The sequence below is a fragment of the Podarcis cretensis genome (assembly GCF_951804945.1).
Source record: "Podarcis cretensis genome assembly, chromosome: 13".
Taxonomy (NCBI): domain Eukaryota; kingdom Metazoa; phylum Chordata; class Lepidosauria; order Squamata; family Lacertidae; genus Podarcis; species Podarcis cretensis.
This window is the reverse complement of record NC_137182.1, coordinates 36,552,665-37,098,627: the sequence shown is the minus strand read 5'-3', so window position 1 is coordinate 37,098,627 and position 545,963 is coordinate 36,552,665. Positions and strand designations below refer to the sequence as shown.

At 47.0% G+C, this 545,963-nt stretch overlaps 23 protein-coding genes and 3 long non-coding RNA genes across 66 annotated transcripts; 12 read left to right on the top strand and 14 right to left on the bottom strand.

Moving 5' to 3' along the window:
• Positions 1–11,254: 11,254 nt before the first annotated feature.
• Positions 11,255–67,306, bottom strand: SLC17A7 (solute carrier family 17 member 7). The gene is made up of 12 exons (XM_079950530.1): positions 66,723–67,306; positions 29,919–30,171; positions 28,711–28,829; positions 27,486–27,600; positions 27,129–27,216; positions 25,766–25,852; positions 25,091–25,233; positions 23,219–23,368; positions 20,990–21,122; positions 19,079–19,189; positions 16,599–16,726; positions 11,255–13,104 (listed from the first exon to the last, which is right to left on the bottom strand). Exons 1-12 carry the CDS (start codon positions 66,782–66,784, stop codon positions 12,745–12,747), a joined length of 1,749 nt encoding a protein of 582 aa, XP_079806656.1. The 5' UTR covers positions 66,785–67,306; the 3' UTR covers positions 11,255–12,744.
• Positions 67,307–81,858: 14,552 nt separating this feature from the next.
• On the bottom strand, positions 81,859–92,693 carry PIH1D1 (PIH1 domain containing 1). The gene is made up of 11 exons (XM_079950565.1): positions 92,607–92,693; positions 92,120–92,224; positions 91,284–91,350; positions 89,016–89,201; positions 87,909–87,970; positions 87,161–87,245; positions 86,843–86,939; positions 86,024–86,074; positions 85,074–85,164; positions 84,812–84,955; positions 81,859–83,703 (listed from the first exon to the last, which is right to left on the bottom strand). The coding sequence occupies exons 1-11, from the start codon at positions 92,676–92,678 to the stop codon at positions 83,656–83,658; spliced, it is 1,008 nt and encodes a 335-aa protein (XP_079806691.1). The 5' UTR covers positions 92,679–92,693; the 3' UTR covers positions 81,859–83,655.
• A 1,992-nt stretch (positions 92,694–94,685) lies between these two features.
• Positions 94,686–138,026, top strand: ALDH16A1 (aldehyde dehydrogenase 16 family member A1). 2 transcript variants are annotated; one of them, XM_079950504.1, is made up of 18 exons: positions 95,422–96,719; positions 99,728–100,113; positions 103,205–103,307; positions 105,020–105,146; positions 105,946–106,124; positions 106,311–106,388; positions 107,300–107,484; positions 108,110–108,262; positions 109,440–109,637; positions 110,375–110,473; positions 113,343–113,479; positions 114,236–114,341; positions 114,473–114,642; positions 116,004–116,171; positions 124,910–125,114; positions 125,607–125,792; positions 133,431–133,556; positions 137,751–138,026. In XM_079950504.1, the coding sequence occupies exons 1-18, from the start codon at positions 95,900–95,902 to the stop codon at positions 137,925–137,927; spliced, it is 3,603 nt and encodes a 1,200-aa protein (XP_079806630.1). In that variant the 5' UTR covers positions 95,422–95,899; the 3' UTR covers positions 137,928–138,026. The 2 variants fall into 2 exon arrangements, with proteins under 2 accessions (XP_079806631.1, XP_079806630.1); XM_079950505.1 differs by lacking the exons at positions 124,910–125,114; positions 137,751–138,026 and having other exon boundaries at positions 94,686–96,719.
• Positions 133,475–182,523, bottom strand: LOC307201409. Its single transcript, XR_013832707.1, has 5 exons — positions 182,420–182,523; positions 181,352–181,449; positions 150,388–150,451; positions 147,254–147,452; positions 133,475–133,600 (listed from the first exon to the last, which is right to left on the bottom strand). It is a non-coding gene; the product is annotated as an uncharacterized lncRNA (long non-coding RNA).
• FLT3LG (fms related receptor tyrosine kinase 3 ligand) lies at positions 156,314–186,828 on the top strand. 2 transcript variants are annotated; one of them, XM_079950574.1, is made up of 9 exons: positions 156,319–156,639; positions 179,027–179,126; positions 180,307–180,429; positions 181,240–181,293; positions 182,010–182,156; positions 183,182–183,335; positions 185,030–185,184; positions 185,887–185,947; positions 186,478–186,828. In XM_079950574.1, the coding sequence occupies exons 2-8, from the start codon at positions 179,091–179,093 to the stop codon at positions 185,917–185,919; spliced, it is 702 nt and encodes a 233-aa protein (XP_079806700.1). In that variant the 5' UTR covers positions 156,319–156,639; positions 179,027–179,090; the 3' UTR covers positions 185,920–185,947; positions 186,478–186,828. The 2 variants fall into 2 exon arrangements, with proteins under 2 accessions (XP_079806701.1, XP_079806700.1); XM_079950575.1 differs by lacking the exon at positions 185,030–185,184 and having other exon boundaries at positions 156,314–156,639.
• A 357-nt stretch (positions 186,829–187,185) lies between these two features.
• LOC307201374 (excitatory amino acid transporter 2-like) lies at positions 187,186–218,637 on the top strand. 4 transcript variants are annotated; one of them, XM_079950528.1, is made up of 13 exons: positions 187,188–187,424; positions 187,769–187,843; positions 189,345–189,610; positions 195,625–195,787; positions 203,412–203,564; positions 205,887–206,137; positions 206,266–206,443; positions 207,478–207,604; positions 209,469–209,702; positions 210,668–210,862; positions 211,451–211,585; positions 213,390–213,603; positions 217,807–218,637. In XM_079950528.1, exons 4-13 carry the CDS (start codon positions 195,658–195,660, stop codon positions 217,900–217,902), a joined length of 1,713 nt encoding a protein of 570 aa, XP_079806654.1. In that variant the 5' UTR covers positions 187,188–187,424; positions 187,769–187,843; positions 189,345–189,610; positions 195,625–195,657; the 3' UTR covers positions 217,903–218,637. The 4 variants fall into 4 exon arrangements, with proteins under 4 accessions (XP_079806652.1, XP_079806654.1, XP_079806653.1 ...); XM_079950527.1 differs by lacking the exon at positions 189,345–189,610 and adding an exon at positions 188,986–189,119; XM_079950526.1 differs by lacking the exon at positions 189,345–189,610 and having other exon boundaries at positions 187,186–187,424; positions 187,769–187,960.
• Positions 194,641–199,579, bottom strand: LOC307201407. Its single transcript, XR_013832705.1, has 3 exons — positions 199,487–199,579; positions 195,995–196,313; positions 194,641–195,303 (listed from the first exon to the last, which is right to left on the bottom strand). It is a non-coding gene; the product is annotated as an uncharacterized lncRNA (long non-coding RNA).
• Positions 218,638–221,329: 2,692 nt separating the features above from the next.
• On the bottom strand, positions 221,330–230,524 carry GFY (golgi associated olfactory signaling regulator). Its single transcript, XM_079950572.1, has 4 exons — positions 230,427–230,524; positions 225,974–226,399; positions 223,232–223,408; positions 221,330–222,333 (listed from the first exon to the last, which is right to left on the bottom strand). The coding sequence occupies exons 2-4, from the start codon at positions 226,371–226,373 to the stop codon at positions 222,068–222,070; spliced, it is 843 nt and encodes a 280-aa protein (XP_079806698.1). The 5' UTR covers positions 226,374–226,399; positions 230,427–230,524; the 3' UTR covers positions 221,330–222,067.
• Positions 230,525–232,732: 2,208 nt separating this feature from the next.
• On the bottom strand, positions 232,733–245,476 carry LOC307201944 (uncharacterized protein). 3 transcript variants are annotated; one of them, XM_079951499.1, is made up of 5 exons: positions 245,416–245,476; positions 235,332–235,490; positions 234,595–234,760; positions 233,693–233,769; positions 232,733–233,015 (listed from the first exon to the last, which is right to left on the bottom strand). In XM_079951499.1, the coding sequence occupies exons 1-5, from the start codon at positions 245,420–245,422 to the stop codon at positions 232,873–232,875; spliced, it is 552 nt and encodes a 183-aa protein (XP_079807625.1). In that variant the 5' UTR covers positions 245,423–245,476; the 3' UTR covers positions 232,733–232,872. The 3 variants fall into 3 exon arrangements, with proteins under 3 accessions (XP_079807625.1, XP_079807624.1, XP_079807623.1); XM_079951498.1 differs by lacking the exon at positions 245,416–245,476 and adding an exon at positions 240,332–240,397; XM_079951497.1 differs by lacking the exon at positions 245,416–245,476 and adding an exon at positions 236,048–236,247.
• On the top strand, positions 241,774–245,968 carry PTH2 (parathyroid hormone 2). The gene is made up of 3 exons (XM_079951505.1): positions 241,774–241,808; positions 241,887–242,001; positions 245,314–245,968. The coding sequence occupies exons 2-3, from the start codon at positions 241,898–241,900 to the stop codon at positions 245,723–245,725; spliced, it is 516 nt and encodes a 171-aa protein (XP_079807631.1). The 5' UTR covers positions 241,774–241,808; positions 241,887–241,897; the 3' UTR covers positions 245,726–245,968.
• Positions 245,969–250,041: 4,073 nt separating this feature from the next.
• On the bottom strand, positions 250,042–263,970 carry LOC307201400 (galanin peptides-like). Of its 7 annotated transcripts, none has more exons than XM_079950583.1 (8): positions 263,916–263,970; positions 263,174–263,201; positions 258,605–258,773; positions 256,856–256,939; positions 255,643–255,697; positions 253,006–253,131; positions 251,856–251,930; positions 250,042–251,685 (listed from the first exon to the last, which is right to left on the bottom strand). In XM_079950583.1, the coding sequence occupies exons 4-8, from the start codon at positions 256,937–256,939 to the stop codon at positions 251,624–251,626; spliced, it is 402 nt and encodes a 133-aa protein (XP_079806709.1). In that variant the 5' UTR covers positions 258,605–258,773; positions 263,174–263,201; positions 263,916–263,970; the 3' UTR covers positions 250,042–251,623. The 7 variants fall into 7 exon arrangements, with proteins under 7 accessions (XP_079806709.1, XP_079806711.1, XP_079806708.1 ...); XM_079950585.1 differs by having other exon boundaries at positions 263,882–263,926; XM_079950582.1 differs by lacking the exon at positions 263,916–263,970 and adding an exon at positions 263,586–263,847.
• A 105-nt stretch (positions 263,971–264,075) lies between these two features.
• On the top strand, positions 264,076–271,195 carry LOC307201397 (GTPase KRas). Its single transcript, XM_079950578.1, has 5 exons — positions 264,076–264,237; positions 266,077–266,209; positions 266,590–266,768; positions 268,890–269,049; positions 269,780–271,195. The coding sequence occupies exons 2-5, from the start codon at positions 266,099–266,101 to the stop codon at positions 269,888–269,890; spliced, it is 561 nt and encodes a 186-aa protein (XP_079806704.1). The 5' UTR covers positions 264,076–264,237; positions 266,077–266,098; the 3' UTR covers positions 269,891–271,195.
• Positions 270,646–296,700, bottom strand: KASH5 (KASH domain containing 5). Of its 9 annotated transcripts, none has more exons than XM_079950532.1 (16): positions 296,238–296,695; positions 294,115–294,284; positions 293,457–293,573; positions 292,436–292,616; positions 291,211–291,372; positions 290,670–290,787; positions 290,213–290,263; positions 289,733–289,810; positions 289,563–289,619; positions 288,324–288,383; positions 285,959–286,023; positions 283,021–283,108; positions 282,516–282,623; positions 276,013–276,062; positions 275,332–275,442; positions 270,646–273,163 (listed from the first exon to the last, which is right to left on the bottom strand). In XM_079950532.1, exons 2-16 carry the CDS (start codon positions 294,188–294,190, stop codon positions 272,968–272,970), a joined length of 1,518 nt encoding a protein of 505 aa, XP_079806658.1. In that variant the 5' UTR covers positions 294,191–294,284; positions 296,238–296,695; the 3' UTR covers positions 270,646–272,967. The 9 variants fall into 9 exon arrangements, with proteins under 9 accessions (XP_079806658.1, XP_079806662.1, XP_079806661.1 ...); XM_079950536.1 differs by having other exon boundaries at positions 282,516–282,620; XM_079950535.1 differs by having other exon boundaries at positions 296,297–296,695.
• Positions 296,701–298,050: 1,350 nt separating this feature from the next.
• On the bottom strand, positions 298,051–316,825 carry DKKL1 (dickkopf like acrosomal protein 1). 6 transcript variants are annotated; one of them, XM_079950548.1, is made up of 8 exons: positions 316,742–316,825; positions 309,276–309,453; positions 307,103–307,237; positions 305,855–305,953; positions 300,729–300,824; positions 300,055–300,202; positions 299,333–299,495; positions 298,051–298,563 (listed from the first exon to the last, which is right to left on the bottom strand). In XM_079950548.1, exons 2-8 carry the CDS (start codon positions 309,411–309,413, stop codon positions 298,221–298,223), a joined length of 1,122 nt encoding a protein of 373 aa, XP_079806674.1. In that variant the 5' UTR covers positions 309,414–309,453; positions 316,742–316,825; the 3' UTR covers positions 298,051–298,220. The 6 variants fall into 6 exon arrangements, with proteins under 6 accessions (XP_079806674.1, XP_079806675.1, XP_079806673.1 ...); XM_079950549.1 differs by lacking the exon at positions 316,742–316,825 and adding an exon at positions 311,562–311,585; XM_079950547.1 differs by lacking the exon at positions 316,742–316,825 and adding an exon at positions 311,239–311,396.
• On the top strand, positions 316,728–340,407 carry TEAD2 (TEA domain transcription factor 2). Of its 6 annotated transcripts, none has more exons than XM_079950555.1 (12): positions 316,728–316,864; positions 326,379–326,588; positions 327,544–327,608; positions 327,751–327,813; positions 330,750–330,875; positions 331,604–331,662; positions 331,822–331,883; positions 331,986–332,119; positions 334,177–334,347; positions 335,555–335,710; positions 337,438–337,593; positions 338,292–340,407. In XM_079950555.1, exons 2-12 carry the CDS (start codon positions 326,441–326,443, stop codon positions 338,403–338,405), a joined length of 1,254 nt encoding a protein of 417 aa, XP_079806681.1. In that variant the 5' UTR covers positions 316,728–316,864; positions 326,379–326,440; the 3' UTR covers positions 338,406–340,407. The 6 variants fall into 6 exon arrangements, with proteins under 6 accessions (XP_079806681.1, XP_079806683.1, XP_079806684.1 ...); XM_079950557.1 differs by lacking the exon at positions 316,728–316,864 and adding an exon at positions 316,887–317,014 and having other exon boundaries at positions 330,756–330,875; XM_079950558.1 differs by lacking the exon at positions 316,728–316,864 and adding an exon at positions 316,887–317,014 and having other exon boundaries at positions 335,555–335,617.
• Positions 340,408–341,319: 912 nt separating this feature from the next.
• Positions 341,320–362,380, bottom strand: CD37 (CD37 molecule). Its single transcript, XM_079950573.1, has 9 exons — positions 362,223–362,380; positions 359,410–359,484; positions 359,147–359,219; positions 358,207–358,331; positions 357,225–357,299; positions 355,445–355,549; positions 353,846–354,055; positions 352,150–352,233; positions 341,320–343,786 (listed from the first exon to the last, which is right to left on the bottom strand). The coding sequence occupies exons 2-9, from the start codon at positions 359,473–359,475 to the stop codon at positions 343,709–343,711; spliced, it is 816 nt and encodes a 271-aa protein (XP_079806699.1). The 5' UTR covers positions 359,476–359,484; positions 362,223–362,380; the 3' UTR covers positions 341,320–343,708.
• An 8,498-nt stretch (positions 362,381–370,878) lies between these two features.
• Positions 370,879–374,226, bottom strand: LOC307201408. The gene is made up of 2 exons (XR_013832706.1): positions 374,113–374,226; positions 370,879–371,118 (listed from the first exon to the last, which is right to left on the bottom strand). It is a non-coding gene; the product is annotated as an uncharacterized lncRNA (long non-coding RNA).
• A 205-nt stretch (positions 374,227–374,431) lies between these two features.
• Positions 374,432–402,057, top strand: SLC6A16 (solute carrier family 6 member 16). 4 transcript variants are annotated; one of them, XM_079950520.1, is made up of 15 exons: positions 374,432–374,550; positions 379,971–380,037; positions 382,799–382,930; positions 383,428–383,621; positions 385,817–386,617; positions 387,764–387,921; positions 389,592–389,718; positions 390,578–390,753; positions 391,316–391,426; positions 392,597–392,838; positions 394,248–394,437; positions 395,913–396,114; positions 397,477–397,636; positions 397,802–397,964; positions 399,879–402,057. In XM_079950520.1, the coding sequence occupies exons 5-15, from the start codon at positions 386,422–386,424 to the stop codon at positions 400,143–400,145; spliced, it is 1,992 nt and encodes a 663-aa protein (XP_079806646.1). In that variant the 5' UTR covers positions 374,432–374,550; positions 379,971–380,037; positions 382,799–382,930; positions 383,428–383,621; positions 385,817–386,421; the 3' UTR covers positions 400,146–402,057. The 4 variants fall into 4 exon arrangements, with proteins under 4 accessions (XP_079806646.1, XP_079806645.1, XP_079806647.1 ...); XM_079950519.1 differs by lacking the exon at positions 383,428–383,621; XM_079950521.1 differs by lacking the exons at positions 374,432–374,550; positions 383,428–383,621 and adding an exon at positions 376,968–377,159.
• Positions 402,058–404,249: 2,192 nt separating this feature from the next.
• BAX (BCL2 associated X, apoptosis regulator) lies at positions 404,250–417,055 on the top strand. Of its 2 annotated transcripts, XR_013832694.1 has the most exons (7): positions 404,250–404,404; positions 407,246–407,294; positions 407,621–407,788; positions 410,066–410,201; positions 410,311–410,415; positions 412,563–416,374; positions 416,412–417,055. XR_013832694.1 is itself a non-coding variant. In XM_079950576.1 (6 exons), exons 1-6 carry the CDS (start codon positions 404,326–404,328, stop codon positions 412,662–412,664), a joined length of 639 nt encoding a protein of 212 aa, XP_079806702.1. In that variant the 5' UTR covers positions 404,250–404,325; the 3' UTR covers positions 412,665–417,055. The 2 variants fall into 2 exon arrangements, 1 of the variants encoding a protein (XP_079806702.1); XM_079950576.1 differs by having other exon boundaries at positions 412,563–417,055.
• A 10,036-nt stretch (positions 417,056–427,091) lies between these two features.
• Positions 427,092–447,317, top strand: LOC307201618 (uncharacterized protein; the record flags this gene model as incomplete). The annotated part of the gene is made up of 9 exons (XM_079950897.1): positions 427,092–427,515; positions 430,241–430,387; positions 430,655–430,780; positions 431,479–431,629; positions 434,439–434,467; positions 442,632–442,991; positions 445,198–445,344; positions 446,493–446,618; positions 447,159–447,317. The coding sequence occupies exons 1-9, from the start codon at positions 427,414–427,416 to the stop codon at positions 447,315–447,317; spliced, it is 1,347 nt and encodes a 448-aa protein (XP_079807023.1). The 5' UTR covers positions 427,092–427,413.
• Positions 447,318–448,590: 1,273 nt separating this feature from the next.
• GYS1 (glycogen synthase 1) lies at positions 448,591–475,906 on the bottom strand. 2 transcript variants are annotated; one of them, XR_013832690.1, is made up of 17 exons: positions 474,464–474,638; positions 468,429–468,610; positions 463,136–463,327; positions 462,725–462,910; positions 461,983–462,127; positions 461,321–461,438; positions 459,933–460,053; positions 458,440–458,546; positions 457,501–457,560; positions 457,181–457,259; positions 456,720–456,833; positions 456,164–456,290; positions 454,598–454,693; positions 453,496–453,659; positions 452,194–452,274; positions 449,370–451,291; positions 448,591–449,339 (listed from the first exon to the last, which is right to left on the bottom strand). XR_013832690.1 is itself a non-coding variant. In XM_079950512.1 (17 exons), exons 2-17 carry the CDS (start codon positions 474,579–474,581, stop codon positions 450,986–450,988), a joined length of 2,196 nt encoding a protein of 731 aa, XP_079806638.1. In that variant the 5' UTR covers positions 474,582–474,638; positions 475,753–475,906; the 3' UTR covers positions 448,591–450,985. The 2 variants fall into 2 exon arrangements, 1 of the variants encoding a protein (XP_079806638.1); XM_079950512.1 differs by adding an exon at positions 475,753–475,906 and having other exon boundaries at positions 448,591–451,291.
• A 2,679-nt stretch (positions 475,907–478,585) lies between these two features.
• On the top strand, positions 478,586–496,683 carry PRMT1 (protein arginine methyltransferase 1). 2 transcript variants are annotated; one of them, XM_079950561.1, is made up of 11 exons: positions 478,656–478,740; positions 482,170–482,223; positions 487,221–487,322; positions 487,469–487,624; positions 488,190–488,253; positions 488,719–488,861; positions 489,893–489,980; positions 490,634–490,749; positions 492,328–492,478; positions 493,016–493,137; positions 495,732–496,683. In XM_079950561.1, the coding sequence occupies exons 1-11, from the start codon at positions 478,711–478,713 to the stop codon at positions 495,813–495,815; spliced, it is 1,110 nt and encodes a 369-aa protein (XP_079806687.1). In that variant the 5' UTR covers positions 478,656–478,710; the 3' UTR covers positions 495,816–496,683. The 2 variants fall into 2 exon arrangements, with proteins under 2 accessions (XP_079806688.1, XP_079806687.1); XM_079950562.1 differs by lacking the exon at positions 482,170–482,223 and having other exon boundaries at positions 478,586–478,740.
• Positions 496,684–500,103: 3,420 nt separating this feature from the next.
• On the bottom strand, positions 500,104–502,375 carry LOC307201933 (DNA-directed RNA polymerases I, II, and III subunit RPABC5-like). Its single transcript, XM_079951481.1, has 3 exons — positions 502,226–502,375; positions 501,272–501,377; positions 500,104–500,468 (listed from the first exon to the last, which is right to left on the bottom strand). Exons 2-3 carry the CDS (start codon positions 501,364–501,366, stop codon positions 500,360–500,362), a joined length of 204 nt encoding a protein of 67 aa, XP_079807607.1. The 5' UTR covers positions 501,367–501,377; positions 502,226–502,375; the 3' UTR covers positions 500,104–500,359.
• A 1,522-nt stretch (positions 502,376–503,897) lies between these two features.
• Positions 503,898–513,102, top strand: LOC307201932 (tetraspanin-4-like). The gene is made up of 8 exons (XM_079951480.1): positions 503,898–504,056; positions 506,583–506,662; positions 507,392–507,583; positions 508,294–508,368; positions 509,288–509,389; positions 509,755–509,883; positions 511,725–511,808; positions 512,598–513,102. Exons 2-8 carry the CDS (start codon positions 506,594–506,596, stop codon positions 512,664–512,666), a joined length of 720 nt encoding a protein of 239 aa, XP_079807606.1. The 5' UTR covers positions 503,898–504,056; positions 506,583–506,593; the 3' UTR covers positions 512,667–513,102.
• A 352-nt stretch (positions 513,103–513,454) lies between these two features.
• AKT1S1 (AKT1 substrate 1) lies at positions 513,455–523,621 on the bottom strand. The gene is given in 6 exon segments (XM_079951479.1): positions 513,455–514,590; positions 515,781–515,929; positions 517,839–517,916; positions 521,807–522,273; positions 522,977–523,089; positions 523,091–523,621. Coding segments are annotated over 6 exon segments (1,032 nt in total). The 5' UTR covers positions 523,172–523,621; the 3' UTR covers positions 513,455–514,446.
• Positions 523,622–524,072: 451 nt separating this feature from the next.
• On the top strand, positions 524,073–540,766 carry TBC1D17 (TBC1 domain family member 17). 4 transcript variants are annotated; one of them, XM_079951477.1, is made up of 17 exons: positions 524,073–524,193; positions 524,693–524,791; positions 525,354–525,428; positions 526,659–526,770; positions 526,967–527,183; positions 527,705–527,816; positions 529,066–529,230; positions 530,360–530,491; positions 530,696–530,799; positions 530,926–531,020; positions 532,567–532,683; positions 533,558–533,658; positions 533,762–533,861; positions 534,347–534,444; positions 537,078–537,194; positions 538,052–538,138; positions 539,512–540,766. In XM_079951477.1, the coding sequence occupies exons 1-17, from the start codon at positions 524,176–524,178 to the stop codon at positions 539,722–539,724; spliced, it is 1,962 nt and encodes a 653-aa protein (XP_079807603.1). In that variant the 5' UTR covers positions 524,073–524,175; the 3' UTR covers positions 539,725–540,766. The 4 variants fall into 4 exon arrangements, with proteins under 4 accessions (XP_079807603.1, XP_079807601.1, XP_079807604.1 ...); XM_079951475.1 differs by having other exon boundaries at positions 524,112–524,246; XM_079951478.1 differs by lacking the exon at positions 524,073–524,193 and adding an exon at positions 524,197–524,246 and having other exon boundaries at positions 526,970–527,183.
• Positions 540,767–545,963: the final 5,197 nt, after the last annotated feature.

Sequence of the window (545,963 nt, the reverse complement as noted above, 5' to 3'; positions counted from 1 at the left end):
ACTGCTAAACTAAGAAACGCAGAGAACCTGAAATTGACTCTTTTATCCTCCCCGCAGCCTCAAGGCCTACTCAATGAGATTCGTTCTGGGACAAGACTGTCTCCCACTATCCCAGAGATCCCTGGTGAATCGACTCTGTGTACTCTCCCCTCTGTGCTCCCAGGAGTACACACTGCAGGGTTTTGCAGCTGTGAATACCTGAGCCAGCACAGCAGGAACCTGAGTGACCCTGAAACGATGCAGTTTCCCAGCAGCCAACCTGAAGCTGGGCTGAAAGGACACGACACTGGCTAGTTTATCTCCCCTCCACTTCCTTTTGCATCTCTGATCTGCCCTGCCTGAACCTCTCCCTTGGCTCCCACCCTGCCCCTCTCCTCCACCTAATAATCCCTGAGCCAACTGTCTATTCCTGGTTTAATCCGACTGCAGCTGGCCAGACACGTGCCAACCTAGCTGTCCCCTCCCGCCTACAGATAAAGTTGCCAGCAGGCAGGGCGGGCCGGGAAGCAACCTGGCTTGCTCCTACCCCTTTAACAGAGGGGTGGATGATATGTAAAAAATAAATAAATCCGTAAGCAAAGCAAAGCACAGCTTCATATCAAATGGCTTGTAAAGGAACAGTTGCTGGGCCTGCTGGTTCTGGAATCGACAACCTTACCTTGAGGAGCCTGAATACTGGCCCATCTCTTGCTTCTCTAGATTACTAGGATGGGAACCTGTGACCCTGAAGAAGAAGAAGAGTTTGGATTTGATATCCCACTTTATCACTACCCGAAGGAGTCTCAAAGTGGCTACATTCTCCTTTCCCTTCCTCCCCACAACAAACACTCTGTGAGGTGAGTGAGGCTGAGAGACTTCAGAGAAGTGTGACTGGCCCAAGGTCACCCAGAAGCTGCATGTGGAAGAGCGGGGAATTGAACCCGGTTCACCAGATTACGAGACTACTGCTCTTAACCACTACACCAAGCTGGCTCTATCATCCCTGCAGATGGTATTGGACTCCATCCCTGACCGTAGGCCATGCTGGCTGGGGCTGATGGGTACTTGGCGTCCAACTGGCTACCCCAGCTCTGTGTTGTCTACAGCTGTGCCCTCTTGTTCTACAAGTGGGGGCAGCAAAAAGAAGCAGCAGAGCGGACTGCCCCTGTCCCGGATACTCCATTCCATTGCCGCTCTGCCTCCCCAACAGCCAGAATTCCATAGCCACAGAGCATGCTCAGCTCTAGTTAGGGTGTTTCAAGAGTTCTCCCCTCTCCTGCTTAAAAGCTGCTTCCTTAGAAAAAGCTCGGCACTTCTGCAAACTTTGTGGGGTTTCCCCACCCCCACCCTACAAGCCTTCCTGTCGTGGATGGATGGCAATGGCATCTTCAGCCTGACCCTGAGAAACAGAGGGAATTCATGGTGTTCAGACTCTGTTTCTGTGTCCCTAGCTCAGGGATTCCAGTCCTGGGGACAGCCTGTGTACATTCAGTAGGATTGTCCTTTAGGGATGAGCTCCTTGTGTGTAAATAGACTAGAATGTATGTATGCTGAGCTATGAAATGATAGGATCCCTTCCGTGATAGGGATGTGGGGAGTGGGGAGCTGATTCAGTTTGGAACTAAAGGGGCACTTACCTAATCACTTTTCGAAACAACATGCGAACTGAAATGCACCCATCCTATAAAATGTGCGTTTCTCTGAATTTTGCAAAGCAGTTCTCAAGCCAAGTAACGTGTACTAATGTGTACATATACTAGGGGAAAGAATGCATAAAAAATGTATAAATCTGTGAAAATACCACACAGAAGGCTTTAGAAAAGAGAACGTTGCATTGCAAAAATGTGTATATTAGGCAAAAGTGCATATAAAAATGTGTGTGCCGGCACAAACCTGACATTAAAAATAAAAAAGTCTAACGTATGGGGAAGCATAGAGAAGTGAACCTGAGACTGGAAAAATGAGAAACTTGAGAGAAACTGACAGATTTACCCATCTGCATTTCCTGTTATGTCACTGCCCATGTCAAAATGCTGCCCAAAAGGTAGAACAAGCATTTTATAAACAGGGGTCCTCAAATTTTCTGCTTTGGGGCCCACTTGAGACGGCTGAAAATTACTGAGGCCACCAGTCACAAAATAGCAGTGTTGGGGCAAAGCCAGTAACAAAATGGTGGCTGAGGGAAGGCAGTTTTTCCTAATCAGGTGGCAATTACTGGCAATCATTTTCTATTAGTATCTAATGCATTTTTTGAATAGGCCACATTCTTAGCCACAGTGACTTTCTTGTGGTAAGGAGATGCGACTTCTATAGTTAAACTTTCTTAGAGCTATGTACAGACGTTGGCTTGGAAAGTATAATGACTCAACCTCCCCATTTGCTCAAAGGTTCTAACTGGAGGAGGTGGGATATATATATATATATATATATATATATATATATATATATATTCTCTCCCCTCTGTTATACACACAACTCTGAAATAATTTTTACTCAACTCCTGCCATTTCTTTTCCCCTTCTCCTTTCATGCTTGACTTATATTCCCCTCAAAAGTCGCATCCACTTTCAAAGCATTGTGATACTACTTTAAATCCCTGAAAGAACTCTGGGAGCTGTAGTTTAAGGGTGCTGAGAATTGTTAGAAGGCCCCTACTCCCCCGCACAGAGCTACAGTTCCCAGAGGGATTGTCCAACCACTCTATAAATTGTAGCTCTCTGAGGGGAATAGGGGCATAGCTGTCAACTTTTCCTGGGAGGAATCCTATTTGGAATAAGGGAATTTCCCTTAAAAAAGGGAAAACGTTGACAGCTATTGTCAGGGGTTCAGGGAGAGAGGCGCAGAGGAGGGAGGAGACCGAGAGTGAGGGAGAAGGATTCCAGCCTGACGAGGAAGAGGACGACAATGACCCGAGATGGTCCATGAGTCCGTCCAGTGAATCGGAGGATTCCCAAAAGGGAGCCCCCCTGGTCAAGCCAAGGGGAGCCCAAGGGGGAAGCAGTCAGGAGCAGGGGAACGTAGGGGGAACCGCCAGTGGGAGTTGGAGATCGAGACCTGCTTCTCCATCGGAACGGAGTGAAGAGGGTGGAGTTACCAGTGTGTCGGGAGGAACAGAACAAGGAGCAGAGGGGGGAAGGAGATCGGGGCAAGACGTCCTGCCGGAAGGGGCGGAAAGCAGTACCGGGAGCAGTGTGGCTGTTGAAAGGAAGGTCAGGAGCAACGTACGCGCGCCAAGTTCAAATGTGGAGGCGCGCGGAAGTGGGGAGAGCTCTGGGGAGGAGCCTGGTGCTAAAGCACGAAGGAGGGGGCAGCAGGCAGGAGAAGACTCAGCCTCTGGGGAGTCCCGGAAAGAGGGAACACAGGGGGGCAGGAAGACCCTGCGGAAAAGGAAGGAGAGGAAAAGGTGGAGCAGCACAAGCCTCTTAAATTGGTGCAGGGGAGGGACGGACTCAGAGGGGACTTCTAACATCTAAGGGTAACAGATGTGGAGCCACGGAGTTTGGATGTAATCACGACAATGATCTTCAATAAAACCTTTTGTATATAACTTGGACTGGACTTTGGTCTCTTGTGAGCTGGGACCCAGGGTGGCTCTGACAGTAAGTCCCCTCACAAGAACGCAAAAATTTTTTTTTGCAAAGCTCACGAACGGTGACAGCCATGAGTGCGGAGGAGCAGTTGACAGCTCTACGAACTACAGTTTCCGAACTCACTGCTGCAGTCCTTGCGTCTCAGAAGAAGCATGACGAAATGGAGAAGCGCTGCCAGGACCTGCAAACCAGGTGGGAACGTGCAAGCAGGGAAGGGTTCCCAGGGTCCAGATCAGAAGGGATTGGACTTGGACGGAGGGGGGGCAGCCTAGTCACCCACTTCGATGGGAACCTGAAGCACTACCCCAGTTTCAGAGCAGACGTTTTGTATGCATTGCACTTGCTTCGTCATGACTTTAAAGATGAGGAGGAGAAAGTGGGGTTTATTGTTTCTCACTTGCATGGGCCGGCCAGAGACTGGTTGCGCAATTTGTGGCGTGAAGATGGCCCTGCCCGCCGCGATGCAGATGAATTCATTAAAGCAATGGATGCCTGCTTCCAGTCAACTGTAGATGTGGATCTTGCACGCAGGGAAATTTTTGGATTGCGGCAAGGCAAAGCCACTGTGCGTCAGTACCATTCCAGATTTTTTGCTTTACTGACTGCGCTAAGCTGGGAGAAGGATTGTGCACCTGTGAGGGATTTGTTCTGGGAGGGGCTCAGCGGTCCCATTAAGGATGAACTTGCCAGGGGAGACAGACCCCAGACCCTGGAGGAGCTTGTGCAGAGGGCTTTGGCGATTGGGATAAGGCACGAGGGACGTCCTTGGCACACTGAGGAAGAACGTCAGGTGCGTCCACCAGCGAGGACGTCTTCTTTCATCCCCAGGGAGTTCAGTCAGTCACATCCTTCGCCACTGGGAAGGCAGGGGGAGGAGCCCATGGAACTTGGTGGTGCTAAGGCTCAAGCAACAGCCAGAGCCCCAGCTTCCGGTGCAGTAAAGGCACAGCCTCCTAGAGGGACCAGGAAGTGTTACATTTGCGACAGTGCACAGCACATGGCGAAAGAGTGTCCCCAGAGGCTGCAGAAACACACTGCAGCTTTAGCAACTGTTGCAGCAGAAATGATGCAAGCAGAGCAACCTCAGGGAAACGACAGTGCCTGGCTGGAAGCAGAGCTGCTGGGGCTCAGCCAGGCGAATCTGTAGAGCAGTCCCCAGCGCTTTTGCAACGCACAGACCCTTTACCACCCAAGCCAGCGGTGCAGCTCACTGCAACACTTCAGTTGCCGAATGGAACCACCCTGGAAGTCCCCATCACGATTGATTCTGGGAGCAACGCAGATTTTGTGGGGACGCACTTTGTCAAGCAGCATCGCATAGCGCTTCTGCCAGCGACAACACCTCTGAACGTAGTCACGGTGGATGGCAGGAAATTGCTAGGAGGACAAGTTGTGCAACAGACGCCTCCCATGGTGATGAGGATTGGAAATCATCGAGAAGTCATCAGCTTCAATGTCACCCGCCTTTCAGACACGCCTATAGTATTAGGCATGAGTTGGCTGGAGAGACACAGTCCTGCTGTAGCGTGGTACCAACGGCAGATCACCTTTTGCTCATCGTACTGTGCTCAACATTGCATCCAGTCCAGCCGGGAGGAGGGAGCGGAGCAGCAGTTGCAACTTGGCATGGTGCAGGCAGTACCCCGCAAGTACGAGGGGTTCCTGGAGGTTTTCTGCGAGAAGGAAGCTGACCAGTTGCCGCCCCACAGGCCTTATGATTGTGCCATCGACCTGGTGCCAGGGGCGCAGTTGCCGACTGCAAAGCTGTATTCCATGTCTGAGGACGAGATGCAAGAACTCAGGGAGTTCATAGAGCACAATTTGAAGCGCGGATTCATCCGAGAATCGAAAGCGGTGGGGGGCAGTCCTGTTTTCTTTGTAAAGAAAAAGGACACGCCCCAAAAAAGACTCATTGTGGACTATCGATTCATAAACAGTAAGACCAAACCCAAGGCCTTCCCCATGCCCAAGATAGATGATCTCCTGGCAACCGTAAGGAAGGGGAAGATCTTCACCAAATTGGATCTGCGTGGAGCGTATAACCTCATACGCATCCGGGAGGGCGATGAGTGGAAGACGGCCATGTTCACGCCTCTGGGCACGTACGAATACAGAGTGATGCCATTTGGTCTCCAAAATGGATCTCACGTCTTTCAAGCATTTATGCATCACGTGCTAGCGGGACTTCTCTACAAGAAATGCGTGTGTTTCCTCGACGACATCCTGATCTTTTCGGAAACGGAGGAGGCCCATGAGAAGGACGTAAAGGAAGTCCTGCAGAGACTACAGGAGAACAAGCTCTACGCCAAGTTAGAGAAGTGCCAGTTTGATGTGACGGACGTGGATTTCCTAGGCTACAAGCTGTCCGACAAGGGGCTGGCCATGGACAGCGCCAAGGTCCGCGCGGTGTTGGACTGGAAGAGCCCTCGCAATCGGAAGGAAGTCCAAAGATTCATCGGCTTCGCCAACTTCTACCGCAAATTCATCAGAGGTTTTGCAAAGGAGACGGCAGCGATCACGGACACTCTCAGTTCCAAGAAAAAGAGGTTCGTGTGGACGGAACAGGCGGAGCGCTCTTTTCAGAAGCTTAAAAGCCTTTTCGCCTCCGAGGAGCAGCTGCTGCACGTGAATCCAGGCAAGCCCATACGAGTAGAGACCGACGCGTCAGACAGAGCGGTTGGAGCCGTACTCCTGCAAGAAGATCCACATGGAAACTGGAGACCCGGTGCCTTTTACTCCAGAAAGCTCAGCAAAGCGGAGCAAAACTACACCATATGGGACAGGGAGCTGTTAGCCATTCACGCAGCGTTCAAAGCGTGGCGACATTTCCTCATTGGAGCCAAGCACACAGTGCAGGTCCGCACGGATCACAAGAATTTAGAGTATTGGCGCACGGCGAAACTCCAGAGCCAAAGACACATGCGCTGGGCAGAGTTCTTCGCGGATTTCGACTTCAGGATAGAGTACGTCCCAGGGGACTCCAACGTTATAGCCGATGCGCTCTCCAGGAAACCGCAATATCTTGAGGAAGCGGCGCCAATAGCAGCCAGGCACATTTTTGCACCGCAGGCGTGGGCGTGCGCTGCCATCGCTGTCGACCTGGACGCAGTGCGACGCGCGTTGCAGGTAGATCAGTTTGCACAATCCAAAATAGAGGAGCTGCGTCGGGGTTCGCTGAGAGACGATGAGTTCCAGTTACGCGACGGACTGTTAACTCACAAGGGTGCCCTCTACGTGCCGAGCGACGAGCTCCGAGCAAAGGTTCTGCAGCAGTTGCACGACGCTCCCAGTGCGGGCCATTTCGGCAGGGAGAAGACAATAGAACTGGTGGCCAGGGACTTTTGGTGGCCCCAGATGCGAGGAGAAGTAGCGGAGTACGTCGCCAGATGTGACACTTGTCAGAGGTCCAAGCCAGTACACCAGAAGCCGGCGGGCTTGCTGGAACCACTGGAAACACCACAGCAACCGTGGGAGAGGGTGGCGCTGGACTTCGTCACTGACCTGCCCAGTTCCAGAGGCAAGACGGCGGTACTGGTGGTGGTGGACTTGTTCACCAAGATGGCGCACTTCATTCCCTGCGCGAAGGTGGCGACGGCGGAACAGACCGCCAAGCTCTTCATCGACCACGTGTTCCGGGCGCATGGGCTGCCGCGGGCCATCCTGTCCGACAGGGGGCGCCAGTTTATTTCCAATTTTTGGCAGAAGCTCCTAGGTATCCTGCGCGTCAAGATCAACCTAGCGTCGGCAAGACATCCACAAACCAACGGCCAGGCCGAGAGGGTCAACGCGATCATGCAGCAGTACCTGAGATGTTATGCAAATCAGCGACCCACAGCTTGGGTGGACTACCTACCGATGGCGGAGTTTGCCTACAACAACACGAAGCATGCGTCGACGGGGGTGACGCCGTTCTTCGCGAACAATGGACGTCATCCCAGGACCTTCCCGGGGTTCGTAGCACCAAGAGAGGGGGAGCCGCAAGAGGCCGACCAGTTCGCTGCAGAACTACAAGAGGTGCACGAGGAGCTGCGGAGACATTTGGAGCTAGCCAAACAAGCATATAAGGTGCAGGCAGACAAAGGCAGAAGAGTGGGAGAGGACATCCAGGTGGGGGACTGGGTGTGGTTAGCGGCCCAGGCGATGCCAACCAAGTCGTTGGCCAAGAAGAAGCTAGGGCACAGGCAGCTAGGACCATACCAGGTGGAGGCTAAGATCAACCCCGTGGCTTTTCGACTGGCCCTCCCCGAAGGTTCCAGAGTCCACCCGGTTTTTCATAGGTCGGTGCTCACTCCCTACAAGGCCCCGCACAGGTTTCAGGAGTCTGAAACAATACCGCAGCCACGCACAGAGTCACCTAGGAGGGAGGGATCGCCTAGGGTCGAACCACTCAACGAGGTCACAGAGATCCTGGACTCGAGATGGGGGGAAGAGGGAATAGAATACTTTCTAGTCAGAGAGGGTGCACCAGTCAGTGCCAGTGGGTGGGTGCCGGACTACGCTTTAGACGAACCTCTTTTAAAGGACGAGTTCCATGCCCTTTTCCCACATAGACCCATGCCAGCCGAGTACTTCGATGACTGGCTCTTTACCCCCACATGTTCAGGCAGCACTTTCCACGGCTTTTCTTCAGCCGAGGAAAGAACGCCGAACTCAAACTCGCCCAGGGGATCGTGTTCGGGGGTGGACACAGAGCCCTCTTATTGGTGGGATGAGCAACCAGAGGAAGCCTGGCGCAAGAAATGGCTGAAGGGGCCTTGGCCGGCAGCACCAGACGAAGTAGCAATGGAAGAGGGAACTGCGAACATTTTGGGTGAAGAACCCGAATTCGAACACACGTACACCGAGCTGCCAGCAGAGGTCATGGACGTAGCCGAACTGTATCCTGCATCTACCTCCGAGGAGCTGCAGTTCCCACAACCCGCACCCGATGGGGGGGAGGGGGGAAGGGGGGGCTTCGAGGGGGGGATGGATGTCAGGGGTTCAGGGAGAGAGGCGCAGAGGAGGGAGGAGACCGAGAGTGAGGGAGAAGGATTCCAGCCTGACGAGGAAGAGGACGACAATGACCCGAGATGGTCCATGAGTCCGTCCAGTGAATCGGAGGATTCCCAAAAGGGAGCCCCCCTGGTCAAGCCAAGGGGAGCCCAAGGGGGAAGCAGTCAGGAGCAGGGGAACGTAGGGGGAACCGCCAGTGGGAGTTGGAGATCGAGACCTGCTTCTCCATCGGAACGGAGTGAAGAGGGTGGAGTTACCAGTGTGTCGGGAGGAACAGAACAAGGAGCAGAGGGGGGAAGGAGATCGGGGCAAGACGTCCTGCCGGAAGGGGCGGAAAGCAGTACCGGGAGCAGTGTGGCTGTTGAAAGGAAGGTCAGGAGCAACGTACGCGCGCCAAGTTCAAATGTGGAGGCGCGCGGAAGTGGGGAGAGCTCTGGGGAGGAGCCTGGTGCTAAAGCACGAAGGAGGGGGCAGCAGGCAGGAGAAGACTCAGCCTCTGGGGAGTCCCGGAAAGAGGGAACACAGGGGGGCAGGAAGACCCTGCGGAAAAGGAAGGAGAGGAAAAGGTGGAGCAGCACAAGCCTCTTAAATTGGTGCAGGGGAGGGACGGACTCAGAGGGGACTTCTAACATCTAAGGGTAACAGATGTGGAGCCACGGAGTTTGGATGTAATCACGACAATGATCTTCAATAAAACCTTTTGTATATAACTTGGACTGGACTTTGGTCTCTTGTGAGCTGGGACCCAGGGTGGCTCTGACAGCTATGAATAGGGGTCTCTTCGTGACTCTCAGCACCCTTAACAAACCTCATTAAATTTATGGTGCATGTGCAGAAACTGCAACTGACGTTATATGAATGAGGCCCAAACTGATCATAATTGAACAGAGAATGGATATATGGATAAATTTCTGGGTGAAGGATAGTCAGGCAGCGACAGTTCAGTCCCACAGCGCCACGCACACAAGCACGCTCCTTTCCAAACCCATGTTTGGTTTCGTATATAATATTTATATTTATATATTTACACAAGAACAGGGTATTTATTCCAACTGTTTGGGGGTTATCCAGGGAGGGAGGTTACACAAACAGAGCAAACGCCAGACAGACCAACCAACCCACAGAGGGAACTTTGGGGCGGAGGGGGCTGAGGGGGGAAGAACTTATGGGGTAGGGGGGGGGAAGAGAGCCTTTCCCTAGCATGGGGCCTGGATGCTGCCAGCCCCTTGCTATTCTGGGAACCGGCTTTTGTGAGACTGGATCAACTGCCGCAAGGAGCTGTGGGATTATCGGAAGTACCTCTGGAACATGGCAAACGACTTGCACTCCAATGAACTCAAGCAAGTCAGTTTCCGATGCAAAAGCTGCAGGTGTGTTTTGGGGTGACCAGAAACCAACAGCTCCGCCAACCCCAGAATTTGCTGACACCGTTAGGAATCATTTCCTAACAGAGTGCTTTACAATCTTCTTTGGCCCATCCTTCCAACAATCCTCTGAGGTAGGATGCTGTCCTTTTGTACGCGTCTGAATTGCTGAGGGCCATTTTAAGTTGAAACTCTCAAAACCTCTCAGACCCTAAAGCAGTATTTCCCCCAACCTGGTGCCCTGTATGATATTTCGGACTACAACTCCCATCGGCTCCAGCCAGGGAGCCGTGCTAGCTGGGGCTGATGGGAGTTGTAGTCCGAAACATCTTACAGGGCACCAGGTTGGGGGTGGTCATCCTAACGGAACATTCTAGTGTCCACTGGGTAATGCTGGCTCCTGTCATGGTGCAAAAACCCTACGTTGTGTTCACACTAAGGCAGTTAAAGCACCTTGCAGCTGCAATGGGAGTATGTCCCATTGAACTCAGCGATGCTTGCTTCCGAGTAAACATGCATACAATTGCACTGTAAATAGCTTGTGATGCTTACAACACGGATAACTAATTTGCGCTTACACAGTATGTCTGTACTACACATTTAAACCAGTCCCTGTGCCCTCTAAGCAAAGATCTCTGGGAATTGCTGATTTGATAATGGTTCAGTGTGGTATAGTGGCTGGAATTTTGAAATTTGCCCAGGGAGACCTGGGTTCAAATTCTTCATTCAACTACCGGTTGAACTTGTGCTAGTCATTCTCTAGAAGTTTAGCCTAGCTCACGGGGTGGATGTGAGGACAAAAGGATGCAATCACCTTCTGGGAGTAAAAAAGGGGTGAAAAGACAAATCATAATAATAATCAGCTTTGTAAGGAGAGTATGGTAAAAAGCAGGATAGAGATCTATGAACTAGCTAAGTAAAATAATCAGATCAGCACCCTCGGGTTCCAACAACCCCCAGGGTTCTTTGATAGAAACCAAAAGAGGTAAAACACAATACCACTAAGCTGCTTTAAATTTGTAATGTGGATGCGGCGAGTTTCATAATGTTTCACAGCCACTCAAAACTGCACTTGAAACACTTTTAATATATACTGTTTTAAGCATAGTGTGAACCTTTATCATGTTCTAATTAAGAATCTAGAGCGGGGGGGCGGGACCTGTGGCCCTCCCATTGTTACTGGACTACAACTTCCATTGACCCTGACCATTGGCCCTGCTGGCTGGGGCTGATGGGAGTTGGAGTCCAACAACATTTGAAGGGAGCATAGCCACCCTTTGCCCCCCACTGAGGTCTTTAGTGACAAAGCTTGGATTATAATCTTTTAAGGTGTTTTTTTTAATTTAGGTTTCAAATAATTTTGAAGCACTGTAAGCCTGAAAGCGCTATAACAACACTGTGTGAACACATGCCTAGAGTTATTTCTGGAGCGAGTAAAGGGGGGGGGGCTCTTGAAACCACCATCCATAAGTATTTGGGGGCGGGGAGGCGGTGTCACTCGAAACCACTATGCAGATTTTCACTTGTCCATTGAGAAAACGTCAAACCATTGTAGCACTGAAAGCATTTTGTGGCTTGGGGGTGGGAAAAACACACATTTACAGCGACAAACAAGTGCAATATTTAGAAATGATGGCCTGTGGGCATTTTTAACGGAGAGGCTGGATTTGTGCCACAGAAGAAGCATGGCTTGACTGGTTCTCAGCGTAGGAGCAAGGGGTCTGCCTTAGGGTCAAGGTGAGCTGCTTCCCGCCCCCTCCTCAGTGCAGGGTCATTTTTGGCGCATGAATGCTGAAGGCATAAGATGCTCTGCCCCTCGTAAATTAAAGCTCCCCAGATACATTCACAGGAAGGGGAAAATATTTGATTTGTTCCTAAGAAAGAGAGAGGGGCCTGAGGCATAGTCTAAGGCAGGCTTCGTCAACCTGGTGCCTTCCAGGCGTCGTGCGCTACAACTCCCATCAACCCCGGCCACAATGGCCAGGCTAGCTGCAGGCTGATGGGAAATGTAGTCCAAAACACCTGGTTGGCACCAGGTTGGCGACAGGCTGGTCTAAGGTGCTGAAGCAGTGAGTGGCAGAGTGGGGGCGAGGCGACCAAACACAGCTCCATCCCGGGGGTGGGGGATGCTGAATAGAGGCGCCTGCTTCACATGGAGCCAGACCATTGGCCCATCTAGGCCAGTACTGTCTACTCTAGCTGGCAGAGGCCTTCCAAGGCTCAGCCAGCCATCTTTCCCAGAGCCGCTCCTTGACATCCTTTGATTAGAAGAGACTGGGAATCAAACCTAGAACTTGATGTATGTGAAGCACATTTTCTGCCACAGACCTATGGCTCCCTCCACCTGGGTAACCCAGAGGCCATAGGTCATAAATCAGTGCTATTGTGCTGTGTCCAAAGGTCTTTAGTAGGGCTCAAGGGGTGTGTGGGTGTAACTTAACTCCACCCACCCTTTGCCCCCATATCCTGAGGGTAGGGGGAGGTACCACAACTGGAGGGGTCAGAGTAGGTGGCGTTGGGTCTGTGTGAGGCATGGCGGCTGTCATGACAACACACGGGAGCCTGTGGAAAAGGAAGGAGGGAGGTTTGGGGTGTGTGGGTGCCCTTGGTTTTTTTTTTACCAAGGCGTATGAGGCTGAAGAGGGAGGCAGTTTTCAGTGGATCTGGACGGTTGTACCAGAACGGAGGGGTGGGAGGGAAAGGACGGTAAAGTGAAAGGGGAGGGGGAGAAGCAACCTAAACACAGGCCTTTCCCCCCTCACTCCAGAGGACTGAACCAAGGCCCCAGCACCCCACGCAGAAGGAGGGATGGGGCATCTCTACGACAAGTCCCGCTCTCCTGGCGTGCCGTACATATACGAATCTTTGCCAGGCTCCTGGACGTATTCTTCCTTCTTGTCCCAGTCAGCCGTCCAGCCTCCATTGGCAAAACTGGTGCTCTTGGTAGCGCCGTAGCCCCCACCTCCTCCTCCCCCGCCCCCTCCTGCGGCCATGCGGGCCGCTTCGTCCTCCTCATCGGCCAGTTCGTCCTCGTTGATGAAGCCACACTTCTCCTCGTTGATCTCTTCTGGCTCGGCCCAGGGCTGCTTCTCGCCAGAGGCGAAAATCCCATAGAAGATGACACCCCCATAATGCACTAGAGAGGCGATGAGGAAGACGTATTGCCACTCCTCCCGTGTCTGTGGGGAATGAAAGAGGGAAGAGGTCAGGGTGGATAACCAAAGAAAGTACTTCATTCGTTTATTCCAGTGGTTCTTAATGGTTGGACCTCGGACCCCAGGGAGTCCACGTAGGCCACTCAGAGGATCCATGGCAGGTATCCATCAACTGTCCGGGACATCTTGTTTTGTGGGATGTGAGAGTAAGGTAAAGGTACCCCTGCCCGTACGGGCCAGTCTTGACAGACTCTAGGGTTGTGCGCTCATCTCACTCTAGAGGCCGGGAGCCAGCGCTGTCCGCAGACACTTCCGGGTCACGTGGCCAGCGTGATGAAGCTGCTCCGGCGAACCGGCACCAGAGCAGCACACGGAAACGCTGTTTACCTTCCCGCTATAAAGCGGTACCTATTTATCTACTTGGGACGCAGGTGGCGCTGTGGGTAAAAGCCTCAGCGCCTAGGGCTTGCCGATCGAAAGGTCGGCGGTTCGAATCCCCGCGGCAGGGTGCGCTCCCGCTGCTCGGTCCCAGCGCCTGCCAACCTAGCAGTTCGAAAGCACCCCCGGGTGCAAGTAGATAAATAGGGACCACTTACTGGTGGGAAGGTAAACGGCATTTCCGTGTGCTGCGCTGGCTCGCCAGATGCAGCTTTGTCACACTGGCCACGTGACCCGGAAGTGTCTCCGGACAGCGCTGGCCCCCGGCCTCTTGAGTGAGATGGGCGCACAACCCCAGAGTCTGTCAAGACTGGCCCGTACGGGCAGGGGTACCTTTACCTTTACCTTTTATTTATCTACTTGCACTTAAGGGTGCTTTCGAACTGCTAGGTGGGCAGGAGCTGGGACCGAACGACGCAAGCTCACCCCGCCGCGGGTATTCGAACCGCTGACCGTGCGATCGGCAAGTCCTAGGCACTGAGGTTTTACCCACAGTGCCACCCGCGTCCCGATGTGAAAGTACAGCGCACCAAAACTCGCAAGATTGCAGTGGCCCAAAACGCACGTTTTTAGATGCTGTGCTCTCATGTTGATCATGTGACTCACACAGGAGTGCAGTTCAGAAAGCATGTGTCCCGGTTTTGCACCATTGACCATAGTGCCTCATTTGCCTTAATGGACTAGGCAGAGAGATGTGATAGGGCCTTCTCTCATAATTAAATTTTCTGTTTTACAATTTAAAGAACTCATTTTTACATCCTTAAGATATCCCTTCTTCTCTTTCCATGGTTCATTTTACATATCATAAATCCCTGCGTATTTTACATTCAGTATTCCATTATGACACCCATCAAAACTTATTTACACTGTTGAATTTATCAGTGTTGCCATCGTTTTCAGCTGTACACAGTTATTTCCCATATATTCAATAAACGTTTTCCATTCTTTTCTAAACGTATGTTCTCCTTGTTCTCTTATTCTATAGGTTAAGTCTGCAAGCTGTGCATATTCTGTCAACTTAAATTGCCATTCCTCTTTGGTTGGGACCTCACTCGTTTTCAATTTTTGGGCTAACAAAACATGGGCCGCAGTAGTGGCCCCAGGAACTTGGAATTTCAGTCTGAATTATCCCCCAACTGAAAGGACTCTGGGTGTGGTTGTTTTTTTTTTGGGGGGGGGGTTCTTTTAACCTTTTTTTCCTCAATTCATTGTGGATCATTTCCATGACCCACAGTGATTCGACCTTCTCTTCATTGTTGCTTGACCAGGCAATCCTTTTGTTGCCCACCTTGCTGGCTAAAGTGGTTTTTGTTTTTTTGTTTCTTCTTTGGTCCTGGGCCCAGAAGATGCCCAAATTCTGAGTTTTGCACTCTTTGCCTTTTTTCTCTTTGCTTATTCTCTCTTACAATTTAATTGGTGTGATCTGCTGGTGCTTCCACCCCGCTTCATCTTTCTCCCTCCCCCCCCCCCCTGCAACCCCTGTTTATATATTCCATTGATTTTCTTAAGTGCCTCATATTGCGTGTGGCAGAAAGGCAGGGTAAAAATGTTCTCGATACACTTTTGTTTATTAAAAAAAACAACAACCAAAGTGTGAGTTTAGAGTGTCTGCTATTAGAAAAGAACACAGATACTGTGGGAATATCAGAAATCTGGTAGGGCAGGGATAATCAATGGGATACAATTATCCCCAGATATAAAATATACAGGGAGGACCGAGGGGTTTGCACTGGTAATGGTGCTGCTCTATAGGTCAAAGAGGACATTGACCGCAATAAATGAGAAACCTGAGGAAGGACAAACCCAGTCATGAACCGCTGCATATGGAAATAACAGTCTAAAAATGTAACACAGTACTGGGGCGAATGCTAACAAAGCTTTTGAGAAGGAGAAAGAGCCATGATAGCTAAGTGAAACATTCATGTTCAGAAGCAACGTTAACATACCTAACATGTCAATGGTACATCCATGGTATTCATGTAATATTTTAACTGCTTGTAATTCTAAATGTTAACATTGCACCCTGTCCTGGGACCTGCTGGCGAAGCGTTAGTAATACAGTGGACGCTCGGGTTGCGAACGTGATCCGTGCGGGATGCACGTTTGCAACCCGCAGCATCCACAACCTGCAGCCATGTGTCTGTGCACACGCGGGTTGCGATTTGGTGCTTCTGCACATGCGCAAAGCGCGATTTGGTGCTTATGTGCATGCGTGACCACCGAAACCCAAAAAAATGCAACTTGAAGCATTTGTAACCCAAGGTATGACTGTACAGGAAACTCCCCACTTGAGTGAGACCAACTCGCATGCCACCATGTACATATGTGGCGCTGCAAAATAAATAATTCAATTCGAACCCAGAAGTGGTGCAAAAAAAATGGAAAACAGCGGCTCGAGAAGAGCACAGAAATGGCAAAAGAGCAGCTAGCAATCCCAGGAGCCCTTGCACTGATCTTTGAAACCTGTGGAGAATTGGAGTTTGAGAAAGGAGGCTTGGAGGAAGCAGTGCTCTACACCCCCCAAAAAATGTTTAGGGGTACTCTCATTTTCCTACACATATTGAAATACTGCCCCTCAATGAGGCCAAACTTAGATTCACAAAATGTTTAGGGGTATGCGTACCCCTGAATCTCCCCCCCAGAAAAAAAAGCACTGGGGAGAAGTCTGGTAAGCAGTTTTTTAAAGGGGTTTTCAAGAATTTCCAGAGGTTTAGAGAGCGTTTGCAGGCTTTCTAGTTGGTGTTACCGCTATACGGGACTTCACATACACGCAGCTCCCAGAAACTTAACCCCCACGTGAGTGAAACGAAACAACAACAACGTATTTCTTCCTCTGTCCTCCTTTTCTAGCTGCTCCGTTCCATTGCCCCCCATCCATTTTTCAGCCTCCCCACCCAACTGCTCTCAACCGTCAGGAAGAGAGCAAATTGTTAGGCAGCATGCTCAGACCTCCTGATGGCTGTTGCCATTTTGGCTACATAAATGGCACTTGGAGAACCAAATCAGAAGGTTAGAAATTATGGGGACAGAAAGTTCTCAGGACAAGCAACCCCCCTGCTTTCAGGAGCTTTGATTCCTACCTTGTGTTTGGTCATAGCTCCAACGATGAGTGGACACACCATCCCTGACAGAGTTCCCACACCATTGGAGATCCCCATGAGGATGCTGGCATATCGGGGGGCAATGTCCAAGTGATTCACGTTAAATCCTGGAAGTGAGGAGGCGGGTTATAGAAAGGAATTCACATCAGTTTCTCCTCTAATTTTGGAGCTAATGTATGCCACAGATTGCCTCTAACTGTGAGGCTGTTTCCAGATTATCACTATTTTCAAGTGGTATGCAATTACATACTGGCCAATCCAGGTAGCGCAATGATTGGGAAGTCCTGAGCAAACCCGCTTCCCTAAAATGATCAGACTTTTTGCAATAAAGGAAATGACAGAAAAGACGCACTGGAAAAAGTGGGATGACACTTGTTTTGAGGACTATCGTCTAACCTCCCCACAAACAAATCAGAATGAATGCTGATTAAATAACCAATGTCATCTACTGTCTCCGTAAACATATCAGGTTGTCTGGAAGCATCCAAATGTGTTAAAATGTTACAGTTTAGTGCTAGAGCTTCTAAAGATTATTCCCCACCCCTGTAAGTTCATGCAAGATCACAGTCGTTTGGTATTAGATTGCAGTTAGAGAGTCCGCATGTAGTTCCCTGTTGCTTCTATGAGATACTTGAAAGATCTCTTACTTCTGCAGTCATAAACAGAAACAAAGTTCAAAGGAATAAGCACGTGGGCCCCTTGCCTTGATTTTCCGCCCTCCTTTTGCGTTTTCCCTAATCATGATCTCCCTTATTGCCTCTTACGGAGCAATCCTGTGCTCTGGTTAAAAAAGATTTTTCAAAACCCATTAAATGCAGTACAAAACAATCATCAAAATGATTGAAAAACCTGGCTACTCATCCAAAAATGTAAACAGCCACATAGCCCTGTCGGCATTAAAAAAAAAAGAGTTTCCCCAAAAATCAAAAGTAGGGATGCCTGCCAAATCTCTGCTGGAAGAGTGTTCCTTCCACAGCTTGGGAGCAGTGGCAGAAAATGCCCAACTTCTGGTTGAGGCAGTCAGAAACATGGAGGACATCACAGCTCAATGCATATGCCGGCCAGGCAAAAGCACTCAGAGGGCACAGGGCAAGGGGGTTAGGGGGTGTGGTCAAAGGAGAGGGGGCACGGACTAGACTTCGAGGGCCATGCAAAAAAAGGTGCACCTAATGAGGATGAACCCTTCACAGGGTTGGACTATATGAGTATCAGAAAGCCTCCATGTCAGGCGTCCTACTGTGTGGGAGTTGTGGGCAAGGATGGGCGAACCTTACAATTTCAGGTTCTCAGGTTATTTTTCCAATTTTAAATACCAATCTTAGATTTGGTTCTTTAGTCGGCTGAAAAAACAAAACAGTCCTCATGAAAGTTCATCAGCATTTTATTGTGAATTTCTTCTAAGTAGTACTATTTTTCTAGAAAAAGAGGTGCCAAAGCTCACCATGAACTTCTCCCTTATTCTCTTAGAATGGCAGTGGCGCCTACCTGAGGGGTGCTAGAGCTGAACTCTGGCTGGAAAAAAGCCCTGCTTCTAACATATATGTTTGCATACAATTTCGCCTAATACAGTTGTACCATAGAAGTCAAACGGAATTCCAAAATGTTTGAAAACCAAAGTGCAGCTTCTGATTGGCTGCAGGAGCTTCGTGCAGCCAATCAAAAGCTACAGAAGCCCTGCCGGATGTTCGGCTTCCAAAAATAGTTTGCAAACCAGAACAGTCATTTCCAGGTCTGCGAAGTTCGAGAGCCAAAACATTCAGGAATTAAGCCGATCAACTTCCAAGGTACAACTGTATACATATTTCTGCAGGACAATTTCCCCTGATATAATGCACTATATATATACATAACATATGTTATTTTCACAAATATATGCATTTGATGCACACTTTACCTCAGTATGTGTTCTTCTATACACATTGCTTGGCTAGAGAAGTGCATTGCAAACTTCAGAGAATTTCGCATTTCAGAGCACGGCTGTGGGGTTTGTGTGTTGTTTCAGAAAGTGCAACTTAGGTAGGAGCACAAACTCTCTGATCCCTACTTGTTGGGGGGAAGCAGAGGACCTTTAATTTGGAATGCCACAATGCAGGTGTGGGAAATCTTTCATGGCTAGACTACAGTTCCCATCAGTCCCAGCAAGTGGCCAAGGACATAGGAAGTTGTAGTTCAGCAACAACTGGAGGGTCTCACCTTCCTCAGAAGGTCAACCCAGCTCCCTAAGAGCAGTGGCAGAGCTTCATGCTCCGGCACCAGGGGGCGGAGAGCAGGCAGGGGCAGGGCTGGCACACATCTTGGGGACGTGGTGCATCGCCTGCAGGGGCGTGGTGTGCGTTCTGGGGGCGTGGCGCCCAGTGCAGGCGGGGGGCAGCCACGATGGCACCCCACCAGGATCGCACTGCTGGGGGCAGTGTGCTCCCTCCGCACTCCTCTTCCTCCACCAGTGGCTAAGAGCTTACCTGAAATAGCAAAACCGCTGAAACCCACGGCCAGAACAAGGAAAGAAATTGCTACGCCTTTGCTGTGGGAATAGCCAACCACTAAGAGGAGTGTGGCTTCCATGCCAAAACCTGACGAAGAAGGAAGAACAGAGAAAGTGAGTGTGGACACACAGCTCCTGCACACAAGCACAGCTGTGTCTATTTTCAACTTCTGACTGTGATCGCGCTGCATAAGAAACTAGAGCAGGGTGTACATAAAACTTACATGTGGCTGTGCATGCTGCTAATTTTTCTTTGCTAATGGAAGGGGAAGGGTGTCATAACTTAGCGGGGCTGCAAATGAGCCGAAGAGCATATGCTCTGCATATAGAAGGCCTCAGTTTTTGGCAATTGCAGGTGGAAAAAATTGCTGTTGCACCCAGATCCCACTTGCTGGCTGGCCTCTGGTATCTGGCTGGCCACTGTGAGAACAGAGTGCTGGACTAGAAGGGCCTTTGACCTGGTCCAGAAGGGATCGTGTGATGTTCTTAAGTTCAATCCCCCAACATCTGCAACACATGGTATGCATGTGTCATTTCAACACCAATTCATTCTCCCAGGCGTTAAAAATCCTTTTAAGCCACTCTGGAAGCTTGTGTTTTATTTATCCACTGTGTGGTTGCTTTTTAAAAAATCTATTGTGTTATAGCTGATGTTTTACTCTGTTTGATCTTATGGTTGATTGTGTAACTTTATTTTATTTTCGTCTTAAGCTGTTCTGAGAGCTGAGATGCACGGATGGTGCAGGATGAAAATGTAACAAATGAGCTAACGAATAAAAAGCCAGCCTTGAGCGGAAAAGATCAAAGGCAGTGATGAGAAAGACCTTTCTCTGTGTAAAGCAGGATTCTCCAACCTGGGCTGGACTACACTTCCCATCATCCTTGACCATGGCCTGATGGGATTTGTAGTCCAACCATGCCCGGAATGTGCCATATTGGGGAAGGCCAGCATTAAGGTATTTGTCAGCAGTATGGTCCTGGATTACATGGACTTGGTATAAGACTGATTCATGAATAAGTGAGGGTCAGGGGAGGTTGCAACTTTGTGAGAAGTGAACTGGCAAGAGGAGAGCTTGCTAAAAGCAAGAGTGCAGGGTCCACTGCAATCCGCAGGACAGGGATATGCGATGATTTCTCATGCCCTCCTACTGGAAACTAGGGCTGGGAGATATCAGCTTTTCAACACTGCAATGTACCACCAGCTAAACATTGTGATAGAATGATACATTGCAATGTTGAAAAGCAGAGGGAGGAACAAGCTGCATTGTCCTCAGCCCCGCAAGGTGCTGGGGTGAAACTGCCTCCGCTCCCAATGTAGCTTTTTCCTTCCTCTGCGCACCAGGCGCTGGTGGCCGAGGGACTCAGGAGCGACAGCAGTTTCACCCACGATATACTACTGGATGAAGGCGCCATCGCCCAGGCCTACTAGAAACCCCAGAAAAGCATTCTAAGCGGGAGATGAAAACCTCTAAGTGATTTTGCATCCGCAAGTGCTAAAAAACTGAGGTGTGCCCGTCCCTGCGAAAGAAAGAAAGACATCTAAATGAAAACAGAGATTCTCAGAAACCTGTGCGAGTTCCTGGATTCTGTCTCTAATGCATTTGCTTCAAATATTGTGGCACTCTCAGTACTGCCTAGATGCTGCTGGGCTCCAACTTCCATCATCCCTGGATATTTGCCATACTAGCTGTGGGCAGATGGGAGCTGGAGTTCAGCAGCAGGTTCTGGAGGGCAACAGGTCCCCTACTCCTGGCCTGGGCACTTTGCTCTAGAAACCTTTCCCACTGACAAGCCAGCCACCTGCCCCTTACTGGAGTCCAGGTATCTCTCAACCAAGCCTTAACCCTCCTCCCCGAGTCTTTTCTCCAACAATGCCTTTCTCTCTCACCCCCACAGTTCATCATCTTGCGGACGTTTGTGGTAGACATGATCCTCCGCGTCCGCAGGTAGTCGGCGATTTGGCCCCCAATGGGCACGATGATCGTCATGACCAGGTGAGGCAAAGCAGAAAGCATGCCCACCTGCGCAGGAAGGGACAAAAAGGAAGAGGCAGCCCATAAGTTCCAGGCACATGAGGGTGTTTAAAAACAGTTAAGAAAATCCAGCTGTCGTGTGGGGTCTTTTTTCTTTTGAACATTACGTTTATGACCAAGGGCACCCGCAGGATATTTTGCAAGTGGGGAGAAGGGCAGTGTGTGTGTGTGTGTGTGTGTGTGTGTGTGTGTGTGTGTGTCCAAGTAGAACACTGGAAGGGTGGGATAAGTCTTATTTCTCACACACAAAATGAGAATAGTGCCTATACGTTTTGTCTCATGTAGCAGGTTCTGCAAACTTAAGAGTTTTATCCAACTGAAGTCTTACACAGAGTAGACCCACTAAAAGTAATACTGCCATGACCATGAATTTCAGTGGGTTGACTAATACGTAGGGCTCAGTTGAAAACAACTCTTAAGTTGTGTAAAACTGATGTACGAGACAAAATGTGCAGGTACCTTTCTTCTCACTTTTTTGGTGAGAAATTAGCCTGATAATATTGGGTGGTGTTTAAATATGTTTTACTCAAAGCAGACCCACTGAAATGAATGAACAAGGCTAAGTCAGGCCCGTTAATTCCAATGGTCTAGTCAGAGTGAAATTTAGTTGCCAGCCACCCATTGGATATAACCTGTGCTCTCTTTAAAAACAAAAATGAAAGCCAGGAATCTTGGGATTATAGTTCCTGGTTGGGGGGGGGGGAAACTGCCCCTCCACGGACACCCATGTTGAAAACATTACAGTGGTACCTCTGGTTGCGAACGGGATCCGTTCCGGAGGCCTGTTCACAACATGAAAAGAGCACAACCACAGTGGCGCATCTGCATCTGCACATGTGCGGGCTGCGGTTCACCGCTTCTGCGCATGTGCGTGATGTCATTTTGCGCTTCTGTGCATGCACAAGCGGCAAAACCTGGAAGTACCCTGTTCTTGTACTTCCAGGCCGCTGCGGGACGTAACCTGAAAGAATGTAACATGAAGCAGATGCAACATGAGGTATGACTGTATATAATTCTCTCAAAGGACTTCAAACCCAATTCCAATAGCCATCACCGTCTGCTTCCTAGCAGTAGTTGGGGCAGGAGCAGCGGTGGCAGGTGAGGGTGCAGAGTGACGGAACTGAACTTGCCAAGAGAGGGAGGAGACAAGGCGAGGTGTGATGAGGTCAGAGGAGCTCTGGGCTGGTAGTGGCCACTCAAGTGCACCTGCAGGGCCGCCAATGTCGATTCAAGGAGCCCTTGGTCTTGCTGAAGCCTCACATTACCCCAATCCTCTCCTTACAAGTGCCATTGGGAGGGTGCCATTGTCATTGCCACTCCAACCACACACACAAACCCTGCCCATGCACTGCGGCTGTGTAGATGTATGTTTTGGAATCCTGAAATTTGATCCTGCTAATTTCTGAAGTTTTATATTTTTCTTCTTTTTTTAAAAAAATTAAAAGTCTATACTGCACAAAGAGCCATAGAATAAAAAAAAGAACATCTTGGTTCCTTCTCTCTTTGTGTGTGTCTTTGTTTTGGATATTTGAACCTGTTTTCTCTCAGAGTGCATTCCTGCTCAGCCTTGCCCCAGCATATGATGGAAGAACAATTGGCACGTGGCTAGGGGCATCTTTTCTTTCTCTTATCAGCACAGAATGAAACACCCTCTGCTAATTAATTAATTAACGACGACAGCAATATCCGCCACTCTTCACCAGTAGGTCCCAAGACCGGGTTAGAACAATTTCAAATTCAGTATTAAAAACAGCTTATAGACAGGCTCATCACAGCTATCTGCCAATCACCCATTCCCACCACCCTTCTGAGTAATACCCCTCCCCACCTTCTCACTATATAGAAGGGTCTGGAAACTTCTGTTTCAGTGTATCTGAAGAAGTGTGCATGCACACGAAAGCTCATACCAAGAACTAACTTAGTTGGTCTTTAAGGTGCTACTGGAAGGATTTTTTTTGTTTTGACTATGGCAGACCAACACGGCTACCTATCTGTAGCTTATAGACAAGTCTCCAATTTCTTGCCCTGACACGTGCAAGAGCGCGTGCACACACACACCTCAAACCAAGGGCAATTTTTCTCACCTTGCTGATTTCAAAGCCAAAGACTTCTTCAAAATAGGCCGGCTGGCTAATTAAGAGCAAATAGAAGGTCCAGCTCCGGCAAAAGTTGGCCACAATAATGGCGTAGACAGGCATGGAAGTGAAGAACTTGCGCCAGGGAGCTTTGAATTTCTGCCAAGAGGTAGGGAGGAGAGAGAGAGAGAGAGAGAGGCACAGAGAGAAAAATATGAAAATATTAATGGAGTTGCCTCACATCCTCGCATATCCCCACCGCAGTGCTGTCGCAGGACTTCAGAGGCCACTTGCCTCCTCAAAAATGGTGCCCCATGAAGCTGGTGAGAGCTTCTCTACTGCAGAGAGATCTTCAGCACCTGCCGCCTCACCACCATACACTTAGAGCATATGCTTCCCTGCTCCCCAAATCCTGGGAGCTGTAGTTTCCCGCTCACAGAGCTCTAACTCTCAGCACCCTTAAACTACAGTTCCCAGGATTCTTTGGGGGAAGTCGTGCTTTAAATATATGGTGTGTGCGCAGTTTCTTTCTCTCTGCTCTCTCACATCCTTGCCCATGGCCTTTGCTCTTCCACCTTCACCACCCTCACCTGTCCAAATGTCTCTTTTCCCTCCTCATATGAACCTGCCCTGCAGCCCAGTATGCTTGGAGCTGCCTGATGCCACCACTAGGCCCCATATGCACTTGGCATTTGAAGCAGTATTCTACCACTTTGAACAATTAGGCTTCCCCCAAAGAATCCTGGGAACTGTAGTTTGTTAAGGGTGCCGAGTGTTTCTAGGAGACCCCTATTCCCCTCACACAGGTGCCATTCTCAGAGTGGTTTAGCAGTCAACCGCTCTTCCCAGGAAACTCTGTAGCTTGGGACCTGTCTTTTTGACCACCTGCCTTCTTTCTTATTTTCATTTTTCAACGCTTCATACTATGAGCTCAAGGTAGCGTATGTGCTTCTCCCCCCCCTTCCCCATTTTATCCTCACAAGAACCCTGTGAGGTAGGTTAACCCGAGAGGCAGTAACCAGGCTTCGCAGCCAAGGGGGAATTCAAACCCTGGTTTCCTAGTGTCGTAGTCCGGCACTCTAGCCACTACGCCACACTCTGTTAAGGCTCCGTGCACCTTGATGGTGTTAACGGAAAAATCCGAGGGCTCCCTTGGACAAAAACAAAGACACCAACCAGGATAACTTGGAGCAAGACAGCAGCCTGTAGGCTTCGCCTTTATTGATCTGTTGCAACAGGGTGCTCCCCTCACTTGCAGGAGAGAGGAAGGACCCAGAAAAATGGTGTGCAAGGTCTTATAAAGACTTTTGAAATTGCCACCCTGTAGATCAAGACCACCCCCAGAAACATCATACGTACATCACAGAAAGGAGGGGTTGTGGTGGTAACCTGAGTGTCCTGTCATCTGGCTGGTTCCCCCTTTCCCCCTCCCCATGAGTAATTTCCAGAGGACAAAGGGGGGTTGGCAGTTTCCTGCCCCCAGAGGGAAGAGCTGATTATTGTCCCTTGTTCCAGTCCGTGCTGAATCCACTCCCATATGCAAGTTCTTTGTGATCTTGATGGTCTTCTGTCTAGGACCATCAGGGTTGGCATAGCAATTGTGCAGGGCTCCTGTGTATGTACTGGTATGCTCAAGGATTATGGCTGCCCTGTATCAAACCTTCCCCATTTTGTAGTCCTTCCTTCATGGAGTAAAATAAAAGTGGAACAGTGCAAATCCGATGTATGGTTGATTTTCTATGAATTTATAACAGAAGTGTAGCGTATGTAGTGTGTGAGTGTGAGTGTGTGTGAAGTTTGTACAAACTGAATGATGGGGGGGTGGGGTACCTGCTACAATGGCGCCATATGAATGGCAAGAGAGCAATGCAAGGCACTGACCAGAAGGGGATTCATAAGACTGGCGCTTTCTCCAATGCTTTCCTCTATGTATTTCCTCTCCTCCTCGGTGATGGTTGGGTGCTGCGCAGGACTCTCGTAGGAAACCATCAGCCAGAACATATACCAGAAGATACCAAAGCTGCCTGCCAAGGAACAGAATTGCAGAAGCGGTTGGAGGGAAGGGACCTACGATCTGATCCAACGAGGTTTAGGCAACCGAGAAGGCATGGTAGCCAAAGAGTTGGCCTCTCTTTTTCCCCCAAATTTTAAAATCACTTTTCCAAATTTATAACAAATAAGACACACAAATAAAGAAAAAAAATTACAATACTAAAACAAAAAGCAACAAAAGCAAACATATAAATACGTAATTCTTTAAGGCCTAATTTAGTTTTCATTGTTAACTGACATCCTCGAACCCCTCCTTACTGAATTACTTTGAATCACTTTTTAACAGCTTTCCAATACCCTCTTTCTAATCAAATTAACACCTTTAGTTTACAATCTTCTTCTCTTTTCATAATTATCCAAATCCATAATATTTTACAATTCACTCTAGTCCTAGGCCCATTTGGTCCTTTCTAGTAACTTCTACTTATCGTATGTTACAATATCTAGCTAAATAGTCTTTAAATTTCTTTCACTCTTCTTGGCATGGCCTCTTGGCTGGCTTACCGTAGACGTAGAATACTGAGCTCCACCCGGAATACTGCACTAGGATCCCCGCAAGAGGCATGGCCACCACAGCCCCTGCGTAAGAGCCTGTAAAGGCAGAGGGAAAAGGTTAGCCAGGGATACAAGCCAAGATTCCTAACTCCAGTGGGGACTGGTGCCCACTGGGACTGGCAGGGCAGAAGTCAGGGTGACCAGCTGGCTGTAAGTAAGAAGGCAGCCAGGCGTGGGGTCTGGCTGAGGGCAGGCTGAGCTTAGTGGGGCAGTGCCCCCATTTGACTGACTGCACCAGCCTTTACTGCCTGACTCCCAGCAGCCCTCGCTACCCCTCTGAGGTTGCTCCCACACTCGCCGTTCCATGACTAGCTGCCATCCTTTGTTATAGCTATGAAAAAGGAAGAAAAACGGGGGGGGGGGGGGCAAGAGGAAAGAAGTGTTCAACACCCTCTCCCTGCTGAACAGGAACTGTCAAATAACAGGGCAATTCGGGGGCAATTCATCAGTTACCCACCAGCCGTGCTGTTTCCTGTTCAGCAAGAACAGTAAGAGGGACAGAATTTGCAAGGGGGGAAACTGCGAAAGTCGAGAGGGACCTTTGCTATCTGGAAATTTACCGTATTTTTCGCTCCATATGACAAACTTTTTTCCTCTTAAAATCTAAGGGGAAATGTCTGTGCGTCTTATGGAGCGAATGTGTGGTCCCTGGGGCTGGGGGGGACGGGGACCCAGGCTTCCCTCACCAGCCCCGACAAGCTGTGGGAGCAGTGGGAAGACTGCACACAGCCTTTCCGCTGCTCCCTGACCTGCTCTTTGGGGCTGGCAGTGGCTTTCCTGGGGCTGGTGGTAAGGGAAGCTCGGCTTTCCCCACCGCCAGCCCCACAAGCTGCGGGGAGCAGCGGAAAGGCTGCGTGCCTTCCCACTGCTCCCTGGGGCTGGCGGTGAGGGAAGCTCGGCCAGCCCCACAAGCGAAAGGAACCTGAGGCTATCTGGAGAGCGAGAAGGATCCTGGCTGTGGAGTTAGGAATTGCTAGACAACGTGGCATTATGTTAAACTCTGTATGGAACCACTGTTTCAATTCCTCAGAAGCAAAGCAGTCCTCGTGTGAAAGCAACTTAACAGGGGGCGTCCAGTGAGTTTTCCTAAAGTGAGTCACTCACCAAGAGCTGTTCCAACATGTAAAACCAAACCAGGATGTGCTGCGTTTTGATCTAGACTTTGGGACAGGTCTTCTAGGCTTCTGCTTAAGAAGTTTCAACAAGTCAGAAGCCAAAGGACATCAGGTTCAAGGGGGCAACCATGGTTTTGTTGCATGGGAGGCCCTCCCCGCCCATTTAACTTCGATGGTCGGTGAACATGTTACCTTACCACAGAAGGCTGTTGTCGCCAGGCGGCTGCGTTCCAGGGGGGGTGCCCATTTGCTCCAGATACCGTGGCATGCTGGGTAGGTGACCCCCTGGAGGTGGAGGGCACAGAGAGTTACATAGAGATCAGAGCTACCTTTCCACTGGAGAGAGAGAGAAAAGAGGCAGGCCCAAGGAACAAGCTCTGCTTCCGACCCATAACTCTGTCCCACCTTGACTCCGTTCTTTACAAGGGGGCTAAGCGCCCCAAAAACAGAGACGGTGCTCTGAGGGAAGGGAGCTGAGGCTTCAGAGAGGAAGGTGGAGAGGTTGATATTACGGGGCGGTGGGAAAGCATGGAGATTAGGGGTGCGGACCTTACCTCCACAAGGCCTTGCAGGATCCGCACGAAGATCACGCAGCCAAAGTGGACCCTTGCGGCCGATGGAATGAGCATGTTCAGGGTTGATGTCGCCACAATGGCAAAGCCAAAAACCCTGTGGACCGAAACGCAGGTGTTAAGAAAAGCTGTAAGAAAGAGAAAGAAAACCCAGCCTGTTTGCTTTCCCTCTCATCATTATTCTTTTGATATTTACAGAGGTTTTTTTGTTCCACATGAGCCTGTGAAGTGATAAGGGAGTCAATGGCTCTAATCACCAGTGACTTTCATGGCTGAAGGAGGATTTGAACCCATGTCCCACATCCACATTCTGATGGTCAGCCAATTGCTCTGAACAGCTCCCTGCCTCTTCCCGCAGGATAATATATACACAAGTGCTGTAGAGACTAGAGACCTGCACGGTGAGAGGACAGGCCTAGGAAACACCACAAGGAACCTCCGCTTTCTCTAGCGAGGGTCTATGTACGCATGTGTGTTTCGAGATAGGTGTTTATTCTGGGATTAGTGCTGCTCCTCATGCTTGCAAATTTCTTGCATGCTAAACTTCTTAAATTATCAACTAAAGTTTACTTGAAAAGAACTACAAACTTAAAAAAAGACACAAAATACCAAAAATTTTGCTGTTGTGATAATCTGGTTTATACAAAGGTAAAAGGTAAAGGTACCCCTGCCCGTACGGGCCAGTCTTGACAGACTCTGGGGTTGTGCGCCCATCTCACTTAAGAGGCCAGGGGCCAGCGCTGTCCGGAGACACTTCCGGGTCACGTGGCCAGCGTGACATCGCTGCTCTGGCGAGCCAGAGCCGCACACGGAAACGCCGTTTACCTTCCCGCTGGTAAGCGGTCCCTATTTATCTACTTGCACCCGGGGGTACTTTCGAACTGCTAGGTTGGCAGGCGCTGGGACCGAACGATGGGAGCGCACCCCGCCGCAGGGATTCGAACCGCCGACCTTTCGATCGGCAAGTCCTAGGCGCTTGAGGCTTTAACCCACAGCGCCACCTGCGTCCCGGTTTATACAAAGGTACAGTCAATTTTCATGATCTTTATCTTTCACCAGATACTGAGCTAGCCCAAATGGACCAAGGTATCTTTCTGTTCCTGTTCTAGAGAATGAGATCACCAGGGGTGAGCCAAAATCTGCATGTTCCCCCTCTTTGATTTACACATACACACACACACAAAAAAATACCCTACCTGCATCTTACCTGTTAGCAGCAAATTTCTGTGCTATGAACCCTCCGGGGATCTGGGTGACAATGTAACCCCAGAAGAAGGATCCATGAATCATGCCTACTGTCTCAGGATCCCAGTTGAACTCCGCTTTCTAAAGTGGTGAGAAGAACAGAGGAAAGATTTGGTTCCTGATTACAGCCAACAGCAGGACTTCGGTCACAGTCGCACCATCCATTCAACGCTCATGGCTCCCCCTCCAGCCAAGAATCCTGGGAACTGTAGTTTATGTTAATGGTACTCTGCATTGTAGCTCTGTCAGGAGTGAACTACATTTCCCATAATTCTTTGGGAGGAAGCTTGTGCTTCAAGTGTATGTTGTGTATCCAACCATAGAATCATAGAGTTGGAAGGTCATCCTAGTCCAGGTGTGGGGAACCAGTGGCCCTCTAGATGCTGCTGAACTACAACTCCCAGCATCCCTAGCCATCGACCACGCTTGCTGGGGCTGATGGGAGTTGTAGTTCAGCAACATCTGGAGGGCCAAAAGGTCCCCACATCTGTTATAGAAAACTGACCCTGGGAAACAGTCAGGGCTCTGGAATGTGTGAAGCAATAGTAAAAAAAAATCCAGAGGTGCTTATCTCTGAGTAGACCTGCGCAGGATTGGGGGTGCTGATCTGACTAGGCATGGTGAAAAACTGGAAAACTTCATTCTGGCTTAGTTATTCCAGAACACTTTTGTCTCTGGCTCTGCCCATAATCGGTTCTGGCTCCACCCAGCACTGCCCTGTGGCCTCCAACAGATTAAAGGTAAAGGACCCCTGGACGGTTAAGTCCAGTTAAAGGCGACTCTGGGGTTGCGGCTCTCATTTTGCTTTCAGGCCGAGGGAACTGGTGTTTGTCCACAGACTGCTTTCCAGGTCATGTGGCCAGCATGACTAAACCGCTTCTGGCGCAACGGGACACCGTGACGGAAACCAGAGCGCACGGAAACGCCATTTATCTTCCTGCTGCAGCAGTACCTATTTATCTAATTGCACTGATGTGCTTTCAGACTGCTAGGTTAGCAGAAGTTGGGACAGAGCGACGGGAGCTCACCCCATTGCGGGGATTTGAACTGCCGACCTTCTGATCGGCAAGCCCAAGAGGTTCAGTGGTTTAGACCACAGCGCCACCCGTGTCCCTTGTCCCTCAACAGAAAAAAAAGCCCACCCCTGCACCAGAGGGAGGACAGTCTCACCTTCACAACAAGTTTGTCCCCTTCGTAGACAGTGTTGTTGTTGACCATGCTGACGATGGCCACGCCCAGGTTGCAGCGGATGCCGAAGCTGATGCAGAAGCCCAGGCCGCAGAGGATGGCGATGATGTAGCGGCGAGGGAGGCCAAAGCAGGTGCAGTCAACGATGGGCGGGTGCTTCTCGGTCACCTCAACAGGCCGGCCCTCTTCAGTTAGCTCGATGGTCTCCCCACCTGCCTGTTTCTTATCAAGGATCCTAGAAGTCAGAGATAAGAGGAAGCCTTGAAGGGATGGGTAGACCGAAAGCTGACGACCCAGAAAAAGCAATGGTTCAAATCTGTTCCCATGAGGTGAGCAGATTCTGCCTCACTGCCTTCTTTCCACTCCTTTATTGATATCAGGGACGTCTCTATCATTGGGGAAAGGAAGGCAGCTGCCTCAGGCAGTCATGAAAGGGCAGCAAGTTGTCAGTTAAGTGGTTATTGTTGTATTTTTTCTGCCAGGGAGGGGAAGGAGGTACTTGTGGGAAAGAATGGGTGAATTGGGAAGTTTTGGTTTCTCGTTTTTTTCCAATCTTAAATTCAGTTTTCCACATTTCTCCATTGGCTTGTGGCCTCTTTGTTTTATGTTTTAAAAGTTCTCCCCAAAACCCACCAGCATTTTGGTGTGGATTTCTCCTAATACCCCCATTTCTGTATGCAGTTTTGCAAAGCAATAATGTATTTCCCCACTATATTTTCACAAGTATGTGTACACTTTACCCCAAGTTATGAATTTTTGTATACATCAATTGGCTAGAAAACCAAATAGAACAACCTGGAGAAGTCCAAATTTCGAAAGATCGCTCTTACTGTTGGTGTATTCTTTTGGAAAGCAAGAATTCGGTAGGTATGCCTTTCAGCGCGAACTGAATCAAATTTCTCCTCCATCCCTACTTGTGGGATTTTCTGCCTCAGATGCCAAAATTACCTGGCTGGCTTTGGCCACTCTGCACCTTGCCTTCAGGTGAGAAAGGGGGCATCAGCATCCGCATCCTTTTATTTGTATGCCACCTTTCCACAGTCAAAACAATGCTCAAGGCGGCTTACAATATGAAAAGATTTACCATATTTTTTGCTCTATAAGACTCACTTTTTCCCTCCTAAAAAGTAAGGGGAAATGTGTGTGCATCTTATGGAGCGAATGCAGGCTGCACAGCTATCCCAGAAGCCAGAACAGCAAGAGGGATTGCTGCTTTCTCTGCGCAGCAATCCCTCTTGCTGTTCTGGCTTCTGAGATTAGGAATTTTTTTTCTTTCTTGTTTTCCTCCTCCAAAAAACTAGGTGCGTCTTATGGTCTGGTGCGTCTTATAGAGCGAAAAATACGATACATAATTACAAACATAGCAAAATAAAAATAAATAAAACACATTAAAAACTACATAACCAAACTGAACAACTGCCACATAAGAATAAAGATACAAAAAGTTAATATCAGTAATATGAGTTAATATCAGTAACAGCAAAACCTCCCAACAAAACTTTCCCCCAAATACCCCAGTTCTTGCTGGGCAACAGGTGCAGCAGCAGTCCTTATGAAGCCTGTTGGGCCCTGGGCCCGGTGGAGAGAGGCAGGAAAGGGGCCCTCAGGCTCTCAGCAGAGGAATCCTCCTGTTTGATGCCCTGCTTCAGGGAGCACATTATTTGGGGATGGCCCTGGGGACGCACTCTTCGCCCTGCCCTCCAGAAGGAGGGTTCAACTGGGATAATTCTGAAGCTGGAAGATGCACTCTTTGCCACAGCTCTCAGTTCCTCCATTTTCATTAATGTCTCCCCCTCTCCTCCTCCTCTCACTTCTCTGTTTACGAAGCACCTGAAGTATCACAGAGTGAGCCAGTCTGTAAACCACACTGTGCAATTATGCAGAATTGGACAGAAAGACAAGAAGGATCCGGAATTGACGAGATCAAAGGTTTGCAGAAGACTGGGAAAAGTTTATCCAATATAGGCAAAAACTGAGTGATAATAAAATTACGTTTGTAAGCTTTAAGGAAGCTCTGTGAGGGGAAAGGGTTAAAAGGGCAGAAATGTGTAAAAAGTAACAATAGGAAGGAATGGCAGACAAATTGAGGGAAGTCAAAAAAGAGAAGTAAGATGTAATTAAGATGTATGGAATGTATAAATTTGTTTTTGTATTTGAAAACTAATAAAAATATAATATATATATATATATAAAAGTAAATCACACTGTGCAAAGTTGGAGTTTTTATTAGCGAAAACACAATCTCCACGGACTTGGCTGGGTGTCTGGCCTTATGAGCACCGCATCTCATTCTTGGTGGTTTTACTCCATGGAATCAGTTGCCAAGACTAAAGGTCCCCACCTCCTCACAGCCGTCTATGTCTCCTCCTCTCCAGGGCTTTCTCCAAGCAATCAGAGACTGTGCCTGCACGCAGCCAATCTCTGCTCTGCTCTTTTCATGTATCTCCTGGTTCTGGGAGACAGGGTGGAAGGAGCCAGACTCACCTCTGCCTCTTGGCCACCTTCCTCCCACTCACAAACTTTAGCTTCTGCCTCTGATTCTGGACTGCTCTCTGCCACTGCCTCTTCCTGCTCACTAAACCATGTTACCCCTTCAGCTTCTGACACCTCCTCCTCCCAGTCTTCTCTCTCTTCTACCGCTGACCACCCATTGTTGTCCCACCACCACCACTCCCTGGGCTCTGAGCCTTCTTCCTTGGGGATTCCCCAGCTGGTTCCTCCCATCATCCCTCTGTGTCCAACCTGTCTATGACATAAAACGCTGCCAAAGAAAAGTGGGGGGAAGGGGAGGCAGAGTCAATGTGATGGGGCTACATCTGCGGTTGTGGCAAGATCTTTTTCGGGCAGCGCTTTGCATACAGGCTCTAGAACATGGACAACACGTCATGCATACCCTGGTCTGTGTTGACTGTTGACTGTTAACTTGGGGTTGGTGGATCTGACCATTTTGGTTTTTCTCAGTTTCCCATATTTCCATTCTTAAATCATTCATCCATCCATCCATTGCATTCATATCCCACCTTTTCCTCTAACAAACTCAAGGTGGTGTACAGTGGTACCTTGGGTTACAGACGCTTCAGGTTACAGATGCTTCAGGTTACAGACTTTGCTAACCAGAAATAGTACCTCAGGTTAAGAACTTTACCTCAGGATGAGAACAGAAATCGCGTGGTGGCAGCAGCGGGGGGCCCCATTAGCTAAAGTGATACCTCAGGTTAAGAACAGTTTCAGGTCAAGAACGGACCTCCGGAATGAATTAAGTTCTTAACCCGAGGTACCACTGTACATGGTTCTTCCCCCCTTCTCAATTAATTCACACAACAACCCTGTGAGGTAGGTGAGGCAGAGAAAGGCAGTGACTGACCCAAAGTCACCCAGTTAGCCTCATGGCCTACTAGGGATTTGAACCCTGGTCTGCCAGGTCCTAATCCAACACTCTAAATACTACACCATAGTGGTTCTCCAGTTCTTCACATTTCCACATCAGTTTTGTGATATATATATTTTTAAGTCCTTATGAAAATTCACCAGCATTTTAGTGTGAATGTCTCTTAAAGCACACATTTTAATGCAGCTTTGCCTCAAACGCACCCTGTTGCAAAGAGATTTCCCTTAAGATAATGCATTTTTGCACACTTTGATCACTGTATTTTTTTACTTTTATGCACACATTTTACACATATGCATTTTTGCACACATTTGCTTGGCAGGAGTACTGCCTTGCAAAATTCAGAGAAGTGCAAATTTCACAGGACGATATTGTTCCATTCTGTGTACAGTGGTACCTCAGGTTAAGTACTTAATTCGTTCTGGAGGTCTGTTCTTAACCTGAAACTGTTCTTAACCTGAAGCACCACTTTAGCTAATGGGGCCTCCCACTGCTGCGCACCGCCGGAGCACGATTTCTGTTCTCATCCTGAAGCAAAGTTCTTAACCCAAGGTAATATTTCTGGGTTAGCGGAGTCTGTAACCTGAAGCGTATGTAACCCGAGGTACCACTGTATTGCTTCAGAAAGTGTGAGTGAGGAACGTTCACCTTTAAATGTGATCTGAATCTGAATTCTCCCCAATCCTTCACGCTAACCAGTGGCGAAGCTGCATGCTCCGCTACCGGGGGCGGAGAGCAGGCGTGGCATGGCTGGCACCCCGGGGGTCGTGGCACACGTTCTGGGGTCGTGGCGCACCGCCTATGGGGGCTTGGTGCCTGGTGCGCGGGGTGTGTGTGCAGCGCATGTCCAGGGGGGCTGCTGCGATGGCACCCCACTGGAATAGTGGTGCTGGGGGCAGTCTACTCCCTCCACACTCCTGTTCTTCTGCCAGTGACGCTAATATGCCTTCTGTGGGGCTGCCTCTGAAAATGAGCTTGGAAACTTCATTCGGTGGCCCCGCTGGCGTCCGGAGTCCACTCTTGCCAATCATATCTCACTCACTTTAGAGTTTCACAGAACTTTTCAATGTTCAGTGTTAAATGAAGAAAACTGGGTGGAGGAAGGGGGAAAGAGGGTGAGGAAGGCCTCCTGCCATGGGGAAAGGCCCATTGGCAATAGATTACAAGTTTTGAGATGGCGACTTAAGAAGTCTTGCAGACTAATGAGGTTAGTTTGGGTCCAGTGCAGAATCAGGCCCAGACAGAGGGGGGGGGAGCCATATGGGCCACTTGGCCCGGGCCTCCGATTCCAAAGGGGGCCTCTGTCAGCATATTCACAATTGCAGGGGATGCGCTGGGGCGAAATATGCAGGTTCAGTTCAAGCCTTGAAATAAAATTATTTGTCAGCATAACTTTTGTGAAAATTATTTATATACTTACTTATTTATAAGACTTCAGTTACCCCCAGGGTAAAAAAAGGGGGGGCACATTATCTACCTGGCCCAGGCCTCTGCCTGGCTCTGCAAGGTCCTGTGCAGAATCTGTTGGTTGACTTCCCTCAAAGCAGTGTTGCCACTCCATTTTTAAAATACAAAAGCCAGCAGAAAAAGGCTCCTTACCCCCCTTGTGAATTATAGAAGTGGGGAATCTCAGGTCTGGGGGAAAGCGTGGCCCTCCAAGCCCCTCTACGTGGCCCTCAGAAATCTCCCCAGACCACACCCTTCTCTGGCCTTCCTTCACTCCCACAAATGTTTCTGATTGGAATGTGTCTCTGAGCTCTGACGGTGCCTCTGGCCTGCCCACATGTAGGATACAGAAGTGTGAGCATGTGTACAAACTGGCCTCCTGTGCAAAGGTAAAATTTACATGCATGGCTCCACCCACATTTGCCTCTGGCCCCGCCCACCACAGACATGCGGTCCTCAGAAGGCTGCCCTGAAGGGAATGCAGTCCTCTGGCTGGTCCTCTGACCCCTGGCTTCTTGGAGCTCAACACGCCAAAGCTGTAAGGCAGAGAGCAGAAAACGAAGAAAAGTGTGGCTGTCCTTATTCTAGGAAAGCAGGAGAACTGTTTTGGATGACAGGGAGCTGCATATGGACTTGACAGGAGCAGCAAAAATGGGATAGCTATAGCATTAGCTAAGCCCACCATTGCATCCTTGTAAGGAACTGTGTCAGGTGACTCTGCGTAGATGCAGGCAGTCGGGCCAGACTGACCTGAGAGCAGAGAGAGTGGGCTCAGACACGGGGAAGGTCCCTCCTTGCCAAAGATTTCAGAGGGGCTTGGAGCACCCCCAAGTCCTCGTCCATCACCGCCCCCTTCCCGCTCTTACACACTGTCTCATCAGCCTGGTGGGGAGGCGGCGGATGCCCACGCAGAAGCTGTTCCCATCAGAGCTGGTGCAGATGGGCTCTGAGCTCAATCTCGGCACTGGGCCCGAGAACAACTCCTTTCCCTTAGCAACGGAGGTGACAGAAAGGCCTTCTTTCTGAGCCCCTTCGTATTGTCCCTTCCCCTCAGTCCCTCGTTCCTCCCTGCCCTCTCCTGCACACGCAGCCTCCGCCAGGTCCATAAGCCAACAAGTGTTAGTGAGTACAAATATGCGCCTGACATTGCGCACCCATCCTATACGTTTAAAGCATATCCCGCCCGCCTCCGGATAGTCCTGGAAGACGTCGTTTGCCCCTCACAGAGCTACAATTCCCAGCAGCGCATTTAACAAAATACAGCTCCCAGCGTCCTTTGAGGCGGCAGTGGCGGAATGTGCTTTAAATGTATGGTGTACATGCAGAGTCCATATCTTAGCAAGGAGGGATTCTTAAAACAATTGGGTGACACTCTTCCCAAACCCCCTAGTTACAGGAGACTATGGATCATAATTTGGCTAAAATTGCAAATAGGTGGCATTGTGAGGTTGTGGCCCAGGGGTCCTGAGCTTCAGGTCCTTTGTGTCAGGCCCCAGATCTCTGGTTTGTCCCCCATCCAATTTTTATTTTTTATTTTTTAAACCCTCTGCTGGCATGCTGCAAAGTGGCTGCGTGCACACCTTACATTTGAAAGCACATGACTTCCCCTAAGGAATCCTGGGAATTGTAGTTTGTTAAAGGGTGCTCAGAATTGCAGTTCTGTGAGCAGCAAACTACAGTTCCCAGGGTTATTTGGCAGATGCCAATTGGTTTAAATGTATGGTGTGCGCACAAGCCCTAGTTGTGCTAGTACGACTCCAGGCACACACCATCTTATTTTGCCCCCAAATTTGTGTTGTGGGCCTGTGTGCTGAATTCTTTAAGAGCCCAGAGTAGTGGCGGTGGTTAGAGGGAAGAGGGTTCTGGATTTCCCCCTACCTTTCTCCCCACATCACTGGAGCACTGAACACCCCACTTTTCCATGAAAACTTGTTTAAAACTGTTCAACCTAATCCAGCCAGGAACTACAAGTGACTGTCATTTGTCATGTAGCGGTGAGAGCATTTGAGCGAAAATCCTTGGCACAGAGCTTGCCGAGTGACCTTGGGCCAGATATTAAGCCTGGCCTCCCTCACAGGACTGTTGTAACAATACTGAGCTCATTGGATGAAAAAACGATATAGAAATCTGATAGGCTATGCCAGAGTTCCGACGCTGGTGGCCGCTGTTGCTAGGATAGGTTTGTTTCCTCTTAGCCCGCCCCCTAATCTGATCCCACAAGCAAGATGACCATTTGGATTACACCTTTAACAGGATCTCAGCGTACAGAAACAATTTGGCTAGTGACTAGTTTCCCGCCAACTTGTCAGGAAAATCTTTGCCTGCTAGATTTCTACACATTCCGGAGCCCTTCCCGAGGGCAGCATTTCAGACTGCCTCCTTAGGGTCACTATTTTTTAAATACAAAAAGCCCTTTTCGCTGTCTCTTTAACAGACAACTCATTCTGCCTCAGGAAAAAAAAATCTGAAAGACTGCCATTTCTTCAAACAGTGACTAAAGCACATCATGCATCAACACCCAAAATGCTCAGGAAGATGTGCTATTATCACATACCAAAAAAGACTCCTGAAATCACATGTGCGCACAAACACACATCGCTGGAAACACCCCTAAGCAATTGGGTGCAATTCGTCTGACATTAAACCATATATATTGCTTGAATTACAACAGCAGTCCTCGCCGGTGGGGGGGATGGTGTTTAGGTGACAAGTTTTGGGTGGCGACATGCTGCTTTCAACCCTCTCTCTCTAAAAAAAGAGCATATTGTTTTCTTGTTAGCTGGCAATGCCATCCTTCCTTACTCTCTGAGAAATACTTTGGGGGACCCAGCACCCCTCCATCACACGCCTCTTGATCTGATTTTATAGGGCACTCCTGTGCTACATGATTTCATTTCAATAACTGCTGCTTATGTACGTATATTAATTTAGCCTAGCCTTCCTGCCAACCTAGCAGTTCAAAAGCATGCAGTGCAAGTAGATAAATAGGTACTGCTCCAGCGGGAAGGTAAACAGCATTTCCGTGCGCTGCTCTGGTTCACCAGAAGTGGCTTAGTCATGCTGGCCACAAGACCTGGAAGCTGTACACCGGCTCCCTCGGCCAATAAAGTCTGCGACTGGACCTAATGGTCAGCGGTCCCTTTACTTTTACCATTACCTCGCAGTGCTGTTTCTGATATAAAAGGGGGGAGGGGAGAAAAGCATACCCAGCCCTGAGCTCCTGGGTTTGCCACACAGGAGCACATGAGACCAATTGGCTACCAGTCAGTTTCCAGGCCCAAATCAAAGTGCTGATCTGGGCATTTTGGAGGGAGATTCTCTGCCTTTGTCCTCTTGCTGCTGCCTGGGGAGATAATGCGACTATAGCATGGAAGGGGAAAAGGAGTTGTGGATCCAGGTTGCTCCAAGGGTTGGTTGTTGTCGTTTTTTGTTGTTGTCGACACCTTTGTTTTTTTCAAAAAGCGCACGCACGGAAAAATGGCTTCCTTGCTTTGCTGGAATCATACTCCACTCTTCCCCTCCTCAAAGGAGTTGCTCAAAGCAGCTTTCAGCTATCAAAGCACACATAACTGCAAGGATGATACAGCCATTACGAAAAAAAGAAATTAGCAAAATATAAAAGCAGCAGCAACAACGAAAATAAAAATAAATGAAAACGCAGCAAAGCCACCTCCAGACTGCCAGGGGAAGATTCAAGGGCATACTGGAAATTTAGCTTTTGCACGACTGAAGCGGATGAAAGCTCCATAACGCACAAGATCCTTCCGGTTAGGAAGCTGATGGGGAAATGCACTGAAAAGTGTAGGATGAACAAATCATTAGCAAGCAGACTTTATCAGCACGGTGCCAGCAAATCACTGCTGTATAATGTTCACTGCTGTATAACCTCCCTGGGAACTAGGCAGAAGGCATGCTCAGTAAAGACCAGACATAGACAACCCCTCTACGTATGCTTTGTGCAAGCAAATCTTTTTTTTTTTTTTAAATAATATTTATTAACATTTCCAATAAAAACATACAAATACAAACAGCAACAATAAAAACAAAAAAAACAAAAAAAACAACAAGTATAATTTCAAACCTTAATTTTCTCAACCTATTTTCCCCGACTTCCTCATACCTCCCCGTTTTGTATTCTAATTTCATTATCCAATCAGCAAATCCATTCCCTTGTTTCCCAAAAGTTTTTTACTAATTCCATTCCTTTTCTTACTCAAGGTCTCTGAAAACCACATTATTTTTAAACCCCTGTCAATCTAACATTCACTAATCTTATAGTATTTATTAAGGTAGTCTTTAAATTTCTTCCAATCTTCTTCCACTGTCTCCTTCTCCTGGTCCCGGATTCTGCCCGTCATCTCTGCCAGTCCCATATAGTCTGTCATTTTCATCTGCCAGCTTTGTGCAAGCAAATCAGGCTCAATAAACAGGCCTTATGGAAGAACTCCAAGAGCAACACCAACAATAAGTATTTTCTTCCTTTCTTTTGAAAGAGTTGAATCGGTCACACCCAATCAAATAGCTTCCTTGCTTGAAAAATGGAAGAAGATACACCCAAGTCCTTCCAAAGAGGAAGAGCGCCCTCTACTGGTTGGGCTACACACCCTTCTCTCTGTAATACAGCAACACACACACATGCACACACAGACACACACACACACACACAGTCCTGCGCTGGATCTTGCCCGACTTTGGATATGATCCTTTTCACTGACGTCAGCTCAAGACGGCCGTGTTGGCAGCTTAGTAGGCGAGGTTTTAAATATCCCTGGCTAAGCTGCCCACCGCCAGCAGGTTTGCAGTGACCTTGGGTGGTGCCATAAGCTTATCAGCCTCCGGTTTCTTGCCTGGCTTCACGTTCACACCACCAGATCCCGGCACCAACCCATTGAAAGCGCAAAGAGAGTCCCAAAGACATGAGTGCTATAATGATCATGCGCAATGGTGACCCAAAATCAGGCATGAACTGCTGAATCCTGGGCTTGCTTGATCCCAGAGAACCTGACCTTACTCTCGGTTGTGTTCTTCGAATTTCACCCAAACAACTTTATCCTGTGCAAAATAAGGGACCCCTAGGCCTATTATAAACAATGGGCTTATGCACACCTAGCATTGCATATGATTGGACTGCAAGTGACCTAACCTTTCTGTCATGTGTCCACCTGACGGATCGTTGCATGTGCCAATCATACGGACAGATTTCCCCCAGTTAACTGAAGACACCATCTCCTAAATAGTCAGTGCGGGTGTTGTTGTTTTTTTACCCACCCGCAAAATCAGGGCCTGTCCCTCACGTTGGACAGGTTGGACATTTATCCTGGATACTGGCTTGGAAGGCAGTGTTCCTAGACTGTGTGATACTGATTACCTCCCAAAAGCACCAATTTACCTAGTAAGCCGGTCTAGATTTAGAGGCAGGCATCTGCCTTAGGAACTGGGCATGGGGGAGGGCCATTGGGTTTGGGGAGGGGCACCTGTCACAGGCATTCAGCTCAAATGTCTGCCCGATAGCTAAAACAAACAGTTCACTTGTAAGGCTGACAAGTGTTGCATTAATGGACCAATAAAATGTTTGTTTTTGTGCATTTTGAATCATATAACTTTAACTTTAACTTATATTAACCTATGGTCTGTGTGTGTGGTTTGGGAGCTGCACGGTCAGGGGAAAAACAATGCTGTCCAAGGTTGCAAAGACTGTGGAGAGAATAATTGGGTGCACTCTTCCACCTTGGATCAAATCTATGCTTCCAGGTGCCATAAGAAAGCTGCAGAGATAGTGTAGGATAGTGCGCACCCCGGAAATGATCTCTTTCAGCTTCTGCCTTCTGGAAGAAGGTACAGGGTTATAAAGACTAGGACTAGCCACCTGAGAAACAGTTTCTATCCAAATGCGATTTTGGTTTTAAATGCAGTGTAAGGTAGTCTTTATGTGAGTATATTGTATTCAATTATGGGGTATCAGAGTTTTTAGGGGCTAACCAGGCTGGGATAGCTGGGATAGCAGGCTTGTGGATTTTTGAATGTCTGATGTAAATTTTTTCAATTTCATTGTTCTGTATGGGACAATGACAATAAAGATTATTGTATCGTATAATTTGTAGAGTTGGAAGAAACCCTGAGGAACATCCAGTCCTGCAATGCAGGAATATTCAGCTGTCCCATACGGGGACTGAACCTGCAGCCTTGGTGCTATCAGCATCATGCTCTAACCAACTGAGCTATCTCCTGCCTGCCTACCCACCCTTATTATTGGGGTCTTCCCTCCTCTGGTTTCCCAAAGGGCAGTTTAACATGCATTCCCCTTCCCACTTTATTCATGGGGAAAGTGATATCCCCAGTGCTCATTCAACAGTGTCTATGTAAAACCGTTGTGAGCAACTGTGTAAATCTATCATTTTTATATAACAGGGATAAATCATGCATCCAAGCTGGGAAACAGAATACAAATGCAATTCAAAAACCTAAAGGCTTTCAAAAATCAAAGCAAATTGAGGAGATGCTAAAGATGCTCCTTGTCTGGGGTGCTGTATGGCCTTTTTGAACACCCTTGGCTATACACTATGGCTTCTGATTTGTCCTACAGCTTCTGGTTCCTGTCTCCCCTCAAGGTGCTACCCATAGCCCAGCCTGCAGAAATGCAGCAATGCAACCTATTCTTGAAGGAGGCTGCCTACTGCATCTCTGCATGAGTCTGTACTCTGGGAGTGCCTCCCTCCCCTAACAAATAAAGTGAATTCAGTGTCTGGGAAGATGCAAACAGATTAAACTGGCAGCAGAGTTAGTCTAAGAAAAGGTCAAAACTCTGGGGGTTCTTTGGAGTAAGAAACACACACACCCCGAAACCTGGTGGGAGAATAGTATCTGTTGGAGCAGGTTTAAGCTGCGAAACCTTCACCTAAGCTCAACCTGTATATTTGCAATTAAATGCATATGCCGTATTTTTCCGTCTATAAGACTATTTTGGGGGACTCAGATTTAAGAAAATGGGGGGAGATCTATCCATGTATAAGATGCCCCCTAATTTTTGACATTATTTTTAAGGGGGAAATTATATACGGAAAAATACGGTAGTTACAAAACACACACTCTTATTCAAAGGAAACCAACCTAAAAGTACTCACTGGACCCCCTGAAACCACACCATTAGAGTGTGCATAACAATTCTGTTGTATTACATTTTAACACCATCATTCAACCCAATGGTTCCCAGGGCAGTATACAAACATATTCCAATAAAGTATAACATTATCCATGTAGATTTTCTTTAAAAATCATCATAACACCAATAAGCATCAATAAGCAATTTGCGGCAAAACATACATTCCTGCAGCAGACAGACCAGCTCTTTAATCCATCCATTGCCAAAAGCCTAAAGGAAAAAGCTTCACTTGCTGTTGGAACTGTCAACATGGAGGAGACTCCACAACAGAGGCGACATGACGGAAAACCAGAGAAGGCCCTGCATCCCATTGCCACACAATGAGCCACCTATAAACACACATGGTGTATGTGTGTGCATAATTATATATTACACCTGCCTACTGATCTATATCTGATCAGGTTGACTTTGGTCCTTGGTCCAATAAACCTGTTTTAAGGGTGTCATAAGCCTCTTTGTGGGTTCCTTAGGAAATTGCAGGACAGAAATTGCAGGAACTAGAATTAGGAATCTCCTGATCTGTGTGCTGCTGCCCTGGGCAATGAGCCACCAGGTCCATTGGGAGGAGTTACTTTCTGGACTGCATACCTAGTTTCTAGGGTGCATCTGATGCCTGAGGTGGCTGTCTCACCATGACTGATGCCTGGAGAGAACTCGCCCACCCAGGCTGGCCATTGGGTCCTCCAGAGCTGGAAGGACCATAAAAGGTTTCCAGTTCTGGCAAAGGCTTTAGCTGTGTGTGAATTGGAAGCTGTCAAAGAAAGACCAGCATTGAGAGCCTGGCAGGCGGCTCAGCCTGGAAGGGGCTCCCTGATAGTTGAAAGCAGCGCTAAGCCCAGAATTCTCAGGGTGCTACCTGGTTGTGGCTCTTTTGGGGTAACATCCAATCACATACCGGCATAACTCAAGATTTGAGGGCCCAAACCTGAGATCTACAGGTGGGCCCATGGCATGTCACAGAGTGGGCCTCCTCCTTTAAACCAGTCCTCAAAATGTATTATTTCAATGAATGCTGCCTCCGCCATCCTTATTTCACCATTTTTATCCCGCTTTTCTGCAACAAGGCAGCTCAGGGGATAAGACTAAGAGCAGTCAAAACAAAAGGAGATAAAGCTGTGAAACAGAGAACAACAACACCACCAAGGAGATACCAACAGTTAAAAACATTCCTGAGCTAAAAAAGACGAAGAAGTTAGTCAAAAACGTGCTGGAATGGAGCTGTCTTTAAATTTATAGTGCGGATGGGGCATTGTGGGTGGGTGGGTGCAAAGTGGTGGCCAGTCTGGGCATAAGGAGAGGCCTACTAAAGTCCCATCACAGTCCAGCATTCTGTTCTCACAGGGGTGAACCAGATGCCTATAGGATACCCCAAAGCAGGCCCTGAGCACAATAGGAATTCTCCCCACCTGTGCTCCCAGGCAGTTGGTATTCAGCTTGGGGTGGCGTGTGATATAAATGCTTCCAAAATTCTGATATGTTTTTTCCCTACAAAAGGTGGCAATCACATACCATCAGCACTTGAAGTGTCTAAAGCTAAACCCCTAGCACAGTTATTATATGGGGCTCAGATTTGGACAGGCACTCACCTTGGATGTACAAAACATTTAATTATTGGCTTCGGCTAAATTTAAACCCCACTGGTCTAACTACCCTTAGTACCACAAGATTGTCATGAGAGCACTTGGACTAAAATTGTCCACCAAAAGCTTTACTTTTCTGGTTTATCACCACAACAGTTATTAACACTGGGCTTCAGTAAAGCCAATAATTTAACTAGACAGCGCCTATATGATATCGAGCGACAGAATAATTTGGCCACGATAAGGAAATTTTGTCCATGGTATGATTATTTTCCACCTAGTCATTTTGACACGTTGACACCCTACTTGCAAAAGTTAACAAAATACAGATGCACTTTCACTTACACAAGAATGAATATACTGCCTTTGGCTGTACTTGAGGGTCAATTTTGAAAAATTCCGCTGGAAAAATGGTTTTGTCCATGTGGAGATGGCAGTATTGAGTCAGCGGCTCATGTGCTTCTGGCTTGCACTCTTTATAAAGATTTGAGGAGTGCGGTTATTACCCCTCTACTATTCTCCATGCCAGATGCCAGGTCGCTCAACCATTGCTACTGTGTCCTTTCTTCTAGCAGATCAAGATAATCAGGTGACAGCAAAAACTGCAACATTTTTAGCAGGGGCAATTGGAATAAGATTGATTGTTTGGTTATTGATGTAAACCTCCAAAATGTATTCTGCATAGTTAAGTTCTATCTTCAGTACATTTTATTTTATTGCTATGGCTAGTGGCTGATGCAAATAAAGATTCTTCTGATCTGATCTGTGTAAGTGCTTATAAACTGATAGGCACTTGCCCAGCTGAGTTTGTTATTGTTTAGTTACAAATGCACAAGCTGAATAGTGCAAAGCAAGCAGGCTCCCAGTGTGCCCACGGCTCCTGCTTGCCAACCACCTGCGACAAACCAAACTTCTTTCTCTAACTGTTTTCAAAACTGTTTTCTTTAGTTTTGCTATCCAGGTGGGAGGGATGTACAGTGGTACCTCGGGTTAAGAACTTAATTCATTCCGGAGGTCCGTTCTTAACCTGAAACTATTCTTAACCTGAGATACCACTTTAGCTAATGGGACCTCCCGCTGCCACCGCACAATTTTTGTTCTCCTCCTGAAGCAAAGTTCTTAACCCGAGGTACTATTTCTGGGTTAGCGGAGTCTGTAACCTGAAGCGTCTGTAACTTGAAGCGTCTGTAACCCAAGGTACCACTGTACTATAAATCCCAGTGTCTTGGGGAAGCCACCAGACCAGTGCCTTTTGCTTTAGGCCGCATCAGTTCTCAACATGTGGGTCCCCAGATGTTGTTGGACTACAACTCCCATCATCCCTGAGCTCTGGCCTTGCTAGCTAGGGGTGATGGGAGTTGAAGTTCAACAACATCTGGGGACCCACAGGCTGAGAAAGGCTGCTTTAGGGGAAGGACTGTAGCTCACTGGTAGAGCATCTGCTTTGCATGAAAAAAAAGTCCTGGGTTCAGTCCCTGGCACCTCCAGATTAGGCTGGGAGAGACTCTCTGTCTGAAGCCTTGGAGAGCTGCTGCTAGTCAGAGCCAATAAGGAGCTAGATGGACCAAATGTTCCATCAGTCATTGTCTGGCCTAGAGCCAGATCTCCCATTGCCCTTGACGGTTGCTCATGCTGGTTGGGGCCAATGGGAGCTGGGGTCCAGCAACATCTGGAAAGAAACCCAGGTGTGTAATTCCTGTCCTTGTGGATTTGCCCAAGAACTCTGGGAACTGTAGTTTCCTGCAAACGGAACTACGACATGCGGCAACCTTAACAAACTACAGCTCCCAGGATTCTGTTGGGGAAGTAATGCACTTTAATTGGGCCTTAGATGCTTGGTGTGTGCACCACCATTCAGCTAACCCCTGTGGATTTGCATCAACAGGAGCAACAGGGACGTGCACGGCCTCCCTGTGTGGCTGTCTTATCTCGCTGGTATTTTTGTCTTCCCTCTCCTCCTTTCGCAGTGTTAATGGAACAGGTGTCAAAAATGGCACCTTGTCAGTTTTTTTGTGTTCCAAAATAGAATGTGGAGACGAGGAGGTTGCAGAACAAGGGAGGCACGTCTCTCTTCCTCCACTTCCCTGCCCTGCCCTGAGCCTTTTCCCTTTGCAACACAGCACCCCCTACAGAACGCTTTGTGTCCTGCTCCTTGAGGAACAAGGACCAGAAGACAAAACCTGGTGCGATTCTGAGCACATCGCTGCATGCGTGAGAGAGAGAGAGAGAGAGAGAGAGAGAGAGAGAGAGAGAGAGAGATTGTTGGCATTGGATAAGAAGGCAGCGGGGAACATATGGAGGTAGCTTTAAAGCTCAGCACTTCTGTACAGCAGCCAAAGCCTCTTCTCCCAGCCTCCCCCTCCTCCTCCATCACCTTGCTCATGAAATATGCAGCAAGGAAGCCGAGAATAACACATGCGCAAACACACACGGGCATCCGGGCACACGCAGTTCCCCCCTTCCTAGAAGCATCCTGTTCACAAGCTGTCGCTGGCAGGCGTTTTACACACGCACGCACGCATGCATGCGCGCACACAGAGGACTCGGAAATTTGGGCAACATCTATGATCTATATTTGTTGGGCGGGGTGGGGGGAGAAAGTCAAAGAGTAGGTGATGTGCCAGCAAAAGGAGATGGAGAATCAGCCACGACCCTGAATAGTAACATCAGTGCTGAGCAATGTGTGCCTGACCGCAAGAGCATGGTGCTTATGTTTTTTTTGGGGAAGGAGGCCATAGCCCAGTGAGCAGAGCATCTTGTTATGCATGCAGAAGACCTCAGGTTCAATCTCTGGGGTCTCTGCCGACAGGGCTGGGAAACTGGGAGTGATGCTTCAGAACTCTCCAGCACGGACTGGCAATGGTGCGCCAGGATTTCAGGCGAAAGGCTACCTATGAAACCCTGAAAGAGACACTGCCAATTAGTACAGATGATACTCAGATAGATGGACCAATAGTCTGAGTGGGTATAAGGCACCTGGGACATGGAGAGAGGGCCTTTAGACTCTGGACTTAATCATCTTAAAGGGGACCCCTCCCCCTCTTTAGAGGGCATCGTGTATTACTTCAAAATGTGGTAAGTTGGCCCTGCTAAACTCAGGGCCACCATAGCTAGCTAGCAGGGACAGTCAGTGGAGCATGAGACTCTTAATCTTAGGGTTGTGGGTTTGAGCCCCACACTGATTCCTGCGTTGCAGGGGGTGGACTAGGCAACCCTCGTGGTCATTTCCAACCCTACAATTCTATTATTCTATGTTTCTATTATCATTCTGCTGCATGGAGTCCTGGGCATCTGCCACAAAGTCCCACCCTGGTGGTGCCACTGACCATAGACTTAGAAAATGACCAACCACCCGTTAGTTATCCGTTTCAGGCTGTGTGTGACTTGCCTTTTCCACTCCTCTGGGAGATAAGGGGACAGGGATTTGTAGTCTGCAGCAGCAACCTGAACCTGTGTTGGGGGGGATTAACTCCTGTGTTTAATTCCCTACCAGGAAGGTCACTGCACAGCGGGGAGGTTCAAAGGGTGGGGGGTCTGAAAGCCACAAGGATCCCCTTCCAAGAAGCAGTCAAACCTTAGATTTGACACCTGGCAATGAGGGCGGAGAAAGGCAGCAAAAAGAAGGGGTGGTGGTGGGCATATATATGGGTTCTGATAGTAGCTCAGTGACAGAGTAACTGCCTTGCATGCAGAAGGTCCCTAGTTCTATCCCCGCCATCTCCAGGTAGGGCTGGAAAAGATTTCTGAAACCCTGGAGAGATGCTGTCAGCCAGTGTAGAAAATACTGGGCTAGATGGACTTGCGATCTCACTCTGAATACGACAACTTCCTTAGGCTGTGATTACAGGACTGTCCATTTTTTCCATATTATATTTTTTTAGAGAGAGAGGGCTGCCATGTAGAAGTTTAAGCTTTGCCCAGCATGGTGTCTCCATGCTGGGGAGGAAGCCACGCCTCGTGAATTTCTGTCAGCCACATGTTTCTTAACTATCCCAGTGTGCTGGAGTGGTTGAGAGTGCTGGGCTAGGACCAGGGAGGCCCAGGTTTGAAGCCACGCTCAGCCATGGAGACCACAGGGTGAGCTTAGGCAAGGCACTCACAGGGTTGTTGTGAAGCTACTGGTGTGGGATGTGAAACACAAGAGCAGTCAAGTACAACATTCCTAGAGTGAACATGTTTACACATGGGGAGGAATGTTTGTCCAGCCAGCAGGTAAACTTCCTGTTTCCTTCTGGGCTGGGACAGACTTCTTCTGCATGTGACTAGAGGTGGGCGTGGCCTCACCTGTGCAGGTAACGACAAAAGCACAGGGCAGGGCAACTCTCTCTCTCTCTCTTTGTCTACATGCATCGAAGAAGCAACATCTGCTTAGCCAAAGATGCCCTCTTGGCTTCCAGCCAAGAGAGGACAAAGGGGCTGTCTTCTTATGGGATAGTTTCCAAGTGTATGTTACTTTTCTAAGCTAAGTCTGCCTTCTGGGATCCGATTGTGAACAGAATGTGAGTAAACTCTTTTTATACTTTTATAGAAGATTATGTTGTGTCTTATCTTTTATGAGGGAATAAGGGGGACGCAGGTGGCGCTGTGGGTTAAAGCCTCAGCGCCTAGGACTTGCCGATCGAAAGGTCGGCGGTTCGAATCCCTGCGGCGGGGTGCGCTCCCGCTGCTCGGTCCCAGCGCCTGCCAACCTAGCAGTTCGAAAGCACCTCCGGGTGCAAGTAGATAAATAGGGACCGCTTACCAGCGGGAAGGTAAACGGCGTTTCCGTGTGCAGCTCTGGCTCGCCAGAGCAGCGATGTCACGCTGGCCACGTGACCCGGAAGTGTCTCCGGACAGCGCTGGCCCCTGGCCTCTTAAGTGAGATGGGCGCACAACCCCAGAGTCTGTCAAGACTGGCCCGTACGGGCAGGGGTACCTTTACCGTTACCTTAAGGGGGAAACACCAGAACAGTTATTATAGAGGCTTTAGCGAGCCTGAGCAAACGTATCCACTGAGTTTAAAAAGGGGAATGTTACTCTGCTAAATTGTGAACCTGTTAACACAAGTTGGAAAGGCTATAGTCAGACAATATATCCTCTCCTGCATCCCTGAACATTCCCACAAGTGGCAGGTGACACAAAGGAGCGCAGAGCCTCCCCCAACACATCAATGCGACTGCATGCCCCCACCTTGCTGCTCCCCTGCCCCATCCCTGTCCAGGTAAGCAGCAGTTCCTGCCCTGCCACACACACGGCTACTGGACCAGATGCAGCCCTGCTTAGCTCCAGCAAGAGGGGTGCAGCATGGGCCCTATGGCCACAAGAAGAACCCTGATGGATAGAGGCAATGGTTTATTCCTGTCAAGTTCTTGCAGCTGGCCAACCAGGTGTCTAGGGAAAGCCTGCAAGCAGGGCCTGAGGGCAGCAGCAACTCTCCTCACTTGTGACACCCAGTGACTGGCATTCAGAAAAATACTGGCTTTGACAGTGGGGGCGGAACAGAGTCACAGTGGCCAGCAGCCTTATGTCCAGCTAGCAGACCTGCCTCTATTCCCTCCCGACGACCCTTTCACTTGGGACCCCTGGAGTCCTGCTTGCCTCAATGTAGAATGGGGAGATATATAGGTGGGATGTCTCGATTGTGATGACAGTGGCTCAGCTCTGTCCGCAGAGCATGAGACTCTTAATATCGGGGTTGTGGGTTTGAGCCCCACGTTGGGCAAAAGATTCATGCATCTGCAGGGGGTTGGCCTAGAGGTGACCCTCATGGTCCCTTCCAACTCTATGATTCTGTGAGTGGAAATCAGCACACCTCTGACACACAACAGGGGAGAGTTTTCGCCTCCTGCCTCACTTATGAGCTTCCCAGGAGCATCTCGTTGGCCGCTGTGTAAAGTCGGGTGCTGGAGGAAATGCACCTTTGGTCTGAGCAGGTAGGGCTCTGGATATATTCTGCAACTCTCTTGAAAGAGGTGTACATTCGCAAGTTCAACATGAGTTTACAGTAGGCTACAAGGCATTTTTTCAATGCATTAACTTTTTTTTTTACCCTGTTCTGCTAGGGGAAGCCAGTGCAAGGACTCCTGCTAGAGCAACAGGCCTTTCTCCCCTTTCTCTCCCCCCCCATGCCTCCCCCAAATTCGCTATGAGTGGGACAGGAGACCCCCCAAAAAAAAACAAAACAAAAAAAAAACAGTGTGGGGTGGGAGAGGAGAAGGGAGATCTTACTGCCAGGCAAGCAGAAATGGTTGCAATCTCCTTAGCACTACTTTGAATTCCCACCCAGAGTTTTTGCTTCTTTAAATGGCCACCTTGTCGGCTTGCTCTGAATTTGACTTTTGGACATTTCAAATCATCTTGCTGCAGAAGCGCGGCTTTAGGAACACTGCTCAAGAAACTGAAAACCTTCGGTCTAGTTTAACTAACCAGGCAAATCGGGTCAAGAATCAGTGGGCTTCATTCATACTTGATGGAATAAGATTTTATTCTGTGAGCCACCCTGAGATCTTATGTTGAAGGGCAGTATATAAATGAAATAAATAAACTTGGCATGCAGAAAGTCCCAGGTTTAAGCCTTGGGATCTCCAGCTAAAGGGGCAAGGGGGGTGTCAAAGACCCTTAGTGGAGCTCCTGGAAAGCCACTGCTAGTACGAACAGGGCAGGGATGGGGAACCTCCAGCTCATGGTCAACGGTGGCCTAGGAGAATTTTCAGTCTGGTCTTTGCACTCCCCCCTCAGGTGATCTCATCTCCCCAGCCAATGCCCCTTTACCAACCTCAGGGGCTTTTGCCTGGTTGGAATTAGTTTTTGAATGCAGAACATGCATGCTTCTTGCATGCTTGGATGGAGGACAGAGAGGGGTGCCGGTGCACGTGTGTTGAGACAAGCCTCCTTTGCCAATCCACATTCGTTGCCCTGTCCACTTCTACCTTTGGCGCTGCCCACGCCTGGCATGTGGCCTCTGGAAGGTCCTCAGGCTGAGTGAGTTTTCCCACACCTGGAGCAGACGACAGATAGTCTGCCCTGGTGTGTGAGGCAGCTCCCTGTGTTCCTTAGCTAGGTGGCAATTCTTCTCTGGGCTTCCTGTCATAGGACCATGTGAAGCAGCCATCGGTGCTGTTCAGTAACTGCACCTGCTCTTGAGATCTTCAGGGGGAAGGCATTTCCTGAGCTCTGCTCCCTGACATGTCCTGCTGGCATCTCTGAAACCAGGACCTTCTGCATAGACAGGACAGAACTACGACCCCACGCAATGGTTTCTTAAATCTCTTAGCTTCCCTGAGGTCCATCTCTCCACCATGCTTCCCAGCTCTCATCCTTCCTACCACCTTCCTGCAAATCACACTCAAACTCCCATGATCCCACAGGAAGCCTTAGCTGCCAAGCTAACCTTTCCTCCCAGGAACAGTGTACCTGGTCAACATGCAGTCACGGAAAGCTTTTCCCCAGAGCAGTTGGAATGTGCCCAAGGGTTCCGTGTGTTGTCTCAGTGGACCGGCCAATAGCTGAGCTTCTGGGAGATTCCAGGTGTTCAGGTCACATACATTAACCCTTTGGCCGGAGCATCCGTTGCTCCAAAGGCAACCATTGTTTTCAGTTCAGAGTGAGTCCGAGGCATCGCGACGTAATGGCTTCTAGCGAAGGTGCGCTGGCTGGGAGACGCAAGTGCCTTGTCTCACAACCTTTCCTGTCATGCTGAGCAACAAAGGTGGCCAGGGACCGCAGGAATGCGCACGCGGGATGCCTTTTAAACCTGCTCCAGGCCATCTTGAATAATTCATGCCCCTCTAGCACTCAGTGCTTCCTCCTCCATCTATATTTCATGTAATTAAAACTTTGCTTGCGCTTTCTCTGCCCGCCCCTCTTGCTGCTTCTTAAAAAAAATTATTTTTAACATTGCCTTGCATTTGGGTCTCCTGGGTTCTTCTGGCATGGGGATGAGTGTCTTGGGGCCAGTGGTGACAGAAGAAACATATCCACCGGGCCCTACTTATAAACATCCCAAGGGCATCTCTTGGCCACTGTTGGACAGAGAATCATGAACAAGCTGGAGCTTTGGTCTGATCCAGCATGGGGTATGTAGATGAGGAGAAGCTTGCAAACACTGAGTGACGACCCCAAAGGAGCAGTGGTGACATTGGCCACATCTCCTTGTAAGAATTCAAGCTTAGAATTGAAGATCAAGCTTGCCAAGGAGTCAGCTGCCAGTCAACTGAGACTAGCTCTGGAAAGTAGATAAAGTCCCTACCAGAGTAGAATGGCAGACCAAGTTGATGGATTATGCCGAAATGGCTAAAATAACCGGAAGAATCAGAAATCAAGAAGACCAAAATTTTAATAAGGAACGGGGAAATTTTATAACTTAAAGACCATTGTAGACAGTTAAAAGACCGTTGTAGACAGTTAAACTCATTAGTAGGATTGGAGTATCACTTGTAGTTTAATGGTGAATTTTGGGTACAATGGAGAAGTAAAAGATTTTGATTATAATAAAAGATGCAGGAGGAAATGATTAACAACAGGACCCACAAAGGGGAGGAGGGAAGTCCAAGAGATTCCTTTGAATCTTGTTTTTATGTTGTATGTTGGATATGCGACTGTAAAGTTTTAATCTGAAAAACCAAATAAATAAATTTAACCAAAGAAAAGAGAGACTAGCTCTGCCCAACAGGTCAGAAAGAGAAATGCTTCACCACAGACTTATTTATCATTAAAAATGACGTTATGTATAGGTTTCTGTTTTTATTCTACTACATAGACCTGGCCAAAGCCAGAAGGAAGAACAGCCTATGAGCATGCCTAAAGTGCAATATACCTCTGAAGGAAGTATGGCTCTCAATGTCAGTTGATGGGAATCACAGGCGGGGAGACTAATCTTGCATTGAGGTCCTGCTTGTGGTCTTCCAAAGAGAGATCTGGGTTGGCTACTGTGAAGACAGGATGCTGGACTAGATGGGCCTTTGGCCTGACCCAGCAGGGGTCTTCTGACCTTCTGCTGTGCTTCAAATAGGCCACTCAGATGCTGTGAATTTAGCAACCACATCATTGTTGTTTTGAACTTAGTGTGCTTTCCAACTTCAGTGGGAGGGAAAATACAGGTTGGCATTTTGAGGCCAACAATGTCACACAGACCTGCATATACGAATAGCACCAATCCCACAACATACATTAACTGGCTAACGTTGGCATCTGTGTCTCTAAATAACAGGTCAGTGCTTTCAATGGATGGATTGACAAAGTGATGAGGAGTCATGTGCTGAAACAAATGTCAGAAAGACTCTGGGGCCTGTGAATTTGGCACAATACTGAGGTTTCATTGCTTTGCAACTTAACAGCAAGAGGAAAGATTCTTGCCTTTTTCTGTCTCCTGCAAATTTGGATATCCAAAACAAAATATGATGTGTTTTGAATCGGTGACAGATTAATTTGAACTCTGTTAATCGCATCAAATTCTAGATAATTTGCAAAATTTGATTTGAACCCTGATTTGAACAGTCACACAGAGAGAGACGCAAACACACACAGGGGATTCAGAAGACCAGGAACCTTCTATAATCACACTGCAGTGAACCTCTGGACATTTGATTGACTACAACTCCCATCATCCCTGACCATTGGCCCTGCTGCCTAAAGCTGATGGGAATTGTAGTCCAAGAACACCCAGAGGACCATGGGTTCCCCATCCATGGTATAGTGAAAGTGGATAAAGCTTTTTCTCCCTTCCTTCCCATCACAGGATCACTCTGTGAAACTGGCAAACATACTAAATATACTTCTCACACAACACATGGCTGATTTGCAGCTGCGTGATATGGCTGTGGGAATTAGCTTAGATGGCTTTAAAAGCAAAGAGGGATAGGCTACAAGAATTTATAGAAGGCCCGGCCAATCCAGAGGCTTCTTCTTATCACCTTCCAATCACAGTATCTGTTATTCTACATTCCTATTCCCTTCTGTTCCTAAACAGGACTCTGAAGCCTGGGCATTCATAGCCTCAGAATGCATAGTTCCCTCCAGATGTTGTTGGAGTACAGCTTCCACCATCCCTGACTATTGGCCATTCTCGCAGGGGATTCTGGGAGTTGTAGTCCCGCATGATCAGGAAGGGAACCCTGTGGACTACCCCTGAATTACGTTATAGCCCAGAGTCCCTGACAGTTGTGTTACTTGCTAAGGTGGAATTCTGACAGTTATATCTGGCCTGTACCGCTTCACCCAGGTGGAGAGAGGGAGACGAGCTTTTTGATATCTATGCATGCAATACAATTAATGTTTGATTCAATCAATCTCCTCACAGTTTCGCCACCTTACAGTCTACTTCCTACCTTGCTTTCATTGCAACATACTTATCTAGGCAGTCTCTTTCATTCTTGAAGCATCTTAGCTGATGTTATTGGCAGTTTATTTATTAATTAAATTTATAGGTAAAGGTAAAGGTAAAGGTACCCCTGCCCGTACGGGCCAGTCTTGACAGACTCTGGGGTTGTGCGCCCATCTCACTTAAGAGGCCAGGGGCCAGCGCTGTCTGGAGACACTTCCGGGTCACGTGGCCAGCGTGACATCGCTGCTCTGGCCAGAGCCAGAGCCAGAGCCAGAGCCAGAGCCGCACACGGAAACGCCATTTACCTTCCCGCTGGTAAGCCGTCCCTATTTATCTACTTGCACCCGGAGGTGCTTTCGAACTGCTAGGTTGGCAGGCGCTGGGACCGAGCAGCGGGAGCGCACCCCGCCGCAGGGATTCGAACCGCCGACCTTTCGATCGGCAAGCCCTAGGCACTGAGGCTTTAACCCACAGCGCCACCTGCGTCCCAATTAAATTTATATACCACCCTTTATCAAGATGAACTTTGCAAAAGCTGAGGTGCTATAGCAAACCAAAGCTCCTTGAAAATTCTCCTCTGTGAGGCTACCAGGATAACTGCAATAATAATGGCCAGAGTGGAGCTACTGGATCCTAACACCAAACTTTGAAAAGCGCTCCTTTACAAATTTAGATAAGCTTTGACTGGAACTGAGCTGCTAGGCCATATTAGAGCACCTCCGATTAGGGTGGACAAGACTAGCGAGAGCTGAGCTGCTACCGCACAAATCCACTGTTCTTTCAAGAGATTCTCTGCAAGTTAATTGAAATAAGCGAGATAAGCTTGGCAAGCAGCCAGCTGCATGTCAATTAAGATGAGAACTCACGAACAGCGAGAAACAAAAGAAGCCTTAAAATCTACTGTTAGGCATCAACAGATGGCAATAGGATAACAATTTTGCTTTATCTTGCGCATGTGTATCTTTAGGAATGTGGTGTGCTAATAATATTAAAATGCCCACACTAGTGCTATGAACTTGGCTCTCTGGTTGGGCGAAAGGGTGGAGATAAGAGCCTTAAGAGGCGCACTGGGAAGCAGCCACGACACACCCACCCACGTATGAAAGACGTATGGTGGGACATTGGCGGGGAGGGCTGCATCTCAGTAGCTGAGCGTCTGCTTTGCATGCAGAAGGTCCCAGGTTTGATCCCTGGCATCTCCAGCTAGGGCTGGGACATATCTCCTGGCCAAAAACCTGGAGAGCCACTGCCAGGCAGCGTAGAGACCACAGAGCAAGTACAAGGCAGATTCCTAAAAGGCAGTGGGATAAGACAAGAGTCGGGCTCTGCACAGATGGTAAACTTTTGAGGCTCTGCAGATATAGCAAAACTAAGGCAGTTTGGGAGTGCTTCCCCCTAGCAATCTTGAGAGTGCTTCCCTCAGTACATCTTGAGAGCCATACTATAGATAATGGGGGGGGGGAATATATGGGGAGACTGTCTTCTTCCTGGAGGTGTGGCCTGGCAGAAGCCTGTTGATTCTCATCTTGATCTCCATTCTCCACTACTTCCCCCACCCCCAAAACAATTCCATGGAAGGACTTGTGGAATGGATTGGATGGATCATCATAAGTTTCGCCCTCTGCCTGGCCTAGTCAATTTCACTCCCTGAGAAGCAGGAAGTGGGCATGATGACGAGAGCAAGAGGCATGAGGATGCCTTTTTTCCTCTACCCTTTGCTATGTAAGGCTATTGTTATGGTCTTGGTAACAGGGAAAATGCTCTGCAGAAATTTTCATCAGCGTACACAGCTCCAGAGGCGGAGCTAGCTGCTCTGGCACCCGAAGTGGGGGCAGGGCGAGTGTCCCAGGGTGACGGGGGGGGGCGATGTCACCCCCCTCAGGGATGACACCCAGGGCAGGCCGCACCTACTGCACCCCCTTCCTCCACCAGTGCCCAGCTCCTGACTTACTTTAATCTCTGTAGTGGCGCCTTCCCTGTGGGATGCCCTCCCTTCAGGTGTCAAGGAGATAAAAACTACATAACTTTTAGAAGACATCTGAAGGCAGCCCTGTATTGGGAAGTTTTTAATATTTGATGTTTTATTATGTTTCAATATATGCTGTAAGCCACCCAGAGTGGCTGGGGAAACCCAGCCAGATGTGCCGAGTATAAATAATAAAATTATTATTAAATCACTGGGTGGTTGAAATCACTGAGTGGTGGGAACCCAGTGGGGGGAAATGCTTTGAATATTGATCTGGTGCCTCAAAAGTCCTCCCTCCTTAGGATTTCTACTTTGCTTTTCTACCTAAAATATAATCTGAGCAGCTAGCTGGGAACACTTGATGTCTGCAATGTCTCCTCAATCCCACCCAGCCGATCGAGTAAATTTCAGGACTAATTTGTCACAATCCAGGCATGAGTGTATTCCACAAGCTGAAATTAAGCACCCTTGCTTTTTAAAGCTAGGGTGGGTTTCTAGCCAATTAAGGGTGTGTAAAGAGGGGCTCGAAAGTGTGTGACCATAAGAACATAATAGGTAAAAGGCAAAGGACCCCTGGATGGTTAAGTCCAGTCAAAGGCGACTATGGGGTTGCGGCGCTTATCTCACTTTCAGGCTGAGGGAGTCGGTGTTTGTCCACAGACAGCCTTCTGGGTTATGTGGTCGGCACGACTAAACTGCTTCTGGTGCAACAGAACACCGTGACGGAAGCCAGAGCGCACAGAAATGCCGTTTTCCTTCCCACCACAGCAGTACCTATTTATCTACTTGCACTGGCGTGCTTTCGAACTGCTAGGTTGGCAGGAGCTGGGACAGAGCAACGGGAGCTCACCCCATTGTGGGGATTCAAACTGTCAACCTTCTGATCGGCAAGCCCAAGAAGCTCAGTGGTTTAGACCACAGCGCCACCAGCGTCCTAAGAACATAATAAAAGCCCATGGGTCTAGCCATTCCAGCATTGTGCTTTCCTCACAGTGGCTCATCAGATGCCCCACTGAAGCCATAAGCAGGAGACAAGAGCCCTAGCACTCTTCCAATGCTGCTCTCTAGTAACTGGTCTTTGGTCAGGCAGACAGGAGGGCGAGCAGAGGCAGGGGGTGGCATTGAAGAGAAATTAGGAAGTTCAGGTAAGGAGGCAGAAGGTAAGGCAGATCGGGACAAGGGTGGCGCCTCAAGTTTCCTTCAGCAGGGTGAGGAGGGCAGATTGGCAGTCAGTCTAATGAATATAACAATATCTATTTGATATCATAAGATTAAAAAGTGTGAATGCTCAAGCGATGAATGAATAAACAGTTTTAACAACAAGTATACACAACCTTCATTACCCATTTCGAACCACTGCAGGTCACTTGGCAGCAGGTGTATTTGTTGAATGAATGAATGATGCAACCTAAGTTTTGCTTGTTGGTGGTGCAATGGCCATGTGACCTACTTTACAAAGGACAGCCCACCTGATCCCTTATATCCGTGTCCAGTCGCTGAGGTCTTGGGGAGAGTCACTGTTAGTGGTCCCCCATGGCTTGGATGCAAAGCTCGCATCCACCAGGAGTCATGTGTTCAGTATTGTGGACCCAGTTTTATGGAACTTCTTCCTAGTTGAGGTCAGGCAAGCCCCCTTTCCTGCTGAACTTCTGACACCGACTGAAAGCACCATTTTATTTCAGCAGGCATTTTAACTGAAGTTTGATTTTGTAGTTTGTATAGAATATGATATCTAAGAAGTATATAAATTGCATAAGTAAATAAACATGTGCAAATTCTATGCAAATATCTGTCCTCTTTTCTCACCTCTTTTTTGGTGAAGCATTCCCACCCCACTTTCTCTCTTCCTTACATACACATGGTGTGTGTCCTGGGAGGGGGGCATCCAGGTAGCAAGAGTGGGCCCACAGCATCTGAAGGGCCACATGTAAAGGAGTGGAGGGCCACGCACAGCCCCTAAGCTGCGGTTTCCCCAAATTCCCAGGCTCCTTTGGCAGCTGCATGACAAGTAATACGGTCACAAAACAGGCTCAGCGGTGCAATATTTTGTATGTCTACTCAGAAGGAAGTCCTAGGCAGGGTACTTACTCCCTTGTAAGCACATTTATAATTGCAGCACATGTTTATCAATAGGGAAGCCTTTGGCTCACTTATTATTAAACAAGGAAACAGCATTCTTTCATTCTTTTTTCCCTTCTTAGATAAGTGATTATCACAATAAGATGCCCTGAGAACAAGAACTGCTGATTTAGGCCCCACTTAACTTAAATCATGTAACAGGTCCATCTGCCAAAGGCTAATTGTGTGGGCTTATACATCTGAGAATGTGCAGCCTTTTCCCACATGCTAAAATGTCTCAGTCATAGCTGAGAACCTGACAGTGTGAATTTCCCCACATTTCCCCACTATGTGTGTGTGTGTGTTTTAATTCTGTTTTGTTTTTCAGGTACAGCACTGGCAACTGAACTTCTTCTACCCACTGAATGCACAAACCCTCTCTCTCTCTCTTTCTCTCTCTCTCACACACACATCCAGAGACAGTCACATTATATAAGGGTTAGAGTATTGGGGGCGGGAAAGCCAAACAGCATCTATGAAAAGATTTTATGCCGGATGCTAGGCGGCGGATTAGCTCTGGGGCCAGCTGTCTTATTCTCTGCAAACGCACACAAAATGTTACAGCCATCAGCCGGCTCCAGAGAAAAAGGGAGCCGGCAAATGAGTGATACAGCTTCGATTCTCCCTCTGTTACAGGCGTTGAAGGTGCCGAGATATATTTGGCTGAAGTCAACTTGGAAACTCCAGAACTCTGGGCTGAATAGGTGGAAGGCGAGATTGGGTGGTAGTATGGGCAGGTGGGTGAACTAGACGGACAGATGACTGGGGAAATGTCAGGATCAACGCAAAACTGCAGTTCCCAGAGTTCTTTGGCCGCTGGTACTGATTGATGTAGGGTTGATATCACCCTTTTGCACTAGATTGGGAAAGGTGTTGGTCTGGGGAGCGCTAAGAGTGGAAGAAGGAGCTTTGGAAAAAGTCTGGCCTAAACGACCCACAACACCAGGATGAAAGGCATATAAGACAAGAATGAATGTCAGGAAAAGGGGAAGAGAAAAGGAAAAGTTTTAACACCTTGGCTTCAGTGGAGAGAGAGATAGACACACACTGCAGTGCTGCTGAAATCAACAGCAGAATTAGGTCCTGATTTCATAGCCCGTTTTGTTGGGAGCCATCAAAACCACACTTTCCTCATTCAGGTGTCATGGGAAACTGTGGTTTAACAAAACAGGATGTAAGCACTGGACCTGGCTGCATGAAAGGAGGAGGGAGCATATGGGTACACTGCTTAATCTTTGCCCAATAAGCCATGGTTTACTGGACCAAGATTTTTTACATTTGAGCTGAGCCTCTGCATTGCTTATTTTCTCCAGTTTGGGGGCTTTATAGATATATGTGTCTGTGTATGTATCATAGTCTGCTGTGAATTTCAGAACTAGGTGGTAGCAGCAAAAGTTAGAAGGAGAGAACAGGAAGGAAAAGGAGACAGTGGGCAGAAAGAGGATAGCCACAGATGGATGGGTGGTTAGTTGTCATGGGAGTTATAAAGAGACAAAGTGGGTGGATAGTGTATGTATGCGCATGGATAACAAACTGACAGATAGTGATGTATTAGGACCAGGTTCTTAAATGCAAGGACATCAGTTGATTTATCTGCATTTTATGACTGGCAGGTGAATGTGTGAACTAATTCCTATGTGTGTGTGGTGATGTGTCACTTCTGTTGCTGCGGCTAGATCTGTGATTGCCTATTCACACATGCAAGTCATCTGTGATGACAGCAGTCATCTTATTATATATATAAAGGTAAAGGGACCCCTGACCGTTAGGTCCAGTCGTGGACGACTCTGGGGCTGCATGCTCATCTCGCTCTATAGGCTGGGGGAGCTGGCGTTTGTCTGCAGACAGCTTCCAGGTCATGTGGCCAGCATGACTAAGCCACTTCTGGTGAACCAGAGCAGCACATGGAAACACTGTTTACCTTCCCGCCAGAGCGGTACCTATTTATCTACTTGCACTTGACATGCTTTCGAACTGCTAGGTGGGCAGGAGATGGGACTGAACAACGGGAGCTCACCCCGTCGCGGGGATTCAGACTGCCGACCTTCTGATCGGCAAGCCCTAGGCTCTGTGGTTTAACCCACAGCACCACCCGCGTCCCTTATTATATATATATGCATGTCTTAATCAGGCCTTGATGTGTAGCAATGATGGTGCACAAATAAACAATGGGACAGATATCTAGAAAGTGCTGAAGACTTGAGTGGGGGTGGTGGGAGACAGGCTTCAGTTTCTTCCTGCACTTATTGGGTCATGGGAACCACAGTTTACTGGGACATCCAAATCTGGCAAACCATGGTTACCACTCACCATTTTTGCCTCCAAAACCAGCAATGGCTTCTAACTCTGCTTTCAAATCAAGCTATGATTAGGGAAGATATGTGAAGAGAGAGTAAAGGGAGCCGCAGGAGAACAGATTTATTATTTTTAATTTCATTTATTTCCTACCTTTCCTCCAAGGAGATCTGAGTAGCATACAAAGACCCCACTAAGCATTTTATCCTCGCCACAGCCCTGGGCGACAGGATGGGCTGAGAGAAAGACTAGGCCGAGCGTTAACCCATTAAGAATCAGCGCTAAGTGAGGATTTGAACTTGGACCTCTCCGCCGCAGGCCAACATTCTTGCCTCATGAACAAATGGGTAAGGAAATGGAAAGGCTTAGGTGATGTTATAGGTGATGGAGACTCAGGAGTTTGAGTTTATACGGACAAAGTTCATGGGAAGAGTGTGGGGAGCTCATCCTTTTGTATGGAAGAAATTAGAATTAAACATCAAACTCTGCATTGCCTCGTCATTCCAGATCGGTGACAAAAATACGCCCCCAGTTAATGAAAAAGTCCCCCTTTCCCCCTCTGCCACTTTGTGCACTGAGGATCAGGTTAGCAGAAAATGCACTCGAAAACTGTTGTAAACCTTCAGGCTTTTGAATCCGTCCCTTTCTCCACCTCACCCCCCAGCCTTGTCTTTCAAAGACAGGGCGGCTTTGACTGTCTAGGGGCACCCATTTCACACGCAAAATTTGCCTTGCTGCCTTGTTAGCTTTGGGAAATGATTTGCTGTTAGTCAGGATGACGTAGCTGGTGCAGGATGAGGGTGTCTTGAACCTTAACACAGGAATTGTACCTGTCTGGGTCACTCACACCAAAGTCCATCTGCCCAGCAGGGATTTCTTTGAGTCTGCATTTTTTAAAGATAACAACACCTGAACTGCACTGCCCAGACTAGTGACTTTGATAAGAATTAGGGATGGGCAAATCGGTTTCTCTCTTTTTCTCCCCAGTCCTAAGTCCAGTTCTGCACATTTCTGGAACAGTTTGTGTGTGTGTGTTTAATCAGTCCTTATAAAAATTAATGATAATTTTTGGCTTAATTTTTCCTAATATGCACATTTTTGTAAGATTGTCCTCCCCCCACCCCAATAAACACATTTTTGCAAAGTATAATAAAAGTTATCTTCACTAATATGTGCATTTTTATACACACTTTCCCCTAGTATATGCATTTTTGAAAAACATAATACTTGGCTGGAGAACTGCATAGTGTTTTTACTTTATTTTTTAAGAGCAAATTTTGAAGGCAGGCTGCATTTCTGTTTTGGTATTGTTTTGGAAAGCGCAGAACCATTAAGTCCACCTTTAAATGCAAACTCTACCACCCCAATCAGAATGCATTTATCTCCTCCCTCTTGAATTCTTCTGATTCTTGACTCAAAGATGCCCATCAGTACCCAAAAATGCATGTTTTAGAAGAGAATCCATCTATTTCCCCTACAGCAGGCAGGCTCACACTGTCTGCTTCAGAGCTGTGTAGTGGGCTTGGGCTCCCCGCTTTCCTAAATGATCCCACCTCCTTGCCACCATCAGCTCTCCCTGTTTGATTTATTCTCCCGTAAGCCCAATTGGCGTCATTGTCCACAAGGAGCAGGGAAGGCAAGCAAAGGCAGACTGCTACGCTTTCGCCTCGCTTGTGCCCCTGCTTGCAAGTGAGTAGACAGCTACAGCAGGCAAAAGGATCAGGGCCATGGAGAGGAGCTGGGGAGAACCTGCTGGGGTGTGGGCCTCCGGAGACGGCCTCCACATCCCAATCCCAGGCTTCGGGGGACAGGGGAGAAGGTCCTTGAGGCACCAGCACATAGAGGACACATATTCCTGGTTATTATGAGGTCATCATTAATGAAAGGAACAGTGCTGGAGAATGAATGCGCTTCCTGAAAGTTCCCTTTAAGAGGCCACGAGAGAGCAATGCAATAAAACTTGCATGAAATACACAGACAGCCTCATTGCATCTCCCTGATGAAATGCAGATCACCCGACGTCACACCTAGATTAAAATTTAGTACGGCTACTGGGGCAGTGTGTGTGTGTGTGTGTGTGTGAGAGAGAGAGAGAGAGAGAGAGAGAGAGAGAGAGAGAGAGAGAGAAATAAAGTTGTTTTGGGGGCACATGTGGTTCATTGGCCACCCCTTGGCCACCTCTGATCCAACGCCTCCTCCTGATTTATGAATCAAACCCATCTAAAGTAATCCGGCTGAAATATTAGCCTGGCCGTTTCTCAAAGACTCCCAGGGTTGACAATGTCATGTGTTCCTAAGCCATCCCTTCCAGTGGGCTGCCACCACCCTTGTAGTATGGATGCTCATCTTGGAATGTCCTACCTGAACCTCATCCTTTTGGACTTACTTCCCACTCAAGTGAGCATTCATAGGCTTGGTCCTCAAAAGACCTGCCTCCCAAGTTGCAGGCTGCAAAGTGAAGAGGGCTTAGGACGATTTGGCGGGATGAGGCGGAAGTCACAGCCAAAGCCAGAGGTTCTCCAAGCAGCTGCTGGCCGTTGGCAGATGTCACTTCCTAAACACCCACCCAAAGTCCCCAGAATGATGTTCTGTAATGACACTGATGGGAGCTTCCAGGAACGAATGATGGTCACCAGTGGAAGGTGCCATTCCGCCCCTCAAATAAGGAGCTCCCCTTAAGCTGACCATACGCCCTCAAGTAACGTAGAAATTTTGGAAGGGGAACCACAAGGCCACGGTGACGAATTTCCTCCCAACTTTGGGACCAGTTTACTTGCAGGATCACCTCACCCCATACCAGGCCCACTAAACCACATTGATCTGCAGAACTGGCACTGCTATAAGTGCTACTTAATACTTGCTTCATGCCTGTAAGAAACTGAACATTTTGTGTGGCCCCACTACACTTTGGAACTCGCTGTTGACATTGGGCTGGTGACTTCACTGTGCTCTTTTCAGCAGCTGCTTAAAAACAATTTTGTTTGGGCAAGTCTGTAGAATGCTGAACTGTTTTCATCTTCTTCGTTTTTAAGCTTTTAAAATATTTTAATACCTGTTTTAACAACAGCTTTCAATGTTTTATTTTCTATTGCTGAAAACCTTGTGGAGGGTTGTTTCTTTTTTACAACCAAGTAGTATATAATTTTCTTAAACAAATAAAATAAAAACCCACCTAACCCCACCCTTAAATTGATGGAGGGAGGGCTAATTGCCCTCCTCCCCTTCCATCAGTCCAAATTTGAGTTGAAAGTTATGATAATGTTTGGCTTAATTCTGCACTGGGCTCAATCCAGCCTAATTCTGTGGGTAGCTGTTTCTGACTAAGGGCACTTCTACACCAGGGATTTAAATGCAGAATTCCCACTCTTTGCCCTGCAAAAAAGTGAGGGGAAATTGGCATGGTGGAAGATGGCAGTACTTGATGAGGCATGGAAAGTGGTTTTAGCTGTCAGTAGGAGAACAAGGAATGGGCAGGTCTAAAAACCCTCAGCCTGGATGCACCATTGCAGTGAGATCTTGTGACCCCCATCCTAGACCCTGCCTTTGTAACAGACATTTTATAAAAGGATTATATACAGTGTGGCTGGAGAACCTCGAAGCCAGGGGCCAAATGTGGCCCTCCTGGCTTTTCTATCTGGCTCTCTGGATTCTCTCAAGTCCTCACTGTCTCGCTGGCCAAGCATCACACCCCAAGAGTTTTTGCCTGGTCGGAATGTGCCCCTGAACTCTGATCATGCCTCTTGCTTGTCTAGACGGAGGGTAGACGGGGTCACTTGAGTGTGTGTAGAAACTGGCCTACTGTGCAAAGGCAATATTTGCATGTGTTGCTCCACCCACACCTGTCTCTGGCCCCGCCCACCATATGGCCCTTGGAAGGTTGCCCAGAAGGGAATGTGGCCCTCAAGCAGAAAAGAGTTTCACATCCCTGATGTGCAGGGACCTACCCAGCCCTTAAAAACATCCAAATGCAATCTGCAGGATGAAAAGCCAGATTTTGCCACCCAAATGGATTGTGAAAAATAAACCCTTTAGAATATATTTTGCATAATTAAGACTGATTCCAAATTCATCTCTGCTGCCATAAGGTCTAGAAACCTTTGGATCTTAGGCAAGTCAATTGAACAACTTGGGGGTTTTCCTAAAAAATATGGCAGCCCTAGTTATAGAAATTCCCTATTAGAAACATGCTTTATAAATGCTTCTGATGTCCCCAGGCATCCACATTTGGGGGAAGGACGTTCCATTGCATCTGCACAGTTATCCATCTCAGCCAAACACGTCAAGAGCCACAGAATATATGTGAGTAAATATATTTATATATAGGGAGAGAGAGGCAAGAGAGATCTCCGCGTAGCCACTTATAACTCTGGTGAATATTTTATGAAGTTCTGCTATGACGGTGCATATTTCGAACTGGAACTCATGCCAGTTATGTAAAGCAATTTTGCTATGGCCGCCAACCTTCCCTCCCCTCTCCAAGGTGGGCTGGGAATTTTAATTTATTATTATTTCCCCTGCTTGGCTTAACTTTTTTTTTTAAGAAAGCAACCATCCTCTAGCTGCATCAATCAGGACCTTGCGTGACCTCTCTGAGCCCTGGGAGGAGGAGGAGGAAGAGGAGGAGGAGGAGGAGGAGGAGGAGGAGGAGGAGGAGGAGGATTGGTGAAATGGCAAGCCCCATTGCCCCTTCCTTGTTGAAAAGTTTGCTTCTTCAGTTGGGCCTATGCCAGGTATCTAGACCCTACTGATCCCTAAATTAGGGTTGTGTTGAGCCATGGTGGGTCTGGTTGCCCCGAGCCTTGAGGATCCACAGCTCATCTTGCTCAACTCCTGAAGGATTCATCGCTTGCTCTCCTTTCCACCAGCTCCATTTCCCCACTCTAGAGAAACTGGCAACCTCTCCGAACTCAACCCCCGGTAGGCTTAAGGAGATAATATGGGTCTGATACATTCATAATCGCCACTGCTCTCTCCCGCCCACCTCCTATCTGACTGTTTTTAAGCCCATTCAGGGGCTCCTCTCCTCTCTGTTATTTCCCCTGTACTGATGGAGGAGAGATCAAATTTAATCAAGGGGAAAAAGAACACGGAGCATTCAGCCCGGCAAAATAAATAAATAAACCTAGATACATTGGGGAGTTGTGTGCGTTGTGGGGTTGGCGGGGGAGATTACCGCACGGGGGGAGTGGGGTGGGCAGATGAATGGATGAAGGTTAAAAATAGAAAATTGTTTCCCTCCTCTTGTTTTTATTGCATTCACCTCTTTCTCCACCCCCCCCACCACTCCCTGCTTTCCTGATGACCCAACACGCAATGGTTAGTAAGAGTTAAGTGTTAAGTGGTGACATGGTAAAGCCAAAAGTGCCAGAGAGGGAGGAGAGAGGGTGGTTTTTTTAATGCAATTGGTAAGGCCAAAGCAATAACAACAAAAATTTGTTTTGCACATGTGGTTCAAGCAAACAAGCAGAACAGGATGATGCAAAAGACACCCAAATGCCCAGGTTTGCAGCAGAGAGAGAGAGAGAGAGAGAGAGAGAGAGAGAGACTCCATCTGGCTAAAAGCAAGGGAAGAGAGTTTTAAAAATAAACTGGATGGAAGGTGGATTGGTGGAGAGGGAGGGGTGACTAGGGCTGCGGTGGAGATGATGTACGTGCAGGACAAAAGTTGCGAGGAAAAGGAAGAGGTATGTTGAGGGAGAGAGCTTGTGGAAGAGTGTCAGAAAAGATAATAAGGCTGAGCACACACCATACATTCAAAGCACACTTAAAACACACTTGCCCCACCCAAAGAATCCTGAAGTTTACTCCTTGTGGAGCTACAATTCCTAGGACCCTTAACATGCTACAGTTCCCAGGATTTATGGGGAGGGGGAGAGAGAGAACTGCACTTTAAACATATGGTGTGTCTGCAGCTGGAAAGTGGGCCTGTGACAATAGGGTGTGACCCTCAAGACTGTATGTGACATATTCTCTTCACCCCCCATGTTATCCTCACAACAGTCCTGCAAAGTAGGTTTGACCTGAGAGGTGGCCATTGGCCTGAGATTACCCAGCAAGCCTCCTGGCTGAGTGTGGGTTTGAAGCCTAAGCCTCTCCACGGACTTTAGCCATTATGCCGCACTTCCTATCCTGACCGTGAACAAGAGAATTTGCACTAGATCATATTGCTGGGATGAGGGAGCCGTGGTGACAGAGAGGGAGCACAAGGGGTTGTTGCAATAGGCTGCGTTAGTGCAAATGCAAGGGCACACTTGTGAGCGTACGTGCGCACGGGGATGTGAGCCCACAGCATCTGGGTCTGCATATGGGGCTATGAGTGTACAAGGAGTGAGCATTCCCACTTCAGATCTGAACCATTGGCACTCCACACACACACCCCAAGGACATTTATTAATAAGCTCATGAAGTAGACATACACAGAATATTGTTTGTGGTTAAAACTAAACTGGAGCTTTCGTCTTCCCAACATTGCATTAAACTTCCTTCCTACGCTGAAAATCTTGTTCACAGACACACACACACTGCAAACCTTACCTGTTTAACTGCCCTAAGGTCCTCCCAGCGAACTTCCTTAATTCTTCTGTCCGAATCTCCATGGCTTCTGGCTTCTTCTGCTAAGAGAAAGAGGCAGGGTCCCCCCGGGCTATGTCCCAGTATCACCTTTGGCGACACGGAGGTTAAAAATAAATTAAAGACTCCACCAAAACATCGCGGAGACTTCTTTGGGGAGGGCGCGAGGTCACTGCTGGTGCGGTCGATGGATAGATAATAGGATCTCTCTATTTGTCCGTTTCCCCTTTCTTCTTTCCTTCTCTCCTTCTCTGTCCTCTCTTCTCCTTCCTTCTCTCTCTCTTTCTTCTTTCCCCCTCTTCCTCTTCCTCCCTCTTCCTGCAGCGCAAATCCTTTTCTTTTACCCCCCCCCTCTCTTATGGCACCACGATCTCAACTTGAGGAACGGTGCGTGGGGATGCAACCATCACCGGCTCTGCCTGCGTGGCCCCGTGCCCGTTCCGCCACCGACACGGGCTTGAAGCGTCATTGGGGCAGCGTTTGCCCACATGCACTAATGCCCGTGCCCTGCGTGGGACGCTGCAGAGGCATCCGATCTCTCTCTCTCTCTCTCTCTCTCTCTCTCTCTCTCTCTCTCTCTCTCTTTCACACGCACACCTAGACAACTCCTCCCTCTCCGCAGGCAAGATTTCCACCAGCCTGGCTCGGGTCCGCCTCTCGCTCCCGGCCCCGAGAGGGTCTGCCAGGGGAGGCGCGGCGCTGCTCCGGGCCGGCGGAGAACTTTGAGCGTCCCAGAGAACTGGGCGGCGCCCGGAGAGGGGATTTCAGCACCGCGGACAGCGACGCGCGCGGAGAGCGCAGGACTCCGGCGCGGGATTAAGGGACTCAATCTACGCGTGTGTGAGTGTGAGCGAGCGAGCGAGTGTGTGTGAGAGAGGGGGGGATCTAGATAAGAGATTAGAGAGATGTGGGGGATGGATAGGCGGACAGATAAAGAGTGCGCGGACAGAGAGCTTTATTGGGAGGAAAGCAGAGGTCGAGAGGAGGAAGGTCTGGGCAGAAGAGAGGGAGAGAAAGAATGCACGAAAGAAAAAGAATAAAAGAAAGAACGGAAAATAGGAAAAGAGAGAGGAGGAGGAGGAGGAGGAGGACAAATGTATCGACCCGTTCTTATTTTTAGGGCTGGGAAGAGAAATACACTCTAATGAGGACGGACGGACGTCTGCAGGAAAAAAAAGATAATGACACAATAAATACGAACGAGGGCTTTGCGTCTCTCTCTGGAGAAAGCGGACCGAGCAACGGGAGAGCGTGTGCGAGCGAGCGAGTTCCCTGCAAGTCCCGGGCGCGTCCCAAGAGGAAGGCAGGCAAACAGCTCTGTCATTAATCTTTCAAAAGTACTTAACTAAGCAGAGGCAGGAGGAAGCTGGGAAGGGCTTAGGGAGCGGAGCAACTGCAGACCCAGCAGGTCAAACAGACAGCGGCGCGGAGGTGCCTCTTTGCTGGCGGAGGCAAAGGGATGCTGCTGCTCCTCCCGAGACCTCAGACGCGCCCGGGGCTGGGAGATCAGTTGGGGGCGGGAGGGAGAGAGAGAGGTCTCCTGAGAAACTGCTCAGTCGAACACCTGCAGACCTGGGAATGGATTCCGCTCGTTCCCACGATACAGCCCAGCAGCACCCGATTACTCGGGCACTCCAGGGTGTGTTGCGTAACAAGAGGGGCGGGGAGGTGCTGCTGATCCATAGCTTTTCTGCTTTTCTGCAAGGCGACCGTTCCTCTATCTCCGCGCGGGGCCTCTCCCAACATTTTAAGCTGGTACTCGGGGTTTCTAAGGAATTGTGTTGGACTCTGGAGACGATGGAATTGGCTCCCGCAAAGAGGCAGTGACGGCCACCAAGCTGGGTGGCTTTGAAAGAGGATCAGACAAATTCGTGGAGATTAAGGATATCAGTGGCTACTAGCTCTGATGCTTCTAAGTATCGTTTGCTTAGGGTTGCACTATTTCAAAAAGTAAAAAACAGGACACCCCGAAAGTTGTTGAGCTAAGACAAAACACAAAGTTGCTGAGCTTTTTTAAAAAAGCAAAACCCAAGAAACCATGATTTTTCGGTTCACTTCTCTAAGATCCAGGACAAAGCACTTTTTGGAAATTCCTGGACATCAATTCCGCCTTTGAACTTCCAGTAATGTCCGGGAAATGTAAGACGTATGGTAGCCCTACGTTTGCTAGAAACGGCTGGATGGGAGAGGCCTCCTGTGCTCAGGGGTCCTGCTTGTGGGTTTCTCACAGGTATCAGGCTGGCTGCTGTAAGAGCAGGATGCTGGACTAGGTGGGTCTTTATCCTGATTCAGCAGGGATATTCTCAGTGTTCTCCTGTTGTGAGCACATGATGATTTCATGAGTAGTAAGGGCACGAAGCAACCCATTCACAGGATCTTTCTGGGGGAAAATGGCATGGCCAACCCTTTGTGACATGGGCTTCCAGTTGGCATGCACTTATGGGGTTGCTTCTGAGAGAGAGAGAGAGAGAGAGAGAGAGAACAACCCAACACTCCCTGGTTTGTGTGTTCACAATACATTATACACTGTGTGGCCACTGTGTAAAAAACACAGTGGCCAACTGCAAAACAGAAAAGGGCTCCTGGACTTTAATTGAGAGTATATTAGTAGGTGGAGCTTGCATGACAAACAGCATCTGCTGAACATTGTCTCTGCAGCAGAATCCTGTATTAAAGGTTCCTCCACATTCTGGGCATTGCAATATGGGACTGATGTGTTTCACTTGAGTAATACTTTCCTTTTGTGCCATAGAGAGAAGTGTGCTTGTGTGGCTTCCTTTTGTCCTCACTGACATCAGCAGAAGCTGATGAGGGCTTTATTTTTTGTTTGTTTTTTGGGTTAGGCAGATGCATATTTTATTGATTGATTGGTTGAATGAGTGATGGGTCACATGTTTAGCCTTCTCTTCCACCAAGGAGCTCAGCATGGGATGCATTGGAGTTTAATTCCCAAAGTAGCCCACCAAGAGAACCTATGGCTAACCTGTGGTCCTTCCAATTCCCATCACCCCTGATGTGGCCATGCTGGCTAGGGCTGATGGGAGTTGTAGTCCAACCCCTGGAGAGCTACAGTTACATCACCCCACATAGGCTGAGAGATAACAAGTGGTATAAGGCCCCCTCAGCCAGCTTCTTGGCAGGGGGTTAGAACTAAGTTGACTAGTTCAATGATGATTTGGGGGGCATTCTTCTTAATGAAATAAAAGAGTTCAGTGAAAAATGACTTTTTAAATACGTATGTGCATATTTTCAAGGGAATTATAAAAAAGAACTTCATATACCATTATGAAAAAACCTAAGAATTGCCTTTTTGAATCACACACACTTTTACACAAATTATACATACTGCATATTATAACATTAGTGTAATAATGCACCTATGCACACACAACACCCCCCCCCCAGCCACACTGTATAGAATTCAGGTTTTGGAGTTTATATAGAGCCTATAGTATAGTAAATATAATAGTAGCACAAAATAGGAGTTCAGAAAGTCTGCTCCCTGGTTAATTGGGTATTGAATTAGAAATTTATTATGTGGATAAATATCCGAGGAGAACCCACACATTTTAGTGCTTATTTCTAAACCTTCTCCCTTAAACGCATCACGAAAGCCAACCTTACAAGGGGGATTTTCCTTTGCCTGCATCCCTGTGGTCCACAGGTTTTGTAAAATCAAAACACACACACACCCTTTGCAATTGTCCCATCACACCAGCAAAGCAAGCAGGAACTAGAGTTTTAGAGCAAAGGCGCTGACAATCTGGGCATTGAGACATGTCAGGCTAGGTAGGAAAAAAGACACTACAGGGGGAGACGTCTTTTCTGAGTTCTTCATGAGCCGGGAGGGGGGGGGGTTAAGGGGCGGGGGGGGGGGTTGCTGGGAAGCAGGAGTCCTCAAACACACACACCCCACCCCGAAGGTCCTCCCCATCCCACCTTGCCATGCACAAAGCAGCTAAAAAGTGCGTGCTCTCAAGGACTTCCTAATGAGGTTTGTTCATAATTCTGATTGCGGGAGGCGGTGGAGGGTGGACTTAGGCCAAGCACAGGAAGCAGCAGGGGGAGGAAAGGAGGACTTGACGCAGCAAAATGTCAAGAATTCGACCTGCAAAGGTTCTTGTTTCCCTCTGGTTTGTCGGCTCAGGAACTTCTCTCTCAGAAAACATGCTTGCCAGACCAGCTGCTGCTAATCAAATACACCTGCAGGGATGGCATCCAGCATTGGCATCCCTGGGCACCTGCTGAGGCTCCTCACCCCAGCAGGTGGCCCACAGATGCTGACCTACTGCCCAGGGACCCTGGCTCCTCTTCTGCTGCTTCCAAGGTTTTAGTAGGGCTGCAGTGACAAGAGCAAGAAGGAGCAGGAGCAGCTTTGAGAGAAGGATCCTAGCACAGGTGTAGAGCATCTGCTTTGCATGCAGAAGGTCCCAGGTTCAATCCTTAGCATCTCCAGGTAAGGCTGGGAACATTCCCCATTTGAAACCCTGGAGAGCCTCTGCCAGTCAGTGTAAGCGGAACTGAGCTAGATGGAGCAATGGTTTGACTCTGCATAAAGCTATATTGACAGTTTAGTCCATTTTCTTTCATTAAATTCATACACCACTTGGTTGTAACAACAACAATAACAACAAATGCTTCAAAGCATTTTACAAAAAAAATATATAAAACGGTACAGGCATACCTCAGAGATATTGTGGGTTTGGTTCCAGACCACCTGAGTGAATATTGCAATAAAGCGAGTCGCACAGAGCCTAGGACTTGCCGATCAGAAGGTTGGCGGTTCGAATCTCGGTGACAGGGTGAGTTCCCGTTGCTCGGTCCCTGCTCCTGCCAACCTAGCAGTTCGAAAGCACACCAGTGCAAGTAGATAAATAGATACCGCTCCGATGGGAAGGTAAACGACATTTCCATGCGCTGCTCTGGTTCACCAGAAGCGGCTTAGTCATGCTGGCCACATGACCCGGAAGCTGTACGCCGGCTCCCTCGGCCTATAAAGCAAGATGAGCGCCGCAACCCCAGAGTCGGTCACAACTGGACCTAATGGTCAGGGGTCCCTTTACCTTTTAGTGCATATAAAAGTTATGTTTGCACTATACTGTAAAGCCAGGCCCTCCTGGCTGCAGGGGCAGGAAGCGAAAAACTTGGCTCCAGCCCTAGCCAGCTCCACTCCTGTGGCTAGAAGAGGGGCTTCCTTTCCCTGGAAGTGCCTGGGCTGCCTGAGGCCTGTATCCACGTCCTCGGAAGGAGCAAGACAACCATCCTTCAGAATTCACACTGTCATAGTTCTCCAGCCAAGTGATGTGTACAGAAATTCATATGCTCTTGCAAAGTGTGCATATAAATGCGTATACGAATGAAAGTAACATTAAAATGCACCACATCAGGGGAAGTTGCTTGCAAATATGTGCACGTTATTCAAAACTGTATACAAAAAAAAAAGTGTTTATTAGGAGAAATTCGCACTAAAATACTGGTGACTTTTCATGAGTATTAGTTTAACTAAAATCTGCAAATTGCAGAAATGTGGAGAACTGACTTTGAGATTGGGAATAATGAGAAGCAGAGAGAATCGAAACGGACAGCTTTGTCCATCCCTAGTGAGGACTCAGCCAATGAGTGGGGAGCTTTCCTTTGCTGAATATGCAAGTTCTCAAGTATCTCCAGCAGGTGCCAAGCCCCCTCCACACACACACACACACACACACACACACAGAGAGAGAGAGAGAGAGAGAGAGAGAGAGAGAGAGAACGCTGTTTTGATGAAATCGTTGGAAACATGGCAGAATATACAAAGGTATACACTGTCAGAAACAGCTGGACACACCAACGATTTAAAAATAACTCTTTAATCAGTTGACAAATGTAGTCCTGAGGCTAGCACTCTGATCCTCTGCATGTGCACATGCCATACATTCAAAGCACATTCCCCCAAAGAACTACAATTCCTAGCATCCTTAAAAACTGCAGTTCCCAGGATTCTTTTTTGGGGGAGCCATGTGCTTTAAATCTACTTTAAATCGTGTCTGCGCAAGTCCCACTGTGGCACTGGGTTCTCCCTTTCACCTAAGGATTGCAGCTTACACTTTTGCAAACCAAGGCTTCAAGGAAGCCCAGCCGATCATCCTTCAACCCTCCCTCATGAGAGACGGGGGCTTCTGTTTCGGACTTGGAGGGCCCCGCCAGGGCCGGATTTAGGCTTGACAAGGCCCTAAGATACTGAAGGTAATGGGGCCCTTTATATGTCCAGCTGTCCTTTGTCAACAACAAAACAGTGACTTTTTTGTGTTGAATATATGCTATATGGTAATTTATGGACCTAATAGGCATCTAAAGCCATTTGCACATGTTGTCACGCAACCAGTCCATGCAGATTGTAGGCACCCTATACATAGAAATGAGCAAACCAGTGATATTTTAGGTAGCAGGCTAGCAGGCGGGGCCCATTACTTACATCATAGGAGCCTACACAACACAAAACACTGTTGCTGTATGTAGATTTTATTTTATTTGTTTTTTTATCTTATATTTTGGAAATGTACATCCATTGTGTGTTTTTTCCTTTAATTTTTTGTGGGGCCCCCAAGAGAGTGGGGCCCTAAGCTGTAGCTTGTTTAGCTTATATGTAAATCCGGCACTGGGCCCCGCAAACAGGCAGAGGCAAGAAGATGCCAGGATTGTCTGAGGCTGGCTCATCTCTCAGCCTCCACTAGGCTCTGGGGGTAGGCCAGCTGTCAGCTGAGTCACAGACGGCTGGGGAGTTGGCTGCTCTGGATGAGGAGTGTGACTCTGGAAGGGAAGGAGGGAGGGAGGGGGGACCCAGCGGGACCCAGATGGTGCTGTGTGTTGGGATGAAGAAAGGGCTGATGTACGGGAAGGAGCCAGTAGCACTGAGGGCAAAGGGGAGATGAGTTGAAGACAGGAAGCTTCCTTACAGCAAGTCATGGCAACACAGGGAACTGCTTTATACTGACTCAGGCATCTGGTCCATCTAGCTCAGTACAGTCTGGCCAGCAGTGAATTCCCAGGGTGTCTCTCAGACTTACCTGGAGATGCTGGGGTTTGAACCTGGGACCTTCTGAATGCAAAGCAGATGCTCTACCACTGAGCTATGGCTCTTCCCATCCACTCTGGCTGGCTGCTGCTCCCCCATCACCTCTCCCCACTTGCAATACCGCAAGGCTTGCTGTGTGCTGGGAGAGAATAAAACCGCAACGCAAACCCAGCCAGGTTTGTGGTCTGGCCAGGTTGTTCCTTTCAGTCTCTGCAATGAAGGTCCATAACCACATTCAAGACCAAAGAGCCTGATAGCAGGGGTGGGAAGCCTTTTTTCGGCCAGAGGGTCACATTCCCTTCCGGGCAACTTTTGAGGTCACATGATACTGGTGGGTGGATCCAAACATGGGCGGAGCAAGGAATGTAAATTTTTATCTTTGTACGGTAGGCTAGTTTTGACACATGCTCCTCCAGGCAACCTAAGAGGCATTATCATGAGTTCCAACCAGGAAAACAGAATTGGGTTGTGCAGCTGGGCCATAACAAGGTGTGGCCTGGGGAATGGAATGTTCTGAGGGCCATATAGAAAGGTCTGGAGAGCCACATCCAGCCTTCCAGGCCTGAGGTTCGCCACTCCTGCTTTCTGGGTGCTAAGGAAGCTATCTTACACCACATCAGGATACTATTATTATTATTATTATTATTATTATTATTATTACTACTACTACTACTACTATTATTACAATTGATTCATTAATCTTCAAAACTAGCGCCTAAGACAATTTACACATGAGATAATTAAAAACAGCTAAAACTCAAAGGCAGTTCATCCAACTTGCCCAGTGTTTTCTAGTTCATCCAGAGTCTCAAGCCAAGCCTCAGTGGTGGACCTTGGCATCTCAAATTTCAGTGGCACCCTTTGCAACGCCAAAATTCAGCATGTGCCCCCGCCTCTCACCTTCTGTTGGGCATCAGAGTTGCAGCCCTGCAGAAGCTCCACATGCGGTGTGACAGAACCAGACACACTCTTCTAGATCAGCTGTTGTCTTTCCCATCACCTGGATCCTTGACCCTTTCTACTGGTAGACATGTGACCGAACCTCGGATTTCCTAAGTTCTTATGGTCCCTCCCCTTGAAGATGTCTGGGTGGGAATCTAGGGACTCCTGGATTCTCTGGAAGAAGAATAAATGATGCCTAAGTTAGTCTTTCGTCCTCCATACACTGCTGTCAGGGGTGGACTTTGGTCTTTCCAATTTCAGGGGCCAAAATCCCCCTCCCAGCATCCCACCTTCCGTTCGGCTCAATTCGCGAGGTCAGAGTTGAGCCACCCTGTGGTGCCCCCAGGGCTTGGCACCCAGTGCGATGGAACAAGTTGCCCTGCCCTGAATCCACCTCTGCTACTGTGAGATAATTCCCACCATCCCTGGCCCTTGGCCATGCTCACCGAGGCTGATGGGAGTTGTAGTTCACCCACATCTGGAGGGCCAAAGATCCTACAACCCTTGCACTAACTGCGCAATCCTATGCATGTTGACTTTGGGGTAAACCCCACCAGCTTCAACAGGGCTTGGTCCCAGGGAAGTGGGTATATAGGACTGCAGCCTCAAACCTCTGTCTCTTTGAAATTAAAGAAAGTGTCCAGGGTACAAGAAGACGGCTGTTTCAACCATGCAGCAACATTTGGGAGCTCCCCAGAGCCTATGGGAGACAGAAGGCTCCACCAATCTGTGCCCTGAGCCCAGCACGGTCCTTAAAGCAGCTTCCCTGCTGCTCCCCAAGCAGGACAGGAGGATGGTGGAAAGTGGTGCAAGCAGCGTGAACTCTATGGGAGAGGAAATGCCAGAGATGAACCACTGGCTGCATGAAGTACAGGCAGAGATGTACTTGAGCAAATTGACAGTACCCTGCTGTCTTTTGGGGGCGGGGGCGGGGGGAGGCAGGGGTGTCGATGAGCGGAGAATATTTAAGCAGCCTGTTTTTTGCAATGCTAGAATTCCTTCCACAAGAACTACCGTATTTTTCACTCTATAAGACGCACCAGACCACAAGACGCACCTAGTTTTTGGAGGAGGAAAACAAGGAAAAAAATATTCTGAATCTCAGAAGCCAGAACAGCAAGAGGGATCACCGTGCAGTGAAAGCAGCAATCCCTCTTGCTGTTCTGGCTTCTGGGATAGCTGCGCAGCCTGCATTCGCTCCATAAGACGCACACACATTTCCCCTTACTTTTTAGGAGGGGAAAAGTGAGTCTTATAGAGCGAAAAATACGGTAATTCCCCCAGATACTTTCCCAGCAGTGTAACAACCTGCTGGACACTGAAATGGATATCTCAGGGTTTTAGTCCCACCCCCACCCTATCCCCCCACCCCGCTCCTGCAAAAGGCCTTGGGGATTTTCTGAAAGTGCTCAATTGTTTAAAATACTTTCACTTGCCCTCACGCTCTCTCTCTCAATTGCCTTCATTTGCTCAAAGTTGGTTAATCATGTGGACCCACATTACGCTGAACAGTGGCATCCCATCCAACATATGACACCAGCCTGTTCACTTCAGCTGGATGTTGCTTGACTCCAACTTGTCTCTGCTCCAGCCAGCATGGCCAGTGGGTCGAGGATGATGGGAGTTGCGTCCCACTGATATCTGGAAAGTCAGTGGGGTTTGTGTCCCTGCTGCTACATCATACCTGATTGGGTGGGATCACCCATGTGACTAATTCAAGGAGGGGATATAAGTAGTCGCCAAGTGAAACCAGGAAGTCAAAGAGTTTTTAGAAGTGAATATTTGCACAATGTATATTTGCTTCCTCCAGCTTAGGCAAGGATAGGGAGGCAATGCCTTTGCAACTGATAAATAGCCAGAGGGATAAAGCACACAACCTCCAGTGTGGTTCTTTCCTCTTTAACATGCTTGGAAAAAGCCCTTATGAGAAGAGGCAGTGTCGTTTAGTGGTTAGAGTGTCAGACTAAAGCCCTGGGAAGCTGGGGTTCAAATCCCCACTCAGCTATGAGGCTCACTGAGTGATCTTGGGCCAGTCACTCACTCTTCAGCCTAATCTACTTTATGTTAAGGTTACCAGATGTCCCCGGTTCCCAGGGACAGTTCCCAGATTTGGAAATCTGTCCCCGGACAAATTCCGTCCCCGGAATGTCCCCAGATTTGCAAATCTGTCCCCGGGAAATGTGGCAGCGGCAGTCTCAGCAGTGGGATGCTGGGAGGGGGAGCCAGCCTGGTAGCGCAGTTGGCTCTGGCTGGCTTCAGGAGCTGCTCGCTGCCATGGCACCCGCCATTTTTCCTTACCAGAAGTCCCCATATGATCATAAATTTATAAATTTAAAGCAATATCATAGCTTAGAATCCTGGGAATTGTAGTTTGTTGTGGGTGCTGAGAGTTGCTAAGAGGTCCCTAGTCACCTCCCAGACCTACAATTGCCACAGTGCTTTAACTACCAGGCCCTCTTCACATGGGAGGAGGACTATGGGAGGGGAATGGGGAGGGCTGGTCTCCTAACAATTCTCAGAACTCACAACAAACTACAGCTCCCAGAATCCTTTGAGGGAAGCCATGGCTGTTTAAAGTGGCATCATAGTGCTTTAAATGTATGGCGATAATAGGGCCATAGTTGGCCAAAGGGAGGGAGGGAGGGAGGAGGGCAAACAATATGCCCCAATGGGCTGGATTGGGCCCAGGAACCTGCAGCCGCCAACCCTGTAAGGCAGAGGAGAGGAACCAGCACCGCCGCGGCTTAATTACACGCAGGTTGGGGGCAGGGGGGAGAGAGGAGCAGGGGAAATAGATGGGTGGCGTATCAGGAGGAGGAGCCGCAAGCCCTCAAGGGGGCAAGAGTGATTTGTTCTTCTTCCAGCAACTCATGCTGGGCAAGGTGTGAATGTGGCGTTAGTCTCCTGTCTCCATTAAAGCACAAACTGGGGAGGAGGGGGGGCCAGTGGGGAGCCTGCTTCCCCCCCCCCCGCTGCCTTCCCCAACTTAGAGCACAAATGCAACAGATGGTGCCTCTTTTCCTTTGCTCTTTCCCACGAAATCGCTTCTCGGGAGAGGGGGAGAAAGAGGCAAGCGGCCTGAGCAGATCAATGCTATTTCCCTTAAGTAGAAAGCGGCAGCCCCTTGACCCAAGCCCGTTTTTGCTCTTTGCAAAGATCCCACGACACGCTCTCTGCCAAGCGGCAATTAACAGATATCGCAGCGGGGGGGGGCGGGGGAGAAAATCCCCCACAGTGAGAGCTGTGTTCTCTCTCTCTCTCTCTCTCTCTGTGTGTGTGTTTCAGTGCTAATAAGATGCAAATATATTCACAGTGGAAGCAGTGTCAGCAGAGGACAGTATGGAGGGGGGCAGGTTCTCAGATATTTCTCCGGTGCTAGATCATCATCCCTTTCCCTCTCCCCCCTTTTCCCTATTTGGCAAAGGCTGCTGTGCGGCAGCAGGGTGGGGAAGAGAATAAACAGTGAAGGGAAGACACACAGACACACAGACACAACACACACACACACACACACACAGAGGTGCCCTTGCCATGTTAATTCTGACAGGGCAAGAATTCTTCCTGCGATGGATGGCTTTATGGTGGTGACCTCGGGTCACTCACTGTCGGCCTAACCTACCTTGCAAGGTTGTAAGGAGTGGGATGCGGGTGGCGCTGTGGTCTAAACCACTGAGCCTCTTGGGCTTGCCAATCAGAAGGTCAGTGGTTCGAATCCCCGCCACGGGGTTAGGATAGAATGGAGAGAAAAACTATGTCCGTTTTTTTTGCTCTATAAGACTCACTTTTTCCCTCCTAAAAAGTAAGGGGAAATGTGTGTGCATCTTATGGAGCGAATGCAGGCTGCGCAGCTATCACAGAAGCCAGAACAGCAAGAGGGATTGCTGCTTTCACTGCACAGCAATCCCTCTTGCTGTTCTGGCTTCTGAGATTCAGAAAAAAATTTTTCTTGTTTTCCTCCTCCAAAAACTAGGTGCGTCTTGTGGTCTTATAGAGCGAAAAATACATTACCTCGAGCTCCTTGGAGTTGGGATAGAAATTTATTAAACTAACAAATAAACAAATCCAAAATTAAACGTAAGGGGACCGCTGACTATTAGGTCCAGTCATGACATACTCTGGGGTTGCAGCACTCATGTCGCTTTATTGGCCCTAGGGAGCCGGTGTACAGCTTCCAGGTCATGTGGCCAGCATGACTAAGAGCAGCGCACGGAAACGCTGTTTACCTTCCCGCTGGAGCGGTACCTATTTATCTACTTGCACTTTGACGTGCTTTCGAACTGCTAGGTTGGCAGGAGCAGGGGCTGAACAATGGGAGCTCACTCTATTGCGGGTCTTCAAACCGCCGACCTTCTCTTCGGCAAGTCCTAGCTCTGTGGTTTAACCCACAGCGCCACCCGCGTCCCTAAATCCAACATTAAAGGAAGACAAAAGAGCCCTTGGGGAATATAAGTTGGCACCTAACATGAATCAAAAGCCCTGTCTACACGGTACGTTAAAAGCTGTATCTATTTTCTGCAGAGCACACGTCTGCCATACAGGCCTAGCAATGTAGCTCAGTGTGGAAATTCCCATGCAGTTCACAGGGACACAAAGACGCTCTGCAAAGCAGGCTTGGCCACAGTGCCCACTAAAGCAAGGGTGGCCCACTAGGCGTTGTTGGATGTCATGGACTGGTTGGAATGGTGGAAGGAACCAGCTGGGGAACCACCAAGGAAAGAAGGCTCAGAGCCTGGGGATTGGTGGGGGGATGATAATGAGCAGCCAAAGAGAGAAGGGGAAGAGGAGGTGGTGGAAGCTAAAGGGGTAACAGGGCCTAGTGAGCTGGGAAAGTCTGTGGGAGAGAGGGAACCAGAATCAGAGGCAGAAGCGGAAGCAGGGGAGAAGGGAGGCCAAGAGTTGTCACAGATGTCCCCCACCCACTGCAACCCACCCGCTTCTGCTTCCCCCGCCCCCATGTCTCCCAAAACCCAGAGAGGCATGAAGTGGGAGGAGCAGAGACAGACATGCAGGCAAAGTCTCAGATTTCTTGGGGAAAGCCCTGGAGAGGAGGGGGCAATCAGACTCCACAACTGCTTCATAGCGGGCAAGAGTTACCAAAGAGCAAGAGTTGCTGTGCTCACTAGGCCTGGCACTCCAGTGCAGAGCCTGTTTTTATAACAGTCGACTTCACTCGATGTGATTCGTTGCTTGCTCCCAACACTGGATTCCAGCTGCCATCAGCCCCATGCAGCATCACCAATTGCCATGGATCATGGAAGCTGTAGTCCAACTTCACCTGGGTGTTGTACTGCACCGATGGGGAACCTGTGGCCTGCTTGGTTGTTGTTTGATTCCAACTGCTATTAGCCCTGGCCACTATATCTCATTGTCATGGATCATGGGAACTGTAGTCCAGCTGCATTCATTAGCCTCGCAGCAGGGATAGGGACATTTGACTTTGGCTCCCATGAGCCCCAGTCAACATAATGGCCAATGGACAGGGATGATGGGAATTGTAGTCCAATGACACAGGCTCCCTAGCTCTGTTCTAGGCACTCTGCCACATCAGATGCCCTGCCCTGCCCTGTAGCCTGATACCCTGAAGAAGGGGGGGGGGAAGCATTTTGTAGTAAACATATATCCTACAGTCCCCTTCATCTCTCTCCTCCAGCAAAGTGGATGTGAGGGAAAACAGGTTGTATGAAGGAAAAAAAGGAAGAGACAGAAGGAGCGAGGGGGAGCTGGCGGGGGTGGCAGTGATGGGCATGTGCTTCTGGAACAGGCTGTACAAGCAGGGGGGAGAGGAGAGCAAGCTGAGACAGGAACAGAGGAAGAAGAATTTGCAGCTTCATGTGATGTGTGCGCACCAGAAACTTGCATATTTAAAACTTAACGGAAGGGAAGGTTAGTAGGGCAATCCAATAGCTCAGTCGTAGAGCCCCTGCCTTGCATGCAATAGGTTGCAGGTTCCATCCCCCACTTATCTGGTTGAAAGATCAAAGAGCTGGTGTGGTGTGATGGTTAAGAGTGCTGGACTAGAACACAGTAGGTTGGGGGTTCAAATCCCCACTCAGCCACAAAGCCCACTGGGTGGTCTTGAGCCAGTCATTGCCTCTCAGCCTAACCTACCTCACAGGGTTGTTGTGGAGATTAAATGAGGGGTAGAACCACGTACACCACCTTGAGGCCTTGGGAGAAGGGGGGGGGGGATATAAATGCAATCAACCGATCCACCACAAATGCACCATTGTTCCGTCAATGACATGTTGTTGAATACAGCAGGGGGGAAATCACACCAGTCTGGAAGGGCCTCAATTCTGGTACTGAAAACAAATCCCTTGGGCTGAGGATGTGTGCAGATGGACACTACATTTTATTCCCATTTTAATCACGACGTCTGCCTGCATCTGGGCTAAGAAACTTTGTGTTAACTTTTTCTCTTAATTATTAAGGTCACACAAGAAGTATCCAAACATTTTAAATGCCCCATTAGAGCCACTCTGCAACTTTCCCTTCTGAACTTGTGCAACAATCAAGCAACAACTCTTTGATCTAATGAGCTTCTTCGGTGTATGTTGGCGGCACTGAAAACTTCCTTGGCTCAGAAGTGGAAGGCACGGCAGCAGTTAGCCTACAAATTGTGGTGCAAAGATATGGGGACTCTAGACATTGCTGAGAAAGTAACTCACATATTAGGTGTTTCTAAGGATAAAGAAGACCTGGAACATTTTAAACTCTCTTCTCCCACCAAATCACAGAATTTGGCTTTCATGATGTGTCATGCTTCTTTTATTTTTCTACATGATCAGCTCTCTATTTTATGTTTTCTATTCATGTTTTCTGTTTGTTTGCACTTTTGAAGTACAGTACAGTCATACCTCGGGTTACAGATGCTTCAGGTTGTGCACAGCGCCGAACCCGGAAGTACCGGAACAGGTTACTTCCGGGTTTTGGCGCTTGTGCATGCGCAGAAGCGCCGAATCGCAACCCATGCATGCACAGACTGTGGGTTGCGGACGCTGCGGGTTGTGAACGTACATCCCGCACGGATCACGTTCGCAACCCAAGTTTCCACTGTATATTAATATTACACGCACATACATATACACAAGTCCACACGTAAAATAACCAGAAACGTGAAATGTTTTAATGGATGCCAAACCAAACCAATCCAGGATACAAATAGCTCAGCCCCTGCTCCTCTCCCCCTACAGAAGATGCACCACCCTCCCTTGTCTCCATAAGTATGGGGATGCAGGGGCCTCTCCCCCCCTCAACACCATCCCACCTGCCACTGAAAAGGCAGACAGGTAGCATGCAAAGGAAGCACTGCCAACAGCTGTACCAAAAACCTGTGTTATGTTGGCTCACACTTACTTGCTTCAAAAACCTACGGAGATTTAAGCTTAAAAAAAACACACACCAAAATGTTGGGAGGTTGCAGAAATGGACAAAAATTAAAAACAGCATCATAAGGAATGCTTCAACTTTTTACCAAAGAGAAGATTTAGCTCAAAGTTCTCAGAAGAGACTATGCTGACACACTTCAGCTATATGGCTTATTTCAGACTTCTCTTTTCAACTCAAAGATAGAAATCTTGGCATTTCCCCCCAGGAAACTTGACCATGGTTTGAACAGAAGACGCCTGAGAATGAGTTTTTCACATCTGCATTGGGAGTTGTTGTGACGATGAAGACGATGAAGAGATGCCAAAGAATTTTGGACATAACGTACCAACTCTGGAAAATAAATTTGTGGGTCACCCTTCTCAGGAGGAGAGGGGACATCTCGTTTCTTCTGAGCATTATGCAATACAGGGGATGCGCTAATGGCAGCAGAATTAGATAAAGGGTGCTACTGCAGGATCCATGAAAAAGGCGGAACCATGCATAGAACTATGAGGGCGGCTGGGTTAACTGGGAGGCTATGAACTTTAGAGTATCACTGAACGCACCTTCTCTCCAGAGAAGGCTGCCTTGCTCTCTCCAAGGATGCTTTCAAAAACCCACGCAGCTCAGAACAAGGGGGGGAGTAAAGATGAAACCACTTGCACCCTGGGCTCCTCATTAAAAAGACCCAGAGAAGTCTGCATCTTATAGCAGCCATGAGGAAAAAACAAACTATCGCCAGCTGCAGTCAGGCAAGGACTGGCAAGAATGCAGTGGCAGAGGGCAGGCTGGACTGTACCATATCAGATGGCAGGGGAGGATTCTGTTTCTGAGTGGTCCTTCGGCATTCTCATGTGCAAACGTAACACAACAGGAAGAAAAATACTGACCTACCCACTTTCCTGATGTGGTAGGTGGTTTTTTGTGTTTTGTTTTTTAAAGCTTTAAAAAGTGTCCCCCACCTGCAGCCCGAAGTGTACATATAATCCGTCCCTCTGCCACAGGATTCATTTGTCCTTTCTCACCCCAGCATGTTTTGACTCAGAGCAGGTCCTCCATTTTTTGCTAACGGGGTCAAGGGGGGAGGTTTGGAGGCCCAGAGCCCGTCCCGATTCAAAACACACAGAGAGAACAGAGCTGAACTGACTGCAGGCGTCAACAGAGACAAGCAGGTCGAAAGAACAGACCGAAAAAGAGGAGGTAATAGAAAAGCCAAAAAGAACAGCAGCTGTTGCGGGTAGAAGGGAAGTTTGAGAACACAAATCGTGGGAGGAGAGATGGAGGCAAGTCCTGGGTCCCATCCAACGTGTACAACACACGCTCTCTCTTTCTCTTCCGCTGTGTGCGTGCGTATTTAGGTGCAGAGTCTGCATTGTGGAGGTTGCCACCCCTGACCAAAACCTAGCCCCCTTCCTTTGACAGGAAGTCCAGCCTCTCGCCTAGCACCTCCCTTCTTCACTCTGCTGTTTCCTCCGCCAGCTGGCATCTCAAAGAAGGGCCTCCGCCTCCAGGATGGTTTTTCCTCCTCCGAGCTCAAGGCAACAGTAAGGGGCGCTGGATGGGCATCAGTAAAGTCAGGACCTGGAGAGGGAGGAGAGAGGGAAATGGGTCGTTTCAGAGGCTAGAGCGCCCCCTTGCTGCTGCAGTTAAGCTGCACAGGGGTTTTTACGGTAAATGGTGCAGAAGCTAAATTGAGTCAGACCACACAATGCCAAGCAAAGAGGAAGCTGCCGGCTCATCGGCCATTTGTGGTTTAAGGGCACGCAGCTTGGCATGACTTATGCAGATCACAGAATCTGGAATGACCGAAGGTGAATAATTTTTTAATTATTATTTGAAAATAGTGCAGAATGCACAGCGTCCTGATTATGACCAGGAAAATCTAGGAGAAGCCACTAGCTGGATTATCAGGCCGGCAGACCATAGCTGCAAGTGGCTGAAGAAAGGAAGCCAGATCACATGCTCAAGGCCACAGGGGGCCCCTGAGTCTCATAGGGGGGCTGGAAAGGCCAGCGTTGCAACCCTGTATGTTGTCATACGCCCCCTTCAACTGGGGAAGCCCTAAAGGAAACGTTTGGGCCATGCAAATTTGCCTACCTTAGGAAATCTCCAGACACACATTCCCTGTGTGTGTGTGTGTGTGTGTGTGTGTGTGTTATTATTATTATTGCCTGGCAAGGATTATGGTGTTCTAGTGTCCATCACAAACACCTACACCTGTATCACTTCTACCTTTCCAAAGAGTTGTTCCTCCTTTATTCAAAGTGGTTCTCACGATGGTCAAAAGAACAAACAGCTCCACTTTTGGAATTTTTCCATAGCAAAGGCTGCAATGCACTTGGCCTGGGCTCTTGTGCTCTTCTATCACCACCAGTGTCCTTGGAAAGCAGCCTCAGAGGCTACTGGGTCATGTACTAAGAGAGAACGGGCTAAGCGGCCTGGGATGTAGCCAAAACAAGGCTTCCTTTGAACTAGAGCGACCAACTTTCTTAAGTTATCAGTCTACTGCTGACAAAGGTAATGCCGGTCATCTGATACCGGCCTGTAGCACCTCATCACATTGTCAACTTAGACCTTTCCTTCAAAGGAAGGGGAAGCTTCTTAAGAGCTAAAGACCTCAGGTGTGGTTCGGAAGGAGGGAGAAGATTTCTGCAAGTCTCACTCTCTCTCTCTCATCCTAGTTACTCACCTTTGTTCCTCTGTGGAACTGGGCCCTACTTTCCTCGGGAACAATGATGTAGGGGAGGAAGATGTCCAAATGGTAGAGTTGGGGGTGTCCCTGTAACACAATGCGGTCCTCTCCCAGGTCCAGCTCGAGGGATCTTACGGAGGTCTGATTAGGGTGGGAGAACAAAGAAACACTGAAAAAAATACAATTTTATTGCTATTTCCCCAGCTTGGGGACCAGAGCACCCAAGACACCACCCAAGACAAACCGCATGCCAAATTACCATTTTAGGGAGGCTGATTTTTGCGACCAGATGGTCAGGGTGGCTGATAGATGGCTCAGCAACTATGGTGAATTCAGGAACTGTGGCCGAGCTACGGAATGAAGCACAACAGAATCAGCAAGGGAGAAGGGTGGGGGGGAGTGTCATGATAAAAACACTCAGTTGGAATCAAATACAGTGGTGCCCCGCAAGACGAATGCCTCGCAAGACGAAAAACTCGCTAAACAAAAGAGTTTTCCGCCCTTTTTTTAAAGCCGCTAAGCCGCTAATAGCCGCTAATAGCCGTGCTTCGCAAGACGAAAAAACCGCTAGACGAAGAGACTCGTGGAACGGATTAATTTCGTCTTGCGAGGCACCACTGTATTGCCAACTCATAAAAACAGGGACAGGCAACAGGTTAACAGATTAAGGGGCCAAGTCAGAAATGCAACTGTGGGCTTCTGACACACAATATCCTGCCCGATCTAACTGAACTTTATTTAATTCATTAGACATACAACCTGCACTATGGGCGGCTGATGACAGAGTCCTATTCTGGCCACTATCGGCCAGATTAAATAAACTTGCTTTACTGTACTTCTGGGAGATGCAAAGGCTAGGGCTTTGCCAAGTCTCCAAAGGAAGAAAACTTCAACGCTTAAGGGCAGCTATTCAGAATGCCTGTGTGTGTGTGTTTGCAGACCCAATTTGACACCCAGGTAGCGTACTCAAGACATCACTCCTGGTTGCTTTTAAATGCCTGATACAACCGAGCAGTCTAGATGGGTTTCTTGGGCTTGTACTAGTGGTAGCTTCTGGCCAGTCTTCAGAGGACTGCCCCATGAGCAATGCATTGCACCAGTCCAACCTATCATAGCAGACCATATTTGAGATCACGGGTCATTCCATTCCTCCATTACCCTGACCCCCATCCTCGTTGTACAGTCCCTCCCATCCCAACCACACCGTACCTCTGTGACGCAGATGGCTGCAAAAGGTTCCTGCCTTCCTCCTTGACTTGGCTGCAGAAAGAGACAAACGCCTTGTAAAAATGAAGAAGGAAGTATTGATCTGACTACTACAGTTGTACCAAGTCCCCATTCAAGTCTGGGCCAACAGCTCTCTCTGCTCTGTCCAGAGTCCCAAACACTTTTAACAGGCCCCAGAGATTGGTTTCTGCTTCAGCTGACAAGATGCACTTCTATACCATAGAATGCTAACAACTGAAATGACATAATTCTACCTCTGCCGCCCCTCATGTGTTACAAGCCCCTCCCATGCTAACATTTCCATATAGCAGCCGCCCACTGGAAAGATCTCTCCTAACTTCACTACCCTCAACTTGGACTCCAGCTCCCATCAGTCCCAGCCAACATGGCCAATAGTTAAGGATGATGGGAACTGTAGTCTAACAGAATCTAGAGGGCACCAGATGGGGGAAGACTCTCCTAATTCATCCAGATGGTCCAATGGCAGCAGGTGATTCTCATGCTCAGAGGAGGAGGAGATGAACTTACTCCAATTCTAGTCTGTTGCAGAAAAATGAAGTGTCTTGAAGCCCCTGAAAATTTAACTAATTTTGCAGGGCACTGTTTAGTGCATTAGAGCCCATTTCACCAGATGCATGATGTGTAACATCCCAATTTAGCAGCACCCTCTTGGGTGTTAAGATGAGAAGAGGGAGACCCCTCTTGGTAGTCCCACCACTCTCAGAGGTCCGGGTGGGAGGACTCCCAGTAGAGGACCTTCTGTGCAGCATTCCCCTGAGTTGTGGAATTTCGCTAACGTACCTGCTATCCATCTCTTGGATGAAAGGCTTGGATTTGATGCGGATGGTCTGCTCAGCTATGGAGCCCATAAACTTCCTGTTCTTCAGAATCCGCCATTCTGGAAAGGGGCGCAAGCAGCCTTGTTAGCTTGGCTGCAGGGGCAAAAGGCTCTGGCCCAGCCCCAAAGGGATGGAAGCACCCAGAACGGATGTTAGAAGTCTCCCGAACCAAGGTTGCTTTTCTTTCAAGGGTATGTCCCCCCCCCCAAGGAGGAGAAATGTTACCTCAGGATTGGCCCCAAGAGAGGGGCCTGTTGCCTCCCGGGAGCAACACCCGTACCTTGGTTGTTGACATCCATCTTGTATTTCTCTGACAATCCTTCCATGGCGATTGTGATGAAGAACTCTTTGAGGAAGTCGTTGTTCTTGAGGCAGCGAGAGAAAACAGAGAGATGGGGGTGGGGAGAAGGTTAGGTTCCCTTCTCTCAGCACATGGATTACTCCACAATGAAGTAGCTGCCACCTAACTGCATGCATGTGTAGGAAGTCCCAAGCCCTTCGTGATTATGAAAATAAGAAGTCCAGCTGAATTGGGCCACAAGCCCACCTAGTCCAGCTAACGACAGCTATGGGAAGCCCTCAAGCAAGGGCCAAGTATAACAGCGCTCACCACTTGTGATTCCTGGAAAGTGATATTCAGACACATACCAATTTGGGGAGATGGTGCAGAGGAAGGGATGCATCCATTCATGGCATAAGCAGCCAAAGACACACTAAAGATGCTCACCTGCCTACCTTGAACACATGCTGGAGTAAGGGTACCAGATTTTTTTCAATGAATCCGGGGAACTTCAATGGATTTTGTATGGGGACTGATTTGTAAACCCCCAGGAAGTGGGGACATTTGGTAACCTTATGCCCCTGTCTCCCAACATCATCCCCCCACTCTGGTGCAGCAAACAGCATCTAGGTGGTTTTGGGAAAGAGAGGTTCCTGCCTGCCATGGACACAGAAGGAATTCTGCCCCCTGAGCGGTACAGGAGAAGCAATTTGGGACACAAAGGCTCCCTTTCAAAAAGGCAGCTCACCTCCATCTTGTTGTAAAAGGTGGTGCTGATGGAGACGTCATACACGGTGCAAGCATTGCCACCTGGGAAAGAAGAAAGAAGGGTCAGGCCGCTTCGACAGAAGAGGCGGCTATTCCTAAAACCTACAAGGCAGAAGGAGCCTTGGTTTCACAGTTGCCCTTCAAGGGCTGAGTCCACGCTGCAACACCTCACTTGGGAGACGCTCTTATGCAGAGACATCCCCACAAGGAAAAACAAAGAGATCGGGTGTGTTTCTCTCTCTTCAGCCAGGATGGGTACAAATCAATGCTTTCTTAAAAACATTTGAACTATTCCCCCTCCACAAAGCTGCATTCGTCTGCAGGTTTCCGTTTTTGTGAGCTAAGCAAAAAATGGATCATCTGTATAAAAATAAAAAGTGAGCAAGTGTGTTTTGGATGCCAAGTGATTCCTAGGCAAAAATGTTCCTCTTTAACCAGGCCGTTGGTCAATTGTCATTGGATGCCCTTTTAAAATAGGGGGGAGGGGGGGGTTACTCAGGTTTTTATTGTGATTATGCAGTCTGTGTTTTTATCCTATGAACTGTCCCGAGATCTGTGGGTATAGGGCAGTATATTAATTATAAATAAATAAATAATAGCAGTACAGTCATACCTCGGGTTACAGACACTTCATTCAGGTTGTGCGTTTTCGGGTTGCACACCACACCGAACCCGGAAGTACCAGAACGGGTTATTTTCAGGTTTTGGCGCTTGCGCATGTGCAGAGACACCAAACCGTGCTTTGCACATGCGCAGAAGCGCTGAATCGCAACCTGTGCGTGCGCAGACGCGGCGCTGTGGGTTGCGAACGTGCCTCCCGCACGGCTCACGTTCGCAACTCGAGTGTCCACTGTAGTAGTAGGAGTGTCCTTCAGATGATGAGAGGGATTGAGGCAGGGATTTAGGTGACCAAGTTGCTTACTCCTTGTGCCACTCAGACAGCTCTCTTAGGCAGAGGGACCAAAAGGTCCACCAAGAACTGGCTGGCTCTGTAGAAGCAGGTGCTGCAGCCTTGGTTTTCCTTAAGATTTAGCTACTCATTTCACGGCTAGCCCGTCCTCTCAGCATCAATGAGGCGGATGCTCACTCTTATCCACTTCCACGTGGGGCTCTCCCAAGCTCATGGGGATCCTGAAGGTGGAGACGTTCTCCGACTCAATGAGGCAGGCAAGCTCTTCGTTGGTCAGGTCAGGAGGTGGGGGGATGTGGGGAGACCGGCAGACGTTCACGAAGACCTTCTCGCCAGAACTTGTGCGGGTTTTAAGGCAGAATCCTGGGGAGGATGAGAGAAGCAAGTCATAGATTTGCAGGTTTCTCTAAACAACTACTGTCAGAGCTGCCCCTAGGTCCCAGCTCACAAAGGACCAACGCCCGGCTGTAGTTATGTACAAAAGTCTTTATTGAAGTTCAGTTGCCATTTCAAAGCCGCAGCGTGCAACTCTACGTCTTAGAACCTAGACCGGCGAAGCTCCGTCTGAGTCTCCGCCCCCTAGACACCAGTTTAAGACTCTCGCCTTGCTCCACCTCTTCCTTAGCTCCTTCCTCCTCTGGGCCCTCCTGCCCGCTGGGGTTTCCTCCTTTCTGGACTCTTCTGACGCTGACCCCCCTGATTCTTGCCCCTCCTTCCGGCGGGCTTTAGGACCTGGTTCCCTATCCGGGCTACCTGCTGTGCCGCTCGCCTGTACATTTGAACTTGGCGCGCGCGCCCAGCCGGCAACCTTCCTCTTGACCGTTCCCTCGCTCTCCGATGGAGGCGTGGCCAAGCCTGACTCATATTCTCTCGCTGGTGGTGAATACGCTGGCCCTGATACCTGGGACTCCTCCCCCCCACTACGCTCTGGTGGGGAAGCTGGTCCTGATTTCCAACTGCTGCTCTGGGAGTCCCCGCTGGCCCCTTCCTTCTGGGGTATCCCCCTTGGGACCCCCCTTGCCTTGGCCATCGGCGCCCCCTTCTGTGAATCTTCCGATTCGCTGGAGAGGCTCATGGAATCTCTCGGGCTACTGTCATCTTCTCCTACGCTGCCCTCGGATTGCTCCCCCTCGCTCTCCATCTCCTCCCCTCCCTGCGCTGCCGCTGCATCCCTGACAACTACGAAATTAAAAGCAGCCACGAAATTAAAAGACGCCTGCTTCTTGGGAGAAAAGCAATGACAAACCTAGACAGCATCTTAAAAAGCAGAGACATCACCTTGCCAACAAAGGTCCGTATAGTTAAAGCTATGGTTTTCCCAGTAGTGATGTATGGAAGTGAGAGCTGGACCATAAAGAAGGCTGATCGCCGAAGAATTGATGCTTTTGAATTATGGTGCTGGAGGAGACTCTTGAGAGTCCCATGGACTGCAAGAAGAGCAAACCTCTCCATTCTGAAGGAAATCAGCCCTGAGTGCTCACTGGAAGGACAGATAGTGAAGCTGAGGCTCCAAGACTTTGGCCACCTGATGAGAAGAGAAGGCTCCCTGGAAAAGACCCTGATGTTGGGAAAGATGGAGGACGCAAGGAGAAGGGGACGACAGAGGACGAGATGGTTGAACAGTTTTTCTCGAAGCTACCAGCATGAGTTTGACCAAACTGCGGGAGGCAGTGGAAGACAGGAGTGCCTGGCGTGCTCTGGTCCATGGGGTCGCAAAGAGTCAGACACGACTAAACAACTAAACAACAATAACTAAGGAACTAGGGAATCTGCTTTTGCTGGCCACGGACCACTTTCACCTTGTCTCCCCATTGCACCTCTAATATCCACCCCACTCCCCTGTAATCCCGAGATCTCTGCTTTTCTGGTTATATGAGACAGGGAGAAAGGCTTCTCTACTCTATATATAATTTTATACATCTCTACCATCTCCCTGCTTACTCACCCTTTCTCTCTAAACTAGAAAGCCCCAAATGTTGGACCCTTTCCTTAAAGGGGAGTTGGTCTACCCCTTTGATAATTTTGATGGCCTTTTCTGAACTTTTCCCAAGTCTACAATATCCTTTTTCCGATGAGATGGGTGGATAAATAGCACATATGTACATAGTAGTCCAAGCGTGGTCACACCACAGATTTGTATAACGGCATTATGATATTGACAGTTTTATTTTCAATTCCTTCCCTACTGATCCCCAGTGTCGCATTTGCCTTTTTCACAGATGCTGCGCAATGGATCAGCTTCTCCATCGAGCTACCCAAACATCTCATCCTGATTAGTCACCCCATGAGCTTGTATGTGAAATTTAGATTATTATTTTTTGCCCCAGCGTGCATCAGTTTGCCCTTGTTTGCTGTGAAATGCATTTGCCATTTGACTGCCCAAGCATACACCCAGTTTAGAAAAAAGTTCATTTAGAAACCTTCACAATCCCTTTTGTTCTTTACCTGGGAGTGGCCGGATAGGCTTGGATTCTGCCGGAGAGGGCACAAAGCTCTCGATTTTCTGGGTTGCCTAAGAGGCAGAGATAAATTTATGATACAGATAAACAACTCAGACTTTAGAGATATTTTTAATGTCTGATGTTTTATTGTGCTTTTAATATTCTGTTAGGAGCCACCCAGAGTGGCTGGGGAAACCCAGCCAGATGGGTGGGGTATAAATAATAAATTTATTATTATTATTATTATTATTACTTAAACCGATCCCATTTCTTTCCGAGATGAAAGGCTGCAGCCTCTTACATCTGGAATTAGACATTCCAAGAGCCCCATGTCCTTCCCTGATCCCAACCCTTCATGTCACATTCATCAACATTTAACCCAAAAGGTCTTTTCACTTTGTGTTTCTCAGGTCAGCTTCATTGAACTCCATTATAAATTTGAAGCAGTATTATACCACTTTAAACAGTCACGGCTTCCCCAAAACAATCCTGGGAACTGTAGTTTGTTAAGGGATGCTGAGAGTTGTTTGGTGACACACACACACCCCTTCCCTTAACAAAGCTACAATTCTGAGTTCCCTGGGAATAAGAGCTGGTTATTAAATCATCTGAGAATTGTAGCTCTGTGAGGGGAATAGAGGTCTCCTAACAACTCTCAGTAACCTTAACAGACTATACTTCCCAGGATTGGGAATTAAATAGACCATGGCTATTTAATGTGGTATGAAACAGCTTTAAATGCACAGTGCAGATGGGGCCTAGAGGAGAGTCCAGTAACTACACATGGTCTCCGCTCCCCAATTTTTCCTCCCCATTCCCACCACAGGCCTTCATGCAGACCTGGAGTAGAAGACGTCTGAACTCCTCCTCTTCCTCCTCCTCCTGCAGCTCGGCTGATAACAGGGATGTGTCAGCTACAGATGCCATGGTGGTGCTAGTTAGACCCTGTAGAGGTTAATATTTATATTTTATAAAGGTGATTTCAGTTAAAAGAAATAAAGCGATACAGAAAAAAAGAAGGAAAAGTGAGAGGGGGTAAAACAACAACAAAGATACATATAAAAACGAAAATATACCCCCAAAAAGCAATATATGATATTCTCATACATTCTTGTATAAATTGGTATAGTGTTATTGTCCTAGTCCTTATGTAAATGCTAATAGATTACTATATTTTGTATAGACTCATTCCAAATGTTATCATGTTTATCCATACAGAGTCTGCGCCTGTAAGCAGTTCCGTTCATAAACTGCCAGTAATATCATATCATCCGTCCATTGATTGAAAGGTATCATATATTTTATTCCCGCCCCCCCCCAAAAAAACCTCAATATCAATCTCTTGGCCGCCATTAGGGCACGGAAAAACCATTTCTGTTGTCCTGTTGATAATTTCCATATTGCAGGCATCTAATTCAATAAAATTTTCTCTGCTGAAAGACTTAACTTAAGATTTAACTTTAACACACACCCTAAATCAAAAATCAAGCCTCAAGGGTCCCAACTAACTGCTCCCCCCCCCCCAGACTTGCTGCTACACCCTCCCTCCAAGGAGACCAGCGCAAGGAGATGACCTTTTCTCAGCTCTCCACTTCGTCCTAAAGAAAACAACCCTGTGAAGTAGGGCTACCAAGGCTATTTGGCTGAAGCTGGGTTTGAATACAAGCTGGTGATATCTCAGCTTCACGCTTTGCTGCCTCCAAAAATGAAAAAGGGGGGACCCTTTTAAAAGATCTCCCCTTCCAGGAATCAAGATCCCGCACCTGCCTCTGCCAAATCGAACTTCCTTTCCAATCAGTGGATCAAACTTCCGTTGTTGCTATGGCAGCGACTTCCGACCATAGCTGTACTGACTATCGAGAAAAGGACGGGAGGAAATAGTACCTAATGGTTACAGCAAAGGACTGAAAGTGCGCGGGGGGGGGGGGAGAAATACTTGCCTCTACTCCCTGAACTTTAATGCCACTCCCCTTCCCGCGTCCCATGCACATGATCTATAAATAACGATTTAAAAAATCATGGCTTCCAGGTTCATGTTTACCTTGGTATATAGTTTATATATCTGTCTCTCGTCGGCTCCGCAGCGAAGGAAGCGACGCCACGCGCGGGAGCCAGAAGGTTCGCTTTCCGGAGAAGCGGGACCGGAAGTCGAGTTCTCTTTGCCTCTTTCTCATAGGCTTCCTATCTCGGCGCTCTGTATTGAGGATGCAGGAACTCCATAGAGTTAAGGACGCGAGGTCAGACAAATGTTAGACTAGCATCTCAAACATCCGGTTAGATTCGGGGTTTTCCTTTGGATTAATGCGGGGCTGGGCGCGCTATTAGACAAGAGTGAGCTTTTGGTGTCATGGAAGAGCAGCAATTTGTTGTTGCGTTTAATTTATTTTGTTTTAATGCTAATACTGGGGGGGGGGAGTTTATTTCCTTAAATGCTGTTTAATGTCAAAATAGGCTTCTAAAAGGTTGGGTGAAATAATTGGGGGGTGGGGGTGGCAATGCAAGCATTTTAATACAAAACACCATTTATATAACAAACCAGATTCTTCAAATAGACCAATAGCCAGGCTTTGGTATATGTTCCTAAGTATGTAAGAATATTAGAATACATTGCGGGCTTGTCATAACTCCTCTCTGTCTCTCAGCTCCTCCCCTGTAACCTGCAGTGTTGAGATAATAAAGGTTAAATCCTATACACACTTACCAGGGAGCCTTGGATTGCTCTGTAAGGCTGAGCTCTGATTTTTTCTCTCTTGGGATGGGAGGGTGTGGAAGGGTGAGGCAATAACCTCTGGCCAATCAATCCAATTCACGCCAAAATCCTGGATTTCGCTGTTGATTCCGAAGGGTAGCTGATATTTATAATCCCAACTAGCAAACAAAACAGCTTTCAAAAGTAACCAAGAAGATGCAACCTCAGTGTTGGAGGGTTTTCCTTGTTATGCATTTCATTTTGTTGTAAACAAAATAAAAAGTAACCAGGAAGCCTCGTCTGTAGTCATGAAAGTTTATAAGAACACTTAAAAGGTTATAAAGACTTTTTCTCTTTTTTTTCTAGCCCTGTGACAGCAATATACCTCTTCCCTCTCCATCTCTATGGTGCCAATGCGTCCCTTCTCTCCACCTCCCAGTCTCTATGGAAGCCAGGAGTCCGGAAGGGCCGCCTTAAAGGGGGCGGGTGGCTGAATGTTAAGCCTGGCTGGTGCTTAGTTCAACTATCTAGGGGGAAGCAGCCCAATTAGTGCCCATGGCTGGCTCAGCAACGGCGGCCGGAGGCGGCAGCAGGCGCGGGGCCCCTTCAGTGCCCGATATCTACAGCTCCATGGAGTATGGGCCTGTCCCAGAGGGCACTGGGGCAGCCCAGGTAAGGGAAGCAGGCTGGGAGGCGCCCCCCCGGACGCCTGGGTCCCCGAAGAGGAGAGCGCGGGAGAGGGATCCGGTGGGGGTTAGGAATTCAGGGAGATGTTGGAAGAGGAGAAAAGTGTGGCTCCAAGCGGGATTTCTTTTCTTCAAAAGCAAAGGCTATTTAGTAAGCAGGGCGGGAGCGGGAGCAGATCGCAAACAGGAGGGTCTAGGGGAGGGTCTGCCTTCCCTCCCCAGAGCCCGCCGCCCTTTGCCCTGGTCTTTGCCCCTCTCTTCCCCGCCGCTCTCCAGCCCTGACCTTCGCTCCTCTGCTGAGCCAGCGGTCTCTGCTGGCTGGACTCGCCGCCTCTCACGTGGGTGTCGTTGACTATCCGAGCTCTAAAGGTCTCCCTCTTCACGGAGGCACGTTTCAACTATTACTGTTATTTAAGTCTGCATTTAGGAAAAGGGACGCGGAAGAACTGGCGCGTGCTGCAACGTCAACTCCAACTAAGAGAGCTGGATCCCCTGTAGAACCCAGGAGTCCAGTCGATCCTTGCTGCAGCGCACAAAACACCCTTAGAATGGGAAGCAAAGTCTCGCCCGTGCTCGAATCCTGGCAAAGCTCCCGCTTCGCTCCTTTCTCTCGTCTCGTCTGAATGTCAATGCACCTCTGCATCCCAACGCCGTGTAGGACATCCTCCCCGCCCCTTGAGAGAACACAGGAACTAACGGGGGGGGGGGCGGGTTCTGCTGCGGATTTGCAAGCCCCAAACTATGCTTTTCTTGCTGGGCTGCAGCTAGACTAGCTATCCTTTGGGGGGGGGGGGACTAGTCCGTGCCGTGCAGGGATCTGCTGCGTTGAAGGAGCAGAGCGCCCGAAGGAGGCGAGGTAGACGAAGCTGCGCTCGGACTCCTGGGTTCCCCGGGAGGTTCAGCGCCCCGCTCTCTGCTTCGCGGGGGCAAAGAGAGGTTCTCTTCCAACAGGCGTGGCCGAGCGGCCCGATTTGAATCAGGGTCATATGCATACTGCGCGCCCATTGGCCAGCGCGCCCGTGGTAAGTCCCACCTCGGGTTACGTGCTACCGCGGAGGTACCCGCCCCTCTTACTCCGCCTCGCTCGGTCTTCTGGGTTAGGGAGGGGGCTGTATCCCAGCGTGCACCGGGGTTAGGCTCCTCATTAAACCGAGCTGGGGGTACCCCCTATTCCATTCCATTTTATTATATGATTGCTTTTATTATTATAATTCTTATAATCCCCGGTCCTTTCCCATCGCGGGCATGTCCTCGCCTTCCCCTTCTTCCTTCCTGGGCCCCAAGGGCGCGGATCGCCCCAAAGTGCCCCGCACCCGGGCAGCCACTTGGAGCCACCGGGAGACGCTGGATTTCCTCGCCCTGTGGGGGGAGGAAGGGATCCAGACGCAGCTGAACCGCTGCCACCGGAATGCCGACGTCTACCAGTGGATCTCGGAGCGGATGGCGGAGAAAGGCTATTTCCGCGACGAGGACCAGTGCCGGACCAAAGGCAAAGACCTGAAGAAGAGTTACAAGCAAGCCAAGCTGCAGGACGGCATCGCCCGCCAGAGGTGCCGCTTCTTCCACGAACTCGACGCCATCCTGGGCAGCGGCGGGAGTGGCGGCAACGGAGGGGGCGGAGGCGCGGCGCCCTGGTGCCAGGTGGTGATCAAGGAGGAGAGCGACCCCGAGCTCGACCCCGAGCTCCACGAAGACGAGTACGCGTGGACCCAGGTGTCGGTGACCGACGGCAGCGACGGGGATCCGCAGGGCGAGCCTTCCTCCTCCGCGGTAGCAGCCGCCGCCGCCGCCGCCGCCTCGTCGTCGTCCTCCTCCCAGGCAGGGGTCGGGGGCTTGCTCCACTCCGAGGACCCGGCCCTCCACCACCACGTGGCAGGCGGGATCGTCAAGGAGGAGAAAAGTCCCGGGAGAGAAGAGAGCGGCCTCCGGGGCGGAGGCGGAGCCTACCTCTACGGTCAGGAGGACGCCCACGTGGAGACCCCCGGCGGGGCGGACCAGCCTCTCCTTCGCCGGGAGAGCCGGGCGCACTTGGAGGCTCCTTGGAGACCAGGGCTGAACCGGAGAGGTGAGTGGAGCGAGAGGCGGAGTTTTTGGATGGGAGGAATATATGTGACACATGATTTTATTTATATTTATATCCCGAGGCTCCTCTCCGGAGAACCCAGGAGTCCTGGTCCTCAACTCTTTACTATCCAGCCCTCAGCTAGTGCTGCAGCCCTGATGCCCAGGTTGTCAGAATTGCCTTGCACTCTGTTCCTAATGACACTGAAGCCAGGAATCCTGTCTCATAGCTTCCCCACATTTCCACTCCCAGGTAAAGGTAAAGGTACCCCTGCCCGTACGGGCCAGTCTTGACAGACTCTGGGGTTGTGCGCCCATCTCACTTAAGAGGCCAGGGGCCAGCGCTGTCCGGAGACACTTCCGGGTCACGTGGCCAGCGTGACATCGCTGCTCTGGCCAGAGCCAGAGCCACACACGGAAACGCCGTTTACCTTCCCGCTGGTAAGCGGTCCCTATTTATCTACTTGCACCCGGAGGTGCTTTTGAACTGCTAGGTTGGCAGGCGCTGGGACCGAGCAGCGGGAGCGCACCCCGCCGCAGGGATTCGAACCGCCGACCTTTCGATCGGCAAGTCCTAGGCGCTGAGGCTTTAACGCACAGCGCCACCTGCGTCCACTCCCAAGGTTTCCCCAATAAATGGCTTCTTTCTACCTGGCCCGGGAAACCCTGATGACCTGACCGCGCTCCCTTTCCCTGCACCCACCTTCCCAACGTGGCATCCCTTCTAAACCCACTTCCTACTGGAGAACCCAGGAAATCTTGGCAGCTTTCTTCCTTCCCACCCATCACCCACCCGCCTTCCTGATTATCTGGCTTGACACTATTGACCACCTCTACCTTTCTTGAGGCTCAGGATTCTGGGGTAGCTCTTTCCAAAAGCACTACATCCCTTAGTTTCCTAAGGCTCCTAAGCAGTCCTTCCTTCACCTTCCTGCTGACAACTGCTAGGTATCACCGCCTTCCAGAATGCCCAAGATTCCTGCCTGGCTTTCAAACTCCCTCCTTTCCGTGGGCACTGAGTTGCTTAAGTGGTCATTCATCTCCTCTGCATAGCAGAAGGTCCCAGGTTTGGTCGCCGGCATCTGCAGGTAATGCTGGAAGGACTTCTGCCTGATAACCTGGAGAGCTACTGTCAGTCAGTGTGGACAGTATTGAGCTAGACGCATCCAGTGGATCAGACTCGGTATAAAGAGAAATCTGTGCCCCCAGGAATCTTGGCCCATAACCTTTTCCTTCAAACTGGTCTCTGCCTAGTCTTTTTTCTCATAATAGGAACATAGACATGTGCTGGCTATTGGGCTCTGATGGCCAAAGGGATGCTGAACTTAAAACCCTGAAAGCTTTCCTAAAATATCTATGTGTGTTGGAGCCAATCCAGGCTAAAAACCAGGAAACGTAAAAAATACCAACCTATTAATATCCCAGCCAATATCCTGAAATCACTCTTTTTAAAAAACCCACAATTCTGCATCCTGTTCGTGGTATCAGTTTGTTATTCCATGGTCTGTTTTTGCTACTGTATTATATTTAGATGATCAGAGTAAGTGGAATATCATTGGAATGCAAAATAGAACCTTGAATTTTAAGGCGTTACCCACTCGCCTTGGGCAACGAGGACGGGAAGGCAGGCAAGTGAGTGGGTTGGTGAAGAAGTGATGGGACCTCATCCATCCTCTGTGCCCAGTGCAGGAACAAGACAAGCTTCCAGATGAGGGAAGCCCCTTCATAGAAATGCAGTCTGCTTCCGGAAGAGGAGGGTGGGGTTCTCTGTATCTCCCTCCCTAGCCTCAAGGCTAGTACATTTGTTTTTTTGCAGGCTAATAACCTTGGTGGGCTTATGTACAAAGCTTGTCTCCGAAGCAAAGAGGTGAGGGGCGTCTTAGGTTGAATGAACCAACTGTGTCTTTATGAGGTCATTCTTGCCCCACTATTTTCCATCTTGCATCTTTCTCTTTTTTAAAAAAAATCAATATAATGCCACTTGGGGTGTGATTGGACTGCTTTCCAATTCTTAAATATTTTCTGGGAGAATGTAAGGAATCTACAATTCACAGCTACGCTTCATAAAAGCAGCCTTGCAGGTTACTTAATCCATGTAACCCATGTGGGCAAGCTGTTGTTCTGGAGAATAGAGGAAGAGAAAAAGAACCAACCCTCCTCAACTTTACACAATTATTATTATTTAATTGCCAGAGGTAAACGGGCAAGTCGAAGTGATCAGCAGTTGCCTGTACTGCACTGAGGCTCTTAGCCAGGGGTCAGAAAACTTTTTCAGCAGGGGGCCGGTCCACTGTCCCTCAGACCTTGTGGGGGGCCGGACTATATTTTGGAAGGGGGGGGGAAACCAAAATTCCTATGCCCCACAAATAACCCAGAGATGCATTTTAAATAAACAGACACATTCTACTCATGTAAAAAGACGCTGATTCCCAGACTGTCTGCAGGCCAGATTTGGAAGGCGATTGGGCCGTATCCGGCCCCCAGGCCTTAGTTTGCCTCTTAGAGATGGGTTGGATTTTATCCTGGTTTATGTGTAGTTTTGTCAACTGACCTGATGGTGGTGCTATTTCATATAGAATCTGTGATGCTTTATTCCCCCAATGGTGACATTGGGCTGGGTTGGGTATGTGATATCACATATAGAGATCATAGAGTTGGAAGGGAATCTGAGGACCATTTAGTCCAATCTCCTGGAATGCAGCAATATGCAACTGTCCTTTATGGGGAATCAAACCTACCACCTTGGCATTGTGAGCAATGTGCTCTAACCAACTGAGCTATCCAGCTGTCTGCTTGAGTTTGGGCCCAAGCTCCTTAGGGCTTTCAGCACCACAACCTCAGAGTTGGCCCATTGGCAAATTGGCAACAGCGATCCTCTGCAGATAAGGAACATGTTTCTGGTAGCTTGCTGCTGTGAGCAGTCCTTGCACTAACTGCAGCTTCTAGAGCAGGTACCAGGGCAGCCACACATAAAGCATGTTGCAAAAATTAAATAACTCCTTCCCCCTGCAGTTTTCTCCAGGCCACGGACCCTGCTGAGCACTCGGGAGAAGCTGGCTCAGCTCCGCAACAGGAGGAAGAGGCCCCGGGACGACAAGTTTGATGATCTCGTGCGGGACATCCGGGCACACTTCCGGGAGAGGGAGAAGCTGTTCCAGGGCTTGTGGGAGGAGGAGAAAGCCCAGCGGGAGAAGGACCGGAGGCTGTGGACAGCCGAGATGGACTGGATCCGCCAGATGTGGGCCAAGAGCCAGAAGGAGCGAGAGGCAGCTGGAGACGGCAGGGAGGCAGATGGGCCTCGGCAAGTCAAGGAGGAGAGCTGGAGCAGGGAGCTCTGCAAGGACCCTGAAGGAGGACCTCGGAAAGACACCAGCGTTCAAGAGCCCCTCCTCTTAAAGGTTGCCTGCGCTGTAGCAGCCTGATAGGACCTCTGCTCCTTTTTCGGAGAACCCAGGAGTCCAGATCCCCAGTCCCCACCCTAAGTCAATTTTTTCCAGTTCCTTAGAATCACCAAAGTGCCCTTTCTTAGGGCTTCTCTGATCTTACTGCTATTATTTATTTGAGAGATATCCTGCCCTTCCTCCCGAAGGAGCCCCAGGCAGCAGGCACAGCAGCAATAAAACCTTTCAAAATAAAACCTGAAAACAGCTTTTGGAAAAAATCTGAAAACATTCTAAAAGCCTCTTAACCAGTGATCTCAGGGTTATAAGTCATCAGTGGTTGGTGCCCATTGTGTTGGTAGGGCGGAAGGCAGGGAGTCCGTCAGTAGGTGGCGCCAGAGACAATGGCAGGCCAGCTGATTCTGCTTTTGCCCTCCTCTTCCTGCTGAGTTCTATAAGGGCCAACACTGAGACTAAGGAGGAGGAGGCCATCCTCAGGACTGGTTGTTGTCAGTAAGAAGGCAGGCAGGTGGGGATTGGCAGAGGGCAGAGTGAGGTTGGTGGGGCAGTGCCCCACTGGTCTTAAAGGGCCAGCCTCTGTTGTGATTGGCAGTTCCATGAATGGCTGTAGCCTTAAAACCCTTGATCGTTTAAACAAAATATAAGTAGAGGCTGTGAACAAAAAAGAAAGCAGAGACCCATGTAATCATTGTGGCAGTAGATTATTTCTTTCTTTAGACATGTTCTTTTTGAAGTGACCTTGCCAATGTGGTTGAGTCTCTGTCTCTGGTGTGCAGAGGCAGGTGGATCTGTCAAAATACAGCAAGCACATAATGACCAAACAACAGCCCACAATAGGAAGGGCGAGTGAGTGAGAGAGAGAGCATGCATGCATTCACCCACCTATAGCTGGAACAGACTGTAGACCCTTGAGTAGGTAAATGAAAAGTTGAGCATTCAGGTTAACACCCCTGGACTTATGTCTCTTCCTGTGGTCTCTAAGCAGCGCACATTGCAACTCCCTCCTGCCTCATCAAATCCAGAGGATGGTCTGGGGTACAATCGGCTGGAAGCCTTTGGCCGACCCAGTGATGGCACAAGTCTCAGGGCCCTTGCAGGATGCCTCAATACCAGGCTGTTTATCCACCAGCCCATCTGTCTTCCTTGTTCAGTTTTCCGTGTGCTCAGTCGTCTTCCCGGTTTTTGTGGATCGTTTTTTATAAAAAGAAGCGCACCCAAAACCCACATTTTAAAAACATGCATTTCCAAAAAATACACATTTTTCTGTGTATTCCTTTCCAGAAAATATGCCTCTTTTTTTTTTTTTGCACATTTTCTGAACTAAAACCGCATCACAGATTTAATCCTATCGATAGCTGTGTTTCCATCCAAATAAATGGCTGTATACACACAGCACATTTAAAGCGTACACACCCAATAATCCTGTAGTTTATGGATGCTGGGAATTGTGGCACATTGAGGGATACACTGCAACTCCCAGGATTCTTGCTGTGTGTGTGTGTGTGTCGGTCGGTGCTTTAAATGTATGTTGTGTACCTAGCCTAAGTTCAGGTTTAGCAAATTAGGCTTGAAGTGTAGACTGAACAAATTCATCCTCCCATCCCTACACCTGGCCCAGTATTGTCTGCTCTGTCTGGCAGCCCCTGGGGGGGTGTCAGTGGTCTTTCCCCATCACTGGCTGTCAACCAGGGTTTGAACCAAAGCATGTGGTTGGCTGTCCCTCTCCTGCCAGGTTGTAGCATCATTGTTGGTCACCTTCCACTGATTCAGACCCTTGGCTGATCTAGCTCAGCATTGTCTACTAGCAGTGGTTTCAGGCAGGGCTCTTTTCTGACCAGAGATATCGGGGATCGAACCTGGGGCCTTCTGCATGCAAAGCAGATGCTCTACCACTGAGCTATGGCCTCTTCTTCGCTTGATTAAGGAGTTCCATCACTGCTGTCCTTTGCTCACTCGACCTAAAAATAAGCTCCTTTGATCTGGTTTAGTTCCAAATTAGCTTGCACAGGATTGTGCTGTTGGTTGATTAATCGTTTAAGCTTTAGCTGATTGGATCCATTAATTAATAGCTTGGATCTGTGTAGATTTGCATATGGCAGTACTTTGGGTTGTGGGGTGGGATGGATGAATACTTCCTGTGAATTGCAGCCGGCACATGCTCTCCATCATTTCTCCAATGAAAACAGGGACATCCCACTCCACAATGATAATTTTACCATTTATACCCACACATGTTACTGGGGACCTCCAGCCACTCTGGACAACTTCCGACATATAAAAACATAATTAAACACAGTGGTGCCTCGCAAGACGAAAAGAATCCGTTCCGCGATTCTCTTCGTCTAGCGGTTTTTTTGTCTTGCGAAGCAAGCCCATTGACGGCTTAGCGGATTAGTGCTATTAGCGGCTTATCAGCTTAGCGGATAAGCGGCTTAGAAAAAGGGGGGGGAAAGGGGGGAAAGTCGGAAAAACTCGCAAGACATTTCGTCTTGTGAAGCAAGCCCATAGGGAAATTCGTTTTGCGAAGCGCCTCCAAAACGGAAAACGTCTAGCGGGTTTTTCGTCTTGCGAGGCATTCGTCTTGCGGGGCACCACTGCATTAACAAAACTTGCCTATACAGGATTGCTGGGGATCGGGGATCAGATAGCTCCAGACCCTCCAACATTTCTCCAATGAAAATAGGGACTTCCTGAAGAAAAGTGGTACATTCTGGGATCAAATCAGAAACCAGGATAGCTTCTCTAAATAAGGGACGTCCCTGGAAAATAGGGACACTTGGAGGGTCTGTGGCCATATCTTGAAAGCGGCATTGCTTTGTATGTGAGGAAGAATGTGGGGAAGACATCTTCTATTTGCTTGTTTAAGAAGGGCTTATGCAGCCTTACAGGCCCAGTTAAACTCATTTCTAAAAGACATGCAGAAGCATCCAATTGCAAAATAAATACGGCAGCAGTTTTAAAAGCCCAGCACACTTTTGGTGATACATTCAAGTTCTTAAGGTCTGTTTGAAAAGAAGAAAGATGGTGTTCACAAACCTGGGTGTCCCTTTAATTTTTTGTTTTCTCTCCCCACCCCCTTACTTTTTAGATCTGGCTGGAATCCCACGGCCGTAGTTTCGGGCATTTCATAGGCGGAGAATGGCTGAAGCCAGACGGAAGGGAGACCTGCACCACCAAGAATCCTACCACAGGTAGAGGCAGATGAGATGAGCTCCACAGCTTAGGGGTTGCCACAGAGCATGCCCTCTCCCCAAGCTTCTGCGGACAACCAAAAGAGCTTCCTCCACTGATTTTTACACCCATGGGGTCTCTGTAGGGAAAGAGGCAGTCTGTGTGGGGCCTGATTTTTTAGGGCTTTAAACACTAATGTGAGCATTTTGAATTTGACTCAGAAACAAAGTGGCAGCCAAGGCAGCTGTTTTAAAAGCTAGTAACCTGTCCACTGCATTTCGGACAAATATCTTTTCCTGAGTCGTCTTCAAGAGCAGCCTCATGTAGGCAGAATTCATTGCAATAACACCATAATATCCCAAAGGTCTCTTGCAGATCATCCAGGGGTCTCCCAGTGGATCCCAAACTGCCTTCTGTCCATTCCTGTTTCAGATGCTGTCAAATAGTCAAATTGTCAAATAGATTAATATTCATGGTTTTTTAAGAGACAGAATCTGACACTGCTTTTTTTTTTTTAACATAGAGTTCCAAAAAGCTGCAGGGGTGTCTGGTGGGGCTGTCTGTTATTCTTTGTGTGAATTTTAAAGCTCAGTTCCTGTGATGTTCAGAGATGAAAAAGCTATTTGTGCAAGCAGTGGCTTGGATCTAGATGTTGTCCTCCATCCATACAAGACTTTTGATCTAGCAATGGGAATCTTCCTGGTGGAAAGAGGCGGGGAAGCTCCCCCTTCAGTCCCCAGCACCACCTTCTACCCTGTTCCAGAGGGTCCCTCGCCCCACCCCGACAACCCTCTGGAGCAGGTTTTTGGATGGTGGAAAGTGTTGCGGGGGGGGGGAGGGGAATTGGCAAAGGAACCTCATATACCCCTATATTCCGAAGGTAGTAATGGTTAGATCCAAGCTGTTTTCTAAGTATATTTGCATATCTTGGTTCTGAGCTGCATTGGTGTGGATTGGGCAGGGAAGGTTAGGATGGGCAGGGAACACATTGCAGAGCTACTAACCAAGGTAAGCTGAGGCTGAAAGGCTCTTTCTGAGTATTGATATTACCCAGGTGTAGTCTTTTTCCAGGGGCCTAGTGGCACCTCCATTGCCCTTCTTGTTTCCAGTTTGGAATGGTTGTTACTGCTTTGACCAAAATAGTGAGGACGAGAAATCACTTCTTCTTCTTCTTCTTCTTCTTTGTCTTCATCATCGTCTTCAACTATCAGATTCTTCTTAGCTTAAAACAGGGATGAGCTGTGCCCCTCCAGAAGTTGTTTGGGCTCCAGCTCCCATCAGCCCCAACCAGGCTGACCGGTGGTCAAGGATACAGTGGTACCTCGGGTTACATATGCTTCAGGTTACATACGCTTCAGGTTACAGACTCCGCTAACCCAGAAATAGTGCTTCAGGTTAATAACTTTGCTTCAGGATGAGAACAGAAATCGGGCTCTGGCGGCACAGCAGCAGGAGGAGGCCCCATTAGCTAAAGTGGTGCTTCAGGTTAAGAACAATTTCAGGTTAAGTACGGACCTCCGGAACAAATTAAGTACTTAACCCGAGGTACCACTGTACTGGGAATTGCAAACCAACAACATCTGGTGGGGCTGCAGATTCCCCATCCCTGAAAAGGCTTCTGCATCCTTCCATCCACATTGTGCTGACGCCTTTGCAGAGTTTACGATTTGCTATAAAACCAGCCCTGGGAGTGGTGAGAGAGAGCTCTTCTCCTTTCTTCCACACCCCACAGGGGAGCCACTGGCCACCACCCTTCAGGGCAGCACAGAAGACGTGGACGCAGCGGTTGATGCTGCCACAAAAGCGTTCGGAACTTGGAGCCAGCTCCCTGGCCATGTCCGGGCCCGGCACCTGTACAAGTAAGTGGCCAGCCTTTTCTGACTTGTGAAAACTTTTCCTAGGCTTCTTTTGTTTGTTGCTGTTTCCCTCCTATAAAAACTGCGCAAGACACTCTTTCAAAGTTTGGATAGCAATAACTTTTACTCACGGTGCCCTTTGCACTTGTTAGGTATTACGTTACTAATGTGTTATATAGATTTATCAGCAAGACTAGCATTCTTACAGACACTGACTTAATTCCCAGGCAGGCAGCGGCGGAACAGAGCAGGCCTACTGCTCAGCTGCTCTTAACAACACAAAAAGACTGTTATTAGCAGGTATAACTGTGTCAATTTGCACAACTGCCTCAGGCACAAGGTATCGGACCTCACAAGGTCCTTTCTTGGAATGTTGCAGCCCTTGTGAGTATCAGCCCTTTACGGTGGTACCTCAGGTTACAGACGTTTCAGGTTACAAATGCTTCAGGTTACAGACTCTGCTAACCCAGAAATAGTACCTTGGTTTAAGAACTTTGCTTCAGGATGAGAACAGAAATCGCACAGTGGCGGTGCAGCGGCAGCGGGACTCCCCATTAGCTAAAGTGGTACCTCAGGTTAAGAACGGACCTCTAGAACAAATTAAGTTCTTATCCCGAGGTACCACTGTACTTAGCATTTTGGATGCTCATCTCTCACATAAACAGGCGACCTGCTTCCTCTTCTTCTCTTAAGGTGTCACTGCTCCCCCTTTTTACTATGAAATATACAAAGGCCCTTTACGTAATCTCTGAGGCCTACTTACACTTGACTGGTAGCCATCTCTTCTTCCCCCTCTCCCCAGCGTGGCCAGGACCATCCAGAAACACCAGCGGCTCCTCGGTCTCCTTGAGAGCCTAGACAGTGGGAAGCTGATCCGGGAAGCCCGAGATGCAGACCTGCCTTTGGTCGTCCGCCATTTTTACCATCACGCCGGCTGGGCCCAGCTGATGGAGGTGGAGATGAAGGGCTGGAAGCCTCTCGGTGAGTTGGAGGGGCTGGATAGTGTTCCCAGGGCAGAGAGGGGCCTCCACCTCCCTCCTCCTTGCCCCACCTTTCCCCGCTGAACATGGCAGCACCTCAGCTCACTGCCCTCTTCCTGTTTTTTTAACACTGCGGTTTCTAATTGTGCCCAGAGGTCCGATAAAAACCCAACCTTCCCTCCAATAGGTGTCGTGGCAGCTCTCATTCCCAGGAGTTTCCCGCTGCTGACTCTGACTTGGAAGGTGTGTCCGGCGCTGGCCATGGGTATGTGAAATGGAGGGAGGGCAGTGGGAGCATCTATTGACCCTGAGAAAAGTGACAAGAGTGGCACAGTGGTTGGACTAGAGCTGGTGGGACTCGGGTTCAAATCTCTGCTCTGCTCGCCGGCCGACTTGGAAGAAGGCTCCACGGTTCTGTCAGTTTTCTTGAGCTCTGGTGACAAGTGGGCATGTGGAGGGTGGGAGAATCTCTCCCACTCCCCACCTTTTCCACACCATTTCATACTTTTGCAAACCTTTAGCAGGCGCCCTCCCAAGTCAACTTGGCATAAAAATGGTTTATATTGCATTGACATGCTGGCTTATTTTTCCACTATTAAAAAAAACAGACGTGGAAACTGGAGCTGTAAAATATCAGGGCACGGTGTATCCCATTGAGATAACTCCTGGATTCACCTGGAATATGAGCCAACTCCTAGGGGCCGAGGTCCCTTTGGCTCCCCTCCCCAATAAAATATTTGAGGGGCCCAGCCCCCCACAAAGTTGTTGAGCATTGCCTTTCATGCAGCATGTCTGGTGATCGATTATGCAGGGCTTACTGGGGGCCCCCAATTTTTTATTCAAATTGACACCCCTGTGAGGCACAAGTGGCCTCTGTGGCCTGGAGTGCTTTTCACCAGTTTTGACTGGTCGCCTTCCTGCGTCCCCATATGGATGTGAATCTCCTAGTTCCAGCTGAAGGGGAAACAATGTGCCTTCCTGCATCCCTGGCAGGCGAGGTTGTAAACAGAAAACGAGGGACCAGAATGTGTGATTCTAGTCTTTGCTCTCTTTCCTTGGTTGACCACGCGGAGTGCAGACTACAAAGCTGGATATTTCCTTTGCTTTCTTCTTCACATCTTCTCCTTCTCTCTCTCTCTCTTCCCCTCAACCTGCCCCTCATTTCTTGCCATATAGGAAACACCATAGTCCTGAAACCAGCCAGCACTACCCGGCTGACGGCTCTGCTCCTGGCTGAGGTTTGCGCCCAGGCTGGGCTCCCTCCGGGGGTCCTCAACGTCATCACAGGCGACCAGGGTCTGGGAGAAGCTTTGGCCGCCCACCCAGGCATTGACAAAGTGGCCTTTGCTGGCTCTGCCGAGGTGAGTGCTTCTCTCCCCTCAGAGAAGTGGCTTACAATAGCCCTGGTCTGGGGCCTTACAATTGCGGTATCCATTACCCTTCAGAGAGCTGCAACATTCTGTCCCTGCGGCTTATGCATGAGTGCAGTTAGCATGCTCCTTTGCAGCTGATGGATTTGCAGAAATTTTGCTTTTCCATTTCCTACGTTTTTGATGCAGTAGCAGCCAGCACTGTTCACATGGCTTCTTTCCTGCTGGGTTGCTTCTGCACACCAGGTGGAGGAGGGGCAGCAAGGTTGGCGTGGGGCAAACTCCTTGGGAGAGCCAATCCTCCGGTGCTCCTGCCGGCAGGTATTCACTGTGCTAACCTCTCCTCTCCCCTTTTCCGCCTCGGTATGCCACAGCGACTCTGATGGAGGGAGCCGGGTGAGCAGCACAGCCCTGCCATGCTGCCCGTTACCGATTAAACGTTGATAGAGAGTTATATTGCGGGGCTTGCTATGTCCAACGCCAAACTCTAAATTGTTCAGCCTTGACAAAGTGATGCTCCGAAAGGCAGCTCATGAATATTTTGAAATAAATGTGCCACCTTAAATACACGCAAAGCCATGTACTCATGTGCACTGACCCTTTGCCATTGCTTCAGGTGGGCCGCAGCCTGCGCCGGGCCACCGCTGGGACTGGCAAGAAGCTGTCTCTGCAGCTCGGAGGGAAGTCACCCTTCATCATCTTTGACTCAGCTGACCTGGACAGCGCCGTCGACGGGCTGGTAGATGCCGTCTGGCAGAACTGGGGGCAGGTAGGTTGAACTGAGGATAGGCAGACTGAGGCCTAGAACGAGCGTTTTTAAATTATTCTTATTTATTGAATTAACATACCGCTAGGGCCCCTCCCTTTTTACCACAGAGTTGGCACCTAGTAGCCTGCGGGTCTGGGGCAGCCCCTACATTTTGCCAGGCCTCTGGTAGGTGTTTTGGCTCTTGCTGAAGAAGAAGAAGAAGAAGAATTTGGATTTGATATCCCGCCTTTCACTCCCCTTCAGGAGTCTCAAAGCGGCTCACATTCTCCTTTCCCTTCTTCCCCCACAACAAACACTCTGTGAGGTGAGTGGCGCTGAGAAACTTCAAAGAAGCATGACTGGCCCAAGGTCACCCAGCAGCTGCATGTGGAGGAGCGGAGACGCGAACCCGGTTCCCCAGATTACGAGTCCACCGCTCTTAACCACTACACTACACTGGCTGAGGAGTGGGAGCTGAACGCGGCCTTCCCAAGCCTCTCCGTGTCGCCTTCAGGATTCTTTCCAGGCCACACTCCCTCCTTCAGGCAACATTGACCCTACTTCCCACCCACCCCCTGAGCGTTTTTGCCTGGCTGGAATGAAGTCCTTGAACTCTGGCTAATGCTTCTTCCTTGCCTGGATGGAGGATAGAGAGGGATGTGTGTGGATCTGTGTAGAAAGAACTGTTCGCTACAAAGGTTGCTCCACTCCCTTTTTTCCTCTGGCGTGTGGCCCTGGGAAGGTTGCCCAGAAAGGAATGTGGCCCTTGGGTTTAAAGAGCTTCCTCACCCCTGATGTAGTAGGAATTCTCACCGGTTTTTCAGTCATGTGGAAGAGAAAATGTTTCTCCAAAGCTGGGCAGGTGTTACCACATACAGTGGTACCTCGGGTTAAGTACTTAATTTATTCCGGAGGTCTGTTCTTAACCTGAAACTGTTCTTAACCTGAAGCACCACTTTAGCTAATGGGGCCTCCCGTTGCTACCGCGCCGCCGGAGCACGATTTCTGTTCTCATCCTGAAGCAAAGTTCTTAACCTGAAGCACTGTTTCTGGGTTAGTGGAGTCTGTAACCTGAAGTGTATGTAACCTGAAGCGTATGTAACCCAAGGTACCACTGTAGAGTGCAACGGGGGGGGGGAGTATTAATTCGGTTTAAATCAATTTCCTCAAGATGTTGGCATTTTCCTCCCTTCCTCAGGCCCAGAGTGCCGGGTCTCAGCTTCTCCTGCAGGAATCCATTGCCAAAGACTTTGTTCAACGCCTGAAGCGCCGAATGGGGCAGCTCCGGGTTGGGGACTCTCTGGACAAGGCCGTGGACTTGGGAGCCTTGGTCAGCGAGAAGCAGCGGCATGCCATCGAGGGCCTGGTGGAGGAAGCTCGAGCGGAAGGCGCTGAGGTGAGGGGCTTGGGCCTCTTGGGGCTTCTGGAGAAGGGGGGTGGTCGTTAAGGCCACACACACCATATGTTTAAAGTGTTGTGATGCTACTTCAAACAGACATTGCTCAGAGGACTGGAGAATTGTAGAGCTGGAAGGTACCTGAGGGTCATCTAGACCAACCCTCCTGAAATGCAGGAATCTTTCACCCAACGTGGGGCTCAAACCCGTGTTCCTGAGATTAAGGGTCTCATGCATTACCACCTGAGCTATCTTGACATGGTTTCCCCCAAATAATCGTTGCGGGGGCAGGGTGTAGTTTCTTAAGGGTGCTGAGAGTTGTTAGCTGTCTCCCCTCACAGAGCTACGACTCCCAGAATTCCCTGTGAAGAGGGGCCAGTTGTTAAACCACTCTGGGAATTGTAGCTCTTGCTCAGGCGCATGGCAAAGCATTATTCCGGCAGGCATTTTACAGTAGCGTTTCCGCTTCTGTTTGGTTTTATGACAATTTTATGGTTCTGTATGATTTCTTTTCTGTACACTGCTTAGCAAATAATTAGCAGAAGCTTTACATTTTAAAATGTGCAATTTCAAAATGCTTTTGGTATGGTCTATTCCTGGATTTTTATTTTTAAAAAATCACCTGGTTTGTAAAATATGTCGCCTCCTGATTGTTTTGCCTTTTTAAACTGTGTTATGCTCTTGGGCATCTCAGTGATGCGATATATAGAAATTAATCATTTCCCTCCCCCTTTTAGGTTTTCCAGGCATGGGCCTCCCTCCCTTCAAGTGGGCTGTTCTACCCTCCGACCTTAATCACCGGCGTGTATCCTACCTCTCGTTGCGTCAGGGAAGAGGTAGGCAGATGTGACTGCCAAGACTTTAGTCCCATAGTTTTCTGGTTGGTGTGAGTTCCCCCACCCCCCAAAGAAAGATTAAGCAGGGGACATATTAGTTGTTCATAATTGTCCACTTGTTGAGCCTGTCTAGGAAATACAATTAACCAATAAGAGAAGGGAGAAGCGAGCCCTCTTTTGGCAGAAATCAGTATTACCACATAAAATACTGTTTACCAAAGAAATGGTAAAGTACCTTTAGAAGAAAAGTTTGGATTTGATATCCCGCTTTATCACTACCCGAAGGAGTCTCAAAGCAGCTAACATTCTCCTTTCCCTTCCTCCCCCACAACAAACTGTGAGGTCAGTGGAGCTGAGAGACTTCAGAGAAGTGTGACTAGCCCAAGGTCACCCAGCAGCTGCATGTGGAGGAGCGGGGAAGCGAACCCGGTTCACCAGATTATGAGTCCACCACTCTTAACCACTACACCACACTGGCTCTGCTTTACTTTACTCTTTACTTCAGATGTCCTTTTTATTTTTATTTGTGATAATTTGTGCTCAAGATGGAATCAAGGTGGTTATACACAGTCCCCCTTCAATACTGTTAGTGTCCGCAAATGTTTTGGGGCAGACATGCTAATGCATGAATATGGCGTCAATGATACGTTGCAGAATACACTTGCAGAAAGACACCAGTCTGGAGGGACACCAGGACAGGCTAGAACAACAAAGTGGGCAAATTTTCACCAAGACTCCTTTATCAGACTGGATATTAAGCAAAAAAAGGAGCACATGGGTAGTGGTGGTAAATACGTCACTGTGTGCAGCCGTAAAAGCTCCAGGTGGGTGTAAAAAGGTATCTGACTGAGCTTCTGAGACAGAGAAGCGACAGCTGCCCTCCCTTTTGGTTTCTCTCTCTGCCTCCTAATCAAAAATGCAAAGGGGTCCTTGTAATACAGAGAGGGACAGGAGGTAAAAAAAAAACACACCATGCTACTCCTTACGAAGACTGAGGATTTAATTGCAGGTGATGAGTTAGTCACAGAGCGGTGGTTCTCCAACTTTCTCCCTCTCTTCCCCTGCTTGAAAACTGCTGAGGGTCTTGATGCACCACTTAATAGTTTTTCTGCCAGATGTAGCAATCGCAATTCGCTATGCTGGATGCTGTGTAATCTTTAAGTCTTATTTTTACAAGTATGCCACAAACCACCTGAATGAAGCTTGTGGACCACTGACCACTACTGGGGAAACCCCTGGTATGGAGTGAATAGAAGCTAAACTGGATAGTGTGGCCTAATGGTTAGAGGGCATATTGAATTCCCTTCCTACCCCAGTAGGCAAAGCCCTAACATGGCAGTCCACCCCTGTATGGCATCTCCCTTCAATTAGCAGGGCCTGTTCCCATATTCTGCGCTATAAATACCCCCTTAGAGTTAGCCAAAGCAAGGGGAACTTCTTCTCCTTGATGTTGACGTGGGTGGGTGTCCGCCCCGTTCTACTGACTCTCTACCAGATTGGGATCCTAGGTCCAGGAGAACTGGTGGAATGTCTGTTTACAAAACTTGGTTGATTAAGATAAGAATCTGGCTCTTTTTCCATCCTTTTCTCCAGCAAGTGAAAATACGTCAATAAATTAAGTGATGGCCAATGTGAACGGCTCTCGTTCATAGAATCATAGGATTGTAGATTTGGATGGGACCACTTGGGTCATCTAGTCCAACCCCCTGTAATGCAGGAATCTTTTGTTCAATGTGGGGTTCGAAACCACAACCCTGAGATTAAGAGTCTCGTGCTCTACTGACATTGCTGCCTGAGATGGCCACTCCTCTCTTCCTGACAGCAGAGCAAAACCTTGCTAAGGAATTAAGAGACCCACGCAGGGCAATGGCATAAAGAATTCCTGCCTTGCAACCACAGAAGACTTTTTAATTTTTGAGCTTTCTGCATATGCTGCTCTCGTGCTTCCAGTCCTGTCCCTACCCTCCCAAACCAGGAGGACTGGAATCTTGCATGAGTTTTTCAAGACCTTACTTGGAAAATAAATACAACCCAGGTGGTTAAGAAAGCCCAACAGAAACTCCATCTCTTCAGAATATTGCAAAAGAATGATGTCAATCAACATTTGATGATCTGCTTCTACCGGTCAAAAATAGAAAGTGTCCTTTCATACTGCATCACGGTGTGGTACGCTGGTTTGACATCAGCTGATAGGAAGTGCCTACAGAGGGTGGTGAATACAGCACAAGATATTATGGGCTGTCCCATGAATCCGCTGGATGAAATAGCAGAAGAACGTTGCCTCAGGAGAGTGAGGAAAATTCTCAGGGATGATTCACACCCTGGCCGGCACTTTCTTTATCTCCTGCCCTCAAGCAGAAGATATAGAAGCATGATTAGTCGCACCAACAGGGTAAAGAACAGCTTCTATCCATGGGCTGTTAGGCTGCTGAATGAAAAGATAACAACAGGGCAACTTGACATTTGGGTTTGGTGGGTGTGCGTCAGTAAACAAGGGGAATTAAGACTAAGAGAGCTGAGTGGGGGTGCTTGTGTAATCTCACTGTATACAACTTGTACAAGTGACAATGAAGTATTTCAATAGTTTAGCGAAACAGCTTTCGAGACAGGGTTTTTTTCTTTTCTTCTTGTTACATTCTAGGCAGGCATAGGCAAACTCAGCCCTCCAGATGTTTTGGGACTACAACTCCCATCATCCCTGGCCACTGGTCCTGTTAGCTAGGGATGATGGGAGTTGTAGTCCCAAAACATCTGGAGGGCCGAGTTTGCCTATGCCTGCATTCTAGGATTGGACTACGCTGCATGTCAGATCCTAGAATCCTCTTCCTCCCTCCCCCCTCTTGTTCAAAATTTGTTTTGTGTGTTCCAGATCTTTGGCCCCGTTCTGGTATCATTGACTTTCCGGACAGCCAAGGAGGCGTTGGCGTTGGGAAACAGCACTCCCTATGGGTTGGCTGCCAGTGTGTGGACGGAGACCCTTCCCCTGGCTCTGGAAGTCGCTCACAGGTAGGTTTTGTCACTCCAGCCTAGCTTTCCCACCCCACTAACACAAGTTTGCAAATCACCCAGGAGACTGTCTCTGATCTGGTCTACCCTGCAGTAGAACAAGGCGGTAGAATCATGAGGTGGCAGAGTGAAATGTTTCACTTCAGAATGCAAGTGGGGAATAGCATTTTTTAAATGGTCTTCTGCTTTATTTTATTTTTAAAATCTTCCCTGCAAGTAAAACAGACAAGCAGGGAGAAAGGCTCTAGCCCAGGGGTAGGCAACCTAAGGCCCGGGGGCCAGATGCGGCCCAATCGCCTTCTGAATCCGGCCCGCAGATGGTCCGGGAATCAGCCTGTTTTTACATGAATAGAATGTGTACTTTTATTTCAAATGCATCTCGGGGTTATTTGTGGGGCATAGGAATGCGTTCATTTTTTTTTTTTTTCAAAATATAGTCCAGCCCACCACATGGTTTGAGGGACGGTGGACTGGCCCATGGCTGAAAATGATTGCTGACCCCTGCTCCAGCCTATCCTGTTCCATTTTGTGCCTAGTTTTGCCTTGCAGATAAATGCCCTTCGCCCCTGTGTTCTGGAGTGGTACGGTCCATTCTGCCGCCTCCATCTCATTCTGCTGCCAGGCTTTGCACAGACCACGCGGAGCAATGTGAGGTGTTTTCCAAAATGCCTCAGAACCTGAGTTCCCTCAGAAGATTTAAGGAGCCCTCTGTACAGGGCCAGCCTTCTCTGACCCTCTCCCATTCTACCTCCCCAGTTTGCAGGTGGGGACTGTCTGGATTAACGGCCACAACATGCTAGATGCTGCATCTGCCTTCGGGGGCTACAAGGAAAGCGGTTATGGCCGAGACGGAGGCAAAGAGGTTAGCAGGAGAAGCTGGCGCAGAGGGAGCTCTGGAGTCTGGCTCTGGTTTGTTTTTTTTTGGGGGGGGGAGAGATACAAAATAAAACAATTACAATTTGACTTTTCAATTTTATTATCTTCTTTGCTCAGGGCCTTTTTGAGTACGTGAGACCAAACTGGCAGGCTCGCCCGCATCCCAGCGCTGTGGATCTGGACTTCAAAACCTTTGCTACCTCACAAGGGGCTGAAATCCCCTCAGTTGCTGCAGACAGTAGAGTCCCACGTTCCTCAGCGTCTGACTTGGAAGGAAACATTCCAAAGTAAGGGTGTATCGGGCCAGATCCAAACCTCGCATTCAAAGCATGGACTCCCCCCCCCCCAGAAATAACCCTGGGAACTGTAGTTTGCCATGGGTCCTTGGAATTGCAGCATTGTGAGATGGTAGCTACAGTTCCCAGGATTCTTTGGGGCTTTAAATGTGCTTTAAATGTATGGTGCAGATCTGCCACCTAGAATGTGCCTGCTTTCACTGTGTCCCCACTCCACATCCCCCCTCCAGTATTATGCTTTAAATGTAAGAACTTGGGGGTGGAGAAGAATTTATTTGGTAAAGTTATGCAGCCCAACCAGGGTGGATAAAAATCAATGATTAAAAAAAAATAAAATAAACCCATTTTAAAAAATTAAATCAGATTTATTTTTTTTAATTTAAATTTTTTAAATTTAAAATAAAATTCTTTTTGGGGAAAAATCTTTCTAAAGATAGTTTTCTATTTAGGTTATATTGTAGTCCAAAGGTTATTCATCAGGAAATAAGGATTTATTTTAAGTTTTTCACGTGTGCTAAAACTAAATCTAAGTTGTTGTTTTTAATTGTTTAAACACATCAGTTAACAAACATGGATAAATATGCTATAATGTTATTGTTTTAGTTAAATAAATTGTTCAAATTGTTATTAAGGAAATGATTATTTTTCTCCTTCCAAGAAAGTACAGAATAAAAGTTGTCCAAATATAGACAGTTAACTTATTAAACCTCACAATAATTTCATAATTATCTATGTATTTCTAATACAGCAGTATAACCAAATCAGTAATTTTTGATATAACCGTAAAAACTTGTCTGAAAATTTGTTGTTCCAAAAATGAAACCTTCATCTGGTTGTAAATATCAAGATTATGCTAGCAAGAATCAGTCTTTCTGAAAAAAAATAATGATTTAAATCAAGTCTTACTGACTAGTGATTTAAATCAATTTGATTTAAATCAAATCCACCCTGAGCCCAACCTCAAGAGTTCTTTCCCCTAATCCTTTGCAAGCCCTCACCACCTTCTCTTTTGTGCTTATGCTCAGCACAACCACCAGAATGGGTGGCTTCCTGAAGAGATGAACTGAGGAGAAGGGTGTTGTCTTTTTTTTCCCCCATGGAAGAATTCACATCTAGCTATTTACTGTGAGACTAGGGTTAGACAGGCCTTTTCTTGCGATCTTAATTTGCAAACTAAAAGTCCGGGAATTAGGGGGTTTGTGTAGTAGGGGCTGAGCAAGAAATCTGTGCCATTTTGGACTTCGTGACAAAAGGTGACACGTGTGGCGTTTTCTCTGAAACAAGCAGCCCAGTGAGCTAGCGACACAAAATGCTGGGCCTTTACCCCTTTCCCTTCTCCTCTGTGATGGCAGTGTGGACCGAACCTACAAGCTGTACTACGGGGGTGCGCAAAAGAGGCCAGACTCCATGAGTTCCCGAGCCATACTTGACCACACTGGCAAGATAGCAGCTTACGTGGCAGATGGGGGCATCAAAGACATCCGTAATGCTGTGGAAGCCGCCCACAAGGCTGCTCCGGGGTGAGTCTGAGCAGGGGAAGGAGGTGGGAGGCAGAGGAGAACCACTGTCTCATTGGGAGTCAGGTAAGCAGTGGTGCCTTCAGGGTAGGGCTTGAGGGTTTGGCCCCACTCAGCAGAAAGGGACCCCAAAGAGGACTGTCCACATTAAGTCCATAAAGGCCTCATTCACATTTATTATTATTATTATTATTATTATTATTATTATTATTATTACAGTGGTACCTCTAGTTGCGAACGGGATCCGTTCCAGAGGCCCGTTCACAACATGAAAAGAGCACAATCCGCAGTGGCGCGTCTGCGCACACGCAGGTTGTGATTCGCCGCTTCTGCGCATGCACATGTCATTTTGCGCTTTCCGGTACTTCCGGGTTGCCGCGGGATGTAACCTAAAAGAACGTAACATGAAGCGGATGTAACATGAGGTTACAGATGCTTCAGGTTACAGACGCTTCAGGTTACAGACTCCGCTAACCCAGAAATAGTACCTCGGGTTAAGAACTTTGCTTCAGGATGAGAACAGAAATCGTGCGACAGCAGCACGGTGGCGGCAGGAGGCCCCATTACCTAAAGTGGTGCTTCAGGTTAAGAACAGTTTCAGATTAAGAACAGAGCTCCGGAATGAATTAAGTTCTTAACCCGAGGTACCACTGTATTATTATTTAAATTGATATACTGCCCTATACCCGGAAGTCTCAGGGTGGTTCACAGAACAAGATATAAAACCACAAAATGCATAATCAAAATAAAAACAACAACCCAATAACAGCCCCCCCCTCGCTTTTTTTAAGGGTATAGGATGTCAACCATGATACCTCTTTAAACAGCCATGGCTTTCCCCTAAGAATTCTAGAAACTGTAGTTAAGGGTGCTGAGCATTCTTCGGAGACCCCCTATTCACTTTGCAGAGTTGCAATTCCCAGAGTGGTTGAACAATCAATCCCTTTTCCCAGGGAATTCTGGGAATTGTAGCTCTGTGAGGGGAATAGGGGTCTCCGAAGAGCTCCCAGCACCCTTAACAAACTACACTTCCCAGAATTCTTTGGGGGAAACCCCGGCTATTTCAAGTGGTGTCATAACACTTTAAATGTGTGTGGTGTGGATGTGGCTTATGTCCAGAGTCCAAAAGTACTTCACTGCTGCTGCACTGCAGGTAAGACTATTCAGTCCTAAATAAATAACTTAATGTAACAGAAAATACAAAAAGCTCTGCTATGGAACTGTAAAGGAGGGGGTGCATTTGTTCTCCGAAAAAGTTTCGTGTTTGAGCGGTAGGATGAGGTCTCCAGGGTTCATGAGGCCCCAGATATACCTTTATAGTTTTGCCTCTGTTGTAATACAGTTCAATATATTTTACATGCATTTGGAGTCATTGATAAATGTACAGTATGTCACTTTTTAAAACAAGAAAACCCCACTTTGATTAATTATCTGACAACGAAGCATATCCTACAAGAGTAACAAGTCTTTAAAATGTCTTAATTGACGTGAGAAGATTGATTTGCTATGAACTGCTCTGTTTACAAGAACAGCAATTATGCATTGCGGTGCTTCCAAGGGAGGCCAGGGGCCAGAACTCCCCCTGGCACATGCACACAAACAAAAAGAGGCAGGCGAATCGCTCGTGGCATTGCGGCTCCTTTGTTTGGCCAGGTGTTTCATTTCTTGAGTCAGAGACAAGTTTTTCTTCGCCGTGATCTTGACAAACCAACAGAGGCAACGGTCTTTGCCATAGTCTTGGGGAAAGATTGCCATTCTGCCCCTTGAGTCAGTTGGACTGGCCTCCTCCCCACCTCCAGGCTGACAATGGGTGGCCTGGGTTTTCAGAAGGGCTTCCCTCCCCACCTGCCCCCTAACGTACATAGGCCTGGCTGCCTCCTGCTGAATCAAATAAAGTGGTTCATCTAGAGGTGGGGAACTGGATCCATGCAATGGGTGGGATCGTTCTCTCCTCTGCCAGTGCAGGCCAAAATCCAACCAACTGCCAGTCGCCTGATGCCACGACCAGGTGACCTTTTGGATCTTTCAAAGCCCTCTGTGCTTTGAAGCTGCAGGGGCAGGAGGCTACCGGTCTTCCAAAGCTCTCTGATACCCAAGCTGCCACACACAGAGCTTTGTGCAGGGGCTTTGCTGATTGGCAGTGCCTGCGAAAAGGCAATGGCAGTCGCCTTTCAACTGTTTTCACCTGTCCCACAACTTCAGGTATGTGGCAGGCTCCACCCTGTTCCCCTTCCAAGCATTCTGAGGCATGTCTGCAGGGTGCTGACAGACGTGCAAGTTGAGAGCCTTGCAAAGACCTGTTTCCTGATCACATGCGTTTTTGAAAGGTACTTCCAGGCTTCTTTAAATTGGCCTTGCATATCGGACCTTCTGCATGCAAAGCAAGGGCTCTACCATGGAGGCAAGGCCTCTGAAGGCACCACCCTGCAGCAGTGGAACTGAGCCTGAACAGTGCCTGGGCCTGGGGATTTGCAGGTCCATTGTTCCATAGCACAAGAAAGGTGAGATACAAGCAGGGATGACACGTCCTGTTTTGCCACTTGAGAAGTGCCGCCCTGCCCTGTGACACTTGGTCTGCTGCACTGGCGCAGATTTCTCCTGATGTCGCATGATTTTGGCGACATCTTGCCAGAAATCAGTGCTGATGTCAGCGACTGAGGCATCAGGGTGCCCATGGAGGTGCTGTCCCTACCTGAGGCAATGGCTTTATCCCACCTAATGTCTGGGCCGGACCTGGATACAAGTGTAGGAAAAACCAAAGGGAAATCCAATTCCAAAAACATCTCCTTCCTCCAGAACATTTCTTCCACATAATGTGGACACACAAAGCCCTAAACGCCCAAATAGCCAAAGGAATGGCTTTCCTTATTTAGGCTGGGCTTTCCTTTCTTGGACAGGATGGGAAACTTGTAGGCCTCTGGAAGTTGGTGGGTGAAAACTCAGCCCCAGCCAGTGTGACTAATGGCCAGGGATGCTGGGAGCTTCATGCATGGATGGTTATTCGTTTGGTACACCGCCCTTCCTCCCAAAGGAGCCCAGGGCAACAGATGATAAAACAGTAAAAAATTATGTGTAAGAGAATTCAATACAGCTGCAGGCAAAAGACGATCTCAGTTGAAAAGCCTTGTGGAGAGATGAAGGCTGTAATCCAGCATCATTCTTCTCTATTTACTGGCACGGGTTGGGGAGATATACGCCTGGGAATCCCTATACTAGTAAAGTAACTTGGCTGGCTTTGGGTGCTACGCAGAGCTCCTTATAATAATAATAATAATTTATTATTTATACCCCTCCCATCTGGCTGGGTTTCCCCAGCCACTCTGGGCGGCTCCCAACTGAATATTAAAAATAATACAGTATCGGACATTAAAAACTTCCCTAAACAGGGCCGCCTTCAGATGTCTTTTAAAAGTAAGTTGCTTATTGCCTTGACATCTGCTGGGAGGGCGTTCCACAGGGCAGGCACCACTACCGAGAAGACCCTGTGACCTCTCTTCTTGCAGGGAGGGAACCGCCAGAAGGCCCTTAGCGCTGGATCTCAGTGTCCGGGCTGGACGATGGGGGTGGAGACGCTCCTTCAGATACACATACGGGACCGAGGCTGTTTAGGGCTTTAAAGGTCAGCACCAACACTCTGAATTGTGCTCGGAAACGTATTGGGAGCCTTGGGCAGGGGATGGGCTCTTTCAGCTGCTCTACCTCAGAGCAACTAGGCCTGAGAGTCGGCACCAAGGTAGACAGACGAGCAGTGTGACCTGGTGCAAGGCAGCTTCCCCAGTGCGTAAAGGGAGTTGCAGGCCTTTGTCATTTCCCCCCCCCCCCCCCGAGGGCCTTTTTCTCAAAGATGCTGAGCCCAGGGGACTTTGCTCAGGTGAGAATCTCAAAGTCCAGCAGCGCCAAAGTGGCAGCTGGCCAGGTGGTGATGTAAGCCAGCTGCAGATAAGGCACGAGGGGAAACCGGGGAAAAGGAAAAAGGAGGTTGCATTGTGCTTTGTTTCATGATTAGCATGATAAGGTGTACATTTTCATTGGTTTTTATTTGTCTGAAAACTGCCTAAAGGACTTTGGTCAACGGGGTGGTCTTTTATTCAGAACAGATCTATGGAAATTAATGGACCTAACTTGGTCATGTTCCTTTATTTCAAGTGGGTCTACTCTGAGGAAAAAAACTGTTGAATATTGCCCATAATGATTAGCTCCCTTCTTTCCAAGTTTGAGCCCAACCATGGTTTGCCATTTCTCCATACCCAGCAAACAGTGGTTTGCACGTTTCCTGGCATAGAGCTTGATCCTAGCTTTGGTTCGCCATTTGCAGGATGAAATAGGAGACTGCAATTTGCCTCAGACCAGAAAAAGTGGAGGGAGGAATTTCCATGTGTTGAGGGGGTGGGAGAGAGGGTGGCAGGCTTACACCAGGTTTCTTTCTCTAGCTCCAAACCATTGTTGCTATTATTATTATTATTATTTATTACTATTATTATTTATACCCCACCCATCTGGCTCTCTGAGAGGCTTGCAACACATATAAAAACAGCTGGATGCTGCCTCTGAACAACCTCAAGAGTTGCTGTTTGTATGAGATTTTGGTTACGTTCACCTTGACCCTACTCAGCAAGGCCCTCAACGGAGGAAGAATTAGAACAAGGTGAAGGAAGAAGATTTTGATTTACACCCACTCACTTTGGAAGCTCCAGCAGATCCTCACCAACGGCCATAGAGTGCCTGCCGATCTCAAGACGTCCAAAGTTTTGTTGACAGATGCACAGCTGTGTGGCTCTTTTTCTTTTCCTCCCCAATGGGCCTCGGCCTTTGCATCGACTTCATCCGGTTGGAACTGAATCCGCAGCAATCTTGGAAGGCCCAGAGAAGATTGCTGTTGGAAACATTGCAAAAGAGCTCCGATATTTCCTATAGTTCAGTTTATAATAGCCAACAGGTTCTTTTCATGTGGGCAGCGGCTGCATAATCCCTCCGTCGATTCAAGCCTTTTCTCTCCTGTTGCTCCGTATCGTCTGGTTTGTAGGCACAAAGTGCATTGCTGAAAGCCAGCCTTGTGCAGAGCCAGCCAGATAGAGACGCAATCGCAGATCACCATGAATGCACAGTGAAAAAGATGCCTGGCACAGTGCAGGGAGGCGGGCAGGCCTTAGGGTGTTTCTGCAATATATTTTGTTTGGTTGGTTGGATTAGTTGCTGTGTTGAACTCCGTGGGGCTCAAGCTGGCATGAATGCTTCTTAACAAATATGCAGAGTCTGGGTGTGAGAGGCTGAAGAGGGATCTCCTGCTGCTAAGGATCACTCAGGGCTTCCTGGGCCAAGTTATGCACACAAAAAACCTGAATCAATGGGCTTGCTTAGAATCTAAAGATTGTAATTGCAATAAAAGTCACGCTGAGGCATTTGTCTGCCTGTTACTGTATTCCATTATGAGTCATAACAGCCTGTTAATCTTTATGATCGCTTGCCTGGTAGATGCTTATTCATCTGTTTCTGGGATGGAAGCTTCCTTGGTTGCACCTGGTGGGTGACGATCTCCAAGGAACAGGAACGGAAGGGCTCCTGGGAACTGTAGTTTGCTAAGGATACCTGCATTGGCTCCTGGGACATTTCCAAGCACAATTCAAAGTGTTGGTGCTGACCTTTAAAGCCCTAAACAGCCTCGGCCCAGTATACCTGAAGGAGCGTCTCCACCCCCATCATTGAGCCCGGACACTGAGGTCCAGCGCTGAGGGCCTTCTGACGGTTCCCTTGCTGCGAGAAGTGAGCTTACAGGGAACCAGGCAGAGGGTCTTCTCGGTAGTGGCACCTGCCCTGTGGAGCACCCTCCCATCAGATGTCAAGGAAACAGGCAACTATCTTACTTTTAAAAGACATCTGAAGGCAGCCATGTTTAGGGAAGTTTTTAATTTTTACTGCTGTATTGTGTTTTTAATATTCTGTTGGGAGCCACCCTGAGTGGCTGGGGAAACCCAGCCAGATGGCAATGGCGTAGTGTGGGGGGTGCAGGGGGGGCCGGCTGCACCGGGCGCAACATCTGGGGGTTAGGGTTAGGGGGCCCAAATCCACGGGTTGGGGGTGCAAATCCACGGGTTAGGGGGCGCAAATTACTTGCCTTGCCCCGGGGGCTGACAACCCACGCTACGCCACTGCCAGATGGGTGGGGTATAAATTATTATTATTATTATTATTATTATTATTATTATTATTATTATTATTATTTATTTTATACTTGGAATGGTAGTTCTGTGAGGGGCAGACTAAAGTTCCCATGGTTCCGCAAAGGAAGCCATTTCCTCCTGGCTCCATTCCCCCCTCTGTTGTCCCCTCTGTGAGTCCCTTGAGGGCAGTGTTAGTTGATGGTGCTGAGAGTTGTTAGAAGACCCCTGTTCCCCTCACAGAGTGATGATTTCCAGAGTGACTTAACAGCCCGTCCTTCCCAAGAGACCTGTGGCTGTCATATCCAGTCCGCCTGACAAGCCCTTGACAACAGCCTGATAGGTTGCAGGGACAAAGGGCATCTTCAGATGCAATGAAAAGGCTTGAGGCACAGGATCTAAGAGTGGAATTAGGAAAGGGCTGAGGCTTGTAGTCAATGGGCCTGTGCAGGATGGTGAGGTGAAGGGAAAGGGGATGATAAAGAAATATAGGCAAGCCTGATTTTTGGTTTAAGGCCGCTTCCCATGGCCTGTGTTTCTTGAGATAAGGCAGCTTCCTTTGGCCTGTGTTTGCTGAGCATCGCACCATCCATGCCACACAGCAAACGTCTTTTGAATCCCCAAGGGATTTCTCAAAATCAGAGTAGTTTTTTGGGGGTGGGGGTTGCTGATTTTACAGGGAAGCGTTAAAACTTTCGCCAGGCAATGTTGCAAGTAGATATTAGGATCCTGGCCCTTGATCGCAATATCATTTCCAGTTGGGGGGGAAAAAAGGTGATCCAGTTCTCCTCCCTTTTATAACACTATAGGGATGTACAAGGCCAGGCTTCTGACAAATGGGGTGAGATTTGATGCAAAGTGACAAGATGTAGAGGCAGCTGCTAAGATACAGGCAGCTTCGCTTCCTGACAGTGTTGGAGCGATGACATTAAGCTCAGGGGGTTTCCAATTCCACCTTTGCCAGATGTCCACATCCATCTTTTCTGCTATGTCATCTGTGGGAATGCTCTCTTCCCTCTGCCACCATTTATTTCTGGCGATTCCTCCAGTGTCGTCTGTTGCTCGTTTTCCTGCCTTGTTTCTGTTCTTTTGAATGACTTTTCGGTTCCTGCAGTACTCGTGTTTCCTCCTTTCTCCTCTTTCTTAAATTTTTTTTTTTTTTTGGGTGGAGGTTCCTGGAAATCAGCCCACATCCTTGCCACTGCTCAGCTGTTTTAAGGACAGATCTGCAGCATAAATATAGAATGCATCTGATTCATATTTAAAACACATTATTTGCCCCCCCCCCAATAATCCTCGGAGCTGCAGTCCGTCTGTCCCCCCAGCTGCAGTTCCCAGAACCTTTAACAAACTACTGTACTGTTCCCATGATTCTTTGCAGTGGGGGGAGGGAAGTCATGTGCTTTAAATGTGCCTTGGATGTGTAGATCTGCCCTAAATCTCCCCTGTTTCTGAACAGTCTTCTCTACTCCCCCTCCCTGGTTGCCTGTGTTTGTCTGTTGTCTGTTGTCTATGCAAGTGTGAGGTGTCTGCCCACTGCCAGGCCTAGTCATGGCACTTTGGTCCTGCCCATCTTTGGTTCCAAGTTGTAAATCTTGGGTCCAAACTAAGTCAAATGCACTAATGGAAAAATTAGTGCTGAGTTGTGTTAGGGTGCCGCCCTAAGCACACTTGACTTACAGAACACGACTCGCTGAACACAGTTTCTCCCTGATGAAGGGAGCAGGAAAGACAGCAGGCGGAGATTCACAGCGGAAGGTGCCATAGCTTAGTGGTACAGTGGAACCTTGGGAGTTAGGCGTAATCCGTTCCGGAAGGACGTTCAAATTCCAAAATGTTTGAATTCTGAGGCACGGCTTCCGATAGGCTGACAGCTAGGCTTTTTGTGGATTGGAAGCTGCGTCGGACGTTCAGGTTCTGAGGAACTTTTCAGAAGTGGAACACCTACTTCCAGGTTTTTGACGTTTGGGAGCCGAAACGTTTGGGAACAGAGCGGTTTGAGAACCGAGGTTCCACTGTGGTGTGAGGAGCCGGCCTGGGACTTTAACTCTTTCCCCCCCCCTTTTTTTCAAAGAACCCAAAACAGCACAGGCCTAGCGATCACGGCAACTCTTCCCTGGAGGTCTTGCCCCAGTGAGGCAGTTGCGAGGACTGAAGGTCCCTGCCCTCCCACCACTCTCTAAGGCTTCTCCCTTGGGTCCTACCCCAGCAAGGCTCCTTCGCCTTGTCTCTCTTGGCTCCACCCTCTTCATTCCTCTCTCTGTTCTGGGAGACCAGAGGGGGGGAGCTGGTCACAGCAGGAGGGGGGGAGACTTCTTGGCTTCTTCAGCAGCCTTCACTCACCTCTGCCTTTTTTGCATCTCTCCCTCTGGCATTTGCCTGGCTCTTGTGGGGAATAGCAGAATGTTGGGCTAGGTGGGGATCTTCCATCTGATCCGAGAGGGGCTCTTCAGGCGTTCTTAGGAAGAGCAACGAAGCCTTCTGTGGTCTCCAAAGTGCACATCGCCAGGAGGTGTGAGACCACCAGAACCCACATTTCCTCTGCCTGCCCTTTCCCCCGATCTAACACGGAGTTGGTCTCCCCAGGTGGGCGAAGCAGACGCCCCATGCCCGGGCGCAGATCTTGTACTACCTGGCTGAGAACCTGGAACTCCGCCGAGCAGAGGTTGCATCGCGGCTGGAGGCGTTGGCCGGTGCTGAGAAAGAGGCGGCTCTGCATGAGGTGGACCTCGGCGTGCAGCGGCTCTTCTACTGGGCGGCATACTCCGATAAATACGGAGGAGCTGTGCAGGTGCGAACTGGGCAGACAGGGCCATAGAGCTAAGCACATGCCACAGGACACTCCCCACCCCTGTAGCTTTTGGGGGACTTGGCTCTACAAGCTTGGAAAGGTCTGGGAGAAGGGCCACAACTCAGCAGGGAAGCATGGGCTTTTCAGGCAGATGGTCCCAGCTTCAGTTCCTGGCATGTCCCAGTAAAAGGATCCAGCAGCAAAGGATGGGAAAGGCCTTCAGCTGAGATCCTGGATTAAAGAGACACAAAACCTCCTATATCCCAAGGGATGATGCAGCCCAGACTGTGGGTCAGCTGAAGTTCCTCCCAGATGCCGAACAGTTGGATGGGAAAACTTTCAAACAATAAGTTTCTTCATAAACATTAGACTTCCCTTCCCTTCCATATCCGTTACTTAAACTTGTCTGATTTATTATTAACATAATATTACTGCTTCTATCTATTTTTTCTTCACATATATTATCTACAGAAATTACTCTCTCTGTTGCAGGAAACCTCTTTGTACGGAGCCTCCCTCCTCTTTCGGGAACCTCTCGGTGTCGTCGGCATCGCCTGCCCCAATGAACAGCCTCTCCTTGCTTTCGTCAGCTTGCTGGCTCCTGCTGTTGTCCGCGGCAACTGTGTGGTGATGGTCCCCAGCGAGCAGTTCCCGTTACTCGCCCTGGATTTCTACCAGGTACGATTCTTTCTAGCCTATCTTGTAGATCTGGGTGCAGGGGGTCTGAGTCCCAGGGGCCAAATGCAGCCCCCCAGGCCTCTCTGCCTGGTCCTTGTGACTTTTGCCAGGCCACATCCCTTACTAGCTCTGCTTAGTACCCTCCTTGACTGTTTTTGCACTGGCTGTTCCATCCACTTTTGTCTCTGGCACCACTCACCACTGCCATGCGACCCCTAGACGGGATTGTGGCCCTCAGGGATGCAGGAGGTTCCTTGTCCCATTTGTAGATCAAATAAAGTGTATCTCACTCCATCCATTCAGATGGTCTTTTATGCAGCGGTCATTTGTTCTCATTGGGTTCATTAGCATTTAAGTGTATAGATCTTAGAACCTTTGATGTGTGTGTGTGTATGCCAAGATGATTCAAACCAGAGTATCGCTGGGATCTTTCCAGCTGGGATCTTTCCAAGTTTTTGAGGGACAGTGTAAGCATAGCTTCTACATGCACCCCTTTTCCTTCCCCATCTGTTATTAAAATGATCCCAAATCCCCACTACAGAGGGGAAGGGTTTAGACTGGCCATGTTGCTCAATTTCATATACTTTGACTTGGAATATGAATCTCAGCAACTCACTGCACTTACACCAGTACACCTCAGTTTTTCTCTGACTTGGATTTTAATCTGAGCCAGGGAAGAATTCAACTCCCCTCCTCCTCGTCCCATTAGCTGGCTTCCATCCTCCTCCTCCAGCTTCTCACATTACTGCAGTTCTGGCAGATATTAACCATAGCTTCTGGTGCATGGCTTGCTGCATTTGAAGTACAAGATACCAGGAGTCAAGGGCAGGAAGGGGGAGAAAAGGAGAGACTGGCCTCCCATCCTCTTCAGTCAATAGTAGCAACACCTGAGCAAAGTCAGAGGATGCAGGTGGGAGGAAATCAGACTGCATTGCACTTCCAGGGACGTCATTTTCAGGGCAATGGCATCCACTTTTTCATTCAGCTGGACGATGGAGGTTTCTCTTTGACCCATTTGCCTGGGGATTTCTCACATGGTTCCCTTTTTAAAGAACTTCTGGCATGAACACAGGCAAGTGTGGCTTCTGTGGTCCCCATGAAGGAATGCAGATTCCCTCACTTGGGGAAACTCAAAGTCTGCGCTCCATAAGTTGCATAACTGAAGACAGTAGCAGACATGTACTTGGCTCTGATATGGGGGGGTAATTCAGCTTTTCCAGAGAGGTGCATTTTTTTTTTCTGTTTTGCAAAGAAATGAATAAGAAGGGGGAGATGAAAAAGGTGTTGCTTAGCCACTTCAGTCAAACGTGATTTGCTAACTGGAAGGCAGGAGATGAATATAACACCTCCCCATGAATTTTTCTTTTTCGGAGAAAGAAGAAGTTTTCTCAGTTTCTCTTCCCCACCAGCCTCATTCACAAATGGTGGTGCTTTGGGGATGCAGAATGGAGGAAGTTTTGGGAGGTCATGGCACCCTTCATTTTCCTGCTTGAATAAGCATGATTTTCAAGACTGGAAACGAAAGCTTCCTGTTTTCATCCCTTCTGTTCCTAATGCAGTTCTTTTGTTCTCCCATGTACAAAATGCACCCTAAATGTTTTCTTTCTTTATTTTTTAAAATTGGGAGCGGGCAACTTTTATTTGATAGTTTATTTGATAGTTTAATAATAACTTTTGAAGGTTTCTTCCTCAAAAATATAAAGTGGTGTAGAAATGAAATTATTATTATTAATACAGAACTTGGCTTCGCAAGAGTGCAGCTTGGTGAGGTTAGGCATGTGTCACGTATATTTGTCCAGGGAATGAACTCCTCCAATGAAATAATCCCAGGGGATGGGGGGGGGCAGTGTTAGTTGAGGGAATGTGATGCAAGTTTCTATAAAATGCAGGCACAGTGTGAAGAAAGTGGTTTAGGGAAAACCGCTCTCGGAATGACTCAGACCCGCAAGAGGGCAGCAGCAGCAGCCTCCAGTGAAACAGACAAGGGGACAGTTCAGGGCAGGCAAAAGGAAGCTCTTGTTTACATATTATGGGATTAATTTGTGGAATTCTCTGTCGGAAGGTAAAAGTGATGGCTGCAGGCGTAGGCAGCTGTTGATCTGGGCCCCGATCTGGTGGAACCCTCTGTCACAAGAGACTAGGGCCCTGTGGGACTTGACATCTTTCCGCAGGGCCTGCAAGACAGAGCTGTTCCACCTTCTCTCTCCTTCTGTAATCTTCATAGAACTCTAGCCCAATGGTTGCCATTAATTTGATTCTGAACTAATTTTAAAATGTATTTCAATTAATTGACTGTGATTTTATGTAAACTATGCTATTTTTACTGTTGTTAGCCGCTCTGAGCCCGGCTTTGGCTGGGGAAGGCGGGGTATAAGTTTATTATTATTATTATTATTATTATTATTATTATTATTATTAGTTTCATGGAGGGTGTCAGTGCATCTGTGGTTTTCCAGGGACCGTTCAGGTTGCTGCAGCTAAAGCATCTGGGACAGGTGTCTGCTCAGCCTCTGTTTAAATATTTCCAGTGAAAAGAGAGGGCATTGCCTTCCACAGCAGCCTCTCCTGAAAGTAGGAATAAATATATCCTAACAACATTCATGGAGGTTGTAGGGTTTTTTTGTTTTTGTTTTTTTTACTAAAACTGGGGTGGAGAATATTATTACTGATATCAGTACTACACTGTAAATACGTGAATACAAGTCATTAACGAAAGGAAACAAGCTGTTACCTCCGTATGTTACGTAAAAAGAAACGGCCAACACACAAACACTTTAGTAGCAAGGGCATACAGTGAATTGGCCCGTTATTCATGGATAAATGACAATATAGTAGAATAATAGATTTGTCGAGTTGGAAGGGACCCAAAGTGTCATCTAGTCCAGCCCCTGCAATGCAAACCCCTGCAATATCGTTAGTGATCAATTAATTAATTAATATTGTTATTGGTACTCTGTCTGTTTACCTGTACTTGAGCATGTATTAAATGAACTGGACCAGCAGACATCCCATTACCTGCATTCATTCATTTTACTTGTGTGCCCTTTTTCCACCCAGAAACTCATTCTCAAAGAGGCTTACAACCAAGAAACGGGGAAATTAATTTCAAGCAAATCCTATGAAAACAATTTCACAAGAACGTAGGAAAACATAGCAGCAGTTTCATAACATAGCACAACAGTAGCAATTCCATAATAACATGGCAAAACAATAGCAAATATAATAACATACAGAAACCACATTCCAATACAATATAACAAGATTACTTAAGCAGTGGCCAAGTTGCTTGCGGGGTGAGAGGGAACCGGCAACAATAGCGTTCCACAATGGCGGCCTTTTCCCACTTCTGCTTTTTCCTTTGGGTGTGTTGATCAGGATTCGGTGTGAGGATTCGAATTTTGTTGCCATTTTTTATGTTCTTGATTTCTTCTTCATGGCTCACTTTCGGATTCAGGGGGGGCGGGGGTGGGAGAGAACCTCGTGTGGCGTTTATGAAAGCATCCAAAGCAGAAACCACACTCTCTTTGGCAGATGTTGTATATGCATTTCCAGAATTTGTCTTGCCAAGGATTGCAAAATACAGTGCTGAGCCCAGAGTGTTTTGTCCCAATTTAGTCAAGGAATGTGGAGGATCCTTTCTGTGAGTCTCTCCATCTATGTGACCAGGCAAAGCAGAGAGAGAGAGAGAGAGAAGGTCGTATCCAATGCTAGTCCTGTTCAGACCCATTGAAACGAATCAGCATGATTAACTAAGGTTTATGAACTTCAGTGGGTCTGCTCAAGAACGCAGCCTAGTGGGATCACCAGGCTGGTTCTAGGAGCATGGCAGAGCAGAAGCTAAAATGATGACTCTTCATCTTCATCATGTTGTGAACCCCCCTGCCTTATTACTTCAATCTAGAGGAGAGGATGACACAAGAAACCAGTCAGGTTTAGATTAGGACTCATAAGAGCAAAATAAACTTATATTACTATATTACCATACTTCTCTAAAGTAAACTTGTTAAACTATCTACTGTAATAAAAGACCTGGAAGTCTCAGCACTGAGTCCCTGTCTGTATAATAAGTTCAAAAAGAAAGCAGCATGTGCTACAGCCCTACCTATCCCAAAACTCTCAGCCCACCTCTATAGTAACTCTAGGGTTGCCTGGAATTTCCCAGACATAGCCTGAGTACTGCAGCTGGAAGCAGTGCCTGGGCGAAAATCACCGAAAATCCAGATGTATGGCAACTGAAGTGTTTATTCAGATCCTGCCAAAAAAGCTCAATTTTTTTTTAAAAGTTCAACTTTAGCCAAAACAACAACAACAACAACCCTAAGTAGTTCATCAAATAGGACACCATCTCCATTTGATCTATGTGAGTTGGTGTTCTGCTTTATCACCATTGTTTAGTATAAAGGTGAAGGGACCCCTGACCATTAGGTCCAGTCGTGGCCGACTCTGGGGTTGCGGCGCTCATCTCGCTTTAGTGGCCGAGGGAGCCGGCGTACATCTTCCGGGTCATGTGGCCAGCATGACTAAGCTGCTTCTGGGCGAACCAGAGGAGCGCACAGAAATGCCGTTTACCTTCCCGCCGGAGCGGTACCTATTTATCTACTTGCACTTTGACGTGCTTTCGAACTGCTAGGTTGGCAGGAGCAGGGACCGAGCAACGGGAGCTCACCCCGTCGCGGGGATTTGAACCGCCAACCTTCTGATCGGCAAGTCCTAGGCTCCGTGGTTTAACCCACAGCACCACCCGTGTCCCTATTGTTTAGTATACTTTGATATTAAGAGACACCAGGAATGATAGCTATTAGCAGCTTGAGAAAGAAAAGAGAGTAACTTCCTGAATCAGCACCACAGAATGATGTTCCTTATGCATATAGCCTAGTGTCCATTTGTCAGAGAAACCTAAAACTATTAGCCTTTAAAGTACCACAATCCACATATATAAATCGGGAGGCGAGAGCGGAGCTACACGTCCACCTTCCTACTTTGCCACATGTGTGAATGCGCCCCCTCAGGAAAGTAAGGATACTGCAAAACATTTTGTAGCTGGGGCAACCAATGGCTCTTTAGCATAGAAAGCTGTGTAGCTGAAAACATTGAGGATGACAGCTGCAATGGCAACTGGTTTGAGAACAGACAGAAAGACCAAATAAGTCTTATCCCAAGGAGACACAGGGAGTTTCTCCAGTTCCCTGCACAGACTCTTCAAGAGGTTCCTGCCAGCAGTGCAACCTCCTTTTCATCAATGATGCATGAATGTACCACTATGTAGTTTGAAATTATCTGTTACTGACAGTCTTTAAACCACTAGGATTAATTCAACAATTTAAGGGGGAAATCAGTCTTCTCTTTGTCAGGAACTTGGGGCCTCTTGAGCAGCAGGTGTTCAGAATCATAAACAAGCTGTAACTCCCTTTCAATTTTTATTTTTTAAAAATCTATTTGTACTACAAGCAACTCCCCATTTACGCAGGGGTTATGTTCGGGGACTTCATGTGTGCCAGTGAAATGCACATAAATGGGAAGCACCTAGTGGCTTGCGAGGAGACACCCCCCCCCCCCCCGGAACCCGAAGAGGACATTTTTGGACTCCAGGGAGGGTCTCCTCGTAAGCCACGAGGACTCTCCAAACTTAATCAAGTTTATAATACCGGCAGCTCAACAGGTAATAGTGAAGAATTCAAAGATGGCTGGCTGCTTAATCCCAAATCAGTGGTATTGGGAATTATGGCAAAGAGCAATTATTGGAATACAGCATTCATTCAAACAAGGGCGTGGCAAATAAGTTAGATTTTTACATGTTCTGGCATGGCTTCATAACCTACTAAATGTGAGGAACCTCTCAGATGTTGCTAAACTGCTGCTTCCATCAGCCTTGTCCACTGACCATGCTCGCTGGCGGTGATGGGATTTGTAGTTCAGCATCTAGCAGGACAAATGTTCCCCACACCTGACCTACACAAGGGAGAAAGGGCTATCAAATCCCTTCTAAAACCTTTATTTGATTGCGGAAGTCCCTCTGGAAGAGTAACTGCCTATCTGCACAGTGTGGACACAAATTGTACAGAAAGGATGTCAGACAAAGGCAAGATGGGAAAGAGAAATGAACACAGAACTTAAAACTATTGCTATATATTGCTGCGTAAAAGCCTCTAAACCAGGCATAGGCAAACTTGGCCCTCCAGATGTTTTGAGACTACAGTTCCCATCATCCCTGACCACTGGTCCTGTTAGTTAGGGATGATGGGAGTTGTAGTCCCAAAACATCTGGAGGGCCGAGTTTGCCTATGCCTGCTGTAAGCAACGGCTTGCAGCTTTCTGTTCTCTTTGGTTTGGTGTTCATTTTTATTACTCTAATAAAAAAAATGTGTTTATACAAAAATCTGGAGTTATAATTTTCCCCTTGAGAGAACTAAAGGCTTATAATAACAAGTGATTTCAAAATTACGCAGTGACTAATTCATAAATCACTGTCACAAAAAGCTTGTAAAATTGCTGGCAGGAACCCTTTGGGATTCTCTCCTCTCTCTTATCCCACTTTAACAGCCATGGCTTCCCATCTGTAAAAAAACAACAATAAATCCTGGAACTGTAGTTTTGTGAAGGGTCTTCTAGCAATTCTGAGCACCCTGAACAAACTGCAGTTCCCACGATTCTTCACGGAAAGCCATGATTGTTAAAATGATAGAAGTGTGTGCTTTAAATTTAGCCCAGGTTTCCTTTACTGCTGCCTGGTAAGGAAAATGCTATGATTTTCCAATGAAGGAAAATGTAGCTGTCATTATTCTGAAGCAAGAGCCGTCTGCAATGTTCAGGCACTGAATCCCCAACTACTTTTACATGGAATGAAAAGGAGCACACATATATCTGTGGGACTGCATGTTTCTGGAAGGGATGGTGTTTCCCCAATAGTGCAGTGTCTGGGTTTCTGGTTTTGTATATTTTCTGACAGATGGCTAAGTAGAGGCAGCTGGTGACATGCAGTTGAAAGTCAATGCCCCAGATTTCTTCCTTTTCTACTCTTTTCCCACACACGATCTGAAAAGTTACATTATCCCTCAAATGTCAATGCACATTCTGCACAGTCCATTCTTTCCCGTGGCACACCTGAAGTATTCCAACATGTTGTGGATCTCTCCCAGTAGTCCTCTGGGACCCAAATGGGTCAAAAAAGTATGCAATTTAGAACTTCAAACTCTTACCACCAGCCAGAAGATTTTGGAGCTGTAGCCAACAAAAGAAATTTCAGGCACTTTTGTATAGAACCCAAGGACAATGGGGTTATTGCATTATTTTAAAAAACCAAAAACCAGATATTACATAATCCTTGGTGTGTTACCAATAAACCCATATTTTAAAATGTGTTTCCCGTTTGCCTCATAGCCTATATGGGACCTTTGAAATCTTGCCTCCAATATTTATTTTGGTGCCGGCCAGTACAATGGTGCAGTCAGGAAATAGTTGCAGAGGCAATACAGGGCACAGTTATTAATTAAACAAAGCAACAACTGCATTAGCAGGTCTCATCCAGGCTACAATGAACTAACCTACCAGGCTCTATTCATGTGACCAGAATTCTCTAGGAGTTTGTCTTAAAGTGCCAGTCACCTTTGCAACAAATGGCGTCCATCTCTTCTCTATCAGGTACTAGATACTTCGGACGTCCCTGGTGGAGTGGTGAACATCATCTCTGGCAACCGGGACCATTTGAGCCGGGCCTTAGCCGAACACCAAGATGTGCAAGCCGTGTGGTACTTTGGCTCTAAGGAGGTGAGTATCCCTTGCAAATACTGCGGCAATCTAATGCAGTGGCCCTGAGAGGAAAAATGCAGAATATGCTACCACGACAGAGCTGAGCTTCCTGAGAATCTCTGCTTTCATTCTGTATAAATAAAGCAAGTTCCAGATCCTTACATATGCAATAGTACACCTTCTTCTCTCAGAGAAATGAAGTCATCATCAAGGCTGTACAGTGGTACCTCAGGTTAAGAACTTAATTCGTTCTGGAGGTCCATTCTTAACCTGAAACTGTTCTTAGCCTGAGGTACCACTTTAGCTAGTGGGGCCTCCCGCTGCCGCCGCACAATTTCTGATCTCATCCTGAAGCAAAGTTCTTAACCCGAGGTACTATTTCTGGGTTAGCGGAGTCTGTAACCTGAAGTGTCTGTAACCTGAAGTGTCTGTAACCCGAGGTACCACTGTATGTACTTATTTCTGCACCATGAAGAGGTGAATTCTGTGACCTGTGTAAAAGCACACATGCATGGTTTCTCACGTTGCATGAAGCTCTGCATTTTTAGTATGAAAGAGCAATATCGGAGTGGTATTAGCACATGTTCAATCGCTGGCATCTACTGGGTTAGAAAACACCCCCTACCTTACACAGCTGTTGCCAGTCTGTGTAGACATTGCTGAGCTAGATGGACTTGGTATCCTGTGGCCTCACAATGCAACATGCAAACAAGACTTTGCAAAGTATAAAGGTAGAATACACACAGCAAACACACAGAAAAACTAAGCAGCTGCTCTGTGATGCCCTAGCTGGCCAGTTAGCTCAGTTGGTTAGAGCATGGTGCTGATAAACCCAAGGTTGCAGGTTCGATCCCTGTATAGAACAGTTGCATATTCCTGCATTTCAGGACTAGATGTTCCTCAGGGTCCCCTCCCAACTCTAGGATACTATGGTTACCATCTTCATTAATGGTAGCATTGAAGAAGGTCTCCAGCGCTCACCAACACTGGGGCAAGGTGCAAATCAATAGGAAATTAGTTCCAAAGTTCTGGGGCCACCACCGAGAAGGCCCAGTTTTGTGTATGCAGGTCAACCTAACTGATATTTTGAGGCGGAAACTCAAGGCCCACCAAAGCAGAACTTAGGCTGGTGCAGGACTTTGAGTGAAAATGGTCCTTTAAATAACTTTGCCCCAAGCTCTTTAGGACTCTGAACCTTTAAAGGAAGCTTTGCCCACAGCCGGCACAGCTTCAGAGTTATGCTCCAGACATCTGGCTTCCCAGCATCCAGCAGGCCGAATTTTGTGCCTGCTGCAATTTACAGCCCTTCAGAGCTAAGCCCGTGTGAAAATACTGGTATATACAAAGTAGAAAAGTCAGGGGTTATCTTGGAGTGAATGTTTTGAATAATTTTCTATATATAGCTGACAGACAATGAATTGGAAGTTACCCCTTCCTTTTTCCCATTTGTTTTTGCTTTGTATACTCTATTTCCTTATTTTATTTCCCTTTTCACGTTTTAAACCTTTTCTTCCCCTTTCTTTATCCTTACTTGTTTTTAAGCATTGGAAAAGGATATTTTGTACTAAATTGTGTGTGTGTGGACTTAATAAACGTACAATAATAATAGAGCCAGCCCCAGGTGAAGTCCATTCCAGTAGCCTAGTTTTGGAGCTAACCAGTCTGGTACAGCCACCTTCTGCTCCAGCTGAAATGGTCTGACTGACCCCCAAAGGCTCACTCCTCCATTGTCTTCTGAGACAGACATACGCCAACAAAAACAGGGCATGGATGACTAAGAGCGAGTCCAACTGCTCCAGACAGGGTTATGACTGGTGTACAAGCTTGAGCTCGTAGAAAGTGTTCCTGCCTATAGCTGCTACCTGTGACTCACTAGATGAGGATGAATCCAGAAGTTCCTCCCAAGCTACCAGGCAGATTAATTTTCAGCTTCTCTTCCTACCTATTAGTATACTGGCACATCTCAACCTCTATCAGAAGCTGTGTGCACATCATACATTTAAAGCACATTTCTCCTCCCTCCAGGAACTGCAGTTTGTTCAGGGTGCTGGGAATTGTAGCTCTGTGAGAAGTAAACTATAGTTCCCATGATTTGGGGGGTGGGGGTATATGCTTCAGATGTATGGTTAGTGCGCAGCCAGTGTTTCTCATCTGTAGAAAGTCTGAGAACGGATTGTCTGCTTCCGAGAAATCTGCTGCTTCTGCATTCCTGTCTCAATACACAGAAGTGTGTCAGGGGAAAATTTAGCAGGGCTACAGGACTCTCTGAAATTGGCTTTTTTTGGATTGAAGCCAGAGCCCATTAAGTGGTCTTGGCTCAACCTGAAAAGCAATTTTATTTTGTCCACCAATGGCCCCTATAGGTAAAGGTAAAGGGACCCCTGACCATTAGGTCCAGTCGTGGACGACTCTAGGGTTGCAGCGCTCATCTCGCTTTACTGGCCGAGGCAGCCAGCATACAGCTTCCGGGTCATGTGGCCAGCATGACTAAGCCGCTTCTGGCAAGCCATAGCAGCGCACGGAAACGCCATTTACCTTCCCGCCGGAACAGAACCTATTTATCTACTTGCACTTTGACATGCTTTCGAACTGCTAGGTTGGCAGGAGCAGGGACCGAGCAACAAGAGCTCACCCTGTCGCGGGGATTTGAACCGCCAACCTTCTGATCGGCAAGTCCTAGGCTCTGTGGTTTAACCCACAGCGCCACCCGTGTCCCCCAATGGCCGCTACCTAGGTTTAATTAAGGTGCAGCCAAGAGAGAGAGAGAGAGAGAGAGATTACTGCCTGCAGGCTTCGCATGAAAGGGAAGAAAAAGAAGGCTATGTAACATTGCTTAATGATTTTTTTAGGTTTTTGTGGAGTAATGCCCAAGCCCAGCCCTTGATAATAGTGAGGCCTTTATAGGGAGGTAGTGCATTGCCTTTATTATTCAAGCCTGGCAATCAACTGTGTTTGGGTGAGATAATGGTTCTGGAGAATCCAAATATCTCTAAGAGCAGTAACAACTTTGTATTCTCCAGAACCATCCCTATTCTCTCAGGAGCAGTCTGGAGGCCAAAAGTACATTTTACCTCACCCGAACGCAGTTTTCTTGGTTTCCTCAGGGAGAAAACCAACAGGGACGGACAAACGTCTCTGAAAGACACCATGCCTGCCGCTACGGGTGTTACACTGAGATCCTCTGACGGGGCAGTTGTGGTGGTTCCCCATTCCCCTGAGGTTTGGCTTTAGTGTGGCAGGCCTTGTCCTGTGGAACTCCCAGCCTGTATTGGTTTGGCAGAAACCACCCCCTTCCTCCTTTTATGCGTCTTCTGAAAACTGTACTGTTTAGACAGGCCTTCACAATCTGAATTTTTCTTTTGACCAACCAGTATTTCCTGATGTTTCTATTTTGTTTTATAGATGTTTATGAACTGATTCTTTGGATTTTTTTATGTTCTGTGAACCACCTTGATATATATACAATGAAAGCACAGATTATAAAATTTCACATTAATAAATATTTTTTATCATTTATTAGACATTATTAGTCGCTTGTTACCTTAAAGGTCACCAAGTGATTTACGTTTAATAATACAGTGGTACCTCAGGTTACATATGCTTCAGGTTACATACGCTTCAGGTTACAGACTCTGCTAACCCAGAAATAGTGCTTCAGGTTAAGAACTTTGCTTCAGGATAAGAACAGAAATCGGGCTCCGGCGGCACGGCAGCAGCAGGAGGCCCCATTAGCTAAAGTGGTGCTTCAGGTTAAGAACAGTTTCAGGTTAAGAACAGACCTCCGGAATGAATTAAATACTTAACCTGAGGTACCACTGTACCTGAATAGGCCTAAGGCCGGCAGCACACAGCAGTCTTGACCCCCATGACCGCAATGGGGCACACTGCTGATGCTATGGGCCCCATTTAGGGGTTTGTGACCCTCACCAGGTAGATCACTGTTCAAGGGCATACTCTCAGCTCATAGGGCATTATGCTGAGGCCTGTCAAGACAGCGGGACTGAGCACATACATGAGAATATTTCCCAGAAGCCTCTGCAGTGGGCATGAGTTCCACATGATAGATAAGTCAATTGGGGGCAGAAATGACTCCTGAAGATCAAGAACTTTTTTTAAAAAAACACCTCTGCCCGAGATCAGTGAAAGTACCCCTTAACTTGGAAGAGTTCCAATTCCTCTGCTTTATTTGTTTTTATTTCCCCTTCTGCCTAGGGTTCAGCACTTGTTGAATGGGCCTCGGCTGGGAACCTGAAGAGGACCTGGGTGAATTATGGAGCGGAGGAGCGTTGCTGGGCTGACCCACGAGAGGGGGCCGGGGAAGAGTTTCTCTACCAGGCCACGCAGTGTAAAAGCGTTTGGATGCCCATGGGCGATATATTTGCCAACTGAGCCGCTGGATCAGTGGGGCTGAACTGAAAAGCAATCAGGGTTGGGAAACATTGAGTTTGAGAATAAAGATTGTTTGGTAGTTTTTTATATATAAGAAAACCCCTCTGATGTGGAAATGTTTTTATATTTTTAGCTGGTTGAATCTGTTCCTTATCCAGGAGAATCAATGGTTGCCATCTTCCCTTGTCCCATTCACAAAGCTCCACTCCCTTCCAATGAAACCAGCCCCCTGCCCTGCCATGTAGGGATTAGATCAAGGGTTCAGAACTGGATGTGGGCCAAATCCTTATCTCCCCTCCGCCAAGCCCTGCAGACTAGGCAGGGGTGCTCACCTGTTAGCCATTAATATCACAGAGACATCAGGCAACTCATTTTTGCTCCATGTAATTCTCTGAAGCCCTGACAATCAGGTGACAGGCAGGTTGGTGTGGCTTGGCCAAAAGAGCTTTTTCAGGCCAGAGGTCCCCCCCCCGCACTAGTTAAACCAGGATGGGGAACCTGTGGCACTCCAGATGTTGCTAGACCAGCATGGCTGATGGTCAGCGAGGATGGGAGTTGTAGTACTGCATCTGGAAGGCCACAGGTTCCCCAACCAAGTTAGGCAGATCACTCTTTATTTCCGCTGGGTGTGTGGCGCTGTGGGTTAAACCACAGAGCCTAGGGCTTGCTGATCAGAAGGTCGGCGTTTTGAATCCCCGTGACGGGGTGAGCTCCCTTTGCTCGGTCCCTGCTCCTGCCAACCTAGCAGTTTGAAAGCACGTCAAAGTGCAAGTAGATAAATAGCTACCCCTCCTGTGGGAAGGTAAACGGCGTTTCCGTGCACTGCTCTGGTTCGCCAGAAGCGGCTTAGTCATGCTGGCCACATGACCCGGAAGCTGTACGCCGGCTCCCTCGGCCAGTAAAGCAAGATGAGCGTTACAACCCCAGAGTCGGTCACGACTGGACCTAATGGTCAGGGGTCCCTTTACCTTTACTCCCCTCACAGAGCTTCAGTTCCCAGAGTGGTTTAACGGCCAATCCCTCTCCACAAGGAACCTTGCGGGAGCAGCCCATCTGCCCATCACCTGACATCATTGTGATGTCAAGGGATGCTGCACTTGGAAGCCCCACTTGCTGGGACTTCAAAGCACAGAGAGCAGCGCTGTTGCAAAGCTCACAAACAACTGCACCTTTAACCTTCTGGTTTTTCAAAGGTCGAAAGGAGCAGTAAAGGGTGTTTCAGAGCATTGGATAGAGAACTGTTCTCCCCACCCCATCACTCCTTGAGCAAGGCACTGTCCCACTGCCCATTGTTTTTCATATTTTCAAATTGCCAGCCTAAAAGGAAAACAGAGAACCAAACTTGGGCTGGGAAAATGAAAAAAGGGGTGGGGGCGATTGCCAGATCATTCTTCCCCCGGGCCAAGATTTAAGGGCTCCTTGGTATGGGTGGGAAACCCCCGTCATGCCAGCTGTTGTCCAACTCCATCTCCTCCTTTGGCATGGCACTGCTGACGGCCTGGGGCTCATTCTGTTCATGTTCTCATTTGCAGAGTCCCTGATCAATTTTGGAACCTGACTGGGGAAAAACAACAACACCCCGCTGTTGAGGTTTTCTGTTTCTTTACCATTTGGGGTGGGAGATGGTAGCGATGTGATATTAATCAGAAGCGGCTGTGGTATTTCAAACACTTGCTCTGAAGAGATAAAGGTCAGAAGGATGGTGGGTTGAGCTGGGGGGAAACAGTTCTGAGAGGCGTTCTCTGTTAGTCAGAAATGGAAAGTCACTTGTCCTTTTCTGCAGCCTGTGTTGAGGTCTCCTGCAAAGGTTTGGTGAGGCGGTTGAGAGAGAGAAAGAGAGAGGCGTTGTGCGGTGGTTAGGCCATTGGGCTTAAAGGTGAGAGGCCTGGGTGTATATCTCCCACTCAGCCATGAAACTCATTGGAACATCATACGCAAGTTGTCTGACCTACTGCGGTTGGAGGGAGGCAGTAATTCTGCTGAAGATCAGTTGCTGGAAACCACAGGTGCTTTTGGGTCCCACTTGTGGGTTTCCCCAGGCATCTGGTTGGCCACTGTGGGGATAGGATGTGGGGCTAGATTGGTTACTGGCCTGATCCAGCAGCCCCTTCTTATGTTTGTTATGATGGGGTTCTTGTGGGGATAAGACTGGACACACAATGATACAGTCCATGAGCTCCTAAGAGGGAGGGTGAGATAGAAACTGTCATGTAAGTAATTGAATCTAGCACAGCTGTTAGAAACTTGGATGCCTAAGGTTGGAAAAGCATCTAGTTTGGAAGACCGGAGGGATCCTACACTCAACTGTTGCTACATCTGAACTTAATAGATTGGAGAACTAAGCCAAAACATATCAAATTGAATTTCAACATGGACAAAAGCAAAGTTATACACTTAATCAGGAAGATCCAGATGCATAGATAATAATAATTTATTATTTGTACCCTGCCCATTTGGCTGGGTTTCCCCAGCCACTCTGGGCAGCTTCCAACAAAGATTAAAAATACATTAAAATGTCACACATAAAAAACTTCCCTAAACAGGGCTGCCTTCAGATGTCTTCTAAATGTCAGGTAGTTGTTTATCTCTTTGACATCTGCTGGGAGGGCATTCCACAGGGCAGGCACCACTACCGGGAAGACCCTCTGCCTAGTTCCCTGTAGCTTTGCTTCTCACAGGGAGGGAACCGCCAGAAGGCCCTTGGCGCTGGGCCAACACCCGGTTTGCCAGTAGTACATGTAAAAAGGATCTAGGGGGCCTTAACATGACTCAGGGATGTGATGCAGCGGCAAAAAAAAAGCTAATGTTCTTCTAGGCTGTATCAGCAAAGGTGTCCACATCAAGGAAATAATAGTCCCGCTCTATTCTGCCTTGGTCAGACCACACCTGGAGTGCTGTGTCCAGTTCTGGGTGCCACAATTTAAGAAGGATGTTGACAAGCTGGGACGTGCGCAAAGTTGGGCAACCAAGATGATAAAGGGTCTGGAAACCAAGCCTGTTGAGGAACAGTTGAGAGAATTGGGTATGTTTAGCCTGGGGGAAAAGGAGACTGAGAGGAAATATGATGGGCTCCTTCAAATATCAGAAGAACTGTCACATGGAGGATGGAACACGCTTGTTTTCTCCTGCTCCAGAAGCTAGGACCCAAATCGATGACATCAGTTTACAAGAAGGGAGATTCCAGCTAAACATCAGGAAGAACTTTCTGACAGTAAGAGCTGTTTGACAGTGGAACAGACTCCCACAAGAGGCGGTGGACTCTTTTACCTAGGAGGTTTTAAAGCAGAGCTTGGTTTGGGATTTAGTTTGAGGTTTTAAAGCAGAGCTTGGTTTGGGATTTTCTGACTGTTGGAGCTGGCCCCACATGGTTTTGTGGTTTTTCAGACGTCCACCCTGGGGCAGCAGCTGGGGAGGGGTAACTGAGGGGCCCTGCCCCACTCCCATTTTTTTTCAAGGAGATCCTGCAGCAATGTGAGCCTGCCTCCACCTCGCCCTGTCCTGAAGGGCAGGAGCAGTTTATTCCACTCACCCTGGATGGAATGAGGAACAACATATGAAGCCAGATAGAGCCGGTCACAATTACTGATTTATAGAAATGAGAAATGAACCATAGAGAAGGAATTTGTTGGAACCATCTGCATAGGTGATAACCATCCGGAACAGCTATACCTAGGGGGCTGATCAATATCCATTGTGTTGGGCTTTCTTTAAAGCTGGACTTTCCGAGCACTGCTGGGATTCTGAACAGGGAAAGCATGGGAGGAACATCTTTATGAGCACAGCTTGCATATGTGAGAAGAGAGAGAGACTCAAATGGGGCTATTTCCACAGAGTAGAAGCAGCCTGAGACTTGGCTCTGCAGTGGATGAGACCGAAATTAGTGGGAACCTTGAGAATGAAAGCGACCAGGTGATGCTGGGATTTGTAATGTTATGTAAACCTCAGATTTCAGGACAGGTGGTTTTAATAAGCTCCGATAAATGATTATCAGGATGATACCCATGGCTCGATAATCCCGGTTGGCAACGCAGAGTCCACGACAAGCAGGAGAAACTCAAAAAGGAGTTACCGGTACTAAACAGGGCAGAATTTTTAAAGACAATTCTACCCAATTCCTGCTCTCTAAACAATGCAGAAACGAAGATGCAGCCTGCCTTCGAAATTCACACTTTGAATTTTGCAACACCATTCTCAATTCGTATAATGTGTACAAAAATGCACATACTACATGGATAAAAATGTAGTTTATTTAGAAGTGTTGATAGTTGCTGGGGAAATTTCTATTCACCTGTGTATAAAAATACGATTCCCAGAGTTCCCAGGTCAAAGGGATTGACAGTTAAATCTGGGAAGGATTGTGACCCTAAGGATTGTGACTTCCGCCTGCCAACCTAGCAGTTTGAAAGCACCTCCGGGTGCAAGTAGATAAATAGGGACCGCTTACCAGCGGGAAGGTAAACGGCGTTTCCGTGTGCGGCTCTGGCTCTGGCTCTGGCTCTGGCTCTGGCCAGAGCAGCGATGTCACGCTGGCCACGTGACCCGGAAGTGTCTCCGGACAGCGCTGGCCCCTGGCCTCTTAAGTGAGATGGGCGCACAACCCCAGAGTCTGTCAAGACTGGCCCCTACGGGCAGGGGTACCTTTACCTTTACCTTTATGTGCTGTTAAGAATCTGCTTTTATCACTGCCCTGTGAAACCAAGGAAGTTTCCTGGTTTGGGACTAAGTTTGGGGAAATTTTACCAGAATGGGAAGGCGTGTGAGAGTTCAGCAAGAGAGCACATGAATTATATATACCAGCTGGCGAATTCAATCCCTGACTTAATCCCTTAAATAAACGGAAAGGCTGCATAGCTTGCAAAGATCTGTTCCCGGAAGCTTGCAAGGGCTGTAGCCAATAGATCTATTTATTTATTGGATTTTTGAAAAAATGCTGTTATGGTCACTGATGATCTGACAAGGCACTTTCATAGGCTCAGTAATGGGGTTTTCCCAATTGTTCTACCACTGTGGGAACTTCAGCTAAATCAACGCAATGCCGGGGGATTCCCTGTCTCAGTGAACACATTCAAGCCCCGATTTCACCCACCCCACTCTCTCAGTCCCCCATATCCTACCCTGTTCCCATCCCTGCATTAACAGAAGAACAATACATTATAGTATAAGGAATGCAGACCATGTATCTATCAAATAAATATAACCCTTCATATCAAACAGAATAAGGGGGAAAACAGAAAGGCAAGTGTCATTATTCAAGCAACATATAACAGAAGAAATAAATGCAGAAGTACAACAACTCTTCTTTTAAAAAAACAAAAAACCCAAAGGGTCACCCTCTCCCCCCAAAACTCAGACCAATGCGAGCAGTGAATGCTCAGTGGTTACCGAATGCTGGGTGTAAGAACTGATGGACCTAAAAATTAGTTGAGGGGGGTAATGACACAGCTAGATTTGTAATCTATGAGAACAGTAGCCAGACAGGGTAGGCTTAATCAGGTGAGATTTCACCTTTTTGCACCCAGAAAGGGAAATCTAGCCACAATCTCTGTTAATAATTGGCTTGAATCTGCCAAAGGACCGCTCAGCCCTGTGAGGTAAATTAAGCTGAGAGTGAGTGAATGGCCCACGCTGAGTGGGGATTTGAACCCTGCTTTCTCGGGTCCTAGTCCAGCGCTCTAACCACTGCACCACACTGCCTCTTGCACACAGATACACACAGAGCTGGTGATGATGGGTTTTAACAAAAGCCATTGTCACAAGCCTTCCTCCCCCCACCCCCGGCTTGGGTTTGCCCTTTGGAAATACACCCACCTCCAAGCTTTTCCGCCTCAACACTCGTCCTGTGGTTCGCTTTGTTGCTGCTATTTTGATGTGTGTTTATTTGCTGCCTCTTTTCTTTCGAGCTGTGCACTTCCGGCACTGAAACGCAGAAAACCTTTTACCTCAAAACCACCAAGTTGAATGTTCTGCAAAGTGTCTGGCTGCTGGAGCGCAGTCAGAGGAAGAGAGGCTGAGGTGTTGAAACCTGTGGTTGATTTCTAAGAGGGGATGTGCTGAAGCCTACCAGGAATGGAAAGCACATCCCAACCCATAACCTAAAAGCCATCTCCTTTAACCTTAGGCTTGGAGGGACAGGTTGCTCCCCTGCACATCTTCAGAGGGCCTTTTTGTTTTGGGAATGGGAGCAATTGGCAGACCCCCCAGATGGCTCCAGCCCACTGGCCGGCAGCCGGTCAAACTCCAGTCCTCAGTTCTGCATCAAAACTGTGACTCAGAGCTTCAGAAGCTGAGCACACAAGCCTGCAGAGATGATAAACTCTTCGCTGCGGAAGGGCAGACAAAGGCATATGTAAAGCATATTTACAAGCAGTTTATTCAGGACAAAGAAAACATGTCTGCTCTCCTTCATGTCCAAGCAAGAAGCGGCATAAAGCAAAAGCTATACACAAACGGAAGTTCCCAGCAAGCTGTGCTGGAATGTAAACAGACAACAGCTCCACACAGCTGTTTAGGTGGAACAGAACATCAATATCCTACCACTTTCTTCCTGCCTCGCTTCTTATTTTCCGGGACTGAGCCCCAGGCATCAAGTACAACTGCTTCTATGGCTAAAGGCAGCAGGTTGTGGGGCTGACATTTTCTGGGGATGCTGAGCTTTGGGTAGGGTGGCGACTTATGCATCACCAAAGGAAGGCATGTATTTGCATAAAGTCTGCATGTGCTAGTAATAGGTGCAAATGTAGAAGGAATTGCTAGGATTTCCAAAGAAATACAACCTAGCTCACTGGAGCAGGTAAGATGGTAAACAGGTGACCTGCTGCAGGCCTGATGCATCTGCTGTCTGGATGTACTAACTAGTGATGGGCAGCTTCAAGCCCCTCCTGCTTCCTCCCCGATAAGGTTCTTTAGCTTTAAAGCAGACAGCCCTTCAAAGAGAGGACCACGACCCGTGGAAAGTAAATTGGGTCAAGAGGGTCATAATCTTTTCCCCAGCACCATTTTGTGGGAATGTTCAGGGAGGCAGGAGAGGATATTTTGTTTATTGATCTCTTTCCTAACTTGCGCTAGCAAGTTCTATAACTTAGCAGAGTTTTACATTCCCCTTTTAAATGCACAGCAGATAGCTGGTTGCAGGCTTGTTTAAGCCTCTCAATATTAGGTTCCTGGTAATTTCCCTTATGTCCCTCTTAAAAGAATAAACACGCCACAATCTTGTGTAAAGTATATAAAAGAAGTTTACTCACATCATCTGTTGGATCTCTGAAGGCGGACTTAGTTACAAAGTATATACATGTGGAACTATCCCATGAGTAGGCAAACTAAGGCCTGGGGGGCCAGATGCAGCCCAATCGCCTTCTAAATCCGGCCCATGGGCTGTCTGGGAATCAGCGTGTTTTTACATGAGTGGAATGTGTCCTGTTATTTAAAATGCCTGTCTGGGTTATTTGTGGGGCCTGCCTGGTGTTTCTACATGAGTGGAATGTGTCCTTTTATTTAAAATGCATCTCTGGGTTATTTGTGGGGCATAGGAATTTGTTCATTATTATTTTTTCGAAATATAGTTCGGGCCCCCACAAGATCTGAGGGACAGTGGACCAGCCCCCTGCTGAAAAAGTTTGCTGACCCCTGATCTATACCATATGTAGATAATCCCAGTGTGCTGTGTTGGCTGAGAGCCAACAGAGCAATTCTAGCTAAAAGCTGCTCCAACGACGGAGGAGGTCAAAGAGAGAGGGCATGCTACGTGACTTGCCTTTTTGTTACCTGGACAGGTAAGGTCACACCCACCTCTAGTCACATGCAAAAGGAAGTATGTCCCAGCCAGGAGGAAACCAGAAGTTTTCGAGTGGCTGGACCAAACATTCCCCTGCATGTCCACTCTAGGAAAACACGGAATGTTGTACTTGACTGCTATTTATGTATCACATCCCACACATTTCCCTAATCAAACTCCCCACCCACCGTTTCCATTGTGCAAACTGCAGTTTTGAGGATTGGGACATGTAGATAAGGAAAACAGAGGCACAAAAAAACGCTGAGGGGGCCTGACGCAGTGTCTTGACATCGTGCACGCGACATCACACAATGTCCTGATGTCACATGTGCGACGTGCACGATGTCGCTCTGCACCTGGCCCCACATTCAGCCTTGACAATGGGAGCCCCCGGTTCCCTAAAAAAAAAGTTTGAGGGGGCCCAAAGAGCCTTGCCCCCTCTGGAGCCGGCGCCTATGCAGGAAAACTTTACCACCAACCTCTTTCCTCAGGATCGTGGTACCGATGTGATTCACATTTCCCCCCTTCTCGGCTGTTTCTTTTTTTAAGTGCAAGACAGATGCTATTTGCGGGCACGCACACACACACACATTTACAATGTCTCATGTCCCAGAGGTGTGCTCAGCTTGCAGTAGCAACTGGGCTTTTAGTGTTGCAGCTCCAGCCCTCTAGATTCAATCGCAAGCTAAAACTAGATAGGCACCTGAAGCCATGATGTTTAAGGGCCTATTGAAGACATTTTTATTCCAGGTTTTCGGGGGGGCGGGTGAGGGGAGTGACTCAGCACCTATGGAATATTAACTGCCTATTTGCGGAGCAGAGATTATTTTATTGTTTTCTATAAACTCTGGTTTTTGTGTTCTTTTGAGTTTTCTAAAGATGTTTCTGTGGCTTTTAGGAATTGGCTTCTGGCCATGATGCAGTTTCTAAACCTGTTAAATAATAAATACCAGATGAAGATAATAAAAACAGCACATGCCTCTGGGTTACTGCAAGAATTATTAAGATTACATATACAGTGGTACCTCGGGTTAAGTACTTAATTCATTCCAGAGGTCCGTTCTTAACCTGAAACTGTTCTTAACCTGAAGCACCACTTTAGCTAATGGAGCCTCCTCCTGCTGCCGCGCCACCAGAGCACGCTGTTCTCATCCTGAAGCAAAGTTCTTAACCCAAAGTAATATTTCTGGGTTAGCGGAGTCTGTAACCTGAAGCGTATGTAACCCGAGGTACCACTGTACCACTGTAAGATAAGAACAGAAATCACGCACCGGCGGCGCGGCAGCAGCGGGAGGCCCCATTAGTGAAAGTGCACCTCAGATTAAGAACGGTTTCGGGTTAAGAATGGACCTCCGGAACGAATTAAGTTTGTAAACTGAGGTACCACTGTACTAACAACCCCACCCAATATTTAATACGATTATATCTCATTGCTATCAATAATACTTAACAACATCTTATTCCATCCTTTTATTCTCCCAGCAGCTCAGTTACAGTAAGAGTGGTTAAACAATATTGGTTTACCAAAGGAAGCCCACAAAGAGTCATGACTCACCCAGAATTGTCTCATTTCCATTTTTTCCCCCAAAAGCACCTTGTTTTCCACTTTTCACCCTGGATTGGCCCCATGATTACTTCATTGTAGTGAAAAGTAGGTAAAAGTACAATGTCTTGAACAGGAAGTGCTGGCATCTCGTTGGAATAACTCCATTTTCCCATAAGTATTTTGTTTGTTACACTTCTTTTCTTCCAGGCTTCTTCCAAAGAATTTGGAAATTACTTATTCGTTTCCTGCTTTTTACCTCACACAAAAAAACCCACAACACGGCGAGGTATTTTTTTAAAAAATAATATTTATTACTTTTAAAGCTTACAAAAAAGAAAAAGAGAAAGAAAAAAAACGGAAAAAAAACAATACAATACAATATACAAAACACAACCTTAACACAATAAACTAAACAATACAAAACAAAAACAATTTAAAAACATACATCATACCTTTTCCATATTCTATCTTTCATTCCCTTGTTTCATTGACCTCCTCTCACCTCCCTCTTTGTATTCCACTTCCATTAATTGTTTCAGCAATTCCTTTCCATCTTTCTCTATTTTCTATCATATAAATGTCTTAACATATTTTTAATCTTATTTCCATTAAAATTAATATACTAATTGAAGCTTAACTCCTTATAGCATTTCTACTAAGGCCATAAAATTTCATTCCAACATTTTTCTATCACTCATTAATTTTACAATATTTCTATATATAGACTTTAAGTTTTCCAATCTTCTTCCACCATCTCCTCTCCCCGGTCTCGGACTCTGCCAGTCACTTCCGTCAACTCCATACAGTCCATCAACCTGGAGATCTTATGTCTGAGGATCTTAACTCTTTTCCAAGTCCCTTCTGCAGGTCTTCTTCATATTCTTTGATGCTATAGAGCAGATCTCGGGGAAACTCCGACCTATCCATACTTTTGTTCCATAGTTGAAGCTAACGTCCATGAAGTATTTCAGAGCATGTTTCAAAATTCCTCCAAATCCAAAGGCTCCCAGAACTCCAGTCTCCTCCTGACCCAGATCCATGTCCCAAAAGTCAGTTAATCCCTGCATGAGGGGATCTTTCCAACTTTCCTTCTCCAATCCAGGCCAGGCTTCGATCCTCAAAATCTGACTTTTTCTGGATTCAATCATAAAAGGCTTCAACTTATAGTCCTCAATTTGCCTCTGTAAGGCTACAACAACTTTCTCCTTCTCCTTTTCCACATTTTGCTCTGCTAAAGTAGATTCCTGCAGCAAGTCCTGAATTATTTCTGTATTGATGCTCACTTTTTGTCCCAAATTAATCACTTTTTGTCCCAAATTATCAATTTTAGTAGCCATAACATCCGTCTTTTTGTGAAGCTGTTCCAACGAATAGCTTATCTTGCATAATGCAATCACTAAGGCTTCTCCTGTTGACATTCTTAAATGGTCCAAGGTCAATCCTTGATTCTCCAAGCTCTTATCCTGCAGCTGGAGATTCTCCAGCTCCACTCTTGTAACAGTTTCAAAAGTTCCCTCTAGAGGGAAACAGTTTCCACTTGTGTCAATCCTTTCAAGCATAGTTCCAAAAGTAAAGTTAGTTTCAATTTTCAGTTACTTTTCCTCCTTTTTAAACACAGAAGAGGACAATGGAAACAATATATTTCTCTTATTTAACTAACTGTCAACATACGTTTTATTCACAGTCAATGAACTCTCCCAAAACGTCAATCTACTGGCAGCCCGTTCCAGGTTCAGAGCAGTGGTAATTTAATTTTTATCACTCTCTCCTGCAGGTTTACACGATCCAAAATTTCCCCCCTCTTCTCCTGCTTCCAAGGGGGGTTTAATGATTTTAATTTGATGAAGGTTTAATCCTTTACATAAGGCTTTCCAAGACCTTAGCTTGCAGCTTCTTTGCTTCAATCTATTTACAAAAGGGGAAGGCGGACTTCCTGTTTGAGACCTTCCCGTTTCAGTACCAAATTACCAAATTAAGACGTTTGTAAATCCAATTTTCCGTTCTACTTACGGGTAGCTGTTTAGAGTCAAATTGTCCACAGGAAAAAGTCAGCGCTCTCCGGCAACAGCAATGCAGCTTCCCTCCGTGAAAAAAGCAGTCAATTCGAAGCACCGCGCTGCTCACCCCACGTCGCTCCGGATCCCCGAAACCGGGTGTCCCCGCGAGTAGGGGAGGCGCAAAAGGTGCCAGCCGAATCCCACGTTCACAGGCTTCTCCTGCCTATGATTTTACTGGGTCTCTGCCTTCGCCGTGGCGGTCAGACCCTGATTTCCACGGAGCAAATCCCTCCCGATCGGAGAAACTCCGCCATTGCCGGAGGCGCTAACCCGGAAGTGTAACACGGCGAGGTATTCTGGGTTGAGAGACAGCGATTGCTCACCGTCACTCTGGCAGCTTCAATAATACAGTGGAACCTCGGTTTTTTAGCGTTTGATAACCAAGGTTCCACTGTAGTAATAATAATAATAATAATAATAATAATAATAATTGTATTATTTATACCCCGCCTATCTGGCTGGGTTTCCCCAGCCACTCTGAGTGGCTTACAGCATATCTAAAAACATAATAAAAACATCAAACATTTTTTAAAAACCCAATACAGGGCTGCCTTCAGATGTCTTCTGAAAGTTGTGTAATTCTTTATCTCCTTGACATCTGAAGGGAGGGCGTTCCACAGGGAGGGTGCCACTACCGAGAAGGCCCTCTGCCTGGTTCCCTGTAACTTTGCTTCTCACAAGAAACCAGCAGAAGATCCTCAGATGAGAACGTTGGTGTCCAGGCTGAACGATGGATTTGTGATGGGGATTTGAACCATGGCTTCCTGAGTCTGACCATTGAAGAACCACACATTTCAAGCCCTGTGATGCAACATTCAACCGTCATAGCTTCCCCTAAAGAATCTGGGAGCTGTAGTTTGCTAAGGGTGCTGAGAGTTGCCAGGAGACACTTATTTCCCTCACAGAGCTACAATTCCCAGAGTGCTTGAACTTTCAATCCCTCTTCTCAGAGAACTCTGGTCGTCTGACATTTTGAGCACAATGCCATGTGGACAGAGCAAAAAACTGCTTTGCACAAACAGCTGTAATGTTTTTAAGCGATAATGTTTATCTTGCACATGTTCACATGCTGAAAGGTGAACTTACCTAATTTATAATGATGATTTATTATCTGTCCTTCATTCTAAGGTCCCAGGGTGGGCTGCATGTTCTGAAATGAGATACAAACTTGAAAGACAGCCAAGTAATGCACATAAAAAGCACATATACCAGTGCAAAGCATGCCTGTAACTGAATGCATTACTGAATATATATAAAAATGCATTGCATCCAGGGAAATTGCTTAGCAAAAAAATTGTGCATATTAAGCAAAATTGCATACAAAAATGAGCATATGAAATGTGGAGAACTGGATTTAAGATGAGAAAAATTAGGAACTGAAATTTGCACACCTGCGGTTGCCAAGATATATTTTAGAAACAGGTTGTAAAATCCTGTAGGCAGACTTGTAGGATTATTTTTCCAGCCTATCATTAACCAAATATCCTCCTACCATTAATATCAGTGGAATTTAGGCAGTTGCACAGGAAATGAGCCTAGCAAGCAGATAGACGGCACAATAGAGCCTTCAGCAAATATGTAATTTTGTGGGGAAGGATGTTTGGACAAAACTTTCCTTGGTATTGGGGCGTCCCCATAGTCATCTGCAAAATGTTGCATATGTATTACTAGCTGTTTCTCTAACATAAACTCTTTTGTATGCCTATAAAAGCAAAACCTGCCGTCATTTCTTTGCCACCCTTTAAACAAGCTACAATTATCAAGGCTTAGGCAGTCCCTATTCTTCTGGGTCCTGGTAAATCACTGTTCCAATCTCTTTTTGTCTTTGACAAATGCTCTGTTAAAACATGGTTGGTGCAAGCAGAGAACATTTTTAAGGATCGGGTTCACGCTTCTCATGGCCACAGAATCAGATCTGGAGGGGACATCAGAGGACATCTAGTCCAACCCCCTGCCAATGCACTGGCATTTATATGTATGTTCACTGGAAACAAGAGGCAACTTCCTATGTTCCTATACAGTGGTACATCGGGTTACATACGCTTCAGGTTACAGATGCTTCAAGTTACAGACTCCGCTAATCCAGAAACAGTGCTTCACAATGAGAACAGAAATCGTGCTCCAGTGGCGCAGCGGCAGCAGGAGGCCCCATTAGCTAAAGTGGTGCTTCAGGTTAAGAACAGTTTCGGGTTAAGAACGGACCTCTGGAATGAATTAAGTACTTAACCTGAGGTACCACTGTACTAGAAATATCTCTATGGCCAAGCGACTGTCACTGCAAGAATTCTAATCAAAACAGGTGGGGCAGAGGTTTGGGGGGGCTTACCCAATGCTCTGTTAGTGCTCATTGACCCCAGACAAAGCTTACAGTTCGTTCTGCTCCATTTCAGACTTTTGTGGGATTAAGAAATAAGGCACCAGCTCCAGCCTCGTAAGTCATCCTTGATATGAGAGTAAAGGGCTGGTTGCAAGAATGTGGAGACTTCCGTGCTCTTGCCACCCACAGCTAGTAGCATTAACAACCAACCCAAGGGTTATCAGAAAACACAAACAATTTCGCACCCACACAGAGACTCAAGTCCCACCCATCTGGCTCTAGGGATTTCCCCAGGGAAAGTTCCCTTCTCCTGTCCATACTTTCTCCTTACACCCACACAGAGCAAATATTGATTCCCTGAGATGGTGACAGCCATCTAACCTGAACTCCTACGTGTTCAGCCCCTAAGCTTGGCTGCCAACCCCACTTCCATTATTTCCACCATACACGGCCCTTTTATTGTCTGACAGCCCACATAATATTTCCCTTTAGAGCCCACTCAGAGCACATTCTTTCCTTCAAAGAATCCTGGGTGCTGTGGTTTGTTAAGGGTTGCTGGGAACAAGAACTCTGCGAGGGGCAAACTACCATGCCCAGAATTCTTTGTAGTGGGAAACGTGCTTTGAATGTGCTTTAAAGGTATAGTAAGGGATGCGGGTGGCGCTGTGGGTTAAACCACAGAGCCTAGGACTTGCTGATCAGAAGGTCGGCGGTTCGAATCCCCGTGACAGAGTGAGCTCCCATTGTTTGGTCCCAGCTCCTGCCAACCTAGCAGTTCGAAAGCATGTCAAAGTGCAAGTAGATAAATAGGTACCGCTCCAGCGGGAAGGTAAATGGCGTTTCCGTGCACTGCTCTGGTTCGCCAGAAGTGGCTTAGTCATGTTGGCCACATGACCCGGAAGCTGTACACCGGCTCCCTCAGCCAATAAAGCGAGATGAGCGCTGCAACCCCAGAGTCGGTCATGAATGGACCTAATGGTCAGGGGTCCCTTTACCTTTAAGTATGCACCCTTGTTTTCCTTACAGGGAGGAGAGAATGCACAGAGGTCAGAAGTCTGTCAGAAGTCAAGTCTCTCCTTGTGACATAACCTCCTGACCCCGAAGTCTTGTCCCTTAATCCCCCGTAAGCCCCCAGTGAGAGGCAGCTGCTTGTGGTTATATTAGGTTGAGCATAGGAGCCAATTCCTAGGGGCCGAGGGGTCTTCACCCCCCTCAATAAAATATTTGAGGGGGCTGCTCCCCCCAGTTGATGGTCATTGCCATTCAAATAGCGTGTGTGTGCCACATCATGTGATCGATTATGCAGGGCGGGGCTTACCTGGGTCGCCAACGTGATTTTTCCCAGAATCACGTCCCCTTTCCCCCCTTTTTTTGGCTACACATGCAAAACTGAATGCCCACAAGTTAATTTGGCATAAATTGTATTTCAGTTTAATTTAGGCCATTGGAGCTCTGGTCTGCTCTAAGTAATAGAAAATATTCTATATTATTCAGGAGATTCCAAAATACCTGTCCTGTTGAGCATTTGCCAGAAGGGAGAATAGATGGCAACAGCTATTTCATGAGCATTCATTTGGATTTGTTTGCAGGGAGATTAGATGACATTGCCTCAAAGCAAGTGTCACATCCCACACCTTTCAGTGCATTTCCCCATCCTTTCCCTTATCACAAAAAGTCTGATTTTGGAAAGGGTTGGAGTGCTGTTGTGCAGAACCTCCCCATCAACGATAACTGTGCAACCTGGATTTGCCAGTTTGTGGCTGAATCCCACCCCAAAATAGGGAGTGTGGAAACACACCCTGAGTGTATTAAGAAGAGCATCTTTCCCAGAGATCATGAGAATTCTAGAATTCCACTCTCTTCTGTGCTGGACAGCCCAAAGAACTCTGGCTGGCTTACTTAGTGACTGAGACGAACAAGAGCAATAGGAACATTTGCAAGATTTCCCCTCTTCACCCTGCTGCTAAGACTTGCAAATAAATCCTGTCATGTTTGGCTTGTTTCCTTTCCTATTTTTGCGCCACAAATGTTAATGTGATTTTGATGCTATGTTTTCAACAATTTGCGATTGCATTAAAAAAAAAAAAGCCATCGGCCCTGGATCTGGCAGTGGTCACATTTTGCGAAGGCTCTTGCTGTCCAATGGAAATTAGCAGACGTGTTCAGTCAACAGTTATCTAGGACAGAGCAAGGGAAGGTCCAAAAGATCTTCATATATCATCCTTTCGAACAGCAACAGCAACAAAGAATAAAGAGGTCTTTCACAAGGTAATTCTTGCAAAAGATCACAAGACCTCTGCTTTTTAAATTTTGCATGGCGGTGTAATTGCCCTTGTTGTTGTTCAGTCATTTAGTCGTGTCCGACTCTTCGTGACCCCATGGACCAGAGCATGCCAGGCACTCCTGTCGAGGACACTGTCCAACCATCTCGTCCTCTGTCGTCCCCTTCTTGTGCCCTCAATCTTTCCCAACATCGGGGTCCTTTCCAGGGAGTCTTCTCATGAGGTGGCCAAAGTATTGGAGCCTCAGCTTCAGGATCTGTCCTTCCAGTGAGCACTCAGGGCTGATTTCCTTAAGAATGGACATGTTTTATCTTCTTGCAGTCCATGGGACTCTCAAGAGTCTCCTCCAGCACCATAATTCAAAAGCAAGGCAGTGATCCATGAAGGGGGTAATTGCCCTAGAAAGGACACCCCCCCCCCATCGCCAGCCATTTCCCCATAGAAAGGAAAGTTGGAGTTGGAGACTACCAGGGTCTACGGCTTGGCTGAGTTCCAAGGGCCAGCCGAAAGAACAAACAGGACTGTGGCAAGCAGCCTCTGACTTGCACTTGTCCCATGCCTAGATAGCACGGGGCTGAGCATTTTCCCCGCTTGCCCCATGTTTTTTCTGGCACGGGTATGAGCGGCTATGCCCTTGCCGCCTCCCCCCCCCTCCGATCCCTGACCCTGTCTTGTTTAGATTCAGCTTTTCTGCACCCTCTACACCCTGGGGTCCATCCATGCATGAGGGGGCCAGACCTGTGTTGAACGCTGCGCTCTGCCAGCAACACCAGCCCCCTTCCTCCCCCCCTCCTGCTCCCCCTTTGCCACCATCTCTCCCTCCCAACCCCTTGGCCACAACTTTCTCCCAGATTCCTCAACCTCCCAGATGCTTTTCCTAACCCCAGACCCCCACAGGGACCCTGTGGTGAGGCCAGAAAGTGGGAGGGGGGTCCACAGCTTTGCAACATGGCCCACTGTTGACCTTGAAGGGGGGGGGGACTGTGTCTTGAGTTTGGTCACTTTCTCTCGCTTCTTAGAAAAGGCTCGGATCCAGACATGGGAAGTACCCAGGGTCAGGGAAGGTCTTAGAGAAGGCGATGGGGAACCGTCCCCAGGTGACCCTTAAGTGGGCTGTGTGTGGTATGCCAGTAGCCCACATTTCAAGCCCCTCATGTCAGGATCGGGAATATCTCTTGCCAGAAACCCCGAAGGGCTGCTTCTGCCATGTAAACCAGGTATTTTCAGACCCCTGGGCCCACCTTTAACCCAAAACATGCATTTGGGGACCCATTTCTTAATTTCTCCCTCCCTCCATATATTTTCATGGCGGCAGTGCTTCTGTTTGGACCTGCCTTGGGCCAGGCCACAACCCACCGATTCAAGACCAGTGGAAGCTGGATATGCCAACGGTCTCTGATGCAGAGGAAGACGGAGATTCCTGTGTCCCTAAAGGGCTTGTGTGGGGAATCATAAGGCAGGAGGTAGGGGGATTTTAGTGGTTTCGAAGAAGCAATTTAATTAATGGACTCTAGGAAATAGGAAATGGCAGATCATTGGGTATGGCTAAGAGGGAAGAGCGTGTGTGTTTTTTTGTGACAAGAACAATGGAGTTATAGGACTCCTGAGATTTGGGAGAGCAGAACATTTGGAACCTGTGGGAAGGGGAAATGCCTGAGAGGTGGTGTTGTGTGTTGTCTAGTGTTGTCTAGGTGGTGTCTAGTGTTGTGTGTGTGTGTGTGTTTATGAGTTTGTGGGAAATTCCCTCATTGTGTGTGTTTATGAGTTTGTGGGAAATTCCCTTATTCCGAATAAGATTCCTCACAAGAAAAGGGAAAAGCTGACAGCTATGTAGATGCCAAATCCTAAATCCCTGGATCCGGCAAGTTTTAAAATATAAGCCAGGTTAGCCCAGGTTAGCTTCCTGATGAGGTAATAGCTTGAGTAATGGGCCATCAAGAGAACAAAGGGGACTCTGTGCTAGATACCAAATGGGTCCTCTCTCAACTTGCAGGTAGTGAGAAGAACAAAAGCCAGTTTTCTAGCAGAACTTGGCAGGGATGTGACTTAGAAGCAAAGCTGAAAGCAGACAGCCAGATAGCAAGGCTTGCTTTCTATTTGAATCCAAGGCTGCTTGAAGAATCCAAGGGAGAAACAAGACCCATATATATCTTTAGGGTATATGGTATATAATCCATATACCCTAAAGACATCACAGGCTCCTCTGTGCCTCATTCCCAAAAGGAAACATAAACAATATGTATGCGTGAATAGCTCAGTCGGTAGAGCATAAGATTGTAGATCTCGGGGTTGTGGGTTCGAGCCCCGCGTTGGGCAAAAGATTTCTGTATGCTCAACGCTCGCCCTTTCCGAGATCGCACGAGCCGCTCTCCTTCTGGCCGATTGCTGGGACACGTGGAGAGGCGGAACCGAGCCCCGGAGCGCGGCTTGGGCTCGTGGCTGCGGAGCCCCGGGGGCGGGCGAGTGGGGGCGTCCCGACGTGCGGGAAAATATCTCTTCCCCCCCACACACACCGCGAATATTTGGGGACGGGGGTGCGGGGGAGCGAGGAGGGGCGTCACCCCGGACCAAGCCCTCCCCCTTCGGAAAGACTTTCACTTTCGCCTAAACAAAACCCAGGCAGCCTGGTCCTCAGGCAATTGCTTTTTCGTGGGGTTCGCGAGCATGTGAGAAGCCCGAACGACGCTGGGGAGAAACCCCCCTTCCTCCGCCCTCCCTCTAAACCTCGATCGTTCATAGGTAAGTTAGGGCGTTATGGGAAATACTAGCTCCCCTCTTCGACCGGTTCAGCGAAGGGTCGGCATTGACTGGCAGAGGCTCTCCGGGCGTTTTCCCGATCCCTTGCGCCTTACCTGGGCAAGATGTCAGGATTCGAACCCGGCGCCTCCCGCCTACGTGGCGCCCTGGCTAGCGCGGCAAGGGGATCGGCACAGGGGGGAAATCGAGAGGGGGGGGGACCTGCCGCTTCCAACCTTGGTTTCCACGGTGTCAGAGGGAGCCCCCAAGCGCCAAGATCGTGGAGGCTTCATCATAGAATCACAGAATTCTACAGCGGGAAGGGAACTCTGGGGTCATCTAGTCCAACCCCCTCCAATGCAGTAATATATTGCCCAATGGGGGGCTCGAACCCGCGGCCCTGAGGTGAAGAGCCTTACGCTCTGCCGACTGAGCTGCTCTCTCACTCCTTGTGGTTCTTTCTCAGCTTCACGATGATTTATGGATTTATATCCAGCCCTTGTATCAAGGAGGTGCCTATATAGGTGTTTGCAGGGGGGGGGGGCAGAGAGAAGGGCCTCCGATGGGGCAGGGCTTGAAGGTAAAGGGGTTAGTGGGGAGAGACCCCTGCCTGAAATCCTGGAGGGCTGCTGCCGGTCAGTGTAGGCACCACTATGGTAGATGGGGATAGTGGACCTGGCAGCATGTTCTGAAAGGGATGGTAAAAAGTGATAGGTGAAATTAAGAAGTTGCCTCTGCTCCCCACTTGAAGAGTAGTGGAGAATCCCGGGAACCATGGTTTGCTCAGAGGGCTGGGAATTGTCCGGCCTGTGAGGTCAGCACCCTTAGCAAACTACAGTTCCCAGAATCTTTCCGGAGGCGCCCTGGGTGTGCTCTAAATGCACAGTGTGCATGGGACCTATCTCTGGAAGTGAACGGCTTCTGCGGCTTGTTTCAGACTGATGTGGAACTGACTCACTCAGGAGGTTGTAGACTCTCCTTCCTCCCAGGTTTCTAAGCAGAGGCTGGATGGCCATCCGTCAGGGATGCTGTAGCTGAGATTCCTGCATTGGGGTCCCCCCCAACACTACAATTCTATGATAAAGCCTTTCCCAGCCCTACCTGGAAACGTCAGGGGCTGAACCCAGGACCTCCTGCATGCCAGTCGGGCGCTCTCCCACTGAGCCACAACTCCTCCCCATGTGCTCAAGCCAGGCTACTGCTTTTATTGGCTCTCTCTTGCTTATTCAATAGAGAGGTGCAGAAGCAGCCCGGACAGTTTTGCACACTGCTGCTCTCCCATCCACACACAAAACCATCCTGCCAATTAAAGCAGCGCCTCTGCGCTGTCTCGGGGTCTAGCCTGCGGCATCTTTGCCATGCGGTCCTAGTCCAGTTCAGCAGAGATCAGAGGGTTGGCAGTAGCATGCCAGATTCGCACAGGTGGCCCTGAATCTTGGGAACCGTGTGCATATCAGAACACGCCCTCTGCCGCCAGCTGACTTATCAAAACGTGCTTTCTCTAAACCAAATGCCTGCAAGCAGAGAAAAAGCAAGGAATGATCCATGCCTCTTGAGAAAGTGGCTGGAACTTCCCCTTCTCCTCTTATAAACACTGGAACTTGTAGACATTCAACAGAGATGACAGTGGGGCGGGGTTGGACTAGATGACTCTTGGAATCTCTTCCAACTCTGTGATTCTGTGTGGGAAGATCCAGGACAGATGAAAGGAAGGACGTCTTCATGCAGGAGAGAGGAAAATGTGGGTGGAATGGAATGGAGTATCCTGGAAGTGAGCATGGCTGACTAGAATCTAGAAGAACCCCAGGGCCCCTCCAGATGTGCTGTGGGCTGTGTACTCATGATAGTATCAGCAGTTGGTTATACTCAGTCTCGCTTTCCATGCAGCTTGTACCTGCAATGGTTTTGGGGTGGACATATACTGCTTTGTTTCCTATTAGTGCATGTCCTAGAGTCTAGGACAGGGTCAGCAAACTTTTTCAGCAGGGGGCCGGTCCACTGTCCCTCAGACCTTGTGGGGGGGCCGGACTATATTTTTTGCGGGGGGGGGGGATGAACGAATTCCTATGCCCCACAAATAACCCAGAGATGCATTTTAAATAAAAGGACACATTCTACTCATGTAAAAACATGCTGTTTCCCGGACCATCCACGGGCCGGATTTAGAAGGCGATTGAGCCGGCTCCGGCCCCCGGGCCTTAGTTTGCCTACCCATGGTCTAGGACATGCACTAATTCAGGCATAGGCAACCTCGGCCCTCCAGATGTTTAGGGACTGCAACTCCCATCATCCCTGACCTCTGGTCCTGTTAGCTAGGGATGATGGGAGTTGTAGTTCCAAAACATCTGGAGGGACGAGGTTGCCTATGCCTGTCCTATAGCTTCCTGCTGAAATCCTGCAACTTTTCTGACTTCTCCTTCATTGGAGGTTTTGAAACAGAGGCTGGATGGCTCTTTAGCTGTGATTCCTGCATTGCAAGATGTCCCTTGTGGTCCCTTCCAGCTCTGTAATTCTGCGGTTCTATGAAACGTTCTGGTTTTGTTTTGGTGGCCCCACTTTTGTTGCATTGTGGTGCAAGAGTGCCTCTCCAGATGGCAGTAACAGGGGGGAAGCAATTGCAGAATGATGTGGAATGCACTGTGATTGCATACCTGGGCAATTTATGTGGTGATTGTTTCAGTTTGCTTGTGTGCTTTTTGGTGCCTTTCATTTATTGCTTATTACTTTTGTTATGCTTGCAATTATGTGAATCTTGTTATGTTATAAGCTGCCTTGCGCATGGTTTTAACTATGAAATAAGATGATGGTGATGGTGATGATGATGATGATGATGATGATGATGAAACCCACAGGAAATGCACTGGGGAGGGTGAGATAAAGCTTGTTTTGACACATCCTCTAGCCTCTCCACAAACAAATCAGAATGGATGTTCATTAAATAGCCCATGTTGTCTGATCTCCCTGTGAACAAACCCAGATGAATGTTCAACAAACAGGTTGTCTGGAGACGCCCAATGGCACGTTGCAGAATATACCTTGTTATATACCTCACTCATACTGCAAGATTTGGTTGCAGGTTCCATTTGTTGTATGGTCAAGCTATTGGGTTGGGAGCCTGTTAAGAATAATGCTGGATCCTGACTGTGCAGTCGTATCCTGGAATCCTGGGAACTGGACGTTGCTTAAGCATTCTTGGAATTGTAGCGCTGTGAGGGGTAAACTGCAGTTCCCAAGATTCTTGGGTGGGAGCCTTCTGCTTTACATGTATGGTGTGTTCACAGCAGGGGCGCCGACTTGCCTCCCACAATGAGGGGGCGCGGTCATGTGACGTGTCACGTGATGCTGCTGGCATGCACCAGGCTGGGACAAGCAAAAGCAGACACGCTTGTCCCAGACACCGCCTGGCTCCTGGGCTGGGGCTGGGGCACACTGAGGGCTCCTGGCAGTGGCAGGGGGTGGTGGCTCCCTCCATATCAGGGGGTGTTGGTTTCTATTTCCCTCACTGAGCAGCAACTGCAGTCACGGGACATTGTTTTGCATTCCACAGTCAGAGTTACTGTTGGGTTCCCACGGGAATGGGAGACTGGATGTGACGTTCACTGGTTTTCTGTTTTTCACTGTTCTCTCGGTGTTCTTTGTTTCCGAGAGGAGTTGCTTCTCTGCTCTCACAGAGGCAAGATGCATGTTTGTATTCTCTCAGCATAGAAGTGTAAATAAAGTTGAGAATGTGGCACATACTGCTTATCCTTCTGCTGTGTGACAACGCTCTGCTTGGGCTCAAGATATGATGAGCCTGTATCACCTTCAGCTTCAGATGGGCCGAAGCTGGTCAAAATCTCACAGGGGGCACTGCGCCCTGCCAAAAAATATTGGAGTGCTGAAGCCCCCTTCACCCCATATACCTGGTGTCACTGGTTCACAGACTTGCAGAATGGAGGCCAGAACACTTGCATGCCATGTAAACAGCTAGGACCTGCAATAAAATGTTGTGGTTTGGGGCCATCTCCCCCATTTTCCATTCCCACTCTGACTCCATTTTCAGTTCATCCTTCCCCCAGCAGTCAGTCTGTAGCCACTGAGCATGCTTAATCCTGGGGTGCATTGGGTTTCTTCCCACTCTTTGATTTCCTCAAGTATTTTTTTGTACTATTGCATACCTGGGGATTCCCCTAACACATTCCTCTTGCTTCTTGCAGCTTTGACCACATAAACAATGGCGCTTATGCATGCATGAACATGAGAAACAGAAGAAATTTGATACACCTGTATTGCTTGTGCACTACATCCTTCCCCTAGGGAGCTTAGAGCAGTCTAGATGGGGTGATGGTTGTTATTCCATTTTATCCTCCTAACGACCCTGTGAGGTAGGCTAAAGGTAAAGGTAAAGGTACCCCTGCCTGTACGGGCCAGTCTTGACAGACTCTGGGGTTGTGCGCCCATCTCACTTAAGAGGCCAGGGGCCAGCGCTGTCCGGAGACACTTCCGGGTCACGTGGCCAGCGTGACATCGCTGCTCTGGCCAGAGCCAGAGCCGCACACGGAAACGCCGTTTACCTTCCGGCTGGTAAGCGGTCCCTATTTATCTACTTGCACCCGGAGGTGCTTTCGAACTGCTAGGTTGGCAGGCGCTGGGACCGAGCAGCGGGAGCGCACCCCGCCGCAGGGATTCGAACCGCCGACCTTTCGATCAGCAAGCCCTAGGCGCTGAGGCTTTAACCCACAGCGCCACCTGCGTCCCGTGGGAGCTCCTGTTGGTTTCTGCTCTCTTCACTGTGCAGCGAAAGGCTTGTCACAAGACAATGTTTACATTCCAGTCAGAGTACTGTTGGGAGTTTCTCACGGGAAAGGGAGACTGGATGTGACGTACACTGGTTTCCTGTTTTTCACTGTTCTCACAGTGATTCTCTCCATGCTTCAGAGGAGAGAGGACGCATTCTCTGCTCCGGCAGAGGCAAGATGTTTTTCTATAATCTACCAGCTTTGAAATGTAAATAAAGCAATATAGAGTATGAGCACGTATTCCTCATCATTCCGCTGTGCACGGGACACTGTATCTTCAACATTTTTGGTTATCGGCCCAGAAAGACGCAGTCATCTGAATGCCGGCAAAAGGATCGGAATGCAGAGGGACGGATCGGCCGATATCTCTGCGCGTCAAGATGATTGATGAGGTATGTGCTACTGCTCCGGGCAGCCTGCCAGCTTCTATTTAATGGCTTTATGGCTGGACTTTGAGCTTTTATGTCCGTTTGCCGGGCACAGGCGAAGGCTATGCTGGGGAAATCGAAAGTAACTTTTAAAGGTGCTTTTGGAATAAAGCAGCTGCAGAAAAAAGTGACGCAGCTTGATTTAAGGCAGCAGAGAGAAAGCACTTTTGAACTTGCCTTTGGAATGAGGCTTGAAGCAGCACAGACACAGCTTGTATAAAGCAGCTTGATTTAATGCAGCAGAGATGATGCAGAAGGCTAATGCCAGAGTCATGATGGCCCTTCAGGATGCTTGTGGGATTCCTAAGCTCAATAAGAAAAACTATGCGGACTGGGTTCTCTATGCAGAGGCTATTCTGCGGAAAGAGGGTCTGTTTGAAGTTATTACAGACACACCCCCCCAGCTCCAATTACAGATGCATGGGAAGCTAAAGATTCCAAAGCAAGGGGAACTCTTACATTGATAGTATCCCCAGAAGAGCTCTGTCTATTGCGTGATAAGACCTCAGCCAGAGAAATTTGGGACGCTTTGAGAGAGGCTCACTTGAGGACAGAAGCTGGATCTACTATGGTTTACTTTAACAAGCTGCATAATATGGCTCTTGCTGAAGGTGGAGATGTGCGTACACATTTGATGGAGATGCAGAATCTGAGACATGAGCTGCAACAGAGAGGACTCAACTTTCCAGAGGCTGTGTATTCCTTCATGATACTACAATCTTTGGGTTCAGGTTGGGAGTCTGTTGCGACTCAGATTGCTGTACGGCCTACCGCTCAGCTGACAGTGGATTATGTTACTGCCGTGATTCAGAATGAAGCAGATCGCCGGGGTGCTGGCTGCATGGGAAAGGGGGAGTCTTCACAGACGTCATCCCAGAGTGCAGTGGAACCACCAGATGGCGCCAAAGCTTTGAAGGCAGTGAAATGCTACTCGTGTGGACGTCTAGGCCATATGAAGACGGAATGCAAATATCCCAGGGCCAAGACAGAGCAGTGCAGCGAAAGCTCATCGCGTGGAAAAGGTCAAGGCAAAAGCAGAGGTCCGGTGTCCAGGACAACGCAGCCCAAAGCAATGGTCTCACGCTTTACTCCAAAAGTTGCAAAGGTCCAGAAGACGTCTAGATCTTTCTTCGTTGTTGATTCGGCTGCAACCCATCACATGTGCAACGATAAGCGACTGTTCGTGTCTTTTACACCGCAGGAAGGTGCGATTCACCAGGCGGATGACCACACAATTCCCAGTAAAGGCTACGGAACTGTTGTTCTTCACAGTTTGGACTTATCGATACAGAATGTACTTTATGTGCCAGATGCCAAACATAATCTGCTCAGCGTTGGACAGATGAATGAGCGGAACATTGACGTTTCCTTTAAGAACAAAAGGTGCATCATCACAAAGAAAAATGATTATGTATTGTATGCTGAATATGTTGATCGTTTATATGTTTTGTATTATGATGATGTTGTGCAGGATGACACTTGTTGCATTGCAGGTTCTAACAAAAGTTTGCATGCAGAATGTATTCACAATTTTCATCAAAAATTTGGTCATTTGCATTTTGAGGCAGTATCTAAAATGCCTGCCTTGGTTGAAGGTATGACTATTAAACCCTGCAGGTACCACATGAAGTGCAAGGCATGCGCAGCAAACAAGGTAAAAATGGCTGCGAAAGGTAAGGTGTCTAGTAGGCAAGCTACAGAACCATACCAAATTGTTCATGCTGATTTGGTTGGACCATTAGCGCCCTCTTTGGGTGGAAATAGGTACTTCATGGTTCTCATTGATGCATTTTCCAGGTATATTTATGTGTACAATCTCAAGCAGAAATCAGAGGCTTTTCCTAGGTTCAAGGAATTCTGTGCTTGGTTGGAAACTGTGCATGGTAAGAAGGTAAAGACTCTTTTCAGTGATCGCGGAGGGGAATTCACTTCTCAGCAGTTTGAAGCTTTTCTGTCTGAGAAAGGAATTCAACACGATTTGTCTAGTCCTCGCTCGCCATGGCAGAATGGACTTGCGGAACGAGCAAATCAGACATTGCTTCAAGGGTTAAAAACCTTGCTACATGATGCAAATCTTCCAGAGAGTTATTGGGCTGAAGCTCTCTCATGTTTCACTTACAGTTATAATCGCAGGTTATCTTCAGCGATTGGTTGTACCCCCTATGAGAAGATGTTTGGCAAAAAGCCATACATCAAACACATGAAAATTTTTGGTTCTGACATGTGGGTTCACTCACCACAAAACTCCAAGTTAGACAAACGTGGTTTGCATGGTATCTTTCTAGGTTATGAGAAAGGTTCTTACAGAATAAGGATGACTGACTCTAAGACAATTAAGCTCACAAGAAGTGTTGAGTACAATGCCAAGTGGGGGGAGAATGTGGGAATTTTCCAATGTTATCCTGATGACAGTGATGAGACTGAGGATAGTCAAAAGCGACCACAGCAACCCACACCCACTAATGAAGGTTCTGATTCTGAGTCTGAAACTGAATCAGGTGATTCAGAGGATTTCAAGAGTGCGAAAGCCTCTATGCGACCCTCTGAAGGCTCTGATCAAGAATTGGAAGAACCATTGTTCACAATAGGTCACTTTTCTCCTAAGAAAGAAGAGGAGAGTGTTGAAGACTTAAGGCTAATTCGCAGGTCACAAAGAGCCACAAAAGGTAGACCTCCAAAGAGATTTGCTGATGAGTTTGCCAAGATAGCAGTAACAGCTGTTAAAAGCTCCAAGAAGGTATTTGAACCTTCAAGTTTCCAAGAAATCCAGGATTTGGATTCAAAGGAAGCTGAGCCATGGTTAAATGCCATGAAGGCTGAGCTTGATTCCTTGGAAAGGAACAAAACATGGGAACTTGTTCCAATAGTTCCAGGAATGAAACTGCTTGGAAGCAAATGGGTCTTCAAAGCGAAGACTGATCAAAATGGCAAGATAGTCAGACACAAAGCCAGATTGGTAGCCAGAGGTTTTGCACAGGTACCAGGTGAAGACTATCACGAGACCTACTCACCCACAGTGAGGTATGAGAGCATTAGGCTTATGCTCAAGCTAGCTGCAGAGGAGAATCTACACATTAGTCACCACGATGTGAATACAGCTTTTCTGTACGGATCTCTAGATGAATCACTTTATATGCTTCCACCTGATGGCGTACAGGTAAAACAGGGATTTGTTTGTGCTCTGAAAAAGTCCCTTTATGGTCTCAAACAAAGTGCACGGTGTTGGCACACAAAACTCACTGAAGTATTGTTTTCTCTAGGTTTTAAGCAAGGGAAAGCTGATCCATGTGTATTTGTCAAAGAGGAGTGGCAAAAGAAACTGTATTGTTTGTTTTATGTTGATGATTTATTATTCTTTTGGAAAGATGTCAAAATGTACAATAACGCCCTAGCTCAACTGAAAGAACACTTTGACATGAAAGATCTTGGTGAGGTAAACAACTACCTATCTCTGGAAATAGAGAGAGATCAAGATGGTAACATTCTAGTACACCAGTCACGGAAAATTGCTGATGTGTTAGGCAAACTAAACCTGATGGATGCTAACCCTGTAGACACACCGATGACAACAGGTTATCAGGTAGATGACACTGAAGAAGCATTTTCTGACACTACACTGTACAGAAGTGTGCTAGGCAAGCTAAACTTCATTGCCAGATGTTCAAGACCAGACATTGCTGTTAGCTGTAATTTGCTAAGCAGACAAGTCAACAATCCTACTATTAAGGATTGGAAAGCTCTGAAACGCATAGCGCGGTATTTGAAAGGCACTATGCATTACAGACTGAGATTTAACAATCAGAAGTCTGGTGGTCTTGAGATATTTGCAGATGCAAGTTTTGGAAGTGACACAACAGACAGGAAAAGTACGTCTGGAGTTTGCTATATGTACAATCAGGCTCTATTTGATTGGTCATGCAAAAAGCAAACAGCAGTTAGCTTAAGTACTTGTGAAGCTGAACTGAATGCACTGTCTTATTCACTTAAAGATTGTGAATGGTTGTTACAATTGTGCAAAGACATGAAAATTCCTGTCAAATGTCCAATCCAGGTTTACCAGGACAACAAAGCATGTTTGGCTTTGCTGAATTCTGAAGGTTGTAAGCAAAGCACGAAGCACTTGCAATTGAAGGTGCAACATGCTAGGGAACGTATTCAGAAGGGACTCGTAACGGTGTCCTATATGCCAGGTAATGAAATTCCTGCTGATGTATTGTCCAAGATTGTATCAAGGGAACAACACTGTACCTATGTGCAGAAGTTGGGTTTGTACTGATATTGTACAAACATGCTGCCCAGTGATGTTCACAGAAAGGGGGAGGATGTTGGTTTCTGCTCTCTTCACTGTGCAGCGAAAGGCTTGTCACAAGACAATGTTTACATTCCAGTCAGAGTACTGTTGGGAGTTTCTCACGGGAAAGGGAGACTGGATGTGACGTACACTGGTTTCCTGTTTTTCACTGTTCTCACAGTGATTCTCTCCATGCTTCAGAGGAGAGAGGACGCATTCTCTGCTCCGGCAGAGGCAAGATGTTTTTCTGTAATCTACCAGCTTTGAAATGTAAATAAAGCAATATAGAGTATGAGCACGTATTCCTCATCATTCCGCTGTGCACGGGACACTGTATCTTCAACAGCTCCATGGATGTGTGAGGACTTGGAACCCCAGGAAGTTCAGAACCCTGTTTCCTGCTACACTACACAGGCTTTCTAGCCATCTGGCTACTTAAAATATAGCAGAGTGGTGGATTATCCTTCCCCATTCTTTTCAGTGCATGGATATGGGTGAAATATTCACTGTCATCTTAATATTTCTGACTATTCAGCCGGAATAGTAATCCATTCAGATGGACGGATGGACGGTCATTGTACTCTCAGTGTGAGCTAATGGGATTCCCCCACTTTCCTTCCTCTTCTTTATTTAACGTGTTATAAACAATTCATTTAAAAAGAATAAGCTAGTCTCATGCAGAAAGGTAGAACCTAAATCCGCTGCCCCCAGGGCTTTCAGTGGGCCTTACGTGGAAGATGGGATCAGTACAGTGGTACCTTGGTTCTCAAACAACTTGGAACCCATATACTGTACTGCAAACCCAGAAGTAAGTGTTCCAGTTTGCGAACTTTTTTTGGAAGCCGAATATGCTCCGTTTTGAGTGTTACGCTTCCGATTTGAGTGCCACACTTCCATTTTGAGTGTTACGCTGAGGTTTGTCTATTTATTTTATGCTTTTGTTTTTGCAGCTCTCTCTTTTGTGTGTGTGTGACTGTGTGGAACCCAGTTCAGCTACTGATTGATTGATTGATTGATTGATTGATTGATTTTGTGACCGCAGTACATTGTTTATTGCTTTCATTTTATGGATCAATGGTCTCGTTAGATAGTAATGTTCATGTTAAATTGCTGTTTTAGGGGTTGTTGTTAAAAGTCTGGAACAGATTAATCCATTTTGCATTACTTTCTATGGGAAAGTGCGCCTTGGTTTTAGAATGCTTTGGTTTTGGAACGGACTTCCGGAATGGATTAAGTTTGTGAGAACCAAGGTACTACTGTATAGCTCTGGATACCAACTGGGGTGAGGGGGGCAAACAGCATTTGTGCTTCTTCTGCGCTATTGTTTATTTGTTTATTAATACCCTGCCTTTTCCCCTCGGTTGGACTCAAGGCGGCTTACCGTACATATAAAAATAAGAACTGCTAAAACCTTTTTTAAAAAATTGAATATTTTTTTAAAAAATAATTTTTATTAACTGGCCAATCACATCAAATTAAATCACATCATATAAATTCCGAATTACAAAGCCAAATTTTTAAATTTTGTTGGGGGAACCCATACTTCAAGATCCAAAGGGGAATTCAGATCATCTTCTTATTACTGCGTTAATGTCCAAATCAGTCCCAATCAGTCCAAACAAAGTTCATAATTCTATCCAGTCTTATCTTGGTGTTGCCACATCATATCTTGTTCGTATAATTTCTCTTTTTCCTTTACGATCTCTTCTGTTAGTCTCCTTAAGCCGATAGCAAGTGTAATAATCCTGTGTGGATTTCCCGTTCCTCCACTAAGTCCAGATGGTTTCCATATATCTCCTTCGTAGATAACATCACTTTATCCATCGTAAATTTTGGCATTTGTCGCTCTTAAGTCCCACCGAGGAGTTGATTCACGATATGTAAACAACTCTATTTCTCTCTTTCTCCTCCCAGACCCAAGAGCTCCCACAATGCCTCACAAAATGGCAAACGGCATTTTTTCCTGACTGCGTCACTCCAAAACTCTTAGCTTTCCAGCTTCATCTTGAAACATTGCTTTGGATCGAAAGTTTATCTCCACACAGCCTTAAATCCACAGCTTAAGTCCTTAATTTCTGACTCATTAGGGGAGGGGGATTCTTGTTAAGTCACATAAAAAGGTAGAGGCAGGTTTTTCCCCCCCTCCCCCCTCAGTCATTACCGTATCTTGACGTTCTTCTCGTATTTTATTGTTGTCTTGTTATCAGAGATCTCTTCTGTCAGCAGTATTTACTCCCCTTTTTCCTTGATGTATGTGCAATTAATCATGTCCAAATTATTTCTTTTAAAGATCATTGCAACCAGCGGCGCGAATCGGGGACGGCGTCGAGGAGTGCCGAAAATCCCACAGGAGGGCTTTGTGCCTAGTGCCCCCACCCCCACAAATTCGGGGGTGGTATAGGGCACAGCAGGCAAGGGCCGTCCCCCCCATAAACCTGGGGGGGTTAAGGAGGCTAATTACCCCCATCATAGCCTCCAAATTACCTCGTGTGGGTCGGAGAGATGTTATTGTCAGCCATCTTCCGATGCGCCACCTAGTGGCCCCCCCTAAAAAATTGAATATTGATAGGCATAAGACTAGGGACGCGGGTGGCGCTGTGGGTTAAACCACAGAGCCTACGGCTTGCTGATCAGAAGGTCGGCGGTTTGAATCCCCACAACAAGGTGAGCTCCTGTTGCTTGGTCCCTGCTCCTGCCAACCTAGCAGTTTGAAAGCACATCAAAGTACAAGTAGATAAATAGGTACCGCTCTGGTGGGAAGGTAAATGGCATTTCTGTGTGCTGCTCTGGTTCTCCAGAAGCGGCTTAGTCATGCTGGCTACATGACCCGGAAGCTGTATGCCGGCTCCCTTGGCCAATGAAGCGAGATGAGCGCCGCAACCCCAGAGTTGGTCACGACTGGACCTAATGGTCAGGGATCCATTTAAATTTTACTAGGCATGAGATAATAAAACTCTTCGGGGTTGAAGGAGAATCCCTCTTCTGCTGCTGGCTGTCAGTGTACATTGGAATGGTGATTCCACACTGTCTCCAGTAATATCCAGCGATGTACATCTGCGGGGTTGGTGAGAGTGGAATGGGGCGTGTGTGTGTGTGTGTGTGTGCCGATAAAGCAAACACCCCCTCCCACCACTTCCTTGTTGCGCTAAAGCTTTGCAAAACAGTGGAGATGTCTCGCTGTTACTGTTTGCAGAGCTCTCAGCAGCTCAGCTCAACCAAGAAGGATTCCATACACCCCCTTCTCTTCTTCATAGGAGTTAGGGAGCTGCTGCTTTCGGAGCTGTCCCTATGTGTCATTCAGCGCCAAGCTGCACCTGATCTGGAGTTAGGAATGTGTGTGGGACCGGGGAATTGAAGCTCGTTCACATTTAAAGGCAAACACACCTCCTTTGTGCTTTCCTGCACCCAGCCGCCTTTTGAAATCTGCAGCTCTCCGAAGCTTGCAGTACCGTTATCCAGCTAAGCAACGTGTATGAAAGATGCATGTGCTAAGGTTAGGTGTGCATGAAAATAATGTGCCAAACAAACAAACAAACAAACAAACCCACAACCAAAAGGGCGGAAATCACTTTGAACTTTGGGCAACCTTGCACATAAACGTTTACACATTTGGAGACATTCGCACTAGAATGCTGATGAATTGTCACTGTTTTTAAAAAAGCAAAACTATTGCGGAAACTTGGGGGACTGAACTTAAGACTGGAAAAACAAGAAACTAAAATTGATTCGTTTATTCCTACCGGGAGACACTTTGTATCCATACTTCATACTAACTCATTTATTTGGTTTTGTGTTCACCACTTAATGGATTTTTTTAAATACACAGTTTATAAATTCTTCTAAACAAGCAAATAACATAAAGGGAAGGAGTTTAGAAAATGCATATTGCATTAGCTCATGGGGTGGACGACCAGCCTGTTAATGGGGTTGGGGAAGATGTGAGAAGAAGAGAGTGGTTTAACCCTCTTGCACTGAGCCTTGGAGAGCTTTGCAGAACACCAAGATCTTTTGCAACTAGGTACAACACGTGGACCAAACGTCTCCCCTCTACTTGGCAGCTGAAGAAATGGGTCTTATAAGTATCGATTGCTTATTCTCTGTGCAGCAAGGAAGTGAGAGTGGGGAAACTGTTAGAATAATGGAGGAAGGGACTGGAACTTAAAAGCAGAAGAGCCCTGCTGATATTGCTGATCCTGTAAGACCATAGCCCTGTCAGCATAATAAAATTTGCAAAAAAAAAACCCAAAACCCAGCAATAACCACCACCCAAAACCAGCTAGCTATATTAGCATTAGATGAGTGCAAGGCTGTTTGTCAGTGTAGGAGTTGTGTATGGAGATGTTATGATCCTAAGGATGGAAAATCTCAAGAGGCAGCAATGTCTCTGAAAGAAATTCTCAATCACATTTATTGTTTTGATTGATTGATTGATACTTATTCAATGATATACAAAAAATACATACCCATTAGAAAGTATTTTTTTATGTTATACTGAGATAAAACAGCTACTTAGAGAGCAAAATCAGAAGGAAGAAAAGACAAGGAAAGGAGAAACCTAAAGTATGAGAAAGCAAGAGAAAAGGAAAAAAAGGAAAACAAACTAAAGAAGGATAAAGAAGAAAACAACAAAAGGATTTCTGGTTCTCTGTCCTTGTAGCTACAGTATTTTTTTCAATCTTCAAATCCAGTTACTACAAGTTCATTTTCTCTTTCATGCAAAAAGTCCTTAAGAAATTTCCTTTCCTTAACAAATGTCATTAATGATTTTTCTCTAATTAAACATGTTAACTTTGCCATCTCAGCCAAATCCAATAGCTTTATCACCATTCTTCTATAGTGGGCGGGGCTGTGTCTTTCCATCTTTGTGCATATAGCAGGCACGTCCAACATCCAACAGGTTGCCATCCACCATCCAATATTAAAAAAACTGGCCAGACAGGATATAGCTGAGGTCCAGTGCCGAGGGCCTTCTGGCGGTTCCCTCATTGCGAGAAGCAAAGCTACAGGGAACCAGGCAGAGGGCCTTCTCGGTCGTGGCGCCTGCCCTGTGGAACGCCCTCCCATCAGATGTCAAAGCAATAAATAACTACCTGACATTCAGAAGACATCTTAAGGCAGCCCTGTTCAGGGAAGTTTTTAATCTGTGATATTTTAGTGTATTTTTGGTTTTTATGGAAGCCGCCCAGAGTGGCTGGGGAGACCCAGCCAGATGGGCGGGGTACAAATAATAAATTATTATTATTATTATTATTATTATCATTGGAAAAATGCAGAAGAGCTAAGGGTGAACCAATGGAGGAAAAAATTGAATAATATTATAATTTTAGAATATTTAACTGTGAAGATACACAGGAGGAAAGGGTTTAAGGTCAGTGAGAAAGAGGAGGATTGGTTTGAGAAGATATTGAATTATTTGGGTAGATTTGAACAATTTGGGGCAATTAAAATGTTAAAAGTTAAATAAACCTTGTGGAGCGAGGAGTGTTAATGTATATAGAATTGTACATATGGTTGATTTGAATATGTTATTATTGATTATGTATACTCAATCAGCCGCTTGGGGGGTTTCACTGTTGGGTTTTGGTTGTTGGTAAAAGAAATGGGGCAGAATGTGGCCTTAAGTGGGACTTAGTTCTCAGTAAGCATGCATAGAATTGCACTGTAAGATTTCTTGTTATACTAAAAATAGTAATGTATTAAGTTTTGTATATATAATTCTCTTAATTTCTGTTTACGTTACGCGGATAAATTACCATCTTTGTGATGGAATTTTGTGCACTTCTAATCAGGTGCCTTATTGATCTAAGTCCTGTACAGTGGTACCTCGGGTTACATACGGTTCAGGTTACATACGCTTCAGGTTACAGACTCTGTTAACCCAGAAATAGTGCTTCAGGTTAAGCACTTTGCTTCAGAATGAGAACAGAAATCGTGCTCTGGTAAGGCGGCAGCAGCAGGAGGCCCCATTAGCCAAAGTGATGCTTCAGGTTAAGAACAGTTTCAGGTTAAGTACGGACCTCTGGAACGAATTAAGTACGTAACCTGAGGTACCACTGTATTTGCTACGACAGTAAACTGCAACAGATGGACCCCGCAACAACAAAAAATACAAAAAAACAAAACAAAACTGGCAGTGATCTACCACACTCTCCCATTGTCATTCTTCAACTTAAACATATTATATGTAGCTGGGGAAACCCAGCCAGATGGGCGGGGTATAAATAATAAATGATAAATTATGATTATGATAAAAATAATAATAAATTATTACCCCCCACACCAGCCCCTTCCCAGGGCCATTGGTGCACACGGGAAGCCATCACGCCCAGCAATGTCCAATTCCCCCTTTACTGGATGGGAAAGCTCCGGGGGGGGGGGGGCAGTGGCTTACTTCTGGATTAATGCAGCTGTTCTGGAGCTGGAAAGGTGGGAGTAGTTCAGCATCCGTGCAGAACTAGGAGGGAGAAGGTTTTCTTCCCATGGGAACCAGCAGGAGAGGTGAGAGGGAGGAGAAGAAGAAGAAGAAGAAGAGAAGAGTTTGGATTTGATATCCCGCTTTATCACTACCCAAAGGAGTCTCAAAGCGGCTAACATTCTCCTTTCCCTTCCTCCCCCACAACAAACACTCTGTGACGTGAGTGGAGCTGAGAGACTTCAGAGAAGCGTGACTAGCCCAAGGTCACCCAGCAGCTGCATGTGGAGGAGCGGAGACGCGAACCCGGATCCCCAGATCACGAGACTACCGCTCTTAACCACGACACCACACTGGCTCTCAACATGCGCTCTCTCTCTCTCTCTCTCTCTCTCTCTCTCTCTCTCTCTCTTTCTCTCTCTCTCCTCCCTTTCCCAGCTGGCCAGCTGACTGGGTCCATAGCTGTCAACCTTCGCTTTTTTTGCAGGAAATTCCCTTATTCCAGCGCCGTTTCCCGCTGCTTCCCGCTGCTATCCCGGATTGTTAGATATCCCATAGACTGTCCCTGGGACAGGTGAGGTTGCTGATCCCTTACAGTGGTGCCTCACAAGACGAAATTAATCCATTCCGTGAGGCTCTTCGTATAGCGGTTTTTTCGTCTTGTGAAGCAAGCCCATTGACAGCTTAGCGGATTAGCGCTATTAGCGGTTTAGCGGCTTTTAGCGATCAGCTGTTAAGCGGCTTATCAGCGGATCAGCTGATAAGCTGCTTAGCGGCTTAGGAAAAGGGGGGGAAAGGGGAGGGGGGAAACCTGCAGGAACTTGCAAGACATTTTCAACTTGCGAAGCAAGCCCATAGGGAAATTCATTTTGCGAAGCGCCTCCAAAACGGAAAACCCTTTCGTCTAGCGGGTTTTCCGTCTTGCGAGGCATTCGTCTTGCGGGGCACCACTGTATTTTCGAGGCTGCTGATCCCTTACTTTCAAATCTGAAAGTTGACAGCTATGACTGGGCGTCGGGCAAAGCCTGCGGCCGAGCAGGGTGCTTTATCCCCGAGTTGACCATGGTCGTCGCGTTGGACATACATGGCCTATAGCAATCGCACGGCAGTATACATATACAGTAGTACCTGAGGTTAAGTACTTAATTTGTTCTGGAGGTCCGTTCTTAACCTGAAACTGTTCTTAACCTGAACACCACTTTAGCTAATGGGGCCTCCTGCTGCCGCTGCGCCGCCGGAGCACGATTTCTGTTCTCATCCTGAAGCAAAGTTCTTAACCTGAGGTACTATTTCTGGGTTAGCAGAGTCTGTAACCTGAAGCGTATGTAACCTGAAGCATATTTAACCCAAGGTACCACTGTATTGCAGTCCTCTTCCATAACCCCTTTCTAATTGTGTGTGTAGTGTGGTGTCGTGGTTAAGAGCGGTAGTCTCGTAATCTGGGGATCCGGGTTTGCGTCTCCGCTCCTCCACATGCAGCTGCTGGGTGACCTTGGGCCAGTCACACTTCTCTGAAGTCTCTCAGCCCCACTCACCTCACAGAGTGTTTGTTGTGGGGGAGGAAGGGAAAGGAGAATGTTAGCCGCTTTGAGACTCCTTAAAGGGAGTGAAAGGCGGGATATAAAATCCAAACTCTTCTTCTTCTTCTTCTTCTTCTTCTTCTTCTTCTTCTTCTTCTTAGCCCGAAAAGCAAGAGTTCTGGCTTCAACTGAACAGTAACCTTTAAAATCTGCTGTATCCACGGAGAGCATGAGACTCTTAATCTCAGAATTGTGGGTTTGAAGCCTATTATTATTATTGCATTGGATTGCAGGGGGCTGGACTAGATGACCCCCTGGGTCCCTTCCAACTCCACAGTTCTATGATTTTATGATTCTGTGTATTCGTATCCAGTATATTTTAGCTTTTTTTTTACATCCCCCCCCAGGCATGATAAAATGTCTCTTCATGTTCTTGTCATTTTCCAGCAAACATTTGAAACGTCTTTATACATTCTGAATAGTTTCTCAGGAGTTGAATACCCGTTGAAATCAACAAACCCGAGTTCCTCCAGGCCATGGACTTCAGTGGCTCTAATCTGAGTAGCATTGACTCCCAACCCCTAGTGCAGAAGCAGCCTTGGAGGCACCTGGGTCTTTGCTGTGAGCAACAATAGTCTGGGATGGATGGGCCTTTGGTTTGACCCAGGTCTCTTCAGTCTTACGCCTCTTTCCCGGATAGTAGCAGAATGCACATGGAATCTCGTCCCATTGTGCCAACATTTGGCAGCAACCTGCAGACTAAATTTCATCTGTTATTCTGTTTGGCCGAGTTTGGAGAGAGGTTTACCAGGTGGCCAGGTAAGGAAGAGATCAGGCAGTGCTCCTGTATCATTAATAGTTGTGTTAAAGAAGGAATTTCAGTAGCTGTACCTTGTACCTTTTCTTTTTTACCTCTGGTGGCCCTGTCAGGTAGACACCCATTCCCCTTGCACAGGCATGACTTAACTGAAAGGCACTCTTCTCCTTTCCAAATCCTTATTTACCTTTCACCCTCTTTTCCTGCCCTGCACCCCAAATCATTTGTGGCTTTTTGGTATCCTTCTTAATGTGGTTTTGGAGTTGCCACCCTTGGTTCACCCAATTTTTTTAATGGGGAATTCACATGATGTCATTTCCCACCCATTGTATTCCAGTCATTGCCCCCGCACACGCACACACCTAATTTGTGGCAAGGTAAACAGCTTAAAATCCTGCCATTGTGTACAGTACTGGCAAAGTGCTATTACGGCTTTCCAAGAAGGGCCAGAGATCACTGATAAAAGCTTTGTATGCAGAAAGTCTCAAGTTCACTTCTGGCATCTTCTGTTTAAAAAGGAACAGATGGCAGCGTACAGAAAAGCTCTTTCCTAAGGAAGGGGTGAGGAAGCTTCGTTTATTTTTCCATTAAAGGCCATAGGAAAGTCAACCAGGGGCTGTGGAAAATGGTGGGTGGAGTTAGAGCCAGCGGTGGGTGGAGTCAGAGCCCCAAGTGGGTGGGGTCTGAAACAATGCAGGATTGCATAGCATTGTAATGTATTGTTCTATGTGCCTCCCCATATCTCTCTCTGTGGGCCTAATAATAATAATAATAATAATAATAATAATAATAACAACAACAATCTTTCACATCTACTGATGATTACAGCTGCCTCTGCTATGCTTCCTCAACTGGAATCTAGGTTAGCAAAAGGTTAGCAAAAGCAAATGATTAACATCCATTTATTAACATATAATAAATGAATTAATTGTATGCTCCTCTGTTTGCTGTATGAGTCTTCTCATCGCTTGCTAGTGGAACAATCTATAAAACCCTATGCTCTAGTCTTCTAACCCACTAATAAGTCCCTGTTCCAAATTTACAATGCAATCCAGGAGCCCTGTCTCTGTTTTACTTCCAAAGACACCTGTGATTCTGTTTGGGTGTTGATCTTCTTTATCTCTTTTACTCAGTCTATGATGAGGATAACATGCATGTGCTACACATACAAAAAAAAATCTCAGAGTGAAGGAATACAAAGTCTTATTAAAACAAATGGTGCAAATAAAGTAGGCAACTTATTTAACAACAACAACAACCTGCCCTTCATTCAAAAGCCCCAGAGAGGGTTACAATTTAAAAAAACAGTTAAATAAAGAAAAAGAGTTTTAAACAATTTACAATTACAGAAGTAAGGTGGGCCTTAAAAATATTCATCTCAGTTGTCAAAAGCCAGGGTAAAGCAGTGTAACTTTAGGCTGAGGGCCACTTGTTACTCACAGACCACAACATCCACATTCTAGCATTGTTGTTGTTGTTGTTGTTGTTGTCGTCATCATCATCATCATCATCATCATTATTATTATATTCAATTTATATACTGCCCTTTATCAAAAGATCTCAGGGTGGTTTGCAACATTAAGAACACATTTTACGGTGCATCAGTAATAAAAAGGTCCTTTTCTTTTAGCCGTGGCAGTTTTAATCTGAAATCTTAGGCTCACTTCTGCACCCAGAGCTCAGAAACTGCTTGCGCTAATGGAATTCCCTGTCGTAAAACGCGCCTAGAACAATGGGAGTTTCAAATGCTGCCTCTCCCATTGTCAAACAGCTCTTACTTTCAGAAAGTTTTTTTCTGAACGTTTAGTCGGAATCTCCTTTCTTGTGACTTGAAGCCGTTGCTTCGAGTCCAACCCTCCAGAGCAGGAGAAAAGAACCTCCAGTTTGCTTACTCATATATAGAATTTCTTACTTGGCTGGTAAGTCCCTATTTTCGTCCTGGAAGACGCATGTTGGACAGGATGTTACACTGGCAGGGCTTGGACCTAATGTGAGCAATTAACTGTGGTTACGGAAATTAAGGAGTGCACAAGCTGTTAAACCAACCACAATCAAGAAACAAACCGCAGACACCAGGCTTGGGTACCCAATTGTGGTTTATTTAGGAGAATAAGTAGGAGAATGCTATGATTCAGATTAAATATTAAACCTGCTACTTCTTTGTTCTTTCCATTGGAAGCACGGATGGAAGGCTCTGCCAATTTCAGTCCCCAAGTTCACATTTTTTCCAATCTTAAATTCAGTTTTCCACGTTTTGCAGCAATTTTTGCAAGCAATCATTTCCCCTAACATAATAACCTTTTATATGTTATTTTCCACAAACTTCTTCATTGTTATACACACTTAATATATGTGCTTTTGCAAGCATTGTTTGGTTGGACAATTGCATGGCAAGGTGTGAATTTTGAAGGACAGCAGTTTCCCAGTTTGCAATTTCTCTGTGCAAATTTGCAAAATTGATTCAGCTTTATAAATGCACCCTGTTCTCACAATGGCCAGCCAGATTCCTGTGGGAAACCCTCAGGCAAGACACGACTATCTTGTGGTTCCCAGCATCTGGCATTCAGAAGCATACTGTCTCCATCCATGGAGGCAGCACTCTGATAATGGTCTCGCCTACTTTACGTCAACAGGAGTGCCCACCATGTCAGTCAGAAAATTCCCCAGAGCATTCAGGAATCCAGTGGATTCCATAAGTCTCTGGGGGCAGGCCAACCTAACAGGCCGGGTCTCATAATTCCCAGGGGCTGCCGACTAACCAAACCTCACCAAGAAATGGTCCATCCACAACAATGGGAGTTAGAAAAACCTGTCAGCGCACCAACCAGCCCTCCTGTTGAAAAGACTGTCTTGGGAGTGTGACCTGCCACATCCATCAGGCTGGTTCTGTGCTGAGACTGTGGAATTCAACGTCCGGTACGCTTCCGCTGCAACTCAGTGTTGTCCCGGCATTTAGCAGAGATTGTGCACAGCCGTCTGTGTTCTGTGTGGTTACTGTTGCGTTCTAGTGGAGCTCTATATAAGCAGGCTGGCTGAACCCTTCAGTTCAGTTCTGTTCTGGCCTGTAAATAAACAAGAGCTGTTTGAAGAATTGCTATGTCGTCTGATATGTTCACCCACAACTTAACAGAGATTACTCAAGCATGCAGAAAAGTTTCTGTACGCAGCTTATTTCCTAATCTAAGAAGCGTTTATTTTACAACAGCAATTAATCAGCAGCCGATTAATTCAGTTGCCAATTGTAATTGCTGCTGTAAAACAATAAGACTGTGACCAGAGCAACGTGCTTCAGGACCAATCCTCCCAGTTCTGCCCATTGAGCCTCTCAATGTGTAGGACTCCTGGACTTCCGCCATCTTCTCCCCCGGGGCTTAGCCTACTCATGTTCAGTGGCTCATGGCACCCGGTCCTGAAGAGGTGTCCTTCACCAGCGAGTTTCACTGCCCACAGGCAGGTCCTCCAGCCGGCCTTTCTCACACACAGATACAGGCACACAGCTGACTCCGTAACCTGTGGAATCACACACACAGGAACTTCAACAGAGACAACCCCATGGATGTGATGAAGGCTCTGATGCCGCAGGCTGCTCCATCAAGTTGGCCCCTGCGTGTATGTTGAAATCCCCCACTACAGGTCAAATGGTGGATGACTGAAGAATCATTATGCGTAATGTGGCGTAATGGTTAGAGCGTTGGACTAGGACCCTGGAGAGCAGAGTTTGAATCCCCACTCAGCTGGGTGACCTTGGGCCAGTCACCATCTCATAGCCTAGCCTACCTCACAGGGTTGTTGTGAGGATGAAATGGGGAGGAGGAGACCCATGTTCACCACCTTGAGATCCTTGGAAGATAAATGCAATGAATAAATGAATAAACAGTGTTTCATGTGAACCAGTGCTATTTTTCTAGAAAAAGAGGTACAGAAACTCACCCTGAGTGCCTCCCTTGTTCCCTTATAATGGCGAGTTCCGGAGAGTTCCAGCTCAAAAGAAGCCCTGATGTTAGGTATTTTTTATTATTTTGCATAAGTTGTAGTGCAAAACATCTGGAAGGCCCCACGTTGGCAAATGCTGGTTTTGCTACATCCCAAGCCCGTGTTTCCTTGGCCTCTTAACCCCTAACCATCCTTTCTTTTATCCCCACAGCTCCCCCCCCCCTTTCTAGAGGGGTAATCCTCAGCATGTTGGTCATCCACCAGACCATGTGGAGATGATTTGGCGCCATGCAACCCCAGAGTCTTTTGTGGTAAGTTTTCAAAAACAATTGGCAGGATCAAGGAAGAGGCCTCAGCTTCTCCTGATATACTAGTCCAGGAATGGTGGCCGGAGAGGAAGAGGGAGAGGGAGGTTCTTTGGACCTCTCCTTATAGCATCACCATTATCTCCCCAGAACCAGGTGGCCTTAGTTCAATGCATGCTTTCCAGCACTCAAAATCTGCATTGCTCAAAAAGGCAGTGAATGACAGAAAGCAAATTACTCAGAAAGCAATTTCCTTTCTATCATTCACTGCCTTTTTGAGCAACGCAGATTTCCCTTTTTTAAAAGTTTTTTTTGTCCTCGTGATTGCAGACGGGGGGAATGTTTCTGCAATCAGCCTCTTCCAGACTATTCCATTCTCCTCGCCGCCACCTTTTCAGTCTTCGCTTCTCCAACTGTCTGTCCGCTGAGCTGTAGAGTTTACCTATTAGCAACAAACGACTGGGAAATGTTGCAGTATGACATGCTGCAGAGGGAAATGAGGAGCAGATGGGGCTTGTCAACCTGGGAAGGTAGCTCACCTGGGAGAAGGAAACTCTGATTCTCAACCTCTGCTGCCTTGTGGCTACACTCATTCGTGAGAAAGGTTTTGGGAGTAAACCCTCCATACCCCTGGCCTTGCAAGACATCTTCGGGAGAAGAAGAAGCTATGGAGTAAGCCCTACACAAATTCAGAGTGGTTGAATGGTGTCTTGTACACCTTCCAACAACTGCTGTAGCCAAACTGATGCCAAACGTATTGCTCTGCTTTCCTTTGGGCCACATCAGTGAGGCTGAGAGGGGGGGTCTTGTCATCTGGGCAGCCCAGGAACTCCAATGCCTAGGTTTGCACGCTGAAATAGTCACTTTGGTGGTCTCTGCAGCCACAGCAAGTGCTATGATTCTCCGTTAGTTTGACTTCACCCCCGGAGTCACACTCCATTGTCTCTTGGGAAAGTCCGATGCCAACAATCCCATTCTACTGTAAAGGAAGGAGGGTAAGATTTGGATGCCTTTAAAAGAGGATCAGGCAGGTAACAGATTTGCTCTGTCATGTATGTGACAGGTCTTCAGATATTTGAAGATGGAAGTTTGGGTCTGCATTGCATGCTAGCTGAGAGATGCTTGAGAGTTCTTTTGAGCTTTCACTTACTATATAAGCCAAAGATTTTTTTTCCTGTCCTTCTAGGTCTTTGTTCTGCTGCTGCTGTTTCTCACCCAATGTGAGTCAAGCAAGAATTGCATCTTTCAACATGTTCCGTTTGAGTCAACGAACAACACTCAGCTTTTTATATCTAAAATTAAAGAACTGGTGAGTGTGCCCTCGAGCAGACTATATCAGGGCAGTGCTATTTTTCTAGAAAAATAGGTGCCAAAACTCACCATGAACCTCCTTCAGATAGATGTTGAACAGCATTGGGGATGTGATAAAGTGTTGTAGGGACCATAGTGTTTAATTGCCAAGGGGCTGAGCCAATCATCCCATGCTACCAACTTGAAATTGGCCCTGCAGGTAGAAATGCAACACTGCAGCGCTCATGGGAGTTGTGGTCCAAAACATGGAGAATTGTGCCAGGGTGATGAAGGCTCATCTAGATAAACCTAGATCAGGGGTCGGCAACGTTTTTTGAGGCTGGTCCAGTCCACTCCCTTGCAGGCCTCTCGTTGGGCCAGAGCATGCGCGCCTGTGCATGTGCTCAAGCTATTTCCGGTGCTCTTCTGGGTCAGAAGAGCGCCAGAAATAGCGTGTGCACATACACGTGGGTGCTCCTCTGTCCTGGAAGTGCACCAGAAATAGCACGTACGCACGCGTACAGGCACTCCTCCAGGTGAGGAGCACCCATGCGCATGCGCACACGCCATTTCCGGTGCTTTTCTGGGATGGAAGTTGATCCCTGCAGTGAGGAAAAAAATGGCCATGAAGAAAGGCATGGAATCCCCACGCCGATCCACAGAACGGCTGTGGGCCGGTTCCAGGAAGCTCATGGGCCTTAGGTTGCCAACCTCTGACCTAGAGGCACCTTTAAAGCCTATTTAAAAACATTTCGTGGATAGACTTTTCTTGCTCTTTAATCCATCCTCTCCCCGCATTCAACTCAGGCCTATCTCTTTCTCTCCGCAGAAGCAGTACCTGCTCCTCAATTACCCAGTAGATATGCCATCCAACCTGAAACCGGTAAAGTCTTAAAAAACAACCTGTTAACTAAGGAAACAACTAGACATATGTTACCTACCATGGTGTTGTTATGTTACTTGAAAGGGCTGATCAGTTGCAATTATTTTAATTCAGGAGCGAATTTTTGCGTGGAGATGAAAATGTGTGCTGCCTCTCCTGTTACAGAAAGCAGAAGTTCCACCAGGAGTGGAAGGATTTGAAAGACAATTCCTCTTATGTCAATTGTGCTGCTGCCAGCCTGTGTGGGCAATACTGAGTTAGATAGACCAAAAGTCAGACTCACTATAAATGCTTATCTACACTTACCTTTTCCCTGTGCTTTCCAGGAAATGGTCCATGCTTTAAAACTCTGTATCCAGGTGCCCTTTCCCACCCACCCCTCTCCGGAGCTTTTCTTGGAAAAAGAACCCCCTGCTCTTTATAGCTGAATTGGAGCAAACAGCAATTGGGGGTGGGTGGAACCTGTTTGTTTGTGCTTCTGCTTCAAAGAGCAGGTTTTCACAGGGAAATATCTGGGTCAAAGAAAAGGAGTGCTTGGACACAGAGCTTTAAAGTGTGGACCTGAGCCTGGAAAACGTGGGTCAAAAGGTAAGTTTGGATGAGCCCTATGACAGCTTTGTATGTTCTTAGTGGTTTCGAACAAGAATGCACCCCTGACTTTTTCCTAATCATGCATTCCTTCCTTATATTCCCCCTCCCCCAATAATTTCCCCCAGGATGGATTCTGCCAGGAATTATGGGAAGTTCATCTCATAAACAAAAAGCTGAAGCATCTGGCCAGCGTATCCGGGAGAATTCTGAAGAAAATGTTCTTCAATATAACAGATCACATTGCCTCCTTTATTAAAGAATGTAACATTGAGGTAGGTCAGGGTGCTTTGGAAGTCAGCACAGGTCATTCCCCCCTCTTATTTATTCATCTAATAGCTGTTTTGAACCTGACCAGTCCTAAACGCTAGCAATTATTTGTATTTGTTAAGGATATTTAAAAATAATTAAGTTAAAATTTGGATCAGAATGAAATACCACAAGGTGCTCCTCCCTCCAGATTAAGCCAGGCCCCTGCTCATGCCAGGTAGGAATGGAGAAGAATTTCAATTCAGTTCGCATTGAAAGGCAAACTTACCTAACTTCCAAAGCAAAATACAAGCTGAAACGCAGCCATGGGCCCCTAAGGTCGATGGAGAAATCCAGTCTTGCTTGCATTTTCTTTAAAACCTACCTAATTCAAACTTTATATATATATATATATATATATATATATATATATATATATATATAATATTTATTAAGATTTTGGAAATTACAAAAAGAAAAAAGAAAAATTGAACATACAAAGACAGAAACAAAAACAAAAACACTACATAAAACATTAAATTAACAGAACAAAACAAAAACAATTAAAAACACTTCCAATATTTTCAAATCTTAACTTTCATACACTTGTTTCATTGACTTCCTCAACCCCTCCCTTTTTGTATTCCATTTCAATTAACTATTTCAGCAAGTCCTTTCCATCTTCATCTATTTTCTATCTTAAAGTTAATTTTAACATATTGTAACCTAGTTTTTTCCCTTTTAATGCCCTAATTCAAACTTTTTAAACCTATTTGGCTCCAGAGTTAAGGCCTGCAGTCAGCAGCACCAGTGGGAGTAAAGAACAGCTGAGGAAGAGGGTGATTTTCAGCAGGAAACTGCCACAGGGCCCTGATCCAGAGTAGGGGCCTGCGGCTGTTTTGTCTTCAAAACAGAAGTAGCCCCATTTAAGTGCCGCAACTTCACGTGTAATTTGGCCCCAGTTCCTAAGGTGTGGTGGCATGGCTTGTGGGCTCACTATACATCAGGACGAAACTGCTGGGCTTGACTTTTTTCTCTTGCGCCTTAACAGGATAGTTGTGTCCGTTTTGTGGGGACAAACATCACTCAGTTCTTGAATCCGATTCCTTACCACATCGGAAACCTGGCGGACAAGATGGAGAAACTCATCGAACTGAAAGAGTCTGCTGACTACAGTAATTGCACCATTATTCAGTGCCAACCAGGTAACATTCCAGGTGGTCAGGGTGTGGGGGAGCAAGGCTGTGGGGATACAGAGGGGATACATTTCTGCCATGGGGGGCTGACACAGTGGGACAATGCCATGGAGCTGCCCTCATAAAACTGGCATCGCTGCTGCTTATCAAGGTGGTTCACTGGCATGGCAGGTGGGTGGCAAACTTGGAGCAGAGCCAATCTGTGCCCACACAGCCCTGAGCTCCCCACCACCTCCCTGCACCCCAACCCGGTCAGTGACAGTGATGACAGTGTTAGGAAGGTGGCTTTGCAACCCTGCCCCACTGCCCCAGCCACTCCTGTTTTCCAGTGGGTGAACAAATTGCTATGGTGTGTATGAAACGGTATGTGGTGAGCTGATCAAAGAGGATGGTTTCACCCCAGTGTCGACAATATGGGGAGGCAGAGAAAATGAGCAAAAGTCGCCTCGCTATCTTGGCAGAATACAAATGCTTTGCCTACTGAGTGGTTGCATTTATGCTCTGAAGGTTCGTTTCCACCAGAAATAATACTTAGCATCCATACGGTGCTTTGGAGATTTCAGAATGCTTCACAAACATTATCCCAGTAGCCATGATAACCAGGCCCAACGTCAACACTTCTGCCCCCCCCCAACGCAATTTCTAGGCCCACCTGGTCGCAATAGGTCCTTGACATACTGCGCCACTCTGGGTAAATTTAAATAGCTGCCCTCTGCGGCTGCCACTGTAATTTCCCAGAATTCCCCAGACCAACATGACTTCAGGGGCATTGTGGGAAGTTTAAAATGGCAACTCGCAGCTGTTGGCAAGCAAGCTCAAGGGCGGAGGCCTAACGGAGGGCATTTTGCCAGGGAGCCCCTCAGACCTGAAGCTGCCCCTGTTTACAACATTGGTATTATCATGCCCAGCTTGCAGTAAGGGGAACTGAGGCAGAAAGAAAAGTCAGTTGCCTAAGCCCACTGAGTGAGTATGTGGCTGTGGTCTGATTTGAACTCAGGACTTCCCAACTTACAGCTCACCCCCAGCTGTCAGTGTCACCAACTTCTGCAGCCCCAGGACTGCATGAAACCCTAGTTTCTACCACAGGGATCACTTTATTTATTGAACAAACTTTATACACCTCTGCTTTGTATCAAAACCTCTCAAGTGGTTTACAATTTTATCTCTCTTTCTCCTGTCTCTTCCCCCCACCCTTTCTTTTCTGTCTTTCCCAAGGCATATATCTACACTTGAGGACCCATACTGGTTTATCTCTCCCCTAGGAAATCATGGGAGTTTTAGTTTGGCAGAGGGAGAATTTAGAGGCCCTGAGCAGCGTTCTCAGCACCTGCAATAAACTACAATTCCCATGATTGCTTTGGGTGGGGGAGTCCATGACAATTAAACCAGTGGACCATTGTTTAATAATTTGTGGTGTAGAGATGCTCTCACTCTTTCTCCTTCTTCTCCCCATTGACTTTCTCCTCCTTTTTCTCCCTCTCCCCTTAAAAAACAAAACAAAATATTGTGGTGCCAATCACTTGATGGCAGGCCACCATCCGCTTCTTGTGAAACCAATGCAATATTCTGCATCTGTTGTCATAAAAAAGTGGTTCAGCAACACTCTGTGGGTATCCTCTCAATATTATCCGCTCTCTGCCCCTCCCTTGTTACCGGAAGGCATTCAATCTGCCCCTATAGGTCAGTCTCTCTCTGTACTGCAGACTCTTTTACTACTCCAGTCACCAATGATAGAGTCCACTCGTCTCAGCAAACCCCACTTCAGAGATCTCACTGGGGTCCGTTTCTACTTCTGCTTCTCATTCCCATTTCCTGCTTTCTACTCATCATGACACGTCCATTAAGGAACCTGTTTCAGGTAAGCAAGAAGCCTTTTCAAAAAGCTCTGGGATATGATGTTTTGGGCACTCACTGAGCCATGGCTGACAAGGATCTGGTGGGAATTGCAGTCCCAAGTTTCTAAAGGGCACGAGGTTGGGAAATACTGTCCTAGGTAAGGATTGGGGGTGTTCCAATTCAGTTTGTCTTTAAAGGCAAACCTATTCGATTTGTTGTTTCTGAAGCAATCTGAGAACCCAAACATGGCTGTCCTTTGACATTTGCGCATCCCCAAATTTTGCAATTCTCCAGCCCAGCAAATGTGTACGAAAATCCATACACTGGGGTAAACCATCCCTAAAAATGCATATATTGGTGAAAATAACATACAAAAATGCAGTGTTTCCCAGACTTAACAATAATCGCATGCCCCTTTTGAGAGTTTACCTCTTCTCAGACAAAGATAATTTGGGGGTAGTTTTAATAATGAAATTTTATCTAGGCTAGAGTCGCATGTTTGTGCTTGCAGTATACATGGGGGGGGGGCACACAGCATCCCTGCCTTTGATCAATCATCCCAGGATAGGTAACCACGGAATCCTGTCACTCTCGCATGGGCCCAATCCTCACCTTTCAGCACTATGTGTGACATTGGCTCCACCATCACCAGTAGTACTATTATCTCCTCCACCCACATCTGTCAATTTGAGATGTAATCATAGCTCCATATTTCATCCCCCAGAGGCTCCCAAGGTTTCAGGAAACGCCCGTTTGAGCCTTCAGAGCACCTTTGGGAAATAAAGGTAAGGATAAGACTTTCCTGTATTTACGTATTTCTGTGGCAAAAGGCGCATAGAAATAAATTTCTCAGAAAATAATTTCTGTTGGGGGAAATTGCTTTGCAAAAACATGTGTTCGATAAAATCGCGTGCAAAGATTAAACTTGCACTAAAATGCCGGTGAGTTTTCATGAGGACTTTTAAATTTGTTTTTTTTATGAAACTGTAAACCGATGAGGATATGTGGTGAACTGAACATAAGTTTAGAAAAATGAGAAACTGATAAAAAGCCCCCAAATGGACAGATTTCATCCATTCCTACGGAGGAACAACCAATTACATAAGCTCCACTCTTGAACTCTGAAACGTTACTTGCCTGGCACATGTTTATACCCACCTGAGTGAGAATTAGACTCCAGGGCAAGCTTCAGGGTCTTACCTAGTGGGGAATATTACAAAATGACCAAATGATTTGTGTTTTTTTGCAGCCTCCTCACTCTTCTGCCCAGGCCCCAACCAATTTTTTTTATTGTCATCTTATCTTCCTCCCACAGCATCTTCAGGCATGAATGGCCCCCTCCACAGTGAATGGGACGGCGTTCTTTTGCTCACACACCATCAACAGCAGCACATGCCCCGCTCCCACTGTTTTCTCCCTGGAGGACTAGACTTCCATAGCTATTGGGGGGAGACAGGCAGTGGGGAGAGAGACTCATCTGCAGCATCCCTCTGAGGAGTTGTGTGGGCATCAGTTCCGGATTCTGCCACTGGGTGTTGCTGCACCGCCATTTTTATATTGAGAAGCGTGAGAGGAGAAAGACATGGACAGTTGTTGTTGTTTTTTAATATATATATGTACATATATTATTTTGTATAAATAAAAATAAAATACAAATAAACAAAAATGTTTAGTAGCCATTGAACGTATCATTTAAATTGCATGACACCAAAAGGAATTCTGGCTTTGGTACCTAGCCTGCTCAGGGAAGGGCAGCTGGACCTGACAGCCACCTGCCTTTTTGAATTCCCCACAAAGTACCACAGAGTTCTTAATGCAGCGTCGCTTGGGCACATGGGGGAAATTTAAAATGGTGGCCAGAGGGTCACTGATATAGGTGCGTCCCCTCAAACCTGGAGCAGGAACCTCTGGGCTTACATGGCCTTACTTGAACAATAAAGTCTTCTCGCCCTTCAAAGGTTTATTTTAGCATAAGCTTTTGTGGACCAGCTTCAGGAAATGCATCCCCTGATGAAGTGAGCTCTTGCCCCCATTTAAACCTGGCACCACGATAAATCTGTGAGACTTTGTGGAGGGCCACCAAGGCTATATATTTATATTTTATATCTATATTTATTTTTGCTGTTGGAGATTTGACCTCTGGAATCTGCGAGAGTGAAGGGAGAGTTCTCTCTAAAGAAGAAAAACTGCTTGCTCCCGTTATGGGCAGCAATCACCTCAGCCATGTCGTCTCTGACAGAGAGCAGTAACTTTTTCTCTTTTGTTGTGACGTACAGTGGTGCCCCGCAAGACGAATGCCTCGCAAGACGAAAAACCCGCTAGACGAAAGGGTTTTCCGTTTTGGAGGCGCTTCGCAAAACGAATTTCCCTATGGGCTTGCTTCGCAAGACGAAATGTCTTGCGAGTTTTTCTGACTTCCCCCCTTTCCCCCCCTTTTTCTAAGCCGCTAAGCCACTTATCTGCTTATCCGCTAAGCTGATAAGCCGCTAAAAGCCGCTAAACCGCTAATAGCGCTAATCCGCTAAGCCGTCAATGGGCTTGCTTCGCAAGACGAAAAAACCGCTAGACAAAGAGAATCGTGGAACAGATTCTTTTCGTCTTGCGAGGCACCACTGTAGATGCCCAAACCGCCCCAAAGGCGAGAGGGTTCCCCAGTTAAAGGCCACCGGCGGCTGTTGCGTGTGAGTAGGCCTGCATTGTGCTATACTGGTATTATTTATTTATTCTGAGCTTTTGTACCCAGCTCTTCAGCCAAAAGAAGGCTCCCATAGTGGAGTCCCTGCCCCATGACGCGCAAGGTAAAAAGGATGGGGAGGGAAGAGGGGAAAACCTGAATTGGGCACTCGGGGAGGGGGCACCAGATGGAGCTGCAGAAAAAAGAGCTCTACATGAGCCTGTGGCCCTCCAGAAGTCGCTTCCATCATCCACGACCTTTTGCCATGTTACCAGGGAGGGACTGATGGGAGCTGGGACCATATCTGGGGGCCCACAAATTCCCCGTGCCCAGACTGCAGCTTCCTGTGGGGCAAGCACCCATACAATGGTACCTCGGGTTAAGAACTTAATTCGTTCTGGAGGTCCGTTCTTAACCTGAAACTGTTCTTAACCTGAGGTATCACTTTAGCTAATGGAGCCTCCTGCTGCTGCCACCACCACACGATTTCTGTTCTCCTCCTGAAGCAAAGTTCTTAACCCGAGGTACTATTTCTGGGTTAGCGGAGTCTGTAACCTGAAGTGTCTGTAACCCGAGGTACCACTGTATTGAGCAGGCCCAGAGGGTCAGATGTAGGGCTAGGGTTCAAATCCCACTTGGCCATGAAGCTCACTGAGAGGCCCTGGGCCAGTCACTCTCTCTGTCGCTGTCTCTCAGCCTAGCCTACCTACTTGCCTAGCTGCCTGCCTACCTCACAGGGCTGTTGGGTGAGGCTGGCATATCTTTATTTAAAAGCAAATGCTGAAAGGGGGGAACGCACCACAAATGAGAAGAAACAGTGCCTGCACATTTTGCCTTATATCTCAGGTTTTATAAATGCTCTAAACTATCCCCTTTGAAAAGAAGAAAAAGAAAGGAAGCTGGAAATATGGGGTTATGGATGCCCATACTTCTAGAATGGTTTACAACTTTCCTGTATTCCTTGGAGAAAGTCACTTTTCAGAGCCTTCATAAGCATTAAAAATACGTTCTGCGTTTACCAGTGTAGTACTGTTAGTAAAACAGTTCTGCCATATTCTCTCTGAACACCAGTGACTTTTCCATTCTGCCTGGGGTACTGTGTAACTCCAAAGCTCCCCCCCCCTTTTTTTTTTAAATGCTGATCATCAGTTTAACTTCTATTAACATGTGGGGCCAGCCCAAGATTCTCTGTCCTATTACAAGCAATGATCTGTCTTCAAGGAGGTAACAATACCTATGTTTTAAAAACAAAATCACGTTACTGATGCGGCAAGCAGTTCGAGGTGAGTTAAGACAGCGAAACGTCAGTGGTTTGAATGACACTAAATCTCTCTCTGTGGGACAGATGGCATTTGCTAACAGATCCTCCCCCCCTCAAAAAAAACCCACATTGCCTGCGAAACTGCAGTAGGACCAAGTCTGTATTTCATAAAATAAATTCTTCATCGTGGGTGTCTACCCCAAATTGCCACCTCTGATGACTCTCCCTGCCCCCCCCCTTTTTAAAGGCCACTGATTAAACAGCGCTGTCTGCTCAGCCCCCAGTTAGGGGTATTATCCTCATGTCCATTTTTCCTGTCCTTTGCATAGCTCTGCTCCTTTTTCTGTTCGTAATCTTTCTTTACTCCCCCCCCTTGCCTGACCACACTTGTTCTTTGACGTCGTCGAGTGACGGGGGCACTAAGCCACCAGAGTCTCCCCCTTTGCCGCCCGCCGTCTTCAGATCCCCCTTCGCCTCCCGCCGAGACGCACCGTCCCCCCCTCCCTACGTGGGGTAAGGAGCAAGGCAGCCAGGGGACATGGTGGTGGGGCAGGGGACCAGAAGGGGTGCAGGGAGGCAGAGATTAGAGGGTAGATTTTGCCCAGCCTCTTTAAGGGCTCTTTTGGACAAGGTGGGGGGAAGATTAGACAAAAGGTCATGGGGAGATTTCCCCTCTAGAGGGAGCTGCCCTCTGTTCTGTGATAAACTCATCCCAAAAGAGAGTTGGGAAATGGGTAGTCTTTGGGGGGGGGGTATAATCCAGCATTTCTGAGGTGGCAGTGGAGAATTTATGTGTGTTAAATTCTAAATAACAATGCTTCCAATGTAGAACTGCTGCTTTCCTAAGCAGGTCCTGCCGCTGGGTTGAACACAGGCATAAAGAGAAAGCTTCACTCACTTTCTGGATGTTAAAGGCACAGGAGCAGGGGCAGCTAAAAGAATTTGGCAACCCTTGTACAACTTAGAAATGGAGGTTCTCTGAGAAATGACAGGGTGGGGGCAAAAAAATGTTGGCCTTTTCTTTCTCTCTGGGGAATGCTAATCGAGTACTGGCTACTAAAAGATGAGTAGAATATGGGGTCATTTCTGTATGTACTCTGTATGAACATGGGAAGACATAGAGGTTTTTTCCATTTAAGGGATTAATGCTTCTGTAAGTGTCTTTGGTAGTATGGTGATCCCAAAATATAGGAGCTAGAAAGCAGATGAAATTGTATCTTTTTATTGTATAGTGCTGCCGGATGGTGCAAGCTTTTGAGTTCCATGGGACACTTTGTCTTCATCAGGACTGCCTGAAGAAGAATCCTGTGAAACACAAACTTTTGCATACACTTACATCAATCAAAGATGATAATGGTGATATAATAATAATAATAATAATAATAATAATAATAATAATAATAATAATACCATGCCCATCTCGCTAGGTTTCCCCAGCCACTCTGGGCAGCTTCCAACAAAATATTTGAAAAGCAAAATATTGTCGCATCTGCTTTCTCCTTTCAACCCAAAATTTGCCAAGTTTTGCCTGAAAAGTTGTCTGTGTGTGTGTGTGTTGGGAAATGGCTGGGGCGGGGGGGTTCCACCTCTATGAGATTTTGCCTCTGATACTACATTGGCTTGCTCAGTAGAGTCCTTGTCTTTTCTTGGTTTAATCTAAACCCAATTGCATCCTTAAAAAACCCAAAAAAAAACTTTTAAAATGGTTCCACTGCCCCCTCGTTGGAAAGGAATCTGTTACTTAATTAAGAGGAGAAGGATGAATTTTTGCATGTGTCCCTTTTCTATATTTATTCTCATGACTGAAATCGTTGAACCACCCAGAGGTTCCAAATCCTGCAAGTTAATATGGATTAGGAGATTCGACGTATGGGAGCCAGCTGCTGGTCAATAGAAGAAGGGGAGAGGAGAATTTCGAACAAAATGCAAAAGGGGGAAATGTATGTGTGGACCAGTGATAGGAGATAAATTTGATTCACTTCACATTTATTTAAGCAAACCTCATTCACACTTTCTGAAACAGTGTGCAAACCTAAACTTAGCCAGCCTTTGAAATTTGCACTTCTCTGAATTTTGCAATGCAGTTCTCCAGCCAAGTATATTGTAGGATGCATATAGATACATATACTTGTGAAATTAACACATAAACATGCATGATGTGAGGCCAACTTGTTTGTATATTAGTCAAAATTGCATTAAAAATGAATATATTAGGAGCAATTCGCACTAAAATGCTGGTGGGTGTTCATGAAGAGTTGTTGGGGTTTTTAAAAAATTCAGACTAAAATGTGGAGAACTGAACTTCAGAATGGAAAACATTAGAAATACAGTCATACCTTGGATTGCAAACGTGATCTGTGCGGGAGGCATGTTCGCAACCTGCAGCGTTCGCAGCCTGAAGCGCCGCATCTGCGCACGCACGTGACGCAATTCAGCGCTTCTGCGCATGTGCGTGATGTCATTTTGTGGTTCTGCGCGAGCACCAGAACCCGGAAGTAACCCGTTATGGTACTTCCGGGTTTGGCGTGGTCCGCAACCCAAAAACGCGCAACCCACAACGTTCGTAACCTGAGGTATGACTGTAGAGAGAAACCTTAATTGATAGATTCATCCCTAGAGTTTGGACCCATAATTCTCTGTCTGCACCATCTCCTTGCATTGTGTGATATGCCAATCCTTCCTTTAATAATTTGCATCCATGTCCCAGTGCTCACTCTATCTCCACTGAACTTGCCAGATTCATCTTTAACACTGATAGTAAAGGTAAAGGGACCCCTGACCATTAGATCCAGTCGTGGCCGACTCTGGGGTTGCGGCACTCATCTTGCTTTATTGGCCTATTGGCCGAGGGAGCCGGTGTACAGCTTCCGGGTCATGTGGCCAGCAAGACTAAGCCGCTTCTGGCGAACCAGAGCAGCGCACGGAAACACTGTTTACCTTCCCGCCAGAAGGTTTACCTTACCTATTTATCTACTTGAACTTTTGACGTGTTTTTGAACTGCTAGGTTGGCAGGAGCAGGGACCGAGCAACAGGAGCTCACCCCATCGCGGGGATTCGAACCGCCGACCTTCTGATTGGCAAGCCCTAGGCTCTATGGTTTAACCCACAGCGCCACCCGCGTCCCTTAACACAGATATACGCCCGCAACTCAGAGTCACTCATGTACAGCTGGCGCTAGATTGAGGCCTATGTCTATATCTTTGCACAGATGGCATTGCTTGTCATGCGGGGCAGGGATCTGTTTCTCCTCTGCAAATGACCTTTACACTACTGGGTTTATTGATCTGCTCACCATTACAAATTCATATCTGGTTTCATGCTATGTGAACGGTCACAGCATCCCCCAAAGAATCCTGGAAGTTGTAGGAGAGACAGAAAACCACAGCTTCCTGGGAAACGCATGAGTCAACGAAAGGAATCTCCCTCTGCATAGTGTCATTTTTATTGAATGAAGGGAAGAGGGAATTGTCTTTAGCAAACAGAGAAAACTCGCAGGAGAAAAGAAAACTAGCGCTTGATTTTGTTCGTTTTGACGCTTCCTGTATGTCCAAAATGTGCTTCGAGACACAGCTCCCTCTCACCTGGTCTGACAAACCTCTTCTCACTGGAAAGGTGTCCAGGCAACCTCCAGGAGGAAGGAGGCCCCTATTTTTGATACCTGTCCCTGACCGCTGCCCTATTTCCTGTTGTTTTGCCTTTGTAGGATGCCTTGTTAAACTCCTGTTGATGTGAATTGCTAGCGCTCTCATTTCCGCCCCACCTTCCGGGTCTCTAGAAGTTTCCCTTCTTCCCAAAAGCAGAACTGTTCTGCTTTTGCCTAGAGCACGCAACATGGCCGGGGGGCAGCTGACGGCAGGCGCTTCCGCTTGAGTGTCCTGCCAAGTCCAGGTTAAGAGGACTCCTTGGTGCCATCTCACCGCAGGGAACCACTCCCCTGATATAAAGTGCTTTTCATTTGGAGCCACACTCTGACCTTCTGACAGTCCTGTAGGTCTGTTTGCACAGAACTGGCGGCTGTCATGGAAGAAACCTGCATGTTTCTGAACCCCCAAATATGCCTTAATGATTGACATAGGGATTCATTCATGGGACACATAAAATCATAAGCAGTGCTGCATTGGATTGTTGTTGTTTAGTCGCTTAGTCGTGTCCGACTCTTTGTGACCCCATGGATCAGAGCACGCCAGGCACTCCTGTCTTCCACTGCCTCCCGCAGTTTGGTCAGACTCATGCTGGTAGCTTCGAGAACACTATCCAACCATCTCATCTTCTGTTGTCCCCTTCTCCTTGTGCCCTCCATCTTTCCCAACATCAGGGTCTTTTCCAGGGAGTCTTCTCTTCTCATGAGGTGGCCAAAGTATTGGAGCCTCAGCTTCAGGACCTGTCCTTCCAGTGAGTACTCAGGGCTGATTTCCTTAAGAATGGATACGTTTGATCTTCTTGCAGTCCATGGGACTGCATTGGATTAGACCAACTCTAATTTCCCTGGACCACGAGGACCGTAGCTCAGTTTTACAGCACCAGCTAAAGGTCCCAAGTAGCATCCCTGGCATTTCTAGGTAGGGCTGAGAGAGAACCGTGCCCCGAATCCTGGAGAGCCTCTGCCAGTCAGTGTAGGCCGTACTAAACTTGATGGACCAATGGTCTGACTCAGTATAAGACATCTTATACTCAGAGGCGGAGCAAGTGGGGGTGCTAGCTCCACCCCATCCCTACCCACTATGGGCGCCATGTGGCATGCCCTGTCCCTAGCCCCTATGGGCAGTTCGCCCCACCCCTGGGCACATAGCCCCAGGTACCCGAGAGACTTCCTCCGCCACTGCTTATACTGCTCCTAACCCTTCTAGGCTTGGATCAGCTGGCATTGCATCTGTGCTTAGTTGCTGACCTGTGCTGTTTTGTGCCCGATTTTCCATGGCCGGCACACCAAACCTGTTCCAACACCTTCACCTTACTTGTTGCGCCTGAGATTGTGTTCCAGAAATTATTGTGACTATAACAGGAAATGTGATGGGGGGGGGGCAGCCGAGAGAACTACTTGAGAAGACGGAATGGCCTGGTCCTATGGTTCCTGTATCAGTGACTCACACAGGAACCAATAAAACCGTTAAGCCAGTTTAAATCTGCAGAGCGGATCACACCCACTCGCTTAACGGGGACGGAGTTTCGTGATCTGGTCGGATGCCGTGACCAAAATCCAATACGTCCATTTGATTATCCCCTAGCTGATTAACGGCAGGAAGGCTCATCAGTCGGGGCCCAGATTGTCTGTCCCATTGCCGGCTAGTTCTTCGCTTCCCAGCTAGACGGTGCCAAATATTCTTCTTGACCCCACACTCGAGCAGAAGGATTGTCCCGCAATCAAAGCCAGGGCAGTCTCAAGGAAAACCTTTCTAGCCAACCCACCACCACCCAGTAGTATCTCAGCATTTATTCCATTTGGACAGAGAACGAAAAGAGGGTTCCTTTAAGGGAGGGTGTATTGAGGAAGTACTCCTGCCAAGTAGGCTGCCTGCTGAGCTTTGCTATTGAGTCTGTTGGCTGTGTCATTCCATACAGCTCACAAGCAGGGTTCTTGACACAGGCCTCCGGCTGGGTTTCCCCCAGTCACCCAGGAAGAGAGAGGGGAATCAGGAGGTCATGGTGCCCTTAAGGGGACAGCCAGTGCTATTTTTCTAGGATAAGAGATACCAGAACTTACCCTGAGCACCTACCTCATTCTCATTCCTTAGAAGTCTATTTCTGACAATGGGCAAAGAAAAGAAGTCAAGTTGGCAACTGATGGAGTAGCTGGCACTCTCAAGAGGCCATATTTGGCTCCAGGGCTGCCAGCAGCAAACCCAGTTCATTGCCTGAGCCAATGTTTGTGAAGTGTTTTGAAATCTTGAAATGCACCACATAGGAGAAACTCCATTATTGTTGTTGTTATTGTCATTTCTCTCTCACCTGATTAAATAAATCTCAGTTAATCTTATATTTAATCAGATTAATCCATTAGCCAGTCAATTAAATTCACATGCATTTGTATATGGGAGGAAAAATATTTCTGAAGCAAAAAAACATACTTTGTTTTCAGATAAGAGGTCAGATCTAGATTCCCAACATAGAGTAGTCCCACTGACTTCAATGGGCCTGCTTTCAGTAGGATGGGAATATGGAACCATCCCTACATATGCTCTTCTGTTGTAGAGGCTTTCCGTCTTACCTGTGAGAAAAAGGATGAGGCCTGCTGTTATTGTTAAGTACGGTAATTGTATTTAAAAATAGTGCATTTTTAAAATAAAAAAATGCTACCTGATTAAACAGGGGCACATTTTTAGTAAATTGAAAGTCTTGCTAATTGATTAATCTACCTGGTTCATCTATTCATTTTTGTTGTTATTCTTGTTGTTGTCTGGGTCAAAGGGGGTGCCCTCCAGATTGGCCTGTGCTCCAGCCCCTCTCTGTTCTGAAGTGGAAGAACAAAGTTTTATTTCCATCCAAATTAACTTTTTGTTTTCTCCCCTCTCCCCCCTCTCCTCTTGAGACGAAACAAGGGGCTTTGGGAGTTGCCCCGGAAATGACTAACCATGTGGAGGTCCCCATGGCGGATGGGCCCCACATCAGCTTGGAAGAGTTGCCAAAACCTTGCCTGGATAAATACTGTGGGTGGCTGATGCGAAACCTGCTGCTGACCCTCACCATCGTTGGTAAGATCTATCATCTATCATCTATCATCTATCTATCTATCTATCTATCTATCTATCTATCTATCTCATCTATCTATCATGACTTATGAACCACTTTTTTAAAAAATCAATCAATCTCTAAGCAGTGCACATAAAAGAGGATAGTTATCCATAAAATACAGATAAAAATCAACAAAATTTGAAAGCAACTATAGACAATGGGCTTACGTGTTGGGATGGACTTGCTGGTGCTGAAACTGTAAAACTGCAGGTGCTACACACTTAGAGATTGCTTTATCATAGGTATGAAATGCAGATTATCTGGCACTTGTGAAAGTGCAAGCTCGATCCCTCAAGTAAACTAGTCCCAAGCTGTTAATTGGTAAGATGACGCAGAGCCTCCATCTAAGAACAACCTCCTTAGTCTCTGTTTACCCCTTTCTGTCTCTCTGCAGTTCTTCATGCATGAAGTAACTTCCACCTTCCTTTAAGTCCTTATAGGCAGGGGTGACATCTGTTCTAGGTTCTGTGCAGCATCTAGCACAGTCTGCAAATGACAAATAGTAGTAGTGCGATAGGCAGATCAGCAAAGCAGTGGTCGGGAACTGACGGGCTGTGACTGAAATCTGGCCTAGAAATATCTGCCAGTTGGCCCATTAGATTAAAACAACCTTTCTAACTGTATCCATTCTCTTCAAAACCAGATGTTCCCATAGGAAGGGGCAGTTTCCAAAACAGACGTGTGTGTGTCTCTGTGTGCGCCCCCATGTGCTTAAGTTTTGGCACTCTGCCTTCTCTGTCCCAGATCTGGAATTCTGCCAATATGGCGTTTACAGTGATATGACGGAGGAGAGGATGCCCTCTTGCTAGCCTCTATCCTTATTTGAACCATCAACTGATCTACTTGCCCCACTGCTCTAGGGTGGATCTACACTGCTCATAGGGTGGATCTACACATGGGGGGGGACACTTTAAGTCAAAAATTAAATCGTTATAACAAAAGAAAAAACACTGTGGAAAATTGCTTAGAAATTTGTTTTGCTCTCTGGCACCATCTGGTGTTGCATGTTTATAACGCATTCAAAACGCTGTTTCTTGACGAATGTAGCTGAGTCCATAGATTATTGTAGCTGGAAGGGCCTTTGAAGGTCATTAGCTCAACACCCCCTGGCTGTTGCTAGAAGACCACTACCGCATTTGCTTCAGAGCATGTAAAGAAAGAGAACCCACCATCTTCCAAGGCAGCTAGTCCCTCTGTGAAACAGCTTGTATCATCTTGAAGTTCTTCTTAAGCTTCAGTTAAAATCCTTTCTCTTATAATTAGAAGCTCTTGTTCAAAGCCTCACCCTCACTAGAGCTACAGAAAACAGGTGTGCTGCATCATCGTCCTGTGTGGTAGCCTTTCGAGTACAGTGGATAAGTACTTAATTCGTTCCAGAGGTCCGTTCTTAACCTGAAACTGTTCTTAACCTGAAGCAACACTTTAGCTAATGGGGCCTCCTGCTGCTGCCGCGCCGCTGCTGCGTGATTTCTGTTCTCATCCTGAAGCAAAGTTCTGAGGCACTATTTCTGGGTTAGCAGAGTGTGTAACCTGAAGCGTATGTAACCTGAAGCGTATATAACCCGATGTACCACTGTACTGGAAGATAGCTATCCGATCACTTCTTAATTGTCTCTTTCTTCTCTGCGAACAATAACAACCCCACTCAGAGCTGTCTCCCATCCTGTGTTGCAGGTTGTGAGCTGATCCCTTGTCTTGTTACATATGCAGCACACCTGATCTGCAAGGCACTTGAGCCAGTGCAATTAGTTTAGGGTCCCTCCAGAGATGTCCTTTTTATGATTTGTGCTCAGGAGGATGCTATCGGAGGAGTCACTTGCAATTGCACTTTCAATACCATTCAAAAGGTTTAAAGAGGTCACACCGCTGCATTTCCAGTCCATAACTTCCTGCTGAAATCCTGTAACTTTTTATACCACAAACATCCTGCTTTATTTTTACCCCAGTTTGGTTCCACTACAGCCCCTCCTGATAGCAATAACGAGGTAGCCTTGGAGAAGCATCACGGAATAAATGAAAGCAGAATAAACCCACCGCTGATGCAGTATTCTTGTGTTAAGAACATGTGGCAGGCTATATCCACAATGAAACACCCGTCTGGGTTGAAGCTTAGGTGTGGAGAACAATGTCGTACAACATTCCCAGAAACAAATCAGAAGGGATGCTCAATAAGTAGCTATCATCTGAACTCCCTGAAAACTTTGTGCAAACCAATGAGGATAAACTTTCAGTCAACATTACATTAAGCAAATTATACCTACACTCATTTTCCTTATTGTAAAAAGTCTGATGGGGGGAGGGGATGAATGGTTCCAGAAAGACTTTGTGATTGTTCTAGAATTACCTCTCTGACCCCCCCCCAAGCCATCCATAAATAAAGAAAGAAATAAATGAAGCAAGCAAGCAAGCTGTCTGTCAATGAGGCTACTTTTTCCTTTTAAAAAGACCCATCTGGGTAGTAACTTTCCATAGCCCCTCATCTAATCTCCTATCTCTGGGCAACCTGCCATATCTTGCAGCCGTACACACACCCTTTCGTCGCCCTGCAGCATGGCTGGCTTCTTGGCCCTGGATGACCTCTTCAGGGATAGGCAGAGGGCAGAGGAGCTGAAGAAAAAGGACCCGTTTCTTAGACGTGGAGGAGGAAAAGGGGGTGGAATTGACGTATGAACAGGACCCATAAAACAAGGAGGGAAGCTTTCAAAGTGTGCGCTATCTGAGATACTCTCACTGCGTGTATTGCTATCAAGTTCAAGTTCTGTTGTGTGCAGCAGTACGCAAGCACCCACAGATCTCTTTGTCTGTTCTTCGTTGGCTGCAAACACACAAGCTTGTGTACCTTTGAACAGTAGCTTAATAACTGGTTTATTTCCTCCACTGGATGCATTCCCTGCCCTTCCTCACGAATGAGCACAGGACAGCTAACAATATAAAACAATACAGACAACATCATAGCTCAGCTGGTTAGAGTGTGGTGCTGACGACCCCAAGGTTGCAGGCTCGATCCCTGTATGGGACAGCTGCATATTCCTGCATTGCAAGGGGTTGGACTAGATGATCCTCATTGTCCCCTTCCAACTCTAGGATTCTATGGTTCTATGGAATACAATCAATCAATTCTTTATTCCAGTCCAAATCTATGAAAAACAATGATGGAAAGATGCTTTGAAAAAGGAAGAGAAGATCAACATTATCAGCCCCACAGTTATTCTCTTTCTGGCTCCTTCCTTCCTTCCTTCCTTCCTTCCTTCCTTCCTTGACATCTTCATAATATTTTGGCACTTTCTTGATCTCCTGCCCTCAGGCAGAAGATATAAAAGCATGATTAGTCGCACCAACAGGGTAAAGAACAGCTTCTTTCCTGGGCTGTTAGGCTGCTGAGTGAAAAGATAACAACAGGGCAACTGGCTTTTGGGTTTGGTGGGTGTGCGTCAGTAAATGAGGGGAATTAAGACTAAGAGAGCTGAGTGCTCGTGTAATCTCACTGTATACAAGTTGTACAAGTGACAATAAAATATTTCAAAATTCAAATAAGCACATAAGCACATAAGAGGAGCGGTGCTGGATCAGGCTAATGGCCTGTCATGTGCAGCACACTCTTCTCACAGTGGCTAACCAAATGCCCAAGCTGAACATGAGCACAGCAGCACTCTGCTCACCTGTGATCCTCACCAACTGGTATTCAGAGGCTTCATTGCTACTGACAGTGGAGGGAGACTATAGCCATCACGGCTAGTAGCCATGGCTAGGTTAAAAAGGTAAAGGGACCGCTGACCATTAGGTCCAGTCGTGACCGACTCTGGGGTTGCGGCGCTCATCTCGCTTTATTGGCCGAGGGAGCCGGCGTACAGCTTCCGGGTCATGTGGCCAGCATGACTAAGCCGCTTCTGGCGAACCAGAGCAGCGCACGGAAACGCCGTTTACCTTCCCGCCAGAGTGGTACCTATTTATCTACTTGCACTTTGACGTGCTTTCAAACTGCTACGTGGGCAGGAGCAGGGACCAAACAACGGGAGCTCACCCCATTGCGGGGATTTAAACCACCGACCTTCTGATCAGCAAGTCCTAGGCTCTGTGGTTTAACCCACAGCGCCACACACCCGCGTCCCTTTTACGGCTAGGTTGGTCCTCCACAAATTTGACTAATCCTCTTTCGAAACCACCCCAAAGTTGGTAGCCATTGCTGGCTCTCGTGGAAAGGGATGATTCCACAGTTCAACTATACATCGCATGTGACCAATATCTGTATGGTTAACTTGTCATTCTCTCAAATCGCCGTACAGATTCAAACAGGAAAAAACGCACACACTCCATCTAGCCATCCAGTCTCGTAGCACAGGGTAAAAGGCCAGGATTTCATTAGTCTCTCATTGTTTCTTTTACGTCATTGCCCTGGAGAAAGAAAATTAAACAGGGTCTAATCCCTGTAGCTTCACCCAAGGCCCCCACCCCACCCTCCCTGCGTCCACTGACAGCTCCTAATCAGCTTGAAGGAGAGGGCGAAAGGGTCCAGAGGACACCAGCATCTCATGCGCTGAGAAAAAGGGAACAGGGAGCTTTGTGCCACAGAGCAAAATGCCAGCAGAGCTGGCCGTGTGCGTGTGTGAAAGAGAGGGAGATCTTGTTTTGAGTTACTGTCGCACTTCTCCAAATATTGCAGTGCAGGTAATGTGTGCAAAAATGGATCATATTAGGGGGATTTATTATTATTATTATTATTATTATTATTATTATTCAAAAATGTGTGTATTAGAAGATAAAAATGCTGATATTGTCATCAAGATATTTTTTTTGGGGGGGGGGTAGAAATTAAAAAACTGATGTGGAAATCTGGCGAGCCGAATTTAAGATTGGAAACTGGAGAAACCGAAACACGCAGATTAGGTCATCTGACTGAGGTGGTATTTAGAGGAGTCCAAGGAGAGGGGGGTTTTTCCCCATGAAGGAGGCTCAGGCATGAGTCTTGCCCTCTGAAGCTGTTAAGAGCAGTCTGCAATCTCAATAACCAAAGGAAAGTGCTTGACAGCTATGTTGGGGTTCTTCATTTCCAGCTCTGCTTCTCATGACCAGCCCTGGACTGATAACACAATAAAACATTTGCTGCTCCAAACCTCATAAATGGCTTTACACAGGAGGCTGAAGCCTTATATCACTTGATTCTGGCAATTGTACACACTGGCCTTTATTCATATATTTTTTACAGGATACCTGCATGTGCATAATACCACACCATGTGCGATATATGGTTCAAAATGCAGACCCTTGATAATCTCAGCTTCTGTTGCTGTTGCTATTTGAGCAAGTTCCTAGCTCTCAGCACTGTTGAAAAATGTTTGTGGGAAATGCAAACAATGTCTAGAACAAAATGCTTTTGCATTATGCATTCATAACACCCTTCCCTATTTGGATTCCTCTGTCGCCCCTCACCTCTCCTAATCGTGGCTAAAATAATTTTTCATGCACCCTTGCCAAACCTCTAGACGTAGTTCAAAATAAAACCTACACCTCTGGACCAGTTTCTCTGATTTATACAGTTCGTTTTGAATGTCGTTTCATTGGACAAGAGAACCCATGGGTTTCAATGCAACAATAACAATGAAAAGACCTCCAGTAAGTTTAATAAGGGGGGTCTCTGCAGCACTGGATATAATAAGTAGGATCAGGAGAGGGTTGGTTTATTGCCCTTCCTTCCCTCCCAGCTGTCCTGACTTTGCCCTGGCAGTATCCAGCAATTTTTATCCTGGATCTTTTCCCAGCGAGGATTCGGGGGCGTGAACCCCTGTAGCCTGGCTTTACTCCAAGTAGGACACTGACTCTGTAAACAGATCCCATGAAAAGATCCTGTTTTCACCAAACGGTTTAGAAATCGGTATCATCATGATCCTGCCCCGAATGCTTGAATTTAGCACACCCACACAGCATCTAGAGCAGCAGTTCGGCTTTGCGTGGGGGGCGGTATCTGTGCACTACAGTCGCAAGCCAGTTTCAGATAGTTTTGCAAACTGAACGGACCGCTTTCTGTCCTGTGCATTTAATGGCAGCTGGATGTGCCAATTTTAGCATGTGGCAAGTGGCCATTCAGGAATCCTGGCACTCATTTCCATTAAACCTCCCACACACACACCCAGTTGTCACCCCACACACCCAACACTCAGTCAGCATTCCATGACGACTGAGCACGCTCAGCCCTAATTGTTATTATTATTTATTTCATGACATTCATACACCACTTGATTGTAAACAACAACCTCAAAGTGGTTTACTAAAGATAAAACAGTAAAACCAAGAAACAAATCACAATTATACTTTTAAACATTCAAAAGTTAAAACCCTAAAACAGATGGAAATTACCTTGCTGAATTTGGTGGGACTTGGATAGCTCAGTTGGCTAGAGCGTGGTGCTGACAACGCCAAAGTTGCAGATTCGGTCCCTATATGGGACAGCTGCATATTCCTGGGGTTGGACTAGATGATCCTCAGGGTCCCTTCCAACTCCACAATTCTATGATTCCTCCCAGGTAAGTGTTTAATGGGACAGTGGTCTTAGACTCTGACATAATGCATTTATCAGGGTGTCCATCTTTAGAGATTATTATTATTATTAATGATTAGCTTTCTGAGGGAAAGCCTCCGCGCTCCATTGGCTCCACCCCCTGGCACAGCCCAAGTCCCAGCCTGTATCCACTCTTGCCAAATCAGGATGCAAGCTAGGATCCAGTTCATGATAGATTGGGGGGGGGGGGCGAGGCTTCTGACACACACACACACACACACACCACCTATCAGGAAGGGCATGGCAGTTCCAGTTCCCACATCAGGGCCCCAGTGAAGCCTCTGCCATCCCTCAATGCCGCCGCACCAAGAGGGGTGAGCGGACATGTGGTAAATGGGGTCTGTGGTAAATGAAAGACCTACATTGGCTCCCAGTACGTTTCCGAGCACAATTCAAAGTGTTGGTGTTGACCTTTAAAGCCCTAAACAGCCTCGGTCCAGTATACCTGAAGGAGCGTCTCCACCCCCATCATTCTGCCCAGACACTGAGGTCCAGCGCTGAGGGCCTTCTGGCGCTTCCCTCACTTCAAGAAGCCAAGTTACAGGGAACCAGCCAGAGGGCCTTCTCGGTAGTGGCACCCGCTCAGTGGAACACCTTCCCACCAGATGTACCAGACTTTTAGAAGACATCTGAAGGCAGCCCTGTTTAGGGAAGCTTTTAATGTTTAATAGGTTATTGTATTTTAATATTCTGTTGGAAGCTGCCCAGAGTGGCTGGGGAAACCCAGCCAGATGGGCGGGGTATAAATAAATTATTATTATTATTATTATTATTATTATTATTATTATTATTATTATTATTATTTTATGGTCACAGGAATTACTTTATTTACTTCTCTGTCCTGCTACATTTGGGAGAACCCTCCTTTTCATTAGGCTCCATGGGACCTTGGACATCTGCCCCAAAGCCCAACCCTCGTGCTACCACTGATAAAGGACCCCCTGTTGATAAAGAGCCTAGTCCTGCTCTCAACCTGGTGACAGCTACTTCTGAAATATCCTGGGACCTTCTCTTTTTCCTCTTCGTTTCAGGAGTGATTTTGGGATCTCTGTTTGGAGGTCTCCTGAGGTTGCTCCCACCTCTCGACAGCGACCTGATCATGCTGATTTCTTTTCCTGGGGACATCCTTATGCGCATGTTGAAAATGCTGATCTTGCCTCTTGTGATATCCAGTCTCATTTCAGGTGAGAGGGGGAGGGGGAGAAATGGCTCCAGATCTCAAACCTCAGAAGTGGGGCGCTAGCCTCTGTATAGCTTAGCTGGCCTTCCAAGAGATTGGCTTTTCGCTGAAAGGAACAAGGAACAAATTGTGAAACTGTGGGGGAAATGGCACCCAAGGTGAGTTCATAAGAGCCCCCCGTGCCTTGAAAGAATGTAAGAGAGGGTTGTGGGAAAGGTTGGAAGGATCGGTCAATTTCATTTCTCTCCGTTTCTCCTTTTCCCAGTCTTAAATTCAGTTCTCCACACTTCTGCAATCATGAAAAATCATCAGGAATTTAGAGCAAATTTATCCTAACAAGCACATTTTTATAAGCACTTTTGACTGGCAAACATATTTTTGCAAGCAATTTCCCCTAATTTAATGCATTTTTGTATGTTATATTTGTAGGAGGAAAATATCAGTCCCTGTGATCCCTGTGTGAGTTAAATAACAAAAGAATCAGCTGGGTGCCCAGACTGAAAACACAGGGTCACTCTCCAGCAGGCGGGAGCACCCAGGAGTAGAGTTTAAGCTCACAAAAGTCAAGCAGCAGTATAGCATTAGGAATATAGGTTGTTAGACCTTTTTATCCTGTTTAGTTGCATACAGCACTTCACCCATTTTCTACTCCTCTTGCAATGATCAGAGCACACACTGTTAAGTAAGTTTTAAATGTTTTACTTACAAAATGCTCCAAAGGTCAGATTCATGCATTTATCCTAGTAGCAGCAAGGTGAACACAGGCAGAATACTCTTGGGTAGAAAATACAGAAAGCTTAAAATATGTGTTCTAAGCTTGCAGTTTGCTTAGACACATCATCCTTGGTCAGTTAAATGGCATGGAAAGAGTGAGAGGAAGAGAAGCTGCTTCACTTCCTACCTCATGGAAGTGAGGGGGCATGGCTTAGCTGAGTATAGGAACAGAACTCTCCAGTCTTAATCCTGTTGTGCACTAAATAGCATTCATGCATAGTTATGTCCAACTGCACCATCATCACTAATATGTTCATTTTTATACACACACTCTGCCCTATATATGAATTTTTGTAGACACTGGTTGGAGAACCGCATTGCTAAATCTGAATAAGTGTGAATTTTGTAGGACAGCTGTGTTTTGATTCACATATTATTTCGTAAATATACGTCTTTAAAATGTGAACTGAATTAAACTCCTCCCCCATCCCTAGTTGTGGGAGACCAGCCCCTATCACTATCAACACATGCAGTGAACATGCCACCTGATCTGTGCATTTGACTGGTGTGTGAAGGGGCTCTACATGTCAGCTAGGTTAAGGTGTCAGGCAGTGACTGGCCCAAGGTTTCTCAGTGAGCTTCATGGCCAAGTGGGGATTCAAACTCTGGTCTCCCACGTCCTAATCTGACATTGTAACCACCACGCTGGCTCTCTCCTTGACCAGGTCTTTGTACACCTCTCTTTGCCAATAAGAGATGTGTGTTAGAAACCCCAATTTGTTCTACATCAGATGCAGATTTGTTATTGTATTGTATGCGCATTAGGTAAAGGTAAAGGGACCCCTGACCATTAGGTCCAGTCGTGGCCGACTCTGGGGTTGCGGCGTTCATCTCACTTTATTGGCCGAGGGAGCCGGCGTACAGCTTCCGGGTCATGTGGCCAGCCTGACTAAGCCGCTTCTGGCGAACCAGAGCAGCGTGTGGAAACACCGTTTACCTCCCCGCCAGAGCGGTACCTATTTATCTACTTGCACTTGGCGTGCTTTCGAACTGCTAGGTTGGCAGGAGCTGGGACTGAGCAACGGGAGCTCATCCTGTTGCGGGGATTCGAACCACCGACCTTCTTATCAGCAAGCCCTAGGCTCTGTGATTTAACCCACAGCGCCACCCGCGTCCCCTGTATGCTCATTATCTCAGTGCAAACGGCACTTCCATACGCTCTGGCACTCGTGTTCCGTGTGCCAGAAGCAGTTTAGTCATGCTGGCCACGTGACCTGGAAAGCTGTCTGCGGACAAACACCGGCTCCTTTGGCCTGAAAGCGGGGATGAGCGCCACACCCCATAATCAAATCTGACTGGACTTAATCATCAGGAGTCCTTTACCTTTAGCTATCCCAGTGTATGGCTCATCATGAGCAGCAGAAGGAAGCTGGTCCCACTCCCTGAGACACCATTCTGCAACTGCCTCCTCTCCTTCCAACTATTATTTTCTTTGTGACTCTCTGTTTGGTCTGTCCACCTCTTACGTAGTTCCATGGAGGATGGGCTTAGGCAGGGTGGCCTCTCTCCATCCCTTGACCCCGTAACCTCTTGTGATGTGTTTTGTGGGCAGGTCTGGCCGGCCTCGATGCCAAATCCAGCGGGCGCATGGGCACTCGCGCCATGGTTTATTACATGTCCACCACTGTGGTGGCAGCCATATTGGGCGTCATTCTGGTCTTGTCTATCCACCCCGGCAACCCAAAACTCAAGAAATCCCCCACGGTGATGACTAGGAATGAGGAGGTCTCCAGTCTGGACGCTTTTCTGGACTTGATCAGGAACCTGTTCCCCGAAAACCTGGTCCAAGCCTGTTTCCAGCAGGTAACGCAAGTAGCAAATGTATGGATCAGGGAGGCAAAGGCCGGCAGGGCCTGGGACAGTGGTTTGGCAGTGGTTGGTTGCTTCCAAACCGCCCTCTCCACCTACCATGCCGCCTTTTTCTCACACAGATCCAAACCGTCTCAACGAAGATCCCTGTGCCCCCGGTTGTGGTCCGTAAGGAAAACGTGAGTCAGATAGTCCACGCCAGTGGGTCAGTGCTCAACACCACCATCACGGAGGTCAACGTGGGTCCCAGCACCGTGACCCAGAAGCAGCTGGAGTTCAAGGCTGGAATGAACGTTTTGGGTGAGACTTTGGTCAAGAGCAAAAGTGGAAGAGCTTGGCAGAGACCAGGAGCAAATATGGAGGGTGCTGTGGACAAACAACTCACGCAGTCATAGCCACACCACGTGGAATCATTTTTAAATTTCAAAACTATATATGCATGCTTTTAGAATGTCCTCCGTCATGAATGCTATTCATGCAGCAGAATGAAGTGGTAGAAGCCTGAGATGGTGGGAATTAAGGACCGTACCACTGCAGGCTGCAGGTAGAGGATGGCATTTTATTCCCCAGGGGGGAAACTCCCTGCCAAAACCACACAAACAAGAGGAGCAGGGTGGACCCAGGACATCAGCAGGAAAGGTTTGGTCTCAACCTTCTCTTTGCTGTGAGTGCTTTCTGCTTTAGGTTGTTTCTTTATAATATGGGAGCATTCACAACTGTGATCTCCCCTCTACTGTCTGAAATGGTTCTGCCCATTCTACCACCTAGGAATTTGGACACCATCCTCTACACGTGTAGACAAGGCCTTGGATATTTGTGTTTTAATTGTGTGGTTTTTAAAGTTGTGCCCCCTCCCCCCAAAAAACCCCACTGTTAATTGGGCAGTACATTGATTCAAAAACAAATAAATAAAATAGGGGAGGAGTAGAAAAGCAGAGAAGAAATTGAATTTGGCACATTAATACTTAATCCTTTTTTTGGCCTTCAAAAGGCATTGGTTAAGACTCGTTTTTACATGTTTTACACGTTTTTCAAACTCAATGTTATTTCAACATTTCAGATTTGAAATTTGAAATTTACAAACTCAACATTGTTTTGACATTTCCGTTTTCAATTTTGAAATTTAGCATTTTTAATAATAAACATAAATTAAGCACACCTCTCCTCCTCCTACCTGCATCTGGTGTGCAGGTGAGAGATGAGAGGTAGGTGGGTTTGTGTGTTTTAAACTGTTCATTCAGCGTCCTCTATTGGGGAGACAGAGCACAGGGTTGGCGAGAGATCCCTCCTTCTCTCTGATCCCCCCTTTCTCTCCTCACCCCCCTCCCTTGCAGGTTTGATTGGCTTCTTCATTGCCTTTGGCATTTGCATGGGGAAGATGGGCGAGCAGGCTAAGCCCATGGCCGACTTCTTCAACATCCTCAACGAGATCATCATGAAGCTGGTCTCTATGATCATGTGGTAAGAGAGACTCATATACAGATATGCAACCTAGAGATTCATTTCTTTTTAAAAAAAAAATCAATGCCAGTTTCCTTGTAAGTATGGAAGCAAGAACTACAGCCCTGTTGGTTTATTGCTGTTGTTTTTTGCCATCAGAGACAGCAACAGCAAAATCATTATTTGAATGCTGAGCCTTACATAGCCAAAATAGCATTATTTAAGTGTAAGAGGGAGGTAATGTTGTTGTTGTTTAGTTGTTTAGTCGTGTCCGACTCTTCGTGACCCCATAGACCAGAGCACGCCAGGCACTCCTGTCTTCCACTGCCTCCCACAGTTTGGTCAAACTCATGCTGGTAGCCTCGAGAACACTGTCCGACCATCTCATCCTCTGTCGTCCCCTTCTCCTTGTGCCCTCCATCTTTCCCAGCATCAGGGTCTTTTCCAGGGAGTCAAGTCTTCTCATGAGGTGGCCAAAGTATTGGAGCCTCAGCTTCACGATCTGTCCTTCCAGTGAGCACTCAGGGCTGATCTCCTTCAGAATGGAGAGGTTTGTTCTTCTTGCAGTCCATGGGACTCTCAAGAGTCTCCTCCAGCACCATAATTCAAAAGCATCAATTCTTAGATGATCAGCCTTCTTTGTGGTCCAGCTCTCACTTGGGAAACCCTAGCTTTAGCTATACTATAGTTAAGAGGGAGGTAATAGCAGATTTTAAAAAGCTTGGGTGGAGACTCCTAAAATAAAAAGTGAGTGTGCCCATTGGCCACAGAACACTGAGCAGCATCTGATTGGCTTGAGGGAAACCATCCAGGGTGTGGGAGAGGGATTAGTCTGGAATGGAGTGCCCTGCAAAGGGCATGGCTGGCTGGAACCCTAAAGGAGAAGACCTCCACAAAGAAGTGTTGAGTTGCAGGTCTCACTTGTACCTGGTTATTTCCAAACATAGAAGTCGAGTAGGCTGTGCCAGGCACCCAGAAAGTGCTTGTCTTTAAAGCAGGTGTTGAAAGCTTCTAAAGCAGCGTTTCTCAACCTGTGGGTCCCCAAATGTTGTTGGACTACAACTCCCATCATTCCTAGCCAGCATGACCAGTGGTCAGGGATGATGGGAGTTGCAGTCCAACAACATGGTTGAGAAACACTGTAAAGGCAGTGATCAAATAATGGGGTGGGGGTTAGGGGACCCTTTTTGAAACACACTCAAACTAACCACTAATTCCCTCTCCCCCCGCCCTTCCACTAATGGGGCCATCATGAAAGATAGGGAGGCCCGGGTCCCTCTGACTCCTGCCCCCCTATTAATTCGAGCACCACCCAGATGTAGAAATGAGCTCCTGTATCTCCATGTACAACTCCCCCATGTGGTGAGAGCTGGGATGGGGTGTCGACTAGAGGAACATGTGAAGCAACAAAGGATTCCCAGGGGTTGAAGTGGCCCCACCTGTCCAGCCTAGCCATCAAGGCTTCCTACTCTGGATAGGATTCTACCTGAGCAATGGTGCTTCTCTCACTGCCTCCTCAGCAGCCTGACTCATCTTGGCTTCCCTCCTCTCCTGCTTCTGTCCCTGCTCTGATTCTGGACTGCTCTCTGCCACAGACTCTTCCTGCTCACTAAACCCTGTTGCTTCCTCAGCTTCCAACTCATCCCAGTCTTCTCCCTTTGACCACTCGTCGTCGCCCCACCATTAATCCCCTGGCTCTGAGCCTTTTTCCCTCAGGGGGCTCCCCAGCTGGTGCCTCCCCCCATTCCTCTGTGTCTAGCCAGTCCATGACAATGGCCATACCTGTTTCCTGTGGGAGGGAGTTCCGTAGTCTATCTGTGTGCTGCTCATTCGGCTGCTGCGATAGCATCTGCCAGTCTTCTGAACGTCCCCTTCCTCAATGTAGGTACTCTCCGTTTGGCATCGCTTCCCTCATCTGCGGCAAGATTGCCGGTATCAAAGACCTGGAGATGGTGGCCCGTCAGCTGGGCATGTACATGGTGACGGTCATTGTGGGGCTGGTCATCCACGGTGCCATGGTGCTGCCCCTCATCTTCTTCGTCATCACGCGCCAGAACCCCTTCCTTTTCTACGCTGGCATCTTCCAGGCCTGGATTACGGCTCTTGGCACAGCCTCCAGGTACGGGCAGCTCTCGCATGGCTTCCTTTTTAGCAGACACTGTTTATGTGGTGATGGACATTTCATTTATCTGCTCACTTGGGAAAATTTATAGACCACATAATTATTATTATTTTAAAAAAACAAACCTCTATGTGGTTTACATAAAATAGTATTTATCTTTTTTTAAAAAATACTTACCAGTTAAGCATATTGTTAATTTACGAACTTGGGTGTATGTTGGCACGTGGTTTATGGAACATGTTCAGGGTGCGTGTGTATATATAGTTGTTTGTTATTTATTTATTTACAGCCTTTATAGGGAAGCTTAGGGAAGCTTTTAATGTTTGATGTTTTATTGTATTTTTAATATTCTGTTGGGTGCCGCCCAGAGTGGCTGGGGAAACCCAGTCAGATGGGCGGGGTATACATAATAAAATTATTATTATTATTATTATTATTATTCCTCATGGAGTGTTTTCAGTCCCAGAGCAAGGGGGAAAAGTTAATGCAAATGTACAGAGAAAAATAGTATACAAAAATTTCAAAAAGACATATAAACAGGACCAAGAGACAACTAAGAAATTCTGTCATACGCTAAACGAGCAGAATTACAAGAACGTAAGTTGGCATTTCCAATTTAACGAAATATGGGCCTCAAGGTCAGCAGGCAGTGATGGGCGGGTGGGTTGCTGGCCTCCCCCATTTCTCTTCTTGCCAGGCAGCGTTCAGGGTGGAAATCCTCAGGATCAAATTCCTCTCTTTGGAGAGAGAGGAGCAGCCAACCTCAGCAGCGGCCATGTTACTCAAATTAAGTATGGATTGGGCCTTTAGGATTGTCAGCTACAGGGTGTGTAAACAATGCGTCCAGATACGGGTGAATGAGGAGGTAGGGGAGTTTTGGAGAAATTACATATTGACATGCAGCTTTTAAAATCACTTTTCCCTACGTCCCTGCTACCCCTGCCGCCTCCTTTGCATGCCAGCGCCGGGACGCTGCCTGTCACTTTCCGCTGCCTTGAGGAGAACTTGAAAATCGACAAGCGGGTGACCCGCTTTGTGCTGCCCATTGGGGCCACCATAAACATGGACGGCACCGCTCTCTATGAGGCTGTGGCAGCCATCTTCATTGCACAGATGAACAGCATACACTTAGATGGCGGACAGATCGCAACAGTCAGGTGAGGTGACTTGGTAGGCCTGTGTCCCCCCCCCCCATGAGCTGGCTGGTGCCCAGGTCAAACGTAACTCACCCCAAGGGCAGGAGAGTCGATCTCATTTCACATACAAAATTGCCCGCTTATTAAGCGGTTTGGCAGCCTTCAGAAAAGTAGTAGTGGCAGGGCCTTTTTGGTTGTGGCACCCGATTGTGGAATTCCCTCCAGCAAAGATTTGTATAGCTTCTTTGCTACGGGGTTTTCGTACTTGAGCCATTAAAGCTAGCACTGTACCAAAGTATTTGTCCAAGACTTTTCCCACAGTTTTGGTGGGCAAAAACATCCCCAAATGTTCTTACCATGTCAGACCACTGGTCTATTTAGCCCTCTTTCAGACCGGGGTCTCTCCCAGCCCTACCTGTGGATGCAGAGGATCGAACCTGGGACCTTCTGCATGCCAAGCAGGTGCTCGGCCCCCTGAGCTACAGCTGCCTTCTGCTTATTTTAATAATTGCTTTGTTTACTTGTTTTAAATTTTACAAGCTGCTTTGATGCTCTGCAGCCTATAAATGTGAACGAACACCTCATTTCTCTCCTTTTCTGTTCCCACAGCCTAACAGCCACATTGGCTAGTGTAGGGGCAGCCAGTATACCCAGTGCGGGGCTGGTCACCATGCTTTTAATCCTGACAGCCGTGGGACTCCCGACCCAGGACATCAGCCTCCTCATTGCTGTGGACTGGCTACTGTGAGTGACGTCAAGGGCAGGGGTTTGGTCTGGGAAGGCGGTAGTGGAGTGTGGTCAAACCACGACATCAATGTCCCCCTTCAGGGTCATTAAAAAACACCAACCCACAACACGTCTGAGAGACAGTGCAGTATAGCGGTTAGTGTGTTGGACTAGGACCCTGGGTGACCAGGGTCCATAATCCCCACTCAGCTGTGAAGCTCTCATTTGGCGACCTTGAACCACTCACAGCCTCTTAGCCTAACATACCTTCCAAGGTTGTTGTGCAAATAAAATGGGAAGGGGAAGAACCTCATCCATTGCCTTTTTATCTCCTCAGGCATTAATTTGTTTATTTATTTTTAGAAAAATGTGTGGAATTTGCATATGTTAATTTATACCTATAGAGGCAAATTTAGAGTTCTGAGCAAATTAAGATTGTCTCGGTAGCTGCGTCTCATGGGAACCATGCTCTGAAGCATGCCAGCATTTATAAATTTTAAATTTATTGCTGTACATTGTTTTAAATGTTTGTTTTCTTTCTGGGATTGTACCCCCAAGTGTGTTTTATAAGCTGGTCTCCGACCGTAATAAATTATCTATCTATCTATGCCAGCGGCCCTGTAAGTAAAGGGTCCCTGCAGACAGGTGGGTTTATTCTTTAACAATAAGGGTGCCTTTGTGGTGGATTTATTCTGCAGGACCACCCACCCCACCCGACATCCTTTTTATTACTAATTCATCCGGATTTGCACTCGTGATGCCATTGGGGCAGTCACACACAATCCCACTTTCAGTACCGTTCACACCTGCAAAAGAGAGAAAAAGCAAAGGAAAAAAATGAACTTTGCACTTTCTGAAACAATATGAGAACAAGAACCGCCATCCTTCTCAGTTTTCACTCACCTGAATTCTGCAATGCAGTTTTCCAATCAAACAAAGTTTACAAAAAAGCATATATTAGGGGAAAGAGTGCATGAAAAAGACTATCAGTAAAGATCACATACCCCCCAAAAATGCATTATATTAGGAGAAAATGCCTGCAAAAATGTGTGCATTAGTTAAAACAGTTTACAAACGTGTTTATTAGGGGAAAATTTGCATTAAAACGCCGCTCAAATTTTCATTTCAAATAGCTGGAGAAATGTAGAGAACTGAATTTAAGATTGCAAAAGGGAGAAACCATGAAAACCGAAACTGACAGATCCTTCTAGTCCTATGTACAACTCTCGACATTTAGTGATGTACACATCTGAATGTGGCCCTGAAACCACTGGGAAGCCTAGTTTTCAAGGCAGGCCTGTACAGAACTTGTCTGAGGCCTGGGGTGGGATTCTTGTTCTAGGCATGACAGGCCTGAGAGGCCCCCGGTGGACCCCATGACTGGCTCAGCCCTCCGAGGCCTGGGACAAGGGCAGCTGGCCCAGGCCTGGCCCAAGGAAGTACGAGGCAACATGATGTGGTCTTTTCTGTGAAGCAGCTCCTTCAAGAGAGGTCTTCTCTTCCTGGTAGGCTGTCCAACGGACAGAAAGCTCCAGCGATGGCAAAACATAATGACCACACATGCAAGCAGATAGGTGGGAAGCAAGGACAATGGAAGGGTGGGAAGTGAAGGCAATGGTAGGCCTTGACCAGGTCACTTTAACCCAGGCTTCCTCAACCTCAGTCCTCCAGTTGTTTTGAAACTACAATTCCCATCATCCCTGACCACTGGTCCTGCTAGCTAGGGATCATGGGAGTTGTAGGCCAAAAACATCTGGAGGGCCAAGGTTGAAGACGCCTGCTCTAACCCCCTCCTCCCTTTTTTCCTCCCTCCTCCTTGCAGGGACCGCATGAGGACCTCCATCAATGTGGTAGGCGACTCCTTTGGTGCCGGCATCGTCCATTTCCTCTCCCAGAAAGAGTTGGCGCTCATTGATGGAAGGGGGGAGGAGCTTGAGACAGACCCCACTACCCTTAAGCTGCAGGCTCTGGCCAATCACCAGGAGGGCTCCATCGGGTCTGGCTACACCGTCTTGCCCAGCCAGGACGAGGAAGAGGTGAGGAAGAGAACGTTCCTGGTGAATGTTCAGTGGGCCTGGGAGAAGCCGACAGTCACTGGGGACATAAGAACATCTGGACATGAGACCAGGCACAATGGTAAAGGTAAAGGGTAAAGGGACCCCTGACCATTAGGTCCAGTCGTGGCCAACTCTGGGGTTGCAGCGCTCATCTCGCTTTATTGGCCGAGGGAGCCGGCGTCATGTGGCCGGCATGACTAAGCCGCTTCTGGCAAACCAGAGCAGCGCACAGAAACGCCGTTTACCTTCCTGCCGGAGTGGTACCTATTTATCTACTTGCACTTGGACGTGCTTTCGAACTGCTAGGTTGGCAGGAGCAGGGACCGAGCAACGGGAGCTCACCCTGTCACGGGGATTCGAACCGCCGACCTTCTGATCAGCAAGTCCTAGGCGCTGTGGTTTAACCCACAGCACCACCCGCATCCCTTAGGCACAATGGTCATGGGCACAATGGTATTGGGCTTCTATTCTCATGCCTACTGTGTCTGTATGTAATAGGGAACCATTGTGGCACTGAGGGCCAGATCCAGATTCAGAGCAGGGCCTTTATAGTGCTGGCCTCTTTGGTTTTGAATCCCATCTCTGGGTAAATCCACAGTGCAAAGGGCTTTGCTGGCCCGGCACTCAGCATTTTGAGAAGCCTCAAGCATAAGGCTAGCAATACGATTCTTTCTGCCATTCCCACCAGCTGAGGGGATAAGGAGGAACCTGCATCCACAGGGACCTCTGCGTACGAGAGAAGTCCCTCTCGCAGCAAATGTCTGCTAAAAGCAGCTTCCTCCCCACTCCCTGCATGCCTGGAAAAATAAAACGGGGCTGTTTGCTTTCACTAAAGTGAGGCAGGAAGGTCTCTTTTTAATAGTGACAGCAGCTCCAATGAAAAGCAGAGCCTTCAAAGAGATAGGTTTGTAAAGGGGCACAGAATCATAGAATCATAGAATCATAGAGTTGGAAGAGACCACAAGGGCCATCGAGTCCAACCCCCTGCCAAGCAGGAAACACCATCAGAGCACTCCTGACATATGGTTGTCAAGCCTCTGCTTAAAGACCTCCGAAGAAGGAGACTCCACCACACTCCTTGGCAGCAAATTCTACTGTCGAACAGCTCTTACTGTCAGGAAGTTCTTCCTAATATTTAGGTGGAATCTTCTTTCTTGTAGTTTGGATCCATTGCTCCATGTCCGCTTCTCTGGAGCAGCAGAAAACAACCTTTCTCCCTCCTCTATGTGACATCCTTTTATATATTTGAACATGGCTATCATATCACCCCTTAACCTCCTCTTCTCCAGGCTAAACATGCCCAGCTCCCTTAGCCGTTCCTCATAAGGCATCATTTCCAGGCCTTTGACCATTTTGGTTGCCCTCCTCTGGACACGTTCTAGTTTGTCAGTGTCCTTCTTGAACTGTGGTGCCCAGAACTGGACACAGTACTCCAGGTGAGGTCTGACCAGAGCAGAATACAGTGGCACTATTACTTCCCTTGATTTAGATGCTATACTCCTACTGATGCAGCCCAGAATTGCATTGGCTTTTTTAGCTGCCGCGTCATACTGTTGGCTCATGTCAAGTTTGTGGTCAACCAAGACTCCTAGATCCTTTTCACATGTACTGCTCTCAAGCCAGGTGTCACCCATCTTGTATTTGTGCCTCTCATTTTTTTTGCCCAAGTGCAATACTTTACATTTCTCCCTGTTAAAATTCATCTTGTTTCTTTTGGCCCAGTTCTCTAATCTGTCAAGGTTGTTTTGAAGAGTGATCCTGTCTTCTGGGGTGTTAGCCACCCCTCCCAGTTTGGTGTCATCTGCAGATTTGATCAGGATGCCCTTGAGTCCATCATCCAAGTCGTTGATAAAGATGTTGAATAAGACCGGGCCCAAGACAGAACCCAATGCACCCCACTAGTCACTCTTCTCCAAGATGAAGAGGAACCATTGATGAGCACCCTTTGGGTTTGGTCAGTCAGCCAGTTACAAATCCACTGAGTGGTAGCATAGTCAAGACCGCATTTTACCAGCTTCTTTACAAGAATATCATGGGGCACCTTGTCAAATGCCTTGCTGAAATCAAGGTAGGCTACATCCACTGCGTTCCCTTCATCTACCAGGGTTGTAATTCTGTCAAAAAACGAGATCAGGTTAGTCTGACATGACTTATTTTTCAGAAATCCATGCTGACTATTGGTGATCACAGCATTCCTTTCTAGGTGCTCACAGACTGTTTGCTTAATGATCTGCTCCAGAATCTTCCCTGGTATTGATGTCAGACTGACTGGGCGGTAATTATTTGGGTCCTCTCTTTCCCCCTTTTTGAAAATAGGGACAACATTTGCCCTCCTCCAGTCTGCCGGGACTTCGCCTGTTCTCCAGGAATTCTCAAAGATGACTGCCAGTGGTTCTGAGATCACATCTGCCAGTTCTTTTAATATTCTTGGATGCAGTTCATCTGGCCCTGGAGACTTGAATACATCTAAACTAGCCAAGTATTCTTGTACTATCTCCTTAGTTATTCTGGGCTGTGTTTCCTCTGCTGAATCATTTGCTCCAAATTCTTCAGGTCGGGCATTGTTTTCTTTATCGGAGAAGACTGAGGCAAAGAAGGCATTGAGGAGTTCAGCCCTTTCTGTGTCCCGTTTGCATTTCACCATCTTCTCCTCTGAGTGACCCCACTGTTTCTTTGTTCTTCCTTTTGCTACGAACATACCCATAAAAGCCTTTTTTGTTGCTTTTAACCTCACTAGCAAGCCTGAGTTCATTCTGTGCTTTAGCTTTTCTGACTTTGTGTCTACACGTGCTGGCTATTTGTTTGAATTCCTCTTTGGTGGTTTCCCCCCTTTTCCGTTTTTTGTACACATCTTTTTTTAATCTTAACTCAGTTAAAAGTTCTTTAGATAGCCACCCTGGCTTCTTTAGGCACCTTCCATGTTTCCGTCTCATTGGTATTGCCTGAAGTTGTGCTTTTACTATCTCCCACTTAACAAACTCCCAGCCATCATGAACTCCCTTTCCTTTTAGTATTACTGTCCATGGGATCTCACCCAGCACTTCCCTAAGTTTTATGAAAGCTCTAAGCTTTAATTTTGTTCGATTTTTTCTTAATACATCTTGTTCACACATGCTGTGATCCTCTGGGAGTGAGTGCGCCTGAGTGAACAAACCCAGCGAGTCCTATTGGTGCTCACTTTTGCATCGTGGAAAGAAAAAAAGTCTTTCCCTTTGCTTCAACCTACTGCCTTGATTATAGCGGGTGGCCCCTGAATACCTGCTTTTGAGAAGGGGCAAATCACTTTTTCCTCTTCACTATTTTCATCCCTGTGTATCTCTGTGGCCCTTTCTACGTGGTTGCATTCCAACTCCCATCCTCCCTGGTCATGTTGGTTGTGGCTGATGGGAGTTGGCGCCCAACAACATTCAGAAGTCCACAGGCTCCCCAATCCTGCTGTACATGATCTCCCAAACCTCTTAGTATGCTGCGTTTCCTGCCTTCTCCACCCTCTTTTTCTCTAAACTAAGATGTTTGCTGTAAGCCTTTATTCACAAGGAAGATAATCTTTGAGCCCCGGTGACCTACCTTTCTGTTGTTACCTGTAACTCTGAGCTAAGACTTGATTGAGCCAGGGATCAGGAACGTTGTCTGGATTTAGCCGTGGGGCGTGTGAAGTAAAGTGAACCCCTGGGCATGTGCAAAGTTAATTTCTTTCATCACTTCTGTGTTGCAAGTTAAAGTCACGCAGTGGCATTCCTTTCTGTTCCAAAATGGGCTTTAGCTCCAGCGCCTTTTCAGAAAAAAGTATAATCGTGAAAGTCCTGCTGCATGCAAATCCAGCTAATTAGATAAACTTTTCCTGATTTGCAATATTGAGGGCAGGATCTGAATTTGCTTGCTGCTTGGCAGAGACTCCTGCTTGTTTTAAGAAGTCCAAGCCAGTTCAGGGGAGAGAATTCAACAGGTATTTTGCTCTTCCCCGCATTATTGTGCTTGCATTGCTTTGCTGTGCTCCCTGCCATGCAGATGTTCCTAGCACAGGAGCTTCTGCGAAGGAAAAGCCCCCGGAATCCTTGTTTGCTGATCAAAGGGATTTAGAGAGATTTCAGCACAGAAGTCTAGACACCAAACAAACACACTCACACATGCCCAGATAATAAATAATAATCCAACCCCCCCCCCCGTTTTTTCTGCTTCCAGCTTCCAGAAAAAATGGATGCGGCGTCACAGTATAGTGAGAAGGATGAGGAGGAGCCTGATGAAGAGGAGGAAGAGAAGAAAAAGGAAGAAGAATAAGCACCTTTCCCCCCACTCACTTCACACACAAACATACACACACACTGGTAGATGCTGCCAGCATCAGCAACACAGATGGGGGTGGGAGGAATGGCAGGGGCCCCCAAACTGATTTGATAATTATCTTTATGAATATTGTACCCAATGGAAGGCTGGTCCATTCAGGTGCGTGGGTCAACTGCCCCACCCATCTCATTCTGCCTTCAGCCTGCCCCTACCCCAACACTTGTCTTCCTGCTTAACAACCAGTCCAGGAGGAGCCACTGCCTGTCCGTTTCCTCCTCTTTCTTCTCACTGTTGCCCTTTGTATAACTCAGCAGGAGAAGGATGGGAGACAGGGACAAAACTAGAATTAGTTGGCTCCGCCCGCCATTGGCTCTATGGCGCCACCTACTGTTGGGCTCCCTGCCTTCCGCCCAACCAGTCCCAAGGAGCACTAGTTCCACAGTTCATACCTGAACCCGCTTTCTGCAGCAACCTCAGCTGTGAATGAGAGATACCTGGATAACTTAAACAGCCACACACAGAGAGACACAGCTGCTGTATCTACGCATTGTCTTGTACGTGTGTGTGTACACATATACATAGACTTGTATATTTTTTTGCACATACCTTTTGTAGATTGCTTGGGGGTGGGGAGAGGGGATCAATTTTTCTTACACAGCCACATTCCACCCTTGAGATTCTCATAGGATATAGAAATCTGCCTTATACCAAGTCAGATTGTTTTGCCCATCTAGCCCCATCTAGCCTGCTCTGACTGGCAGCTGCTCTCCAGAGTCTCCAGCCGAGAACAGTCTTTCCTATCACTTCCTACCTGTTCATGTTAACTAGAGAGGTCAGGGACAGAGCTTTCCACCTTCTACACTCAAAGCATGTGCTCTGCCACTGAGGTTTGCACCCCAATTCCCTTCACATGCATCTATCTATTCATTCACCTTCAGAGACCGAGCGTGTGATTTGGAGCTTCTGGGCTCTGCCATGAACCGAGGCAAGCCTTGTTGTTTCCCCTCTCCCATCTGTAAAATGGAAATAATAATTCTGGGCCAATTTTGCAGGATCGTATTGTGAGCTTTATGCAGAGAATGTAAGTGAAGCGCTTTGAGCACTTTGGGGAAAAATACTATATAAATACTAAGTATTATTACTTTTATTATCTTCATGCATATCCACACTCCCTCTCACAGAGCGTCATAGACATTTAGCACCCTAGAGTGGAATAGCCCCATTGGATCAGTTCCACCCTGTCCCACAACAGGGTAAAATTCACATATATACCAAATGCCTGTCTTTCCTCCTCTGGAAAACTTCCAGCAAATAACACTTCATACATGCTTTGGGCAACTTCTGTCATTGCCAAAACTGCCCTCGTAAATGAGGAAATCTTATCCTCTTCTAGTTTCTTCAGGTATTTTTCAGGCCTCCATTGCCTCACAATCATTACCTCCTTCATTGACCGTGAGAGCTCTATATAACCTTCCTGCCTCTGTTAAAAACAACACCCAATGCCAAATGATCTATTGACAATCTGTTGCTTTATTCTCCGCACTGGGTAAATTTTAGTCTAGGAATCTTCTGCTAGTTTGCTGATTTTTTAACTAAAGAGGTTTCCTAATCCCAAACAGCTATGTAACTGAGACCTAAGGTTGGGCAAGCAGCTCTTGCAAGGCCTTGGAGAGATCTGAGCTATTCAGAAGCTCAGATTCGATAAAGTTATACTTATTAACTTGCAGAAGAGCTGAACTCTGTTTCCATGTTCTCAGCTCAGCTCCCAAGGTGTGTATACACCTTAATGAACCCATTATGAAACTGAACAGAACAGAGGCAAGGTTGGGTCGTATCTGAAAGTAGTAGACAGGCTGGTCAATCTGTGGAAAGAGCAGTCTTCTCAGTGGGTTTTGGCCAGGATCTGTCCCACTTTGTTCCCACAAGTGCTTTACCGTTTTGCCCACAGTCTGAAAGGTAAGCAATCCCTCCCCCATCTTAACTGCTCTGCAGACAGCACACTGGGAATCGCCCTGCATGTTTCTCTTAAAAAGAGGGTACAAAAACTGGTGCATATGCAACAATGCCAACTCGACCAAACGTTTCTGGAGTAATTCTGAATTCCTTTCCTGTCCAATAACTGCGGCTTTGCCATTCACTATTTTGCAATGCCTTCTGGCTCTTACAGCAATAACCCCAACTGGGGGTGGTGAAATGTTAAAAAAAAAGTGGGGAATCTTTGACAGGTGTCCCAGTGGTAAAGGAATACATTTGCTCCTTGTTCCCACCTCTACCCTACAGCAACCGGAAGTGCATTTTGGAGAGAGCCTGGCCTAACCTTTGCACATCTGACTACTGCAGGGCAGTCGGGGGGAAGCAAGCACAATGGGAATGCTCAGGCCAGGGGGCAGAAGGAACATCAGCTGCACTGGTTCTGAGCTACAGGAAAGAGAGCTGTACCTATCTCAGGGGAGGTGGAAGAGAGAGACAGAGAGACAGAACAGATTGAAGAGAGATGGGGAGGGAGGGAAAGGAGACGCCGTCTGTCTGTCGGGCTTAAGAAGCCGAAAGCCAGGAATTTAATCAATGTCTGGGGACTGGCCGGAGGAGATGACGCAGAGCAAGGCTTCGTCAGTATGGATTCAGCTAGCTGGCCTAATCCAGCACAATGGCTGAGCCGTGGCTCCCCCCCCCCCCCCACCTAGCAGTCTGGCGAAAAGGGGAGTGAGATTTTGTGTGTACGCACAATGGACCGAAATGTATATTTTGTGCGTGTGCATTTTTTGAAATATCAGATTGAGGTTATGCAAGGTCATGCAATACATTTACTTTCAAATTACTTGGTTAGCCCATGGTTAAAGGTTAAGGAACTTTACACATCGGGCTTCTTGCGGTTTAACTCTCCCACCCCTTGTCAGGAGCAGACCTCAGATTTCCCCACCAGGCAAGGATGGGATATTTGACCCCATGTTGCCATCTGGTGTTTAGCTTGAGAGTTACACCTTTTCCCTGGGTTTATTTTGGCAAGACTATGGTCAGTCACACGCCACAAATGGTTGTTATAGGGTAAGGTTGCCAACTGACTAGAAAAGCAACAGCAGATCTAGACAGGCCTGCTCACGTGCTTTTACCAGCAGACTGGAGGTGCCGCAATCAGCTGGTGAGGCTTCTCACATCATGGATATAAGCCATATCGCCCGATGTCGACAAATCAAGCTTATTTCAGAGAAATTGCCATTGCAGCTGATGGCAGCATAAGCAACAAAGTCTTGGGGCACCTTAAAGAATGCATTAGATCAGGCTACTGTGAAAGACACAGCTGGTTAAAAAGTTGGCAGCCCTATTCCTAAAGATTGGGAAGCTTCCCCCTCAATGCATGAAGTTCAGGAGGCTAGTTCAGAGTACCTTTAAGCATGTGCAGAGTATACTTCCCAAAAGCACTTCCCAAAACCAAGTCTCTATGCTTTCAAGGTTTGGACAGGGATTTGTTTTTATTTATTTATTTAGAAAGTGAAGCTTCCTGTTTGGGTTTCCATGTCTCTCTTTATTTAAAATATTTCCACCTCTCCATACATATTCTCAAATTGACTTACAACACCTTGCATTAAAAATACGTATCACATAATTAAAAAAAAATGCAATGAAATAGAACTGGCAGCATTAAAAACCAGCTATGCAGACGAGGATCCACTACTGTGAGAATGCCTACCTCACTTCCAAAAGTGGGGGCACCTGGAGATAGGCTGTGCTCTATAGCACATGTGGGCAAACGTCAGGATTGCAAGATCTGCTTTGTGTTTGCGCTTACTAGGAAGCTGAGCTCCACCAATCAGAGCAAGGAACAAAGTGGTGACTTGGGATGTGGGGTGGAGATGGAGTCAACTACTTCCTGCACCCATAACCCCTGCAGGGGAAGAATGTATCAAAAATTCCAAACAGCATCTGCATTTCTACAGATCAGGACTTCTAAAAAAAAAAAAATCTATATTTGGGAAAGGGGTGGATTTTTTCTCATTACTTTTTTGAGGAGCCAGTCTACCGCAAATTCTCCAGCAGCAGCCTATCAGTAAATAGGCTGTCCTACCTTCTGCCTAACCCTGGCCTAGAGAATTCAGTCTGCAGGAGTGGGGAGAGGGATTTGCACGTAGCCCATATTTTTTTCTGGAAAGGGTCCAGAGCCTCAGATGAAGTTCCCAGTGCGCAGGTTGGCTGGGGACAGGCACTCCAGCTTCACAGGGCTTGCTTGGGGCTGCTTGGAGTCTTGCCCTGCCTCAGAAGACACCAGTTTCCCTGGCGACCCATCAAGAGCAGAGGGGGGTTGCTTGAGAGCTGGGATCGAGAGGGTCTGGATTGGCTGAGGCTGGGCTTGGGAGGCCGTTGGGTAGACGTAACCATCAGTCTCGTAGAAGAACCAGTCGTAATCCTTTGGGCTGTCCAGGAAGAGGGCTGGGAAGAAAATGGGGGGGGGGGCAGAGTAAGAAATAAACCGACTTGAAGTTGCTTTTCACTGAGTCAATCTGTTTTGCCTGGTATTGGCTGACTGGCAAAAAAAAATCTTTTTTAACACCTGTTAGCTGCAACTGGGGGAAAATGGTCTTTTCAGTGGTGGCCCCTTATTTAGGCAATTCTCTCGCTAGGGAGGCTCACTTGACACCCACATCAACGTGTTTCATTTCTCAAGGCTTCTACTACTCAGGTCGTCACCTTATTCAGTTATTGTCGCTGGTGGTCTATTTGCTGTTTCCTTTTACTTATTTACCTTACAATTGTTTGTAGGTTAAACCACCCTGCTCATCTTTGCCCTGAAGGGTACCATTCAAGTAACCTATTACGTTAAGAAAAAATACATAGGCAGACCACGCAACACTTCCGAATTAAGCGGGAGATCCCGGAATTACAGAAGCCAATCCTGGCTTCTGTTTGGATCTAGGAATGTCCTATTGGTGGCTTGTGCCAGAGAGCTGGACCAGAAGACACTCGTTTTTTGGCCTTGCGAGACAAAAAAATGGATGTATTTTGGTCTCTTGGGACCAAATAAAGGAGCGTCCCAATTTTGGAGGGTTTGCAGGGGTAACCAGTGATGATCTTCCCTAGCTGTGAAGAACCTTTGGCCCTTGAGATGTTCTTGGACTCCAACTCCCATCAGCCCCCACCAGCACAGCCAATAGCCAAGGATGATGGGGACTGCAGTCCAGTCACGGGTTCTCCATCCTGCTCTTTCCCTTTCAACAGTGCAGACAGGCGGCTGGTATCAAAGCATAGTCCAGCCACCTGCACTGTTCTCCTCAATCCTCGCCCACCGGGTCCCACTCACTCTCCTTCCCAAAGACCACCCATCGCTTACCAGGGTCATCAAATCCGTCCTCATACAAGCGATGGTGGGAAAACGGCTCTTTCTTGGATCCTCGGCTGTAGGCACAATAGACCCCGATGAAGAGGCAGAGCAGCAGGCCGCAGCCAGCAAGAAACAGCCCCATGGCGTGGCTAGCTGCGGTGTGGGCTTCCCCAGCTGACCGTTGCCCTGTGTAAGAAGGAAGAATGATATCACGTGGTCCACACTAGGGGTGGAGGAGAGGTCCCATGTGCATTTAAAGCCAAACCTATCATGTCCTCACTTTATGGAACAATACACAAACCAAAATGAAGCTCTCCTCAGAAGTTCACACTTCTCACAGTTTTATAATGCAGTCCTCAAAGTTTGCTGCAGTGTGTGTGTGTAAAGCATCCATGAAAATGAAGGTGTTAGTGGAGCGGGGAAAACACAAAATGCATTATATCTGGGGGAATTGCATTACAAAAACGCTTATGTGAGTCAAAAGGTAAAAAAGGTAAAGGTACCTCTGCCCGTACGGGCCAGTCTCGCCAGACTCTAGGGTTGTGCGCTCATCTCACTCTATAGGCCGGGAGCCAGCGCTGTCCACAGACACTTCCGGGTCACGTGGCCAGCGTGACAAGCTGCACCTGGCGAGCCAGCGCAGCACACGGAATGCCGTTTACCTTCCCACTGGTAAGCGGTCCCTTATTTATCTACTTGCACCAGGAGGTGCTTTCGAACTGCTAGGTTGGCAGGCGCTGGGACCAAACGATGGGAGCGCACCCTGCCACGGGGATTCGAACCGCCGACCATGCGATCGGCAAGTCCTGGGTGCTGAGGTTTTACCCACAGTGCCACCCGCGTCCCTCGATATGTGAGTCAAAGTTGCATATAAAAATGTGTGTCTCAGGAAGAAAAATTGCACTAAAAAGCTGGTGAAATTTCGTAAGGATTTTTCATCAAAAGCACTCACACACACACAAATGCCTGCAAAATGTGGGGGACTGAATTTAAGACTGGGAAAATAAGAAATGGAGAGAAACTGAAATGAAAAGATATTTTTCATCCCTAGCCCACACAGAGAGCTTCGTGGGAAGCATGGGCATGTCTCCTACTTTACAAAACGCAATCCTCCCTTCTAAGACGTCTTCTGTGAAATAGAGGAGCCAGTCATAGCCAGCCTCCCGTCGCAAGGAACAATCAAGAGGGTGTGACATGGAAATGTCCCCATGGGCCAAACTGAGACCCATGCGGAGTCTCGCTGGCTCACAAGCAGAAAGTTCCCCGTCCCTTTCTCTGTTTGAAGGGTTGTCTCATCCAGGTCAAGTTTAAGACTGGAAGACAATAAGTTGCCTTGAAATTGCCAGTTAACAGTTAGCACTCGGTAAGCAAGCTGAGCAGGCAGACACCCAGGTCACCTTCTCTACTATGGTGAGATTCATAGATCCATAAAGGGACCCCCTGGGACATCTAGTCCAACCCCTGCAAGGCAGGATCCCTGCTCACAGCCATCCCTGGGTGGGCTCAAACTGCCAACCTTCTGGTTAACAGCCAGACGCACTGGCCCAGATGTATTGCATTTCTATTTAAATAATATAAATTATTTCTAATACTGCGTCTATCCAGATAAGTTAGCAGGCGTGTGCAGTTTTTATGCAAACCTGTATCCTCGTTTGTCCACTTTCTTGACAATGCACTTCATTTGGACTACATGTGAGCAGCCAAGCTAGGCCTCATCTACATTTAAAGCAGTATCATGCCGCCTTAAACAGTCATGGCTTCCCCCAGAGTATCCTGGGAACTGTAGTTTGTTAAGGCTGCTGAGAGTTGTCAGGAGACCTCTATTCCCCTTACAGTGCAACAGTTCCCAGAGGGTTGAACAGTCAATCCCTCTTCCCAGGGAACTCATACAACTGTAGCTCTCTGAGGGGAATAGGGGTCTCCTCTCAGGGTGCTTAACAAACTGCAGCTCCCAGGATTCACTGAAGAGCCATGACTGTTTAAAGTGGTATGATGCGACTTTAAATGCATAGTGCGGATGGGGCCTGAGTCTGGGTCTAGCCCATTCTAACCCCAATTTTACAGATATAGCAACTGAGGCTGATAGATGCCAGCTTGCTTAGGGTCACCCAATAGCCACAAGTTCTCCCAGGTCCATGGTTTCATACTGATCTGTGAGCTACTCGACCCCAGCGCCCTTCTGGAGAATCCAGGATTGGAATTGCAATCAACTAATCCCTCCACAAACAGGGACACAGGTGGCGCTGTGGGTTAAACTACTGAGCCTCTTGGGCTTGCCGATCAGAAGGTCGGCGGTTCGAATCCCCACGACGGAGTGAGCTCCCGTTGCTCGGTCCCTGCTCCTGCCAACCTAGCAATTTGAAAGCACGTCAAAGTGCAAGTAGATAAATAGGTACTGCTCTGGCAGGAAGGTAAACGGTGTTTCCGTGCGCTGCTCTGGTTCGCCAGAAGCGGCTTAGTCATGCTGGCCACATAACCCGGAAGCTGTCTGCTGGCTCCCTCGGCCAATAAAGCGAGATGAGCGCCGCAACCCCAGAGTCGGCCACGACTGGACCTAATGGTCAGGGGTCCCTTTACCTTTACCTAATCCCTCCACAAAACCCCACACAGGCATAGAAAGATGCCTCATCCTCCAGCCCTACCTGGCAAGGCCAAGGATTTGAACCTGAGGCCTTCTGCATGCAAAGCAGATGCTCTACCCGTGAGCCACAGTCCTTCCCCTGTCTGAAAGCCCAGGAGAAGCACCTTCACCTTTGGGTTTCATCAGCATAATGGCCACTCCCTGAGCTGCAGTCTCCCATTGCTGACTTCCGCCAGACTCCTCGATGTCAACCTCAGGAAACTTGAAAGGAGCAGCCTCCATCTTCTCTTGGGGAAGCCTGGGTTTCTCTGTCTGTGGGCTGGAGACCGAGGGCTCCTTGTGGTCCTGGTCCTGCTGCGTCAAAGAAGGTTTGGGCGAAGATGTCGCGTCAGTGGCGTCTGATGTGGGACCTTGCGTGGATTCGGGGGATGTTTGTGGCGTGGAGGACCAGGTGGTGGGGAGAGGGGAAGGAGAGGAGAAAAGGGGCGTGCTGGGAGCTTCGTCGGTGGTAGCATGGCTTGCACCCAGGAACAGCAGCAGCAGGCAAGCGAGAAGGTGGTTCAGATCCATTTTCAAACTGCCAGACCAGGGAGTCTCTGCAGAGGAAGATAAAACGCTGGCCTGTGGCACAATAAAAACTGAGGAGACCTTCCACACATAATACAGGAGTGCAAGTGGAACGTCCATGGAACAGAAAGCTATGACCACCCCAAAGACCGAGGCCACCTCCAGACCATCCCTGTTCTGTGGAAGGGACTCAATCGCAGACCGGAAATGTAGGTTTGCCTTAGCCAGATTTATTTGTTGAAAACCTTTGGTGGTCAGAAAAATACAAGCAGTACAGGAGTGAACAGAAAAAAAGATGGTCCCCACCAGTGCACAGGACCCCATGATGGAGAGTGAAATTGTGTCTGGTCTGCCGAGCTGCTAAGGGGAACATCGAAACCTTATATGTAGCATAGTACATATAGTACATATGAACCTACCTGGACCCAGAGATCATCTTCTGAGGCGAGGCCCTTCTTCAGGTGCCTCCTCCTCAAGAGGTCCAGAGAGTGGCAACACAAGAACGGGCCTTCTCTGCAGTGGCTCCCCATCTGTGGAATGCTTTCCCCAGGGAAGTTTGCCCGGCGCCTTCATTATGCACCTTAAGGCACAAGGCAAAACCCATCCTTTTTAACCAGGCCTTTGGTTGACCTGATTTACATCTTATGCCCTTTTAAAATGTGTTTTTTTGGGGGGCTATTGGGTTGTTGTTTTTATTTTTATTAGGTATTTTGTGGTTTTATATCTTGATTTTATTCTGTGTATAATAATAATAATAGTGACATATCCCCATCCACCAAGAAATAACAGTTTTTCTCCCTATTGTCCAAAAAGAAAACTCTGTGCAGAGGCAACATGAGGGGAGACTTGGCATGTGCCTGTCATGTAATGTATAGCTTGAGCGCTCATTTATCCCAACAGAAACTCAAAACACGATAGCTTACACATGGTGGGGGACCAGTGGGAGGCAAGGCTGAAAGTTGTAGGTGCAACAGAAGAGGCACACAAAGCCATGCAGAGCTCCAAGGCTCCCACTACTTGCGCTAGGAAGCCTGATCATAGAGATCCTAGCAATTGCAACCTACACAGGTGCAAAACCTCTTCTCGGTTCCATGAAGACTAGAAGCTTGAGCATCTTAGCATGTCATGTACTGGATACGTATGTTACCACCAATGTCACACATATGCAAAATGTGTCTGGTGTTTATCTGAAGCAATGGCAGGGGCAGACCTTCGTAATGTGACATCCTGTGGGAGAGCAAAATTTCACACCCCTCTCCCAGCCCTCATGGTGCCTTCCCAAAGCTGGGTAAGGGAGGTGCCAGGCTTTGGGAAGGAGGTGTGAGGCTCTGGCAGGGTCCTAGAGCCCTTCCAGCTCCTTCCCAAAACTGGGCAAGCATTTCTAGGCTTTAGGAATGAAGCATGAAGGTGATCCCTTGGCGCAGGCGAACCGGTCATGTTGCCCTACATCCACTTCTGGTAAGCGGGGGAGCTGAGACCCCCCCAGTCCTGCCAGATGTTCAGCAATCTCACAAACAGCATGGTATTTTAAAAACAGGAGCTGGGGATTCAGGCCACCTGGATAACCCTGCACTCTAGCAGCAGACCTGCAAGGCCTTGCAAAGTTCCTTGGGGCTTAAGGAAATGCACTCTGCTCATTCTCAGAGGCACTGAGAATGACATGTTTCCTGGCCAAGCATTTGCCATCGAAACAGCTTCCCCAGTCCACGCGCAGGATCAAATTGAGCCCAGCTGCCCACAAGCCCTCAAGGAGAACCCTGAGCAACAAATCTTTCCTTTCACAGCCGCCTCTGACAAAGCTGTGGCACAACCCTAGATACGCAACAGCGGGTCAAACTCTCTTGTGTGTCAACGTGGTCCACAGGGAAGCCCTTGTTTACAGCTCTCTTGACTACTGATCGTTTCCCCATCATCATCAAGCAAACACAGTTTTACTTGTAAGAGCCATTTGACAGAGCAGAGCGACTTCGGAGACCTTGTTGCAAGGTGGATGCTATTCTGACGGGAGCAAAGAGATATCGCATAAAGATGATGGAAGGCACAGCCACCCACCCTCAAATGCTCCTTGGCCATTCCTTCAGTCGAAAAGAATTGCGGGATTGTAGCTCACACCTGCACCACACATTTAAAGCACCTTTATGCCACTTTCACAGTCATGACTTCCTTCACAGTTTATCCTGGGAACTGTAGTTTGTTAAGAGTGCTGATAGTGGTTAAGAGACTCGTCACAGAGCGACAACACCCAGCTCCCTTAACAAACTACAGTTCCTAGAATTCTTTGGGGGAAAGCGCTGTTAAATGTATGCTGTGGACGTTCTGAGGGAGCCTGCCACTGCCTGCGAACTACGCAATGGGGCAAACAGCAAGACCTCTTTATTCTGCCAAGCTTTCGATGCAGATTAAACCGTTGGCCCCAGGGTTTCCAGCTGATCGATTTACCCTGCTCTTGACTAATATAATTTGAAATTTGGACTGTTTTCCTGTTGTTGTTGTTGTTTGCAAGCTGGCTTGAGTTTGCTTTACCAAAAGAAAACTCACAATGTGGATTTCTAAACACATACACACACATAACCTAAATGCAGAGTCTGCATTTAAAACTGGAACGTTACTGTGTGATACAGAAAGCATGAGAAAAGGACCCCATTATAAAGCTGTACAGTGTGTATGTTATCTATCCATGTAGGTTTATTCCATCATAATAATAATAATAATTTATTTATACCTCGCCCATCTGGCTGAGTTTCCTCAGCCACTCCCAATCAAGTGTTAAAAACAATACAGCATTAAATATTAAAAACTTCCCTAAACAGGCTGCCTTCAGATAGGATAGCTGCTTATTTCCTCCACATCTGAAGGGCGGGCGTTCCACAAGGCGGGCGCCACTACCGAGGAGGCCCTCTGTCTGGTTCCCTGTAACCTCACTTCTCGCAATGAGGGAACCGCCAGAAGGCCCTCGGCACTGGATCTCAGTGTCCAGGCTGAACGATGGGGGTGAAGATGCTTCTTCAGATATACAGGACCGAGGCCGTTTAAGCAGAGGTTGGATGGCCACCTGTCATGGATGCTTTACAGCAGAGGTGGCAAACCTGTGGACCTGCTAGAAGCTGTCGGGACTACAACTCCCATTATCCCTGACCATTGGCAATACTGGCTATGGCTGGTAGGCGTTGCAATTCCACCACTTCTGAAGAGTTTAACAAGGATGCATTGGGAGATATTTAATCCAAAAGTTGGCATAGCGTAAGGAAAGGCTGCTGGATCAAGCCAATGGGCCATCTAGTGCAGCATCCTCTTCTCAGCAGCAAACCAGATACCTGTGGGAAACCAGCAAGACCTAAACACAAGAGGCCTTCCCCCTCCGGCCATTTCCAGCAAGTGATATTCAGAATAATGGCTAGTAGCCTTCTCCTCCACAAATCTGCCTAATCCTCTTTTAAAGCCAGCACTGTCCTGCAGGGGTGAGTTCCACAGTTTCACTCTTTGCTGTGTTTTACAAACTTCTATCATGTCACCTAATTTTGCCTTTTCTCTAAACTAAAAAAATCCCCGAAGCTACAACCTTTCTGCATAAAGGAGTTCTGCCCTTCCCTTCATCATCTTGGTTGCCCTTTTCTGAATCTCAGATGCGTAAACATTTAAATACAGTGGTACCTCGGGTTACAAACGCTTCAGGTTACAGACTCCGCTAACCCAGAAATAGTACCTCAGGTTAAGAACTTTGCTTCAGGATGAGAACAGAAATCGTGTGGCGGTGGCAGGAGGCCCCATTAGCTAAAGTGGTACCTCAGGTTAAGAACAATTTCAGGTTAAGAACGGACCTCCAGAACGAATTAAGTTCTTAACCTGAGGTACCACTGTAAATGAATTTCCTAAAAAGTAGGAGACTAACGAATAACATTCAAGAGGTATTTTAATTTTATTTTTTTAAAGTGAAACCTACTGAAAATTACCGAGTTCCTCCTGGTAGAGGATTTGTAGATACCTGAACTCTTTCTGCTAGGTTTGCTTTTCGAAAGGCATAACAAACAAGAAGGAAAGTTTGTAAGATCTACCTACCGTCCAGTGTTGGTTAAGAAGGGGTCTCCTGTTTGGACACTCAGCCAAGGAAGGGGACTAGAGCGCGGTGATGCTCAAAGGAACCGCTTGCCACTAAATGCAACAACATAGGAGCAGAATGAGAGGCCCCACCCAAAACATCTTAACTCCCCACAAGGGATAGAAACAGCTAACAAAACACAAGCCCCAGGAGAGGCCGACTTAGCAACACAGTTGTAGCTAACACTGCATCCCTTTTATGAACGGCTGGAAGTAGCAGCTGTCAGAGTTCAGTCTGGAGGGTCAAATGTTAGCTCTAATGTTGTGCCTCCCTTATTCGGAAATGAAGATTTAGAAACGCACACCCGCGTTTTGAAAGCAAGGGGAAATTGATTCCTTTTTTTAAAAAAAAAGAGGGAAGAAGTCAAAATTTTGTAATACGTTTTTATTGGTTTTACCATTTAATTTTACATTCACACATAAAATAGAATCAAAAAGTGTAGAATTCTCAGAATTCTCAGACTTCCTTCCTCCCTTCCGTAGAGTCCACTAATAGCTATTTTCCACTGCATAGCATATCGTCCTCTATCCTTAAAACTCTATTTAGAAGAAGTCAAAATTTGTGCAGTCTTTCAGGCAAATTGAAAATTGAGAATTGTCTGCAATATACCACATCGGCATATATGTACGTATATAATACATAATTTTGACCAAACTGCGGGAGGCAGTGGAAGACTGGAGTGCCTGGCGTGCTCTGGTCCATGGGGTCACGAAGAGTCAGACACGACTAAACAACAACAATAACAACAACAATAATACATAATCATATGATGTGCTACGTATATCACATATCAAATCAAAAGGTTTTTTAAAAAAGGACTGTGCTTATAATTTATTTTCAGCCTTATACTAGCACTGACTTACCTCTATAAAGTTAGTAACAAAATACATAGGTCAATGTTATCTTGAACTTTGTTGCACCAGGCTCCTCCCCACCCCCCAAATTGTGTTGTCTTCTTTCTTTCTTTTAATGATTTGTTGTGGGGGACAGAGTACTTTTAATACATTTTAATTGTGCAAACCTAAATTTCATGGTATGCACTTCAATCCCTTCCACAAACTAGTGACCACTGGGAGGGAACCTGTGTACCTATGAAAATAAACAAATAGTAGTGTTTTTTGTTTTGTTTTTAAAAAGGCACAGGTTATGTTCCCACTCCTATTTACTGTGCCCTCACACCATTTCCAGTTTTGGGTTTCTAACCCGTGTTCACAAAGTGTTATCCAAAACGCATATGTATCCTGTACTTTGTAATAACATAGTATTGTCTGAGGTGTTGTTTCTCAAACCACCTTCACATCCATGGGAGTCCTTGAGCTGTTTCAATTCCTCTCCAGCCAAGGTGTGAAAACACACCTGCGTAAGAACATCCCAGCCTTGCCAACGCCAAATTGACAGTGCTGATATGAACAGCTGGTGGGAAGTCGCAGGAGGAAGAGCTGTGAGATAGACCACAACTTCACTGTGCTCTAGGGTGGTAATGTGAACACACCCATAAAAATCAGTACTGGTTTCGGGTGGTTCTGCAAGTAGCAGCATCAGGGAACACTGAGCTACTTCACTCTGGAGATTTGATGTGGGTTGGTGGATATGGTTGTCTGTTGGGAGTTGTTAACCACCTAGGGACGCGGGTGGCACTGTGGTCTAAAACACTGAGCCTCTTGGGCTTGCCAATCAGAAGGTCGGCGGTTTGAATCTGAGTAGTGGTGAGCTCCCGTTGCTCTGCCCCAGCTTCTGCCAACCTAGCGGTTCGAAAGCACACCAGTGTAAGTAGGTACCACTGTAGCGGAAAGGTAAACAGCGTTTTTGTGGGCTCTGGCTTTCGTCACGGTGTTCCATTGTGCCAGAAGCAGCTTAGTCATGCTGGCCACATGACCCAGAAAGCTGTATGTGGGCAATTGCCGGCTCCCCCGGCCTGAAAGCGAGATGAGCACCACAACCCCATAGTCGCCTTTGATTGGACTTAACCGCCCAGGGGTCCTTTGCCTTTTACTTTCACCACCTACGTTCAACCTGTATATTTGTAAATATTACAGAACTCCCCGAGCTCCCAGCGACCCCTTGCCAAAGGAAATGAAACCCAGGAACTTCACAGTGATGGGAGAGGTGGGGTAAGTTTAAAAATGTGAAGCTGTTGAATCCTGAGTCTGACCTACTCTAGAATTCAAGAGTCGGGGGTCTCAAGATGATGTTGGTCTCCATCAGCCTCACTCAGCACAGTTGTGCGTTGTCGCCCCCGGCAAAAACACTCAATCCAGAGAAGAGCTAGAAGATCGAAAGGCAAGGCACGTTTATTAGGGCTGCAATAAGAACACTGATGACACTGGAATGTGGGCAGGTCTTGGAATCCTACACTGGGCCAGGATTCCATCATTAAGTGCTTCCGGTTCACAAAGTTGGGGAAGATCACTGCTGCCACCCAGCCACGATTAACCAAGCAGCCCCCAAAAGGAGGAAGACGGTGATGCTTAGCAGGACTATGACAGCCACCAGCCCTCCTGAGAGGCCTCCGAATGCAACATCCATGGAACGGAAACTGATAGGTAGACCTGCCGTGGAAGGAAAGGGAAAAGAGATGGGACACATTTAGTATATGTAGTTAGCCCGTAATATGCACAGGCGTCATGTTCTGTGCTTTGACCATATTTTGGAAACAAGGCATTGCTCAACAGGCACCCAGAGAGACAAGCTGCCTTAAATTGCTTCACACTTTCTCTTCCCCCAAAGAACTCTGGGTTCCCTTCTCCCTGCATTTTATCCTAACAACAAGCCGGCAGCCAAGAGTAGCTAACCCAAGCAGGTCACACAGTAACCTCTATGGCTAACTGGGATTGGAACCCAGGGTTCTTAAGTCCAGCCTTTTGACCGTTACACCACACCGTTTCTCAAACGCCTGTTGGAGGACAAATGTAGGAAGTTGGTCTCACTCTAAAGAAGGGGTGGGGGACCTGTGGACCTTCAGACAATGCAGGACTCCAACTCCCATCATCCCCAGCTAACACAGCCAATGGTCAGGGATGATGGGAAATGCAGTGCAGCAGTATCTCTGGAGGATCACAGGTTTCCCCACCGTTCTTCTAGGAAGGAAGCCTCTCTCCAGTCCTCTATCCGCCCTCCCCCCCCCCCCAAAAAAAACCCTTTATAAATCTTGGACCTGGACTACGAAGACGCCTGAAAGCTGTAGTTCCCCTTGTACCACCCACCCCCCCTCTGCCCCGCATGTCACCTCGTGTGTGGAAAGGCTGGGACCAGTTGGTTGCAGCAAGGAGAGTCTGGATTTGATTGTAGAGAAGGTACCGGGCACTGTCCAAAGTGGGAAAGGCAAGAAAAACAGATTCGGGCATGACGTGGTTAATGCTTTATGGGACACACACATAAAGCCCACTTTCCCCTCAGAGGTTTTTCAGATTATTATCCTTCTCTTGGTGTTGGTGCTGACCTTTAAAGCCCTAAACGGCCTCGGTCCTGTATACCTGATGGAGCATCTCCACCTCCACCGTTCAGCCCAGACACTGAGGTCCAGCGCCGAGGGCCTTCCAGCAGTTCCCTCCCTGCGAGAAGCCAAGTTACAGGGAACCAGGCAGAGGGCCTTCTCGGTAGTGGCACCTGCCCTGTGAAACGCCCTCCCACCAGATGTCAAAGAGAAAGACAACTACCAGACTTTTAGAAGACATCTGAAGGCAGCCCTGTTTAGGGAAGCTTTTAATGTTTAATAGACTATTGTATTTTAATATTTTGTTGGAAGCCGCCCAGAATGGCTGGGGAAACCCAGCCAGATGGGCGGGGTATAAATAATAAATTATTATTACCGGTATTATTATTATTATTATTATTATTATTATTATTATTATTCTCCTGAGGAACTCTGAGCAGGATACATATTGGGTGCTTCCAGATGACCTGTTTAGTAGGCATTCATCCTGATTCGTTGGCACAAAGTTTGTAGGGAGGTTATACAACAGGCATTATTTATTGCGCATTCTTTCCCTCGCTCCCTCAGGAGGTAGTGATGGCTGCCAACTAGGATTAGACAAATTCATGGAGGGCAAGGCATGCAATTGAGACCAAGATGACACCATTCCTCTGCGAACAAGATATTTACCCAATGAGACCAGATAAACTTCTCACCTGTACCCTCGCCCAGGAAGGACTGCTTTCGTGCAGTTGTCACTGAGGCAAACTAAGGTGGGCCCCACCTCATAAGCAAGGTCTTTTGTGATCAAAGGCTCCTCTGTCATTGGGCCGCAATAGGGTATAGGGAACTTCCGACCAATCTTATAAGTGTGGTTGTGTCCTGGAGGGAAAAAGAGCAATCTGATCTATTCTCTCTTAAGAACCCAAGAGAGGCGGGAGATTCAAATTACTTGGTGATAGATGTTGATATACAGTGTAGCATCTGCCAACTGCCCAACAGTAGGGCCAGCCCCAGCAGCAATATGGCAAGCCTCTCAAAATAGGTGGTTTTATTATGTGCATTTGGAAAGAGATAATAATAATAATAATACACCCATTTCCCTCCCCCCTTACAATAACCCTATAAGGTAGATCGGGTTGAGCCAGTGAGCTTCATGGAGTGGGGATCTCAACCCACATCTCCCCAAGTATTAGTGCATGTTCTCAACGTTTACTGACCCAACCTTCCCTCCAGCTTCTTCCTAGAGAAGGTGGAAATGATAGAGAAAGGCAAACAAAGGACTAATTCCTTTCAGGATAATATGGAATGGAGCACCACAGTTTCTGTACAAGTCAGGGATGTTGCGCTTTCCAAAACACCACTGGAAGGAGAATTTTTTGAAGTGCTAACTTATCAACAAAACTCTTGAGCAACTTTTTGCTTTATTCTACCTGCTCACCACTTCCATTACCTTTTGGTTTCACTTCCACCTCTATGGTAGCTGTCTCCCGGGAGGCCTGGCTAGGATCCAAGGCCTCTCTGGTCCACTGTTCATACAGGCAGTAGGCAGGTCGGAGCCAAAGAACAGTTGAGAGGCGGGAGTCCGGGTAGTATAAGGAAACAGGGTAATCTAATGAGTAAAGGAGGAAGGAGGGAAAGGGAACAAAAACATGCAGATGGGAAAGCAGCTGAGGAAAAGAAGAACATGGTGCTTGGAAGTTATAGCTTCTATATTACACTGCTCTCAGCTGACTGTATTGCCTCCTTATGCCCCCCACCCCAAATTCCCACAGGGACAGAATCCCAACATCCTTCGTCCAATGAGCATAAGCTCCTTCTGCTTTCCAGAATTCAGCAATCTCCCATGGTTTCATTTCAAGGTTAAAGCCCTAAATGGCCCAGTATACCTGAAGGTTGCTCCTGCCAAACTAGCAGTTCAAAAGCATCTCAAAGTGCAAGTAGATAAATAGGTACCACTCCAGCGGGAAGGTAAATGGCATTTCCGTGTGTTACTCTGGTTCGCCAGAAGCGGCTTGGTCATGCTGGCCACATGACCCGGAAGCTGTACACCGGCTCTCTCGGCCAATAAAGCGAGATGAGCGCCACAACCCCAGAGTTGTCCACGACTGGACTTAATGGTCAGGGGTCCCTTTACCTTTAAGTATAGTTGCACCCCGAGTCACTCACCTAGTACCAGCAGAGAAGCAGATCCGCCATATAGCAGAAGGTTTATGCCAAACAATAACATTGCCCCCTTCATCTCTGAAACAGGATAAGCAAACCCACCACAAAGGCTATAAAGATTGCTTTCCCAAAACTACAACTGATCTGAACTAGATGGGAAGGAGCAGACAGGGATATTTAAAGGGGAAAAGACTCAGGCCACATGAGCTCCTAAAGAACTTTAAATTTAAAGAACTATGATACCACTTTAAACAGTTATGGCTTCTTCCACAAAGAATTCTGGGAGCAGGAGTTTGTGAAGGGTGCTGAGGGTTGTCAGGAGTCACCCCACATCACACCCCCAGCTACAGTTCACAGATTTCCCTGTGAACAGGGATTCATTGTGAGCCACTTCATAAAAAGTAGCTCTGTGAGAAGAACTGGCGTCTCCTAACTTCTATCAGCACCCTTAACTCAATGCAGTTTTGGAGATTTTTGTTGTCAAAGAGTGCCAAATCAGCTTTCATTGTGCAACCTGAATTGGCTGTGTGTGTAAATGCATCTCACCTAAAAATATTTCTAGGACAATCCCAGACATCTCTACCTGTTAAACTCAAGAAGACTTACTCTCTGGTAATTGAGCACAATATTTCAGTCTGTTCTTTTCTTTTTTTGTTGATAAATGAATACCCTGTGTCCTTCGAGCATATTCCACGTGGCTTACGGGGAGGGGGGTGGAATTATAAATGCCACAAAATCAAATCACATGCACTTAAAAAAACAACAACAACCTGCCAAATCTATAAACAGCAGAGCAGGAAATAAAAACCGCCTGAATAAAAATCAATGTTAGGTTAACAAAAAGTAAGTTCAAACAAATGTGCAAAACAGCAGCAATAAAACACACACATATGCTGAATTAAAATGCCTCGATGAATAAAAATGTTTTTATCTTGCCCTGGAAAGTGGCAACAAATTTAGATGCCAGCAAGGTAAGGACTGTTGTGTCTCCCCAACAGAGCTTGCAGAAAATCCCTACCCTAAAGTTGTTCATGCAGAAGTTTCACTGAATTCAACAGCATTTCCTCCAGCCCCAATAAATATGGTCTTAGTCTTGCTCTCTGTGTTCTGTCCACCTCCTACCCTTATGTAACTTGTGTAAAAACAGTGCAGATAGTCCTCCAGATGAATTGCAGGCGTGGCCAGCCCAACCATTGGACAGAGTGAGGCGGCTGATTCTTTGGTGTTATGAAAGGCTGGCAAATTGTTACTTGTTTAATTTATTCTTACTGGATTGTATCCAGCTAAATTCTAGATGTGTTAAAATGATTGGGTCTAAATTAGCTGTGGCCATTAATTTCAATGGACCTATGCGATGACTGATGTTGAATACAATCCACTGGATTTTTGCTGCCAAGCAGGGATGGGTGACTCTGTCCATTTCTGTTTCCTCACTTTCCCAGTCTTAAATTCAGTTCTGCACATCAAGTTTGCTTTTCGTTTAAGTTCTCTTTAAAACTTATCAGCATTTTAGCGCGAATTTCTCCTAATGTAAATGTGTTTGTGTGAAATTTTGCCTAATATATTGATTTCTAGGCACACCTTACCCTCTCTCTTTTTTGTACATATTACTTGGTTGGAGAACTGAGTTACAAGCACCGTTTTCAAAGGATGGCATTTTGAATCCCGTATCATTTCAGAAAGAGCAGGTTACGTAGGTTTTCCCCTTTCAAATGCTAACCGAATCAAATTTCTCCCCCATCCCTGCTGCCAAGGAAATACAGTACATTTGCAGGGTTGTCTGCCTTGGGCATCGGAAACAACTTAGCCAACCTTAGGTGCTCTACACATCATGAGAACAAAGGAAGGGGCTGCTGGATCAGGCCAATGGCCCATCTAGTCCAGCATCCTGTACTCACAGAGGCCAAACAGATCTCTGGGGGGCGGGACTCTCAGAAAGGACCACAAGAGCCCTCTCGCCTCCCCCCGTGGTTTCCAGTCAGAAACATTACAGTGGTACTTTGGGTTAAGAACTTAATTCGTTCTGGAGGTCCATTCTTAACCTAAAACTGTTCTTAACCTGAGGTACCACTTTAGCTAATGGGGCCTCCCGCTGCCGCCGCACCGCCGGAGCACGATTTCTGCTCTCATCCTGAAGCAAAGTTCTTAACCCAAGGTACCATTTCTGGATTAGCGGAGTCTGTAACCTGAAGCGTCTGTCACCCGAGGTACCACTGTACTGCTTCCAGCTGTGCAGGCAGGACATAACCACCATAGCCTGACTTGTGGGGAGTGGCCATTGGCTCTTTTGCCTCAGGCAGCAAAATAAAAAGCCCACCCCACCCCCGCCTCAGGGCATTGCATGGGCGATCTCCCTGCCCATGACTGAACCCTTCCCAAGTTCAGGCAAACATCTCTTGCGCAAAACACACACCAATCTAGTTGCCAGCATCTGCTTCACATCTGCGAAAGGCCTGTGTTGCTTTTATATTGGAATGTTTAGACCATGGGTAGGCAAACTAAGGCCTGGGGGCCGGATCCAGCCTAATCGCCTTCGAAATCCGGCCCGCGGATGGTCTGGGAATCGGCGTGTTTTTACATGAGTAGAATGTGTGCTTTTATTTAAAATGCACCTCTAGGTTACGTGTGGGGTATAGGAATTCATTCATTTTTTTTCTTCTTCACAATATAGTCCGGCCCCCCACAAGGTCTGAGGGACAGTGGACTGGCCTCCTGCTGAAAAAGTTTGCTGACCCCTGGTTTAGACCCCCTTATCTCTACAGGCTGAGACTTCCATGTCTTTCTGTTTGTTTGTGTGTGCTGGGATAAAAGTCAAGTGCCACCTCTGAGAGCAGTGGCTACGTCTGAGAAGCCCGCACATCCTGAGAGGCTTGTGCACCCGGGGGTGGGGGTGGGTGCCTGGCTCCATTAATTTACGAAAGCAATTGAGCATCTGGCTCTGCATCTCTGATCCCGATGCCCAATTAGCCGCATTGGGGTCGGTGCTGGCAGCTGAGGCGCTATTGATAACTTCAGCGACGACAACGCCTCGCTGTGTTCCCTCCAGGAAAGTCGGCATCTGAATGTCTGATTAAGATATTCACTGACAAACCCCAGAGTCTGCGGCTCCAATCTGGTGGAACGCTCAGTCACAGGAGACCAGGGCCCCGCGGGACTTGACATCTTTCCGCAGGGCCTGCAAGACAGAGCTGTTCCACCAGGCCTTTGGCCAGGGCACAGCCTGACTCCCTCCTTTGGCAATCGTCACAGAACTTTAGCTTAATGGTTGCCATCAATTTGATTTTAATTAATTTTTATAATGAAATGTTTTTAGAATGTTGCACTATTTTATTGTTGTTAGCCACCCTGAGCCCGGCTTTGGCTGGGGAGGGCGGGATATAAATAAAAAAATTTTATTATTATTATTATTCCCCACACCTTCTCCTCTCTTAATCCACCAGGTCCTTTTAAATGTTTGGTCCCATGCTCTCAGCAGCCTGGTCCAGATATACCTGGTCCAGATATATTGAGATATTGAGATATCTGTAGATAGGAAGCAGCCATGAATTAAGCTGCTGTTATTAGACCCTGTATTCCCCCAGAACCAGAAGGTCCTGCCTCTTTCCACAGCAAATGCAAAGGATTGAAATATGGGTTCTGCTTGTGGACCCATGGCATAAATTGAGGAGCATAGCTGGATCTCTTCAGTTTTAGGAATATAGAACTGCTGCTTCCAGTCTGGCAATTCAGCAGGCCTGATAAAAGCGAAGTTCTTCTTGGTGGGAAGAACTTTGCCATTTTAGGCCTTGCTCTTTTACTATACAAAGAATCCTGGGAACTATGGTTTGTTAAGGGTTCTGGGAATTGCAGCTTTGTGAAGGGTAAACTGAGGTACCTAGGATTATTTGGGGGAAGTCAGGTGCTTTAGAAGCATTGTGTGTCCATCTTCCTTCTCCTTTTCTTCTAGTAGCCTGTTATTAACCAATCCCGGTTGGTTGGTTGGTTGGTTGGTTGGTTGGTTGGTTGGTTGGTTGGATGGCTGCTGACGGAAGCTATTTTGGGAGAGGAGAAGCCAAATGGGAGTTGGCTTTAGCTAGGCCCATATGGGGAAGCCAGGTGGAATGCCCTTTGAGAGGACACCTCTGAAGAAGGCTTCATCCAGCCTGACAGATGGAGTAGGTCTTTCCTCTCCCTCAGACACAGCCAGGTAGAATTGATGGTGGTGGAGACAGTCCTGGAAGAGGAACCCCAAACAACAATTGCTTTCAACCAGGTTGGTGGAGCAGACCTCAGTGAATATGTACATACCTTCCAACATCCGAACAGCAAAAACTGGGACACCATCTTCCCATTTTTTGTCACAAGAGGACAGTGACCATGTGATCACTGCACGATTTCACACTGCAAACCGCCCCCAAATGCTTTTTTCAGACACAGCACCCGAAAGCGTGTGTTTTGTGGTGCCACGCAAGATCGCGACCCTGAAAAAAGCATTTTTTTCCAAGGGAAATTACAGCACAAAATCATGTAAGATCACAGCGCCCAAAATGGCTGCCATTCTCTCACAAGAAAAAATGGGATGTCCCAGTTTTTCCGGGACACTTGTGAGGTATGTGTGCATCACAGCAGCACTACTGCCTCTTGCAAACACCATGGAAATGGTGGATCTAATAACGAATACCAAAGGCCATGTTTGGCTCATGCCTGCGCTCCAACTTGAGTTTGATGCACAGTCCCTTCTCAAGAGTTGCTGTGACCCAGGATGCACTTCTTCCACCGCCCAACGGAGTGGCCCGTCTCCTTGCCCTACCCTCAGTCACATCAACTGCAACTTGTTTGTGTGCCTATTAGCGAGCCTTGTCTTAATGAGGCCCGGAGGGAAGTGAGACCACCCAGCCGCCCACCCTCCATCGACAACCAAGCGGTGAGTCACGCCATAGTGTGGGAGCAGGTTTCATTAGCGGTGGTGCTGAATGAGACCTTCCAAGTGGGGTCAAGGGGATCCGATAGCGTTTGCTCTGATAATGAGAAGAACACAAGCAGTCTAATTTCCCTGTCTTGTTAACATTCACATCATCTCCATATACACACACTTCCGTTTGCTCCTTTGACTTCTAGGCACAAGTTCAAAAGGTTTTCAGCGGGACAAAAGAAAACCTCTTGAACTTGTGCATAGAAGTCCCAGACCAAACGGAAGAAATTGCAGGCAAAGGGAAGTGTGGATGAAGGCCCCCCCCCCCTCCACAAAGACACCACAAATGCATATTAAACCTGCAATTTTTTTCCACTAAAAAATTCCACTCTGTCTGTGCCTATGGACATTTAACATCAATGTGTTCTCACCAAAGTCTCCCCACTATCCCCCACAATACTTTTCCATCCTTCTGTTTAGTTCCATCATCTTTAATCACCCATCGTTTATTTTTCTCAGTCACATTTTAACACACACACCCTCTCTCTCACACACACACAATTACTCTCCTATCTCATATTTCCCCCTCCACAGTCCATATTCTGACCCCATTCCTTGCTGTGCCTCATTATTTTCTTTTATTAGAGTGACCCGAGGGCAACCCATTCCAATCCGATCCATTCCTTCTTTTCCTGCCTCAAAGCATCGTCCTGCCTTCCCATTGATCTGGACCCCGACGCCTCCACTTGCCCTCTGTGCTGATGTCACAAGCAGAGGCAGAGGGGTATAAATTCACCAGAGGGAGATTGCTGGAGGCAGGAAACAGAGGACTGGGATACAAGAACCCCTGTGCTGTGTCACCAACATACATAGGTAAGGAGTCCAGGGGTGGGAGCCTGCCGGAGTTGCCCTTTTCACACACCAATCCCTTTCCCTGTCTTTCCCTCCTAGCCTCAGGAGCCATGGAAGCAGCGTTTGGAGCCTGCAAAAGTCCCAGGGCCACCTTAGTCATTCTCAGTTCTTGCTTGCTGCTGTCTTCAGGGGCTGTGGTGCACAACTCAGGCAGGTAAGTTGAAGGGCTTTTTCTTTGTGTGAGGTTTTTTCCCTGACCACCTTTTCCATCAGTCATTCTAGATCTGTTAAAAACCACGCGAGCCATTCTCCATCTGAACCAGATTTACAGTGGGCAAGATTGCGCAGGGTTGGCAGGTGTGTGTGTGTGCCTTTAAAGTTTAGTAACATGACCAAAGTCTTGCAAAAGAGTATGTGGCAGAGAAGGGGATTGGGAAAGGAAAGGAGAAAGTTCTTCACCCACAATAGTTTTTAAGAATGTGTTGGTCGGGGCAGCCAACACAGTGCCATCCAGATGCAGCCAGTGTAGCATCGTCCCATCAGCCCCAGTCAATGTGAGCGATGGTCAGGGATGATGGGAGTTGTAGTTGGACAACATCTTGGTGGAACCAAGTTGACTATCCCAATATAGGCAGTGGAATAAATCGGGAGAATACCTTTTGGGGAACCTCCTCTCTCACTTTTTCAACTGCTGGTTGCTTCTTTCTCTTCCGAAAGAAGCCAGGCTGGGGGGAAAAGACATTAATACTGATTCTTTATCCTTTTCGGGGAGAGAAGAGGCAGCAAGAAGGTGCAAAGGGAGAAGTTTGTAGTTGCAGGAGAGGAAAAAGAGGGGCTGGGCTGGGAAGCGTTAAACAGAACATGGATGGAGCAGGGGCTTTGTTTCAAAGTATAATGAGAGGTTCTAGACTTGGAAAGATTTAGGGCTCTTCCAGACTGTCACTATTTTCAGGTGAGATTCACTCACATACCCGCACCAAACCCCCGTACCCAAAAGATCAGATGTGTTGCAGTAAGGAAAGTGGCAGGAAAATGCACTGGGAAGGGGGGGGGCGCAGCACTTCCTTTTACACAACTGCCATGTGACCAACCCACAAAGAACTCAGAATGTTCATAGTCAAGGTTGTCCAATCTCCCTGCAGACAAACCAGGATGAACAAACAGGTTGTTTGGAAGAAGTGCTCAAATAATCCACAATTCTGTTACTGATTTAAAGACTAGCTCCACCATTTTTGTCCATAATTTGCTCATGGAATTCTTCAACATGGATTCCAATGTAATGGCCAATTGCTTAGTCATGTGGGGCCTGCAACAAAATGTTGCAGTTTTTGTGGAGTGCTTCTGTTCAAGATTCGAGGCCATCTTCTCCACCACCAACACCCCATATTTTCATTTCCCATCCTCAATTGCTTCTCAGTATTTCGTAGCAACTGAGCATGCTCAGTCCTTGGGCTGTTTTTGAGGTTCCCTTCTCCTTAGGTCTGTTCCCCCTTAAAGTAGTTTTCAGACTTGTGCAAACTTTGCAGTTTCCTTGAGTCCACAATAGCTCCCTCTTCTGCAGAGGCGGTGCTTTTTTTTGTCCAAATAAACGATGAAACTCACAGCCTAGACATAAGTAATGGAGGAAATGACAGTTTTGAAGAAGAGAGCTGAAAAAGGCACAGAGAACAGGGGCCTCTTTAGACTGGTGTTTTATTGCAGGTGTATTCTGCAACATGTTCCTGACACAATCATGATGTGTCAGTAGTGGGTTTATTCTTCACGCTTTATTTGTCATTCAGCGACGCTTCCTCAATGCTACAACATTATTGCTTTTCAGAGGGGCATGACAAAAGCAGGACAAAAATAAACCAGAACTTTTGGGTAAAGAAAGTTATGGGATCCCAGCAACTGGTTATGGGATTATTACTGATTGTAGACAAAGCAGTATATGACCACCCCAAAACTTTTGCAGGCATAAACTGAATGGAAAGCAGAATAATAATAATAATAATAATAATAATAATAATAATAATAATAATAATTTATTTGTACCCCGCCCATCTGGCTGGGTTTCCCCAGCCACTCTGGGCGGCTTCCACAAATACCAAAAATACACTAATATGTCATACATTAAAAACTTCCCTGAACAGGGCTGCCTTAAGATGTCTTCTCAAAGTCAGGTAGTTGTTTATCTCTTTGACATCTGATGGGAGGGCGTTCCACAGGGCAGGCGCCACTACCGAGAAGGCCCTCTGCCTGGTTCCCTGTAACCTCACTTCTCGCAAGGAGGGAACCGCCAGAAGGCCCTCGGCGCTGGATCTCAGTGTCCGGGCTGAACGATGGGGGTGGAGATGCTCCTTCAGGTATACTGGGCCGAGGCCGTTTAGGGCTTTAAAGGTCAACACCAACACTTTGAATTGTTGGTGCATAGCCAACCTTATTGCCTTGTGAGTACTTCAGTGAGAATGCACCATGAAACAGATGTCTGGAGAGGCCCAAAGTCTATCAAATGTCTAATTCAGGGGTCAGCAAACTTTTTCAGCAGGGGGCCGGTCCACTGTCCCTCAGACCTTGTAGGGGGCCAGACTATTTTTTTTGGGGGGGGGGAATGAACAAATTCCTATGCCCCACAAATAACCCAGAGATGCATTTTAAGTAAAAGGGCACATTCTACTCAGGTAAAAACACGCTGGTTCCCGGACCGTCCGCGGGCTGAATTTAGAAGGCAATTGGGCCAGATCCGGCCCCCGGGCCTTAGGTTGCCTACCCATGATCTAATTGAACAGTTGAACAAAACAGGGAATTAATAGCAGGGAATGCCTGTCCTCTCCTTGCCTCTCTTGAGAGCACCCCGGAGGCATCTGCCTGGCAGGGACAGAATGCTGAAGGCAGACACTGAGCCAGCAACACACACCCCAGAATCTGAGCTCTCCCCTCAAGGGACCTTACTGGTGGAGATGCCTCTAGTGTCTTCCAGCAGGCTTGAGACTATGGTTTCTTACTCCGCTTCTTGCCTATTAATTAAGTTTCCATTATTTCCCACCAACTAACAGCTGCCAGGTTATATAAAATTCCTAGCGCAGGGTTGGGGGATCCGCAGAGCTCACATTTGAAGCAATGCAGCTCCCTTCAGCACCAGCCAGCAGGGCCAATGGTCAGGGGCAGCAGGAGTTAAAAGCACCCAACTCCCCTCTCGTCAAAGAACTGTAGTTTGTGAAGGGTGCTGGGAATTGTAGCTGTGTGAGGGATGAACTGCAGCTGCCGGGACTCTTTGGGTGGGTGTGCTGTAAATGTATTCTGTATACGCAGCCTAAATCTTTATAAATATATTTAGTCTTTATTAAGGCGCCAAAAGGCTTGTTTTTGCTGCAGCAGGCTAACACGGGTGGCTTTCTGGAGATTGCATATTGTGTGGGCAAGAGCTTAGGGGGATCTGTACTTGTGCTGTGCTTCCTTCAGAAGGCAATATTAGGACTCCTCCTTGGTTCCAATCTACTTGATCTCTCCTCTGGAGAACTCAGGTTTCCTATACTTTCTCTCCCAGCAGGCTCTGGAGAAGTGAAGTGTCCCAGTATCCTCCACCAGGGGGCGGCGTTGACCTCAAAGGAGCCCCTGTTCCCTGGAGCCTCCGCATCCCATCCACTACCTTGCATGACTGGATGCTCAAGTGGATGTCCTCAGATGTCACCGCCCCCTGGGCTGAGGACAATGAAGATGAAGGGCGAAACAGGAAGTCCCGCCTGTGGGGCCCAACAAGACAGGAAGCTCCGTCTCCTAGGGGCCAGAAGGTGGCGCTGTACCAAGCCAGCTGGGTTCCAGGTTGGGGCGGGAAGCGAAGTATTGTGCTAGCAGATGATGCCGCCTTCAGGGAGAAAAGCAAGATGCTGACAGCCATGGAGAGGCAGAAATGGCTCAACTCCTACATGCAAAAGCTTTTGGTGGTGAACTCTGAGTAGGAGGAAGTGGGGGGATTGCAGGAGGTAGAGCGGGCACGGAGATGTGAGGTGCAAGAAGGGTCAACCCAGCTGCATTTCGCCTCTCTCAGAACCAAATCCAGGGCATTGCCTGAGTGACTGAGTTTACTTACGTGCTGCTTTTCCACAAGGAGCGGGACCCAAAGCAAAACGACTACAGGAGAACCTCGGTTTTCGAACTCAATCCATTCCGGAAGACCGTTCGGCTTCTGAAAAGTTCCAAAACCAAGGATCAATGGGCTGGCTGCAAAGTCAACGGGGGGGTTTTGAAAACCGAAGCAGTTACTTCCGGGTTTTCAGCGTTCGGAAGCCAAAACGTTCCAAAACGGAGGCATTCAGGAACCGAGGTTTGTCTAATGGTTCATTTTTGCCATTTTTGAATTTACTGACATGCTCTGTATTCCGTACACGGAAGCCAAAACATTCCAAAACGGAGGCATTCGGGAACCGAGGTTTGCCCATGTATGGAATACAGAGCATGTCAATAAATTCAAAAATGGCAAAAATGAACCATTAGACAAACATAGAATAAATTACACACACACACACACACACACAATGGTACCTCGGGTTACATATGCTTCAGGTTACAGACTCCGCTAACCCAGAAATATTACCTCAGGTTAAGAACTTTGCTTCAGGATGAGATCAGAAATAGTGCGGCGGCAGCACAGCGGCAGCAGGAGGCCCCATTAGCTAAAGTGGTGCTTCAGGTTAAGAACAGTTTCAGGTTAAGAACAGACTGCCAGAACGAATTAAGTTCTTAACCCAAGGTACCACTGTATAACCAATCTAGGTTTAGGTACATAAATAAAAAACAAAACAAAACAAGAGTTAACTGACAATAAGGTTTCTGGTTCTGATCTACCTGCACTCTGAGATGGGCGGTGTATCAACTGACCATTTAGAACAGGAATAGGCAATTGGAAGTCTAGAAGCAGCGTTTTACCACCCCTCCACCCTAAAAGGCTTTTTACCGATTGTGCTCCTGCATAGCTCCTGATGCCAGGGAACTCGGACGCACCCAAAACACATCCACGGTTGAGTTGCTCAGCGATTTATCCCTAGCTGAGAGCCAGGCGAAATTTCTTTCACCCCTGCAGTTGGGATGGCTAGTTGGTGACCCTGTAGGATTCCAACCCCCATAATCACTGCTAGGCTCCTCCAGATGATAGATTTATTCAACATTCATCCTCATTTATTTGTACAAAGCTGGGTAGACTATGACGGTGCACACATAACTGGCTTAAAACACAGTGGGGTTGTGTCATTTCCCCCTCTAAATGCCTCCTCTTTGAGCTGCTATTAGGTCCACAGTGGGTGAAAATGCATGTACCTGCATCTTCCATGGCTGCCCCACATATGCAGGTCTAATAGCTGCAGGTGTGTGTGATTTAGATTGGGGAAAAGGTTCATTGGAAATGATTAAGCCTTGCCTCCATAACACAGCTGATTTAAAGTGAAGCGGGGGGAAACACTTGGGGAGCCAATAATGGATTTTCTCCTTCAGCCCTTAGGTGGTGAAATGTAGAAGGTCTGTTGCAGTAAAAACCCTTGAAGAAAAGAAGAATCAGGTTGAATAAGATAATTTAGAGCTGGATGGGTCCTTAGAGGTCGTCTCGTTCACCCTTGCTCAGGGCATTAAACTTGCAGCTACAGCAGGAAAGGGGAAGTCTGACCTCCAGAGATTTTGTTAGACTCCATCTTCTGTCAGCCGGAGTCAGTGCAACCAAGAGACAGGGATGATGGGAGCGACGGTCAAAAGGTTCCCCATCCCTGAACTACGCCATTCCTGGCTGACAGCCACCCGGCCTCTTCTTAAAACACCTGCAGTGTAGGAGAGCCCGCTAACTCCTAAGGCAGACCACATACAAAACACATTTTACAGTTGAGAAGGGTCTAACTTTCTGCCAAAATCTGCTTCCCTGCAAATTCCACCCACTTTGGTCTCGTCCTGTCCTGTGAGTGACAAATAGCAAATCTGACTTGAGACTACGTAGCAGGTGGATTTATTACTGCATGAGCCTCACTAAAGGCTGTCTGAGACAGCAGTTGTGCTTGGTTTCCTAGAAAAGATGGTCACTTTGCATTGCCAGTTGGCCAGAGTTGTTGGAGAAGGAAAGTCACAGGAAGGGCACCGAGAGGGTTGCCTCTGCCCTTTGCTGAACATCTGTTTCACACTCTCTCCACTCATGTTCACGTCAATATCTGTACTGAAATTGGAAGGATACAGAGAAGTTTAGGAAGGCCTCCGTGCTTGTATCTCGCACTTTCCACTTGGCTGTTTTATTTTTCCTGTTCTAATAAAATATGAGATTTAGTTTGTCTTGTTTTGTATTTCCTCTGTTGGGGGTGGGAATGAACAGCACAAAGAGGTTTCTCCAGGGAAAGGGCAAGTTATTTATTAAAAAAAATAATCCCTCCTAATATTTTTATGTATACCAAAAGTGCAAACAGTTGCATTCAACAGAATTTCCTAAAAGCTAAGTAAAAACAACAAAACTATATGAAACAGAGCAATGTGTAAAATGGCAAACTAAAAATTAAAAAGTCTCAGTCCAGGCGTTTATGGTTTTCTGTGTCCACATGAATTACATAAGGGCAGTGCTTTTTTCTGGGGAGATGCAGGGGGATACATACCCCTAAACATTTTGTGAATCTAAGTTTGGCCTCATTGAGGGGGGTCCGTATTTCAAAATGAATAGGAAAATGAGAATACCCCTAAACATTATTTTTAGAAAAAACCACTGGATAAGGGAGGGAATCTGAAAGTCCCAAGAAGGCCCACTTCTCCATTATCAACAAGTGAAAATCCACAGGTTGTGGACTGTCCAGCAGGATCTCCTCAATATATTAAAAATCGGTGTGTTCTGGTATTAGGTATCCTGTTCCCAAGTTTTTTAGGGCAGCAAAACACTGAGCTTGGTTCAGTGGTGTACAGAGTTTTCAGCGCCGCTGTGCTTTGTGTAAAGCTGGGTGTCCGCCTGAGCACCCTAGTAGCTAAATTTTATACTAGCTGCAGCTGCCAAGCCAGGCAGAAGGGTAGTACTATGTATGGGGCAGTGTGGTGCAATGGTTAGAGCACTGGGCTAAGACCTGGGAGATCAGGGTCCAAATCCTCACTCAGCCACGGTGCTCCAGTCACTCATTCTCAGCCTAACCTACCACATGGAGTAGTTGTGAGGATAAAATGAGGAGGAAGAGGAAGCATGTAGATTGCCTTCAGCTCCAGTTAACTAGCCGGCATTCAGGTACCCGTTTAGGGCGTGCACAGCCTCTCCTGATTCAGATGTTTCAGGGAACATCTGGCAACCGCTTGTGCCAAATCACCTAATGACACCCCCCCCCCATGGTTTCAGCAAACTATGATAGGAAGGGCTGAGAACAAAAGTAGCACGAAGGGCAAAATTGTGCTGTCTGGCACCCTGCAGACCAGCAGCTCCAGCCAGCATCACGAAAGGGCAGGAATGGTTGCAGTGGAGCCCATCTAACAGCTACCTGCATTGTGGGTTGTTAAAGATTAAGAAATGACAGTATCCAGCCCAACACAGATAGACTCAGAAGCAATAAGCTGCTCAGAACCTGTGGAAGAACAGCAGGGTAGGACTATTTCCTCTATTGCTTGTGGGCACCTGGTTTGTTGATGCACACAAGACAGGCTGCCAGACTAGATGAACCTGCGGTCAGATCTATCCGAGCTCTTAGCCTTCTTACGAACCCACAACTGCAGCTGCCTCCTTTGCAGCCATTCGATCTGCGTCACATTAGCAGGGGATCCTGTTTCGCTCCTTGCCACGAAGAGTGCCGCCTCTGTTCTTTTTTTAGGGATAGAGAAAGCTGTGCTATGCGAAGTCAGACTGCTGGTTCATTTAGCTCAGCACTGACTGACTGGCAATGGCTCTCCAGGTTTCAGGTAGGCATCTCTCCCAGCCCTGCCTAGAAGTGCTAGGAATGAGCCCTGGGCCCTTCTGCATGCAGAGCAGATGTCCTGACCGCAGAGCTCATCCCTTTCCCTCTAGTTTAGCATGTCAGGCTGGTGTTAAAGGCCCAGTAACAAAATTCCTGTTCTGGCAGGAGCGAGCCATGGAAATCATTAGGTCTGACACTCCTGTGCAGATCCTGTTTTTTGTGAATAGCTCCTATTTCCCCAAATTGACTTAAGTTGTGACTGGGCTGTGACTGAATCCCCCACCCCCAAAATGGAGACAGCCTGGTAGCACCTCCCTCTGTAGATTCTGAGCCCCGTCTCCCCTGGGCCTGTGCTGATCAAAGACATCAACGCTAGAGAGACCAGCAAATTCAGAAGAGAAATGTTTATTCAATCAGTTCATTTACAGGGCCTCTTCTCTCCTGTTCCCAGGTCTCCTGTCCATAACCACAGCCCCACATTCTGATCTCTCCATTCTCAAAGCAGGGTGAATACACTTGTTCAGAGTGAAAATGTAGCAGCAGGGATGAGGGGGCAGCTAGGGGTAGAAAGTAGGTGTGCACAGTTGTTTCATCTACTGCAGTGCTGTGGGGGGGGGTCTATTTTAAACAAAATAACATTGAAAGACTAAAAATTTGCAGGGGCTCCGTTCCAGGGATAGGAAAGTTGGTTGGGGTGAAAGATAGCAGTACGGTGCTGATGTGAAAAAGAGGACAGGGCTCCTGCCCCTTTAAGTGTTATGTGTAGCAAAGGGGATTTCAGAAGAGGGAGCTTCTACATAAATGTACAGGAGCCCCAGATAGAGATAGAGATAGAGATAGAGATAGAGATAGAGATAGAGATAGAGATAGAGATAGAGATAGAGATAGAGATAGAGATATAGAATTCAACTGACCACAACAGCAAGCAGAGCTCTCTCTTTCTTCCCATCTCTAGTTTTCTCGTCCACTGTATGCTACCCAACAACAATTAGGCTGAGAGATGAAGGTTAAATTTGTGTGTTTGTTCTCCATGCAGAGCGTGTCTTCTACCACTGAGCTATGGCTATTCCTACTAAGGTTCACAAGCATGGCAAGGGTGCGAGACTGGGCCGGTGCCAAAGGAGTGCTCCTTGCACACGTGGACATGTGTTCATCTACACTCCAATGTTTCTTCCTATACAAACTCACACATTACAAATGATGCGTACGGGATTGTGCGTGTATATACGTGTGTGTGTGTGTGTGTGTGTGTGTGTGTGTGTGTCTAGAAAGGAGCATGTAAAGGTGTAATGGTGATGGGGGAGGCTGAGCTAATTTGAGTGTCTAGCTCTGCAAACACCATATATTTAAAGCACATTGGAAGCATGTGACTTCCCCCACCCAAAGAATCCTGGGAACTGTAGTTTGTTGAATATAATAATTGTTGTTGCTGCTGCTGCTGTTGCTGTTGCTGCTGCTGTTGTTGTTATTCCCCACCCATCTGGGCAGCTTCCAGAAAAAAATAAAAAAGAATAAAATGTCAAACATTAAAATCTTCCTGATACAGGGCTGCGTTCGGATGTCTTCTAAAAGTTGTGTAGTTCTTTATCTCCTTGGCATCTGATGGGAGGGCATTCCACAGGGAGGGCGCCACTGCCGAGAAGCAGATGCTGAGAATGGTGACTGTGTGGTGGGTAAACTACAGTTCCCAGAATTCTTTGGGAGAAGTCATGTGCTTTAACTGTATGGCATGTTTATAGCCTATATCTCTGGGGCAGCTTAGTCAAGGGGAGGGGGATTCTCTCAAAAGGGATGGGGTGAGCTCTCAAATGGCTGTGCAACAGGCACAGCTGTTTGGGGCACCAGATTTTATTAAGGTGGCTTTGTGTCAGGAATATAGCAGAATCTTGTATGTGTGGGGGATGGGGAGGGGTCTGAAGGGTGGTGGCAGCAGCAAGCAAATCCGAAGGGCACAGGCTGGAGGCCAGGCCACTACTGCCGCAAGGACTCTTCCTCCGACAGCAAGAGGGGCAGGCGTGAAACAGCTCTTTGATCTGTAAAAGACAACGGAGAAGAGATTTGATTTCCCAGCCCTACCCTGCCCTGCTCCACATAGAGCTCCCAGCATTCCTTGTTCCAAAGCAGAGAAGATTCAGAACTAGGTTTCCCAACTCCCTTAAAAAAATGCCCCTCTTCTCCCAGAGAACCCAGCATCTGTCCATACCTTGGGGGTTCAGGTAGGTTAGAAAATCCATCAGGGTTTGGAAGGCGCCATCATCTAAGGAGCGCAGAGCATGTGCTGAAAGACAGATGAAATGGAGTTGACGGGGAAAGGCAAGTGTTCTAGGAATTCTAAGGTCTTATATAAAAAAAAATGTTCATAAATTTACAAGGCAAACACACACATAAGTATATAAACTAAGGTTACCAGAATTTTTTCAATGAATCCGGGGACACTTTTCAGCTTCAGTGGATTTTGTATGGGGACTGATTTGTAAATCTGAGGACTGTCCCCGGGAAACAGGATGTCTGGTAACCTTAATATAAACCATGTGCCTGAAATAGTACAGGAGAACCATCCTGAAGCCATTTTGGCTCTTCCAGTAACTTCAAATATTCTCCCCATTGTCTCTTTGCTCACAAATCCTGTCTTAAGGACATATTTGTGTTATGAATAGGGTGAGCCTGTGACCTGAATTCAGGAACTAAGTATTTAACATCTCAAAAGGAATGGCCAGGCTGCCCAGGTAAAACAATCAGTGACCATTACAGTGGTACCTCGGGTTACATACGCTTCAGGTTACATACACTTTAGGTTATAGACTCCGCTAACTCAGAAAGAGTACCTCGGGTTAAGAACTTTGCTTCAAGATGAGAACAGAAATTGCGCGGCGGCAGCAGGAGGCCCCATTAGCTAAAGTGGTGCTTCAGGTTAAGAACAGTTTCAGGTTAAGAATGGACCTCCGGAATGAATTAAGTACTTAACCCGAGGTACCACTGTATCAGTATCCTGCCAGACAGGATTTCTGCTGGATTTCCCGCCCCTTTCAGTGAAGTATCTATGATGTTTCAGGGGGGTGGTCTCAAACTACAGGGTGGGCAATTTCAAAAGTCCTATAAGGGCTTGCACACCATTGTTCGGGGTTCCTCTCCTCCCTCCCTGCGTGGCGTGGCGTGAGCGGGGGACTCTGTTGCAACAGTTTAATAAAGATCATGCCTACTAGCTGCTTTACTTCACAATTTTCTCTGGTTGGCCTCTGTTTTTTTCTCCTTCCGATAGGGAACCTACTTAACGACTCTATACAGGCTCTTATAACACAAGCTTAATGGAGCATGCAGGGAGAGGGCAGAGAATTCAGTGAAAGGGTGCTCACCCAAGGAATCCTGCCCTACGGAATACAAGTCCTCCATAGCATCTCGCTTATGCGCCAGGCTCCCTTTGTTGGACAGTGTCTGGTGAGCATCTGCTTTGGGGAGAGGAGAGTGCAAGGGGAGAAGTGCTGCAGGTTACATAGGGGGAAAAATACAGATTACATCAGGTTTGTGAACAGCCTTTTGGCTAGTGGCACATAAGAACCACCCCTTAGCTACCAGACAGGACACCTTCATACACTGGAATATAACTTGTTCTTTCCTCTTATGCCGTCAATGGGCTATAAACGAACTAACATGGATACGGGAGGTTATGTGGACCAGTAGCAATCTCTGAGGACTAGCAATTTGTGCAGATTTAATTTGCACGCCTGTCTGTCTGGATTACACTACGGAAAACTAATTTAAAGAGTGAGGAGACTGAATTTATGATGATAAGGATGACGGATCGGAAGTATTTTCCCTCTCTCCTTGTTTTCCTCCAAAGACTTATTGCAAGGGTGTACACCAATTTTCATCAAAATCCAAGACGGTGGGTGACAAAACCCTTGTTTTTTGCGTTGATTTGATTTGGAATGACCCATTGGGCAGCTGCCTAAGAAGAGGCCTTGCTGGATCAGACCAAGGGCCTTTCTAGTCCAGCATTCTGTTCTCACAGCAGCCAGACAGATGCTGCAGGCAGGAGATGGCTGCAGCAGCACTCTTTCCCCTAAGGAAGTTGCCTTAGAGCTAGTCAATATGAATGGACAAAGCTGTCCATGATTTTGACTTCTCTCAGTTTCTCATTTTTCTCAGTTCTACACATTCATTCATTCATTCATTTTGCCTGTTCTCAATTTCTTTTGAGCCCCATGGAAAGTTGCCAGCGTATTGGTGCAAGTATCGCCTCAAATGCACATTTTTTTATATGCAAATTTGCCCAATATACACCTTTCTGCAAGACATAATGCCTTTTATACATTAGTTTTTACCGACACACACATTTTTAGGCACACTTTCCCACCCCATAATAACAGCAATTTGGAGAAGTGCGTATCTCGAGAAATAGCTGTGTTTCGGTTCAAATATTACCGTATTTTTCGCTCTATAAGATGCACCAGACCATAAGACGCACCTAGTTTTTTGGAGGAGGAAAACAAGAAAAAAAATATTCTGAATCTCAGAAGCCAGAACAGCAAGAGGGATCATTGCGCAGTGAAAGCAGCGATCCCTCTTGCTGTTCTGGCTTCTGGGATAGCTGTGCAGCCTGCATTCACTCCATAAGACGCGCACACATTTCCCCTTACTTTTTAGGAGGGAAAAAGTGAGTCTTATAGAGCGAAAAATACGGTATTTCAGAAAGTGTGAAATAAGCAGCTTTGCATTAAAAACCCAACTTATTCCTCTCCGCACCCCTACAAAACCAGACCATTGGCCCATCTTCCTCAGTGCTGCCTGAAGCAGCTGACAGCAGCTCTCCAGAGTTTCAGTCTCTCCCTGCCTTAGTTGGAGATGCTGGGGATCAAACCCGGGACGTTCTGCATCCCAAGCAGATGCTCTCCCTCTGAGCTACAGCCCTTCCCAGGACAGGCATCTGCGCTGGCATTCCAGCAGCTGCCCATGGGTGCTACACACTCATGCCAGGCCTGGAAGGTGGCATCCCTAACAACAGAAATGTTTCTCTGGTTATGCTAAAGGCATCGTTATGCCATCTCTAGTCTAACAGGATTTGCAGGTTTTCTGAAGCGCCGGGGAAATAAACCAGCAAAGGTTTATTTGAGCAGAGAGGACAGAGGCATGGACGAAAAGGGGGCGCATTCCGCAAGCAATGGTGGCTCTCGCAGGCCTTCTGCTTGGCTTCCACAGTCAGAGGCGGCCTGCATCCTCTGAGCGTCAGGGAATCATAAGTGGGCGGAGCTGCTCTCGCACTCGGGTCCTGCTTACGGGCTTCCCTGGTTGGCCACTGTGAGAACAGGATGCTGGACTAGATGGGCCATTGGCCTGATCCAGCAGGCCTCTTATTCTGTTCTTCATTATTATTAACTATTTATTTATTAAATTTGTATACTCAGGGCAGTTCACAACATAAAATTACTACACACACACACATGACGACGACAACTCCCAGACCTGCTTCCACACACGGTGGCAGATACCTTATAGTGCAGTCTTAGGCACTTCTACTCAGAAGTAGGTACCATGGAGTTCAATGGGATTTAACCCCCAGGGAAGGGTAACTTCAGCTTCCAATATCATTTTATTCTTCTCCTTGCCCTTTGGCCACATACCCTCCAACATTTCTCTGATGAAAATAGGGGCGTCCCATTCCATAATGATAATTTCATACCCCACATATCTTACTGGGTTGCCCCAGCCACTGTGGGCAGCTTCTGACTTATATAAAAACATCAGTAAACATTTTAAAAATTTCCCCTATACAGGATTGCCTTAAGATGGCTTGGGGAGGGTCAGATAACTCCAGACCCTCCAACATTTCTCCAATGAAAATAAGGACATTCTAAGGAAAAGCGGGAAATTCCAGGATCAAATTAGAAACTGGGATGGCTTCTCTAAATCAGGGACGTCCCTGGAAGATAGGGACACTTGGAGGGTCTGTGGCCGTATCTTTCTCATGCCAAGCAAATCCTGACTTGACTTACGATGTCCCAAGAGGTATCCAGCGCTGTTCAGGGTCCAGCCGCGTTTGTCCTTGGGCTGCACATGCAACAAGAGGAAAAGTACCCTGAAACTAAGCCTGCCAACAGTGAGTCAGAGGGTGACATTTGCTATGGAGAAACCTTCTGTGGAGGGAGGGATACATGCCAGTACAGTGGTACCTTGGTTTAAGAACAGCCCTGTTTACGAACTATTCGGTTTATGAACTCCGCAAAACCGGAAGTAGTGTCCTGGTTTGCGAACTTTACCTCATCTAAGAACAGAAGCCAAACAGTGGAAGGCCCCATTAGGGAAAGCACACCTCGGTTTAAGAACGGTTGCAGTTTAAGAATGGACTTCCAGAATGGATTAAGTTCATAAACCGAGGTACCACTGTAGTGGCTTACACCATAGACAAAAGTGGGTAGGGTTAGAGGTGGGCAGGGCCAGAGACAAAGTGGGTGGGATCAGAGACAAGAGTGGGTGGGGCTAGAGGTGGGCAGGGCCATAGACAAAGGTGGGTGGGATTAGAGACCAAACTGGGCGGAGCAAAGGATGTAACTGTCACCCTTGAACGATAGGGCCACATTTGCACCTTACTTTTAAAGCACGATTATGCCATTTTAATGGGCCATTGCCTCTGCTAAAGAATCTTGGGAATGGTCATTTATTCAGGGTGCTGAAAGTGTAAGGAGATCCCTCTTCCCCTCACAGAACTGCAGTTGCCAGAGTGGTTTAACAGTCAATCCCTCTTCCTGAAGAACTCTGGGAACTGTAGCTCTGTGAGGGGGGGGGGAAGGGTCCCCTAAAAACTCTCAGCACTACAGCTCCTAATATTCTTTAGGGGAAGCCAAGACCGTTCACACAATTTAATAGTGCTTTAAATGTATGGTGCAGATGCATGGGCATAGCCAGGATTTTTGTTGGGAGGGCAGAACCTCAGTTTGCTATGTATCTTTATTGATTTTTATTGATTCAGGGGGACAGCTGCCCCTCCCTGGCCCCCCTTGGCTGTGCCCATGTGCAGATGTGACCTAAACTTCAGCCACACAAACGTCAGAGGTTTCTACACAACTTTCTCTCATTCTCTCTCTCTCTCACACACACACACAGAATAGCTGGGAAATAGTTGGGGTAGAATCTTTATCCCTGATGTATTTGCTTTCTATCTGCAAGGATTTTTCGTTTGTTTGTTTTTAAAGTGTTGGAGTAACTCACCACCAGAACGGTTCCACAGCATTCTCCAAGTAGCCCACAGAGGAGCAGAGAAGCACATAGCACAGATTGAGAGCTCCACATCATCTGTGGGGAAGAAAGAAATCAAGGAGGCATTCTGGTTTCCAGCCTGACACTGTTTCCCCCACTAAATCACATTCCCAATCCAGAATAAGTAAAGGATGCCTGGATGGTTAAGTCCAGCCAAAGGTGACTATGGGGTTGTGGTGCTCATCTCGCTTTCAGGCAGAGGGAGCCAGCGTTTTTTCCACAGACAGCTTTCCGGGTCATGTGGCCAGCATGACTAAACCACTTCTGGCGCAACGGGACACCGTGACAGAAACCAAAGTGCATGGAAATGCCATTTACCTTCCTGCAGCAGCAGTACCTATTTATCTACTTGCACTGGTGTGCTTTCAAACTGCTAGGTTGGCAGGAGCTGGGACTGAGCAACAGGAGCTCACCCCATTGTGGAGATTCAAACCGCCGACCTGATCGGCAAGCCCAAGAGGCTCAGTGGTTTAGACCACAGAGCCACCCAGAATACCAGGATCATGATAGACATTATTTCTTGAGAGCTCCCCAAGAGGCACAATAAATATATAACATTGGTTCCCTTGGTGGTGTGTATACAATTTTTGTCTGCCTGTTGCCAGTTTTGCAGGGGGGTTTTTAAGCACTAAGAAGTCTTCAAAACCTGTTTGACCACAGACCATAGTCACTAATCACATAGCAGCTATGGTCTGCGGCGAGATACAAGTGCGCACCAAGGGCACCGTGAGTGTAACTTCAAGCCTTTGAAAAAGAGCGCTGTCTGCTTACACAAACACACACTCCTCATCTTCTTTCCAACTCCACTCACTGGATGATGCTCTCAGCAAAGCCACATAGCAAGTCTGCCAATAGCCATTGCCAGAGGGGATCCTTTGTATGCAATGTTCCCAGATTCAATCCCTCCACAAGCACGGCCATTTGAAGGGTCAGATGCAAGTCAGAGTATTTGCACTAAGCTAGGGGGCCAAAGAGGCTGGTCTCAGAATAAGGCAGCGCCCCATGGTCTGCATGTGCTCTGGCACTGCGCTGGATGGTACCTGCCCAAAAGATAACTGAGCTGCAGGCCTCTTCTCTTCAGCTCAAAGCCCAGCCGCATCATGACCTCTAGCCCCTAATAACCCGCAACCCTCTCAAACAGCGACGACTTCACGATGCTTTTAAGATGCAGGCGCATGAAATGTGGTACATGTGTGCCAAATCTTCCCTGACAGGGCTCCTGTTCCTCTTAACACCTGCATAACAGCCATACATTCAACAGGTGGAGACATTTCTGTCACTGCTTTAGGCCACAAAAAACCAAACCTGTTGAATTTCTGCCTACCCCGTTGGGGCAAAAAAAAGTGACACCCCTGCTGTGCCCCATTTCATGGATCTGGAGAGTTGGGCCATCTAGGAATCTCAGCTAAAACATCCCTGACAGATGGCCATCCAACCTCTGCTTAATAACCTCCAAGGAAGGAGAGTCCACCACCTTCTGAGGGAGATTGTTCCACTATTGAAACGCTCTTACTGTCAGGAAGGTTCAGTCGGAATCTCCTTTCTTGAATCCATCTGTCTGAGTCCCACCCTCTTGAAGCAGCAGAAAACAAGCTTGCTCCATTTAAACTCTCTTAACTGTCAGCTGGTGTCCTACCCCACACCCCCAAACCAGCACCCTTAAATCCCAAACCTCCATCATAGATTTTAAGGAATTCATACCTTGAAACCTGTCAGGAGCCGCTGGATGTCTGATTCCCCACAAAGTAGGGGACCCAGGATTTATAGAGGGGGAAGGCGCAGGTCGGGTTGCGTCATTACTCCATAGACAAAAGACACAGGGCGGCGGGAACGTATGTGTAATTGACCGTAATGGCCCCCAGAAACCCAGCTGAATGGGGAACAGAGAGAGAGAGATGTACTAATCTCTTTTAATGCGCAATTTATTCACATCCTTTGTCAGAAAATTGATGGAACATTGGGGTGGGGGTAATTAGAGCTAATTGACTCCTCAAAGTGAATCGGAGGAGGGTGGTCAACCATGCAAGAAGTAGACACCTGCCAAGAGGCCTTCCTGTTTTTGAGGCCAGAAAACTCTGTGCCCTGCTGCCTCTTCTCTAATCTTGCTGCCCTCCCAGAGAACTCACAGATTTTACAGCCACTTCACCTGTGTACACTATTGCCCCTGCAGTGCTTTTCTAAACAGTCCCATCTTTAAGAGAAATTTGGAGATCTAGCTCCAAGGAGGCCCACTCTGGAGGGTTGGTGTGTGTTCATTATTACTGGATTTTATTTATTTATTTTAAATATATTTATTTACTTTTGCAAAAAAGAAAGAACATAACATCCACAGAACTGAAATAAAAAAGACAAAAACAATACACATAGAAAAAAATAAAAATAAAAATTCCAACTTTTAAAATTATACTTACAAAAACTTCCTTTCTTGACTTCCTCTCGCCTCCCTTTTTTGTGTTCCTCTTTACCCAATCGTATACAGCAAATCCAAAAAATTCTTTCTAAACTCATTTCTGATTATTAAAATCATTCTATTTATGTCTCCAAACTTTCCTCCTTATATTTTAACTCCTTCTAACATATTATTCACTTTTGACATAATATAGCTTTAATCTTTCACCCTTTTTCTATTATACTTTTTACATATCTTTTAAACCTATATCACTAATGCCATATTATTCTTAAGTCCGACATCATTTTAGCATTCATAAATTTTGCAATGTTTCTGCAAATAGTTTTTAAACTTCTTCCAGTCCTCTTCCACCGCCTCTTCTCCCAGGTCTCGGATTCTCATTATTACTGGATTTTATTTAAAACACTTTCACCCCACTTTGTGCTGTAAGGTCGGCTTCCAAAATGAGGCATTAAAATCAGTTGCTATAAAATATCACAATTAAACAGAGATTGCTGGGCGAGCTTAGTCAATCTAACATTAAATCCTGGGGTGGAGGGAAGCAAAGTTTGGAGCTGAGGCCCAAATGTGATTAGCATTGGCACAGGGTGAATTGTTCTGGTGAGGCAATTCAAGAGATGAGGCGCTACCACAGAAAACAGGGTTGCAAACTTGAATATAATATTGTGGGGGCCCAGGTAAGGCCCACCCCACATAATCGATCACATGATACAGTGCACACACACCATTTGAATGGGAATGCTCATCAACTTTGTGGGCCTCAAATATTTTATTGTGGGGGCCAAAGCCCCTAGGAGTTGGCTCCTATGACAGAAAATATTCTACAGCCACTGTCAGGGCTCATCCACACTGCCGCTTGCCACGGGCTTTCTAGGCACGTCTGAGATGTTCTTTGTTTGCTCTGCCCCGTTCCCAGGGGAAACCCGCAGTTTACCACAGAATTGGAACAAACGTCAGTCAGGTTTTTTGCAGACTGGCATTTGTTTCGATTCAGCAGTTCACCGTGGGTTCTCTGGGGGAAAGCAGTGGGACAAATGAAAAGCCTCTCAGAACCGTGTCTAGAACAAGTGGAAAAAACACCACAGGACAAACCAAAGTGTGGACAAGCCCTCAGAGGCAGTGTGACCCTGAACACCACCCCTGCTTACAGCCTTCCCACAGACATGGCATGTCCCAGCAGGCTCTGTTTATGTTCTTAAAAGATCCCAAACTATCCCTTGGCACCTCCACACCCATCTCACTTCTGAATAACGGGCTCAGGCAGGCTCATATGGGAACAGCCCCTCAAGACAGATTCTACTGCACCAGACCAAACTCTCCAGCTCTCCTGGTCAAATTTCACTCCAGAACCCCTAAAGAAATCAGCAGCTGAAACTCCCAGCGAGGGCATCCAACTTCTTCTCCCCCAATAGGCCTATCCACCCTGCCTTCTGCAGCAGTAGGACACATACAAATAAAGTTTTAATTCTCCACTACATTAGCTTCATGCTAAGGGAGATGGTGGACTGATCTTTGAACTTCTACATTCAGGCTGCTTTTAAAGGCCTGGAACACGGCCTATTATAAATATGGGCAACCCTGCTCCCAAATGAGCCTTACTCCATCTTCAGGGAGCTCAGCGATTCTGCTCCTAGCCAGTATTTGTTATAATGCTGTAAAGTAGCCTTCCCTGACCAGGTGGTGCCCTCTGTATAGTTGGGTTTGATGGGATTTGTAGTCTAACGCCTTTGGAGGACACCGGCATGTTGGGGAAGCCTGCTTGAAGCATCGTATATGCTTAACAACAACAACAGTGTCATCAGCATATGTGATGCTTCAATAAGGCTTCCCCAAGCTGCCGGTGTCTTCCGGACTACAAATTCCATCAGTCCAAGCCATACAGAGGGTACCACCTGGCTGGGGATTGGGATGGCTGCTTTACAGATTATTTGAACAAAAATAAGCACTCCTGTGTCCTGTTGCAGTTTCCTATCTGAAAACTGATGCAGGGGAATATGGGAGGCAAATGCCACCCCAGTTACTTAAGATTTCTTTCCAGCACAATTTAATGCATTAAATGACACTCCTACCCAAGTCCTCTTTTTCACAGCATCCTGTAATTTTCCCTCCACAGTTCGCCCTCTGGATCTAATTGGTACCCTGGTGGGCTTTAGGACAAGGACTTTCATCTGCATCTGGCCTGCTTTAAGTGCACATGGGGCCCTTCAGCCTAATGGCCCCATTAGAGATCTTGAAGACCTTTCGGGAAAGAAGAGGCATCTGCAATACGTCAGGATTCCAGGCTGCTCTGGGAGGGGAGTGGTACCCAATATAGAACTGATTTGTCGGAAGCTAATAGGTCATCAAAAGATGCAAAGAGGCACTCGAGGCCTCTTCTTGTAACATGTAAAAAGCGTATTTGCGTACATCCATTTTTCACTGCTTGTTTGTAACGGCTGGTGGTTTGAAAGGAGCACTGAAGTAGATTATCAAGATTCTCAGGGTGGCATCCAGGACTCTTGGGTTCGCAGGGACATTTGTTGATTGCCAACCATGTTTCGGGAAGGGGCTTAGAAATGAGTTTCCTGGCACCCATCCAGAATGTTACCTTTGTGGCCTAATAGAACTGAAAAATGCAAAGCTGGAGGGAAAGATTCAGCCAAGCCGTTCTTGCTGTTAATGCGCACTATCAAAGCGCATCAATGTGCACTAAGGCATCACCATTGCATAGCCAGGATTTTTGTTGGGGGGCAGGCCTTTGTGGGGGGCAGAACTTCAGTTAGCCATGTATTTTACTGATTTTTATTGATTGGGGGCAGCTGCCCCCCTCTGCCTACACCCATGGACATTACACTGGTGTGTGTGTGTGTGTGTGTAGGGACTTTGTGCACACAAAATGTGAAAGCAAACACATTGTGCCACCCTGCTCTTTTAAGATGACTGTGCTCTTAATAACTGGATCACAATGTTGTTCCCCCAGCTGCCGTGCAGCTAGGATAAGCCCTATAGCCCAAAGCCCTGGCCTCCCCCACTCCCGCATGGCTTCATGTATCTCCAAGGCCAGTGCTGGCTCCAGGATTTCAGTTTGGCCCCCTGTAACCTGGAAGAGGTGGGACATGCAAACTGGGAGTTCTCTTAGGGCACTTCAGAACTGTTGCTATTTGCAATGTGGGGTTCCATCTCACAGTGACCAATTCAGGTTGTCCAATCGAAGTGGATTTGGAGGTCTTGAACAACAAACCTGCTTCCCCCAAAAAGGCCGACTTTTTGTGAAAAAATGAAGAGGAAATTCATCAGAAGGTACGGGAAAACAATTGTCTGACATGTCGCATAAATTCCTCACATACAGATCAGAATCGATGCTCAATAAGAGCCAATGTCGCCTAGCCTCTCCATAAACTCTGCAAACAAATCAGGATGAATGCTCAGTAAATAGGTCATCTGGATGCAACTGCAGGCTACATCTAATCGTCTTAGATACTTTGTGCCAAGTCAAAATGATAGCACTGTTGGGGCAACAACGGTCCCTCTGCTGGTTTGGGGGGCCCTGGCTGCCCTCTAGCCCTGGCAGGGCAAGAGGCATGGATTTGGAGAAGGTAGGTCAAGATTTACTGGTAGATCTCAGGATGATCAAGAGGCATTTCTGACTCCCAAGAGTTTAATGACAGCAGCAGCAAAATGTCTCCTCCCACCCCTTCTCTGAAATAAATCGCTGAAATGAAGAAAACTTGGGGATGGGGAACCAGGAACTATTTGCATTTGAAAGGACTGTGTGATCCAGTTCTGGGTCAGAAAACAAATTCCAGGACTGAAATGTGCCCAGGGGCACCCTGGCACTTGGTTCAAAGTGTGCATGAGTCCTCTATGCCATCATTCCTCACCTTGTTCTGGCTGGTGGATCCTGATGTTCTAGTTCAAAACAAAACAAAACATAGTTATGCCGAGTCTGCAGCCTGCGTGCTCCTGGTCGTCTAAGGCAATACATCTTTATTTGTGGACTCAGAGTCACTTCCATCATCTGATGCATAAAATGCAATCCTTTGTTGCAAGGATACAGACATGTAGTTTTTAGGGTGGGTATGTTAAGCCGCGGGCTCAAGGGGAAATGAAATGCAAGAGAAGGGACGACAATTCAGCTGGAGCTGGAGTGTCTTCGAAATAAGCGAAGCGGCCCTTCTGCAGCAGCCCAGATCAGTGATGGGATAAATAACAAGGGTGTTTTAATGAGGATCCGCAGCAGGAAAGGAACCTACGGTCTCCATTCAAGCCCAGATAAGCTCTCCAAAGTCTAACCTGCTTCCCTTTGGATAACTCAGTCGTTAGAGCATGTGGGCAAAAGATTCCTGCATTGCAGGGGTTGGACTAGATGACCCTCGGGGTCCCTTCCGACGCTACAGTTCTATGTTTCTGAAGATGCCCACCGCCCAGCTATCTCGACACAGCGCCGCCTCCGTTAAATCCATGGGGCTACTCCCTAGCCAACCTGCAGCGTCAGCCGTCAAATTTGCCTGAATCCACAGAGCCTCCCCGGGGAGGGAGAGAAACAGAGAGCGCGGGGGGGGGGGAGGCGCTGGCCCTTTAAATCTCACCCGCCCCGCCTCCCGCAAGCCCGTCCATGCCAACCTCCGGCGGACGCTCTTCCCTCCCGTCGCCGCCTTAGTCCTCCAGCCCATCCGGCAGCTTCTCTAGCCGCACCCATCCCCCTCGACTCTATGGCGCCACCCGACTCCGATTGGCCAATCCGGGGCGGCGGCGCGCTCTTATTGGCCGGTCGGCTCAGCCCGGCGGGGCGCGGAGGGGAGCTGTCAGGCTGCGGAGGGAGGGGTTTTCCGCTGCCGGCCCAGGGCCCTGAGAGCGCGCGCCGCCGCCGCCGCTGGCCCCCCTTCCCTCCCGCATGGGGGGTGCCTGAGACCCCGAGCCCGTCTTCCCCCTCCCCGTAGGGCGGGTGAGTGCCAAGAGGCGAGGGGGCGGGTGATTGACAGCAGCCCCCCCAGGGGGATGCAGGGCGTGTGTGGGGGGGGGCGCTTGGAAGGGCAGCGGAGGGCGAGAGGGCAGGGCGCGGCGGCGGCGGGGGGGGTGGTTCCCTTCTGTAAGGGCCGCCGGGCTGGCGCTGGGTCCGCGGCCCCTTGAGGCGCGCAGCCATTGTGGGGTTGCGCCAGGGTGGGGCACCTGCTTAGCAAAAGCGGTGCATAAACATGGCAAGGTGGCTGCTTCTGCGCGCGCAGCCGGGGTAGGGCTCCGGGAGGGCAGATGCCTGCCTGCGGGAGGACGAGGGCAGAAAGAGGGCTGGCAGCTGCGCGAGGCGTGTTGCAATACCGACCGAGGGAGCCCGGGACTGGCTCCACCCATCCCCGCCGCCGCCGCCTCTTTTCTCCCGGGCAGCCCAGCCTTCTGCCTCGTCCCAGGTTTCCCACGTGCGTGGTTTGTGCCCGCATCCCCCCTCTTTCTTGGCCAGCGTCCGCGATCCCTTCCTGCTTCTTCCCCCAGGTGGGCCGCATCTGACGGAGGAATCTTTTGCTTGCATGGAGTGGTTGGGTGGGTTGGGTGTCGTTCCACAGAACTGGGGTTGCTTGGCAGTGAGGCCAGCAAATGCACCCCTATAATACTGCGCGCGGGCGGGCGGGGTGTGTGTGTGTGGAGTTGTAGCAAGGAGTAGAAATCTCAGGATGTAGGCCTCTGGCCGGACGTACCTTCCCTAGTGGACCGCTGAAATGGGAAAGTGGGTCCAAAGGTTTGAACTGAACCTGCTACTTCTCGAACTTCTGTTGAAACGAGCAACAGTCGTTGTGGGGATGGGCAGGGATCCTGCATGGCTGGTGTGGATCAGCTGCCTAAGAACATAGGAAGCTGGCTTCTGTTCTGTCTGCTTTACAGCTATCAGCATTGACTGGCAGCAGCTCTCAAAGGCTTCAGACAGGGTTCTACCTGAAGATGCCAGTGATTGAACCCAGGACCCTTTGCGTGCAAGGCAAATGCTGTATCATTAAGTTGCAGGAAGTACTGGGGCAGGCAGGCAGCAAGCGAAGCTGTGTTCTGTCAAGTGACCAGAGTCTCAGCTCTCAATTCCACCAGACACCACCCATTATCCACGACCCTTGAGGAGCCTTTCCTGCAACCCTTTAGTTCCCACATCCTACTGTAGTAACCAGGTCTGATTACATGTAACTGAAACAAATGCATATGCCTCCCTACTTCCATTTCCTCTCCTTTCTCAGTTTTTATTTTGTAAGCTTTTTGAGACAGAGACACTTTGCTAAAAGTGTTGTGTGCTTAGTTGATGCTGTATAAATAAACAGTAAAAACCTGCAAAGTTGAATCCTCTGATCCACCATATATTTTTTGAGCTGTGTAGCTCCTCTTCCAGTTCCTTTGTGGCCCCATCCAGGTGTCCAGGGTTGTTGTTGTTGATTTTTGGTTGCAGGGTGGTGGTGGTAAAAGCTGGCAGCCATAAGCATGCTGACACTTGAAGTCCTGCTGTCTGCGATTTCTCTAGCAGCTGTATGAGAAGGAGTCAACACCAATCCCAGCTTCATGATAAAGTGACCTGACATTCATCTACCTAGAAAAAGCAAGAATTCTAGTTAGACTGTCCAATTCAGATTGCTGCTTTTGGGGAAAGTGTTGAAAGGATTTCCTGCAAATAGAATGGACGTAGCAATCTGGCTAGGAGCAAATATCTAGGAAGATGTGGCCAAAACTCATGCAAACTCTTGGTAGCACAGAGGGGAACTGACACTGTGTCTTCTGCTAGAAATTGATTCTACTTTCTTTTTTCTTTGTTCAGCTTGCTCTGGAACCCAGCAGAGATGACAGAATACAAACTGGTGGTGGTGGGTGCTGGTGGTGTTGGGAAGAGTGCATTGACTATACAGTTGATTCAGAATCACTTTGTGGACGAGTATGATCCCACTATAGAGGTATGTGAACTTCGTAATGTTGGCAGCAACTTCTGCATGGCCCCATTTGTATGCCTTTTCCAAGTCCTTATATTCTTGACCTTCCTGCCATCTCCAATGCTTTGGACTATAACATCTCATTTCTGGGCTTCTAAAACACTAGTCCTCTTCCCATCGCTTTGTCTCCCTCTGTAGCTCTCCATTCTTTATTGAGGCAGCTACAATCTTTTCCTCATGTCCAAGATTGGGTCCATTTCTTTCCTGAATTTTGGCTTGAATCAGTCATTTCCAACTGCCTCCTTGCTGGCTTTCTCTTGCTGCGCTTTACACTCATGTTTCCCGTGTCACTTGTTAACATCTTTTCTTTCACTCTTGCTCCTCTTGGTGCTTCTGAACCCCAGGATTCATACCGGAAGCAAGTGGTAATCGATGGAGAGACGTGTCTCTTGGATATCTTGGACACAGCTGGGCAAGAGGAGTACAGTGCTATGCGTGACCAGTACATGAGGACAGGAGAAGGCTTCCTCTGTGTCTTTGCAATCAACAACACAAAGTCTTTCGAGGATGTTCACCACTACAGGTGTGTGGGCAGCTGGCTTCTCTCTGTCCTCCATCTGTTTTCCTTCCTGTATAGCAGGGGTGGGGAACCATTTTGACCTAGTCCCCATCTCCCCCTACCTCTGCAAGCCACCTTTGTCATGTGGGTGGGACACCCCATCCATCAGCACCTGACATCTCTCGCACCACATGCCAATTGCCTGAGAACCAGCTGGAGTTTGGGTAGTTCAGAAACTGCAAGCCCTAAGCTTATTGTTTGCGAGGTGCCAAGCACAGGCCTTGCAGAGTGCTGTGATTCCCAAGCACCTGACAACTATCTGGGAAGCACTGCGCAATGGAGCTTTGCAGGCATTGCCAATTGGCTTCTGCTACAAATCTGTAGCAGTGTGAATTGGATGTCAACAAAATTATGTAGCTCTTGCTCTGTATTTTCTTCCACTCCCAGTCCTTTGAGGCCTAGCGAGAGCAGAAACAAAGCCACCAAGTATGCCAACAAGGGGGAAGCCACAAAGACAGTATTGAATCCTTCCTCATGCTCTTGCATTTGAAAGTTGTACTCGGTGTACAACTCAGGGCTTGCTTGTCCTAAGTGTACAGGAACTGTAATGATCTGCTGTAGTCATACATAAAAGTCTCCCTGTTACACAATTTTAGAAATAATTTTGGGGGAGTAAATATATGAACATCTGGGTATTCAATATTCTGTTCCTTAGTCTAAAAGAAAATATTTTGTAATTTTTATTTTTTTAAAGCAAAACAAACTTCAGAAAAAATCAGCAAACACCAATGTTTTCTTTTAATTTTTCTGGGTTTTTGCCAGGCCTTCACATCTCTAGACTTCTCTAAAGTCTCTTTCTAAAAAAAGTATGAATGCATACTTCAGTAGCAAACCACTCCCAAGTATGTGTATGGATGTGCTATATCTAATTTTTAAGTGTAGAATGGCTGTCTCTGAAGGGCAAACTACACTGGCACATGGTTACATATTACTGTGTGTGTGTGTGTGTGTGTGTGTTAAAAAAAAGCCAACCAACCAAAGCAAAACAAGTCAGTGACTTTAGGTCAGGTAATGGCAGGTGCAGCTGAGTCCTTTTTGTTCTATTCTCTTCCTTGGAATAGCATTTGTTGACTGCTTTTCTCCCCCACCAGAGGAAAGCAGCTAGTTGTGACATTTAAAGCAGCAAAAGGGAAAGGGATTAAGCTACCCCACCGCACCATATCTCTACTCAAACTTGGGAACATTCTAAGCCTTTTTTGGGTTAGACCAAAAAAAATGGGAGAGTGTTCTTGTGCTCAGGTCCTGCTTGCGCGCTTCCCACGGGCATCTGGCTGGCCAATGTGAGAACAGGATGCTGGACTAGATAGGCCATTGGCCTGATGTAGTGGCGCTTTTCTTATGTTCTCATGCATACATCTGTATGTCACATCTAATGTGGACCTCAGTTGCTTTGCACACAGATAAAACACAGGACAAACTGAACCTCTGGTGTATACTTCATTAACACCAATAATCTCAAATATATTTTACCATATTTTTCTCTCCGTAGGACGCACTTTTTTCCTCTTAAAATCTAAGGGGAAATGTCTGTGCGTCTTATGGAGCGAATGTGTGGTCCCTGGGGCTGGGGGGGGGGACCCGGGCTTTCCCTGCCAGCCCCGACCTCTTTGGGGCTGGGAGTGGGGGAAAGCCAGGCTTCCCCCACCGCCAGCCCTTGGGAGCAGCAGGAAGGCTGCACGCAGCCTTGCTGCTACTCCCCGACCTGCTCTTTAGGGCTGGCGGTGGGGGAAACCCGTGTTTCCCCTGCCAGCCCCGACAAGCTCCTGAGCAGCTCTGGGGTAGCCCGCGAATCCTCTGCAGGGCAGCGGGTACCCTTCATCCCGCTGCCCTGGGGAGGCTTCGCACGGCTATCCCTGGCTTTTGCGGGAGGTGGGGAAAGGGACAGAGCGAAGCTCTCTCACTTCCCCCACCTCCCGCAAAAGCCCCCAAGAGCCACATATTTTTTTTCTTGAATTCCCCCCCCCCAAAAAAAAGCCTTATGGAGCGAAAAACACGGTACTTTGGAGGGGGCCCAAACCAGAATCAAGTTGCTGCTGATCTAGGCGGTTGTTCCCTGTTTGTGACTCGTTGCCTTTGTAATTCCAGGGAGCAGATCAACCGTGTGAAGGACTCTGATGATGTTCCGATGGTGCTTGTTGGCAATAAATGTGATCTGCCTTCCCGGACGGTGGATACAAAACAAGCCCAGGAGCTTGCTAGAAGCTACGGAATCCCCTTTGTAGAGACCTCTGCCAAAACCAGACAGGTATGGTATTTACTGTGCATGTGGGAGAAAGTGGAAGGTCTTTGATCTTCGTAGCTATAACTCAAGACAGTGTCCCAAACGGGTTTTGTAATAAATTGCAGCTGAATCTTGCCCAAGTGTAACTGCTGCATCCACACGCCCTCTCCCCCAAGTCATGCGTTTCCAGCCTAAATCTTCTGTTCATCAGCATGTAGACAAAAAGCAAATAGTTTTGCTTTATGTTGGCTGCGTGCTCAAAATGCCAAACAACGGGATTCGCACTATAAGCCAGCACAGTTGCTCTTCTCCTATATGACTTGGAGTAGGAATGGCATTGGTACAAGGTAACCATTCTTATTTCTGAACTGCCATGTCATTAATGCCTGCCCTCTTAGTTTGTGCTGTGTCAGCTTAATGATAAGACGGTTATCAGCATGGCATCGTTCTACTGCTGGTGTCCAGTTGCCAAAAAACCTTTCTGACCGTGAAGGCAAATGTGAATGAATGGTTTACTGATATGAAGGAAAGGGCTTATCGGGAGAGAAAGGATCCCGTAGGCAGGAATAGCGTGACGACCTCCCCACCCCCAAGTAATATTATTTCTGCCTACTAGCAATGGGTAGAAAAAAACATCACCGGCATAAAAATCCAATACCCCCGACACCTCTAATATTTAAATGGGAAATCTAACGATGTCTTCCGTTTGTGTCTTTTCTTCCTTTCATTTGGTATACTCGTTCGTCTTTAAAAGGGAGTGGAGGATGCTTTCTACACCCTGGTGCGAGAAATCCGAAAACACAAGGAAAAGATCAGCAATGGGCGCAAGAAGAAATCTTCCAAAAGGAAGTGTATTATCCTCTGAAGGAGAGAGACTCTGTTGCACAGTTGGGAGTGCAAAACCCCCCTTTTTGAGTCTGGGTATTTTCCCAAGCTGCAAGATAAATTCTGATGGCCATGCCCCTCACCCATTTTCAGCTGGAAGGCGAAGGTGGTTTTGAGTTCTTACTGTCAATTATTTTACTATTTTTAAAACTGGGACGTTGCATCCAGTATGAGGATTTGTAACCACATTTGATGTTCTGTTGCTTCTTGCCCCTTCATTATTATTTTTTAAAAAGATCATCTTGTTTCTGGTCCTTAGGATTATAGAGGTCACTCCTAAGTGTGACCTGGTGTAGACTGATCCTGCAGGTTAGATGGAAGGGATAGCACGAAGTCAGTGTCTCAGTCAGAACCTTAGGGGCCTTTCTCATTTTTTGTAGCATTTTACCTCCCTTGGTTCTCCCTGAGACTGAAGAGGAAGCCACATAGACTTGGCACCATTGTCCTTTTGCTAGCAGAGGAATAAAGGTAACCTTGGACAGAAGGTGATCTGCTGAAGGTGGCAATGAGGAATGCCAAAAGATAAAATGTGGAAAGCCAAACCCTCTCCGTAGCTGAATATTTCACCCCACTATTAAAATAGATGGTGCTGTTATTTTTCTTCCGGGTGGTTGAAATTCTGTATTAAGTTGGTTTCTCTCTCTCTGGTTTCCATTTGGGCTGTTATAACTTCTGAGCAACAGCTCCCACTTTAAAATGAATGCGGAAATGTACTTTTGCTCAGCAAGTTTTATGAAAAAATGTGTGGTGGTGGGGAGATATCAACAAGTTATGAGAGGTAGTTTTAAATGGCTGTACAGCTTCCACCATCCAAAGGCAGCGGCACCTGTTGTTTATGAAAAAAACAACTGTTGGAGGTAGCTGAATATTTGCACCATAGAAGTGTCCTAAATTAACCTGCCTCTGTTGCTCTCCTTTACTAATTGGTTCTTGGGAGTATAGCAATGTTGACTCTCTTTATAAACAGAAGGGAGGAATATGATCCAAAGGTCTCTTAATCATCCCTCTTTTTTTAGTCTGGTGGGCATAGTCCCGGGGTTGCTTGGATGGGTTGAGATATAGGTACTTAAATGCTGGCATGGAGAGAAAAGAGTCTGAATTTATTATTCTGTTAGTGTTTATAAGCCATCAGAATTATGTTCTGTCATTATTTGATCTTATTCTCTTCCCCCATCCCACCCCAAAATCCCACCCTTGGAATCCTGTGTTGATTTGGTCTTTTTCCATGGTCCTGAGGATCTGTACAATAAATGCCACCACTTGGAATAAACCTGTGAATAAGCTACCTGATCTACAATACCTGACTTTGTCTAAAGGGTATGTGTGGTAGATTTATGGTAGTTTTCTGGTTATCTTTCCTGGAACAGATTGTTTTGGGAAACTGCAAAACATGTGAAGGCTTTCAAGGAAATTGTAATTATCTGTTCACAATGGTGCTAGAATCAGCGAAGCCTTCTCAGAATATGGTACCTTTCAGCTAGGAGTTGCCTTTGTTCAGCTCAACTCCCTATTTTGTGGATTTTCTCCCCCCCCCCCCCACACCCTCATGTGCTTCTCAAGAAACATGTACCTATTTGGGTTGCATCTATCTAGTTCTGTTCTTATTGTTACCATCCAACTTTTTTGAACATGATTTTTTCAACAGAAATTCTGCAGATGTGGTAACTCTTCAAGAAGTGTGATAGGCATGCTTGTTGAAACAGCCCACCGGGACCTCAGGTTGTGTGTTCATAACCAGCTCCTAATTTATTTTACAAGTTACCTGCTATTCAGTTGTTGTTGTTCTGTTCTCAATGTTTTTTTCCCCTTTTTGACTTAATATGAGTATCACTGGAAACATATGACAAAAGAAAGCCAGACTGTTATCTCTGTAACTGGCCATCTAGGTACTCCAGTACCTATTTCAGGGATAGTTGGGGTAGGGGCACAGCTTTTCAAGCAAAAATATTTTTGTAGTGTAGATGAAAGTGTTCCTTGCTTAATTTTTTTTTGAAGTGTTGGATGCTGCCTCTGAAAGGAATTTATTGAGTTTGGATGGATTCCCCCACCCCCGGTGGTCTTAACCATACTGGAACCCCTTTTATGTTTTGCTACTGTTCTTTCTGTGATGGAAGGGGGTGGAGAGAGGCTTTAGATAAGAAGCCTCCAAGCTCTATAATTTCTGGACTAATTTCTGGTCTTGAAGCTTACTGACTCCTGCCAAAGTAGCGAGGGGTGAAGCTTGGGTGTGTGTATCAATCAAGCACCCCTCCTGCTGATTGTCCCTTCCCTATCTGGCAAATGCAAATTTGGGGAATCATGTGTTTGCTGCATCATTTGTAGTTCAAATCTGCAGCAGCTGCAAAATAATTGCAATGCTAATTCCTGAGGGTAGGCACTCCATAGAAGGCTAACAAGTGGATAGGAATATGACTGGAGGCTGTAGAAGAGGGGGGCCAGGCACCTCATGAATGGGAGACACTGCATAGCTATTCATGCCATCCTTACAACAAGGAGGGCTACATTTTAGAAAGGATTTGAGATTTTCAGAAATTCATACATTCTCAGGATGCACGGTAAAAGCATTCCATGCCTGTGCAGATGCCTTCAAAATTGTTTGTGGGCCTAATACTGTGGTTAAATGGGCCTGTTCTTGAAACCAGCCCCGTTGCCTTTAGCCAAACTCCTGACCTGCACTTTTGTTTATATGAAAGAAGACCTCCTTTTGCTTTTCCTGAACGTGATTTTTATTAGGCTGAAGAGGTTTCTCTTAAAGATGCCTAAAAATGCAACATTTGAAAATGGACAATAGTCTACTTTTTTCACAAGTCACAAAAATACTGGAATGTTAGATCCCGGTCAACAGGGTGTTTATCATCTATTAGGCGGGAGCAATGAGCTGTCTGAATGTCTCACAGACTTGGCAAAAAAAAAAAAATTGCGAATGTTGTGTCCACACAAAGATTAAACTTAAAAGTGGTTCATTCCATTTATTTTTTACAGGTTCTTTTATCTGTCTTGTATCAGGACTTCTTAGCAGCTTCCTTTTCTCTCCACAAACTAGGAAAGGGAATGGTGTTAGGTAGGTGGTGGCTGTAGGTACTGCAGTTGCAACTGAGGCCAAGAGCATCCCTTGGATTCAGCCCAGGCAGGTTGTTGGTTGAACGGTAGCACTAAGAAGGGCACTGCAAGCAGTGCAATGAATGCAGGGAGCCCTAGAAAAACCAGATTCCAAAGGATGTGCAGTAACAGGCAGCTGGATGAGACAAGAAACCTGTGTGGAGAGAGGACAGTGTGCTGTTCTTATGCCTGTGGGATAATTTCATACCACCAACTTCAACAAGCCCGTTCCAAGTTAACAAGTTTTGGAGGGGGTGGTGATAAGGAGACAAAAGCAAAGAGGAGAAACAGCCATTGGGGAGAGTTGGGAAAGTTGATGGAAGCAGTTGTGGTTTTCAGATAAGGCAGCAGAATCTCCAAAGAACAGCAAGGTGTAGCAGGGTGTGCAACACTGAACCACCCTGCCACTTTATATTGTAGACTGCACCTATTTTACTGTGGCCACCTGGGAACAGGGTAGTAAAAAGTGTGAAACACTAATACTGCCAGGAATATAGGAACAATTATGTGCAGCTTTCTCTCTGCGGGAGACCATGCAGTGTTTATGTGAGGGCCACTGGAGGGTGTTCCCCACCTGGACGTGTCTTGTATTACCATCACTGGTGGGGGGGCAAAGACTCCAGAACAAGTTGTGAGGGTCCACCCACTATGACCTCACCCTTGCTTGGACTGTGCATAACAGGAGCAAAAGGGGAGGAACTCCCCCTGCCAAGGGAAGTTGTGGAGACCAAGCAGCAAACTTCAGCACTGGACAGGAGGTGTCAAGTACTGCAGCCCATGTTGGTATAGTTGCCTTCTTGTGTTGTCAGTTACTGAGATTCTAGTCAGGAAGTAGGTAGTGCATTTCATTTCTCCATGTCTTTTTAGAGACAAGTTCAAAAAGCTATGTCACTTAGTGACAGACGTTTGGCAGGCCATTGGCCAACTACCACTGAGCCCCTAAGTCAGAGATTTCCAAACTGTGTGTCGTGACACATTTAGTGTGTCGGCTGCAATGTGCAGGTGTGATGCGTAAACGCTCCCCACACTCCTCCAGGGCTGGAAAGGGGTTAGTTTAACTTCTGGTTTGCTAGTAAAACTGAATGACTGTGTTGTGAAATGATGCATGACTTTAAAAGTGTGTCACCAGCAAGTTTGGAAAGTTCTGCCCTAAGCTGCTGGGGAAGTCTGCCAGTATCAAAAGCGTCCCAGGAGGAAGTCTGCTACCCCAGAGAATAGAACAGTGGCTAAGTCACAGTGTTTGATGGAGCTGGTGTTGAGCAGTTAGTCTATGGCTTGGAGACCACATGTCTCAACACCATCTGCTACTCCAGAGCTTTCCCCCAAAGAGCCCACAGGCATGAGGCTCTAGTACTTCATTCCTAAAGACTGGGGTGGCAGAAGTCAATAAGACGGCCATCTTCTGGACAAACAAGGCATTAACAGTACCTGCCCAGTAGAAGTTTACTCCCACCAGAGGAACACTTTCTACATAATTTGATTTTCTGAATCAAAGGCTAGAAGGGAAGCAAAACGGAGTGGCCAAGATGTGCTTGGGAACCGAGTAGAATAAATGCATACTAAGAAGAATGGGAAAACTTAACAAAAGTTAGAGCAGATAAATACCCCACACCACTTGGATGGATTCAGACTCTGGTTTATAAATTTGTTAAATAAACAAATTAGAATACAGGCTTTTTTTCTACTCCAGCTGTGTGCAGTGAGAAATCTCAAAGTGACACTACTGCAGCGCTCAAGAGAGAAATGAGCAGGAACCTGGATGTGTGCATGGAGCTAGAGGGCACATTAACCTATCTAGCTTTAGATGTGCAGATTTAGAGCGCATATTGGGACTGTCCAGAGAACATGAAGAAGGGTGAATGGGCTAGCTGCACACTTTGTGTCCCTTAATTTCTATACCAACAGGCAACTACAGTATAGCAACCAACTGCCTGGGAACCCTTAGTCCTAAATTCAAATATGTGGGGCTAAGCATGGTTACTCAGTAGTGGAGGAAAGGCATCCTACTTGGGTCTAAAAGTGATTCCCTTTTTAGTATTCACAACACCCACAGTGTATGTGGTCACAATACACTGACAGTGTCTTCTGCAGTTGAATTCTAGCTCTGCATCAATCTAGACAGCAGCTGTAAGAAATCTGCTAAAGGTAAGGGATGGACATGGGAAGGAAGGGAATCTACTTAAAGGTGAAATTCTCTATATGGCCACATAACCCGATATGGCAGGAAAGTTTTTCCACAGCATAAATCTTACAAAGGAGTTCCAACAGTGAGGCACAAATCACATTCTTGTCAAAACTGTGACAACTGCAGTAGTTCCTGACCTTTGAAGCAGGATTTCAAACAAGTTTTCATCTGACTTCTCCCTAACAGTTGGGATTAGCTCGCCACACACTGGGACTAAAGCTTGTTCCTGAGAGGCTGTTGTAGAATCTCTGAAGAGCCAAGCACATTAAAACACCTCATATGTCAAAATACTTAATTTGGAACATTTGTTTCCTGTCGTTTGTTGCGCCACAGAAGCATATGCATAAGTTTAATAATTCAATTCATCCTGAACATGGTGCTTTAATTTGATTTCACCACTATGCATCTGGTATTAACAGCAACTGTACACTGGAGAGGATTACAGTCAGGGATTTGGGCAGCAAGGCATATTCTTTCTATTTTTCCTTACAATTAGGGCTAATCCAGGAACAGGCTTGTGCCTATATCCCAGCTTCAGACAGTCCTTGAAACAGTGCAAGAAACCAACTGTTCCTAGAGCATATGCTATATAAGTCATTTTCAGTTTCATATTACTTTCTAGACTGACCTATTTGAAATTGATTCTTTAAACCTTCTGTGTGGGAGATTATGCTCATGTTTTGCTGATTAGAAACATGATTACAAAGTGTAGTATGATACAGTGCTCTCCTAAAAACAAGCTGTTTGTTGCTCATCCATTATACTTAAAGTAGACCACCTCATCTTGCCTTATGGTAGGGGCCAACATGCACACTTACGATTCTGCTGAGCTGAGCGATGTGGTTTCTGGAAAGGTAGAACACACAGCCTTGGAGAAAACAAAATTGATTGGTGTGATGAAGATGTTTTTTAATGCAAATTAAACAAATTATGTCTACATACTATCCTCCTTATTATTTCTCTCCTGTCTGAGAGTCTGTTACTTTGCAGTGCGTTTGATACACCAAATGACTCCTTGTGACATTTGAAAGTTTTAATTCTCCACAATGCTTTTAAGAAATATGTTCCACAAAGCAATTCAAAAAGGAACAAAATCCTGCCAGAACAACAGGTACAAATGTTGTACCTAGTCTATGTGCAACCATCCCCCCACCAACAATTTTACACAGCCTTGAACGTGCTTTTCACAGTATGCAAAGTTGTCATGCAATTGCAACACATTAAATGCTCTGTAGCTAACTAGGTAAAGGTAAAGGGACCCCTGACCATTAGGCCCAGTCGTGGCCGACTCTGGGGTTGCAGCGCTCATCTTGCATTATTGGCCGAGGCAGCCGGCGTACAGCTTCTGGGTCATGTGGCCAGCATGACTAAGCCGCTTCTAGCGAACCAGAGCAGCACACGGAAACGCCATTTACCTTCCCACCAGAACGGTACCTATTTATCTACTTGCACTTTGACGTGCTTTCAAACTGCTAGGTTGGCAGGAGCAGGGACCAAGCAACAGGAGCTCACCCCGTTGTGGGGATTCGAACCGCCGACCTTCTGATCAGCAAGTCCTAGGGTCTGTGGTTTAACCCACAGCGCCACCCGCGTCCGCCACCCGCAGCTAACCATGTAGATGAAATCAAACTCTTTTTGAGAATGTTAACGAACAGTCATAAGGAAAGTTGTCATGGAAAAGAAAGGCTTCTTTAGCAAACATATCACCTGAGGTGCATTTCCTATCCTTATCCCTAAAACAGACTTCTTCTAAAATGTTGTAAGTAATTTGCATTCACATTCCAGTTATATCCAGGATCACTTCCAGTATCTTACAATTTCTTGCTCTTTATCTTTCAGTAGTGGTGGGGAGCCTGTGGCCCTGTAGTTGTTGGTGGACTTCAGCTCCCATAATCTCTTACTGGCTAGGGCTAATGGGAGTTTGGGGTCCAGCAACTCTAGAGGACCACGAGTTCCCCACTCCTGCCCTGCAGCTTCTTCCTTGGTTCTTTCATCCTGCTTCCCCCTTTGGCCCTCCAGATGTTTTGGGACTACAACTCCCATGATCCCTAGCTAATAGAACCAGTGGTCAGGGGTGATGGGAATTGTAGTCCCCAAACATCTGGAGGGCCGAGTTTGCCTATGCATGTACTAGAGCTTAGTCCCCAAACCCAAATGGTGGGTGCAATCTTGAGAGATTTATTTTGAATCCTTTGGCCATCTTATGCCTGTTTCAGAACTAATATTTTTCTAGGACTGTTGTACTTCCTGTTTCAGGGGAGGTCAATAACCCCCATGAGGACCAGAAGAGGAATGACTGCTGCGAGGAGTGCAAAGAAAAAATGCCATGCTGCACCTGTAGAAGCAAAATCAAATGCCTTCATCTATCTCAGCAGCAGTAAAATACATCTCTCTCTTCTCTACAACCACAGCTGGTGCTGTAACTCTCCAACAGTTTGACTTTACCCCCGAAGGCACACTCTTCCATTGTCTCCCGAGACAGACGGATACCAGCAATAAGGGGGAACCTCTCTGCATGCGTATAGAAAAATAACATTTCTAATGGAAAGTACTGAACACTTTTCACTGGCATGTTAGCATTCCACACACAGGTGTTTTTTAAAATATATATACAATTCCTCCTCCACACATCACACACACCTGCTGCCTAAAGCAGGACAGTCTGGAGCAAGTATTATTATTTATTATTGACTTATTTAAGGTATAAACTGGACATTTTTTCCTTTTTAAGGAGTTGCCTTCACTGCAGAAAAATGATGAAGATAAGTTGGCATCACCAAGAATGTACACCAATGCTTTTCAAAGGTTCCACAAAAATATGGGAGAAAGGAGTGACTGCTTCTGCCTAGTTGTTGTTGGCATCCATCTGTCTCGAGAGACAATGGAGTGTGCATTCAGGGGTGAAGTCAAGCCACTGCATTAGCAGCAACAAAGTGACCTCCCTGGGGCACAAGCCTGGGCTGTGTATAGAGGCCCTGGGCTACTCAAGCAACCAGACCCCCCTCTCAGACTCGCTGATGTAGTCCAAAGGAAAGCAGCGCAATACATTTGGCACCAGCTTGACTGCAGGAGTTGCCAGAAGGAAGCATACAAAGTGCTGTCCAACCATCTTTGGAACCAAAAGGTTAGTAATCCACAAGGCAGTGTAGCTGACACCTATTCTCTTTCATTGGAGGAGTATGGTTTCTTGGCATACGTGTACTTTCAGCTTCCCCATTCCAAGGATGGAACAACCCAATGATGGAGGCTGTTCCCACAAAACGAAGGGAAAATAGAAGGGTTTCTAGTTCCATCAACTATAAACAGAGGAAGGAAAGAGTGATGAGTCTTCTTACTGATGTGAATCTTTGGCCTTCTTCAGCATCATTCAGAAAAGGAAAATCTGCTTCTGAGGGTTTTTTTAACTAAACTTCAGTACAATCAAACAAATGTTGAGATGATGGAGTCAGGTGGTGGCTGTTACGGTAAGCAAGCTCCATTTGCAGTAAATAACCCAACATGGGAAGTAATTGTGATTTTTGTATAAAAGGCACTAGACTCAGATAAAGGTTTTTCTTCTTCTTCTTTGTCTGATCCTTTTCTCATCTAATAGAAAAGCAATTATCTTTCAACAAGGTACAAGCTCCCGTATTTGCACTTGGGTAGATGGAAAAACAACTCTTTGGCCTAGGAAAGGGTAATTTGCAAATACAATGTGGTAGAGACACATTATCTCATTGTAAAGAAGGAATTTTTCATTAGTCTAAATAGAATGAAGAGAGGCTGTCCACTCTTTCTTTTTGTTCATCCTAGCTTTAGGACCATTAGTTATATGCCTTAGAACACCAGACATTAAGGGAGTCCAAACTGGGGGGGGAAACTATATGATTGGACTCTTCACTGATGATTTAATGATTATGACACCTGACCCGCTGAACATGGGAGTAGCAAGACTTCAAGAGCTTAACAACTTCACAATACTATCAGGCCTGCGGGTTAACTTCTCAAAATCTGAAGCTTTATGCTTCAATGTACCACCCAGCAACAAAAACTCATCCACAGAACTCACAGGCATTAGACTCTGTCACACGAAGCTAAGATAGTTAGGAATAAGTATAACAAGAAACCTTAACAGACTCTATTCACAAAACTATCCCCCTGTATGGTGGCCAATTCTTTAAACTTTGAAAAAAATATATGGTATTTTTCGATGTTAGGGGAAGAGGGGAACTTTGGAAGGAACTTAGAATGGCATATTTTAAAGGTCTAACAGCCATGCTTTACCTTGCTGCATATTTTGTGCTTTTAAATCTCTGCTGGGGTTATCTCACCAGAGTACTTGCCCCAAACCTGGATGTTGGCATCCAGGGAATTCTCCTCTTCTATACCTATTTTTTTTCCTTGCCACCAACAAGATCATCTGAGCTTTGATCTCCCTGCTGGGATGCTGATGATAGGCTGGGTAAATAAAGTATGTTATGTGCTTCATTATTATTTGTGATAAGATGGGTGACACAATTGATTCTAACTATTAACTGAAAGGGGAAACCCCAGCAATACTGGACTCCTGCTTTCTGCCACTGATCTGTATATTTTTTCAAAGCCTGTTTCCAACTGTGTGTAGCTGGACATAGATTAGAATATTGGTGCCCTCCCATTCCAGACCTTCTTTATCTCTGATCACGTTCAAAATGATTTCTTTAGCTGAAAGATGTGAAAATTTTACCAAGATGTCTCTCAGTCTGTTGTTGCTGGACTGCAAACTAGCACCAGAATGATAAGCATTGTCAGTGTCAGTAATGGCAGGCAGGCATTATTTGATTAATCAATATAAAATGGATTTAGTATCAGACTTTTTCAGAGTCTCTTCCAAACCTCTTATTTTAACATTTAAATGGTGCAAAGCATTGTCTGACATTTACAAAGCTGGATATCTTTAGCTCAGTCAGACAGCTTTTAAATTCTTTTATAATACTCAATTCCCATTTTAGTTGTTTCATTTGCTATTGCAGCAACATCCAAGATTGTGATTCTGTCTAATCCAATGAAGTTTCTATAGGTTTTAAGGCCGATTTTCACTTTTCCTGCAGATCATGTTTAAAATCTTGCTTCAGTTTGAGTTGAGAAGTTGAGAAGTTAGCTCTATCAGCATAAAACTTTCCATTACCTTGTCCTTTTTTGACAGTTTAGTTGTCTTGGCTACCATCATGGGCTTTTCCTCTTCTCCTGAAAGCTCCACAACTAGGATCAGATCTTTCCATTAAATGTAAGATCATATATATTTTTGCCTTTAAATTCTTTCCTTTTGCTACATCTCCTTTATCAGCATTCACAGTATCACTGATTTTTTTAGTTAAAACAGGAATTAGAGCCTGATTTATGGCAACAATGGTCAGAGATAAAGACTTATGCAACCAATTTTGATTGGTGACATCCAGTGCTATTTTTCTAGGGGGGAAAGGTACCAGAACTCACCATGAATGCCTCTTTTGTTCTCTTATAATGGCAGTGGCACCCGCCTGAGAGGTACCGGAACAGAGTTCCAGCGAGTTCCAGCTGAACTTCCAAGACTTTGGTGATAAGAAATATGACTGAAAATACACTGCAAAGTGCATAACACTTGCTTGACACAATGTTGTCTAATCCCCCTGCAAACTAATTCAGGGAGGCATATGGTTTTCAGGATTTTTGTCACAATCCTAAAAACTGTTCCTTGAAAATGTACCTTTATTGAGATTCCGAACTGCAGCCTCAAGGAAGCTCAGAAAATGCTGTATGTGGTCCTTTACATGTTAAGTAAGCATTTCCAGACATCTTCTGATGTTAGTGTATACCTCAAGAAAGGGTGTGTGTGTGAAACTATCTCCACTAATGCAAACTATCATAACCCCAGAACAGTATTATTCAAAATAGTACCTGCTTTCTTAGATACTGAGCAGCTAATGTCTTTTTGTTAGTATTCATACTAAACTTCCCTACAGCTAATCACGTCCCTGTTAGCTCCACCGGTGCCCGTTTTGTAACTGAACACAGACTGTGTAGTCTGTGCATCCCACAGGAAACCTAATGGGCTTTTCATTTTTCTGGTGCCAATGCCGGAGTCCCGCTTTCCCTTGAAAATGAGGATGATGGGCCATATGTCTCTCCAAACTTTCAGCGTTGGCTTTCCTTCTATGACTTGCCATGGCAAAAACACCCATTTAAACTGTCAGCATCTGGCTCATATATGACTATGGAGGTAGGAGAAAAGGCTCCTCTTCACTACAACATGACAAACAACATCTTCCCTTCAATCAACTGGATAGCAAATGCTCTTTAAATAGGAGGATGAGATTAAGACAGTGTGCTTGCCTTGTGCAGCTTGCCGTCTTCCAGCTCCTACATCTAACATGTCTTTCTTTCCCCTCACATTCATGTCCACTAGTATATGCCCAAGTTAACAGGGGTCATTTTCAAGACGCAAGGACAGGGCACGCTTTATCAACACCCACCCATACAGTCCTCAGTTCCTCCCCTCCAATTGCCAACAAAATGCTACTGCAGCTTGCATAATAAAGAAACAGCTTGATTTCACAAAACCCCTTTAACAAATAGGGCAAGTGAGAGCACAACTGACTCCACCCCAAAGGCATTAACCACAATGTCCAATTCATAAGATTTCTGGTCATGCACTCTTCTTAAACTGAGCAGGGGACTTGTTCATATTTTCAGCACCATAACTCTACACCTACACAAATTCCTATATGCTTACAGCAACAAAAAGGCAACAAGTCCCATCCACACTTTGATGTGACAGCAAATGCATGTCTACCAGCTGGAAGCCACAGTATTCTTGGTGCTTTTGCTTATACTGTATTCCAATTTGTAGACAGAGAGAAACAGAACAGTGGGAGGCTGCTGGGATAATGAGTCACACCGCACATTGGGTCCTTAGTATTAAAGTATATCTTGGCAGGCCTCAAAACTAGAGTTCAGAGAAAGGCTACCAAGGTAATGAAAGATAAGACTATGGATCATGCTCTGTTTTCTAGAAAAAGAAATATATACAGCACCTGTCCCAACAACACAAAATTAGAGCTAGCTCCAGATATCAGTAGGTAAAAAGTTATTTTGAGAAAATCAGAGGTGTGTGCTATGGGATGGGGTGGTCAGGTCAGTTTTTGAGATGACTTTCCATTTTTGAAACAGGGCTCAAAGTTTAAAGTGCTGCTTGGTGTGAAGTCAATTTAGTTTCAATATTACTAACAGCATACTGGTAGCTTTAATTCAGCACACATGTTCTCTGGAATAAAAGGAAGAAAACTTCATTCTTTTTCTTACCACTTGTGAATTCCACACTTACCCTTTCTGCCAGAGATCCAATGTCACCTGAAGCCAATGGATCTGTCACCAAAGATGTCAACATCCCACACAAAGGACTAGGCAAATCAGCCTCCTCGCCAAACTGCTGCTGAAGACAGCAAGGGACTCTCATCATTTTATAGCCCAATAAATCTTAAGTCTTTCTTCAACATACACTTCTATGACACAGGTGCTGCTTTTCTCCAATACACAAAAGTGTAATATCTTGTTACTGGCAAAATGTTATTTTTCTCCCATTTAGCTCAACAACAGCTACTATGAGTGTTGTAATTGTGTGAGTATCACAGGCGGTACTGGATAGTGCCTGCAACATCACTAGTGCTGAGCAACAATTCCCTTCAAACTAGATAAATGTGTAACCCTGTACAGCAAGCATCTACCCAAGACTCTGGGTTTGTCTGAGTTAAGTCTTGAGATCCTTTCCATTTATGGTGAGAGCAATGGTAAGACATTCCAAGAAGCAATACTCATTTGTGTCAACTTACTCTCTGTGATTCTTCAATTTCCATCCAGAGTGGCTGTGCAGGGGCCTGTGAGCAGGTCTTCACATTTTCTAGGAAATCTCCTGGCAGCCTGCATCAAAAAGAATGTTAACAGTTCATTGTGTGAAACAGAACTGCAAACAATTAATATGGAAGTTTACATGAATCTCCTTGGCCACATAACTAAGGATCAACAACTTACCTTGTAATTAACAAAGCAAAATTAACAATAAAAATTAACATAAAAATAACAACATAAAAATTAACAACACTTTTAGTGCTCTTCTACACTAGAATTTCCTCTGGAATTTTCATGCTTTGCTCACTTACAATTTATGGGTCATCTGCGTGATGTTATCAAATCATTGTCCTCCTGGGTTCTCCCTATGGTGAGTCTGTCTTTTGTTCAGACTATACTAGCACAATCTCCACAGGGGTAGATCACCTTAGTACTATTCTTCTGTATTTTTCAAAAGCTGTACAGTGATATACCAGGTGGGTGTACCTATCATCATGTATCTATTCTTTTCACATACCTTCACTATTACCCTTTCCGGTCAGTGCTACTTTAATAGCATGCTTATTTTTAATTACTCTTTTAATTCACACTAAAACACCTTTTCAACTATAGTTTAAAAAATATTATTAAAATATTTCTCCAGGACTGCTTGGTGTGTTTTAGTACAATTTTTTTTAATGAATCTTTAAAAACACACGCAGCCTTTCTGGTTGGAATCATTTCTTAATCGGTTAATTTGTGCCAAAACAGTTTTTTAGCTTAGCCTTCCTTTAAAAAAAAAAAAAAAGTTATTATAAGCCCACAATAGCACTGAAATAAAAACAAAACAAAACACTTTTTCCATTTACTAAAGTATTGCACTTGGGCAAAAAAAAATGAGAGGCACAAATACAAGATGGGTGACACCTGGCTTGAGAGCAGTACATGTGAAAAGGATCTAGGAGTCTTGGTTGACCACAAACTTGACATGAGCCAACAGTGTGACACGGCAGCTAAAAAGCCAATGCAATTCTGGGCTGCATCAATAGGAGTATAGCATCTAGATCAAGGGAAGTAATAGTGCCACTGTATTCTGCTCTGGTCAGACCTCACCTGGAGTACTGTGTCCAGTTCTGGGCACCACAGTTCAAGAAGGACACTGACAAACTGGAACGTGTCCAGAGGAGGGCAACCAAAATGGTCAAAGGCCTGGAAACGATGCCTTATGAGGAACGGCTAAGGGAGCTGGGCATGTTTAGCCTGGAGAAGAGGAGGTTAAGGGGTGATATGATAGCCATGTTCAAATATATAAAAGGATGTCACATAGAGGAGGGAGAAAGGTTGTTTTCTGCTGCTCCAGAGAAACGGACACGGAGCAATGGATCCAAACTACAAGAAAGAAGATTCCACCTAAACATTAGGAAGAACTTCCTGACAGTAAGAGCTGTTCGACAGTGGGATTTGCTGCCAAGGAGTGTGGTGGAGTCTCCTTCTTTGGAGGTCTTTATGCAGAGGCTTGACAACCATATGTCAGGAGTGCTCTGATGGTGTTTCCTGCTTGGCAGGGGTTGGACTCGATGGCCCTTGTGGTCTCTTCCAACTCTATGATTCTATGATTCTATGATTCTATACTATTGCAGCAGGAGATATGAGGTTTTATCAGTCAGTTATGAAAGATGGTAAGCTTGGATGCAACCCAATTTGTTTTTAAAAGACTTTCTGTTTGTATCTGTCAAAGACTGTTTAGGTCTGGATAACATTAGGATAGCGAGATAGATTAGATCACCTTAATATATATTTTTCCAGCTCTGATTTTAAAAATCAAAATGACTCCTTTAGTAGAAGTGCACTAAAGTGCAAAGCAAAATTATCCATGTTTGTAACACACCCAGACCTGACCTCAGTGTCTCCCTAGCAAGTCAGAACAAATTATTTCAGATTCTTAGTGCTAGTCACAAAGAACTGGGTCACAGAACATGATGTGCGTGCGTAAGAGAGAGAGATGGACAGGTCTCGGAGAGGACAAAACTAATTTCTCTTGAGACAGCAAATTAAGCTGCATCTGTTCCGTTTCTTGAGCACTCCCAAGGTACAACTACCTGGGGCTAAAGAAATCATTCCCTAAACATTCCAGCTCCCTACTCAGCTGCTTTGTGGACTTGTTAAGTATTTTTTTTAAAAAAGAAGAAGAACAGAATGAGAGCAATAAGGATGATATGAACAACCTCATTTAGTCTTGAACAGATATGCAGCTATAAACTGTCCCTTCTGAGGAAAAAGCTGTCTGCTTTCACTGTCTGAATATCTGCCTGCAGGGGGCACTCAATTTTAACAGATTTACCAGAGCTTAATATTACACTACTGAAAAAGTATTGAAAAATTACTATTAATGAGATAAATAACAATTTTATTCATGCATTTAGTTAAAATTTGTATCCTGAACCATCACTAAACCTCAGGGTGAAGTACCACAATTTAAAACTAGCACTTCCAAATACAAGGGAATTAAACAATACATGATAAAACCCCATACGCTTCAGAAGCTTAATTTTATGCAGTTAAAATTAAATGAAAAGGTCTTGCTAACAATCCTCAAAAACATAATAGCTTACTTAGGGGTATATTCTGAGAGTATGATTCATACAGATTTCAAGCTAATCATAAACAGAGAGCATTCTGACAACTGCCAGTTAAAAGAATGAAATAATTAAATCATTTTGAAATTGCCCTTGGGATATTTTTTTGGAAAATTCAAAAGCATTTCACTGTCCCGAAAGGATAATTTTTAGTTTAACACAATAATGATTTTACAGGCAACTGTAACGAAAACCATAGGTGTCCATCCCTGGCTGGACACCACACCTTCCTTTATACTAGATACATCTGGGCTTGCTGTATCCTAACCACCCCCCAAAACACCTAGCTTATTCTGGCAACACTTACACATATTGGTCCTGATAGGATTGGGACAGGTGTTCTTGAAGTCTGCTAACCTCCAGTTTCAGTTCCTAATGGAGATCACAAACAGAACCTGGTGCACAAGTATGATAGCTACTATACTAGCACAAAGTAAAGTGGGGAAGTCTGTATGGGTCTACCTTGCAAGGTCTTGTGTACAATTCTATAAACTTTTCAGTGTTTCTTTTTCAGTTTAACATTTCAAAATAAACAATTTACATAATACCATTTAATCAGTTGCTTCCCTCCTTCCCCTTCCATGGTTCATTTTGTTTGCCTATTATACCTGCGTATTTTACTATGACCATTTTAGTCAGTTCTCCAATCGTACAATACTCGAATATTAGTTAACCTGTTGAATTTATCTTAATGCTGCCAGCGTTTTCAGCTGTGTGCAATTATTTTCCATATACTCAACGAAAGGTTTCCACTCCTCTTCTTGCTCTCTTATTCTATATGTTAACCCTGCTAGTTCCACAAATTCTATCATCTTAAGTTACCAGTCTACCTTACCAGGGACCTCCCTCACTTTCCATTTTGGGGCTAATACATTAGCTGCTGTTGCAGCATACATAAATTTTTCTGACACCTGGGAACTTCTGCTTGAACTATTCCTAACAAGAATGCCTTTGATCTTTTGGGGAAAGTTGTTTTAAACATTTTTTTCATCTCATTGTAAATCATTTCCCAATACTCTTTAACCTTTTTACATGCCCACCACACATGAAAAAAGATTCCCTCCATTTCTTTACATTTCCAACACAAATCTGATTCTACTTTATACATCTTAGCCAACCTACTCAGAGTTAGATACCATCTATGGATCATCTTCATGTGATTCTCTTTCAATGTATAGCATGCAGTAAATTTCAAATCATATCTTTTTTCCATTCTTTGAGGCAACTTAAATTATTAACCATCAGGATTGTTTGGAGTAATTTTAGGAAGTACAGTGGTACCTTGGTTCCCGAACGGCTTAGTTGCCGAACAAATCGGCTCCCAAATGCCGCAAACCCAGAAGTGTTCCAGTTTGCGAATGTTTTTCGGAAGCCAAACATCTGACATGGCTTCTGCTTGAGTGCAGGAAGCTCTTGCAGCCATTGGAAGCTGCGCCTTGGTTTTCAAATGGATTCAGGAGTCTGTTTGACGGATTAAGTTTGAAAACCAAGGTACCACTGTATATTAATTTTGATGGCTGAAATTTAACCTAGTAGGGAAAGCGTCATCCTTTACCATATTGCCAACTCTTTTAAAATCTCCTTCCAGAGTTTAATATAATTATCTTGAAATAAGTTGAGATTTCTCACAGTCAGCCAAATCCTCAAATTTCTCGACTGCTCATCCATGTTTTTGACTAACATCTTGGTTTTTTCTGTGCCTATTTTAAAACCCGCCACTTCTCCAAAACATTTAATTTGCTCTAATGCCTTGGGAACATTTATGTTATGTTGTTTGAATGTTAACTCCACATCATGTGAAACTTTTCAGTTTCATTTGTTTAAATATCAGAGAGTTATGTTAGCAGTTTTTGCACTGTATGCATACTGCTCCCCATCCAGTAGTCTATGTGTCCCTTTTCCTAGGGTAGCCTCTGCTATCTGTCATAGACTGAAGATTAGCCTTTGGGATCTACAACTGTGAACCTGTTATTCATCATTTCCCATGCCTTATCATTATTACCAATTCTGACTTGGTTTTTCTGTGGTCATAGAATTTGATGGGGGATACTTCTGCTTAATACACAACTAACTAACTCCAAATACAGCTGCCAGTCTGCTGATGGGGCATCTGGATGAGAACATGTGATTACCACTGTTGTAATATCTGCACTAGCTGTCTATCTACTGCCAAGTTGGGATAAAGATCTTCATATTGTCTTATGAAGCCCTGAAGAACTTAGGTCCAGAGTACCTTGGGGACCATCTGAACTCTTATATCCCTGCTTGGTGACTGAGATGATCTTCAGGAGCATTGTTGGAACATTGTTGGTTGTTTCCCAAGCTGGTGAGGATCATTTGACAACAAGCAACCCAAGACTTTAGTGTCATCAGCCCAGTATCGTGGAGTACTCTGACAATAGAGATTTAGCAGGTGCCTTCTGTTTCAACTTTTAAGCTCCTGCTGAAAACTTTTCTAGTCCATCAGGCTTATGCAGGCAATTAAGAATACATCTTTCCATAGTAGTTGACTATTTTCTGATTTTAACATTTTACATGTTTTTTATTGTACGGTTTTACATATTTTAAAAAATAAATAGCAGTATAGAAATATTTTTATAAATAAATAATTGTTCACTCTAGACTGTAATATATATATGTATCACTCTAGATTCCTCCTAGTCCCACATTACCTGTACTACCATTCTGTATTCATCCAAGGTGACTGTTAGTTCTTCAGCGTGTTTTGTTTTCTGTAAACACAAAACATAATCAAACATAATAAAAACCAAACAAACAAAAAAGTAACTCAACCTCATCTCAAAGCAAACCATAATCTTACAGAGAACCTCTGTCACCAAACTAATTTTTCAAAATATGGATGGTTTCTTTTCAGAACCAAGTTATGTCTAGAGATGAGGTTGCAGTGACACCTAGTGATCCCTGAATACAGAGACAAGCCAAAGCTGTAAAAAATGTCAGAGGAAGGATGCATATAATACTTCAAAGATTATCAAGTCATACAAATAGGACCATAATGTTTAATCAATTACAACTTTAAAACTATTGTTTTTACCCGTGTGGAACAATAATCAATCAAATAAACTAATCACAATTAATCAACTAAGATTTGTTTAATTAGGTGGCAATATAACGTACAAACTGGGACGCAGGTGGCGCTGTGGGTTAAAGCCTCAGCGCCTAGGACTTGCCGATCGAAAGGTCGGCGGTTCGAATCCCTGCGGCGGGGTGCGCTCCCGCTGCTCGGTCCCAGCGCCTGCCAACCTAGCAGTTCGAAAGCACCTCCGGGTGCAAGTAGATAAATAGGGACCGCTTACCAGCGGGAAGGTAAACGGCGTTTCCGTGTGCGGCTCTGGCTCGCCAGAGCAGCGATGTCACGCTGGCCACGTGACCCGGAAGTGTCTCCGGACAGCGCTGGCCCCTGGCCTCTTAAGTGAGATGGGCGCACAACCCCAGAGTCTGTCAAGACTGGCCCGTATGGGCAGGGGTACCTTTACCTTTATAACGTACAAACTAGCAACTTATCATGATGTCATGTACTTTTTCAGATAGCTTCTTTCCCAATGGAAATACAGGGAAATTGTCTTCATGACACAGGTGGATGCTGCAAATGACTCCCTGTTCATACCACTGGAAACTACCACTCAGTCCATGGACTCACCAGTGCACAAAATTGTTCAATGGGTAACCTGTAATTAAACCCAGTGTGTTGACAGGATAGCAAGAACGCTTTTCTTCCATGCAAAGAGGTGTGCAACTTGAAAATTCACCACATTACGAACAATATGTGGTGCTACTATCACCCATAGTGTCACTGAACCCAGGAAAACAGATACTCCCAGATGCTCACCTCCATCATAGCACCTTAATTTCAGACTTCCAATTTGTCATTTTTCCTATATATACCTCACCTCATTTAGGGCAGCATCTTTGCAGGAGATAAGGTTTTCATATTCAGAGATCTGGGACTGCAAGAAGAAAGCAGAATACAAATAGATGCCCTCAAGTTATAGTCACAAATCCATACTACAAAAACAGCAGTCATCTGACAAACTAGTTGAACATGGCTATTTTTAAGTACCTTCATTTTAGCCTTCTTTGTAAACAGGTCTTTAATTTTACACTTTGAGCTTTCTTTCTCCAGAAGCAGTTTCTTGTTCTAGAAGACAAACGCAACAGACTTTTAACATTACTATCTCCCATGTGCTGCATCAGTTTGTTATTACACAGCCTCTGAGGTGTGTTTTTTTTTAGATTAATAAGGAAGATATCCATTCTGAAGGGATATCATGGTGTGTGCATATGTGTGATGATATCCTGGAGGAGGACATGTCATTTCTTGTATGGAATTTCAGTACGCATGCAGTGATTTGTATGTAATGGATGCTTATTCTCCATTGTGCAGTTGACAGCTGAGATTTCACCTGTACTGTAATGCCACAAGTACAAACAGCAGCAACCTGCACTAAACCACATGCCTCATTTTCTTACATTTATGTAATGTAAAACCAGCTGACATGGCTGGTTTTACTTTTTAAAAGTCCCCATTGCCCTTGCTCACCATCTCCTGCACTTTATCCAATTGAACAGAAAGGAACTGCTGCTCTTTTACCTAAAGTTTGGAAGGGAATGTTACAGTTTGATTAGCCTGTATGAGGATCCAGAATTCCAATATAACATTTTTCAGCAAAAGGATAACTTGAAGTGGATTGTGAAAGCTTCTTGTGCAGATATATTATCCAAACAGGCATAAACAGTAGTAGTTTCTAAAAAGCCAGCTGTCACAAGTTCATCTAACAAGCTTTATAGAATTATCCACATGCACAACACATTTGCATGTGTATTCAACTACATGAACTCCTTTTTTCTCTGTTTCAGAAGAACTGACTGACATATAAACCCAAACTCTCCAACCCAAAATCCAAAATGTAATTTGAATAAATCAAACAAATTGAGACAATGGTGTGTAAGCTTTACAAAACAGGAAGGTTTACCAGAAACTAAACTGAAGCACCTACCAGCTGTCGGGCTTGTGTGTGCAGTTTACTATTTTCTTCTTCCAGACTTTTTGAGAAAACCTTCAGATCCTCTAATTCATTTGCCATGACCCTGGCTTGCTCCAAGGCTGGCTGGGTGCTGTAATAAAGAATGGTGGTTGTTTAGTTATAATGATCTGAATTCTAACTCCAAACTTCACTATCATCAAGCTATGTGAGAAAGACCCAAGAACTGGAGACAAAACAGGCGGTTGAAAAGTAAAAGAAGAGAAGCTTAATCCAAACCCAAACATATGTTGAGTAGGTAGCACTGTACTTAGAAGGGAAGGAAATAGGGAATGGTATTGAAGATAAGGAAATACATGCACATCAGAGGGTACAGTGTCAGATTACAATTACTCCTTTCAGCACAACCAATGGCCCCTCAATGTTCCATAGATTCAACGAAGCTCTTGCCCCACTTCCTACAGCCCTGTCTTCATTACTGACTAAATCTTCTACTATTTGCCTTCTTGTATTAGTCATAATTAATGATACCAGGTCAAGCACTTCCAACATTTACCCTCTCAGCTTCCCCTTCAGGTCACATATCTCCTCAGAGAGTCTTGAGTTGAGCTCTTCTGCAGCCTCAATAGTCTTTTGCAGCTTGGTGTTCTGCACTGCTAGCTGCTTGTTGCCATGTTGCAGATCTTGGATGCTGTTTGTTAGGTCTACAGCATCTTCCCTTTCGTTAGGAAAAAAAGCAGGTGGGAAAATAAGCCAGAATTATATTTCCCCTTTGTTTACATCATGAATAAAATTACATCAAATCCTGTTTTTCCTTCCTCTGCAGGTGATCAGAGGAAGGTGGATAGCCTTCACCAAGACTGTTCTTTAAAGAGGAAGAGAGAAAATAATCCAAAGTAAGAAACGTTTTGCATATCTATTTATATTAGGCCTCACAGAACTCTTGGAAGGCAGGAAAGACAAAATTATTATACAGTGGTACCTCAGGTTAAGTACTTAATTCGTTCCAGAGGTCTGTTCTTAACCTGAAACTGTTCTTAACCTGAAGCACCACTTTAGCTAATGGGGCCTCCTGCTGCTGCTGCTGCTGCACCACCGCTGCACGATTTCTGTTCTCATCCTGAAGCAAAGTTCTTAACCTGAGGTAATATTTCTGGGTTAGCAGAGTCTGTAACCTGAAGCATATGTAACCTGAGGTACCACTGTATTAGTGAAGCTGGAGATTAATCTGAAAAGCACAACATGTACAGCAACATTCCCTAAACCTGTGTCCCCCAAAAATACAACTCCAATCAGCTTCAACCAGCATTGCTAGTGGTCAGGGATGATGGGAATTGTAGACAAAAATCTTTGGAAAGTCACCACCAGGGCAAGGCTGATGTAGAGTCTCAATTTTTTTAAATGTTACTATTATGCTTTTTTAAAAGTTGAGAAAGTCACATATTCATATATCTTCTCCATCCTCCATGCATGCATGCAAGCAAGCAGCATTAGAGTTCAAGCACAAATTCTGGCCAGGAAAAATACATTGGGCGGGAGAGGAGCATGGCTCCAGAAGGTGTATGGCCTGGGGAGAATTCTGAGGGCCAGATAAGGAGGCCTGCATTTGGCACCCAGGCCTGAGGTTTACCATCCCTACTCTAACTACTCATCATCTTAAAAGAAAATTCACCATGCCTCAGGTTCCCTTAGAATACTAACAAAACAGACATCTCTCAGGGAATTTAATATTGAAACCAAGGCCATGTGTAAGGCAATATCTGACTACTACAATTACTAACCCCTCTTGTCGACAGTCTGAGATCCAATCTTTCATAACTGCACAGAAGGTAGAAAAATCAACAGCAATCCCTCTCTCTTGAGGGTCCAACCTCTTATATAGAGACCGAAACCTCCAGTCTTCACAGTTCTGCCCTGTCATCTCCTGCAAGTATTCAATGATTCGGAAGACAGACACCTCTCCTATAACCAGAATACAGGTAGACAGAATTACACAGGTAGGTAAAAAACTCAAATATAAAAATTGCATAGAACAATAAATCTGGATTTAGTTGTCTCTGCTATCTACCAATGCAAGCTATTTTGATACATTTTATACATCTTTGTTTCTCCAGTTTAGAAAAAATGAGGCATTTGTAACTGATAAAATCGTCAGTCATAAATATATGAACTGTATATATAAACTAGTCTACATATCTGTATTGTTTTAAAATATCCCATAGCAGTAGCTCACAAAGCAATTTTGCTTGGTCTGAAAAGTAATGTGAATTTATATTTAATTTTTAATCCATTAGCTTCTAGTCTCCATGATTAAAGAAAATGAGAGACGTATCAGCAACCAACCTTCAAGAAAAATAGGATTTTTAAAGGAATAGTAGCTTTGTACCACTGCTTCCCTTTCCCACCCACTTCCTTCTTATTATCACTTATTTTCTTGTCTTTTCTTCTCTTTCTATTATACCTTAAGTAAAATAAATTTATGTAACTCTGAAGTACTGGGAGGAGTCCTGGAGAATTTCTATCAAAGAATTATTATTTTTTTTAAAAAATTGCACATCCTAGTCAATAAAACTTTGTCTAAGAAGAAAGTATTCCTTCTGCTAGGACTTATTGTCATTAAAGCTGACCTGGAATTGTGTGTTTCTTCAATACAGTGATGTTAGGTTCACTGACAAAATGACATATAGCCAAGAGTCTATAATATATAACCTGATGCTAAACTATTCTGAAAGGTGTTTGCACATCTTAACAAAAAACTGATCTCCCAGCAGTTTTGAAGACTGATAGTTCAAAACTTTCTACCTGTTTGTTCTGGATCACAGGCCTTGAATGTGCATTTCAGAACATGTTCTTCGGAGCACTGGCCTGCATTCAGGGTGATATTCTTGCTGCTGACACCAATGCTGTCCTGTGGCATTGCTAAGGAACATGAGGAAGTAATATTTATATAAATGATTTTTTTTTCCTAAGCCTAGATTATCTGCAGACCAAGTCATCCTTCTGGGGCTGTTATGAAATGTATTTACACTCCCATTACTGAGGTGAGGGCATCTCAATCTGCTTGATAAAACCTTGGTAAATCAGCTGGGAGGAAACTATGGTGGAAATCATATGAACTGGGGCGCTTCCAAATGACCTTTTTACTGAGCATGCATCTTGATTTGTCAGTAGGGAGATTTATTATGTTACCTCAAGGCAAGAGTTAATTCAAACTTTCCAGTGCATTTCCCCATCACTTTCCTTTTCATTAAAAGTCTGATCTTTTGGGGAAGCAGGTTTGTTCCTCCTTATTAATTATAACTACGTGACCTGAATTTGCTGATATGTGACTGAATCCCAACCAAAAATGGCAACAGTCTGGAAGTGCCCTGAGGAAGGGGAAATGGTTCTAGGGGCAGATGTTTCTGACGCAGTTACAATACTGTTACATGACTGGCAGCTTAGAATGACCAATGCCTACTTTCTCTCGACAAGAATGCAGTTAACTGTCCAACTGCTTCATTTTCAAGTGACTTGTAATAAATATCCTCCATCATCACACACAGGTAAGTTCCTCGACAACCAGAACTTGGTTCCACAGATGCGTTCTTATCTAGGAAAAATAGATTATAAGGTCACTTCTGTGTGTACCTGCAACAAGCAAAACATAATTCCAGTATCTGTGAAGCAAAAAAGCTACTTGGGTAATTAATTTGCCTGGCTTTGTGAAAGTAGCAAAATGCCTAGGTGAATTACCTCAAATTAAACTCATTTGGACTGCACCAACAACTTCATCTGTTCGAAGCACAAGTCTCATAAGACTTTAAGGCTACGTAACACTATACCCACTTATCTGGGAGTAAAAAGGTAAAGGTAAAGGTACCCCTGCCCGTACGGGCCAGTCTTGACAGACTCTGGGGTTGTGCGCCCATCTCACTTAAGAGGCCAGGGGCCAGCGCTGTCCGGAGACACTTCCGGGTCACGTGGCCAGCGTGACATCGCTGCTCTGGCCAGAGCCAGAGCCAGAGCCAGAGCCGCACACGGAAACGCCGTTTACCTTCCCGCTGGTAAGCGGTCCCTATTTATCTACTTGCACCCGGAGGTGCTTTCGAACTGCTAGGTTGGCAGGCGCTGGGACCGAGCAGCGGGAGCGCACCCCGCCGCAGGGATTCGAACCGCCGACCTTTCGATCGGCAAGTCCTAGGCGCTGAGGCTTTAACCCACAGCGCCACCTAAGCTTCCTCAAACTCAGTAGAACTTACTTCTGAGTAGACATATATAGGACTGCTGTGTGAAAGTTAAACCTGGCTTAAACATTTCATTAAGAAATAGTGATAAAAAGGGAGTTACTTTCATATCTCTTTGTGCGGCAGTAGCATGGATGTAGTTGACTAATTTGGAAGGTTTTATTTGCTAACATCAGAATTACATTAGAAAACAGTATTTTCTCTCCTACAGGGCACTCTGTGCTGTGTGTGCACAACAGGCACAGGTTTTCAGCTGTATCATAGTGTCATGGACCTTGGATTGACTAAATGATTTGCCATTTCACATATGTGGAGTGACCCCCAAATTTAGGTTTATTTAAATCAAAATAATGTATAATTAGGTTGAGATCCCTCCCTATGATGGTGTGGTTTTAGTTCGAACAAATGAATTGGGGAGTCCAACCTACTGTGAATGGCATATTCTATGGAGGTGATGCATGGGGTTGGCACATCTATCTTTTTCTCAGTTCAGAAAAAAGCTGTTTTTGGGGATGAAGGAATGCATAGCATGAGAAACAAGACAGGATAGATAAGGACTGGGTATTCACTGCTTCACAAACCAGCGGTGGGAGGGCATTGGATGCAGAATTAACAAGTGTTTTAATCCAAAGTAACAGTTTATTTGGTAAAAGAGTATGTATTAATAGCTGTGGAAGGCCAGGTTGCATTTGAAAGGGGGGTAATTAGGGTTTTTATTGATTTATTGTGGATGGCGGTAGGGGTCTGAGGCAGGGGAGGAGGAAAGCTGTTTTTGAGCCACAATCCTGAGCCGAAAGTTTGGCTTTGGCTGTTCCGCCTATGAAGGCAGCTCAGTTAACAAGATATAGGGATAAAGGGCTGGTAGCCATAGTAATATTTGTCCGCAGGTCGGTACAAACCCCAAGGTCGTTGGACGGAAGAATCTTTTTAACCGTGACTGCTTTTTTAAAGACATTTTCAATGGCAATGGATTTCAGAACATTTTATGTGGCTTTAAGCTTTCTTTTCGAACTTGTGCCTGCCGCAACTGGTCTCCTCAGGGAGGAAAATAAATTCAATCAATAATTAAAATTTCAATGAATAAATAGCTCGAGCGTGCTTTGTAGCTTGAAGCCTAGCAGCTTAGCCATTATGGGCCGCCAACAGACGGCTTAAGCGAGGCCGGGTTGCTTTTGCTTCTCGAGTTGGCAGCAACGTTAGGAATTGGGAGGCTATAAATCCACGGGAGGGAGATTTCTGGAGACCCTCGGCCACGACACGGGTTAGGTCTAACTGTTCACCTGCGGAGAAAGAGAGAGGCGTTATCGTGGCCTTTTATCAACTGAAACGGGGCAGATTTGAACAGAAAGGAATCTACCGTCAGGGGGAGGGGGGCGTGCAGGAAGGCCGTTTAGCGGGGACTCTTTGTTTTCGCACCGCGCAGCTCTCTCAAGCAGCCTTTATTCGCGAGGCTGAGGAAGAGCAGCCCCTCACACCAGGGAGAGAAGCCAACCGAGAAGCCGAGGGCGAAGCGTCCGAGCGAGGGAAGGAGACGCGGACGGAGAAACCTTGTCTCAGCGAGAACCGAAGCACAGACGGAGATATTCCTCCGCCGCGGCCTCCAGACAGCGGGAGACGCGGAAAGCCGGACTCGCGCGCCGAGGCGTTGCTATGGGAGACGCAGGGGAAAGGGCGGGAAAACGCGGAAGCGGCGACGCTTGCGCCTGTTCCTTGGGCTCGTCGGTGTTTCCTTAGGAAGGTGGAGAGGCAGGAAGTTCCTCTGTCAAGGCTTTCTCCACCATGGAAGGTTGTGCTCGCCTGCTGGCTAGCTCACTCTCCACCAAACTTTTCTAGCCAGCCATAGGCGTAGCTAAGGTGCGGGGGACAGCTGCCTCTCTTTAATCAATACTGTACAAATCTAAGGTTCTGCCCCCACCGCTAACAAAAATTTCTGGCTACGCCCATGTAGCTAGCTAGCCCTCTTGTTTTCTGCACCCTCCTCATTGGTTTAATTATTAATTGCTATACCATCCTTCGTCTGAAGAGAACAGAACAATTTACTGTAAAATAAAAAGCACACCTTTGTTGGCATCACCTTGCCAACAAAGGTCCGTATAGTTAAAGCCATGGTTTTCCCAGTAGTGATGTATGGAAGTGAGAGCTGGACCATAAAGAAGGCTGATCGCCGAAGAATTGATGCTTTTGAATTATGGTGCTGGAGGAGACTCCTGAGAGTCCCATGGACTGTAAGAAGATCAAACCTCTCCATTCTGAAGGAAATCAGCCCTGAGTTCTCACTGGAAGGACAGATTGTGAAGCTGAGGCTCCAGTACTTTGGCCACCTCATGAGAAGAGATGACTCCCTGGAAAAGACCCTGATGTTGGGAAAGATGGAGGGCACAAGGAGAAGGGGACGACAGAGGACAAGATGGTTGGACAGTGTTCTCGAAGCTACAAACATGAGTCTGACCAAACTGCGGGAGGCAGTGGAAGACAGGAGTGCCTGGCGTGCTCTGGTCCATGGGGTCACGAAGAGTCAGACACGACTAAACAACAACAACAAAAAGCACACAAAAATGCTTGCATGCCTTGTGGGATATCTTTGGGAGAAGAAACGTCTCAGGAGTAAACCCTGCACAACATGGACGTAGCCAGGATTTATGTTGGAGGGGGAAGGCTTCATGTCAGGGGGAACAGGAGCTCAAGTATTTGTATTGATTGCGGGGGGGGGGGGGGGGCCTTGGCTACGCCCATGCTACACAAATCCAGAGTGGAGTACTAAAAATAGTTGTGTGGCGCCTTGTATGCCTCCTTCCCACGACTCCTGCAGCCAAGCTGGTGCCAAACGTATTGCTCTGCTTTCCTTTTGAGGGGGACAGCCCATGAACTCCATACACCACCCAGGCTTGCACGCCTTGCAATGTATACTATAAGCAAGTCTCCCAAAACTAACTCGTCAGCTTCCTAGTTCTCTTGCCATTTCCTGCCTAAGCTGAACCATTTCCCTAAAAGTGTACGGAAGATGGGATTTTCAGAATGCAGATGTTCTTTTTAGCTATAAATATTTAACAGTTCCCACCGCTGAATAAATTTCTTCAGTGTAAAGAATAAGAGACTGGTAATTAAGCAGTGTATAAATACCTTAAATAAATAAATCTGCATTGCAAACAAAGCAACATTTGCACAGCTAGTGGTGTGAATGATTTAATTAACAAAAACTTTTTTTTCTTTTTGCTGAATGGAATCTAGAAATAAGTGGATTACGAGGGAAAGTACAGAGATTAAGACGATAAGCATAAAAAGGGTTGTGAGCATTGAAGAGTAACAAGCTATGTAAATCATGGGCCAAAAACAATTGTTATTAGTAAAAGCCAGGCCCAATGTACTGCCCCATTTCATTGGCCAATTGCTTGAGTTCCTGGAAATCTGCCTGTTTGGGATCAGCCATATCTTCCTCCCATGGTAACTGCCTTTTCTCGTCATAGTCTTCACTGAGCCCCTTTGGTTGGCCAATATCTTCCAAGGAATAAGGAGATGTGGGCAGATCGACTAATGCCAGTTGGCCATCTTGCACAGAGTCATCGTAATAAGCATCCTCTTTGTCACGACGCATCAGGATTGGCTGGTAGAAAGAGAGCTGTTGGTCTGGTCTACTAATATCCACACTGTTCTCTGGATTTTCACATGTGGAAACTGTTGTATATCTAGGAGAGAAAGCAACCGACTGACAAGACTGAATGAGTGTCTCTCTCATATATATATGCACACACACAACTAAATGAGTGTCTCTCTCATATATATATATATGCATGCGCGCGCGCACACACACACACACACTATATTTATACACACACTGCTTTTTTTCTTAAAAAAAATGTTTAGGGGTATGTGTACCGCTGCGTCCTCCCATAAAAAAGCACTGAGCACCCCACATACACACTGTACTTTTCTGTGTATAAGACTAGGTTTTTTTACTTTAAAATTATGTGAAAAACTGTGGGTCATATTATACACAGGGCAATCTCCCCCCTATTTTCTTAAATTGGAGTCCCAAAAAATAGGGGGCGTCTTATACATGGGGACATCTTATAAATGAAAAAATACGAGGGGGGGTATCATCCCAGTCCAATCAACATTAATTGCATCTTGCAGAGTATCCTAAAACAATATGTGGAGCAAATGCAATAATATAAGACTTCATTTATTTTATCTTAAATCAGTCTTGCAAAACAGAGTACAGTTTTATTAGCACATAGTTTATTGGGGTATTATTATTGTAATTAATTTATTAACTGCCTTCTGCACAACTGTCTTAATGTGATGTACAATAAAAAGCAAAGCAAAAAAACACACACAAGAAACAGCAGATACACTTAAAACAAAACTAAAACAATGCAAAACAGACAGTCTTGCAGCTACTTTAGTTGCAGCTTTCTCTTGTGAAGAATTCTACAGAGACAGAATCCTCCTTACCTTTTAGCTCTGCACTTCAGCCCTTGAGCACATGGGCAATACTGGCTAGGTTTGGGAAAGGCTGTGAGGCTGCCCCAACCCATCAGTCCAAAGAGGGAACTGGTGGGAATCTGGCATGTTTCCCCTTCCTTTGGATAAGGAGTGCAGACTGGGAACGAGAGAGCTGTGTTGGAGATAGGACAAAGATTATAAAGGATTATGTGAAGAAAATCCATAAAGTAAAATCTGCCTGGAATATCTGCTATACAAGATACACTGGATTGGTTCACACGTAACACTAAGACAAACTATGTTGTGGCATGAATGAGCTACTATACTGGTGCACATTTAGAAAAATTCAGCCGCTTAGCTCCTCTCCTTGTGAGCTAAACCATAGTTAAGTCTCATAGCATTATGTGCAAATCCAGTCTTGTGGTTTGTTTCAGTAGCCCAAACCAAACACGAGCTATAACCAATACCTGCTGTTGGCTTACTGATTGTGAGAATGAGGACAGGGGTTATATCAGGACCATGGTGTGAGAGGCAAAGGTTAACTGCTTCTCCACAGGCACTGTGGTCTCAGTCTGGATTATAGTCCCCAGGAATTGGTACTTTCAGTTTAAAAGCTTTCACGCAACTCCAAGTAAAGCAGTCAACATCACAAAATATGAGCAGACCAAATCCGAGGGTAAGAGGAAGGTGATTATCACGCCATAGGCATGAGTACATAAAAACCATCTTACGATTGCTGGCAGTGCAACACAGCCCCTGAGCACACTTGTCCTGGCGTGGGTCACATCTTGTTCCGCTCTCACCACGGCTCACTCCTTTTGCACACCTGCCCCACACACAGAGGTATCCCAGACAGCATTCCCTGTCCTTCCAGCATATCTAGAAGACAAAGCATTATGACGACACAACATCTAGGAGGTGAAGCATGATGACGACACAACATTTATTCTTTGAAGCTAAAAACTAGAAAATTCATTTAAAATACAAGGCACGACCAGTGAAAATACCCTGCCTTATTTTATTTATTCAGGATATGCTACTCAAAAGGCCAGCTTCTGTGTTTGCATTTCAAAATAGGAGCAGACCAGTACCAAAAGTGCACAGGACCAAGGCCCTTTGCTCTCTTCTTCTGGTACCCTTTTTTTTCTTTCTCACTCTTGCTCTCTTCCTGGCCAGCAGGCTGTCTGTCAGGGGAAGGGCAGATTCCTCTTGCCAGAGGCCTGAACTGATCACATTCAAGAGCTTTTGAAATTAGGCAGAGGGCCACATGCAGACTAGGACTGCAGGTTGCCAGCACTCTTATGGAAAGACTTTTGCTTTGGAGCCTCTTGTTTTAGAATACCCCTTTTCTGCGGTAGAAATATTTTCCAGGGACATTTCTGGCAGCAAAGTTGAGTGTACTCACTGTATTCTTGACCTTACACTGCCGACACCGGGAAGCAAGGAAGGACTTAAAGCAGAACTGGTCCTTTTGGCAGTCACTGTCACTCACACATTCCTGCTGGAGAGGAAGGACATATTTAAAAAGGGCTACAAGCAGTGGCGTAGCGTGGGTTGTCAGCACCCGGGACAAGGCCAGTAATTTGCACCCCGTAACCCGTGGATTTGCACCCCCTAACCCTAACCCCCAGATGTTGCGCCCGGTGCGGCCAGCCCCCCCTGCACCCCCCACGCTACGCCACTGGCTACAAGACCATTGCACTAGCAAGTTCCCTATTTCGTTGCTGGGTAATGGCTGAATTTAAGACTGCAGTTGGCTTCTGTGGAGCATCTTAGCTGGCTACTAGGATGGGACTTCTCCCTACCTCAGTTCAAACCTGTAAGTTTCCCATAGATTGCTCTACATGTAAAGGTAAAGGGACCCCTGACCATTAGGTCCAGTTGTGACCGACTCTGGGGTTACGGCGCTCATCTCACTTTATTGGCCGAGGGAGCCGGCGTACAGCTTCCGGGTCATGTGGCCAACATGACTAAGCCGCTTCTGGCGAACCAGAGCAGCGCACGGAAACACTGTTTACCTTCCCACCGGAGCGGTTCCTATTTATCTACTTGCACTTTGACGTGCTTTCAAACTGCTAGGTTGGCAGGAGCAGGGACCGAGCGACGGGAGCTCACCCTGTCGCGGGGATTCAAACCGCCGACCTTCTGATCAGCAAGTCCTAGGTTCTGTGGTTTAACCCACAGCGCCACCCGTGTCCCTGCTCTACATGTAAGAGAAGATAATAGAGTGTTACTCCTTTTGGAATATTAATGGTTACTGCAAGCTTTATTTCTGAATGCACACCGGAATATAAACAGCTCCATTTCCCATGTATATTCCCAACTAGCATTGTATACAGTCGTAGGGAATTTAACTGTGTGCTTAAGCACAGGCTCCAAGCTCCCCCATTTCTTGCTTCCCTTGAAATAGGACAAGGATGGGGAAACTTTTTCCAGCCCAAGGGCCACATTCCCTTCTGGGCAGCCTTCCAGGGGCCACATGCCAGGGGTGGGGTCAACAGCGGTGACTTGCAAAGGCTAGATTCCTATACAACCTGCATCCAGGGGAGCAGGGACCGTAGTTCAAGGGCACATCTTCTGAGGCTGGCAAAAGCATTCAAGAAGGTTGTGGAGCAGAGCTGGTGAACTCATAGGGAGGGTGTGCAGCCTACAGAAAGTCCTGATGGCTATTTAATGAGGCCTGTGGGGTCACATTTGGTCGCCAGCCTGAGCTTCGCTGCTTCTGGACTAGGAGAAGCTCTGCTGCAGGCCTTCATCAAGAGCCCTGCTAGAGAACTGTAGAGAAACCCATTGATAAAGCTTTTAATGTTACCAACACTTGTGTGGAACTTGGAGCCAGTGTGGTGTAGTGGTTAGAGTGCTGGAATAGGACCCAGGAGACCAGGGTTCGATTCCCACTTGGCTATGAAACTCACACTGAGTGACCGTGGGCCGGTCACAGTCTCTCTACCTCACAGCATCCCAAAGAGGCTATCTCGTCACCTCTCCCACCTCGTGGAAGAATTCAGATCAGACAAAAAGAAAGCACCCACACAAGCAGAGCTTGGAGCACATGAAAGACAGTCGGAAAATTGCAAATAAACCTCTTATCCCTCTCAGGCACACCAGCTGTTTTGCCTTACATGCCACAAATTCTCCTGCAAACTACCTCAGTTTGGAAGCGGCATTTCTAGTACACAGATGTTTGTCTTAAAATGTTTGTGCCATTTATCTCCACAAGAATCCTTCACAAGTGTGGTGAACACAGGATGCTGAGTGTCGCCTTCCAATGTACAGCACCCGTTTCGAGAATTGTTTCAATTCTTACTCTTACATTCAGTACACACACATAAAGCACAGCTGGAAAATACCGTAGTTTTAAGTATGGTCTGGTATGACAGTCAGATGCATAATGATCTCTTGGTGGTTTGATGTTTTCTCTTCAAAAAGAAGACATAATGTGGAAAACCTCTTTTAGTTCAGGTTTCCTTTTTAAATGCAAGTGTGAACCTGTTCGATTTGAAAGGAAGAGTGAAGTGCCAGATAAAACCTCAGAAATTCATTTGGGTGAGTGATTTCCAATGGATCTGCCTCTCCCCATCATTCATGCACAGAAACATACGGCTTATTTTTTGTTTTGTAATTTATTCCAGTCACAGAGTACAGCTTTTCTTGGTATGGAACTATATAGCGAGCCAAGAACAAGGTTGCTGTTGAAGCTGCTAGTCATATACTGAGTTTTCAGATTTTAACAAGAATTTGCTTCCTGTTATCAGATTAACAAGTTGCTCTACTCTGTCTCAAGCAGGGCGGAATTTTGTTCTTGTTTATTTTCTCTCTCGTGTTTTTCTGTAAAAACAATAACAAAAATGATTTAATTTTGATTGTTTTTACAGGGGAAAAAATACAAAGGAGCATGGTGCTGATAGCACCAAGGTCTCACAGGTTTGATCTCCGCATGGGACAGCTGCATATTCCTGCATTGCAGGGGGTTGAACTAGATGATCCTCAGGGTCCCTTCCAACTCTGTGATTCTATTGCATATGGAATATCTTTATTTAATGTTGAGCATCAATCAGTACAAATTTATTCAGTCGATTGCTGTTTCCTGGGCTGGTGACTATCCTATTTAACTCCATGTTTTAATCTAGCTGGTCAGATACCAAATTTTGCTCTGTGTGGAAATGATTATGCATATCTTTATTTTGAAATTTCATATATATTTTGGGATGTAATGTTTTATTCCATGTTGTGAGGCCTTTTGATTATAGACAGTGAGCCTGAAACCAAGACTGTTGGGGGGGAATGAGTTACTTTGGCACAGAACCTTGAATGCCCCAGCACAGACAGATTTAACTTGCAGGCCAGGTTTTAGGTCTAACCAACCATTTCCCAGCCTGCTACAAGAAGAAAGTGCTAGAAAGGGGTGTGTGTGTATGTATATATTTCTCTATTTTTTCCTTCCTCTCTGCACAGAGACAAATTCAGTCTGTTTTCTTAGAGCCAAATGTTGCTATTTCTGAACAGGGCTGGGTGTAATCAGAGGAGAGCAAAATGGAAGTAACCTGACGGGCCGTTGATTTCAGTGGGGGAGTTGGGCTGCTCTCATTGAAACCAACAGAACAGAACAAACTGCTCACAGTTTGAGGATGTAATATCGAACACTGCTGGTAATTACTATAGCTTGTAGGTCAGTGACAATATGACAAGTGTAAGAAGAATTATTGTGGAAATAATAAGAATTATACTCCCTTGCTACCAGCTATACGAGGGGTGGAACTGCTGCCACCTCTCTCTTTCCCTTCAAATTCAACACCTACCTTTTCCACAGTTACATCTGCACCATACATTTAAAGCACATGCCGCTCCCGTTAAGAATCCCGGAAGCTGTAGTTTGTTAACAGTGCTGGGAATTGGACTCTGTGATAAGTAAACTACAGTTCCCCGAGTTCTTTGGGGGAAGCCATGTGCTTTAAATGTATGGTGTGGGTGTGATTGTAGCAATGCTTAAGAACATTTCACAGCAGACACCCATGTTTCTTCCCTCCCTGTGTTGCTTTCCCATTGTTGATTTTAAATTGTAAGTTCCTTGCAAGCAGAGACCTGTGTATGTTGCCCATGTGCACTGTTACATGCAGTGGTAGCACAGGAAGAGTTGTTGTTGTTGTTTTGAATCCCAGCCAGGATTCAGGAGGTTCTATCTGTGCTATTCTGTATCCAAGAACCTGATCCTATAATATTAACTTTAAAGAAGAAAAGAAAAATACAAATTGCTCATTCTCAGGGTTTTGTTTTCAAAAGGAAAGATTTTTATTTCAAGAATTTGAGAGAAACTCTTTTCTCCTTTTGGAGGATTCTCTCCCCAGCCTGCCACCCTGTGGATGTGAAAGAGGAAATAGCTAGGAAACCAGAGAAATTCTCTGCTGCCCAGGCAAATTAGAGGTTTCCCTCCTGCCTTATATTTTCCGCCAGAAGAAAAGGAAATGATGCTTTCGTGGAAGGAGCTTGCGGTTTGGGGTGACAGGCAGGGCCTTCTTCTTGATGGGGTGGGGGGCTGTCAAAAGCCCATTTCGAATGGCCAGCAGCCTGTGCCTCCTGTCAGTGGCCGGCTCTTCCTTTTCCCAGTTGGCTTCGGGGATGGGCTTGCTCTTAAGGTGCTGGGGCAAGCGGAAGATTAGAAAGGTCAGCCTAGGCCTCGGCTGGGGTGGGCCCAGCTTGAGGAATCTGAGCCCAGTGCTCTCTCTGTCTGCCTCAGCGCCATTTTCTTCCTGACTAGCCACTGGCTTTTTCTCCTGGAAAGATACAGATAAAATGCAACCAGGGTGAGGATATTACCTCAGTGGTTTGTGGGAATCAGCCTGAGAAGGACTTTATGCTTAGAATGAGAAGTGGGAGGGTGTCCAAGCTGGGGGTCCACATTCTTTTACCCCCTCCAGGAGAGAAGAGGGGGTCAGAGGAAGAGGAATTTCTGGGATAGGGAAAAGACCAATTTACGGGAATAGGGAGAAAGAGGGGGCAACCTGTGGCCCTCCAGATGTTGCTGGGCTCCACCTCCCATCACCCCCTGACCCCTGGTGAGGGCAACAATATCCAGAGGACCAGAAGTTCACCCATCCCTCCTTTTGGGGAAAGCAGAGGTACACTAGTCTAACGAGGTTTATTGGTCATGATAGTTGAACTGAACTGCCAGTATCAAATGCTGGGGACAGATAGCACAGGGCAACTGCAGCCTTCCATCCCTACTTATAAACTTCCCAGCGTAAATACCCACCTGTGTAGATCAGGCTAGTTTCTACCCCTCCCTATTCTCTATCCAGGGAACTGAAAGGCATGATCAGAGTTTTAAGACATATTCAAGCCTGGCATAGACATGCAAGGGGGATATGAAGTATGCCCACAAAAGGAGAGAGGTCTAAAGACCAGACAGAGAGGTCTGTAGGGACACATCTAGAGTCTAACACGCAGCTTGCCACACACACCAAGTCACATGCAACCAAAAAATTAGCTGAGGAAAGGTGAGTGGGCTTGTTACCCTCCTGAGCTTGCACTGACCTCATCCTCTTCCTCCTCCTCTGGGCGGGCGTCTGCCTGTTCAATAGAAGTCACTGTTTTCTCTGAAAACACCATCTCTCCTGTACGGTTATCAGTCATCTGCATATTTTGAGAGAACAACATTAAGATTGTGTGGGAGAGACAGAACAAGTGAAGAAGCCTCCTTACTTTTAAACATTTGTGAGGAGGCAGCATGGTTGACGGCAGAAACGTCCTCATGGCCAAGGCTCCACAGAGCTATGGGGACAGTTGACTTGGCTTCACAGGGGCAAGGGGGTGTCCTCCAGTGCCTGCACTAGACTTTCAACCCCCTTAGGAAAGAGGTGGAGAGCCTATGCCTGTCCCGTCAGCCCCAGACAACATGGCCAGGGGTCATGGATTATGGGAGCTGTAGTTTAGCAACACCTGGAGAGAGCCCTTATTCCCCTCACAGAGCTGTGGTTCTCCATGTGGCTCAATAGTCAATTCCTCTGCCCAGCGAACTCTGGGAATTGTAGCTCTGTGAGGGCAGCGGAGGTCTCCTAACAACGCTCAGCACCCCTTAACAAACTATACTTCCCAGGAATCTTTGGAGGAAGCTCTAACTGTTTAAATTTAATGTAGGATGCCACTTTAAATGTACAGTGCCAATGGGGCCCTACTCAGATTAGACCCATGGAAACTAATGAATCCAAGTTAGTCATGTCCATTAACTTCAGTTGGTCTGCTAGCATGGGACAGAACCCATAGTCTCCCAACAGCATGCATCAGATTATAATACCAATGGTGGACTGTGGGAGGGAAAGAATACATAGGGAAAGATTATTCCATGGCTTTGTTGGGATGGTTGGTTGCTTGAGTTGCAGTATGTACACGGAGAGCCATTTGTCAGAATGGGTGAAAGCTGACAGGAAACATGAACTTGCTTCAAGAACCATGTCAAGGTTCAGCCTTGCCAGATAAGCAACTGGGAGTCCAGGACCTAAGATCTATTCCAGGCTGGCCAAAGGGGTTCTGCTTACTGTGGCTGAGCATCTAAGCCATCCTCTGCTGCCTTGTATATATTTTATATGTTACTGACAAAATGCCTTTTAGTCTAGAATTTGATGTCCCCAAATGGCTACCCAACAATAGGGACGGCCTGGACACCACCAACTATATTGCTCAGAACTTGCATTCCCAGGTATTGAATTGCCAGCCAGTGAGGTAAGCTGAGCTTAGTTATCCATGGTTCTTCATTTTGGTTTTGGTTTTCAATAGCTCACTCACTTTGCTGATTTCATGGTGGCTGTAGACGGTGGCATTCCCCACTTTCCGCTGGTGCTTCTCCTCATTGTGATAGTTTGAGGGCAGCTTGCTGATATCCACAGAGGGCTCAAGCTGGTCTTTCCCCAGCACGTCCTCCTACACAATAGACAAAAACGGATCATTATACTGTGTAGGGAAAGGAGACAGAGGATCCCTCCGGATGAACGGTTTATTGAGCATCCTGATTCCCTTGGACAAAACTTACACAGAGGTTAGATTATGCGCGGTCTTTATTTAACATTCATTTTTATTTGTTTGCAGGGAGGTTATACAACAATGAGCGTTAGTGCTGCGTTCATCCCAATTCGCTTTCGGAGTGTTTGCATGTCTTCCGGTATTTTATCCTTTCCGCTCATTTCCTCATCACTTTCCTAGCCACAAAAAAGTCCATTTCTTTTTCAAAGTGAATTTCATTTGTACTTCAATTGTGCAAACCTAAACTCTGAGGATGCATTTGGATCCCACCGGCAAAATGCTCACTGTGCAAGATACCCTCTTGCCCACCCTAATTTGAACTTTTTACAAGAAGGAAAGTGATGGGGAAAGTATGAGTCAACAGTTGCTTGACACAACCACCGTATAACCTCTCCAGCAAACAAACAAAAAAATGATTGATAAAGAGCCATCATTGTCGTTCCGCCCCATGAACTTCATGCAAAGAAATCAAGTTGAACGATTAATAAACAGGTCTGGAAACCCAACAGCATCTTCTCCCTCTCTCCAAAAAGTAGCCTTCATCAGAGGAATCAGTTAAAATAATAATAAACATAAGTTTGTTTTCTTACTAGTCTTCTGTTTATTTTTGAAATAAATAAATAACAATGTGGTTTTTTAAAAAAGAAACAAATTTGAGGAACAGCTACCAAGAATGATAGCCTTAACGGTTCCGGTTCCGGTTCCGTAGTTGGTCAATTTCATGAAAGGGTACTTTCAGATGAGAGATCCCTCTCAAGTATGGCTGGCCAGACACCACTTAACTGTTTAACTGCCAAAGCCCAAGATGTCTAGCAGAATCCTCAGTGCCTGCAGGTGAGAACCCTCCCCTTTCTGCAGCTTCTTAGAATTCTCATGGAGGAAAACAATAAACAGGTCAGTGTGATTTCTGCAGCAAGGCAGAAACAATTTAGATTTAAACTTGAAGTCTGGAAATTAATTGAAATTAACCATTACAAGACAAGATGCCACACCCACAAAATGCTCACAAGTTGTTGTGCTGTCAGGGCAGGACTTTGATGCAGACTTCTATAAGACCACAGAGTCTGAAATTGCTCATAAGAGTAGATTTAACGGGTTTATTATGCCAGCACAAAGTATTAATTTCAGCATTCAAATTTCAAGGCAGAAATTAAGGATTGTGCTTTCCAAATATGTAGAATTAGGCATTCTTAACCCCCAAACCCCAGCTTTTGAACCTAAAAATCATGAGAGATTTGCTTGTGAACCTCTGAGAAATCAACATTTTACATTCCCAAAGGCTGGGAATTGATGCTATTCTAAATTCCCATAATGTAATTAGCACTGGAACACTTTCTCATCCACCTCCAGGGGAAAGCACACACCCAAACAAACATTAACTGTGAACACATCATTCATTTAAAGCACGCGACTTGCCCCAGAGAATCCTGGGAACTGCAGTTTACTCCCACAGAGCCACCATTTCCAGCACCACCAATAGTACACTATAGTTCCCAGGACTCCCCCCACCCCACCCCTTTTGGAGAAGGAAAATGTGTTTTAAATGTATTGTGCGTATGCAACCTGAGTGCATCATGAGCAAGAAAAAGAATGAGCAGGTTGTGGGGAATCAGATGATAATGAGAACAAGATGGAGAAAAGTTGTTTGAGATCTTCCTTGGGCTTTAAATGTAAAGGCTGGGCAGATTCCATCCAGAATTCCTAGATGCTGTGCAGTGTTTACTGCAGCCTCCACCAACCTGGGGCTGGTGGGAGTCGCAAACCAAATAAGCCAGAGGATACCAGGATTATTGCAAGAATCCTCCCTTTTAAAAAAACCCCAACTCATTACAGATGCTCATAGAGCATCTGAAGCACCCCTTCTATTATGTGGGATGGGTGTGTGTGGCTCTGATGCTCCCCCTCTCCCTCTCCCTCTCTCATCATCCTCATCCCTTACCCGGCTTTGCTCAAAGATGTTGCGAAACTCCTTGAAGAGCCTCTCCACGCTGGGGGGCAGGAAGGCAGCAGATGCCGTGGTCCTTCCTTGCATCAGAGCTGTCAGGCACCAGAATCCCCACACCAGCGGCAGCAGCATCTTGGGCCGATCCCTGATTCTCTCGCTGCCAGAGCCAGACCTGCGCAAAAGGGGAAATATCTGAGAGAGAGGAGCTAACCCAGCAGGCACCGCCCCTGCCGGCTATTCTCAAGACCCTCCCCTCCTGCACTCAGGCGTCCACCCAACCCCACAACCCTTCGTCCCTTTGCTCTGCCCCAGAACAGCCCACGTGGACCAGTGCTTAGAGGCCCAAAGGGACAGAGGCCTTTCCCCCCAAATCCCAGGCAAACCGAGTCGAAAAAAGCAAGGATGGGGATCCTGTAGCCTTACAGGTGCTTTGGGGCTCCCAAGGGCCATGGGTCGGGCCAGAGCACATGCTGTGCATGCAGAAGTTCCCTGCCTCAATCCCTGGCATCACCAGGTGTCGGAAACCCTGAAGGGTAGCTGCCAGTCAGTGCAGTAAACACTGAGGGTAGATCCACACCATATACAGTGGTACCTCGGGTTAAGAACTTAATTCGTTCTGGAGATTTGTTCTTAACCTGAAACTGTTCTTAACCTGAAGCACCATTTTAGCTAATGGGGCCTCCTGCTGCCGTTGCGCTGCCGCTGCTCGATTTCTCTTCTCATCCTGAAGCAAAGTTCTTAACCCGAAGTAATATTTCTGGGTTAGCGGAGTCTGTAACCTGAAGCATATGTAACCCGAGGTACCACTGTATTTAACACACATTTAAAGAACATGATTTCCCCCAATGACTCCTGGGAGCTGTAGCTACCATGCTCATAGAGCAACAATTCCCAGCACCATTAACAAACTACAATTCCCAAGATGATTAGGGGGGGGGAGTTGTGTGTTTTAAATGTAAGGTGTGGATCTGCCCTGAGGTGGTGGCACCAATAGACAGACTAACCGTGTTCCAGCAGAGGGTGGTCCATGAGGAAAAAGAGGGCTCTCGAATTTCAGCAAGGAAATACGATACTAAAATTTGCCCCCCCCACCTCTCTCCATTTACATCATTATTGTGGTGTCCCCCCTCCCCATGGCACCGGTGACCAGCACAGCCCCTAAAACTACCTCTGATACTGGCCTGCCACCCTCCTCGCACCCACCCCTTCTCGACACCCAAACCCTTCTGGGTCAGCCATCCCTCTGCCCCACACAGGGGCTGCAGCCCACCTCTTCTTAACCCCCTCGATTCACTAGCCAGCCTGTAACTAAGCAGAACTCCCTGTCGGTCAGTTTCTGACAGGCCCATTTGAAAAAAGGTTCCGGTTCCAGAATGTGCCAGCTTTGCCTGGCATCTGTCAGGGCAGAGCAGCAGTTTCTCCACACAGACCCATACAGTGTATGTGTGGGGTATCTTTTTACAGCCTTCCCATAAGCTGCCAGAGGTCCCTTGAATGATTTAGAGGGCCTCACATCCATCACCCTATTTGCAATGTTTAGTTTGAGCTAGGGTTGACTCCAGAACATAATGTGAATCCCGGAGAGTTCAGCACTAGACGGAACATATGAAGTAACAATAAAGGACACTTCTGAGCATGTCAAGAGTGCTTTCCCCTCACCGTTCAGGAAACAGTCAGCCCCTACTGCAGAATATTAAGAAGCAAGGCTATTAGGTAAGAGGGGCTCGCCTTCAAAGCCCAGGAAGGCAGGTGAAGGCTGCAATCCTAACTCCACTTACCTGGAAGTAAGCACCTCTAAATTCAATAGGTCTTACTTCTGAGTAGATATGGTTAGGATTGCACAAATGTCCACCTCAGTGTCTTCTCCCTCTGCCTCCAGTAATCCAAAGGACCAGATCCCCACATCTCTTTATCATCCACATATTTAAACCCAGCTGCTAAACCCAGCACAACTTACAAAAAAGGAAAAGCAGCACACAATAAAGGCCAAGATATTCAACATTAAAAGCACAGGACTGAAAGAAAACATCTTCGAAGGAGGACTTATGGAGATCCCTGCTGGATCAGCCTTAGGTCCATCTAGGCCACACACAGGGCCTGAAGGGCATATTGCTTGTAGACATAGAATTTCTATTAAGTCATAGTGCCCAATGGTGGTCATAGTGTGGTGGTGTGGTGGTTAAAGTGTTGGACTAGGACCTGGGAGACGAGGGTTCAAAACACCCTCCCAGCCCTGCACCTCACTGGGTGATCTTGGGACAGCTTCTCGGCCAAATTTACCTCACAGATTTCCAGTGGGCATCAAATAGAGCAGGAAGAACTCTATGGCTGACTACACACCATACATGTAAAGCATATGCCCCCCCCCCCCTCAATAACTTGGGAACTGTAGTTTCTCCCTCAGAACTACAAGTCCCAGCACCTTTAAATTACAATTCCCAGGGTTCTTTGGGGGAAAGTCATGTTTAGAGTCAATCCCGACATACCCACATTTCCGCTTGTCCCCTTGCTTTTCCCCGGGAGAACAGTGGCAATTTGTGTTTTATTTTGCTCCAATTTAGCACTGAAGTGCAGGTTTTCCCTGGGAAAGGAGCAGGGCAGGGGGGAAATTGCTCAGATTCATGCCTAGAAAGTGTGGGTCAAGCAGAAAACTGTTCAAGCCCCTGCTTTCTAGGTAACAGGACAAACGGAAATGTGGATGAGCCCAAGTAGTGCTATTGAAAACTCAGATAGCAACAGATCTTTGAAGAGCAGCATGCTGTTTATGGAGCTGGTGGAAGTTGTGGTCCAAAAAACATCTGGAGGGCCCCAGATTGGGGGAGGTTGCTTTTAATTACTGTACCACAGTCATTTTCTGTTATGTAGTGAAGTTTCACCCTGGGCCAGCAGGGGGATACTGTATATAGTTTTCACTCAGGTCTGTAGATAGTTTTCACTCAGGTCCACGTCAGTTATTTTAGGCGGGAAACGCTGGGCTGTTGTTGCTACAATGTTGACAGCCGGCTGCCTATAAAAGCAGGCCGGCTGAGCTGTTTGCAGTCAGTTCTACTCCAGCTTACAAAATAAAGAGCTACTTGGAGAAATCGCTGTGTCGTCTGCTATGTCAACCCACAACTTAACATTTTCAATCTGTGTTCCTCGGACACTTGAACTGGGTTGCTAACTAACCAGACAGAAACACTTTTCACAGCAGTGTGGTTTGCAGGTATTATTAGCTGGTGACAGTGTCCACTAAGCAATCCCTTACTTAGCAAGTACAGCGGTACCTCGGGTTACATACGCTTCAGGTTACAGACGCTTCAGGTTACAGACTCCACTAACCCAGAAATAGTACCTCAAGTTAAGAACTTTGCTTCAGGATGAGAACAGAAATTGTGCTTTGGTGGTGCGGCGGCAGCGGGAGGCCCCATTAGCTAAAGTGGTGCTTCAGGTTAAGAACAGTTTCAGGTTAAGAACAGACCTCCGGAATTAATTAAGTACTTAACCCGAGGTACCGCTGTATTATCACTTGCTAACAGCTGCAGAACAAGCTGCCATTAAGAGCACAGGAGCAGGGTCCAGTAACTGTAACCCTAAAGTCTTCTCCTGCAGGACACAGCCACAGCGGGGAGTTGAATGAATTGTTTAGAATCACTCTTGATATTTTGCACAGGGTGACAGCTAGACATCAGAAGAGCGGACCACACCCTGCACAACTGCATGCTAGCATGCATCCCAGAATACTCTGCAGTGTGGAGGTACTGTAGCAGATACACAGAGGTCCCTCCGTAAAAACAAAACAACAAAGTAAATCATGGATTAAAGTGTTTTCTGGGGGCAGAAAGTTTGGAACCCACTGTATAGCAGCCCTGTAATATAAACATTGGATTCCTGTGACTGGTTCTCATGGCCAGGAAGCTACTCGCTTCCATAAGAACAATGGCTGCATTTCTGCCATGTCACCATTAGGTGGTGACTTATGATTCCAGTGAAACTGACATGTACCATATTGTCAAAAGTCCACCATGATTAAAACTCCAGGAAATGACTCTCCCCGTCTGGGAAGTGTGTGCATGTGTGTGAACTGGAGGGGGGGTGGGGGAGAGATTTTGTCATTCCGAACCCTCTCACTAAATTCATATGGGAAATCAGAAGCCTAGCAGTAGATCACAACCTTCTCTCCTCTGAAATAAAAAAATTAAGGTCTTATATATATAATGTTCATGAATGTACCAACCAAGCACGTACATAGATAAGTGGACCACATGTCTGGAGCAGCACAGGAAGACCATCCTGAAACCATTTTGACTCCCAAACTAACCAAATATTCTCTCTGCAAGGAGGGAGGGGGTGAGGGAACCTTCCCATTGTCTCAGGAATTGGGAAATCACCCTCTCAAAGGCATGGCCAGACTACCAGGAAAGGCAATCAGATAAGGCATTATCAGATAACCTGGCAGACAGGAAAAACAACAACATTCAAATTTCTGTTGTAGACCACCTTTTCTGTGATGTACCATAGGTATGATGTTTGTGGGGGGTGGTCTTGGGTTACACCCCTTCTGTGATGTATGCATGATGTATGGAGGGGTGCTCTTGAGCTCCAGGGCAGGGAATTTAAAACGTCTATATAAGGGCAGACACACCTTTGTTCTTGGTCCTCCTCCGTCCTCCTGCGTGTGAGGGGAGCACCCTGTTGCAACAGCTTTAATAAAGATCAGGCTTATTAGCTGCTTTGCTTCTCAATATTCTCTGGTTGGCCTCTGTTATTTTCTCCTACCAATAGGGAACCCACATAAGGACTCTATACGGGCTCTTGGATTCCCCATAAGGGAAGAAGGGCAGATTTTGTTTACAACAGTCACAACTTTTTCAAGTGGTATCATAGAGCTTTAAATGTATTTTGTGAATTGTTTCTATTCATGGTAGAGGAAGGGAAGGCTAAAGAACCATTTCCCTGGTTGGGGAGAAAGGTGCTGAGTACCGGCTAAGGTGTAAACCCTACACAAATCCGGAATTGAGTCCCTAAGATGGTTGGATGGTGCCTTGAACGCCTCCTTCCAGCATCTCCTGCAGCCAACCCAATGCCAAAAATATTGCTCTGCTTTCCTTTGGACAAAATCGGTGAGTCCAAGCAAGGGGGGGGGGTCTTGTCTAGGCAGCGCAGGACCAACATACACACTGCTCAGGCATGCACTGAGGGGATATCACTTCTGCAAGGAGGGAGGAGGTGAGGGAACCTTCCCATTGTCTCAGGAATTGGGAAATCACCATCTCAAAGGAATGGCCAGACTACCAGGAAAGGCAATCAGATAAGGCATTATCAGATAACCTGGCAGACAGGAAAAACAACAACATTCAAATTTCTGTTGTAGACCACCTTTTCTGTGATGTAGGTATGATGTTTGGGGGGGTGGTCTTGAGCTCCAGGGCAGGGAATTTAAAATGTTTATATAAGGGCAGACACACCTTTGTTCTTGGTCCTCCTCTGTGTGAGGGGAGCACCCTGTTGCAACAGCTTTAATAAAGATCAGGCTTATTAGTTGCTTTGCTTCTCAATATTCTTTGGTTGGCCTCTGTTATTTTCTCCTACCAATAGGGAACCCACGTAAGGACTCTATACAGGCTCTTGGATACCCCATAAGGGGGAAAGGTCTGATTTTGTTTACAGCATGGTCTATGTCAGATTCTAGATGGAATCGGGGCTACTCATGCATGCAAGTTCTTTATTCCACATGACATCAAAAACACAAATCTACCCACTCCCCATTTAACCCAAATTTCTGCTTACCACATAAAATATGGTAAGTAAAAAATTACAGCGTCTATTTTACCTCTGCAAAAACTGCTAGCCAGTCATGTGTGTGGTGACTGGAGAGACTGCATATTTCATTGCCACACTCCTTAATTATGCTTGTTCCTCACCTGAGCACAACCTAGCCATTTTGTTTCATGTGGCCTTGAGGTGAAATTGCTGGGACTTCCAACCCTGGGAACATTGGCAACTGTCTTGAATGTTTTCCACTTTCGAATAATCTTCCTCACTGTAGAATGATGGACTTAAAATTGGTTGGAGGTGGCCTTATAACCCATCCCAGTTTCATGAGCAACAACAATTGCTTCTCTAAGAGCATTGCTGATGTGTTTCCTCCTTGGCATTGCACTACAACACACCCGAATGCCCCAGGCCAGCAAATTGAAACTTCAGCTTTTATAGAGATGGGCACATTTGCTCATGATCAATTAAGCAAAGGCATTTGATTAGCTGCTACTTAGCTTCTTAATTTCTATAGAAGCAGTAAGGGTGTATTTAGTTTTTCTCCATTTTGGCTTTATTTCTGTTAAATAAATCATGGCACGGTGCAATATGTCATGTCCTGTTGTCCATCCGAGGTTGTATTTACATTGGTACCTCGGGTTAAGTACTTAATTCGTTCCAGAGGTCCTGAAACTGTTCTTAACCTGAAGCACCACTTTACCTAGTTGGGGCCTCCTGCTGCTGCTGCGCAGCCGGAGCACAATTTCTGTTCTCATCCTGAAGCAAAGTTCTTAACCTGAAGCACTATTTCTGGGTTAGCAGAGTCTGTACAGTGGTGCCTCGCAAGACGAAATTAATCCGTTCCGCGAGTCTCTTCGTCTAGCGGTTTTTTCGTCTTGCAAAGCAAGCCCATTGACGCCTTAGCGGATTAGCGCTATTAGCGGCTTAGGCTTTTAGAGGCTTTTAGCGGCTTAGCGGATCAGCTGATAAGCGGTTTAGCAGCTTAGAAAAAGGGGGGGAGGGAAAAAACCCCGCAGGAACTCGCAAGACATTTTCGTCTTGCGAAGCAAGCCCATAGGGAAATTCGTTTTGCGAAGCGCCTCCAAAACGGAAAACCCTTTCGTCTAGTGGATTTTCCGTCTTGCGAGGCGTTCGTCTTGCAGGGCACCACTGTAACCTGAAGCGTATTTAACCCGAGGTACCACTATACCTAATTTTCAGATCTGCTAAGAAAAGATGATTTCCTCATAGCCAGCTGCTTCTGTCTGGCTTTTGGTACCTGCTAGTCAGATACCTCTGGGAAGCCCACAAGGAGGCCTTGAAAACAAACAAACGCAAGCCCTTTGCTGTGGCTTCCTGCTCTCTGGTCTTCCCACGACTTGCTGCCTCTGAAGCAATTTAGAGCTAATTTATCCTCCACGAATTTGCTTTAGAATGTAAACGAGTGGCGCTGCCCGCATCTTGAGGAAGTTAACTTGTGCGTCGTTCCTTGTTTTGCAACATTATCGACCGATCCCCTAAGAAAGGTATCGCGCGCCCTTTCCTAGTCCCGTTTCCTGCTTGGCGGGGTGTGTGCGTGTGTTTTTGTGTGTGTGTGCGCGTGGCCTGTGTGAACACGAAACTCCGCCCCTTCCAGCCCTCGGCTCCTCCCCTCGTGGAACTGACTCACTGCTGCTAATTTAATTCCTCTGCTCATTCCAAGGATTCCAGAGGAAAACTGTCACCTTTCCAAAATACCACGCAGGCCTGTTGCTCCTCTGCGCGCACCACCACGCTGCTCTTCTTCCCATTTCCAATCCCAAGAAGTGGGCAGGAACCTCCTGGATGAGTCAAAATTAACCCTAGCGGTGAAGAGCTTTTATTCTCTTTTTTTCACGCCCCCTCCCCCCCCCCCTTAAAGCAAAGTTCAGGGAAAGTTTCTCCTTTACGTTCTCTCTCCCCCCGCCCCCAGCCTTCACTAGCGCGCACAAAACCGGCCTCTTGGGTATCTTCTGAAAGTAAGTAATATTTCCTCCCCTCCTCCCAATCGTTCGTTCTGTTTAATTTCCTACTTGGGAGCAAGCCCTGACAGGGAAGATTTCGATTTAAACGTGCATCTGGTGGTGAGCTGTGATTTAGATTTAGATTTTGTTTTGCAGGGAGGAAAAACGTTGCTTGCAACTTTTCTTCTTTTGTGGGAAAAGTCTACCACAACTTTAAAGAGGTGGAAGACTAGAAGCGTGAGGGTTTCTTTATGCGTACATAAATATATTGTGGTTTTAATTTATTTTATGTATAGGTACTGATATATAGGTACTGAAATATATATATTTGTCATTGGATTGCTTGGGACTATGTTTTCAAAAGATCTTTATAATATCCAGTAATTTGTGTGAATTTCACGCTGTATTCTTTAATTTTGCACGTAAGTAGTAGGTTGCCGCCGTTAACCCTGTTAATATATATAAACGTTTTTGAATGTGAAATCTCGAAGCAGAGAAATGGGAGGGAGTACCACACCTTTTTTAATGGCTTGATTGTGTGCCTGTGAGTTTCTCTTTGTCTGAGTAAAGGACAGGGGCTATAACTTTTTGTCTGAAAGCCAAGAGTTCATGAGGTTGCTTGCAGGGGGCAATTGTGTGATTCGGTGTCGTTTTGATAGCGAGTTTCAATGGAGGGCGGAGATGGGTTTGTTCCAAATTTTATTTTGTTAAGCTTGATTCTCCACTTGGAAGGGATGTAGTGTGTGTTTGTGTTTTAACTTTCCCCATCTCCTCTCTCCCTCACAATGTCAGCCATTAAGGGAGGGCAGTCTTTATCTTACCTGATCTATACATTCCCCACTGCCCCAAGGGGTCAACAAACACTTCCTGAAATCCTCTGCCCATTTACTTCTAAGCCACACACAATGGAAATTACTTCTGAGTAAACATGGGGGGGGGTGACTACCCTCCTTCAAAGATATCTGTGAGTGTGTGAGTGATGATTCAGAGACTTCTGAGCAAGGAGAACCCTCTTTTTAAAAATCAAAATGTAGAAATTCTGATTTGTGGGCTGCCTGATTAGTGTTGTTAGGAAATACCTGAGCCCACACAGGCCAAAACAAGGCTCATTTTTGAAATGTTCTGTGAAAGGGAAAAGTTCAAACATATGTCACGCCTACTGTGTTGTGGATGGCCAAGATCTGAAATATAGAAGTGTCATCTGGCAATCCTGGTTCTAGGGCAATGGTGATCCAACTTCAGGCTTGAAGGATCTACTTCATTTTTTACTGCAACCCTGAGATCCCTCAACCAGAGCCAGATGCAAAATGGTGGTTCGGGAAGTGGAGCCAGTTCTCTTCTGCTGCCTGTGAGTGGGAGAACCAGCTTACAATAAGACTCCCTTGTCCAAAACTCTGGAGAGCTGTTGCTGGTCAGTGTGAACAGTACCGCACTAGATGCACCAATGGTCAAAGCTGCTATAAGGCAGCTTCTGAATAAGAGTCCTCAGTGGATTGTAACAATAAGCATTCAAGTTGTCCAGCAAAACTATACAGTACAAAGACCGGGGCTACCACAATACACTCAGGTTAATGTATGATCTACTGTCAATTATACAAATAGCTAATGGTGGTAGAGTTGCAGGGGGTAATTTTAGACCTGGGACTTATTAGTCCTTGTAGATGGAAATGTATGCTACTTTTGTCAAGGTGTCGGCAGCGCCTTTCACATTTGGGGGTTCTCTGCCCATTCATCTGAGCAGGAATACTGGCCTTCTCCCCCCAAAGTCCTGCCCTGGTGGCATTACTGAAAAGTAGAGCTGCCATCTGCCTGCCCTTTATTTTAGGTGCTTCAATTCCCTCTCAGCTCCCACCCCACTTTGTCAAAGGCCCTTCGCTAGAGTTAGGAAAAAGTTTTTGGATGGATAGCCATCATCTCCCTGAGTTCCTAACATTCAAGCCCAAAGCATCTTTGAATATTTTAAAAAAACAGACTTGTGTTGTGTCCAATGCTAGCCCTACGCAGTGTAGTAGTCCCAACTGAAACTAATGGAAATGATTAACTTTGGGCTGGTTTGATCCTGAGTAGAACTGGGTTAAAAATACAACCCTGTGTCTCCAAAGGTTGTCTTATTTCAGGCTGGTTTTCTCAGGAACAGGTAACACTGGGGGAGTTTTGTTAAGCTGTAAGGAAAATTGGCCAGTCTGCCTGCCTTGCATGTATAGGTGGCGTTGCGATTGAATGTTCTGTGTGCCACATCTAGTGAGCAGGTGTGTTGGCGCTGAAACTGTTGTATGCTTCATGTTGTGGCTTTTGCAACTGCAGCGCCTGCAAACAAGGATGGGCCAGTAAATGTGTGTGTATGAGAGGGGTGGGGGGTGGGCAGGTTGGATACAGCAGTTTCCATTTGCACAAGACCTTGATGTGACTTGTTCCAAAAACAAACATGACCTTTCACATGGGTGCATGCGTTTCTCAAATTACAGGATGAGGTTGGGGCCCATTGCTGCTTTGTGGAGGGCAGCTTGCTTTTCTTAACTTCCATGCAACTTTTTTTCCCTTTGTACATGAAAACTTGTGGAAAGCAAATCAAAACACTGCATTTGAGGAATTTGGGAGTTGTGGATTCGTAGCCACCTGCAACTGATCCTTTTGTCTGTGTCTGCTGCAAACTCTGCAGAACTGTTAAGCTTTTGGAATGGGGAGTCTAGATCCCACCTTTGTCTTTTGAAATTTTACTCCATTTTGCAGGCTCCACACAGGATCAAAATTATCTTAGCATTTCCTCAGTTCGTGGCATACAAAGGCATTGAATGAGACCTACCCTCCAGTTTGGCTTGTTCTCAAAATGGAGTCTTCATAAACTCCTTCTTAAAAAAAAAGAAAACTTCAGCCCCAACAATAATTGCTGGAACTCTTTCTCTGTGCATCATATTCCTTTTGTTTATTTAAGGGACCCCTGACCATTAGGTCCAGTCGTGACCAACTCTGGGGTTGCGGCGCTCATCTCGCTTTATTGGCCGAGGGAGCAGGCGTACAGCTTCCAGGTCATGTGGCCAGCATGACTAAGCCACTTCTGGCAAACCAGAGCAGCGCACGGAAACGCCGTTTACCTTCCCACCGGAGCGGTACCTATTTATCTACATGCACTTTGACGTGCTTTTGAACTGCTAGGTTGGCAGGAGCAGGGACCGAGCAACAGGAGCTCACCCGTCGCGGGGATTCGAACCGCCGACCTTCTGATCGGCAAGTCCTAGGCTCTGTGGTTTAATCCACAGCGCCACCCGCGTCCTATTAGAAAGGTACATAGATAGTAAACTGTGTAGCTCAATCGTATGCTTACTCCAAGGTAAGATTTGAACCATGCCATCTAATCCTAAACCAGTAAAAGGTAAAGGACCCCTGGACAGTTAAGTCCAGTCAAAGGCGACTATGGGGTTGCGGCGCTCATCTCGCTTTCAGGTTGAGGGAACTGGTATTTGCCCACAGACAGCTTTCTGGGTCATGTGGCCAGCATGACTAAACCGCTTCAGGCACAACAGGACACTGCGACGAGTGCCAGACCCACAGAAACGCCATTTACCTTCCCGCCGCAGCGGTACCTATTTATCTACTTGCACTGGCATGCTTTCAAACTGCTAGGTTGGCAGGAGCTGGGACAGAGCAATGGAAGCTCACCCTGTCGCAGGGATTCGAACCACCAAGTCCAAGAGGCTCGGTGGTTTAGACCACAGCGCCACCCGCATCCCTAAACCAGTGTGGTGCAGTGGCTTCAGCTGTTTTGCAGGACAACTCTCATCATCTCCAAGCTGGGGAAGACTGGGTTGGACTAGGACCAGGGAGGCCCAGGTTCACATAGCTTTCCTGCCAGGAACTATGCTAGCTGACCTGGGCCAACTACTAACTCTCAGCCTAACCTACCTCACAGGGTTGTTCAGAAGATAAAAGAGAGTCTGGAAAGAACCATGTATGTTAGCTAGCTGAGTACCTTGGAGGAAGAATGGGATATGAAATATATAATTTACTCAGCTGGAGATCATGGGATTTACTCCCATCTGATATAAATTATAGCTGTAGTTTATCAAGCATAGGCTCCATTTTTTAATACCTTTAATTCCAGTAGCGCAGAGTCAAAAGAGCATAATTTTGCTGTGGAACGTGGTGAAAAGAAACAAAGGCTGCTAGAAAATGCTAAGAGAAAAAAAGTACTCGAATACTGAAAATAGACACTCTGTACACTGATTTGTATAGTTACTTTTCACTTAAGAGCTAGAGTTCCCCTTAAACTACAGTTCCTAGGAAGCTGTATGCTTAAAATGTGTTTTGAATGTATGTCTGCCTGCCGCTACCTATGTTTAGCAATTTGTGGCCCCTTGACAGCCCAAAAGGGGAGAGAGAACCAACTCTTTCATAGTATACAAAAGCTCTTCTGTCTGCTTGAATGAAGGCAACTTTTTTTTTTCCTTTTTGCCATAGACAAGTGGCTATTACAAGTCTCTCAGAGCTGTTTATAAACAGAGTTTATATATCAAGCACTTAGTTCTTCTTCAGTAAATAACACTTTCAAGCAGTTTTTCTTTCTTTCGGATTTGTGCAATGCAATATGGATACCCTCTCCTTTCCTTTGTTCCATACTTGTGTGGAGATATGCCGGAGGAAGTGGGGGTATCAACTAAATGTCAGCTCAAAATGTCTGCCTAATGTCTGAGGCGAGATGCTTCAGTTTGGATTGTCCAGATGACGATATTCTTCATTGTATACTCATATTGGTTTATGCGGAGATGGTACTTGTGCGCAACTGTTATAGGCGTCCTTTCTCCCTCTGTCTGAATTATCCGTTCAATGTTTGTCCTTCTTTCGAACCTTTGTTTTGTTGCCAAAGAACATCCAATTGCCTTTCTTTCCGATGATTCTACGGCTCAGCTTTCCCAAAACTAGGCTGCACTCTGAAAATCACTTAAGTAGTACAGTACAAGTGGTTTCGAGATTGCAGCAGTACAGGAAATCCAGTTGGGTGGGACAAGCCAACCCCCCCCCCCCCCGGAAGAGGAGACTTGAAGGAAGCTGTTCCCTCTGGATTTGTTGTAGATTGGAAGTTCGTCAGGCGAGGAGCCTAGTTCCCTCCCCATCTCACCCCGCCCCTTCGCCACTTAAAAATCAGAGGAAAACCTCAGTACAAAAGCAAAAAAAACCAAAATCAGTTGTTCTGACTTCCACAACGCATGTCCTTGGCCTGGTTCTGAGGAAGTTTGTGGTTGTGATTAATCTCACGCCAGGGAAGGGCCTTTCTTCGTAAAAAGTTTTATCCGTCTGGGAAGGTTGCAGCTGTTGGGAGCCTTCTGGCGGCAGCGGTGGTGGTGGTGCAGGGTTAGCAAAGGAAATAAAGGCTCACAATCCTAAAAGGCGGGGTGGGGGGAATCTGATCACAGATTAAAGAGCCAGCCCCCTTCCTGTCTTTTAAAGCAAGACGTAATCCATGCTGGAAGGCCTCTTTGTTTTGCTGCTGATTGTGCTCCCAGGGGTCACTTGTACTGGCGTAACCAGCAAAGAACCGGGTTTCCACTTGACAGGGAACAGTGAGGGGCGGGGGGACAGGAGAGGCCTACACCTTTTCGTTCTTTCTTTCCCCGTTCAATCTGGTTTCTCTGGAGGAGACTTAATTGGCCTATGCTGGACTTTCCACTCAGACAACGACAACAACCCAGTTTTTGCTCTTTACATTTCAACCCTGCTTGCCTCTCCAATCCAGTACAAATTTCTCACTCCCACCAACACCAGCGGTGGCTAAAGGCTTTCAGGGTCTACAGTAGACCTAAGGTCTACTGACTGGCCACGCCTCCCCAAAATGAAGCAAACCTTGCTATTAACAACTGTCAGTTAGATCCCCCCCATGGAGAAACATGCTGTTTTCTTCAGCACCCTTAAGAGGTTTGCCACTTTGGCTCCATTTGTTTTATTTGTCAGTGGTGCTGCTTTCCCCCATGTTGCTCTGTGTCCGTATGACACCCCCCCCACCCCATATAGATATTGATGCCAAAGGCCAATCCACCCACCTCAATACTATCACGTTGTTGGCATCTTGTCAGTCTCAAGGGACAATGGAGTGCGCCTCCAGGGGTAACCTCAAACTGCTGCATTAGCCGCACTGAAGTGATATCCCCTCAGTGCATGCCTGAGCAGTGTGTATGTTGGTCCTGCGCTGCCTAGACAAGACCCCCCCCCCTTGCTTGGACTCGCCTATGTTGTCCAAAGGAAAGCAGAGCAATATTTTTGGCATTGGGTTGGCTGCAGGAGATGGTGGAAGGAGGCGTTCAAGGCACCATCCAACCATCTTAGGGACTCAATTCCGGATTTGTGTAGGGTTTACACCTTAGCCGGTACTCAGCACCTTTCTCCCCAACCAGGGAAATGGTTCTTTAGCCTTCCCTTCCTCTACCATGAATAGAAACAATTCACAAAATACATTTAAAGCTCTATGATACCACTTGAAAAAGTTGTGACTGTTGTAAACAAAATCTGCACTTCTTCCCTTATGGGGTATCCAAGAGCCCGTATAGAGTCCTTATGTGGGTTCCCTATTGGTAGGAGAAAATAACAGAGGCCAACCAGAGAATATTGAGAAGCAAAGCAGCTAGTAAGCCTGATCTTTATTAAAGCTGTTGCAACAGGGTGCTCCCCTCACACACAGGAGGACGGAGGAGGACCAAGAACAAAGGTGTGTCTGCCCTTATATAGACATTTTAAATTCCCTGCCCTGGAGCTCAAGTCCACCCCCCCAAACATCATACCTACATCACAGAAAAGGTGGTCTACAACAGAAATTTGAATCTTGTTTTTCCTGTCTGCCAGGTTATCTGATAAATGCCTTATCTGATTGCCTTTCCTGGTAGTCTGGCCATTCCTTTGAGATGGTGATTTCCCAATTACTGAGACAATGGGAAGGTTCCCTCACCCCCTCCCTCCTTGCAGAGAGAACATTTGGTTAGTTTGGGAGTCAAAATGGTTTCAGGATGGTCTTCCTGTGCTGCTCCAGACATGTGGTCCACATATCTATGTTTGTGCTTGGTTGGCACATTTTGCAGCTTGTTGAGAGTGCGGAGAAGAGACCCCTATTCCCCTCCCAGAGTGGTTTTAACAGTCAATCCCTCTTCCCAAAGAACTCTGGAAGATAGTAGCTCTGCAAGGGAAATAAGAGAATCCCAATAACTCTCTACACCTTAACAAACTATAGTTCCCTAGTAGATCTGGTGGCTGAGCAGTGGTGAGGCCTAGGCAGATCAGGCCTCTTAAGAAACTTCTATCTTAGATCTACTGCTCTGTTAGTTTTCAATAGGTAGGCCTGCTGTTTACCTACGGGTGAAACTGGCACCCAGATAACATCTTTCCACTGCCCACAGAAACCCTGTCCTGTGCCTGGCCTCCCTTCACCTCCTCCAGACCTTAATTAATTGCACTGCTGCTATGATCAGCTTCACAGCCCTCTCCTCACTGCGTTTCACTAAAAACAGCAACTCCCCAAAAACCAGGTTAACAACATGGGACTGCACTTCAGGGTTGCCGTACATTACCTCTTTACTTCCTCCAGGAAAATGGGCATAAGAACAGTACTTGGCAGGGCAGGCGTAACCCACAATCTCGGCCATAGTCCTTTCCCCTGCAATATGGGTCTATTATGCTATACCATGTTCACAAATTGAGAAGAAAATCACTCCCCCCGCCATATGAAATAAGTCCTTAGGGCATGAGTGCCTGACTTACTGCTAATTTTTAATTGACATACTACTGCCTAATCACAGCTACACTAAATCCAACATACTTGAACTTTCTATTGGGCAGCAGTGAAGGAGCAGTCAAGGCGTCACAAACCAATAGTCAATAATGATAATGGGAGTTTCACTCTAGCCTCTGACTCAATGGCTTGAACCGCTTTCCTAAATGTCAGTCATTTAGGTGGGATTTCACCCACAGGCTGCAAACATTAAAAAGTAGGAGAAGGCTTGTTCCCCATGAAACAAATTGAGAATTGGGGGCTGCATATTTTTGCCTCAGATCTTGGGTTCTACAGAAGCTAAAAAAAGAAAAAAAGTTGGAAATCTGTGAGCATCTGCCGGTGTCGAAACCCTTCCTTGTCACAGCTAAAACTTGAGATGATGGTCCTTAGCCTTGCTGTCTAAATACTCTTTAAATACAGGGTAGCTGTATCAGCAGCTATTACTCACTGCTAAATTGAACCTCTGCTATTAGAGGTAATATACCTCTGTTTACAAGAGACAGAGATCAAAGAGCGGGGGATTTTTGTTCCTTTGTGCTCTAGTTATAAGTTTATCGGGGGCATCTGATAGCCACTGCTGCTGAGACAATGCTGGACAACAAATATTATTTGCCTTGCTGCTTCCAATCAGTTCTCTGGTCAGCATAGGAATGGGCAACTTAACGATAGAAGTACAGTGGTACCTCGGGTTACATACACTTCAGGTTACAGACTCCGCTAACCCAGAAATAGTACCTCGGGTTAAGAACTTTGCTTCAGGATGAGAACAGAAATTGCGTGGCGGCAGCGGGAGGCCCCATTAGCTAAAGTGGTGCTTCAGGTTAAGAACAGTTTCAGGTTAAGAACAGACCTCCGGAATGAATTAAGTACTTAACCCGAGGTACCACTGTATATAGGGCATATCCCAGTGTCATTTTAGGACCTGGGAGACAAGGGATCAAATCCCTACTTGGGCATGGAGCTCACTGAGTGATATTGGACCAGTCACTGCCTCTCTCAGACTAACACAGGGTTGCTGTGGGGATTAAATGAGGAGGGGGGAGAACCATGTACGCCACCATGAGCTCCTTGGGATAGGAAGGCAATAAATAAATATGCAGAAGGTGCCAGGTTCAGTCCTCTGCATAGAATTGTAGCACTGGAAGAGGAACCACAGGGTCATCTAGTCCAACCCCCTACAGTCTTTTGCCCAGCGTGGATCTTGAACCCACAATTTAGAGTCTCATGCTGTACCATCTGAGCTATCCCAGGTAGGCTGGGAATGTCCTCTGTCCGAAATCCTAGAGAATATTCTCTACCTAGTGTAAATAATTACGCTAAATGGACCAATAGCCTGACTTGGGAAGGTGGCTTCCAATGCCCTTCAGATATTATTGAAAACCCCCAGCTCCCATCATCCATAACCATTGGGCATGCTGGCTAGGACTGGGGGGAGTTAGGAGTCCAGGAGCCACACGTTCCCCACCCTTGATCTAGGACTAACTGTATGACACCAAGCTTTCCACAGGTAAAAACAACCAAATGGGAAGGAAGGGAAAATGGAGGTGAGCTGTTGCCCATCTTCTGTCAGGAAACTTTCCGCTCCTCCATCCCTCAGATCTGATTGCCACCTGTTCTGCTTTCTTTCAGGTAACCCTCCTGACACCATAGAGCCTGGCAGCTGGGGCGAGGGGGGCAGCCCCTCTGGGGAGATGGGGGACGCTGGGGAGAAGGGTCTGGACAACGATGCAGAAGGGGTCTGGAGCCCTGATATTGAGCAGAGTTTCCAGGAGGCCCTGGCCATCTACCCACCCTGTGGGAGGCGGAAGATCATTCTTTCGGATGAGGGGAAGATGTACGGTAGGTGGGACTTAACTTTGACACATTAGACCGGCTGCTCTTGTCCTTGGTTCTCTTTGGGGATCGTCCTGCAAGCCATAATATATGATGAGTAGCAATGGGCTTAGAATATGTGAGGTAAAAAAAGAAGACGACGTTTTTCTAGCTCCCTGAAGAAATGGAAGGAGCTGGGAAGCTGGCCACTGATGGTGCTGTGTTCCTGCGGTACACCGCTAGCAGTGCCTTTTCCCTTCCAGCTCTCATGGTCCTCACATGCAGCCGCCATGGTACTGTGCCACAGATGCTGTGCAGAAGGCTCTCTTTAGGGACAGAAAAGAAACAAAAGAGCCAGCAGGGCCAGGAAGAGAAATGAGGGAGCTACATGCTCCGTTGTAAACAGAGGCCCTACAATGTGACGCGCTAGACCTATAATGACAGGGCCTCACCTGGAGGCAGTTCTTACTCTCCATAGGCGAGTGGCTAATGACAGTTCAATTTTCAGTTATACAATTTGTACCATCCCTTTCTTTTAAGGAACTTCTGCATCAATATCCTGCATTTGGACAAGTCACTCTCTCTTAGCCTGACCCACCTCACAGGGTTGTTGTGAAGATAAAACCACAGAAAGCACCCTGGGGTCTTTAGAGGCAGTGTGGGGTGTACTTTTGGTGATGGGGGACAACCGTGTGCAAGGTCTGCTGGAGGAGGGGTCAGGTTTGCATCCGCCCACCTTTTTTAAACGTCTGCAGTGGGCGTGACCTGACAGTCCAGATGATTCAGAAGTTAGCAGGGTTGTGTCTCTGAGCACGTGCAGAGTTGGGGAGACTGCAACCTCAGCATGCTTTGACCTGCCCCATGTGGCAACTTACCACTGTTGTCAGCAGCATGGTCAAGAGAGGCGGGGGAATGCCACCTCTGTATATGGTGCTCAAGTTGGATGGGTTGTTTTCCTGATTTCCTGCCTCTTCTCTCTCAGGCCGCAATGAACTCATTGCCCGCTACATTAAACTGAGGACAGGCAAAACACGGACAAGGAAACAGGTAAACGTGATGGGCTTGACATGAAGCCTAAGACTGCAGGAAATAAATCTGAGGTGTGTGGGGAGAATGAGGCCTGGTGAGATTTCCCCCTTTCTCTCCACAGAGTTTCCTGCTAAGTCTCTCCCCCCAACTCCTTCCACAGGTCTCCAGTCACATCCAGGTTTTGGCCCGGCGGAAAACCCGTGAGATTCAGGCCAAGCTCAAGGTGAGTCCCTTCCCTGCATTCCCTGAAATGTTTATGACAAGCTTGCACCTCTGGATTCCCTACCCATCCTGCTGTAGGAAGAGTAGTAAGGGGGTACATATTTTACCCCCCCCAAGTCCCATAATGCTTTGCTGGTACTTGAGACAAGCTCTAGGTTTGAGGGAAGTTATTGGGAAAGTGCCATCATTGGACACCCCCCCCCCGGTCTCTGGGGGAATTGTTTTTTATTATTATGTGTTCCGTTTATTACCCATCATTCACCATCAACATTAAAAACAGCTAAAACAAATCACAGTCACTGGAATAGAGTGGTTCCTGAAAACACATCTCTCAGGTGTCAAAGGTGGCAACTACAATAGTACCTTGGTTTTTAAACAGCTTAGTTCACGAACAACTTGGAATTCGAACGCCGCAAACCCAGAAGTAGATGTTCCGGTTTGCGAACTTTTTTTGGAATCGGAACTGTTCCGTTCTGAGTGTTACACTTCCTTTTTCAGTGCCAAACTTTAGTTTTGAGTGCCCCTGCTCCTGTCAGCTGGGGGCTGAAAAGCCTCCACTTCCCAGCTGAGAGATCCCCGCCCCACTCCTTCTTGCATGGGAGTAGGAGCTGGATCGGGGCTGCGCACCTGGAGAGGTGCAGGCTCCGTCACACTTTTCCATTGAGGGGTACATGGCTGCGTTCACCTCAATAGAGAAGTTTAAAGGAGCATCATGTGCCAATGCAGAGACAGCCCAACAGCTGCCTCAGCAGTGGTTTAGGGGCTCTCAGATGCAACTGCTGGGCTGCCTCCACCTTTGCCACCACAGCAACTATTCCGCCTGGCTGCCTTCAGGTGGTGCAGGGGCTCTTATGCTGAGGTGGAGCTCCTTTAAACCTCTTCCTTGAGGGGGGAGTGAGGCGTGAATCCCTCAATGGAAAGTGTGACAGAGCCTACACTTCCCCAGCTGAGCACGCCCATCCAGCTCCTACTCCCATGCAAGCAGGAGCAGGGGCAGGGATCTCTTTGGAATGCTTTGGTTTTGGAATGGACTTCCGGAACGGATTAAGTTTGAAAACCAAGGTACCACTGTATAATGAAGGCTTCAGGCCTAGGGGCTGCCACAGGGGATGCCTTTTCTTGGGCTGCTACCACCCCACCCCAAATATCTGACAGCCCCCACTGCCGACCTCAACATCTGAGGAAAGAAAGCACACTTTGGGATATTTAGGTCCTAAGCCATTTAGGGCTTCAATGTGAGCGCCTTGAGTTTACCAGGTAACAGAAGTGGGGCAAGCAGCTGTAGTGGCAGGTGAGAAGAGCTCTGCCCAGCTGCAGTGAGGTAGCCACCATTTTAACTTCCCCAAAGCCCTGTCACCTCCAAAGTAGCATTGTGCTGCATCTGCAGGGGGCTGGTTTTCTTTAAGCCGCCTGCACTGGACCAAGCATGTTGTTTTTTTCAAGACTGTCGTCCCGTCCCACCTGTCCTGCTTGGAGCTGGGAGAGGAGCTCTGAGCAGCTGCAGCAAGCAAGGGGAGACATCCGTCTTAATCTTGGCCCTCCTACATCCCTGATGTAGGAGCGTTGCACTGGGCCCTGGGGAGGAATTAACAATGATGGCTCCCTAGCAGCTGCTCTGAGCGCCTCTCGGCACGAAGGAGCAAAGGCAGACAGAAAGGGGCCCCGTACAGGCAGCTGCACTGAGCAGGTGGGCCTGTTTTAAGGAAACCTCGCTGATTGATGCTGAGAGGAGCCCTGAAGGGCTTCAGCAAGTAAAAGGAGCCCACTTGAAACCCGCCCCCCCATAGCCGTGATGCAGCACTGCTGCCATGTCAGGGACACTGAAGGCGCAGTTAAAGGGACTCTTCATTGCTTCAGTCTATCAGCCGCCTTCTCAGTGCCAAACATCATGGTGGTTTTTTTTTCCTGTAGAGGCCAGGCTGGAGGGGATAGGTCAGGGAGTTCTGAGATTTGAACAAAGCTTAGTAATTAGCAGGGGAAGAACAAAGTGTGACTGCAAACCAGGAATCCTGGTTTTCTGAGGAGATTTTTTAATAGGACAATATTGATATTGACCTCCCTAAGGAATCCGTTCCACTATCAAACAGCTCTTCCTGTCAGAAGCTCCTTCGATATTTAGTCGAAATCTCCCTGTAATTTGAAGCCATTGGTCTGATTCCTACCCTCCAGGGCAGGAGAAAAGCTTGCTCCATCCTCCATGTGGCAACCATTTAGGATATTTGAAGGTGGCTATCCTGTCTCTTCTCAGTCTCCCCTTTGGTGGGCTACCAGTTCTCTCAACCTCTCTTCGTAATGGAGTCCAGTGCAGTGATTTCTAAGCACTTCTTCAGGGTGTGGTCTGAACCCCAGCAACTGATGCAGCCCCCTTTCTGGAGCTAAGCAGGTGTGGGTCTGGCCAATGCCAATATATACCACCTTGAATTCCATAATGGAAGGGAAGGCAGCATGTAAATGATGATAATTATACTATTGTTTGTAACTCAATGGCTCACAGGGGGGCTAACCCCTAGACACTACAGGGTGAACACCTTATAACAGGGGTGTTTAACCAGCTCCCATGAGCCCCAGCCAACATGGCCAATGGTCTGGCATGATGAGAGTTGTTCTCCAGTAGTGAGTGATCCCTTCATCATCGGCTTCCTCAATGAGAAGACAGGTGATGACTGATGGCTTGCCTATATGGCACCCTGTCCCCTACAAATGTCTCCTGTGGGGTGATAGCCCCAGAAGAAATTACATTACCCCCACAGTCAAAGTTATGTGTGTCATTATGCACCCCATAACCCTCTGAAACTTCCAGACCCTTCAGGGCTGATTTGCAGGCATTCCTCAGTAGAGAAATCAATGTGGAAAAGGAGACCTTGAAGGTAGGATGTTTCGAGAACTCCTGTGCAAGGGAAACGGGCATTTGCAAACCAGGATTTGTCTCTCTTCAAGGACCAGGTAGCAAAGGACAAAGCGCTTCAGACTATGGCAGCCATGTCTTCTGCTCAACTCGTATCTGCCACAGTCCTCCAGGAAAAACTGGGCTTGTCTGAACCCCACTACCCACCCAGCACCACCGTAAGCATGTGGAAGAGGGGCTGTGAGGTGGGGTTTCTATGGGGCTGTAATGCTACGACAGGAATGGAGAACCTGTGGGCTCGAGGTGTTGTGGGACTACAGTTCCCATAATCCCTGGCAATTAGCCATGCCCACTGGGGCTGTTGAGAGCAATAGTTTAGCAAAACCTGCAAGCTCCCAGGTTCCCGGTTCCTGTTCTCTTTCTGTATTAAAAACTTAGATTAAGGTTTCTGCCAGTTTAGCTCTTGACTCTCCCAAGGAATCTTGGGAATTGTAGTTTGGTGACATTCAAAAGAATTCTCTGTGTTAGATCATTAGCTCTTTCCTGGAGAGAGGAAATTATTATTAAATGGTGTTTAAGTTAAGAGTTGTTGCTGAATAAATGGAACCTCAGCTGACAGATCTTATGTACAAGCATTAGTCCATTATATTTGCATATGGGCAAAAACCATGTTTTGGAAGCAAGAAGCATGCTTCCTAAGTTTTTTAGATCAGATGACTTAGCAGACGTCATCACCACAGAAGAGGCATTCTCCTCTTCCAAAATGCAGTCTTAGTTTTTATAAACACTTGTTTGTTTGTTTTGTTTTTTAATAATCACTCTCCACTGAATTTGGTCAATTAAACGGTTTTAAAATTTGATTTCATCAGTTCAGAGTAAACAGAATAAATGTTGCAGCCCTAACTTAAGTATGTAGTGTAGTTTTTAACTCTTCTGACTTTTCCAGTCCACAGAGTTCTTCCAGTTTTGGACAGGGGATGCAAGCCAGTCCCGAGACACTCTAGAGTAAGTTGTTGTTGTTTTCAGTCATTGACACACACACACTCCTGGGAGCAGCAATTTGTCTAGCATTTCTGCAACACACGTGTGTGTGTGTGTGTGTTGCAATGCCCCCCTGTTGAAAAGCCGTATCTTGACTCTTCTCTTTCTCCCTCCTACCCTTAGCATCAAGCCTATCCTCCAAGCGCCATACCCCATCCCAGTCCCAGCACCCACTGCTGTCCCAGGTAAGCCACTGTCTTCCTAAACCGCTTGCCCTCCTACGAGGCGAGTGGGGTGGGGTGAGAGTGCGCCAGTCGGCCTCAGTGCCTTCTCCCTCGGCTCGGCAGGTTACCACGCGCCCCCAGGGAGAGCCCCCCGCCTCCCCAGCGCTACCTCTTGGCAGGGAAGCCACATTGGTACGGAAACGCTTCGGCTGGTGGAGTTCACTGCGTTTGTGGAGCGGCAGGCAGAACAAGATGCGGTGAGATGTGCACCTATACTTAACCCCATTCGCACACTTGCGCCTCGTGCCAGCTGTCCCCATACATTGTCTTGAAAAGTTTGGGAGTTGGCCTGATGATGTAATCGGCCGTGTGTTGGAGATCTAGTTTCAAGACTCCACTCGGTGATGAGATGCTTAGCAGGTGGCCTTGGGCCAGTCACAGTCTCGCTGCCTAACCTGTCTCACAGGGTTATTTAAGATGATAAAATAGGACAGCTCTGTTTATGTTGCCCAGAGTTCCTTGGAGGAAGGGCAGGGCAGGGCTTGATAAACAGAAGTGGATGGAGGGACGAGTATAAGAAACTACAGTGGTACCTCAGGTTAAGTACTTAATTCGTTCCAGAGGTCCGTTCTTAACCTGAAACTGTTCTTAACCTGAAGCACCACTTTAGCTAATGGGGCCTCCTGCTGCTGCCGTGCCGCTGGAGCCCGATTTCTGTTCTTATCCTGAAGCAAAGTTCTTAACCTGAAGCACTATTTCTGGGTTAGCAGAGTCTGTAACCTGAAGCGTATGTAACCTGAAGCATATGTAACCCGAGGTACCACTGTACATGCAGCAAGTGGAGAAGCTAAGCTTAAGATACCAGTACAGTTGTATCTTGGATCCCAAACGCCTTGCCAGTCGAACGTTTTGGCTCCCGAATGCCGCAAACCCGGAAGTGTTCTGGTTTGCGAACGTTATTTGGAACCCGAACGTCCTCTGCGGCTTCCGATTGGCTGCAGGAGCTTCCTGCAGCCAATCGGAAGCCGCACCTTGGTTTCCAAACATTTTGGAGGTCGAACGGACTTCCGGAATGGATTCCATTCAACTTCCGAGGTACCACTGTAGGCTGATATTCATCTCAAGATTAAATTTGGAGAGACGGAAATGTGGTGAAGTAGCTAAAAGTTTGACCTTTGTAGGGCAGGAAATTTGGGGTTCAGATCCCACCGTTGCCATGAACGTATCCTGTGCGAACAGGCTACTGGACTAGGTGGGGCATTGGCCTGATCCTGAAGGCTCATCTTATTAGGTGACCTGGAGGAAGTTGCTGTCTCTCAGCCTCTGACCACAAGCCAGTGTGGTTTAGTGGTTAGGGTGTTTTATTAGAGTTGGTGCAATCCAGGTTCTAATCCCTAATTAGATGTGAAACTCGCTGGGTAATCTTGGGTTAGTCACTATCTCTCCATCTGACTTACCTCACAGGGTTATTGTGAGGATAAAATGAGGGGAGAGAACATTGTGTACTACCTTTAGCTCACTGGAGGGAAAAGCAGGATAAACATGTCATACTTAAAAACAACAACAACCCAGCAATATCAGAATTGCACATATTGTATTCCTGCTTTACTGAGTTAATTGGGAGGATCACAGCAGTAACATTTGCATCTGATGAAGTAGTCCCTAGTCCACAAAAGCTTACACCATAATAAAATGTGTTAGTCCTTAGCTTAATGTGCAGCAACAGACTAGCATGAGTACCATATTGAAAGCAGTTGTAAAGCACTTTTTAAAAAATGCTATTTGCATTCTAGCTTCTTTTGGCAAGTGATTCAGTAAATAAATAACAACACCCTAGTGGTCCCGGGCCCTAAGGAAGTTAGATTGGCTTCGACCAGAGCCAGGGCCTTTTCAACTCTGGCTCCGGCCTGGTGGAACGCTCTGTCTCATGAGACCAGGGCCTTGCAGGATCTGATTTCTTTCCGCAGGGCCTATAAGACAGAGTTGTTCCGCCTGGCCTTTGGCTTGGAGCCAATTTGATTCCCTCCCTCTCTCTTTTTTTTTTTTTTTTTCTTTTCCTTCTCCTCCTGCGATGAGGCTACATTTTAATATTTTAATGTTCCATTATATTAATGTTGTATTTTATGTTTGTTTTTAAGTTTGTAATCATTCACCTTGTTTTTATTATTGCTTGTAAGCCGCTCTAAGCCCGGCCTTGGCTGGGGAGGGCGGGGTATAAATAAAAAAATATTATTATTATTATAAATCAAAATTCGGGCAGCTGGTGCCAGTCTGCATCATTCTGTCTCTGACTTCCTCCCTTTCCTCCCAGCAGTGTAAGCAGCAACACCGCTTTGTGCATATCGACCCGACACCCGCCTCTGACTCCCCGCTGGAGACGGTGGACGTACGCCAAATCTACGACAAATTCCCTGAGCGGGGAGGTGGGCTGCGAGACCTGTATGACCAGGGGCCTCCTCATGCCTTCTTCTTGGTCAAGTTCTGGGTGAGAATCGCCCTGCTTCCCTCAATCCCCAACAAGCTAGGAAGGCAAAAGCTCCTTTGCTGCATTATGTATAGATATTTACCTGGCTAGTTTGCTGGGGCCAGTGGATTGCCTTGGTGGTTCAAAGCAGATAAAGCAGATTCTGGGTACATTCAGGCCAGATCTCCTAGAAAAGCTTGGCATGGCTCCATCACTGTTTAGGTGGAGGGGGCAAATGAGCCATTTTGAATACTGACCTAATGAGTACATTGTTGTTGCTTCAGCTGTGCACATTAGCCGCCCTCCAGCTTCAGATAGGATCCGGCGGGTCCCAGCCAGAAAAACTGTTTCAAGGGAGCTTTGGTCTCTGCTCCTAGCTAATTGAAAGCTGCTCTAACCATCTTTACAGCTACAGAAAAATGCCATTGAGCCTGTAATAAAATGTTGCAGTATAGGGTGCTCCTATTACCGTACCCGCCAGCCATGACCCCTCCCACATGGTTCCCACCACTCCAAACAACAGCCTGTCAGCATTCTGAAGCTACTGAACATGCTCAGTCCTTGTTGCCATGTTTTTGCTGGATTTCCCCTCCGTGTAGGGTTTTTATTTCCTAAAGATGTTTCCTACTGTTGAAAACCTTGGAGGAGACGCAAGCCTTCCGAAGCCTTCCATTTGTGGCGTGACTGATGTTATTTTGGCAGTGTCAGGATTCGCCCTTGGAGAACTTAGTTTGCTATTTGTGTGTAGAATAATGGCTATGCTGTTATATTGCTATAACGATGCACACAAAAGCCAGGTCCTCAAGCAAATAGAATTGCAATGGTTCACAGAAGTAATAATTGCATACAGGATATGCAAGGTTACTTGCAAACACCCCCCAAGGCCAACCCAAATGAATCATTAATAGTAAACTTTAGAACATTGTCTTATCCACCAAGGCCAGACCTCAGAAGATCACAAAAAGGGCAGGAAGGTGATCCCCACCCTCTATCCTCCTGGCCCCAGCAAGTGATGTTCAATGGCATATTACTTCTCTGCATGTGGGGTTTTTGTTTAGCTGCAAGTGTGGCAAGTAGTTGTGGAATAGACATTCTTGTCCCACCCCCACTTATGAAGTACTACCTGAAATGTATGACATCCTGCTTTCTATATCAGTCGGGGCGGGGGTGGAAAAAAAGAAAAGAAAGAAAACACTGCATTTTCCCCCCATTTCTCCTGTTACCATAGGCTGATCTGAGCTTTCCCCTCCTTGAAGAAGAACCAGGGGGCACAGGAGGGGCCTTCTATGGGGTGAGCAGCCGATACGAGGGCCCACGGGCTCTGACTCTCAGTTGCACCTCCAAGGTCTGCTCCTTTGGCAAACAGGTGGTGGAAAAACTGGAGGTGGGTGCGGGGGGGCAGGGGAGAGTTGACAGGGGGATGACGGGACTTGGGGGGGGGAGTGGATGGGGAGAGAAGAGGGGGTTGCCACACTGGCGGGTGGGGGTGCTAGAGGAACAGGGTTCGTTTATGCCTAAGAAGCTTCTGTGCAGCAGCTTGTGCAAAAGTAGCCACGTCGGCCACAATGAAAGTTGCCTTTTACCCACTGCGTACACACCACACCCATGAGGAATCCTGGGGAATGTAGTTCACCCCTTACAAAGCCACACTGCCCAGCACTCTTGGCAAACCACAGTTCCCAGGATTCTTTGGGGGAAGCCATGTGCTTTAGAGGTGTGGTGTGCATGCAGCCTGTTTCTCTGTTTAGCCCATTGCTGCATGCTCTTATCTCTCCAGGATTTTGGGTGGGGGCAGAAGCATTGTTAGGGTGACCCAGGCAGCTTGAGCCTCAAATCTCCTGCCCTTCCCTCTCCGCCCCAAACTTAAACCCAAACCCTGCTTATAGGGCTGCTGGGACTACATTTGCATCTATGCATCTAAACTGGCATATGCAGATTTGTGTCAAGGGCCTGTGTCCTCATCCCTTCAAATACTGTATTTTTTGCTCTATAAGACTCATTTTTTCCCTCCTAAAAAGTAAGGGGAAATATGTGTGCGTCTTATGGAGCGAATGCAGGCTGCGCAGCTATCCCAGAAGCCAGAACAGCAAGAGGGATTGCTGCTTTCACTGCACAGCAATCCCTCTTGCTGTTCTGGCTTCTGAGATTCAGAATATTTTTTTTCTTGTTTTCCTCCTCCAAAAACTAGGTGCGTCTTATAGAGCGAAAAATACGGTATTTGCAGTGCCCCTGGGCAGGAATCTCTCAGGCCACCTGTTTCCTTATCCTTTTAACAGGCCATTGTGTGTGGGAGGTTGAACCTTCTGGCTTTTTGCGTGCAAAACACGTGTTCCGGCATTGAGCTGTTGTGCTTTCCCTTGCAGCCAATGTGGTGCCCCTCAGACATTGCTGGACATCCGCCCATGCTCATTGGCCTGAGGCTGACTGGTCTTCAGAGTCCAAAAACATATTGAGGGCACCAAGTTGGCTGTTTCTGCTCCGGCAGAGATATGGGGAAGCTCTGGCTCCCCAGTTGTTGGACCCCAACTCCCATTATCCCTGGCCATTGGGCTAGGCTGGCTGGGGTTGATGGGAATTCGGCTCCAGCATCTTGAAGGCTGCAGGTCCTCCATCCCTTCATCAGAAGCTTTCCTTCTGATGTGCTGGATGCAGGGAATCTGGTACCCCACTCACCCGATGGAGACCATTAAAAAAAGGGAGACCTGCAGCCTAATGCTGTGCATGTCTTAAACTATAGAAGGACCTGGAAGCTAGGAAGATCTTCAGGGTCAAGAGCAACTTGGCCTAGAATGTTTAAGAAGTTAAGTGTGTGCGAGTGTGAAAGTGTTAAGCTGTATCAGCTACTGGACATTGAGGAGTTAAGATTTGCATCCCACAAACAGATTTACAGTACTTGGAAGTTGGGGGGGGGGGGGACAGGCTTAATTTCAGTCGAGCACGTTTAAGTTTAGGAGTGTGAGTCTTGCTCCTTTTAGAAGGTTGTCCCTACAGTGGCGGAGGAAGAGAGGTGGTTTTTTGCTCCGGACAAAGGTGGTGTGCCTGTGTTAGGTTCTCTCTGTCTCTCATATGCCCGCTTTGCCATTAACCACTCCCATCTCCCCAACTCTGCAGACAGCAGAGCCTCCCCACTGGGAAGACGGACGCTTTGTTTTCCAGCTGCAGCGCTCACCGCTGTGCGAGTACCTCATCAACTTCATCCGCAAACTGCGAACGCTGCCAGAAAAGCCGATGATGGACAGTGTGCTTGAAAACTTCACCATCCTGCAGGTATTTGGGGAAGGAAACGAGGGGCCATCTTGCACTCTCTCTATCTCTCTGCCTTTCTTTCCTTCCCTGGGGGAGGAGAAGGCAGAATAGGGAGCCAAGCCAAAACTTGAATTCTCCATAAATGGAAACTCCAGTCCTTGACCGACCCAGAGTCAGTACAGTACAAGGGCAACCTTTTAATTTCCCTCAGCTCTCCAGGGTGAAGCATTGTGGGGAATCTAAATGGCACATATAAAATCCTCCAGTGGCAAGTTCTAGCTTAGGAACATTCCTTCATGTAGGATAGCAAGGGCAATGTGGCGTGATGCCTCTTCTAAGATTATGCTGGTTGTGCCTTGTGCATCCATGATGTAATAGTGTGCTGGTTGTAACTATTTTTTCTCATGTGGAAACACAGGCATAACCGAACAGAGTAGAATTCAATTGACAGACTTACGCTTCTTTTAATTGGGAAGCAACCCTTAATAAATGCTTGTGTTTTGCAATTTGTGAGTCAGCTGTAAGGCAGTGGAGACCTGGTACAGCAATAAGGGTGAGGGAAGGGAAGATGGCAGCACCTGTCAAATTTGTCATGGGGGCTGCAGCAAGCTCCCTGTGGGAGAGATTTAGAGAAATCTCATTAAGCTCCTAGATATGGGCAGGATTGTCCCCTTGCACTGCTGTGAAACTTGTCAGAATACACTCCATCCCCTCCACAGGTTTTGCGGGATCAAGAAACTCAGGAGTTACTTTTATGTGTGGCCTTCGTGTTTGAAGTGTCTGCCAGCGAGCACGGGGCACAACACCACATCTACCGGCTGGGCCGGGAGTGATGAACAGCTTTTACCCCACCTCCATGCTCCAAAATGGGTCACTCGCCTCCGCTGCCTCACCCACCAGGAGGTCTATGGCCTGTCTGTGAACTGTGAATGGACTGCTATGACAGCTGCTGAAACTTCTGTGATAATGGCTTTTTTGTCACCTGGCAACCACCGGCAAACCCAGCAACTGATTCTACCAGTGGATATCCTCCTCTCTCCCTGATGGCCACAAAGTTAGACCTGAGGCCCAAGCCCAGAAGCACTGCTGTTATTCAGTGGAGAAGCTCGCAGCCATGGCAACAGCATTGTCGAGCAGCAGTGCTTTCAGGGCAAGCTCCCCCCACCCTGTTTACAGTCAAGCTGTGGGATATCAGGAGTTAACCTCTACCATACATATGTCATGGCAGAGCTTGACCGAGAACATCCCCCTCCGTGCGGCTGGGATTTCACACACTCCATTGTCACATGTGGCATTTTCGAGGACGGTTGCTTTTAATAATCTGGCAGAAGTTTGATGTAACTTAACCTGTCTGTGTGAGAATTAGGAGTAAGGAGATCAACCTGTTTTGGGGGTGGGCCACCACACCACTTCACCTCAGGTAGCGGGGTCCACATGATTGTAGGCTCCTCCCCAGAAAACCTAGTGTTCTGTGTGTGGGGTTTTGGGTATGGCATTCAGTAAGGCGAGCCTCTGCTTGCAGCCTGAGGTGACACAACCCTGAAAGCAGTATACATTTGATCCTGCAGGCTCTCTTTACGTGTACTACACCTAATCTGGTGTTGTTTTTAACCATGCCTACTGGGGGGGGGCGGGGGGAGTCCCATTGTAGAATTTAGTGGGGCTTACTCCCTGTCGCACTGGAGGTGGAGACATTCACCTTTCAGAGGCATATCACCTCACAAGAGATTCAAGGCTTTGTCTATACATGCAGCAGAATGAGGAGGTAGAACGGCTGCAGTGGGGCCAACACTACAGACTACAGGCAGGCGATTCAATTCGTTATTATTCCTAGGTGTAAACTCCCTTGAAGAACACCAGCAAACCCAGGGAGAAAAGTTCACCTGCAGGCCTCTGCCTGCAGTGCTTGCTTTCTGCTAGCAAGAGTTTTATGTAGGCCAGCACCCAAAAAGAAGGTTCAGCGGGCCGGTCTTTGAGCTGAAAAAAACCGTTCCTTTCAACAGGAATGCAGAACCTTTCTTTCCTGTTGGAGGCCAGCACAGGCTCAGCACCCATTGTTTGGGGGCCGCCTTCTAGTGGTGGGGGGGCACCCCATTTCACCCCTTCCTTGCCACTGCCATGAATTTGGCCAAAGGCTCCCCCTCCTTGGGGGAAGGCTATAGCACAGGAGGAGCACCCTTGCTTTGCATGCAGAAGGTCCCAGGTTCAACCCCACTATCTCTAGGTAAGGCAGGGAGAGACCTTTGTGGAACTCAGGTGAGCCACTGCCAGCCCATGCAGATGATAATTAGGGTCAGACTCTGCCTACGGCAGCTTTCTCTGCTACTGCCCTGTAGCTGCAAATGGGGAAGTAACATGTTTATTCCACAGCTTTGTTCTGCTGGCTGTTTAGACCCAGCCTCTGATGGAGCGAAGTGTAAGAACGAGCCAAGCTTTGCTTAAAAGTGTGGGGTGTACGAGACACATTTGGACTTTATGTACAGTGCTACCTCAGTTTACGCAGTTTACGAACTTAATCTGTTCCAGAAGTTCGTACTTAAACCAAAACCGTTCTTAAACCGAGGCGCGCTTTCCCTAGTGAGGCCTCCAGCCGCCGGTGCCCTTCCACCGTTGATTCCGTTCTTAGACTGAGGTAAAGTTATCAAACCAAGACACTATTTCTGGTTTTGTGGAGTTTGTAAACCAAATCGTTCTTAAACCGAGGTACCACTGTACTTTCTTCGTATACAGTCCTTTTCCCTTGCCCCTTTGCCATTCACAAGGTTGCAGCGGTCTCTCGCTTTGGTGGGAAAGGGGGCAAATTATGTGATCTTGCATAAAGTTTATTTTGACATAGTACGGAGGTCTGAGTGATTTTTCGTTTCCCCTTCAGCCCATTCTCACTCGAGAGGCCTGTAGGTTTGCAGCTTTTGCTGTGGGGTTGACTGCTTTGGAGGGCAGGGTGGAAGGGTTCATTAGCAGACGGGTTGGAGCAGGATTAACCCTTTCTTGGGTTTTGTACTTGGGGGTGGTGCTGTGGTCTAAACCACTGAGCCTCTTGGGCTTGCCGATCAGAAGGTCGGCAGTTCAAATCCCCCCGACGGGGGGAGCTCCCATTGCTCTGTCCCAGCTCCTGCCAACCTAGCAGTTCGAAAGCACGCTAGTGCAAGTAGATAAATAGGTACTGCTGCAGCAGTAAGATAAACGGCATTTCCGTGCGCTCTGGTTTCCGTCACGGTGTCTCGCTGCGCCAGAAGCAGTTTAGTCATGCTGGCCACATGACCCAGAAAGCTGTCTGGACAAACGCCAGCTCCCTCAGCCTAAAAGTGAGATGAGCGCCACAACCCCTTAACCATCCAGGGGTCCTTTACTTGGGGAGCACCCCACCAGTCCAGCACGGTAGGGCAAGTCAAAAGAAGCACCAGCACTTACCGCTTGTGGAAAAGCTGCAAGTCAGCAGGATGAAGAAGAACTCCCTTGTCGGGACCAGTTCTGCCACAGACCAGCTTTGGACCAAGGTACGACTTCCCAACAGCCTGTGGCACATACAACCCACTTGGGCTGGGAGGAGCCTTCTGAGAGATGCCATCAAGCTAGAGCAGCCCAATGGGAGGAAGAGGTGTGGCTAAGAATGCCCTTGATAGCTATACCTCTCCTGTTCCTTGATTGTTGTCATTCTCTTAGGGTTGAGGCCTGCTTAGTTGTTCTTTCTAGAGGCCATCTTATCTTGCTCACATCTCCAGAGTGCAAAAGAACCAAAGCAAAACGGCCATTTAGGGATTTTTATTTATTTATTTACAAAACAGGATAATAATAATAAAAAACCCAACCCACAAAATGCACAAAACAACCCCAAATACTGTTAAGAAGCAACAAGCTACGGATAAAGGTGAAATTATATATGCGTACCTCATTCCACCAGCATCCTCCCTTTTAACCTCTGTTCCCTCACAACTCCACTACAGTGGTACCTCTGGGTGCGAACGGGATCCATTCCGGAGCCCCATTTGCACCCTGAAGCGAACGCAACCCACCTCTGCGCAGGTCGCGATTTGCCACATCTGCGCATGCGTGACATCATTTTGAGCGTCTGCGCATGCACGAGCGGCAAACCCGGAACTAACGTGTTCCGTTACTTCCGGGTCGCCGCAGAGCGCAACCCAAAGCTACTTTAACCCGAGGTATGACTGTATGTCAAACATCCAAGTGGTTTCTATGCATAAACAGATACACAACACATGCAGCAAGTTAGAAATGGGCTTTCCCATCAGACAATGTACAGGTATAAACAAGTGGAGCAGAATAACAAAAGTAATGACAAATGATGTGAGTTGAGCGCAACTTTTCCAAATAGTTACCAAGACGTGGGGGGGAGAAGGGGCTTATGTAGCTCCAGCCAAATCTCTGGGAGACCACCAATGTACGCATGCACACACTGACAGGATTGAGAGCAGAACCTGGCCTTGTTGGGCAGTTGCCAAGACCTAGAAGTGTCCAAGCAGGACCCATGACAAATACCTGCCCTCGGTCCCCCTTAAAATACTTGTTTCTGGTCTTATTGTTCAAAACAGGCTAAGATGCTGGATCTAGAGGCCAGTTTAACTTTTGCACCATGCCCCACAGTCATCCCCAAATCTGGAGCTTGCCTGGCAGACACACATGCCCAAGACAAGCAAAGTTTTCCTCCTTCCCTGCGATTTCAAGTGTTCACAATGAAGACGTCTTTACCAGAGCTGGCTACGCTCGCTTGTGTTTCTTTTGTGTGAGAAGAGCCCATCTGAGAAGGATAAGTGCATTAAAACTGTTGGAATGGGGAGGCAACCTGTGGCCTTCCAGATGTTGAATCTGTCTGAGGTGACGAGTTGGGAGCCCAACAACATCTGGAAGGCCACAGGTTCCCCACCTCCTGTGCAGGCAGCTAGCGTTAAGATTATGAGAGACAAAAATTGGACCAAACTTGTCATGGCAGGGAAGCCCACAGTCTCAACATGTGCAATAACAGAATTAACAACCAGAAAATGGGAAGGGGAGAGCAGGGCCGCGGGGTAGAGAAGGGCTTCAGAACAAAGGTTGGAAGTTTTGTAACGACTGGAAGGGGGGAGATTGGAGGGACAATGGTTGTTCTCACCTAGGCATTTCAGCAAATCCAGCCAAGGTGACTCAGAGCAAGGGTGGGCAACCTGTGGCTCACTGTAACTTCCATCATGCCTGTGATGGTTGGGGATGATGGGAGTTGGGAGTCCAGCAGCTGGGAGGGCCACAGGATGCTCATCCCTGGTTAGACATTACAGTACAAGGTGTAAACTGAGTGGGTTAAAAGAATTTCACAGGCACTCCCTTATGTTTTGGAGTACAGTTCCCATCAGCCCCAGCTAGGAGGGCCAGAGATTATGAGAGTTTTAGTCTAGCAATACCAGGAGGGCCACAGGTTTCCCATCCCCAATTTAAAATGTTGCACCTGAGCACCATCGCTCAAAAACATGGCTCGTCCAAGTTCTCAGTACTTTTCTTTCTTTCGCTGCTAAATAAAATTTAAACATTTTAACATCAGCTTTGTTTTTGTACTACGAAAGGCAGGATTAATTCCGAAACGAGCTTATTAAGGAATTTTACGGAATAGTCAATAGAATTGTTAATGGTTGTTGTTATTAGTAGTAGTAAAAAAAACACCTTTAAAAACACACATTTGCTTTCCAAGTTATGTTTTGTAATCCACTCGAGTCTGGCAGTGAACTCTTTATTCTGCCAAACAGTGCTGAAGCAAGGTCTAGCCTTGGATGTCACGAAATGAACACTCAAGAGCCAAAATAATCAGAAAAATGTCGGGACTAAATCTTTTGGCATTATTACATCAAATTTCGGAATGGATAAGCTTATGGTTTGGGGAGATTTAAGGGCTAAATCATCTGTTTTGCTGTATGAAGAGTTTTGCAGGGTATTGTAATGGATTCTCCTGACAGCTGCAACTCCTGAGAGTTTAATTTCTTTCCTCAAGGTTATGGTAGAACCAATCCTAGCTCTGTGCAAGGAAAGGTTAGGTAGGAGAATCTCCATAGGCACGTTGCAGCCCTGAAGTGGAAAGTTTTGAATTTAAAGGGATGGATTCCATTGCCGCCCCCTATAAAATCTGGAACTCTGAGAAGGGGCGATTCGACTCCTAGGAATAGCGAGTCAGCTTGTCATAGTTGGGTCCGATGGTCCTACACAGAAACATCGATAGCGTCATGAGGGAGAGCTGTGGGAAGAGAGAGATCCAGTTAAAAGAGGGCTCACGTTGCTGCTCTGATACAACCACTGGCACCAATGGGGGGCAGCCCCAGCTGCATTTCGTGGGACATTGATCACCCAGAGGGTGGACCTCACAGGAAGCACCAGGGCAGCCTTCGCATTCTGGAGTTGCCTGGGCTTTTTAAAAACAGGTTTACGGAAGAAAGCAGAAGGCCATTATCTCTCCCCCCCCCCCCCGCCCCCATCTAGCTGGATAAGGAGGGAGGAGAATTTAAACTATCTACAGTGTTTGAAATCCCCCAGGTGCCACCTAGTGCGGGTCCAATTGCCACCACATGGAGACCTGATGATGCCAGGTTTGCGACTGACATCTCCATCTGGCTGGCCCTGCCAGCTTTCTTAAACAGGTCGCACAAAACAAATGAAATACCGTGAAAATCCCTGAAATGAGAAGTAACTGACTAGAAATATTATCTTGTGGAAATCAACTAAATAATAAAAATCAAAAAGCTTAAGGGGGAAAATTAGAAAAACCTAAAATAGAACAAAGCCTTAACAGGATGCCGGCTACAAACCTCGTTTCACTGAACTATTCAGTTTCCTCAGAAGGAAATAGAATTTTAAATGACCAAAATTCAAACAAGGGTAGAACCCCCAAAATTCTGACGTATTATAATCCTAGCTCGACCTAGGTAAAGCAAAACAGGTCAGCAGAAAAGCTTGTTTACTGCATTTATATCCCACCTTTTCCTCCAAATAGTACATGGTTCACCCCCTCCCATCTCAGTTAATCCCTACAATGACCCTGTGAGGAAAGCTAAGAGGCTGCGACCAGCCCAAGGTCATGGCTGAGTGGGAATTTGAACCTTGATCTCTCAGGTCTGATACTTTAACCATGACACCACACTGGCTTCCTAGATTCCTGCTACAGGCCAGCTCTATGAATTACCATATTTTTCACCCCATAGGACGCACCGGCCCATAGGACGCACCTAGTTTTTTGGGGGGGAAATAAAGAAAAAAAAAATTATTTCCCCCCCAGGTGCGGGGCTGGGGCGGGGGAAGCCCGAGCTAGCGTAGAGCTGCGCGAAAAGCAGCTGGGTGCAGGCAAGCTCTCCGCTAGCCGTGGGAGAGCCGCGCGACTTCGCGTGGCTCTCCCACGGCTAGCGGAGCGCTGCGCGAAGCCCGAAGCTTGGGGCGTGCTGAGCTCAGCGTGCCCCAAGCTTCTGGGTGCCGGCAAGCCCTCTGCTAGCCGTGGGAGAGCTGCATCTCCCACGGCTAGCGGATAGCTTCCTGAAGCCTGGAGAGCGAGAGGGGTTGGTGCGCACCGACCCCCCTCCCCTCGCTCTCCAGGCTTCAGGGACAGCCTGCATTCGCCCCATAGGATGCACACACATTTCCCCTTCATTTTTGGAGGGGAAAAAGTGCGTCCTATAGGGCGAAAAATACGGTAAGTAGGTAAATAAATATGGGGAAAGCAAAATATCACTTAAGAGAAGGATCTGAAATATTTTCCTTGGTGCCTGAATTTTTATTATTATTATGGGTTGTTTTATTTGATGCTTTGATGTGTTGTAAACCACTTTGAGTTTTTTTATTTAAAATATAAAGCAGTATAGAAATGAAATAAATAATAATAATAATAATAAATCCCACGGGTGGGGGTTGGAGAGGAAAGTCGCCCAAACATTCCATTGTGGCAGCCGTAACCCAAGTTTAAGGTGCCATTTGGCTATTGACTTATATATCTAAAAGCTTTTAACACTGTCTACAGATTATCCGGTGGGACGCAGGTGGCGCTGTGGGTTAAAGCCTCAGCGCCTAGGACTTGCCGATTGAAAGGTCGGCGGTTCGAATCCCTGCGGCGGGGTGCACTCCCGCTGCTTGGTCCCAGCGCCTGCCAACCTAGCAGTTCGAAAGCACCTCCGGGTGCAAGTAGATAAATAGGGACCGCTTACCAGCGGGAAGGTAAACGGCGTTTCCGTGTGCGGCTCTGGCTCTGGCTCTGGCCAGAGCAGCGATGTCACGCTGGCCACGTGACCCGGAAGTGTCTGTGGACAGCGCTGGCCCCTGGCCTCTTAAGTGAGATGGGCGCACAACCCCAGAGTCTGTCAAGACTGGCCCGTATGGGCAGGGGTACCTTTACCTTTACCTTTACAGATTATCCAGCAGAGGGAGGGTTCTTCTTTTTAAAGGTATGCTTTCATTTCTCCTTCCAGTAACCCCCAGGAGGAGGCAGGCAATCACAACACCCATTTTGCACGTGGAGAGGAAGTGCCTCACTCAGTGAGTTATTCGTGAAAGTGGCTGAACATGAGCTCGCATCTCCTGGCAAACAGTTTCTACACAGTTGCACAGTCCATTTCCCCTGCCAGAACTTGCACCTCAACTCAGGCCCATCTCAGCACAGGCTGAGGTAGGAGTTTCAGGATAAGCATCCGAGGCCCAGCAGCCCGCGGTTTATCTGTAGGAGCGTGCACGCACACACACACACACACACACACGCACACACACACACCGCGTGCGCTCCATACCCATGGCAATCCCAAGGCCAACACAATGCGGGGCTTGCCAGAACCGTCTCATTCTTGCAGTTAAAGCGCCATTCCTTAGGTAGAAGGATACAGTCCTTGGCCACCACATTTCCAAATGGTCTAATAGCCGAGGCACCCATGCACACACATCTACAGCACTCAGAAGGACATACAGCATCTGGAGTGGGCCACAGACCAGCATGGAAACATGCAACGCCTGACGTCGTAAGGATCACAAGACAATGCGTACAGAGCACTCTGAACATTCAGAAGCACTACACAAGTACTAATTATTTTGTTACCATCATGAAAAAAACACCCTGCTTTTCTTCTACTCTGGAAGGCAATGATGGTCTTGTGGTAGTGACAATAGGCATTGTTCTGCTACAGACCAAGTCTATTCAAAACATTCAGATTCGGTTTATGAAGCGGAAGCATGCTGGGTTCCGCCTTCATTTCAATCTGTGCACTTCGACCTGTAAAGCCCTAGTTGCCGTTCGTTCCAGATATGAATAGGCAGGCAGGCAATTATTCAGTGGTTCAAGCAGGGAAGCAGAGAGAGCACTTCAGGAACACAGGGCAGCTGCCTTGCACTGTACAGTCAGACGCTTGTCTCAGCATTTTCCACACACCAGCAGTGGGTCCCCAGGATTTAAAGGCCGGGATCTCTTAGTCCTACCTTGAGACCCTCTGCATGCAAAGCAGGTGAATGTGTTATCCTATATTGTTTTATTCTTTTGTTTTGCTTTTTTATTTTATTTGGAGCTTTGTGATATTTGGTGTGTGTTTTTTTACTTGCTCTTGCCTTGGCATTTCAAAGAGCTGCCGTGTCTAAATACTGGCTTCGGAATGGAAGGAACGCTGACAAGATCAGAATGGTGTGTGCATCTTAGAGGGAGCAGGGTGGGTTATCAGTAATAATTCTTCCCTCCCTAGAAATAACCACTCTGAACTCCCTCCTGTTGCGTTTTAGCTATATTTTGAAATTTTCTTTCTAGCCCCTCCACCACTTTCTCGTTCTCCTTCCCCTTCTCTCTTTCTTTCATGGAGGGTAGAGGCTTGGGCACTCTAAACACTTCCTCTTCTTGCTCTGAGGGGGCATCAAGGCTCCCCTTGCGAAGCAGCCTAGAGGGCAGGCACGTGGCAATTGACTGCGAGGAGGAAAAGAGGGAAAGGAGGCACCGATACACACAGATTTGCAGCAGCTAAATCCCTACCAGGCATGATCCTCTTCGCGCTGTGAAGAGGGGCCCTGCAGAAAAGGGTCGTCCGCTACGGCAAAGCGGAGACCCACTAAGAAAAACCACAGGCAGAGTGAGCCTGTGGCCGTGGGACTCGGCGGGCACCAGAAGCCCCCCCAGAAACGAGGAAGGAACCCCGTAAGGGGCTCCGGAGCGTGGAAGGGGGAGCGGTGCTGTGAGTTCATCGCTCTTTCTGCGGGAGTGAAGCCATGCGGCTGCTGCCGATGAGCGCCGACCTTTTTTCCTGGAACATCAGACTTCAAACTACAAACCCGTGAGTAGGGGATCTTAAAAATTTGGGACTAAAGTGACTGAAATTCGGCTAAAAGCGGGAGACGTAACCAGGAAGTCCGTCTCCTGACTGTGCTTAAAAGATCAAAGCAAAGACTTTGACAAGCTGGAAGCATTCAAAAAGGGCTGTAAAAAGCGTGGATTTTCGCGCAATAATTGAACTTTGTTTTTAATAATAATTGAAAAGAGACAATTTTGCTTTAATTTTGCTGGCTTTTGATTGGACCTTTCCTCTCCTTTGTGGATTTATAAACTGAGAAGCCCAAAGTCACGGACTGCCGGGGCAACAAAGAACTGTCAAATTGCTGAAATGTTTTTAACTCTGAAAGTGCTACATTTGAGCGCTACAGTTTAGTTACAAACTGGGGAACTGTATCTTGCACATCTTCAAAGACTTTGTTTTAACACTGAGGAAGCTCTACAAACCAAAAGAAATTTGAAGGCTCTCTTTAAATCTGTTTTTAACTGCTGGGATTTTAATGGTGGAACAGTCCTTTCTTTCTGCTGCAGCACAAATGCACTCCCCCTAGAGGACTTTGGATTTATAATTTTCTGGGAACTGTATTTTGTTTTGACTTTTTGCTGCCTTGTTGTTTACTCTTTGGAACTGTCTTTCCCACGGGACTGTATACAATTTAACCTTGGCACGTAGTCAGGATTGGAATGAGTGGCACAGGGAAAGCAAGATTGGCTAAAACGAAAGCTAAACAACTAGTACAAACAACTTTGACTTCTCAGCCACCCAGATCTTCTGTCCCAGCTGTTCTAGTACAAGAAGAGGTAGTTGCGCAAACTGCATCAAAGGATATGGCATCTGGAGAATCTGAAACAGTTTTAAATCAAATTTTGGAACAACTGGCAATTTTAAATAAAAAGGCGGATGAGCATTCGTCCAAAATTGACCAAGCAACAGCCACTATTAGCAAACTGACTGATCAAGTTGCTCAACATACACAAGCAATTGGGAATATTCAGGAAGCAACTGTGGAAAACCGTAAATTGGCTGAGGAAGCCAATCAGAAAGCAGAGGCAGCCAATCAGAAAGTTGATGCATTAAAAGTGGAGGTAAAGCCCTTGCACAAACAGATCAAGGAACAGCAGGTCTACCTGGCTATGACGGAACTGAAGAATAGGGAAAATAATCTTAGGTTGAGAGCTATCCCAGAACTCGAACAGGAAGATCTGATTGGTTATCTGACATCAGAAATTACAAAGTTCTGGGGTATAGAAGAAGATAAGGACTTTAAAATTGTAACTGCTTTTAGATTGGGAAGAGTGGTGAGGAAGGACAGATCCAGAGACTGTCTGATCATCTTGAGATCTAAGCAAGAGAGAGATAAAATATTAGGCCTTCATTTTGGAAAATCACTTGTTATTCAAGGCATCAAGGCAGAAATCTACAAAGATATCCCGAAACAACTTTTGGACCTTAGAGATACTTATATAGAATTAACAAGACTACTGAGAAGCAACTCAATTCCCTTTAGGTGGGAGTTCCCTCAAGGACTATCCTTCAACTTCAAAGGAAAGAAAGTTAAAATCAAAACAGCAGAGGATCAACAAAAGTTTTTGAACGACCATGAAGAGGACCTACAGAAAGGAACAACAGGATCAAGGACTATTTACAAAAACAATATAAGTTGTATGAATGTTAAGTATCTGCACGATTTAGAAAATCTCAGTTCCAGCAAATAGATTTTGTAAAATAGAAAATTAAGTTATAAGTAAGAAAAGGTCAAAATTTAAGGCAACAATATGTATAAATTTAAGGTATGAGTAAATGATAAAAATTATCTTAAATTTAGAAGTATAATATTTGGAAAGTACAAAATAAGGTATGAAACAAGGTAATAATTTGCTGATATTTTTAATATAAATAATACAGGGTAAAGGAGATGTGAGGAAGTCCAGTTAGTTATATATAAAAAAATTGTATTGAATGGTTGGTTTTTTTTCTTTTCCTTTTTTCTTTTTTATTTCTTTTTTTCTATATGGTTTTTTGGTGTATTTGTTTTGACTTTTTTGTGTACTATTTTTTGGTGAAGGGATCTTGTATGAAAATTTAATAAAATATTAAAAAAAAAAATAAAAAAAAATCCCTACCAGGCAGAGGAAAAGCTCAGCCTTCCCACTTCACCTGGAGTAATTACCTTGCCAGTACTCGAAGTAGATGTCCCTGTGCAGGCAACAGCAAAAGGGTTTAAAATAAGCAAAAAAATAAAAAATAAACAGAGAGGCAAAGGAGGTTTGGGAGAGTGCACTTGGGGAGGGAGCACAAGGAAAACATGCAATTCCTGGTGTGTGTGTGTGTTGCTTTGTGTAGCCAAACAAAACACTGCATTCACAGGCATGACTGGACACATGGCAGGGAGGTGCATGGGTCTCGAGAACCACAAAGCAACCTGCTTTTCCACATAACTGCAGCAGCCAACACACAAAACATGCAAGCAGGCCACAGCTGGCCTCAGCACCCCACTTGTCGGTGCCAGCAGGGCAGTCCACATGCCCTTACTGGGCAGGTGTTGATCACACAGCACACTATATAAAGGCCCAAACAGCTGAGACGGGAGTCTGCCAAGCCGCTGGAGGTGGCAGTGACGAAAGCCAGAAGGATGGCGGAGGCGAGGGTAGAAGGAGCTAAACACCCCATTCATTCATTCATTCATTCACTCACTCACTCACTCCTGGTCATATCCCACCTTTCCTTCAAGGAGCCCAAGGTGGTGCACATGGCTCTTTGGCTCCCCATTTTATCCTCCCAACCACCCTGTGAGGTGGGCTAAGAGTCAGTGACTGGTCTGAGGTCACCCAGTGAGCTTCATGGCTGAATGGGGATTTGAACCCTGGTCTCCCAGGTCGTAGTCCGACACACTAACCGCTACACCACACTGGATCTTGGATCCATGCCATGAAGCAATGCTGCACAGGTCTTCCAGATTCAAGGGCAACTCTGGTTCCCCTGTTGGTAGCGATGTTGTTAGAGGGCAGCTTAGGTAGTCCAAGCCCCTGGTGTTTTGTGGGAGGCCCTAGATCAAGTGCTCTTCTGTTGGCACCCCACCTGGTTTAGTTTTGTTTGTTTGTTAATGCTTATAGGGCAACTGGGGCACATCAACACACAGTTACAGGGAGGCCCCAGACACCCACCATCTTAATTTCCCAGAGACATCTATACAATCTGCATATGCAAGTTTTATGTAAATTACCTAGTAACACACTCGCTTGATAGATCAACCAGGCAAGCTCAGACTCCCCAAATCCCAAAGAGGTAACACTGTGCCCTCTCACTTAACACTGAAGCCTTGGCTGTGTGTGCCACATGTTCAGTGTTTTTCAGACCAGATAGTTGGCTTAGCAGCTATACTAGAAGCTGCAGTTTGCTTTCCCTAAAAATCTATAGAAACAGCAGAGCCAAGTGCAGTCCTCCAAAATGAGTTCTCTATAACCCACCCACCCCAAATTCTGCCTCCCCAACTTAGGAAGCCAGTCAGGAAGAACCCCTTCTCCCCAGAAAGACAAAAAACAAACAAAACCCTGTAATCTGAGAATTATGGGGAAGCACAGGCCAAGAATTCACCAAGGAATTCACAATGATTTCAATATGCTAGCTAGCAGTTTTGATGGCCAACACACACACAAGACCAAAATCATGCACAGGCCATACAAATAAAAGCCCACACAAATCGGATTTGGGCCGGAGGGGAAATGAGAAGCAAACAACAACAACAACACCACAATTCCAAATGTACACAGCTAATATACCAAGGCAGGCCCTTGAGCAAAACCACATCAGTGCATGCATACAAATACACTCTCATCTGCCACCTGCTGGGGAAGTAGAGGATTTCATGGGAGCCACCACTATGCAAGTCCCTGTGCTCTAGTGCGCTGATCATGATCATGCACAGCAGCTGCAGGAACTACAAGAAAGGTTTTAGGCTGAGGAGGGGAAAGGGCAGACCATCTCTCACCCACATAGCATAGTTCCACAGTCAACAGCACTTAGTGGTCCAGACTGGAGCAGCACTTACAGGCACCGCTTGTGGTTTTCCTCCACAGAGCACCAAGGTGGCAACACTGGTATACTTCCCCTTTTTGCTCAGCAACAGAAATACCCTCAGGTCTCTGTAGAAACTGCACCCACAGATAAGACCCTCCCCACCCTCGCTCGACCTGGGAGGCCAGGGAAGAAGCGGAGCTGCACCGCAACCTCCGCTACTATTGGCAATGCCAGCAGTTCTACTCCTTGCAGAGCTGCGGAGAACCGCAGCCACACCAACCTGCAGCAGCTCGCCCAGACCTCTTACCTCCATGAGCGCAATCCCAAGGCTGATCCCCACAATGGTGATGATGTTATTTGTGAGCCAGGTCTGGACGCTGTCCATGCAGCCCTACAATTGGACAAAGGCGTATTTGTTAAAAAAGGCTGCTTGCTTGCATGTGTGCGTGTTCCGAGAAGATAAGAGCTGTCAAGACCACCATTCCGCGTCCCAGACAGCAACCAGATGCATCCAAGAAGTCCAGGAGCATGGCAGCTAGGCAATAGCCTGCCACAAGTTCTGTATTCAACTATGCACTGCTTCTGAACATGGAGGTTCCATTTGGCTACAACGGCCAATTGCCACTCCAAGTCCTATCCTCCATGAACTTGCTTAATTACCCATTTAAGCCATCTAAACCGGTGGCCATTCCCAGCAGTGGTTGCCAACAAGGAAGGACTGGTGGGGGCAGATGTCCAGCCCCCACTCCCAGGAGATTGAAACAGAGGACCACCGGCCCCCACAGCAGAGCTGTCTTACTGCATTTTGAAGTAAGTGAAGTGAAAATGTTGCAATCTAAAAAGCAGCCCCCTTCTCCCACCCCACCACTGCCTGGTAAGACTATTATGTTCAGTCTAGCACGGTCAAAACTGCACCACTGTTACCCCACATTGCATGGGAGTGCATCCCATAAATTAACTACACAGTGTGCAGAAAAGTATTTCCTTTTGTCTGTTCCTGAATTGACTGCCAATTCCCCCCTCCCAGCACACATTTTTACATTGATTTTTAACAACCAATGTGCAGACAGAAAACAAAGAATCAAAAATTTAAACCATAAAGTATCGCAGCCTAGAAGGACAAAAGTACGAAAAGATAACAACACAGCTCCAAAGAGATAATAATAACATGTTAACTCACGCCAAGGTTCCCTTAATAAAGATTTATAAAAGTACTCTCAACTTCCAAGTTCCATCATTATTGTGAACAAAGGCTCTATATAGGCTTAACTGAGCCAGACATTTTGCATGTAGCATTTTAAACATGTGCCTCAATATTTATATAAGAAATAAAATCATATCATCTATTTCTATATGTCCTTCAAACTCTGCCCTTTAGGTCCTTTCAGTTTATGAGATACCTTTCCAAGGAAGGCAATTTGCCAAACCCTCAAATAGCAGAATCCTAATTATTAAGATAGGGGTTGCGAGTGGCGCTGCGGTCTAAACCACTGAGCCTAGGGCTTGCCAATCAGAAGGTTGACAGTTCGAATCCCTGCAACGGGGTGAGCTCCCGTTGCTCGGTCCCTGCTCCTGCCAACCTAGCAGTTCGAAAGCACGTCAAAGTGCAAGTAGATAAATAGGTACCGCTCTGGTGGGAAGGTGAATGCTCTGGTTCTCCAGAAGCGTCTTAGTCATGCTGGCCACATGACCCAGAAGCTGTATGCTGGCTCCCTCGGCCAGTAAAGCAAGATGAGCGCCACAACCCCAGAGTTGTCCGCAACTGGACCTAATGGTCAGGGGTCTCTTTACCTTTAATTATTAAGATTAAAGGTCTTCTAGGATTGCTGCCGATCCATTTCACTGGGTGACTTGGGAGTTCTAGAATTAACGGGGTGGGAAGAAAAAGCCTCTTTCTATCCACTTTCTCCAAGCTATGCAAGCCAAGCTCAGAGCACAACAAGGGTCGGATTCTGACCAGAGAAGGGTTGCAAGCTTCCTCTCCCCTCCCTTCGGCTACTCACCATCTCATAGACGGACCACGGTTGCCCGTAAGAGTTGCAGAAGCCTGCGATCTTTGGCCTGGTGGTGGGGGCAGCGGTGGTGCTGTTCCCTGGCTGGCCAGGCTGAGAGACGTTGCCGCGGCACGAGCAGGGGTAGAGGTGGTAAGAGGAGTTCTTTATTATGCTGTTCTCCATCCAGTCATTGGAGAGGATCCATCCGCAACACTGGAGCTGCAGGGAGGCAAAAGAGAGAGACCATGAGAAGAAGACCTGAGGGCTGGGAGGGAAAGCTACCCCAGGGCAGAGGAAGGGGGGCAATGGGGGCGGTCCACCCTGGGTGTCACCACCGAGCGGGTGACAAAATGGTGGGCGGCACTCACAACGGGGCCTGCAGCGCGCCAGCCTATCCCAAGGGCCATCTAGTCCAACCCCCTGCGATGCAGGAAACTCAGCTAAAGCATCCATTAGCCATCCAACCTCTGCTTAAAAACCTCCAAGGAGGGAAAGTCCACAACCTCCCGAGGGAGACCGTTCCACTTTTTTTTTTTAAAATGATATTTATTAAAGTTTTAAGTAAACACATATAAACACAAACACAAGCAACAATAAAAACATGCATAAACCAAAAACAAAAACAAAAACAAGTATAAATTCAAACCTTATTTTCTAAAACTAATTTCACCGACCTCCTCACACCTCCCCCTTCTGTATCCTAATCTCATTTATTTTATCAGCAAATCCATTCCCATTTTTCCCATAGTTTTTAATAGTTCTTTTTTCCTTAATCAACGCCCCTGCAAACCACTAATTTTTAAACCCATATCTTTTTAGCCTTCATTAATTTTATAATATTTATTAAGGTAGTCTTTAAACTTCTTCCAGTCTTCTTCCACTGTCTCTTTGTCCTGGTCTCGGATTCTGCCGGTCATCTCTGCCAGCCGAGGGAGACCGTTCCACTGTCAAACAGCTCTTAACAGTCAGAAAGTTCATCCTAAATCTTAGAATCTCCTTTCTTGTAACTTGAAGCCATTTGTTCGAGACCTACCCTCCAGAGCAGGAGAAAACAAGCTTGTTCCATCCTCCATGTGACAGCCCTTGAGATATTTGAAGCTGGCTATCCTATCTCCTCTTTTCCAGGCTAAACATACCCAGCTCCTTCAACCGTTCCTCATTAGGCTTGGCATGAGTTTCAATCTGGTTTTTAGCCCATTGCTTTGTTGATTTTTAATCATTTTTGTAATGTTTCAAATAATTTTTAACTCTGATAATCTTGTTTTATTCTTTTAGTAAATTGCTTTGGGTGCTTTTTTTTTTTTTACACAACTGAGCAGTACATTAATTTTGCTAAATTAATTACCGTATTTTTCTGTGTATAAGACTAGGTTTTTCCCCTAAAAAATAATATCAAAAATTAGGGGGACGTCTTATACATGGATATATCTCCCCCCATTTTCTTAAATCTGAGTCCCCAAAGATAGGGGGCAGCTTATACATGGGGGCGTCTTATAGATGGACAAATATGGTAAATAACCAAAGAAAGCCACCCATGAACATGGCAGGAGGAATCAAAAAGGCAGAGAAAACTTGGGTGGGCATTTCTTCTTGAGGAAAGTATCTTACCTCCATCTGCACATAATCCCAGCTCTCCTCCTCATCCGTGGACGGATTATATGTCCCATAGTGCTCAATTATTTCTGTGACATAGTCACCAACCTTTGTGTTGAGCTGCATGGGAACAAAATTAAAGTTAAAAAGTCGGCTCTCCGACAGCAGCAACAGGCATTAGGGTGCTCTTATTCTCTGTGTGCCCTATAGCAAATTTCTTATAGTGTCTTCTTGGGTTGGCATGACCCCCCCCCCAAAGGAATGCTGGCTGTTTCCTTACCAGCTGCCCAGATACAGGCAGGGGGGAAATGAAGCCCCTGTAAACAAGGTTGAAAAATTGTGGTGCCCGGTTCCCCCTGGGTTCTTGAAAACCAAACAGAGGTGACGTACTCTTCTTGAGTGGCACGCCTTCTCTGAATCTACACTTGCCCCACAAACTCCTAAACAGAAGTACATGTGAGAGCATTGGGTTTTCCTGTTTACTACAGTGGTACCTCAGGTTACAGATGCTTCAGGTTAGAAACGCTTCCGCTAACCCAGAAATAGTACCTCGGGTTAAGAACTTTACTTCAGAATGAGAACAGAAATTGTGCGGCGGCGGGGTGGCGGCGGTGGGAGGCCCCATTAGCTAAAGTGGTACCTCAGGTTAAGAACAGTTTCAGGTTAAGAACGGACCTCTGGAACGAATTAAGTTCTTAACCCAAGGTACCACTATATAGGAGCTGGCTCGTTGCACAGAGCTTAATAGCTGGCCCTCGCGTCAATCACACAGCCATTCCTCCTCCTTCCAGGATAATTTAATTTAGAGAAAACTCTGCCAAATAAATGGCCTAGAAATGCTTTTTTAAAAACATAGAGCCTGCCTGAAAGCGTAGAAGGGTGGGTTTAAGAATCTACAATGGAGCCAGAGCCTGAGGCTCAAGGGTGGGGAAAAGCAAGAGTTCACCACCCAGCCAAAAGAGAGAAGAGATCAAAAGCGCACCCACGGCAGGAGGGAGAGCTTTCACCCTGCTCTCCCCTGCGTGTGAGTCACAAGCACTTGGAGAGGGAAAGGGAGATCAAAGGGCATGAGCAGCCCTCTCTCGCGTGCCCCGCTTGTGCTTTCCTCCACTCAGGCAAGGAAACCGAGGCTCAGTCGACAGCACACGCAAAAAGAACGAGGCGGCGGATTTATAAGGGGGTAGAATGAAATTTTCCACTTCAGACAACGGCGGGGGAATCTTTGAAACGTTTTCCCCTGTGTCAAACAAAACTCTCTCTGTGAGTGGAAAAACCAGCACACAGGAAGTGAGTGGAGCTAGAACCCATTCTCTCCAATGTGCTAAGTCATATACTTTCGGGGAAACTATTATGCACAAGGTGCTGCCCACCCCCACCCCCCAGCAAGCTGAGACAGTATGGTTGCTTCTGTCACCTCTGCACTTTATCACCTCGTTCCACTGTGTGTGTAGACCAGACAGGAGGCCCCATACACACCACACGTTTACAGCACACATTTGCTTTCCCCCCCCCCCGCCGTCTGCCCCCCAAAGAATCCTGGGAGATATAGTTTGCTCGGGGTGCTGGGTTTCGTAGCTCTGGGAAGGGTAAGCTACAGTTGTCATAATTCTTGGGTTTGGCCTGTGTGCCTTAAACGTATTACGTGTATCCAGCCTTGCGATAAAAGCGTGGCGAGAGAAATGGAGAGATAGATAATCTGATGTTTTTATTTGGACCACAGTGGGGGAAAGGGCAGCCCCGCACTGACTCTCCCATAAGACACGCAGGTTTCACATTTTATCCAAGTGCCACTCACCGTTTTGCTCTGCGAATATACCAAGATTCCAATGATGATCTGGGCCAGGAAGAGAAGGAGCAGGAAGGCAAAGTACTGGTGGGGCACAGAGAACAAGAGAGGCCAGTGAGACTCAGCCAACGTCCCACCACAGCCAGGTGAGCTACTGCAAGTCTCTCTCTCACAGGAGGAGAAGACTGGATGCCAGCTGAGATGGTGGTTCCTCTCACCTCCCCACAAACACTTTCTATGCCTGCAGCTCCAGGGATTCCTTCCTGACTGCTGCTTTTTACTCTGTGTCTCCCCTTGCTTTCCACAGGTACAGAATCTACCCCACAAGGGAGGCCCAGCCCCTGGATGTTTCTCCATGAGGTGGACAACCTGTTACTTCTAGGCAGGGTCCTGCCCCCTCGGCACGGTCCGTGGGGCTTCAGGGTTCCCAGCATGCTGTGTCTGCTGCCTGGCTGTTTGTTGGGCCGCTATTCACGACGCAGGACCCTTTCCTGCTGTAGTGACTGGCTGGCATTCAAAAGAAAACACGAGCCTTCCCTTCTTGGGATATCTTCCATCTTAGATGCTGATCAATAAAGGCTACAAATTTTCTTTGCTGCTATGGGGTGGCTGGTAGGCAGCCCTTCCCCCTTTTCCAGCAGCGCCACCCACCCAAATAATTTCCCTTGCCTCTTTCTGCACCTCTTCCAGCTCTACACTATTCTTTTTTGAGGTGGTGGGGTCAGAACTGTACACAGTATTCCAAATGCAGCAACACACCACAGATTTATATAACATTGGGAAGCTACTGGCAGCTTTATTTTCAGTCCCTCTTCCAGTCACTCCCAAGAGTGGGATTTGTCTTTTGCCACTGCCACCACATGTGCGTTCTTGACCCACCCGGTCCTGCTTCCAGAAAAGGCCTGCCAACTCCCAGCAGGCCTTGCTTTTAACTCCTTATGCCTGAGTTCCTTTTCTTGGTCCCCCCCCCCCTCTCTCTGCACATACTTACACATCCTAGCATACACTTGATTTCCTTGAGGGAACCCAGGCAACCAAGGAATCCCATCCACATGGTGAGGATGCCGACCCCACAGAAAATATAGGACCAGATCTTGAGGGCATAATACGCCGACCCTGGAGAGGGAGTTAATAGGTAAAACATCAGTACGGCTTGTCTTGACAGGAAACTCAAGAGGCCAGAGATGGCAGAGAATATTTTTAGGAAGAAAAGCTGCCTTATGCGGAGTCAGACCACTGGTCCATTGTCTGCACCAGGGTTTCCCAAACATGGGTCTCCAGCTGTTTTCGGACTACAGTTCCCATCATCCCTGACCACTGGTCCTGCTAGCTAGGGTTGATGGGAGTTGTAGTCCTAAAGCAGCTGGAGACCCAAGTTTGGGAAACCCTGGTCTACAATGACTAGCAGTGGCTGCCCAGGGTTTCAGACAAGAATCTCTCCTACGTGGAGATGCCAGGGGGTTGAATCTGGGACCTTCCGCACTCAAGGCAAATTCTCCACCACTGAACTACAGTCCTTCCCCCAATTTTGTTAAAAGCCTACTTCTCTCCAGCAACCTGACTGGAAATTTCCCCTGGTATAAGGGTTCGGTGAAACAACAGGTGCTTATGGGAGGATGTTCTAAGGGGCTGAAATGCTACACATGAGCTGCCATGAGCTACCCCACAGCCTTTTCTCTGCAAAACCCAAAGCGTAGATGCAGGAGAAAGCAAGACCAATATGATGCCAAGGTGGGGGAAAGCGCTGGTAGACAGCTGTAAGGAAAGGTCTGTTTTTTGTTCTCCTAGAATTTCCCCAGTGGGATTAGTGGGTGGGGTGCAGTGTCAGTTGGGACGGAGGAATATTAGCAACCCAGGAAGGAGAAGGGAAAGACGAGTATGCGAAACAGGACTGAGAGCCCCCCACCCACATCTATGCTGACCAGACTCACCTAGGACAGCCGCAAAACTGTCCCGGTCAAAAAGTAGCCATAAGCCAAAGCTAAACAGAAGTCCTCCGAGGAGCTGAAAGAAACAAGAAGTGGGGGGAAAGTTATAAATCTATGTTCCTACATATTGCTTCCAAGTTTCTTTAAATCTTTCCTCACCCTCCATCAATGGGCTTCTCAAAGGGCAAACGGGAATCATACTGATGGGCCCATCTAGCCTGGCATCAGGCCTGCCCCCCCACCCCACCCCCAAAAAAGGTACTCACAAAGAAGAAGAAATTGAAGAGGAAAAGGAAGTACTTTGTGACAGCGATGCAACCTTTGCGGGACATTGTGTCGTCCTGTGGGGAAGGAGAAGAGTGTCAAGGGGAGAGACAAAATACAAATCCAGTTTGGATTGTTTTTGGCAGGGCCCATTTCCCTCCCAGCCTCCTCATGCTCCCATGTTTGTTATCTCCACACCAATCCTCAAGGAAGGTTATTTCGTTTGGGTTCTTTAATTTTCCTTTTTTGAAAAAGGAGCTCTGAGTTGCGACCTCTCCCGTAACTTAGAATCCTAAGTGATGAAATCATAACAGCGGCTCACTCGGTTGCTGGGGAAACGTTGGCTGTCATCTTGGGGTTGCCTGCTCCATTCCAGGCCTTGCTGGTTGAGGTGGGGGAAAGGAAGGAGTAAACAGAGAGGATGGAGGCCTCTCCTCCACACCCTAACCCTGATCCAGGCCTCACTGATAACACCCATTGCGGCTGACAACTGGTTCCATGTGATAAAACAGTCCCACCCATTCTTCCATTGGGTTACCAGTTGTTTAGCCTGCTATGCCTTTAAAAACAGTTTGAGGGATGGATAATCTTTATTTCCACATTGTAGGAAGCTTTATCGGCACATCGAAAGCTGCTGTTGGAAGGCCCAATTTTTTTTTATTTTCTGGTCAGTTGGAACGCCTATCCACCAGACACACACACACACACACACACACACACTCTCTCTCTCCAAAACCACACTGTTTCCATCTGGCTGCAAGAACTGAGCCTGCACTGTCTCTAAGTGGCCTGCATTGTCTCTGAAGCTATGACCACAGCCTCACAGCAGCTGAGTCCAACATGAGGAACCGTTCTTAGGTTTATCAAATAAGCAGGTAGACAGCAGGAATAGAGAATGCAGAGGGACAACCATCCACTGCGGCAAGTCTATAGGACAGGCACCATTTAACTTCCCAAATTAAGTTGCTTTGCAAGTTTCAAGCTACATTCTCAGAAGCAGAAGTTCTCATTAAAGATAGCTATACAGATCCACAGACAGAGATAGATTAGAATTTACCAGCAGCAAACTCATTCTCTGAGTGTGGATCCTTATATAGCTAAACAGCAACACCCACACCAAGTTTTACAGAAGTACCCCCAAAAAGTGGATTGAGGGGGCGCTACAAAACAGCCCACTGAGGGCTGAACATGCTCAGTGGTTATGGAATGCTGACTGATAGTTCAGGGACTTGGAAAACCAGGTGTAAGGGAGATTGGAATGGAGTGTCGTGGGAAAGGTCAGGGCTGGCTGGTTGGCTGGAACTCGGAACAGTAGCACTCTAGCCTACAACATTTTGCTGTGGGTCCCACCCATATTACTGAATACAAGTTGTCAGGGAGCAGCAGCCAGGGAAGGCTTCGTGCCCTGTGTGTGGCCTTACTGAAGGCATCTTGTTGGCCCCTATAATAAGGCAAGATGTTGAAGGAGATGAACTTTTGCTCAGGGCCAACAAGGATCTGTTCATGTTCAGACATGCGGCTGGGCAACAGGGGTTGCTCAGGTGATGGAAGAAAATGCACTCTACCCATGGCCAGAGGCATTCTCACTGTACGTCACATGTTCCCACTACCCTCAGAAAGATCCTTCAGAACTGAGACTTGCTAGCAGGACAGATGATATCATCTCAGAGCAGACCAGAAGAGGAAGTGGTCATTTCTGAAGGTGCGGTGCATCAGAGATTCTCAGAAAGAGACAGGCTCACTTCCTGGGCTCCTTAGGCAACTGATTCTTATAATCTCTCTCACAAATCTCTGTCTTCTTGCGTGCAAGACCCACAGACTCACTCCTCTGCCTTTCCATTGTCTGAGCTAATAACTCACATCTGCAGCAGTGCCAGTTCACACACACATCTATATGCCACCTTCATTTGTGAAAACACAGGCCTCTGTCACATCTGCTCATTCACACCCTGTTTCAGCAAGACGGTTCAAGCTCCACTCATCATTGTTATGCATACAGAAGTATGCGCAATCCAGATCACTTATGTAAGCTGTCCATGACACATTTACACTCATGGGAACGTCTCGAGTTGCACAAGAGCTTTTCAGATTCCGTGTTCAAGGGAGCTCTCTCATATGTGCAACCAGTGTCTGGCCTCTTGGACCTTAAAGAGCACACCAGCCTTCACCTCCATGGGTGTTTTGCACAAGGGCACTTTTAAATACTTTGCGCACACCAGACAGACATGCGTTTTGACAAGGACAGGCGTTTTTGCCGGGTTTCCTCAATATACAGTCAGTAGCAAAATGACATATTAAACCACAAATCAACAAGTCATGATCCTCTTTGTCAAAGTCCCTTGGGTCCACACATACTGTCCACCTCTGCCTCGTTTTTACACGAACAGTCCTCTCTTCTTCTGCCAAACAGGCTTTTTAGTCTAAACTGGTTTCATCCCTCACAGTGACACTGAGAACGCCCCCCCCATCACTGACTCTGAGGCCTTGAAACATATCACACCCCAAGATTCCCTCTCAACTTCTGCCCCATAAGCAGCCCACTTGCATCTCCAGCCAAGCCCACCCCATCACTTGCCCTATAGTTGACTCACTCAAAAATTAACCCCACGCTCTACAATCAAGGATGTTATTCGAGGACCGAGTTTGGATCTCTGAGCTATGAGCCAACAGTCCCAACCCCAGATGTTTTCTTTAAAAACGCCCTTATTCGCTTTTATTCCCTATCCTCTCCATCTCCTACTGACCTCTTAACCCTACAATGTTCTGCCCTGGGACTTCTCAGCGTTCATTAAAACCCGATCTAGGAATGGCTCACCTTTCTGTATCACTCAGGCAGCCTTTTGCCTCTTCTTTCTGCTTTGCTGCTATCTCAACCTCTCGCTCCGCTCCCCGCAACCACCTAATAATTCGCCTTCTTTTGACGGTCCAAAGTTTCCAAACTTCGCTCATCCACCCAAAGGGGCCCACCTCCCTCATTTGCGCCTCGCGTTTCTGATTGGCTGCCTGGGGAGCAAAGGAGGCGGGGCTTGTATATTAACAATTAATAGATTCCAGCGTTCCACCCACAGCCGCCAGTTTCCAGCCACCCTCCCCCTCCCTCTTTTGTTGCGGGCTGCCTTTTTTTTTTTTTTTAAGGTGGTGCCGCTTCTCAAGGGGTATTTGGTTTCATGACGTTTATCCTCTGCGCCCTCCACATGCCGAAAGTGGCACAAGCACAGCGCAAGTTGTCCTGATCATACGTACGGCTTTTGCAGGGAAGCCACACACAAAAATCCCCAACCCAATTAGGCCAGTAAAAACATCCAAAACCAGGGGTTCAAGGCACCATGCCTCGCATCTCCGCGCGTTAATTTATATTGAGAAATAATACTAGAGTCACAGCTCAAACCAATTTCCGCGCATTGCATGGCGAAAATTATAGATCCAGCATTTTTGGGGGACAGATCCATCGTACAGGGGGAGGGCTCTACTTGGTTTTCACATGGGGACGCCCAAATCTACCAGCAAGTTAATTGCTCCTCAAGTCACTGTCCACGCTGAATAAAGACCCAGGGCTCTGCAGGGTTGCAGCAACTTTCTCCACTTCCCAAAGACGCTTCCTCGTGATCGTAGTTTTCACATGGAGACATTCCAGATCCACTGCGGAGCTACCAGGCTATCAGCTCACAACACCCAAAGTAAATAAACCTTTGCTTTGTGGCACTGCTGTGGTACAGAAACCTGAATCTGAAGCATGGACACACTTTTTTTTCTAAAGAGAGATTTGGGGCTTTTCCCACTCTTCATGAGTTGCAGACAAATAGGGATTCCATCAATGACACCATTGACCATAACATCCTTCTGGACCGTCTAGAGGGGCTGGGAGCTGGGGGCACTGTTATACAGCCCACAGAATGTCTCGCCAGAGTAGTGCATGCTCTAGTTATCTCCCGCAGACTACTCCGGATTACTGCAATGCGCTCTACATGGGGCTACCTTTGAAGGTGACCCAGAAACTGCAATTAATCCAGAATGCGGCAGCTAGACTGGTGACTGGGAGTGGCCACTGGGACCACATAACACCAGTCCTGAGAGATCTGCATTGGCTCCCAGTTACGTTTCCGAGCACAATTCAAAATGTTGGTGCTGACCTTTAAAGCCCTAAACAGCCTCGGTCCTGTATACCTGAAGGATCGTCTCCACCCCCATCGTTCAGCCCGGACACTGAGGTCCAGCACTGAGGGCCTTCTGGTGGTTCCCTCATTGCAAGAAGTGAGGTTACAGGGAACAAGATAGAGGGCCTTCTTGGTAGTGGTGCCCACACTGTGGAACGCCCTCCCATCAGATGTCAAGGAAATAAGCAGCTATCTTATTTTTAAAAGACATCTGAAAGCAGCCCTGTTTAGGGAAGTTTTTAATATTTAATGCTGTATTGTTTTTAACACTCGATTGGGAGCCACCCAGAGTGGCTGGGGTATAAATCATCATCATCATCATCATCATCATCATCACCACCATCTTATTGCTGTTAACCTGTAAGCCTCCATTCAGTTTGATAGTACTAATCACCATTCATTTTGATAGTACTGATAATGACCACCAGCAGCAGCAGCACAGAGCATGGTACAAAAGAAGGGATGTTAGAGAAAATTCAAAATTTAAATTTAAATGCAAAATTTAAACACCCAAGAGATGAGCTGTGGTTTTGAGCTCATTCAGCCTACGTGGTATAATTCACACACATCTTTCTCTCTGTTGGTAAGATACAGGAACTTCCTTCTGCTTTCCATTTCCATAGAAATTAAATATGTTGTACAAAGAATTAATTAAGGCTACACTCCCAAGTAGTTTGCGGGACTCTCTCCTGAGTAAGCACTCACAGGATTAGGCAGCATGTTAAGAATGCATGTCATTTCTTTAATCGTTGCTAAAAACAAGTTTACTGGAAAATTAACTGTGGTCTCTTAACAAGCAGCTTTGCTGAATCATTTCAGGCTTAGAACTGCTTAGACCATGTCTTAAGTGTTGCACAACAAATGACAGAACAATATAGGCTGCATTCACATGGCAGTTTATTACCTTTCCCCAACCTTTTCCTAATTGTTAATTTCCACATTATTGAGATTTCACATGACTGGTACTTGAATGGGGGCAGCAGGCTAACTTAGGAGTCTCAGTTCCAGTTACAGATAGGTAGCCGTGTTGGTCTGCCATAGTCAAAACAAAATAAAAAAATTCCTTAAAGCAGTATCACTTTTCACAACCATGGCTTCGCCCAAGAAATCTTAGGAACTGTCATTTGTTAAGGACACAGGATGTCATTAGGAGACTCCTATTTCCCTCACAGAGTTCCTGAGAAGACAGGTTGACTATTAAACCACTCTGGAAACTGCAGCTCTGTGAAGTCTGCTTTAAATTCTCAGCGCCTGGAAAGTATAGCTTCTAGGATTCTTCGAGGGAAGCCATGACTGTTTAAAGTGGTATGATCTTGTTTTAGAAGTATAGTGCAAATGGGGCCTAGGAGAGAAAGAGAGATCCATTGCTTGTGCTCCAAATGGATCCTCCTCTGAGGAACTGGCAGAGCTCATCTGAGTAGTGTCAGAGATGAGGTGGTTGGGTCTGTGTTCATGTCTGCGTCTTACCTAGTTGCAAGCTATCGATGGATCAGGACGGGCAACGTGGGACATGAGAATGAAGAGATTCCTGATCCCCTCATATATATTTTTTCATGATTATCATCACTGCTATTACTATTTTGAACTTAAAGTCAACACAATCAGAACAAAACTAAAATGGGGAAGCTGGTTTGGTGGGGGAGGGAAGGAGAAAAGGGGGGAAATCCTTTTCAGTTTATCAGAGAGGCCGTTAAAGTTTAACAAGTTCATCGCGGGGTTTACTCTTGGCATTGTATTGAATCACTTTTGCTACTGACCGTGAAGTGTTAGGGGGAAACCACTTCAAAGGTCTTCTATTTCTTCTGCAGATACTGCTGAGCATCAGTGGGTGCAATTAGTTAATTTTAGCTGCATACATACCCTACGTTCAAAGCTGTCCTGAAGCCGTAGCTTACCTGGCAGCAATTCAGTCCCAAGGGTCAATCCACACAAACAAAGTCCAGGAAACGCAGTTCAGAGTCAATCCAAGTAGCCAAGTCTGAAGTCCAGCAGTCAGAATACACAGTCGAGGGTCAAACCCAAAGCACAGTCCAGTAGAGGTCCAGGCATAATCCAATCCAAGGTTCATCAACATGGGCAGTTGAGCAGACACAGCATCTCAGCTCAGCTTTCCCCTTGTACTTTGCATGCTGGTTGAAACATCTGGGTTTGATGAGGCAGGTGACCCTCACCTGTTCTGAGCTGGGCTGTGGACCCTTGCCTGCCTCAGCCTCCTAGAGTGCCACTCCCACTGCTCCCTACACCTCAGAGCCTGCCATGTTTGTGGGGACAGGGGTCCCTCTCGTTCTGGTGATGGGTCCTGCTGATCTGGTTCCTGTGCATTGACCCCCATTCCCTCACCATCCTCCGTCACCCTGTAAGTACTTCCTTCCCCATCCCCTGCTTGCCCTGGTATGTCCTAGTCCCAGCTACATCCCTTGCCAGGATCCTCCTCTTCCTCACAGTCAACCAGCCAGCTCATGACAAAAGCACATTTAAATCACATTTTCCACCTACCCCGAAGAATCCTGGGAACTGTAGTTTGTTAAAGGAATTGTAGCTCTGTTGGGGGGGGGGATAAACTACAGTTTCCAGGGTTCTTTAAGAGTGAACACAACTTTATAAGTGTATTAAGGGGCCAATGAACTCAGGGGTTTGGGAAACCCTGGCTTAAGTACATGTCATTGAAACAGTCACTTTTAGCATTTCTCCCCTCCTATGCTTAAAAGAAATATATATTGTAAACCCCTTGGGGCAGGGAGGGACTTGCCCTCTTGTAAAATGCCACTAATGACTCATGGCACTATGTAAATTATCATCCTCATGGGCACCTCCAAACAATAATTAAAGTGCTCTGTGTCCCCGCAAAAACAAAGTCACTTTGAAAAAGAAACAGTTTTTTTGTGGTTAAGAAATTGATGGGGAAATGCATTGAAAAGTGTGGAATGTCGAAGGGGCCTCCTGTAGGCATCAGGAGGTGAGCAGTTTGCTGACGTATAACCTCCCTGCAAACAAATCAGAACAAATGCTCAGTAAAGACCTGACAGAGTCTGACCTCCGTGACAGCTTTTTGCAAGCAAATCAGGATAAATGCTCAATACACAGCTCATCTGAGGAGCCTCCCATCGCCATGTAATGATCAGCCCACTCTTTATTTTAGTTCACCTCCTCTTTCAGCTCACAGTAGAATCCGCTCCTCTCAGCAGCAAAGATTACTGAGATCCCCTTCACAATAGCATTTCTCTCTATATTTCCTGCAGCTTTTTGAGGTTTTGGGCAGCTTAACCCCACAGCTGTTGTTTTAAGTTCCTTAAACAATCAGGTTTTGTTTCGTTTTGCTCCTTTTGGCTTTCCTGAGGTGGTTACTTTTTTTTCCTGTCCAGCAAGCACTTTGAAGATCAAAACTGTATTTATTTTGGAGAAGGATAAAAGTACCGTCTCATTTGATTACACAATCTTTGGGCAAAAAGTATTATGTAAATCCATCTGTATTCCTGTTCCTTCCAGCTGGAAATGTCGCCCATACAGCAGTGCTGCTGAGCAACAGTTGTTCTAGAAAATGTGACATAAATCATATCAGAAAAATGCCACACAGTCAACTGTACTTTAGACAGATTGTTGTCCCCCACCTCCTGGGACCAATGAGCCCATCTCTACACACTGACAGGTGTATTTTCATTTGAAGTATTACACTAAGACGAGTGGGGAATCTCAGGTTGCCTGTGGCCTTCTAGGCCTCTGTGTCTGGTCCTCAGATCTCTCATGAGCTAGAGCTCATACCCTGAAACCAGGGAGTGTTTACTGAGGAGAGATTTTACCATTGCCTTATTATCTTAATCCTGTGTTATCCCACATGAAGATCAAGTATCCAGAGCTTTGTGATGCAAAGTCAGGCTCCTGCCATCATGGATCCACCTGTTTTTCACCCACCAGCCACAGAAAACAACCATGTTATCACAAACACAGCTGCATTTACCGGCTAAGTTGTAAGATCCTATGCTTTAAGACACTGCTGTGGTCCAAACCCTGGCTCTGAAGCATGGATCCTTGAGGTGGTGGTAAGAATTGAAAGAGTATTTACTCACATGGTCATGAGGAAGGGGATAACACAAAAGGAGACAGCACCAAGCAAAAACAAAGCCACACTCTCACCCACCTGTAAGCAAATAATATTTTTAATTTTAAAGAAGCAGGTGCTTCTGTTGCCGGGTGCTGGAAGTTAACGTGGCAGGTATTGGAAGGCAGAGAATAATGAGGGGAAATCTTTTAAAACCTATACATAGGTAGTGTATCACACGTTCAAAACTGACCCAAATAGCAAATCAGAGCAACGCAGATTGAGTGAGGGGACACTATGCTGCCTTTAAAGCGCATTCTAAACACATCCCCTCCCTCAAAGAATTCTGGGCATGGTAGTTTGTTAATGGTTGCTGGGAATGGTAACTCTATGAGGGGTAAACTACAGTGCCCAAAATTCTTCGAGGGATGTGATTGGAACGTGCTTTTTAAAGGTAAAGTGTGTTTGCAGCCCAAGGAACATAACTTATGTGGTGGTCCCGTAGAAAGGTGTTAAAATTTTGCAGGATGGTGTTTAGTTGAACAGAGCAAGCTACAAAGCAAAACCAATTAATGATGCCTGCTGAGGCACTGTTAAATATTTAGGATGACCAGAACGACAAGCTGCTTTCAAAAGACCATATTAAGTTTTATGAGTGCAGCCAGTTTGACTATTCCACGTTGCAGAACTGATACAGACAGGTAAGGTGATATGAAAGCTTTGGCAAGTAGCCCTCACTGAAAAATTAACTCGTCAACTTTAAGTGGCGAGGTGCGAGAGGACAGGCAAAGGACACAGACTTATTTGCTGTGGGGAAATATTTTATTTTCCATATAGATGTACTGAAGATACCACACCATCTGACAGAAATAAGTCTCCAGATCTCAAATAAACATGAGGAAGCATCACATTTTGAATAGTTATCCTAATCCTAATCCGAGCTGGGCCATCCATGAGGCAAAGTGAGGCGGCCACCTGGGGCAGCAGATCCGGCCTCCAAGAAATGCATCACCTGCTACTGCTGCAATTATAGCTGTGCCATGCTGCGAAGAAGAAGAAGAAGGAGAAGAAGAGGAGGAGGAGTTTGGATTTGATATCCCACATTATCACTACCCGAAGGAGTCTCAAAGCGGCTAACAATCTCCTTTCCCTTCCTCCCCCACAACAAACACTCTGTGAGGTGAGTAGTGAGACTGAGAGGCTTCAGAGAAGTCGCCCAAGGTCACCCAGCAGCTGCATGTGGAGCAGCGGAGACGCGAACCCGGATCCCCAGATTACGAGTCCACAGCTCTTAACCACTACACCACACTGGCTTATGGTCCAGATCTGCTGCCTCCTTGGCATCCATTCCATGCCACCTCTACAGTGGTCTCTTGGCAAACAGGAATCACTGCTGGTCTCCTCCCACCCTTGTTCTCAGTGCAGCTCTTTATTCCCCCCTGTTCCCAATGCAGATCTTCACTCACCCCTTCTTTCCTGCTGGAGGAAGCACCATTTTGTGGTTTGTCTCAGGAGCCAAAATATATTGGGCTGGCCCTAATCCTAATCCACACCACCGGCACCAACTCCAGGGGGCCCTGGGGGCTCGGGCACCCACAAAAAATTGTTGTGGGTGCTTGGCACCCTTACCGCGGGGCCCTGGACACGACTTCTGGGGTTTCCAAGCACTGCTGCAGCGTGCAGTGTAACATGACGTCATGACATCACAGCATGCATGCTGCTGGGCACCCATAAACTGGGGCCCAAGTCGGCACCCCTGATCCACGCACAAAGCAGGGATGGAGGGATACTTACACATGCAAAGGATCCTGGCTAGTGATCCACATAACAAGCAAAAATAGAAACAAGGTGAGGCTTGAGAAAATATATTTTTCCTGCAGTCTTACAAACTGCAATTCTGCAATTGCAATCCTCCTCTGCCATTGCGGCTGCCTTCTCCGAGTTGGCTTCTCTGCAATTGTTCCTTAGGACAGAGCTGCCTTTTAGAAGCACAGTCCTATCCCACAGAATCCAGAAACCCACAGGATTTTGAAAGCAACATTCTTCTTTGCCAAAATCCAGGCTTGCAGTGTATTTGTTCTTCTTCACATGCATGGGAACATTTGTGAATGTAGTTTCAAAGTGGGTAGCAGAGTCCAGGTTGCTTATTTGCTAGACCTAACCTGCTTCTTACCCCCTCTGTAAGGGGAATCCCTCTCGCACAAACAAACACGAATGTTTTGTTCTGGTTGCCAGGCAGCTGCAAAGGACGTATTGGCTTCACATCAAGCTTATTGATAGCGAAACTGTTTTTACCTTATTGGTAGTGAAACCGCACGGCTTTATTATACCAAGTTTTTTAAGAAACGGAAAGAACAGAAGTTTGCTACATGTTTTAAAAGCATTCTATATAAATAACAAATACATTATACATATATCTCCAACCAACATTAGCTTGCCAGAATGCCCAGTCCGTAAATTGGCCCTAGTGCCTACTGCTTATTATGGTTCCCAGCTTACCAACATTGTGTTCAAAGGTACAAGATGCATTTTAATTGTGTCTGTGGTTTGTGTGGCATGGCCTCATGGGCTAAATTTTAATCCCTGCCAAGCGTAAACTAGCCAGCCTAAACTACAGGTTGCAATGTTAGAATCATAGAGTTGGAAGGGACCCCATGGGTCATCTAGTCCAACCCCCTGCAAGGCAGAAACATGCACCCATACCTGGATCATACCTGTGACGGTGGCATTATCAGCACCATGCTCTAACCAACTGAGTTAACCAGCAAGGCATGGGCGCAAGATGTGGGACACAATATCCAGATGGAGGAATGCGAAAAACTATGGAAGAGTGAGATAAAATTTACAGCATGTGTGGCGATTAAAGAAAATTATATGAAAATGATGTATAGGTGGTATCTAACTCCAGTCAAATTAGCAAAAATGTACAAAGCTAAAGAAAGCAAGTGTTGAAAATGTAAAACAACAGAAGGGACATTTTTTCACATGTGGTGGGATTGTAAAAGAATTATTGGGAATGATTTATAATGAAATGAAGATGTTTAAAATAACCTTTGTTTAAAAAAACCCCAGAAGCTTTCCTAGTAGGTATTACAGGAGTGAACCTACCAAGATTACAAAAGAACTTATTTATGTATGCAACTACGGCCGCACAAATACTACTAGCACAACACTGGGAAGAAGAAGGTGTCCCAGCCAAAGAAGATTGGCAAGTTAAATTACTGGAATATGCTGAAATGGCAAAATTGACAATGAAACTAAGAGGAAGAGACGACAATGAATTTAAAGAAGATTGGAAGGACTTTATTGCATATATACAGAAGCAATGTACACAAATTAATACATTAGCAGGGTTCTAGGACTACTTGTAATTTTATTATGAATGGACAATAAGTAATTTTAATGGTTTTTAAATTTACAGTGGACATGTGGAATGCTGATAAATAATGGAACCAAGGAAGGGACTGGGGGAAGTCAATTTCTTCTGTTTGGTTTTGAATTTGTATTGCTGTTTATTTTTGCTATTTTTGGAAAACTAATAAAATATTTCCAAAAAAAAGAGTTAACCAGCAAGTCCAGCCACATTCCCACTACGGATAGCCTTAAATACCTGGCTTGGAATACCTTTGTGTAGAAACCTGTCCAACCTGTACGGAGCTTAATGCCCACAAGGAACTCGCTCATTTCTTATCTGTTTCATTATGCGGGATGTTAATAACTGGATTTGGCATCCACCATCATTTTTCTTTTTAATTTTAAAGAAATGCAATTATTACATTATGTTCACAGAAAAAAGAAACAAACATATATGGCTACCGACTCCCCTACGACACAGGGAGGTAAAATGGGAAGAGAGGAACCATGCATTCCACCTTGAGCTCCTTGGAAGAAAGGTGGAATACAACTGTAATGAAAAAATATACTATATCACCTATGGAGGCTAAGGAGGTGAAGAAACTTAACATGGAATCCAAATGGCCAAAATATTCTGAAATTTTAGAACAAGAAAGCGGTGAATTTAAACTACAGAGTTTTGAGAAATTAAAGCCCAAGGTGCGAGATTGGCTTCATTATTACCAAATAATGGAAACCTTTAAACAAGACAGGAAAATTGGCTTCCAGGTGGAGAAATCGAAATTGGAAACAGAACTGTTAGAACCCAATACTAAGAATGTATCAAGAATGTATAATTTGTTGCTGAAGTGGAATACAATAGATGAGACAGTTAAATCAGCTATGATTAAATGGGCACAGGACATTGGACATGACATTATGTTTGCTGACTGGGAACAGTTATGGACCACCGGTATTAAATTTACGGCATGCAATGCCTTAAGAGAAAATATTATGAAAATGATTTACAGGTGGTACATGACCCCAGTTAAGCTTGCGAAGATTTATCATCTGCTCAATAATAAATGTTGGAAATGTAATGAGACTGAAGGTACCTTCTTTCACCTTTGGTGGACCTGCCCAAAGATTAAAGCCTTTTGGGAAATGATTTATAATGAAATTAAGAAGGTACTTAAATGTACTTTTCACAAGAAACCAGAGGCATTTCTCTTGGGCATGGTCGGCCAATTGGTGTCAAGGAAGGATAGGACTTTTTTTATGTACGCCACTACAGCAGCAAGGATCCTTCTAGCAAAGTATTGGAAGACACAAGAACTCCCCACACTGGAAGAATGGCAGACGAAAGTGATTGACTTTATGGGACTGGCAGAAATGACTGGCAGAATCCGTGACCAGGAGAAAGAGACGGTGGAGGAAGACTGGAAGAAGTTCAAAGCTTATCTTAAGAACTGTTACAATATTGATGAGTGCTAAAATGTCAAGGGGAAGGAAGATGCAGAATTACAGCTGAAAATGTTTGATGACTTAAGGTGAAATTGAGAAAGTTAATAAATTTAAATTTAATTGGCTAAAAGGGTTGCTGAAAAACTGTAAAATAGGGATGCAAAAAGGGTGAGGTATGGGGAAGTCCGAGAAAGGAGGTTTATGAAAATGAGGTTAAGAACCTATATTTGTGTGTTTGTTTGTATTTGTTTGACGTTTTTATGTTGTTGTTGTTTTGTTTTAAAATTGGAAAACTAATAAAAATTATTATAAAAAAAAAGAAAAAATATACTGTGTAATAAATAGATAAAATATGATATAAATAAATATTTTTTGGAAAAAGATGTTTTGTCTGTTTCCTATGCATTTGGACAACTCTTAAGATACAGTAATCCAATTTTGCATGATGGTTCCCGGGATGAAGAAGCAGCTTTCTGGAAATTAATCTCAAGTTTCTGGATATGTTTGGATACAACTCAACGTGATTTTGAATAAAGAAATCCCAGAGCAGTGTAACAGCATTAACATATGTGGGCAACTCTGGAAGGTGGTCTGGAACAGCAAGTATGGATCATTTCACTTGATTCTTAAAGCTCTGCACTACGTATCTGCTAGTGAACTAACAATTCAAGGTTTTGCTGTTAGCATATAAGGTAAAGGGACCCCTGACCATTAGGTCCAGTCGTGACCGACTCTGGGGTTGCGGCGCTCATCTCACTTTACTGGCCGAGGGAGCCGGCGTATAACTTCCAGGTCATGTGGTCAGCATGACTAAGCCGCTTCTGGCGAACCAAAGCAGTGCACGGAAACGCCGTTTACCTTCCCGCCAGAGCGGTACCTATTTATCTACTTGCACTTTGACGTGCTTTCGAACTGCTAGGTTGGCAGGAGCTGGGACCTGCATATAAAGCCCTAAATGACCTGGAACCCAAGGAGCTCTGTTTAGGGTAGAGGAAGTCCTACTTCTTGTCCCATCCAGGAGACAACATCCAACATCTAAGAGGACATTTACACAAAGCAGGTCATTCTTGGTGGTGCCCCCACCACCACACCACCTGTGGAACTCCCTCATTATTTGACTGCCCTCCATAGTAGAAACAGAATACCTACACTTCTATTTACTGCTTTTGGTTCATGCTGAAAATAGTTTTTTTCAGGGCTGGTATTATGGCCATTGCTGCTGCTGAAGCTGATTATGATTTTAAAGTATGTTTTTATTACTGTGTGTTCTGTTGTTTTTTAATACCGCTAGCTGTCACGAGCTCCTAATCGGAGGAAGGGCAGAATGTCAAAACAATGAATCATCAGCTGGACACATCTGTGCAGCAGGAACAAAGTTTTTGTGCAACCGAACTTAGAGTTTTCTGAGGAGCCATGCTGCTCCTTTGAAAGAAACAGATAAGAAAGGATGAAAATAAAGGGGAATCTTTTCCTTTCAATCTTCATAACCGTGTATGCACGTAAAAACTAGCATATATGCGCGTGCACATATCTTCTCTTATTCTGCCATTCTTTGCAGCACATCAATTTACTTCTCTTTTCTTTCATGTTTTCTCCCTTCCTGTCTTCCTCCCCACCCCACCCCCGCGCCTTTTACCCTGATTTCCCCTTCTTTCTTGCCGTTTCCTCTTCCTTTACCGGAGAAAAAGGGCGGCACAGCACGTATACAAATGTTACACGACTCCCATCAGGCCCTACCGGCATGATAAGAATTGTAGTCCACTCCCTGGAGGTCACGGAGTGCTCCTTCCTCCTGCGGGTGTTCTTATGCCCAAACATTACCCAGGATGAACCTCGTACGGCATGTGCTCATTCCTCTGCCGTTGCCGCGTGACACGTGTGTGCGTGCATGTGTGAAAGAGGCGCGGGGTTGCGGAGAGAGATCTTCCATCTTTCGCGGCCTCCATTGCGAAAAGAGCGCGGTTTCGAAAGCGGCAGTACCCGAGAGGCGGCGCCGAGGAGCTAGGCGGGGTCGGAAGGCTTTTTTGCCCGCCTCTGGACGCGGGGGGAGTTTGGCTGATGCAACGTGGCCACGCTTGCAAGGCTCCGAGCTCCCTCGCCTGTTCTCCAGGTGTCACGACGGAACGGACGAGTCCGGATCGCACCCCGAGGTGCTGGTAGGTCTGGGCAGGAGCGGCGAGGAAGGGGACCCTCCCGCTTGCAAGGAGGCGAGATTGGGGGCGGAATGAATTGGGTTAGGGGGAGCAAACCCCAAGGCGAAGCATCGGGGGCTTCCCAGAAGGCAGGACAGGGAAGGGGGCGAAGGAGACATGGGGAGCGGATCGGGAGCTCCCCGGGACAGAGAAGTGGGGGCGAGGCGAAAATCGACCCCCCCCCCTCTTCTCTGGGAGGGGGGTGGAGAAGCGTGGCGGCGGTTTGGAGGGGAGACGGCTTAAGGTGGGTAGGAGAAGGTCCGCCCAGCACCCATGTGGCGGGAATAGCAGCTGAACAACAGACGAAGCATTCCTTCGCTGATGAGCGTCTTCCTCCACCTCCCACCGCTGCGCATCACCTGTTGGGCTGCTGCCTGTCACGCAGCTGTCAGACGTGGCCGCTCGGTGCCATAAATAGAATAAAACAAATAGAGAATTCTGCGCGCGGGGGGCGGGGAGTTTGCAAGGTGGCCGGGGTATAAGGGGGGCAGCTAGCCCCCAATCAATAAAAAATAAATAAAAATACATAGCTAACTGAGGTTCTGCCCTCCCAACAAAAATCCTGGCTACGCCGATGCTGAAAGTGGCATTGAGTAGATGTGGCCAGAAGGAGCTGGCATGGGTGCGGAAAGGGTCCCTAGGCTCCAAAGGTAAACGGAGACAAGGATTAGGGATGTTTATACACATAGTGTGTATGTGATCTCGGGCTCCTGGGACACCTCCTTGATCTTTAGTCCCAAAACTTGTGAATAATTTGGGCTGCAATGCCTGTAATCACTTTTACCAAGTGCAGCAGTAAATTAACAGTTAAGAGTGTCATTCTAAGAGCTGGGAGAGACCAGGGTTCAAATCTTCACATTGGGTGGCCTTGGGCCACTCTCTGTCTCTCAGGCTAACCTACCTCCCAGGGTTGTTGTAAGGATGAAGTGTGGGGGAGGAGAACCATTTACACCACATTGAGCTCCTTAGAAGATAAAGGTGGTATAGAAATATAATTAGTAAATCATAAATATACAGGCAAATGTGTAAAGGGTTTCCACTTCATTATACAGTATATTAATCAGCTTTTTTAAAAAAGCATGCACATCCCTGATTAAATTAGGATTCGGATTTTACAACGAACTGGCTGTTTTTGACACAAGAGTCGCTGTGAATTAGTAGTGAAAATGTCTTACTGGGAATACTGGATTCAAATCCCCAGTTGGCTACAAAGCTCACTGGCCGATCTTGGGCTAGTAGTAGTTGCTCTCTCGCTCTCTCTCTCGGCCTAACCAACTTTGCAGGGCTGTTGTGCAAGGCAAGGATAACATGTGGATGTGCTCTGTGCACTGCTTGAGTGCCTTGGAAGAAAGGCCGGATAGGAATGTAACACACCAGTAAAAAGAAAATAAAAGTACGTATAAAAAAATACAAGTAGCAAGCTAATTACTGGAAGGAACTGCAACAGTTCTCTCACACCCACAAGGTGGGAGTGCCTATTCTTTTGAGATGGTTGTCATGACTCACGCACAAGTTACCGTAACTGGAAAAATCAAAACAATGATACTGTAGTGGGGTTTTCCCTCAATACTGTTGCTTTTACCTATAGGAAAAAATTTAGTCACTTGTTATTATCTAAATTGACTAGAAGTGTATATCATTAACCAGCTCATAGAGTATTAGTCGAGGGGAAATGCTAAGAATATTACCATATGAGTTCTTCTGAGCATGTGCAGAGTGTCTGCCTTTCTGGCCAGTTAGGGTTCAGTGCTCGCTGCCACATAATGCGAGAGAATGGTGTGGGTGGCATAGGGCTTGTGTGAGGCAGGGAAGTCGTGCGTTCGCAGGTGCGTACCCGGGGATTTGGTGAGCATAAGTGCTCAGGAGTTGTGTGAGTCAGGGGTCTTTTTTTGGGTTGCTGGGGGCAAACTAGATGTGGTTAAAAGCTGCTGCATGGGGCACAATTTGGTCTTAGGCACAGGTAGCGTGTGTGTTATTGTATTTCTCCGATGGAAATTCCCCCCATATGGAAAATATGAACCTGACTTACCATGAGTCAGGCCGCTAAGGAGCAGCTCAGTGTTGCCTACATAAAGTGGTTGGGGGTTTCAGGCAGGGGTCTCTCCCAGCCCTATCTGAGGTGCCATGGACAGAACCTGGGGCCTTTTTTGAGGTGAAAGCATGTGCTCTGTCACAGCCCTTAGCCATAGGGGGAGATGGGTACTCTATGGGTCCTTGTCACTCCCTGCTCCCCAAATGGTTTTGAAGAAGGGTGGGTTTAAGTTGTGTCTAAGTTTGGCTCTTGGCTCTTGTTCCGTGTGTTCTTGCGTACGTATGAGAGCAGGGACGGCCTTCCCACAATGCACCACACAGCCGCATGTGTGGTTTGGGGTTAAGGGTGGAGAAGCTGCAATCCCCAGGGAGTGGAAGGTGTGCCCAGGATGGGAATGAGAAGATGGGAAAGAGCTTTCCCTGGCACTGGAGAGAATTTGGCCCAGAGGCCCCTTGGCTGGAGGGTGTGTGTGTTCTGATTTCCCATAGATGTGGGTGCCGCTAGAAGCTGCCCCCGAACAGAAGTCATATGGAGTTCTAAGGTACAGTATAATTGGTTTTCAAGGGGACTCCTATACTTAGCTGAATCAATCACTTCCATTATGTGTGTATGCAGGATTCTTGTTGTTGGCATCCATCTGTCTCGGGAGACAATGAGACCTATGGTGGGGAGGTCAAGCTGCTGGAAGGTTGCAGTGCCTGCCACGGCCGTAGAGACCAATGCAGGAGATACATGTTTTGTTGCAGCTGGGGCAGGAGAAGCCGCCCAGTTGTGCTACTGCAGATGCACCATGGCATTTCTTCTCTGTGCTCCTCCCAGTGGTTGTTTCTCCTATGGCCACTGCTATGGATACACAAACCTGACCATTTGCCTCCAGGCACTGCGGTCATCTGCAACAGATTCCAAACTGAGCCGATGGCCTGGTTCAGACAATTATCTAAGGTTTCGCAAACCATGGTTTCTGAAGCTGAGAGTGTGAGCCAAGTGTTCCTCCCTTCTCTCCTATTTTCTGCCACCTTTGGCTCCAAGATTCTGGTTTACGAAGCCTGGAATGATCATCCAAACTGAGCGACTATGTATCTTCTAATTTGATAACGAGAGGATAAAATGAGGTACGTAGCTACACACAGCAACCCTGTAGAGTTGGGTTAAACTGGTAGTTTCCTTGCACTGGTGCTGCAGAACTGCATTGTAAAGTGCTAGCCTTTGATTCGGCAAGCTTAACTCTTGCACAGCACCCAGCCTGATCCTGTACAGTGGTACCTCGGGTTGCAGACGCTTCAGGTTACAGACGCTTCAGGTTACAGACTCCACTAACCCAGAAATAGTACATCAGGTTAAGAACTTTGCTTCAGGATGAGAACAGAAATCACTCGGCGGCAGCGGGAGGCCCCATTAGCTAAAGTGGTACCTCAGGTTAAGAACAGTTTCAGGTTAAGAACGGACCTCCAGAACGAATTAAGTTTTTAACCCGAGGTACCTCTGTACCTCTTTTTGCAGAGCTGAAATGGGGGAGGGGGGCCTACTTGTGTGAGGCCTTGGGCTGTAGCCTCACTTGCTAGTGACAGAGTTTTAAGAAACTAGACTGAACGAGAAGCGGATCAGCTCAAGGAGTTAAATAAGAACCTGGCTTTTAAAGTGTGGTGGTTCTGGGGAGAGAGATGTCTTGATACCACGTGGCCCCCTAACCTGAGACGGTGGGATGTTTGGTTTGATCGTATATTTTTGTTGCTTGCTTTTTAAGGAGAAGCGTAAGCCGGGCTGCTTCTAAAGTGGGGACTGGGGCTTGTGTGCCTAGGCTTGTAGGTCACTTTGTAACATGATGCTTAACTGGGGAGTGAGGGGGGGCAGAGGGGGTGGGACCTGTCTCTGGGACTTTAAATAGGGCGGCTTCCTGCTGGGACAGGAATAGAGGAAGAAAGATGCAAGTGAGCCATGGTAGGTTTCTTTCAAATTTCAAACCCTCATGTGTGTATGTGTGTGTGCTGGGTCGCCCTCATGTGAACGGAGGCAGCTCCTGCTGTAGTGCAAATTGAATTAGTCCCTTAATTAAAGGCTCCTGCACACCTCTGAGCATGCCTCTTTCAGTCGGCCTCCTGTGAAGGCTGGCAATTCTGAGTGCTAAAATAACTCGCCCTCAGGGCAGGGAGTGAGGAATAGTTTTCAGCCCGAGGGCCACATTCCCTTCTGAGCAGCATCCCAGGGTCCACATGCCAGGGTGGGCGGGGCTAGAGACAAAAGTGGGCAGGGCAATTGATATCAACGTTTGCCCTTGTGCAGTAGGCTTGTTTGGGTGCTTGGGGAGGGGGTGTAGCCTGGGAAGAGTCTGAAGGGCCAGAGAGAGATGTCTGGAGGGCCGCATTTATTTCCCACCTCAGAATATATCCTGTTCTATGTTTCGTTCCTCTGTTTGTGTATCCTTCCTGTCCTTTAAGATATAAGAGTGATGCCCCAAATATTAGATATTTATTTGTTTTTATTTATTACATTCTTATTCCACCCTTCAAGGACCTTGCATATTTATCCTTCCTCAAGGCATCTCAGGGTACTGCATCCAGCAGCATACTTTGGCAGTCTTTTGTAATATGGCGCCCTATGCGAGGCCAAAATTTAGAACCCCCAAATGGATCCCACCACCACCACCCCTTTCTTTCCTCACAACAACCCCGTGAAGTAGCTGAGGCTCAGAAAGAGTGAGAGAGTGAGCCGCTTCGTGGCCCAGTGGGGAATTTGAACCTGGTTCTCCTCAGTCCTAGTCCGCCTTTCCAATCCAACACCATGCTGGCTGTCGCTACTCTAGATCTGTTGCATTACGCTGCAAAATTTACTTATTTTATTTAGGAAAAAAATAAACGATTTGATCGAAAAGAATTCTCAAAGTGGTGTACAAATGAGATTACATGACTAAAACCCACAAAGCAATAATTAAAAAAAAAACCCTTAGTGTTCATTGTTGGGGGCTGGCAACCCCACCTTCCCTTTACACCTGCTGAGAGTTAACCTATTGCCCACATAACTTTGTTTCAATGACCTGAGTTTAGGTCTGTAAAACCTGACTACTAGCTGCTGGGATCACCAATACTTGTTGCAAGGTTGCCTCAGGTAAACAGGTGATGCTATTGATTTTATGACCTGTGGGTCAAAAGATGGTAGTTAGCACATTTGTTTTAAAGACCCATAAAGTAAGGTCTTGTGTAACTTGGAGAGTTTTCTCATGTGATTTTGTGGTGCATACGTCAGTGTTGTGGGGTGAGGCTGGTGGGTGCTATCCTGCTCCCTCCTCATGCCTTCGCTGAGCGTCTTGGGGAGACCAGCTCCTCATGTTTGCCTGTGTTTTTGCTCTTCTGTAAAGGAGCGAACCCAGTGCTGTGGCAGACAGTCCTGAGCCCTAAACTGTGACTTCCAAGGCAACAAACAAGGTAAGGACATTTCTCTCCGGACAGAAAGAAGGAATTAAACATAATGGGAGGAATTAAACGTGATGAGAGCAGGTACTGATTGTACCTTCGCCTTGTAGCTATTTTGGTGGCAACCTGCATTCAGAGATAGTGGGGTCTGATGCTTGTGTCTTGCTCCATCCTCAACTCTCAGTAGATTGTGAAATATTGGCAGGGGGAGGTATCCGCTGAAGTCATTGCACAACGATAGGCTGCCCCTGCAACTGAACTTCCCCTCTTCCTTCTCCTCCCTCTCCTATGCACCCCCAGAGGGTTCGCGGGAACCCCAAAGCAGATTTAAGGAGTTGCAGGGAGAGGAGACGGAAGGAGAAGTTCTGTTGCTTGAGCAGAAGTCTGGTTTCTTGCCCAATGACTTTGCCAAACACAACCCATAAGGAGAAGGACCCTGGGTTGTTTTTTTTACTCAGTAAATTCACGCTTTTCAGTCGTGTTACAGTACAACTGTCTCCTTATTGTAGGATTTTCATAATACATTTAAACCAAAAGATCAGACCTTTTCAGTGGTGACCCCCCAAGTTGTGGACTGCTCTACCCAGGGAGACATGCCTAGCGCCACCCTTATCTGTTTTTGGGCACCAGGTGAATACCTTTTTCTTTACACAAGTTTTTGGCCCTTAATTGTGGCCTCTTTTAGTTGGGTGAGAACAGCAAGTCCTGATCTGTTTTATCTGCTCAGCTGCGCTTTTAGCTTTTAGATTTTTATTGGGAGTTCTTTATTTGGTTTTAATGTAAGTTGCTTTGGGTCACTTTGTGAGAAAAGCAACTAACAAATATAATAATAAATAAATACGGTGTATCTCCGTGAGGTTTTTGTGCACATTTTTGCACAATCAGTGGTAGTGGCCCCTTTCCCTCCCCTCACATGCAGCTGATTCGATTCAAGACCATGCAGCTCAGTCTTCTACAGGGCTGGAACCAGAGGTTGATCCCTTCAGGCCCCTATTCAGGTCCATGATCTGGTCTGAGGCCTACTGGAGACCAGGGGCCTCCTCCTGCTGCTGTTCTTTCTGTTCACTAGAAATGGGGCTTGGAACGACCTGTGGCCTTTGTTGGACTCCAGTTTCCCTCAGCTCCAGCCAGCAGGGCCAATGTTTAGGGATGATGCTGGAAGTTGTAGTCTAACAATACCCTGGAGGTCCATAGGTTCCCTGTTCCTGCTCTTCAACATTCCTGCTTATTTGCCTCTTCCTCTTCCTCTAGCCTAGAGGTGGAGGGAATGCAAATAAGTGAGTGTGATGGGAAGAGGAGTAGCCTCCTCAGCGCTAATAGTGAGGCGTTCCATGCCCTCAGGCTTATAACCAAAGAAGATGTGACACACAAGGAAAAAAGAAAAGGAGGGAGGAGGGAAAAGCAAGCTCAGCCACAAGTTACAGGTCTTATAATGCAGTTAGAAATGGCAGAACCTCAGTTCAGTTAGATTCCTTTAAACCTCCAATGAAGTTAATAGCAAGCTTTTGGTCATGTAAACTGGAAGACCCTTTTTTGCATAAGGAGGCGCTGGCCGATTGAACAAGTTCAGTGCTTGCTTGAAGCTTCTTCGAGTTTTCCTTCTCAGGAGGGCTGTGTTGTTCCACAGCACACATGCTCACAAAGAGCCCAGGGCCATGCCCAATTGTTTAAACATAGATCACCTCACAAAGCAAGAGCCTGGCAAGGTGCGAGGCTTGAGCTACGTGTCGTTCTCAGTCCTGCGTAGCTTATCTCCAGCTTTGGACAAAATGCAGCCGTGGAGGCTGCAAACTAAAGCGGAAACATTATGCTGTGTGCGTGTGTACGTATTTTTCCTTGCGGGGCATCCCCACTCCAAAAAAAGCTTTGTGTGTGTTTGTGTTTTAGTGGGAAAATGACACATGGGAAAAGGATTACGAACTCCCGCACCCCCTTCCCATGTGCTAGTTTTCTGCTTTTGGCTGCGTACTGTAGCTTCAAACAGCTACGGTTCTGAGCACCCTTAGCAAACTACAGTTCCCAGGGCTCTTTAGGGGCTTGGAAAGTGCTTTGAATGTATGGCAAGGACGCAGCACCAGTCTGCAGCCCTTTCTTCACTCCATTTTGTGAAACAATAAACCTTGAGGCAAACCACACACAGTTTGCCAATTGCAAGCATTGCACAATTCAGTACATGCTTAGGCAGCTTTTTAACAGCAGCCCCTTCTGCACAATTGCCTCAGAGAATCTGTTATGCAGCTACATGTGTTTTATTTATGCCACAGAATGAAACGTGTGTTTGTAAGGACTTCGTTGGATTAAATGAGTTCACAGGTGTAGCTATTTCTACATCGCAGTTAAGTGATAATAAAACATCTTGCGTTGTTAGACTTAATTGAGTTTATCTATCATTTGATATTCTTCTCTAGCCTTAAGACAAGACTGAAAAAATAGCAAAATCTTGTTGCTGAAATTGTATATATTTGGGAAACAAAGCTGGAATCTGATAAGCAGCAACACAGAAGCCACACAAGAGTAGAAGTTGGGTATTCCCACATTTAATTAAATGCAGTGTCTCAATTCAGACATCCTGCCAAATTGTAGTTAAGAAATTTTAACTATGGTTTGCTGCATTCAAATTGAAAAACTAGGGTTTACAATTGGATTGACTGGGAAAATAGAACTGGAAACTGCACCTTAAAATGTATTTACAAACCATGTTTTGTGCTTAACTATGATTTGGAGTGATGTCTGAATGGACAACCCAGTTATGGCTGTTCGTCTACCTTCACAGATTGCTACATCAAGGAGATATAATTTGTGAACTTAAGAAGCCAAGGACAGAAAACGAGAGTGGGCATGCTGCTGTAAACTGTTTTTTGCCTGTTGCATGTTTAGACTAGCACATAAGATACCTCCACTGCATGTGAGTATACTTAGCCATCCTTTGTATTTGTTATCATATATGAAGCTTCTCAAGTGGATTCAGACCATTGGGTCCACCTAGCCAAGATCTCAGGCAAAGGAAAAATCTTTCTTCAGCCCTGTCAATATAGAGTGTTTCAACTGGAGATGCTGAGGGTGGAACCTGAGATCTCTGTGCATACACACCATACATGGCTTGCTCCAAAGAACCCTGGGAACTGTAGTTTAACCCTCAAAAAGCTAAACCTCCCCAGCACCCTTAACAAACTACCGTCTCCAGGTTGCTTTGGAAAAAGTCACCGTGCCATAAATGCTCTTTAAATGCAGGTGTGAATGCAGCTCAAGCGTCCACTGGGAGCTTTGTAAATAGGAAGTCATGTGGAAAATCTTTCGCAACGAAGGAACTGCAAACATGCAAAGTCTTGTATGTAAGGCAACTGCCTTCATGACATGCATAGTCTGCAGACCTAGAGATATAAACATTTCCCTTAATTTCAGGCAATTAGCTCTGCCGAACCATGCCTGGGAGCCTTTGCAGGGAGACGGCTGGCGCTGCCCGATAGGCAGGCAGGAGCTGTCCTGTGCCAACGCTGCCCCTTCCCTGAACCCTTTCTCTCCCTGCCCCCACTCCGTGAGCTGGCACACATTCCTTCCTTTCATATCTGACCTTGGCCACCACTACGTCTGTGAAGGTTAGTCCAGCCTCCAGTCCTCATTGTGGGAAATAATGAGCGGTTGGCATTGGCGCTGGAAAAAGGGGGGGGAGCGGACAAAAGTTCACCGCTTACGCAGAGCCAGGCATGATGACCGTTGGCATTGCCTCCTGCTCACCCGCTGAAGTTGGCACACTCGCCTTGCGCAGGGACACGTCACTGGCAAATTTGAGAGGGTATCTGAATACGCACAAAGAAGGGAGGGGCGGAGATTATTTGTTGCAAATTTTGCAGTTGCAACCAGTTTTGCAGAGATTGTGGCCTGAGGCTGTTTGTTCTGAATTCTCTAATCCCAAGATGAGAGACCAGAGACCTGGGCAGCAGCAGGGCAAGAGGGCCCTCCTTGCACGTGTTTCCATGGGTGGAATGTGCCCCTGAATTCTGATAATGTCTCTTATACGTCTGGATGGAGGATAGAGAGGGGTGCATGAGTCTGTGTAGAAGCTAGGCTACTACTATGCGAAATTTATATTTGTTGCACTGCCCACTTTTGCCCCTGCCCAAAACAGGCCGCATCCACACTGTAAATTTAAAGCACTGTGATGCCACTTTAAACAGTCATGGCTTCCCTCGAAAAATCCTGGAAGGTGTGGTTTGCCAAGGGTGCTGTTGTTAGGTAGGAGACCCTGTTTCCCTCACAGAATTACAATTCCAAAACATTTCCTGTGAGGAGAGATTAATAGTTCAACCGCTCTGGGAACTGTAGCTCTGTGAGGGGATTACGGATCTCCTAGCAACTCCCAGCACCCTGAACAAATGACAGCTCCCAGGAATATTTGGGGGAAGTCGTGGCCATGTAAAGTGGTATCATAGCGCTTTAAATGTGTAGTGTGAATTTGACCTTTGTTTAACTAAAAACAGTTAAAGCAATTGTAGGTATCACACCCACACCCCTATATCTATCTACCAATCAAGGACACATTCCAACCAGACAAAAACAATCAGGATAGGATAGGAAGCAGAGCCTGAGGGAAGTTCCAACGGCCAGACAGAAAGGCCTGGACAGGCACATTAGGCCCCAATGCCTGAGGGCTTTCACACCTGCTGTAAAATACCAGATGCTCAGAGGCAAGAAATCCAGACATTAGTATGATTTGTGCTTGAGTAGAGAAAATGTGGCTCTATGGATAATATGAGATCCAGACATTGGGAACTCTATTCTTGTTTTTAGAGTTTCAGGCCTTTCATGGCTACCAAAAACCACTGAAATGATTTTGACAGCAGCTAACTTCTCCTATAATCTGTAGAAAACCAAGAGGATCGGGGTAAAGATAGATTCTAGTGGTCTAGCTAAGGCAGGGGAAGGATGTCTCAGTTCAGCACAGCTGTCCCAGGAGCTCCCCGAAGCTCCCACCCACCCCCACCCTGACTTCTAGAGAACTGTATTTTCTTGTTCACTTCCATCCATATTTCTTGAGAAACATTTTTTCCGCAGCCACAAATACCCATCCTGTTTATTCAGAGGGGAGAAACAAGCAAAGTTTCAGATGGCGCCGAAAAATAAATAAATTGCAAGGAATCTAAATGAAATGCATTTATGCCAATTTGAATAATTCCAGGCCTAGAAAGATACACAGTTTGACGTAACTTTAATCCCCTGACAGGAGTGGTAAGAAGATGTCCAAACAAGTGTTTGAAAGGCACTTTGTGCTGGGATATTCTTGGCTCCAAAGAGCTCTGACTCCTATTTCATGGTAATAAATACTTCTTATTAAAGTTTCTGGGGAGCAGGCCAGAGGAACTGACAGCACAGGAGCAGGCAAAATCTCTGTCCATCTTGCCATTTCAGTTTGTTACATTTCCTACTCATTTTCCAGACACAAAGTAATTAAAAGTCAATACACAATGCAATGCGCTTATATTGACTGAAATTCTGCTCAGAGTAGGCCCATTGAAGTGAATGAACCTGAATCAGTCGTGCCCATTAACTTTGGTGGTTCTGCTTGGCGCAACACTAGCTTTGGATCCCACCCCATGGTTTGGAGTCTCCTTGGAGTCTCTTTTGGACTACAACTCCTACTGTTCCCAGCCAGCGTAACCAATTGACAGGAATGATGGGAGTTGTAGTTCCCAGGTGGAAGAAGGCTGGTTTGGGGAATCCTAACTGACCCTCCAACTGGGCATCTTACCTTTGGCCTTACACTCACTCCTTTCTCTGATTCTTCTCTTTCTAGGCTTGAATCCTTTTTTGCTTTGGAGAGGAGTCGGCAAGCGTGTGTGCCTGTGTGTGCATCTCGTAGCATATGTAATTCATGGAGCCTACAGGACACTGTCTCCGCCCACTTTCACATGTGTGAATCTTTGTATGCATATAGCGTCCAAACTCTTTTAATTGGCTGTGATTGAGGGTAGGCACAGACGACGCAAGGGCAAAGTGAGAAACCCTTTTTGTATGCGTGGGTTGTCCGTATGTGCGTGCATGAACTGATCGAGTGATGTGTGTGAGTTTAGTTCGTGTTTCAGTCCATCAATCCCATAGAGAATTTTGTAGGCATGTGCATCTGCGTCTGCACAACAGTGTGACACACACGAATGGCCACATCTGTGGGAGTGTGAGAGAGATTTGCTAATGTGCAAGGAGTGTATACACTTTTAGCAGTTCACTTTCCGTTTCCCTGGTCCCATGGTACATGTGAGCCTGTGCTAGTTGCAGGAGAAGAGTCTTTTTTAGGGTGTGACATAATTGTGGACAGACAAGTGTGAAGGCGTGTGATTGTGCAAGGGCCCTAGGATTTAGCCGCGTGCACAATTTGTGTGTGTGTATCACATCCCTCCACCAATGGAGAAATCCAAAGCGGACCTCGAATCTGCAGCAAATGCCGAAGGCGAATTCAATCAAGATCTGCTCACTGACGAACCTGATACCCGCCCGGCCTGGGGGTCCAAAGTTCAGTATATCCTGGCCCAGGTTGGCTTTTCAGTTGGGCTTGGCAACGTTTGGCGATTCCCCTACCTCTGCCATAAAAATGGGGGAGGTGAGTGGATACGGGCATTTCTTGCAAGCTTGGGGCTGGCGTAGAGCAAGACTGTCCCCTTTTTCATTCATTTGTAGCAGGGTACCTGTACCGTTTAACTTCTCCTTATATTAAATGCCTGTGTCACCTTTCTGAACCCTTTGGGCTTTCAAGGCATTGAACATCTCAACTTAGAAACCATGCAAAACACCCCAGCACACTAACTGAAAAGCAGTTACAACCTTGACAGTGATGCACAAGAAGAGAAGAGATAAGAAGCAGATCACTATTAAAAGGGTATGGGAGATGGAAACGGCCATGGCAGGGGCCACCACAGAGAAGGCCCTGCCATAAGTGGCAGCCTGCTTAAATTCCAAAGGTGCTGAGGCCCAAGGCATTTGGGGGCCTAAAGTGGACTTGTGTGACAATGAAGTAGCAACCTCCGCACTGCCACTGAACTGCCCCACCATGCCAGCTTCTCCTGCAATACACAAATACAACACCCGGGTCTTGGGTACTTCTTGGCCGCTGTGAGCAGCACCTGGTAAATGGGAAGGGGGATAGTCTTGTGTTGCAGGTAACAGCCAGGCTGTGCTTACAAAACAAACTTGCATAGCTTGAGCCTGCTATGGAAGCGTGTACAGCTGCCTTGGCCATTTTGGATGGAAGAACCAATTTCTGCAGGGAGGGGGTGGCAGAAAATGGATTTTCACAGTGCTGCCCTTGTACCAGTCCCGAAAACACCTTCCTTGTGCCAGTCCCAAAAAAACCACAGTTTTGAACGTGTTTAAGCAATGGTGTTTAAAAAGAAAAACAACCCCCTCCCTCTTTATTTGAAAGAGCCAAATATTTGGTTGCATAATCATGGCATGTGCTTCAGACAGGGAGAGAACTGGAGTTCACTTATGGGTGGGGAGGAGAGAAGGAAGAGGCGGCAATCAGAGTTTGCCACAGACCGTATTTGTGTCTCTCTAAGTGGGGGGGGGGAGTTGAGCTCACCCCACAACCAGTTGACCCCTAATGCTCTTTCACAGGAGCACCTGTTTCCTCCCTTAAATTATTTCTGATTCGGGGGGTAACTGGCTGGTGGAATCAGGGGAGACTGCTGGGGTCTGGGAGCGAAGTGTTGCTTGCTGTAACTGTGTGTCTCTGTTTCATCCTGGCCAGGTGCCTTCCTGCTGCTGTACCTGCTGCTTCTCTTCATCATTGGGATCCCCTTGTTTTTCTTGGAGCTGGCGGCTGGGCAGATTATCCGGCAGGGCAGCATCGGGGTCTGGAAGTACATCAGCCCCCGCCTGGTGGGCATTGGCTTCGCCAGCTGCGTGGTGAGTTGTTCCTCCGGCAGCACTTCTGAAAACCTTTTGCCTTTGAGCTCGCCCACCCCCCAATCTCACCCATCAAGCTCTTCTTATACTATATTAGGGATGTGGAATTGGATGCAGCTGGCAGGCTGGAGCACTGCCTCTCCCTCCCCCACAAGCCAACTTTGACAGGTGAGTGGGCACCCCCACCTGTCAATCACCTGATGTCATTATGGTGTTGGGTAACAACTTCAAAGGGGCTCGTTCTCAGCACAGAACAGCTGATGGGAACAAGCCCTTTCAGAGCAGTGCTGTTGGATTCAGTCAGCTGATTAGCATCCACAGTGCGCCTGCTTTTGAAATTTGTTTGCAGGCGAATTTTTAATCCAGACTGCGCCTGCAAGCAGACTTTGAAGGCCTGCTGTCAGGCAGGGGCTTTGCAAATGCCAGTAATTAAGCTACTTGACGGCACTTGCCAAAGGCACACAGCCTGGAAGACACAGCGACACCTTCATACCTCGACCTGCCCCATCTTTACCTGCCCCACACTTGACTTAAATGAAGACAGGTGTAAGACAGGTGGATGTGGTTTAACAAAATGGCCTCCTGGACCAAATGGGGAGACCTACCTAGGCCAGAGGGTCTCCCACTGCTGGTCTGTGTCATGAATGGGCAACGTGTGGCCTTCCAGGTGTTGCTGGAATACAGCTCCCATCATTCCTGACTGTTGGGCCATGCTCGCTGAGGCTGATGGGAATTGGAGTCCTAACAGCATCTCAAGAGACACCAGTTCCTCAGCCCTGATCTTGTCCCACGGCCTGCTTCCCATAGCAGCCAACTGGATACTCATAAGAGGGGGTGTGAAGGAGACAGCCCTCTGCTGCTAATGCCACCCTCCGCCAGCAACTGGAATTCAGAGGTAGACTTCCTGCAACCATGGAGGCTCCATTGTCCCCTCATGCCAGCTGATAGCCATTGATAGACAAGTCCTCCACAAGTTTGTCTAATCCGATTTTAAAGCCACCTAAGAGTGACCTCTGCCATATCTTGTGGCAGTGAATTCCACAAACTAATTATCCAGATGGCAGCGAGTTATGGAATTGGTGGAGCGAAGGACTTCTCCCCTCAGCCTTCTTCTGCCTTGCCTAGATTAAACCGCCAGTGAGATAATTGCCAATTGTAGTTAACATCCCTCCCTAAATTCCTGGGGATAGACATGTTAAACATCTCCAGTATCTCGCCCCGAAGCAGCTGCATTTTAGTGCTGGGAATATGATCCTAAGGAACGAACGACACTTCTCATTAAAAATATTTTTAACTAACGTGCTTAGACCACATCTGTTTCTTTCGAAAAAATTTCTTGGAAGGGAGGGGCAATAAATTTTCCTGCCAAAAATTGTACTTGAAGGTGCTATATGCTGTAAATAGCATCTTTTGGGTACAAGGGAGTTTCAGGAGGCAAATGTAAGGCGCCCCACCCCCGAACATATGATTAACCCAATTCAGATCAGTGGACCCCCATGCCTGATTTTTCTTAAGGGAGGAGAGGAGACCAGTTTTGAACGCATGACATAAAAATGTGTTTTAACATGTTCTTTGACCCTAAAGAGCTGCCCCTTCCCCTGAGGTAGCTGTGTCAGTGCCCATTGGGGATGGAGTGAGAAGGACTCTGATTTCTTCCTCTTTCTCTTCAGGTTTGTTCATTTGTTGCCCTGTATTATAATGTCATCATTGCATGGAGTCTTTTCTACCTGGCTAACTCCTTCCAGTTACCCCTGCCTTGGACTGATTGCCCAGCAGCAACCAATCAAACTGCTCCAGGTAAGGGATTAGAAGGTTTGAGGAGGGGGGAGGGCTAAAGCTGCCTTGATGTCATTGTACGGAGACAAAATGTACTCCCGATTGTCAGGAAGTGCTGATGAACTTGAGATACAGTGGTACCTTGGTTCTTGAATTTAATCTGTTCTGGGAGTCCGTTCGACTCCCGAAGCTGTTTGAAAACCAAGGCACAGCTTCCAATTGGCTGCAGGAGATTCCTGCACTCAAACGGAAGCCATGTCAGACATTCAGCTTCCAAAAAACGTTCACAAACCAGAACACGTCCGGGTTTGCGGTGTTCGGGAGCTGATTTGTTCGGCAACTAAGCCGTTCGAGAACCAAGGTTCCACTGTATATATATATTTGCCAAACTAATATTTTTTCAGTTCTGTCCTCAAAAAACCCCATAATCTTCAGTTAACCATACCAAAGTATGGATGGGAAAAGGGAGGAGAGGGGCTTGATTATTTCGTCCCGTTACCTTATTTATAAGAATATTTATATACTGCTATTCGTTAAAAATAACAGTGATTTACAAACAATTGTGCATAAAACTACACAATAAAAACCATATAAAATGTTTAAATCAGAAATAAGCTAATTATTGTGGAAAGCTGGATTTTTAATTGCCTGCATAGGCCTGATGGAATAGGAAAGTTTCCAGCAGGCATTTAAAAATTGAAACAGAAGTTGCCTACGAAATCTCTTGATTGGCAGAATATTCCATAGCGTTGGGCTGGTGACACGAAAGTCTCAGCTCCTTGTTGTCAAATAAGCCTCACCAACGACACTCTGCCCCTAACCTTTGCACCTCTCTCTCTGTCTGTGTCTCTCTCTGTGTGTGTCCTTGTCCTCATCTTAGAAACGGAGTGTGGCCACAGTTCTCCCACCGTCTACTTCTGGTACCGCGAGGCCTTGCATGTGACCAACTCCCTTGACGAGAGCGGAGGCCTTGACCCGGCTCTTACTGGCTGCCTCTTTGCCGCTTGGGCTCTTGTGTGCCTGGCAATGATCAAAGGCATCAAGTCCTCTGGCAAGGTCAGTTGCGAGGGCACTTTCCCTCTTATCAAAAGTTGACCTGGGTGGGAGGGAGTGTTTTGCTTCATCAACACCAGCAGGAGAGAACCCTCTGCTCACCAGCTGAGCAGCAGAAAGTCTGATCCTACTGGCCACAGGTTTCTACTTTGTCAGTGCATTCTCCGCATGGGATGCACTTGCAAAGCCGCTCCCGGCTCCCTGCTGAGCACTACTGCCCCACAGCTGATATTACCAAGTGACATCAGCCAATGTACAGGTGCATTGGGTTTGGAAGAAATGGCCAACTTGGATCTTGCTGGCAGGCCAGGATTTGCTTATTGACCAAAGTTTCCCTACTCCTGCTCTAATTAATAGTGTTTTAAATTCATGCTTTGCCTTCAAGTGGATCAGGATCCATAAACATGGTTCTAAGATTGTCCACTACTGGTCCCAATGTCAGAGTACCTGGGATGGAGAACTTGGAAATGAAATGCCAGCATCTTGTACCAATGGTTGTTTCACCACAAACAGGCTGTCAGTCCCTGGTTTTGATTTTCTCTCTTCACCCCCGTCTCCTTTGCAGGTTCTGTATTTCAGCTCTCTTTTCCCCTACGTGGTCCTCTTGTGCTTCCTCGTACGGGCACTGCTGCTAGAAGGAGCGGTTGATGGGATCAGAATCATGTTCACGCCCAATGTAAGAGCTCTGTGCAAAGGAATAACACTCTTGTACACGTGTGCCCATTTCCCCCACTGCATGCAAATTCCCTTTATTTCCCCCCCAGCGCTTAACCGCAGGGCTAGCATTATTTCACTTGTTTACTTACAAAACTTCCATACTACTGGAGAAAAGTGGTGCAGACGTGTTTAACAGTGAAATGAATCCAAACCAAACAATTAAAAACTGGCTTAAAATAATCCAGTGGAACAATGCAACAAAACTGTTGGCAAAAGAAAAGGCAATATTACTGCAAGTAATAGATTAATGAATGCATATAGAAAACGCTGGAACCTATGGACACTGGTGGCGCTGTAGTCTAAACCACTGAGCCTCTTGGGCTTGCTGATCAGAAGGTCGGCAGTTTGAATCTCCACAACGGAGTGAGCTCCCGTTGCTCTGTCCCGGCTCCTGCCAACCTAGCAGTTTGAAAGCACACCAGTGCAAGTAGAGAAATAGGTACCGCTGTGGCGGTAAACAGCATTTCCATGCACTCTGGTTTCTGTCACAGTGTTCTGTTGTGCCAGAAGTGGTTTAGCCATGCTGGCCACATGACCTGGAAAGCTGACTGCGGACAAACACCAGCTCCTCGACTTGAAAGCGAGATGAACGCCACAACCCCATAGTCGCCTTTAACTGGACTTAACTGTCTAGGGGTCCTTTACTTTTTACCTTTTCACCTAATTTATACTGAATCAGATCATTGATCCATTTGGCTCAGCAAACTCCTGCCAGATAGTGACCACTTCATCAATGCATGAAGTACTAGCCTTGCATTGGCAAGTAGGTGCATATATGGGCATAGAAAGTGAAAAAAATGTGAACAGTGGAGGTAAATCACTGAAAAGTGGAATTCCTATGTAAAAATTAATTGCTTGCAAAATAAAGAGTGGCTATTTGCCAGAGCAGCAATGGGAAATGAAAGAAAGCAAAATTAAGATGACAAAGCACAGTTAAGACAAAGATGGTAAAACCTGTTGTGTGAGAGGAGACCATTATCTTGATTTGGGCCTAAACGCATAGAATCAAACTTCCTCACAAGTTCTAATTTGCCAGTATTTACTTCCGTTGGAAAATCCCCTCTCCTTTTCTGAGGATGAATTCATGAGGATGAATCCTGTACCCTTGTCCTCTTTGCCCAACCTCTAGCTGTCCATCTGGAGAGACATGCAGGTCTGGCGCCAGGCAGCCACCCAGGTGTTCTTTGCCCTGGGACTGGGCTTTGGGACCATCATTGCCTACTCCAGCTATAACCCGCGCCACAACAACTGCCACATCGACGGGCTGCTGGTGTCTGGGATCAACTTCCTTACTTCAGTGCTGGCCACGCTTGTGGTGTTTGCCGTGCTGGGCTTCCGTGCCAACATGATCACACAGGACTGTGTGGAGAGGTGAGTAGCTGCCTGCCTGTGTCCTGCCCCCCACCCCACCCCCCACTTTTGACATATTTAGCTCTTTGGGGTTCTGCTGCTGTAGGACAAGGCTGCAGGCAGGGACAACTTGGGCTTTATTTCTCATGTTCAGTGGTTCTGTGTTGACGTTTTTTGAACAAAACATGAAAGCATGTATGCAAACAAGTAAGTTATGCAAGGTTGTTTATAACCACCCTGATGCCATCAGGAGATCAAGGAATCACACAGACACACACACACACACACACAGGAATTTCTGGAGGGGCTCTCAGATCCGCCCCTTGCTGAGTTAGGTTTGTATCCAACCATAGTCTTCCGAATTTTACCCATCCACGGCCATTTAGAGGGCTGTTTTGGAGAAATTCCATTCCATTCTTATTATTACAGTTGTACCTTGGGTTTCAAACAGCTTAGTTCTCTAATGTTTTGGCTCCCTAACACCGCAAACCTGGAAGTGACTGTTCCAGTTTGCAAACTATTTTTGGAAGCCAAACGTCCAACGGGGCTTCTGCGGCTTCCAGTTGGCTGCAGGAGCTTCCTGCAGACAATCAGAAGCCGCGCTTTGGTTTCTGAACGTTTTGGAAGTTGAATGGACTTCCAGAATGGATTCTGTTCGACTTCCAAGGTACGACTGTATTCTTATTTAAATTTGTATACCACACTTCATCTGCAGATGTCAGGGTGGTTGACAACATAAAAATACAAGATAAAAAAACACAAAATACATAATAAAAGCAAGAACAAGAACAAACCAATCATCCCCTCCCACAACTACTACTACTTCTTCTTATTTACTCACTTGAAACTTATTTTGGCATCATCCAGGGATCCATTCAGTTTGAGTAAGACTCATTACATGCTCCCAAGCTTCTGTCCTTCAGAAGAGCAAAGGGAAAAGTCTCGGAAGTTGTGTGTTGATTACATTCCTGCTTGCCTTTGGTGATGGAAGGAGCAAGCTTGGAGATGGATCATAGTCCAGGGCATCAGGTGCCCTTGGGAGACGCCCTGGGATACCACATCATAGTTGAAAGGGACCACAAGAGACATCTGAAGGCAGCCCTGTTTAGGGAAGATTTTAATGTTTGATGTATTACTGTATTTTAATATTTGTTTGGAAGCTGCCTAGAGTGGCTGGGAAAGCCCTGCCAGATGGGCGGGCTATAAATAATTTATTATTATTATTATTATTATTATTATTATTATTATTATTATTATTATTCCAATCCCCCCACAATGCAAGAATCTTTTGCCCAACATGGGGCTCAAACCCACAACCCTTAGATTAAGAGTCTCATGCTCTACCCAGCTAGTTGGCTTTGTGTTTTCAGATTTGGAGTAATTCCTGATTAATGGCCTCGCTGCTTGCCATTCTTTCCCTTTCCCCCCAGGAATACAAAAATCCTGTCTCTTCTAGCATCAAACGGCTCCCTCCCTGCTACGCTGCCTTACCTTGGAAACTTCTCTGACCTCTCGGTTGCTGAGTACAGCGCTTGGTATCAGGGTCTTCAGAACGACACAGCAGAGTGGCTGCAGATGTGGAAGATCAGTGACTGCCGAGCAGAGGATGAGATGAACAAGGTGACCAGGGAGGAGGAAGGAAGGCAGGCTGGGCTGCTGCGAAAGAGGGGAAAGCTGTCAGAAGCAGCTGTCTTTTGGGATTGTGTCCGAGGGGCAAGAGATGGGCTTGCATAACTTGTGCCATGTCAGTCGAAATGTAGCCTCCTGCTTAGTGTGGCAGCACGTTTGGGACTCAGTGAATTTCCCTGGAATTGAAGTGTGTACACACACACACACATAATACACACACACACACACAATACACACACACATAATACACACACACGGATACACACTGTATACATAGGGTGATCAAGCAGACCACAATCCATGGCTGGTGAGCTATGTTTGTGTGAATGAGACATGTATGAGCTGTGCCTGAACTATCATAGTTGTTTTTAAAAGTGTTTAAAAGGGACTCTGTTTTGAGAAGCCAGATCTGCATCATTATTATTATTATTATTATTATTATTATTATTATTATTAAATAGTCATCATCGTTGTCGTAGTATATTTATATCCCACCCATCTGGCTGGGTTTCCCCAGCCACTCTGGGTGGCTCCCAACAGAATATTATTATTATTATATATTATAATAATTATGTTATATAGTAATAAAGCAATGAAGCATTAAACATTAAACATTAAAAACTTCCCTAAACAGGGCTGCCTTCAGATGTCTTCTAAAAGTCAGATAGTTGTTTATTTCATTGACATGGGAGGGCGTTCCACAGGGCAGGCGCCACTACCGAGAAGGCCCTCTGCTTGGTTCCCTGTAACCTCACTTCACAGGGAGGGAACCGCCAGAAGGCCCTCAGAGCTGGACCTCAGTGTCCGGGCAGAATAATGGGGGTGGAGATGCTTCTTCAGGTATACTGGGTTGATTGGCGCAAGGGCCAATCTCAAAGCAGAGCACTGTACAGCGCTGGCTGGCCCTTGTGTCAATCACAAAGCCTCCTGGAGTCAGTTTTAAGGCAAAGGGGGAAAACCTTGAAAACAAAACAAAACCAAGGAGTGAGCACTTAAATAGATGAAGCCCCATAAACCTAGTGTGGGAACTTTTGGCCTTCTAGATGTTACTGGACTACAATTCCCATCATCGGTTATGTTGGCTTGGGCTGATGGGAGCTGGAGTCCAACAACACCTGGAGGGTCACATGTTTCTCACCCTTAGTCTATGCCAGAGTTTCCCAAACTTGGGCCTCCAGCTGTTGTTGGACTACAATTCCCATCATCCCTATCTATCCGGACCAGTGGTCAGGGATGATGGGGACTGTAGTCCAAAAGCTGCTGGAGACCCAGGTTGGAGAAACCGTGGCCTATGCCATGAACAGGGCCATAGTCCCTGTTGCTATTCAATTAAGAGTGCCATAAACTGCTACTTCCTGTGTGGCAGATTGCCCAGGCGTTGAGTATTTCTTTCCGATAGGTGTAAGCTTGTCACCTGCCCTTTTCAGTGGATGATTCCCAGATTTTTCTTCTTTTCAAACTCCCAGGATGTGGAAGGCACAGGACTGGCTTTCATCGCCTTCACGGAGGCCATGACCCTCTTTCCAACCGCCCCATTCTGGTCGGTGCTGTTCTTTTTCATGCTGCTGAACTTGGGGCTGAGCACTATGTTGGGGAACATGCAAGGGATCATCACTCCATTGCTGGACAACTTCCACAGCCTCCAGCGCCGGCGGACCCTCTTCACAGGTATGGCAGAACCCATAACCAAGAGACAGAACAACATCCACCAGGGGGCAGAAGAGTGAGGTGGATGGGTTTTATTTTGCAAAACAACAAAGTTCTGTAGCATTGTACAGATGAAAGCAAACATCAAATAAGGTACAACAACAAAGGCACAATAAAAAGACTTCAAATAAGTAATTGCCATCTCTCTTTAGCTATAAAAGGCTCCCACTTACAAAGGTCAGTAATAAGGCAGTCCCTGCCCTCAGGATTGCTCTCTAAAAGGCACAGCGCTCAAAGAAAGGGGACTGGCAGGCAGGAGGAAAAATACAAACTCAAACACTAGTTTTCAGTTTACGAAGTTCTTGTAATCTTTCTCTGTGTCTCCTGTCAAGACCGGGGTGCTGCGTTCTGAAGGCAAAGGAATGACTGGACCCTGATTAATACAATAGACACGAGGCTTGACCAGCAAGACCTGGGAGAAAGTACGCATGCCACTCCCTGGCCCAGGCCGTTTTTATTAACCAAAGAACTTTAACACAGCGTTTGTAAGAACCAATCAGATTTCCTCTGGGCATATCAAAAAATCCTCATGTGGGGACAAAGTCAGATCAGAGGAAGCCTCTTAACTACAAAGAACTATTTCCTATTTGAGCATGCATACATGTTCAGGCTAAATAAAACAGGAACCAAGGAGGAATGTGCTATGTACTGAAGTTCTCACCCTGGGCCAGCAGGGGGATACTGTAGATAGTTATGCAAATAAGGGATTGAAAGTGACATTCAGTGATTGGATAGTTTTAGAAAATTGTTAACAGTTACATTGTACTGGAGCTCTATATAAGCAGGCTGACTGAACCCTTCAGTTCAGTTCTGTCCTGGCCTGTGAATAAACAAGAGCTGTTTGAAGAATCCCTGTGTCGTCTGATATGTTCACCCACAACTTAACAGAATGCATTTAGCAAACCCTGGAGGTCATAAACAGGCAGTAAACAGGAAAGACAGGCATTTTATCACCTCCACGTGAACTCCGTATCCTGGCCCTAAAACCTACCTAAAGATTAACAAAAGCTACATCAAAGCTACCTCCTTATTTTTATGTACCCAGGATGCCTGTTGAAGCAACTGGTCCGTGTAGAATGCTTTATACGTGACTGTCAGGCATAGAGAAAATGCAGCAGAGATGCAGAGGCTTGTGGGATTGATGAGAAGTCATGTCAATGACTCAAAGCCAGTCAATGCAATTCTTTCACTTCTGACACGATGGCTTGCTTCATTTTTCATAATTCCTCATAGCACTCCTACCTGACCACTGCACCGGGGCCCCTGCGGTCCAGCAGGTGTCCAGCCAAGCCAACCTGCTCTCCTTTTTCTCTCTTCCCACAGTGCTGTGTTGTATTATTGGATTCCTGCTGGGCCTGGTTTTCGTGCAACGGTCTGGCAGCTATTTTGTGTCCATGTTTGACGACTACTCGGCTACCCTGCCCCTGCTTATTGTTGTGGCTTTTGAAGCTTTTGCCGTGGCCTGGATCTACGGAGCAGACAGGTAACTCTACCCTGCTTTCTCAAGAGAGGGGTGGGCAGGTGGGAGAGAATGTCTACCTTGTGGCTTTGGGCAGAGCCTGTTTTTCTTCTTCCCCTGTGTTTCCGGGGTATCTTAACATCTGAGGTGCCTCGTCTGCCATCTTGATCCATTTCCCTTCGTCCGCAGGTTCTTAAGTGACATAGAAGACATGCTGGGCTGGCGGCCTTGGAGGATCTACAGCTACATGTGGCGCTTTGTCAGCCTGGGAGCGATGCTGTGCCTGCTGCTAGCAAGTCTGGTGCACATGGCTATGAAGTGGCCCACCTACCAGGCCTGGAACAGAGAAAGGGTAAGAGGCGCACTCCGCCCAGTCGTGCCCCTTCATGTTTCCGACCAATAGCAGCTGCCCCTGCAGCTTTTCATTTTAAAAAATTAAGCATAGTCTGGGGACCGCTCCACTGTATAAAGAACCAGGAGTCCTGTGGGACCCTAAAGCCTACATCACTGTGAGCTTTTGTGCATGCAGGAAGGGGATAAAAGTGGCAATGTGGGTGAAGCACAAGAGGGAACTGAGTGGCAGAGCCCTGCTCCCCAACTTCCACCAACAGGTTATCAAGCTGTACCCTCTGTACCCAGATGTGGCAATGACTTTACTTGCACATAGTCCCCATGGGTGCTTCTGCTGCATATCCTAAGCAACAGGTGTTTTGATTTGGATCTGAAAGTCACGGGCTGAAAACTGCCGTAGATTCACTAGGTGACCTTCCCTAATCCACTGCCTCTTTTCCACTCTCTGTAACAAAACAGTAATAGTGATATATTTCTTGGTTGCTAAAGAGTCAAGATTTAGGGCTTTTAAAGCTTTAATCCAGGGTTTCCCAAACTTGGGCGTCTACCTGTTGTTGGACTACAACTCCCATCATCCCTAGTTAGCAGGACCAGGAGTCAGGGATGATGGGAATTGTAGTCCAAAAACAGCTGGAAACTTAGGTTTGGGAGACCCTGCTTTAATCCACAAATGCAGTATTTTTTTCAGTGGCATTCTGGGGAGGGAGCCCTCTGGCTCTTTGAACGCGTGTTGAGTTGCTCAGTAATAGCAGACAAGCTTCCCAAAGAGATGGATTACACTTCATTACAGTGGTACCTTGGGTTAAGAACTTAATTCGTTCTGGAGGTCAGTTCTTAACCTGAAACTCTTCTTAACCTGAGGTACCACTTTAGCTAATGGGGCCTGCCGCGCCGCCACAATGCGATTTCTGTTCTCATCCTGAAGCAAAGTTCTTAATCCGAGGTAATATTTCTGGGTTAGCGGAGTGTGTAACCTGAAGCGTCTGTAATCCGAGGTACCACTGCACCAGGTCTTCCATTACCAGGACTATCTTTCCATACCATTTGGATCTGGAGGAGTGTTTTGGTTTTGCTCTGGGTTAATTTAGGGAAGCCAACCATGAGACCCAACTGGCCTAAGAATGTAAGAAGACAGCTCTGCTGGATCATGCCAGTGGCCCATCTAGTCCAGCATCCTGTTCTCACAGTGGCCAACCAGGTACCTATAGGAAGCCTGCAAGCAGGATGTCAGCACAACACTCCCCGCCCCCCTTGTGACTAATATTCAGAGACATACTGCCTTCTTCAGTGGAGGTAGATCATAGTTTCCATGGCTTGTAGCCACTGACCGCCTTACCCTCAGTGAATTTGTCTAATCCTCTTTTAAAGCCTTCACTACATTTTGTGGGAGCAGATTCTAAAGTTTTAACTATGCACAGTGTGAAGAAATATTTCTTCTCCCTGTCCTTAATCCTGAAACATTCCTCTTCCTTGGATGGCCCCAAGGGAAGGAGAACAATATTTCCCTACCCACTTTCTTCATCTCATGCATGCACTTATATACCTCCATCCTGCCACACCCCTTTTCTTGCCTTTTCTCTAAATGTTACAGAAATTTTGTAACCTTCCCTCATAGGGCAGTTGCTCCAACCCCTAGATCATTTTTGGTCGTCCCTTCCTGAACCTTTTCTCAGCTCAAAAAGAGAACTGTTTGAATACCACAGGCCATACTGCTGATAATGTCAATTCTCTAAGCAAGACGAAGGCTGATGGGGAAATTTTCTGGCTGTACAGCCATTGAAGGCCTAGTGCATCTTGGACTGAGAGAAGCCTGATTCAGAGTCCAGATGGGCCCACTAAATTTCCATTCCACCTGGTTGATAGTAAATTTCAGTTTTGAAAGCCAGTAATAATTCTTGGTTGTCTCCCTTTCCAGGCAGAGGAGCAGATGCTGGAATATCCTCCCTGGGCCCTGGGCCTCCTTGTAGGCCTCATTGTTCTGGCTGCTCTCCCCATCCCAGTGATGTTTCTCCGGCAGCTTTTGAAGGATTGGTTTGCCCAGCGTGGCAGCCGGTCTGGCATGGTGATGGCACCTGTACCCACAGAGGATGATGACGAGGTGGCAGAGAGAGAGAGCCCCGCTGATACTGAACACCAAGGCAATGGGTACTTGCTTGTCCAGGCAGAAGATGGGCAAGACTAATGGGAGGCACTTCCAGCTGGAATGTACCACCTGGAGGACATCTGACGCGCTCCGGCTCCTCGATCCTCCTGATCATTGGCTATATTTTCCGGCCTCTGCTAGCGGCGACCATGTTTGTTTAGACACCCACCCACACCCCCAGTGTGTTATTTATGGCTTACAAGGCTGGTGCAGCTTTGGAGGGGAAAGGGATGTGAGCATGAAGACTTTAATGCAGCTGACCCCAATGCCTCTATCACATCTGCTGCAACCAAGGAGATGAAAAAGACAAATGAAAGAGGACCTCAGAAGTGATGTGGGGGCAATCCAAGAAAAGCTGCTGGATTATTAATTGTTTTTAAAGAACACCTTGTGGCTTTCACTGCTGCCACTGAGTCCTGTTTCCCTTCGCTAGAATCACGATGCCTTGTTGCGGTGCCTCCACTAAAATGATGGCGCAGGAATATTTGAGAGCTGAAGTTAATTTGATTTTGGAGGGCCACACATGTTCCAGAGGCAGAAAGTGAGAACTTTTGGGATTCCAGTAGTAAAGGAAAGCTTGAGATCTGATTCACTGTTACAGGACCCACCCGCTCTCCTTCACATTCATCCCATGTCTCTCTCCCTCTCTCCCTCCCTCCCATTGTTTTACCCACTGTCTACTGTAAGCCTCTTGAGGGCAAGGACCTATTTTTTCCCCTGATGAATCTTTGGGTGCCATATTGCTCATTCTCATCCATAGATGGTTCAAGCTCAGCAGCTACTGGCATGAAAATGCCCTTCTCCCAGGGCCAGTTTCTGTCAAGAGCCTTGCAGTACTGTTAGGGTCAGGATTGGGTTTGCCAACTGATGCAGGAGGAGGAAGCAACAGGGGGTGGGGGCTGAATAGTGGGAACCAGAGTTGGTGGTGAAGGGATCACTCCTTTCCACTGCAACTTCAGTCACTTGGGAAGAGGGAGCGAGGGAACTTTCCTGCGGAACTGTGAGCTTGGAGCAGCCAAAGCTGAAGGTTAAGCCAGAGGCAGTAGTAACAACTGAACAGGAGCCCTAACAGGAAGGTGCAGTTTTGTCGCTTAGAACCAGGCAGCACATTCACCAATAGGAACAGACCAACCCACCCTGAAAGAGTGAACATTTGCAATCCTGACCTCAAAGAGTGAGCCAAGTGTTATGAGTGAGTGCACCATGCTGGGTCTTTAAAAACATGGCAGGTGGAGCATGGAAACTTGTTGGGACATCTTGGTTGCTTCTGTCCGGTTCTAAACTTCTCATCCTGCTCATGAACCCTGAGCTCTGCATCTGCAGCTGAGCCTGTACAGTTATTGGCCTGAGTAAATATCTCTTTCTTAGTTGCAAGAAAGAGGATCTGCTTGTTGCATGTTTTTGGACATGAGCCAGCAAAATTCCTCAATGGAAGTCAGTATTTTCCACAACCCGACTAAGGGTGATGTTGAGAAAGAATTTGGTTGAGCATTTAGACTGGTATGAGATACAGGACTAAAGAAAAACTCCATGTGGTCTAGGTTGTCTTAAAGTTACACTGTTGTAAATGCAGGGGGGGCGGATAATATTTTATGGTTGGTTCTGAGTGCAAGAATAGACTGTGTCAAGTAATTTTTCAACACTCAGTTGGATTTTGTAACTCAAGGCTAAAAGGTAGCAGTCAGTAGACTGTTTTTAAACTATTCTCCATGAGGATGGTTCATGTAAATGGTTCAGTCAATGAACTTTATAATGCAGTTATTTTGTTTCTGGGACTTCTCTGTTCAAGCAAGGCAAGGAACCAATTGGTGGGAGTGGTTGGGTTTGAGTTTCTTACAAGACGAGGGGAGCACAGCTTGCTGTAGCTCATATGTGAGTCATACACAGGAGAACAACTTTTTCAAAGAATGTTTTTTTTTTCTTTTCAATAAAAGCTATTTAGTAGAAACAAGTATTTCAGTCCTACGATCTCAACTCCGGAGGTGGGGGAATCAACTTTTAAGTAAAGTTGCTCCATTTGTTTCTCAACTGTTTCCTAAATGTTAAAACCACAAAGAGTTTTGTTATTATAGCATAATTTTTCGACTACAGTTCACTACATCAGGTGCATGGTTATTCTAGTTACAGAAATACAGTATATTTTCATATGGTGGGAGAAATAATGTACAGATTGTAATAATTACATTAATAATGGTAACCTTTCACACAAAAAATTATTGATAATAGGCATCCTGGCATTGGTGAGCGAATAAGCACATGTAGATCATAGAATTGTAGAGTTGGATCATGTTATATAAGAGGGAAAAACACGTTTGTTCCAACTGTAGCCCAGCAGCTTCAAGTTGCAGTCTCATTTTTAAGTTCCTTTGTTCAAGGATGGTGGCATTAAGCTCAGTTAAAGAGTGTCCTGTGTGGTTTCAAATATCCCTCTAATGCTTTCTGGATAATGCTGTTCCTGGTGTCCTTTTATTATTTCACTAAGAGCCTTTCCTATTATTTTACAGAGAGAAAGACTTCGCTGTTTGTCCTTTGTAGACCGCAGAAGGGTATTGGTGGCAGATGATGGCATAGATCACTTTGGAAGATGAGCAGATGCATCAGCTGCTAATGTTTCAGATGATGCCATTAGATTCCAACTGACCAATACAGTCACCAATACAACCCCTTTTTTAAAATCATAGCCTGTTGTTCTCTAAAAGGCCAGTGCTTATAGCTACTCTCTCACAGCCATAACCATTGCTTTTTTTCTGGGGGGATGCAGGGGTACGCATACCCCTAAACATTTTGTCAATCTAAGTTCAGCCTCATTGAGGGGCAGTATTTCAGTATGAATAGGAAAATGAGAGTACCCCTAAACATTTTAGGGGGGAAACCCACTGGCCATAACTTTAAATGATAAATACTTGTTTATCATTGCATTGCACTTGTTTATCATTGTTTATCATTGCATTTTTATTTTGCACTATAAAACTACGGTGTTTGCCCCCAGGCACCAAGACACCCAAGTTCTGCCCTGTCCAAAAGGCCTCACTCACAGGTAAAGCGGCACAGGTGGTCAGAGCATCATGGCCCAAGCAGAGAGCAGGCAAAGTCACTCTTCCCTCACCACGCGACCTTTCGCAAGCTGTACAACCCTATTCCTGCATTTATGTGCCATGTGATTGATTTCACAGCCAATCACTTCAAGCGTTACACACAAACACACATATCCACCATCGTGCGTGTTGTGCTCCTGTAAAGGCAACGTAGGCAGTGGTGTGAATAGCAATACTTCATTTAATTAATGGGTTTGGGGTTTTTTATTTAAACAAAAAAGTTTGAAGTTATTTATAAAAAGACAAACAAAAGAAAAACATTGGAGGAAATGCATCCGTCTAGTGCTTTTTTCCTGGAGGGACGCAGGGTAACATACCCCTAATCATTTTGTGAATCTAAGTTTGGCCTCATTGAGGGGCAGTATTTCAATATGAGTAGGAAAATGAGAGTACCCCTAACCATTTTTAAAGAAAAAAAGCACTGCTCCATCTAACCCGGATTAGAGAGCCTTATGCCCCAACAAATGTTAACCATAAGTGCTGCAGATCCCCGGGATCTTAACCTGTGGGTCCCCAGATGTTGGACTACAACTCCCATCATCCCTGACCTCTGGCCTTGCTAGCTAGGGGTGATGGGAGTTGTAGTTCAACAACATCTGGGGACCCACAGGTTGAGAAAGGCTGGAAGCCTGTTTCCTCAATAAAGGCAACAGGTCTCCTATTTTCAGCATCAGCGGAGAAAACCTCCACGAAACAAAATGCTGAAGTAGAAAGACCATCAGCCGCCCTGGCTCCGCCGCTGCCTTCTTTCTTACGGACACCGCTGCCGCCAAAACCTCCACCCATCTCTAAGGCTGGGGAGGTCTGTCTTTGGAGGGGAAAGGAAAGCCCCCCCCCCCGAACCGGAATCTCGCCCTGCATGTGTCCCTCTACTGCTATTTCTAACTCTATGCGCTTCTTGCTCAACCCGCGTTCCACCCCGGAAGCCTCGCGAGCCGCTCCGGCCCCTTCCGCCTCTCTGCGGCCTTGCCTCCCGTCACGTGGCCGGCGACGGGCCTCTCCCGCCCTCGGCGCTCGCTGCTCTAAATATCCGCCCCTCCTATATAGACTACGTCACGTGATTTTCTGCAGGGAGGCTGCCGGCCGCGGGTTGGGCAGAGCCGGGTGGCTGTGGAGGAGGAGAGATGGCGGCGGCGGGCCCGGGGAAAGAGGAGCAGCAGCCGCCGGAGCCCCCACCGCGGAGAGGGGGTGAACCTGCCCGAGGTATGGTGAGGAGAGTGTTATGGAGAGAGGCAAAGCACTGCAAATTGGGGGCGGGGGGGGAAGCCTCCTCTTTAGTGGAAGAGCATGAGAATCTGGGTGGATCAGACAGAGAGAGAGAAGCCACCCAGCGCCCATCCCTCTGTATGTCTGCTCGGACTTAAACCCCGCGGAGTTAAATGTGGGGTTTGCTCATTTATGCACTGACCATGGGGTATGTGGGTCCGGGGTGTGTGTGTGTTTTAGCATCCCGCTTCCGGTAGTGGTCCACCCATTGAGTGAAGTCCGTGGGCATGCCAGGGCATGCAGCTGTACTCCATTTATTTATATAATTATTTTGGGGGCGATTTTATTTAATATTTGCTTATTTATTTTAAATCTGCCCTTTCGCCAAGAAGCACGTGGCGGCGGCATACAGGTTTCTCTTCCTAACGGTGGGCAAACGGGTTGTTACGGGGAAGCCCAAAAGTTAGGGTCTGAAGACAAGGGGATCTGATCTTCTGTATTGTCTCCCACCCACCCCCCGCCCCTGCGGCTGGTATTTCACCTAGCTATGGCAGTTGTAGGCAGATCTGTCCTCTGTGAGAGTTTACCTAACTCCTTGTGTTATCCCTGATAAACTAGTCATTCATGTCAAGTTGGTGGTCCTTGTCTCCAGCCAAGTGCCCCTGATCAAACAAAGTGAGGCATTTACCACCATGGGTTTGCCTGACACCATTTTTTTAGCCTTTCACCCAGGCCTTTCAAACAGCTAGTGTCTGGTCCTCTTGATTTTAAAACCTATGTTCTTATTGTTTTGTGTTGCCTTTTAATCGTTTTGTTTGTTTTCTGGGGTGCCTGGACAACTTAGCATTATGGGGCTTTTGTGTAAATTTATATAATGAAAGGCAAGTAGATGCCTCCTTGAACTTTACCGCCTAAATTTAGATCCATGTGGGGGTGGCTGAGGCAAGCAGTGAATGTGAGCAAAATGCTCTCGCACATAACAGGCTTTGTTTTGTTCAGGGATGCACATTGAACATTGTGTCAGACTTAACCGTTATGGAGGAGTAGCGGAATTGTTCAGTGTAGCAAAGGAGGTTTCTTATATTTTAGTCAAACAACTCTTTGCTCTGTGTGAGCTGGGTTAGTTAGAGCATGGTGCTGATAATGTCAAGGTTGCAGGTTCAGTCCCCTTATGGGACCGCTGCATATTCCTACATTGCAGGGGCTTGGACTAGATGATCCTTGGGGTCCCTTCCAACTCTACAATTCAATGATTCTCTGCAGACAGATGAGTGGATAAGTTGTCTGGTCTCAGGCAGGGAGTTTGCCTAGGCTGCCTTATGGGGAGCTGCGGTGGGATAGTGAAGGAAGTGTGGAATGATTATCTGTGTAAATGTGCTGTAGAATACAAACAAAGCATTTAGGAAAGGGACTGAGAAGCTCCGATTTCCGCATCCTAATCTTGTACATAAAGTGGTGGCTCAAGAGGTGGCTTCAGATCCCATTTCAGCTAATGACTATAGGCCAGTCTATACAATATACTTGCCATGTGGACCCAGATTTTAAAAATCAGCCTGCAGTTGCTCTGTGCTTTTTCCAAATCACTCTGGAAGGTTGCTGCAAGCCAGCTTCTTGTGATGGGTGTAACATGTACACATCTTCTCAGTCTTGGGCCCAACACTTTTGTCTCAAGCTTTAAATGAGAAACAAAAACTGTCACCTGAGTCAGCCACTGTAAAGATGAATGACAGAGCAGTAAAAAACAAGAAGTGCCACGCAAATGATTAGTCATAACGATAAAAAAACACATTTATGAGAAACGGGAGTCTGCTCAGGGAAACGAAAGGCAAATGGGTTTGTTTACCTGGGGCAGTAGAGGAGGAAAGTCTTGTGAGCTTCAGTGAGTCTCCTGCTGCCATCTCCAGGAGAGGTAGGGAGTGGTCCCAGTGTGTAAGAGCAGGTGGGATCTGGGGCTCTTGTTTTCTCTAGTAGGATAGTCTTCTGTGTCACAGCATCATAGTAGGGAGAGAGAAAACTTTTTCTCCTCGTATTATGGCATGGGGGCCAGGGAGTTGTCCCGTTAAACTGAAAAGTAAAAAATGCTTTGGAAAAAAGAATGTTCAGACAAAAAGTGCAGCTTCACACAGTGCATGATTAACCTATACCTTTCACTGCCGTAAGATGTGATGATGTCTGCTGTGGCTTTAAAGCGCAAAAAAGCAAATTCACAGAGGATACATAGCTGTTCATTATGATGGGACCTATGTGCCCAGAGGCAGTATGTTGCTGGGTACTAGTTGCTGGGACGTGACACTCAAGGAATGAACCCACCCAGAGGACCATGTGATAGTCTTCTGAGGCCCTTCTTCATGTGATTCCTGAGAGCTCCAGAGGGTGGCCTTTTCTGTGGTGGCTCCCCATTGGTGGAATGCTCTCCCCAGGGAGGCTTGCCTGGCACCTTTATTACATATCTTTAGGTAGCGGGCAAAAATGTTTTTTTTCAACCAGAAGTTTGACTGATTAACATTCTATGGCTTTTAAAATGTGTTTGTGGGAAGGGATGTAATTGTTCTGTCTTTGGTTCTGTTTTATTATGTATGTTGTACTTTGCTGTTGTGAACTGCCCTGGGAACTTGAGATGTAGGGTGGTGTACAGATTTAATAAAGAAGGATAATAAAGGAAGGCTCTTGCTCCTGTGCCCTGTTTGTGGGCTTTGAGGGAGCATCTGATTGGCTGCTGTGGGAAGCGGAAATGTGGTTCAGATTGGTGTTGTTAAAGGGTACTGCCCCCTTCTATACCTAGGGACCATCTCTCCTCTGCCTTGCTTATTTTCACGTCATGCTTCTAATTCCTTCCAGGCTCCAGATCAGATCAGATTCTTCAGACGGGAACTGTTCTTCTCAAGGGGTGAGTGCTCAGAACGGAAACATATCTGCAGGAAATGTCTGGAAGCTCACTTGTACTGCAGTGGTGGGGGAGCAGTGCCCCATCTCGGTGTTCTCATGCTGCCAGCATTTATCAGCCCATTAGCACGTTTGGGGATTGTGGAAGTCATAATCTCAACAACATTTGAAGAGGCGCAGGTTCCCTTACTATAGCAGAGCTTTCTAGGGAAGGAGGACATAAAGCCTTGACTTTTGTGCTTGGGGCTTCCTCTGGTGAGCAGTGGGATTGGGGTTAGCTCTCTCTGGCTGAAGACTTCCCTATCATCTCTCTCTTGCATCCTGTGGCAGCTTTATCAGGGACCGAGTGCAGTGCTGTGGAGACTCGGGACGTATTGATGCGACAATGGCAGAGCTCGGGGTCTCCGAGTCTGAGGCTTGTGACCCAAAAACCAAGCAGCTGAGCGATTGCCTGCGCCGAATTGGAGACGAGCTGGATGGGAACATGGAGCTGCAGAGGTGCGTTTTACTATCACGTGGGGGCGAGAAACCAGCGTAATAGGCCCTTCTTCCTGGTATTGTTTATCGGCAAATGGGAGTAGAACCAGCGGAAGCACAATTGCCTTTCTGTCCTCTACCAATTCTGTGCCTTTTTATTGATAGCAAGGGGAAATGCCCATCCCTGTGCTGTGTATGCAGAAGAGGAACTTGCTTTTTCCTAGTTTAACTTGTTAACTATCCTTCACCATAAGCTCCTGGAAAGATGCAGGATTAAAACAGCACAGGTAGGATTAAAAAACAACACAAAGCAACAAGAGCACTAAGACAACAACATCAGTAAAAAGTTAGTTGAATCACAAAAAATAAACATTTGCCTGGGGCAGCAAAGAGATTAAAGCATGCACTCAGTGAGCATCTCTGGAGAGGAGATACCTCATACAAGGTACCTGCTGCAGCCACCTTGACTACCTTGTCTAACCTTGTACAGTTGTTATTATTATACCACTTTAACCAAGCATGGCTTCCCCCAAAGTGCCCTAGGAAGTATAGTTTGTTAAGGGAGCTGTGAGTTATTAGGAGACCTCGTTCCCCTGACAGACCTAAAATCCCCATACAGTGGTACCTCTGGTTACGAACTTAATTCGTTCAGGAGGTCCGTTCTTAACCTGAAATCATCCTTAACCAGAGGTACCACTTTAGCTAATGGGGCCTCCTGCTGCTGCCACACCTCCAGCACACAATTTCTGTTCTTATCCTGGGGCAAAGTTCTTAACCCGAGGTACTACTTCCAGGTTAGCGGAGTCTGTAACCCGAAGTGTTTGTAACCCAAGGTACCACTGTATTTCTCTGGGAAGAGGGATTGATTGCTAAACCTTCTGGAAGTTGTAGCTCTCTGTGGGAATGCTGTTTAGGTTTTGCACCGAATGCAAACCTCGCCACCGGGGTTTGGTTCACTCCGGGGATTCTGAATGGATTTGGACGTCTGCCCAAAATACCACTCCTTTTTATTCAGGGAAGGTTCCCCATTTCCTCTTCCAGCACGACTTGTACTTGGCCGCGTTTAAATCTAATCCCGAGTGCAAGCTGTGCTGCTTCAGCCAAGAGTCAAACACACCAAATGTTAATATGAGATCCGGTGCTAGACAGGTTAGATGGCCCCACCCACCTGTCAAATGTGACCCACAGAAGCCACAATGAATCTGGCTTGCCAGCTGGAAGTGATTCCCCAGCTCGATATGGACAGATGAAATGCAGTTCTATTCCAAGAACCTCTTGCTGTGTATGTTCGCATGCTTTGAGCACAGAGAGAGAGCACACCTGCAAGGTCCTCTCCAGGTGACGCAGTGTCAAAAGTGGGGTAGAAGGCAGGTTTTGCTGTGATTCCAGCTAGGCTAGGCTAATTCTCCTCCTCACCAAGTGGTTATTGAGACACTAGCTTGTTTTTCGTCTTTGACACCTCCTCCCTCTTCCCCTGTCCTTCTGCATCACCCATTCCTGGCTTCTGCTTCTTGGTGGCCCTAGTGTGTGATGAAATATTTGAGGCTGGCCTAGAGAGAGAACTTACTGCATCACTGCATGGGGCTTGTGAGGACAGACAAGACCAAGTAAAATAGAAGTGTTTCCACTCCTTTTTCATGGACATCAAACACTCCTGCAACGGGAGACAGGATGCTGATTAGAATGTGCTTCTGCCCCTTTGGGGAACTTTGTGGGTGGCTTTTGTTCCATATTCCACCTGTAAATAAATGTGTTAGGTGTGGGGGTTTTTTGCCCGCTTGCTTCCCATAACATAGGCTAGGCATCTGGGTATGGTTGCATTTCTTTTCTGGCATCCTCAAATTTTGCAGGGGCTCTTTTCAGAGTGCACATTCACACCCGGCTTCTAATATGCTCTAATTGGGATTTCATGCAAAGGAAGCCGGGTACCCACTGTGGGCCATCTTGCTTTGGAGTAGGGATGGGGAAACTGGTTGACTTTCTGATGTCACTGAACTTACAACTCCTCGACTGCTGCCGATCCGGATGGGGTTGGAGTCTAGAGGGCAGAATTTGGCCGGGTGACTTTCTGATCTCTTCTCTGTGGTTGGCTCTCTGCCTTGTCAGATGCATGTGTGCTGAACTTATTAAATGGCATTAGCTTTTTACAGAAGCCTCAGGTCTCTCTTTTTTCTGAGTCTGCACTGAGCCCAAGTGCTTTGTGGTTTGTGTGGGAGGAAACCTCAGTGTTGCCAGTGTCTTCTCTGCTGCTGGAAGCATGCCTAACCTGAGCTACTCCTTATCCTGTGTCCCCTGCAGAATGATAGAGCAAGTTCAGATGTATCCTCCCAAGGAAGTTTTTTTCCGAGTGGCTGCAGAGATGTTCTCGGACGGAACCTTCAACTGGGGCCGTGTGGTGGCTCTTTTTTACTTCGCTTGCAAGCTGGTCCTCAAGGTGGGTGTGTCATGCTCCCAGCCCCACCCCAGCTGGTCTGGCCTCTCCTTTACTGCATCTAATAACGGGCTGCTCTTCCCTCTTTTCCCCTTTCCTCACCCTTGGGCAGGCAATTTGCACTAAATTACCAGAGCTCATAAGGACGATCATCAGCTGGACCATGGAATACATCCAGAATCATGTCCTGTCCTGGATTCAAGCCCAGGGAGGATGGGTGAGTATACAGTGATGCTTTTGGGCGTAGAAAATCTTAGGCTAGGAGTGGGCAGACTTCAGGCTTTTGGAATCTGCTTGGGTTTTGGGTTGTTGTTTTTTTATGAGAACCATACCAGCCAGAATCAGGTGGGAAACACTTGGAATGAAGGAACAGAGTGTCTCTGTGTACATGAAGCTCAGCACAGGCATTGTGTTTTCAGTACCAAAAGTGAACACACAAATCCTTTAACAAGTAAATCCACTCCTGGTTTTCCACAGTGCTTTCTCATTTAGAGCAGCCTAATTTTGTAGAGTGATGATGATGATGATTGCACCTTAAAAGTGAACATTGAGGAAGCCTTGCAAGGCTGTTGGATAGTCAGCATGATTTGAGTAGCCCGTTTAGTGAGTATGGGTGTCAAGTAACAACTTCAGCTGCCTTTCTCGCTGATTAGTTTATCATACCTTAAAAAGCTTAAAAGGTAAAGGTAAAGGTACCCCTGCCCGTACGGGCCAGTCTTGACAGACTCTGGGGTTGTGCGCCCATCTCACTTAAGAGGCCAGGGGCCAGCGCTGTCCGGAGACACTTCCGGGTCACGTGGCCAGCGTGACAAAGCTGCATCTGGCGAGCCAGCGCAGCACACGGAAACGCCGTTTACCTTCCCACCAGTAAGTCGTCCCTATTTATCTACTTGCACCCGGGGGTGCTTTCGAACTGCTAGGTTGGCAGGCGCTGGGACCGAGCAGCGGGAGCGCACCCCGCCGCGGGGATTCGAACCGCCGACCTTTCGATCGGCAAGCCCTAGGCGCTGAGGCTTTTACCCACAGCGCCACCCGCGTCCCCAAAAAAGCTTACATATTATGAAAATCTGAATATACGTTGCCTCTTGTTGATGTCTTTTGGGTGATAGGAACCAAGCAATTCCTGTGCCTAGATTTTACCTTCTGCAGCCCTTCCCCCCACCCCAGTCAATACTCCCCCCCCCCCTTTTGACTGATCTCTGTTCCTCCAGGTTAGCTGGAGAGAAGAGTACCTGGTTGGGCCAGTGGGGGTGATGTTGAAGGAGCAGAGGCTGCAGGGCAGTAACTTGTGGTTGGAGAGAAGGTTTAACACAGTCTGCTGGCACCCCCCCCCCTTTTGCTGTTTAAAACTGTACCCCTCTTCTGCCCCTTTCTGCATGCGATTGGAGCAGATCCAAATACCAACACAGGGCTTTTCTCCCATCACGGAGCATTGCAGTATAGTCATCATCATCATCATCATCATCATCACCTATTATTTATACCCCACCCATCTGGCTGAGTTTCCCCAGCCACTCTGGGCGGCTTCCAATCAAGTGCTAAAAACAATACAGCATTAAATATTAAAAACTTCCCTGAACAGGGCTGCCTTCAGATGTCTTTTAAAGATAAGATAGCTACTTATTCCCTTCACATCTAAAGGGAGGGTGTTCCACAGGGCGGGAGCCACTACCGAGAAGGCCCTCTGTTTGGTTCCCTGTAACCTCACTTCTTGCAATGAGGGAACTGCCAGAAGGCCCTCGGTGCTGGATCTCAGTGTCCAGGCTGAATGATGTGGGTGGAGACGCTCCTTCAGGTATACTGGGCTGAGGCTGTTTAGGGCTTTAAAGGTCAGCACCAACACTTTGAAGTGTGCTCAGAAACGTACTGGGAGCCAATGCAGATCTCTCAGGACCAGTGTTATGTGGTCCTGGCGGCCACTCCCAGTCACCAGTCTAGCTGCCACATTCTGTATTAATTGCAGTTTCCAGGTCACCTTCAAAGGTAGCCCCATGTAGAGCACATTGCAGTAGTCCAAGTGTGAGATAACTACAGCATGCACCACTGGCAAGACAGTCCGCAGGCAGGTAGGGTCTCAGCCTGCGTACCAGGTGGAGCTGGTAGACAGCTGCCCTGGACACAGAATTAACCTGTGCCTCCATGGACAGCTGTTCAAGAACTTAAGAGTGTCCTGCTGGATCAGTCACTGGTCCAGCATCCTGTTCTCGCAGCAGTCAGCCAGATACCTTTGGGAAGCCTGCAAGCAAGACCTGAGCGCAAGAGCCCTCTCCCCTCCTGCGGTTGCCATTAGTGGGACTTTACTGCCTCTGACATGTCTCTGCATGCTTTTCTCACTACTGCCATCCTTTTTTCTTTCCCTTCCAGGAAGGTCTCCTGTCCTACTTTGGCACCCCCACTTGGCAGACCATCGCTGTATTTGCCGCAGGTGTCTTGACTGCCTCGCTGACCTTCTGGAAAATGTCTTAATCCTCAGCCCCCCCACCAAAGGGGGGCCTTTTCATTGTGATGACAAAGCGGGGAAGTCACTTTCCCCTCTTTTTTTCTAATCAAAGAATGAAAATTGGCTAGGATTTCCCCCCTCCTGTTATGGGCAGGGGAGCTTTTAAAACAAATGCTCTCATTATCTTGGTGCCTTTTTTTTCTTTTTAAGTGCACACCCTTCTTTCACCCAAGGAATGTGTACTATTTGGCTTTGCTTTTTGCCTATCTGTGCCTCTTAGGGTCAGAGGACATGGAGTGTGTCTGGGCTGTGGACTATGAAATGAAGGATCTCAGTGGCTGTTCTTGCTTGTTGGAGGGTCTGTCGACGCTGCTGAATTCCTGTTCAGTTTTCGAAGAAGAGGATGACTCTCTCAGGTGGCATCTCTCAAACTGAAGTGAGACCACTCTCTAGAAATGCAGATTGAGAAATCCTCAAGAGGAGAGAACCGAATTCTTTCCCTACAGAACTTGAGAAATTGTCTGAGCAGATGATAGCGGTTTGGATTTCAGGATTTCAAGGCAACTTCCTGACCCGGCTAAGAATCAGCACTGCCCAGGAAGTGAATTTAGGCAGAGACTCTGCAGCAACCGATTTGTGTGTTGGCTCTTCGTTTTTCTGTTTGCCTGTCCTTGTTTTGAGGAAACTTCCATACCTGTTAAAACAGTAGGAATTCCAGAGCCTTGTTTCATTCTACCAGATCCATCTGTTTTTCTAGAGAAAAACTCTAGGTGGTGCTAAAGAGAAGCACTCATGCATATGCCGGAGACAAGAAAGCAAGAGAAGTGCTTTTAGAAAGCAGTTGTTCTCCAAGTGGAACAGAAGACATTGCAAGAAGGAAATTCACCTGTCCCACGGAAAAAGCTTTCAGAGGCTGGAGAGAGCCTTGGGGGCTTAGAAAGCAGAAGAAGTGAGGAGGGTTTGCAGGTTGGGTTTCTGCCTATCCCACAGAGTTTTCTCATCTCACTGCTCATCTCTTCTCCGTTCTGTATTTTAATGGATTAATTGTCCTCCAGGGGTTTATTAGGCAAAAAGAAAAGAAGAAGAAAAGCACCAAACTGTACTGGCAAACCTTCCTACTCCATGTGCCAGTGTGGAATATCTTAATCCTACCTGTGATGGGGGCATTTGGCTCAGTGCGGCTTCTCTTCTTTCTCTCCTTTCCCCCACATGCACAGTGATAAGGTATTGTGACTGCATATCAGCAGATGAGCACATAACACCCCGAAACCTGTGCTACCGTGCTGGCAGCGCACCTTGAAACACGTGGCGTTTACTTTCTTGCCAACAGGTGCTTGAAAACTTAACTACTTACTGTAGGGGGCAGAGCTTTTGTCCTTGCCTAGCAGTCTTGGGTGTCTGCCTCTTTGTTCCCCTTTCCTCCAGTTCATCAGTTGCTCATTGTAATGGGTTCTCAAAAATACTTATTACCAGTCAGCATCTTCCCTGATGTTTCGGAGAAAGTTGTTCATGGCAGATGGAGACAGACAGGTGCGGGACTGTCTGGCACAAGGGGGTGAAGGGTGGCAGAGAGATATGCTGCTGGAACTGCTGAGGTATATATTGGGTGGTTTGGGGCCCTGCTTTGCCCCGTAACGGGCAAAATCCACTTCTTGTAGTCTTCTTCTTAGTTAGGCAACCTTTCAGTCACCAAGCCGTCCCTCCTGCTGCCTGGGTGCCAGGAGAGAGCTGGGTGCATGTGCCCGCTTCGAGGAAGCACAGGGGCTCAAAATAAGGCACAAGTGAATGGCTGGAGCAGTTTGGCCTTCTCAACTGCTTAACTTTGCTGAGGAACTGGATAATACCGCTTGAGACCGTCAAATCTGGCAAAGAAGCTTCTGTCCCCGATTCCAGCAGCAGATGCTTCTCGGAGGCCATCTTGGGAAGGGAGGGTGATGGCATATAGCAGAGAAGGATCCAACAGAGAACGGCATTTGGGTACCTGAATTGCTGCCTTCCAGATGTTGTGAGCTACCGCTCCCATCCCCCTCAGCCAACAGGTTGTGCTGGTGAGGCACAAGGGAAGGCTAGGTGATCCCATAAGCAGAGGCAAAAGGCTCATGTGGTTGCCAAGGCCTGTGCAGTGTCGGTGGCAAGCCTGTAACCCTCCAGGTGTTGTTGGCCGCAGTTCCCATCATCCTCCGCCATTGGCCAAAGCTGGCTGGGGCTGATGACAGGAATGCAACAACATCTGCAAGGTCACTCGTTCCCCGCAACTCGCGCAGTGCCTCTTGCAGAAAGTGATGATGCAGCCAATACACCCCTTCCCCCAGCCCCAGCTGTACACATAGTTGACAGCACATACAATCGGGGCAGGATATGACACCTAGAAGCCCCCAATAATCTTCCTTTGCAGCCATTGGGCAAATCAGTTCAGCCCTATGTTGCGTCGTGAAGCTGGTGGGGAAACGAGGAGGGGGAAGTTTAAGATTTGGAGCATGAGATATCCCATAGTGGTGTGGGAGCGGCGGGTCAGGGAGAACCAAATGTACTTGAATAATTATATTGGGAGGGGGGATTTTGTTACCTCAGGGGTTGGGTTTGCGGGAGTGTAACGTCATTAAGGGAGGGGCTTGAGTTTTTCCCCATTGGGGTGGGGTGGGGGGACAGACAGGAAAATGCATATTGCTGTTGGGATTGGGATGATGGGCATCTGAAGTCTTATATTTGGAGTCTTTGATGTCATGACTTTGATTGGGATTGTAGAGTCTGAAAGTGGAAATGAATTGAACTGGGAGGTTGGGGAGGGGAGGATTCTGAAATACTGTAATGGGTTTTCAGTGCTTTGATAATCTCAATATGTGGGGTGTTTTTTCTGTTTGTTTCTATTCTAAGGGCTTCTGGGGTATTAAGGAAGCGTGGTTAATGGTGCAAGAAAACGTTGGAGGGTTTAACTCTTGGGTTTAAACATCACCACCTGAGGGGCAGTTCATGTCTGGATAGGTTTTGTGTCAGCTACTCTGCAGCATTGATTGTTAATTGTGGGTTGCATTACAAATATGCCAAGACCTGTATGTGTGTGTGTGACCCTGGGTTTGCCCCCTTCTTGGGTATGTGTCTTGCCCTGTGTTTCTGTTCCCGAAGCCCCATCCAGCATCATTCTTTATTTTCTTCTTTTTGTGACTAATCTCTTTTTCTACCAGCATCTTCAGCTGTTCTCTTGATGCCCAGTGGACTTGCTGCTCATCTATTTGGGCAAGTGCCAAAGGGGCTGTGGCAAACAACTGCTGAGAGGTTCTCTGGGTGTCCACATTTGCCAGCTAATCTAATGGTGGTGGAGGAGTTGAACACACAAATGGTCCTGCTGAATGGGCTGTCTCCAGTATGGAGGCAGGCACTCGTGTCAAGGGACCAGGCCCACACTATACATTTCAAGCTCTCTTAAATCATGTTAGAACAGCCATGGCTTCCTCCAGAGAATCCTGGGAGCTGTAGTTTGTTAAGAGTGCTGAGAGTTAAAGAGTTGCTAGGAAACCTATTCCCCTTCCAGAGTGGTTTAACAATATTTCTTCCCAGGGAACTCTGGGAATTGCAGCTCTGTGAGGGGGAAAACACATCTCCAAACAGCTCTCGGTGCTTTTAACTAGCTACAGTTCCTAGGATTTTTTTAGGGGAAGCCATGTGTGTTAAAAGTGGCATAGCATTGCTTTAAGTGTATGTTGCAAATGTGGCGTAAATCAGTCTCTCCTGCTGAGCTGTGACCTGCTTCTGAAATGGAGGTGAGCTGTTGGCAGAGGTCCTTAAAGCGTCAAGGCCAGCAAGCAGCAGTGGTTCAGCCTTCTCCTACTCCACCCTCCCACAAAATCTGCTTCAGGCTGACCTGAGGCCTTCAGCAATGGCTGCTTTTGATTCAGGAGGGAGTGGGGGGGTGAAGTGATAATGTCATTGAGATAGGGGAGACACAAGTCCCTTAGCGAGGCCTCAGAATTTGTCAGTAAGTTTGCCCCCTCTGTGTCTCTGCAGAGTGCCATGTTATTTCATTGGGGGAAAAACATTTAACAGTGCATATTTCTGTGTTTTGGCATACACTGCAAGAGATCCACAGCCCTGGAGCATAGCAGAGGATAACAGGCCCCAATGGAGGGTACAGCCAACAGCAATCTCATCTGGCTGCCATGAAGCCAGCCTTGTACTGTAACTTGAAGGGTGGCGGCAGCTGTCTTAACAGTTGAAGTTGATTCACATGTCTCTTTCTATGCAATTGACCCCTTACCGACGCAATAGTTTCTGTACTTTTTTAAAATAAATCAAATTACCCATTTTATAATTTTTTTTAAGGAAAAAAAAGTTTGATACATCTTTTCTGATCTGTTAACTGTGAAGTTACAGTTTTTTGTTGGTGTGTGGCAATGAATTAAAAGATTTTTTAAAAATTAAATTGCAAGTCTTGGGGTTATTCATAAAGGGGGGAAAGGGCCTGACAAGCAACCTGTATGAGTACAGCCTGCCAACTGACTGATATAAGATGGACCACCAAGGTCCCTGCTGATTTTTGGGATTATTGCAAAAGGCTGCTGGGCCTTGATCTGATCTAGCAAACCCTTGCATGTGTTCTTACATAAAGAATGCATAATACTCTGTTTCACTTAACCCAGATTAGTTATGCTTTATCTGTGTTAGATCCTGAGTGTGCGTGCTTGGTTGGTAAATGGAAAACCCAAGTTTGGTTTGAGGACTACAGAGATATTACCATATTGGCCCGAATATAAGCCGCACCTGAATATAAACCACACCTGTAAAATTAAAGGGGAAAGAAAAAAAGAGAATACCTGAGGAGGAGCGGGGGCCAAGGAGGCAGCGCCTTAACTCCAGTGGCAGCGCTTCCAGAGGGTCAGCACCACCATGGCTCCCCAAAGGGATGAGAGAGGAGGCGGCTGGTGGGACTCACGCCCCTTGGCAGGCTAAAGCCAGGCATTACCTTGGGATAGTGCTAGTCCCAGCACACCGGCTACATCTCCTGTTACTCCTCCTAGAATACCTTCTTGCTCTTTCACCCACGCTCCTCCCTTCCTTGCCGCCTTCTGGCTCCCTCTCAGGGACCCCCTCACCATGCCATCTTGGGAGCCGGCCCAGCCGAAACCAGGCAGCATCCAGGGACAAGCCCACTCCAAGCCAATTTTTGTAAGGTCACGAATATAAGCCGCACTTCTAACTTTTCACAATCAGAATTGGGGGGGCGGGGAGGGAGTACGGCTTATATTCAAGCCAATATGGTACAGTACAATATGGTACCTCAGGTTAAGAACTTAATTCGTTCTGGAGGTCCGTTCTTAACCTGAAACTGTTCTTAACCTGAGGTACCACTTTAGCTAATGGGGCCTCCCTCTGCCACAGCGCAATTTCTGTTCTCATCCTGAAGCAAAGTTCTTAACCCGAGGTACTATTTCTGGGTTAGCGGAGTCTGTAACCTGAAGCGTCTGTAACCCGAGGTACCACTGTATTAAACAATGGACCATGCAAGAATGCAGCCTGACCACCAGGGGTCTCCCTCCTTCCCTCTCAGCAGGTGGCCGCTAGGGAAAGGACACTTTCCATGATAGCACCCAGATCCATTCATTTTTCTCTCTTTTCTCACCCTCCAGTTGTCAAGCAAATCCTCTCCAGGTATTTTATTCTGACCTGCCCTCTTCTGCTTATAGGGATATGTTGAGCCCTTTAATGGTTTTATACATAGCTACTGGCTTTGCTGCATTTACCTCTATCGCTTTATTGTTTCGATGTTGTGTTTTGATTTTAAACCATATTGAGGCTGTTAGTGGCAAAAGGGGACAGACGGAGACACAAATCCTAAGCTCTGCTAATTCAGGGACGGGGTAACTCTTTGCCCCAACAGCCTCAGTTCCCTGTTCGTAGCCTACTTGGGGTGGGGGTCCAGTACTGGGTGGAGCAACATATGCAACTCTTACTGCTTTAAGGAAGGCAGCAGCCCAGTGCATGCAAAAATCAGAGACTTCTATATGTACAGTATCCCTTTCCAGAGGCATGTTTTCAGTTCAAGGACACTTTCCACCCAGGCAAAGTAGGATGCGAAGGGGAGCAGGCATGGCCCGGGGAGAGTACCGAGGGCCGGACAGAAAGTCCGGGAGGGCCACATTTGGACCCTGGGCCTGAGGTTACCCCCACCTCAGTCTTGGGCCCCTCACTAAGCTTGTTGACTCCACACTCCTTTCAGCATGACAGAACGCGTAGCAGGTCACAACCCACTGAAACTCCTGGCTGAGGTGTCTGAGCACCTGTTTGCTATGGGGATCAACTGGGGCTGGATCCTTGTCATCTTCTACTCTGTGTACAGAGTCATCACCCAGGGAGGCAAAGGAAGGATCTTCAAAGCAGGGGTGTCTGCAGTGCCATCCCTGAAGAGGCTGGGGGTGGGTGCTTAAAAGTTATCAGGATTATCAGGTGGCTTTTGCAACACAGCTGTGCCTTCTCATTCCAGTAACCTAACAATTTCTAGAGGCAAATTAACAACGCGGAGGACACATTTTAGGTCCATTTTGACCAAGGAACGTGCCAACAGCTGCATCCCTATCTGTCAGCCATAATAGTCCCTTGGGGGCAACTTGGGGCAGTCACTCTTTTGGTCTTGCCTACCTCACAAGGTAACAATCTCCTTTCCCCTCCTCCCCTACAACAAACACTCTGTGAAGTGAGTGAGGCTGAGAGACTTCAGAGAAGTGTGACTAGCCCAAGGTCACCCAGCAGCTGCATGTGGAGGAGTGGGGAAGTGAACTTGGTTCACCAGATTACGAGTCCACTGCTCTTAACCAATACACCAAACAGCACATGCTTTGCAGGTATATTATTCCAGGTTCAAAATTCCCACTGTCTCCAGTTAGACATTACGGCAGGGATAGGAAACCTGTGGCCCATTAGATGTTTTTGACTGCAACTCCCATCTGCCACAGCCAGCAAGACCAACGGCCAGGGATGATGGGAGATACAGTTGAACAACATCTGGAGGCCATAGGTTCCTGTTCGAGATTCTGGAGGATCTAGTGCTAGAGAGCTGCCAGCCATGGTAGACAATACTGGCCCAGATGCACCAATAGTGTGACTCAGTACAAGTATATGAACAAAAGAAAACAGAATCCTTCATTGCTATTGAGTGAACCTATTTTTAAGCTGGCCCTGAATCACATTTCTCTTTGGGGTTTACTTGTTCTGTTTAATTGCTGCTGTGGTGCTTCTTGGGCTAACTTAACTTATCTGAAGAAGTGTGCATGCACACGAAAGCTCATACCAAGAACTAACTTAGTTGGTCTTTAAGGTGCTACTGGAAGGAATTTTTTTTGTTTTGACTATGGCAGACCAACACGGCTACCTATCTGTAATTAAAAACCATTATTACTTGTAGGTACTTTACAAATAGTTTGAGCAGGGGGCAGGCATGCCACAATTGTCAAACCCAGGCCGATCCCAGCCTACCTTTCAGATGCTTCAAATCTTTTCTAATAGGTTTACTTGTTTCAAAACTGTTCCATGGGCAGTTTGCATCTCTGAAGGCAAACTGAGCACACAAACACGAGGTTCAGAACCTTGGACAATTTCATTCATTGAAAGGGCAAGTTTTTAGTTCTTAAGACTGAATACAGTATAGGTTTGACAAGACTATGAGAAGTACTTGAGGAAAACATCAGAAGCTGAATGGCTGCCACGACAGAAGTTATTCCATGATTAGTCTGTAGGTCTTCATACATACTTTGCTCCTAGAAGCAAAAAAGTACTGTAAATTATGAAAGTAATAGAGGGCTTCATCACACGTCACAGAAAACCAGGTTAAATCATTGTTAAGTAAACCGTAGATAAGCCATGATCCCTGACATACCATTATGTCCAATTTAGGGATTGTGGTTTATTTTGCCATAGCATACCACAAACAATAAGCAAAGAACAAACTTTGGGGTGGGCTATAAACTCATTGAACTTAACAGGCCTCCATAAGTCATGCCCATTAATTTAAATGGGCCTACTCTGAATCTGACTAGCATTGGACAGAGCCCTGTGTGAGTCGTTGTCGTTTTAAGGCTTAGAATCATAGAATCATAGAGTTGGAAGAGACCACAAGGGCCATCAAGTCCAACCCCCTGCCAAGCAGGAAACACCATCAGAGCACTCCTGACATATGGTTGTCAAGCCTCTACTTAAAGACCTCCAAAGAAGGAGACTCCACCACACACCTTGGCAGCAAATTCCACTGTCGAACAGCTCTTACTGTCTTGAAATGCCACAGTTCCTGATTCAGCCATAATGCGAAGTCAGGGGTTGTGGTTTGTTAACTCACAGAAGTGGTGAGGAGACTAGCAGCCCAGACCAGGACGTTCAGTGTAAACCAAGGATGGGAGACATAAGGGCCGCATTCCTTTCTGGGCAAGCTTCTGGGGGCCACTTGCCAATGACGGGCAGGGTCAAAGGCCAAAGAGCAACTAATGTGACTGTGGTTTATGGCCAGCATTATGCTCATGTGAATTAACTGTGTGCCCGCCTATTAATGGGAAATCGGCATTGGACAAGAGTGGACCCTGCTGTTGGCCTGCATTAAGAGTCATGCCAGAGAGTTGTATAAACCCTTACTTGATAAGCCAGTTCAATACTGTGTGGTGCCTGAATTCAGTAAACACACTTTGGATAAGTAGATCATTGTCAAGTGTTTTTAGCTTATAGTTGATTTCTATTATTATTATTATTATTATTATTATTATTATTATTATTATATCTTTTAAATAGTTGCTTTTAACCTTTTTAAGGATATTTCAATTGTCTTTTTTATTTGTACATATATTTTAAATTTGTATACCGCCCTATACCCGCAGGTCTCTTTGAGGTGGTTGTTGTTTTAAACAGTCAAGTGGTATATAGATTTTATGAAATAAAATTAAATATAAATAAACAAGGTTAAAGTGACAACATAGTCTCAATACCCAGAGGTTGGGGGTACTTCCTTGATGGGAAGAGATGAGTCTCCGCCCTGCCCCCCGTTGCTTGGGAGATACTTTAAACATCAGTTTGCAAAGTTTACGAAATAACATTTAGAGAACACTTGGCTACTACTGCTGATATAATATCTTTGTGAGTGAGCTGACACCAGAATGACTCAGTGCTTGCTCTTCTCTTGCAGAACGCAATGCTAAACTGGAACCTGTTTCAACTAGAAGAGAAAGAGCCTGTGAAACACCATTGCTACTATCATAAATTGCACTTGGCTCCTATGGTTTGGGAAGTGTGGGAAGGAATTTAATTTGTTTGGGAGGGTTTTTCTCTGACCAAAATAATCAGAAAGTAAAAAATTGAAACATTCTCTCTCTCTCTCTCTCTCTCTCTCTCTCTCTCTCTCTCTCTCTCTCTCCAGTATAGTGTACAATTTGGAGTACTGGACTCTTATTGTGGCAGTAGAACCTCAAATATCTATTCAGCCATGAGGATACTGGGTCCCTTGCTGTCCCTCAGCCTAGCCTTCCTCACAGGGCTGTCGTAAGGTTCAAACTAGAAAACTCAGGTGTGCCAAGGAGCCCTTTGGCAATGCTGAGGCACTAAGGACTCAGCCCTGCCTGGAAGTCAAGCATCCTTTCTCCATAGAGCTCTTTCTTCTAATCCATGAATCTGAGGTAGCTGGTTGTGACTACTGGGCAATTCAACCCGCTAGGCACATTCAACCTGCTTAACAGTAATACTGTAACTTGACAAGTTCTCAGATGGCAGGCTGTGATCGGTAGCTTAACATATATTAATGTAATTTAAACATGACAGAACATTAAACAGAAGCCCCAGATCAGGATTTCCGAAGATAATTTGTTGAGATACCTGCAAGGAAGAGGCTGTTGTTGCTTGTGGCAAGGAGGCTGGGTGAAAGGGGTCTGGCTTTTTGACTGGGGTTCTATATACAGTGGTACCTCAGGTTACATACGCTTCATGTTACATATGCTTCAGGTTACAGACTCCACTAACCCAGAAACAGTGCTTCAGGTTAAGAACTCTGCTTCAGCATGAGAACAGAAATCGTGCTCCAGCGGCGCAGCAGCAGCAGGAGGCCCCATTAGCTACAGTAGTGCTTCAGATTAAGAACAGTTTCAGGTTAAGAACGGACCTCCGGAACGAATTAAGTACTTAACCCGAGGTACCACTGTATATTGTCATGAGTGGGCTAACAGCTGTCTGTCACACATGCACACAGGTGTTAAGGGGAACGTTTCAAGTGTCCTGCAGAAGGAAAGGATTTTCATTCATTCATTTATTACATTTCTATACAGTGGTACCTTGGGTTAAGAACTTAATTCATTCTGGAGGTCTGTTCTTAACCTGAAACTGTTCCTATCCTGAGGTACCACTTTAGCTAATGGGGCCTCCCACTGCTGCCGCGCCACCGGCATGGGATTTCTGTTCTCATCCCGAAGTAAAGTTCTTAACCCCAGGTACTATTTCTGGGTTAGCGGAGTCTGTAACCTGAAGCGTCTGTAACCCGAGGTACCACTGTACCGCCTTTATCTTCCCCTGATCTCAAGGTGGTGAACATGGTTCTTCTCCTTCCCATTTCATCCTCACAATGACCCTATGAGGGGTAAATTAGGTTAAGAGATGGTGACAGGCCCAAGCTCATCCAGTGAGTTTCATGGCTGAGTGGGGATTCGAACCTTGGTTCCCTCCAAGTCGTAGACCAACACTCTCTGAGCTACAGATTACCCTGCCAGCAAATCCACTTGCAGAGCACAGATTAACACCTTCGTCAGCCTCCTGAAATGCCAAGCACCTTCCTCCATATGAACTATAGCTAGCATTGGGGTTGGTTTTTTTCCTGCCACGCTCAGCAAAATAACATTTATCCTGAGAGATTACAGGTTGTAACCCCAAAGATGTCATCTGTTAATGAGTCCAATTAAGGCGATATAGTCCTGGCCACAAGATAGAAAAGGCCCAACTCAGCAAGCCGTGGGTGCCGTTAGTGGCTTTTAATTAGCAATTAATAACTTTCATGCCTCAGGGCCTCCGTTACAGGCTTTGCTGACTTAACAGTTTGGAAAAAGCATTAGAAAAAGAGAGAGAGAAACAAGGCCCTGGTATTCCTTGACCTCTGCTTCTGCACTCACCTCACAGAAGCACCTCACAGAATTTGAAAATAAAGACTAGGCTGCTGGTCTGCTGATGAGAAACAGGTTGATACCTGAGTTTTAATGAGGGGCACAGATCGAGGTGGAGAGTGCGGTTTGCCATGGGCATGTTGACGCCAGCTAATCCAGTTTGAGCCAGTTTTATCGGCTGAGTGGAAACATGATCCCGTCAGGGCTGTGCCTCACGTAGGCCTTGTTAATTTCCCCATTTATCCAGCCTTCTTGACACTTTACAACCCTGGGTTTTGCTGACTCAATGGTGCTGATGAAAGAGCAGAGTCAAGCCTTGTGACTGTCACTACACACAAAGTTCATTTGAAACGGCGGGTGGGAAGAAGAGGATCCTCTGCATCTTTGAAAATACAGAGAAATCCAGTGTGGTGTGGAAGAAGAGAGATGTCATGGGGCGGTTAAGGGGGAGGATCAAACGTCGAGATTTGCAGACTCATCCTAAGTATGCATAATTGCAAGTCCGTCTGAGCCGAGTGTGACTTAATTTCCTCACATGAGTGATTAGGGTGGTCACTAGGGAGGGTCTTGTACATTTGGCCTTGGTTGAGTAGCCAGCCATTATATGTAGTGGCCACAATAATCACCCCTGATATCTGGGAGGGGGGTATTCAGGGCAAAGGCAGTCGCTGCATGGGGTCAGTGGCCCTTGTGGGGTGCTGGACTAAATGAGCCTTTGGCCTGATCCAGCCACACGCTTCTTCTTTTCTACTGAGTTTGAGAGGGTTAGGATGCTGGCTTCTGAATTCTGTGGGTAGAAATCAAGTCAGAGAGGGCAAGAGTTAAAAAGACAGAACTCCTGGGTTCTGTGGGAGGAGAGACGATTTGAACCTAAAACTCTAGGCTTCACCAGGGCCAACCAGGACTGAACATATAGGAGGAGGCTGCTATACTGGTCCATCTAGCTCAGCAATGCCCTACACTGACTGGCAGAGGATTTCCAGGATTTCAGGTAGGGAGTCATAGTGCCGTAGAGTTGGAAGGGATCCCAAGGTCACACCAAAGTCAGAGTATCTCCCAGCCCTCCTGGAAGAGCCAGGGACTGAACTTGGAATTTTCTACATGTAAAGCAGGTGTTCTGCCACTGAGCTGCAGACACCTTTATGTGTCTGATCCCAAGACATCCTGGGATACTACAACATATTTCATTCACATGAATTGTTTATACAGTGGTACCTTGGTTCTCAAACGGCTTGGTTGTCAAACAAATCGGCTCCTGAACGCTGCAAACCCGGAAGTGTTCTGGTTTGCAAACGTTTTTCGGAAGCCGAATGTCCGACACGGCTTCCGCTTGAGTGCAGGAAACTCCTGCAGCCAATCGGAAGCCGCGCCTTGGTTTTCAAATGGTTTTGGGAGTCCAACGGACTCCCAGAATGGATTAAGTTTGAGAACCAAGGTTCCACTGTATGCCATTTAATGCTGTTAGCTGTGATCCTGTGCAAGCCTAAACAGTTGCCTTTTTCACTCAACTGTTTACAAATTTAGCAGCCTGCCAAGTGTGAACTCTCACAAGTGTTATGAAACTATAAACCGTTAACAAGAAGGTTGACGAATACACCCTGAAGTAATAAAAAAATTATGGGCACAGATGGGCACAGTCGTAATAGCACAGATACTTGCCCAGGACAGTTATATAGAAACATTTAATAGACATATCTGAGCCTCTTCATCTAAGATGGACTAAGGTCGGGCATTTAGATTTCCTACCCTCAGACTCGGGGTGTAGCCAGGCCCTTGGTACCTTCCAATAATTGCAATGAAGGGGGAAATTCAGCAAGGGGAGCTTTTCCCATTGTAGGGATCCAGTGAGGGAGAAGTTACATCCAGCCCGGTTCTCCCTCCTTTGCAACCTCCTCAGGCCCTGAAGCGAATAATAGCAAGCTACATACTGAAGCCATACAATTTGGGGGCAGAGAAGTTAAGGGTGGGGAATTTACCAAAAAGGGAAGGCAGGGAAAGAAAAGATAGCATGTGCACACCACACATACAAAGCACACCCACAGTAATTATGGGAACTGTGGTTCACTCAGAGCTACAATTCCCAGCACCCTTAACAAACCAATTCCCAGTGTAGTACACCTTGTTTGTTACCCAGGTGAGGAACAACCACCTTTTGAATAAATCACAGAACCAAGGAAACTAATTCTTGAGTCCAGCACCCAGCGTTTATTGCAGCTATTGCAATAGGTCAGAGCTGGCTCAATGTGCCTGTTAAGAAAGTCTGCCCTGAGGCACATCAGAATAAAAGCTTATATAGTAGTTCAAACCCAGCACACACAAGAGTCATAAAACATTCTTAAACATACATCAGGAAAGGTCATGAGCAGTAAAACATGCATGGCTAAGCCATACAGGTATCGTCAGCCCCACAATGCGGCCCAATGTGCCCAGGCCATTTGACCATTCTAGGTCTCGGATGTCACACGTTTGTACCCTGGTAGCCAAGCCTTCCATGGGGAGAGAAGAGCACCATTAAAATCCTCACCCACTCCTCTTCCTGGATCTCAGATAGCTTCAAGGATAGCTAATTAACACTCTTGTTGCTGACTCATGATAGACTTAGCAAAACATTCTGCCATTTGTACCACTATGGCGGTTGGATAAGGAGAGATGGAATACAGCTGTAAGGAGGGACATTGTCACAAACACAGAACACACAAAACCCAAGCCTAAAACATTCTATCTGAAAGTTAAATGCAATTAAAATTGAAACATGATTAAAATAAAAAATAAACACCTGGGGTTGCTAATTCTTTTATCACCAGGATTCTGTGGGACATCCCAAGTGCTTTCAACGTGTGGTGTGTATGCGGCCTGTTTCTTCTCCAGGAAAGATGAGTAAATTATGAGCAGTGAAAGCCAGGACTGCTGGGTCTTCCGGGGCTACATGGTGGGACAAGAATTGGGTTGGAAACGGGGATTTCCCTTGGCGGTGGTTCGTTCAGATAGGTAATTTTAAATTCTGCCCTCAATGGTATTCCACCCCCTTTTAGAGGAGAATGTGCATTACTCCGCTGGGAAAAGCTTTTCCTGTTGAATTCTCTGTTTCCATCCTGACTACCACTCGCAGGGAATCTGTAACGGGCGCAAAGCAACTACAATACGACGCGGTCTTTTTCCACACGGGGTGTGCGCAAAGATAGCGCGCGCTTGGCTGCTGGGGCGGAGGAAAAGCCGAGCCCGTCACGTGCGCCAGGCAGGCAGGGAGGGAGGGAGGGCCGCGCGCTCGGACGCCTGGGTTCCCCTTTGCCCAGACTCCGCCTTTCGCAAACACTCGGCCTCGGCGTGCGCTGAAGGGCCGGTCATTGGTGGCTGCGCACGTCCCTCTCGCTGCCCGGCGGCCTTATAAAAGCGCCCGCGATCCCTTTGTCCCCGCAGAGCTCGGTTCTTGCTTCAACAGTGTTTGAACGGAGCCGGTTCCACCACCAGCCTCTTTTCTTTTTTCCCTCTCTTTCCCCTCTTCAGCAAACAAAACAGCCCCCAAAAAAAGAGAGTCCCTTTTGCTTCTTCTGCTATCCTTGCTTGAGTTGACCCGCGGAGAGACCAGCTGCCAGCAGCTGCCCAGCCAGCGAAGCGAGCCCCCCGCCGACGCCTTGCAGCCGAGCCGCCGCAGCTCTTCTCCGAAGCCATGGAGTCCCAGGTCCGCCAGAACTACCACCGCGACTGCGAAGCCGCCGTCAACCGCATGGTCAACATGGAGCTGTACGCCAGCTACGTCTATCTGTCCATGGTGAGCAAGGGGTCAGGGTGTGTCGGCGACGTGGTGGTGGGGGGTATATTGGGGTGCAGAGCCCCCGGGTCACAGCCTCATTTCTGCATTGCAGGGGGTTGGACTAGATGACTCTGGGTGCCCCTTCCAACTCCACAATTCTGTAATCAGTTGGCCCTGTTCCCTGGGGAAAAGGGAGCGTGGCTCGAGAACCCCGGAGGACACCAGTTCCACTTGCCCCGCGTTCTTTCAATCCCACGTTTGTTCTAAAGAGTTCAAGGTAGCAGCAGGCATGGTCTTCCACCCACCCACCTTCCCGTTGGAAGCTCACAACAACCCTAAGAAGTGGTGGCTCAGGGCCTGAAGTCGCCCAGAGAGCTTCATGGCTAGGTAGCAGGTTTAAACGGGGCCGGAGAAGAGCCCAGCAACACCATGCTCTCTTCTCCCTTATTAGGAGTCTCCATTTTCATCACTTTTGTTTCCTTGCAAGGGGAAAAGCAGCAGCAAGAACAATGGGAGGGACTTTGTCTTGAGAGTTCTGGCAGCCTCTGCTTGCTTCCTTCCCTTTGTTTTCAAACAAACACTCTTTCACTTCCTTTTTAGTGCTTCCCCTAGTCTTGGTCATTGTCCTCTTGCTTGCTACTCTCCAAAAATACATACTCATTTTCTCTCTCTCTCTTCCTCTCTTTCTTAGGCCTAGGAGTCATGGTGGTGGTGCATGGCATCCCATAGTTGCTGATCAGCCTGCCTACACAGCCTTGCCTCTCTGGCATAAAACACCATTCTTGCATTCTCCATCTCTCCCCCCACCACCCATTGCTGTCTCCCAGTTGCCCATGGTGTGTTCAAGCCCCATCTTGGGTGGATCAACAAGTGTGGGAGGCAGAGATAAGCTTTTGGGGTGGGGTGATTAAAAAGAACATCCCATGACAGTTATTCTCTCTTCTTCCCAGACCTAATAGCGTCTTCTTGTCCCCCAACCCATAATCTCTACTTGACCCACTTCCAGTATAGGAAGATGGAAAGGGGTGTGTGTGTTGTTATTCTTTTTTGCTTTGGCTTCAGTTAACAACTGTTTCTTTCTGTAACTTCTGATGCCCACACCTTTATGTCTCTGTGGGAAATGGACTGTGTGTGAGAGAGTGATGCTAGCAGTCTTTCAAGGGTGCCTTGCCAAACTTTCACCAGAACTCTGCCCCCTCGGGCTCCTGCAGGTTCCATCCCCCATATACTTTATTTTTAAGAGGGGAGCCTCTTGCACCCAGGGCACTCTGCTCAGTGTCCCCCTACTTGCCCCATGGCTCTTTATACATTTCCTTCCCCCATTGTATGTGGGTTGGGTTTTTTTCTCCCTAACTGTGTCCTGTTGCATTGCGGGTTGGTCAGTTCAGTTGCTTTACAATCTGCATACAGTTTGAGGTTAGTCCACACTTGAGGCTTGCCTTCCCTCCCCTAACACCAATGAGTCTCGCCTCCTCCTTCTCCCCCTTCAAAATAGTGTTTATCCCCTGGATACTTTCCAGACTTGGAAGAAGTACAGATTCTCCATTCAAAACTTGTGTGTTCTTGTTCACGTTTTTCCATATCCCTCTCCCACACTCACCCGTTTCTCTGCAATACTAGGCATGCAGGATTTGTGGATCCCTGCCCATTAATATTTTTAAAAAATATATATTATTAGGCATTGTTTTTTTTTGTGTGTGTGTGACTGTTTACAGCCTTTTTGCCAGTTCAAGTTTGTCATATGTAGCGTCTCTTGGATGGGGATATCCATTTCTCCTCCTCCTCCTCCTCCTCCTCCTTCTTCTTTTCTTTTCTTTTTGTAGCCTTAGGACATTCGCCAGTTATCCCCATCTCTCTTTCTGCAACAGGAGAAAACATTTTTTTGCAAATGAATTTCTGGGCTGATGCAGTTAAACTGTGTGTGTATGACAGAGAGAGAGGGGGGGGGTTAAAAAACAACAACACAAACACAAACTTGCACAGCACCTCCTGCTTTCTCATGTGTCGGAGGCACCTTCTGCAGAACTGTGAAATCATCATGAAGGCACAATGGAAAGGGATGTCTGGAGGGGCCCCCTGTCCTGCTCTGCTTGTGCCTGGTAGCAAACTGCAGACAAGTGTCTTCTCTGTAGTCTCGGCACGTGGCTAAATGGGAGACATTTTGTAGTGGTGAGGACTTTCATTGACTCAAGAGATTTGTTTTGTTTTTTTACAAAGTAAAAGTATTCGTTTACCGCCCTCTCGTAAATCTTCAAGGTGGTGCACAGCAATATAAAAACGCAAAATAACAAAAGCAGTACAAAAGAATCATTAATAAAAGACTGGCTACTCGCGGAATTTTTAAACAACTGCAGAGACCTGTTGGCATAAAGAAGTCTGTAAGAAAGTCAAAAGTGAGGGTGCTTGCTGAATCTCTGCTAGAAGAGTGTTATGCAGCATGGAGCCATCAACCCTAAATGCCCAACTTCTGGTTGACGCCAGCTTGGGTTTACAGAAAACAACTTATGCAGAAGAACTTGAGGGTTTCCCCCTGCTTCCCATAGGGTGGTGGTTCTTTTACAGAACTTGCAAGCTTCTGAGGCATCGTGGGAACAATTCGTTCTCTTAACAGACCAAGCCTCCTCCTTCCCTGCCCACAACACTTCCCCAGATCTGAAGGTCTTTTTCATCTGCTCACTTGTCCGCAGTCTGGCTAGGATCTCCCCAAAGTAACCCAGCGTCTCCTCCTGTTCCATTTCTCCAGTCTTCCTACTTCGACCGGGATGACGTTGCCCTGCGACACGTGGCTGCCTTTTTCCGCTCGCAGTCCCACGAGGAGCGGGAGCATGCTGAGAAGCTGCTGAAGTTCCAGAGCCAGCGCGGTGGTCGGGTCCTCCTGCAGGACATCAAGGTACAAATCTGGTGGGGTGCCCTGTTTCTAGCCAGAGATGCCGAGAGCAATGACTGCAGGACTTCCCAGGTGGTGGTTCTGTCTCGAGGCCTGTTAGGACCTCAAACCCTTCTATGTGAGCTGGGCAAAAATAACATGTTGACCCTGGGTTCGAATCCTGCCTCTGGCCTTGGGGAAGCCACTGTCCCAGAAATAGCAGCAGCCAGTCTTCAAAAGCTAGTTTGTTACGGAACTCTATAATTTTATATTTGTTTTCTGTCTCTACAGAAGCCAGAAAAGGATGCTTGGGGTACAACTCTTGATGCCATGGAGGCAGCCCTTCAGCTGGAGAAGAATGTGAACAAGGCCCTCCTGGATCTGCACCAACTGGCAAGCAGCCAGGGAGACCCACATGTGAGTATCCATGGGGTGCTGATAGGCTTAGTATCCATGGGGTGCTGATATGCCTTTTACCTACTTTGCCTCAGAGGTACTGGTAAGTTACTGGATTTGCACAATGTTGCTTCACTGTTTCATCAGTGGTCCAGCCATCTCTGCATCCTGCCTCTGATTCTGTGAGCCCTGAGATGTTACGCCAAGATCCTAATAGGTCTTCCTGCTACCCTCCTGGGCAGAAATAGTTGTAGCAGCAGCAGCACCCATAAATCCTCGGAAAAGCTGCTATTCACATCATGTGGGGCAGGAGGCAGAATGCAGAGAAAGGGGGGGGGGAATCCTTTGCAGTGCGTTTAAGCAAGGACGGCTCTCTAAAAGTCATTTGATTCCCAAGCCCCGTAAACCCCAGTCAGCATGGGCCAACGATCAGGAAGGGTGGGAGTTCTGCAATACCCAGAGAACTACAAGCCCCCTTCCCTGTTATTAAGTGTAGTTCTGAAATAAAACTGCCATACCTTTTAAAAAAATAAAATAGCAGCACTTGAATGTCAGATTGCCACTGATCCAAGGTGAACCCTACACTAGAAGAGACAGCTTCAGAAGTAAACAGTTGGGGGGAGAGTTTATTGGAAGTGCTCTGGGTGTTGTCTCAAGTCTTTGATGGTAGACCTGCCTAACCAAGCATTTCACCCTGTCTTCTCTCTCCATCTCTACAGTTCTGTGACTTCCTGGAAACTCACTACCTTGACGAGCAAGTGAAAGCTATTAAAGTCCTGGGCGACCATGTCACCAACCTCCGGCGGCTGGGGGCATCCCAGGGAGGGCTTGGCGAATACCTCTTTGACAAGCACACCCTGGGAGAGAGCAGCAGCTGATTCCCTCTCCCTCCCTTGTCCCCAAGAGCGCAATACCCCTTCCGTGAACCCACAGAAGCAAGACCCACCTCCGTCACTCTGGCCAGGCCCCACTCAAGGGGGGCTATACCTGCCACAACTCAGTTGGCATGCTTCCAATAAACAAGGGTTCACCCGTTTAAACTCGCCTGTGGTTTGTCTGGGGTTTTAAGGGGGGAAGTTTGCGATGTCCAAACAAGGGGTATCGTCACTGCTGAAAGGCAAACACTCTTGTCTTAGGCAGCCAACGTTTTGTCCCCCTTTCAAGGGCCGTTTTCCCTTGGGCATAATTTGTCAGGGGCCGCATGCTGATGGCGGATAGAGCCAGGGACAAAACTCATAGAATTGTAGAGTTGAAAGAGACCATGAGGGCCATCTCATCCAGGATCTCCCAAACTTGGGTCTCCAGCTGTTTTTGGACTACAGCTCCCATCGTCCCTAGTTAGCAGGACCCAGTGGTCAGGGATGATGGGAACTGTAGTCCAAAAACAGCTGGAGACCCAAGTTTGGGAAGCCCTGATCTAGTTCAACCCCCTGAAATGCAGGAAACCTTTGTTCCTAAGTAATTTAGGTAAAGGTAAACGGCCCCCTGACCATTAGGTCCAGTCGTGGACGACTCTAGGGTTGTGGCACTCATCTTGCTTTATTGGCCAAGGGAGCCCGCATACAGCTTCCGGGTCATGTGGCTAGCATGACTAAGCCGCTTCTGGTGAACCAGAGCAGCGCACGGAAACACTGTTTACCTTCCTGCCAGAGCGGTACCTATTTATCTACTTGCACTTTGTGCTTTCAAACTGCTAGGTTGGCAGGAGCAGGGACCGAGCAACGGGAGCTTACCCCATCGCGGGGATTCGAACTGCTGACCTTCTGATTGGCAAGTCCTAGGCTCTGTGGTTTAACCCACAGCGCCACCAATTTACCTAGATTTAAAACCTGCCCTGTTTCCATTTGCACCATGGCTACCTTAGATCAAATTCCACATTGGTCTGAAATGGGAGGGGAAGCTCCTCTCCCCTTCCATAGCAGGGCACTTCAATCTTGTACCAGCAATGGTGGAGAAAACTGCTGCCTTCCAAATCTCCCATGTCATGGACTCCCGTCTCCCATGTCATCCCCAGCCACGGGGGCCAAGGGTCATGGGCGTTGTAGTCCAGCAACATCTGCAGGGCTACATGTTCCTCCATCCCCGTGGTGTGTACGTCTCCTCAGGAGTAAGCTGGAGAAGCGACTCCCAAATAAATTTAAAGAGGATTCAAATAATAATAATAATAATAATAATAATAATAATAATAATAATAATATACCATAAAAGGACTATAGGCCAAGCACACAAATCAGTGAAATCATTTATAAAAATCTTATACTGCTGAACTAGTTGGTTAGGCATCAACCTTACCTGTGCAGGATCTTATTTCTGAGTTCTCCAAGTGCCTTTCTGGGATATTGCAAGCAGAACAGCCTATACTTATGTTTTGTTTACAAAGAGGCAAACTGTACTTATCTTACATCCTCATTATTGCCCAAGACTGCAAATTCAAGCAACTGCAAATACCTTTGAAGTGGAGCTTGGCTTTCTTGCTTCTATGGAGGAGCAGAGGCAAACTATCTTAAAAATAACAGATACCCAAATCACTCCACCCACAGCTGTGCTTGAGAGATAAGGGCTCTGCTATTGCTAACCGCAGAGCCTCTTACCCTACGTCTGAAGCCTCCTGCAGCTCATAACTTGAAAGCAACGTTGGCTTTCCTTGGACAGTTGCATAAATTGAAAGTTCCCCCCTCCCGTGTGTGTGTTAAATAACTGGCTTCCATCAGAATCAAAATACCACTGACACACTGATTCCTCCACACACTGACACAGATGTAAGGGGCAAACTTGGATGTAGGGGCATCAGGCATGGGTTTTAAAACTGGATTTGCCAACACTTAGAAAATGTGGCATCTCTCTTAAATAGCAAAAAGGGAGGCTGTGGGATGCTAACGTCTTCTCCCTGCAGTCCACTGCCTAAATCATCCTCTTTCTCTCCCACCCCCAGTGACTCAAATAACGGGAGGGAGCCCAGCTAGGAAAAAAGTTTATGGGACAACAGTCCCCATCAGACCAACCATTGTAAGGGGACTAGGGAAGGTTTTGTCTTTGCCGCTACTGCTGCCGCCTCCTGCTGCTTGGGAGAGGCCCATGGCTTAGTTGCAGAGCACATGCTTTGAGTGCAGAAGGTCCCCAGTACTGCCCCTGGCATCTCCAGGATCAGGTAGCCAGTGATGTTAGAGGCCTCTCTCCTGGAGACCCTGGGTGGCTGCTAGGGAAGACAAACCTGTCAAGTTCCTGCAGGGGTGATGGGTGGCTGATCCAATACAGGGAACTGCGCCCATTCCAAGAAGACTCATAAATTAATTGCTGCCATTCACTCCTACTGGGGAAGATAATGCTGTATTGGGGCAAGAACCAGACCTGCTCTTATCTACCTGGCCTTGCCTTTAGTCCTGTGACCACAAGACAGAACTCAAGTGTGAGAAAAAGCAAGGCTTTTGCCAATATAGATAGTCCCTAGAATTAGTCCTTGAGCAGTGTGCATTGTATTTGTAGCCTTCAGCTCAGGAACGTTCTATTGTCACTTTGGACAACTGCCAGTTTCCCCACCTCCCCCCTTTGTTATCCTTCCATCACAGCCTGTAAAGGTGTGTGTGAATCTTTTTATTTTATTTTCTCAAAGAACTTTGATCAATAAAAGGAGAGCTCGGCCAGTTTTCCCTGAACTTTCCTTCCTGTTATTGATACGCAGACTCGCTGAACTCCATGAACAAACACAAAGTAAATGCTTGAGTTGTGCCCCAACCCAATCTCTTGAGTGCTGCGACATCCCAGGGTTCCAAGCTCTCACCCAGGGTTTGGGTTTGCTTTTGGACAATGAGACACAAAAGTGCCTGTGATGTCTTTATGATATTTGGTTTATTTATACATATGTACAACCTGAGCCTAAGACAATATTCCAGCAGAAATCAAGCATTGCTCTCTGACCTTTTGCTTGCTGCTTTTTTCCCTGTTTCTTCGTTCACATAACAGCAAAATTCTCAACTGACTTATCCGTCTCCCTATTTGTGAGATGGAGGAGGGACCCATCTGCCATCTGGCACAGAGCCCCCTCTCTTTTGCTCTCTTAAAGGCCCATCACCTTTACGTTGTTTTCTTAATGGCCCTTCACCCAGGCAATCACCTCATAAGGAAGCTAACCTGAGTTATATTTTAAAACACTTTCTAGGATTATAGGGCTTAGAGGTCTGGCACCCACAAACCCATAACGCTGCAAATGCAGCTTCCCTTATCAACAGTCAGTTAATATGGATTTCCATCCCCCTGTAAAATTCATGACACTGGCACCCTTCCAGTGCCCATGAAATATACACCTGCCAGAGCTGGATTCAAGGGCAGGTGACCCAATATAGGCCTGGAGAGGTGCTGTGCTTGGGAGATGCCTGCCATGTTATCTAGCTCCAAGCGCCTTCTGGAGGTTCCCTCACTGTGAGACATGAAATTACAGGGAACAAGGCATAGGGCCTTCTTGGTAGTGGAACCTACCCTGTGAAACGTCCTCCTGTCAGATGTCAAACAGATAAACAACTACAGTGGTACCTCGGGTTACAGATGCTCCAGGTTACAGACTCCGCTAACCCAGAAATAGTACCTCGGGTTAAGAACTTTGCTTCAGGATGAGAACAGAAATTGTGCAGCGGCAACGGGAGGCCCCATTAGCTAAAGTGGTACCTCAGGTTAAGAACAGTTTCAGGTTAAGAACAAACCTCCGGAACGAATTAAGTTCTTAACCCGAGGTACCACTGTATACGACTTTTAGAAGACAGCCCTGTATAGGAAAGTTTTTTATGTTTGATGTTTTGTTATGCTTTTATATTTGCTCGAAGCTGCCCAGAGTTGCTGGGGCAACCCATACAGATGGGTGGGGTACAAATGATTTCATCATCATTGTCGTTTTTAATTTGTATACCGCCTTTCTATCTTACAATACTCAAGGCGGTTTACAAGCTGAAGAAACAAAAAATGTACATCTTATAACAATCTAATGCAATACAAAAATGTGATAATAAAATGTAACTTTAAAATAGACAGCCTACATCAAAAAAGTAACAATCAACAATCAATTAGAATAGTATAAAATAATAATATCAACATACAAAAGTTAAACAGAAATCCACTCAACAGTTACAATAATATCTAAACTATAATCAATAAAACAACGGCAAGCCACAGTACATAAAACAATACAATACACATTGAGAAGCAGAGAGTGGGGCAAGGCAGGTGGAAGGAGGCCTTGCCTGATGGAGTCTCTCCCCTCACAGTTCTTCCTCCAGGCACAGCTTCCTTATGAGGAGACCCAGGGCTGGAGGGTGGGGCAAGGCAGGTGGAAGGAGACCTTGCCTAATGGCAAGATCTTATCACTCTTATTGATTGTTGAATAGCATTGTCAATACACATGGAGCTTTGTTGTGTACAAGAGAGCAGGTCTCTGGCCCAAGGGGCTTACAGTCTAAAATATGGTGCTGGGGGAGATCATAGGGGAAGTAAGTGCCATGAAGCATAGTTGCCATTGAATTCAATGCCTGAAAATGCTGCTTCCCTTTTTTCAATAAGTGGAATAATAAAAATTCTAATTTGCAGCGGGGGGGGGGGAGTGATTTTGATGGGGGAAACGATGCAGGTTAAACACATGTACATCTAAGCTATTGTCACTAACAAAAAGAAGCAATTTGGGAGACCCAGCGAGCTGCAGTCTTACCTTGAGAACAAGGCTTGTAAAAACAGAACTATTTATTACCGTAGTTTGTTCAGGGTTGCTGGAAATTGTAACTCTCTGAGGGGTAAATTACAGTGCCCAGAATTCTTTGAGGGGAAGAATGTGCTTTGAATGTGCTTCAGAGAGATAATGGACACACAGCCTTTTGGTTTGCAGCTGGTTTTGCTGGAGGGCCAATCCGAGAAGGGGCTGGTGAAGGGGATCTCAGGTATAGTTCAGCATACACTTTTTAAACAGAATATTTTACTTTGTTGGTTTCCAGCACAGAGGAAGCCAAGCTGAGAGCAGATGAGACAAATATCATGCTGGCGGAGTCTCAAAATAACCACGGGTAGGGTTGTTGGGGAATTTCCGCCAAAGTCTGAAAATAAGGCAAGTGTCTGAGACTTCCCCTGTTCTTTGCCTGCTTTAGCAAGCTTCACACTGTCCAGATTGGTGGGGACGGGAACAGACAGCGTTCAGGAATGTGTTCTTATGTATAAAATACAAACGGTGTTTTATTATAACATAACAAATGGTTGCTTATTTGGATTGTTTTGCTGCACTTTCTTGTCTTGACGTATTTTGTCAGGAACTACAGAGAGAGGGAGATGAACAACAAACCATAATGTTTTTTTTAAAAAAATAGTCCAGTAGCACCTTAAAGGTAAAGGTAAAGGGACCCCTGACCATTAGGTCCAGTCGTGGCCAACTCTGGGGTTGCGGCGCTCATCTTGCTTTATTGGCCGAGGGAGCCGGCATACAGCTTCTGGGTCATGTGGCCAGCATGACTAAGCTGCTTCTGGCGAACCAGAGCAGCGCATGGAAATGCCGTTTACCTTCCCGCCAGAGCGGTACCTATTTATCTACTTGCACTTTGACGTGCTTTCAAACTGCTAGGTGGGCAGGAGCAGGGGCTGAGCAACGGGAGCTCACTCCGCCGTGGGGATTTGAACCACCGACAAGCCCTAGGCTCTGTAGTTTAACACACAGCGCCACTTGTGTCCCATAGTAGCACCTTAGAGACCAACTAAGTTTGTTTTAGGTATAAGCTTTCCGAAAGGTGCTACTGGACTATTATTATTATTTTTTATTTTGACTGCATAGAACAACCTGAATCTAGCAAACCGTAATGTTACAAAGGTTGCAATCCTCCCCAAATCTTTGCCAAGCAGGAGCAAAATCCCAGGGAGTCCCAGGCGCTCACCCAGGGTTCGTGTTTCCATTGGGAAACAAGACATGGCGGAGACTGTCATGTCCTTAAGAAAAATGATTTATTGACACATATTTACAACCTGGGTGCAGATGGAGGGAATGCAGTTTACAGCACTTGCATCTCAAAAAGGGATTGTCCTTCACAGCAGAAAGAGCATGGCTCCTCCAGATCTCTGCTTTATAAAAGGACACATTTTTCCTATGTGACATCACCTTTTTGTTGATGTGTGATTGACTTGCTTCAAGCACTTTTAGACATTCTTAGCGACTTTTATCCCAGGTGAGGCCCTGGTCTGGAAATGGAGCATATCCTGTATTTTTCCACTGGCCTGGAAACTTCATTCAATGCCTCCCAAATCAGCTAAATTCTACCCCCTTTATTGGTTTCTAACAGTCACTAACTCTAGTGGTTATGGGTGCCTTTTCACCCTCAAACTCCGTTACCCCAATACTTTTGGGAACGGGGAGACCATCTTTAGTGGTTTGAAGCAAAAACTAGATAAATAGCATTTCTCTCACCGGAGATCTTTTGGCTTCTAAGCTTCCTCTTTCGCTATTTGTCACCACAACACATTCTGCTATCATGTGCCGCCGCCCCACAAAGCTGACCTTTGCAGAAATTCTGCATATCCTGCACTCCTTATGACAGGCAGATAGAGAAGCAAGACAGACAGATGAGATCCTCCCTCGCCTTCACCCTTACTATACCCCAATTTTAAGACCTATCCCATCATATGCCCAGCTTCCTCATACAGTTTCGGTCCCTGTTTCCCAGCATCATGCAGTTAAACATGTCATGGGGTCATGTCCAACAGCAAGATCCGCACTGCACTGCTGAGCTCCTCACGTCCGCCCCACTTCCCATTCCCCTTCCAACTTGTTTTCATGACGATGGCGAAGCTGAACCCAAGATGACACCTCGTGGGGATGCAGAGAGAACCAGGACCGGGTTGGTTCGAATGGACGGAAAAGCCTTGTTTGACAGAAGCTGTAGAGAGAACTATCCAAGAAAATGTATGTCCTCATCAAGTGTTGTATTCTGACTTCTTCAAAAACACCTGTGATAAATATTGCAAAAAGCAAACAGCTGAACACAAGGGTGTGCCAAGCGTTGCAGGCAGTGCTACTCCTACCCAGAGTAGACTCACTGAAGTTCATTAAGGTGACTTAGGTTTATTTGTTACAATGGGTCTACTAGGGTAGAACAATGAATACAGCCCACCAGTTTTGATCACGATGTCCAAAAACGGATGCGGTGTGAAATTGAAGGGATATCTCTGTATCTGTGCTTAGGGTGAGTTGTTTTTAAGGCATGTGTGGATAGCTAATTATCAGTCATGTCATCTCAGCAGGAATGCTTGGGATAATTTCCTAAGCTTTTGCTACAAACTGTATGGGCCTCGCGTGCCCAATTGACTCAAAACTACCCCGTATAATTTATATTTTGGAAACACGAACAACAACATGAAGCTTCCATGGCAAATGGGCCTGAGAAAGAGGATTCTCATTTTGCTGGAATTAGAAGATCTCTGTCTCCTGGCTGCTGCATCCCACACATTGCCAGCTAGTTATTTTCAGGGGGCAGCGGTGGATAGACAGAACAGCCTCAAGGCCTCCAGCTTGAGAACAATAACAAAGGGGAGGGGGGGAGGAAAGGGAAGCGAAAGACACTTTTTTTGCTGAATCATCCTGAGTTTTCTCCCCCCCCCCTTGTGTCAGTATTCTGGAGGAAGTGTTTCTGCTGAGTCATGTTCATGAGGGAAGAAGAGGGGATAGGGAAGTGTTTTCTTCTTTTTAAAACCCCCATGAATTTATCCCTCTAAAGAAGGTGCAGGGAACAGTTGGCCCTCCAGATGTTGTTGAACTACACAAAGTTCTGTAACATCTGGAGGACCAAAGGTTCCCTACCCCAGCTCTAGAGACCTTGGCTGTCCTAGGCCACATCCACCTGGCTTCCCTCAAAGAACCCTGGGAACTGTAGCTTACCCCTCACAGAGCTCCAATTCCCCAAACTCTTAGCAAACTACAGTTCCCAGGATTATTCGTGGGGGGGAGGAATGTACTTTAAATTTCTGGTGTGTTTACAGTCCTAGGTAAAGTTAAAGGTACCCCTGACTGTTAGGTCCAGTCGCAGACGACTCTGAGGTTGCGTGCTCATCTCACTCTATAGGCCGAAGGAGCCCACAAATGTCCGCAGACAGCTTCCGGGTCATATGGACAACATGAGTAAGCTGCTTCTGGCGAACCAGAGCAGCGCATGGAAATGCCGTTTACCTTCCCACCGGAGCGGTACCTATTTATCTACTTGCACTTGATGTGCTTTTGAACTGCTAGGTGGGCAGGAGCTGGGACCGAGCAACAGGAGCTTACCCCGTCGCTGGGATTCGAACCACCAACCTTCTGATCGGCAAGTCCTAGGCTCTGTGGTTTAGACCGCAGCGCCACCCGCATCCTAGCTTCTCTCTAATCCATAGGTTGATGGGCCTCTTTTACAGAACCATAAGAGGTCTGATCCTAGCCACCTTCTTCATTCCCAAACACGCTTGCTAGTCCCACTAGGAAGAGGAGAGCTGTGTCTGTTGAAATGTGCTTATGCCCAAAGGCTCAGTGTATCTGTCTGGAGGGGAAACAGTTAGGAATTGTATGTTTAAACAAAATAAAATGCAATCCTATCTACTCAGCAGTCAGTCCCACTTAGTTAAATTGGACTTACTCCCAGGTATGTGGGCGAAGGACTTCACTGTAAAAGAGACCCATCTCCACTTTCTTCCATTAAGAGGGGTGTTTCAACCTATCACCATCGCCTATCTGGTGTTATGGGGAAAGAGTACTGCATTAGGATGAGAAAAAATCCACCTTCAGCTTTGGTTCATTGAAATGCTTGTAACCAGTCATCTTCTTTATTAATTTATTCAAACTATACATGCCTGCTTTTTTCACCAGGGGAACTCAAGGCAGCTTACAAAGCAGCACTGACTTTAACCATAATCAAATTACAGAAATCACATCATTAAACAACAACCCCCCCTTTTTTAAAAGGCCAGGAGACCTTAATCCAATCACATTAATGAACAGCCATGCTTTGACCAAATGCCTTAAAAAAGCCATCGTTTTAGGGCCTAACTGTTCTCTCAAGGTGAGGGGCCACCGCAGAAAAGGACTCGCCCATCAATACCTCATATAACTGAGGGATTTGGAGCAAGATTCCAGATGTCAAGCACAGGAATATATGGAAGAAGGCCTGTTTAGCGCTTTAAAAGCTAAAACCAGCCCTTTTAATTGAGCCTTGACACAGATTGGCAACCATTTCTATTCCAACAAAAACATTTAGCACCTGTCAACAAAATGGAAGCTACATTTCACACAAGTTGTAAGTTGCTGAATGCTTTTCAAGGCAGCCCCATATAGAGCAACTTACAGCAGTCTAATTTGGAGCTTCCTGTGGCACAAATAACTGTGGCAAGATCTGATTTTATAAGGAGGCAGTCTTGGCTAGTGGTACCAGCTGAAGCCTCTCATGCCAACTTGTGCATCCAGCACAAATACAGGATCAGAGATCACCCTAAAGCCATGGGCCTGATCCTGCAGCAGTTGAGAACACAGCTCCTTCCTCTGGGCTTCTTGAGGCGGTGTCTGGTCACCTATTGTGTCATCCCATTTTGGCCACAACAGGTTTAAAGATGCAGACAAGGAATTTAAAGCTGCAAACTCCTTAAGGTAGCAAACTTTATCTACACACTTAAAGGTAAAGGTACCCCTGCCCATACGGGCCAGTCTTGACAGACTCTGGGGTTGTGCGCCCATCTCACTTAAGAGGCCAGGGGCCAGCGCTGTCCGGAGACACTTCCGGGTCACGTGGCCAGCGTGACATCGCTGCTCTGGTCAGCCAGAGTCGCACACGGAAACGCCGTTTACCTTCCCGCTGGTAAGCGGTCCCTATTTATCTACTTGCACCCGGAGGTGCTTTCGAACTGCTAGGTTGGCAGGCGCTGGGACCGAGCAGCGGGAGCGCACCCCGCCGCAGGGATTCGAACCGCCGGCAAGTCCTAGGCGCTGAGGCTTTAACCCACAGCGCCACCTGCGTCCCTTATCTACACACTTAAAAAGGTAAAGGTACCCCTGCCCGTACGGGCCAGTCTTGACAGACTCTGGGGTTGGGGCGCCCATCTCACTCAAGAGGCCGGGGGCCAGCGCTGTCCGGAGACACTTCCGGGTCACGTGGCCAGCGTGACAAAGCTGCATCTGGCAAGCCAGCGCAGCACACGGAAACGCCGTTTACCTTCCCGCCAGTAAGCGGTCCCTATTTATCTACTTGCACCCGGGGGTGCTTTCGAACTGCTAGGTTGGCAGGCGCTGGGACCGAGCAGCGGGAGCGCACCCCGCCGCGGGGATTCGAACCGCCGACCTCCGATCGGCAAGCCCTAGGCGCTGAGGCTTTTACCCACAGCGCCACTTACCTAGGAGCAAACCCCACTGAACTTTACATCTGGGTAGACGTGCATAGGGTTAATGCTGTAGATGGGAGAAAACCCCACCTCGAGAAATTCAGTAGCATTTGCTTTCCGAGTCAGCAAACCACAAAGGACTTTTTAACACACATATCTGTACAGTGCTTTTTTTCGGGGGGGGGGGGAGGCAGGTATACACATACCCCTAAACATTTTGTGAATCTTTGTACTTTTCTCCATTTACTGTATTTCTTTTCCCTGAATTGAACTATAAAATGGTCTATAAAATGGTGATTTTCTTGAGTCAAAATGAGAGTACCCCTAAACATGTTTCAAGAAAAAAAGCACTGCAGCTATAGCTGTATCTCTGGGCATTACATTTTCTTTTTTGCATGTAAAGATTTTATTGCAACGCAAAGGCACCTTGTCCCTTGGTAACACCTTCAAGGGCTGCAGATCGTTGAGAACCTGTGGAACCCCCCCCCCTTTAAAAATCGGACTTCTTTCAATCCCCTTGCTGAAGCCAGAACGCCTGACCTGCTTCCCCATCAGCGAGCAAACTGGGCGGAGCCTTTGCGCTCCTCGCGGAGGGAGTTCCCTGGAAGAGCCTCCCGGGCTGCCTATAAAAGCCCCTGTCCGGGCGCACCCAGCTCAGATCGCTCCTTTTCCTGGCCTCCGCTCCTTTGCTCTTGCTTCAACAGTGCTTGAACGGAGCAGGATCGCGGCCGCCACCCCATCATCTTCATCCTTAAGCCAGCCAGTCCAGTCGCCGATTTGCACCATGAGCTCCCAGGTCCGCCAGAACTACGACGCCCAGAGCGAAGCCGGAGTGAACCGCTTGGTCAACCAGTTTCTCCATGCCAGCTACAACTACCTGTCCCTGGTGAGCGTCCAGAGGGGGAGGGGGGGAAGGCGAAGCCACGGCTTTTAATAATCTGTTGCTAATCTTTTTGGCCTCACTTTGCATTGGGCATGCGATTGTTGCTCCGTTTTGCTTTTCCACGGGTACATGGCAGGTAGAAATCCAGCAGGTGCGGTTTTCCTTTCTGGTAAGGGTGTGTTGCGCTCTCGCAGCATCTTCTAGTCCGCTGGATGCCAGCCAGCTGCCCTCCGGGAGATTTGGACTACAACTCCCATCAGCCCCAGCGAGAACAGTTGTAAAAAGGAATTGTAGCCCCAAAGCATCTTACAGGGTGCAAGGATGGCAATGGATAGTGCAGGGGCTTGTTTTTTTTAGCTCTAAACCTACTGAGGGTGGCTTTTCTCTCAAAAATTCTAAACAATAAAAGGGTCCCTCTTTCGGGGAATTCAGCACTTAAGGGTTTCAGGTGAATTACCTTTCCAGTCAGGGAAATCTGATGGCTTAATCTTTCCAGCTATTGACTGATCAATGGGCATTTGCCTTCCAACAGCACGGTCTTTTCTAAATAGTGCATCATTTTTTGGGTTGTAAAAGAGAAGGACATTTTTAAACCCCCCCCCCCAATATTGCTTTCTTCCCAGTGTTGCTACTTCACCTCAGTTCAGAAAGCTGCCTTTGTCTGATGGCTGGCAGTGGCTTTTTGGGTTCTCATTGGCTACATCTGTATCTTGCCTGCCCTCGAAAGAGATGGAGCAGGCAGGCGCCTGGCTCCCCTTGTTCCTAAATCTCCCGGTCTAGCTGTTGCGTCTTGCTAAATAGGAGTAGAGTGGACCTGGCAGCCATGATTGCGTGGGACATATTTTTTCATGTCAACATCTTCGAGAGCTCCCTCCGCTGTCCTCGAGATCGGGGGTGGGGAATCTTCTGACTGAGGGCCACACTGCTCCCCAGAGCAATATTCCAGGGGCCACATGCCAGTAATGTTTGTAGGAGGGAAGCAGAGGCCAAAAAACTATTTGAGGGGAAGAATGTGCTTTTTTTAAAAAAGGAGACTAGCATGTGTACAGCTTCTGTCTCCATTTTGTTCCCTCCCTATTGGGTTTGCTGCCTGCTTCTTTCTTCATCCCTTCCCTCCATTGTGGGCTGTGGCAAAGTCCGCTGCCCTCCTGTTTACCCACTGCTGAGTTCCCCATGAGTTGTGTGGTCTGAACAAACAACATCGTGAAGATATAGCGTTAATGATTTAAAGACAGCAACCCTAGCCTCTCCACCTGTATGCCTAAAAGGCCTGAAATGGAGGCTCCATCCAGTCTGTCTCTTGAATTCCTCTTGTGTGGGTTAAATTGGGCTGGGGGAATTATAGCTAGATTTGGATAAATCCTAAAATATTGCCATTGCGTTTGTTAGGTAAGTTAACTTGCCCTGGTTTCCAGCCAAGGAATGTTGCTGCCTCTGAGGGGTCTCTATACACTTCATAAACAGTTCCTTTGTGAGGAACCATTTCAACATTTGGAGTTTTTTAGTTTGGAGAAAAGGCGATTAATGGGAAGGAACAGGGCAGAGCTGTGTAAAATTATTAATGTTGTGCAGAAAGTGGCTAGGGAGTTTTTCTCCTCCCATTACGACACCATTTTGTTTGCTACAGTGGTACCTTGGGTTGCAGACGCTTCAAGTTACAGACTCCACTAACCCAGAAATAGTACCTCGGGTTAAGAACTTTGCTTCAGGATGAGAACAGAAATTGCGTGGCGGCGGCAGCAGGAGGCCCCAGTAGCTAAAGTAGTACCTCAGATTAAGAAGTTTCAGGTTAAGAACAGACCTCCAGAACAAATTAAGTTCTTAACCCAAGGTACCACTGTATAGTGGTTGGCGTTGGACCTGGGAGACCAGGGTTCAGATTCCTAGGCCATGAAGCTCACTGGGTAACCGGATTGTTTTGAGAATAGAACGGGTATGGGAAGACTACCTTGAGTTCTCGGAGGAAGGGTGCGATATAAATATAATAATGTAGTAATAAATAAAAGCTGGTGGCATTTTTAAACTTGAGTGTACATTTCCCCACATTTTTGTGTCTGGGCCAATAGGCATTTTACTGTATTTTCAGTGGCCTATGGCTACAAACAGTAAATATTTATTGGATTGGAACTGGGAACATTTTGTGTTCATTTCTAGTTCTTCTTTGAGTAAATCTTGAGTCTGAGCCCTTGCCTCTTTTTCTCCCTTTCAGGGTTTTTACTTCACCCGGGATGATGTGGCCTTATCCAAGTTCTCATCCTTCTTCCGGCACCTCTCTGAGGAGAAGCACGAACAAGCAGAGAAGCTCCTGACCTTCCAGAACCGCCGTGGAGGCCGAGTTGTCCTGCAGGATGTCAAAGTGAGAATGCGGGTGGCTTGGACAGAAGGGGTGTTGTGGTGGTGGATCGAGGCCTTAAATCATGGGCATGAGGAATGGGAGTGGCAGAAATAATGTCCACTTTCCCCCTTCAAAACTCGGGCTTCCTCTTGACTTGCTGGGTGTGTTGTAACAGCTCTTCCATAGCACACTGTTATGTTTATGGCATGCTTTGGTACTATGAATTGCATTTTAAAGTGTGCATTGCATGCCCACCCCCCAGCAAACTTGGCACTCCCAGTAAGCTATCTAAGGTACACCTGTTTATTGCTTCATCAATATTGTAGCTTCATCTGTTCCCATCTGATGAATTGGGGGTGGATTAGTGGTATGAAATGCAAGGAGTTGCTTTGTTCTGCAAGTCTGACTGCAGAATGATAGCAGCCGTGCGTGGAAAGAACAATTGCAACTAAATGTTGCATTGTATCTTCATAGTAGGAGTGCTCCTGTTCAGGGTACCATGCCCACATCCAAGATCTTAAAAGAAACTCATGGAGGGCATTCCTTCACCTCCTTTTCCCCCACTAAAACATTATGTTGCTACTGAGCATGCCCAGTTCTCATCGGGTTGCATTTTGGCTGCTTTAGGCTTTATTCTTATAGGGAAAAGTACTTCTGCTAACATTGGGCTACTCCCATGCTGTCCTCCCTGCTCCCAATTTAGCTCCATTTCTGTTGGCATTACAGTGGTGCCCTGCAAGACGAACGCCTCGCAAGACTGAAAACCCGCTAGACGAAAGGGTTTTCCGTTTTGGAGGCGCTTCGCAAAACAAATTTCCCTATGGGCTTGCTTCGCAAGACAAAAATGTCCTGCGAGTTCCTGTGGGGTTTTTTCCCTCCCCCCCCCTTTCCTAAGCCCTAAGCCGCTTATCAACTGATCCGCTAAAAGCTGCTAAACCGCTAATAGCGCTAATCCGCTAAGCTGTCAATGGGCTTGCTTCGCAAGACGAAAATACCGCTAGACGAAGAGCCTCACGGAACGGATTAATTTCGTCTTGCGAGGCACCACTGTAGTGGGTTGTTGATGCTGAAGGTGCAGAACATTGCAGAATGGGATATAAGGGCCACTGGGCATGAAGGTGCTGCAATTGGCAGGCTCTCTCATGAGTGTTCTCTGCCGTTAACTTCAGAAACCAGAACGTGACGAGTGGACCAACGGCGCTGCTGCCATGGATGCGGCCCTTCAGCTGGAGAAGAATTTGAACAAGGCTCTGCTGGACTTGCACCAGGTTGCCACCAGCCACACAGATCCCCATGTAAGTCTTGCTGGAGGAAGCTAACGTGGTTGGGTTGGGGGTTATGTCGCCTTTCCTATCAGTGCCCACTAATCAACTACATAAAACGGGAAGTGCCTCAAAATCGGTATACTGTTTTGTGTGTGTGTGTGTTAAAAGTTTGGGGACCACTGACTATGCAGACTAGCTTAATTCTGGTGAATGGCGAGAGCCAAAGTACGTACCCCACACCAGTCGATTGAAGAGGTCTACTAAACATCTAAAGTGTACAGGTTTATTTAAGGACTAGACAACTTGCCTCTTTGTAAGAATAAAGATGGCTGGACTGCTGAGTTCTTTGTGCCCAGTGCCATGGGATATATGCAACCATAATGAGATGTCTTACCTGCATTAATTTCCAGAAGGGTGTGTTTGTTGCAGCAAAAATAAGTCCTTGAGGTACCTTAAAAGGCAGCACTATTAGTCTGAGTTGAGCTCCCAGACGCCAGTTTGGCTGATTTCCCATTGAATTGTGAGCTCCAGTTTTCTATGGCCAACCTTCTCTTCCTCTCTCCTCCCAAGCTGTGTGACTTCCTGGAGACCCATTTCCTGGATGAGGAGGTGAAACTGATCAAGAAGCTTGGGGACCACGTGACCAACCTCAAGCGTGTGCGTGCCAGAGACGAGGGCCTTGGTGAATACCTCTTTGACCGTCTCACCCTGGGAGAGTCCAGTGACTGAATCCAGAGATGCTGGTTCCCTCCCGACTCCTGCAGCCTCGTCCGCCACAAGTGTGTGCTGCTTTGTGTGTGCTACCTTGTTCTCTTGAGAGCTGGCTGCCTAATCAGTGAGGCCTCTGTAACCCTGTCCATCTACAGGGAGGGAAAAGTCTGTAACTGGCATTAAATAAACTTGGCATTAAGCACTACTACTTTGCATGGCTTGTATGTATAACTACCCAGGGTATGATGGCGTGATGCTTGGGCAGTCAGAAGAGTCATTTAATATTGGAATGTATCTGACTTCAGATGCAAAAAGTTACCTTTTCAGATTAGAGCAAAAGTTGTCCCATACAGCATTGTGCAACCAACTAAGACATGAATCTCCTGCTATGTTGCTGGCAGATGCTATTCACTGGTCTACTAGTCTACCATGTTGGTAGGTAAGAGTTTAGTTTGGACAGCCAAATCTACCTCATCCTTTATGCTTAAAGTGGCATGTATAGTTCTTCTTTCACTCCCCTTTCCCATGTCATCTTTGCCACAACCCTATGATGTAGACTTAAGTAGGGGGTGGAAAGTCACTGGGTGGCCCTGCCTCAGCCTCCCCCAACCTGGTGCTCTCTGGATTTGTTGGGGACTATTGCATCTCCCACCAGTGTAGGTACTGGCAGTGATGGTTGTGGAGCTGAAACCCCACCCTAGTACACACTGCAGGGGGAATTAATTACTTCCATCTGTCCTGAATTCCACTGCAACTCACATTCTGGCTGCATTGGAGAAGGGAAAAATTTATGAAGATGAGACCTACAAAGGACCCCTTACTCTACCTTCAACCTACCCCTCAAGTAGGATGTGGGTGGCTCAACTTGGTACTTTTCAATTGATTGTTTTGCAACTGTGGGGCTGGGTGTTGCGCATCTTGGGTTGAGGTCCTACTTTTTCAGGCAAGGCTCTAAATTAAAAATCGGGGTTGAGAGCTGCCTTCTCCCAAGACAGACCATTCGTTCTAGTCTTGTACTGTCGGTGCTCTGCCTACTCTCTGCAATATTGCAGTGTATGTTTAACCAGTATTTGCTAGCCAAGATAATCTGAAGCAGAGACTAGCAAGAGTGGACCTTGGGCTCCACTGCCAGCAAACCACATGCTCCTCCTCCTTCCCACTGAACTCTGAACTTTTGTGTCCTGCATCATTTTGCACCAAAAGCACCATCCACCTCCAAAAAGTGCTTTTCCTTCTGAAGAAAAGACCCATTTCCCCATTTCACTTTCATAGCCACTGTACTGGAACACACTTTTTCAAAGCAAAATTTATTCTTTAAATATTTGAGTTGTGTCTCGCAAGCAGCTTTTGTTCTTCAGAATTGATTCTCCACACCAAGGGGGAGGGGGAGGGGTAGAGACAAGAGACCAAAAACAAAAAACTCAAGCATATTTCAACAACCATAAATAAAATCTCTAGGGTTTTCTTCGGGGGTGGGGTGGAGGTGGAAGAGACTGGATAAAAGGGTGTTGGCTCATGAGGGACCTTCAACAACCAAAGGGAGTCCCTTCTCAATAAGAGTTGGTGAGAAGGGGAGAAGAACTGGCTCATGATCCAAGCATAGGAGGTCAGGCAGTCCATAGGAACAGGAGGCACAATCAGAGGGGGATATAAATTACCTAGGCCACAGGGAAAGAGTCAGGTTTTTTAAAAAGTGATTTTCCTTCCTTGTTGCCAAAGTTGGCAGCAGATGCAGAACTGAAGTGACTCTCGTGTGTGTTGGCATTTTGCTATACCCACGAGGTAGTCTCTCTTGTGCTGGACAGAATATCCCCATGCCAACTACAGTTAAATGTCTTACACCCTTTCAGAAGCATTCCTTCTGCTGCTCTGAACAAATCAGGAACCTGCTCTGGACATGCAGCCCTCCTGCATCATCACTGCCACCCCAGGCTCAGAGTTTGCAACACAGCGGTCCAGAATGTCATAGCACGCTCTGATCTCAATGGCTACGTCCTGTCTTCCAAGACCCCCAATATGACAGCCATGGAGGGGGGGCTTCTCTCCACATATTATAGACAACCGGGTCACCCTGTGAAGAGCAGCTGGGGGCTACAACCAAAGCACACCCTACAATGCCAGCAGCTCGCCTATCTTCTCAGAGCCTGTCACGCTGGGGCTCTTGGGGCCATTAAAGAACATGCATTTTTCACAGTGCGCAACCTTCTAAACCTTCCCTTAGAAACAATCACCACTCAGAACTGCTAGCCCTTCTACAAGGGTGTATGCCAGGCATCCTCTACAGAAAGGGCGATGGCTTTAAGACTGCATTCCTGAAGCAAGAGAAAGGTAAGACTACTCTCATATAGCTTATTCCACCGTCCTTTGTAAGCAGGCAGTTGGCTCACCTGCTGTGCCCTTCGCCCTCACTAAGGTCAACATGGTACTTTAAAAAAAATCAGAGAATGAATAATATTGCACTTATAATTGTCCCACAATGTTGAGTGTCCACTAGGAGAAACAGTTCCTAGGCTATGAATATGGCTTCAGAAAGAAAATGTCCCTTTCAGCCGCCCTAGTAAGGAACCTCTGATCAGTTCTCCTCTTCCACTGCAGAGCACAGCCACTTTAGAGTGTTTTATGCCACAAAATGAGTTCTAGATTTCTTCCACCCTAGAATGCTGCGCACCTACTCCTCTCCCTTGATCGCTTTAGAAATGAAGGCAATAATACCCCCGGAGCCAGACACATCCCGCAACAAGTGGACTACACCACCCTTTAGGATCTCTCCCGACAGCTTCGTTTCCCAAAATTCGAATTCCCAGAATTCCTGCCTCTCACATACTAGGGCCTTCCTTTTCAAGGGCTTCACAAATTCCTTGGGAAAAACAAAACCAGAAGGCAGATAAGATACACACCCAATTTATTCAAAATGCATTGTAGTGGGAAAGCCCGCCTCTCTCCTGATAAGCAGCACTCTTGAGCAGAGTGGGCCAATGGCTTTTAAAAATGCTTCTGGCCTCCTCAAGTTAAAGTTCCAGAACTTTGCTAGTCACACACACACACACCGCACCCAACAAACTATTATAAAAAGGATCAGGAACTTACAAGACTATGTCCTCGAACATTCGTTTTTTTAAAAAAGGCTGCAGTTCTTCCGAGTCAGTGGCACATCTGGGGGCAACATTGCTACATCTCTAGACCCCGCACCTATCTAGTCACCGGTTTAGCCATGGGACCAAAAACCACAACGACCCCTCCTGTGTCCCAGGGGCAGCTCCTCCCTGAGCAGAGAAGGACCCTCACGAACATCATGACAGCTCCTTCCAAAAAGTTGGCGGCACGCTTGTGGGGTGCTGGAACATGCCGCCTCACATTCTAGGTCAAGCTGAACACAGGAACAATGCACCTGGTGGTCTAGAGCAGCCATTTCCTTGCCCGTTCCACAGCACGGACGCCACCGCCTCCCGGCAACTTCCACAACGACCCAATCCAGAGCAGACAGCCATACACAGATTGGCGTTAGAAACGCGCCAGCCCCGAGACCCTCCTCAGTTCCGGAACATGCTAGAACCCTACTGCACTCCAGGACGGTTTCAGAATCCAGCACCAGAGAACAGCTGACCTATGGGGGTGGGGGGCAAGGTGTGGAAAGGAGCGGGAGGGTGAGCCGGGGCGCAACCGGCCCTCTCTCTCCCCCCCCCCAGCTAATTCCTCTCCTCGCTCAGGGAGTTGGTGGGGCTGCTGAGGTCGCTGGGGCTGCTGGGGGTTGGGGTGCTGGCGGTGGAGGAGACGCTCGCTTCGCTGGAGCCCTTCTTGGAGCGCTTGCGCCACTCGGGGACGCTGCCCATCAGCGCCTGGGACTTGATGTTCTGCCGGTCCTTCTCTGCCTCTTCGTCCTCATCGTAGCGCTCGTCATCCTCTTCTGTCTCGCTGTGGTGGGGGCTGGAGTGGCGGGAGACGGAGGGGGATGGCGGCACCGAGGCCGGGCGGGGGTAGCGGAAGCCCTCAGCCTGCGGGGGGCGGGGAAACGAAAGAGAAACGAGGCATGAGAAAGTGCACAAGAGAGAATGAATCACACGACTCCACCCGAGCTCCCTCATGGACTGCAATGCCTTGAACCCTGCCTCAACACCCACGTTTTCCATGAAGCCTTTGGCACAATTTTCTAGTTAATTTGCCCTGCCTCAGACTTCCTCAGCCTGGTGCCTTCTGGTGTCGCTGGGCCACAACTCCTCTCACCGTTGGCTGCACTCCCTGGGGCGTCTTGTCCAAACTACCAGGAAGGGACCAGTGTGGGGAAGTCTGCCCTGTCACAGCTCTGCCTAAGTAACCTAAATGAGTATTTCTTCCCACTGAGAAGTATTAGGCGGCCTGCTCTTTGCAGGAGCCTGCCCTCAAGTGCTGTGCACACAGATGACATCCATATTATTATCATTATTAAAATAATCTAGTCCAGCATCCTGTTCTCAGAGGGGCCAACCAAATGTTTGTGGGGAAACCCGCGAGCAGGATTCAAGCTTAAATTAATAATAATAATAATAATAATAATAATAATAATAATAATTTATTATTTATACCCTGCCCATCTGGCTGAGTTTCCCCAGCCACTCTGGGTGGCTCCCAATCAAGTGTTAAATTGTACATACTTACAAAGCAGGGCTATTTTTCCAGAAAAAGAAGTGCCGGAACTTGCCATGAACGCCTCCCTTGTTCTCTTATAATGGCAATGGTGCTCACCTGAGAGGTGCTAGAACTGAATTCTGGCTGGGGGGAAAGCCCTGCATACAAGCCTACCACTGAACTATGGCCTTGTGCACTAGGTAAGTGGTACCTGTCCCTCCTGGGGTAAAGAACCCCAAATAAATCAGACTTATGTTCCCCCACCCCTCTCCTTGGCCACATGGTGCCTTACCGCTGTTGGTTCATGCGGCTCGTAGGTGAAGTTGTCAGGGAATGCCTTTGCTAGTGCCATGTGGCGGGCATACATGTAGTACTGCAAAGGGAGGAAGGAGACAGGGGGGAAAAGGGACATTAGAGAGGCTCCCTTATTATACTCCCTTGCAACTTGCTTTCTTCCACTGACACCCAAGCTGAAATCATATGCAGGAAACTTGAAACGTACACACATTTAACTTGTATGCGTTCAGCTCTACACACGTGGCAAACAATTTTTTTAAAAAAGGGAAAGGAAAAGGGGTTCCATGGAAAACCACTTTGGCAATCCCACCTGCCACTGTGCACATAATATGCGCCACTTTGGCATTACACGTGATTCCTGGAACGTAACCCTTGCATTAAGTTGAGAGTCGCCTGTACTCATTTTCTGTATGTGGAGATATTTTTGTATGGAGGACTGCAAGAGCCCCCCACCTCCCGTTCAAAATACCAAGCACAGGGCTTAAGCACCTCTGTGAGAACTAGGCCTCAGAAACACTCATCTGGAAGCCATTTGTTGGGACTCAGTGGCAAGAAAAAGACACTCTGCAGATTCACAGAGGCAGTCTAAGGCCCTTACGCCACACAGCCCTGGGCTGTTCCACGTCTGGTTCTCAGCAGAAGTTAATACTCCTGACCCTTCCTCGCTTTTGTCTCCCATTCCAGCAAGTGCCACAGAAGGCAAGTTAAAAAACACAATAATGATGGTCGGGTTAAGTTTCAGGAGAGGCATTTGGGAAACATGGCCAGAGCTGACCTTTGGAGTGAGCACCCTCTGGTGGCAAAGAGGTGAGCTGCAGCATGTGGAGAACTGAAGGAGGCTGCTGAAACGCCAGGGAAGAGCAGGAAAGAGAGATCGCCACAGTGGGGTGAGATACAACAACACATGAACGTAAGAACGTAAGAAGAGTCTGCTAGATCGGGCCAATGGCCATCTTGTCCAGCATCCTGTTCTCACAGTGGCCAACCAGATGCCTGTGGAAAGCCTGCAAGGTGAGGCTTGTACACAGCCGCCCTCTGCCCACCTGCGATTCCCAGTATTCAGAGGTATAATGTCTCTGGCCATTGAGGAAGAACAAAGCCATTGTGGCTAATAGCCATGGACTGACTTGTCCTTCTTGAATCTGTCCAATCCTCTTTCAAAGCCATCACTGCCTCTTGTGGGAGGGAGTTCCAAAGTTTAACAATATGCTGCATGAATAAGCATATCCTTTATCTGCCCTGGCTCTCTCAACATTCCCGATACGTCCACCCTCCCGCTGCTGCAGGGGAAGCTCACCCTGCCCAGGTATTTCCAGTCTAAGAGGTCGGAGAGCCGCTCTGTGCGGTTTCGCTGGATGATGCGTTGCCGCCGCGTCTGCTGACAGAAGCTGTAGAGGAAAGAGGTCAACTGCGTGCACGACTCGTCCAAGGCCCGGAAACGTCGGTCCAGGATGTAGATCCCTGGTAGATTCAGAAAGGGTTAAAGGACACACGTCACTCTAATCCAATAGGCAGAGCTAAGAATGGATCAAACTCAAGCACAGGCCTGAACTTCCTGTTCCCAAATGAATGGTCGTCATTTGAAGCACACAAACACAATACAAATCTGCTCATTCCCACCCCATGGCCGTCTCTATGGTACTCTGCTCTATTTGCCCAGCACTATTTGTAATCAGTCTATATTGCTGGAGCCCAACTGATGTGTGAAGCCTCGGCCTACTGTCCCTCAGCCTGACACGGGTCATGGGCTCCCAGCATCCTTTGCTCTAATGCGTCTGGTCCCACTGAATTTCCTTTCTCAAGGCCAAAGAACTCTCAGTTCCCTCAACCCTTCGCTCAGTCTGGCTGAATCCTTTTTTTTCTTAAAAGATGTTTTCAGAATCCTGAGTCAAAAGTCTTTCCCCACAACCCAGTAGTTACTTTTTCTTTCCTTTTCAGGAAATGCCTGAATACCATTTCAGGTAAAATCTGAGTGTCAGACAGGGACAACCAGTTCGGTGTAGGATTGGGTAGAGTTAGTGGTTGGGACTGGGAGACCCACGTTCGAATCCACAATTATCTGTGAAGTGGGCTATTTGTTCTTTCTCAGCTTAGCCTGCCTCACAGGGTTGTTGCAATGATAAGGTCTAAGTTTGTGCATGGGGAACCTTGCATACTGCCCTGAGCTCCTTGGAACACACACACACACAAAATAATCTATTATCTATCTATCTATCTATCTATCTATCTATCTATCTATCTATCTATCTATCATGGAAACATTAAAATCACATTCCCAGATAAGTCAGTGAGGCTTTCTGGTGTTTGTATCTAGGTGAGGTTTGGCCCATAGGGCCACCGTACTACCCTGTCTGTCTAAGAGCGCCCAAATGTGCTGGTTCACAGTTCATAACACCAACCATAGGCAGATGGATCCGCTATATGTTCCTCCATGAAGCAGCCAAAGCCGGAGAGGTTGGTAGAGATGCTGGGGATGCCCATGACAGTGCATTCAGCTGGGGGGGGGGGAGGGAGAGAGAGAGAGAGAGAGAGAGAGAGAGAGAGAGAGAAGAAGAAGATGATGATTTCGGGGTTTAAAAGTCTTTGGGACCTGCTCAAGAAAGTGGTCAGCCAACCCAACCAGCAAAACTCCAATGTGCTTTTTCCTATGGTAACATTAACAAGCTGAAGATGGTAGCAGCCAGCCTGAAGGGGTTTCTCTTCAGAACTGTCCACAAGATCTGGTTTCAGACTTGCAGAAAAAGCTGCACTTCTCTCATTTAAAACATCATCATCATCATAAACTTTATTGCACTAGCCAAAGGCCATGGCATCATTCACAAAGGGAACAAAAAGAAAAGCAATAAAAACCATAAAAACATCAGGCACTGCAAATACAATAAACCAAACACTTAAAACAGTTATAGTCCTCGTAAGTTTTCATGTTGGGGGAAAGGTCGTAGCCCAGTGGTAGTGCATCTACTATGAATGCAAAAAAGGCCCAAGCTTCAGACTCCGGGATCTCCACAAAGGGCCACAATGGAAAGCTGCTGTCAATCAGTGTTGGGTAAACTGGGTCAGATGGGCCACTAGTCTAATTCATTGTAATGCATCTTCTAATGGTTCTACCTTTTAGGCTCAGGACATGATAGAAACAAAATTTCTGGTTTGCCACATTCATCTACTGCTGGGGTTTTTTGGTGGGGAGGAAGAAGTGCTGATCCTTATGTAGCCCAAACAGCACCACCCACACATAAGAGAGAGATATTAACATGCTTGGGGAATCCCAAGTTTTGCAGAAGTAAAAAAAGAAAATTGAGGATTTTTTTTTTTTGGGGGGGGGGGGAGAGAAAAAAACCAAAAGATTGAGAAAGGCTCTGTGGTTTGTTGGGTGGAGACTGTAACCTACAATAGCCAGGAATGGCAAAGGGAATACGTGCAGAATTCAGAATAAAGAGAACCTCAGCTTTGCTTTTTCCTGTTTTTTAAGGAAATGCCTGGCATTATTTCAGAAGGATTGAGGCTTCACTGCCCTGCATGGTTCTCTGCGCCTCTTCAGGACAAGCAGAAGCAGAATAAGTTCAGCAAAACTGCTGCACACATTTGTTTAACTCCATGGAGGTCTGGCTGCAGTCAACACGTGGACGGGAGGCTGCCTGGTAACCTCATAGACGTGGCCTTGAGTTTCACCATGGAAGAATGGCAAGTTATACACAAACCTGTTCCTTGGCATGCTTGCTCCTCCCCCTGCCCTTTGATTATCTATCTTCCTGGTTGTGAAACTGTTCGTTGCGATAAAAAAATAAGTGCCAAGATTAAGCACTTCAGAGCAATGAGGACAAGCTGTTTGTAACTGTGTAGAGCGCCCCCCCTCAAAGGTAATCCATATTTGCAGCATCAGGTTTTGACCACAGAACTCAAGTTCCATCCTTGCACCATTAGGGTTTCTTTACTCTCCCAATTGCCCCCCTCCCAAAGAAGCCTACCTGGCGTGTAGCCCCATGGCTCATAGTAAGAAGGGAAGACCCCCAAATGGCAGCCTCTAACAAACTCCTCATAATCGACAGGAAGGAGAGGACTAGTGGAAGACAGGAATTCGGGATGGAAGATGACCTAGGAAGAGATAAGACACAGTGGCTGGAAGTTCAGTTGCCCAACATCCTGTCCCTGCAGACAAAACTGTTCATATATATTCCAGGGATGGAGTTCTAACTCACAAACAAGGTCGGGCCCTTACAGAGGATGTGAGGTCAGCTCCCCAGGGACCACCATTAAGCAGCCAGGCCCAGAGGAAAGCCACAGCAGCAGAATAAAATAATCCCCACCATCAACACAAAAAAGTATCCGCGTTCGATTTGGGAAAATCTGACACTTGGCAGGTGGTGGAAGAACTTTCTTCAACTTCTCAACATCACAGACTTTATAGACTGAAGCTTCTGATGACCCTCACTGTGCTGAAACCAGGTTTATTCCTTCTGTAAGGCAGCCAAGTGCCTCAACTCTCAGCAAACTATCGCTGGTAGCCAGCCTCCTGCCACTTACTTTGACGCGGTCAGCGCTGCTGTTGAAGAGGCCGATGCGTCGGATGGTGTTGAGGATGGGGTCAGTGGAATCATCCAGCATGTTGTGGGTGCAGACTGGGGGGAAAGAATGGCGCTGGTTGGGGAGTGGGGGGGAAAAGCCCAGACACATTAATAGATGTCATTCAAAACCATAAAAACCTTAACAACAACAGCAAAAAAAGATATAGCTTGGTTAAGATATTCCTCATGACCTTTCCAGCCTGGTGTCCTCTTAAAGTTTTGGGCTACAGCTGAATTCTCCCAGTGAATTCAGGAATGCTGATCCAATCACCACCATCCTGCTCAGCTAACATTTTAACTCAAATAACTAAAGAGCCAGGTTTCCTAGAATCCTCTGCTGTAACTCCTCTGGCTCCTTCTCCTCTCCCCTCCGCACATGATGGCCTAATTTCTTATTCTTTTCTGAAAATTCCCTAATACCTGGGTAGCAAAGATGGCTCTCTTCATCATAGTGAAATCTTCTTTGTCCAGCATTTTGTTCATGTCAGGAAGATTCCCCCTGAGGCAGAAGAACAGGTAAGGAAGACCTTAATGGGAATGGATAAAGAAGAGAGGAACTTCACCTCCCCATATTATTTGTCTATATCAGAATCAAGGTTTCCCAAATGCAGAAGGCAAAGAACAGTGTGGGGAGGAGACCCCGAGACCTCATCCTCTGCAGCCATGGCAACCCAGCCCATTCTCGGGGGTTGAGCCCCTTCCCCACCTCCCTCTTGCCTTCTCACAGGAGACCCACTTACACAAGCAGCGATTCGTAAAGCTTCTTGCCAAATTTTTCCTTAACCGCATTGGCTGTGTCCCTAGATTTAAAACAAAAGGGAGAGAGTGAGAAAAATAATGAACTTAGGGCAGGATTCCTGAAGGCTTCTGAATCAGAAATCAGGACCACGAGGTAAACACAGGGAGAGCACTGGGGCTATGGGATCCCCCTCGAGTGAGACTTTGTCAGTGAAGGCTAGAAGACTGGAGAACAAAGGTGGATTTCAATATTTTTATTTATTCTAGTATTTGATAATTCTGCCTTCCCCCTGAGGCGCTCCATGATTCTCCCCCATTCATACTTACAACAACCCTGTGCGGCAGGTTAGACTGAGAGAAACAGTGATCATCAGCACAATTAAGACGGGACTGGGGAACATAACTGCGGCACAGCAGTAAGCAGGCCTGGTGTCAGGCACTCAGAAGGAGCATACGAGGACACACATCCATCACAGCAATGCCCTTTTTTGCCGCCACATTTTTTATCATTTACAGCAGAGCTTGTGGGCACTAAATCTCTGCAGTGAATATTTAGATGGAGGAAGACATCTTCCTGATGTCACCTGGTAAGCTGAGGGAACAAAGTGGAGCACAGCAACGGAGGAGGCATCAGGCTGAAGTGGCATGGAATGCGTGTGGTGGTGGAGGCCCAGAAGACATTTTGCCCAGAGCCCCCTCAAACGTGGCAGCCCTCCTGAGACTGGCCCAAGACCAGCCAGTGAGTTTCATGACTGTGTGGAGATTTGAACCTGGGTCCCTCCAGTCCTACGCCAGCACTAACCACTACGCCACACTGGCTCTACTGCCTCTTGGAAAGGGAGAGAGAGGCCTAGCGGCTTCTGAAGCAGGGGATGTTACATGTACTGTGGCTCTTGATCCCCTCAGGGAGCCTCTGGGTGTCCTGTGCGAAGGGAACTCACCACAGCTGCTTGCGGACCGCCTGGCCTTTGAGAGTCTCAACGTTGAAGTTGTTGGTCCGGGCTGGCATGATGAAGAAGGCCACCACTGTGGTCTGGCTGCCGTTGACCTGTGAGGAGAGAAGGCAAATAGGGTAGGTCACCCACGGCTTGCGCTTCCTGCTTTCTCCACACGGGGGGCAAGCTGTATCACCTGCTTCTCTCACATATGCCATTACCTCCCATCAGTGCTATTTTTCTAGAAAAAGAGGTGCCGGAACTCACCACAAACGCCTCCCTTGTTCTCTTATTAATGGCAATGGCGCCCACCTGAGAGGTGCTGGAACAGAGTTCCATAAAGATCCGGCTGGGGAAAAAGCCCTGCCTCCCATCTCCACAACAGTTGTGAACATGGAAAGGAATTCCAGAAGGTTGACTTTTCTTCCCAGAATTCTCAAAAGCAGGCACACCAACACAAGTGCACACTTCTCTTCTGTTTTCCCTGTTTGTATACACACCCCACGCCATTCTGGGATCATAGTTTCCCCTCAAAGTGCATGGTTCCATTCAAGGCAGGCCTGACAGAGGTCATAACTTGTGGAAATGCTGCCTCTGACTGCTGCCTGTTGACCCTTGACTGGGTCTTCTAAGAGGTGGAGGCTCCCTGCCTATGGAATGCTCTCTCTAGTGAGGTACATCTGTCTTGATCATTACTGGTTTTCAGGAGAAATTCAAAAACATTCAGGAGAAACTGAAAAAACCAGGCTGAGAGATACTGTTCCTGGCAACTGGGAAAATAGCAACTGTAAGGGCATGTTATTGTTTTTCACGTTTTTGGTAGTTTTTATATGCTTTAAGTATTTATTTTGTTTTAAATTATATCATTTTCACTTTTCGATGTTTGCTGCCCTTTGCAATGAAGGGTGGGGTAGAAATTTAGAAACAAAACAAAACAATGGTTTGTGTTTGCTGTCAATGCTGAAGACCAGAAGTTCCTACTGTAATAAAGGTAAAGGTAAAGGTACCCCTGCCCATACGGGCCAGTCTTGACAGACTCTGGGGTTGTGCGCCCATCTCACTTAAGAGGCCAGGGGCCAGCGCTGTCCGGAGACACTTCCGGGTCACGTGGCCAGCGTGACATCGCTGCTCTGGTGAGCCAGAGCCGCACACGGAAACGCCGTTTACCTTCCCGCTGGTAAGCGGTCCCTATTTATCTACTTGCACCCGGAGGTGCTTTCGAACTGCTAGGTTGGCAGGCGCTGGGACCGAGCAGCGGGAGCGCACCCCGCCGCAGGGATTCGAACCGCCGACCTTTCGATCGGCAAGCCCTAGGCGCTGAGGCTTTAGTCCACAGCGCCACCTGCGTCCCCATTACTATTACTATTACTATTACTATTACTATTACTATTACCTAGCTATTACTACTGTAATAGCTAGGCCTAAATCCTACAAGCCACATCCCTCCCTCCACCTCGTCACACTGGATTGCCCACCTCAGCCCCTGTTTCTCTGCTTACCCTCAGCAGGTAGTTGAGTCGGGCCAAAGCTTCCAAGAAAATGTCAGCCCCTTTGTTGGAATATTCATAGCGCCCAGCAATAAAGAAGAAAATGGTCTTGTCGAGGTTGAAGTCCAGGTGCCTAGAGAATAAGAAGGCACTTCGTGAAGAAATGTTTTCTGTTACTGCCCACCACTCATCAGTTTCACTGGATGGCCCTGGGCATTTTAAGAGAGGGAGAAAAACCTAGGCAGGTTTACACAAAGGCAAACCCCAGTAGGTTCAATAGGACTTCCTTCTTAGTACCTGCATCCTTTAAACAACAGCCACTCCTCACCCTCCAGCAGGGGAAACTGCTTTTAAAATGAGAGAAGCTTCCAGGTGTATGTGTGTTTAGGGGCACAGGTCAGCTGCTGAAAGGGAGAAAAGTACACACACATATGCAAACACAAAACTAGTAGAAGACCTTTACATGAGCCTTAGTAGCTCGTTGGAACTCAGCCAAGGTGTATTATTTATTATTATTGCCTTTATTATAATTTATTATTATTATTATTACTACTTTAGGAAACTAGACACCATTCAAATGATCAAAATCACAAAACTATCAATGGAACCTCTACCTTCAGGCTTACAACGTGGTTTAGAAAAGGAAGAAAGAAAAAAGGGAGGGGGAGGAGAAAAGGAAGGAAGAAAGAAGACGAAAGTGCCCAAGGATGTAATAACTGAGAAGGCAGGTAAGAACAAAGCAAGATGCGGGGGGGGGGGGGGGGGGACCAATGGAAGTTTCTCTCGATGTAGCAGGCCCAACTCTGTGGAATTTCCTCCCCATTAGGAATCAGGCAGGAACTGCCTCTGCTATGTTTCAGGCACCTGGTGAAAACTGTCTTATTCCAGGAGGCCTTTGCACCATGAATGTTGTTCTGCTCTCTGAAGTTTTCATCTATGTTTAACATTTTGCATACTGTACTCTTTTCTTTTCTTTTTTTTTTTTTGTATGCCATTTAGAGACACATGGTGAAATGCGGGGTATACTTAAAAAAAAAAAGTTGTATATTTTTAGGCCACCAATGCAACTTCTGAGAGAACACTTGCCCCCCTTTTTTTTAAAAAAAGGAAGAGCCCTCTAATTCTACTTCCTGCCTCTCTGAATGTGAACTACTGTATAACAAGGATTAAGACCGTATGAGGATAAATGAGGCTAAGGGTAGTTTCCGGCTCTGTCCACCCCCTGTAAAAACTTTGATATTTCAACCCAACTGCATTCTCCCAAGATTGATCACCACTACCTCCTTCCTCTTCCTGTCCAGAGAAACTCATCTTCCTGGGGCAACTGAACTGACTGACAAGGCACCGAGAAGGCAAAGCAAAGCAAAGCCAGGCCTTGCAGCGGGCCCACAAAGACTCACCCGTAGAAGTGTCCCCGGACAAACTCCTGGATACGAGCTTTGCTCTGGGCATGGAGGTTCTGGAATTCATGCATGGCAGAGAATTTCTTGACATTCAGTCCGTTGGGAGTCACGATATCTGGATATGTTGGGAGTGGAGAACAGAGCAGAGAAAAGGTAGAAGCAGAATTTTATTTCTTTTCTCTAAAGATCATCAGTAACCTGACAAACACTTGAAAGCTACCCACAAATGTACCAAAAAAAGCAAGAGTCACAGCAACAAGACAATGTTTCAGGTTTGTTCCATGCTGTTCATTTTTATTTTTAAATCTGCACTTTCTGAAAAGGTGATTTACAGCTCTGGAAAAGGAAGAGGTTGCAGCCAATCAGTGCTTCCACAACCCCCTTTGGTTACTATGGCATCCTCAGACCAGACACACACACACACACACACACACACAAACACAAACCAGTGCCTGCCAAAAACCCCAACCCCTCTCAATTTTTAACTGACCTTAAAAAAAGGGGTTGAGGGGTTGCCCTATTGGTTGCATGTCACCTGCTTTATTTTAACTATTTAATTTGTGCTTATATCCTGTATTTTTATTGTGTAAACTGCCCTGAAGGGCGATATAATAATAATAAGTTTTGAAAACTGAGAACCCCTGCCTAATGCCACTCACCAGGCTTCCGCTTTAACAAGTGTTCAGCTTCCACGGCTGTGATTTGGGAGACGGTGGTGAAGACGTGGGTGCAGTGGACAGCAGCCCTCTCCATGCAGTATCGGTGGTAGATCTGCCGGTCCCCAGCCTCCTTGTCCACATTAAACTAAATAGGAAGGCGATACAATAAATCTGAACCAAAACCACAGGACCTGGCATTGTGACGCCTTAGGAATGGAAGAGGGCAGAAAGTACTCAAGCAAAACAAATTCCACGCAGCACCCACAATAAGAGAAGTATTAGCAGGCTGCGGTGCAGAATCATGTTTTCCGGGCAGTGAAAACATCGCTGTTTTGAATGGTGGAGAAAATGTGATCTCCTCAGACCCTGCCTTGAGGAACAGTGTCTGGATTTTGTGCGATGACTGCACATTTTTTTTCTGACTAGAACACTCCCTGGAAAGGCCTTGGGGATGATGGACCTCTGAGAAGAGAGTGAGATTATGAGAGCTGGATTTTGTGACTTTTGAGTAAGGAAGCGGAGAACCAGGGAATTTCTGGGGCAGACCAGGAACCAAGTAGAGGTTCAAGGGGGAAGATTCTTGATTCCTGGGCTATTTAAGAGCAGACCAGGAGCCTTATGACGACAGCCTGGGGTTTGCAGAAGAAGAAAACAGCAAGCCAGAGGTTTCAGCATCGCCCCCTCTGAACCCCATAGCTCCCTGCCTCAATCGCCTTTCCCTCCTGGCCTCCACAAGACTCACTTTCTGCAGGTTGTTGTAGAAGTCCACACTGCCCGCACACAGGTATCGGCCAAGCAAGGTGGCGTGCGTGGTGAAGATGGTAGCCACCGGAAGCTTCCGGATTCGGCAGAGGAAGAGACCGACTCCAGACAACCATTCATGGAAATGGCCGATGATGAAAGGCTTCTCCTCACATTGTGCAGCAAACTGTAGAAAAAGGCACGGACAGAGAGTAAGGCCCGTGTGTGCGCTGAGGATGTTGTTGGGACCATATCTCCCCGTCATCCCTGGCCACTGGCCGTGTGAGCTGCAGCTAATGGGAGTTGGAGTCCAACAACATCTGGCAGGGCAGTAAGTCCTCCATCTCCAGAGAAAACAGGAGAAGGGAAAGGGAGGGAGCCGATATGATGTGGAAGAAGCGCATTTTCTTACCTCCCCCATAAACCAGGCTGTGAGGAAGCCAAAGAGCACGGCATCGTTGGCCTCTCGGTCGTACCAGGGAATCCCGATGGAGCAGCTTTCCCAGAGCTCTGTCTTCCAGCGGTCCAAGCTCCAGGCAGTTGCCCCGATATCAATGAGGATAACATACGGACCTCCCTCAATCAGCCAGCGGCCAAAATAAACCTGGACAGGTGTTATATGCGCAGCAGGTTAGCCGATCGCAGGTAGGTACGGACTTGCACACAGTAAAATGCGACTCCTCCCCATTATCTACTCAAGTTCCCCTCAGTAAAATGCAACCATTGCAGCATGGGTTTTGAATTTCAACATGCAAACTTGAAATATTTCAGCTTTGTTCCCAGTTCAAAAGCTCCAATTAAAAACGCTGGGCTTCAGGCTATTGAATAGATTTTTAGAGCCTAAGCATAGTATTGTTTGGAGCAAAATCCTGAATATTTGTACATGCACGCAGATTTTGCGATGGAAGATTTCAAGGAACAACTTATTTTAAAAGGGCTGAGGAGAGAAGGAGAGAGAGAAGTGGGCAGGGAATTAGAATTACGCAGAAAGAAAATGATTTGCACTGGGCAAGTGGATCGCACTCAGAACTCCACCTTATACTTCTGAGCTTCAGCAGATGATGCCTGCAACATGTTAAAATCTTTCCTTTCCTTGTAACGAGGCCTAGAAACTTGCTTCAGATTTTTACAAGGAAGTTAAAATGCTTGGAGGCCCAAACTCTATACTAGGCCATCAAATTCTTCACAGAATTGCACAAGAGGCAGTCTTGGACTACAACTCCCATCAGCCCTCTGCACAAGAGTAACCATCATCTTCTATGGCCAATCTATGTATCTACTCTGCCAAGCTGCTTTGCAACACAGGCCTTACAGCCTGTCAACTCTGGTGAGCAGCCTCCAAGCTCTTGCCTTCCTTTGTGGAAGAACCCAAGGAGCTCAGGCTTCCATTTTTAACCCAGATTATTCTTCCCACCAGTCCCTTCCCTCTGCCCCTCCATTCCGGCATCTTCTCTCTTCTTGAACTCAGTGGGCCTCAGTGTCATTGGTCCCTCTCAACCGGCTTCACGAGGCAGAGTGTGTTGTGTATGTGCATGTCTAATTTTAGCCTGCGGTTCATATTACACCCCCCCCCATCTCCATTTTGTGAAAGGTCTCGCCTGCGTGGTGTTGTTCTTCTCAGAGTTGCCCAAAATAACTGCCTGGACAGAAATGCCCAGCTGCCTTCGTGGTCAGGGATGGGGTGGGGTGGTTAGCTACAAAGAATAATAATTACTTCTATTAGTTGCTTCCTTATAATTTTTGAAACTATTTGCATGAACCCAGCTGTGTTTGGAGAAAAGCAGATGGTGCTGAACAGGATCTTATGGGGAAGAATTAAACGCTGATCGTTCTGATCAAACTGATTGTTCTGTCAGAGTAAGGTTTTCAGCAGATAGGAGCTTAGAAACTTGAAAGGCCTTCAAGAGCCAGAACTCAACTCACTTCTCTCCTCATTTTGCCACACACTCTGCCCTGACCACATCTTGACTCTTTCTTAGCCAAGTAAGTTTCCGAGCACAATTCAAAGTGTTGGTGCTGACCTTTAAAGCCCTAAACAGCCTCGGCCTAGTATACCTGAAGGAGCATCTCCACTCCCATCATCCAGCCTGGACACTGAGATCCAACTCCAAGGGCCTCCTGGCGGTTCCCTCACTGAAAGATGTGAAGCACAGGGAACCAGGCAGAGGGCCTTCTTGGTAGTGGCACCCACCGGGTGGAATGCCCTCCCATCAGATGTCAAGGAAATAAACAACTACAGTGGTATTTTGGTTTAAGAACAGTCCTGTTTACGAACGATTCGGTTTATGAACTCTGCAAAACCGGAAGCAGCGTTTGCAAACTTTACCCCGATCAACAAATGGAAACTGAATGGTGGAAGGCCTCATTAGGGAAAGCGTGCCTCGGTTTAAGAATGGATTTGGTTTAAGAATAGACTTCCGGAATGGATTAAGTCCGTAAACAGAAGTACCACTGTACTTGACTTTTAGAAGACATCTGAAGGCAGTCTTGTTCAGGACAGTTTTAAATGGCTGATGTTGTATTGTGCTTTTAATATTTTGTTGGGAGCTGCCCAGAATGGCTGGGGCAACCCAGTCAAATGGGCGTCATATATATAAATACAAACTTCATTCCAGGTCTGGCCAAACCACAGCCCAGAGCATCCCCAGCCACCATGACTACAGTTAGTATTCCTGCTTTTTTAAAAAAATTAAACATCTTTAGAATTCCAATTTTTCAGTTAATCACAAATACGTGAAAGAGGGTGGTGATGTCACCAGTCATGCAGGCAGTCTGAGGGTTTTTTAAGAGTAGCATAACTATGGGGAGAAGGACAGGCCGGCCTAGAAATCAAGTCCTATGACAGGGTGGGGAATCTTTGTCAGCCCAAGGGCCACATTTCCTTCAGGGGGGGCGGGCACATGCCAGCAGTGGGCTGGGCCTGAAGCAAAAGCGAGAGGAGCAATCAAGTTTCAGCTTTGTACACTAGGCTAGTTTCCACACACACTCAGAAACCCCTCTCTCTCCTCCATCCAGGGAAGCAAGAAGCATTATCAGAGCTCAAAGATGCATTCCAGGCATTCCAGGAGGGTGCGAAGCTCATAAGGTGTGCAAATGAAGAGGCGGCCTGGAGGCCACTTTCTGCCCCTGGCCCCAAGGCTACAAGAATAAGAAATCCTATGGACACAGTATGCTTAAAGGACCCTCAAGATGTGAAAAGTGACTTGTGCCTGTCTCCTGTAGACTGAGAGACAGCATTCAAGATTGGAGTCGCCAGAGAGTGAGGAAAGGCCCAGCATGCCACCAAAACAGTTCAAAGCAGGCAAGGGGGAGAAGGAGAGGGAGTTGCCCAGCTAGTAGACAACTCCTGCAGGCAAAGGCTGGGCACTTCTTAAGTGGGAGCTTTGGTAAGAGTGGGCAGTAGTGAACAGGACTGCCAGCTGCGGGCTAAAAGAAACCCACAAACCTTGATGAAAGCAGCTTAATTATTTCTCCTGATCTTTCACTTTTGGACTTCGGCTTAAAAAAACATTTTAAATACTTGCACTGCGCTCCCCAGAAGCAGGCGTGTTACATCCACCATAAGGAAGTTGCCAAGAATGGTGTCTATGCGACAGCACCTCTAAAGCTAAGAGTTGTAATGTAAACAGATCAGACCAAGGCATCTCATTATCAGCAGTGAGTGACCATTTAGATGCTTCAAGTAGGCTCACATGCAAGGCAGCAACAGACCTTTCTGCCCTGTAAGATGTGGGTCTCTAAAAAGACAGGTCTCATTTAGTTGTTGTGGCTCAGTGGTCTCTCCTCCTCCTTAGATTTATCTAACACTATCCAAGCCAGGATATTCCATCGCATCTTGCAGCAGATAATTCCACTGGTTAATTGTGTGCTAATTGAAAGAGGACTTCTCTTTTGTCTGTCCTGAATCCCCTATCAATTCCACTGCCTACTACAGGGGTCCTCCCAGTTTTGTGGACAGCCGTCAATGCCAGCAGCAGCTGCCACAAGGAATGTGCAATGAGAGCGCAGAGCAGCTCCACAATGTTTGGGGGATGAACACAAAGAGTATCTTTCTCTGTGTTATAGCCCAGCTGTCCTATCACATTTGACCCCTGGTGTGATAAAAACTGTACCGGCAATTTTAAGGATAAAATCACTTAAAACTTGTGCTAGAGATTTCTGCATTATAATGTTAGATTCAGGCACGACCCAGAGAGGCAAATGAGACCCCAACTGATAGCTATTTGGACTGCTTCGATTCCACAATTCTGCCCAAGTGTAGATAAAATAAAGAGCTTAGTACTGGGTGCAAAATTCAGCATCCTGAAGGGTTCTGCTTTTATTTACAATGGTACCTCTAGTTGCGTTCCGCTCTTGTTACAAACTTTCAGCTTACGAATGCGGCAAACCCAGAAGTGTTTACTTCCGGGTTCGCCACGCGTGCATACGTAGAAGCGATCTGTGTACTTCGTGCATGCACAAAAGTGATCTAGTTGTGGACTTTTCGGGGTGCGAATGGCACCCCAAAACGGATTAAGTCCACAACTAGAGGTACCACTGTATTTTAAAATACAGTGGTTCCTCGCAAGACGAAATTAAACCGTTCCGTGAGGCTCTTCGTATAGCGGTTTTTTCGTCTTGCGAAGCAAGCCCATTGACAGCTTAGCGGATTAGCGCTATTAGCGGTTTAGCGGCTTTTAGCGGATCAGCTGATAAGCGGCTTAGGGCTTAGGGAAAAGGGGGAAAAAAGGGAAAAAACCCCGCAGGAACTCGCAAGACATTTTCGTCTTGCGAAGCAAGCCCACAGGGAAATTCGTTTTGCGAAGTGCCTCCAAAACGGAAAACCCTTTCGTCTAGCGGGTTTTCCGTCTTGCGAGGCGTTCGTCTTGCGGGGCACCACTGTAAGTGTCTTGCACTTAGGGGGGTGAAATGGCCCACTCTTCCACTGGAATGGTGGGTGGGGGTGTGACAAGCAATACACTCCAAATGAAGAAAAAGAGGAATAAGGATGCGATAAGAGGAAATGAAAAGACCCTTATTTTAGACCAGGGAACCTCATGTAGAGAGACATTAACCACAAACAATGGTGGCAAAGCAGGTTCTAGACTGTACCACTTCAGAGTGCAGAAAGGGGCTCACAAGAACTTCACAAGAGCTTCATCGGATTATTATTTTTTTAAAGTCCTGCAAAATTAAATTGGATGTATCCTAGGCATGCCAGCTTCCTATATAATAACGATAATAATAATTTTTATTTATATCCCGCCCTCCCCAGCCGAAGCCGGGCTCAGGGCGGCTAACAACAATACAACAGTACAACACAACACATATGTAGGAATGTTATTTTTTTCCGTGGGGGAGCAATTCTGTCTTGTTGGCTCCCATCTGTGGTCTGAAAAGGCACAGTACTGAAAGTCACATGACAGTCACAGTCACATGACACCCCCTCTGTTAGGAAGAAAGGAAGATGCTTTATACCAGGTCAAACCTCTTGTTCATCTAGCCCAATATGAGCTACTCTGACCAGCTCTTCAGGGTCTCAGGAAGATGTCTGTCCTGACACCTGCTGCCTGATTCTTTTAATTAGAGATTAACCTGGCACCATCTGCATGCATAGCATGTGCTCTACCAATGAGCTGCAGTCTCTGCCTCAAAGGAAGGTGAGGTGCTGCTGCAAGAATTTGGCCTCTGTGGACCCCAATTTGGCCTCCCCCTCCATTTCTTACCTTGCATCCTTTTGCATTCATGGAGTCAATGGTGCGGCGGATGGCAGGGTTGGGCGGCTCTATGAGCTCTACCTGTGTGCGGACATTCAGCTCCAGGTAAGGCCCAATCAGGAAGTAATTCTCTCCCCACTCATCCAGCGTAATCTTGGCTTTGGTCTGGATAACTGTGTAGATCCCACCAACTGAAGGGAGAGAAGGGGTGGCATTAGTTGACCCCCTATAGGCTGGTACCCACCTGCTCCCAGACATCAATGCAAACAAGCACAAAGAGGGAGTTTCGTCCACTTTCAGGGGTCTTGGCATTGGGTTGGCATGTGACCACAGGATGCTGAATGTGAAAATTATTAGTGGTAGATTCAGGAGAGGCTGAAAGGAAGCGCTTCTTCACATGATGTAAAGTTACGGGATTCGCTAAGACATGATGTAGGGATGGCTGGTGGCTTTCAAACATGGACAGAGAAGTTCATAGATTCAGAGTTGAGTAGGATCTCAAAGGTCACCTAGTTTAACCCCCTGCCAATGCAGAAAATCCACTGCTTCAGTATCCCTGCTTGGCTTCAACCTCTGCTTAAAAACCTCTAGTGAAGGAGAGTTCTCCAGCAGCGGCTTCTGAACTGCTGAAAAGCTGTGCCCTCGGGAAGTTCCTTTTAACTGTTTACTTGAAATCCCCCTTCTTGTAATTCGAATGTTAGTTTCGTTCCCACCCACCCAAGCAACAGATTTGCTCCATCATCTATGTAATAGCACTTCAAATATTTGAAAATGGCTATTGTATCGCTTCTTAATCATCTCTTCTTCAGGCTAAGCAGTTCATGGAGGATAGGTCTGTTCGTGGTAATTAGTCACAATGGGTATATCCAGTTTGCACATTCATTCCACAATGGGGGACAACAAGAAGGGAGGGGCATTTTTTCAGGCTCTTGCGTAGGATTCCCAGAAACACCTGCCTGGCTACTGCAGGAAGTAGGATGCTGGACCAGGCAGGTCTTTAGATTAGATTAGATTAGATCTTTAGAGTTCTTCCTGTACTCCTGTGGTTGTACCGCTTGGATGTTCCTCTGTGAACCTATTTCAGTGCTTTATACAGTAACCTACTAACACTATTTCCCTTCGATATGAAAAGCCCTTGTGCAATGCAACAGCCTACTTTCGCTAGATCCTTAATCAGAAATGGAAGCATTCCAACACTGAGTTAGAAACATTAAGGGGAAGTTGGCTCGTGCATGCTCCCAATGGATGTCTGTGGCACAGCACAACAATTTCCACATGTGAACTGCAGGTCAAGCAGAATGGTTCTCAGTAGGGGCAGCTCACATGTTTGGCTCCAAATCATCACTGAGAAAGGATAAATCATGGCGGGGAACATGAATTTGTGGATGCCACAGTGCCATAAGCAGAAGTAAGTAGCTTAGGAATATACAACTGTTTCAGTTGCATCTACTTAGGTTTAGGTACAGATATTAGGGTAGGGATGGGAATCCTATGGCTATTCAGATGTTGTTGGACTACATCTTCCATAATCCCCAAGCTGTGGCTGTGCTGGCTGGGGCTGATGGGAACAGGAGTCCAACAGCATCCCAAGGGCACAGGTTCCTCATTCCTCCAGTAGGGTATTCCTACACTTCCATAGAAATGTCTGAGGCAGAATTCACTCGGGTGGTGAACAAGCAGCTACACGATGCATACCTCTTCTGAATGGGTTCCTGTTTCAACATTATAACTGAAGAACACATACAAGAAGGAAGCTTTGAGATACCCTTGCGTCTGCTCACCAAGGCTTTTGGGGTTCTGGGATTTGCCAAGGAAAACTGGAATGATGCAAGCTCGACCCCAGCAGCCCAGGAGATGCGCAGATCAAAACTTTAGATCTTTCAGTTTGGAGTTGCCCCAAAGTACTTTGCTCTGACTCTGCAGACCCGAGAGAATTAAGGAGGCCATACACTTGCTCCAAGATTCCTGGCACTAATTGTTCTCTTATAACCAGTTAGGCGCCAGTTCTCTTCCTGGAAAGAGCATGAACTCTGCCATCACTTGCAAGCCACTTCGCCTACCTATGGTCCTGGCCCTCTCTGTCAAATGTGCATCTCATCTTGGCTCGCTGCATCCTCTTCCAAGCTAGTAAATCGAAAAGAAGGGTGGAAAACCACCTACATGAATAATGTAGATGAAAAAGCTTGGCCAGGAAATTAGCACTGCAGGAGACAAGGGCCTGGGGCATCACTTCTATAAGGAGCAAGTGCCATTTTGGGGCTGGATAAATGCAGGCTTCTCACATGGAATTTATGGGCACACTGCTGCTCAATTTGGCCTCAGGCAAGACCTCAGCTGGATGGTTGCAAACTGAGGGCCCTGAAGGACAATGCTGACCAATGTCATCCTGTCCACTACCTGGACAACCCAGGTGCCCTAAACATAAGAAGAGCCTGCTGGATCAGGCCACTGGCCAATTGAGTCCTGCATTCTGTTCAGTGGCCCAACTGGTTGGCCATGGGACTCTTGCAAGCAGAGACTGAGCACAAGAACACTCTCCCTTCCTGTGGTTTCCAGAAACTGGTATTTAGAAGAGGCAGAGCACTGCCTCCATCCCAGCTACTAGACATTGATAACTCTGATGCTTATGTGCCTTGAACAACCCCAGTTTCATTCATCCCCATGACCATGAAGCCAAGGCACTGTGTTCTGTATTCATCACTCCACAAATATACGCAAGCCCTACTTTGAGATAATGGAAGAAGTACTTAATATTGATACACCTTCCAGACTTTCAGGAGCTGATTCGCTCCAATATTCTTCTGGCACACTGCTTCCTAGTAATTCGAAGTTGAGATCTTTAGCGGTACAATTGCTGTATTTCGAAGTGTAAAGGTAAAGGTAAAGGTACCCCTGCCCATACGGGCCAGTCTTGACAGACTCTGGGGTTGTGCGCCCATCTCACTTAAGAGGCCAGGGGCCAGCGCTGTCCGGAGACACTTCCGGGTCACGTGGCCAGCGTGACATCGCTGCTCTGGCCAGAGCCAGAGCCAGAGCCAGAGCCAGAGCCGCACACGGAAACGCCGTTTACCTTCCCGCTGGTAAGCGGTCCCTATTTATCTACTTGCACCCGGAGGTGCTTTCGAACTGCTAGGTTGGCAGGCGCTGGGACCGAGCAGCGGGAGCGCACCCCGCCGCAGGGATTCGAACCGCCGACCTTTCGATCGGCAAGTCCTAGGCGCTGAGGCTTTAACCCACAGCGCCACCTGCGTCCCATATTTCGAAGTGTACTAGGACATAAATATGTATATATTAACTAGGGTCCGCCACCCCTGCTCATTCTACTTCCCAATCCCTTTGGCCAAATACCATTCCCCTACACCCAGAACAACAACCCCCTCCCTTTATATCTCACCCCAGTCCCTCACTTATCCTGCCCCACAGCTTGCCCCTCCCCTCCTACCCCACCCCATAGAGCAGCTTGCTAAACTGCTGTGTGAAGGTGTGCTTAATGGGGAGGTGCTTCACACAAGCACACATATCCTATGTATCATAGGATACATTCAGACACAAATTCCAACTATGTTTTACAAAATTACAGTGCAACACTACACCTGAAAGCAAGTCCCACTGTATTCTGTGCAACTTATGCTCGGGTTACACATGCATAGGGTTGCAATCTTTGTCAGATTTCAGTTTCTAAGACTTGCCTCCTCTCAGATCCCCAAGGATCTTGGTGGAAGCAATTGTTTAAAAAAACACACCAACAAAACAGTTAAGGCAATATGCAGTTATGTAAAACAGTACATAAAAAGCCATTAAAACTGCTTCAGCCTGCTTAGCCCAGTGTGTCAAAAGCCTGTCCTAAACGAATTCCAGAATTGCTCAGGATCCATCATTAGCCACCACGTGCCTTTGTCGCCTGGCTCTGCTGCATTGGTGACATGGCTCATGCTTGATCTAATAGTCACAATGGAGAGCATCTTCCACTGAATGTCCTAAGAAAAACAGCAGGCTTTGCAAGTTAAAACTAGCATCTTGAATGGTGTCCAAAAGACAATGTGGAGCCGGGACTGATGCTAGAGCACAACTGTAACATTTTCTTGGCAACCCACCCACCATCAGAAGATAGGCCTCCAAATTCTATATCCAATGGAAGTTTCCCAGAAAGCCATCTAAAACACCCCCTTCTTTAATATACCATCTTCAGATACAAGATCTGGGGTGCTGAGTTTTTTTAAAAAATGGGAAAGGAACCGGGACTACAGAAGGGAAGAAACGAATAGTGTACCTTCAGTAGCAACACACATATTAAAGAAACATTACTGCCATTTCCTGATTTGTAACCATTAAAACCAAAGACACACAGAGGAAAGAGAGAATAGGCTATGTTAATGTGACAGGGGCAGGCGGAGAAAGGAAGTACATGATGCAGAAGTTCAATTCCCCAACAAACAGAAGCTGCAACAGGCTCTTGATAGTTACCATGCTTTGAACAAATGTTGCTTTACATGTTTATAATCCCATGAGGACTAGCGGGTTGATTTTGCTTCAAACTGAAGTCAGGTTTTTGTTCCTAGGCAGCATGATTCCAGGTGAGGTGGCTGAATCATGACAATGGATAGGGAAGGTTCTGACCTGACATTCAGAAGCAGCCACCCTCCTGCTTCTAAACAGTTGCCTTTACAAGGACGCAGCAACTTCAAGGACTGTGTGACATTTCAAGAGGTTCCTTATGCAACAGAATGGTGTGTGGGGTTGTGTGTGTGTGTGTATGTTGAGTGTAACCTGTGTGCGTGTGCGTGCATGAACATGGGGAGGTTGAGTGTAACCTTTCTGTGTTGGTAATATAGCTGGGGCATGCAAGGCACGTGCTCAAACTCTGGGGAAGAAGCCAGGAGAACTTTAACCTCCCAAAGGGTCATGTCCTTAACAGCGCACATGGGAACAGGTCCTCCGGGATAGTGACAGCGCTGGCAAGTGTCCAGGATCGAAAGGAGTCTCCATCGAAGCCCACTGCCCCTTGTACAAGCAGCACCACAGCCGGATCCTTTCAACATCATTGCACCCCATGTTAATCACTTTATAGCCTGACAAAAGAGCACCAGGACTTCTGAAGCAAAACACATGGCAACTGATTCAACCAGAGGGCACACTGGGTGATCATTCTACATTCTGACAGCTGACTGCACTGGGAGCACTCAGAGTAACAGGGCACTACAGCCGCCCATCAACCCATATTGCATTAACATAAAAGGGGAGGCTTTATAGCTAGGAGGAGCCATGCACAGTCATAGGAGGAACAAGGCCTAAGCTACTTCCCAGACCTGTTGATTGCAAGGAAGAGACCACAGAGGTCCATTATAGGAGGAAGGGGAGCCCCAGAGAAAAGAGGATCCCTGACTTTCAGCTTCCTTTCCTCTGACACCACTGTTCCCCAAACAAGTGCCCTCCAGATGTTTTGCACACCAGCTCCCATCAACAAAGTAAATGGTCAGGGGTGATGGGAGCTCAGGTCTGACAACATCTAGAGGACATCAGGCTGTGGGAAGGATACCTTTACCCTTTCCAGCAGGGATGGGGAACCAATGGCCCTCTAGAATGATATTCCTGGACTGCAACTCCCATCATCCCTGGCCAGCGTGGCTAATTGCCAGGGATGGTGGGAAATGTAGTCCAACAACATCTAGAGGACTGCAAGCCTGCCGCTCCTGCTTTAACGTCTAGGCCAGGGTTCCCCAAACTTGGGTCTCCAGCTGTTTTTGGACTACAGTTCCCATCATCCCTGACCACTGGTCCTGCTGGCTAGGGGTGATGAGAGTTGTAGTCCAACTGGTGGAGGCTAATGGCTTTCAGGACTCAACATTACTTTGCTTACGAATATCTCAGCAAGGCGTGTTCCCAGTCCCTCCTTATGCTCACCCACTAGTCCCAATTCTGCAACACCCCCACCAAAGAAAAGAACCTCAGGTATTCCGGTTTCCACTTGCCAACCTGTTCGAGCCCATCAAACACCACCATTTTCCTTAAAAAAAGAAGAAGCCTGAAAAGACATTACATCTTACCTTTATTGGCCACTTCCCAGGCCACCTCAAAAAGGATGGCATTTTCTAGGTCGAGTTCATCATCCCAGTCCTCCAATCCTGTCAGGGAGGTCACTGAGAGGCTGCGGGCGAGTGGCATGGTGCCCCAGGGGTTGAAAGTGAGGACAAGGGGTTTCGGGGGAGGTCTAGGTCTAGCCTGGAGGAATCAGAAAAAGAAGGTCATGTTCTATTATCTATCATTATACCTATTGCTCTACTATTCTATCATACCTGGAAGGGTCTCTGTAACTGGTCAGAATTCTAAGCATCCAGTTCTCTCAATGTACTTAAATAAAACCCCTCCCTCCTCAGATCCTAGAATTGTAGAGTTGGGGCAATCTAGTCCAAGCCCCTTAAATTCAGGAATCCTTTTCAACCCTCCTTTTTTCCACCTCAGACTACTTGGGAGTCCTGGCTCCCAGCCCACCTTCTCTAAACCATTATAAACCAAGTTTTTGTCTCTGTGTTTGCCGCCCCCCACCCCACCCCCGTTTTGCTTCTAAGGAACCCAGGAGTCCAAGTTTCTGCCTCCTCTCCACCACCACCACCCCTTGATCTTTTCGAAGGCTTGCATTTAGTCTTGAGTAACAGCAACAGCTGAAGGAGGGGAAAGGGTAAGATGGGAGGTCTGCCGGGAGCTTTCCGACTGCAACATTTAAGAGCTGGCAGGGCGGATGGGTGCATTTTAGAGAAGCTTGAAACGAGAGTGCCTAGAAATCTTCTGTATCTAAGTAGGAAGGAACAGGGGTCCCGATTTTCCTCTAAGCAACAGCGAGAGGGAAACCTAGGCGAAGAGAAGGCGGAGTGCAGGCCTCGCTTACTCTGCAAGAGACTCTGGACAGCAGGCTTGGGATCCTTCCGGGAAGCGCGGAAAAGACTAGAATATAAGAAGGAACGTAGCGATCCTTTAAGAATCTTGCTAGGAACAGGGAGGGGGAAAGGAGAGCCTATTAAATTTGGGATCGCAGGCCTCTGGGAGCAGAGGTACAAGATCTGTTCCTCAGAGGTATTGTGCGGGGGTTGTGCAAGGATAGGGAGGGCGAAAGAGAAGGAACGAAGGAAGGGAGAAGTAACTGTCGCAGGAATTTTCTCTCTCTCTGTGTGTGAAGCATGCAGTCCGGTTCCCATTGGGAATCGGGGGGAGCAAGAAGAGCTAGATACAGCATGAAATGAAAAGAGTCCTAGGTATAGTTATGAATAAAGCTGGGTCACTGGCGATTAAAGGAAAGGGGGATCCTCGGGAGCGCCCGGGGGAATCCGGCTGTGCTTACCTCTCTGCAGCTGAGGACAAACTACTTGCTCGCTCCCCCGCACCTCCTCCCCCTCCCCTCCAGACCCTCCTGCTCAGAGGCCACACCCTCAGTGGGCGGGGCCACGGCCCAAGGCGGACTCGCCCCCCTCGACAGGGGCAGCCTTCTCCTGCCTCCGGGGTTTCTTTTCCTGCTTCTGCCCACCCGGACCTACGTTCCTTTGCCTCTCCGGCTTTCTTGATTGGCTGAGGGGGAAGCCTCCCAGCAGGCTCGGCAGCGTCTCGAACGCGTCGGAAAGGAAGAGAGGTTGTTGCAAGGTCTTAAAGGGGAAGTGTCGGCAGTGAAAGGGAAGAGGGGTTGCATTGGCGATGGAAGGAGAAAGCCGAATGGGAAAGGTGGGGGGGGGTGCATAGAATATGGGTACAGGGAGAATCAGGGGCGAAAGGGGGTTCCAGGAAAAATATAGGAGGCAATTATGCAGAATAATTATAGAGAAAAAGAGAGCTTGAGGACACACTGTGGGGCAAAAGGAGAAAGTCTGGTTGAAGGTGAGTGTGGGGTAATGATAGAGAAGGAGATTGTGGGATATAACAATGGAGAATTTGAGTAAAAGCAGAGTGGGGTGGTTTGAGGGTTAAAGTGAGATTGTGGTGTAAAATATGGGGCTAATGACAGAATCAGGTAAAAGGAGATTATGGAATAGATGTTGGGATAATGATGGATAATCAGGGTGAAAGGAGATTATGGACTAATTAACATCTTCCTTCTTCCTCCCAATTCCTTTTGTATCACGCATCTTACTACTGATCTTTGTAAGGAGCTCTGAGAGCCTGAAGTGAGAGGGGGAAAGTAATTAGGGCTGCACAACTTTTGATCAACTAGGCTGAATCCTGTTTACCAGCTGTGTATGACAGCCCACTGAGGTAAAGTAAACTTTGCTGCCTGTCTGGGATTGCAAAAACAGGTTATCAGTGGGAAGCAACTAAAAGGCATAAAACGAAATATTACAAATGAATAAAAAATAGATTGCATCATTTTGTTGAAATATCTTAACCCATGTGCTAGTTTAACCTTCCAAAGTGAGACACATGGGTCTTGCAACACTTCGGAAGTTGCTGGATCTTGGGTGTTGGCAGGACTCTCTGAACAGGGGATTTTGGATGAAGAGAGGCACCCAAAACAGTTCTCTTGGCAATCTGGCTCAATTCAAGAAATCCTTAAGGTAGCAACACTGTTTTTCGGAGTAAGCCTCATTAAGCTCAGCAGGATTTACAATGTAGATAGGATATTAATTTTTTACAGTATTATCTTTCCTTTCCTTCCATTAAGGAGCTCATGGGTGCGTACCTGTCCCATTTTATGAACACAACAACCTTGTGAGGTAGATTAGGATAAGGGATAGTGACTGTCTGATATCTGCCTAGAAAAACTTCAGTGACTTGTGATTAAAAAGAGAGAAAGACACAGGAGGAAAGTGTTGGAGGTTCAACCACTGTTAAACTCACAAACACACACAAAACATTTCCCTCTGAATTGGCCTGAGCCTCTTGGGGTCAGATTCGTTAGTATCTGTTATGTGTTCTCTAAATTCACTGTTCAGATTCCGGTTTGGTGAGAGCTTGTCAGATTTGAACAATTTACTGTTACCATGTAACGTGCTGAATTATTCCTCACTGCGATACGTAGAAAAAGGGACGGACGGAGCTACAGGGACACGTGCATAACCTCACATTGTCAATGGCACCCTTCTTGACCAATAGGATCTCATTAGGGCTTCGACCAATGAGCTTTCACGAAAGAATTCCCAGGCTGGTAATGGCGCGGCCCATATAGGCCTGACACTAATCAAGGAGGCCTGTATTTGTTGGATACAGACAGTTTGCGCTTTATGAACGTTAACAAAAGTACCCAATCAAACATGATAGCTGTTAAATTGACAACGAGCTCGCCCAATAAGCGCTTCTGTTGAAGAGAAAGGGCTGTTGCTAATCCCTAAGTGATATCTTGCCATTCTCAAATAGAATTTGACCTTGGCCATGAAGCATTACAACTTTTAAATCGTTTTATAATCGTTCCCGCCAATCATTGTCATAGAGATCCGCCAGTAAGTGAATGAAGGGCGCTATGTGGGGATTTAAATGTGAGTGACTCCCAAGGCGGCCAATGGCCATTAGAGAGTCACTTTATAGGCGGTCTCTTCCTCATCTCAGCCAATCGATCCAATATTCAGTTTTTCAGGACGGCTGTCTCCTAATTCCTTAAGCCATCCAGCTTTCACTCTGTGCTGCTGGAGTTTCTCATTCAGAATGTGGATTCCTTTTCGTGATCCCGCTCTTCCTTTTCCTTTGTCACGTTTCCCTCGTGTCAAATTATCTGAAGCGACTGAATTTGAACGCGAACGCTCTTATTTGATTGCCACTTAAATGAACCAATAGCTTCCACGTTTGAGAAGGTGGGACGAAGAGAAGAACCAATAGCTATGGAGAAGACGGAGGCCTTTATCTTTGAATGACGCTTAGGTACACCGATAGCTATTCCTCCATCGCTGCTAAAAACCGCCTCCCTGCTACGATTGACGGCCATTTCCCCACCTCATCTAATGGCATTTAAAACTCATGGAGTGGAAGCAACGCCCCCAGCGCTGACGGACAACTTCCCCTCCCGCTCCTTTGGATCTTTAGCCTCTGGGAGAGCTCAGCGCGCGCGCGCGCGCAAACGACCGACCAAGAACCCGCTCTGCCTCTCCAAGTTGGTCCAATGGGGATTGAGCGTCGGTTGATAGACAGCTATTCCTCCTTCTGACTGTCCGAGACCCGGTCAGCCTATGAAAATCCAGAGGCGGGCTTTACTTCCTTTCCCGCCCATGCTCCTTGAATGACAACGGCTCCGCCCAATGGGCTGCCCAGTCCCCTCCCCTCCGCTCAGCAAGGCTGGGGGAGCCGAGCCAGTGCTTCTCTCTTTCTGTGTCTCATTCACAAGATGGCGGAGGCTGCAAACTGCATCATGGAGGTGAGGGGAGTGTGGGAGGGCGGGTGGACGGGAGAAAGAAAGGCGGCGGCGGCGGGGAAAGACCTAGTGGCAGCCCCAGCCCCCCTCTAGTACCCCATACCTCCCTTGCTCCCTGGGGGCGGGTGGAATTGCTCACCTGAGACCCCTTTCAGCCCCCTGCCATTGAGCCCCCCCACTCCCTTGAAAGGCCCCGCGGTGCCTCGCTGACCCGGCCCCCCAAGCGCCTCAGCCCCACATCTCCCCCTTCCCTTCTGCCTCTTCTCATTGAATCCTCCCCTTCCTCACCTCTGGGAGCCTTTGGTGCCCTAGAGAAGCAGCCCATCGCCCCCCTTTCCTCCTCCTGTGCTCATTTGGGGGGGGCTCTCCCCATGGTTTTATTCACCTCCCACACCAGGGTTAGTGAGTATCAGTCTGAAGGTGGGATGGAAATAAGGATTCAGTTGTGCGCCCCCCCCCAAATATGAATAATATTGAACAGGATCTCCCGTTTGGTTTTCCCTTCCTTTTCGCTCTGCATCCGTCTTCTTCCATCCCACTTCCCACACCATAAAGTTATGGGTTTACCCCCCCTCCCCACGCTTCCCTCCCCGTTGAACAAGCCTGCGCTCCTCATGGTAGCCGCATGGCACGCCTTGCCCCATAGGACCCCGCCTCCTTTGGCCCGGGGGGGGGGAGGCCCGTGGAGCTCCGCCCCCCGCCAGCCTCCCGCGATGTATGTAGAAGAAGCCTCGTCCCTTGGAAAGTCCTCTTTGCAACACCCCCCAGCACCGCCAATTTAAAAAAAAAAGCATTGTTTTGCTCGGTCCCGCCGGCAGGCTGCCTCCCTCGCAGATGCTCCTTGGCCCCCTTGGGTCGCTCTTCCCAGTTTTTCCCACCTCCTCGACCATCGCACTCCTCCCCCCCCCCCCGTAACACTTCTCTCTCCTCCCCGCTCCCAGGCCATTCGTTGCTGTAACTGAGCTCTTTGTCCAAGGAGAATCCGGCCCATTGAACTTCCAGCCCCCTTGGGATTCTTGTTAGCCCTGGAGGCGATTGACTTGCTCTTGTAATGTAATATTCCCGCATCTTGGACCGGTGGGGTCTGCGAGCTCGTGTTAAGCCCCACCGTGGACCAAAAAGGAACCCCCACATTGACTCTCATCTAACAATGGTCCCCTTTTCCTAACTGAGCAGGCCACTGCTACTTAATCAAATCCAGTTATTCCAGAAGGAAAAAGCACCCCCCAAAAAAAAAAAAAACACCAGAAGAAATTTGCTAAACAGTCTTCCTTCCCAAACCTCATCCCAAGCAGTACCCCCAGTCTCCAACGTATCTGGGGTAGCAGCATGCTCAGCCAGCCTGTTGCTTCCTGATTCACCCCCCCCCCCGATCTTGCCTAGTTTTCACTTAAGCACTGGATCCAAACTCTAAGTGGCTTGTTCCCTGGTAATTAAGGGGAATGTTGTTGATGGAGGGTTTGTCTGTGTCCTGGGAGGCCACCCGTGTCATTTATGGGTTACGTGTGGGTCTGCATCTTCAGTGAAATTTGATTTTAGGAAGAGAGCGCTTATTGTGCTTTGCTTTGTTCAAGGAGGTGCTAATAAAAGAGGAGGAGTTGGAGGGAGTTTGGTAATACTGGGAAATCCAGGGGTGGGTTGGGGGGCTTCTTATGGGTTGAAAAGGTGGTCAGGGAAAGCTCTCAGAACTTAGATAGGGCTAGGGTGAGCCTGGAGGCCTTGCATGTGGAGCTTCATTGGGGAGGAAAACAGTAGGGGAAGTTTGGACAACAACCCATAGACTTGAGAGGATGGGGTTAAGTTTGGAAGGATGGTGCTGTGGCGAGGGAAAGAATGAAAGTCAGATTGGAAGTGAAAGGTAGACTGAAATGTGGGGTTGCGCACTGTTGTAAGAGGAAGCTGTATGGGACTGGGAGCGGGGAAGAATATGTGCCTGCCTTAGCAGAGAGGGGTTTCCTCAGACAGGAAATTAGTGTGTCTCCTGCCTATTTCACCATGTGGTGATCATTTGAACAAAGGAGCACCCAGTGTTGGGACACAACTCTCTGCCATGTGTCCTTATTGAAAAGGGATCAAGGCCTTACGTAGTTTGGATAAGGAAGGAGAGCTCGCTGCCCTCACTAAGTTTGCCTTTCGATTTGCATAGGTCGGGTGCCCTTAAAAGCGGCCCCTCAACCACATCCCCAAACAGTTGCCACATTCATTCAAAGTTTTCGCTGAACATAACAAAGCTTCCTGAGTCAGATCACCAGTCCGTCTAGGTCAGTGTTGTCTACACTGGCTGGCAGCAGTTCTTCAGGGTTTCAGGCTGGGACTCTTTCCCAGTCCTTGGAGATGCTGGGGATTGAACCTACGAGGCAGATGCTCTCATTGAGCTACAGCCCTTTCCACTGGTGCCTGTGCTTCTGAGCCAGTGAGAAGCAATATAGTCTGGCACAGGGCAACTAGCACCAGACTAGAGCAGAGGCTCCTGCAAATGATTCTCTTGGGTTGGGTTGGCAGCTTGCAGTGTAGATCCTATGCGTTTGTGGGCTTTGAAAATAATGGACATATCTGCAATGACTATTGAGAGTAGTGAAACCGAATGGCGGGGGTGTTAAGCAGAATGGTCCTGAACAGGAGTGCTGAATCACAAGTGGCGGTCATGGATATTCTCCCCATCCCAACATCTTGAAAGAGCCCATGCAAACAGTATGCCATTCCCTTTTCATCTCCATACATGGCCATTTCTAGCCATGTCTATGCATCTTTGCCTATTAGTCCCTTGTGGAGATGTTGTCCAAAAACATCTGGATCTCATACCTGGCCCCTTCATCAAAGGGAGTGGAGCAGGGAGAGTAGGAGGCAGAGGGGGAGCTATTGTTGAATTTTCTGGGACGGGTGTGTTAACAGAGCAGCTTGGCAGGGCCCTTAATAGCTTGGCATAGCAACCTCATTGGTATTTCAGATGGGTTTTGTTTTCTATTTACGGCATGAGATTGTGGTAATCCTGTAAGAGGGCTTTTTTGGACCAGTGGTGACCTTGTTCCATGTGCTGCAGTTATCATAGTGGCTGATTATTATCAGTGCATGCATTATTTGGAAGGTGGGGTGCCTGTCACTCTTCACACCATAAGGGAACCCCTACTGAGGACAACCTTCCCCTTCCTTGCATCTATCTGCCTCTGTTGCCATGGCGATCCTGAGACCCAGTACCTGGCTCCAGAAGGAGACCCAGTCTTCTTAGCCACCTGTGGCAAACTTAGCAGGAGATTCCTTTGACACACACCCCTGCCACCCTCACAGTCTGGTTTTTGTGTCCTCAACCACCTTTTTGCCAAGTCTTCTGAACCATCCCTTCCCACCCCCATCGTCAATTAGACCCAGTCTCCGGCTCAGTTCCCGTTGAGCTTTGAATTGACCTTATTTCCCTTGTTACTCTCTCTCTCCTAGAATTTTGTAACCACGCTGGCTAATGGGATGAGCCTGCAGACACCGCTAGAAGATGTAAATATCCTTTGAGTTCACGAGGGCTAGACTAGTGCCCAGCCCTGGGTGTGGGTGAGGCACGCTAGCCCTGGCAAAAGAAAATCTATTTTCCTTGCTATGTCGCCAGCTTGGCGGTGCATCACCCAGTCACCCCCTTCTCTACCTTGCACTTGTCCTCTGCTAAAAAAAATGCCTCTGTAGTTGCTCCCATGCTTTTAAGAGGCGTAGAAGTATTGCCCTTCTTCAGAGCTGCTAGGAATAACCCATCTCATTTCCCATGAATTGTAGATGTAGCCACATTCTGCCTCCCCCCTCTCTCCTGCCCACTTGCCACCCTCCCCCCCCCCTCTGCAGAATTGGTTTTTAATCCCTACCATTCTGGCTTGCTTGTGTACATCATTTGGACCACATCATTAATATTCGCTGGTGGTTTTGACTTGTTTTACGGTACCCACTCAGTCCAGAAAGCTAAGTGGCACAGGAGAGAAAAGAGTGGGGGCCCTTGACCATACATGTTTTGTGGAATGGGTGTTACTAATCCACACTGAGGCTATGGAGCCAGGTCACAGTTGTTCTATTTCAGACGGTTAAATCTGCTGATAATGCGATCTCGCGTAGTCTGGAGCCTGCTCCACTTTTGATCCAAATAATTTATATATGGCTGCAAATGAAAGAAAACGGGTAGTTTGGTATACAAAAACCCAGGTTTCTGCTTTTCAGAGAGAAAACGAAAATGGAGATTGTGAGGGGGCGTTCAGGTTGAAGGTTCAGGAACCTCTTTGGGGGGAGGGGGAGTGAGAAAAAAGAGGATTTCATTGCTGGTCAGAGAGATGGAACAGCTGTGCTCAGCCTGGCTGCTTGTCTTTGCCTGTGGCTCCTACTTCCAATGCGCTAAACACCCATTGTCCCTCTAGTGTTTTCCGAGCCTTTCTTCCCGATCCACACTTTCCCAATTCTAATACAATGCCACCCCAAAATCAGGTCAAATAAATTCTGCAGCTTATTTTTGGGTTGGCACTGGGGGTGGAGGATGAGAAGGAGTTCATACTACAGATTCCCCACCCACCCTCCATTCTTTCTTTTTCCTTTTTTTTTAAATCCAAACTGCAAGGAGGCTGGTTCATTTCCAACAGGCAATACAGTGTATGTTGAGCATGGAGATATGTGGGGCAGGGCTGCATATGGACCCATGTGGCTCTGGGGCATGGGTGAAGGAGCTGGTTGCATTTGGGAGTCTTGACTCACTGTTTCCTTAACTTTCTTTGCAGCTCCTCACTCCTGGGGGCAGGTGGGGGGTAGAGCAGCTCAGGAGGTAGGCCTACACTGGGGCAGCCTGCCACCCTTCCCCTGGGTTGGGGTGAAAATATTGGCCCTAGAGTGGAAGGGGTGTGTGGAATCTGGGTCCATAGGTATTGTGGAGCTAAGAAGACTGAAGTAGAGTGTCTTGCTGGATTTCTCCCAGTCTTTTTCCAGTCACAAAAGTGGAATTGGTGTGCTGTGGTTGACCCAAAGGGGAGAGAACCCAATGGTTTGTCACTGAGACACACACAAACCTGACACTTAAGTGCTTTCCATCCCTGCACAGAGCTGACTCCTAAAAATCCAAGGAACAGGATATTGGGGCACCGTAAAACAACAACAGGTGTATTGCGGGCAGAAGCTTTTGTGAACTGCCGCCCACTTTTGGTGCACTTGACGTGGCCTCTAGTCCGCAGGATTGCGTGCCACAATAAGGTTTGCTGCCCTCCGGATATTGTTGGTCTCCCATCAGCTCTACCCCATAGGGCCAGTGGTTGAGAGCTGGGAGTGCGCATTCATCCAAAGGGCCAGAGTTTTCCCACCCGTGTTTTAGCAGATGGAATGGGAGCTGCAAGTGAGTGGCTAAATTTAAGGTGGCTTACAGCAATTTTATTTTGACTTAATTTTTAAAGGAATATTTTTGTGGGGGGGGGGGGAGTCAAGGAGAAAGAGTGACCCAGGTATAGAAGAGGCCATGGTGGAAGATTTGCAACAGGAAGCTTCTTTATTCCAAATCAGTCCATTAGTCCTTCTAGCTAAGAACTCTCAAAGCTAACAAATGACGACTCTCCAGGGTTTCGCAGCGAAGTCTTTTTTCCACCCCAGCCCAACCTAGAGATGCTGGGGATTGAACCTTTTTTGTGTAAAGCATGCGCTGGACCACGGAACTGCAGCTTGTCCTCATTCAGGCAGGAAGGAGAGAAACTTCCACCTGCCCTATATTTTATCTGTTCAGGAGGTTTATATCCCACCTTTCAGTCCCAGTAATCCTCAAGGCGGCTTGCAGCAGATTGTCTGGGGAATTTCGAACACAGCATCAGCAGGCAGGACTGGGAGAGACTTCTTGTTTGAAACCTTGGAGACCTGTTGGCAGTCACTGCAGATGATATTGGGAAAGACGGACCAATGGCCTGACTGTAGAAGGCAGGTTCCTATGTTCTCCACCCGCCCCGCAACCAAGCCTCTGTTCTTTGCTCCGTGGGGGAAACTTCCTAGCGTGTCACAGCAGTCTAGCTTTGGGACTTTGGAGGCATTAATCCGATGGGGGCTTCAGGCTTTTACTTCCGAAGACTGTTTTGGGGCAGGTTCAAACCCCCCCCACCCCCTGCTGAGTGACATGCTTGGAAATGCAACTTGTGAATGATTTGAGGTCACACCTCGTGCAGTCCTATGTTCTGATCTTCTCCTGCCCCCAGTTTTGTGCAGGAGACCTCAACCATATGGAGCCTAGAGAAGTGAAAGTTAGGACTGGAACCTTGAAATCTGGTGGTTGCGGCAGTGGTCCCCTGCTTTCTCACCTCACATTGTCTAATGGGGGCAGGGGATGCAAATGTGGTTTTTTAAAAGGCTAGAATTCTAGTTGACGCAGCGGGAACATAAACATCCCTTTGTCCTAATAATAGTTTATAATGGATTCTGTTTTTAAATGAAGCAGTCTTCTTAAAAGGATCATGAAATATTTTAAGTTTTTCCTCAGAGGTTGTCAATTAAAAGCCAAAACCACAGAAAGTGCATCAGTGCTTCTTCTTTTTTTAAAATATGAATGCAATCAAAGTTAACCAGTCCCAGCGTAATCTGAGCTAAATGAGCTCTTTATCCAAGAATAGGCTTTGGTAATCTCTCAAGACAGGGCTAATCCACTGCGAGCACACACGCAAAATAGACCTGTGTGATCTTGATACGGGCCGGGAAGTAGTTTTGTAAATCGCCCCCCAAATGCAAATAATTCTGGTATGCTTTAGAGTTGATATTTGGCCCCATTCTAAAGCCTGTCAGCAACACTGAGAACCCAAGACACATGGAAGTGTGAGGGTGTGCTACATATGGAAATAAGATAATTAAGCTTTCATTACCCTAATGACTTAATGTTGAGGTGGAGCTGGAAAGGAGAGCCATGTAATTTCCATTGCAGACAGAATGATGGGCTGTAAGTCAGAACTTCACTTTGACAGAGAGCCGCTATTGGCATTTAGTTTTACATGGGGTTACTATCCCAATAGGAGTATTGCAGTGCCATCAATGTACACAATAGTTTTTCCATAGTTTCCTAAGCAAAACTGAGATACCTTAAACACCCTTGATCCCTTCCTGAAGGAGCTTATCTACATCCTAGTAATTGGGGTGATAACAGAAGAACAAAAGGTTAAGGGATCAGAGTGGCATGGGCCATAGGTCCTTTGTGGGGCACATGCATTGTGTATTTAAGGTTTGAGGTTCAGTCTCTGAATTGTGTCAGAATTTCTGGTGGTTGGTGGATGGGCATGAGACTGCCTAAGGAGCTGCTGTCCTCAACATTAGAGCCCTGTCTTATATATTTGTTGGGCATTTGTGGCTCATTTTGGTAAAATACTGTATCAGGATTTAGACCCTGCACAGATATGAAGTTGACTCCCCGTCGTTGGCGTAGCATAGGATATGCACCCTAATTCAGCAATTGAATAAAGAGATCAATTCACTGGTGTTGCTAACCTCCAGCTAGGCGGTTTCAACTACAGTGTCCCCAATAGCCTTCTTGGCAGGGTCAGATTGGTCCCGGGGTTGCCAGTTGCTGATCCTACAGCTTGCAAATTCAGGCTTATAAAAGTCAGTTATAGTAAGTGTGTCTGCAAGTAAGCTGTTAAGTGCTAGTCTCTCCCTCCCCCCTTTGCTTTTTAATATACAAATGATTAGCACATGTGGGCTGGTACTCATATGGGTTTGGGGTGAGATGTTACTTCTGAAGATTATATCACCTGGCTCTTAGAATAAAGGAACCGTCGCATAACTGGAATATATAGTTTATGGAGAAGAGAGGAAAACCAGTCACAGATATTTCCAAAAGGCTCTGTTGGTCCCTTGGAAAAACAAACCCAATGTATTCATCCTTCAAAAACGGGATTACTTTTGCAGATGTGATGATCAGAAACAATTGACACTATAAAGCAGTTGGTTTATCAATACTGCTACCAAAGGCAGTCACCCAACTGAAGAAATTTTAATTGAGTGATTGGTTAAATTGGCATAGGTGTGCATATGAGTTAAAGGAATAGTCTCAAAGAAAAAAAAGGCCTATTTCTTTTCAGCTCATTCATGCATGTTTGTTGCCTCTTCTGAGATGATGCTGGCTGCATTCCTGCTCCTACATATAGACTGTAATGCCTGTTAAGACAGCACTTGCCAGTCTGAATTTTTATAAGTAGTACTGACTTTTTTTTTGAAAAAAAATGTCCAATTCTGTCGGGGTCATCTTTACAGTAAAATGTTTTGAAATTATCCAACCAGTTAATTGATCCCGCGAGTTAATTGACTATAAACATTGTAACCCTGCCCAAATCAATCAGGGGCATCTTTATAGTAAAATGTTTTGAATTTATCCAACCTGTTAATTAACTATAAGCATTGCAAAGCTGATGGGAATGACTCTGATGAAGAGGTTGGGGGGGATGGGGACTTGTTATATTGAGAAATCCTGCCTGCATGGGCCTGTTTGGCCTTAACTGCCTCTTGTCTTTCACCAGGTCTCGTGCACCCAGCCAGAAAGCAGCGGCAAGCCAACGGCGGAGGAGATGACCTCCAAGGATTACTATTTTGATTCTTACGCCCACTTCGGGATCCACGAGGTGACAGAGAGTTGGCTGGGGCATGGGTTACAAAGCACCTCCTTGGCGCAGGGACCCGTTCTTGCCTGTCCAAGGGGTGCGTTTGTGTAGACGGATTTTGTGAAAGTTGACTGATGTGCCTTCCTGCCCTTTCTCCCTGCCCCCAGGAAATGCTGAAAGATGAGGTGCGCACGCTGACCTACAGAAATTCCATGTTTCACAACCGGCACCTCTTCAAAGACAAAGTGGTCCTAGATGTTGGCAGCGGGACCGGAATCCTCTGCATGTTTGCAGCCAAGGCTGGTGCCAAGCGGGTCATTGGGGTGAGTGAAGCGGCCAAAGGCTGGGAGGTCCCTTGGCTTTCGTGAGGGGTGGTAAGCATAAAAACACAAGCACTGCTAGGTTCTATTTAATCTGTTGTGGTGCTATGTGGAGTGAGCATACGGGTCTGGAATTTTGTAGGGAAGGAACTATATTCTCCAGCCACAAAACCAAATTCTGTTGTGGGAACCAGTCATGCCTATTAAGAGTGTGTTTATGTTGCCAGCCTGACTCTGTTTCAGAATTTGGGAATGTGGGACAAGGTAGCTGGACCTCGGGAGAAAGCTGAGGTTGGAGGAGAGATTGGACATTGCTGCCCTTTTGTTTGCTATGTCTTGCTGCACATAGGACTAGAAACATTATTTACCTCCTTGGTTTGCAGAAAACCTGGCCCCAAAGAGTGTTGAGGTCATGATGTACTGAATTGAAACAATATTTAGTGGAGGGCATGAATAAGATTCTTTCCTGAGTGAGCAAGGCAAGAAGGGAGAAGTATTTTTACTTTTGTGTGCTGTACGAACATATGTCAATATCCTTTCTCTCCTTTTGGTACTACCCTCTTAACAGATTGAATGCTCCAGTATCTCTGACTATGCTGTCAAAATTGTCAAAGCCAACAAACTCGATCATGGTGAGTTAATTTTGTTTGACATTCTCCCTTGCCCTTTAAACATCTGCAATATCATGCACCTATATCAAACCTGTTTGCTGCTGCCTGTCTCTTCCTTCTTTCAAATCAGTTGTCGAAACCTCCATCATCTTTTAGTCCTTCTCCCCGACTAAAAACTAAGCATGAATACAAGGAACTGAATTTTAACGCACACCCTTTCCCCCTGCCTTACTTTGCTTCTACCTTCTTCATCTGTGCTGAATTCTAGGCTGTAAGCTTCATCGGGCAGAGATCCGTTGCTGTTGTAACTCTCCCAGGCACTTTGTGTGTTAATTCTTTGCTTTGGGAGCGTCATGTTTTTGCAAGAGCCCCCGTCTAACATCTATTGACCAACATCTATTAATATGAGGAAATCCCATTGCTGCAGCTGGCTTGCACCTCCTTCCAGTGCAGCCCTTACATTCTTGTTATGTTTCTCTGGTGAAGTGGTGTCCATCATCAAGGGCAAAGTGGAAGAGGTGGAGCTGCCCGTGGAGAAAGTGGACATCATCATCAGTGAGTGGATGGGCTACTGCCTCTTCTACGAGTCCATGCTCAACACTGTCATCTACGCCCGGGACAAGTGGCTGGTGAGTCTCTGACCTGCCCTGTTGCTGTGTCTGCAATTCCTGGTTCCATACTCGCACTTTCGAATCTCCTGACCTGCTGATAACTGAGTGTACCAGCCTCTCTCCCCCCCCCCCCCAACCTTAAGATACATAGGGGCAGAACGGTTTCTGTTGCTCTCTTGGCTGAAATAATAGTTGAGATAGTCAGCTCCTCCAACCTGTTGCCCACCAAATGTTTTGGAGGTTGTGGTCCAAAACATGTGGAGGGTGCAAATTTGGGGCTGCTGATTATTAATACCCCAGGTTCACAAATCTGATCAGCTGGACAAACACCCAGTAACCAGGACTTTCAGTATGGTGTCAGCTCCTTTGACAGTGGGACTGTGTCATGCCTTGTATACTGTGCAGCTTCCCAGGTCCTCTGTTTTGGAGCCAAGAGCTGTTCCTTGTGGGGACTCTGCTTCACAGAAGGCAGGTTTTGTCACTGGCCCTTAGTCATAAGAGCAACCAGGTGCTGAATTAGACTATGTTCCCTAGTTAGAAGGGCAGTATGCTCAAACAGCTTTTAAGAATGAGAGGAAACGAAACCTCATCAAGGGGCAAAATGCCCCAGTGGGGATTTGGAGCCACTTCCTATTGGGATGGTCTGAGGTGTGGAAACACATTTGGGACACATTCTTCTATGGTAGCTCTAGAAGCAAGTTGTGTATGTGTGAATAGTGCATGGTACTGCCCCAGTCTAGGATCAGCCCCTAGGAAGGCCATAGGAAAAGTTAATGTGTGACTTGAGGCTTAGCAGCAAAGCATGACTTTTAATTATAGTTGCATTTTTCTAACAGCCTCTTGAAGTCTAAAGCTCTGCAGTATGTAAATTGAATCCAGGCCACTTTGTCATAATTCAGATCAGGATGGTGTTTGGATTGAAGCTCACACACACTCATCTAGTAGTTCAGCACAAGGAATCAGTTTCTCTGGGCAGTGAAAAATTATGGGCACTATAGGGCTGAAGTGAGTTGTAACAACTTCTTTCACTTCTTTCTTTTTTGTCCCAGACCCCCGATGGACTCATATTTCCAGACCGTGCTACACTGTACATCACAGCTATTGAAGACCGGCAGTACAAAGATTACAAGATCCACTGTAAGTAGCAGGCGGCACCACAGTGGTTTGCAGCGAACAAGGCCAGGCTCAAGAGCTCTCCTAACAAGGAAGACAAGGCTGACAAGTGCAGGTGTCGGCTGGGTGCCATAACTGAAGACAAGCTGTACCTTCCAGCTTGGTTTGGAGCAAGTATTTCTCTCCGCTTGTAAGGTGGCCCAGCCCAGTGGCTTTCAAACAGTCCTCCGGGGATTGGTAGGTTCTCCAAGAGAAGATGAATAATGGGAAACAAGCTTCCCCAAAAGGCAGCAAGTTCAAAGCTACGGCTTCCTGTGCCCTGGGGTACATTCCACAGCAGCATAGGGATGTGGAGCATGTTCTTGGGTCAACCCCTGGTTATCCAGGGGTGCCACCAGGCCTCTTGGGCCCCAGTCAGCAGTTTGTCTGCGCACCCACAAACTTGTCCTAGAACCTTCTGCAATGTCCAGGGGTTCTGCGGTGAGAAGCAGGGTTGGGGATGCTAGAGACATGTCTTACAAAAAAATAGCTCCCTGAAGGTTCACAGTTTTAAAACTCTTAGACTAGCTATGCGTGGGGAGTTTGGTCTGTTTCTCGGTGCTGTGCCCCTCTGTGTGGTCGATTGTTACGGCCTTCCAGGATCTGACTTCACCTTCAACCTGTGTCTCTTGCTGCAGGGTGGGAGAATGTCTACGGTTTTGACATGTCCTGCATCAAAGACGTGGCGATCAAGGAGCCCCTGGTGGATGTTGTTGACCCGAAGCAATTGGTCACCAATGCTTGCCTCATCAAGGTACTACTAGCTGAGTGTTACACCCCCGAGCCAGGGCTAAGCTGCTGGGAGTTCCCAGGAAGAGTGCCAAATGCCAGAGTGAGCAGTCTTGCTGCTTTATTGTAGATTGGTATAGGCTTACAGCAAAGCAGTCTGTCAGGTCCCCTTGCCCTTACAGACGTGGGACAGATGCTACAGCAAGTAGGCTCCACAGCAGGGAGAGGGCTTGTCCTCTGGGAGACTGTCCACACCCAGCCCCAAATGCATACATTCTTTATACACTATGGCAGATGACGTCAGCCACCTGACCAGAGCTGCAGGTAGCAGATACCCAAGACAATACAAAGTTCCTCTTCTGGGCTTTTGAGCCCAGCATCCCAGTTCATCCAGATAAGGGCACCATGAAAGTTAAGCAAATTAGTGGATCAAAGCAGGCATATATAAACATACACGAGCTCATTGAAGGTTCATTTTGAGTTCCAAGATGGCGTAAGTACAGCTTCCGGAGTAGTTCGCCTTTGGCACCCCACAATGAGACACGTTGCCCTTCTGCCCAGGGACCTCCATGGCTGCTGCTGAGAACCATGTCTCCTACGAAAGGCAGTTTGTCCACTGGTTATGCTCTTGTTTCCAGGCCAATGTGCTTTTCTAGAGGGCATAATGCACAGCAAAAGGGACCGGAAGGTTTTGGGTGCTTCACTTCCTCCCCTTATTGCCTGTGTTGCTGCTGCCTCTTCAAAACTGTTCATGGCTCACTAGATGGAATGAAACTCTGGCTTTCATAACTTCAGATGGATAAGCACAGAGCAATGGTGATATGCAAAACTTTAGGGGAAACATGGTGCCAGTCCAAGGGGTTTGCAGTCCACATCTGGATAAGTGGGAGGGTAGATGTGAGTGTTTAGCTGCGGTGTGTGGTGTTGCAGGCTGTTTTTGCTTGCCATTGCTGTCGGTAGTTCAGCTTTCCTGCTTGCTCCTTTTTTTGGCAGAGCACCTGCACTCACCCTCATTGTGACACAACTGCTCTGGACTGTATTAGTTTATTGTTACGGACGTGGAGCAGATGGCCCACTAATGGAGTCTGCAGGCAAGAGGTTGCAGCCTTGTTGTTCCGGTGGGAGGAGATGGATGGATGGAGAAATAACACCACCAAAGGAATTGACAGCAAAATGTTGCAGAGCCTGTCTTGTAAGGCTGTTGGAGGCCAGTGAGAAAGGTCTCTCCTCAGAGAGAGGAGAAAAGTCTCTCCTCAGGAGAGAATCTGTCAAACCTCTCACAGCCAGCTCGAAGGCCAGAGCTGACCAAACACAAATAAACAATGAGTAAAGCGTAGTCCTCCCTTAACTGTTTTTTAATGTCTGTATTTCTGCTTGTTTCAAAATTCCCCAATATGATGGATCTTCCCCTTTGTTTATAGGTGGCCCTGATTTGATTGGCACAGGGTCACGGAAGTTTGCTTCTTAAAAGTAATGATTGGCTTTTAATTGGGTTAGTAAAGGGCAAGGATTATTTAGTATGTTCTTGACCTCATTTCTTACTTCTTCTCATGCCTTCTCTTTATTTTCTTTCTTTCTTTCTCTCGTCACCCACGGTTGGCAGGAGGTGGATATCTACACGGTGAAGGTGGAAGATCTTACCTTCACATCACCCTTCTGCCTCCAAGTGAAGCGCAATGACTACATCCATGCCCTGGTCGCCTATTTCAACATAGAGTTCACTCGTTGCCACAAGCGCACTGGATTCTCCACCAGTAAGGGGAACGACCTTGGTTTGAGGAGTTAGCAGGGGAGCGGGCGGGCTGGTGGTCTGGTTCTGCCTTCTGAGTATACTTGAAGCAGCAGGGTGGGACTTGGTGGCTGCATCTTAACGGGCAGTAGAACTTTTGGCTTTCTAAAAATCTGCTTTTAAGAACTAGCTGGTTAACAGACTACTTTTAGCCTGTACTTCTGGGAAGAATGTGCTGTTGCTGGCAAGCAAAGAGCTCAGTTGAAGCCAGGAGCTAGTAGCTTATGAGGCTGGGCTTTCCTCCCAGCCTAGAAATTTTTGTAGCTTTTGCCAGGTGGGAGCTTATAAAGCACAGTTGGGGGGAAGCTTGAAGGCAAGGAGGAAGCTTCAGTACTTTTGGAAAGGAAGTACCTGAGCTAAGAGTAAAGCTAAAAGTATACTAAACCCAAGCAAACTATAGGGGACACTATGTGTAGGGCCTATGTCTCTTTCCCTATGTCTGTTCTATCTCCCCACCCTGCACCCTCTGGCACATTGTCCTCACATGGCTGTTGCTTCCCAGGTCCCGAATCTCCCTACACCCATTGGAAGCAGACAGTCTTTTACATGGAGGACTACCTAACAGTGAAGACGGGAGAGGAGATATTTGGCACCATTGGCATGAAGCCGAACGCCAAGAACAATGTGAGTTGAGGACTTTGGTTCTTAACCCTATATATGCCCCTGTAACACTGGCAGCATCACTTCCTCTAATGGCAAGCAAGGGTGGTGAGCCGGAAACAAAGCCCGAATGGGGGCCACTGAGAAATAAGAGGGGGAGAAGTAACTGCGTGTCGGTTTGCAAAATACTTTAAGGAAACAAAGCAAAAAATTATTTGGGAGGGAGGAAACTCCAGAAACCAGTCCACTGCAGGCTGAGTAGCAATGGAAAAACAGTAACAAAAAACCTGAGGGTGGGAAGTGGAATGGTTGGCTGGAGGAGGAGCATGGCTTGAGCCTGGATAGGAAAAGGAGCTACTTCATTTAGGCGGGGGAGGATTCATGGCAATATTTTGAGGCTGGTCCCACTTGTTCAGTTAAAAATCAACCCCAGCTCGCGCTCTCTCTCTGTGTGTGTGTGTGTGTGTGTGTGTGTGTGCGCGTGCGCGCGCACATCCACGTATACACACACACACACACACAGGGAAATGCACCACGTAACTTGTCCAGAGTTGCTTTGTCTTGTTCATTTGGTAACAGCCACCGTGTTGAGACCCTTTGTACCACAGGCGGCGACCCATTTGTGCAGAGGCTCCATCGCCGGCCCCCATGTGCATTGGCGAAGCGTACCTAAGTCCATCCTGCCCCATTTTGCCCTCTTCCAGGTCCAAAATGACCCACGTGTTGGCAGTTGTGCATCAGTTCCGCAACGTGCGGAAAATGGCCACCTCCTGCAATTGCACACTGTTAAAGAACAGAAATGTATTCAGTGATGCAGAGATAGTAAAGGGAAGGCTCTGGGCCCACACAAGTTGCAAGCAGACACTTCTGTATCTTCCTCTTAAGTCCCTGTATATATAGGTACTCTCTCTCCCCCTTCTCCTCCATGTGTGTGTGTGAGAGGGGTATTTCAAGGACTTTAAAAGTGCATTAAACTGAAGTAACTGGTGAATTGACTGTATTTGATGGGAGACAATATGTCCTTAATCTGGGCCAGCCCTTTATTACCCCAGCATTTTTATGACTCACAAGGACTGGGTGGCTGCCAAGTCTAGGAATTCTGTTGCTTCCCGGCATAATCCGGGCTGGAAGTTGATCTCAATAAATCTCTCCGTGGGAGCCTCTGCCAGCGGACTTTCTCCCTCCCTCATTTATGTGTCTGCCCATGCTGCTTAAACAGTCCAGCTCCCTCTCCCCAGCCCTGTCTCTTCCTTCTCAACTCAGTTTTAAATTCCTTCAGTTGCCCAAAGCTCGAATAAGATAAACACAAGTGAACGTTTTAGAACTTTGACAAACTAGCGTTTACAATTTTGAGGAGGCGTTAGTATTTTGTGTTTATACTACTACTCAATGAATAACAATAGATTCTCAGTCATAGGGAAGAAACTGTTCCATCAGAAACACACAGAGAGCACGTGGCTGAGTTGCCCATCATGGGAAGCCTGAGTGAAGGCCTTTTTTAAACAGGTGAGGTGCCTGTGGCCTTAAAGATGTTGTTTGACTCCAACTCCCATCGGTTCCAGTCAGCATGGCAAATGGTCAGGGATTATGGGAGTTGAAGTCCAGTGACATCTGGAGGGCTATAGGTTTCCCACCCCTCATCCAAAACGAAGCATTGATGATGCTCGCTTAATATTAGCGCGGCCATGCTAAATGTCCTGCTCCTAGTGGGCATCATGAATCATCGTTCAAAATGCTTCTCTGGTTGGTCAGGGAGATACACGGAGTAAGCTTGCCCTGAGTTGCTTATGGCTCTGAATAATGAAAGAGGCCTTTAAATTTGGCACATTGGCAGCAATGCAGTTCTTCCATGCCTGGGTCACTCAGGCCAGCTCACCCAGTCCGGGCCATAGTTGCTCATTGACTTCAGAAAGTCACATTCTTCCCAGCCAACTTGGCATTCAGCTCTCTAACCTTTTATTTTTGAGGCATTTGGTGTAGGACGCCATCCAGTAGGGCTGGGAGACATCTGGTTTTCAACATTGTGATATATCGCCAGCTAAACATCGTGATATACTGATATATCACAATATCTGAAATAAGGATGGAGCTTAGTAGAGGGGTTTGCTAGCTTCACGGTTTTCCTTGCATTGTGATTTTTGCATAGCGCACACACGCACATACACAGTTCGCAGTATATTGCCAGGTCAAAAATTATGAAAGCGGTATTACAATATGGACTTCAAACCAGTTTTGGATGATACATCACCCAGCCCTACCATCCAGTGGCATCAAGAGACGGGTGCAGTGTTGGAGGGGGGGGGGGACATGGGGCAAGGAAGTGGCACGCAGGGTTGTCGAGAGGTTCCAAAGTTTGGGCGCACATGCGTTCAATGCGGTTATGAGTGCTCCATTTGTGTGACCTGGTAAACACATATTTTGTGGCCGGGGAGCACCCTCAGGTATTGAGATGTTGAAATTAGTTAGCTGCATTTCCAGCATGGTACTTAGGAGGTAAAGAGGGCAAGCCATTCCCGGGGGGCACAGAGGTTATGTGAGGTTTGTTCCAAGGGAGTTTATCTCGGAAAAAACACTTTGTGACAACCACACCCCTTTCCTTTCTCTCCTCCCATGTGCAGCGAGACCTGGACTTCACCATCGACCTGGACTTCAAGGGCCAGTTGTGTGAGCTGTCTTGCTCAACGGATTACCGGATGCGTTAGCCCAGCCACCCCTTGCCAGATTTTTTTTTCTCCTCCTCCTCCTCCAACTGACCTTGCAACCCAGAGCTAACCCTCCCTGTCGTCCTGTTTAAGTTGGTGTCTCACTAATTCATTTCATTGTGTAGTTCCTTGTTGCTGCGACTCTGGGCCAGCAAGGGGAGGGGTCAGTATTAGAGGCTAGGGGGAAATAGCCAAGACCCCCCCTCAACCCTGTTGCTCCTCATTTTCAAATCTTCCTTCCCCACCCACAACCAACCTTCCCTCCTCCAGGCCAGGAGCCAAGGCTGTTAGCACAACTGAAGACACAGGTGGTTTGTCCATCCGTCCGTTTGTTCTGAGGCCCGAGTGCCGACAGCAGACTTCCATCATGAATTTGTTTTTTAAAAATAATTATAATTTTTCTTTGGTTAGTTAAATCATTGTTGGTATCACCTGCCAAACTGTGTTGCCCAGGATCCTTGTCCCTCCTCTTGCCCTGTTTTCTGGAGTAACTGCTCCTGACACTATCCTCTGCTCCAGTGTAAACGCTGCTCAGTTTTTTGAAGGGTACACTTCTATCCAGTGCCCAAATGGGGGTGGGGGTTCCCAACAGGTTTTTATCAAGAGGTCACGTGGAGGGGTGTGGGTGGAAAAGGCATCTCCATTTTGTGAGTGTTAAGTTTTTTTCCCCACTGACGGTTTTGTACTCCCCCCCCCCTTAACAATTCCCTGTTTGGATCTGTGGGAGGGAGTTGTGTGGGGTTTTTCTTTTTCTTTTTTAAATCCCTTGCCCCTTCGAAAGCTGACATCGTGTGACTGTTTCATAACTTATGGTTTTTATATGGTTACATTCATGAGGGAAAAAATAATAATAAAGAAGTTGAAACCACCTCTTTTACTCAAACATATTGCTTGCTTGCCTGCCTGCCTGCCTGCCTGCCTGCCTGCCTGCCTGCCTGCCTGCCTGATGGCCTTAGGGTTGCATTTGGAGAGGGGCCCTTTCCTTGGGCCCAGCCTCACTGCTTGTCTCTCCTCGCTACCCCAAACAAACAATGTAAGGTGTAGGACTCTCGAACCAGCTGTCGAACCTCACAAGGCAGAACTTACAGCCACACACACAAAAATGAGGTTATTGAGGAAGACATGCTTCTGTTCCATAACACTGTGGCTTCGGACTAGTTACAGATACAGTGGTGTTCTCTACAGAGCCATCCCAAGACATGTTACTGGAGATGGAGAACAAGGCCCCTCGTTCCCATTACCAGGTACAGAAGCCAATGGGACGGGCAAGTGGATTGTTCTCGGACCCAATTGCACCAGCAGTGTCTTCAGATTCTTGTTACAAATCGTGTTTTAAGTGGGGAGCCTAGATTATCAAGAAGGTTAACTGCATGCCCAGCTATTCCTTGATTTTAAGATGGAGGGGAAGAATTTGGATCAGGGGACGAATGCTGGTCCTGTGGTTGGGAGCCGACACTGCACCTTGGATGCAGGTACCAAAACTCCAGTTTAAAGTGCCAGAAGAGCTGGACACAGGAATGTCTCCCTCACCTCAAATTCACAAAAGGACAGTACCTTTATTAGGCCCATCGAAAGATCACAAAATAGTGTGCACGCTGGTGGGAATGGTTGGTGTAGTGAAGGTATTGACAAAACCAGATTTTCTTGACCAATGTAGGCACATGGTTTTTTGTTCTATGGGTCTCTGCCAGGGGTGTGAAGGAGGCTGAACAAAAGGGGCCGTGGAGACTTCCCTAGGGTATAATTTTGATCAAAGCTGTTAAGGCGTGCTTTACAGAGATCTGCTTCTTTACGTGAAACATCACTGAGGTGATGAACCATGCTGTGTTCCCCTTTTTGAAGAAGGCAGTTCCGGCTGCAAAGAAGGCTGTAATTTGGACCTGGAGGGAATTATGAACTGGCAGGTGCCTTCACCATATCTTAGTGCTAGAGTGCTTCCAGGAGGTACCTGGCATCCCCAAGTACAGGGCTGGGAAGGACTCTCAGAACCACAGCCAGTCCATGTGGACAGTACAGCACTAGATATTGCCTTTGTATAAGGGAACTTCTTGCACTCATAATTTGCATGCAGGAGCTACCACATTTATTCTCTGGCATTTCAAGGTAAAATGATTAGCTAAGCAGGCAATGTTTAGACCTCTGCCTGTAACAAAGTGTAGCCTAATCTAGCTTCCTGTTTTTGAGTCTAGTAAAGGCAGGCTGGTAGACTGGGCCTATCCTCAACTCTGGTGCCTAGGCAGGTTCAGAAACAAGCTGCATTGGCCTCAGTCTGCAAGGCAACAGGTGAAATTGCCGCAACTTTCAGCCAATCACCGGCAGAGCTGCCATCCTTGGTGCTCCCCCCACTAGTCTGGGGGATCCTTTAATTGCTTGGAGGGGAGCAGCAACTGCACACTCAGCTGAGCAGTTAAAAGATGCAGAGGGAGAAACAAGCTGTATCAGCGCTGATGCAGATTTTTTCTCCCTCTATGCACTATGAGGGCAGAATGGGATGGTGGTTTCACAAACACTCGCTGGAGGAAGTCGCTAGTAGAGGGACTCTGAAGTGGTGGTTTCGCCAGCAATAGACTGCTGGGTGAAGCCAACATCACAGTCTGCTCATACCGGTCCTGGATGATATATTAATATATCACCCAGGCCTGGAACAAGCCTCAGTACTCCGCCAGCACCAGCAGTTTCAATGGTATTTTGCTGTTGTGCATCACTGAATCTGGAAACCTGAATGACACATGAAGCCCTTGCTCCTAGAGATTCTAACCTAAACACTGAATTGGCTTTGGTGGTCCTGAGCATGGGTAGGCAAACTAAGGCCTGGGGGCTGGATGCGACCCAATCGCCTTCTAAATCCGGCCCACAGATGGTCCAGGAACCAGCATGTTTTTACATGAGTAGAATGTGCCCTTTTATTTAAAATGCATCTCTGGGTTATTTGTGGGGCATAGGAATTCATTCATTTTCTTTTTTCCTCCCTGAGGGACAATGAACCGACCCCCTGCTGAGAAAGGTTGTTGACCCCTGGTCTTGAGCTTAACTTCTGCACCACTAAAAGTGGATTCTGAAAGCTCTGGAAGGTTTATGTGTGGCCATGCTAATTTATATAAATGGACGTTTTACCTGTGCCTACTTCCAGTACTAATTCCTGTTCAATAGGCATCACTTATCGAACTAGGCTTCAGCTAGTCTGGTAGTGGTTGCCAACCTTTGTGGACCAGTAGGCAGCAGTCACAAAATGGTTATGGGGAGAACACAAAATGGCTGCCACATTTAAGAGACGGGAACAAAATGGAGGCGAGGGCCGGTGTCCCGTTCTTGCAGCCAACGAAACGCAGGTGGAGGAAAGGCTATGTCGGTGGAAACACAAACTGAGCAGGAACAGCAAACAGCCTCTCGTATCGGTTTTTGAGGGGGTATTCACTGATCCCTTTTGCAGGTGTTGTAAGAGGTACTTGGAGGCACACTGGCAGCCTTGGCTGTCACACCGGCAAGTTCTGAGCTACTGCCTGCCCTAAAGTGGGGTCCATACATTCAAGAGACCAAAATTTGTTTGAAGTTTGGTGGCGTCAAAGCCAATTTCCTTGGAGGTGGTAGCTGGTCCCTGCTAATCCTTTAGTTAGCATGCATGAAGTCCAATTAAATCAGTTGTGTGCCATACATCCATAATTCTGTGCAATCAACACTGGGTTCACAGTAGCCACAGTTTGCATATATGTTTAAATAAACTATATATCCTAAAGACACCAGACTGCTGTGCCTCTCCAAAAAGCAACACAGACCCTGAGTAAAACATTTGCAACCTCTTGAACCGCACAAGAAGGGGTTGTGTGTATTATGTTCCTGGGGCCTGTAAATCTTGGCTCCTGTAATCTCGGGGGCATTCTTGTTTTTAAGGAGAACGGTGCTTCTGAGGAAATCTGGGACCCATGGTTCTTGGAAGGGCACGTCTCCTGAAATCATTCTCTCTATGTTCTGTTGGAAAGCCTGCTTCAATAATTTGCTGTTCAGAGTACTGTCTGTTCTGATTTAACACTAGTTCTAATCAAATCTCACAAGATTGTTCCAAAAAGCTGGGCAAGCCTATATGCGGGGAAACAAGGCTGCATAAACCACTCCAAACATAATGAAGTATGTTTCTCCTTTCATTCAAAATAAAAATCCTGAGGAAGGCAGCATTGAAGACAAAATCAAAAGTAAAATCTACTCTACAAGCATATTTCACAAAATACCAAAGATCATTTTGCTCAACCCCACCCCACCCCAAAAACCCCACGGAAAACAACACAAGAGTAAATTTGTGTGTATCATTCTTTTGGGAACACAGCACATGTGCTCCTATGCACCATGTTCTTTATTGCACATCACAGAATGAGACAGAATCCTTCCATTGCACAACAGCACCCTCCAGTGGGAGGTGCCTGGTTTAGATATAATCTGAAGACAGACTATCTATCTATCTATCTATCTATCTATCTATCTATCTATATCTATCCACGGGGGTGTGGTGTCTTCCAGCCTCATTGTGGCTCTGTTCCAGGGTGCCAACGCTACTACTTCTCCAGGGGTGCATAGTTCAGCAACTTTTCAATCAAATCCACGTGTGATAGGAGCATTCTCCGACAGCAGTAGCGCTTCAGGCCAAGGGCATCCAACGCATCCCTGAGAGAGGGAACGGAAAAATGAGTGGGTGGTCTCTGGATTTTCTCTCCCTTTCTCCTGACTCGGATTGCCAACCTTTCTGTGGCCCTCTGCTCCTGCGCCTTTGATCAGTGGCCTGCTCTGGATTGGAGACAGATAAATACCCGTGTCCAGTGTAGAGCCAGTTTTATCCAATTTATCCCGCACTCTGAGGGCAGCAGCCCTGTATAGGGAAATGTGTAATGTTTTATTACTGTATTTTTTGCTACATAAGACTCACTTTTTCCCTCCTAAAAAGTAAGGGGAAATGTGTGTGCGTCTTATGGAGCGAATGCAGGCTGCACAGCTATCCCAGAAGCCAGAACAGCAAGAGGGATTGCTACTTTCACTGCGCAGCGATCCCTCTTGCTGTTCTGGCTTCTGAGATTCAGATTTTTTTTTTCTTGTTTTCCTCCTCCAAAAGCTAAATGCGTCTTGTAGTCTGATGCGTCTCATAGAGCGAAAAATACGGTATATGCTGGAAGTCGCCCAGAGTGGCTGTGACAACCCAGTCAGATGGGTGGGATACAAATAAAACAACAATAACAACAACAACTGGAAGGAGTCCAGAAGCCATTTACAGAGATGGGGGAAAGCAGACCATTAAAACGTTACAGGTATACTAAACGTTTTCATCCAAAAAAGTCGTGTAGTAAAAGTTATTATTATCTGTGATAACAGGATGGGGGGCTAGATGCGCCTTTGGCCTGCTTCAGCAGGTCAACAGAGAAAGACAAGGCAGAAATCCTAGAAGATACAGCAAAGAGGCAAACCTGTGGACTCACCCTTCTGTGTATTCCGCCTGCAAGAGGCCCAGGTAGGCTTCCCACTTGTTGCCCACGACTTTCCCGCAGGTGAAGCACCGAACTGGGATGATCATTGTGAGGTGGCCTAAAAAGGAATATATTTTGGGGAGGGAGAAACAGGGAGAGGGGCAAGTCACCCAGGCTTCCTCTCTTCCCACCAAACCTTCCTGGGCTACCTAGATACTCTTAGTGTTGCAGGAATTTCTCCGTTAACATTAGTTTACAGCAGGGGCCCCCAACTTCAATAAAATATTGCGGGGGTCCAGGTAAGTCCCGCCCCCACATAACTGATCACACGATGAAGTGCAGCCACACCGTTTGAATGGGAATACAGTACTCATCAACTTTGGGGGCGCCCGGCCCCTCAAATATTTTATTGTGGGGGACTTCAGCTCCCACCAACCCCAGCTGGCCTGGCCAATGGCCAGAGGTGATGGAAGCCGTAGGACCCCCCCCCCCCCATCATCATCATCCAGCCACGGGTTAACTACTCTTGCTGCAAAGGCGATCGGCGGGGGGGGGGACCCACACCTCTTAGGTTAAGGCCACGCCCTCACCCCCGGCTTTTACGCTTGTAAACAGCTTCAGGGAAGGCTGAAATTCAACAGGTGCTGCTTCCCTCTGTTACTGCGTCTTCCCCACTCTCTCTACAAGCTTCACCGGGTGAATCTCTGCCTCTCGTGCCTTTGGAGCCGTCCCGAACAGCCTTCCGCTCCCCTAAGCGCTTCCCCCATTCCTGCTTCCACCTTCGGGAAGTGGGGGCGGCCCTCGCCCTCCCCGGATCTCTCACTCCCCGGCCCCACACATCCACTTTCTCCCGGCCTTCTCCCGCCAGCTCGGCGCTCCCCAGACCTCCCTCCCTTCCCATTGGCCATCTTTCCCCCTCTCCCTCCTCCCCGGCCGACCCTTCTCCTTCTCCCCGCTGCTCCCCACCTTCCCCTCGGCCTCGGCCGCCTTCCTCTCTCCCGGGGGTCCCTCGTGGTTCTGGCGCAGCAGGGAGGCCGAGGGCTGGCTTCTTCCGCTGCCCGCAAGAGGGAGACACAAGCGTCGCCGCGGCAGCAGCTGCAGCAGCAGCAGGAGGAGGAGCCCCGACGGCGACGCCGCCCCTTCCTAGCGGAGCCCAAATTTCTTCCACTTATACGTAAGCGGCATCGATCTGCAAGAGGGTCATCTTGTTGTTATAACATCCTCGGGATCTTTGCTTTTATCCAAGTTTTTTTTCTTTCTCTCCGCCCCTTTCTTTCTTTCTTTCTTTCTTTCTTTCTTTCTTTCTTTCTTTCTTTGTGTAACATCCCGCCTGAGGAAGAATTCTGGAGAACTCGGAAGTTTGCTTGCTAATTTCATACATTTTGCTTGGCGCAAATAAAGGCATTTGCCCCCCAAATTTGGAATTTTTGCGTATGCGGTTTAAATTTTTGAGAGTGATGCGCATTCTCTCTCCCCGAGATAATGATACCTGGCCTGCCTTACAGGGTTGTTGTAAAGATTGTAGAATATTTATATATACAGGGGGGTTGATAACAGCCACCATCTCAAACAGGGGTTTATTCCGAGGTAAAGGTCCTCTCTTGTGAAATCCGGAGCGCTGCCCCGTTACTTTGCTGTGCCCCCGCTCCCCGCATCTGCTATTTGACAATAAACGTTCTGTCTTCCACACGGGGGTCTTCATATGGCAAGCCGGTCTTCATACTGCAAAGCGCACGGCTTCCTCCAAACAAACCTGGGAACTGTAGTTTACCCCTCTCATCGCTACAATTCCCAGCACCCGTAACAAACTACGGCTCCCAGAATTCTTTTGAAGGAGAGACTGTTCTTTAAACGCCTGTGGTGTGCAGGCAGTGGAAAGGGTGAATCGGGATTGAATGGAGGTGGGCTGGAATTTTGACGTGTGACCGCTGCTGGAGAAAACCCGTGTGCACGGGGAGCACAAAACCCACAATAAACACCCACTTGGAAGCTGGCAATGTGGAAGGTACAGAAGCGAAGTACTTTACTCCCGAAGTTGCTCTCAGAGCAAACTACTCCTGCACAACAGGAGGTGCTCTCGGTAGTGCTTTGAGCAGAGTTGGAAATCTGAGGCTGTCACGTGCAGCCTGTGTTGGCGTTTACTTAGAATTGTAAACTTGGGAGGGACACGGAGGGTCATCTAGCTTATCCCCCTTGCAATGCAGGAATCTTTTTGCCCAACGTGGGGATGGAACCCAGAACCCTGAGATCCAGTCTCTGCAAACGTGTTTTAACTCCCTCCCTTCCGCGGGGGCATAATTTGGAAACGTCTGGAAAGCAGAAAGAGAAGTTATTCTCCAATTCCATACAAATCTACTCCGAAGTAAGTCTCATTGAGTCCAATAGGACTTGCGGTACCGAGACAGGAATGGAACAGAATCCTGAGCCACACGCTTCTGATGTTAATGCGGTACAACTGAGTCGCTTTTCATTGTCCTTTTTTGCGGGGGAGGGGGATTGTTTAAACAAGAACGGGGGTTCGAATCCGACTGGACGTCTTTGTCTCGAATAGAAACCCGTTTCCCTCCCAGAGCCCCCTGGACTCCTCCCCATAGTCTCAAACACGCCCCACATTACTGCCCCCCTTTCTCCCCTCCCATTTCCTTCCCCCTGTCCCGTGCTGGAATTTGCTCCCCCTCCCTTTCCATCCTGCATCCCATCAGAGGACAAGCAACTTGGAAGAGGTCTAGGTGTCTGGGAGGGGGCTCCCGCCCCAAATCCACGCTCCCGCCCCAAAGTCTCCTGCCCCGAGATCAAGGTGAGGGGCGCACGGAAATGTATTTATAATTGGGGGGGGGGGGAGGGATGTGTCGAACCAGGGATATTTTGATGGGTATAAAAAGCCCGAGGAGACTCCCTCCTTGGGGGGAGGGGATGATTTCTGCTGTATTGCAATATTTTTCTGGGTCCCATAGAACTAATTCTGCCCACCCCAAAGCCTCTTACTGCAAGATCAGGGGGGCAGGGAGAAATTTGGCAGCTGTAGTTAGTTACTTTCCTCCAGAGGTATTGGTACTTTGTTGAAAGAAAGACGAAAGAAAGAGATCTAAAGGCTCCTTTCATGTTATTTTGCTTTTCTCCCATTTCGTCCCCCCCCCCTTTAGGGAAATAATTTAAGGGAGAGCGGGAATGGGTGTGCGTTTTAAAAGCCCATCACAATTTTATGGGTTATTTTACTGTAAGGAATATATTTTCGACCAGTTCAGATCCTGGAATTTAACATTCTTGTTAAATCCAGAACGGTGGCGGGTGGGGAGGTTTGGATCGTGAATTGGGAAGGTGGGTCTGGAATGTGGGTTATGTTTTATTTCTACAGAATGGGTTTTGCTGAAAAAATGGAAAAGGAACTCTGTCGAGTGGCAAAAAGGCAAGGAATGAGGGTAAGGGTGGGGTGGGGTAGCTTTAGCAGGAAAGACCTACAGGGTGGGGAGCGTTTGACTAAGGAAAACTTGGCAATTGCTTTTTACGTGGTCTGGGGATAAACATTGCCCGTCTTCTTTCTCCCCTTCATGTACCTTCATCTTCAGCACACATGATAGCAGGAGATGTGTTGCCCTACAGGAAATCTGTAATCTGGGCCTGGACATGGGGACTTTCCCACCCCCAGTTCGTTTGTTGTTTATTTATTTAGCTTTCCCTAAATCAGATAATTTACCTGCTTTCCCACCACTTCCTTAGCCGCTTCGTCTGAAGGGGATAAATCAATGTTTTATGTATTTACAGTTATTTTCCTAAAAAATAAAATTAAACAGTGTTATACTCTTAGTTGTTTTGATACTTAAAACATGGTACGCTCTCCATTTAAATGGGACAAAAAAATAATAATAAAACGGTTCCCAAGCTTGACCGCATTCGTATTTTTTATTGCAGTAATTTTCAAGAGGAGGTAGGAAACAGGCAAACCTTTAAAGTTAAAAGTACATAAATACAGCATTGTTCTTTTTAAAAAGCAGAGCATATGAACATTGGGAACCAAAAATAACTCCCTCCAGATGTCCAGAGGTTACGATTTAAGGTTGTTTGTGTTTGTGGGGAAGATTTTGCCATTCTCTTGATAGGCCTCTCAACTTTTTTTGGCTGTTAGGGAGCTGCTTGAATTCAAACTCCCCTCAGTTCTGCCTGAATACACAGTTCCCTTGCTACTGGCATGATATAGAAAGGACATAAGGGGCCATTGCTCCTATGCCCAGCCCCGCAAAAATTCAAAACTATGTCTAATCATCGTCCAGAAGCATCTTTATTTCTGACCAGCCTACTGATTCTGCACACTTTAGAAGCCATAGTGAGACAGGACTGTGTAGTGGTTAGACTTCAGGGAGAGACCCGAGTTCAAATCCCATCTCAGCCATGAAATTTTGGCCAGAACTTAGCCCAGCCTACCTCACAGAGGGGTTGCCAGGATGCAATTGGTGAGAGTCCTTTAGCCACCCTTTGCTTTTTGAATAAGATAAACAAAAATTTGTACAAAATTGTACAAACCAATGTGCCAGGCCTGAAGGCCATAGCCACCAACTTGTTTGCTTTGATTAAATAGGGGGGTGAGCATTTAAAATTTTCAGTATTTCCAAGAGACGGTCTTTAAACTTTATGTAGAATCCACAAAACCATTTCTAATGCTAACCAGGCCTTGACCTGCCCATCCTCCCAGTTAGGCCTAGGAATTTTACCTCGGCCTGTTCGTTTGGAGTCTCCCAACTCTGAAATGCTCGTTTTTGTCTGAGGAAAGGCTTCCTTTCATATAGATTAGCCTAATCACAGTTTGGCTGAAGTGGCACGGGGGGGGGGGGGGGACGGCCGTTTCTCTGAATTTTTTCAGTGAGAGAGACTTCATTTTATTTCATATTGTGTGAGTGACACTGAGTAACACCACCTTAGTAGTTCTTAATTATAACAGTTGTATCCTATCACCCCTCCAAGGGGATCAAGGTGGCATACATAGTTCTCCCTCTTAATTTTTATTATTATTTGAATTTAAAGGGAATAAAAACCCCAATAAATTGCTTGTGGGATCCCAGCAGACTTTTACACCTTCCCTCTCCTCCTCTCTCTAGCTCCCTTGCAGTCCCAAGCCCCACAAAGCAAATTAGGGGAAGGGGAGGAAGCTGTGAGGGAGACAAGAGGAGGATAGAATCCTATTGCATGGACAGCTTTGGATACGTCACTTCATTGTTTTCATAGGGGACCAGGATTGCCTATGAATTTCTTCCAACTGTATTGTAAATGCTCATATATGAACGTTCCAGAATCACAGCATGTTGTTTTCGTTTGCCCCCCCCCTTTCCAGACACATCCACCATGGGGGTCAGCCGCGGCTGCTTGCTGTGCGTTAAAGTGAAGATGTTCGTCTTCAACCTCATCTTCTGGGTGAGTTGCATTGGGTCTGTGCACCTCCCCTCAGACAAGGTTGTGTGAAAGTCAAAAAAATCTTCATCGGATAGCCTTTCTGTCTACATCTGACCTGGGGACTCCCAGGATTAGTGGGAAGGGCTTATGGGCCTGTTATTCACGGCAGGACATTTCTCTTTTAATAAATAAGTAACAAGTTGCCCTACAGGTTTGTAAGAATGAACAAGAGGGAAAGTGCATCTGTGTGTTAAAACGCTGTCATTTTATAGCAAACCAAAAATCTGCCTGTAGACTGCCTGAGAGACCCCGCTCTCCACTATTGGTTGAACCGCTTGTGATGTCACAGAAGTTTCATCGGCATTGTAATGGGCAAGGGGGTGTCAGCAACAGAATGTTGACAGCTGCTTTATTTGTTCCAATAAAAACTTGGCACAGGATTGGGAGTCAGGAGGAACTAGGTCTTGTTTGTGGGAAGGGGCTGAACTGAGAGCTTTTGCGGCTGGTGAGTGGAGACTCAGCCGATGATCTCTTCCACAACAGCATCCTGGATGGAGGTGGGGGGAGGTGGTACCATCAGAGGTGGGGAACCTCAGGTCATGCACATCTCTCCAGACCTCTCTACTTGACCCTCAGGACTCTGCCCAAGCCACACCCCTCACTAGCCTTGATCTTCACCCTCCTCTAGTGATTCTACATGCCTGGCATGTGTCCCCGAACAGTGATATAGCTTGCCTTCTCTCCCCGTAGCTTGGCGGCTGTGGGGTGCTTGGCGTGGGCGTATGGCTGGCTGTGACCCAGGGCCGCTTTGCCACCTTGTCGTTCTCGTTCCCGTCTCTGTCGGCAGCGGGGCTTTTCATGGCGACTGGAGCCATCATCATGGTTGTGGGCTTCCTCGGATGCTTGGGGGCGGCCACAGAGCACCGCTGCCTCCTGCTGACGGTAAGAGGCATCTCTCCACTGGGTGTTACATTGGGGAGGGGGTGAGTGTAAGAGATTCGGATTAAATTGGTGCAGAGGTGTCTAATGAGATCTTCAGTAGGAGAAGGTGCCCGGCAGAGAAATGGCTTAATTCAAAGCACAGTTTCTCTACAGAACCTATGTTAAATGCAAGAATGCTCAGCCCTGCTTTGGAGCATAGGCAGAGTGCAGTCATCAGTAGGAAGCAGAAAAGTGAATTTCTGAGATGCTGTGGACAAGATGGGGTCCAAGAGGTGCATTTTTCTGTGCATAAAACTATTGGGAGCAGTAACATACCTTCGCTTGTGGGACATCTTGCTTTAGATATGTTGTTGTTTTCAACTTTTCTTCCTGATTGTGACTTGGCTGGCTGGCTTGAGCGATGCAGAGCTGTGGGTTCCGCATGTATCTTTCAGCCATGCCAGTGATCTCTGCTTGAGGCGGCAACGTGTGCTATTCATTCAACTGTGGGTGGCTGGGAGGAAGGAGGGCTTGCAGGGTTAGTTGAACCAGAGGGCCTGATTGCATGTATGTGATCCTATGCAATCAAGTATGGAGCGGGGGGGGGGGGGAGTGCGGAAGTGGGGCCACACTTTTTTCAGAGATGCACATATCTGTAAACACAAAACTGTGTTGTATGAGGCTTTCTCCTTCTCCCTGTAATTGCTGATTTGGGTATATCTCTTCCCTAGTTCTTCCTGGTCCTCTCCACCCTCTTCCTGCTGGAGCTGGTTGGGTTGCTGGTTTTTGTCACCTGTAGGGACAAGGTAAGGACCTTCCTCACCCCGTATGTAGAATGAGGATGGTGAGATCCAGTTCATTTGGGCAACCTGCAGTCTGCAGGCCACATTCAGCCATCACAGGCCTGCAGTGCAGCCCCCGCCCCTTGCCACTGCTGAGTGCACACTCTGATACAAGATAGTTTACTTAAAGATGCCATTATAATACTGGCAGCTCCCTGTAGCACCCGTGCTCTTAACAGATGTGTATGCAGAGAGGAAACTGATTCAAACCATGAGCCTGTCCCAATTCTTGTGGAATGAGGAAAGAGCCCATTGTATAGACCTCATGAATCATCATCCTGCACCTCCCCGCCACACCCCATATACTTCTTCAAACTTTGGGGTCTGCCAAGCCTGCTGATACTTTCCCACTTGTTAATGGATGGTGCCATTTTTGGCTACATTAGGAGCCACACTCAGACATTGAGTTTGCTTGTATCATGTATACGGAACAGTTGCATAGTGGATAAAGTTATTTGAGTTACATGCTTTCTTAAGATAGCAGGTTTTAATTCGTCCTTGGAATTTGGAATATTGCACCATTTCATTTAGGGTGGTATCTTCCAGAAAGAGGTCTGGAACCCACGGAATTAGGAAGTGAGGGAAAAGAGAAGGGAGTTTTAAAAAAGAGTGGGGGCTGGACTTCAGACTGTTGGAGTGAACTACTTGGCAAAGTCTCCACCCCTAACTTGAACATCGGAGGGTTTCCCGATACTCCTCCAGTTTGGAGAAGTTCAGAAGAAAAATGGCAGGGCAGGGTTTCCATCCAACTTTGAATAAGCACCATGAGGGCTGTGCTTGCCCCATGAAGTCGAAGTCATAATCTAGTCTCTGCATCACTCTTACCATCACACACACAAGTGCTGGTGGTCCATTGGGTCTGCTTATTTTGTCCTTTCTCTAGTTTGATAGATATGCCCAGTCCAATCTAAAGGAAGGACTTCAGCTGTATGAGACAGAGGGAAATGTGGGCTTAACCAGAGCATGGGACGTTGTGCAGAATGAGGTGAGTGTTACACACACACACACACACAGTTTACAGTACTTCCAAATGGTCATCAGCCACATCCTAGCAAATCCAGGCTGCTCAACTAAAGCTGATTTTGAGTTCTTGTGCAACAAACCCACTTCCCTAATAGATTGGGATTTTTTTGCAAGAAAGAGGTGGGGGAAAGGTAGTAGGAAGTATGTGATGGGGCTTGCATCATGCATTGCCATCTAATCTGCCCACAAACAGGTCATCTGGAACAAATTTTGAGAGCTAAGAAACAGCCAGGGAGATTTTCCCCACTTTAAGCATCCTCATCCCATTTTGGAAGAGGCCCCCCCCCCCCGCCCCGTGTGAGACTGATTTCTCCCCTTGCTTCCCAGTTTCGCTGTTGTGGGGTGCAGAACTACACAGACTGGTTTGAGGTCCGCAACAGAACGTGGGTTCCGGAATCCTGCTGCTTGCAGCAAAGTGACATCTGCCAAGTGGACAGCGCCAGCTGGTGGAAGGAGGTGAGACGGCAGCAGGAGTTGCCCTCAAGGAACAGAGAATCCCCTACGGCTGTGGGTTCCACATTGGGTTGTCCACTGACCCCCCCTCCAGGAATGCTTGTGTCCTGAGCAAGTGGCAAATGGCTAAATGCAGGGTCCGATTACCAAGGCTGGCCTGCACTAAATCCCTCCAGCAGACCTCTTTCTCGGAGCTGTTGAGGTTGAGAGGGCCTTTGACACTCTGTCCTGCGACAAATGTATCAGCTTCTGGCTTTTGACCGTAGGTTCTCACCTCCCACTCTGACTATACAACACACTCAAAATTACTTGTGTGCTGTTGTAACTTCATGGCTTATCCCAGTGAATCCTGAGAACTGTCACTCAAGGAGGTGCTGAGACTTCTCTGTTTTTAACATTTTGTGCATTAAATCTTAAGCTGTCTCAGGAAGGAGGGAATGATGAAACCAGAAGGGGAAGGGGTTCCTAGTCTTTGGTGGTCTACAGACCAGCACATGACTTTTATGAAGCCCCCCAAAATTTCAAGACTAGCTACTCTGTGTGTCTTCTTGCTGTTAGCAATATGCAATAAGACAGAGGGCCTTTGTGGATTGCTTTTCCTGAGGAAAGCATCCTAGTCCACCACCCCTCTTTTGATGTTTCAACCCAACTGAGTTTTGGTGACGGCTGCAGCGATGTCTTTGATTTGCTTCATTAATGCCGCTTCTCAAAGCTGTCATGTTAATTTAACTCATCTTTTTAACTGTGAGATTTTCTTGCTCTTTTTTTTGAGCAGGATGGCATATCTGCTTTATGATTTTTAAAACGTCATGTTGTTTATACTTAAAAGTCGCTAATGAGAAGCAGGCTATAAATATATTGGGGGGGAAACAACAACACCTAGTCCAGGCTGTAGTATGGATACATCCAATTTTATTTAGTTATCTTCCTCCCTTCCCCAATATATTTTACTCTCAAAAGACTTACATAAAAGGAGAGTGGCGGTCAGCCTATTAGTGTGACCAGTTACCAGCTTGGGTTGCTGCAGTTTTAACAATATAGGCAAATTAGAACAGGTTCAGAAAAGAGCACTGAAGATGACCCGCTGCATGGAAAATAATCCTGGGAAGAAAAGTTGAAGGAACCGGGTATGTTTATTCTGTTTATACTGAGAGGGGTGTGTGTGTGTGTGTAATAGCCCTCTTCGAGGAGAAGTGCTGTCACATAAAGCAGAGGCAGGGAAATTCAGGGTCAAATGCAGCCTGCCAGGCCTATCTGTCTGTTGAAATTTTCCTCAGCTTCATCCCTCACTGGTGCTGCTTCGTATCTAGAGTGTTTTTGCCTGACTGTAGTATGTCCTTGAACTCTCCTAATGCCTGTTGCTTGTCTGGATGGAGGACAGAGAGGGGTGACTGTGCAGAAACCAGTCTAGTTACTGTACAGTGGTAGAATTTACTTTCATTCCTTCACCCATCCTAGCCTGCAGCTCCCAGCCAGTTGCCAAGAAGAAAATGCAGCTCTCCTGCTGGCAAAGGTTCCTGTTGCAGAAGAAAGGCTTGTTCACTTCAGCCCAGTGGATAAGAAGGGGGGAGACTTTAAGTTATAGGAGCTGATTTGGGCTGACTATTCAGTTTAATACTCAACCCAAATATTCAACTGATTGATGGCAAGCGCAGTTCCACAATGGAACAAATGATCCAGAGTTCCTACTAGAAACAGCTTGCATGTTAAATAAACATTAGATTAAATGGAAGACGACATTTTTTCGGTGCACAGGAGTGTGATCAACCCAGATCGGAGGCACTGCCTCTTCTTGCCAGCGCTCTCTGGTGACCATGTTTGTTTTGTGCTCTATTCCCCTAAAGCCCTGTTACGAGAAGGTGAAACGCTGGCTAGGAGAGAATATATCAGCCATGGGCATCTTTGCCGCCTGCATCATTGTTGTCCAGGTGAGCAAGAAGGAACAGCCATGGGAGGGGACACGCCTGACCTGAGTAACTGCTGAGGCCGCTCTGGTGCAACAACACATGTGCCACCCATTACCATCAACACAAGAACAGAAGGTGGGGTTGTCTGCAGGGGACCACAGAATAGGATGCAGCCAGGGCAGGAATTCTTTCCAACACTGGCCATGGTCCCACAGGGAGTAAATAAATAAATTGGAAGCAACACGTAAACTGGTGCAATCTGTGCTTTCAAAAGGCATCCCCCTTTAGGAGAGAACACTGTCCAGGAGGATGGTTTCCTGACTGGGAAAAGACCACATAGAAGCTGCCCCTGCCACCTCCAGTTTGTACAAAATGGGCCAAGAAGCAGGTGACTGGGAAGCCTGAAGCCAGGATATTGGCTCATTTAATAGAGTCTATGCAGAGTTAGCCAATATGGGGCCTTTTAGAAGTTGTGGACTAGAACTCCCATCAGCCCCAGGCAGCATGGCCAGAGGTCACAGGTGATGGGAATTGTAGTCCAAAATATCTAGAGGGCAGCCCATTGGCTACACCTGGTCTACACGGACAGGCAGCAGCTTTCCAGCCTTTTAGACAGCCCTGCTTGGAGATCCCGGGTGGTTGGACCTGAGACCTTATGCTCAGCATTCCTACATTTTAGAGGCAGCAGCGAGGATGGGAGTTCAGGAGGCAGCATCTTAATTCCAATAATGTAAGGAAGTGACATGCTGGGCTGGGACTCTTCTGCCCCCAATTTTTGTTGTCAGTCTGACCTGATTTATGTCTCTCCAGGTCTTGGGCATCGTTTTCTCCATGCTGATGTACTGCCAGGTGCGGCGGGCAGAGAAATACTATGACTGAGTCCCATCCGAGTACATTCTTCATGCCTCCGTCTTTGTGGCTCAGAAGCAGCACCAAGGGGATTCCTAGCTCCTTTAGGGCACCCACTTTCCCTTGCTTCCTCTCCCTTTCGCTTTCTTCCTTATTTGAGAGCCGTAGGCCTTTTGCTAAAGACCATTTCTGCCATTAGGCTCCTGCCATATCTGCTGGGAGAGGAAGATACCCCTCCTTCCCTCTGAAGGACCTCGTTTTTTGCTAAATCTTTCATTGTGCATACCTCTTTTCAGGCCTAGAGTGGGATTATATTTCCTTTCATCTTAGCCTACATAATCCCCCACCCCACCCCTATATTTTACATTGTGATTCTGACACCTACCCGCCCTTTGCCCTTCAATCTTGTTGCTTTTGTATATAACAGAACTATACCAAGCACCAATAAAGCAATTAATCCCTTTCAGTCACTCTATTTATTTCCTGCTGCACATTTGTATTTTGGGCTAGGGGTGAAGAGTGACAGCTGTTCAGAGTTCTTCATTGCTAACTCTCCATCAGCCCAAATGGCAAGTGATTTTATGAATGAGGCGATCTCCCCTTTGAGGGAGGGGGGATATAAACAGAAGAGGGAAAATATATAATGGGGCATGTTTCTCCCCCTCCTGTTTTGCTCCGCTCACAGGTCTGGATGAAGGTAGCCGGTGGTACAGGAAGAGGTCTTCCACAAAGGCCTGCCATCCCACCACCTTTCTGGAGATGTAAACCCCCCCCCCTTCTAACTCACTTCCTGTCAATCAGACAATACAGCAAAAGAGTTGGTAAAAGACAGCTTTTTTTAATTATTATTATTATTATTATTGGCTTGTAGGTTTGCAGGAAGGAGAAAAAAATACATCCTCTCCCTTCCAATTCACCAATCATCTTTGGACAAAAATAGAGGGCCAGGGCCACAAAGCGCCCTTGAAAAATCTGATACAAAAGTATTATGCTGGGGCAGCGAGGGGGTGGGTGGAAGATAAACGGAGGGGTGTAGGTGACTCCTAGAGCCGCTTTTACATCCCGCCTGCCATGAGAGCAGCCTCACTTTTGCACCACCCCTCCCCCCAAGAGGGAAAAAAGGACCCTGAAGTACCGCTCCTGGAAATTGGGAGAGAGCTATGCATGGGGAAAGTGGGGGAGGGGGAGGTGGGGCAAGCAGAAAACGACAGGATTCCTTCCCCCACCACTGCTGCCCTGCTCTACAAAGGGTCAGTTAGGTCAAGTGTATAGACAAACCCAGCTTATGTGCAAAGGATATTTTAAGACACTTATTTTGGGAGGAAGAAAGAAAAAAAGGGGGGGCTTGGGGAACTAAGGAAGGGAACCCACCGCAGCCAGATGCTGGGGTAGACTGGAAGGGTTGATGGTGGTGGCAAGAACAGATATGGGGGTGTATTTGTTGTCAGTATCCGTCCGTAGTGTTCCATTTCCCTCTTCTATGTGTCAGGGACCCCTCTCAGAAAAACAACAACAACTGTACCTCTTCAATTAGATAGGATAGAAGGGGAAAGTGGGACAGAATTTCTGGCGTGGAGAGGAGACAATTGGACCCTCCACGCCAGCTGTAGTGTGGAGATTGAGGTCATCACTTTAATTTAAAGCTTGTGGGAGCTCAGGAAGGTTAGGGTGGGAAAAGAGAGGGGTGGGAATTCGAGTTGTATGGCTTGAGGGGAGCTTCCAACCCTGTCCACCGATTTGAATGTGGGGGGGGGGAGAAATAAAAGGGCACAAACAGAGGAAGGGGCAGGACAAAGGGCCACCAGATCCATTAGTATTTCCGCTGTAGTTTCTGGAAGTCGCTCGTGTTGAGGCGTGGCCGAGGCAGGTCCCCAAACATCTCTGTGCCATCTGACACCCTCAGCACCAGAGCTCGCATGCTGGCAGCAATTTTCTCCAGGTCGGGGGACGAATGCTGTATTGAGGAGCAAGGGAGGGTAAGTCAGGTGGAGAAGTCTTCGTTATTTGTTTTAAATTATTACGTAAGTCACCAAAACTAGATCACTCCCATCCTACATCTAAATTCAGATCTCTACCTAGAAGAGCTTTTCGACAGAAGCACCCACTGGGAGTCTGGAGGTTCTGCCACCCAACTTCCAAAGTCTATGCATTCTACTCTAAGACATACAACTCCAAATTGAGACTCGGTGTATTTCTTTTCTTCTCTGTTGTCAATGCTTATAACGCAGAACAATATAAAGGCATCAGGGCAGTGCATGACAAAATTAAGCACCATTTAAAAAATAACAGGTCAATCAAGGATGCTTTAAGCCACCATATAGGCCTGGTGGTATAAGAATGTATTCCAGAAACACCTGAAAGTTAACAGGGGTTTTTTGTTGTTTTTTGTGTTCCAAAGCATGGGACTAGTGACACTAAATGGCCAACTCCTAGTGGAAGCCATTTGGCCTTTTTCGTAACCCAAGATACACCCCCTTCCTTGAGATCCTTCACCTACTTTGCTTTCTGGCTCACACTAGTTGCAAGCGGCTCCAGCACCCAGGCCGCCCCCTAAGTCTCCCTCTTCTCCATCAAACCGGTCTCAGGCATTATCCTTTGCTCAAGCACCATTAAAAAAAACACCATTGCTGATTTCCGCGTAAAGTACACATCACACAATTGTCTGCCAAAATCATGAGGAGGGCGAAAGGGCTGTGGAGCACTTACAGGCCTCACCTCGCTCACTTCTGACTTTTATCCCGCTGGCCACACACATTCAAAGCCTATATTTGCAATCGTAAGAACTTGATTTTTAAAGAAAGCAAAGTAAAGCTGAGACTCCTTGCCTGCTGATTTAACGCAATCGACATTCGTTTCTGTGCATTCAAGCTGCAGCCACAGGATATGTGCAGCCCCAGCCACTTACAAAAGCTACAGTGACACCTGTAGGAACTGGGGGGGTTGAACTTTTTGCAAATGTGGCCCCAGCATCTTTCCAGCAGCGACCCTACCACCCTGCTGGAAGATGTGTTTTTCTGGAGCTTACCCACCAGCCGAACCCTACACACCTGTCTTAAAAAGGAAGGGAGAGAGCTCTGGAGTGTACCCCCCCCCAAAAAAAATATATATCTGCCTTTCTAACACACATTCTCAGTTCCTACCCACCTTGCTGTTCTCTTCATCAGAGGATCGCATCTCTTGCCGTTGCTCCTTGAAGCCCCAGATAGGCACTGAGACAGGTAAGGACTTGGCATACTGATGGCTGAGGGGTGGAGGGGCTGCCTGGCCAGGAGCCTCCTCACTTAGACTCCCATCTGGGAGAGAGAAATGGGGGGAGAAAAATGGGTCAGAAGGAAGGAAGGAAATAAAAAGAAATGAACCATCAGAAAGTATCCTCCTAGCTACAGGAGGGAGGGATAACATCACTCTCACAGGAACTATGCTTCCATTTATTCCAAATTCCTAAAACTCACTAAGGCAGTGCCTCTCAAACTTGGATCCTCAGCTGTTGTTGGACTACAACTCCCATAATCCCTGACCACTGGTCCTGTTAGCTGGGGATGATGGGAGTTGTAGTCCAACAACAGCTAAGGACCCAACACTGCAATGAAAAGGTTGTATGTTTTTTTACAGACGAGTGATGTTGTTTTGCAGCACCCCATGAAACCTCCGGCTTTTGCTGACATAGCATGCACATAGCATGAGAAGGTAGGTTCAGTTTTGGCCGGGAGAGGCCTGAAGAGAAACTCCACTAGAGGAAGCCAGGCATGCACATTTCAAGCAAATGTCTCCTTTCTACTGTATAAAGTCCCTGAGATGCCTCCCTTATCTTTTGTAAATTTAGCAGTAACAAAAGAGTGCCAGGCTCCCTTCCGGAAGTGTTCAACCAAGAAAAAATCTCCTAAATGTTACTCCTTTCCTTTGCCCACCAGTTCTTGCAATTACTAGATCAAGTGGTTCCCAATGGCCTGAGGCTCTTGTCAGAACAGCCCAACATATTTGCTGATCTCTTTTCCCTACCTCACTGGGACAGCAAAATTAGATGCATCTCTAAAAGCCATTTTGCAAGGTTTTTTAGACAGACTCTTCCCGGCTTGCCTTACAGTTTGTAAGATGAACATGGAGCTTCCATGTTCCAAGGCAGTATCTCCAGGTCTGTTGCCGGGTGCTACATCTTAAGAGATATGTGATATTTGGAGCCAAGTTATCAGGAGGTGGTCTGCCCACTTGCAAGCTTTCCAGAGACATCTGCTTTGACTTTGCTAGAGGTAGAACAAAAGGACTATGGGGACATTTGGCTGGGAAAGGCAATTCGTTTGTCATTAGGATGCACATAACTTCTGCTGCCACCTCCCTTCAAAACCCTGGTAGAATAAAAAAAGTTAATGAATGTATGAAGCAACAGAGCCCTACTCCTTGTACCCATTGTTCACATCTATTGTTTCCTTCCTCCAAGCCGCTCAAAGCAGCAAGTGTGGGGACTGGGGGAGGGTCACCTCTTTTATCCTCATAGACCACCTTGTTAGGTAGGCTAGCCTGGCCCAAGGTCACCCAGCGAGCTTCAGGGCCAAGCAGGGATTAAAACCCAAGTTTCTCTGGTACACTCTCACCACTTCACTTCTCTGACTGCTGATCCTCTCTGATGCCCCACAAGGAAGATCCTGACAAACAGAGAGGGGATGTGGGAAAAGTTGCTCCCTCAAGATACCTATAAAGTCTTGAATGAATCCAGGCCTAATGCAATCAGCAGGGACGTGGGTGGCGCTGTGGGTTAAACCACAGAGCCTAGGACTTGCTGATCAGAGGGTCGGTGGTTCGAATCCCCGTGACGGGGTGAGCTCCTGTTGTTTGGTCCCAGCTCCTGCCAACCTAGCAGTTCGAAAGCACCTCAAAGTGCAAGTAGATAAATAGGTACCGCTCCGGCGGGAAGGTAAACGGCATTTCCGTGCACTGCTCTGGTTCGCCAGAAGCGGCTCAGTCATGCTGGCCACATGACCTGGAAGCTGTACGCCGGCTCCCTCGGCCAATAAAGCGAGGTGAGCACCGCAACCCCAGAGTCGGCCACGACTGGTCCTAATGGTCAGGGGTCCCTTTACCTAATGCAATCAGCAGTATCTTGGCTTCTTCCACATTTGCAGTCAACATAGTACGTACATTGTGGGAAGCTGGCAGAGGGAGTGAAGAGACTTAAAAAAAAAAGTGGGAGATTCAGCTGCCGCTCACCGTCAGTGCTCTCCAGATCAGAGTCGAAGAAAGGCTCATATTCCTGGCTTGGAGAATCCTCGTCCATCACAAACAAACCTGGAAGTGAATTAAAAACAAAACAGAATTAGATCTCGCTGAGTTGTATGCACAGGGACCCCCTATTTGAACATGAGAAGTAGCCGTTCTGGGACTGCTTATTGAGCGATCCACACAGTTACGTCTGGAGAACCCCCCCCCAACCCCCAATTATACTGGGATCCCTCACTAGTTAGGTACAGCTATATTTTGCTTCATGTTCCATCTCTCAACTGAGAGATGCAAGTGGCAACTGTAAGCAAAGCGTCTTCCCCTTCCTGTGGCAACTTTAAAAACTAAGAACCCATTTGATCAGGTCAATGGCTCCTCTAACCCAGCATTCTGCTCCCAAGAGTGGCCAACCAGATGCCTTGTGGGAAACCTACAAGCACAGGAGAGGACTCCCACATGGTGGTTTCCAGCAACTGGTTTTCAGAAGCATTATTATCTCCAGCTGCGGAGGCAGAGAATAGACAGCATGGATCATAGCCATTGAGAGCCCTCTCCTCCATGAATCTGTACAATCCTCTTTCATTTTTTCATTTTTTAATTAAATTTTATTAAATGTTACCAAAAAACAAATAAAAAGAAATAGAACAATACATAACCATACATAAAAACATTTTGTCTACACAATTTTCCAGAATGCAGACTAGAAAAGAAGAAAGACAAAAGATAAAAGATAAAAGAAACAAGAAAAAGAATGAAGAGAAAAAATACTTTTCATAATCAATTATTCCAAATTCATACTTCAAACATTACAATATTTAAATCCTAGTTAAAATATTATAAAAGACTTCCACCGCATTCACCACACGTCTCTTGGTTATCTAATTCACCTTTACATCTGTTCTTCAGTCACTTCCTTTCCTTAAATTCTTTTGTAGTCCATCTAATCTTTGTATTCTCAGTATTCTTCACAAGGTATTCTCAGTATTCTAAGCACAACCAAACTTTCGTGTTTGATCCCTGTTTGCATAAATATTCATTTAAGCATTCCCATTGTTTCTGTACCATAGTTTTAGATTTATGCCTTATTATATCCGTCAATTTTGCTAACTCCAGATACATAGTTTACTTAACCATTCCCTTTTTGTTGGGATGTTATTTCCTTTCCAGTAACTGGCCACCAGCATTCTCGCTGCTGTTTTTGGGTATAAGGTAAAGGTAAAGGTACCCCTGCCCGTACGGGCCAGTCTTGACAGACTCTGGGGTTGTGCGCCCATCTCACTCAAGAGGCCAGGGGCCAGCGCTGTCCGGAGACACTTCCGGGTCACGTGGCCAGCGTGACATCGCTGCTCTGGCCAGAGCCAGAGCCAGAGCCGCACACGGAAACGCCGTTTACCTTCCCGCTGGTAAGCGGTCCCTATTTATCTACTTGCACCCGGAGGTGCTTTCGAACTGCTAGGTTGGCAGGCGCTGGGACCGAGCAGCGGGAGCGCACCCCGCCGTAGGGATTCGAACCGCCGACCTTTCGATCGGCAAGTCCTAGGCGCTGAGGCTTTAACCCACAGCGCCACCTGCGTCCCTGTTTTTGGGTATAGGAATATGTTAATTTTATCTTTCGGGATATCCTTACTCAAAATTCCTAATAAGTATGCTTCTACCCTTTTGTTATATGAAACCTTTATTAATTTTTTAATTTCTTCATGGATCATTTCCCAGAATTTTTTGATCTCTGAACATGTCCACCACATATGGTATAGAGTGCCCTTCATCTTATCGCATCTCCAACATTTATTAATCGATCTATTCATTTTTGCTAGTCTGTCTATTTTAAAGCCACCTGGGCCGGTAGCCAATTTTAACATCATATACCTGCGTGGAAATCCTCACCAGATGAGGAGGTGATTTTTTTATTTTTAAAAAGCATTTCTGATTTAAGAACATACCAGAGGGAAAGGGTGGGAGAGGGGTTGTTTTTTTTCTGTGCCAAGAGGTACAGATTAAAGGACAAAGCATTTGTGTTCAGTCTCTGAAAAATACCGCATTTCTCATTATTTCCACATCAAAATATAAGCTAAAATGGGAGCTGGGACAGAGCCTGGAAACCTGACAGCCAGTTTTGCTACATCTCCTTAAGTGGCACAGAAGCAACGTTACACGAAAATCGTATTTTTCTGCGATAAAATCTGATCGCAATGTACATCAGCAGTCCAGTTTTCTGGGACGGCAACTGGACCAGCACATAGTTTAAACGATGGGATTCACTATTGCAGGATGTTAATAGTGGCACCAAACTTTAACATCTTTAAAAGGGGCTTAGACAAATTCATGGAGGATAAAGCTATCAATGGGTATTGGCAGGTGGTGTGTTTTTGGTTTTTAATTTTTTTATCGAAACTTTTCAGCATACAATACAATAAAAAACAAACTGTTCTAAATAGTAAAAAAGAAAAAGCGAAAGGCAGTGGGTGGGTGGGAATACACAGCCCTCTGTCAGGGGTAGATCTTAACCCTTGTGTCACACAATAGCGGGTGGACCCTCCCAGCTTTCACCTGGGAGCATCCCATTCATCTCCCAGGCTCCCACCCTGAGAGATCTTCCCTTCCCTGTCTCTCACACAGGGTCTTTTTCTGTTATCAAACCACCATTCCCACGAAAGTGGTCAATTCCGCAAGTTCTATCACCATAAACACCATTTGAAACACTTTTGTTTCTAGGTTGTGAGCTTGGGGCTATATTGCAACTCTTTAGGGGGCAGATTTAAAGAGTCGAAAATTATACTTTCAAGTATTGCTAAAATGGTGAAGAGCTCCTCTCCCCTTTGGGAAGGCAAGGATGGTGATGTGCTATGTGCCTGGATATGGATTCTGATCTGGGAAAAGAGCATAATCCAAAGTTGAGTTTCTGAGAAAGGGGCATCTCCTATTCAGCTGGCAAAAGCAGCACCCTACAAATACTTGTAGAGCTTGAGACGCAACTACTGCGTGCTAGGTGTCAGGAAACATCCAACAGGAGTGAAGAAAGCATTACTTTGGAAGAAGCAGATTCAATGAGAAAGCCACACCAAAATTTCAGCTCATTATCTCTGTTTATTATCTGTGCTCTGAACAAAACTAGTGCATCCTGACCAGAACAGGCAAAATACTCAGGATTTTGCAGTGAAGAAAGAAACACCAAGTTTCTAGGAGTTAAAGGCACACTTTCAGCTGTTTTCCACAAAAGGAAATCTTGATATTGCTATGGATAAACCTCATGCATGGAACAAACCCTTGTTGAGGGTGAAATAATAATAATAATGGCTTTAAACCAAGCATTATCCTATGCAGACTGATTCAGCTGAGCGTTAGTGCTGCAAAGCTTGCCTTCCTGAATTGAAAGAGGTCTGGTGGTTTCCTCTGGGGACACATCCACAGCAGAGAATGCTCCAGGCTACTTGAGAAGGGAGAGTCCTGGCAGCAGCTCCTGGGAGGCAGGAATAATGTAGGACACATTCACACCATATATTTAAAGCACTGCAATACTAAAGGGAGCTTAAGGGTAACAACTGAGAGTTGTTAAGAAACCCCTCCTCTTCTCACAGACCTATAATTCAGAGGTCCCTGGGAAGAGGGATTGATTCTTAAACCACTAAGATTTTTAAGCTCTGGGGGAGGAGTGGGGTCTCCCAACAACTCTCAGCACCCTTAACAAACTACAGCTCCCATAATTCTTTGAGGGAAGCCACAACTGTTTCAATGGTATCATTGTGATTTAAACGTATGGTGTGAATGTTGCTTTAATGAATTTACTTCTGGCTGCTGTGACTTTTTGCTTTATTTGTTAAGATGTTGCCTATCACTCCCCATTTTTAGTGATTATACAGCATTGCAATGATGCTACTATCAGCCACTGTAAGCATTTTAAGGAAAGCCGAGATAAATATTTTTTTCCCCACAAACAAACCACCGACTGCACACAGACGTACCAGTGGTGTCACTGGGATGCTCTCTCCCACCTGGCTGCTCCAATTCTGTCAATGTATTCCTGTCTCCTTCATCGTCTTCCTCTTCGTGCTCCTGGCCTCCAGAAGCCTGGGGCAAGGGCCCCTGGGGGGTAGGTGTCCTGTGTGGGGCAGGCTCATCTGAGGCATTGGTAGAGGGGCAGCTCCTGGAGTAAGACCCGTTGGTGGGACCTGGGCGGGGGGCAGAAGGAGGACGGGCAGCATAGGTAAAGGCGGTGGTCTTGTGAACCACCGCGATATCTTCGAGGTAGCGTTGAACGGCATCAGCCAGAGCCCCACTTCCATGCTGTGCGTAGCTGAAGCCACCAGGGGGTGGGGCCCTGAAGGCGGTGAGCAGCACTATCTCATTGCCTGTCTGACGCCGGTACTGTTCTGCTGCAGCAACCAGGGCCGCCCAGCTCTCCTTGTGGTTATCTGCCATGTTCGTCATCCTACAGGCAAACAAAAAAGAGAAGGGGTACACACATTAATGTTATGGAAATAGCAGCTGGGCAAACGTTAAGGGCTTTAGTTGACTGAAATATGTATTAAATTGGCTTAAGTTATGTGGATGAAACAGTACTTGAGAGGCAACCCAACGACCTTTCCTTTGGACCACACGCATGGACCATATTTGAAGAGAATTGCATATAATGCCTCTTCTAAAGCAGCACCTGCTACCAACTATTTCTGTAAGCATTTGTATCGAAACAAGAATCATTCTTATTAAAGAGAACTGCTGCTTAATCTATCATGGGCAAACTTTTGCCATTGGGAAGGCAAACTAGCACATTTAAGCAGGGAGGGTCAAGAAGCAACGTCTCCAGGGTCCCCAGAAAAGGGCAATCAGAAAAGCTACCCCTACCCAGACCCCGGGGCTCTCTTTTTGGGGGGGTGGGTAATAGACAGTGGGGTCCTTTCTAACGGGTCGCAGTGAGGGATGGAAACAGGGAGCCAGGACTCCTGGGTTCTGCTCCAGCAATACGGCAAAACGCACGTCCATCCCTTTGAGGGCGGGGGCGGCAGATCACAATATCTCCAGACAAACAACGCTAACGGGGGGAGGAGGAAGAAGAAGGGGGGTCAGACACAAACACCTTCCCCCCTCCCCTTCCAAGAAGGGCTCCAGAGGGAGGTGGGAAAGGGTTGCATTACCTGCCAGCGCCTCTCAGTTCTTCCTCCGCCGAAGCCTCCCCACCCCCCTCGGGGGCCACCACTCGGAACCCTGACCTCTCACCTTTGACCCTCCCCAAGACACTTATGGGGCCCCCTCCTCCTCCAAACAACAACCGCCTCCTCCTCCTCCTCCCCCCGGAGGCCCCGCCCACTCCCTCTGCCCTCACAAGGCATGAGAGAGGCGCCCGCACGTTTCCCGTTACGAAGATGGCGGAGCTAAAAGAGCGCAGCGCCCCTCCCTCCCTTTTAAGGGCCTGAGGGGTTTTTTCATGCCCGATTCAAAGATGGAGGCCGGAGAGCGAGGGGCTGGCCCCGCCCGGGGCTGCGGAAGGCGCCTTCTCCTCAGGCAGTCTCTGCCGCGCTCAGGGGGGAGGGGGTTGCTCTCAGGTAAGGGCCGCAGCCGAGAGCGCCCTTCCTAAAAGTGGACCGGGGGCTTCGAGGCGCTCCGTGCAAGGATGGAGGAGGAGGAGGAGGCTCGGCGCTGCCCCCTGGCGAAAACGGCGCTGCCATTTAACTTCACTCAGGCCTGAACGGCCATTAATAACGGGAAAGCCGCCCATCCTTTTTTTCTGGGGCGCTTTTCAGCTTGGTGCCTTCGGGGCAGAATCTGCACTTCGCGCGGGGAGATTCCGTTCACGGAGCACTTCCGGTTTGGCCCGGAAGTGGGTGAACCATCGCCAACAGTGTGCGTCGCTCTACCCTTTTCCTATCTCTAGCGTAAATGGCCTTCGCCTCCTCGATAAAGGCGACGGTAGGAAGCGGTTGCCCCTCCCGCTGTAGTCCTTTGCCCTATATAAAGATGGCGGGTGCGTCCACTTTCCTCTCCTCCCTCCCTCTTGTCTTTCATACGCTGTGGCGTTAATTGTTTTTTTCTGATTGCGGTTTGGTTCTAAAGTGTTCACACCCCGCATTTAAACATAAAAGCACATTTCCATTCTGAACGCATGAACTTTCCTTCCCGTCAGTGTTTGTGGTATAATCCGATTGGTGCACTTTGCCCACAGAGGGGAAAGATCTCAAAGCGGCGGCTCTCGGCGACCTTGCCCTCTACCAAGATGGCGGCAGAAGCGTCCGCGGACGTGGCGCCCGTAAGCGTTTCTTGCTGAGGCGCTTTCTGCCAGAAACAAGGATGGCGGCCGGGGTGGGTGGGAAGCGGCCTAACGAAGAGGGTGGAGCAAATGGAGCAGGAAATTACGGTTTGTTTTTCCGGAAGTGGCTGTCAGGGAGAATGGAGTTAGGGGGCTGCAGGGTGAGGGAGGCCTTCCCCGCAGTGGGGCAGGGCTGGCCAGGCTCCTCGGAGAAGGGGAGGCTTGGGGGGAGGGTTGGGTTTCCCCTCTCTCGGAGAGCTCACATTTGTCCCCCAGGAGCGGAGCGGGAGGGTCTCTTTCCTCCTCTTGAGAGCAGTGGGAGGTTGGTAGAGCGGCTCTCTCGTCCCCTCAGCTGGATAAGTTAGTGGGGAGAAGCGGAATCTGACCCCATTCCTGGGTGGAAGTTCCTAAAAGGCCCTTGCACTGTCTTCATAAATTCGCCCTTCCTCTGACTTTAGTGTTATTGAGGGGGCCATAAAGTATGTTCCAGCAGCCTTAGTTTGAGGCAGGGCTTCCCTTCCCCAGCTGCATTCTACAGAGGTGGGTGGGGATGCCAGTGAACCTGCTTCCTGTGCTGACCTAATGTTTTTTTCCTGTCCTCCTCCAGGTTGCATTTGAGAAGGATGGTGTCTATTTACACACCAGCGCAAAGCGTCATCCAGACCAGGACTCCCTGATTCCGGGGGTTATCCGCATAATCGAGAAGGTTGGTTGAGGTGGGATACAGGTTGGGGTTGGAAAAGGGATGAGGGAAGGGTTTTTGCACCCAAGATAGGAAAAAGGTCAGTACATGTGGTGTGGGGTGGTAGAATTTGGTCGGTATAGATTTCAGCATTCTGAGTACAGCGGGCTTTGATTTTAAAGACTGTTCCTAGCGCTCGTGATTTCAGTAGTAGGCTTGAAAAACTGTAAGCTGTGCCTGGTGACATTGTGAAAAGGTGTAGGCAGTACCTGGTGACATCTTGGAATACAGAGTGGGTGTAGGCTTGAACAGATTTTCCACTAATTGGGGATGAGTCACTTTCGTAGGAGAAGGAAGAGGTATACAGAGGTGGCAATCCTTAGTGCTTAACATAGTTTCTTATTCTTCCCTGAGGCTTGGAGAATCAGTAATGCTGTTTGACTTTCCTTAAACTTATATCATCTAGATGATCAAATTCAGATTGCCTTGTTACAGCATCTGGATTATTTTAGTAAAGTGTGTGTACGCAGTTATGGATATCTTTTTTATGACTCTCTCATGAGACTGTCTTTCTCCTTTTATTCAGGGCTCAGATACTTTGCTACAATGGACACCCATAGAAGAGTCATCAGATGCTGCTCAGATCACATATACCAAGAAGGTGAGGCCCTCTTTCTTGCTGGTATAAACTTCTACTGGTATATTAAATCTTCATCACATTGTGTTCTAATAACTTAAGTAATGAAACATCGTCTAAATAAAACATTATTTAGACTAGTGATTCATTAAAAAGTTTTGCCTGTATTGGGAACTGGTGCTTTAGTTTCCTTGTTCTTTTCATATCGCATTGCCATAGCCTCTCAAAAATGGTAGATTTTTAAATTGGTTTCTGGGGGAAAGAGCTGTAGGACTGTGGAGCAGCTGCTGGGACTTCCCCACCATTTGAGTTGGTGTAGTTAGATAGCTGTTCTGGGCTTCATTCCCATTAACCAGGACACAAAGCTGCAAATGTTATTCAGGAATGTGCCTTTACTACTTTATGATTTCCACACAGGGGTCTATTCCTTGCTTTCTCCTCCCCACCCCCTCTCTAGGAGGATCATGGAGAATGAAGTGATGAGGATATGCCAGTTCTCTGCTGTTCTATTTTCTAGAAAGGATGCCATCTTTTCCTCCTCTGCTGATCAGAGCCAGTCCTGGAAATGGTAGCACAGAAAAAGTATCCTGTGATATAGTTAAACCAGCAGAAATGTTGGACATTTGAAACTGCTTTATATTGAGTCAAACAACTGGCTCAGGGCTGCCCACTACAATTGGTGGTGACTCTCCAAAGCATCAGACGGAGATCTTTCTCAGTCCTCCTGCACTAGATCTCTTTAATTGGAAATGCCAGGGACTGAGACTTTCTATATGCAAAGTATTACTGATTCTTATGTTTTAAGACAGGAACACCCTAGGGAAGCGCTTATATCTTTAGATGCTCATTTATGGTTTTATTCAGGATGGGGAATGATCTTCTATACTGTTTCCCATTCTCTTTACATATAACAGTGCATTATTTTTTTTCCCTAACAAGGAGGACTGTGTTTAGCGAATCCTGTGAGTTCTCCTTTATTTCTCATCCTAGGAAGTAGCCCCTCCATTGTGATGCAGAAAGGGAGCAGGGCAATTTCAGGTCTGTTAATGTTCATAAAGACAGGAATGTACTTCTGTTTGAAGAGGAGTCTGTTCTTCCACACCTTCCACACTCAAATTCCTCTCAGTGAGACCAAGAGTTCAACGTGTATTCCATTGAATTCTTAATTTGTGTGAGCACCTCCTTGAAGATCATGATGAAATATAAGGAATTGGGTAGCTTCTGAAAGCCCTGATCTCTCTTTCCATTTTCCAGGACCCAGTGGGCTGCCAGACCGAAGAAGAAATCTTTGATCCGGGGTATGAACCGGACTGGGCTGTGATCAGTACAGTGGGGACCCGGGCTCGGGCTCAAGAGGAAACAAATGGTAATCAAAAAGAGGACAGGGATGTTTGCCCCTTGGTATACTTAAGTGGCATAATACAGGGATTGCTGGTAAAGATGCAACAAGGGATACAGGATGGAGGTAGGGGAGAAGAGGTAGCCGGCAAATGTGGTATATTCTTTTCTGGTTCTCTTGACATCATTCCTTTTATATTTGTGCTTGGCTTTCCCCTCTCCAGCAGCTTCCGGGCCCAAATCTCCGGTCCCACGTGGTCAGTGGGCCTTCTCCCTCAGCTTGTCTGAGCTGAAATCCATCCGCAAGAGCAAGCCAGGTTTGGGCTGGTCATACCTCATCTTCATCACCAAAGATGGCATCTCCATTCAAGCCCTGCATTTCCACCGTGGAGGCACCAAAGCCCTGCTCAAGGCCCTCTGCAAATACGTTATCTTAGCCACGTGAGTGAGGGTGGTGCCGGGTACCTTATTTGTTCAAAAGATAAAGCGGAGGAAGTAAAGAGAAAGCTCTTAAGTCAGATGTGGAAGGCGCTGCCCGACTAGCCTTCAACTTCTGGGCTGCATTACTCAGGATTGAGGCAGTCAGTTTGCACGAACTTGGATGCAGGAAGCACTTTCCCCAGCACTGCAAAATAAAGAAGAAAAATAATATATACAATATTCAGTTCTGAACTAAAAACACCATCACAGTAAATTAGTTGGACTCAGACTGGCGTAAAATGTTTTCACAATTGCTTTTTAAAAGCAACAATGATGAGGCCATCCTTAGGAAGGGGATGTGATAGGTGCAGAGCCATCACTGAAAAGGCCCTGCCCATGGTGCTCATTCACTCATGGACCCAAAAGGAGGGCCTCTGATTTCGCTAATTTTGCAGCTTGTCCAGTTGCCAGTGGTCCTTCAGATAACCTAACAGTTTCTGGAAAGCAATAAACTCACTCTGGTTTCTCTTCTCACCTTGCAGCTCCCCCAAAGATTCCCGCCTCTACTTGGTTTACACACATGATTCGTACGCCCTCTCCCACTCCTTCGATGAGCTTCAACTCTTCGATGACAGCTCTTCCAACCTTGTGTCGGTGAGGCCCTTCTCCAAAATGCCCTGCAACTGTGACTTAAGTTCTAGTTAAGTAGTTCCCAATTAGCAAAGTACTGCAGACCCTCTGTTTTTGAAAAGCCAAGTCATGGAACCCCCTACTTCTGAAAATGTTGATATCTCTGTGGTAGTTTTGTTATGTGAATGGCGCCACCATACCCTCCAACATGTCCCAGTGCAAAAAACAGAGACGCATGTCTTCCAGGCCATGCTCCTGCATGAGTCATGTGACCCGCATGAGAGCACGACTCCCCAAAACAGGATGGATATGTGCCATGGACCTCCTGGTCGGGGGTCCGCAGACCACAAATTGGGAACCACTGTTCTAGAGGATTAGAATGCAGAGAGGCTGTGTTTGTGTGGCCTGGTTCTGTGGGAGAAATCTAAAGACTTGTGGCAGTGGGATTATGTGGGAAGGGACAAAACCTATAAACAGGGAGACTTGTCTGTTGTAGGTGCTGACACTGGTTAGAGCAGGGAGTTATGGGAACATGGGCTCCTGGGTTTCCTTGAATGAATTATATTAGTACAAGTTACAGGTAGGTAGCCTTGTTGGTCTGCCGTAGTTGAAACAATATAAAAAAATTCTTTCCAGTAGCACCTTAGAGACCAACTAAGTTTATTATGTAAGTATGAGCTTTAGTGTGCATGCACACTTCTTTAGATACACTGAAACAGAAGTCACCAGACCCTTATATATAGTGAGAGGGTGGGGAGAGGTATTATTCAGAAGGGTGGTGGGAGTGGGTGATTGGCTGATAGGTGTGGCAAACCTGTTGATGACTGTTGACGACTGCAATTGGTCTTACAGGAAAAAGCAAGGGGTGAGATGGCTAAAAATAGCTTTATCATGTATAATGATATAAGAATCCAATGTCTCTATGCAGACCAGGTCTCTCCATGGTTTTAAGTTTGGTTTTATATATATATATATATATATATATATATATATATATATATATACACACACACACACACACGCGCGCACGCGCGCGCGCACACACACACACACATATATATATATACACATACATACACATACATACATACATACATATACAGAAAGGCAATGATGGTAAAAAGTTGGTGTGTGTTTTGTATCTGGAATATTGATTATTGATGCAGAGCTGTGAAACCCAAGTTGAATCTTAATTCAGCAATCCTAGAATTGAGCAGCAAGCCAAAGGTGACATGTGGCTTCTTCTTTTTTAAGCCACCTTCTCTTTCCCTAGCGGTTCCTGCAAGATCCTTATGCTGCCACGTTCGGTGGCTTCTCCAAAGTCACCAACTTCTTCCGTGGGGCTCTGCACCATGAGGACGGCGTCATCCAGCATTCCCATGGCGACCCAGCTGCTGCCAATGTTGAGGATGAGACAGGCTTTGAAGTTATCACCTGTGTGAGTGTTGGAACAGGTAGCTCCACTGTGGGGCGGTGGAGGGGGAGAGGAATGGCACCCAGTGTTTGTGTGTGCTTTTCTGTAGGCTGAGATAATCTTTGGCCATCTTCTTTTACTCCCAGCCACCCGCTCACACCTACTTGCTTATGATTGCACCAGAGGTGACTATTTGGTGGTTGTGGGGGAAGTGTGAGCAAGGAAATGGGGGTGAATGCCAGAGAGTTGGAAGGGTGGACATGAGTCCCTGTGCAAGAAAGCCCTTTCCATTGAGCGAGGACCAAGCAATCCATTCACACAGAGGCCTAAGGAGATTTGCATCATGCTCACCCCAAACCCACCACCATCACACTACAACATTACAAGGCAGGCTTGGTGGTTGAAGCAGTTAGCCTCATCTAAATGGTTTGTGCGTGGAGCGAGGCCTCTGTTGACCTCATTCTTCCTTGGAGCAGAATCCAGGGCCTTGAGCTTCCATGAATATACATGCGACTGACGAGGTAATTCCTGAGGGCTAGAGAACCAAGACTGTGGCTTCAAAAATGCTCTGATATCAACCCATGTGTTCTTGGAACCCTCACGTTCTGCAGAAGCTTATTGGGGAATCTAAGGCAAGAGGATCAGTAAGAGTGGGCAAACTTGTAAAAGTAAACTTTCCACTGTTGCTGATCTTCCTCCACAGCATGCACCAATCTGAAATGCTTTCTGCTTGTCTTCTAGACCAGTTCTTCCCAATTAGCTAAGTGCTGTGGACACCCTGCTTTTCAAAAGCCAAGCCATGGACCACCACTTTTGAAAATTCTGATCTCTCTGTGGTAGTTTTTGTTGCGTTATGGTAGTTGTTTTATTATGTGCCACGGACCCCCTGGGTAGGTTTTGCAGACTCCCTGGGTTCCGTGGATCCCACCATTTAGGAACCACTGGTCTAGACCCAAACGTAGACAGGCACCCTAGAAAGTTTATTCCAATCCTTCCAACGGTGCAGGGATTTTTCAGCAGGCAGGCATGCATCAACATAAAAGAGAGGTCCCCTCTCCCTCACTAGTCACCCCTTTATTGTCTCCATACCCCTTGGGAGGTGTCTTTCCTTGACACTTCTTTTTAAGTTCCTTCCTCTTTTCTGCCCCGGCAGCAGGCACGGCTAGGAGAGCGTCCGTCTGTCCAGCGGGAGGCTCCTGTCTCGGAGCAGGAATGGGAGCAGCACTTGGAACCAGATGGGCGTGTGAGGGACCCCGTTGCCTTGCGCAGAAGGATCTTTGCTGGGGTGAGGCCTGTGGGGAGGAGAGGGCAAGAGGCCCTTGGTTGCAGGGGGAATTGGGGGTCTGTGCAGAAGCACGAGTGGCTGCTTGTCAGGCCAGGGATAAATGCAGCGTGGGGCCGTGTTGGTTTCCTTCCCAACATCTTAGTGTCGTTCTTTGACACTTGGCCTAATTCACCTTCTCCCCCCTCCCCCATGCTCCTCTTCCAGGGTCTCAACATGTCATCACGCAAAGAAGCCTGGAAATGCCTTTTGGGCTATTACTCATGGGACAACACCAGTGAAGAAAACAAGGCACAAGTGAGGCGGAAAACGTAAGTCTGGGTCAGGGTTATGGGGAAGCCAAAGGAGTACTGGAACTGGGGTTTGGAAGGAGGTGATCAGTCAGCATTTAAGCCTCTGAACTCTCTTAACAACTTCCTTCCCACGTGTGTCCACAGGGATGAGTACTTTCGCATGAAACTACAGTGGAAGTCGGTCAGTGAGGAACAGGAACAGCGGAACTCCTTGCTACGTGGCTACCGCAGCCTGATTGGTCAGTATAAGTTCTGGCTATTGTTCCTCATTTGTTAGGAGTTCAACACCCCTCTTTGTCACAAGAGATATCCTTGCTTCATTTTTGTTTTTCGTCCTCTTTCCCCTGCCTGACAGCACAGCCTTGTGTGCACACAGCAAGAGGTTGGTGATCATAAAAACACTCTGTGGTAACAAGTGGTCCATATGCAAGAGACCTGCTGGATCAGTCCAAAGGGCTACCTAGTTTTTTGTCACCCTGTTTCCAGCAGTGGCCGGCCAGATAGATGCATTAAGAGAGCCCACAAGCAGGAAGCGAAGGCAACAGTTCTCTCTAGCAACAGGAATTCAAGAGGGGCATATACTGCTTCTGAGGATGTTCTCTTTAGCAGTTGTGGCTATTAGCTGATAAATGAGAGCATTAAAACCCGTGCTCTATGAATCTATCTTCCTTTCAATGCCATCTAAGCCAGCAGCCAGCACCACATCTTGTGGCAGTAAAATTCATGGATGAATTATGCATTGTGTGAAGAGCCATTTTCTTTTATCCATCCTGCATCGATTGCCAATCAATTTAAGTGACATTCGCATTCCAGGATTGTGGGAGGAGGGGGAGAATCTCGCTCTTTTCCTCTCTCTCCCCACAGAATTCATAACTTTATAAACTTCTGTTTTGCCCCAATCATCTCTTTCTAAACTAAATGGATCTAAACACTTTTGCCTCATCTCTTAGAGTGCCTTTATTTTTTGGCTGCTTGGCTTTTTGCACCTTTTCCTTTTCTAAAATAGATATTTTTAAAGGACGGGACTAGCAATGGAGGCTGTTCCTTTGGGGCAAATGGAGCACTGCCCTGCCAAACTCATTCTGCCCTTAGCTAGCACCCTGGATGGGGACAAAACTAGACTGGGCAAAGGTCATAGCACAATAGTCAGAGCCTCTGTTTTGCATGCAGAAGGTCCCAGGTTCAATCCCCAGTGTCTCCAGATGGGGCTGGAAGAGAATTTGGTCTGAAGCCACGGAGGGCTGCTGCTAGTCACTGTAGGTAGCTGCACCTGTGGACTGACCCTGCATAAAGCACCTTCCTGTCTTCCCAGAATTAGTTGGCTCTCATTGGCTCTGATTCCACCTGCTGTTGGTCTCCCCGCCTTCTGCCCCATGAGGCATCAGCCACCACATTGGGGTGGGGGCAGGCCTAGCAGAATTGCACATAGTTTTCCAAATGTGACCATTCCATAGACTTCCATAAAGGTGTTAGGACAGCCAAGCTGTCTTACTTTCAAAACATGGCATAAGTGTGCAACCCCCCCCCCTTTAAGGAGAAGTACCATGACTTTAGCTTGGAGCTTTCTGCATAAAAAGTCTTTGCTCTGCCACTGAGCTGGGAGCCCCTGGAGCTTTTCCTGTGGTTGTGCTTCTGCAGCTCCTCTCAGCTGTGTGTTGCTACTTTCTCTCACTCATTTGCCTCATTACTGTCCTGTATTCGTCATCGCTTTGAGTGGCCTTTGGCAGAAAGGCAATAAACGAGTTTTATGGATAATTCCTGGGGGGTGTATGTCTGCCTTTGCAGAAAGAGACGTGAGCCGCACGGATAGGAACAACAAATTCTATGAGGGCAGCGAGAACCCTGGCCTAGTACTCCTGAATGATGTGCTGATGACGTACTGCATGTACAACTTTGACCTGGGTGAGTCTGGAGGTGGGGAGGGAACGCCAGCAGTGCGCCATTGTAGAACCAGCTCAGGTTTGGGAGTCTTTGGTTGCTTGGCCTAGGAGGGCCCCTTAACTACCGTGGGGGAGGGGGAGAGTTGGAATCCAAAATCTCTGGAGGGCACCAGCACAGGGAAGACTGTTGCAGTCTTTTGCTAGGTTGGAGGTGGTATGTACCATCTCTGATCCGGTCATGCTAAGTGGCAGCAGAATGCATTCCAGAATCTCCCATGGTGTCCCAAGGGACTTGTACTGTTTCAGATGCCGCTATGCTCCCTTCTACCCCTCACTAGTCAAATCCAGAGATTTTGGACCACAACTCCCATCAGCCTCAGCTGGCGCTGCCATGCTATGCTGATGGAAGTTGTAGTCCAAAGCATCTGTAGCTCACCAGATTGGGGGAGGCTAGTCTGCAGTAAGAGTGCCTTTTGTGGATGGTTCCCTTAATGGTCTAGGCTACCCCAACAGTTGCCTGTTCTTGATCTTGGGCCCAAGTACTGCTGTGTGTATTCTGTGCTAAAATAAACCCATCACCTGTTTTCAAGCTTCACACAGCCACATGGACTAGAAACCTGACTCTAGTATTCATTTCCCCCCATGAAAATGAAAACTGAAATACTTGGGATACTGAATTCCATGCTGAGAAGTATTCACAATGCAGACAGCCCTGCAGACTTCTCCAGCTAGTCTTTTATGGGTCCTCTTAGCGCTCTGAACCCTCACCAGTCCCGTAATTGTATCTCTCATCCCGTCATGCTGCAACACCCTAGTAGGAAGAGAAAGTAACTTGATGGGCCTGCAGCTTCAGTTGTAAAACCCAGTGGCTTCATGTCTTTTGCATCCTTGCACAGGCTACGTCCAAGGCATGAGTGACCTCTTGTCCCCCATTCTCTACGTCACCCAGAATGAAGTGGATGCCTTCTGGTGTTTCTGTGGTTTTATGGAGCTGGTGGTGAGTACATGGCCTGGGAGAGCACAGAAAGGGCCTTGCAGCTGTTCCAAATGTCACCTTCTTTCCATAAACTTGTCCATGTACTCTCACTTTCTGCCCACAGCACCGCAATTTTGAAGAAAGCCAGGAGTCCATGAAGCGACAGCTGTCTCAGCTCAATTTACTCCTCAGGGTGCTGGACCCCCCACTCTGTGACTTCCTAGGTACTTGTGCGTCTAGTTCTGGGACTGCTGAAATCTGGGTGGTTTTAACATATGTTGTCTGGAAAGGACAGGTCTCCTATTGTGGGTGCTTGTTTTTAATAATGAAATATAGCAGGTGAATTTGGAGCTCCTAGTTATTCAGGTCCACAAACTGAGCTCTTGGCTACAAAATCACCACTTTCTTTGCTTTTTATTTTTCTTCACTTCCCCAGCTTTGTATAACATCTTCCCTGATGAAGAGTTCTGGATAACTCAAAAGCTTGCCACAGTTGTGTCTCATTTTGACTGGTTTCAATAAAAGGGTGTAGGTAGGGGATCAGTTAATTATTTTGGGGCTCTTTCATTTAGTCTCTGGCTAATTCCTTCAAAAGCTTAAAGGAAGCAAAGACCGAAGCAAGTGAGGCGTTTCTTAAGCTTTGGAATTCTTGATTGTATAAAACAATCTGTTACTGACTCCTCCTGCCCTTCTTGGCTATTTCTCTCAGACTCTAAGGAATCTGGCACCTTCTGCTTCTGCTTCCGATGGATCTTGATCTGGTTCAAGAGGGAATTTGCCTTCTCTGAAATTCTTCAGCTATGGGAGGTGAGACTGAATTAAGAGAAACGGGTTTGTTTTTGTTTGTTTTATGTGGGGAGAGGATCTCTGGCTGGGGAAAACATAAGTTACATTGTCATGATGGGATTTCAGCACTGGAAAGGCAAGAAAAATGGGAACAGGAAAGAGAATAAACAGACTTCTGGTTTGCAGTGTTGGGGTTTGAAAGTAGAGAAGGCAGCAGGGAGGGATGTTTTCTGAAGAATGCAGCCTCAGCCAGTTTGGCTAATGGCAAGGCATTATAGCTGAAGAAGAAGAGTTTGGATTTGATATCCCGCTTTATCACTACCCGAAGGAGTCTCAAAGCGGCTAACATTCTCCTTTCCCTTCCTCCCCCACAACAAACACTCTGTGAGGTGAGCGGGGCTGAGAGACTTCAAAGAAGTGTGACTGGCCCAAGGTCACCCAGCAGCTGCATGTGGAGGAGTGGAGACGCGAACCCGGTTCCCCAGATTACGAGTCTACCGCTCTTAACCACTACACCACACTGGCTCTTGTCCAGTGGTTTTCAACAAGTGTGCCGTGGCAACTTGGGGTGCTGTGAATGACGGTCAGGGGTGCTGCAGGCAACACTGGCCTCTGTCCCTTTTTCCTTCCCTCCCTCCTCTGATGCCCTCTTGTGTCTGCCACCCAAAGGCTTGCACATCTGTTCATTGCAGTAGCCCTGGCTACAAGCTCCCCAGGCAAATGGTGCTTCTGGGGCTGGCCAGGGGGTGCTTCCCAGGTCCCTGTGGGGCAGTGTGAGGAGCTACCTCTCTTTGGGGCAGGGGCAGCTCAGAGACCAGGGGCAGCAGCTGCGGCTGCCCAGAGGGCTCCTAAGGAGAGGAGGCTGCGGCCGCACTCCACAAGGGAGGGTGTTTGAAAAAAGGTGAAAGGCTGTCGGCTCTGCAGGCAAGGGGTGGCATAATGGCTCCTGAGCCCCACAGGGGTGCCGCAGAAAGGATGTAGTTGGTCAAGGGAGTCAGGCCCTCAAAAAGGTTGAAAACCTCCTCTGTAGTCTATCAACATCTGGAGGGCCACAGGTTCCCCCTTCCCAGTCATATACAGTTCCTAGGTGGTCTTCATCTAAGTTCTGGCCAGGCCTGGATGTATTAAGCTTCAGCAAAGTAACTGCATTCTAAGCCTTCCAGCCAAATCTTTCCACAAGCCACTTGAGGGCTGCATCCTCATAGTGCTCCACAGGGATGCCAGCATCCTTCTTACTTCTCCTGACCACAATCCCCTAGCTGCTGGGCTATATATACAGGGAAGGGCCATAGCTCAGTGGTAGAACATCTGCTCTGCACACAGGAGGTCCCAGCTTCAATCTCCAGGTCAGACTAGGAGAGAATCCTGCCTGAAAGAGCTTCTGCCAGTCAGTGTAGACAGTACTGAGGTAGATGGACAAATGGTCTGTCTCAGTGTAAGGCAGCTTCCTGTGATCCTGTCTATAAGACGCAACCCTTAGTTATCACTGGGTGGGTTTACTTCTGTGGGCATGTTGGCTTTCCATGAGCCCCTTGGTCTCCTCAGTCTATGCTTAGCTGAACAGAACTGCCTGGCACATTCTGTATCTGCACTTTGAGCATGGAGGTGAAGTGCTTGTGGCACGCAAGCTGAGAGGTACTCCTTGGCACACCCAAAATATCACCCAGGATCTCTAGGAGGACCACCTGGACTGTGCGCTGCAGCCACTTGCCAGGGGTGAGCACTATAGGTGCATGATATTGAGAACTTGGAAGGAATATTTGGGAGTGCCTGTGAGTTGCTTGTGTGTGGCTGGACAGTCCAGATTGTAGAGCCCAGCTGCGTCATCCATGGGTTCCTTGGGAAAACCTTTGCCCTCTTCCTTCCCCTCAAACCCCAAAGATCACCTGGTAAACTGGATCAGATGGTTATCCAGTAACTAGTTTTACCACTGGAACTAGTAAATACAGCCTAAAACAAATCAGATGTCTTTATCTGCAGAGCCTTGCTACAGCCAAGAGGAATAGTTGCTTTGGTGTAGAGGTCCGGGTTATTTATAGCTCCTCCGGCTTTCAGTTTCTAACCACCTAGTTCTAAAAAAGGTTCCATGCCTCCCCTTTCGCCCCAGATCAGAACAAGCCTAGTTATTTTAACCACATACTTAGGCTTTTAAAAAAAGTCACTAAGTATGCAAGGTTGTGTTCAGGAAACAAAAAAAAAGGAAAGCAAAATGTTGTTTTTCACTTAATTCCTGCCCTAGATGAAGCAGGCAGTGCTGCAGCTTACTTGGTTGCAGGAGATCCGTATCAGGGAGCTGACGTAGAAATCTCATTGTCCCTCTTTCTCTTTGACGGAGGAGTGCTGCGTGAGCATCTTGCTAAAACTGGTTTACTCTAACCTGAGCTGTGTTCTTGTCTGGGGCTTAGTCCGAGGGCACAACATGACCAGGCTTCTAGCCAGCCAATACGTATCAGGGATGACTTCCAGCTTCTGGGGGACGTCGCCCACCAACAGCTACAAGCAGCACGTCCCATTAGAAATAGATTCACTCTGGCTAATGCAGAGCCAGACATTAGCAGAGGATTACACCCGGCAGTATGGTACAGAACACTCCTGACAATGGGTTATGGCGCGCTTCCTCAATCCATGCCGTGTGTCTGTCCCCCTGATCCCAGGTGCTGTGGACGGGACTGCCTTGCCCCAATTTCCACCTGCTGGTGGCTTGTGGCATTCTGGATGCAGAGAGGCAGGCACTCATGAACTCTGGCTTTGGCTTCAATGAGATCCTGAAGGTGAGCACTGGAGCTTGGGGGCCTAACTCTTGCCATGTGGGGGCTTGTGTGGGCTTAGGACAGAGATGGGGAAGCTGTGGCCCTCCAGTAGCTGCTGGACTCCCACTCCCATCAGCACCAGCCAGCTTGACCAGTGGTCGGGGGCAGTGGGAGCTGTGGTTCAGCAACATCTGGATGACTGCAGGTTCCCCATACCTGCTCTAGTACATTAAGCCGTGCAATATTCGTAGGTGGTTTTCTTTAAAGAAGGAAAAGGTGATTTATGCGCTACACCTGCTTCTGAAAAGTATGGTCAGGGTTGCTCTGAAGGCTCAAAAGCCAAAACAAACAAGGGCCCCATTTATTCTTCCTCACTTCCTCCCCTCCTCGTAGCTCTTCGTTTTCTTGGGCCTGGCTCCATTCTGCCTTTGCACCACACTGCAAAGTTCCTGCTGAACGCTTAGGTGGCAGACGAGCCATAGTACGATCCATCTGTTTGGTTAAGGAGCAATGCTTATCTTTCCCCCCACAGATCTCAGTCTTCCCCAGGAGCATCTTGAGCTTGGCCCTTTGCCTTTCTATATACCTGGCTTTCCTCTGTAAGGCTTTCCCAGTCCACTTTGCATAGCACATTCCTGACTAATGCCGCTTGTATTTTTCCAGTTACAGCATTATAACCGGAAGCTATTTTCCAGAAATATATAATCAACCCTTTGCCACAACCTGCCCTTCTCTCTCTCTCTCTCTCTCTCTCTCTCTCTCTCTCTCTCCCCCCCCCCTCTCTCTCAAAAAGTGCATTTCTTTGTGTGTTTCCCCCCTCTTTGTTGTTCCTAGTTAGCCTTCTGAGTTTTTTGATTTCTGTGTCTGCATTTTCACAGCACATCAATGAGCTTACCATGAAGATGAGTGTGGAAGACATCTTATGCCGGGCTGAGGCGATCTACAGGCAGCTGGCAGCTACTCCAGTGAGTCTTGCGCTCCCCCCGCCCCCCAGTCCAGCATGAATGAAGACCTCTGTACCTTGGTATCCTCTGAGGAGGCCTGGAGCCTCTAAGCATTCCTTAATGCTGCACACCCTGGGCAAGCCAACAGTACTCTATCCTTACCCTTGGCCACCTCATAGCAAAACGGATACATAAAATAATCATGATCTAGCTAGCAAGCTTCTGCGAGTGAACAAGGTAGCAAGCATCTCGCTTGCTCAGGGAGACACATTAAGCAAAATGGAAATGCAGATGGTTCCCCTTGTGGCTTCAAAATATAGCGCTACTGAGAGCAGATTTAAACCATAAGGGTTGCCAAATGGGAGGCCCCAAAACTCAGCACAGTAGGCCCTCCATGCCATGCATGTCATCTTTCCTTACAAACAAAAATGCTTGCTGCCTGGAGTGTTGCTGACTAGGGAGCCAGCCAGCTATACCCTTTCCCAGGGTACTCCATTGCCACACACCCTGGTATCCCTCCCCTACCCCTCCAGTAGTAAGTCAGTATTCTGTGTCCGATGAGCATTCTCAGTCCTTATGATGTTGTTTTTTGAGGGTTTTCCCTGTTTTGGGAGGAGACCCAAAGAATGTTGTTTGCCACTGGAACATAGACTCTGGGTATTGGACCCCTGTTAACTTTCCCCACTGTTATCTGCATGCTGGAAGTTTAAGCTGGGGTGCTGAAGACACTGCTCAGGAAACACACGCAGTTTGGCATTTCATACCATACGTAATCTACAGAATTCACTGCCCCTAGGATGAGGTGATGATACCCTACACACTGGCTGGTGCAGAGTGGTTCTATCAACCATGGCCAGGAGCCATGATGACTAAGGGAAGCCTCCACATTCAGAGGGAGCGTGAAAACCAGTTGCTGGGCGACCCTGCAGGGGAGAGGGCTGCTGCCTCCAGGCCCTGCTTGAGGGTTGCCAGAAACATCTGGTTGGCCATTGGGCAATAAAGAACCCTGGATTAGATTGACATTTGGTCTTGATCCCGCAGGAATCTTCTTATGTGCCACACTTCAAGGGTTTGTTTTTTGTTGTTGCTTTTTTGTACATCTTATTAAAGGAAGCTAAAATCATGAATTCGGCTCTAAGGGCACATTTGCTGGTGGTTCTCCAAGGTCTCAGACAGAGGTCTTTTCTCTTGCTACGTATTTGATCCTTTCAGCTGGAGATGGCAGTCATTGAACTTGGGGGTTTTCTGTCTGCACGTGGTCCCAGCCTTCATATGCCACTGAAGCTGTGTGAAACTGAGCCACACCACTGTGGCAGTGTGCTTTTGAATCGGGTGTGAGCCAGAGGGGATAACTTTTCCTAACAAATAAAATCTCTGTTTTCCCTTTCTCCCAGGATTTACCCCGTAATGTCCAGGAATTGCTGGGGCTCTCTGAGGGCAAATCTCCAACTCCCAGCACTGACACAGCCAGCTCCCCGCAGCCGCTGTCACCCAGCCAGGCCCAGGAGATGGAGCTGACGGACAGTGTTTCCCCAAGCCAGCCAGACAGCAGCATCGAAATCCTGCCTACTGAGGAGGCCTCCACCTCGCAGTCTCTCTCTCCTTGAAAACCTGTTGTTGCTGCCACCACCACCATCTTCTTAACACAAGCACTTTAACCAGACAAGGGTGAGGGCTGGGAAGGGAGGCAGAGGAGAGGCTTTGGGATGTGTGTTTTTTTCCTCCCTGGGTTTAATTAGTCAAACAAACACCACCTCTAAAGTCAAGTAGGGCTTGGGAATGGCTGTGTTCTTCCAGAGTTCCCCAGTGCTCAGTGTGCCTTTCCCACAATGCACTGGGGCACAGCCATCTCTTAGAATGCGGAAGGGCTCGCTTTTGAGGTCTACTTCCTTCCCGGGATGCGCAGAGACAGAAAGGAGCAAGTTGAAGGCCTCCATGCCTTTCTCTTCCACTTTGGGTTCTGAAGTGTTGCAGTTGAGTCTCCTAAATTCTCCCTTCCGTTCCCGCTGCCTTTTTTCGTGACGTACCTGTTTTGCTTCTATGTCATGCGCACCTCCCTCTGTGGCATTTGAGGCTTGTCTACAAAGCCTCAATCTGATGGCGACATCTTTATTATTATTTTTGTTACTGTTTCCGGTTGCTAATGAAACCTGTGCCTCAGCCCACAAAAGCTAGGAAACACAAGTTCTTTGGCAAAGGGAAATGAGGGGCAGCAGATCAGAGCAACTGGAAATGAGGAATCCTTAGCAAGAGGCTAGTTGGTGGAGGGAGGCTTGGTTTTCGCTGAGAAGAACATGGAGTCGGTGGTTACGGCAGCGGAGGCTGCAAGGCAGGGCTCTTAGTTCCTTGGTCCTTTGCCAGGGAGTTCCTGTTGACGTAGCTCCTTGTGCTTCCCTCCCTTGGCTGGAAGATTGTCTCCCTCCCTACTTGCCGCATTCCTTTTTTTAGTGGGTTGCTTATGAACTGACAATAGTTGGGAAAGGATCTCTGATTTTGTTCTTCTGTGCCTCTCCAGCCTAGCGGGCATGTGGGTTCGATGCTTTGTCTGCATATGCCCCACTTCTGATTATTGAACTGCATCCTTCTCAGCCCTTACCTTGGCTCCTTCATTTCCTTTATAACATAACATTAAAAATGTAGTGTCACTCATTGGTGTTTCTGTATCTTGGATGGAAAACTACTCCGAGCTGCTCATGTTGGAGGGGCTGAGCTGAGAGGTGTGAGGGAACGAAGGGGTGGGAGTGTTTGACACCCGTTTCCCCTTTCTTCCTAAAATGCTATGCTGCACGGATCTCTGTCTCCCACAGTGCATATGCACTCCTCTTACCTTCGCCTGCATTGCTTATTTAAAACTAGTTTGATCCCTTGGTTCTCCCAAAGATCCCTCAATCATCAAAGTGCTGCTCCTTCCAGAATTGGAATTCCTAGACTACCCAAAAGAGAAGCCCACGATAGCTTTGCCTACTTGCAGCTAGGGTACACCTGTGTCTTATTGCATGTAGAAAACCACAGAGTCTGTGTGAGATTACGACATGTCATTTTGCCTTAGGAAGTGTTTCCGAAACTTGTGTCGCCAGTTGTTGTTGGACTACAATTCCCATCATCCCTGACCCACTGGCCCTGGTGGCTAAGGACGATGGGAGTTGTAGTCCAGCAACAGCTGGAGACCCAAGTTTGCGAAACCCTGCTATAAAGTATGGTAGATGAGGTGATTTTTCACTCATTTCTGCCCCCCAGTGTGGGTGCCTCCACACCTCCAAACAAAGCAAGAGCCAGCCTAACCTCCCAAGTGGTGAGTGAGATCATATTACTCCGCCACTGTGTTTTCAGTGTAGATTCAGTGGTCTCAGCTGTTGGTTGTCACTTGGAACATAGGAAACAGTGGCCCTCCAGGCTGAAGGAAGGTGCTTCTCTGTCCTGTCTGGAGATGCCAGGAACTGAACTCTAGTCCTTCTGCATACAAAGCACATGCTCTGTTACTGAGCTATGACCCCTCCCCAGTTTCCACGGAACTTGTGGATTTTAACCCCTGCAGTACCAAATGTTTTTGTCTTAAAAGGTAAAGGGGCCCCTGACCATTAGGCCCAGACGACTCTGGGGTCTTACCGCTTAATAAAGCCTATCTGTTGTTATTGGACTCTTATGGGGGAGAATGGAAGACCTAGCCAAGAGTTCTGGGTTCAGGGAAGGGGGGAAAAGGCAATCTAGAAGGAAGGTGGGGTTTCTGATAAGAAAGGACTTGGAAACTGGAGCTGTTGCCTTTGGCCTGTATAACCATACAGGCGCTGGGAGGTCAAACTAGGTCAAATACTCCGGAGAAGGGATTTAAATTACGTAGTGTATAATGAGATAAAACTTGAGCCATAAAGCTTCTAATTCCTAGCCTTCTGTGTCTGAGGCCTCAGGCCAGAGCCTTGTTAGAATAAAATTATAAACTCAAGCCAAAAAGCAGGGGGCCCTGGTCAGCTTAGTTGTCCGATACCCAGAGCAAGTGTATCTGGCTGCCCGCCCCCCTACTCTGCATGGGCCTGATTTCTAGTGCCACAAAGATGCATGAAAAGAAAAGCAGGCAAGGGACCACCCAAGATTTGCAAGCATGGTAGGTTTCCATCAAAAAGGCCATGTGGGTTTGTTTGTTTGAAAAAGTGTACAGTGGTACCTCGGGTTAAGTACTTAATTCGTTCCAGAGGTCTGTTCTTAACCTGAAACTGTTCTTAACCTGAAGCACCACTTTAGCTAATGGGCCCTCCTGCTGCTGCCATGCCGCCGGAGCACGATTTCTGTTCTCATCCTGAAGCAAAGTTCTTAACCTGAAGCATTATTTCTGGGTTAGCGGAGTCTGTAACCTGAAGTGTATGTAACCTGAAGCGTATGTAACCTGAGGTACCACTGTACTGTATATGTTTTGCTGCTCATCATTCTAGAAGATTGGTGCCAAAAGAGACCTTGGATATTGGGATATTCTCAGGATGGGATGTGGGTGTACAAGAGCTAGTGTGACTGGGATCCTAGAAGACGGAAAGGCCATGGGGGGCTTGGAAAGGAGGCTGTGGGACCCAGGAGAGGGAGGATAGTTGTTGGGAGAGGTGGCCTCTCCATAGCTATCTTGTTTGGCAACTGGGAGGAGGGGCAGGGGAGAGCAGAGTGCAGATGGTGCATTCTCAGGAGACTGATTTGGCCCCAGGGCCATCCAGTTGCTAACCCTTGCGTGTTCAAGCTGCTGTCCGAGAGTGGCCTAGTTGCATGTGTCCGTGTTGCAGAAAGAGGGCAAGCTTCAGCCTCTGCAAAAAAAAAAAAAGAGAGAGAGAGAGAGAGAGAGAAAGAAGTAATCATCTACTTCTTCACCTCACAGTGGGTTTAAAAAAAGAGAACAGGCTTGAGAATTTGCCTTTTTTTTTTACAGTCTCTGCAGCAGAGCAAAAGAGACCACTGCAGTGAATGCAGCAGCATTGCTTTCCTCTCTCCTCTCCCCCCCCCCCCCCCCGCCCAGCGCTGCAGGAGAGTAATGCAGAGAAGTGGTGATGCAGTACTAACTGGCTATTCACACAGTATCACAAATCTTGGCTATTTGCCTGGCTTTCCTTGTGCTCCTATGCCCTCCTTTTCTCTCTTGCTTGCTTAGACATCCACCGGTGGGTTTTGGGATGGGGAAGGGGGTGGGTGGGAAGGAGAGAGAAGGAGCCTCCGCACAGCACTGCAGGGGGAGCTGGATCTTGGGACTTCTGTCCTCTTCCCGTGTCCCCAGCGCCTCCAGCTGCATTCATAAAACTGCCACTTGCAGCAACCTGGTTTCATTCATAAAGGGGGGGAGGGGGGGAGAGGAAGAATTCAGCTGCAGAGTCAGAGAAGGAGGTCAGAGCGGGTGAAGAAGAAAAAGAGGAGAGGACTGCATCTCCCTCAGCAGCAGTCCTAGATACTGGGGGCATCTGCAAAAGGGGGGATAACAGCCAGGTCCCTGGCTGCCTGCTGTTTTGTGCACCACCCTTCCCTTCTTGCAGGCAGCTGCAAACCCATTTCCCACCTGAACCTACCCTCAAGCTACTGCTCTCTGCTACCAAATGGGTGTCCCAGACTCCCTTGCCCCCCCCCCCCCGCAGAGATGAGAGCCAGGGAGAGATGCACCTCCATTTCAGCTCAAGGGTCTGGCTTGCTCTGTTTCCTTCTTGTTAATATCTGCAATACCCTGGCCTTTATATAGCATTCTACAGACTTTGACGTGTGTCAGATGCATTCATCCTTAGGCTGGAGCTATACACGCAGCAGAAAGACTGTGCCGTTTCGTATGACAGGTGCAGGAGGGATGTTACCTCTAATGCTCTCCAAGGCTCTTGGGTTGCCTACTTGCAAGTAGAAAGCAACCAGACTAGAGATCTGGCTGCCATCGTTCTCCTTTGTATACCAGTTGCTTGTTTTCCTGGCATACAGCTTTTGGAAAAGGCAGAGCATCTTAAAATGGTACCCACATCCTGCAAACCGATCCAAAAAAAGACCCAACAACTAATATTGGTGCATAAGATAACTTTTTTTAAAAAAGCAAATGTACTTTCTTCAGAGAGCGCAGGGTCAATGTCTGTAGTTCTCTTCTGCTTTTATTCTCACAACAACCCCATGAAGCAGGTTAGGCTGTGTGTGTTTGTCTGGAACTGGCTACAGGTCAGTGAGTTGAGTGAGTTTTTCTTCCCAGTTTTAGGCCTTTCCTGCACAACACATTTAAAGCAGTACCATACCACTTCAAACCAAATAACCCTGGGAATTGTAGTTTGTTAAAAACCCTTGACAAGTTGTTCCCCTCACAGAGCTACAGTTGTCGGAGTTCCCTGGGAAGCTGGATTGGCAGTTAAACCACTCTTGAGATCTGGAGCTCTGAAGAGAACAGGGTCTCCTGAGAACTCTCAGCACCCTTAGCAAACTACAGCTCCCACAATTATTTAGGGAAAGCTACGACTTTTTAAAAGTGATAAGATGCTGCTTTAAAGGCACAGTGCAGAGATGGGGCCTTAGGTTGACAATTCTACCTCCCATCAGTTTCAGGGCTGGCTTTAGCATGTGGTCTGAACCATTACAAATTAACTTTGGTAATTGTAAAAAAGAAAAGAAAAAAAGTCCTGTATCTTCAGAATGTCTCAGCACATATCTTGGGAGTTCTTGCCCCCCCCCTTTTTTTGCTTCATATTGGGGAACTTCCTAGTGGGATCTCAAAAGAAAATGCAAGGGTAGGAGGTTTGTGGGTTTCAGGTCTTACTGCTCCCGTTTGTTTAATTCTGCAACACACATTATTCACATAAAATGTTTGCTGCTGAAACTAGCGACCCTCCACACAATTTTTTTTCTTAATGCTGCCGACTGTACACAACATATGCATAAGCCTCGTTCAACCAGCGCATCGCATTTATGGGGCCAGCGAGCGTTAAAGAGGCTTGGGAGCAAGCTAGGATTCAGAAGCTCTAGTGCCTCTAACTTTGGAGGCACAGTCTAGCCATCTAAGCTAGTAGCCATTGACAGCCTTGTCCTCTGCAAGCTTGCCCAACCTTCTTTTAAAGCCATCAAAAGTTGGTGACCATTGCTGCCTCTTGTGGCAGTGAGTTCCCTAGTTTAACTATGTCCTGTGTGAAATAGTACTTTCTATTCTCTGTCCTACATCTTCCCACTTTCAGCTTCATTGGTTGTCCATGAGTTCTTGTGTTATGAGAGAAGGCTAACAACTTTTCTAGGGATGCGGGTGGCGCTGTGGTCTAAACCACTGAGCCTCTGGGGCTTGCCAATCGGAAGGTTGGTGGTTCGAATCCCTGTGATGGAGTGAGCTCCCATCGCTCTGTCCCAGCTCCTGCCAACCTAGCAGTTCAAAAGCACATCAGTGCAATTAGATAAATAGGTACCGCTGCAGCGGTAAATGGCATTTCTGTGTGCTCTGGCTTCCGTCACGGTGTTCCATTGCGCCAGAAGTGGTTTAGTCATGCTGGCCACATGACCCAGAAAAGCTGTCTGTGGACAAACACTGGCTTTCTCGGCCTGAAAGTGAGATGAGCACCGCAACCCCAAAGTCTCCTTTGACTGGACTTGAAAGTCCAGGGGTCCTTTACCTTACCTATGTTATAAGAAAATAAACTGCTCCTTTTCCCTTATGGGGTACCCAAGAGCCTGTATAGAGTCCTTATGGAGGTTTTCTTTTGGTAGGAGAAAATAACAGAGGCCAACCAGAGAATATTGAGAAGCAAAGCAGCTAGTAAGCCTTATCTTTATTAAACTGTTGCAACAGGGTCTCATCCCCCCCAAACAGGAGGGAGGAGGAACCCAGAACATTGGTGTGCAAGCACCACCTACCCTGTAGCTCAAGGCCACCCCCCAA

Bases quoted from the DNA above. Each gene is read 5' to 3' on its own strand.
- SLC17A7 (XM_079950530.1), bottom strand. From the start codon at position 66,784: ATGGAGATTCGGACAGAAGAATTAAGGAAGTTCGCTGGGAGGACCTTA. The intron at 23,369-25,090 runs GTCAGTGCCTTG...ACCTCTTGGCAG, and splicing joins GTCTTATGAATCCCCTTCTG to AAATTCAAAGCTCCCTGGCG. The intron at 13,105-16,598 runs GTAGGAATCAAA...CATTCCCCACAG, and splicing joins GAGCTATGACCAAACACAAG to ACACGGGAGGAGTGGCAATA.
- PIH1D1 (XM_079950565.1), bottom strand. From the start codon at position 92,678: ATGGAAATTATCAACAGGACAACAGAAATGGTTTTTCCGTGCCCTAAT. The intron at 87,971-89,015 runs GTGAGCATCCGC...CTTCTTTCCCAG, and splicing joins CCACGTGGAAGTGGATAAGA to GTGGCAATGCTTGCACCGTG. The intron at 86,075-86,842 runs GTACGTTAGCGA...CTCTTTCTGCAG, and splicing joins ATCCAAGAGATGGATAGCAG to CCAAGTCAAGGAGGAAGGCA.
- ALDH16A1 (XM_079950504.1), top strand. From the start codon at position 95,900: ATGTCCTCGCCTTCCCCTTCTTCCTTCCTGGGCCCCAAGGGCGCGGAT. The intron at 107,485-108,109 runs GTGAGTGCTTCT...CCATTGCTTCAG, and splicing joins CCTTTGCTGGCTCTGCCGAG to GTGGGCCGCAGCCTGCGCCG. The intron at 110,474-113,342 runs GTAGGCAGATGT...TGTGTGTTCCAG, and splicing joins CTCGTTGCGTCAGGGAAGAG to ATCTTTGGCCCCGTTCTGGT.
- FLT3LG (XM_079950574.1), top strand. From the start codon at position 179,091: ATGATTTGGCGCCATGCAACCCCAGAGTCTTTTGTG. The intron at 180,430-181,239 runs GTGAGTGTGCCC...TTCTCTCCGCAG, and splicing joins TATCTAAAATTAAAGAACTG to AAGCAGTACCTGCTCCTCAA. The intron at 183,336-185,029 runs GTAACATTCCAG...TCTGTACTGCAG, and splicing joins CATTATTCAGTGCCAACCAG to ACTCTTTTACTACTCCAGTC.
- LOC307201374 (XM_079950526.1), top strand. The intron at 203,565-205,886 runs GTGAGAGGGGGA...TTTTGTGGGCAG, and splicing joins GATATCCAGTCTCATTTCAG to GTCTGGCCGGCCTCGATGCC. The intron at 211,586-213,389 runs GTGAGTGACGTC...TCCTCCTTGCAG, and splicing joins ATTGCTGTGGACTGGCTACT to GGACCGCATGAGGACCTCCA.
- GFY (XM_079950572.1), bottom strand. From the start codon at position 226,373: ATGGATCTGAACCACCTTCTCGCTTGCCTGCTGCTGCTGTTCCTGGGT. The intron at 223,409-225,973 runs GTGAAGGTGCTT...CTTCTTACACAG, and splicing joins TATGCTGATGAAACCCAAAG to GGCAACGGTCAGCTGGGGAA. The intron at 222,334-223,231 runs GTAAGCGATGGG...TTTTCTTCCCAG, and splicing joins GGACGGATTTGATGACCCTG to CCCTCTTCCTGGACAGCCCA.
- LOC307201944 (XM_079951497.1), bottom strand. From the start codon at position 236,120: ATGAAGGGGGCAATGTTATTGTTTGGCATAAACCTTCTGCTATATGGC. The intron at 234,761-235,331 runs GTAATGGAAGTG...TTTTCCCTCCAG, and splicing joins GGTGGAAGTGAAACCAAAAG to GACACAACCACACTTATAAG. The intron at 233,770-234,594 runs GTGAGAAGTTTA...CACTTTGGACAG, and splicing joins CTTCCTGGGCGAGGGTACAG to TGCCCGGTACCTTCTCTACA.
- PTH2 (XM_079951505.1), top strand. From the start codon at position 241,898: ATGGAAGCAGCGTTTGGAGCCTGCAAAAGTCCCAGGGCCACCTTAGTC. The intron at 242,002-245,313 runs GTAAGTTGAAGG...TTTCTCTCCCAG, and splicing joins GTGGTGCACAACTCAGGCAG to CAGGCTCTGGAGAAGTGAAG.
- LOC307201400 (XM_079950583.1), bottom strand. From the start codon at position 256,939: ATGATGTGGAGCTCTCAATCTGTGCTATGTGCTTCTCTGCTCCTCTGT. The intron at 255,698-256,855 runs GTGAGTTACTCC...TTGCATGTGCAG, and splicing joins GCTGTGGAACCGTTCTGGTG to CCCAAGGACAAACGCGGCTG. The intron at 251,686-251,855 runs GTATGGACAGAT...TGTCTTTTACAG, and splicing joins AACCTACCTGAACCCCCAAG to ATCAAAGAGCTGTTTCACGC.
- LOC307201397 (XM_079950578.1), top strand. From the start codon at position 266,099: ATGACAGAATACAAACTGGTGGTGGTGGGTGCTGGTGGTGTTGGGAAG. The intron at 266,210-266,589 runs GTATGTGAACTT...TCTGAACCCCAG, and splicing joins AGTATGATCCCACTATAGAG to GATTCATACCGGAAGCAAGT. The intron at 266,769-268,889 runs GTGTGTGGGCAG...TTGTAATTCCAG, and splicing joins GAGGATGTTCACCACTACAG to GGAGCAGATCAACCGTGTGA.
- KASH5 (XM_079950532.1), bottom strand. From the start codon at position 294,190: ATGATGGAGGATATTTATTACAAGTCACTTGAAAATGAAGCAGTTGGA. The intron at 289,620-289,732 runs GTACTTAAAAAT...TTCTTCTTGCAG, and splicing joins CAAAGAAGGCTAAAATGAAG to TCCCAGATCTCTGAATATGA. The intron at 283,109-285,958 runs GTAAGTGTTGCC...TTTTTGATGCAG, and splicing joins TCCTATCAGGACCAATATGT to GCTGCCAGGAGATTTCCTAG.
- DKKL1 (XM_079950544.1), bottom strand. From the start codon at position 310,630: ATGGGCCTGTCAGAAACTGACCGACAGGGAGTTCTGCTTAGTTACAGG. The intron at 300,203-300,728 runs GTGAGTACACTC...TTTGTCTTCTAG, and splicing joins AGTGTAAGGTCAAGAATACA to ATATGCTGGAAGGACAGGGA. The intron at 298,564-299,332 runs GTAAGGAGGATT...TTTCTCTCCTAG, and splicing joins CTGAAGTGCAGAGCTAAAAG to ATATACAACAGTTTCCACAT.
- TEAD2 (XM_079950555.1), top strand. From the start codon at position 326,441: ATGGGGGACGCTGGGGAGAAGGGTCTGGACAACGATGCAGAAGGGGTC. The intron at 330,876-331,603 runs GTAAGCATGTGG...TGACTTTTCCAG, and splicing joins ACTACCCACCCAGCACCACC to TCCACAGAGTTCTTCCAGTT. The intron at 331,663-331,821 runs GTAAGTTGTTGT...TCCTACCCTTAG, and splicing joins CAGTCCCGAGACACTCTAGA to CATCAAGCCTATCCTCCAAG.
- CD37 (XM_079950573.1), bottom strand. From the start codon at position 359,475: ATGTCCCGCAAAGGTTGCATCGCTGTCACAAAGTACTTCCTTTTCCTC. The intron at 359,220-359,409 runs GTGAGTACCTTT...TGTTTCTTTCAG, and splicing joins TCTTCAATTTCTTCTTCTTT to CTCCTCGGAGGACTTCTGTT. The intron at 354,056-355,444 runs GTAAGATACTTT...GCCTCCCTGCAG, and splicing joins GGGATTATGTGCAGATGGAG to CTCCAGTGTTGCGGATGGAT.
- SLC6A16 (XM_079950519.1), top strand. From the start codon at position 386,422: ATGGAGAAATCCAAAGCGGACCTCGAATCTGCAGCAAATGCCGAAGGC. The intron at 386,618-387,763 runs GTGAGTGGATAC...CATCCTGGCCAG, and splicing joins CTGCCATAAAAATGGGGGAG to GTGCCTTCCTGCTGCTGTAC. The intron at 397,637-397,801 runs GTAACTCTACCC...CTTCGTCCGCAG, and splicing joins TGGATCTACGGAGCAGACAG to GTTCTTAAGTGACATAGAAG.
- BAX (XM_079950576.1), top strand. From the start codon at position 404,326: ATGGCGGCGGCGGGCCCGGGGAAAGAGGAGCAGCAGCCGCCGGAGCCC. The intron at 407,295-407,620 runs GTGAGTGCTCAG...ATCCTGTGGCAG, and splicing joins GGAACTGTTCTTCTCAAGGG to CTTTATCAGGGACCGAGTGC. The intron at 407,789-410,065 runs GTGCGTTTTACT...TGTCCCCTGCAG, and splicing joins GGGAACATGGAGCTGCAGAG to AATGATAGAGCAAGTTCAGA.
- GYS1 (XM_079950512.1), bottom strand. From the start codon at position 474,581: ATGCCACTCGCCCGCAGCCTCTCAGTGACCTCCCTGACAGGATTGGAG. The intron at 462,911-463,135 runs GTAAGAAAATGC...CTTTTTCTACAG, and splicing joins CAGCCTGGTTTATGGGGGAG to TTTGCTGCACAATGTGAGGA. The intron at 456,834-457,180 runs GTATTAGGGAAT...CTCCCCAACCAG, and splicing joins GAGCCATCTTTGCTACCCAG to CGCCATTCTTTCCCCCCAGT.
- PRMT1 (XM_079950562.1), top strand. From the start codon at position 478,606: ATGACAACGGCTCCGCCCAATGGGCTGCCCAGTCCCCTCCCCTCCGCT. The intron at 478,741-487,220 runs GTGAGGGGAGTG...GTCTTTCACCAG, and splicing joins CTGCAAACTGCATCATGGAG to GTCTCGTGCACCCAGCCAGA. The intron at 493,138-495,731 runs GTGAGTTGAGGA...TCCCATGTGCAG, and splicing joins AGCCGAACGCCAAGAACAAT to CGAGACCTGGACTTCACCAT.
- LOC307201933 (XM_079951481.1), bottom strand. From the start codon at position 501,366: ATGATCATCCCAGTTCGGTGCTTCACCTGCGGGAAAGTCGTGGGCAAC. The intron at 500,469-501,271 runs GTGAGTCCACAG...TCCCTCTCTCAG, and splicing joins CAGGCGGAATACACAGAAGG to GGATGCGTTGGATGCCCTTG.
- LOC307201932 (XM_079951480.1), top strand. From the start codon at position 506,594: ATGGGGGTCAGCCGCGGCTGCTTGCTGTGCGTTAAAGTGAAGATGTTC. The intron at 506,663-507,391 runs GTGAGTTGCATT...CTCTCCCCGTAG, and splicing joins TCTTCAACCTCATCTTCTGG to CTTGGCGGCTGTGGGGTGCT. The intron at 509,884-511,724 runs GTGAGACGGCAG...ATTCCCCTAAAG, and splicing joins GCGCCAGCTGGTGGAAGGAG to CCCTGTTACGAGAAGGTGAA.
- TBC1D17 (XM_079951475.1), top strand. From the start codon at position 524,127: ATGGCGGCCGGGGTGGGTGGGAAGCGGCCTAACGAAGAGGGTGGAGCA. The intron at 524,792-525,353 runs GTTGGTTGAGGT...CCTTTTATTCAG, and splicing joins TTATCCGCATAATCGAGAAG to GGCTCAGATACTTTGCTACA. The intron at 534,445-537,077 runs GTGAGACTGAAT...CCCTGATCCCAG, and splicing joins AAATTCTTCAGCTATGGGAG to GTGCTGTGGACGGGACTGCC.